Raw genomic sequence first — 576,716 nt, forward strand, 5'->3', positions numbered from 1 at the left:
GGAACACAGGGAGATTTTGGAGACCTCAAAATGTCAAGGCCACCCTTGCACAAAAAATTTTATGGCTATCATTCTGAAATTTGGCAGATGGTATCTTCTGATGGGGCAATGAATCCTGAAATTTTTATCCAATTCTTCCAAGGAATTAAAATGTTATTGGCAGTTCCCTTTAAGAGAAAATCAAAATATAAACCCTGCTCCTATTTTTCTGACACTGGGAAGATATAATGTCCTTCTAAGGGGCTACTATGCCTGAAATTATCATCCAGTTCTGACCAAGAGAAAAAGTTACAGGGTTGTTTTTTTTTAATTGCTAATGGTAGTCAACAGGAAGCATAAAGACTCATTTTTCCAAACCTTGACACAGGTTTGGTGCTGAGCTGAAGTGGTCCGACTAGAAATTGGCCCGAGGAGAAGTGGGATGTTTTCCAAAATGCTGAATTGAGGTCTGAGTTGAAGTGAGGTGGGGGGTCAGTGCATACTTCTTATGTATGTATGTAATCTATACACACACGCGCACGCACTGCATGCACACACATGCGCACACATACACATATATATTAGATGTGTGCTTAGACTCGCGCACGTGTGTGTGTGTGTGTGTGTGTGTGTGTGTGATACACACAAATTTGTGTTATGGGCCTGTGCCCTGCATCTTTTAAGAACTTAGCAATGCCCCTGGTGGCCACTAATGGACTGGACGAAAGCTAAGAAACTAAAGCTCAATCCAGATAAAATGGAGGTACTGAGGTCTATCAAGGTAGCGGTGTTCAACCTTCTCCGGAAATGGTTGCACTCCCCCTGAAGGGTCACGTTTGTAGTTTGGGGGTGCTTGTGGATCCATCTCTGTAACTAGAGGCACAAGTGTCTCCTGTGGCATGGAACACCTTTTACCAGCTTAGGCAGGTGTGCCAGCTACATAGCTACCTGGATGATGATAGCCTGGTCTTGGTGATTCATGCCTTGGTAACCTCCCATGTAGATTACTGCAATGTGTTGTATATGGGGCAGTCCAGAAACTTCAGTTACTACAAAATATGGCAGCAAGAGTATGGACTCGAATTGGGCATTACAATCATATTATACCAGTATTGCAATATCTGCACTGGCGCCCGGTTTGTTCCCAGGCTCAATTCCAAGTTCTGGTTTTAACCTATAAAACCCCTCATGGCTTCAGGGCCACAGTATCTGAAAGACCAATTCTTCCCATATATTCCTACCCATGCTCTGAGTGCCCCTGCATACTGAGATTCAGTGGGTGACTACTCATGAGAGGACCTTTTCAGTGATAGCCCTGCTCCCGTCCTCCCAGAGAAGTCCACCTGGCATGTATTCTGCTGATTTTTTGGTACCAGGCAAATACCCTGTTATTCTCTCAGGCCTTTTACTGCTGACTTCTATCTTAACATTGTGTTTTAGAGGTTTTTTATCTCCGTGGATATTTTTTTTCAATCTTTTTAGTATTTGCTGTTTTAGATATTTTAGGCTTCACTATTTTAAAATATGTTTGTGGCTGCTCTGATTTTGTATTGTATTTAACTGGATTTTAATGATTATTTTGTATTCATAGAATCATAGAATAGTAGGGTTGGAAGGGGCCTACAAGGCCATCAATTCCAACCACCTGCTCAATGCAGGAATCCAAGTCAGAGCATCCCTGACAAATGGCTGTCCAGCCTCATCTTGAAGGCCTCCAGTGTGGGAGAGCCCACCACCTCCCCAGGTAATATTCATGTATGTCACCCTGAGAGCTTCGGCTACAGGGTTACTCACAAGTTGAAAGAATAAAATAATTAATCATCTTCTGTGTATAATTAGACAAATTGTTTTCATTTGCCAATCAGTGGTAGGGAAAAGTTGGGATTGTCATGGGATGGCTATTTTAAAATGTCTTTTTCCTTCCTATTGAAGTCATTAGGAGGGAAATTTCCTGTGCCTGGTCCTCCCCTGTGCTGCCCTCATCCTGCCCATGACTCCACCCTTTTTTAGTCATTTCACTAGCATAACTTTGCCAGTGAAGCAGATGCTGTGGTGGAGTGTTCTGCCGGGAGATCTGAGGGGTTTCTCTGGCATATCTTTTGTGCTAGCAGCATATCTCATGTTCTGCTGGCATAGCTGGACATCAAATCGTATCCTATGGCCCATCAGCCAGCATAACTCAAGTACATGGGATTGCTCTGTTAGAGAGAAAAGAGTAGTTTCCTTGCATAAGTACAACAGCTATAATTAGTATTTGCTGTGTGTGTGAGCTGCATAGTGAATACCACAAGTCTAAATGCTACATTAGCGTAAAATCCTATTAGTCTAGCAGAAAGCATAAGGTAGTCTTGTTTAAATCATTTCCCAATTTTCCAAGTCACTGAAGCAATGGAGTTATGTGTGGTGTGAAGATTAAATTGCCTGCTATGTTTCCATTTGTGATAATACAGAGACAGAGTAACCATTGGTTGTGTGGTATTTGCAAACTTCCTAATGTGATGTTTCATCTTTCTTAAAGAGTAACCAATAGTTTGGAGTCTTTAAAATGTCTAATGATTGTAGTGGTATTTTCTTTTAATTACAATACACTCAAAGCCTGAAATCTCTTGGTCCTAAGCTCATTTACTTGGAAGTGAGGGACAATTCAGTTCACATGACCATTGCTGAGACCTTTGTACCTTGCATGTACATAAGTTTTGTGTAGAGCTGAAAAGAATGTAGAAGAGGAAATGTTCAAGCAAATTCCCCTAATTCAAATTTGCTTGCAAAAGTTTTCATTTGTGTCTCTCTAATATGAATTCCCAAGAAAAATGTGGTAATAAGTCCAGCGCTCTAACCACAACACCACACTAGTTTTCTTTCAACTACTCTGTGCTCCAAGCAGAGAGCAGGTGCACACTAGAGCAAATGACTTGCACTTACTCATGCACATAAGCAGAGCTGAACACCTTCCAGTTACATTTAATCTTCTGTGAGGGAAGCAACTACAGTTTTCCACCTGTGGGAGAAGACATTTTCCCTTTCAAATTGTTCTACGTGTAGTTCAGTTCCTGGGTGTCGTATGATCTCTGAATACTGCATAATATATGATGAGATTAACATTTTATGTTTTTCCAAGAGTTAGGGCTTTGATCAAAGCAAATGAAGATAAAGCAATAACTCCCAGTAAAGTATGTAAAACAAAGCCATGTTGATTTGCTTGGTTCTGCATCACAGAGCTTGAATTGACTCACAGTAATTATGTTGCTTTAAATAAAATTAATCCTTGTTATATGCTTACATTCACAGAGATAAATATTTGCCGTGTTAAGATGGTCAGCTTACTAATGGCTGGTATAGTGTGAAGTTCTCATTTTCTAACAAGCAGATTTATCCAAAAGCATCATTATCTCCTTAGAGCTGTTTATTCTTCAAAATCCTAGCAACATCACTCTGTTATAGATCATATACATTTAGCTGGAAGGTATTATTTTAACCAATCATTGGTAAATACAAGAGGCAGCTGACAGGTGGGCCTGGTTGATACAAGCAACACCAAAATCAAGGCTGACAGCGAACATTATGTAGATGGGAAGGAGGTGATGTAGATAATATATCCCCAAGTGGTTGATACCTTAAGGAGAGGACATGGCATTGGACTAAGCTTTCTATTTTAAACATCTGCTAATAGCAGGATGCCCAATTTACTATTCCATGTGTGACAAGGCTATAGTAAATAAACAACCTAAGGGAGCAATCCTATGGCCCCTAGACAGCACCTCAGGGGTCATAGGATATTTCGGATGTCCTGATCAGAGGGGGAAATTTGAGTTCCAACCGCCCTCCCGCTTTCAGCCGGCATGGAAAGAACCGCTCTGACTGCTCTCTTCCCCACAGCCTATCCTCTGGGCTGCCCACTCTCTGCAGCAGAAATCCCACATCTGGTGGCATGCCTGCCTGCCACTGTCTCTCATTTTCCATGAGAAGAATGAGCGAGGCAGGCAGGCACAGGCATGAGCAAGCTCAGAAGCCCAGCCACAGAGTGTTAGCTAGAGCGGTGTAGCATCCTTCAGAAAGTCACTCTAGTTGCCACACTCTGCGGCTGGGCCTCTAGGCTCCTATATGAGCCTGCCTGACTCTCGCCAGTGGGGAAGGCAGAGGCTCTTTGGGTGAACAGAACAGAAACTGCAGCACACCTGGTGTGTGTGGGTGGGTGTGTGTGAGAGAGGGAGAGGGAGAATGAATGAAGAATGAATGAATGGTTTGTATGTGGATACATTTTGTGAGAAAGAATGGATCAACGAATGATGAAGGGGAGGAATAGGGAGAGAGAGAAAATGGGGTAGCAGAGAGGGGGGAATGCCCCACCCACTTTTAACTTTTGCCCCACAGACCACTGACATGCACCCTCCCCAGCCACTTTCCCCTGAGGAAATGCAGCCCTTGGCTTTAAAGTTTCTTTATTCCTGCTTTAAACAGACCATTTGGTACTGGGCCATGGTGAGTTACACAATACTTCTCTTCCACTGTGAGAAGCAGAGTAAAATCTCCATCTGACAACTGTGCCACAAGACTTTTTGTTGTTTTTATTTGACACAGGTTGATACAGCTCCCCCCCTGAAAATTGTCCATGAAGCTGCCTCTTACTGAGGCAGACCATTGGTCAATTTAGCCCAGTCGTATCTGCCCTGCAGTGGTTGTCCAAGGTCGTTCCCAAGCTTACTGTGCAAGATCTTTTTAACTGGGGACACGAAAGCTTGAATGCGGGATTTTCCACAAGCAAAACATGAGCTGTACCACTGAGCTATCATTCTCCATTTAATTGCCTGCTTGTAAATAGTCATTTGGCTGGCTGTGACATGTGAGAATTGTCTCAGTCTGAGCAACCAGGCAAGGAAGGTTTACAAAAGTTGGCTGTTTTTACTTTTTAGGCCACAACTTACATGTATGATAAGGACGGGACAAGGATAGGCAGGCAGTTGAGCAAGTAAAAATATTTCATGGGCTAGTAACCTTGGTGGACCTATTTGCAAGTGTGGTTACCAGCTCTCCCTAAATTGTATGATCTTTCTTAAATTAAATCCTACTTGCCTGCGGGAACTGTATTTCAGAACTGTAATCAGGACTTAGAAAATATACAGGGCTTTTTTATATTCAGGCACAGAGACATTTACTTTTTAATGGTGTAATAATGTGTTGTTCCCATTCTGATGTTGATGTTTTCTGTCATTGTAGCAGTTAATTAATTGATATCTCTACAGGTTGGAATTCTTTCAGTCCACTATTGAAAGCAATCATAAGAACAAAGGAACAACCATGCTGGATACCTTATGCTTGGTTGGATACCAAGGGTCCATCTAGTCCAGCATTCTATTCACACAGTGGCCAAAAAGCAGGACATGAGTGCAACAGCACCCTCCTGCCCATGTTCCTCAGCAACTGGTGTGCATAGGTATCTACCTCTGGTACTAGAGGTAGCATGTAGCTCTCAAGCCTAGTAACCATTGATAGACTTCTCCAGGAATTTGACTAACCCCCTTTTAAATCTATCCAAGTTGGTGGCCATCACTACATGTTGTGGTAGCGAATTCCATAGTTTAACTATGCACTGTGTGAAGAAGTACTTTGTTTTATCTGTCCTGAATCTCCCACCAATCAGCTTCATGGGATGAACTTGGGCTCTAGTGTTATGTGAGAGGGAGAAAAAAAATAAAAAATGTCCCCGAGACTCTAGGTCGAACGAAAGCCATACTGTTCTGGTGAGTTGGTTGCACCTAGAGGATCTTCATTGCTAAACCTAAAGGGATACTTTAAAACTCCACCGGGTTTCCAGACAGCAAGAGTAGCCTCCAGGCCTTTTGTCAGTAAGCACATGTGGTCTCTCAGGATTTTGGACCATTGCCCAAGTGAAAACTCTTCTCAATGGCTGCCAATTGTATCCATTCTAGTCTCTTCTCTGCTGAATCCCCATTCTGCAATGGTGGCTGGTGGCTCCAATGTCAGTGGGATGGTGAATCCGCTCCAGGTTTCAGTCAGAACTCTAAAGGAGCTATCCAAGCTCCGAGTTCTGACTGAAACCTGGGGTGGATTCACCGCCCCACTGACATTGGAGCCACCAGCCTCTTCTGCCATTCTGATTAGCACATGCAAATAAAATTGGGGGTGGACTATTCTGAACCTGTCAGGTGCCAGTGAGTTCAGGCACGCGCACACACACATCCCAAGACCAAGCAGTCAGGTGTGATATCTGTGAGAGGATTGGTGGTCAGTCTGAAGAACCAGAGGCAAGTACCATAGTCCAGGGAAAGCACAGATTAAGTCCAGAAACAGTAAAGGGGCCAGAGGCAAGTGGCTTAGTCTGAAAGGGAAATAATAAGTCAAGTCTCAAAGACAGCAACCAGAGGCTGGTGCTGATGGGGGCTGATGTCCAAAAACACTTTGGGGGCCAGATGTTGTAACTTCTCAACCAAGCAATTCTATAACTTTAGAGAAAGAAGTTTCCATAGCTGCTGGTCTTTCAGAGCCTTATGTCAGAGTAACATTTTGACGATCATGGCTTGGCCTAGAGTTTAGGATTTTCTGCTAGAAATTATACAGACAAGTCAGTATTGCAGTGGAGTACACTACGTCATGTTGAAATGAACAACTTGGTTATCTTTTACCCACTGTGAGAGACCTTCAGTGATACATACACTGCAGCAATAGATTCCAGCATCACACAGGAAGGAAATGTAGAATAATCCCGGTAGGAGACATATTTTAATGGGGAAATGAGATGAAACATTGCTGAAAAAAACAATACAAAAGAACAGACAGAAATTGTAAAGATAATGTCTATAAAAGGAGGAAGAATAGCTGGAGGGAGGGGGGAAGACATGCCTGAGGTGTTTTTTTTTCTTCATTTCTATTTGTTCTAGCTGCCGCTGACTGCAAAATAGTTTTAAGCAGAGTAGAGTCTCCTTGAAATATGCAAATCACTATGCTGTAGTACATTTTGTGCATGTACATATCATTGATGTACTGCAGCCTAAATGGTCAGTGCAAGCAATGCTTCCATACAGAGTAATTCCTTGTAATATTTTCAGTGTGGGGGAAAGTACTTATGTACACCTATTACCATCAGGGACCATCACCATGGTCTACAGTTCATTCAACAATCCCTTGCTAACTCAAAAGACCCTCTTCCTCATTTTGCAGAATTTGTTTTTAAAGTCACCCTGGACCATCTCCACTTTCAAACAAACAAACTGAGGTTGTTCAGATGATCAGCAAGGGAAACAGTGCAGCGTCGGTTGCTTTCCCCACCCCCTCCAGTGACGCTACTGGGATTACCCTGATTACTGGAGTCGCATCACGGGTTTCCATGTGATCTAAACCCAGTGCACGGCACAGGCATAGTTCATTTTCACCCACCCTACAACCGATACTGCAAGCCATGGGTTATAGGGTGGGTGAAAATGTACTACACTCACTCTGCATGCTGAGTTCGGATGATGTGGCAACCTGTAATGTGGCGTAGGTAACTGGGTAATCCTGGTAGCACAACCAGCAGGGGCAGGGAAAACAACCAATGCTGTCTTGTTTCCCCTGTTGATCATCCAAACTCAGACACTATGTTGGGCTAGTTACAACTCAGCCAAGGGAAAAAGTGAGTGAAAGAGAGCAAGAGAAAAGACAATGCAAAGAAAGCAAAGAAACCAACTCTAGGTTTTGGGGGCCTCGTTGCAGGGGCCCTCCTCCAGAGGAACTGCTTCCCCATCACTGTTGCTGCCAACCATTCACATGGCAGGGAGAGAGCTGGTGGCAATCCTAGTGCCAGGTTTTTGAGGACTCTTGGGTAAGGCACCCTTAATAGACACCCTCCCTCCATGAGTCTACCTTCTCACCACCATGGTAACTATTGCTCATCCTGTTTCTCATCATTGCTACCACTTGCTTGCATGACAGGCAGAGAGCCAGTGAGCAAGTAGGCAATGGCATCTACTTACCACCACCACCACCATTGTCTGGGCCATAGTAACAGGTGAGAGTGAGAGCAGGTTGTAGAGTGAGATCAGGTTTCAATGGTGAGGAGGAGAAGCAACTCTAGGGGGATCTTACCAGTAGGCCCCTACTTGGATGTGGGCCCTTGGCAGGTGCCCAGTCATGCCTACCTTTGACGCTGGCCCTGGCTGTTGGGTAAGTAGATACTGGGTAGCAACGACTATTCCTCACCCTTCCTGCCATCCCCACTCATCGCTGACCCCACCTGGGCTAAAGGGTGGGTAAACAGGCAGCAATAGCAAAGAAAGAAAGCTGCGGAGACATGGGTTCTTAGCAGTGGGCCCCTGGCTGGGCCTTGAGCCTCAGCAAGTGCCTGACTATGCCACACCCCACTGCTTGTAGGAACCCCAAAGAAGGTGATCAAGAAGGACTGGAAACTGAAAACAATGAAATGCAGTTTTATCATATCATTTAGAGTAGGGTTCCCCAAACTTTTTGGCCCCGAGGGCACATTTGGGAATTTGAGAAAATCCTGTGGGAGCCACCACAAAATGGCTCCCATTGAGGATGTGGCTAGTCACATAATGGCTGCTGGCTAGTCAAAAGTGAACTAAGGAGGTAGGTGGGGGAGAAGAACAGTGAGGCTAGAGGCTGGAAGGGCAGAGGAAATAGCAAAGCAAAGGGGAAGAGGGGGGAGAAAGAACAAGGCTAGAGGCTGGGAGGGAGGGCAAACAGTAAGGTAAAGAGATGGGGAGAGAAATAGCAATGCTAGACCTTGGGAGGGAGGGGGAAACAGCAAGGCAAAGGGGTAGAGAAAGAGCAAGGCTAGAGGCTAGGAGGGGGAGAAACAGTGAGATAAAGAGGAGGGGAATAGCGAAGCTAGAGGCTGGGTGGGCGCGGGAAGTAGTAAAGCAAAGGAGTACAGAGCAAGGCTAGAAAGGGAGAGACAGAAGACTGCCCTAACATTTTCCAATGTGTTTATTTAAAAAAAAAAAAAATTGAAGGAGGTAGAGAGTGGAAAGCTTTGTGAGTGTACCATTGGAGCCCCCTTGTTTAGAGTGGTTCAAAATGGGGAGAAATGTACTTGTTAATTTTTATTTCAGGCCATTGCCTACTTGCTTATATCAGGAACTGCATTTTTTTTATCTTTGTCCCTTCACATCTTTGACCTTGGAGAAGGCCCAGTGGTAGAGTACATGCTTAATGTTCAAAAAGTCCCAAGTTCAACCCCTAGAATCTCCAGTTAGGGCTGAGAAAGCCCCCTCTCTGAGCCCTGCAAGTTAGCGTAGATCAGAGGTGTTGAGCTTCAGCCCTGCAGTCCAAATCTGGTCTGTCTGTCCCAATCTGGCCCTCCCAGGTTCCCCAGAAGGGCACGTTCCCTTCCCTGGCCCCTTTTCCTCAGACCACTAACCATTTGGTGGTTTCCTTGTGTATTTTTCCCATTCTAAAAGGTTGAAATGGCTCTCCTAAGACGGACCGTAAGAGCTTTAAGCTAAAATATGATGGTATTTTTGGTATTTGGGCCACTGCCTTCTGCCTTTGGTCCCTCCTCTTTTGCCCCCAGCCCCTCCCATTACTGGAATGGAATTTGGCCCTCAGGCTGAAAGAGGTTCAACACCCCCTGCCCTAAAGCCGAATGCATGAATAAGGCTACTGTTATTTTATTACAGTGATGTGCTGTTGTCAGGGTTCCCCTTATAACCTGGATCCCCTGGGCAACTGCTTTAGGATGTCTTCCTCCTTAAGAGTCCCACCTTCCTTCTTTTAAACTTCCCCTTCACAATTAAATGGGGTTTAGGCTGTAGACATGGGGTGATTGACACTCCAGACACCTGAGGTTTTAACCACAGCAATTTACTGGTAAATTAAAGCAAGTATATTACAACTAAAGTTATTTACAGAATACAGCCAAGTGATACAAAAGCCATTAAGAGAAAATAAAATCTGCAAACCCACAAGTTCCTCTGCACTTAGACCTCTCCAGGCTGTTGCTTCCTGTGCCTTTTTCATGTTCTGGGCTTCCTCTCTCTGGTCTCCCTCTCACTGGCTCTCTTTCCTTTTATATCCCCTCCTTCTCCAACACCAAAAGTACTATTTCAAATCAAGAAATGAACCCTAACTCAGGAAAATGAAACTTAACCAGAGAAATTAAACTACTCTTCTCAGGATTACCTCACCCCAACAAAAGGCCCGACATTTTTACCTTGCCTCTGTAGGTCTCAAACCTTCACAGCTCTACACACACACACACACACACACACACACACCACCACCACCACCACCACCACCGCAACAACAACAACAACAACAAAGAACAGCAGTGTATAGCATAGTACTCGATCTAAAGAGAATAGGGAAGACCCACAGATCAGTTAGATATGAGCTCACTAATATTCCTAATGAATATGAAGTGGAGGTGAAGGATAGATTTAAGGGACTAGATTTAGTAGATAGGGTCCCGGAAGAACTATGGGCAGAAGTTGGCAACATTGTTCAGGAGGCGGCAACAAAAAACATCCCAAAGAAAAAGAAAACCAAGAAGGCAAGATGGCTGTCTGCTGAGACACTGGAAGCAGCCCAAGAAAGAAGGAAAGCAAAAGGCAACAGTGATAGGGGGAGATATGCCCAATTAAATGCAAAATTCCAGAGGTTAGTCAGAAGAGATAAGGAATTATTTTTAAACAAGCAATGCATGGAAGCAGAAGAAGATAATAGAATAGGAAGGACAAGAGACCTCTTCCAGAAAATTAGAAACATTGGAGGTAAATTCCAGGCAAAAATGGGTATGATCAAAAACAAAGATGAGAAGGACCAAACAGAAGCAGAAGAGATCAAGAAAAGGTGGCAAGAATATACGGAAGATCTGTATAGGAAGGATAATAATATCGGGGATAGATTTGACGGTGTGGTCAGTGAGCCAGAGCCAGACATCCTGAAGAGTGAGGTTGAATGGGCCTTAAGAAGCATTGCTTATAACAAGGCAGCAGGAGACGATGGTATCCCAGCTGAACTGTTTAAAATCTTGCAAGATGATGCTGTCAAGGTGATGCATGCCATATGCCAGCAAATTTGGAAAACACAAGAATGGCCAACAGATTGGAAAAGATCAGCTTATATCCCCATACCAAAAAAGGGAAGTGCCAAAGAATGTTCAAACTATCCAACAGTGGCACTTATTTCACATGCCAGTAAGATAACGCTCAAGATCTTGCAAGGTAGACTCCAGCAATTCATGGAACGAGAATTGCCAGCTGTACAAACTGGGTTTAGAAAAGGCAGAGGAACTAGAGACCAAATTGCCACTATCCGCTGGATAATGGAGAAAGCCAGGGAGTTTCAGAAAAACATCTACTTCTGTTTTATTGACTATTCTAAAGCCTTTGACTGTGTGGATTATAACAAATTGTGGCAAGTTCTTGGTGGTATGGGGATACCAAGTCATCTTGTCTGCCTCCTGAGGAATCTGTATAATGACCAAGTAGCAACGGTAAGAACTGACCACGGAACAACGGACTGGTTTAAGATTGGGAAAGGAGTACGGCAGGGTTGTATACTCTCACCCTACCTATTCAACCTGTACGCAGAACACATCATGTGATGTGCTGGGCTTGATGAAGCCAAGGCTGGAGTTAAAATCGCTGGAAGAAACATTAACAATCTCCGATATGCAGATGATACCACTTTGATGGCTGAAACCGAGGAGGAGCTGAGGAACCTCATGACGAAGGTGAAAGAAGAAAGTGCAAAAGCTGGGTTGCAGTTAAACCTCAAAAAAACCAAGATTATGGCAACTAGCTTGATTGATAACTGGCAAACAGAGGGAGAAAACATGGAGGCAGTGACAGATGCAAAGATTACTGCAGATGCTGACTGCAGCCAGGAAACGTTTACTTCTTGGGAGGAGAGCAATGACAAATCTTGATAAAATAGTGAAGAGCAGAGACATCACACTGACAACAAAGGTCCGCATAGTTCAAGCAATGGTATTCCCCGTAGTAACCTATGGCTGCAAGAGCTGGATCCTAAGGAAGGCTGAGCGAAGGAAGATAAATGCTTTTGAACTGTGGTGTTGGAGGGAAATTCTGAGAGTGCCTTGGACTGCAAGAAGATCAAACCAGTCCATACTCCAGGAAATAAAGCCAGACTGCTCACTTGAGGGAATGATATTAAAGGCAAAACTGAAGTACTTTGGCCACATCACGAGAAGACAGGATACCCTGGAGAAGATGCTGATGCTAGGGAAAGTGGAAGGCAAAAGGAAGAGGGGCCGACCAAGGGCAAGATGGATGGATGATATTCTGGAGGTGATGGACTCAACCTTGGGGGAGCTAGGTGTGGCAACAGCCGACAGGAAGCTCTGGCGTGGGCTGGTCCATGAAGTCATGAAGAGTCGGAAGCGAATGACTGAATAAACAACAACAAAAACCTCGATCTACTAGGATCAGCTGACAGTCATAGAATAAAGAGCTGACAAAAGGCAGTGTAGCGGTTAGGATGTTGGTCTTTGGTTGCAGAGACCTGAGATCACATGAGAAAGGGAAAAAGAAGAATACAGCTTATCCCAAATAGTGTAATACAACCAACTCAAGAATTTTCAGGAGTTTATTTTCCCAGCACTAGGGAGAAACATTTTACCTCAGTGTTAACAAATCAGTTCTCGCTGTTTTCCTCTCTTTCAGGAGCAGGATTTTTGTAAAGCTAATGGATTTGAATTGCCCATTCAAGACCAAGCCACCTCAAACTACTTTGCATTGCAGCAGGTATCACTCACAACAATACACTGTTGCTGGGAAAATCCATTCCCATCCTGCTCACACACACAGCTACTGACCCGGTTCGCACATAAGGGCTGGGCAATCTGTGGGTTAAATAAGAAGAGGAACCAAAGGTAAAAGACAGGTTAATTAATCCAGGATTTGCTGCCACATGTGCTGGGCATGTGCCGCAGCTATTTTGAATATTCAACCCCCAATCTACATGATGTCCAAAACTGGACACTGTAAGTTAACCGTGGGTTAAACAACCCACAGTTAACCTATAATTGGTAGTCAGGTTAACTGTGGGCTGTTTAAGCCATGATTAACCTATAGCACTGGGTTTATCATCATGCAGCAGCCCCCGATTGGCACAATCAGGGGATGAGTATTTAAAAAGTCTGTGGAATGTTCCCAACACATGCTGCAGCACATCATGGGTTAATTAACCCATGATTTCCTGCCATTATGTGTGAACAGCCCCATAGTGAGGATTGCAGCCAAGCTGAGAGGAAACAGAGAAGCTTGGGGGTGGGGGCAGATGACATCATCATCCCTGCTAATCAAAAGTCCTGATGCTTTAACCCTGTGAGCCCTGGCTCCACTACACCACTGACCTCATTTATCAGCCACTCTGATACAAATGTCAACTCTGCTGCTCCAAAATGCTATTTTAAAAAGTAAGAAGAAAAGACTTAACAGTAGGGTTGTTCAGTGACCCACCGATATGACTTGGAAGCTGCGTTGTGGCTTCGGAGGCGGGCCCGATTCGGCTCGGGCAGATTCGTGGGGGCCCTGATCTGACTCGGCCCTGAAGCGGGATTCAGATGGTGATGAATCCCCCCTGATGCCCCTGTGCAAACCCCCTTGCCTTTCTGCCACCATCCTCGCCACCGCCACCCTTGCAACCACCTCCATCGCTGCTGCCGCCGCCTATGTCACTGCCACCGCCTCCATTGCCACCACCGTCACCATCGCTGTCCCCACAGCCATCCTCGCCACCACCGCTGCTGCCGCCACCATCACCACCTCTGCTGCCGCCGCCATCCTTTCCAACTTCTCCGCTGCCGCCCTCACCAACACCAACTCCTGAGGCCTGGATGTGTGCGCCGACCCTTATTGCAGGGAGTTGCCATTTTAAAAATGGTGACTCCCTGCAATAAGGGTTGGTGCGTGCGTCCAAGCCTCAGGAGTTGGCGGCAGCAAGGATGGTGGCGAGGGCAGCAGCAATGACGAGGACGGCGGTGATGACGAGGACAGCAGTGATGGCGGAGGTGAGGGCAGTGGTGAGGATGGCGGCGGCAGTGATGGTGGTGGCAGAGATGGTAGCAGTGGCTCAGGTAAGGATATGGTGCGGCTGGGCTGGGAGTGCCGAAGCTCCGAAGCACACAGAGTTCTTCAGAGAGCCCCCGACCTGCTCCAGGTCGCTTCGTGCCCCCTCTGCTTTGCCTCGGAAGGGGCTCAAAGTGACCCGAAGCCACCCACTTTGACTCGGGATTCAGGCCTCGGGCCGAAGCGGTGCACAGCCCTACTTAACAGTAGCTGAACCAATAGATCTGTTGGCATCAGTGGATAGACCTATGGTTGTCATCAAAGAAGAGAGGTCTTGAGCCAGTGTGTATGCATACAGTACATAATAACATCTATTTTATCCAGACCTCCTGTATGTGAATGATTCTGTATACCAGACATCAATACCAGACATCATCAATACTCTATCTGGTTTATGTCCCTTTTTGTATTATGGGCCGTCTTATCCATACAGCTTGTATTACAATAGAAATTAATCAAGGGAGAGAAAACAATGTCCAACTTTTAGGCCCTAATCCAGCTCTAGTCATGTGTAAACAAGGTGTTCGTGCATAACTAGCTCCATGGGAACAGAGACAGAGATGCACACTCAAATAAATGCATATTGCAATGTCCATGCCCGTTCAAAGCAATGTAGTATGGATAGACTCTATATGCGTCAGAACACAAGTCTGATTTATTATAGTTGCCAGTCCATCAGTCAGGGCCAGCACCAAGGGCTGGTATTGCTGAGCACTTGCCGAGTCCCCACATCCCAGCAGGGACCCAGTGACAAGAGCTTCCTGGAGTTTCTCTTTCTCTTCACCCGCTTGTTCACTTGCCTCTTGCTCTGGCCCAGACAATGGTGGTGGTGAGAAGGAGGAGATGCCACCCTCTACTTAAAGAGATGGGAGTACCAGACCACCTTACCTGTCTCCTGAGAAACCTGTACGAGGGTCAAGAAGCAACAGTAAGAACCAGACATGGAACAACCAAGTGGTTCAAAATTGGGAAAGGAGTACGACAAGGCTGCATATTGTCACCCTGCTTATTTAACTTATTTGCAGAGTATATCATGAGAAATGGCAGGTTGGATGAATCACAGGTCGGAATTAAGATTGCCGGGAGAATTGTCAACAACCTCAGATACGCAGACGATACCACTCTAATGGCAGAAAGCGAAGAGGATCTAAAGAGCCTCTTGTTGAGGGTGAAAGAGGAGAGTGCAAAAAGCTGGTTTGAAACTCAACATTAAAAAAACTATGATCATGGCATCTGGCCCCATCACTTCCTGGCATATAGAAGGGAAAGAAATGGAAGCAGTGACAGATTTTATTTTCTTGGGCTCCAAGATCACCGCAGACGGTGACTGTAGCCATGAAATTAAAAGATGCTTGCTTCTTGGGAGGAAAGTTATGGCAAACCTAGACAGCATAGTAGGAAGCAGAGACATCACCTTGCCGACAAAGGTCCGTCTAATCAAAGCTATGGTTTTCCCAGTAGTAATGTATGGCTGTGAGAGCTGGACTATAAGGAAGGCTGAGCGCCGAAGAATTGACGCTTTCGAACTGTGGTGCTGGAGAAGACTCTTACGAGTCCCCTGGACTGCAAGGAGGTCAAATCAGTCCATCCTAAAGGCAATTAACCCTGACTGCTCATTGGAAGGACAGATACTGAAGCTGAAGCTCCAGTATTTTGGCCACCTAATGCGAAGAGAAAACGCCCTGGAAAAGACCCTGATGCTGGGAAAGACTGAAGGCAAAAGGAGAAGGGGACGGGAGAGGATGAGATGGCTAGATAGCATCACCGATGCAATGAATATGAACTTGAGCACGCTCCGGGAGAGAGCGGAGGACAGGAAGGCCTGGCCATGGGGTCACGAAGAGTCGGACACGACTTAACGACTGAACAACAACAACAACAACTTGCTCACTGGCCCTCTGTGTGTCAGGTGTGTCAAGCAAGCAAATGGCAGCATTGATGAGAAAGAGGAGCAATAGCAGCTAGCGACAATGGCAGCAAGAAGGTAAATTCACGGAGGGAAGGGGCCCATTGAAGATGTCTTGCCCAAAGACCCTCCAAAACCTGGGGAGCTGGCACTGCTATCAAGTGCTTTGTGTTGTCTGCTAATACACAGGGATCTCCTAGTCCTTAGCTGATAATCCGCTCTGAGAAAAAGTTACAAAGCAGAACCACTTACTCTGCGCTTGAAATAAAGGCAAGGGAGCCATCAGTGCCCTTTAGAAACGCATTAGAGGTACAAGAGAAATTCCTCCAGCTTATGTAACACCACCACGCAGTCCAGCAGCCTCAGCAACTGAAATTCAGTTTGGATTATGTCAGCCAAAACCGTCTTGTAACAGAAGGGCTCTTGAAAGCTAAAGAACCTTCCCAAATAAATGCAAAATAAAATAAATATGACACAGGAACGCACATTTGTATACAGTGGGGGGGAAGGGTCAAAATAATAAGGCTGACTTTGTCTTGTTCACCTAGCATGCAAGCCGGTGATCAGTAGCTGGCATTTATCAGAACTTGCTGGGAGGGAACTCTAAACTTTACAAATGAGTGTCACTATGGAAACTAATCAAATGAACAAACGTATGAAAGAGCAGACTCAGTGGAAATAACTGAGAGGGAGGAACAGCACAGTAAACAAATTGTGTATGCTAAGAGTACACGACTGAAAAGCTTGAACTAGCAGGCCTGATACCTAGAGGGTTCTGGAGTGAGTTCATACTTATTTCTTACTGAGTCATGAAAATCTGAAAGCACCATATATTTTTCGAAGTGGGGAGGGGACTTATACTGTGCCTCTTTCTTAGGCAAATCAGAGCAGCTGGCAAAGGGTACTGCTAGCTAGAGGGTGGATTTTTGGCAGAATATTGTGTTCCTAGTGCAACATGTAAACAAAGGGCTTCAGACAAGCTATGAGGGTTTAAAAATAATAATAACAAAATTTGGGGTTTTCCAAATTAAATAATAGATGCCTTCTTAACATTTAGGCTGTCTTTAGAAATTATCTTTGAAGCAGTCAATTGGGTATTTGGCTTCCAGTCCCTGCAAGGATGATGGTAAAGAGATGTTTCTAGGACTCATTAGAAAATCAGTTGAATGGTAAAACTTGGGTTGTAGTTAGAAAAATTAACATAATTGGTGAGCAAATGCAAAAAGTTCATAGGAAATAATTTCCAAAGGCATACTTGCTAATAATCATGTATATCCTATACATGAGTCCCTCCAGATGTTTTGACCTATAAATTCCATCAACCCCAGCCAGCACAGCTAATGTTCAGGGATTATGGAGTTGAAGGCTGGAGGGCAAGGCCCAAACATGGGGGAAAGGGGGAAAGGTTACACTTTACCAGGGTCCAGATATGGTTAAACTGGGCTAGATGATTATACCATCAAGTGAATTCAGAGGGGGTTGGAAAACTGTCTGGATTGCATGTAGCAATAACCCTAAACATGGGTTGTCATTGAATCATGGGTTGTCGTTCGGTGCAAACTCTGCACTACCGTTTAACTATGGCTTGTTAACCATGATCAACCCCCAAAAGGAACCCTTGGTTTATTGTTGGGTTGTTTGTGGTTAACAACCCATAGTGAAACCATAGTGCAAGGTGTGCCTGCAACGACAGCCCATGATTCAATAACCCACAATTCAACAACAACCCATACTCAACCCATACTCTGGGTTGTCGTTATGTGCGAACCAAGAGTGCTTGTCCATGTTTCCTCTTCAAACTGGAGGGAGGATTTGACTGCGGTGCCACAGAGCTCTGCTCTGGGCCCAGTACTATTCAGCATTTTTTTCAATGACTTAATTCAAGAGTGGACAGCATGCAGCCCCTATCTCCTTGGGTGTGGCCCCCACCACCCCTGCTGCTATCCCCGCACTGTTGTAATATGGCAATGAAATGGCCAAAAAAAAATCTGTGGTTTACTCCTGAAATTTGGTAGCAGATTGTTATGGAATGCCAAACTGAGCTTGTTTTCAAGCTAAATGTGGGCCCTTTGAGTCTCTGTAGTGGTTTGCCACCAAATTTTGATGGCAAATCACCTTTTTTGCTATTTGGGGAGTACAGAGAATAGAAAATGGCCCCCTGACCACCTAACGTTGCCCACCCCTAACTTAAATCAAGTTGGGTTGGGCTGCCATGGGGCCTCCCAGACTGGCACCCAATTTGGGGAGTTTGCAGCAAGTGAATGGATTAACCCTCCTCTGTCCATGTGTTGCAACCTCCCTGAAAATCCCACTGAAGGCACCTCAGCTTGAAAAGAGCCTCCCATGGCCTCCAAGCCTAATTTTCATGCCTAATTGCTGCATGAGTCAGAAGCATCCATGTGTGTATGAATGTACAAATGTGTATGAATGGGGGGGGCGGGTATGTGGACAGTGAATCTGTGGCTTTAGCCCTGCTCACTTTTGGCTTTGACCCTGCCCGCCATTGGTATATGGCCCCCATATAGTTACCCATGAGGGAATGCAATCATTGGGCTGACTTAGATGAAGGGATGGAGTGATTCTTCATCAAGTTTGCAGATGACACAAAACTGGGAGGGATAACTAATACCTCAGAAAACAAGAATAAAATTCAGAAGGACCTTGACAGAATGGAAAACTAACAAAACCACAAAGTTCTGCATTTAGGCCTCACACACACAAATAAAATGTACAGGTATAGGATGAGGGATACCTGCTAAGACAAGGACCTCAGGATTCTACAAAGACAAGTAGGAAAGGATCTCAGGATTGTAGTCAGTAGTAGTGTGATATGGCTTCAAAAAAGGCCAATGTGATTTTAAACCTAATTGATAGAACCATTATTTCAAAATCATAGGAAGAAATAGATCTTATCTCGAGGTCTGTGTCCACTTCTGGGTACAACACTTTAAGAACTGACTATACTGACAGTGACTATAAAGACAGTATAAATAAAACGGGGGTAATTCGGCAAAGAGCAGCAAGTTATGCTAATTATAGTTAATACTAGTTGTGTAATGAAGAAGGACCATGGAGAAAGGACAGGGACTAACTAAAATAATCAAGCAGAGGCTGAATACTTCTATCCTTTTCTTTAATGGAGTTCCTACTTCACGCTAGTTCACAGGAAGTAAGAGTTCCACTCTATTCTTCGTTAGTCAGGCTGCATTTGGAGTACTGTGTCCGATTCTGGATGCCCCATTTTATGTAGGATATTGACAAGTTGGAGTACATCCAGAGAAGAGCAACCAGGTTGATGAGGAGTCTGGAAACCAAGTCCTATGAGGAACAGTTGAAAAAGCTAGGTATGTTTAGCCTTCTTCTCTGAAGAAGAGAAGGTTAAAGAGAGACATGATAGCAGTCTCCAAATATCTGAAAGGCTGTTATGCAAAAGATGGAGCAGACTTGTTCTCTGTTGCTCCCAAGGGCAGGACTAGGACCAACAGGTGGAAATGGCAGGGAAGCAGATTTCAGCTTAACATTAGGAGAAATTTCCTAGCAGTGAGAGCTGTTCATCAGTGGAACAGATTGTCTTGGGAGGTGGTGGGATCTCCTTTACAGAAGGTATTTAAGCAAAGGCTGGATGGCCATCTGTCTGGGATGCTGTAGTTGCACCCTGCCGTCCAGAGTCTACATTGTGCAGCAGGTTGGACTAGATGATCTCTGAGGTGCCTTCCAACTCTTTGATTCTAATATTCTAGCAGTTTAAACAGTAATACTTTGCAAGATTGCTTACATGTCTAATCAAAAGCTAAAGGTTACATTTCATCAGGCTGAAGAACTTTTGTTCTATGCAGTCAGAAGTAAGTAAACACCACTGAGCACCACACCCAGGTAACTATGCATAGGATTGCAGTCATGTTGATCCTAAAAAGAGGGGGGGCATTATGTGATCTATTGTTGCTCTTTGAGGAGGGGTATACGCTGTCATGATGAGCCCCTGACCCTTTGCACTTTAAAATTTGCCACTAAACCACTGTTAATATGTAAGCTAATAATACTGCTTCAAATGCATGAGAGATAGAATAATTTAGCTACTGCCTAATGGAAATAGTATTTTGGAGGCTGGATCATGTAACAAAGGATCTATTGTGATGGTTCTTGTCCACCATAAACGAAGAGCAACTATTCATTTGCCTAACAGGAGCAAAGAACACATCAGACAAAAGTCTTTATTCTCATGTCATAGTCAGTATATATGTTACAGATCAAAGACAGCATGAAATCTTATAATACTTCTCAGATTCACTGAACTTTACCAATGTACCCTTATGGGAATTGCAGCTTTTGAGCTAGGATCACGCTAAAAATATAAAACAGGACTTCTGCTGTTTAAGTGGCACCATCTGGTGGATATAAGGAATAAGTGCTCATAGCCACCAAGAGGCACAGACTTGTAAAAAGTGATATTTCTTTTTGAGAAAATACATTTGAGAATAACTTCCAGATCTGAAATTTTCCACTAGTCATTCATTTTAAAAAAAACATTGGCCTTTCCATTGAAAAAAGAACAACTTATACCAATAATGATTCATCTGTTTATCCAGGCTGACAGTTTTACAACTTAGTATTCTAATTTTTGCTTCTTCCAAAGAATTGAAAAATATTTGTGCTACATTTTTTGTTGAATACTACCATTTGGCAGAATTTTTCAGTTGCCATTCAAGGTCACTTCATGTTTGCATAACATTCTGATACAAGGCATTCACGCTCACAACGAACATTTCATAACAGTTTCTACTCCCATTCAGGCTCAGATAGTTCCAAATGCATAGTTGTGTTTCTTTAAGCAATATTCCCTAGACTTTGTGGGGTCACTGTCTAACAGTAAAAAGGAAAAACAGCTGTATCCACTTTATGAGGTCTGTTACAAGCTGTCACTGGTGGTCTGGGGGTTTTTATGTCTGAAGTGGACACCACAGTCATATGCTTCCATATGTTTCTTCCCAGGCATAGGAGCAAAAAAAAAAGTTGTTGTTTTTTAAAGTTGAAATGGCCAAGAAATCAGATAAATACAAAATAAATTTGCTCAATTGTTGCAAACGATCCAGACATCTTCCCTCAATGACATATTCAGACTGCCATCAATATTGATTAGAATGGCAAGGTATAAATGCTGAAAATAAAAATATGGTGCTTCATTTGTTGGGCATGTCACTTTTTTCTGAGCATTCAATGCACAATATTTTGCATATGTGAAAATGTCATCTTTCCCCTAGATATTGACTCATTATTTATTTAATTTCTATCCCACCTTTCCACCACCCCCCAGAACCGTGCTCAATGCAGCTAACAATAAAATCCAGATCCAGATTAAAAACAAAACATTAAAAACACAATTAAAAATACAGCAATAAAAGAAATAAACAGCACCAACCAATTAAAACCACTTCAGCAACAGAACCCATAGCTGTCGGAATTGCCATGTGCAACATGATTGCATGAATGTCAATATGAATCTATTTCCATATTTCTTCTAATGTGAATGGCAGAAAGTGACACTCATATCCCAAGTCCTGGATACCCCCACGGATACATGTCCAACGATGTGAAGACATTGCATGCAATCGGGCCAATTCACATGATATGTGGCTTCCAAATGTTATAACCTCAAACAGAGCCACTGACGTTCAGTGGTGTTACAAAGAGCCTCCCATGGAAGACCCTGGCCCTGCATTCTCAGTTCTCTCCAGTCAGACATACTGAAATAGCTCAAATGTTTTAACCCTGATGGAAACTTCCAGAAGAACATGACAGCAGTTTCTCCTCAGTCATGTAATGTCTGAGGCTACAGTCTGATGCCCACTAACCTGGGAGCAATGGGACCTACATTTCAGTAGAGATGTATAGAATTGCACTGCAATGCAAGCACATCCCAGCTCTGTCATCCATTGGATAGGATTGTGGGTACCATTTGTTGTTGGTGTCCAAAAAGGAAACTAAGAATTGTAGACTCAGGCGATCTCAAAGTTTTCCTCTCAATGTCTTTCCTCCTCTCCACATTTAAAAGAGATGGCACACTCCTGGCACCTAGAGTTCTGAGATGACTACTGTTATCTTAGCCCTATTCAGATGTCAGCAATGAATCTGAGTGAGTAGAGATGTCTGGCAGCTCAGATTCAGAATGTGAACAGCCAGAACAGGGAGAGGCAACCTCCTCAGTGAGCCCAATGAGACTTTCTTCCCAGGACCTTGACACACAGATGGCACAGGCTGAATGGCTCCCCCATTCCTCCCCCATGAGAATGCAAGTTGAGGAGGAGGAGGACCAAGGGAATGACTTGAGGGACATGAGAGACCATCGCAGAGAGAAGCAGGAAAAGTTAGGGGCAGGTCTCAGATGCTCCTCCCAGCTGGTCACTCATGGAAGCCAATGTAGGAGGGAGCCACCCTAAGGGAGGGACATCCATGCAAAGCTAGTCTGGCCATGAAGTTCTTGCCCAGACTACAGGCAACTTTCCTAACTTCCACGTTGTATCACCTATTGATAATCGTTGTATCATCTATTGATAACCGTAGATGTGTGGATTAGCTGGTTCATTGTAATCTGAGAGTTTCCTAGAATTTGCATTTGTAAAGAAGCGAGTCATTACCCAATAGAGTAGTGTTAGCCTGGAGCATTGTTTCCTGGAGTGTGTTGATTGCAAAGAGGATGGAGGAACATGACATCAGGTGTTCTTGCTTTAGGGATCAATGAACACATGAGGGAGAGAGCGAGGAGAATAATGCCAGCTCCACCATCCTTACTGCTCTACAGCTGTTGAGGATGAACTTTTGCAGCAGGGAGACTTTTGTATCCATGTAGCCACCCCACACACCCGATTCAGGGTTCTAAATCATGCAGGGAACCTGTACAGATAGAAAAGGCTCCCCGCTGCCTATGTTAGCCCTCAGAGCATGGTGGGTGAGAAGGATAGCACCAAGGAGTGGCGATAGCGTGCTTGTCCTCAGTCTCCCCCTTCACATGTTGAGTGTTCCCTAAAGAAGGAGTGCAGAACCTCAGGCATGGGAGCCAAATCCATCCCTCATGGGGTCCCAATCCAGACCTCCAGGGTTCTCTAGATGGCCATGCCTCTGACCCTGGCCCCACCCCTTCCTCCTACCCCGACCACTGGTTTGGCGGTTTCCCAGCTTTGGTGCAGCCCAAAGAGAGGTTGGAATGCCTCTCCTAAGGCTGAGTTACTGTGCAATAAGATCTTTAAGCAACAAGATGCTCCTCTGTTTTGTATTTTGGCCCCACGGCTTTGGCCCTTGGCCCCGCCCACCGCAGGAATGCAGCCTCGACAGCTTCTCTGAAATGGAATTCAGCCCTTAGGCTGAAAGAGATTCAACACTCCTGCCCTAAAGCAGAATACCTGAATAGGGCCAGTAGAGGTCGGTGGCTCCAGTGTCAGTGGGGTGGTGAATTGGCTCCGGGTTTCAGTCATAACCAGTCAGAGCTCTAAAGGAGCTACCCAAGGTGCACCAGGCTCTGCTGAGTAGGGCTACTGTTATTTTATTACAGTGATGTGCTAATTGTTGCTGCCCTAGTTTTTGGTTAAGAGGAAGGGGCTGGAATAGGAAATGTGAATCCTCCCCTCTCCATCGTTTCTCGGCCATTTCGCAAGGCCATTTTGCCACTATGAGGTAACTCTCACGTGTGGTGAAGATCCATGGTGTTTTGACAAGGTTTACCAAAAATCAGTATTCCCAGGCATTTTGTGTTGAAGTTCATGTTGAATGGTTCACAAGAACAGGTTCCATGTAATTCTGCCCTATGAAGTACGTAACAACTTGTGATGACAAAATAGTTGGGTGAATCCATTTGCAAGTCATGCTCAACACCGCCTAGAATTTTTTACATGGATCTCTATTGCAGCTTCTGTTGCTGTGATTTCTGGGTTTTGAGGCTGTCATGTCTATAAGTCATTTCTGCTCTCATTACATGCTTGTTTTACATGAAAACATATCATCTCAAATTTACCCTTTGATAAGTGTTTTGCATCTTCTTCCCCTCTTGTTTATTCAGTCCTGACACCTGGCTTTTTATTTGAGTTGTTGATGATATGCCTCTGTCTTCCATGTCTGTTCAGAATCCGGAAACATTTTTAAAAGTATCCCAATTTATCCCTTAATGATCACATCAGAGACATCAATAAGGGAACCTTTCATAATATGCCTTCCCTGATCTCACAATTGTCTCACATAACAAATATCTCTTTCATTTCAAAGGAAGTGCTGAACTTGAACAACTGCAGGATTATCAACAGAGGCTGCTTCCTCTGAGGCTGAAGTTGGTATTTTTACTTGTACCTAGTTATTGAAAATACTTCTAAAGATACATGCATTTGCTTTGAGAGAGTGCCTTTAAAGTTAATTGACTGGCATTGGATTCAGACTTAGTCATACTTAGAGGGGGCCCATTGAAATCAATGGGACTTCAGTTAGAGTAGACCTATTGAAATCCTGAATAACTTAAGTCTCATTGATTTCAACTGATCTATTGTAAGTATGCTTAAGACTGGATTCAACACATAGTAAAGAAGAAAGCAGACACACAGTAAAGGTCCAATGCCATGAGCTAGTACACTGGCAAAATAGTGTCTAGGAATGGGTTATACAGACCTTTCACCAACCCACTGGCTGCTGCATCAGCAGAGACATCGGGCTTCTTAACACAGAGGGTTTTTATCCTGTGATTTTTCCAGGGCTTCTGCTTCTGGGTTCTTTGCTGGATTAAGATTGGCCCTTTACATGCACTTCCCTCCCCGCCCACACTTTCCCACACTTCATCTGCAAGTTCTATATGTTTCATTATACATTCACTAGATGGTGCTGTTGTTATAGTGCAACTTCTTCTTTACATGGCAAATTTAAACAGATTCAAACCAGTTCTTTTCACTAGCTTATTATTTCCATTTCAAATTAAGGTGCAGAATTGGTCGGAATCCATGAGAGAGGTGCTGGAGGTTGACAGCATCATGTAAAGGATGATGCAAACTTCATCCTTTGAAAGGAAGTTTGAAACCCGCAAGCTTCCCTGAGTAACCAATCTCAATTGCAGGATAAAATCCCATGTGGAGAAGCCCACCTTTTCCCTCCTATATTTGGTTCATTAATGCAGAAGAATAATTTATATCATGACAGTAGCCGTAGGGTAGAATACGCAGGGCACCAGTAACAGCCCATTTGCATGCTATGCTAAGGGGTCTTTTGTCCCAACAGTTCTAGCATTGCCAATGCAATCATACCACATCTTGGGCGGTGCCATCTAATACTGAGATCAATACAGTTTAAGTCAGGGGTCCCCAACCTTTCTGGACCTGTGGGCACATTTGGGAATTCTGTGATCACCACAACAGAATAGCTTCCATGGAGGATGTGTCTAGTCACATAATGGCTGCTGTGGGGGCCTGGCTATTCAAAAGAGGTGGCAGTGGGGAGAAATAGGGAGGCTAGAAGCTGGGAGAGAGGAAGAAATAGCAAAGCAAAGGGGTAAAGGGAAGAGAAAGAGTGGGGCTAGGAGAGGGGACGAACAGCAAGGTAAAGAGTTGATGCGGAGAGAAATAAGTAGGCTAGAGGCTGGGAGAGGAGAGAAACAGCAAGATAGAGGGGTGAGTGGGAGAGAAAGAGCAAGGCTACAGACTAGGAAAAGAGCAAAAGAAGAAGGCTAGGGATGGGGAAGGGAGAGAAATAGTGAGGAAAGAAGTTGGGTGGAGAGAAATAGCAAGGCTCAGGGCTAGGAGTGGAGAAACAGAGAGAGAACAAAGGGAAAGGTCTGCGGGGATGAAGGAAGATCGGGTGGGGCCAGGAAGCAACTCTCCTTCTCTTCCTGTTTGCTGAACAGCTGATCAGTGGCAGGTTAAGGAACAGGAAGGACAACCTGGTGCCCTACCTTTTTTCAAGTTTTTAATTAAAAATAATTTTTTGAAGGGGGCAGGGAGTGGAGAGCCACATGGACACCATTGGAGGTCCCCATGGGTGCCACATTGAGGACTCCTGATTTAAGTAGTTTTGACCGCCATTCCTGGTGGGACAACCAAAGGTTTCCAATCTCTCTCCTGCATTGCACCTGGAGTGGTGAAGCCTCTGACACTGATCAGCTGAGCTGGTTATGACATTACAGAACATTCACAGACATTCCAAGGACCTGAAGGACAAGGAGTGTTCACTGTAGGTCTGTTAACACTGTAACTTTGTGACCTGGACATCCCATGGGGGCAATGCCAGGAGTGGGGTGGCTAGAACAGGGCCATAGCCCAAGTGATAGAGCCAAATAAATCTCAACACAGGGCACACAGTTTGCCTGTAGACAATCATAGGTCTAATTCCCTGGCATCTCTAGATAGGGCTGGGAAAGGCTCCTGTCTGGAATCCTGGGGTGTCACTGCTAGTCAGTGTAGACTGGGGTGAGAAACCTCTTTCAGTCCAAGGGCTGAGCTCAATTTCAGAGAAGCTCTGCGGGGCGGCATTCCAGTGCTGGGTGGGGCCAAAGACAAAGGGGGTGGAGCAAAATTAACAAAATACCAGCATATTTTAGCTTAAAGCTCCTCCTGCTCACTACACCCTTAGGAGAGGCATCTCAACCTTTTAGAGCGGAGGAAAAAACTGCACAAAAGCTGAGAAATCACCAAATGATTGGTGGCTGGGGGATAGGGGGTGGGACCAAGGGAAGGGTATGTGGTTGTTTGGGGAACCCGGCGGGCTGGATTAGGACCCCGGGAGGGCCTGAGATTCTGCAACCCTAGCATAGATAATAGTGAGCCAGATGAACCAATAGTCTGACTCGGAATAAGGCAGCTTCCTGTGTTCCTATGCAGTTACGTGACTGATGCTATTTTCATGGCAATTGTTCAGGTACTGGCCGTGCTCGGCCATGGAGCTGTACACAAGCCAGGTGGAGCATTGAGGCATATCCAGAGGCAAGAAAGAGGCAGAGATCACTGCATGCCAAAGCCTGGAACTGGGTAATCAATCAAGCTGCAGGGACAGCCTAAGACATTTTGCTGCCTGTGGCAGAGCAGCACATGCCGCCACCACCACCCCTCCCGTCAAGGTGCATAATACCCAAGGCCAACCAAGTTATTTTGGTGCCTGAGGCAGAAAATCCCACAAACAATTGTCCCCCTCCCTGGCAGTTAAAATAGAAGGACCAACGTAAGCTCCATTGATTTCAAAGGGTCTACTTTAAGTATGACTAAGTCAGAATCCAACCCAATAATAATAATAAATGAATAACTAATAATTTGCTATATTTTCACAACTCCAAAAATCTGCTGCCTGAGGCAGCTGCCAGTCTGCCTAATGGTAGGGCCAGGCCTGTCAAGTTGACATGTACTAGAGAGAAGCCAAGGTCAGGAGAAGGTGGCAAACAGATAGAGTGGGGAACCTGTGGCCTTCTGAATGTTGCTGGACTCCAACTCCCATCACCCCAGCCAGTATAGCCAATGGTCAGGGATGGTGAGAGTTGTAGTCCAACAACATCCAGGCAGCCATCCCTGAACCGACAGTCCAAGCACAGCAGCTGGTACTAGGGAGAACTAGAGCCAGAGCCAAAGCCAAATTGAAGAGTCAGCAAATCTGTCCAAGGAGCAAGGAGCCAGAACAGGGGAGCAAGGAAATCAGGTTAGAAAGTACCAAGCAGGAGCTTAAACTGAAGAACAGATAGTGGGGAACCTATAGCCCTCCAGACGTTGTTGGACTACAACTCCCATAGCCCATGGACATTGACCATGCTGGCTAGGGCTGATGGGAGTTAGAGTCCAGCAACAACTGTGCTCTGTGGCAGATGGTTGCTCATGCAAAGACCTGTGCCAGGCCTATAGGTGGGTCAGCGCCCTCTCTGAAATGTCAGCCGGTGTGGTGTAGTGGTTAGAGTGTTGAACTGGGACGCAGGAGATCTGGGTTCTAGTCCTCACTCAGCCATGGAGCCCACTGGGTGACTTTGGGCCAGCCACTGACTGTCAGCCTAACCTACTTCCCAGGGTTGTTGTGAAGATAAAATGGAGAGGAAGAGGATTATGTATGCTGCCTTGGGTTCTTGAGGAAAGAAGGCAGGATATAAATGTAATAATAAATAAATAACTTTAAGAAAGCTGTAGTCATCTGTTCAGGCTGCACTATAAAACAGTTAATGCCTCACTAACCAAAGTCCAGACAATCCTAGATAGGTGGATTACAAAATGAAACATTTGAAATATCTGCCTAAGTTTTGTGGCTAGACAGGGTTGGACATACTATTTTTCCCTTAATTACATATATGTACAACTCTGTTTAAAATAAAGAGAAGTTACGAGTAAAGTACACTGTTCAAAACCTAAGGTGCAGCTGAAGGATTTTCCTCTTTGAGATGATCACAGAGGAGAAAATAATCAGCTTGCCAACTGATGCCAAGGTTTCAGTACTGCTGCTAAGTACAGGCAGAAAGTCTGAAAGGGATTTGGCCCAAGATCTTTTAATGGGCCGGTGCTGCTGATGGTGCCCTGACCATGATGGGTGTGCTGCTCCCGTTTCCTGTAATGTTCCTCGAGCTATTTTTGTGGGTTAGGAAGCCTGGCTGATACTGTCAAGTGCCGGAGAGCTCTTATTACAACCCAACTGAAGTCTTTGGAACGAAGAGTTTATTTTGACTGTGGCAATGTAATTGGGTATGTCCCAGCAGTTTGCATTCAGATGCGGGGGAGCGGGGGAGTGGAGAGGGGATGAAGTGGATTAGCCTCAATCATCTGGGAGATGACATATCTTGCTGTGTTTGAAGTGTTTCATGAACAGGACAGGCCTAGTTTTGAAGTTCATATTAATCTAATCTGTTTGATGCAGCAGCTGCAGGGACACACCCAAACCCTTTGAAAGGCTGGGCAATGGAATATGCCACAACAGAGTTGTATCTAACCTCCACAGAGGAAGGGAAACTCATCTCCCGTCACCACCATTAACCTCCTTCAAATGGCATGCAGGACCCATCATTAACATCCTGCTGTAATACTATCGGCCCGACCACAAACCCAGGGCTGGCCCGAGACATTGTTCTTCCCAGATTAGAATGGCAAATGGCACCCCCACCCACCCACAATTGGAGGTGCATGGTAACTAAGATGGTCCAATTTATTTTGGCATCTGATGAAGAAAATTTCACAAGCATGTCACCTTGGGAATAAAAATACAGTAATAATGCAGTTACCTTATTCTGCCTAATGGTAGGGCCGGCCCTGCAGAAACCAGTTAAGGAAAAAGAGCAGAACTTAATACGATCTGGGGCTCTCAAGCCTGGAAAATAATAACAAATAAAATTATGTCTTTGAATATGTGTGAAGAATAATTTTTCCTTCACAACTGAGCAACAAATATCACACATGCACACTAGCCCTACCACCTCTTCTTTCAGAAACTGAGCACTACAAGAGCAACAGAGCTGTCTTAAAAACAAAACCATTTTAAATCCAAGTATCCAGAAGTTCCCTTTTGGTGGGTTGATACACTAAATATAATGGGGATAGCTGGCATAATTTACAGTGTAATCTTATCCATGTCTGCTCAGGTGTAAGTGCTATTGAATTCAATGGGGCCCACTCCTAGGTAAGTGTGTATAGCAGCCTTCCGCAACCTAGTGCCCTCCAGAAGTGTTGGACAACACTGCCTATCATCCCCAGCCAGCAAGCCCAGTGACCATGCTGTCTGGGGACAATGGGAGCTGGAGGGGACCTGGTTGTATATGATTGCAACCAGACAGAGCAATCCTGTATTCCAGTTATACTGGGGAAAGAGAGACATTGCTGCTCCCCTGGCAGAATGCCTGCTGTATCCTATGCATGCTCTTCCAAGGAAGTGAGAAGGAAACTCACAATCAGAAAACATAGTGTAAAAAAAGTAGACACATGCCCAGCATTCCTGGAAACATGATCAAAGCCCACCAGTCAGGGACTGTGTTGCCAGTGACACCCACATGCTGCCCACAAATACAAGAAGCCAATAAACTTACAATGATGGGGACTCACCTCCAGGACACACCCATGCATCACAACACATGCAAAATAATGCCACAGTGCCCCATCTCTATCAATCCAGTGGCTCAGCCAGCCATGATACCAGTACTGCCATTCTCTATAGTTATCCCTCCAGGCATGGGTTCAAGCCCCTTATTAACCACTTCGGAGCAAAACACACAATGGGAAGGAAGGGGAGCCTATGCAACACAGCACGTGAAAAGACACACTGAATTGTGCTTGGAAATGGACTGGGAGCAAATGCAGCTGTTCAAGGTTTACCTAGGTGTGTTCTATATGTCCAGTCCCAGGCAGTAATCTATCTGCTGTATTTTGAACCAACCAAAGTTTCCAAACAGTCCTCAAGGGCAGTCTCACATACAATATATGCCAGTAATCAAAACAGAATGTCACCAGTTCATGGATAACCATTGATGCTCGAATGCAGTGGTGGGCTGGATGATTGCCAATAAGCTGAGGCTGAATCCTGATAAGATGGAGACACTGTGGGTGAGTGGTTCCCAGGTCCAGGAATTAGGGGAATTACCAACTCTGGATGGGGTTGTAGTCCCCTTAAAGGAACAAGTTCACCATTTGTGGGTGCTCCTGGATCTATCGCTGTCATTGGAAGCTCAGGAGACCTCCATGGCTAGGAGCACCTACTACAACTTTAAGCTGGTATGCCAACTGCACCCCTTCTGGGACAGGGATAGCCTACCACTGTGATCCAAACAGTGGTAACCTCAAGATTGGGTTACTGTTATGCGCTTTGTGTGGGGCTGCCCTTAAGGCTGGTTCAGAAGCTCCAGATAGTGCAGAATGCAGTGGCAAGGGTATTGACTGGGGTGCCTTACTGAGCACTGCGCCTGTAGTGAAGGATTTGTACTGGCTGCCACTCTGCTACTGAGCTAGGTTTAAGGTGTTAGTATTAGTATACAAAGCACTGTACAACTCAGGATCAGGTTACCTCAAGGAACATCTCCCCTTATACCAACCTCCCAGGCCACTATAATCTTCAGGGGAGATGCTGTTGTCCATGCTGTGGCCTACAGATTTCCATTTGGTGACATGGAGACAGGCCTTCTCTGCAGTGGCACCCTCCCTGTGGAATGATCTCCTCTCTGAGGTACATCAGGCCTCAACACTGGCAAGTTCTAGGCATTTATTGAAGGGATATCTATTTGCTTTGGCTTTCCCCCAGCCTTGAGCTAGCTTCATATCAACCTCATGATACATGTGTGTGTGCGCGTTATTTTTGTTTGGTTTTATTCTTTTGTAAACTACTTTGGGATTTGTATCAAATGAGAAGTGGTATATCAATATTGTAAATATTGCAAATAAATGACAGGCAGGTAGGTAGGTAGGTAGATAGATAGATAGATAGATAGATAGATAGATAGATAGATAGATAGATAGATAGATAGTATTTCTTGTCTGGACTGGGCTTCACTTTATAGGCTTTGTCCAATCCATTTCCAGTTTGGGGCATCAGTTCAGTATTTCCACAGCTTCACCTGAATCTGATGAAAAGGATAGAGCTGGGTGTAGTCAGCACATTTATGACACCTTACACAGATGGATTTTATTCAGTAGTTTCATGTAGATGAAAAACAGCATGGTGGACAGAATAGAATGCTGAGGAACACCATGGCATATGTTGGATAGGGCAGAGCAATAATTCGCCACCAACACCTTCCAAAAATGACCATCCAGGTAGAAGTAGAACTTCTGAGATACAGCATGTTCAATCCCCATCCCAGACAGCTGGTTAAGAAGGATACCATGGTTGATAGCACTGAAAGCCACCAAGAGATGTAGGAGAATTAATAGGGTTGCACTCCCTTTGTCCTTCTCCTAGCATAAGTTATCCATCTGGGCAACCAAAGCAGTTTCAGAGCCAAATCCAGGTTGGAAACCAGATTAATAATCTGGTTCCATTACAGTCTGGCCCATGAAGGTTGGAGTTGCACAGCAACTACTCATTTGAGAACTTTGTCCCAAAATGGGATATTTAAATCCAGCTGATAGTTGGACCTTGGGGTCCAAAACAATCTATTTTAGGAGTGTCTACTTCCTTCAAGGCAGCTGACACCTCTCCTCTCACAAGAAGGTGTTCATTTTCTCTTGGGTCAACTCTCTCCTATCAAATATTGTAAATCAGGATGGGCAAGAGTTCTTCTCTCCCCCTACCCCGCTTTCTTCCCTGCCCAATGGGCTGCCAGGGGTCACTCTTGCCAAAGGTATGAAGTGACTGCTTGCAGATAATTTTTGAAATTAGGTGGAGGGGCACATGAAATTAGGCTGAAGGCCACATCTGGCCCTAGGGCAACAAGTTTTCCACCCCTGCTTTACAGCATTCAATCACCATCAAACTCTCAAAGATAGTTGGACAAGAGAAGGTTAATGGGTTGGAGGAACTGCTAAAGTTGATCAAACTAGCTGGCCAGGTATGGTTGGACACATCCTTTGTTAGATAAACCACAGGTGATATGTTGCTATGAGAAGTAAATAATGACCCAATTGCTTCCTGAGACAGGATAATTTGGGGTATGTTCTGAATAGGAAAAAGTGAGTAGAGAAGAGGGCAGACAGAGCTTCCCCTTTCCCAGCGAAGGATGATGTAATCTAGATCTGTGTGTGAAAGGAAAAAGGAGGACTGCGGTTTGAGTGTTGTGTTGGAGACTGGAAGCTGAGTTAGGGCTTTGTGAGAACCATAGGGTACTGGCTGTCTCCCTGAAGAATGTGGAAGCAGTGGGCTTTGCGGATTTGCTTGAGTGTTTAAGTTGTGCCACCACCTATGCTCAACCTGCTTATTTGTAAATAAACACAAATATTACAAAACATCAATAAGCCTCTAGTGACCTCCTTCCAAAGGCAACCAAACCTTATTAAGCTCCCTCCCCCTGGAGCTTCTCGCTGCTCGGAGAAGTGGGGTGCTTGTAACATTATTGTTGTAAGCAATACAGAATCCTTCCCGGCTTTCCTTAGGGCATTCAGTCACCAGCAATCGTTCAAAGATCGTTTTACAAGCAACTCGAGCAACTTAATCATGCTACAATGTTGACCTCCTATTCAGTAATTTGAAGAGTGTGTGGTGTTTTCTATTGCACACATTATCCTGCAACACTATGATGGGAAATGTACATAGGAACAAAACCTCATTCTTTTCTGATATTAATTCAGAGTGTCCACCCTTTAAAAAGAAAAAGAAAGGATATGTCCTGTAGGGCAGCCTTCCCTAGCCTGGTACCCGCCAGATGTTTTGGACTTCAATTCCCATCAGCCGCAGTCATCATAGCCAATGGCCAGGAATACTGGGAGTTGTCATCCAAAACATCTGGAAGGCGCCAGGTTAGGGAAGGCTGTTGCAGGGTACTCATGGGGTTACACACCTGTGATTGATCTAACAAACTGCCAACTTGATTCTTCCCCCCCCCCTTCATTGAACTGCAGCTGAAACAACAGGTTTTTGGCAGTAAAATCAGTGTTATCCCTTGAGGTGCCCCCAGATGAACAAGGGAATTACAACAAAGTGTATTAATAGAGGTGTGCTGAGACATTCCAGATCATGTAAGTCAGCCTTCCCCAAACTGGTTTCTTCTCCTTCTCCTTGCTGCTGCTGCTGCTGCTATTTTCATCTCTATATCACCCAATAGCCGAAGCTCTGTGGGTGGTTCACAAAAATTACCAACCATAAAATTCAAGATTATAAACCACAGTATAAATTTGTTAACAGACAAAATTTAAAACAATTTAAACAGCTAATCAATTTCAATAAGTTACTAGACCTGATAAAGACAGCTGACATAAATGCCCTATCATTTGCCATTAAACGCTTGGGAGTAGAGGACAGTCTTAACCTGGCGCTGAAAAGATGGCAGTGTTGGCGCCAGGTGGGCCTCAGTGGGGAAACTGTTGCATAATCAGGGGACCACCATTCTCTTTTGTTGCCACTTTCCAAGCTTCCCTCAGAGGAAGGCCTCTGATGTCCAGGTAGGTTCATGTCGGGAGAGGCGCTCCATCAGGTATTGCATGTAAGGCTCTGTTCTGAACCATGTAAGGCTAGATGTGATGGACTGCAACTTGCTCCATCCCCAGCCAGGTTGAGCAATAGCCAGGTTGGTTGGGGATGATGGGAGTTGCAGTTCAACACATCTGGAGGGCCCCAGATTAGGGAAGGCTGATTTAAATCAATGGGCCTGTGATGACTGATGCATCAGGGAACTGCCAGGGAAGAGTCTAGCACTCCAGACACCAAAGAAAAGGCTTTGCCATCTTTATCACCTATACATAGGAAAAAGTTTTATGTCATGTCCTGCTGTGATAGATTTGATATTGGGATGGATCCAGATTTACATTGACTCAACTGCGCTGATGGAAGTGGACTCCCCCCCCCTTCCCACAGCAGCCCCTTAACCCCCCCTGAAAATGCTACACAGAGAATCAGGAGATCCTGCTGAAAGGGGTAAGCTGTGATGTGGCAAGGATCCCCCCAAACTGGGCAGAGGGACCATCTGGAAGTGGAGCCCTTCCTCTTGCAGAAGGCAGATTCTGGATCCAGCCCATTTTATTTTATTTTAACTGACTTGTTTTTAAATTGTTTAAATTTAACATGCTTTTTTCTAATTTGTTAGAGATATTGAATTGTACTGGATTTTTTATATATTGTAAGCCACCTTGGAAGACCATGGTCATGAAAAGTGGTGAAGAAATATATTAAATTAGCAAACAAACAAACCTTTAAATAGCAACTTAAAGTTATATTTAACAGTGCAGAAAAATACATTCTGGAGTCAGTGGAGACTGGTGGCTCCGATGTTAGTGGGGTGGAGAATCTGCTCCAGGTTTCAGTCAGAACCAGTCAGAACTCTAAAGGAGCTGTCCAAGGTGCAAATGGATAACTCCTTTAGAGTTCTGACTGGTTTTGATTGAAACCGAGAGCAAATTAAACCGCCCCACTGACATCGAAGCCACCCGCCTTCCCTGTCTGGAGTTCTGATAAAGTCAGGCAGAGCCTGGCTTTCTGTTCCAAGAGAGCACACATTTGGCTCTTTATTGAAGATTTCCATCTAGACTTCCATATGTTCAGAAGCACTAAAATAGAAGACTGTGAGTGATCTCATCCATTTCTCCTGCCACTCAGGAAATAAAGCGGTATCACTCTTTCCATTCTAATTGTAAATCACTAAAATAGGAATGTTTTAATACATTTTGATGACCTGACAAAAAATTAAATCTCCCTGAAGAGTTGGTGGATTCATTTAATGGGATCCCCCGTCCAGTTCCTTGAGAATAAATTATTAAGGCTGCAATCCTATACATGCTTAGCTGGGAGTAAGCCCAATGAACTGGAGAAGACTTACTTCTGAGTAGATATGCATGTGTTGTTAAAGAAGTGGAAGTTAATGCCATGAACATGAATTTGTGATCAGAGTGGTGGAGCCATTTACAGTCAGCCTAAATCATTTGGCTGCCCAAAGAACCTTGTATTACCTTTTGGAATTCAAATATTTATTACAGATTAATTTGTGGTTGTTTTTTAAGGAGTATTTCTAGTTTAATAATGGTTGATTCTTGAGTCATGTGTTATAGAAGGGTCATATTTTACACATTGATCATAATTGTTCTGAACAAAACTTCAGCAGTTACAAAGATCTTCCTGAAAGTACATAATGAATTATGCGGGCTACTGACGGAAGGCAGAAGAGAAGCCTAGTCCAAAATGAGGGTGGTGAATTTGGGGTGTATGTACTGATTATGGCCTACTTACTATAGAGTAAACCTCATTGGAAACAATGGAACCTACTTCTGAATAAATATGCATAGAACTGTGTAACAGAAGAGGATTAGGAAAAAAAACACATGACTGACAGGTCTGTCAATGGTTATTACCATTGGTCATGAATAGGAATGCATGGATTTTGTAAAATCCATTCCATCTGTGTTTCATAGATTGTCAGGTGCCTTTCATTCTGTTGTCCACTCACCGATGGAATCAATTTTTCCCAGTTTCCCAAATTTGCACAAATTCGCATTTGCCAAAATTTGCACTTGCAAAAATGAGTAAATCCTCCCTCAAATGCACAAATCCCCCCAAATGCACATTTTCATGCTTAAGCCTATGTTGAAATGTGCAGTTTCAATCAGTACATTTTTATTTTATGTATTTTTCTATGACTAAATTTGCATAACATTCCAGAAAGCAAAAAAATACCAGTCCACAAGTCCACAGAATCCATGCAATTCAGGAAAAGTCAGTCGGCTGTAGAATCTGTGGGTGGGTCAGTCATAGAAATCCAAACTCATCTGAGTCCATTGTGGATTTCTCTGACATCCCTGTCATGAACGACTGGGGTTCTGCAACAAAATGCTGCCATGTACTTTTTGCCAGGGTTTAATAAGCCTGGAGTAGGAGACTTTTAGTGCTGTTTGGGGTTCACAGGGAGGAGGGTTTTAGGATGGGGGAAAGGAGAAGGTATTTTTTTATTTCCCACCTTCCTTAAACTTTCCTTCACTGTGCCAAATATAGTTTTAAGGTGTTCAAGTCGGGCTGGCCTCCTTCCCTGAACCTGAGCACTTCATTGTTCTTTAGCAGGGAGAGTAGGAAAGTATAGTGGAATTTGAATTCCTAGTATGTATCCTTGCAATTCTAATCTCCACTTCCAGGATAATATAAGCTGTTATGGGCTCAAGCAGACTAATCCCCCCTCTTGTTTTCCTTCACCTAGCCTCCTCACTGTTCCATAGATTTAAAAAAAGTTTCTATCTCTTTTAATTTACAGTCAAATATACTTCTGAAGACCCCCACCCCATTACACAGAAAAACATACTATTTTCATGTGGCCCTCTTTCACCTCCAGATTGGTAGGCAAGGGACCGCCAGAGTTTGGCACTAGAGGGAATAATTGTGACGATGTTAAATGGAACCTCCATGCTCAAGAGTAGTAATGATGCTGCACCCCTTTGGCTGGGAAACAGAGCAGTTGCCTCTAAGCTCTGCTTGTAAGCTTCCCAGAGCCACCTGGATGGCCACTGTGGGGAGCAGGACCTCCTGTCTGATCTAGGAGGGTTTTTCTCGTGTCCTTATTATGATAGACAGGCAGAGTGTGACCAGCCAGTGGGGAGCCCCAGCTGTGCTTACAGCAGGTGGGAGCTGGAATGTCAGGGCTGGAAGGGAGCCAGGAAGGGGTAGGTAGATTACAGCCAAAAATGCTGATAGTAGAAAGTAGCACTAAATAATTAATGCACATCATTATCATCATATAATACATATTGTTTCCAGCAATCCTCCTTCCAGAAATCTCCTTTGTAAGTAATTGTTTCCTGAACTAATATGTTCAACGCTATCCAAAGCAAGCAAAAACTATAGTAAGTGGGTAATTACTGTTGATAAAAGATGGAGGTCTGACAGTAGTTGAGTTCAAAGGACATACACCTCTCCAGTTACAAAGCTGCTTAAAGACAATTGAGACAACTCTGTGGGAATGCTTACAGTGGAATGTAATATAATTTTAAATATCCAGTTTTTAAATTAAATCAGTACAAAAAGTTTGGATCAGTTTAAAAATTCAGCTCACCATAAACCTTACATCTAATTGTCCATCAGCATCCAACTCATTTAATTCAGTGTGAGGACATTTCTTTGCTGTCATTGATTGACATGTTGTTTTAGGTCCATGTTTTAAGTTCATGATGAAAATCTAAACTCATCTAGTATGTGCCACATAAGCCACAGTATTGTACCTGGCAGTTTCAGCACAAATGTCACACTCCATGGGTTGGATCCAGACTAAACTACTTATTCTTTAGCACTGTTGAAATCAATGGGGCAAGTTAGTCATGACTAACTTAAGTCCCATTGATTGCAATGGAACTCAAGCACGACTAACTTAGTCTGGATCCAACCCTCTGGAAACAATAGAGTACTTTTTTAAAAAAAACTTCACCTGTCACATGTCAGCTAAAATATTCCAGATCCAATTCTGATCAGGCCAAAGTTGGTGTTAAAAGTACCTTGAACTTAATGAAATGACTTTATACTTTCTGTTTAGGCTGGGAGAGCAAAACAGTGCTCACTCAGTAACACCCTAAATGGTACATAACTGACACCACAACTCTATTCATATTTACTAAGAATTAAGTCCCACTGCATTCAGTGGGCCTCATTCCCAGGTACATGCGCATAGGATTGCCACCTGAGCCTCTTTAGAGGCAGTTACATTTTATCAGAGGTAACTACTAGCACAATCTTATGCATTTAATGGGGCTTACTCCCAAGTAAGTGTGTACAGATGGCAGCCTAAATATTTCTATCAATGGCAAAATGCACCAATGAATGGCCTTATGATTAATGTGTTACATGTCCCCTCAGGGCCAAACTAGGCATTACATGCAGTCATCTGTAAGAGTACCCAAACTGCCTTTTATTTAAAACAATGACAACAAAGGAAAAGCTACTTTGGGAGGGGTTGTTTGGGACTGGAAAAAGCAGCCTGAAAGTATCCAATTACTTGTACTCTGTAAATGGAACGGAACCCTTTTGGACTTGCTTACTTATGGACTCAGATTTTCTCTGGTGAAGAGCAGGATCCGATCTGTTGGGCATTTTAGGGTGCAATCCTATGTGTGTTTAGACAGAAAAAAAGTCCTACAATGCTGGCTGGGGAATGCTGGGAGTTGTAGGACTTTTTTCTGCCTAAACATGCATAGGATTGAGCCCTTAGTGCCATTTTTGACAATATACCTGCTGTAGTACTCAATTATTGGCTACTGATTTTCAGCATCATATTGTTTGATTGGAGTGCAGCCCTTTTGCTGAGCCGCACTGTGTGTCCAAGATGTCCTAGTGCCTGTCTGGAAAGAAATGTAGTAAGCCGCAGTACAGGGTTGGCAGCTGCCCACACGACAAAATATTTGACCTTTCCTCAACATGAATGCCCAGTTCAGGCCCCACTTGACCAATGCAGCCAAAAAGGGAACTCATTTGCACAGAAGTGGCTGCAAACAGTTGCTCAGATATTGAGATGATGTCATTGCTCTTGCAAGGGTTAAATGGAAAGAACATTCTGAGAAGGGACCATCGTTCAGGGGCAGTGGAGGCTGGTGGCTCTGATGTCAGTGGGGTGGTGAATCCACTCCGGGTTTCAGTCAGAACCAGTCAGAATTCTAAAGGAGCATGTTAGCATGCTCAGGGGTATGGCACATGTTCTGTGTGCAGAAAGTTCAGACCCTGGCATGTCTGGTTAGAAGGGTCAGGTAACAGAAGATAGGGAAGATCTGTGCCTGGACAACCACTTCCAGTCAGAGTAGATAATACCGACAATACTGACCTGGATGGACAAATACTCTGGCCTGGTTATAAGGCACCTTCCTATGTTCCTAACAGTAAGCATCTGGTTTATTTTTCCCATTCTTATAAAACATGTATCACTTTATCACACATGAGGTAGGGAGTCAGCAACTTGTAGCCCATGGGCCAAATCCACCACTCAGAGTCATGCCTTTTGCCCCACCTCCATTTATCGATCTCAGAGGAAATGCAGGTGTGGATGAGCAGGATCTGTAACTAGCATACTTGGCAGCAGGATTTTATTTTATTTTTTTCAAATGCTGGGGGAGGTTGGTCTGCAAACCCCATTCCCTTGTCAAAGTAGGCCCTGAGCAAAATCACTTGCTGATCAGGGCACTGGGTATCTTCTTCTTCTGTTTGAAACACACTGTTTTATATGAACCTCACATATATATTCTAAAAACAACAGGTTGATAATATTAATTTCTAAGGTCGTACAATATGATTTTTGACTATACTTATTCCTGGGCTGCGTTAGAGTTTCACAAAATAACAAAGCCGAAGCGTTTGTTTAAATGAGCACTTTTTTGAACATCAAAATTTTCAAACCACTAACTTGTGTTGTGTCTTGAGAGATGAAGCAAAACCCCCAGTGATGGCTACTCTAGCAGCTAAAAGCCAGAATAACGTTGAATTTTATAGCAGTACTCTGTAGGAGTTAATGTAGTTAGATGTTCATCTTCTAAAACATTATGAATCAAAGAGAGGGGATATTTTCACAGGGCAAAAGTGGCTTCCAGAGAGCAGCATAAAAGCTGCGTGGAATAAGCCATAAGAGCTCATAATTTTGCCATAAGTGCTCAGTCAAAGATAGTTCAACACGCTTCATTCTGTTAAAAATGGACAGTGCATGTCAGCTGCTGAGATCTGTTTTTAAGAGCGGGGCTCACATAATAATAGCATTTTAGAAGGAGAAAAGGTTACCTGGAACATGATGGTCCTCGTAGCTGCCTAACAAGTCATCTTCAAAATACTCTGGCTCCCCAGCCTCAAGGCATTAATACAATTTTACATTCCATTTCAGCTGTAAGGAACAATGCGGTAAGTCTGTGTACATGCACTGAGGTGGATTTATTCCCATATTAATGGACCCAATCTTCATAGAACAGTATCATAGAATAGTAGGGTTGGAAAGGGCCTATAAGACCATCGAGTCCAACTTGTTTCTTGTTTATAGGCAATTTAAAAAAAGAAAAAGGAGTGAAACCCCACAGAAAGTGCATGATTCTTTATTCTATATAGCCAGTTCTGGTGCCCTCCAGATGTGTTGGATTATAGCTCCCATTATGGCTGGGGATGATGGGGGTTGTAGTCCAACAGATCCAAAGAGTGCCAGGCTGAGGAAAGCAGCTGTACAGCAATGTAACGAAGGTATCCCATGTCTTAAGGTGTCCCAGTTCAGGAACGCCTTTAGGTTATAAACCCGATGGCAGGAAATGTCTTGTTTTTATTGTTGTGTTAGCCTTACTAGATGAAGAGTGGGGTATACATGCTTTAAACAAACAAATCTCATCTGGCTTTTCTTGCTGAATTGTTGCTAAGCTACACAATTCTGCAATAGGCATCATCAGTTTATTGGTATGCTGCTTTCCCAAGGTAAAACCATGCTCAAAGCTACTTACAGCAACATCAGAAAATGTTAATAAAATGTATATAATAAAATACATCAACATTTTCTGATAATTCACTAACAATTACAAATATGATAGTCACTATGCAATCAAAGGTATCACCTTATTTATTTTGCATGCCTTGTTCTCAAGGACAGCAGCTGCCTACAATCAAATAACTAGTTTGGGGGAGGTTAACCCCTCTCCCCACCCGGAAAACCTTTTCCCCTCTCCAAGGATGGGAAGGTGCATGCACGCACACATACGTTTATATATATGCATGCTTTAGAAAATAAATTCCCAGCCAGCTTGCCAGCTTGTGTCCTATCTCCGTCCACCATTTTAGTCCCACCTGTTCAGGGTTATCCAGATAACTCAGAGCAGATTTTGCCAATAAGTGATTAGCAATGCCATGATTGCTGGCTTGCTATTGGTTTGTATAAATTAAAAACTCTGATTGAGGACAAAACATGTATGAAAGAATCTCCCTTTGAAGCATTTTTGCTTATAGGGTTTTTTGGCCTTGAACCGCCATTAAATCCCAGAAGCAGAAGCATTCTTGCTTTCTCCAATGATGAATCAAAGTGCAGGAGGCTGTATTCTCCCTAGATTTAGTATAGCCATTGTCTGGTTTGCAGCATTCAGCCAAACAAAGAGCTATATTGGTATATCAACCTATACTCTTCAACTGTCCCTATAGACTCCAGTTGCTAGCATGACCCTATTTGTCCCTAATACTGCCACAGATCTTTCAAAACTATATTTCTCGCTTGTGAAAGGCCAGCTGTCTTTTTTCTTGTGGGCCAACTTGGAAAGAATTCTGAAACATGGGGTTGTAGAATGTGGAAAAATACAAATGTGCTATTACCTAAATGTAGAAACTGGTATTTTCTGGGTGATCGTCTAATGTTGTTTGAAGCTATGTTTTCCAATGATTATGATATTGTTGATCAAGTTGTTTGTTCTCTATCCCCTGTGATAAACACATAACTATCTGACAGATTTTGGACAGGTATGTAACTCAGCCACCGCTCTAATCAATCTTGCTAATGAATCTCTCCTACCCAACATATCCCCCAAGAGGAGAGCATACCCATCTGGGGCATACCCTGGTGTCAGGTCAAGGAAAATCCCAGGAGAAGCTCAAAGGGTTATCAAGTAGCAATGGTGTGTCAATAGTGCCATTGTTCCCTGGCTCGATTCATCCCATCTGTCATTCAGAGGAAACTCTACCTCTCATTCTTACATTATTAAAAGACATTCTCGAAAGATCCCTTTACAGCCTGCAGAATTATCTTTTCAGTGGCCCCAAAGCAATCCCACAGCTTTATCTTGCTAGCATCTGAGCTGCTTAGCCCGTCTTTAGATGCATTGCAAAGAGTTACCTGTGTCTGGTCAATGGCCATGAAGGAAAACGGGGTGTTTAACGTGCTGTTCTGGCAGCCTGTTGGGAAAGAGGCCAGGTGTGTCCTGCTCTTGGCACAAACTTCACTTCCTTCTCCTTCTGGATTACAAGTGCTGCTTCTTTGCCAAGTTCCAGGTGGCCAATACAGGTAGGCCTCCTTTGGTACCTACCAGCTAATATCCAAATTAAACAATAAATCTCTTCACTGACATTCCCCCTTTTTAAAATTACATCTCAAACTGGGGCAGGAGGCCATACAGAGCACTATCCTCTGCATTAACATTACTGGCTTTAATTATAGAACTTTAAATACAGGAGCAGCCTACATTTTTAAACCATACGGCTTACTTCATTTCCAATCTTTGGCTGTAATCCATCAACCACTTACTCTGGTGCCAGTTTAACTTTAATAGGATTACTCTGGGGTAAATGGATCATGTCTTGCACCATTTGTGCAGGAAAATTGACACCAGTTACTTTCTCAGAATCTTCAGCTTTCTCAATTCAGAGGGGCGGGGGGTTGGATCCAGGATCTGCCTTCTGCAATGAGGGCGGCTCTTCCATGAGAGGATGGGCTCCACTCACAGAAGGTCTCTCTGCCTGATTTTTGGGGGTCCCCCCTCCCCACACACACCACAGCTCACCCCATTCACCAGAATCTCCTGACTCTCTGTGTAGTATTTTCAGGGGCCTGTAGGGTCTGCCATGGGAAGGATAAGACAAGGAAGTTCAGTTCCACCACTGCAGTTGATCCAGCATAAATCTGGATCCGATCCATACCCAGTATTATTTTGTAAGCTCTTCATTAGAATATATACAGGCAGGGCCAGAAATACTGGAATAAGGATAACTGTTTTGGCAGTTGGCCTCCGTACACCACCACATTGAAGTTGAAAGGAAACACACCCTGATGGGAGCGAAGTCAGGACTTTCAGCTGTAATTCAAGGGGTATGACAAAAGTGGGGCACTAACCATTCAAGAAGGACAGCCAGTGGCATACACACATACCCATCATTGGTGGCTCATAAGTAATGGAACAAACCAACATCATTTCAAACTTAAGGGTCGCCTTTAATACTTGGATGAAAATCCTTTGCAGTCAATGACTGCCTGAAGTCTGGAACCCATGGACATGACCAAATGCTGAGTTTCCTCCCTCGAGATGCTTTGCCAGGCCTTTCCTGCTGCTGCCTTCAGCTGCTGCTTGTTTGTGGGTCTTCCTGACTTCAGTCTTGTCTTCAGTAAGTGAAAAGCATGCCCTATTGGGTTGCGATCAGGTGACTGCCTTGACCATTGAAGAACATCCCACTTCTTTGCCTGGAGAAACTCTTGGGTAGCTTTTGCTGTATGTTTGGGGTCATTATCCATCTGCAATATGAAGCGGCATCCTGTCAGTTTGGCAGCATTCGGCTGAATCTGAGCAGAAAGTATAGCCCTATACACTTCCGAATTCATCCTGCTGCTTTTATCAGCAGTCAGGTCAACCATAAACACCAGTGACCCAGTTCCATTGGCAGCCATACATGCCCATGCCATAACACTGCCTCCACCATGTTTGACAGATGATGTGGTCTGCTTTGGGTCAAGAGCTGTTCCTTTCCTTCTCCATACTTTTCTCTTCGCATCATTCTGGTACAGGTTAATCTTGGTTTCATCAGTCCAAATAATCTTATTCCAGAACTGGCCAGGCTTTTTTAGGTGTTTGCTGGCAAAGCCTAATCTGGCCTTTCGGTTCTTGAGCATTACCAGCAGTTTGCACCTTGTTGTGAAGCCTCTGTATTTACATTCATAAAGCCGTCTCTTGCCTGTAGATGTTGACAATGACATGCCTACCTCTGCAAGAGCGTTCTTGACCTGGCTAGGTGTTGTGAAAGGATTCCTCTTCACCATGAGCAGAATTCTGCGGTCATCCACTGTAATTGTCTTCCGTGGTCTGCCAGGCCTTTTGCTGCTGCTGAGCTTGCCAGTTAATTCCTTCTTTTTCAGGATGTTCCAGACTGTTCTGTTGGCCACTCCCAATGCTTTTGCTATCTCTCTGATGGGTTTATTTTGTTTCCTCAGCCTAATGATGGCCTCCTTCACTCACATGGGCACCTCTTTGGACCTCATGTTGGGAGTTCCAGTGAACAGCTACCAAATGCAAATATAACACTCAGAACCACCTCCAGGCCTTTTATCTGCTTGATTGGTCATGGAAACAGGCCACACCTGACCATGCAGGCCACACCTGACCATGCAGCTGCTTGTCAACCATTCATTCCATTACTTATGAGCCACCAAGGATAGGTGTGTGTGTATGCCACTGGCTGTCCTTCCTGAATGGTTAGTGTGGCTAGGGATGTACGAAATGTACTTACCTTTCACGAATTATGTTTATGGTTGGGGGGGAGGCGTTCCGTCCCTCCCCCTGGAATCCTTGCCAGGGGGAGAGGCACTCCATGCCTTCCCCCCCCCCGGAATCCTGGCCGGCCGGCTGTGTTCCATAGCGATTCTGCGGAGCAGCCAGCCAGCTCTGCCAGCAGCCGGACATCCAGCCACTTGCTAGCAGGGACGCAAATGGTGGCGGCCGTAGCCGCCGCCGTTTGCGTCCCTGCAGTCAGTTGTGATAGGCTACGTAAATGTTTACGTAGCCTACCACGGCTGACTTAAAACAAAAACCAAAAACACACGTATGCAAATGGCGGCGGCCACAGCCGCCACCACTTGTGTTCCTTATTTTGGCACATCTTAGTCTATGTAAACATTTACGTAGACTAAGACGGCGAAAATAAGGGGAACACAAATAGTGTAGCGTCTACGTTATTTGCGTTCCCCTTATTTTCGCCGTCTTAGTCTACGTAAATGTTTACGTAGACTAAGACGTGCCAAAATAAGGAACACAAATGGCGGCGGCCATGGCCGCCGCCATTTGCGTACACGTGTTGTTGTTGTTGTTTTAAAGTCAGCCGTGATAGGCTACATAAAGACTTACGTAGCCTATCACGTGTTTTTTTTAAACCTAGCCGTGATAGGCTACGTAAATCTTTACGTAGCCTATCACATTTGTTTGTTTTAAACTGGAAATGGCGGCGGCGGCCGGTCAGAAGCCCGGCCGCCGCACCACCGCTGGAGCCGCCGCTGCTGCCAGGAAGATTCGCCCAAGCTAAGTCTCGTCCCAGGGGGCAGCGGGGGGGTGGCGGGCCGTTCCACCACCGATTTCGGGGGGCCGAATGCGCTGGCATTCAGCCTCCCTGAGATCCATGGAGGAATTTTCGTACATCCCTATTAGTGCCCCACTTTTGTCAAACCCCTTGAATTACAGCTGAAAGTCCTGACTTCGGTCCCATCTGGGTGTGTTTCCTTTCAACTTCAATGTGGTGGTGTACGGAGGCCAACTGCCAAAACAGTTATCCTTGTTCCAATATTTCTGGCCCTGACTGTAATACCATTTGCAAAACTGGGTCTTATTGTTGTTCAGTCATTCAGTTGTGTCCAACTCTTCGTGACCCCATGGACCATAGCACGCCAGGCCTTCCTGTCCTGCGCTCTCTCCCGGAGTGTGCTCAAGTTCATATTCGTTGCATCAGTGATGCTATCTAGCCATCTCATCCTCTGCTGTCCCCTTCTCCTTTTGCCTTCAGTCTTTCCCAGCATCAGGGTCTTTTCCAGGGAGTTTTCTCTTCGCATTAGGTGGCCAAAATATTGGAGCTTCAGCTTCAGGATCTGTCCTTCCAATGAGCACTCAGGGTTGATTTCCTTTAGGATGGACTGATTTGACCTCCTTGCAGTCCAGGGGACTCATGAGAGTCTTCTCCAGCACCACAGTTTGAAAGCATCAATTCTTCGGCGCTCAGCCTTCCTTATAGTCCAGCTCTCACAACCATACATTACTACTGGGAAAACCATAGCTTTGATTAGACGGACCTTTGTCGGCAAGGTGATGTCTCTGCTTCTTACTATGCTGTCTAGGTTTGCCATAGCTTTCCTCCCAAGGACCAAGCATCTTTTAATTTCATGGCTACAGTCACCGTCTGCGGTGATCTTGGAGCCCAAGAAAATAAAATCTGTCACTGCTTCCATTTCTTCCCCTTCTATATGCCAGGAAGTGATGGGGCCAGATGCCATGATCATAGTTTTTTTAATGTTGAGTTTCAAACCAGCTTTTGCGCTCTCCTCTTTCACTCTCAACAAGAGGCTCTTGAGATCCTCTTCGCTTTCTGCCATTAGGGTGGTATCGTCTGCGTATCTGAGGTTGTTGATAATTCTCCCGGCACTCTTAATTCCGAGCTGTGATTCATCCAACCCGGCGTTTCTCATGATGTACTCTGCATATAAGTTAAATAAGCAGGGCGACAATATGCAGCCTTGTTGTACTCCTTTCCCAATTTTGAACCAATCGGTTGTTCCATGTCTGGTTCTTACTGTTGCTTCTTGACCTTCGTACGGGTTTCTCAGGAGACAGGTAAGGTGGTCTGGTACTCCCATCTCTTTTAAGAATTTGCCACAGTTTGTTGTGATCCACACAATCAAAGGCTTTAGCGTAGTCAATGAAGCAGAAATAGACGTTTTTCTGGAATTCTCTTGCTTTCTCCATGATGCAGCGAATGTTGGCGATTTGATCTCTACTTCCTCTGCCTCTTCGAAACCCAGCTTGTACTTCCGGTAGTTCTTGGTTCGCATACTGCTGAAGCCTAGTTTGTAGGATTTTGAGCATAACCTTGCTGGCATGTGAAATGAGTGCAATTGTACGGTAGTTTGAACACTCTTTGGCATTGCCCTTCTTTGGAATTCGAATGTAAACTGACCTTTTACAGTCTTGTGGCCACTGCTGAGTGTTCCAAATTTGTTGGCATATTGAGTGCAGCACTTTAACAGCATCATCTTGTAGGATTTTAAATAGCTCAGCTGGAATACTGACATATCCACTAGCTTTGTTGTTAGTAATGCTTCCTAAGGCTCACTTGACTTCACTCTCTAGGATGTCCGGCTCAAGTTCAGTGACCGCACTATCATGGCTATCAGGGACATTAAGATCTTTCCTGTATAGTTCTTCTGTGTATTCTTTCCACCTCTTCTTAATCTCATCTGCATCTGTTAGGTCCCTGCCTTCTTTGTCCTTTATCATGTCCATCTTTGCACAAAACGTTCCCTTGAGATCTCCGATTTTCTTGAAAAGATCTCTAGTCTTTCCCATTCTATTGTTTTCCTCGATTTCTTTGCATTGTTCATTTAAGAAGGCCTTCTTGTCTCTCCTTGCTATTCTCTGGAACTCTGCATTCAGTTGGATATATCTTCCCCTTTCTCCCTTGCTTTTCACTTCCCTTCTTTCCTCAGCTACTTGTAAAGCCTCCTCAGACAGCCACTTTGCTTTCTTGCATTTCTTTTTCTTTGGCATGGATTTCGTTGCTGCCTCCTGAACAATGTTACGGACCTCCATCCTTAGTTCCTCAGGCACTCTGTCTATCAGGTCTAATCCCTGAAATCTATTCCTCACCTCCACTGTATATTCATAAGGGATATGATTGAGGTCATACCTGAATGGTTTAGTGGTTTTCCCTACGTTCTTCAATTTAAGCCGAAATTTTGCAACAAGAAGCTCATGATCTGAGCCACAGTCAGCTCCAGGTCTTGTTTTTACTGACTGTATAGAGCTTCTCCATCTTTGGCTGCAAAGGACATAATCAATCTGATTTTGATATTGACCATCTGGTGATGTCCATGCGTAGAGTCGCCTCTTGTGCTGTTGGAAAAGCGTGTTTGCTATGATCAGCATGTTCTCTTGGCAAAACTCTATTAGCCTTTGTCCTGCTTCATTTTGTACACCAAGGCCATGCTTGCCTGTTCTCCCGGTGATTTCTTGACTTCCTCCTTTAGCATTCCAATCCCCTATGATGAAGAGGACATCTTTTTTTGCTGTTAGTTCTAGAAGGTGTTGTAAGTCTTCATAGAACCAATCAACCTCTGCTTCTTCGGCCTCAGTGGTTGGGGCATAGACTTGAATTACTGTGATGTTGAATGGTTTGCCTTGGATTCGTACTGAGATCATTCTATCGTTTTTGAGATTGTACCCCAGTACTGCTTTTCCCACCCTTTTGTTGACTATGAGTGCTACTCCATTTCTTCTAAGGGATTCTTGCCCACAGTAGTAGATATAATGGTCACCTGAATTAAATTTGCCCATGCTTGTCCATTTTAGTTCGCTGATTCCCAAGATGTCAATGTTCAATCTTGCCATCTCATGTTTGACCACCTCCAGCTTACCTTGATTCATTGATCTGACATTCCAGGTTCCTAAACAATATTGTTCTTTACAGCATCGGATTTTCTTTTCACCGCCAGACACATCCACAGCTGAGTGTCCTTTCGGCTTTGGCCCAGCCGCTTCACTCTTTCTGGCGCTACTTGGAAATACCCTCTGCTCCTCCCCAGTAGTATATTGGACACCTTCCGACCTGAGGGGCTCATCTTCCGGCGTCATCTCTTTTAGCCTTGTGATATGTTCCATGGGGTTTTCTTGGCAAGAATACTGGAGTGGGTTGCCATTTCCTTCTCCAGTGGACCACGTTTTGTCAGAACTCTCCGCCATGACCTGTCCATCTTGGGTGGCCCTACATGGCATAGCTTATGGCTTCACTGAGTTACGCAAGCCCCTTCGCCACAACAAGGCAGTGATCCATGAAGGGGAATGTAAACTGGGTCTATTATCTTTTTATATGGACTCTAATACACAAATAAGACATAAAGAGCTCATGACTTTTTTCTGGACAGCAGCCCGGTTGGTCATAGGTGCTAACCGGAAATCAGCAAATGAACTTCCTCTTATCATATGAAAACAGAAAATTTGGGCCCCTGCACTAATGAAGAAAGTCACTACTAAACATCTTCAGGTACAAAGAGGCCAAATAGAAACTGACACTTGTTATGGAATATGGTATCCATTTATTGAATTTGCTAATCCTGAGAAGAATACACAGCAACCTCCTTAGACACATGGAATTCTATGGCATCATCTATTAGGATGATGAGTGATAACTTTATCAGATCATCTTGCTCGTACCTAATAGAGATTCTGAGTGATCAGAAAGACTGTAAAGAAATTGAATCACATGCAGTGTATTTGGATCTGTTACTGTTCATTGTTATTTTAAAAAATTCAATACAAAAATAAGAAAAGAGTAAGGATGCTTTGGTGAGCAGCATCACCTCCAGTGCAGTTTGGTATCCAGAGGCTTTGGGGAAGGAGCAGCCTCAGCTGGTTTCCTTCAAGCTAGGAAGCTAAGCACATTTGGTGACCAATTCGGTTCTACTGAAAAGGGCCAGATTCTCTTCTGACACAGCTGTTGTATTTAACCTGGAGAGCCACTTTTACCCTGTTCTTCTCACACCCTCTCCTGCAAAGTGTCAAGGAGCGTTGTTTGCCTGCCTGGCAAAGCTGCTGGGCCTGTAAAGCTCCATGACAGGAAGAAATTAAACAAGCGAAGCTTCCCCAACATGAAAATGCAGGTTCACCTGTCAAGGTGGTGGTGGCGGCGACCTGTCTGGAGAACAATCTCAAATGAGCTGAAGTTTCTGAATTGCTGACATGCTGACATTATTTGAAGTACATTTTTTTTAAAGCTAATATTGTAGGGTTTGCAGTTGATCCAGATTTATGCTGAATCAACTGCACTGAAAGACGTGGACTCTCCCGACCCCTCCTTCCCAGGCAAATGATACACGCAGCAGAGTATAACAGAAGACCTTGCTGAATGGGTGGAGCTGTGGTGTGTGTGTGTGAGGGGGAAGAGTAATCCCCCAAAACTGGATGAAAGGACTTTCCATGTGGGGAGTTGTTCCTCTCATGGAAAATAGATCCTGAATCCAGCTCCTGATCTTTAATTTGATTTTTATTTATTTGTAAATTTATGAGTCATCCAGATATAGTCATACTTAAGACCCACTGATTTCAGCAGGCATACTCTTAATTTAGTCATGACTAACTTAAATCCCATTGGTTCCACCCATAAACATCTACTAGTTATTCCTGACAGATCACAGAACATTTGATGACCTACCTATCCAAACATGTCTAGAAAGAAAATGGAAATGTTGCAAGGGGGGGGGGGGGAGAGACATACACAACATATACAAACATTCTGAAAAATCTATTAGAGACAGTAATCAAAACAAAACTGTAATAGGATGCCCAGGAAACCTCATCAGATCTAACTCAGCAAAAGCAAGGCCTGCAGATTCATCTTAAGCAACTGTCTGATCTGCATTATCTCTTACTGGCGTCCATTTGGCTGCAAAAGAGACAGAAAATCCTTTCAAGAAGGTAATGAAACAATCCCTGACCAATCAGTTAGACAGGAAGACCCTTCTGAGAAGCAGAAGGAAGAAGAAAAGTTGTTTGGTTATAGGCTTCCCTATAATCGGAGGAGAAGCTGCTCAGGACTTGAGCACACATTGCATCCTATACGCATTGACCTGGGAGTAGCCCTGTTTAATACAATGCAACTTACTTCTGAGTACACTTGTGCTGGATTGTTGCAGCACAGGCCTTAAGGCAGCACTCCCCAACCTGGACTCCTTCAGATGTGTTGGACCAAAACTGCCATGATGGGAATTGTACTGCAGCACATCTCGAAGACATCAAGTTGGGGAAGACTGCTTTAAAGGTGAATCGCACAAAGGGTACAGGCTGAAAACACCCATGGGGGTCAACTCCTCCTGGGCATACATTGAACCAGATCATGAATTCACTTGAGAATTATTTTCTAAGCACCAGGGCCTTTAAAAAAATCCCAGTGGTGCTCATGACAGCCACCTACTAACTTTCCTTCCTGCCCCTCTCCCCAACAGGAGGTTTTCCATGGGAAAAGTTAAGCATCTCTACACCAGCCTAAAATCCTGCATTTAGGGCATCATCACGTGGAGCTTTTATCCCGCTACTGAGATGACTCTGTCACAGAAATTTGTGGGCTCTTTAGATGATGCCATTACCCTCCAGGGCACCTCTCGCAATTTCCCCCAGCCTATCCCGTGTTTTCCCCAAACGCAATAAATGTGGTATCTTTTCCAGCCCACAGAACAGGAGCGCCATGACCTCCCCATAAAATTCTCCAATCACAGAAGAAACCGCTGTGTCTGCCTGCTGTGGGCATTTGTTTTCAGTTGTTGGGGCATTGAGGATGGGCTGCCGGGCATGCAGGAGCAGATTTGACAGGTGCAAGGGCAAGAATCACCCGCCAACTGCAACTCCTGCCTCCACTCAAGTCTTGCTGAGGAAGGACTTTCCTCTATTCCCGGGTGTCTGCCATGTAAATGCTTGAGCACATTTCTCAGTTGGGAGAGAAAAGAGGGTAAAATGCCTCCCTGCAACGAAGGGAGACACATCTGATCCTCCACCCCACCAAGCTCAGAAGCAATGTCCTCTGTTGATTCAGAGCACCCCATTAAGCTCAGAATTCAGATTAGCAGCCTAACTATTCCCTCTGATATACAGGAAAAAATGGGTTGGTTAATTGCACCACAGTAACTGTAAATCAGATTGATTATGTCCTTTGCAGCCAAAGATGGAGAAGCTCCATACAGTCAGTAAAAACAAGACCTGGAGCTGACTGTGGCTCAGATCATGAGCTGCTTCTTGCAAAATTTCGGCTTAAATTGAAGAACGTCGGGAAAACCACTAAACCGTTCAGGTATGACCTAAATCATATCCCTGATGAATATACAGTGGAGGTGCGGAATAGATTTCAGGGATTAGACCTGATAGACAGAGTGCCTGAGGAACTATGGACGGAGGTCCGTAACATTGTTCAGGAGGCAGCAACGAAATCCATGCCAAAGAAAAAGAAATGCAAGAAAGCCAAGTGGCTGTCTGATGAGGCTTTACAAGTAGCTGACGAAAGAAGGGAAGCGAAAAGCAAGGGAGAAAGGGGAAGATATACCCAACTGAATGCAGAGTTCCAGAGAATAGCAAGGAGAGACAAGAAGGCCTTCTTAAATGAACAATGCAAAGAAATCGAGGAAAACAACAGAATGGGAAAGACTAGAGATCTCTTCAAGAAAATTGGAGATCTCAAGGGAACGTTTTGTGCAAAGACGGGCATGATAAAGGACAAAGAAGGCAGGGACCTAACAGAAGCAGATGAGATTAAGAAGAGGTGGCAAGAATACACAGAAGAACTATACAGGAAAGATCTGAATGTCCCTGATAGCCATGATAGTGCGGTCACTGAACTTGAGCCGGACATCCTCGAGAGTGAAGTCAAGTGGGCCTTAGGAAGCATTAGTAACAACAAAGCTAGCGGAGGTGACAGTATTCCAGCCGAGCTATTTAAAATCCTAAAAGATGATGCTGTTAAAGTGCTGCATTCAATATGCCAACAAATCTGGAACACTCAACAGTGGCCACAAGACTGGAAAAGGTCAGTTTACATTCCAATTCCAAAGAAGGGCAATGCCAAAGAGTGTTCAAACTACCGCACAATTGCGCTCGTTTCACATGCCAGCAAGGTGATGCTCAAAATCCTACAAGCTAGGCTTCAGCAGTACGCGAACTGAGAACTACCGGAAGTACAAGCTGGGTTTCGAAGAGGCAGAGGAACTAGAGATCAAATCGCCAACATTCGCTGCATCATGGAGAAAGCAAGAGAATTCCAGAAAAATGTCTATTTCTGCTTCATTGACTACGCTAAAGCCTTTGATTGTGTGGATCACAACAAACTGTGGCAAATTCTTAAAGTGATGGGAGTACCAGACCACCTAACCTGTCTCCTGAGAAACCTGTACGAGGGTCAAGAAGCAACAGTAAGAACCAGACATGGAACAACCGAGTGGTTCAAAATTGGGAAAGGAGTACGACAAGGCTGCATATTGTCGCCCTGCTTATTTAACTTATATGCAGAGTACGTCATGAGAAATGCCGGGTTGGATGAATCAGAGGTCGGAATTAAGATTGCTGGGAGAATTATCAACAACCTCAGATATGCAGATGATACCACCCTAATGGCAGAAAGCGAAGAGGATCTAAAGAGCCTCTTGTTGAGGGTGAAAGAGGAGAGTGCAAAAGCTGGTTTGAAACTCAACATTAAAAAAACTAAGATCATGGCATCTGGCCCCATCACTTCCTGGCATATAGAAGGGGAAGAAATGGAAGCAGTGACAGATTTTACTTTCTTGGGCTCCAAGATCACCGCAGACGGTGACTGTAGCCATGAAATTAAAAGACGCTTGCTCCTTGGGAGGAAAGCTATGGCCAACCTAGACAGCATAGTAAGAAGCAGAGACATCACCTTGCCGACAAAGGTCCGTCTAATCAAAGCTATGGTTTTCCCAGTAGTAATGTATGGCTGTGAGAGCTGGACTATAAGGAAGGCTGAGCGCCGAAGAATCGATGCTTTCGAACTGTGGTGCTGGAGAAGACTCTTTCGAGTCCCCTGGACTGCAAGGAGGTCAAATCAGTCCATCCTAAAGGAAATCAACCCTGAGTGCTCATTGGAAGGACAGGTACTGAAGCTGAAGCTCCAATATTTTGGCCACCTAATGCGAAGAGAAAACTCCCTGGAAAAGACCCTGATGCTGGGAAAGACTGAAGGCAAAAGGAGAAGGGGACGGCAGAGGATGAGATGGCTAGATAGCATCACGGATGCAATGAATATGAACTTGAGCACACTCCGGGAGAGAGCGCAGGACAGGAAGGCCTGGCGTGCTATGGTCCATGGGGTCACGAAGAGTCGGACACGACTGAACGACTGAACAACAACAACAACTGTAAATTACTAACAGTGCAAGTCTGTGTGTGTTTACTTGGAAGTAAATCCCATTGATTTCAGTCTGACTTGCTCCTAAGTAAATGTAAACAGGATTGGAACCTCAGGGATCCTTGGCAAAGGATGCAAAGCACAGACAGGTACCTTAAGTTTATACAGCCTTCCCTGGTGATCAACCTGGTGATCTCCAGATGCATTGGACTGCAACTCCCAGAATTCCCAGGCAGCATGGGAGTTTTGGCTGGGAATTCTGGGAGTCGCAGTCAAACATATCTGGAAGGAACCAAGTTGGGAAAGGCTGATTTATAGTATCATCACAATGGAAGCAGCCTATGTCCTCTCCTTTTCAAAGGACTGAAGTGCCAAAGCCTTGATTTGAATTATAACAGCACAGTAAGGTAACCATACCATTACAGAGATAGTATTCAGGCAGAGGCAAAAATATACCCAGGCTTCCTCCAGGTGTTTTTGAGTACAACGGACAGCATTTTTGACCACTGGCCATGCTGCCTGGGACTCATGGGAGTCCACAGCAATCAGGAAGGCACCGGTTTGGGGAAAGTAGCCATACATATGACCTTTGAAAGATAAGACCTAACTCAACAATTAGTTAGGATGCAAAGCGCAGACAGGTCCCTTAAGTTTATACAGGGAAGACCTAATGCAACAATAAGTTCTGTGGAGAGATCTGTTACAGGTCTCTCAACAGAACTATCTGGCTGACAATAAGACATACAAAAAATAAGGCAGATGGACCAAAATCATGGCATTGTTGTCATTGCTCTTGTTGTTTATATAGCACCAGCAATATATCTGGCATTTCATAGAGTCAATAAGCAAACCAAAAACAAAAACCAAGACTGGATCCCAAGGGGAAGAGAAATCACAAGTAAATGGGTTTCTGGGCCCTAAGGCTGCAATTGCCAAGTCATTTATTCCGGCTATTATTGGGAGGGGGGAGCTTTGCTTTTGTTTGCTTGTTTTTGGACTGGGGTAATATAAATAACTCCAGATTTCAGGTGAAAATCTCTTTGAATACACCTCAGAAAGATGTTCAGAGCCTCTTTCCCCACTTCGTCTCACAAAGGGGGAGGTTCTCCAGGTTGATCTTGGCCTGTATATACCATCGTCTACCTGCAACTCAGAGCTTTCGCATGGAGAAGAGAACTCAGTCTCAAAAAAGAGATGCCCCCTTGGAAACAAAACTGTCCCCTGGTGCATTTCTGAGGAAGGAGTCTTACCCGAAATCCGCACCCTGATTATGCAATGCAATGCAACCATATCCCCACGGACCCATGCACCACATACACACACACTCACTCACTCACAGACATTTAAACGTGGTCCATAGGTACTATGACGCTGACTTCACCTGTGCACACTTGGCCCTGTGATGGAATAGAGAGGTTCCGGGGCTGATGAGCCATGTGCTCAAATTGCGCCCTGGAAACTGATCGATGTCGTGAACTCAGAGGAAGAGTGGGGAGGGCTTAGAAACACCAGCCACGCTTTCGAGCTACTGTAGCTGCCTGTTCCCGTCGGCGGAGACGCTCGTTAAAAACCTGCCAGGGCTGGCACGAGGCCAGCAGGAGGGGGGTGAGTGGTGCAGCAGCAGCAGCACTCGGTGGGGGCGCCTGGGGAGGGCTCTGTGGTTTGTAGGGATCCCGGAGGGGGGGGTGGCAGGGGAGGGTTAACTCCCACCCGGAGCGCCCTGGGAGGGGAGGGGAGGGGCCGGCTACTCTTCCCTCCCTCCGGCTCGCAATCCAGCCCCTGGCGCGCTGCCAGGCCGAGCGGCGGCCCTTTCCGGCTCTGCTCTCCGGGCTGCGCGCCCGGGGAGCCCGAGAGACGGGCAGCCATCGGCGAGAGCGAGCGGCCGCCGCTGCAGGGCCTCCTCGCGGCCGCTCCGCGCCTGGCTGCGGGGGTCGCCCGGCGGTGGCGCGGACCGCTCCGGCGCGCCGCCTCGCCCCTGGTTGCCGGCAGGGGCGGGAGCCGGGCCGCGCTGGAGCGCCCAGAGGAGGGGCCCGAGGGCCCGGCCGCCGCCGCCGCCCGGTGGCTGCCGGCTTCTCCCCGGCGCCGCGGCTACTCGGCGCCTCCGCCGCCTCCCCGCGACGCAGCCCTTCGGCAAGGCGCCCCAAGCCCGCCCGCTTCGGCTGACCGGGCCCGCGCGGGGAGGCGGGTGGCGCCGATTCCGGTGGGGCCGGCCCACCCTGGGTTTCAGTCCGGACCAGCCGGAGCGCCCGAGGAGCTATCGCAGGCGCTGCACCCCACCGCGCAAGTAGCCTCAGCGCTGCGGGCGCCCCCTGTAGAGCCCTGGCTGGCGCCGGCTGAACCCCGGCATGGGAGCTCAGCCGCGCCGAAATCGGAGCCACCCGCCTCCAGCGGGTCCGCGAGCTTCTCCGCGCGGCCGCGGCAGCAGGAGAAAGTCCGCTCGGCCTGGAGAGGCGGCGGGGTGGGGCGCGGGCGCGGGCGCGCCGGGGGGGGACGGCGCTGACGAGCCGAGCCGCCTCTGCCGGGGCGGGGCGGGCCGCGCAGCGGAGCGGAGCGGAGGGACCAGGAGCTGGAGCGGTGAGCCCGAAGATCCAGTTTACATCTCGCCTCTCCCCCGATCAACTGGCCTTGCCTGACCCGCCTTCTGCCCAGCCTCTCTCTCCCCTCTCCTGTGCGGTACGGAGACGACAGTCGGAGAGGCCTGCCGTTACGGGCTGTGGCGCGAATTTCTGAACTCCTCGAACTCCAGTAGGAAAACTTTGCTAAATTGCTAACGTGCCGCTCATTTTTGGCGTTAGACGACGTGCAAAGCAAGGGGGTAGTTCTGTAGGACAATGTTTCTTTGTATTTTTTAATGAATAAACACTTTTTTAAAAAAATGCGAAGTGTATTAATGCCCTGCTTTAACCGTAAACAAACGAAAACCAAGGAGCGATAGGTCTGTCTGTCTGTTCCTTCCTCTCTCTCTCTCTCTCTCTCCTTCTCTCTTCCCAAAGAAATCCTGCATTATTATATCTGCCCTTATCGATTTACATCAGACTTGGCGGAGGGGGGGGGGGAGAGACGGGGCCCGCTTAATAAAACCCGCAGGAAACGCACGCGCTACGCCTATCGAAGCATTGAGAAGAAACGCGGAACGGTGCGGAGATATTTGGAGATCTGCGCGTGGGAAATTGGGCGGGAAAGGGAACTCTTCCTCTGAAAAGGGTGCGGGCAGATTCCAGGAGGGGATCAATGCTGTGGACGGGGAGCTGTAATGAAAACGATCTGCGTGGGGGGGAAGGAGGATTTTGAAAGACAAGAACTAAAAGTAGCGGAGATGTGCTGCTCGGGCTAGTCCAGCTCAAGAGCGACTTTCCCTTTAAGAAGAAAGCCTTTGCCGCAATGAGCCCGACCGCCTGTAGGAGGCGCTGCAGGTCCGCGTTTCTCGTCTCCGGCGGCGCCTGACCGACTGAGAGTGTTAATTGCTTCTGCGGGAGCCCACACAGCGGCGCGGAGCTTCGAGAGGAGATCCTGCCTGAGCGGGATCTTGTAGGCTGGCGAGGAAATAAATAAGACGCCTGCGCTTCTCCTGCTGTTACAACGACGTGGTGCCAAGAACTGGCGGCCTTGGACATTGGTTCCCTGGGCGGTGGCCCTGAGGTCGCTTCTCCGAGCGCACTAAAGGACGACGAAGAAGGAAAAAAACACGTCTCCAGGGGGGAAGGGCACAGGCACAGAGACTGTCCAGGCAGGATCCTGGATTTTGCTCCGTGCTGTGTGCTTTTTTAAAGACCTGTTGGGGCCCTTTAGGGAACTGCCTGTTTATCCTATATATCTCTCCCTCTCCATCATTCACCAGTTTGCAGGCACCTTACGGATTCTCTCTCTGGGCTCTGCAAAACAGCCCCGCTTTCCTTCGAGAATGAACTTAACCATCGGTTGTTCGATACTTCCTCCTATTGATTACCTGGGTGTTTAATTGATTATACCTCATTCCTAGAGTGTTATGACTGAGGCATGATTTTAAAATACCCCTCCACCCCATAGAATAAAATAAAATACAGGGCAGGCTCCATTCATCCGAATTTAAGCTTAGATCCCGTTGATTTCAAAGGGAGAATTAGGCGTTTGTTATCGGCTATCATCTTGTGGACACGGACCAGAGAATTCAATGGGACTTACACGTTTCGCGTAGAGGGGAACTGCAAACTCCTGCGATTGAAATAAATGAGACTGAAGAGACCTCGAGTTTGGCTGAAGATTCTCGAAGAAGCTGAGGAATTGTTTTTTTCTCCCGCGAGTCTAACCTAACCTAAACCAAGTCTAACCTACTTGGAAGTAAGTTCGGTTGGGACTAATTTGCAAGTAGTGTGATCAAAGTACTACGCGGGGGGGGGGGGCTGGAATATTCCCCGTGGCGGAGCATTCTCACCCAAACAAATCCGTCTGGTACCTGTCTCAACGTACAACACGATCCTAGTCATGTCTGCACAGAAGTAAGTCATACTGAGTTCAGTGGAGTTTACTCCCAGGTAAGCGTGTATAGGATTGCAGCGTAAAGACTCTGATCTTGTGCTCTGATTTCCTCTGAACTCGCGCTTGGATTCAATCCTGCCTGCTACCAAACAACGGTGCATAGGCAAGCAACCTTACGTGGAAGTAAAACTGATCGGCGTGGTAGGAATCTGCTTCCAAGGAATCTTGCTTGTTACACACCTGATTCGACGCATACTTGCTCAGAGGGAACCCCCGTTGGGTTTAATCAGTCTGACTGCCAAGTAATGGTTCAGAGGATTGCAGTCTGAACACAGCCGCCTAACACGAGAGCCCTAACCAGTTTCCTAGTTTAAAGAGTCCGGTCTGGATCCTGGATCTAGACTGACAAATTGCCCCGCAAATGCCCAGAGAGACCCTCTCTTTCCTCCTATCCCAGAACGTGCCTATTCCCAACCGCGAGAAAATCCTTGCCAAACTCTCTAATGCCGGCTCTTGGGCGGGGAGGGCGAGTTGCTTTCTCCTTTGTATACGTAAAGGAAAAGGGACCAGGCGGACAACCCCGCGCCAGGTCTCGGAGGGAACCACCACTTCTGAAGTCGCGGCTCCCCGTTACTGTGGATTTTGTCCCCAGCCGCAGTCCTCAAATCTGCCGTTGGCTGAGCTACCCGGGGCGCGCGAGCGAGCGTCGTGTGAACTGGTTTTGGGAGCCGCGCTGCCGATCTCGGCAGCTTCGAGAAGGCATCGAATGCCCGTAGCACCCGGGCATTCCGGCCATCGGATTAGTCATCCCCACCTTCGGGATCGAGGGCGACTTCTTGAGAAACGGGGGATCTTTCAGGAATGCGCAAAATGCGGGAAAGCAACCGAGAGGCCCCCTCCCCCCACCACTGCCACCACCCCGCCCCCCTTCATTGCATTCTCACAGGCAGTTCTATGGAAGGGACTAGGGGAAGACTCGGGATGGAAACGGATGTCTCCATGTGGCAGGACTGGAATAAGAATGAACCCGATGGGTTGCGGGGGGGGGGGGCAACATGCAGAAGACCAACTATGCAACTTCTGATCTAACTTGAAAAGGAGGCAGCAAAACAATTACAAGGGGTTGAAGTCAGCAACCTCCTCTCTAGATCCGCAGGAAACGCAACTAAACATGGGAGGAGAGGGGGAGGATCCGACTGTTAAAACCTTCAGAAATGCCAACATTCAGCCCAACTCTCTCAAGGTTTTCTGGTCGGAGGAGCAGCTCCTTCACATTGCTTCAAGCTAAATTTCCTGGTTCATCGCAGTTTTAGCCTGCAGTCCTACATACATTTACCCTGGAGTAAGCACCATTGAATACAGTGGCCTTTATTTCTGAGTAAACACACATAGGATTGTACTGCAAATATAGCAAACCTAAGCAAGCGGGTTATCTCGAGGAAAATAATCAAGCGGGATTTTCTCTTCCTCTCTCTGTTTCCAAGGATCTCAGTTAGTTCCATTTTATATTGTGTACAAACTCCTTGGCTTTTCCTAAATCTGATCTCCCCTTCTTCTACCTAACAGCTAACAAAACAGAGGAGTTGGGGATAAAACACTGAGTAGCCCCCGTGGCCTCTTCATCCAACCAGCGGAATCGCCTCTTGAGCGTTCTACCGAGAGAGGGTTTTTCTTCTCGCTTTGTTCCAATGCCGAGTTAAAACAACCTTTCTCCGTTAATTCAGAAAATAATTAGATGGCACGATTGTCTGTCTGTGTGGGTGGGTGGGTGAGGCAAAGAGAAAGAGCTCAGATAGGTTCCAATAATCTTAATTTTCCTGTGACACGACCTCTAATATACACATATTTTGGGTGAATAATGAGAAGAAAGCATTAATTAAAAACAAGATTTTCCAACTGGAGTGATAGCCGGGGAGCCTTGGAAACAACAGCTGGGTTCGTAATTGCCATAAATATGATTAAGCAGGGAAATAAGGCATCTGGTTTGGAACTCGGAGTAGTTTGTATCCCCTCACTTGCCTCTATAGAAATTAACAGGTTCCAAATTGAAACTCTTAGCCGTGCAGTCCTGGACATACCGACTCAGAAGGAAGCCCCACTCAATTTCCAAACAAATGTCTATACAAACAAGACCGCACGTTACAGTCGTTCCAAGATCTGAACTTCTTTTTTTTAATCCCACCCCACCCCTACCCTTGGCTTCCTGAGGTTTGACTTCGAAGTCCTGCCAAGTTGCCAGAGATTTTGGCGATGCTGCATTCCACTTCCCACGGGTGTCAACAATAGGTCAGGATGCCACTGTTTGGATCTCATCCCCAGTATCTTGCATTCCCCGATGTTCTTCAACAACCAAACAAGAAAAATGTTCCAATAAGAATTCAACAACATTTCTCCCTGTTTCCAGCTCATGTAGATACTTGGGACAACTGCCATCCACCCCTCAAAGCAAATCCTAAAGTGGGCTTTGCAGATTTCAAAATGTCACTCAGACTAAATGTACTTGTCTTCCCAAGATGCTTAAAAATACTTTCTAATTTACCATAGAGTCCTATTCTGAAAACGCCCTATTCTTATATTACCGCTAGAATTTGTTCAGTAGACAGAAGGCTTTTGTTCGCGGGACCAATCGAAATTTTATTATTATTGTTAACAGTAGGATATTATTTATATTTATTTATTTACGCGGCAATCCTTATGCTCCCTCTGAGGCAAATCCCATTTTCCTCTCAGTACTTGCATAATCAATTTAGGTTCGTCAGGTGTACATGAAAATTAATTCCGGGGGGTGGGGAGGTTTCCAGTGAGTGAAAGGGAGAAGGGTGACTGGTTTTGGATCCGATATTTTGCTATTATTTTATTGTTAATATTATTAATCTTCCTCTACTTTTGATGCAATCGAGGCCAGAATGCTAGTACAGGAATTTTATCTTCCTCTTCTGCGTTAGTATCCCCCCTCGGGAATCATTTAGAGCGAAATAGGATTTTTGGAGCGATCCAGAGTTCTAATCTGGCTTGATGTTTTGGTGTTTTCCCGGTAATGAGTCTTATTCCCTGGAGTCACGAAGCCCCCAAACGTCAATCACCCAAACCGATTCAGAAATGCCATTGTTCGTTCCCCACGTCATCCTTCTTCCTCTCATTTCCCTTAACAATACCGGAGTTCTCTGATCGCTCATTCGGAATATGGGGGCATTATCTTGGGAAAAACGCGCCCCGCGCCTTCGGCTCTGGCTGGGCGATAATACTCCGAGGAGGGGCTTCTCTTCCGCCTTGCAGAGGCTGCCGAGGGCTGTTTTCTGTCGGCTTGCTTCCTTGCTTGCTTCCTCCCCTTCTGCCTCTGGAGTTTTTTTTTACACCGCCGTCCTGCACATCTCCTGAAAGGCGAGCACGCCATAAATCCGTCCAAAAATTAATTTGTCTGGATAGAGGCAACATGTCTGTTTCCGCGATGAAAGCAGATTCCTGCCAGAGAAGCCCTCTCGGATCCGTCCCCGGGAAAGACGGGCCAAGGAAGGGCTGCCCCCTCATCTCCTGCCTGCCTGCCCCGACGCGCTCCCCACCCTCAGCAGCGGCTCAGCACACGAGGGCTGCTCTAAGCAGCCCATGATGTAAGCCATGCCTTTGGCAAATATGGGCCGCCTGAAGGGGGACGCTGCTGAAAGCGGCGCTGCTCCCCGCACCCCTTCAAATGTGAAAAGGGCGGCATTCTGGTCAGTTTCAGGTAACTTCAGCCCGCCCTCGCTGCTACTGAGAATCCTCCCCTCCCTCCTTCCTTCCATGTCCTTAGGTTACCCCTTCACCTCGTTGCCTCTCCACATTCCCATCTCCCTGCAAGAGGTGGGGAAAAAAAAATCCAAACATGAACAGTAGCACAATCCCTTGAACTAGGGCCAACGGGAAACAAGGATGGGAAAAGCCTGTGGCCCTCCAGATGTGGTTGGACTCAGGCTTCCAGCAGCCCCAGCCGGCGTAGCAGATGGGAGTTGGAATCCAACCACATCTGGAGAGCCAGAGGTTCCCCACTTCTGAACTAAGAAAGAGTAGTGAGTAAACTTTCCCCACGTTGCGACTGTTTAGTGGAGTCTCATAACGTTATGTTACTGTTGCTTTTTGGATTATTGCTTTAATCTTTACCTGAAGGATCAAGAGGGCTGGCTGAATTATGATTAGTAGTATTGTTGTTATTATTTAGGTGGTGGTTCAAAAGGGACTCTCTGAAACATAATTCCTTGTTAAGGAATTTTAAAATCCTTGTATTTTCTGCAGAACTCCCAAATCAGAAATCAGTTGGATTTGTTTCGAGTAAATATTTGCAGGATCGGAACCAAAAGGCTGCAACATTTCCACAAGCCACCTACTCCGAAGCAGACCTAGAGCACCTCCGTTGATTTCAGTGGGATTTCTTGAATAGTAATCGGTGCAAGTTAGTTAGCTTTCAGCCTTAGTAAGCTTGGATATCAGTACCATAGACACAAAGGCAGCAAACACTTCCGGGAGCAGTGGATAGAAAGAGAAGTGGTGGAAATGTATTTCCAGAGGACAGGAGCGGCTCCATTTTTCAATCCCAATTATTCTAGCATTCCTAATTGCATCACAGATTATATAACTGGGCTTTGGGCAGTCCACACAGATTCTAAACACAATTAATTTACTTGGACACAAATCCCATAGATTCCAATGCTCCTTACTTCCTAGCAAATGTGTTTAGGATTGGGGTGATAATGTCATAGGGACATACATGCAAAGTACATATCCAGCAAATGGATTGGGCTTTTGGTCGTAGAAAATCATTAGGTGAATCTACCTCCAAAACTGGGTTCCTTCCAGTGTCACTCTTTTTCTAAATACACATGATCTGGAGGTAAGTCCTATGGATTCGATGCGGTTAAAATCACAGCTCTAGATTATTTCAAATATCCACGTTGATGGTGTTTGTTTGACAGAGAGGTGGGGGGAGGGGGAGAAAGAACAAGTAACTTGAAACGATTTTGCAAGATTGAATTGAATTCCCCTCAAGCTCTGAACGTAGGAGGGAAATAATAAACATTAACCTTTCACGGGATCTCGAAGGGAGGATTGCAAGATAGTAACATCTTGTTAATTTCAGATTATTGGAGTGGGCTCCCCCTCTCTTCCCCATTCCAAAGGTCTTTTGGCTCTTCATTTCACTAATGTCCTGGATTTGTTGCCGGTTGCCAAGTTCTATTCATTGGGAAGGGAGGAAGAGAGATCGGGAACCAGTTTTCCCCTTTTCTTGTCCCAAAGTGAACACCGAGATGCTGAGGCCTGGTTTAGCATTACATCGATCTTGACTTCTTACTTACCCTCCACCGTTCAATCGTTCCTCTAATAGCGGGAATCTGCTTTACAAGAAGAGAATTTACTAGCCTCCCCCACCTCTTTTAAAGTGTTGGGGCACGATCCAGCCAAGGATAAGCATTTTTCAGTCCCTTTGATTTCAATTGGGGAGCTGCTTAAATGTTGCAATGGTCAACACATTTACGAGGAAGTAAATCTTACTGAACGTCAGGGGGGTTTACTTTGGGGTCTTCGGTGGCTTCTCTCTCCCAGCAAAATCAATGTCGCTGAAAAGTGCTTAACTTTATCTGGAACAAGACCTAGCTTTTAAGTTTCCCCTTGTGCAAATGCATTACAATGGAGCTTACACAGAATTGCCAGATGGATCGTGGTCCCAATTACTTAATATTGCACTCCTATCGTCACCACCACCACCACCATCCGTATTGTTGTTACATTTATTAACTTTCAACAACAGACGTAGCCAGTGTCTTTCGACGTTAGAATATGAACTCGCCAAAGGGAGGGGGGGCCCCTCTCATTTCTCTTAAAAGGAAGGAAGGCCTCAATGATTACATTCTCTGCACAACTAATCAATCACCCCACCCCCCCACACAAAGAGACTTTTGGCACCTTAAAGACGAATAGATTTATTGGAGGAGGAGGGAGGAGGAGGCTAAAATAACAATATAGGGTTGGATCCAGATTTACTTATACTTACAGTAGACCCATTAAAAGCAGTGGGGGGTAAATCAGTCGTGATATTATCTCCCATTTATTGTAATGGATCCACTCCAACAGTAATATCAACAACCAGACTCTTTTTCTTTGCATTTCCTGTATAACTGTGGGTTTTTGTTTATTTTTAACCCAGACGTTGCATCTTCTGCTTTCCTTCTTCTCAAATGAATCCGGGGGGGGGGATCCTTCCCCCACCACCACTTTACGTGCAGACTGGGGTGCGGCGCTGTTTTGCACCAGCCCCCCCGCTGCCGAAGGGATTAAGCGGCCCGCCGGTCTCGGGCTCTCCCCCGCCCGCGCTGAACTAGCCAAGAGGGCGAGGGAGGCCAAGAGAGGAAATGGAATTATTATGGAGATTACACTGGAGGTCGGGGCGCTCCTTCGGGGTGCGCCTGGCGGGCCTGGCGGGCCGCGCCGCCGACTTGTCTTTCCCTCGGCAAGAATGGGCCGGTTTTCGCGCTTATTTGCCGCTTCCCCGGGGCCTACACACGACGCAGTGAACCTGAAGCGCCCCTCGCAGGGCCTCGGCTGTGCCTCTTTGTCAGGGCGCCCGGGCTGTGATCGCCCTGACAGGTGAATCCGGGGGCCGAGCGAGGCCTTCCCCTCGCCGGCCGAGGGCTCGCCGAGGCAGGCCGCCGTTCCGCCCGGGCCGCGGGCAGCCAACAGGCCCCCCTGGCAGCAGGGCCGCATCCTCCACGCCGCCCGCGCGCTCGCCAGGGCGCTGCGGAAGGCCACAGAAAGCGAGAGGCAGAAGCGGATCCAGAGCCGCCTCTGGCGTCGCAGCCCCTTCGGCCCGGGCTGATAAGGGGGCATTTTAGGGGGCGTGAACGTGCGACAAAGGGGAGGCCGTCTGAAGGGGGAGCGAGAGACCCGCAGTGGGGGGGGGACGGGCAAGGGGGACACGGCTTCGACGTCTCTGGGTTGATCTTCCCCTTTTGCTGGCTGCTGCCACTGTCTTTTCCTCGTCCTCGTCCTCGCTGATCCGATCCCTTAGCACAGCCTTCCCCACCCTGGTGCCCTCTAGAGGAGTTGGACGCCAACTCCCATCATTCCCAGCCAGCATGCTGCCTGGGAATGATGGGAGGGGCAGTCCAACACCTCTGGGGGGCGCTAGATTGGGGATACCTGCCTAAGCAAAGCTCGCCTTTCACCGCCTTCCTCTTCCTGCTTCGTCTTGCTGAGATGGTTGTCATCGACGACTTTATTCCTTCCATGCCCAGTACAGTGCCTAGCACAGGCGTGTCCTAGGACCTGAGAGGATGCCTCTTGTTTGGAATGCTGCTGCAGAAGGATGAGGGCCTCTGCTGAAGCTTTTCAAGAAAACAACAGCACTATCCTTATAACAATTCTATAAGGTAGATGAGTATCATTTTCCCTATATGGGATAAAGATGGGGAAGTGTACTTTTATTTATTTATTTATTTATTTATTTATTTCTATACCGCCCAATAGCCCAAGCTCTCTGGGCTGTTCACAGAAATCAAAACCAAATGGCACACAATAAAACAATTTAAAATATATAGAACATTAAAACCACAATATAACAATACAACCAAAATAAAACCTAGCAGCAGCGCAGGAATTTAAAATACAGATTTAAAACAGCAAAGCTAAAAGTCTAGAAAGCTAAAATGCTAAAATGACTGGGGAAATTAAAAGCTCTTCACCTGGTGCCAAAAGGAATACAATATAGGTGCCAGGTGAACCTCACTAGGGAGCTCATTCCACAGCCAGGGTGCCACAGCAGAAAAAGCCCTCCCCCTAGTAGCCACCGGCCTCACTTCCTTTGGCAGGGGCTCACGGAGAAGGGCTGCTGAGGATGATAGCTTGGCTCAGCCTACCAACTGAGTTCAGGCAGAAGTAAGATTTGATCATAGGGTTCATTTCCTTAACTAGTACATCACATTAAGAATTAGTTATGTTATCATTGTATTTTGTTTTAGGAGCATATCTTTTCCTTAGATATATGTAAGTAAATGTATGTTTAGTGCATGAAAGAGCTGTTGGTTCAGTATCCGGTCCATCTCCATTTGAGAAGATGTTGGATATACCATATACATCTAAGGTTGAATCCAGATTTAGTCATGCTTAAAGCAGATCCATTGAAATCAGTGGGACTTAAGTTAGCCATGACTTAAGTGTCCCACTGATTTCACTGCATCTGCTCTAAGCATGACTAAGTCTGGATCCAACCCATATTGTCTATATTCCATTAACATTATAGTATGAATATTGACATTACTGGATGTCACTCTCTTCATGCTGTATATATTAACTGGTAAAGTTGTTATGTGTTATCCCCTAATATATGTGTTCACTGGACCCTCTCCTTTTTTGTCCATCACTAAATAAACATGTGAGCCAATGTTGTGTAGTGGCTAGAGTATTGAACTGGGAGACAGGAGATCTGGGTTCTAGTCCCCACTTGGCCATGGAAGCTCACTGGGTGACTTTGGGCCAGTCACAGACCTTCAGCCCAACCTACCTCACAGAGTTGTTGTTGTAAGGATAAAATGGAGAAGAGGAGAACTAGGTATACCATCTTGAGTTCCTTGGAGGAAAAAAGGCAGGGTATAAATGCAATAAATAAACAAATAAACAAACAAACAAACAACTGTTTAGAAAGACAGGATTCAAAGCATGTCTCTCTATTAAACAAGAAGGATTGTCTTGTCTTTAAGTACAGGATTATCCAGTTTTGCTTACTGTTAGTGGTAAACAAAAGTCTAATATTATATTAATATAATAATATATAATAGCACAGCACAGCAAATTTCAGGATCCTAAGGTTGCATGCCTGTGTACAATTACCTGGGAGTAAATCTCATGGTCATCAATAGGTCTTACTTTTGAGGAGATATGTATAGTATTGTACTGTTTGCCTCTTTGCCCTTCACACACAGAACCCTGTGATACAGATCATTTCCACCCTAATTTTCTGGAAAGCTAAATGAAGCTTTGAGATGGTGACTGGCCCAAAGTAACACCACAGCCAAGAAAGAATGTGTACCTGTGAATAACAGGCCTGTATCCAACTCTGTGGCTAGCAGCTGGTTAGGGTGCCTCTGTTGAAGCTGTGACACAGACTCAAATTGCTTAATGCAGATTAGTTAACCTTTAAAACATTTTAATTGCTTTGTAGTAGTCATACAGTCAGGATGGATTAAGGTTTAAGCCCTCCTCCCCTTCCTGATAATGGTAAATGCTGCTGAGAAGAGAGTGGTAATTAGGTAGAGGGATAGTGGTAGTTATTCCAGGGTAGATAACTCAGAGTTACAGCATGTGATTTTGTGTACATTCCACTCCTTCTGTTTCCCCTCAACCATTTATTTTCTTTTCCCTGTCTCTTATAGTAGCTGACAGACACACACACATGCACACACATACATGCAAAGGGTCTCCCCCCGCCCCATGCTTTTATATAAAGCAAGTGCAGTCTGAAGCAGAGGTTAGGACTATGTCTGGTTGTGGGAGAGATGGACAGCTTTGAGGGGCCTTTTTAATTGGCCTCACTTCATCCCAAAGAGAAAGGTCAGAATCCCCGATTCATTCTCTTTACCAGTTGTGGGGTCAAACACCCTCCTAGAGCCTGAATCCTATTCTAGGGGTGCTTTTTTGTGATTGTAAGGCAGGCATGATGGTGGGAGGAGACCAGAGTAGCAGCCAAGTTCCTCCTGGCTCAGTGTGGTTCCCCCACCACCCCTCCCAGCATGATATGGGAAGATTTCCTACCCAGAGCTGGCAGCCCATTGCTTCAAAGAGCCCCCGAAGGCTTGAGACCCAGAGCAATAGATTAGAGTCCAACAGGGTCCAATGAACCAAGGATAGATCCAGGAAGTGATTCTTTGCAAGATCCTTGAAGCGATAATAACTGGGAGCACTTCTGAGCATGTCCAGAAAACATTCAATTGCATGGTTTTAAAAGAAGCCATTTCAGGAGAACAAGACTATCCATGGCTGCTGCTTAGTGGGTGGGGAGGAACTAGGGGAGAGGGCTATTTCTTTTGTGCCCAGTTTGTGGGCTTCCCAGAGGCAGCTGGCAAATAGGATGTAGATGGTCCAGCGGGACTCTAATGTTCTATAGTAGGAACAGCAGCAGCAGTTCTAACAGTTGCTCCAATAGTAGTTATTCTTCCTATTATTAAAAGCAACAAAGATGTTAGTCCTTAAGGTGCCACAGTACTCTTTCTTGTTTTTGCTGGAACAGACTCACAAGGCCACCCTTTTGGAAATAATAATAATAATAATAGAGCTAGTGTGCTGTAGTGGTCACAGTGTTGGAGTGGAACTCAGGAGAACAGGGTTCTAGTCTCTAGTCCCCACTTAGTCATGAAGTTCACCAGATGACTTTGGGCCAGTCACTGACTCTCTGCCTAACCTACCTCACAGGGTTGTTGTGAGGATAAAATGGAGAGGAGGAGGATCATGTACTCCCTGGGATCCTTGGAGGAAAGGTGGGATATAAACATAACAAACAATGAACAAATAAAAATAGCAACAATTGCTTTTACATTGGATCCAGGCTTAGTCATGAAATCATTAGGCCTCCAAGCATGACTAGGCCTGGATTCAGCCCGCTATTTCTACCCTAGTTTTCTTTTTAAACCCCACTTAAAACGGCTTACAAATATGCACTCGATAGGAGAACGGCCAGGACAATCCTCTTTATAGGCGTGAAGCACCGGGCACCAGCCACGGTTCCCCACTCTTTTCAGAGGACCGGTCTGTAAGCAGGGTGGCAGGGTAGGTAGAATGAGGGAAAGGGAGAAGCAACTTCTCTATGTTAACACGTTTGGGGAGAAGTCAGAGGCAACCCAGTAGCAGCCTACAAATTACTGGAGAGGGGGGGTGAGAGGAAGAAAAGTGCCCCCAAAAAGTCAAGCCAGAGGTTGCTGCTGCCCAGCGCACATCCCCAGTTCTCGCCCAAGGCGCCTGGATGATCGGCAGAACTTCCGCGGCTGCGCCAGACACACGCCAGGCCTGAAGAGAGCTCTCCGAGGCAGCCGTTTTGATTGGCCGCCTGACCTGCCAGCTCAGAGGGGCTGTCCTTTTCTCCAGGAAGAGGAAAGGTTACCATCAGGGTCTCCCCGCATTGATCAAGTCTAAAACGATGCCAGGGAGAAAGTCTGCGCGGACGGTACGCCCTGGAGAGGTCCTTCCCCCATCGCCCTGGCGGGGGGGGGGGGGGCTTTGTAGCCCCACCAGCATCTCGAGAATTTTTTCAAATTAAGCACTTGGGGCGCGGGGGGGGGGGGTTGGATGTTGTTAGACTCCAGCTCCCATCAGCCCCAGCCAGTATGGCCAATTGTCGGGGATGTTGAGAACTGTAGTCCAGCAACATCTTTAGGGCTGTTAATTCCCCGTTCCTGACTTAGACAATGACCCCCAGGAGTTCGCTGGTAGTTATACTCACTGAGATATCGATAGGCTTCAGGCTTGGGGGATCTCTCTTGTTTTTGCACTGGGACCCCGAGATCCACCAGCCAGAGCGAGATGCAAAAGACATGCACTTTGAATCAAAGAATTCCGAGCCCAGGAACGTGTTTGAACTAAAAGGAATTCCCAGTCCTGCCACATAAAAATCCCTTCCTAGTTACCCCACGCTTTCCTCATTTTAGCAGTATAATTTAGGACGAGCGGGCTTTGTCATTTAGTTGCTGCTTTTGATAAACTATTGGGAGTCAGGCATCCCCTCCGATCTATTGCAAATTCCCCAGAGATCTACCAGGAAATCCAGATGGACCTTCTGCCCACTCCTGTCCTAGCCTAGAGACTTCCACATCCCTTCTGCTCCCTTTGGCTACTATGAAGACAGCCCCGGTTCTTCTCGAGGAATTGTTGTTGTTCAGTCGTTCAGTCGTGTCCGACTCTTGGTGACCCCATGGACCATAGCACGCCAGGCCTTCCTGTCCTCCGCTCTCTCCCGGAGCGTGCTCAAGTTCATATTCATTGCATCGGTGATGCTATCTAGCCATCTCATCCTCTGCCATCCCCTTCTCCTTTTGCCCTCAGTCTTTCCCAGCATCAGGGTCTTTCCCGGAGACTTTTCTCTTCGCATTAGGTGGCCAAAATATTTGAGCTTCAGCTTCAGTATCTGTCCTTCCAATGAGCACTCAGGGTTGATTTCCTTTAGGATTGACTGATTTGACCTCCTTGCAGTCCAGGGGACTCGTAAGAGTCTTCTCCAGCACCACAGTTCGAAAGCATCAATTCTTCGGCGCTCAGCCTTCCTTATAGTCCAGCTCTCACAGCCATACGTTGCTACTGGGAAAACCATAGCTGTTCCCCCAAATCGTCTAGAAGTTTAGACTGATGAGTTCAGTCCGGTGCAGAGAACAAGGAGTTGAAGGTAGCGGTTGGAACAAATGGAGAGTTTTCTTGTACAGAATCCCAGGATCTAGTACTGGTTACTCTTCAGTGTTTCAGGCAGGAGCCTTTATGAGCACTACCTGGAGATGCCAGGGATTGAATCTGGGACCTTGGTGCCTACAAAATATATACTTTATTTTTGTTTGTCTGTTTACTTAATTGATAGCATATATGATGCCCAATAAAGCAAGCTGTCTGGGTGGCTTACAAGAAACGTGAAAAACAATAAAATAGTTAAATACTTGCAGAATACCACTGAGGTAGAACTCCTCCCCTGAAAAGAGCTTTTTGGAAAGGGCTTTGGCTACGGAAAAATAATATAAAAATAATATCTACTCTCCAGGAAGGAAGATGGTGTCACACAGGTGGGGACAACCCCTGAAAAAGGGAAGGGTCATGGATCTCTAAAAGGCTCCTAGTATTATTCTTCCTGTCTGAGCTATCTTTTGACTGGGCAAATGGCTCCCTAATCCCAGACGTGTGTGTTGGCTGTGGTGGCTTATGGACGAGGATTTCTTTATTAAATGTATATCCCACCTTTCCTCCAAGGAGCTCAAAGTGGAGTACAGAGTTCTCCGCCCCCTTTTTTTAAATCTTCACAACAATCCTGTGAGGTAGGCTACTAGGCATAAAGAAGGAGGAGACTCGCCAATCTGGTCAGTAGTCATCCAGTAAGCTTCCTGGCCGAGTGAGGATTTGAACCCGGGTCTCTCTCCTGCTCCGAGCCCGACTACTGCAGCATACTTGCTCTCCACAAGTGTGCGCTCCGGCTTGCTTTAATTCTTCGTATCATTTCACGGTCACGATCCCAGGGGCTGCAGGTCCTGCCGTGCTAAACAGTTCCGAGGCTGACCTCCGAGTAAGATCGGAAATACAGGCAGCAGCAACAAGCAAGCCAGCAAGCAAACCACCGGCGCTCTTCCCCGCGGGTGAATCATTGATATCCCACCTGCGGAAGGGGCAGATCAGACACCCCCCCCCCGACCCTCTGGCCAGGGTGCTGAGCCACCCGGCCCACCCCCAACGGAGGAGGTTCCCCACCAGCCTGCCTGCGGGCCTGGTGTAAAAGCATCCGTGTGCCCCAGCCAGAACAAAGAACACACTGGGGGTGGGCGGGCGAGGAAAAGCAGAGAGCCCCCGGGCCCTCCCTCTGGGGTTTGGGGGGCGAGGAGAGATCGCCCCCGGCCCCTCCCTCTGCGGTTTGCAGGGGAGGTCCCAGGTCGCCTCGTGGCTCCCCTTTAATCCGCCTTTCTCAGCACAAAGCCCACCGCTTGTTCACCCCCGAGCGGCGGCGGCAGCAGCCAGAAGAGGCCGCGAAGCGAGCGCCTGGCCCCCTGCGAAGCTCTCATCCTCGCCACAGAGACCCGCGCGTGGTTTCCCCGGCCCCGAAGCAGCCCTCATCCCTTCAGGGCGGGCGGGGGCGGCTGATCCTGGCAGAAGGGCGGGGGCGGGGGGAGGCCGGGGTCCCCGCCTCCATTCAGGATACGGACATCGATCGCGGCAATACTGAATTTCTGCCAGGGCGGTTTCCTCTCTCGTGCTGCAGAGCCACTTTGATTCCCCGCGCGCCTTCCTGGGCTGGGCTCTTCTCTCCACCACGGAAATCGGAGTCCCCTTTCCCAAGATCCGCTGAAAAAGGAGGTGTTTGCCCGGAAGGAAGTTCTCCTTGCAACTTTCATGGGGGACCCATGATACTTGCTTGCAAGAGAAGTGATCAGTGTATGGGACTGGGACTTGGGAGGTCCGGGTTCTAGTCCCCACTCGGCCTTGACGCTCACTGGGTGACTTTGGGCCCGTCACTGACTCTTAACCTGACCTACCTTACGGGGTTGGTGTGAGGATGAAATGGAGAGGAGGAGGAGCATGTACACTGCCTTGGGCTCCTTGAGGGAAGTGGGGAGGATATAAATGCAACAAATAATTAAACATACAAATAAATACAAGCGCTTCTCCCAGATCCTGGACAAATTCCCTTGCAATCAAATAATCCCATGGAGCTCCAGAGAGCTCCAGCTCTCTAGGCTCAACCCCGGAGCACATTTTGGGCTGTTCTTAAAAGCAAGACCCGCTGTGAAAGCAATATGGGATCGACATCCGAGAAAATTCTATTCGCGTCTTGTAAAAGGAAGGCAAACCCAGCGAAGCAGGCCCGTTTTCCCCAGCCCTTTTGTCGTGTGCACGCTGTAGTGACCTGTCTCATAACCTTGTAATCCACTGGGATATTTTCGGGCTGACCTCTTTCTTTTTGGATTACCCCAACCCAAATGGTTTTAGCAAAGATACACACATTTCACTTCTTCATTTTCCCTCCTTTTAAAATAAAAAGGTATATTTCACATTATGTTGAACAACGGAAGAGTTATTCCGTTGGGTAGGTTATAGGCAAGTGTAAAAGTTTAAAAGAACGTTTTAATTTGTTTTTACCAAGTTCCAGGAAAGTGGTGGATTCCCTTCTCACACAGGTAAAGCCTTCTGCATTCAGGGCTGGGTTCTCTGACCAAGGGAAGGGAAGCTATTTAACATCGCGCAGGTATTTCGGTGTGATTCACAGCAACGTGGCCTGCTTTTCACTTGGACTGGGACGATTCAGAGTATAACTTCGTCTAAAACCAGTTGTTTAATTTGGGTCTCCCAGACAAACACTCGATGAGGTTTCGTATTTTTCTTCATCTTGGTTTTGTCTGCCCCTTTAAAGTTAAAGGACGCTTCGACAAGGTCCGCCTCAAATCAGGAAAACCAGGGGCGCTGCAGCGTCTGAGACCCACGACCCTTGATTCTTCAACAGCCACTACCTTGTAGAAAATGAGCGAGAAAACAGGGCTGTGAATTAGGAACCTCTGGAATTCTCCCCTATTTCTGCACGATCCTAAGCACATCTCTTGTCATTCAAGCTTCTTGATTTACTTCGGCCAAACTATTAAGAGAGACGTTTTACCCTAGAGGACATTTAAAAATTACCTACAAACGTTCCAGGTTTCAGTGGGTTTGCTTGTGCGCAATGTGACTAGTATCATATACTAGGGCCTTCCCATCATCATATCATCATCATTATTAATTTACTAGTAGTAGCAGCAGCAAGGTAGATAGGCAGGCGCTCTACAAAGACCAGGCCTTGCCCGAAAACTGACGATCTAGAAAATGAAAAACAATCATCCATATTCAAACGTGCGAGCCCATGCCCCTGAATGAGAGAAGCTTGCTAAATGTGGCAAGGGCTGCAGTGAAGAGGTCACAGATGGTGAAGAAGGCGTTTGCAAAGGAGCCTTAAAACAGAACTGAAACGCTCAAACTTCATGCTGTTTCGCGGGGCGGGGGGGAAGAGAGCGAGAGAAGCCCCCTCGTTTCTCCTCTTTCCTCTGCGAAATTAATTCGGCCACATTTCACAAGAGCGGGCAACCACCAAAGGCAGCGGCTGCTCCAGATTCTTCAGCGCGGGGGACGGTCGGGGGGAGTCAGAGTCGAAGCTCCTTCCCCCACCCCCACTTCCATCCACCTCCCTCCCTCCTTCCTTCTTGATCGACCGACGCTGGGGATCCTTCACTGACCTGCTGCCGGTGCAAAGACATTATTGACTACTAATGGGAGAAAATCCAAACTTTCTTTGTGAAGGCAAAACGCACAACGAAAACCCGAGCACATGTTTGGCGCCGTAAGCCCTCCCAGCAAAACTGGAATCACCTCGGCGGTTGATGCCCTCCGAGGCCAGAGAGGATGAACTCCATCCATCCAGGGGCCCAGTTGTTCTAGAAGCCGGCCTCTGATCGATCAAGAAATACCTGTCCGGCCGTGAAGAGCGACGGGCACGTTCCTGTGAAACTCTCGAGACAGTGCAGAATCCGCGTGATATTTTTTTTCCCGGTGTGTAGGGATCTGTATCTTCCGGGCATTATATATACATCTACGAAAAATACAGATCCACAGCGAAAGGGGGGGGGGACACAATCAGATACCACTCCAGATAATACGGATAGTCTGAACATTGTGTAATATTATATGCCAGACTGAAAGTGCAAATCAGAAATGTTACAGAAAATGTCAGTGTTATTAACTCCACAAAGGACTTCGCAATGGAAGTTCCATCTTCAGAACCCTGGCCTCCTTTTCCCCTTTGTAGGAACATTCCTTCCAAGGAGTTCAGGTTCGGAGTCGCCGCTAGTTCAGAACAGCACTGGGGAGAGGGGGGGAAGCAGAGGCGATTATCTCCAGTCCAGTCCATTGTCATCCCAGGAATGAAACAAAAGGACATTTCAGACCAATCTAGAACTTGGTGGAAACTACATATTGGGTTTTTAAGGCTACCTATTCCAGGTCGGGCTACAGTAGTTTTCTTTGGGCCCCTTATGGGAAATTGGCATTAATGTTCATCTGTATTTACAATGTGTCCGTTTACACAGCTAATGACAAGCGTTAATGAGGGGTGGAATGAATTTGAAATGACTGCACTAGTTGGTTATATGCTGACTGTGTGTGTGTGTACACGTGTATACACACACACTCAGTTAGAGATTCCCTTCTGGCATCCAATTTGGCCTTTAGGAGAAAAAAGACAAAGGGTAGCATTTTAGAGGCTACCTAGTTTGTGGTGGTGGCACGGACCTGGTAGCCTTTCTTCTACCTCCTCCATTGCTAAGCTTCTCTCATACACCTTGAAAGCTCATACCACAAGGAGCCATTTCCTTAACAAGGAGCCCCATCATTTTCTATCACTAAAAGAAGTATGGAGGGATTTTTCTTCTGTGTAAACTGCAGAATGCAGATCTCCCTGGGTACAAGCAAACTGGTTCTCAAAGTGAGCTCAATAAACCTATTCATGGCTTAAGGAGAAAAGAACGGTCCTTATTTATATTGTATAAATCTTATCTTACCTGATTCAAACAGAAGATTATCCCCAGTGACCTAGTGAGTCAAATATACTGAGTTGCTTTCCCATTTTGCTCCAAGATTTCGTGGGGCCAACATGTGCTCTGTTTGGGGTACATAAAAAGTTTAGATTCCTTCCCCCCACACACACACACACACACCCCTTAGCCATCAATGATGTTAAACTCTCGCTATCTCAAATGGAGACAACTTAAGACCATTTCTTGTGGGCAAGGGTCAGTTTCAAGCCATCCAAGGCAAACCTGGCCACGTTTGTCAAATACTCTGCAATCTTGAACTGCACGTTCCCACAAGTCATACATACCTATAAGAAACAGGGATAAATTTTTGTCAATTTATTCCAAAAAAAACTAGCAGTGGCCTTGAGAAAACAAGGATGGTTTGAGTACCGTTGACCACTAGATCCTAAGAATATTATGCCAATATGACCAAATATTATCTATGATCTAAACGTTATGATTTAACAGAGCCTCCTAAAGAAGAGTTCTCTACAATCTGAAGGCTTGCTATTCGACTAAAAATATTTTGTAATAAAAGGCACCCTCAGTTATTTTGGATTCAGCTTTTCTTATTCCTGGATTTCGTGATTTTATTGGAAGGTGGGGTTGTATTGAATTAGTTTTAGCCTTTACTGTAAGCCGCCCAGTTATGGGGCACCATAGAAATATGGTAAATACATAAACACACTTACTTGTCAACAAGGCTCACTGTTTTCAGTGGGACTTACCTCCAAGTAAGAGTTCCCAGGGCAAACGGATGCAAGCCAACACTGGGATATTCTCGCTAAATTTCTTCTTCATTTATGCGGGTTTATTTAACCCAACTAAGGAGTAACTTTGCTTACAGGACAAATAAAATACATTTATACCTGTTTGAATGATGCTCATCTCGAGTAATTCAATGACATTTATGTATTTTTAAGCCTGCCAGCAGATTCTAGCAAAACTGAACAATCGTAAGTAGCCATAATAACCCGCAAATCCACAGCGATGTTGCCGCCTTCAAGAGATATTTCTTTGGGATGGGTAGAATTCGAAGCAGAAGTGTGGTCGGTGGTGTTTCCCCTTGTTTGCTTGAACACGGGGGGCGGGGGCGAAAAGGAAAAAGAAGGGGTGGCTGTTTGAAGTGAAAAGGGGAGAGGAAAAAATGTGAACTGACCCTGGCAACAGTTCATATTGGATGGTTTCTCCTTCTCAGATCTGGTTCCCCACTGAAATTTTGGGCGATAATTGGAGGGGTGTATGGATGGAGTGCAGAGTGGAAGACCGAACATGGTTGATGGAGCCGTCCCGTTCGGGTGAAGTGGGTTGCACTGCCCCACAGATCTCCTTGGAACGTGTTAATCCAATGGGTGGGAGAGAAAGCATAAAACCTGGAAGGAGAGAGCGAGCTTCGCCGTTTTCCCGTGATTTCCTAGGGAGCTGATGTACTTGGGAAAATCTGTGCCTGCTTGTAAACTAGCTTCCTTGGAAGAAAACCCTACGAATTTTAGTGCCTCCCCTCCCCTCCCCTCCCCAGTAAGTGGCCTTCGAATCGCAGCTTTAGGAAACGGCCGCCGAGTAAATAATGTTCAGCGGCAGCGCGTGAAGTTCTTTCCTGCCCCCTTTTATCTCAAATCCAGGGGGTGTTAGGCCCAACTCTCGGCCGAGGACTAGCAGCCACGAAGCAAGTGTTGCTAACCCGGCGATCACGGCTCCTTCTCTTGGAGAAGTCGGAAAGAAAGCGGACCAGCGAGTTGTTGGGGTGTGTGGGCGTTTGCTTGTAGCCAGAAGAAAGACCCCCCATATCAGCAGAGGGTGGAATTTACGTTTCATCACAAAGTGTAGTTTATAATATGCAGACACACGTGCGCTGAGAGAGCGGCCGGAATGGCATGGAGGAATTCAGCTGCTGCTCCTGCTCCGAGCCGGCTGGCTTTTCATTTTTCTTTGAAAGTCAGAGAGAGTGAAAAGCTCTCGCTTTAGCGGCCTCGCCGAGTCGCCCCTCGCCGGGATCTCTCCGGGACCACCGCTTTTGCTGGAACTTGCATACAAACAGCACACACACCCGCCCCTCCCCGCAACCTTATCCTATCCATCTGGGATTCTTTCTCTAAAAACAAAGGCTCTTTCGTCTTATTTTTTAAAAAAGCAAACATAAAAATAGTTGGTTAAAAAAAGCTGAAGGAACTGCATGCGGGATCAAGACCGTCAAGTTCTTTCCATCATTTTGCAATTTATTTTCAAAACTTTTTTTTTTTTAATGAGGGGTGTATTTTGCTATCTCCTGAAGACCTTTTGCTAAGTGTTACCGACGTCTTCTTGGCGGGCGTTTGTTGTTAGCTGTGACAAAGGAGAGAAATCAAACACACTCATGCATTTTTGTGTATTTCTTCTGCTGCGCTCTCCGTAAAATATGACGTGTCTTTCCTTCAAAATGCAGGATTCCCTCCATTTCTGGAGACTTGGGAAAAAGATGGTGAGATTATTATTTGCTCAAGTTCCTAAATATGTGTGGACTAGGAAACCAGTGGCACCCCGAGAGAGCCAAAAAGGTGAAGAGCTGTTTTGCTCTTGCAAACGCCAACCTCCCTTTCCCACCGACAAACCCTGTCCACCGGAATTGGCCCCGAATTGCCCTCTCTGCGTATCGTTTACACCTCAGTCCTAACCACGTCGACGCGGAAGCCAGCCTCCTTGATTTCAAGGCGGCATATTCGTGAGTGAGTGAGTGAGTGGGTGGTTCAATCGCACAGGAAATACGCCTGACTTACTTTCGAGTAAATGTGGTTCGGCTTGAGGTGTTCAGTCACTAGATCAAAATGTCTCCTGTATGGACTAAAAAAGCGGCTGCTGCTCTTTCATAGGAAACTGAATCAAGGGACATGATGGGGTTGTGGAATTAGAAATATATCATTAAGTGTGTGTGTGTGTGTGTGTGTGTGGTTTTGAGACGTGTAACCCTCCGCTTCCACTTATTGCTCGCCGGGCTTTGAGGAAGAAATCGCACCTTGGAGGGCGTGAAAAAGAAAATGGGTCCAACTATCTCCTTTCCCACTTTTGGCTGCTCGGCCATGGTCGATCCCAGACATGTCTCTTTAAAATGAGGCGGCCATTTACTGCCCCCTTATTGCACCACTGACCAGGTTAGCTCATAAAGCTATTCACACGCCTCAATGGGGATTTTCTCAACAATTAACAAGAAACAACATAATAAAGCCATTGACAAAGGCCCGGCTATTTACTAGAAATTAGGCACTCTTTAAGAGACCAGTGCGTAATTTCACACACTTTACAACCGCCCAGTGCATTTTCAAACACCAGAGTAAACAACCAGGGTGCACTTTTCAGCTGAAGCTGCCACCACAACTGGCCAGCCGGGCTGGGTTGGGTTCTCTCCATCTCCATCCCCCCCTCTTCTCTCTCTCTCTCTCTCTCTCTCTCTTAAGCACACTTCCATTTACCTGGGAACAGTTTTAAAATTGCAGAGTGGCCAGAGGACGGAATGTTCCCTGCAAACATTAATTTTACAACAGCAACCAAAGAAACCCCAGCTGGAGATCATCTGATGATCTCCAGCGCATTTATTTATTTATTTATTTATTAATTTATTTATTTATTGCATTTATATCCTGCCTTTTTTTTCTATTGCAAAGGAACCCAAGGTGGCTTACATTATCCTCCCCCTCTCCATTTTATCCTCACAACAACAACCCTGTGAGGTACATTGGGCTGAAAGTCTGTGATTGGCCCAAAGTCACCCAGTGAGCTTCCATGGCTGAGTGGGGACTAGAACCCGGATCTCCCGGCTCCCAGTCCAACACTCTAGCCGCTACACCCCACTGGCTTTTGGCACCACATTCTTGGCAATGGCATTTCATTTCTCACATCAGAAATGTGCGGGGGTGGGACTACAGCTGGCCTGGCGGTCATGTCCTTTGACCCTGAAGCAATGCCCCAAACCCTATATCAGGACAGGGTTTTTCACCACAGAGATGAAAATATCCTCTGCAGCGCCTGGATGAGGCCTGGCATTGAAAATAGGTCCCGGGACATCCCTGTCTGGAAGGGTTGCCACTAATGCCTCTGACTAATAACTGCGATCATCCATCATCTTTAAAAAAAACAGGACTTTCCCCTGTCCTATGGATTTTCTATTTATGTGTATGGGAACAGCTCCCGTTATGAGGTGCAAGTCCATCAGGAACCAGTGGGATGTATATTCTATTTGGGATGTCTCTGGCACCAGCCTGATGCATATGGCCCCCATGTTTTCTGAATGCCAAGCTTAAACCTGTAACAAGGAAAGTGGGTATTGGAGGGAGGCTGGGGTGAGAAGGGAAAATTACACTGCAGTGCCCCTTTGGTCTGCGGGTGACCCGGAAAAGAACGAGGCGTGAGTGAGGCCTAGTTGTGAGTTGTTTTGGAGAAGCTGGTTGTTTTGGAGAAGCTGGAGAGAGCTACGTAGGGGTGGTGGAGCGGGTGGGGGGAGACAAAAGGAAAGGCTTGCAGGGAGTGGATGCTGAGAGTCCAGGCCCCAAGTGGGAAGAGGCCCTGGCTCGGAGATGAGGGCCTTCTTTTGCCTCCCCTCCAGCCACAGAAAGGCCACCTTGAAGTGGATCTCTGGGCCGACTCCTCAGAGAGGCCCTTTCGCTTCGCCTAATGAGTTGGTAACACATTCAGGGCAAGAGAGAAAGAAAAGAGGAAGAGAAAGGCCGGAGACACAAGGAGAGGCCGATCAGGGCGAAAAACCACAATGAGTTTGTTTTCAAGCACGCAAGATGGCGACCAGGGGAGGCTTGAGGCTACTGCTGCGGGCAAACCAGGGGTGGTAGGGTCCCTCCCTGCCTCCACTGCTGTCCTCCCGAAGTCCTCTGATGATTTGCAAGACCATTGCACCTTGAAAGGCTTTTAGAATGCAGGGGATCCACTTCCTGTTTATTTCTTTCTAGTAAACAAAACACAATATTCGAGGCTGCTACTGAGTGGGTCTTCTCCCATACACACATGCACTTTTGCAAAGAAAAATAAATAAGTGCAGCTTTGCCGGCTCCCACCAAATTCCCATCCCTGTTTACAAACACAGCTGTTGCCATATATTTGCAATGCACCCTAAAGCCACCAGCAGCGAGAGAAGGTGCAGGAAAAGGAAAGGGGGAGAGGAGGAGGAGGAGGAGGAGGGAGGTGGTCTCGGCATCTGGAAAGGACAGAGCGCCTTGTTTTTGAAACTGTCAATTCTCTCAACCCCTATTGTGAGAGCTTCATGCAAAACATCTCGAGCCTTTTAACGGTGGGGCTTGTGAGGCTGCCTCAGATTGAAAAGGAGAGAGAGAGAGAGAGAGAGAGAGAGAGAGAGAAAAGAGAGGGGAGGGGGAAGCCAGGGCAACGCAAATAATTATATCAGAATAGGCGAGCGCGCACGCACGCACACACACACACAAATTACAACATACAGTGCATACACACACACACACATGCACACACAATCATTTAGCCTCCCTATAGATATTTGGGAAGTGTCCTGCATTTAGCAGAAATGGGGAGGGGGATAAATCCTTTGCCTTAGCGTAGTCTAAGAAAGCCAGTGATTTCCCCCACCCCGCCCGAGATTCCCTCCCACCTGGTATTTGTTGTTGGAATCCCTAGGAGAAGATGTTGCCAATGCCTGATGTTTGCAAGGGCGATTTAGCAAGGTAGATTCCCGCCCTTTGTCCTGCTACTATTGGAAGGGGAAATGGTTCTATAAGCTTCTTCTCTAAAGGAAAGTTTCTGCCACCCCAACGGATTTGCAGTTGAATCATGAACTTTTCGCTTTTCGCTTTTTCAACGCAAGCATCTTAACCGTAAAAAAACCACAGCGAGCAGAGCTTCCTGTATTATATCTGTGTTTCCAAAACGCCACTTTAGAGTACAACTCTCTAACACACTCACACGTGTAAAGTGAAACCAAAACCTGATCGTTTGTCTCTTCTTTCTTCTGCAGAAACTTAAATTTATTGGCAACTAAATCTGATAGAGAAGGTTGATGGTAGAATCACCAAGGGAATGACTGAACAACGGTCTAAATATAATAACCTTCATAACTTCCCTTTATTGGTGCATAGTGGTGTTTAGAATAAACCAGTAGAGAGATATTAATTTTATTTTATTTTTTGCTAGTGTTGTCAAGGAAGGGTTGACTTACGGAGCCAACCGCTTTTCAAAGTAAAGGGATGTAAACTGCGTGTTACATCGTTTAAGGCAATAGACCTGTTTTTGCTGGACAGCATTTACCCATGTTCCCTTTTGAATGCTAGATATATAGTTCAACATTTCCTTTGTCTTCAGGAGTGGAGGGAACATTCTCCACAACCCATTTTTCAATAACCTAGGACTGCAGGGTTATCCTTGGTAAAAGCTTCAAATAAAATCTTCATTGTCCTGAGTGTGTTTTGCTTTACTTTGCTTTACTAGGGAGGACAGTTTTTTGTTTGTCTGAGGCTCAAGAACTGGAAAAGCTGTGGGGGTCTATCAAATGAGAAATACAATTTCTCCACTGAAGTCCAGTTGAAACACTGAGTCTGTTTTTTGCTGGGTACTAAGTAGGTATCATTTGATTGAGAAGACAACCAGGCACCTCTAAATTCAGCCATTTGTGCTCCACTCCACAAACCGTTGTGCTCCAAAGTGTGCTAGCGGGTGTAAATGGGATTGCTCTGGAGCAAGCGGAAGGGTATGTGTTTATGGCGTTACAGTTTCCCCATTGTTCATCGTCCAGTAAGAAGCACTGGACCAGCGGGAATTGTTGAACATCACGTGGGGAATCCCCTAGCAGGTTTCCAGGATCCTTTCTCCTTGTGTCGCTGTTGGTGCTGTTGTTATCTTCTGGCCAAGTTTCTCTGGTAAACCAAGCGCCATAGTTATTTCACTAAAGTTGGATGGACACCCGTAGAAACGATTGGGCTATTTAGGGCTTTGGAAAGTTCTTTGGTGACTGAGTTTTTTCCACCGTGCAATTATTTGGGGCTGGGGGAGGAACAGGTCGAAAAGCTTCGCCCCCGAAAAGCTTCGCCCTGTAAAGCCTGTCGGCCGATGGTTTTCATTCTGCGGCTTCTGGAAAGAACGACCAGCAAGACAGTCTCTGAAAGCTGCAAGAGCCGAGGTTCCAACAAGGCGCCGACTGGATTTTTCTGTTCTTTTCATTTTTATTTGTGTTTTACATTTTAAAACTCCGCCGAGTCAAAAATGTGGTTCTTTGTTTGAACTCCATAGGACTGAAAGGCCTGACCCCTTCTCCCGGCCCTTTTCAATGGAGGGGCCAAAGGAAGAAGACCGCTCGAGTTGGGAGCGGGCGGGCCTAGCCATGAAGCCCTTTTGCAACTGGCAGAGGGGGCTTTCGGAGGCAGCGAGAGGACGCCGGCCCCCAGGAACTCCCGTCTTGTGGCACGGCTGTTTGGCCAAGGGAAGGCCTCTTGGAAACCACCCCCGCGGCTTGCTAAAGAAGCCAGAGCGGCGATGACTGAGGCTGGGGGACCTACACAGACTACATCTCGCCTGTTTGGGTGACATTAAAAGGCTGTAACTTGTGCAGCTTCTCCCTCCTTCCCTCCCCCGCTCTCTCTCACACACGCGCGCGCTCGCGTCTATAGCAACATTTCTTCCAAGATAATTTCATTCGTAAGCACTCCCCACACCCTCTCCTTTCGAGACGATCGCATTTTAGCAGAGCAGTGTTCAATAAGGATAGCACACCACTCCAATTGACAATTGCAACAGTGTGAGATGAGGAACCCTCTCTCTCCCTCTCTCTCAATGTATATATACATATATATATATATATAAATAAATATATTTAGCTCCTCCAGGTATCCTACAAAGAGAGGAAAACACCACCCCATCTCTCCCCCTCCCCCCCACTTTCTTACTCTTTCCTCTCTCTGTGTGTGTATTTGTAAAAGAGAGAGACATGAAATCAGCGAATGTCTGCTTGCAGTATTTAGAGACAAAGAAGAGTGAGGAGGGGGATAAGAAGAGTGAGATGGGGGGTGTCACCAGGGGCAGGAATTAAAAGATTTTAAACAACAACAAAATAGGCACCAATTTCCATGAGAAATGTTGACTCTGAGGCCCAGGATAAACATTTCGGTGTTGTTTTGTTTTCTTTTGTGATTTAGGATCAATTATTCTCCTGGGATTGCTCTATAGGTGAAATCCTTGACCATTTTGATTCAGAAAGAGGATCTGTTATCTCCCTAAATAAAACGTTAGGGAGAAGGAATGAAGCAGGAACCAGCAATCCTAAAGTGCCGATGCAGCAACTCAATTGTAACACTTTCTCATTCCTTAAAACTTTAGGGTGGATCTATTTAACTTTGCTAAGCTTCCTCCCTTCCCTGCTCTCTTTCCCAAAAATAGAACAGCATTGACAACTACCTCAAATGTGCTTGTTTTTATCACAGTTTTATATGAAACAACAATTAACCTCTGGAAGCATAATTCCTTCCAGTCATAGCCTTACACTTTTCTCACCCACCCATCCCAAAAGAGTAGGAAAACAATGGATAACCCTGCAATAAGTATATGAAATTGTGATAGATAGATATATTTTGAAACAGTGTTTTAATTGAAAATAAAGCTAAAGCATGCTTTTTCCAACAGTGCAAATTTCCATCGTTTTGATTTACTGCTTCCATCCTCACAACATGTTACACCAGCATGTCTTGCCAAAGGCTCGACTCTAGAAGTCTGCCTACTTCAACTCTGTCGAGATTTAAGTGCAAATATAGACAATTGCCTCTGATTGTCACATGCAGTAAAAATGATCCTGCTACAAAGATAAGATGCTTGGGAAAAGGTAAGTTTCCAGAGATGTAGAGAAAATAGTAACACGTCCTAGTTTAAAAGCCTGAGTTTTGGTGCCAAAGCAGCTACCAAGAATATGAGATTCTCCACGGGGAATATTCCTTCCACTGGGGCCTCTGTTGTATGTAACGTGTTGGGATTTGACTGCATTTTCTTCGAATTCCCTCGAATGGGAGCGTGAGAATCTAACATTTTCCCGGCTTTGCAAAACTGGGACAACCACGTTTTGGTGACCCCCCTCCCCCCTCCCCATCTTTCCAAAAGAAGCAGAGCTACGATCTACCCACGCACTCCAAAGCAACCCTAATGACTGTAAGGCTGCAGTCCCTGTGCGCCACTTACTTGGGAGAAAAACCAATTAAGGGCGGGTGGGCTTCCAAGTAAGCGTGCACAAAACTAGCCTGCAATACTGGCTGGACTGGGTTTTGTAGTCAAGATATGACATCAATGGCCAACCTGAAAATTTCACGTTGAAGATGGGGGCGGGGGTCTCCTACTTTGCAAAGAATGGCATGTCCCAGGTCGTTCTATTTTTAGACACCTTTCTTTTTTGCCCTTTAAAAAAAATCTGATTCCATATCTATTGATTAGCTGCTGCTGAAGCAACTTTTCCAGCGGTGATCCGGAGAGACACCTACTGCTGGAGTACAGCTGCTTTTGCGGAAAAGGAGGTGGGGTTGGGGGTGATGGTTAGAACTTAAGAAGAAACCCTCTCCAACAAAATAGACGGCCCCCGTTGAATGATTCGTGAAACCTCCCTGTGCAACCTCTCGGTGAAGAAACTTCAACGAAATTGAACAATGAGACTTCTAGGTTCCAGCTCTAGTGCATTACACATTAATGGCTCATTCGAATTATCATTCAGCTTAAAAAATAAAAATAAAAACCCAAAACAGACCCAAACATTTACTTGTAGCAGTTGAATTGAGGTACCGGGTGCATTATTAGCATTTTGAGACAGTAAAGTGTTCCAGCTTTAGCAGATTCCACTGAGGTGTTTGTTTGTTTTGTTTTAATAAACTTGACACTTTCGCCTGAAGTAGTCTGTGGAATGTTAGACCTCCCCCCCCCTTTCCCCACTATCTGTTTTCATGGTAAAGAAAATAGTAATCCACTTTTCTTGCCTTCCCAAAAGAGAGAACAGACCAGAATTCCACAAAAATAATAATAATAATAATAATAATTAAAAAATAAAATCGGATGTGGTGAAGGAGAAACCATCCAGCGGAGATTCTCAAAGGTAAGGGTGGGAGAAAAGGTGGAGGGGGAAAACAACAGCCATGAAGTCGGGTTCCCATTCAATCTCTCTCATGAATGAAATTTCCTGAATTTGTGGCTGGGTGGAAGAGGTATTGCTGAGCCTCCCAGCTGCCATTTCCAGACAGGATGAGCCCTGGGAGGGGGCTGGGCATCCTTGGCGGTGCTTAAGGTGTAGGCTGGCAACAAATCCCCGTCGAGGCCGACCGCTAAGGAGGGCGGGCAGGGAAAGTTGCCCATGAAGCTGAAGGGCCTTTTGACGGCGGAGGCGACGTGGCTGGCCACCCTCTTGCGCCGGCTGAGAGCTGTCAAGTCGTCCCCCAGGGCTCCTTCGTGGGCCTCGAGGAGCTTCCCCGGGGGCGGCCGGAGCCCCCGGACGGATTTCAGATTTGGTTTGAGCGGCGCCGGGCTCGGCAGGACGGCCCGCTTGCCCAGCACCAAGGTCCGGTAGTTCTTCCTCACCCTGGCTCCGAATTTGTACTCCCCATCCTCGGGTTTGGCGGCGGCGGCGGCGCCTAAAGTGCATGCGGCGGGGGCCTGGCTCAGGGGGGCCGGCGGCGGCGGCGGCGGGGGGCTCAAGGGGGGGCTGGGAGGCTCGTCAGGGCAGGCGGGGTCTTCCTTGGCTGGCAGGAGGAGGTCCGGAGGCGGCGGGATGGGGCTGGGCGGCGGCGACAGCGGCCTGCCCGCCTCCCCCTTGGGCTCCGCGCCGCCGCCTTCCGACTTGAGCGGGGGCTGGCACGGGCTCGGGCTCGGGCTCGGGGCGGGCAGGGCGCCGTACTCGGCGTTGGCACTGCTGTCCTCGACTTTGATCTGCGCAATGGGCACAAGGGGCGAGGGCGAGGGCGGGGCGGGGCCTGGGGGCTCGGGGCATGCGGCGGCGGCGGCCCCCGCGGGCCGGCCTTGGGAAGAGGGGCAGGCGGGGCAGGATGGGGCCAGGGGACGATCGGGCCGAGCGGCTCCGGGGGACTCCCTGGGCAGCCCCCCGGGAGCACCAGCCGGGCTCTCCGCACGGGCCGGAGGGGGAGCGGCAGCCGGCTGGCTCTCCCTCGCCCGGCCGGGCCGGTGCGGGGGCGACGCGCGGCCGGCCTTGGGGCTGGGCGGAGGGGCGCCCCTGGCCAGGCTTGGCCCCGCGCCCAGGGCGGGCGCCTCCGCTTCGTCGGGAGCCTGGCCGGCCGCAGGGAGCTCCGCGCCGCCGGGGGCCGGGCCGGGCTGCCCGAAGCACAGGCCGCCGGCGGCGGGGCTGGCGCAGGCCGGGCCGGGCTCGGCCTTGGGGGCCCAGCCGGCTGGGCTGCTCCAGCCCTCCTCCTCGGAGGCTTCGGGCTTGATGGCCCGCGCCGGAGCGGGGAGCTGCTCGCCGCCGGCCGGCCGGGGCGGGGGCTGCGCGGCGCTGGCCGGGGCCAGGAGGCCGGGCGGCGGGCAGAAGCTGGTGCGCCTGAAGCGGATGCTCTGCACCGACGCCTGGCTGGAGCCGGAGCTGCTGGAGTCCGACGCGGAGCTGCTCCCCTCCTCCTCCTCCTCCTCCTCCTCGTCGTCGCCCTCGCCGGAGCTCAGCTCGCTGGAGTCCGACGCGCAGCTGCCCCCCTCGCCCTCGCCCTCGCCCTCGTCCTCGTCCTCCGAAGAGCCCGAATTGCTGGTGCTGGTCAGGCTCGAGCAGAAGTCCGAGTCGTCGCCCGCCTGGTCCGAGCAGGAGCTGGACTCGGAGTCGCTGCTGCAGGTCTCCGCGAAGGGCTGCGGCGGCGGCGGCGGCGGCGCCAGGAAGCCGCTCGAGCCGGGCGGCCTCTCCGCCGCGGGGGCCGGCTTGCAAGCGCGGGGCACGAGCACCAGCCGCCGCCCGCCGCCCGCCGCGAAGCGGGCCTGGGCCTGGGCGGCGGCGGCGGCGGCGGCTCTCCTCCGCTTCGAGCGGCGCCCCGAGCCCAGCGGGCCGCCCCCGGTCGCGGCGGCGGCGGCGGCGGCGGCGGCGAGCTTGGGCTGGCCGGCGATGGCGGCCGAGGAGCGGCAGTAGCAGCGCGGGTGCTTGGGGCAGAGCAGGCTGCGGAAGCACGCCGGCTCCGCGGCCAGCGAGACGTAGAGCGGCCCGAGCGGGGCAGTTTCGTAGTTCGGGGACCCTTTGCCAGGCGACCGGGCCAGCCCCGGCGCGCCGGGCCCGGCGGGCCGGCTCCAAAAGTGAGGTAGATCCGAGGCCGGCAGGAAAGCGCCCGCCGCCGCGCGCCAGGCTCTCCTCCGGCCGGCCAGAGGCGCGGCGGCGGCATCCAAGCCCAGCCAGAGTTTGCCGCCGCCGTCTTTCCAGAAGGCCGCGTAGCCGGGCTCGGGCCCGGGGGAGGCGGCTGGGGCGGGGCCCCCGGGGCCCCTGGCGCCGTTCCTGCGGCCGCCGCCGCCGCCGCCGCCGCGCTTGGCCCTCGGCACGCGCTCGGTCTTGCAAGAGGTGTAGAGCGCCTCCACGTCCTCGCGGGAGATGAGGGTGCACTTGGCGGCGTGGAAGGCGATGGAGTGGATGGCTTTGAGCTCCCGCAGCTCCTCCAGGTCGCAGTGGTGCTTCTTGACCTTCAGGCGGTCCATGCGCTTGTGCACCGTGGTGCGCGGGATGTTCTTCAGGAGGTCCGTGAAGACCTGCGAGAGGGCGAACATCTGCTTGCCCTGGATCACCAGGTAGCCCAGGCGCACGCCGTCCACCTCGTCGAAGCCCGACTGCAGGTCGCCCATGGCGCGCGCCTCAAAGGATCCCGGGCATTTGGGAGCATCAAACGGGAGAGCGGCGACGCCCCCCCCACGCCCCCCCCCCGCCACTCGGAGCAGGGATCAGCAGCACCAGCAGCAGCAGCAGGAAAGGTGTGTGCAGGGCGACGTAGGCAAATCCACACAGAAAAGGCTAGGAAAATCCTCAGCTAGGTGCTGGATTTGGATCTCAAGGCATCCTGCTGAATGGAAAAGAACAAAGCCTGTTATTCCTGATCAAACTTTGGAGGATTAAAAAAAAACCCAGCGCACACACGCACACACAGAGAGAGAGAGAGAAAGGGAGAGAGCCTAGATGGAGAGTATAAAAAAATCATGTCCCGGAAAAACGCCTTGGGGCGGGCGGGGGAATCAGGCTGGGTTGCCCCCGGTGTGTTTCTCGACGGCAGCGGGGCGGGCGGGCGGGCTACCTGTGCCTCTTGGCTGGCGCCCCCCCCCCCCCCGGGCAGGATAAAGGAATGTGAGGAAAGGGAGCTGCTGCTGCTGCTGCTGGAGAGACGAGAAGAGCCACGCAGCCGCCCTTCCCGCCGCTGCTTTCGCTCCAAATCAAATGACAGAGTGAAGTGAGCTCGTCCGGAGACACCTTCATCAATTAATTCCCCTAAAGCCAACGCTGATTGGACACTCCTGACAGGTGATGCAATAAAAATTGATATTCCACCCCCTTCCCAACCCCCCCGCCCCAAATCTCCGGCTAATTAGCATACTCTTAGACTGCCACCTCCCCTCCCAAAGTAAATAATACTGTTAGTATATAAATCTTTCTATTAAACAATCCGGAGCTCGCAGCCAAGCCGCGGAGGGCTGTGCGGCGCTGGCTAAGGAAGGAGCGGATTGGGAAGCCCTCTCCTCTGAGGACATGGTGTTTGCTTTTAAATCGAATAAATAAACCGAATTTAGAAACCGGATTCGGGCTGTTTAGTCGCCTGTATTTGGGGCGGGCGGGGGGTTCCCCACTATAAGAATTCTAGGGATGTAAAGATGAGCTGGGGAAGGGGATAGAGCACAGTGACCATTTTAAGTACCCGTTTTAAAGGGGCGTTTATTCTGCATTGCGCGGCGTCAAAAGGGGCTTCCTCGACTGGTCTTTTCCTTCCGTAGGCTTTAAAGTTTTATTTTGTTTTCAAAGCTGGGGTTGATTTGCTGTCATTTTCTTATTTTTCTGTTAACGACTCGGAGAATGAGAAATACTCACGTTAGCTAGATTGGCCTGTTCTTTCCTTCTCGCTCCAATCTCAATCCCGCTCCCCCCGCCCCAATAGCTAAGTTGTTGCTACTAGGGTTTCTTAGGGGCTGGGTGGTTATCCTGAGCTCCAGCTCCGTAATACTGTAACACTTTTCTCTGAAATTCTGTCTGTAATATTGGGGGAGGGGGAGGGCAGGAGGAAGGGGAGGGGGAGGGGGAGGGGGGAGATCGGGACGTGGGCTCACGTCAGACCCATAACAAAGCATAGATAAGCCAGAAATGTATCCACTTTTCACAGTTCACCGTGATGCCTCACAAGGTGGAGGATCCCCCGCCCACCAAATCCCCGCGTCCACCCCAGGATTGCCTTCGAGTTGATTGCTGCTGCCAGGAAAGGGGAATGGCAACAGAGTCACGAGAGGGACGAGGAGGAGGTAGAAGATTGCGATGGGTCAGAAGGGTGCTTCTGGCTTATAGGCTGCAGCCCACGTAGGCATTGAGGGAGAACTTCCTGTCGCCTCCGCAGGTTCGATTCTCCTTCTCCACCTTCCCTCGTTCCTCCACGAAGAGCCTCCAAGTATGAGTACAAACTTAGATAGATTTCATTATAGGTGGGACGGGGGTTACTAGTGTGGGGAGCAAGTCTGTGGACACTCCTGCAGCCAAATCACACGTGGCCTCTCGAAAGTACGTCCCCCCCACACACACACCCTGCCATGTTCTACATACAAGGCAGCCCTGCTTCCAACTTTCACGGTGAACTCCGAATCCTCGTGGACAAAAGGGTGAAGGTAAATATAACACACTAAAAAACAACAAACAAACAAACTTGCAAGCTTTTGTTTGTTTGTTTGTTTTGAGGAGATAGTATCCCCCCCCACCCAATGATAAGACCTTTAACCTTTCCAAAGACATTTAAGGCCTCTTCTGCCCAAAGTAGCCATCAGATACATTAACAACCTAGAACAAAATGACAACCCACCCTGACAGCTCGGCTCCAGCGCCCCATTAAGCCGCAGCACCCGGGTTAAGCTCATTCGAATAGGCGTCAAATCGGCTTCGATCCAAATTCTACGGGTCAGCTGGATTGCGTTGGATTTTTAGCCAGAGTCTGGCCAGAAGCACAAACGTCCATGGTTTACCAGTAGCTTATGGCCAGAGCCAAAATGACATGCAGTCGTGTGCTCCAGAAAACCTCTGAGATGCGGGGGTGGAGATGAAAGAACAAGACACATCTTCTTATCCCATAGTTCTATTCCCCCCTCCACCCCTATATACCAGGTGATATGGGGAAGGCAGCTCCTATTACTCTGGAACTGGAAAACAAACAAACAAATACACATATCCCCCCCTACTGCCGCTCCCCCTTCCCCCCCTTTTTGTAATGAATTTTCACGGCCGTTTTGCATGACTAGGTAAATTGCAGGCAATCTCTCCCCCCCTCCCTCTCCCCCCCTCCCTCTCCCCCCCCTCTCCCCCCCCGCGCCCCAATTCGTCCAAACACACTGTTTCTCAGGAATTTTACAGAGAACTGGGGAGGGGGGGGTGATGGAGGGAGGCATCCGGAAATTAAGGAAGTCCATTGAATCGCGTCTAAGTAAGACTGGGATTTGAAAAGTCAGCTCCGCTGTTGCTCTCTCAGCTCCTCACATATTATGCAGCTTTAACTTAACAGGGCGACTCTTTTCCTTGGAGCTTCAAGGCCGATTTCCCCATGCAAGTAAGGAAGCAAGCAAGCAGCTGCTTAATGTGAGATATATATATATATATATATATATATATATATACACACACACACACACACACACATACACGCACACACGCACGCACACTCCCTGGAGACAAGAGGCAAAAAGAAAGCATGGTCCAGGGTCTCCTGATATTGCAGCGCTTTCAACGTAACCGAAAGGCGGTGGGGAACAATGAATGAATGCCTCCTCACACAGCCACAGTTTAGGTCCGCATCTGGCTGGCCTCGCCTATATTTCCCTCTTCTCTCTCCCCACCTCAAACCACGCACAGGAGACATCGCCTCCGATTCTGGAGCTGCAAGGAAAGTTTCGAGGAGAAACAGCTGCTTGGTTTTTGTTTTGTTTTTTAAATGATGATGATTATTGTTGTTGTTTTAAGGACAGAGGAGGCGGGGAAGGAGGGAGAGAGGGAGACAGAGACAGAGAGAAAGAAAGAATTGCATTGGATTAAGCACGAAGAATATTTCAGAATCTTCTCTTCTCCCTCTCCTATTTCTAGGCTGGCTGTGCCCCCCCGCCCGCCCCCGCACGCACACACACACACACACACACACACACACCTACTCCTCTTCCCCCGCCCCCTGCTTTGAGGTTGAGGCTGATAAGAATCCCTGACAACGCGATCCACAAAGTAAATTAAGTCCGAGGTCTTGGATTCAAAGTTCTGTCTTCCACGGCTGTTTCATAAAGTGGAGTTCTAAAGTAATGGCTTGACCTGATCGAGCTCCGTTCCCTTCTGATTCCTGCTTCGCACAAGTTGCAACTAACCAACCAACCCTCTCTTTGCAGAGGTGGAATACTCTGAAATCAATGGATTGTGGGGATCTCTCCCTCTCTCGATCGATCACACACACACACACACACACTTGACTACAGTTGTGAGTCTACCTGGCGTCTTTAGAAAACGTCTGCAGTTTTTGTTTTCTTTAAACATTAACGTGAAAACATTGACTTTCCCCCAATCTTTTTAAGCGTTGCTGGAAACTGAGATTTCTACCAAAATACGGTCTTAACTTTCTTTTATTTAATGCAAAGCCACACCAAGGTGGTAGTGTGTGTGTGTATGTGTAGGAGGGGGGAGGGAAATAATATATAAACAAATGAATCCACAAACATAAACCAAGTCCGAGCTTTTAAGGAAACGTGCTCTTCACATGTAAAAAACACGCTCGAATCCACTTGAGACTCTTCCACCACATCTCTCCCGCAGCCTTTTGTTCCTTGAAAAGTTCTTCATATTGATTTGGGGTTGGACGGGGGAGGGGAGGAACCTGCGAATACTCTTGTTGTCATCAAAACTCGCGGCATGTCCAGGATCTTCCTTATGCAGTCGACCCTTATTTAAGCAACAATTCACAGAGATCCCCTGTTCAAGTAAATAGAGGCCAGGGGCTTTCCTGTGGATTTGCAAGTATACCAGAGGTGAATTGCGATCAATAGTTAGCAGTGCTTAAAGTTTCAGATTATTAACGTCGAAGCTGTCCCTCTCCAAAAACCAAATAATAATAATAATAATAATAATAATTTTTAACCGAGGATATTTCTGTGAAATTAAAGTGTCTATTCTCGATGGCGTTCCATGTTATGAGAATTGACTGATTCCCTGAGTGAACAGGCACAGTCAGCGCGTCCATAGAGGAAAAGCACAGGCACTACATTTTCTCGACCGTGCAGAAGTCATTGAGTCCGCCTCTCCATCCCAGCTAAGTCGACTTGCATGAATTCAAGCCGATTTAGACTGCAGTCCTAGGCACGCTTTCTTGGGAATGATCTCGGTTTGAACTGAGTGAGACTTACTTCCAAGTAAACATGCCTTACCTTAGGCTGCTATTTTAAGCCGCTTGCTCAGAAACAAGTCCCTCTGAAACCACGGGGGCTTATTTCCGAACACCAGGGGTGTGCGAGCGTAAATCCTGCCGAATGATTTAGGAATAAATCCCTGAGCACAGAATAACAACCATCACTGAGTTGTGGATCCTGGTGAACAAGTACTTACGGCGCCAAAGACGCCAAAGACGTGATAGGCCTTCTGTTTCTTTCTGGCAGAGCAGATCACTGTACCGGTGGTTGGATCCCTCCACTAGTTACATCAGGAAGAAAAAGCACGTGGACTTCGAATCGTTTTGCAGCCAGGGCCTAGAACACAGTGAAGCGGAAGTAGATTTAAGCCGATCTAGGGATACCGATTCGAACAGCGCCGAATGTACATCACTCCCAATGGTTAGGAACAGGACTCGTGGAAATGAATGGAAACAAAAAATTGAGATCAGTGGGACTGAATCGGGTCCAGTCTTTATAGAGCAGTTTAACTGGGTTGTGGATAAGAAAGGCGTTCATGATGCACACTTTCCTAGGCTCACCTCCCCCATCCTGCCCCCCATTATCAATCAAATTTGCTCCTTTTCCCATAGAGTAGCTTCAGTCTGTAATGTATACTCTACCTTAGATAGGATTTCTTTACCTTAGATGATATTTCAGTCTGAAACACTCCTGGCCAGCGACAAACCTAATTAGAAAATAACGAGGAAAAATAATATTCCTCACCCACTCCTGTAAACCTATTCCTACTGATGTCAGATAGCATAGCTGTTGTTTTTAACCTGTGGTATTTATATACATATATCAATTAAATCACTGCTTTTAGATTGGGGGGGGAGTGGGAAGGGGTGTGTGTGTGTATGAGAGGGGGTGTCTATATTTGAAAACACCCTCTTAGATTGTGCTTTAATATATTTTCATTGTGTTATCATGATGATGTTGAAACAGCTCTGCAATCTAGGGTGACCCCTTCTTTCTGGGGCAAGTCACTCAGAGCACCATTTACAGCCTTTAAAAGGTTTACTTGTGAAATGCAACAGCACTTTATGCCTCTGTTTCATTAAGTCCTTACATTTTCCATATCCTGGTGCATTTTCACACAACGACCATCTTTTTTCTGTATGGTTACCTGTTTCTTTTTCTTTATGGTTACCTGTTTCTGCTTAGATTCTTTGAGGGTTAGCCTAGATATAACAATTATTGTTGTTGTTTTTCCTTCCAGAAGTAGAAATGGAACATTTCCCAGTCTAAAATAGATTGTCACAGTTAGTACATTGGCTATACCTATCTCCCCCTATAATATATACGAAGTGGTTATTGGGGGAGGGGGGCTCATGGGGGATGGGAGAAAATGCCAAAAACCTGGCAAAAAGGGTCACAGAGTCTCCCCCCCCATTCAGTCAAATGTGACTATAGACTTTAAAAAGGTCAACATATATTTTTTTAAATGACAAATATAGGACCTTTACAGCAGTACCGAGGACAGTTAATGGTCGCTGTGTGTTTTTATACTCCAAAACCCATAACTAAGTTCCTGTAACATAATATCAGGCTTTTGAGTTATTTCTTTGTAAACAAAGCAACAATTTATAGTGCTGTTAAGGGCTGCTCCTCCCTCCCTCCTTTCCCAAGCTTTGTTTTCTCACATGGATGTATCTTCTTGCTCAACAGATATTAGGGAAAGAGGGACTCTTTAATCGTCAGTTTTTTCCTAGAAACTTCGCTCATCCTTGTGGTTTTTAAACCTCACTTTTAAAGAAGAGGGTTTTTGGGACACAAACTGCATGCCATGTTGCCTATTGACCCATAATCAAAATGCAGTGACCTTCTACCCTTTTTTTGCCCCTTGACCCATCCCGAATTCAATGCAGCCTTTATAAATTTGCAAATCCTTGGACGTAAAGGGGATTTGGGAAGGCTTTGTTCTGCGAGGGTCCTAAAAGTGTGCATTTTTTATTAGACACAAAGGTGCAGTAAACAAAGACTCGGGAACACACTTGTGTTTCTTACATACAGGTGGGCAAACGCCTAGACTAGATTTCAAAAAGATATATTACTTCCCCCCCCCACTCCCACTCTCCAAATTACCACTAAAAACAACGCACAAAAATTGAAGCAAGCAGCAAAAGGCAATTGCAAACATACGAGATCCGAAGGTTATGGATTGCACCAAATTAGCAATGTGGTACAAATCACTTCCATGACGTAAGGCATGGCCAGACCACAGTCATCCAGCGCTCCTCATCTCCAAGCGCTGTGGGGATCTTGATGACCCAGGGAGGGAGGGGAAGAAAAGAAAGAGAGAGAGAGAGAGAGAGAGATTTGATCTGAAGCTACAGGCGCATTCCCTTATCTCTCTTGCTATCAGCCAGTTTAAAGGACACCATAATTACGATTGTGATAAAAGCAAGACAATGCCTGCCCATTTTGGCTGAATAAATAAGGAATGTTTACAACCCTAGGATGTTTCAAGGTAATTAAAGACCGGTAAAGAAAACCTTTCCTTCTACCTTCATACTTATTTACTCGATTTTGTTTTCATTGCAACCTTTGATTCTTTTCCCATGGAACAGAACAACCTTTCAGAAAGGTTGGTTAAGAGGAAATGGAGAGCGTCGCAAGAGGGACAGGAAAGACACGCAGACATCCAGCGTCATCCCCTCCATTTTTGTTTGTTTTGTTTATTCATCCAGTAGCACATGTACAGAGATTCAGCAGGCAAAGGGAAACCTTTCAGTTTAGCATCACCTATTCGGGCGAAAGAGTCGGGTCCAATTCTTGGAGTATGCAGCCGGGTATTAAAGTATGGGGCTGGGGGCGGGGGAGGTATACTCCTCGTTTCGACCCACTAGAAGCCAGAGATGAGAGACCCCAGAGGGAATAGGTTGGCAATCAGTGCCTTCTTTCCGTGTATCTGTAATAGCCCTGGAAGCCGAAGGAGGCTGAAAATTCATCTCATTTGCTAAGACACAAGGATCAATTCAAATATCCATTGTATCCGCAAACCTCATCATAATCAGATTAAAGGAAGGTTTCGGCTCTAATGCCTGCGAGGCTGGGCTTTAAATATCGAGTGGAATATCTACAAATCAGTGAATGGGCTTCTTTGGGTCATTTGATCATTACATTTTTTAAAAGTTACACCAACCGGATTTCCTCTTTTCTTTTCTTAAAAACAAAACAAAACACGGTGGTCCTGTTCCTCCTCCGACACATTTTTCCGACCTACGACCGTAACATAAACTTTCCACCCTGTTTTTCTATAACCAGCTCATTTGTTTTTATTTAAAGATTCAAAACTTTTGCCACGTGGGGCAAAAGCAGAGAGGTAGTGGATTTCAAATGCACACTGGGTTTGTCTTTTAACATATAACTCTTAACTAGTAAAGTGCAAACTCTTTCTTTTTTGTTAAATTGTTACCAGGGAAAAGTCCCTTCCTTATTTAATGCAATGGGGGAAAACAGAGCGCGCGAGCAAAAAAAACCCCCAACCCGAGTGTATTCGCAAGTCCCTGGATCGTTGCAGGCCCCCTTTCCTTTTGAAAGTTTAGACCTTCAATACCCCTCGATTCTACTGGCAGAATTAGGATGGCCTTGGAGGGTCCTAAACGTGACCATTCACTAAGGGGGGGGGGGGCTACAGCTTGCAACAACGTGCTCGGCAACTTAATCTTGCACCAAAAAGGGAAGGAAGCGCAAAAGAATGGAATACAAACGCTCCTGACATTTCTAGTCACTTTCCAAGGTGGACAGTGTATTTTGCAGCCGATGGGAACGTCTGGATTTCGCAGCAAAAAGGAGAGAAGGTAAGTGTTTAGCCTTGTAGCCGCCAGTTCGTGGGAGAAACAATGAAAGAACAAAGAGAGCCACTTCTCCCTATGAAGCGTTTTACATTTTCTTCCTCCATTTCTCATGCAGAAGGCACTGGGGAGACTGAGGAGGGGAGGAAGAAACTCGCACAACTTTTTTTTGCTTTTAGAAAGGGTGTAGCGAGCGGGGCGTTGAAGAAATAAGCCAAAGGCGCGCCGATTTAAATAAAAAAAATGATCACTCCTAAAAGACCCTAACACCCTCCGCCGCCGCCGCCCGCCGCCGCCGCCGCGGCTCAGCCGGAAAAGGCTGAATTCATTCGTTCTCAAACTCCTTTAACAGCCTCCATCGTCCTGGCCGCCCAAATCTAAAGCCTCCCTAAAAACAAAAACCGCGAGCAGCAGCAGTGTCTGTTCTTCCTCCGGCTTTTGAGCACTCTTTTTTTGGTAAGAGAAGACCTTATGAACTGGCGAAGGATGAGAAAGAAAGGAAAGAACGAAGCTGCTGGATTTAAAACTGGTAACGATCTCGCAGCTGCCTTCTCATAAGCGGCCAGAATGGGGGCCGAGTGAAAGAAAATAAAAACTCCCCCCCCCCGCGGCTCGTTTGCCGGTGGCGGGGAAGGGGGAAAGACAGCGAGGCCGGGGAGGAGGTTTGTGTGGGCGTCTGCTGCGGGGAGGCATCGCGCCTAAACGACCAGCTTCCCCGTCTAGAGCTTCGCCCTCGGTGTCGTGCTTCTTTTTGTGTCGTGCCGGGGAGTGGGGGAAGGAATGGGGCGAGACAAGCCGCCCTTGCAGGCAAGGAAAGCCTCCGGAGGAGGAGCCCCTCGGCTCAGCGGGAGAGGGGGCCGCCGTCGGCGACGTGGACGCGCCCCAGGAGCCGGCTTGCGTTGCCCCCTCGCAGCAGCAGCGAGGGGGACAGAGAGCAGCGCAGCCCCATGTTTATAGCCCTCCTCTTCGGCTGCATTGTCCGGGAGCAGCAGGGGGAGGAGACTGAAGAGAAGCGGCCTCAACTTCTTCTTACGCAAACGTAATGCATCCCTGCCCGCTTTCCCCGCAGGGAGGGAGGGAGGGAGGCGCAGAGAACGAGAGCCGCGCGCGGAAGGCGCTGCACCAAACAACATGCAGCGCCGCCGCTTCTCTTGTCTGGGCTCCTTCCATTCATTCCCCGCGCGCAGGGGGCGGGGCCTCCAGGCCGCCGACCTTTCACCTCCTGCCTCCTTCCCTTCTCCTCCTCCGCCCCCCCCCCCCGGCTCGGCATTTCCTTTTTGCCGCTCGGCCACTTGCTTACCCAGAATCCGCTGCGCCGGGCGCGCTCGTGCCGAGCTCGAGCCTCTCGTAATCGCCCCTCTCGGCCCCGCCCACTTCGCTTCTCCCCTGCGCGAGGCTTGTAGTCTCAGGCCGCCAGGCAGACCCTGGCGAAGGGAGGCCGCTGCAATTCCCCACGTGGACGCTGGGGGCAGCCGCTCACAAGGGAGGTGCTAGAAGCAGCCCTGGGGAGCCTTGCTATGGATGGTGGAGATGGTGATGATTATTATAATAAACAATATTAAATAATAATAACTCTCCTCATACAACAGTCCCAAACACGGGACTCGATGGCCTCACTGATATTGGTGGGACTTACTTTCAAGTCACGTATTCAACATCGGGGCGACTGTCTACATTATCATAGGTAATTATTAATGATAATTTCCGACAGCAAGAATTTATTGCATTTATTGAACACAATTAATGCTTGTCATAAATCAGGATTATTAACAACAGCAACAACAGCAGTGTGGTAGAAGGAAGTTCCTAAAAGTACAGGCAGGGAGATTAAAACGGGGGATTATGTTGAGGTAAATTGGGCTTCTGGAGGAAAGGAAGTTTCCCCTCCACAAGGTGAAATGCTAGAATTAAAAGTCCCCATATCACACCCCACTATCAATATTATCGGGGAAATCTAGTTGAAGGGAATTGCCTTAGGGAAATATTTCTATTATGATGAGTCACTGCACTTCCTACTCAGCATTTCATAGACCCCTGTCGCCCCCTCCCCCTTTCCCCAAACCCGGGCCTTTGAAGCAAAAGGTTTGGGGCTCTTTGTTTCTGCTTTTCTTTTTCCTGACGGTGGTGGTGGTGAGCAGCAAAAACAGGTCAGTGGGTGACTTGCTTCCTCATCCTTCAGCTTTTAGCAACTGTCTCTCCTCGTCCCTAGAAAAATGACACCCCTCGTCTACCCCCCCCCCTCCGTCTCCTTAAAAAGAATATTTTAAGTGGCCAGTGAGAGAGCCGAGATTGAGGACCGTTTTCATTGTGTATTTCCGTCTAAAAGGAGGCGGGAACACCACGAACTGGCACTGCCTTTTGCTCTTAAAAATCTGTTTTCCTTTTTTTTTTTCTCCCCGCCTTCATGGAAGGCTGAAGTAAAAAAAAACACACACACACAACTTCTTTCCTGGGTCTTTCAGTGAACGACGATCTCTATAACTTGAGCTAACGTTGCAGCAGCAGCTGAGGCGGCCCCTTCCTCGCCACTCTTTTCTGGCCTTGCATATCTCCAGACGCCAGTGCATAGCGCAGGATTGTTGGCGTTCAGAGATACACGTTCAATGGCAACAGCATCTAAAATATCTTCAGGTCATTGCGTGATTTATTTATTTATTAAAAGTCTTTCTAACCTGGGAGATCACGACGAGAAACAAAGTCCAGAGTAGAAGCAGCGAGGGGATGAGCTTTCAAAGGTCTCTGAGCCAGGGGGAGGGAAGAGGTGCTTCTGGGGACAGCCTCCAAAATCGCAGCTTTTAAACAAGCAGTAGGAAGTATAAAGAGACACCCCAAACGGTGACCGCCTACGAGCGGGAGGTTGCAGGGAGGGCAGAAATCCTATCAAACGGCGAGGTGGAATTGTACTGCATTTCAAGGAGGAAATTTAACGTGCCAGGTTTTAGTGTAAACGCATTGCCGCATCACACGAAGGAATGCAAAGCCATGACCATACGACTTGCTTGGGAGATTCTTGCTGGCGAAATAATGTATGTACAATTAAATCCTGTAAAAGGGAACAAAAATATTTCCGCCCCGCCCTGAAAACGTAATAAAACGGGGATGCTCCATGGATCTCAAATCCTTCTAAAGGTTTTGTGGAGACCCTTGTCCACAGGGCGGCAAGGAGATTTGGAGCTGCTTGTAGCCTGTTGAATATAACTGACAAGTGTTTTCTGCACCAAGCAAATCTGCCTTTTTGCCAAACACTGTTTGAACTGGGCTTGGCATAGGACTGTTAAAAGGCCCTTCTTAGGTCTTGACCAAAAACAGATAGAAGATCGAATTCTGACACTTTTAGCCTGCTTATCCACATGTAAAAAATAAAACACAATGGTATAATATTTAAGTGGAATTAAACTATTCATTCTCTTTCTTCTCCCTCGCTTTCTCACACACACCTCACATACACAGCACCGCAGAATTTTGACCCAGGATCCCAATGAATGCCAAATATTTTTGTTTAAATTGATTCACCCTCTGATCCCATGTACATAATCTGGAAGTAAGTTCCATAAAATGACTGGTATCTAAAGAGTTTACAATTTGAGATATTAGATTACCATCTATAATGTATTCTGGATCAATAACACTTGATTATTCTGGAATAAATGGGTTGTTGTGTGCTTTTCAGACTTAGGTTGCTATCCTCTGATAGTTGTTTGGTAGTAAAGCACAAAGCACATGTAGTGACTTATTGCCAGTTAAATGAGTTTAGGATGCAATAAGCAAGGTTGTGTGATCAGTTTTAATTCATTTGTTCAGGGCTATAGTTGTATGCACATTTTCTTGAAAGTAAATCCCACAGAATTCAATGGGCCCTACTTCCAAGTAAACATAGAAGAACTTCGTTTTAACTAGCCTGTGAATCAGGTTGCCCGTTAATTGCCTAAAATTTCCCCTAATTCACACATCTCTTTTTCCTCATACCATGGTTTGGCCATCTTTACAATGAACACTGGATTAGTTGCAAATAGATTTTAGCTGTCAGAATTTAATCAAATTTATAAAACAGAATGAAAACATATTTTAATGGTAACATGAGCAGTCCAGTTAACAGCAGATGAAAAGGGAACACCTCCTGACAGCGCAATAATGAATAATACTCAAAATGGGTTGGTAGAGGTAGTTTTACATTTATCTGAGTAAATATCAAACCAGGAGAAAGAAGTATCCTCTACTCCCTTTCCAAAATATAACAAATATACTAAAAAAATCCAAAATTTAACTTATTATTTAGGTTCATAATTAAATTATATGCAATGAAATTGACCAGAACAAGTGTTTAGTTAATTTTAAAGGGCTTTTCTGGATAGATCTTAGTGGGCTTGGCTATCTTAGTTCATTTTTTTTTTTTAATTGATGGGGTTTTACTTTTGGGAGGTGGCAATTTATGGGTCTGCTATCTTGTGCTAAACCTACAGAGTGGAAAGATTACTCTCTTGGGCTGCAATCCTATATTCACATACCTGGAAGTAACCCCTATTGAATTAAATGGGGCTCACTTCTGAGCTCCATTGTACTGCCACTGAGCAATGAGACAAGACCTAGCAAGACAGAATAGTACTGCAGAATATGAACTAGGATCGCTTGAGCTGGGAAGGCTACAGAGTTCATGGCATAAAGAAGTTAAACCGAAGCACTTTGGACTTAAACCCATATGGGAATGAAAAGTAAATCAGCTTTATTCCCATTCTGAGAGACTTCTTCTGAGTAAACAAACAGGGTTGTGGATGCAGTCTTTCAGGGAGTGATTTGGAAGGGTTGGAAGAAATTGCGGAAGCTCTCTATAACAAGGTCTTGTCCTGTTTTGATTGGTGCTGTATCCCGTTTTCCTGAAAGCAACCGCTGGAGAGGGCAGTGTTTTTTTAAAGTGTGTTTGTGTTTTTGGCTGTCGCACGTAAGCCACTCGCAGGAAAGTATATACTGTTGCATTTGAGGAAAGTGCAGAGCCCTTGCTTCCCCTCTAGGCAGTGCTAGAGGAAATAATAAGCAGGACTGGGGCCAGCTGGCAGGGCAGTGGCAGCAAAGGGATTTTGCACGGAGTCCTCGCAGCTCGTCCTAATTGGAACCCTGGACCTCGGACCGGCAGAGAGGAGCCGAGCTGGCGAGCAGCCAACCGCAATAATCCCCTCCCCTCCTCAAAGCCCTTTGCGTTGTGCTTGATGAGAGAGGTTGAGGGCGAGCAGGTGAAAGAATGAATTTGTGGGTGTCGCTTACAAAATGAGAGTCAATTGAGAGGCCTGCTTGTGCAGGACTAAGCTGGCTAGCGGGAGGGCTCAGAAGAAGCTGCTCCTCTGGGGGAAGCTCAGCCAGCCAGCCAGCCAGCCAGCAGCCGGGCCTAGTTACGCCGGCAGGCGGGCCTGCAGTCAGGAGGAGCAGGCGGGCTGGGCCCCAGGAAAAAAGCCATGAGGGACGCCGAGAGCGCAAGGGGAGACGGGAGGGGGCCTGACGAGACCTGAGGAAGGGGCGGCAGGCATGCGGGGCGGGAGAAGGGGGCTGCGAAAGGCGGTAGCCGCCGCCGGGAAGCTGAGGGCTCATTCAGGCAGGAAGTGCAGTTGGGGGGAAGGCACTCAGTTGCAGGCGGCCAGGGCCAGGCAGCAGCGAAAGAGTGGGCCGGGCTGCGTGAGGAGAGAGGAAGTGGAGCCGCGGCTCCTTTTCCTCTTGCTGCCCCCATTGTTCGCAGGGGAGCCGCCGCAGCTGCTGCCCTTCGCGCTTTTAGCTGAGGGCTCCTCGCCTTGTCCTGCCGCAACTGCGAGGGGAGCGAGACGAGCTTCTGTCTGAGCAGCATTTTGAGTTGCGCTTCCACAAGCACAGTTGGGAAACGGCGCGAGTTTGTAGTTCTCATCCCTCAGCAGCTCGCGGGTTTCCAACAAACAATCTGGTAAATAAGTAGAAGGGTCTCTCCCTCTCCCCCCCTCCTTCCCTCCCTCCCTCCCTTAGTGCTATTCACTGAGGAAAGCTCCGTAAAGCTGTAGCTCACGTGGGCCGTCGAAGGCAAAGACCCCACCAGGGAGAGCGCTCGACTGATACAAAGGGAAACATCTGTTTGGTGGTGAATTTTTAGAACAGGACTTTCTAGAGGGGGGGCAGGGGAGAAAGCGGCAGGAAACAACTTGAAAAAGAGTAAATGCTGAAATAATTAAATTTAACAAAGAAGGGGTTAAAGGGAGGGGGCTTGGGAAAGTGGGGTTTAGTTCTAAACTTGAGAAATCTTATCTTGTTCACTTGAAATGTTCACAGATATAAAGTTAGCAATTTCTTTACATAAAATATTAAGTGCTCGGTCTAAAGTGTTTTTTTTTAAAAAAAAAACAAAAGACCAAAAATAAAATATTGTTCGTTATAAAAAAAAAATACTTTCACTAAATTGCCACGAGTTGATTTTGAGTACCTTGAATTACTTGAAGGAAAATAAACTAACTTGGATTTAGAAAAAAAAATCCAACAAGTGTCTGTAATTATTTTCTTTTTAAGTGTGTCGGGGGAGGGGTAGAGTGACTGGACTGGTTAGAAGGGGGGAGAAACCAGGGAATGACACCAGTATATTATATATTTTTAGACCTTTTTTCAGTCATGCTTTAAGCTTTTTTTGTGTGTGTGCAGAAAAACATCTAGAGAAAAGTATTGTTAAATATTTCACAAAGCTGGAGCCAACTTAAAAATACACAATAATTTTAAATCTGTATTTCTGTGCTGGGGGGGGGCTTTTTACTGGCGTTCTGAACTGTAGTAAAGAAGTCAACAGGGCAGTATTAAAGAATGCCATGAAAGAGAAAACATTTGGTAATTGTTCAGGATGCAGTACTGAAGCATCTTTTTGTTTTCCCTCTTTCTTTGTAAATTTGGTCTCTTTGGAGTTTTCGGCTAGTAGATACCAATATAGATGAATATAAGAAACCATGACATCAAAGGGCATGTCAGAGTTTAAAATCCACATTTTGAGATAAACAGTGAAAAGAAATTAACATAAGACTTCTGATTGTTTACCCAGCCTCCTTGATGATCATGGAACTTTATTTACCAATCATTTATTTACCAATCAGAAATTTTTAAATATACCTCTGAGAAAAGTATTTCAAATGCTGAAATAACTTTTATAAGGCAATATATTTTGTGGAGTTTAAACCTCTATTGTGAAAGGATTATTTTTTTAAACAAGGCTAACATCATGGCTGGTTTTTCCTCGATGTGCCTTTCTTTCTTGTGTCCAAAACAGTAATGTTTCCCCAATCTTCTTGCAAAATGGGTCACTTTAAAAAAAGAGAGAAAGAGAGAAATACCATGTAAAAAAAAAAGGGGGGGGGATCACATTCCGACTCTGAAGTGCCACAGTGAGACTGACAAAAAGTGATCGGAGGCTTGTGCCCTTAATTCGCTCGGAATGTTAAGCTTCCCAAGATACTCCCCGCCTATGCCGTCATGTTAGCTTTTCTCTGCGTTAGTAGGCGGTTTTTAATGGTTTAAAATTAGTACGTGGAAGCAAAAACGCCTGTCTGTGCCTTTCACATTTGTAAATTTGAGACTAAAAATGTGCATCCTGTAGTGGAAAACATAACACATTCCTGGAAAGATTGTTTTTAATGGTTGTATTTGATTGTTCCTTTCAGGGACACAATACAATTAATTAACATATTCTTGGGCGTGTTTTTGATACTGGGAGATAGTAACTCCCACTTCCAGCAGAAAACTCTAAATAAAACAAGTAAGATGATTTTGCCCAAACCAGTTTAATATAATTGATATTGACTACAGACCTGCTTCTGGATTGCAAATTGCTTTCACTTCTCAGTAAAGTGATTGTTTTTTCTATGCACTTCTGACTGATGATAAAGGATTTATTAGGACACACAAATACTGAAATAGCTTTAGAGTTTGGATGCTTGATTGGGAACTAAACATGTTTTTCAACAGATTAAAAACACTTGAATTAAAAAGAGGGAAATGGAAAATAGGGCTATTGACAAAAATATACATCAATAAAAACGTTTGACTTTGTACATAAAATATATACAGATATCTCAAGAAGTTTATTTTTGTTTTTTGGTGTATGTGGGAGGAGGGGGAGGGAGGAGGTGAAAGACTCCTTTCATATGTACTTATTGGTGGAGAAAAAAAATCACAAAATTCCAAATCTTTATTGAACTTCTGCAAAAAAAGGCTGTGCATTGCATTAAATCTAATCTCCAGTGTTTATTTCCTCCTAAAGATTAGTACAGCAATAATATATGGAAATTTTTAACATAAATTATTCTATATAAACTGAAAGTAGCACTTAACTAAATTCTAATAGAGAACATTATAAATTAGTTCTTAAATGTAAAGCTTCAGATTCTGTTGCTGAAGGAATGTTTGCTCACACTATTTAAAAAAAAAATCTGTGCTACAATTTTAATTTAAGGTTTTTAATGCAAGAAAAACTCTTGTTTCATGTTTATAGTAAATCTCAGGCCAGAATTAACAATTAGATACTAGCATTACCGTAACAGAAGCATTACTTGGAAAACAACTATTTCATCCACTGGTGCTTCTAGTTAAATGGCATTTGCCAAAAGCCTCCTGAGGTGATAGTGCAATTTAAAACAATATAATGGATGCTTTAAAAACAACTTCCCAGTTAAATTAGTGCTTTTAAATGGCAGAGTTTAAGGGAGACTCGAACAATGCCATCACAGTTTTAAGCAAGGTTATATTTACATTAATAGGTAGCTTGGAGAGCACACAGCTGATATAGCCATGTACATACCAACTGCAAAATGTCCACATATATTCAAAAATGCAGGTGAAAGTTGAACTGGACAATTTAAATTACCCTACAAATGTGGTATAGCTCTAAACTATTCCTCATTTATATGTACAGGGGTGGTTGGGAGAGACTACTTTTCCTGGTGTAACTTTTCTTAGAAATCCTAACCACACATTTACTTGAAAGTAAGTTCCATTAAATCAGTTGGAAAGTAGATGTGTATTCGGTATCTCAGTCCTAAATACAACAGGATCAACATGGGATTTTTTCTATATGGACAAAGTGCTGTCTACCTCATAACTGAGCTTGGATAGAAATAATTTCTTGAATCCAAGCCAATAAAACCTTACTATAGGTTTGAATATAGCAGTATCCGCATGTTTATGTGCTTCAGGCAAAACACAATTGTCACACCTTCCACATTGTGTGGACTGACCATTATACTTTCATTTCCTAGTATTAAACAAACAGCATCATTGACATTTCTTTCTGTTAATACTATGGTCAAGTTTAGCAGACAAAGAGAAAGTGTGATGTATTTTAAATAAACACAAAAATGAGCATTGATCCTGAAGTATTTTTTCCTCCCAAACTTCTTTAATGGCATATTCTTTTTTGTTTTGTATCTTTTTTATTTATATCATAGCTCCTTGTACCCAGGTAAAGGATAGCTAAGCTAAATTGCAGCCTCAATTTAAATACAAACTGAAAAGTTGTTAAGAAAGGCCTTCAGGCAAACATCTATTCCCACCCCTACCCCTACCCCCACCCCTCAAAAACAAACAGTCCTGATACAACCCTTCTATTTTTCCTCTCTTTACTCCTGCTAGGATGAAAAAGACATCTTTGGTTTTAAGAGTGTGTTTCTTGTTTTACCTCAACTGTTAGTATTTTATGAATAGTAAGAGCAATGCACCTGATTTAATTGATACTATATTTGTGACAAAGAGGTGATTAAGTAGTACAGGCTCTCTTACCCAATAAGCACAGGATGTGTTGCTGAATCCATTTTAAGAGTAATCTGTAACACACAAAGCAAATAAATCACATCTTAGGTAATTACATTTTTAAGATGATGCTATCTGGGTGTTCTTTTTTAAGTATTTAAGATGTAGGTGATACAAAAAGTTTTAAGTATCGAAAATATTTCTGTAAGTATACTTCACTGAAGTATTGAAAAGGATATCCTCCCCCCCCCCATCTTAAGTCTATTTAGCCACTACTATTCTCAGTTAAAATAAAAGCAAATAAGGCTGCAATCCCTTACAGACTCACCTGGGAATAAGCCTAACTGAACTAATTGGGACATACTTTTAAGTAGACATGTTTAGCGTAGTGCGGTAATACTGCACTCGTGTATGTCTACTCAGAAGTAAGTCCTTTGGAGTTTAATGGGGCTTAGTCCTAGGCAAGTGTGAAGGAGATTGCAGCTTAAAATACTTAACATCCAAAATTATAAATTGGCAGAAAACATGTACATTGCATGTTAAGTCAAAATATGACGTAATTTTTGCATATTTGATAGCTTAATTTTAAGAATTGATTACCAATTTCAAAATGCAGCTTCACAATAATTACATTATTTCCTTTTCTAATGGTTATATTCCTACATGTGAATCTTTAGAAGAATTTCCCCATATTATATCAGACTTTACAATTACTACATTCATGAAAGCACATCCTAACACCCCAACCCTAAAAATTTAACTTCAAAGTAATTCGCATTGATTTCAGCCTATCTTGCACCCACAAGCAGTGTGCTTAGGAATGGGATGTAAAAGGTTTGCACTTTCATATCATATGGATGTTAATGGCTTACTGTGTGTAGTATATTGTAGTAAAGCTTTTCTTTTTCTTTTGCATTTCAATGGTTCTCCCCAAAAGCAGTTTTACAAAACCACCAAGAGGCTATCAACATTTTGCCATCAAGTCTGCTGCAATGTCATAAAGTAGTGATCATGGTTGTCTTTATGTATTTTCATTCCATCAATAGAACTAAAGTTAATAACAATTATTTAAAATAATGCTAACATTTTATTAATAATTAATGCATGATAGTTTGAATTTTTGCCAGCATTAAGTTTTAGATTGATCATTCTGTTAATATACAGCAGAGAGATTTAAGAAATATCATTATCTGAACTGCATACAAGAATTTGTTCAAAATACATTTCTAACGAACAAATTTGATTTTCATCCGCTCTTGTGGTATGACTTTAAGTTGATATTGCATTACATTTGAAGGACCACATTTTAATTTGATACTAATTGCAAGAATATGAGTGATCTGTGGCATTTTAAAATCTGTACGAGAGCTGTCAGTGCTCAATAGAAAAATCTTCCAAATTGTTTACATATTGGAAAGAAGCATAGGCTGCAATTTTATTGCAATGTACACTTAACCAGAATATCCCTTCGGTTCCTTGACCATTGTATGCTTTACCTACACTAGAGCCTTGGTAATGCTCATTGCTCAGGAAAGAAGACTGTTTCTATCTCCATAATAATTCTGTCCGTTCCCAGTCTTCAGTATCCCTGATGTTCACCCTTCCTTTCCTACCTCAAATCCCAGTTCCGTCTTCTCTCTGAAAACCTATCTGCACTTAATTTCTTTCTTCCACTAGTCTCCAGCAAATAGTCTCTAGCAGAATCAGAATTACTTATTTTCAGAAAGCTACCTCAGTCACACTGAGGCTACTCTATAGTGGAGTGGTTGGTATCTATTTAGGTCTTCTATTTTTGTGTTCGTCTCCATTAAAAGGCATATAGTATCTATGAGGAATCTCTCCTACCCCCGCCAAATCAATAAACAGAAAGTCAATTAGCCTCTAGGATGCCTCAGCACTTTTGACCATAAACCAGAGCTGTATTTAGGTTACAATCTTATTGTTACTGTTGTTAATGAAATTGCTGGGAATACTTTTCAAAAATTAAGATACTATTTTCCTGAAACGAACAAAAAATAACATTGTAACACTCTTCTCCCAGTTCCACAGCTCAATAAAGCCTGCAATCCTATGTATGTTTACTTGTGAGTAGGACGCATTTAATACAGTAGGGCTTACTTTGCAGTAAATATGCATAGAATAGGCTGTATGTTGAAATATTTAGATGTAAATGAACTTAATCCCATTGAAGTCAATGTAAATGACAGTGCAATCCTACGCCTATTTACTCAATAGGGCTTACTCCCAAATAAGTATGTGCAAGATTGCAACCTGTATCAGTTTAAATACATGTACTTCAATTAACAAGAACCCAGCTGTTTTAAATGCAATCTAATCCTTTAAAATAATTGTATTAAAATCTATGTCTCAAATTTCCACTTTTTTATTTTGAAGGGCTGAATGGCATGCATCTGTCATGTATGTATCACTTTCTTTGACAGAATTTTGCTTTCCTCCTGTACACACAGGCACATACATTTTTAAAATGGGTGATTTTGTAAAGCTTTTTTGTATGATATTTTAAAGTCATGCATTTTCTCCAATTACTGCCATGCTATATGTGGAGGAATATTCAGCAGATCACAAACACTCAAATGACACTGTTATGTTAATCAAAGTGTTTAGCTAAGCCTTCTGTAGGAAATGACACTCACCACTCCCCTTTCCCTGTCCCCTGCCCTTCCTCCTCTATCTAGAAAATTTCACTTCAAACTTTCAAGGACAACAAAGGCTGACCCAAGATATCCTGCACACAAACTGCAGGCTCTGATATCTCAAAGGGGCAACAGTCCTGCACATCCCTCTTCCCCTTCATACAACAGTTTTTCATAAACCCCCACTTATGTGCAGGAGGTGTTACATTGTTCATTATTTTGCAACTTCTTAAAAAAAACCCTGCAACCAACCAATATATAAATATATTTAGGATAATGCAGATAATTTAATAAAGTTGATTTAAATAGACTAAAATGTCAGCTAATAAGACAGCCTTGCAAAATCATCATAAAAATTTACCAGCCTATGCAAAAAGTCAGCATGCTTGTCATATAGCATAATAGTGGAAATCAATCAATGGTATTTTACTTGTGATTCTTTTAGTTCACCTTCTCCTTCACAAAAGTAGTAGCCCTGGAGCAAGCAGGGAAGTTGAATTTTGCAAGCTGCATTTAATCTTTCTTTCTTAACAGTAGCCACAATTAGTTCCTTCTGCTACAGCCCTACCTGCTTACAATGGATAATTGAAAAGCTGGGGGGTTTTCTCTATGCTGATAACCTCAACCATCTTGTTTTCACTCTGCTTTTTGGAATATGTAAAAGCAAATCATCAACCATTGATCAAAATCTGGAAAATATGCCCTTTTAAATTAATCTAGATAACATGAACATTTGGGATGTGTGTGCTTGAGTTTGTAAGGGGTGACACAGCCTTTTTGGTTTCCCTGTTGTCTATTCTGCTCAATTCCAGTTTAAGAACTGCCACACAGACAGATCTACTATATGTGTGGTACTCAATGATATGGTGAGGCCAGGATTAAGGTAATGTCTATAAATGTATTTATTTCACTAGGATTTACCCACCATGGTCTCTAGGTTTGGGCAATAAGAATGCATTAGTCAAAATGAAATAAAACCTGACAGTAGAAGTGGAAATGTATCAGTTCTGCAGATGCAGTCAAAGTGAAGCCAGAGGACTGTACAAATGTGGAAATGGTAAAATACATCCCTCTGGAACTGCTTATTTTTTTATTGTGATGCTTGCTTTGTCTGAGCAAGTTGTGTGTGCACAATTTACCCAGAGTAAGGAAGGGTGGTTATAAAAATATGGAATTCCAGAGGGAACTCTGGAAAGCTTATGCCACAATAAAATAGTCTTTAAGATGCCACAAGGCTCTTCGTTAATAAAAATAAGAGATTGGAAATGCACTGCTTTTTAAAAATAGATCTGAGACTATTTTAGTATAACAGAAACCTTGCAATCTGAAGTGTAACCTGAGCCACATAACAGCAGGCTTCCTTGGAAGGAAGTGCCATCGAAACCATCAATTCCCATTAAAGGTATTTGAGATCATGGTAAGAAAGGAATACCACCATACCGGTAAGAACTGAGCAACACTGAGAACAATTAAACGTTTTTTTGTATATCGAAATCTGTCTGCTCCAGCGTAAGGCTGTGTGTTTGTGTAAACCCCACAAAACTGCTGATCGCATTTCTAGGGCAAGAGGGTCTAAGGTGAATGTAACTGACGTGTCCTCTCAAGTTTTAACTCTGCCCAGCTGTCTCAACTGCCGGGACTGGGAAACACACGAAGCCAATGCGACTGAACGAGGGGCGGGAGTGTATCAATTCCGCTGTCCCTCAAGCGTCATAGCGGCCTGCGGGAAATAAAAAGAACACACACGCAGAAATCCCTCGGGAACCCAGTATAGTGTCATCTTTGCAAGGCAGGATACAAGTGTATAAAAAAAAAAAGGGGGGGGGGACGCTGCTTGTCCGGGCCTAGTCGGGCTTTCACGCCACACACGCAGCCTGTGTCCTTAAGAGCCCGCCAGCGAGATTAGATCTCCGTCCCCTCCGCCTCGCGCGCACCCTCTGAACAGGCGCCGGTTGGAACCGGCAGAGAGGCGAGGCGCGAGCAGGCAGACACCGAACTTCGCGGCGCCTCGCGTCCCACTGTCTGCCCATGAGCCACCGCGTGGAAGGGGGAGGGGGGAGGGGGGAGGGGGAGAAGACGACGAAAGAGAAGGCCGCTGCCGCCGCGTCGCGGGGCCTTCTCTGAGGAAGCGTTGCAGTGCGCCTGCGTGCAGCAGGCCCTGCTCTGTTGCTCTGCCGTGTGGCCCGCAGGACTGTTGCCGAGGCGGCGGCGGCGGCGGCGGCGGCCAATACTTGCAAGCGACGCCGTCCCTTTCGCTCGGGCTTAAAGACTGCCGAGTAGCTGCCCGGCCGAGCCGACGCTCAGGAGGGACTTGGAGGCCAGCCCTCCTCGTTGCTCCGCTGTCGTCGCCACCACCAGCGGCCATGGGTCCCACGTCCCTGCTATGGAGACGGTACTGGCGACGGCGGTGGCTGAGCGACTGAAGGCGGAGCGCGGTGCGGGAAAGCCTGAGGAGGAGCAGGCGGCGGCGGCGGCGGCGGCGGGGGTCTCTCTGGTGGTGTCGTGCTGACGGTGTTTTTAACCCTTAGATGGTCTCTAGCGAGCCGTTGTTGCTGCCTGTGTCACTGGAGGGAGAGTTCTCCAATAGCATGAAGGAGATGATCGGCGGCTGCTGCGTGTGCTCCGACGAGAGGGGCTGGGCCGAGAATCCTCTGGTTTACTGCGACGGGCATGGCTGCAATGTCGCAGTGCATCAAGGTGAGTGAGAAGGCCCTGCTTCGGTCAGCCCCCGCTCGGCCGCACCTCCAGGGAGAGAGAGAGAGCTCGGGCCGGTGGGCTGCTCCCTGCGGCCTCTTTCCTTTCTTTCCTTTCGCAACCCCCCACCGCTCCATCCGCGTGTGCCTTCGCATACCCCCCCTTCCCCGTCACAAGCCATCACTTCCCAGCCTCATCTTGGTTTCCCCTTTAGGAATATTCCCGTCCTGTTGCAGGACTTGAGTAGCCTTTTCTTTCCCCTCCCCCGCTACCAGCAGCCTATTGCTGTGGGTATTTGTGGATATTCATGGCCAGCACGGTCGGAAGGTTGCCAGAGTTTGCAAATGGAGGCGCGTGTGCCCCTTTGCCATCTTCTCTAGAGGTGATGAAGACGACCGTGCACTTTGGGGGCGACAGTGGCAACAAGGTCTGCTTTCCCTCTGTTCTTGCCGTGTGTGAACGGGTAAGTGGCGTGTGTCGCTCCTAGTCGTGACTTCCTCATCCTGGATGTGCGCCTGCCCTTCCTCCGTCCTTAGTACCGAAAGTGAGCCGGAAAGGATAGGTGGGGAGTAGTAGCAAAACATTTCGTCGCGGAGCTTAAGAATCCGGGCGACGTGTGCGTGCTACTTTGGGCTCCTGCTTCTCTGCCTGCTTAGTCTGAATCCTTTTACACTTTTGCACGATTAGAGTAGCCTTGCACCTCCCCCTCCCCCCATGCAGACTTCTGTTTCCTAAACCTGGACAAGGAACTCCGCCATGCCCCCTTTTTAATGAGCTTCCGCCGTGCATTAAAAACGTGGTGGTTCAGGCAGGCATTTGGGGTGGGTTAGGGTATTTTAGAAAACGTTTTTATTGTAGAATTTTATTGTTTTAAACTGTTTTATTATATGCTGTACATCGCCCAGAGTGGCTGGGTGACCAGCCAGATGGGCGATTAATAGATTTAATAAATAAATAAGGAGGCTGGAAACGTGTTTGTCTAAGGCAGAGAGTTAGCTGTCATGTGACTTGCCTCTTTCCCTTGCTCCCGACTGCCTCTTTGCCAGAGCGTCATTTAGTTCAATGTGTCTGCTGGACGAGGAGACTTCCTGATTGTGGTGGTGTGGTGCTGGTGGGGGAGGGGGAGGGGCACTGTACAATTGCTTGGCCTTTGATGGTAGATTTGTTTGGATTAGTGGAAGGAGAGCAGTTGGTTGGTGCCCAGCTGAGTGGCTGTATTGCTTTCTATAATGAGCACAGTGTGTATCTGCTCGACTTGGTGTCCTGCGTGAGTTTCCTTCGCTTCTGGAATAAGTTGCTGTTCCTGTTGTAATTTAGAGTATGCGAGTACAAAAAGTCCAGGGGATTCAGTTTAAAAACAAAACAACCCCTTGGTCAGAGTGAGCCCTGGAGGTTGTAATGAACTGTCATTACTCCTCTGTGAATTTGTTGGTCTCTTTCCTCAAAAACATTTCAGTAATGTTTTTTCCAAGGGTGTGTCTATACTCACACCCTTCTTGCACTTCATATTACTTGTGGAACTAGCCTTTCTGGCCCCTGCTATGCTAACTTCGTGCTTTGTATCTACTGCAGTGTGCTGAACAGGGGTGGGAGGGGAAATAGTACACATTCAACAGTAAAAGGCTCTGATAGTAAAAGAAGAGAAATAGCTCATTGCCAAAATGGTGGACAGTGTGAGACTGTAGCCCCACAAAAGCCTAGGCATTTTTAAAAGTACGAAACCAGTAAGTGGAATGCAATTGGTGACCTGTCACAGAATGTTGTGTAGCTGTGCCCCTTCCCTTTCCTGAATGAATATTGGATTGTGCAAAAAAGCCTTTGTTTAGGTACACCTAAAATGTCTTGGTTGATTATTCAGTACTAAGTAAATTGAGAATGGCTAACTGTATTTATTGCAAGTCTCAGTATTTGATGTGAGAGACTGTAGCATCTGTGCTTTTATTCAGTTTTCCACACATGTATCAATGTAACTCATTTTCCTGCTGAGTTGATTGTGATAAAGTTGGAGTGTGGAAGATCTTTGGGATATAGTCTGAGCATGGGAACTAGGAAGTTATTCAAAAATTCCAAGTGAAATGGGGAGAATATGAGTCATACAGGAGGGTTAAGGTACTCTTATGAGACCAAAATTGATTAGTGTATTTTTGACATGCCTTTAACAACAAGTGCATGTTCGATACTGAAAGAAGCAGCACACAGCTTGATCCTATGCATGTTTTCTCACAGTAAGTCCCGTTGAGTTCAGTGAGATCTACTCCCAAGTAAGTCTTCTTAGGAGAATACTTGCAGGTGTATTTATTCTAAATGTATATGCTGCTGTATTGGCCTCCAAATTCCGAATTAGACTCTAGGTCTCCCTGTGTAAATTGAATATATTTTGTGGGCAAAATTAAATATTGTTTCCGTTATATTTCTCTAGAAAGCTTTGTTTATGTGAGCACGCATGTGCCCCTGTCCTTCCAACTCCTATGAGAGATTCCCTGTGTACCAAGTATCCTGTTGAAAGAGCTAGAGATTAATGGAGAAAGATCAGCTTAAGAATCCCCCTCTTCTAGTAGCTGTTGTTTCCTCAAGGTACTCTGATTGAGGGAACAGTGACAGCAATGGGGAGCAACTGTCAGTCTTTCAGTGCTCCAGTCTTCCACGATAGCACTCTGTGTAAAGGAATTTCAAATGATATGAGACTCTTTTAGATCTGCAGTACTGTTGTGGGATGACACCTTAAGAAGACAGGAACCCAGAACAATGTTCACATGAATGTACTTGTATACTCAGTGGATGTGGACAGTGCAAAAATAAGTCTCTTCCTGCTGAATAATTCCCCAAAATGTGTTAATGTGAATGCAGCCCAAGACACTATGGCTAAGCATGGCATCTGATGGTGTCATAGCCCTGATAAGTATACAAGGTATTATTATTATTGTTGTTGTTATTTGTATTTCTATACTGTCCCATAGCCAAAGGTCTCTGGGCAGTTTACAAAAGTTAAAACATGAAAATACAATATACAAAGTTTAAAAACCATTTATATAAAACATACAGACAAACAACATATAACTAAAAACAACTTTGAACTAAAAACAATTTGTTTAAAAAATCCAAGAATAAAACACAGCTTAAAATAACACTGCTTAAAAATAATATACAAAAGGAACAAAAGTTCTAAAAAGGAAGGCCTGCTGGAATAACAGCATCTTTAATGCCTGCTTAAAAACCTTCAACAAGGCCAGCAAGTGCATTTCAACCGGCAGATCATTCCACAACTGAGGGGCGGCAAAGCAGAAGGTTTTCCTGCATGTGGCTGCCAGTCTCGCATTAGGCAGTCGCAGCAGAGAGCCCTCAGAGGATCTGAGGTGGTAGACTGGGACATAGGGGAGAAGGTGCTCCCTAAGGTATCTTGGACCTAGACCATGTAAAGCTTTAAAGGTAAGAACCAGCACTTTATATTTTGCTTGGACACAAATTGGCAACCAGTGTAAAGATTTTAAAACCGTTGTAATATGGTCTCCTTGGGATGTCTCAGAGACCAGCCTGGCTGCCATATTTTGTACCAGTTGAAGTTTCCGAACTAAATATACAGGCAGCCCCAAGTACAGTGCATTACAGAAATCAAGCCTAGCAGTTACCAGCGCATGCACCACCGTTACCAGGTCCACATGTTCCAGGAATGGGCGAAGCTGGCGTCTCAGCCGAAGTTGATAACAGGCACTTCTCACTGTTGCCTCCACCTGGGGTGCCAGGAGCAGGGTTGGATCAAGAAGCACCCCCAAGCTATGAACTTGCTCCTTTGGGGGAGTGCAACCCCATCCAGAACTGGTTGACATACTTCAATACCTGAATCAGGACCCTTCATGATGAGCACCTCTGTCTTGCCTGGATTCAACTTCAGCTTGTTCTCCCTCATCCAGCCCATTACCGACTTCAGGCAGTCATTCAGAGGAGTCATACCTTACTTGGATAAAGATGTTAAGGAGCAATAGATTTGGGTGTCATGAGCATACTGATAACACTCAGCCCCAAACTTCCTGATGATCTCTCCCAGTGGTTTCATGTAGATGTTGAACAGCATCAGGGATAGAATGGATCCATGAGGGACTCCACATAATAGTTACTTTTTTGAGGAACAACTATCCCTGAGCAACACCATCTGGAACCATCCTGAGAGAAAGGAGCGGAACCACTGCAGAGCAGTGCCCCCAACTCCCTCAGGCGATCTAGAAGGATGCTATGGTCAATGGTATCCCATAAGACACGTCATAGGGATCATTTGACCATAGGGATCATAGAATGTCGCTAAGAGATCCAAAAGAATCAACAGGGATGCACTCCTCCTATCAATTCCAAGGTGAAGACCAAACACCAAGGTGACCATGGCAGTCTCAACTCTGTATCCCGCCCTGAAGCCAGTTTGGAATGGGTCCAGATAATCAGTTTCGTCCAAGACTGCTTGAAGTTGAATAGACACTGCCTTTTTGATTACTTTGCCCCCAAATGGTAGATTACTTACTGGCCTATAATTATCGAAGTCTAGGGGGTCAAGGGAAAGCTTCTTTAGGAGTGGTCTAACAATTGCTTTTAGATATGATAGAAAATTACCTTCCATTAGGGAGGCGTTAATAATATTCAGCAAAAATTGCTTTACCCTCTCTGGCTTGTAGTCCGCTCCCTGGACTACAAGCTAGGATGGGCAGGGTTTGAGAGGGCAAGTTGTCTTTTTGACCAAGCCAAGCTTCTTGTCCACATCATCAGGAGTCACAAGCTGAAAATGATCCAGTTTAATCGTGCAAGCAGAGTTGCTGGACACCCCACTGTTGATTTCAGTCCCCACAACAGCGTCCAAGTTGGCTCGTATCCGAGAGATTTTATCCATGAAAAACTCATTAAAGGCATCACAGCGAGCTACTGAAAGCTCTAAAGTTGGATTCAGGGAGGGGGCTACTCAGCTCCCTAACCACACTGAACAGCTCAGCTGGGTGCGAGTTTGTGGACGCGATACGTGCAGAGTAGAAAACTCTTCGCTGCATGTATCACCACCTCATAGGTCTTCAAATGATCCCTATGACGTGTCTTATCGGATTCAAGTTGAGTTTTCTGCCGTCGGTGCTCTAGTCGTCATCCTTGCATATGTTTGTAGGGCATAGATTTTTTCTTGTCAGTAAGAAAGGAGAGGGATGGCCAGAACAGAACATAATTGGCTTGTGTAAATCAAATTAACGTATGTGTTTGCACTGTCTTTTCCTAGACCCGACATTTCTAACTTCCATTCTTATTTCTGTAGTGTTAACCTGGTTAGAGGTATCTTGAGCTGTAGGATTTCAATTGAGCTATTGTAACCTGACAGCACATTTTAGGGCATGCCACTCATAACATTTCTAAAATCAGTTGAGCTAGTTGTTTGGTTGGAGTAATATTAGGATGTGTTTTAAGAAAAGGTTCCTATTGCACCAAAGAGTTTTATTAGTTTAGGTGCATATCCTAGCGGTAACTTAGAAAAATACCTCAGGCTGCCTATACTTGCTTATTCAGGAGTCTTGTAGAAATTGTTGGGACTTACGTTTGAGTAGATATGTATGGAATTGCTATACATAAGGGATCTAATCCCATAAATTAAGGTGGTCCCTCCTGAAATGCATTGTTTTTTGTCCAAGCTGATGAACAGAAATGGTCATGGTTGGTTAGGGTGGCAAATGGAGACTTGGTCTATACTGCAGAGTTTATCAAAGGCTGCAGTCTTATGCATATCTATCTGGGAGTAAGTCCAATTGAATTCAGTGTGACTTAACTTCTAAGTAAATATGTTTAGGATTGAGCTGTGTGCTGTATAATTCATGCTACTCTGAGTTTTAGGTCTGATATGTTGCCTTCATGCTGACTGCTAAATTAGACTTCTGTATGATCCATACTTACAGCTTAAATGGTTTGTTACACACTTGCTATCTGTATTCATGTCCAGCTTGTTTAGGTTTAAGATGGTTGAATTCTGGGCTATAAAGCCCTGGGCCAGTTGCTCTATATACATAATTGTCTCCACTACACTAATTCCTAAACTTAGTCATGCTTGTGACACATATATTTCAGAGAGAGTTTCACACATGCAACATTTCAGTCCAAATCATATAAGATCAAAACCCTTGAGGCATAAGCAAGTCTAAAAGGTATAAGTAGCATTGACAAATGTTGCTCTAAAGCATTGTGAGCATATATATTGTTTTAAGCTCCAGACTAAGTACCTAATGTAGATAATGCTTCCTAAAGTTTCATAGATCATGATGAGACCACATGTATGTAAAGTTACTCACATGCCTGAATGGGCAGGCATGATAAAGACTGTAGAAATGTTCAGTTTACCTGGGCTCTGGGGAAGTATCTGTATGACAACACCTGCTTTTCCCTCCTTTGTCCCCTGTTGCCCCATCATGCTATTTCTTGGAATCAGAAATAGCACTTTGTGACCAGCACAGCTGCATCTCTGTCCTTTTAAGATCATAAGAAGCTGCCCTATGGCACACTTCCCAATGCAGGATGAGGGTGGGAATTACTCTTCTATCCTAAAGACTGTGTGGCAGTGAGGGCAAAGTGCTGTGGTAGGTAATCAAGGTCTGGGCGATTGTTTAGGGATTTATGTTTTGTTGGGCTTACACTGATAATAAAGTTGTTGCATATTCAGCCAGAGCTCTAACTCTGAAATGTTCCCAAACAGGAGCTTTTGAAGAGCCATGGAATGGAAGCCAGCAAGAGTAGACAAGCAGGTTTAGCAGATCACAAAGTCTGGAAAATAGTCCAAGGCACAAAGCATAAATTGAACCAGAGTTCAGGAGGTAGGAGGACAGTCCAGTCAGTTATCAGTGCAAAAGAAGAACCAACGCCAGGACTAGGAATAGTCAAGGTTACAGCTGGTAAACTATTCAGAGGAGCTGGGAACAGAAACTGTGGAATGAGTAAGAGGCATAGCTGGAGGCAGGCCACAAGTGATGGCAGGCTGAGAAGTGTGGGCAGGAAAAGCTTGAGAAAGCAAGGTCAGGTGAATTGCTGTTAAGGCAAAGTTTTGGGTCCGACTTTGGAGGCTTAATCTCCAGGAAAATGTCAAATTAGGGAAGAGTTATGAACAGGGCTGTTGAAGCAAGCTTGTAAGGTAGAACAAGCCCTCTGCTGGTGGAGGCCTTCAAGCCTCAGTGACCCAGTATATTAAACTAGAGTCAAGGATTCAGGTTTAAGACTGTACCCCTAGTATGTTGTATTCTTCTCCTGTGGTAATGCTGAACATATGCTCTGTTGTAGTATTCATAGATAACAAGAGAACTGATTAGAATCAGACAGACTTTTGAGGGCAAAAATTACTCATACTTCTGGCAAGCGTGCTTCATAGTAACACCTACATGTTGTTGTTATAATTGGCAGTCTGTTATAAAAAGCTGTTTTATACCATGTTTTTCCTTTCAACACAAGCAAAATCCAGCTTGTGTAATTGAAATCAAGGGTGCCTCTGCCATTGTTTTCAATAGGATGTGGATTGCACCCAAACTTACTTAGGTTTCAGTTGTGAACGCGCTTGTCAAAAGGCACTTATAGCTATCAGTAAAATGTTCTTTAGGGAGCAATTCTATGGCCTCTAGTCAGCAGCTAGACAGCCATAGGATATGTTGGTTTCTGGGAACCCCCCCCCCCCCGCACTGCCTCGCAGGCAGCTCAGAGCAGCCCCGCGCTAAGAAGAGGAGGGCGAAGCTGTGAAAACAGGGCATTCCAGGGAGGGGAAGGTGGAAATGCCGGTACGACACATCCAATGTGTCATCCAGCAGCCTCTTTCCCTGCTCTGCCTTCCCGCACTAGACAGCTGAAATTGGTTGTCTACTTGCAAATGCAGGGCTGCTGAAGCGCGGAGGGGACGATCCCCTCTGTGCTTCCCTGCCCTGCATTGGATAGGCGGTCGCTTCTGAGTTCAGAGGCGGCCGCTTATCCCAGTAGGATTGCTCCCTCCATGTATTTACTTGACTGACCTCCAATCTCAATACAATGTACATAAATAAATCACACCGTAGGTTATTTAGCCATTAGCCTGTGCTGTACTTTAGGCTGAGTGCTAGGTATCTGGAAATAATGTATGTTTGTAATATGATTGTTTGGCTCTTCTCTCCCAAAATAGCATGCTATGGAATTGTACAAGTACCCACTGGACCTTGGTTTTGTAGAAAATGTGAATCTCAGGAAAGAGCAGCTAGAGTGGTAAGTTCAAATTAGTGTGTAATACTTGCATGCATGCTTGTTTTAATGTTCTAGTGCTCAATAGCATTGCTCAAATTGTATTATCTTTAGCAGGGGGTGAAATTTTCTCATTCACCAGTTAGCAGTGGGTGTAAACCAGCTGGAGGTCTGTAGGAACTCAATTTTCCTGGAAGAGCAGAGAGAACAGGTGGGGTTTCGACCACTGCTTAGAGACTAACAGCCACCCTACTGCATGCTTCATAGCTGTCCCCCACCCCCCACCGCTGTGCTGGACAGGGGGAAAGGATGACTGAGGAGTGTGTTGGGGGGGATGCCAGCCTCCAGTTTGACTCTCTGCCATAGGGGGAAAAAGATACCAGACACCAAAGCACTCTCACCAATTTGGAAACATGAGAAGCAGTTCTCATAGTGCATTTTGTGGTTTCTGGTTTTTGGAACATACATGGGAAACTGAAGAGAGGCAAATCCGGTTGACTCTGCATACTGCTTGAAACTCTCTGGCTTTGTCATGTGGACTGCTCTGGAGTATTGATTCCAACTCCAGAGTTTTCCAACTTAAGACTTTGCAAGTACTAACAATACATTTGGATAGTGCGTTATTGGAAATGCTGTAGAAAAGGAAGTTCATTGAGTACTGGAATTAGGCATGAAATACTGAGAAGTTATGACATCAAATGGGAAATGTTTTAAAAGAACCAAAAGGCAACTTAGGCTATCTACACTGATGGCAGATGAGTGCTTGAGACATTCTTCAAAAATATAGGACTGAACTATCATTGCTTGGAATCAACTAATTAAATATTCACTAGTTGTTTGCATTTGCATGTTATGCTAAACCGTGGCTTAGCACGACTCATTAGCAGAAACAAGACTCAGCAAGCCTTGGGCTCATAGACTTCTTTCTGTGAAACCAGGAGGAAGAATTCAGAAGCTTTTCCTTTAGCATTCCTTTAACTGTAGTTTGTGTCATCTAGAGCAACAAACGGTGATTACCGTTATTTATGTATTATTCATTCATTTATTTATTACAGTTTTATACCACCCAATAGCTGAAGCTCTTAAAACAAGCCAGCATTCAAATGATGGTTTCTGAAGCTGGCTTGTTTAAAATAACCATGGTTAATATTAACCACAGTTCCAAGTTTGGATGATATGGGGAGCTGTGGTTAATTAAAAGCAGAAAGAAAAGCTTCTGAACTCCTCCTCAGTTGTGTGGAGGGGAGAAGTGCCTGAGCTCAAGGCTCACTGCATCTCATTCTTGCTTGCATGCATAGTTTAGTGTGATATGTGAATGTGGTTATGAAGTCATTGCTACAGGATTTACCTTTCATCTTCTAGTTTTAGACCTCCTTTGCTGTTGAACTCAAAGGTAGAGCTTTCCCCCTGCGACCTCCTTTCATGCTACCATATAGCAGTGTTTGGAGGGTGTGTAAATAGTGTTTTCCCTTTTGGCACTGCCATAGTCTTGCATAGCTCTATGAGAACACTTAGCCTTTGACAGACAATGTGTCAAAATACATTGGCCAGGTTTACTTAACAGATTGGTTTAATAAGAGGTGAGAGAACTTAATAGCCATCCCTTGTTGTCAGCTGTCTTCTTCTAGGCTCAGTGGCATTTTTGTGGGTTTTGGAGCAAGTACACTGGGTCATGAGAGTTTAATTCTATTGGAGGTGGTAACTGTATTTGATGTTGAGTTAAGTGTTTTCACAGGTTTTTTCTTGTGGCTCCCTGAACTACTTGGCCTTGTACTGGTTTTAGGATTTCATATGTCTGGGTGGAAATTAAGCCCATTTTGATTTTGGCACATTATTCTCTAGTGAGTCAGAGATTGCTGAAACAGGGGCCATATATTCTTCTCTTAGGATATTTTATCTTGCTCCTGTTTAGTCCTACTCATTGCAATTTTAGTGCTCTCTCTCTCTCTCTCCCCCCTCCCCTTCCCTCCATTCTTCCAGATGAATTGCAGTGGCTCCTTACCCATGAAACGGCTGATACCAGCAATGTGGCTAGATAGTGACATCTATAGTCTCAAAACTTGTCATATGTAAACCGTTTTGTTCCACATCTACAGTGTTCTTCAACACATCTCTTAAGCCAGGCAGGTACTTTTAGGAGAAAAAAATAACTATTCATTCTTTTAGGAAAAAATGTTGCTAAGTGTGAAGAAGAGCCACTAGGAAGGCAGCAAACTTATTTCTGATTCTCCTCTTTGTTTTGATTGGCTGTTTAATTTTTGGGGTCACTCATTCAGGTTCCTTAAAGCTTGCTGTAGCCAGATATGGTCCAGTGTGTGCTCCCCTCTTTTGGTCCCTTTATCTCTGGGCAGTTTACAAGTTGAGTTCTGCTCTTGATCCAGGGAGGTTCGCTGTGACACGGGGTCTATTGGGTGGTAGTGTGGTGTGCTCCCTTGGCTTTGTCTTTGGAGCTGGCCTTCAGAGAATGTGCTCATCCTTCCCTGGTTCCATCATTGTAGGAGGAAGAGAAGAATTGAATGGGAGGTTCCATGGTTATTTGACCGTGGAACACTTCCAAGGCCAGGAAAAATACTATGTTCAAAGAACTACAGGATATCCCAGTTTGGACATTTTCTTCTCCCTGTGGGAAGGGGTGACTGTAGTGTTAGAGCCCTGTTCCCAGTCTTCCCTGGGGACAATTTGGTGGTGGTAGCATGGACATTCAGAGAGACCTGATACTTGAAAACTTATGATCTAGGAGGGGATGGGGCTGAAGACTGCATTCTCACATGTTTCTATTTTGCCCAACAGATTTTTTTAAAGGGAGAGAAGAGCAAGTGTATAGCAACGTAGACAGTTTACTGAGTTAATCAACTTAGAAAGAAAGGGTAGCAATAATGCTTTAAAAATCAACCTGTGTATTCTCTGTTTGAAAAAGAACATTTTGGTGCGGTCGCCTTCTATTTTGTATAGTTGGACATTTTTGGTAGCTGTTACGGAAATGGAGATGTCTAGCTGTATGCCCTGGTCATAGCCCATGTTTAAATAAAGTGATTTTCACTTTAGAGTTGCTTTATTTAGTCCTGACCACTGGGGTTAATTAAGCATTTTTTGAAGGCTTGGAAAGTAAAAAGATCCTTGAACAGAACTTCTAGTTTTCAAGACACCTGTCCTTGAGTGACTTTTTGTCCTTTTACTAGTATTAACCCCTGTTCTACTTCTTTCCTTATGCCTTCAAGCCCCTGTAAATATCAATGCATTCAGAATGCTTTCAAAACCAGAAATGTCGTGGTAGCAGTGCATTACTTAAGTTCCTGTTCCCAGGCTCTGGAACATCTTGCCAAGGTAGACCCAGTTAGCCCCGTCTCTGATGCACTGTCTACTGGCAGGCCAAATACATTTTATTTAGGTAGGACTTTGGCCCATAATCCAACATGTAAATATTCTACAGTTGGTTTTAGTTGTTGATGTTTATTGATGTTTTACTTGCTTTGTTTTTGTGTTTTCCTCTGTATTTAATTATTGTATATGTATTATTATTGTTAGCTGTCTTGAGTACCATTTGGTGGAAAGGCAGGATACAAATTTAACAAATAATAAATAGAATTTGGGAATTTCTGTGAAAAAGGCAGATCCTATGCTAGGGATCATTAGGAAATGGACTGAAAATAAAACTTCCAATATCGTAATGCCTTCATACAAATCAGTGGTGTCACCACATTTGGAATACTCCATATAGTTCTGATTGCTGAATCTCAAAAAGGATATTGTTGAGATGGAAAAGATGCAGAGAAGGGAAATCAAATGATACATAAGGGAAGGCTACAGAATTTGGGGCTTGCTAGGTTAGAAAAAAGTAAGTAAGTGGGGAGTTGGTAGAGGTTTATAAAATTATGCATGATGTGGAGAATGGGGACAGATGTTTTTCTCACTCACAATAGTTGAACCTGGGATCATCCAGTGAAGCTGAATACTAGAGCTACGACAGATGAAAGGAAGTACTTCTTCAGGCAGCACTTCTTCAGGGTGCACATAGTTGTCCTGTGGTAACAAATTCCATAGTATATGATGATGTCCGTCAACTTAGATGATTTTAGACAGAGATTAGACAAATGTATGGAGGTAGGGTTATTAATGGCTACTAATCGTGATAGCTGTATGTTACCTCCAATATCAGTGGCAGCATGCTTCTGAATACCAGTTGCTGGGGAATAACACCAGGAGAAGGCTATTGCCCTCATGTCCTGCTTGTGGGCTTCCCAGTGGTATATGTTTAGCCCTGTAGAAAACAGGATGCTGGACTAGATAGGCCTTTGGTCTGATCAAGCAGGCTGTTCTTATGTTCTCAGAGTAGAATCTGTTTAGCAGGGGTCCACACATTTTGCCTGGCCTTGGTAGTCAAATTAAAATTTGTGTTCACCAAGGTGTTGCTGTCCCACTTCAGCACAGTCCTGTGCATTTTTACAGGAAAGTAAGTCCCATTATGTTCATTGGGGCTTATTCCCAGATAAGTGTGCATAGGATTATAGTATTAGTCCCTGACCTTGTGCTGCTTCCCCTTCCTAGCTCCAGACTTTTGGCTTCTTTTGCTTAGTGGTAGGAGGCTGAGTTCCTCAGCCTCCCACCACCAAAACAGCTATCCCCAGCCTTCTTTTCTGGCCTGGAGCTTGATCTTTGGGGTGGAGGATGATCTTCCCAGTCCTTGTGCTGAGGCCCCTGAAGTGGAGATGGTTCCTGCCCACTTCCAAGGCTTGTGTTCTTCCAGTCATCCTCTCCAAGGGATGATGAAACACTTGCTGTGGCAAGTGGAAATGTGGACCCCTGTGTTTGGGTCCTTTTTCCACTTGAGTTCATCTGCTTCCAACAATGCTTCCATTTAACCAGAAGCAATTAACATATTTCTTGGAAGCATAATAGTTCAACCTTCTTGGGAGATCTATTGAATAGAAGGATTGTGTTTTTATTGCTTTGTTTTTGGAAACTGCGTTGTGAAAATTTTATTTTTAAAGGTGGACTATTAACGACTAAGATGAGATGCATCAATGGCTTCATTAAAGTTTGTTTTATACAAAGCACCTGTGTTTGCCTGCCTTGCACTGGTGTTCTGTAGATACAGAACTAAAAGACTTTGGAGGTTTTGCTTGTCGCTCGGAAAATGAGATTCAGAAGTAGCTGTTATCTAAGGAACTACCAATAGACTATGAGAAAGAAATGCTTGAGTCTTGAGCTGTGATTTAAGGCAGAGGTGGGCAGAAGGTAGATCAGGATCTACTTGTAGGTCTATGTGATTTGCAGTAATTAGCAAGACTTTGTTGTTCCCAGTTGTTTAAGAACAGCAAAATGACTCTTCCTACCTAAATTAGGCTGCTGAAATGAAGGGAGCTTGGAATAACTAGGAGTGGACGTTTGCGTGAAAGGACAGTGTGTTCAGTTCTGGCACTGAAAACAAATTCCTAGGCTCAAAATGTGCTCAGAGGCATCCTGTTCTTTAATTCTAAGTATATATCTTTTGCACCTGGGTTGAGGTTCAAGTAAAAAACAAAGTAGATCTGATAAGCCTGAAGTATGCCCACTCCTGATTTAAGGCTTAGATGCCTCTCACAGGATTTATCTTAATGTAAGGTAACATTCTCCTATTTGCCTTTCTTCTCATAAATTGTAAGCTGTAAACAACATGAAAATATTTGAATGGCAGGTGCATTATGTACGTCCTGAATTTTTTTGTTCATAACTGTGTTTGCCTTCCCGTAGAGATGCGAGTTATGCCCTCACAAGGATGGTGCTTTAAAGAGGACTGATAATGGGGGTAAGTTTTTTAAATCTTTAATCTATGTAATGAAAGATGATTGTTTCCTAAATAACAAATCTTGTCCCCTTTTCTATAGTACTGTTTAGCGGACTGACTTAAATTGGAACATAGCATGGATGGTGGTGAAGACCTAGGGCCCCATCTGTCAATCTTCTGATATGCTAAAGAACTCTGAAACTTCTGTATTCCAGAGTTTGTATATTTAATAATTTTGATGTTCACCACTGTAACACTTATTTATTCTTGCAGCATGTATATAGGTTTGAGAAATCTTATCTTCCTCTTACACATGGAGAAAGAGAGCACTGTATTATGCTAGAGGGCTGCATATAAATTGTAGACTTTAATTTATGCAGAAATTCAATGTACATGAACACTGCAGGTTATTTAATTCCATCTGTAGCTGTGGTTTACTGTTCTCAAGTGGCACACTTAAAATGAGGATCAAGTATTCAGTGGTACTACCTGACTTTAAAATGGTATTTCTATTCTTTTATTTCCCTCCTTCCCTCCCCTTGGTAAAATTCCACCTGCAAATTGTGCATATTTCAGAAATCATTTTAAATAAAATAATAAATAAAATTCCTTGTCATAGAAGTGATAAACTTTCTCTTTCCACAAAAAAGATTTCCACAAAAAATTGATTCTTACAAATAAAGATACATTTAAAGATAAATTTCAATCTGTATTTTAAAAAAAACTTACATGAAGAAAATATTTATTAAAATACTTTATAATTCCGCCTTTCTACTAAACAGTCCACAAGGCAGATAATCACTAAAATCCAATATAAAAGACTAAAAATGGCAATGTTAACTTAAACCCCCACAAACACAATAAAATCTGCAGTAACTCTTCAAGACAATATAGCTATTGAGAGCAGCAAATAAATTCAAATCAGGACAGTCACAAGACTTGAAAGGCCTGCTGGAATAGTAGCGCCTTTGCTTAATGCCTCAAACACAACAGGGAAGGAGTGAGGCTAACCTCCATAGGGAGGGAGTTCACAATTTCGGTGCCACTTCTGAGAAGGCCCTACCCTGTAGCCAGTCATCATACTTCAGATGGAGAGAGCATACGGAGACAGACCTCTGCCCTAAATCTCTGGTTAGGCTCATGTGGGAGAAGGTGGTCTTTCAATTATCCATGTCCCAAACCATTTAGGGACCTCCAGTGGCACCCATAAAGCTCTCCCTTCTTTGCCCCCTTCAAAAAATAGTTTTAAGAAAAACCTTGGAAAACATTAGGGCAGTCTTCTTTCTCTCCCTTTCTAGCCTCTAGTCTTGTTCTTTTTCTCCCCTCTATCCCTTTGCCTTGCTATTTACCCTCCCCCCCAACTTCTAGCCTCACTATTGCTCTCCCTCCCACCTCTTTACCTTGCTGTTTCTCCTCCCAGCCTCTAGCTTTGCTCTTTCTCTCCCCCTTTCCCCTTCGCTTTGCTATTTCCCCCTCCCTCTCAGCCTCTAAACTCACTATTTCTCCCCTCCACCTCTTTAGCTTACTTTTGACCAGCCAGACCCCCACAGCAGCCATTATGTGACTAGCCACATTCTCCATGGGAGCCATTTTGTAGGGATGCCCACAGCAGTTTCTCAAATTCCCAAATGTGCCCACAGGTCCAAAAGGGTTGGGGACCTTTGATTAAATGTCAATATGACTGGGAGTCTGCTCAGGGTGATTATGAAAAATATACAGAGATTTCTCTGTGTTTTAATTTTCATCATCTGTTGTGAATGCAGAATTTGGGTTTCCTCTTGTGGAATTTTCCTCTGCCATGGCACTCTGATAAAATGTATTTAATTGATTTATGCCCCAACTCCACAAGAGACTTTCTGAGGTGGCTTACTAAAACAAGTAAAAGATCAATATATTTTTATTTTTGCCATGTTTATGCTCTTTTTCCACTGATCATCTAGGTTTCCAAATAAAATGCTTTAGTTCAGTATCAGTAACACATGATTTGTAATTTCTTAATTTTGGTTTTTTTTTCTAATGTGCTCTTTTAGAAAAAAAGTCAAAGTTGGCATAATTTCATTTTCATTTGCCTAATGATTTATTAGCATAATGTTTCTTGACGTAGAATACAGGAAGTTGCCCATATGAATTTTGTGTAAAGGATGGTGGCGTGTACCAGGAAATGAACTGATTTTAGCCTAATGCTGCTTTGTATGGAATAGCATCCCATCTCTGTCATCTCCAAAAGTTTTCACTTCAGCCTTGTAGTCTATCTGCAGTTGTATTACTACCATTTAAAACAGAGGTGTTAATTACCATAAGCTTGTGGTTAGTGGCACTAGATATATGAATCTATCAGGGTAGTTCATGAGATCATAGAGGGTGCTCTATGGGTGGGAGGCAGAAATACTCCATTGTCATGGACAGATCACTACCTGGAAGACAGCGTATCAAGCTATTTGGAGTGGTAGGCCAATTAGAATCACACTTCTCCTTTTGGTTGATGGGTCCAGTAGATTTCCAAAATGCTTTGTGATGTTGCAGCCAATTCCATAGGCTATCTTGTCAAAGCTCTAGTTGATCTCTGGAACAAGGAATGGACATGGGTAGCAGATGGTTCTAGAGTACCTTCTCTGGTGGGTGAGATATTCCAGGGAGTTGAGGTCAGTGAAATTGCAGGGATGATGAGATGAGCAAAGGTGGAGGAAAAATCAGCTGAGCATAGGACTGAGCCCATTTGAAAGTGTTTTTTTGTTGATGGCGGTGAAGAAATATATCTTTACTACCATTGTATTTTCACAGTGCCATCCAGTGGAACTTTTCTGTGTTGCAAAAAGTGTATCACAACCTAGCTAGGTATTTACCTTCAGAAGTTTGTTAAAATCCTTTGTTTCAGTAGGCTTTGAGGGGATTGGATGAGGCCTTGTTGATAGGGTATATGTTCTGATATTTCTGAAATCTGCCAGATAGATTTTTTTTAAAAAATCTATTATATATATATGTATGTATGTATGTTCCTGTATTTTAAATAGATACTGATTTTATGTTATATGATATTAGTCAGCCTGTGGGATCCATGGAGTCATGTTTGGCAGCATACCAATTTTAAAATAAATATAAATGTGCTGTCAAACATAAAATGCTATCTTACTCAAATTATCAGCCTCATGCTATCAGCAGTCTGGAAGAGATGCTATAAAAATACTAAAGGCTTTACAAGTATTTCAGAAGTTGCTTCTTGATAATGTCTAAAATGAAAATTACTTTCAACTTAATGGTAGGTTTTTTTCATAATACTTATTAAGGGTGGATTTTGCCAGGAAAAGCATGTTTTTTCTTGCCCTGGGAAAATCTTTTTTTCACAGTTTTTAAAGTGTAATAAAAATTGTTTCATTACTACCATATTAATTTTCAAGCTGTGACATACAGCTTATTTAGTCTTGAATGCGTAACATGCAATAGGCTTAATATATTTGTCTAAGGGAATTTATACTACATTTAAAAACAAAATAGCATGTAAAAGCAAGTAAAATATTTAACTTTATCAAAAGAGTAATTATACAGAGCAATGAAATTAGTAATACTGGAAGAACCACCACCAAAGTTCAAACCTTGAAATAATAAGGGTGCAATCTTACAAATAAAGGTGAGAAGCTCAGTGGGCAGAAAAGACCGGTAAAATCTACACTTAAGGCTGCATCTTGGTGGTGCAGTTGCAACTCCACTTGTCCTTTCCACTTTCAGTAAATTGCCCCACTCACACTGTAGAATTAAACAATTATTTTCCCTCTGCACCAGTTTCTTTACTCGGACCTGTCCAAAGCTGTCTTGCTCGTAAGCAGCAGGACACTTCTTTCATATCACATTTACTAATTTAATTTCAGTTGCTTCCTATAGTTGGCTATATAGCCAGATTTCCACAGAGGATTTAATCACTGTGTGCAATTGACTTGAAGCACTACTCCCCTCAAGTTGCGCATCTCCTGTGTCTTTTTCCCCCCCTGCCATCTTTGAGGATAGCTAGCAGCCTGGAGGCAAGAATGGATGCCAGATACCCCTCCCCCCTTTTAGCCCAGTATTTCTGGAAAACAAGTTGTGGTGTGATAAGGCACACTTTAATTGATAAGGCACACTTACAAAGGTGCGGTTTTGTTGTTTAAAACTCTGCAAATATTGGGTGCTTTATGGTAATCTTGTTTGCAGTTTATTTGGAAGCCTACAGTGTACACAACAAAGCTTTTTAGTTCAGCGTATTTAAAGCCTGTTCTTGGATTGAAATCTGTTCCAACTGGATAATGACCAGGAATGCCGTGCAACAGCATTCTTTGTCAGCTTTATAACAGGATTTCTTGAAGGCAGCTGCTTGGTTGAAAGCCAACTAACAGTACAATAGGTTTGTCATCATTTTTAAAGGGTTAGAGTGGGAATCTCCTAAGTTTGTAAGGAATGTCACATGCCAGCTTTTGAGTCAGCAGCTTTCTCTCTCTCTGAATTTCTTTAAGGCTGTCTTGCATTTATAAAAAATAAAACTCTAATGCAAAAGTAGATTGCAAAAATGCTGCTTCTGTCAACTACTGATATATTGTATAAATGCTTATACCTGGTTATAGCTAGATTTTGATATAAATTACTTAAGAGATGTATATTTTTTAAAAAGCTTTTTGGTTTCAAAGGTGATATTTTAATATTGGTTATTTGTTCTCATCTTCATTAATGCTGGAGTTGAGATATCCAGAACTCGTATTAAACTTGGGTATATTAAGATTGTACTAAATGCCTCAGTCTTTGTGTGAAGTTTTGCAAGTAGTGTAGGGATTAATTGTTTTAGGCGACAACATCATATGACCTATACAGAACAAAAGTAACATGGATTTTGACAGAGCTGGCGGTGTAGCTTTCAATGCTGTTACTCAGGGCAGGTGTGTGTCCAGCTAAGTCCGGTAGAGCTCTGTGCATTTAAATATCACACTTTAAATATAGCACTATTTGGCAAAGCCTCAAAATATATACTAACAGGTCATGGAATAGTGTGATGCCAATAAGTATTCACCAACTGCTAGTCTCTTATTCTTGAACTTGAGCGTGTATTGACTATATGAAGCAACAGTATTGCATGTGGATTGTGGGTGCTTATGTATTGCAAAATTGGGATTGATTTGTGGTCTACATTAAATTAATACTGACATTCATTTATCAAGTAGTAACTTGTTATGTGCACAGCCACCTTGATAAGCTGACAGTGTGTAATGCTCTACCAAGTCATGAGAAGAACTTTTCTAGTCTTTTCTAGATAGCTGAACAGGTGTGCATACATTGTAAAATCTCTTTACTGGTAAGCTGTTAACAGATGACTGTTGGTACCATGGTGTATATGTGAAGTTTTGGTAGGTTACTTGGTATCTGGTAATGTGTATTTACTGGTTTGGCAAGCTGTGCTGTTAAATCCTTTGCATGTTTACTCAGGCGTGAGTCCACTGTTTTTCAATGGGGCATTATTTCAGGTAAGCTTGCATAGGATTGCAAGCCTTAATTGATAGAAAAATTCTAGTTGATTGGTGAGGCTGAGTTCAGGGCATGTTTATTTGAGGTCATGTGAATTCTGGTGTGTTGTAGGGAATGAAGAAGGAAATAATATTGTTAAACTACATTTTTGTTCTTTGCTTTGTAGAGAGGAGGACGTTCAGGACAGTGTCCAGTGCAATACTGCCGCTAATGTAAATCGTGTTGCACTAGTGCAAATAACCTCTAGCGCAATGCCAGTAGAGCTTACTTGTATGACGGGTTTTCTGGGGAAACCCATCGTGCTAATAAGTGCTACTGGCATTGCTCTAGTGATTGTTTATGCTAGTGCAGTGTAATCTACATTAGCGGTAGTGTCACACTGGCTACTTCCCTCTTCCCTCAATATTTGGTTAAGTTTCACTTCCAGGAATTTGAAAGGCACAGCAAAAAGACTCATCCTGTGCAGTTGGACATCCCATGACCTTCCAGTCATCTTAGTTGGACAAGGATACAGTGTATGTTGTGCTCTTCAAGAGCTCCAGAATGGGAGACACAAAGCAATTCAAGACAACAAGAGACAAACCAAAGACAAATATCTATATCCCAGAAACAGACTCTGGCCTTTTCTTTCATCTCCCGCCCCCCAGCCCCTATCATCTTGCTTCACATCTTAGGTGATTGCTCTCTGGTGCTTCCTTCATGTCATGGATAAGAAGCCTCCCAGTTCTAGATGATGTTCATTTTTCTCATCCATCTCTAGGATACCATAAGCGAAGCAACAGCAAGCCCAAAAATTTCTCCCAAGACAAAGAATAACTAATAAGCCCCATTCTCTTGACTCAAAGATCACATCAGTCTCTTTAGTTCCTGTTTGAGGAAAAGACTAACATTTGCAGATACCTGGTGAGAGGCTACTTTCCAGGTGGTTTCTGCAAATTATGAGGGAAGGTTATCCCCCAAATTTTCCAGCATACCTACACACTGCTTCTTCCCTCCTGATGCTCAGGCAACTCGGGAAAAACACAATTATCTCCCTGTGCTATCCAACATGCTCTAGAGATAGACCCAGAGCTAATACCAGAGGGAGAACATGTTTTAAGAATGTGTTTCCTTCGGTATCCTGAAGACATTGGAAGACACCAGAATGACCCTAGATGTCAAGTGAATATGTTTCTGGCACAGAAAAGCTTTGATGTGAAGATGCTTTGAACCATTTTGGCACATCTACATTGAGGATATTTCCTGGCATGAGTTGATGTTATAGAGGCCTAACTTAACTCCTGATTTGATCTTGCTATTGTTGCTCCTACAGTTCAGCTGTGATTAATACCATTACTTGTCTCTGCCACTTGCTCTATGCCTCTGGGATGCCCCTACTCCAGGTCCCGATTACCAGGCTTATATCTGAGGATGGCAGGAGAACATGTTTATCCTTACTTGGAAGATCATCTGGTCAGGTCTCTAGGATGGGCAGATTACAGTAGGAGCCCAAGAAGCACAGGTTTTTGATGAAATGGTCACACTTTCTTCCTTTCTGGGAGTTGGCTGTATTTTTTTTTCCATCTCAGAGGATGAATTTCAGTCCTAATATTTCTAGCAGAGAAGATTAGCTCATCTTGTTTTCTTATCCAGACTATTGGGAATAATGATCCTTTAACATAGGCTGACTCCCTTGGACCTATCTGCACCTCCGGCCTCTTCAGACATTTCTATTGGTCTTCAGAACTCAGGAGGTTCATCAGTCCTTGTCTTGATGGACCCTATTGCAGGAAGGCATACATGTGTGGCTAGCCCATGGTAGAATCAGACTGGTTAGTTGCAACCAATGTCAATCTATATGGGTGGGGAACCCTCTACAAAGAATTCTTCACCAAGGATTTGTGGTCAACTTTCTGGAGCTCTTAAGATGTCTCCATGGTTCTTAAAACCTTTGCTCCCATGCTGGCTGGAATGAATGTGTTGGTATCAACTGACAATGCATGCATGAAGGCCTGTCAGAACCAATGGGGGAATTTGCTCCCTTCTACTTAAGAAAGCCCTCAAGTTGGTTCTTTTGAATGAAGTCCCCTCTAACAGCCAAGCATCTGAGAGACATCTACAACACTTTGATGGATTGGTTGAGCTGGCAGCAACTGGATCAGTTAGAATGGTCTTTGAACCCTTCAGTTCAGTTATTTCAGGATTCCAGTTGTAGACTTATTTGCCAACAGAAGAAACAAATAACGGGTTAAAGCGTGGGAGTAGACACCATAGAAGTATACAGAACTAGTGGATGCCTTTCAGTGACGTAGCCTTAGGGTTGATTGGTTTTAATCCTTCCCTTTGTAATCCCTAAAACAATTGGGCGGATCGGACATAACCCTGAATATCCACAGGTGGCCAAGTCATCCTTGGTGGCTCTTGATGGAGGTTCTGTAAACACTTCCTGCAGAGCCCTATCTGCTTCACAAGGGGTCTCCTCAGCCCTCACTATTCCATCTGCTTATCTGAAGATAGAAAGGCAGATCATACTATCCATCAGATGTCATCCAAGATTACTTTCACATTTCTGGCATCATGTAGCCTTTCATGTAACTATACTCTGAAAGTCTTTGTCAGCTGGTGCATCAAGAGCAGACAATTATGAATAGGTACCTTAGTCAAGGATGTAGTTCTTTCTGCTGGATGACTTCAGCCAAACACACCGAGCTTCAGTGTAATGCAAACTCTCTCCATGTTTAGGAAGTTCCTTAAGTAATGTTTATGCTTTTAGTGAATGCAAGCTGCCCACTATAAATAGGTAGTAGAACTTTTCTCTGTTGTTAGCAAATGCTGTGGCAGGTGAAAAGAGTGTCTCTTCAGAATTCAAAATTTATTTAAACATACAAGATTCACCTCTACACCTGGTACAAGTGTGCTGCTCCTGCTGCTTTGGGGGAATATCCTTATCTATTTTGGTTCAGAGAACCTTTTAAAATGGTTTTAGGCCTTTAAAAAGATGCCAGCTGCTTTTTGCATTCTCTGAAAAGCAAGGGATACGACATGGGGTATGCATCTAAAGGGCTGGCGGAAAATGTTCAGAAAAATGATTAGCTCACTAAAAGTAGTTTGAAAGGAGTAGGGTGCATAAACAATATTAGCCAGGAAAGCAGCAGATCAGTTTCTAGGATTCTTAACAGAAGAACACCTTTATTCATAGTGGCAGAAAGTAGATGGGATGCATTAACGCTAATGTCTGTTATAAAAGGTTATGAGTTCATGAAGAGAGGGGAACTGAGAAAGATCACAAATAGCTTTCTGGGACCAAAAAGAAAACTATAGGCTTAGCTTCCAGATTATCTAGTATAAACCCCTTACATATAAAAGCAGAGGTTTAGTTCGGAACTTGCCTCTTCTACTGTTGTGGTCCCCTAGCCACTCTAAATATTAGTAAAGCTAATTTTGAATTCCCTAACACAGGGGTCCCCAACATGGCACCTATGGGAACCTCCAATGGCACCCCCAAAGCTCTCCCCTTCCTGCCCCTTCAGAAAAATAATTTTAAGAAAAACCTTGGAAAATGCTACAGCAGTCTTCTTTCCCTCCCTTTCTAGCCTCTGACCTTGTTCTTTCTCTTCCCTCTACCCCTTTGCCTTGCTAATTCCCTCTCCTTCCCAGCCTCTAACCTTGCTATTTCCACCCGACCTCTTTAGCTCACTGTTTCTCACCCTCCTAGCCTCCAGCCTTGCTCTTTCTCTCCCCTCTATCCCTTTGCCTTGCTATTTCCCCTCCCAGACTCTTGCCTCACTATTTCTCTCCCTCCCATCTCTTCAGCTCACTTTTGACAAGCCAGGCCTCCACGGCAGCCATTATGTGACTAGCCACGTCCTCCATGGGAGCTATTTTGGGGACCCTTGCCCGAACACCTCTTGGGCTGTTAGAAGCACAAAGCCATTGTTTCCAGCAAATACAAGAAAAACTACTAAAGCCAGAATGGTCTCTCACTAGAACCTCATGTATCTGTTGTTGTCTGAAGAAAATACTGCTATTTTTTCCTTTCCATTAACAGCATACTGCCCGAGATATATTTTTCACATAAGTATATCTAGATAAAAGAAACTTGCATTTCTACTGAAGCATTTGGGAAATTAATACGCAGGTTTATTAATTTGAATGTTTTACATTGCCAGTAGAGTAGGTTTTTTTTTTTTTTAAAGATCTGTGTATTTAATGAAGTAGTAATAGAGAAAACTCTCTGGAAAAGACCTTGATGATGCTGGGAAAGACTGAAGGCAAAAGGAGAAGGGGATGGCAGAGGATGAGATGGCTAGATAGCATCACTGATGCAATGAATACGGACTTGAGCATGCTCCGGGAGAGAGCGCAGGACAGGAAGGCCTGGCGTGCTATGGTCCATGGGGTCGCGAAGAGTCGGACACGACTGAACGACTGAACAACAAAAATAGAAAATGTTATGATAAAATGAAGGGGAGAATTGACAGTATTTCAGATACTTTATTATTTTGTCTTCCACTTTGAGAAAATGTTTTAAACAAATATTTAGTTGCATCATGTCTCAAGAGTAACACTTCCAGGCCTATTTATTTTAGTGGCAGTGCGTGAAGCACCTGCTTAATTCTCTTTGAAATAAATGGAATGGGACAATGCTTAAGTTTGGCTGAGTTGTGCTTTAAAAGCTTTCCCTACATTTTCTATATTTTCTTATTAGGCTGTGGAAGGAAAAAAAACAATGGTACAGAGAAATGATATTTTTATTTAGATAGTTTAAAGAACTCAGTTTGTTATGTTGTATATATTTGGTTGTCTTTTTACCCAAGCACTTCCTAGGGTTGCCACCTCTTTTTCTAACAGGGCTCCTGTCCTTTTAACAGCTGCACAACAAGCAGACATTCAACAGGTGAAGCCCTCCTCCAACACTACATCAACCAGGAGGCCCAGTTTTATGCTCTTATAAAGTATATCCAAATATACTTTATGGAGCATTGATAACAGGAAGTGCTTCCTGTCTGTCAGACTTTGAGGTAAATAGATGGAATGCTTTCTTTGAAGTTTGTATTTTGGGTGTTACAGTACTATTCATGTGTGTTGTAAAAATTGTAATTTCCAACTGTATGGTAGTTGCATATACTGGCCCCAGTCTAACTTAAGTCATGTCTAAGTCCCAGTGGAACAAGATAGTCCTAACTTAAAGTGCTCTTACTTCCAGTGGGACATACACATGCTTAATAATGGATTGGGGCCATTTAAAATAACTTGGAGATCACACAGGCTTGTAATGAAGCACTTGTGGTCACCTATGGTGGGTAACCCACTCTCCTCCAGCTGACCAAGTGTTGCTGTTGCAGCTTTCTGGCTTCTAGAAGGTGACTTTGTGCCACTTTCCCACACAGTAGTCCTAAGGGGGATTGCCTGACTCTGCAGAAAGATGGAAAGAAGGAGCTGATTTGGAGAAGCATGTTTGTGTGTGTAAGCTCAAGTTAGTACCAATATCTCTAATTAGATTTTTAATTTTTTTTTTAAGATACCTTGGATGTTTCTAAACGTTTGGTTGGAGTCTCATCAAGTCCAGGCTTTCTGCCAACAAGAGTATAAATTTCAAAAGGCAACTTTTTATTGTCTGTGTCTTGGTTTTGCCCTGCAGAGGCTGCAAGGTGTCTTTTGGATGCAGAGAGTAGTATTTATATAGTATCAATGTGCATGGAGCTTTTCGAAGTATGAGATGACAGTTCCTGTGGTTGAGGAGCTTACAATCTGAAAACTGACTTGGGGAGATAACAGTGCCAGGAGCGGGAGATGGATGTAGGAGTAGATCATGCTTACATTTTTTTCAGTTCCATGTACTTAGGAACTTAGTTAAATTAGGGTATGGGAACTCTGCAATCCTATCCATAACCCCCTGGGAATAAGCCCCACTCAACACAGTGGAATTTGCTTCTGAATAAACATGCATAGGATTGTTGTATTGGACGGGGTTGCGCCAAAAGCTTCATGGAAAAGTAGTGTTTGAAGGGGGAGAGAGGCAGCATTCTCTAGGTGTTCTCCAAGGGAGTTCTAGTCTTAAGGGGGCAGCAATGAAGAAAAGGCAGTCATTTCAGGGAGCAGGAGAACTCTGGACAGGTGAGGGTAGTGTAGCTGGAGAATCAAGGGTCATAGTCAAGGATATATTGGGCTATCTAAGGGGGCCAAAGCTATGAAGGGCTTTAAATGTAAGGACAAGAAGTTTCTTTTGGATCTGGGAGTGGCTAGGAAGTGAGTGAAGGTTTGGATGTTGGAAATTTTGAAGAGACCAGGTTTTCATGCACATACTCAATGGGGCAGGACAGCTTGGGCTTAAAAGCAAGAGCTTTGGACTAACTTTTGGTTCCCTCGTCTGAGATAGTGTATGTATGGTTAATGTCTTTATTGTGGAAGGAAAAGGTCACGAGAAGATATCTTTAGTAGGGAAGAAAACTAATTGCATGTCTATTCATGTTTCTGTGAAACACCTGCTTCCCCCTCCCCCCTTACCTTATCCTCTGTAAACTGCTTTTTAGTTGAATGCAATGTAGCATGATTATAGGGTCACATTTTGGGGATGGGATGAAAATTACTGTTCTATAGAGGCAGCATTCTTCTAATTCTTACACACTTTGGGGGTGGGCTTTCTGTTCCCTGGGAAGTAAATACAAGGCAAGGAGTAAACACAAATGGTAGCCACTGAGTGAGCCCTGTCTGCATTGGGATGATGGCAGGGGAAAGAGTTAAATCCCTTCTCCCCCAACTCCACAGTCCAGATCGAACCACCTGCAGCTGTTGTTTAGTAGACAAAAAACAAGCCCATAAGATCCAATAACATATATAACATCACATTAGTTTGGTCCTGAGAGTGCATTATCTTTGCCCTTGTATTGTATTAATACTCAGTCTCTTGTGGAGTTTGGTGTGTATAGCATGACACTTGTAGATACTGAAGTCTGCTAATTAAAATTTTGCCATAAGGGTGTTTGTTGCATATATACCAGCATTTGGTATATATCCCATAAAACACCATACATTATTTCCATTTAACAGATGTTTCTAAATAGAACAATGGCATGTTCCAGAGAGCTGCCGGCATCAAAGTTTTCCATCTCATGTCCCCACATGTTTACAAACATGTTTCTACTTCATTCTTGTTCACATCCCTGCCATATAAAATGTGAAATTGAAACATACTTGTCCTGACAGTTGTGCTGTATTCATGCATGGCAATTGATGTGCTTTCTTGTAATGATCTGAAATAGCTCATACTTCAAACACTTCCAGTTGTTGGGCTCTCAGACATTATTTCCTGTTACTGAATGCATTTCTAGGTTGTAAAATGTGCTGGACTCTCTAGGATGCAGAAGTGACACAAGCCTTTCTAAAGGACTTTGAGACTTAACTGAATGGGGAGAATGGGAAAGTCTACAAAGGAAGAAAGGGATGGCCAATTGGTGGTAGACAGCACCAGAAAGTGAGGCTGGTGTTGTCCCAGAAAGGCTTTGCTGAAGAAGAGTATTTGAAGAAGGGGGATTTATAGAAGAAGAAATAGGGGGTGCAGCATGGCAGAAAGTCATGGGCAGGAGGAGAAGGGAGTAAATAGATCTGAGACTTCCATGAATACTGGAGAAGGCTGATAGGTGATAATTCTAATATGCTACTCTGTATCATTGGGATTTTTTAAAATTGGGGGAATGTTAGAACAGATGTTCAGTGAGGCCAGGATTTCAGGCCTAATTTCTTGTGCGAAAACTGCAATTATGTTTTGAACATTCCCACTATTCTGCTACTTTTCATAGTGGGAAATTGGTGTATCAAACTGCCTGGGAATTTTCTATATAAAGCAATCCAGGACAGAATATGGACAGCTCTTGAATAGCAAAGTAATTTTCAAGCTGAGCTATTTATGCAATGAAACAGTAGCAGACATAGTTAAATTGTTTCCTTAAGCAAGCACAAATTGGTGACTTTCTTGGGAACCACAGAGAAGCTGAAATAAGGCAGGCTCTTATTTGGGGCAAAAATCTCTGAAAATTGAAAGGAAAAAAAAACAGTCAAAAGAATATCCTACTTGTCTATAAAGTATTATCAAAAACTATGAAAGAATGCTAAAGAAAATATGCTGCTTTATGACATAAAATACTATCAGGGATAATATACAGAATAATATAAAATTTAGTAATGTTGCTTACATCCAAAAAATAAGTAGTAAAAAAATTCATTCTTCCATATGGAAAGGCTTGCATGAAGAGAAGTCGTTATAACCAAATGACTTATTCGTTTAATCACCATGGCAGATTCTGCTCCCATTGATTCATATGTAGGCCCACTGATTTTAATGGGAATTGAGAACAGGGTACAAGACCACAGTATTTTGGGTTTTTATTGTTTTACAGATTTATTGTTTAATTTGTATCGTTTGTTTACAGGTTAGGATTGTAGCTCTACGAAAATGTGTTGCAATCTTATCCTGTCTCTGCATGCTATGGCGGGCTAAGGAATGTATTAGGTACTTATATTTTTTTAAAAATTGAAAATACTTGTAAATCACATGGAAGGTTATTTGATGTAGTTGAAGTATTCTATTTGCATTGTCAAAAGCATTAAGAATAAAATGCAATTAACTTTTTATAGGTTGGGCTCATGTGGTTTGTGCTCTGTACATTCCCGAGGTGCAGTTTGCAAATGTTTCTACAATGGAACCTATCGTGTTGCAGTCTGTCCCTCATGATCGTTATAATAAGGTATAATTATGTTATGACTTATTTTCTTTATATATCTTTATAATTCAATAATACATATTTCAAATTTCATTTTAAAAAACAAAAGTAGTTTGTTTTGTAAAAGTCTTGTGCTTCGTTTCCTTAAATATTTTACATGAAAGTAAATTAGTAAAATTCTTCTGTTATAATGTGTTACTTGAAATTTGTAGTACGAAGTAATACCTGCTTAGCTAATGCTTTTCAGCACAGACTGAAACATATTGTGGTGGGAAAGGTTTCTAAGGGCACAATCCTATGCATATTTAGACAGCAAAAACTTTTCTGGACTTTTTTCTGTCTAAACATGTATGGGATTTCACTCTAAGGTAACTAAAGTTTTGACAATGTTTTGTATTTTATTAGTTATCACTATGTTTAGCACAGAAAACTGTTGATAAATTCCTTGCTAAGGAAATAAAGGTTCATATTAAATGCTCACTGAGAGTAGAACTGAATCTCAACTTGTTCTTGCTTTTTCATTTTTTGTACATTTCTTTTTATTTAGTAGTATTCATAGCTTATGTTTCTTACTAAAGGCAAAAATCTCTGGTCAACTGTTTTGCCAGTAGAAGCATCAGTGTGATATCAGCAGGAACCCTCCTCTTCCTACCCAGTAGTGTCCATATAATAGTCTTATTTGGACATTTATTGAACATGTTGTGGGGGATTGGGATGACATGAATATCATGTATCATACATATATAGGGTGCAATGCATAAGACCAGAGGGTAGAGATCAAGTTCTTCAGATCTTTGTGTGCATAGGCACAGCTGTTATGGCCAACATGCAGATGTCATAGAGGCCTGGGTGGAGGGGGACAGAGCAAGTCAGCGTGATTCCCCACCATATGTTTAATGGAACATCTAATGCAACATTCAACCAAGGTGTACCACAGGCTTCCCCAACTTGGTGCCTTCCAAATGTTTTAAACCACAGCTTCCAGGATTTCTGGCCATTGGTCATGCTGGGTAGGGCTGATGGGAGTTGAAGTGCACAACATATGGAGGATAGGGATGGACGAACCTACCTGAAGTGCTGCCCCCACTTGAGGCCCCCCCCTGGACCCGTGCTTGAGCCCCCACGAGCTTGCCGAGCCATCCGCACTCACCCTGGATCCCATCTGCAAGTGCCCACCAGTTTGCTGAGCTTATTTTTACAGATAAAAAGGTAATTAAAACGCACATATTTAAATATGTGCAAATATGCCTCTAATATTGCTTAGATCAAGCTTTCCCAGCCCGAAGTTGCGCATATTTAAATATGTGCATTTTAAATTTTCTCATTTTTCCATAAAAATAAGCTTGGCAAAATGGTGGGCGCTCACTGATCGGCCCGGGTGAGTGCGGGGAATGTCTGGGAGGGCATGAGCGGGGATGAGTGAGGCCAGAGGCTCAGGGGGTGGGGAGCCTGACAGACTCACGGACCCAGTTGGGTGTCCATGCCATCCCTAATGGAGGATACCAGGTTGGGGGAGGTTGGTGTACCATATTCATTTGTACTCTGTATTTCTTATTCTATGACACCCCCACCCCCACACACATACACTTTAAAACTGGGACCAGCATATGTGATCAGGGAGATAAAGTATGTAGATAAACACAGTACAGCCCCTAATGAACAATGTAAGATGCACAGCGCAGGGAGGGCTTGCACAAATCTGAGACTAGCACCCTCCTTTACCACTCACCAGCAAAGTAACTTCTGACCAGCCCTGCTCTTTTATCCTAATGTTATTTTTTACTTATAAACATTAACTTTGTCAGATATTAGAATGCTAAAATAAGTCAATAGAAAATGACATGCCACATAGGCCAGGTTTAAAGAACCATGACACTAGTTTCATGAACTGGGGTGAGGGAGGAATTAGACTTGATTTTTGCTCAAAAAGCAGCAGCACTTGCTGCATGACAAACTGCTTTTGAATTCAAAGGGAATTTGATATGGGAGTCAGCTGTTTAAAGAAAAGTAAATTCCACTGAGCTAGTGCAAGTTACACGCACAAGACTGAATAGCTTTTTCAGCCAAAGATTCTTTCTCCACCATAGTTACTAGTGGTTCCTCAAGTAATTCACTGTTTAGTTTTGTTTCAGCTCTTTTGTTATGGTCAGTGTTTGGTGATTTCCAGTTCACATTTTCTCATTGTCTTTCTTTTAAAGGATGTCTTTCTTGTATCTTCCTCCTGCAGATCATTTCCTCTTTCCATGTACATTTTGATATTGGAAAACGCATGTGAAAATTAAGATTCACAAAAAATAAGTCCTCATGTACATAGCCATGTCACATTTTGCTAACGTGTAGCTGAAGTGTTGTTTTTATACATAGTCACCCTAATCCAGTGACAGTGATTATTGCATGAAAGCAGGATTGATTGCTCCATGTGGAATTCTAGGTACTAGATTAGAAACAATGTGCTCCTTGCCTGCATTGTCAGCTTTGATACCACTGATAATGTGTTCAGAGCAGAGACTGAATCAAAATTCCTCATGTGCACCCTCCATCTGCCGTACAGGTGTTTAGCTCTTCAAAACTTGTTAGAACAGATAATTTGATCAGTAAGTAGGCCTAGTTGGATAGGTGTGCACAAGCAGGTAATAGGCAGTCCAGTACTGCATGCATACACCTCTGGATTGGGCTGTCGCAGATGATCCAGAGCTCATAAAGATGCACGACGTCCTTGTGGTTTTACAAAACCTTTTTCTAATGGAAACTGATAATCTGGAAATAACCACAATTTTCACCTGTGCATTGTCCTAAGAATATTTAAGTCTGTGGTGGGAAAAATAAAATATCGTGTATATTTTGGGGCATGTTTAGAACACTGTAAGTGCTGCTTCATATGTTACGCAAATTAGAGGGGATATGCCTATATTCTAGGGATGGGCAGCATGCAGTCCGCATGTAGCACCTGCCACCCCCCTGGTGCAGCCCCCCCTGAAAAAATCTAAATAAAAAGACAAAAATCCATAGCATTTTTGAAGCCCCCACCCCGTGTATCCCATGTGTAGCTATGATGTTCCCTATAATATGAGAGAAACGTGCCCATTCTTTGATGGGGTGTATGCACTGTAGAAATAGCTCCCTGCAGCTGATTTATGCAATATACATAATGTCTACAAATGTGGCATTTGCCATGGAGTTGCCTGTATAGTTGTGGCTCATGAGCATGTGCTGCTAATGTGTGACAAGGCCCCAGAGTCCTGCCTATTTCTTTGATGAATATCCTTATCCAGGCTTTGGTAGTGGCCATTTATAGTTTACTACTTAATCAACACTAAAAACAATTGGTTGCTTAACACATGGTTCGGGCACGAGCCTTGGTTTTATGTGCCCTCTTCCATCACATGTACTACAAATATAAATATGAGATATAGACAAAAAGCTGTGTGAAATTTTCGTAGTAAATTCATTAGGAAGAAATGCTTCACTAACATCAAGTAAAATTTGTTGGCTTTACACCATTGTCTTTTATGAAAGCAAAAGACACTACTTTTGTGGTTAGAGTTGGAACCAGCATAACACTTAATTGAGATTAAGCCTGGAGTGGAAATGGCAGGGGGAAATTCGCTCCTGTTAGGAAATGAAAGCCCTCTCCCCAACAGTAGCTTCCCCAAGAGTAGCTACTGCATCAGTCTGAAAGAGAGGTAAGAGTGATGCATTATTAAACAAATCACAAAGCTGAGGATAAACCTGGGAACTGTCTCAATAATTAAAACTCTTTGGAATTTTTAAGCACCTTGGTTTAAATTAAACTACTAGACTAATTTCACATGTAATGCTAAACAGTAGATGACCACTATGGGAATGAACTTTGGTGAGCCTCAGGCTTGCCTGCTGCCTTTTTCCTCAGGGCTGGCATTGGGGGTCAGCATGATTGGTCAGCTGCCAAGGGTTAGACCCTGACATGTGATGTCCTGCTTTCCAGTGTGCCTGCTGCCCATAGCTCTGGCAAACTGTTTTTTTTTTTTTTTTTAAACACCATTCTAGCTTCCAGGTGCAGGCCTCCTGAGCTGTGCCTGTGCACTGCCTCCAAGCAAAACAGTCCATGTGCAGAGCACAAGGAGGGAGGGAGAGGAGGCTGCCGCTGCTGATGTATTGCAAGTTGTTTTTGCTGGGCACGCTGGCCAAGGCAGTTGCTGTTGAGGGGACTTGGTGCAGTACCTGCTTCTAACGTAAATGGCAGGCTTCAAACCAGGCTTAAATCCTGGCGCTTCTCTTTGTCTGGAGATAGACAGTATCACTAGAGAAAAATAAAAGCATCATCTTGTGATGGAAAGTGATCTTGTGAAACTGTCTATCCACAGTTTTAACTTACCCGCATGTAGATATCCATATCTACTGATGCTAATTGGCTGTTGTTGAAGAACATAGACAGAAAGTGTTTTAGTTGCATCCACCTACAAATGTAAATTTTCCAGAAATGTTGAAGTCATGGGGGTGGGGGACAGAATTAAGTGTTAGACTTTAAGGCTCCACAAGTCACACCACTGTTTTGTTGCAGCAATATATTATAAAACACAAATGCTAACGTTCAAAAGTTTGTATTTTTCTTTGACAATAGGGGGATCACCATGTTTGAGGAGACCTGTTTTAGTTTAAATGGGGAAGGGGGGGTATGGTTAGAGGAGGAGGGGTTGGGCCAGATACATGGCTCCAGAGGGGGCCGCCTGATAATTCCTTGCCCAAGGACCCATCAAAACTTGGAGCTGGCCCTGTGTCTCCTCCTCTAGTGTGGTCACGAGGAGATAAGAAGTAGCTACTTCTAAACTAGAGATACCTGTTGCATCTGAACTTGGGGGTACTCTGGTTGATTTAAACCCGTGGTGGAAAAGCTTTTTTACCTGAGGATTCCAGCCCATCACATTGGAGGTCACATGTCAGCAGTGGACAGGGCCACCCCACTGCTGGCAGGTGGCCTCTGATGTGATGGCCCAGACCCCATTCACACAGAGTTTCAGCCTGCCCCCCCTCCTGAAAATGTCTCCCCCCAGTACAATTAGGTTTTTTAAAAACTTCATTGTGGGAGGGGCAATTTTTTGGGAGGGCTGCCATGTAAGGGAGGGGAGGGTTTGGCCTCTCCTCCCCAGCAGTGCCCCCATACTGCAATTAGGCTTTTAAAAAGCCTTCATGGAACCAATGGAGGCTTTTAAAAAGCCTAAATAAATTGTGGTGGACAGGAAGCAGAGAAAATCTCTAATCTTTGCAGTGATAAGCAAGTTTCAGCTGGGAAAATCTCATTATCTCCAATCAACTGCTGATCGGAGATAAGAGATTTTCTGCTGGGGACAATGCTGGCAGGCTAGATATGGCCCCCTTGCGTTGGGAGGTTCCGTATCCCTGGTTTACACTATAGCTTGTTCAAGCATGCCAGAATCATAAACCACAGTTTGCTTGAACAAGCTATAGTTTAAACCAGCCTTCCCCAACCTTCCTCCTGGTGTTTTGGACTACATTTTCCATCAGCACAGCCACCATACCCAGTGGTAAGGGATTGTGGGAGTTATAGCAAAAAACATCGGGAGGGGACCAGATTGGGTAAGGCTGGTTTAAAATTTTGTTTAAATCCATAGTTCCTCCAAATTTGGATGGAATGGGAAACTCTAGGAGTGGCTGCTTCCTATCCCCTCCTTGTGGCTACACTAGAGGAGGAGAGGCAGGGCCAGCTCCAAGTTTTGGTGGGCTTTTGGACAACAAAGTATCAATAGCCCCCTTTGGAACTATCCATTTGGCTTGATCCCTCTTCCTCTAATCATACCCCTCCCCTCTTTGGCCTCTGACAGCTCAGCTAGAGCAAGAGAGGGCAAGTGGGCGAGCTTAAGGTTGGGCAGTGCTTGTTTCCATGGTAGTGAATTACAGTTTAATATTAACATGTGAAATGAGCTAATGAGTAAATTCCTGAAAATAGGACTAAAGAGAGAGACTTCAAAATGGAGGCAAGTAAGAAACGGGGTTCCCCAAGGATCTATGTTGGGATCTGTGCTATTTAACTTAGTCATAACTTAGTCTGGCTTTAGGTTGAGCAGTTTGCCAAGAACACAAGATCATTCAGTGTAGTAAAAACCAAAGTGGACTGTAAAGAGCATCAAAAAGGGCAACAAAAATGAGATTCAATGTGAATGTAGAGTGATGCACATTGGTGGCAACTACCACCCCAATATTCTGTGGGGGGCTAGAAAGCAGTCTTTGTCTCAGATAGCATCACCTTCTACATGGAAGTTAGGTCTATTCTTGTGACTTTGAGGACATCTACACCAATCTACTAACTTACTTTACTTTTATTAATCCCCAACCACCACCACCTAAGTTTGAGGTCAGGGACATGTAAAAAAAAAAAAGAGAGAGGAATTTTGAGGAAGAAGCCATGAAGGCATATGTAGCTGCCTTATGGTGGTCAGAGTGCTGGCCCATCTATCCAAGCACTGTCTATTCGGACAGCAGCTCACCATGGCCTGAGACAGAAGTCTTTTAAGACAAGGATGGGGGACATGTGGCCCTCAAGATGCTGTTGGATTGCAACTCACATCATCCCTCACCATGGCTAGGGCTGATTTGCAGTCCAACAACAACAGGCGGGCCACACATTCCCCACTATTGCTTTAAGTCATACTACTGGATATCCTGTCAATTGGAGATGCATATGCAAAGCATGTGTTCTGTGCATTTCTCTCTGACCTTCCTCCTGGGTTTGGGCCAGCACAGGGGCTGGCAGCCAAGCTTCTTCTTTGGTATGGTCTCCTTTTTCCTTGTTGCCTTTCCAGAATAGCTGCAGAGCAAAGACTGTTATCCTACAGAATTCACGTGCTTCCTTCCCACCCACCCCCAGCAGAGGGAGAAAAGAGAAGCTGCAGCAAGCGAAAGCTTTCTCTTGGCAAGAGAAGACTTGCTGGTGACCACAAAGGCCTATTCCTGTCAAGCAGGAAGGAAGAGTGCTCTGTGGAAGAGATAGGCTGTGCCTCAAGATAACTCTTCTGTCCACTTCCTGTTGCTCAAATTAGCAGGAGCATGGGACTTTCAATGTTTTGTTGGAACCCAAAGATATGTGAGTCACTGAAAACGGTCATATCCTCAAATGCCATGAGGCTTTGGCCCAAGCAATTTGTGCCTAGTGAGATTATGGGCTCAGTCCCATGAAGCTAAGTTAATGGGACACCCTTGGGAATTGCAATAAAAGAAGGGCTGCAAGTGCTGGTTTCAAATCTGTGCATCAGAGTTCTCATGGCAGCTTGAAACACAGATAGTGGCTATTGCCCTCAGAAGTAGCTCTCTGCAATAGCCTTCCTGTTCCAGGTCCCATTCTAGGCAGAGAGGTGGGTGGCACAATATCCATAAGAGCCTGAGGAAACTATCTGCTTTCTAAGAGGTAACTATAGAATTCCAATGGGAAAGGTTTGGGGGAGAATAAAAGGGAACCCTGTTCAGGTGGTTCGCACAGTTCTTCCCCAAAGTTTTCATACTTTCTGGTTATAAGCAAGATAGATCTCTTGCTGGTTCTGCCAGTATTTTGTTCCCCTAGTTCAACTATTCCCAGAGAATAAGTTTGACACAAGTTATATGCAGTTCTAATTGGTAAGAATATAAGATGTTAGGAAACTGGAAGCCTTGTTGGTAAATGGTGTTTCCTGGATGAAAGTTATCTAGAGTGTCTCCAGTTAAATGATTGACTGACTTGAACCACTGGACAGAAGGGAAGCTTCCATTTCATGGGACTGTAGTTGCCTGAGCGGGACAGTGGCCACAGCAGCCCTTGTGGGGAGGTTTCACCTAGCAAGGCCAGTACTGGGTACACTCTTACTTGGAATTCCATCCTCATGTCCTTGCTTGATGCAGCCTCCTGGCAGAGAATTTTACAGATGACCCTACTTTCTTGAGGCACAGCCCTATCTCATGGGGGTTCAACCTTCAATATTACTGTTTTTCTATCTCCTGGCTATTAAGAAGCGCTTCTGGAAGAGATAAAATATGGTACACACAAGAAACTAAATCAAAATGAGAAAAAGTGATGATGTATAAATATATTTTTAAAAATTAATCTTAGCATCAATTTTCTTGTGAGTATTGTGTTTCAATAGAACAAAAATGTCCTCCCATCTCTCAGCTAAGATTGTTACCTGATTAAAGAAACCTTAGGTGATTAATCATTTGAATTTGTATATTTAATCAAATCTGCAAACATTTGTGTATGAGGAAAAACAGATTTAAAGAAAAGAGTCAGAAGAACCTGCTAAATGGGGTGAAGTGTGTGGTACCTCAAAAGATCAGGTAGAGGGACTTTCCACTAACAGAGCCCTTCCTCTTGTGGAAGGGCTCCTGGAAGAGAAGGCAATCAACGGCTACTAGTCCTGATGGCTATGTGCTACCTCCAGTACCAGAGGCAGTGAGCTTATGTACACCAGTTGCTGGGGAACATGGGTACGAGGGTGGTATTGTGCTCATGCCCTGCTTGTGGGTTCCTGGTCAACAGCTGGTTGGACACTGTGTGAATAGAATGTTGGGCTAGATGGACCCTTGGTCTGATCTGGCTCTTTTTATGTTCTTATGAAGGCAGTGCCTGGATCCAACTCTTTGCTTCTAGATGATATATGCATATATTGTAGTAGTCATCGTAGTAGAAAAGCCTTCCCCAACCTAGTATCCTCCAGATGTTTTGATTACAACTCCCATTAGCCCCAGGGATGATGGAAGTTGTAGCCCAGAACATTTGGAGAGCACCAGATTGGGAAAGGCTGTAGGAGAGAGATTTCCTCCTCTTCTCCAACTGCAGAGGGGGCGCTTCTTCTTAGATGGCATTTGTGCTCTGCAGGTTTTAGTACTTGTATTTAAAAATAATAAATTGTATTACCTGTTTAACTGGGGGCATCCTCTTTCAGTTGGTCAAAATGTTTTTAAACTGTTTTATCAACTAAATATTGCAGCTCTCCTTTCACATGTACACTGATAGCAAATTAACTGTCCCTTGCCAGGAAAGAGATCTTGGAGGGACAGCTCAGTGAAAAATGAACCCTGCCTTCAGCAAAATTCATGTTGGGGACTGGAAATAAAATGGGCAATATGTAATGCTGTTTTGTAAATCTGTGGTGTGGCTGCACTTGGAAAACTCTACAGTTATAGTTGCCTCATTGCAAGAAGGATATTGCAGAGCTAGCAAAGATTAACCAAAATTATCAAGAGGTTGGAAAGCCTTCCTCATGAGGAAAGTTAGATCAGATGTTGAACTTCTTTCAGCCAGAGGGCCCAATTCCATTTTGGAGAAGTTCTCTGGGGCCGCATTCCAGTGATACGTGGGGCCACAATATCAGCATATTTTAGCTTAAACCTTTTGCTGCCAGTAACTAAACATTTGGAGAGGCATTTCAATCTTTTAGAATGGGGAAAAAGTGCACAAAAGTGGGAAACCATCAAATGTTCAGTAGTTGGGGGGAAGGGGGCATTGCCATCTGGGGAACCCCAGAGGGCTAGATTTGGCCCCTGAGTGTGAGGTTCTGCACCCCTGCTTTAGATCATGCAGGGAGTCTACATGAGTAGAGCAAGCTCCCTGCTGCAGACGTTCACCCTGAACACGTGAGAAACCAGAAGTAGCTCTGCAACCTTGGGAGGAGGGGCTAAATATGCAGCCCCTTTGTATCTGTGGTGACCCTTCATGTGAGCAATGTGTGAAGAGGGCTGTAATGTATGGAACTTCTTATCCCAAGATACGACAGCCACAAACTAGATGGCTTCAAAAGGGGATTAAAACGTGTTTCTTTAGCATAGGTCTGTCAAGTGGTTATCAACTAAATGGAATATCCAAGTTTAGAGGCAGGATTCCTCTGACTGCCAGTAGCTGGGGAAAAAATAAGGGGCATAAGGCCACTGCTTGGAAGCCACTGTTGAAAATACAGGCATTAGCAGGACCATTGGCATGGGTGGGATTCTAACTCAGGAAAAAGGTAGCCCCCACCCTGATGTGAGGCCGCCACTATCAGTCTAACAATGCATGCTAGTACAATGTGCCACAAGCACAAAATAAGAAATAGGAATATATGCAGAGCCCATAACTCAAGCATATGAACTCATCCACAGACTATACATCACAAGGCATGTAACATATGTAGCCTTAATTTGTAAAATGGGTAAAAAATTCTATCTTTAGAAGACAGGGCAGAAAATACTGCCCGTTTTACAGATTGAGTACACGAGTGAAATTTAATTTCTAAATATTTTTATTTTCTGTCAAGCTAACAAAACAAAGGGTTAAACACTGAGACCCTATGATATTAACTTGCTGGGTTGAGCCTACCTAACCTTTAAAATAACTAGGTTGGCTGGGCCTGCCTGAGTTACAGCCTGACTGCTGCTGTGAGCCAGGGGGACTCTTCATACATTCTCATTCTTGGAATGTTCGTGAACTAGAAGAAGCAGGCACAATATGTCATGTTCTGAGAAACAGAAATGTGAGGGAAAGTTGTATGACGCTGAAGTAAAAGGAGAACAAGAGATAGGGAGTCTAGGGGGAGGCTAATGACAAGGTGAGGAAGTAGACTGCCATGAGAAGCTGACATACTGTATCCCAGGGAGCAAAGATGCCCCCCCCCCCCATGGTCCTCCTGTTCTTTTAAGAGTTGAATAGAAGGGAAAACTACCATGTATGGCTTTTTCTGGCATTGCAACACTATAGTGGGAAAACCCCACCTACTGAAATTCTCCTTTCATTTTCCTCATATCAGGGGCCCTCTCAGTGAAGTGCTAGAACAGCTTTCCCCTACCTGAAGTTGGTAAAAGGCACCCTGAACTTGGATATCCATCAGCAATGCTGGATTAAAAAGCACTTCCAAGTTGTGAATCTGATCTGCAATTCCCCCCATAGAATTTTGTGTCCATGGTCAGTTGAAGCATTCACCAACAGTACTGCCATCTTGTCTGCATTCAGCTCTAGGTTGTTAGCTCCCATACTACTACTACCACTACTGACTCTGGGCACCTTACCTGCATTAGATTAGAGGGTGAAGTAAGAGTGCCCCCCACTCCCATCTCTGCTGAGTGACCTGGAAGGATACCAATGCTGATGCTATTGAAAGCTATTAAGAGGGCAAGGAGAATCTGTAGGGTTGTAGACCGGCTGCCTATCTCCCAGAGAAAGCTATCAACCAGTGTGACTAAGGTGGTTTCAGTCCCCAAACCAGATTGAAATAGATCTAGGTAACCCACAGTGGCTAGGAAACCCTAGAGTTAGGCTACCACACCACCTAGTCAAGCACCTTGCCTAAGAAGAGATTTTCAACGAGTCAATAGTTATTTATTTAAAATATTTGTTTCCTGCTCCTCAGCTAAAAAGGCTACCAAAGGAGCTTACATTCAATCAGTAAAACAAGGCAGCCCCTGCCCACAGGCTTAACAGTATAAAAAAACACAATACACAACAAAAAGGGATGGGAAGGGAAGAATTAAAAATTAAGTTGTTTTCAGCAGGGTTGGTGGAATGGCCCTTCTTCCCCTCTCATCTGACTGATTTATAGTTGGATAATTGAGTAGAGTCCAAAGAAAGCGGCTTTAAAAGTGCTCCCATAAATATCTATTTGAAGGAATCTGCGATCACCCCTCTCTCAAGAAGTTATTAATAACCTCCTAAATTCAGCTAGTCATTTCTCCCCAGTTTGATATTAAGATCCAGGATGGGTAAGGGTCAAGCCTCCTCAAGTAGCAAAACCAGATACTGATCCAATTGCTTGAGACAAGATGGCACGACTAAAGGAACGCAGGTATTCAACCTGTAGTGATGTATTTATAGAATGCTTAGCAAGGGTCACAGTGAGTTATTAAGGATTCAAATGATCTCCCTGAGACTTTATAAGAAAGAGGCTGTTCATCATACAGAAAAACTCTTCTGGCAGGCATTGAGGAGGTGCCATCAATGCCACAGCATAGGCTTTCAACTGGTCTATAGCCTTCATTTGGTTTGATGCACCCTGAACTTTCCTTCATTTGAGTTCTAGTTGTCATCCCAACTGCTTCATTACTGACACCTGACAGTTCCCAAGACTACCAGTGAACTGATTTAGCTCTATGTCCTCTCAGTGTGAGAGGACATAGAGAGCATTCATGTCTACTGCTTAGGCCATCTCCAAACTCCAGAAATCAACCAGCATGCCAAAGGAATAACCATTTGTATCAGATAGAATATTCCAACAGCATTCAGGAAACCCCATCTATACCTGCTCAGCTCAGAACACCCAATTCCAACATGTAATCTGCCATATATATGGAGTCATTATATTTTGAAATTGCCGTGTTGTTGTCAAGATGGCCATGAAATTCTGAGTTGCCCCAGTCAAGGTAAGCTTTACATAAGTGCTGAAGTCTCCCAGGAGTAGAAGCTTTGGGGTCCACGGTCACTTCCACCAGCTCAGTAAGAGAGATTGTTATATTGGGGTAGAGGCACACAGACAAAATCCTTAACCTATACCAGTCACCTAACACTAGACACACATGCTCAACATTGAGGTTTTGTCAGGTAGTATTCTGAAACAACAATTCTGCCTTCCCAACCATCAAGTCTTTGTTGGCATGAAAGGTGATGGCAGATAGAAGTGCTAAGCAAGCACACAGCCTTGTTGAGAGTATGGATCATTAAAAGGCAGGAAGCAGAGGCAATATACATGAAAAAGCAAGAACTTGTAGGTTGTGGGGGCTTGGGGCTGAAGAAACAGTATTTGGGCAAAACCTCACACAGGGCGCTGGAACAGGAGAGGCTGTGATTTGATGGCAGAAAAGAAGACAGAAGAAGCTGTATTATTGTGGGTGAAGAAGTCACATGGCCACAGATTTTCCCCATCGTATGCTTTAAAAATTATGTAGAAGGAACATTTTTTGCTGAGTGCAGCTTTTGCCATCACTGTGATGGAGCACCTTGTGAAACTCTCCCTTCTATGTAACAATTAAGAGATACAGGAGTTCTGTCTCAGTTGACCTAGAAATCCTAACAGACAGAAAGCTCAAGAGATGGAAATGGGCCTGGGTTTCAGAAATTGATTTGTGCTACCCATCCACTGCAAAACTCAAAAGGAGGGCAATCCTTAGGATGGTTTGTTTCAAAGAGGGCCACTCAGTGAAGAATGTGAAATTGCAACGGTAGGCACTATATAGGCACTGGACTTCATTTCTCCTCCCTCCTACAATGGAAGTGGCATCTTTGCCTTTGGAAAGGTGCAGTAGCTTCTACAGCTGTTGAGCAAAGCAAAGAGCAACTCATGCTTCACTTTCCTCTGTTAATGTTTATAGTCCACAGATGGGCCAGCATTAGGGATCATAAAGAAAGGGTTGAAAATAAAATGTTCAGTATCGTAAGGTCTTATACAAATGTGTGGTGTGACCACACCAGGAATACTGTGAACAGCTCTGATTGTCGCATCTCAAAAATGATATTATAGAGCATAAAGGTGCACAAAGAATAACCAAAATGATCAAGGGGCTGGAGCAACTCCCCTATGAGGAAAGGTTACAAAGGCTGAGACTTTTTTGTGTAGGAAAAAGGAGTGGGGGGTGGAGACACATGATAGAGGTATATAAAATTATATATGCTGTTGAGGAACTGGACAGCACAGTTTTTTCTCCCTCTCATAATACTAGAATGTGAAGGAAATGATGGAAGATTCAGGCCAGACAAAAGAGAAGTACTACTTCCACAGCACATAGTTAAATTCACAAGATGTGGTCACAGGCACCAACTTGGATTAAATAAATTTATGGAGGATAGGACTATCAATGGCTACTAGTCATGGTGGCTATAAGCTACAATCAGAATTGGAGGCAGCATGTCTTAGAATGCCAGTTGCTGAGGGACAACAGTGATAGAGCGCTATTGCCCTCATGTCTTGATTATGGGCTTCCAGAGGCATCTAGCTGGTTACTGTGGGAAACAGGATGCTGGACTAAATTTGTCTTTGGCCTGATGCAGCAGGGCTCTTATGATCTTATGGGCCACAGTTACACCTTAGGCCACTAGTATAGTCGTACTTCTCAACTGTTACTTGCAGATGCATGTTTGCCCAAAGATACGCCTAATAATTACATTATTGCTCCAACCCATCCTACAACAGTGGGAAAACATTGGAGTGCAGACTTCTACATGAGGAAAATAGTCAGGGAAGTGGTTACCTGGATTCATTGAAAAGGTAAAGATGGGTATAGGTGGATCAGATGATATGAAGAAAAGCATGAAGACTATGAGGGGTGTCACTTATTTGAAGGAACAAATAATAACTGGTTATGGGTCAGAATAGGAGCTCAAAATATTTTGGAAACAAAATGAATATGCTGCAATAAGCTAAGATAAAAAAGTTTATTTTGTGGAAAGTAACTGATTACATGAAACATTTCATGCCATGAAATTGTAATGAAATGATGAAATGAGATTGTGTGTTATTTAGGGCTCCAACATTTGAACAGTGCTTTCAAAGGATCTATTAATATATTTGTAAGCAACGCTTAGAGATTTTCACTCTAAAGTTATTCACATGCTCCGAGTAAGGCATACACAGACTGATTCACCTGGTAACCATTCCTCTCCCAAAATATGTAGCCTACTGAGTTTTCCAGCTGGTGAGTTGTAGGTGTTACAAGAGCGCTTAGGAAATCGCTAATTAAAGGGCAGGATCCAATGGGGCTCTTACGCCCCCGTTGACTCTCTTATGCTTTGTCAATTCTGTTGTGCAAGCGGCCCCCACTGCTTGCACAATGGTGATTTAGCACTTTCAGGACAACCTGCGATGAGCGAAAACGCTTGTTTGTAGAAGGGGCAGGTTGGCAGAGTTTGCATAAGGGAACTCCGCTGACCTGCCTCCTTCCAGAAACAAGTGTTTCTGCTCGTTTTGTGGCTTCCCCTAGGAAGCACCAAACCTCCCTTCCGTAAGCGGTGTGTCCCACTAATTCCTGAAAACTTGGTGAGGTGAAAAGGAATTGGCTGGGATGTAAGTACTCCATTGGATTCTGCCCTATATGTCCATGAAAATTAAAATATTTACTCCGATTAGGAGCAATTAGCTTGCAGTTTTTAATAAATGCCAGGAATGCCTAACTATGCATTTTGTAAGATTGCTTTTGCTTCAGGAATGTAATCATTTTCTTTGAACATTTGAGATCTTGACTGAATGAGGATGATTGTGAATCTCCATTTGTGGTTTTATCAATTGGGGGTTGGACTCGATGGCCATGTAGGCCCCTTCCAACCCTACTATTCTATGAATTTTTGGAGAGGATATATAATATTGGTGAAGGCATAACTGAATCTGCCTACATTTCTATGAAATGTTCTGATAACAATGAGATAGTCCCCATGAATGACATGTAATTGCTGATATATTCCTATATTTCTCTAGTCAGATTCTGCAGGTTGGCCATAGATACAATGGCCTTTGAACAATGTCCATGCCAGCAGCCAAAGGATACTTAAGATAATGCTTCTTCACTAGAATGTGGTCTTAGATATATCCTGTCAGACCTGTGAAGAAAACATGCTAACAGATTTTATAGAAAAGTATTAAAATGTTTTAATTGGATGCTTTTGCTTGTGCATCTGGATATGTGTATTATATGCCACTGGCCCCATTGGATCTCTTCCATATTACCACAGTAAATTTAATTACAGTACCTAGCTAATGTTAATAATACAGTGACCTGAAGAAATGTAAACTGCAGGATACTTTGCATTTAGCTAAGTTATTCCAGTTCTCTTCTTAGTATTAATGTACCAAGCCTGATGTCGTAGATGTGACCGAGGCTGGCTATAACCACAAGCTACAAACTGTGATTGTGTGTGTTTGTTTGGGAGCGATATTTGGATGAGTGGAGTGTGTGTGTTGAATGGTTGAAGGAATGTTTGAATGGTGGGTGGGTGCTGAGAGTGTGCGGGTAGTTCTGGTGTGGTAAGGATGTCCTTGGGAAACTTTTGACACAGGGACCCATGGAGGGGGCCCCACTGTTCCAGTGACTTGGGGCAGATGGAGATATGGCAGGAGGAGGGGGTTGGGACATCAAAGTAGAATGGGCCACAGGTGTTTATACACTGTTCCCCTTCTACCCCCCTCCTCTAGCTCTCATGTGCCTGATAGCTCATCCACTGAGCCCCTTCTGTCTTGTGGTGCTGCTATTTAATGCCAGGTCAGTCTGCAATAAGACTGCACTGATTCGTGATTTAATTGTGGATGAGAAGGCCAGCCTGACATGTATTATTGAGACTTGGGTGGGTGAGCTGGGTGGGGTTGACTTGACTCAGCTATCCACACCTGAGTACTTGGTGCAGCACCAACATAGGTTGGAGGGCTGGGAGGTGGGGGGAGGAGTCTCTGTGGCTCATAGAACCTCCACCTCTATCTCCAGGAAACCACTCCACCTTGGAGCAGGCCTCAAGGGGTTGCGCCTGGTGTTGGGCCATAAAGACAGATTGGGGATGCTGCTGGTGTATTGCCCACCCTGCTGCCCAGCATCCTCCCTGACTCTGCTGGTGGAGGCAGTCACAAGTGTGGTGTTGGAGGAACCCAGGATTGTGGTTCTGGGTGACTTCAACTTTCATGCTGAGGCTGTCTCTGGAGTTCCAGTTCGGGACTTCATGGCCTCCATGACAACCATGGGGCTGTCTCAGTTTGTCATCAGCCCAAAACATGAAGCAGGGCATACCCTTCATTTGGTTTTTGCTCCAAGTTGTGAGCTGTGTTGTCTGAAGATGGGGGGGGGGGATCCAAGTAACCCCATTGTCATGGTCAGACCAGTTCCTGGTGAGATTTGAACTCACAGTGCTACTTCCCTCCTGCAGGGGTGGGGGACCCGTTTGGATGGTCTACCCCAGGAGACTGATGGAATCCAATGGATTTCTGAATGCTTTGGGGGATTTTCCAGTCGAGAGAGCTGGTGATCCAGCCAAGGCCCTAGCCTCACTGTGGAACAGTGAGATGCGGAGGGCCAGCGACTTGATTGTACCTGAGCGCCCTCTCCAGTGCTGTAGAGCCTGCTCCGCTCCTTGATATACTGGGGAGCTGTGGTCAATGAAACAGGCTGGACATCAGCTAGAGTGCAAATGGCATAAGACTTGAAGCGAAAATGACCAAGCATGCTCTAGAACACATAATCATGCCTATTGCATGGCGGTGCAGGCAGCAAAGAAGGTTTATTTTGCTGCTTACATTGTGTCCTCGAGTAGCTGTCGAGCAGAACTCTTCTGGGTGGTCCAGAGGCTGTTAACACCCTCCCCAGCAAATGGGGCCCTGGCCCCATCGAGGACCGGCTATGACCTTTTTGCATCACACTTTGAGGACAAAATGGCTTGTCTCCACAGCGAACTTGACACTGTTGTTAGTGCAGTTCCAATTGAGGTGTCTAATGCCACCATCTGCCCAATTTTGTGGTACCTGAGTTGTGGGGGAGTGCAACCTTGTTAATTCTGCTCGACTTCTCATCGGCTTTTGATACCATCGACCATGGTATCCTCCTGGATCGACTCCGTGGGATAGGTATCAGAGGCACTGTGATATAGTGATTCCAACTTACTAGGCCAATTTCAGAGAGTAACATTGGGTGAGTATTCCTTAGCCCCTTGGCAATTGAGCTACGGGGTGCTGCAAGGTACCATCTTATCCCTGATGTTGTTTAACATCTGTATGAAGCTGCTGGGAGCAGTCATTAGAGGATTTGGAGCTAAATGCCATCAGTATGCTGATGACACACGGCTCTATCTCCCTGTGACATCTGAATCAGGAGAGGCTGTGCAAGCCCTGGATCAGTGCCTAGACTCAGTAATGGGCTGGATGAGGGCCAATAAACTGAATCCTGGCAAGATGGAAGCCCTGTGGGTGAGTGGTTCCCAGATCCGGGAGATAGGCTCATTGCCTGTTTTGGATGAGGTTGCACTCCCTCTGAAAGCTCAGGCTCGTAGTCTGGGGGTACTGCTAGATCCATCATTGTTGCTGGAGGCCCAAGTGGCCATGGTGGCTTGGAGTGCCTCTTACCAGCTTCGGTTCATTCACCAGCTATGGCCTCTTCTGGGCAGGGATAGCTTGATCATGGCGGTATAGGCATTGGGAACCTCAAGACTTGATTACTGCAATGCGCTCTATGTGGGGCTGTCCTTAAGGCTGATCTGGAAGCTGGAGCAAGTGCAGAATGCAGAAGGTCAGCTGTTGTCCGGAGCTGCCCTTTTCAGCATGTAATTCCTTTGCTGAGGGAACTGCACGGGCTGCCTATTTGCTACCAGGCCAGGTATAAGGTATTAGCACTAGTGTACAAAGCCATAAACAACTTGGGACCAGGATACCTGAGAGAGCGCCTTCTTCTTTACCAAACTGCCTGGTCACTGAGGACATCAGAGGGCATGTCCCTGGTGGTTCCACATGGACCCATCGCCCTGCTGGAGTCCACCAAGAAAAGAGCCTTCAGTGTGGTGGCCCCCTTCCTGTGGAACTCTCTGTCTTTGGAGGTCAGGCAGGTGCTAACGTTGTGTTGTTTTTGGCGCCTCCTGAAGACACAGTTATTTCGAGAGGCCTTCCTTGAGTGACCACCCACGGTTTATTAAGTTGAGAATGTGTTTCTTTTAAAATGTTTTAATTGTTTTAATATGGTGTTTTATTCTTCTGTCTTTGTTGTTCACCACTCTGTAATTTTTTGATGTGGAGGGGTATATAAATATTATAAATAAATAAATTTTTACTATTTCTGAGGCCTAATGTCAGTTGTGACTTACCATGGAGAAACATCTCCACATAGTTCCTTGCCACAACTGTAATGTGTAACTTCAGTAAATTAATTATGAATTAAATTATGAGAGCCAGTGTGGTGTAGTGGTAAGAGTGTTGGACTAGGAGCTGGGAGATCCGGGTTCTAGTCCCCACTCGGCCATGGAAGCTCACTGGGTGACTTTGGGCCAGTCACAGACTCTCAGCCCAACCCACCTCACAGGGTTGTTGTTGTGAGGATAAAATGGAGAGGACGTGGATAATGTAAGCCGCCTTGGGTTTCTTGCAAGAGGAAAAAAGGCGGGGTATAAATGCAATAAATAAATAAATAAATTCTAATTAATAATTATCCAGGATGTCTCTTCACCAAAACCAACCACCTCCAGGATAGTGTGGTACTGGTGTGTGACCCAACACATATGAGAGCCAGTGTGGTGTGAGAACCAGTATGGTGTGAGAGCCAGTGTGGTATAGTGGCAAGAGTGTTGGACTAGGAGCTGGGAGATCTGGGTTCTAGTCCCCACTTGGCCATGGAAGCTCACTGGGTGACTTTGGGCCAGTCACAGACTCTCAGCCCAACCCACTTCACAGGGTTGTGAGGATAAAATGGAGAGGAGGAGGATAATGTAAGCCGCCTTGGGTTCCTTGCAAGAGGAAAAAAGGCGGGGTATAAGTGCAATAAATAAATAAATAAAATGATGAAGTAGGATGCATTTAACAATGCTAGGCAATGGGGATGGCTAATCATAGGGCATTCCACATAACACACTGTCACAGACTGTTTCAGAATAGGCATAAAGGAGTATTACTTTTGCTTCCAGGTTTCAGTTCATTTAAAGAGAATTTACTATTGTATACTTACTATTGTCTTATTTTTTTCCAATAGACATGCTATATATGTGATGAACAAGGCAGAGAAAGTAAAGCAGCCACTGGTGCTTGCATGACTTGTAATAAGCATGGATGTCGTCAGGCTTTTCACGTGACATGGTAAGTAAACACTGGAGGGGAAATCCGGCTGTTTTTTCTGAGCTATCTAGTTTTATTACCCTGGTAGATGTGGCTTTAATATGTCGTGGTACTTTTACATTTAAAGGACATGTCTTAACATATTGTTTTAGTAGGTACATTGTACTGTGCCATTCTAGCCATAATTCAGTGTGATATACAATTTCTGCTGCTAAGACTATATCAGAAAGGTTTGAATCCCCCCCTCCCCCCAAATACTGGCCACTAAATCATTTCCAGTTACCTTAATGCGTGTTTAGATAGAAAAAAGTGGAAAATATGCTCCCTTAATTACATAGACAGTCATCAAATTTAGATGCTACCTACATAATAACCTGTTTTAGAAATGTTTTTCTTAAGTGTCTTCAGAGTCTGACTCTTTCCTAACTATTTTTCTTTCTCAGTGCACAGTTTGCAGGACTTCTGTGTGAAGAAGAAGGTAATGGTGCAGATAATGTCCAGTATTGTGGTTACTGTAAATACCATTTCAGTAAGCTGGTAAGAATTTGTTGAATTTGGTGTTTCAAATACTGCATTTTAGTAATATTATGTGATTTTAATTGGGCTACTAATGTGGTGTTGCTTATACTAAACACTGACTAAAATTTAATCTTCTGGACATTTTTTAATGTGGAAGTAAATGTTCATATGTTAAATTCAGTGTGTTGCAATATTATGAGTGGCAGTTGACTTTTCAGTTTTATCCCATAGTGAGTTTAGTTTTCATTATGGAAAAGGCCTGAAGAATACCCAAAATGTTAAAATAACAAGATGTCTGGATAAATGTCCAATGCAGACATATGGTTGCCTTGCCATGGACTACATATAGAGAACGTAAGACTTGCCTATCAGGTCAGACTAAACTTCATCTAGTCCAGTATTCCGGCTCCCAACGGAGGCCAGTGCCTCTGAGAAGCTCACAAGCAGGACAATAAAATGATAGCCATCCTTCCTGATCTTTGGCCTCTATATCCAGTAACTGAAGATAAAACGTCTTGTAACATGAAGGTTCCTTTTTAACTATCATGGCTAATAGCAACTGGCTTGCTTCCTGCTTCTGTTGTTCTTATGTAAAAAAATACTGAAAATCTTCATTAGCTGTTTTCTCCTTAAATTCTTTTTAGGCTTGTTTTATTTACATCTGCTTTGCCAGAACATATTTTCTTATTGTCCCCTGCAATTCAGGCAAGAGTTGTAATTTTTCTAAAAAAAAGTGTTCTTGCTTTCTATAACATTCTTGATCCTGCTATTTAACTAAACTGGCATCCTATTGAACTTCTTTGTGCTTTATCTCATTTGTTGTATGCATTTTACTTGAGCTGCTATTATATAAATTTGAAATATTTTCTAGACTTCTCAAAGGGATTTCACCTTCCCAACTGTGTACGTTTCAGTTTACTTTTAACTAATTATCTCATTTTTTAAAAATGCACATGTTTACGATTAAATATGACTTGTGTTGGAGTTTCTAGTCATTCCTTCACATTCATTACGTTGAACATAATTGGGTCGTCATTGTTTCTAAATGGATCGTCACCGCTTACATTTTGAGCCAGTTTCTATGTACCTTTTAGGATTAAATAAGAGATGTCTCTTTTTGTGAGGTACAGTTATTTATTGTGTCTAGAAATTATGTGTCTGTTGTGATTGAAATTTTCATTATCCTGCAAAATTGCAGGCAGTTGAAGTTTCCTGTTATAACATTTTCAACCTTAGTTGTGTCTCTGACTACTTTTTGTATCAGGGTCACCATCAGATGTTGATCTTTGGTTGGGGAAGCAAGTCATATATTATTATTTTTTACTTGGAATTTCTACCCACAGGGATTTTGTGGGTAATTTTGTTTTGTGTTTTAAGTTTTCTAATTAATTCAACTCTGACTTCTTTTGAGAGCAAACCATTTCCCATACAACTGACTATGCCCTGTCTTGTAAATTTATAGAGATATTCATATGTTGTCATAAGCTACAGATAATCTTATGTCATTTACTTATTTTCTTAGGCAAATTATCTATATTCTCTTCTAGTTCCAGGCTTTCTAATTCATATAGTTTGTCCCTCTTTTAAAATTCTTTTTGAGTGTGGGATTTCAAATGCCTTTCAGCCATGACTGTCAGTCTTTCTGATTGGCTCCTGTCAGTTTGTGTGTTCATTGTCAATTTCTATGCTATCCCTGCTTTGAGGGTATAGAACATGACCTGTAAGAGATGAGCCATCCTGAAGCAGATGTTCCTCAGAACTTGTAGGTTCTTCCCCCCAAAGTCAGTGTAAAAATGACTTTACCTTCTATTATTTAAATGCTGGCATTCTGATTCCTTTGTATTTTGAGAGGAGCAAGTCTTGTCAATACAGAATGGAAGTTATAAGCTTTACATAATTGAGAGATGACCTATGGGGATTCTACAGTGTATAAAGGTTCTCCACCCGCCTCCCCCACAAGCAGATTAAAGTGTTAGACTTCAGTTTGATATTTCTTGTATCTGAGTGATGCATTTGCAGTGGGATGCCTGATATTTATCCTTGTTCAGTCCTTACTCTCCCACAATGCACTTCAGTTCATGGTTTCCTTTTCCTTCTGATCTTCACTTGGTGCTACTGTCATTCCTCTTGATAGGTTTCTTGCTCTCTTAAGCTGGATCTCTTTTCCTCCTTTGCCCTGCCTGGCAGATTCTGTCACCTTGCTTCTGCTCCATCCAGTGCCCTGAGGCATCTTTGTGTTCTTACTTGACATGATTTATCGCCCAAGCCTGGACTGGAATGGCAGCTCAGAGTTTTGTGCTGCTTGCCTTCCCTCTAGTATTATATTAGTATTGTCTATCACTGGGAGGACTTAAAATGCCAAAAACAACTATAGCTGGGGACTTCTTGGCCCATTCTAAGCATGAGGTGCCAGGGTGGCCCCTTGCTTGTTTGCCCTCTAGTGCCAGGAATTAGAATTGTATTCTTCTGATTCTCCCACCCCCCTGCCCCCAACAGCATTAACATTTTCTAAGGATCCCTTTTATGTTCTGATTTGTACATTACCTGATACTTAACTGTTCTTCTGTAAGCCATATGACACATCCTTTTGACAGTCCATATATTCATGGCCCTGCCCTGCCCTATCTTTCCAGTGCAATGTCCTAGTTATAACTATGGGGGTTTAATTATATTTTGATTTGCACCATCTAGTAGTCCTCTTACAGTTTCTTTCTCGTATATACTTTATGTCGTATATAGTCTGTTGGCTTACTTTCTTCTTAAGAGCAGCATGAAACAGTTTTGGAACTTATCCAGAATTAAGGGTTGTTGAATAACTTCGGTTTTAAGTGCTCATTTGGACCAAGCATTTAATGTCTGTTCAGTTTAGTTGTACTTTGGGGAAGTGTAATCCTCAATACTTGTTCAGATTCTATTGATGAAAGTTGCAGTTGTGATTCTTGTTAAGATTTTAAATCCAGCGTATTAACAGGCATAACTCCATTGATTTAGTTGTTTATACCTGATGGAATTTGACTCCTGTACTTTAGTAGAACCTTGCACTGACAGAAAAATAAGTACATCTATATAAAGTAAGGACTAATTTTAATAATGCCACAGTTTAATAATGGCATAGTCTGAGTTTTATAAATCTGCATGGCTTTGATCATGCAGTGGAGCTGACAATATGGTTTCTGACGTGCGGTGCTATGTGGTTGTTTAAAAGAAGATCATGCACTTGGGACCTGTGTGTTTGGGACTCTGGCTTTTCCCATGATTTCTCAATCTATGCCTCATTCAACAGCTGTTCCACAATGTTCTATAAATCCTTGCTCTTCTCTAGTCAGTGACATCATACCTTAAAACAATAACATTCATGTCAGGCAGAAAGTCCAAGAAAACATGTGCATCCCAGCTAAGAAGGAGAGGCTTGACTAACTGTACATACATCTTGAAATCTTAATTTGCTGGTTGCAAATGTTACAGTTTTTAATGCATTGAAGGAATGGAATTGTGCACTACTTTTTGCAACACTATAAAAGAACAGGTAAACCCTGTGCCAGTGTTCTACTGAAGCTTATTGATGCCACAGCTGTTAAAAGTATTTATTTATTATTTTTAAGCACTATGCAAATAAATGTTGCACCGAGAAGGGGAAAGGGTCTAATATATATTTAGCCTCCTGGGAAGTTGTTGGTGATTTGATGTAGACTCATACATTACTGCTTATATTATAAGGCAGAGGTAGGTAACCTGTTGCTCTCCAGATGTTGTTGGAGTCCCACTTCCAGCAGCCCCAGCTAGCATCACAAATGGTTAAGAATGATGGAAATTCTAGTCCAACAACATTTGGAGGCCCATCAATTCCCCACCCCTGTTTTAAGGCATGACTTCATAGAAATGATTTGCTTGTTGATTCTGAAATGGGCTTTGGCCTTCTTTTACTTTTTTAGCTGTTTTAATTATCAGCTTCAAAGAGTAATCAAATAGAAGTAATCTTTTAAGGTGCTAATTCTTTAAGCCATAAAGTGGCTGCCTCACACATGTAAGATGAACAAACATTTCTTAATATCAAAGTTGCCTGTACAAATAGTGGCACTGTTGACTTCAGACTTTTCATACTTTCCTGAACAGTTTTATTTAGATTATGTGTGTTTTGGTTAGCTTCTCGGACAATTTATGAATTTTTGTTTTGTGTGATAAGGTGGTTGTCACACTTAGTTTAGACAGCTTTTATGTATATTCATTTCATGAATATATATTTTGTCTTTTTAGAAAAAGAGCAAACGGGGATCTAATAGGTCATATGATCAAAGTTTAAGTGATTCTTCCTCTCACTCTCAGGATAAGCACCATGAGAAGGAGAAAAAAGTAAGTGGATCTGTTACATAACACATCTGCTTTATCGTATTAGCACCTTCTACATGTTTCATTAGTAATCATTAAATGTATGAGGATGTTTGGTTTCTGCAATGTGGGAAACAGATATATGAATAGTATCTGCATGTTGATTCATAGATAACAGGATATAGTGGAGGAACTCTCCTTTTTGTTCTTTACATTTCATTTTACCAGTGTCCTCCTTGTTTCAGTTTGTGGGGCAATGGGATTAGAGTAGGGTTTCTTGCATGCAATTGATTTAATTCTAGTTTTTGTCAAGAAATATTTTAGTCAACTTGTTTTTCATTTGACTATATGAATAGCATACTAGTTCCTAAACATATCAGTTGCTGTCATATCTTACTCTTTATTGCAATCTTTCATGTACCCATTTCACTTCTCTATTGAAGAAAGCCAGCTAGAGGTTGTTTGTTGGCTGATCTTTTGGTGGTACTAGCAGTCTTTCTGTCCTGTAATTACAGGGTGCCATTGTCATTCATATGGAAATTTGTAATCTTTCAGTAAATTGTAAAAAATAAATAAATCACTAAACACTAATTGCATCCCTGTTGACTTATTCTTCTTATACTTTGATTTTAGATAGTTTAGGGAAGAAGGTTGATTCAATGTTGGTAAGTGAATACTTGCAAATTTTTGGCTCACAATACCAAATTTACAATTGCTTAAAGTTATTTGTTTTCCACTGTGTAGAAATAAAACAGCAGATCTGCATAAAATATCCCAAACCTTCATCGGAGGAAAGGAGACTCTGTCTGGATGCTCTAAACCCATGTTCAATGCTATTTTGTTTGTGACATATCTATTTCTTTGTGCAGAGGACTTGGCTTTTCAAACTTAGCTATATTGACTAGGATTCATAGGGATGTATGCATTAAAGCTTCTCTGGCTGAGCTCCTTGTCAGTGATGTGAAGTGGAAATTTTTCCATAACTTTACACTACCAAACTTTCCTCTGGAAAAAATCCATTTCTTAAAGTGTATTGTTTCATAAAATTAATTAGTGAATGAATTTTTAAATAGTTGATACAATACTAGTCACATTTAGCAATTTCAAAGTTGTATCATTGGTCACAAGCACAACTGCTGATGAGGATGAAGCATGATACGTTGCTCACAGACTTGTTGCAGGATGAACCATCCTTCAGTGAAAGAGAATGTGGCTCAAATAATTCTGCATTAGATTTGCCTCAGTTTTATCTGGAACTAATAAGTAATATGTTTCTTCAGACAGGCACAGTGCAACTGAAGGTGCCCTAAGTGAAAGTTAAAACTTTGTTGATTAGCATCACATAATCTTATTAATATTTTAAGTATTCTAATAAATATAATTTCTAAGTGAAGCGCTGAATATAACATTTAAACCACATTAAGTGAGCTTTACTGAATTATTTTTCCTAATCGAATATGTCAGTTCAGCTACTTTTGGCTGCTTGAATTTTTTAAACAATATTTATATAGCACATAATATTAAAATGGAATACTTTTTCAGTTTTGTTTACTAAATGTAAGTGAAATATGCTAAATCAGATCCCTGTCCATTTTAGTGCAGTGGAACATTTTCCAATTCACAGTGTTTTGGGAAAACCCATATCACTATGAATTGTACATCCCAGAAAGCCATATATGAAGATTGGGATACCTCATATTGCCTTTTATTTACTTTATGCCATCATATGAAGAAGTTTTTATCTTAGGCTATATCTTGTACAAATAGTTACATTCCCCCCACCCTTCTTTCTGAGCAGTGGCTATACTGGAATGTACTTGTGCATTTGTCACTGCAAGTTATTGATAAAGTTAACTATTAATGGTTCTAGGAAAAGGGTGACCTTTGGAACCATTGATTTGTGATATTCAATGAGAATTTAATACTGTTCTGTTACTAAGATTAATAGCATTAGAATCCTGTATACTAATAGCAAATTAATTCTCTGAGTGTGCATCCAAAATGGCACCATCCACACACAAGAGGAGGAGAGCAGGCCTGGGGAAACCCCAGCATTTGCAGGAGTACCCCCCCCAAGGAAAAACCTCTAAGTGGGTGGAACTCCAAAAAGGGCCCAGTGAGGACCGAGCATGCTCAGTGGCCACAGAATGCTAAGTGTTCGGCGGGGTGGGAGCAGGTGGGGGAAGGAAAACCGGGCTTGGAATGGGTATCCTGGAAAAGGGCATTGCTGGCTGGTTGGAACCCTGATCAGGAGCAGATCCTACTTGTACGGAGTGTTGCTGGAGTCTGCTTGCCTGTTAGGTAGGTTTTAAACAGATTAAAACCTACCTAACAGCTAATGACATAATGAAAGCTACGTTTTTAAAGCCAATTGACTTGTCCTTACCTAGTGCTAAATCCAACATTATGCAAGTGGATTTCCATATGCACAATGAGAGTTCCTCTTACCCTCCTACCCTGACACAGCCCCTCACTCATACCACAAATCTGCTCCGGGGGCGGGGACGCTTTGGAGCAGATTTAGGGTGAATGGCTGCAGGGTGGAGGGGAATGGCTGCAGTGTCTGTTCTGCTGGAGGAAGGACACCATTGAATACAACCCCAGTAACAATCGTAAATAAATCTATTTACATAATTATTTTTATCAATCAAGGTATTCAGCCAAATTATAAACTGAAGTTCATAATTTGTTTAAATCTCTTGATTGATAAATTTCAGTTTCGAAAATGTGAGAATTCTTCCATAATTCTAAAGATGGAGTATGAGCATTAGAGACAATTATGACAGTTAACAAGCCTGGACAGTATTGCAGAGGAGGGGCAATGGCAGGCATTAAGAAACTGATCATTTTAGCCTATATGCTTCTTCAAGTCATAATGAAAACTTGGGTGGAGAACTTCTTGCTACACTTGTTCAACAACTATGTCCAGCTTTTTTAATGAGCTGCCAAGCTGTTCAGTCCCTAACACTTAATGTATAGGACAATCTGTACTGTGTGAAAACAACATGCAGTGTGTGAACAAAATCAAACTGAACTGAAATGACAATCATTCAAAATAATATTTATTTATTAAAACAATATTATTTTTTGCTTATTTAAAACTTTAGTATTGTGAAATCCTTTAATTTGTATTATACTGGAGAAAATTTAAATGCTGCAGGTACACTGGAGAATGTATTATCCATTAGCAAATATCCTATATTAGTGGTGTTAAAAAGCCATTTAAAGGTAAAGCTTAGGGTCCCCCAACTGAATTCCATAGGGCTAGGAAGCTGGTGCCATTAGTAGAGCAAGGAATCTGGCTCACCATTGGTTATTTGATTTAATGTGTTGTGCACATGTTCAGAAATGGTGTTCCTGCTAATTTCTGCATGTTCAGGACAGAGATTACTTTTGGGATATGTGTCTGTGTGCTGAGATCCCTGTTTTGATGCTGGCTTCTTTCCTTTTTTGGAGGGAGAAGGAATGCTTACTCTTAAAGCCCTCTCGTTTCCCTTTTATCTGGTGGTGTGGATATAGACAGTTGTATCAATTCCCATTCGTGTTGAGCTAATGAATTAGGTGCTTTATGGAGGAGAAATATGGTTGAATTTGGATCATCTTTTATTCTTCTGTCATTATAATTATTGGTGGTATCTTGAGTGGTATATTCCCATTTCTGTTTCAGTGGCAGACTTTTTTTTGGATGGGTTGATTGTACTTGACAGTTTGAGGTAGAATTGATGGTTTATTGTCTAATTCTGGTGAAATTGTTATCTATTTTTTGAAAGGCACAGCCTGGTGGCATCCCCTTGGTGGGGAGTTTGCCTTTCCAAATCACCTTATTTGTTCACTCTAGTATTTATTTATATTTTGCTAGACTAGTCAACAGTAGGCTGAAATAAGAGCCTCCTGCTCTATGGGTTGCAGGAAATAAACAAAAGTATTATAATGTTAATGAAGAGAACATCTTTTGAAAAGTAGTGCATTGCTGGATAGATCTTCGGGATACCTGCAAATTTTGACTTTTCTGCATACTCTTCAGGGATTGAATCTGTTCTCTTTTGGTTCAAGGTGCCAAGAAGATAACTGGCTGCCCTGAATATCCAGCATCACTTAAGTTGGAAGCGGCTCCCCCCCTCCCCCGCTTGTGGGCATGGTGGCTGCTGTATCATGCAAATGGAATTATTGTTTGGGCAGGTCTTCAAGAAGTATTGTATTGCAGTTTTGGCTCAGTAAGAGGAAATTGTCTGGTCAGGGCTGAGCAGCAAATTCCAAAACTGATTTTCTCCAGTATACTATTGGGAGATGTGACTTTTATACCTCTTCCATGATCCCTCTCCTCTTCAAGCAAACTGGGGCTCTTGGGGTGAACTGCTTCTGGAACTGTCCCATACCCATAGCTTTTCTATAGGTTAAACTCAGGAAGTCCTGCTGCATCTCCAAACTCCCGCCCCCTGCGCAAATCAAAGCTTTTATATAGAGGACCACTTGGAAAGGTGACATCACGTGGGGCTTTTGTGCCCAGGCCCAATATACCCAAGGGGTGCAAGCATGGCGCTGCTACAGTTATGAGGTAGGTGGGATATACAACTAAGTGTGACTGAGCAAACAAGCCTAGGACTGATTAATAAGTAGACAGCTCACCTCTCTTTGATTTCTGTTCATAGCCTTTACATCTTGCCCTATCTAGTTGAAGCTTCAGAATAATGTTCCAGTCCTCAAATTCTTGAAGGTCTGCCTAATTGCTTCTAGTTTAAAGCCTTTAACTTCTTTGACTTTAGTTTTAAATTAATCCAGTTGTAATTTATACACCCCTTCCTGGATCCCTTTACCTGTCCCTCCCATTTGCTTTCTTCCATCTAACCTACTATGAGATATTCCTCCTTATCTTCTGGCAAGAATTCTACATCTAGGTAACTGTTCTGTGGTGATCTATTTATTAATTTGCTGCTCTTCCACTAAGAGTGGAACTTCACAACAATAAATTAAATTAAATTTATTTATTTATTATTAAATTTATTAATCGCCCATCTGGCTGGTCACCCAGCCACTCTGGGCGATGTACAACATACAATAAAACAGTTTAAAACAATAAAATTCTACAATAAAAACATTTCCTAAAATACCCTAACCCACCCCAAATGCCATATGTCTGTAAACAGCATCAAATAACCTCCAACTATAAAAATATGAGATAGAGCCATAACACGAAAAGTGTCAGTCAGAGCCAAAGGTTTGGTGAAATAAAACAGTCTTTACAGCTTGGCTAAAAGCTTGTAGCATGGGAGCCATGCAAGACTTTAGGGGGAAGGAGTTCCACATCAGGGGGCCGCCATCAAGAAGGCCCAGCCCCATCTCACTACCAGCTATTCTTCTGATAGTGATGGGACTCTTCTGAAAATAGGATTTCACATAGGAGAAGGTGGCATTTATTAAGGTATAAGCCCAAACAGTATAGTGCCTTGAATTGTGCCTGGAAACAAATTGGGAGACAGTGAAATCAAAACAAGGGAGTAATATGATCTCTAGAGTGTCTCCACTTCAAAGCAGTTCTTCATCAGCTGTCATTTCCAAACACTTAAAGCACATTATACTAGCCCAACCTGGATCTGACCAAGACATGGATGACAGGGGCTTGGTAAGCTGTGACATGTTGAACTGTATACATGGTTCGCTGCATCATGGAGAAAGCAAGAGAATTCCAGAAAAACGTCTATTTCTGCTTCATTGACTACGCTAAAGCCTTTGATTGTGTGGATCACAACAAACTGTGGCAAATTCTTAAAGTGATGGGAGTACCAGACCACCTTACCTGTCTCCTGAGAAACCTGTACGAGGGTCAAGAAGCAACAGTAAGAACCAGACATGGAACAACCGAGTGGTTCAAAATTGGGAAAGGAGTACGACAAGGCTGCATATTGTCACCCTGCTTATTTAACTTATATGCAGAGTACATCATGAGAAATGCCGAGTTGGATGAATCAGAGGTCGGAATTAAGATTGCTGGGAGAATTATCAACAACCTCCGATATGCAGACGATACCACCCTAATGGCAGAAAGCGAAGAGGATCTAAAGAGCCTCTTGTTGAGGGTGAAAGAGGAGAGTGCAAAAGCTGGTTTGAAAGTCAACATTAAAAAAACTATGATCATGTCATCTGGCCCTATCACTTCCTGGCATATAGAAGGGGAAGAAATGGAAGCAGTGACAGATTTTACTTTCTTGGGCTCCAAGATCACCGCAGACAGTGACTGTAGCCATGAAATTAAAAGACGCTTGCTCCTTGGGAGGAAAGCTCTGGCAAACCTAGACAGCATAGTAAGAAGCAGAGACATCACCTTGCCGACAAAGGTCCGTCTAATCAAAGCTATGGTTTTCCCAGTAGTAATGTTTGGCTGTGAGAGCTGGACTATAAGGAAGGCTGAGTGCCAAAGAATTGATGCTTTCGAACTGTGGTGTTGGAGAAGACTCTTTCGAGTCCCCTGGGCTGCAAGGAGGTCAAATCAGTCCATCCTAAAGGAAATCAACCCTGAGTGCTCATTGGAAGGACAGATACTGAAGCTGAAGCTCAAATATTTTGGCCACCTAATGCGAAGAGAAAACTCTCTGGAAAAGACCCTGATGCTGGGAAAGACTGAAGGCAAAAGGAGAAGGGGACGGCAGAGGATGAGATGGCTAGATAGCATCACCGATGCAATGAATATGAACTTGAGCACGCTCCGGGAGAGAGTGCAGGACAGGAAGGCCTGGCGTGCTATGGTCCATGGGGTCACGAAGAGTCGGACACGACTGAACAACAACAAAATACATGGTATACCAACTTACGTGATGGATCATTCCTGTTGTACCTGTAAATGTGGTGATTTGGATAATTGATAGTAGAATAGATGTTGCAAACTTTATCGAAAGAAATGAAAATCTACTAATGTACTACTCTAAAACTTTAAGATACAGATATTAATTTAAATTTAAAATAAAGTGAATTTGTCTTTGTCAACTGACCAGACTGCAGAGGCAGAAGTCTTAACCAAGCTAAATGATGGTCTATTTTTTTGCAAAAGAGAAAACTAAAAATGGCTCTTCTAACATTCAAAACTACCTTGTTTTATAGCAATCTGAAGACCACAAGAATTACTAAATATAATCTTGCCCAAACAACAAAAATGTGTGCTTGGAATTTTTTCCCATGCCTGCAGATACTTAAAATAAAGTATGACTCCAGAACCACAAACCCCTGTACTGAAAAATAAGCTTTCAAAAGAAGCCCAACTCAGCAGATCATCAAGTGGCATCTCATTGACATAGCTCCTTTTCCCATTGAACTTAAACTATTCCACTAGACTTTAAAAGGCCTACAAATGTTGAAATGTTTGTCTAGGCCAACATGATTGTGGGTGCCATTTATCCTGAGATAACTCTCAAAATCTGTGGTTGTATAACCAGGGTTGCATACTTCTGTGGTTTCTCAAAAGAGATCTTATATAACCTTGGAAAGGAAAACTCTAGCAGCACAGGATATATTACATCTTCTTGGTCATTTGACAACTTGTATTCCTCATACTCAAGCCACCACATACAGGTCTACTGTAGTGAAGAAAGAGCGAACTGCATCTGATGGGATGCATACTTTTTTCACCCAAACACAAGTATGCTGTGCACTGTATATGGAAACAATAGAATCTTCTTGCTGCTATTGTGTTTTGAAGCTTGCTAATAAAACTCTTTCCATGTTTCTCCAAATCAAATGGAACAGTGAATGTTACTGAGCCAGTTAATTATCATTAATCTTTACTGAGTTGGAAGTTGGTAGAAAGCAAAAAAGGACTTCATTGTTGTAGTCAGATGGCCTTTTGAGAGTTCATATGAGCTCTCAGGGACTCTTTGAGGGTGGTGAAACAACTAGATGGTCTATCCCATGAGACTTAGGTAGCGTGTAGGATTGCAGGACACTGTGGGAAGATATATAGGCTGAATTTCATGGTAACCTTGGTGACAGGTTGATTGAACTGTAGAACAGCAATCTGTCCTTTGACCATGAGACATGGCTGCCCCCAAGTGTTCCCTCCTACTGGGGACGTAAGGCAGCTGTAGTTGGAGAGCAGACATCTAAAGCACAGCTGGAACTCACATTGTACTGAAGTTAAAGATGAAAGATCTGCAGTGTAGATCTTTTCAAAAGATTTGGTTATGGCAGTGGTACTGGAAAATAAGTCTCTCTTCCTATGCCGCAGTCTACAAACCTTTCCTCAGCTGATCTCAGTTGGAAATGGCTCATTGGGTCAGTTATGTTCTTCATTTGCCCTCAGCTGCTTGTATTTAGCTCAGCTAAGTGACCTTTACTTTGACTATGCACTGTATTCTCTTTGACTAGGGGTATTGCTAGGGGTAATGTACACCTTACCCTTAAGAAATGTATTCAAAGTAAAGTATGTTAATGAAGAATTATTATCTCCCCTCCCCAAAACACACACATTGTTCATGTTATTCTGAGTTACATTAGGGATTATGAACATGGGACCAGAAGCCATTCCAGATTAATCTAATAAAAAATTGAGAGATTGTGTATGTGCACAGTGTGGATTTGGGGATTTTAGGTTTTTTTATTTTGTTTGTTTTGCGTATGTCTCAGTTGATGTCACATCAATTCAGGAGTGATATGTAGAGCAGTTGCTCAGAGAAGGAATTACAGAAGAAGTAGCTGGCAGAGGCCCCCTCCATCCTCCCTCTTGTACTTGCTTCCTGCCACCACTTCTGCCTCCCTCCCCCTTGCCAGGTCAAGGGGAGATTGACCCTTGAGCATCTTGCTCTTGCAGTGGGAAGAAAAGCACAGGGAACAATGACCCTCTGCTTCCCTTGAATACATGAGTATAACGGGGGTGTGGTTGTGATTGCCAGTCTGCTGCCATATCAGGCAGGCTGTACACATTTGTTCTGACTTAAAGGGATAGCTCTCAAGATGGAAATGAAAGAGAAAGGAACTGTGTGGCGACCAAGCCTACCTCTTTCTTGAGCTGGTTGTGGAGTGCTGAATGCTGCACACTGCCCTATAGCTGAGCTGACTCAGCCAGTTGAGCAACTTGGCAGCTTCTTGTTGTCTCTAAGGCCAGAAGAGTGGGAGTTCTGTGCATAGAACTGCCATAATGATGCACAGTTTGCAATTCTGGAGATAACCTGTGGTGCAGTTGCTGATAGCTTCAGGCAAGTAGCAAATTACAAGGATGAAAGTGATCAGCTGCAGATTATGTCATGCCCATCCTGACAAGTAAATAACAGCTAGGTCTACTGCTAGCTGTAGTTCTGATACTTTTCTCTTTGGGTCAGAATAATATTGCTCTTGGATAGGGGGAGCTAGGAAGTCCCATAATTTATAAGCCTCCCTTGATTGCTTGAGATTCTTTTGATTAAATTGCCCATTCCATAGGTTGTGGTAGTGGTAAGCATGCTTTTACTGCAACAGTCTGGTCAGAAGGCTATTTTATTTTTTAGATAGGCTATTACCTTTTACCTTCAGGTGGGGATGTAGTAGTGGCTGTTCTTGAAGTTGCATCACTGTGTAATTATCTGCATATGATGAAGTAAGCTTCAGAGACTAATCCTACAGCCCCTAGACAGCATCTGGGGCACCATAGGAAACTGCAGATCACCTCCTTCGTGCCCCCAGGCAGAGCTACAAGCGCAGAGGAGGATATCCAATAGAGTTGTGTGGATCTTCCCTCCCCCATTTCCTCTGCCCTTCCAGCCACCATAGAAAACTTCTATGAGGTTGTAAGTGGTGACCTCATAAGAGAAGTCAGAGAGAGAGAAAAGGGGATATGCTGGGGGGAGGGGAGGGGAGAGGCTGTGATATGCAATATCCCATGGGCTTTCCAGGCTCTTCACCACTCTCCAAAAGGTAAGTCAACTAGATGGCTCAGAGGCCTGTCTAGCTACTTTTGCATTTTAAATGTAGGAACAGAGGTTAAATTGCCTCCGTCCTCCTTTTGCCCTGCCTGTCTGTTGCTGATAGGGCATAGGATAGACAGAGGGCTCTGAACCTGGAGCCTTCTGTCTATCAGAAGTGCATCCCATAGGATTTCACCCTTAGGTACAAAAAGTTATGCCAGAAAAAATTGCTTGCATAAATTGCCATAGAACTCTTGCTTTTGCTGGAACTGACTAACACAGCTATTCCTCTGGAATGAACTTCTAGAAAGCTTTATCCCTGACCTATAATATTAGTGGCTGTTGACCACAATGTAATTTCATTGAACAATGGATTTTTTGGCTACTCAAACCACATTTTGCAACATGATCTAGACTGTGGCATTCAGACATCTTGTTTTAATTATTATCTAATTATGTTTTGGCAATTGAGAGTGCACCACAGGTCCCCCCCCCCCATTCTCTCCTGGATACATGTGCTTCTTCCCCCTCTTTTTGCCTGATTAACACTAACTGTGATATCTAAATCCAAATGACTATAGGTACTTCTAACCATAGTTTGCTCTCAAACGAGAAAACTATGAGAAATTGAAACTGGAATCTAGTTTTAATCTTTGGTTTGAGAACAAATAGTGGTTACCAGTAGCTATACTTATACTGGTTCAGGTATCAATGGTAAGCCATAGTTATCATAAACCAGCAAAGGAGGAGAAGTGTTCATGGGCAGGAAGAAGAAGAAAGAACCACACAACTCTAGGATACATTCCTAATCAAATCATGGTTTGATAATCATTGAGCATCATGTTTAAACTAAACCTGCAACAGTTCTCACCCCTCAAGAGAAAGGAAATTCATTTTGAAATTTCTCATAATGTGAACTTGTATACAAGCAGGATAATTTAATATAGAAGTTACGTATTATGGAGTAGCTTCTTAAGATTCATAATATGGGAGTGATGATTGTTGTGTCACTTGTATGCATGTTTTGTTTTTGAAATCAAGCATATCTGGGTTTACTTGCTGTCTTCTACAATTACCACGACTGGAGTTAGTATTCTGTGTATTTTTAAGAACAAGGAGAGTGCAATCTCCTTTAAATCAAGAGTATGGAAAGTGATTCTCTGGTTACTTTGCAGCTGGAATTTATCTTATTCCAGTTACGGTTTGTGTACTATGGAGAGTATAAAGAAACAGTTAAGAATGGAATTATGCTTCCTGCCTTATGAAGTTGCTGTTGGAAATGTTGGACCATCTAATTTATGGATTGTATTTACCTATGCAAAGTTCTTAGCCATCTAAACATTGGCATTATTTAAGTCTAAAGTGTTTTTGGAAGTCTGGATCAGTCTTTTCTCTTTAGTTGCAAAGCAGTGTTCAGAGTCCCCCAGGATGCTTTCAGTATTAGTTGCTAGAATTGTCAGGATGTATGGTAGTAATTTATGCTTCTTATGTGCTGCTCTTCAATCATTGTTTGAGTCACACAAAAAGCAAAAGTAGCAGTGTTGGCCATAGGAAAAATCCCAAAATCTATATTAATGTAATATCTTCATTAGGCCAACCAAAAGATCACCAGAATGTGCAAGTTTTCAAGAACTCCAGATCTGGAGATCTTGAAAGCTTGCATATTTTTGTGATCTTTTGGTTGGCCTAATTAAAGATATTACTTTAATATGGATTTTGGAATCATTGTATGGACAGTCATAAAATGTAACTGAACAGGTGAACATCCCCCCCCCCCCCGTTTATGAAATTAACTTTCATGCAGTTTTAATTCTTGAACACTGCAGCTGATATCAAATCTAAATTCTTGGTATTATTTATACATTGATTAAAACAAATCTATTAATATTGGGTTCCTTTTGTCATTCTGTTATCCTGTGCAATGACATATGCACTCTGTTAACATGTAATGCCAAACAGTGGTTTGGAGCTATGGGAATGAGCCCTGTGCTTATGTGCTTCCCCTCATCTGTCCTTATGAACTCCACTTTAATTAGGATTGTAGTCTCGATTTGCCAGTTTGGATGTTAGATGCTTAGGTCAAACCAGGAAATACCTAAAGCAGAGTGCATAGTGCCTTACTACTGGGCTAATTCCTGTAGTGCCAAGCCGTGTTTTGGCATTGCTCGTGAACCAGCTCAGTGTGTCTCCCTCTTGTACCTGTCCTCTAATTTCCTTTCTTTTATTTTTGCTTTGAGCTTTTTAGAATTTTGTTTCCTCTTGCACTTCTGGAAGCCAGTCTGGGTCACATTTTTTTAAAGTTGAGATGAGTATGTAGGTTATGTAAATGTATGTCAGCCAAATATATGCAGCACTGAGAGAATTTAATTCACTTTTAAACAAACTAAATGATGCATATAGACCTCAGCAACATGTTTGCCAGTCTTTACACATTTCTCTTTGCTAAACATGTAAATAGATTTAGATTTGAGAATTCATTCATTCAACTTTAAAGCATATTCTTCTGTATTTTTTTGTGCGTGACTGAGATTGTGTAATCTTGGGTTTTTATTTATATCTTTTAACATGCACTATTCCCTTTATTTTTTTCTTGCTGTTAATGTTCTTACCATGAAAGCAGTTGTGCAATCCATTATGTAATGCGTACCTCAGCATTCAGTGAGGCGTTTTTGTACTGTTTTCTTGTAGCACTTTACATGTACCATTTTCTCAGGAGAAGAAAGGCTATCTAGGAGATATAATTTTATTATAACCTCATTGCCTAGTGTGCAGTCTTCTTTTAGAAGGTGTTATTCTGATTATATTAAAGTGCATCCAATTAATAATTTGGTTCAGATATTGAATTCTATCAGAAAGTATTTCAGCAGAGACAACTCTTCTGTATGCAGTATGGATAGATTGCATCCTACACATATGAACTTGAAGAATGAATATCTTTATTTCCTGCAGCAGCAGTTGGACTAGATGAATGTTGAAGACCCCTTCCAATTATATTATTTAAATTAGTTTCTGTAACTTTTCTCTGTCCTTAATATTTGGATAACTGTTGCCTGCCTAAAGAGTACATAGAAATATATTGCGGGTAGGGGAAGTACAACCTTTCCTCAGTATTAAATTAAATGGTAGAATTCGAATACTTTAATAGCGCAAACCTATGCATGTCTACTCAGAAATAAGTCCTATTGAGTTCAATAGCACTTACTCCAAGGCAAGTGTGTGTCGGATGGCAACATTGCAACATGGTGCTGGGCATCTGCTTAAAAATAATTGGCAATAATTTACAACATAGTGAACCGTACAATACATTGGTATTGGAGTTCATTCCAACTTGAATCAGATCTGATGCTGATGTGAAGATCCTAATTAAGGAACCTGGTGAGTGCTACTATAGGTTCTGATGTAACATTCAACCATGGTTAAAGTGGGTGGGGGAGGGCAATGGAAATCCCCACTGGAGAAGAGAAGGGAGATTGGCTGGAGCAAAATAATGTGTGGTGCAGTCTGGTCTCTTCTAAGGACGGTCCTGTTTGTTCATGGTATCTGCACTGGCAATTGCTTGTCATAGATTTGAGGGGTTTGGGGAATGTAACTCCATTTAAAGACATTTTAATTGATTAAGGCTGCATTCCTGTATGTACTTTCCTGGAAGTATGTCCCACTGATCTCAGTGGACTTACTTCTGAGTAGATAGGCATAGGATTGTACTGTCAGTAGACAGACTTTCAGTCAATTAAATTTGCATGGGAATATAATAAAGATTTCAGTAGAAAAGCAATGTTTTAAAGGCATATTTCCCAAGGAAGAAGAATTCAACAAAAATAAGTCTTACAGCACCAGGACACCCCCCCCCCCATAATTATGGCTGCAGTCCTATGCACACTTACCTGGGAGTAAGTGCCACTGTACACAGAGGGACTTCTTCCAAGTATACATGCTTAGGATTACACTGCACAACTGCAGCTGTAGTGATCATGGTTTTCCTTTTATAATCACATTATCCATCCAATCAAATATGTCAACAACAAAAACTTATTGTCAATCATTTCTCCCCCTCTCTGAGAAAAAAACGATTAGACCTTTGCAAATCTCCCCTTACTGAAATTTTCCAAATTGAAAAGTTGTCCCTCCCCCCTGTCTTTCATCTCATTCCTACTCTAGTGGGTCCCATAGTCCCCTCCTGTTTCCCATCACTTAAAATAGGGGCGTTGAACTCTCTCAACATTCAATCACCTCCAAACAAAATCCCTCAAACGAGACCATTCTTTTTCTCTCTCTGCCTTCTCTCCAAATGAGGTCACCCATCCATATCTCCCCCAACCCATCCACCACCACACCTTTTCCTTGTGATGGCTGCCTGGCAGGAAGAGAAAGCTCGGCAGCCGCAAGTGAAGGCGTCTTCCTTCACCAGTGATGCTGGTATCTCCTTCGGGGCTCACTCAGTTACTCCTGAAGAAGGGAGAGCCACTTTCTATGGGTGGCCTTCACCTTCACCTACTCTGGGTGAAGGGGCAGAGTAGTTTGGTTACTGATAAAGAACCAGAGACAGGGGCCCTCTCCTCATCTCCTGAGCAGTCTGGCACTGCTGCTCCACCTGTCTGTTTATGCCCCCCTCCCCCTTTCCAGGCATGAACAGACCAGGATGGAGATGGAAGAGCAATGAAACTCCTATGATGCCTTCTTTACCTTCCTCCTCTTTCTGTCTTGACTAGGCAGGAAAGCAACTGGTGGCAGCCCCCACCCTTTGCACAAGCTGCTGTGCTGATAAGAGAGGGTGGGAGGGAAGGCAACAGAGGAGGAGCTCAGTGTTTGTGTTACCCAAGGGCAGCCTGCCACATAAAACTTGCAACAGAGATTGGGTTGGGGGCCACAGGCTTTTTAAAGGGGCATGGGTGATTAATCAACTCCTGGCTATAACTCTAAAATGATATGAATTACGTGAGTGTTTACTTACAGAAGGCAATATGTAGCAGCTGTTGGCCAAGGTGAGCAATGGCTGAAGTGTGCATTTCCTAACAAGGTAGTGCATGCACATGCGCGCGCACACACACGGTATAATTCTGACCAGGCTTCTAGCCAGAAACCTTCCAGCAGTACAATCCAGCTATGATTTAAGGATCAGCCTTTTCGTGGGTCATCTTGACTGCTTTGATGGAAAACTCATTTGAGTTTGTTGCTGTACAATTGATTATGCTTACTGAGAGAGAGTTTGAATTTCCCTTTCCCCAGTTTAAATGCAGAATGCTTCCTTTGAATTCACATTGTGCGCTCTCTGTCTGTCTGTCTGTCTGTCTCATTAATTTAAAAAGTAGTGTGTTAAAGTAAATAGGATTTCTTCTAATGTCTGGTGCTGGTCATTTTGACAAAATTATTTGTGGTATCACTGATACAGCCTAACTTGAAATTTATTATTTGTCACTGGCTGCATTTGGACATAACACTAAAACATTGTTTAGTGTTACCAGAACAAACCTGTGCATGCCTCGCGCTTTCATGCTCTCTCTCCCCTTTCCTCTTCCAACATAGCTGCAAGGAGAAGATCAGAAGCTTCCATTTCAATTTTTTTTTACCATAGTTTAGCATTAAGTCGGAACCCTAAGCTGTGGTTAATCTTAACTATGATTTGCTAAAACAAGCCAGCTTCATACACTGTGATTTGAACTGGTCTTGTTAGTGAACCAAGGTTAAATCTAACTACAGTTTGTCTGGGTATAGGCATAACAACAATCTCAGCATTTTGGGGAGGAGCAGGCTCTAATTTCACTTCCTGCAGAACTTTGGAGAAGGCAAGGAATGGCACGAGAGCCTCTCTCCCCTTCCCCTTTCCCATGTGCTATTGCAGGCATTTGGGAAGGGGGAAACAGGTAGTACAGATTCCTAAGACTATAAAAGCCATGCTCAGTCAGACCAAGGTCCATCTAGTCTAGCATTCTGTTCACGCAGTGGTCAACCAGCTGCTTCTTGTTTCTCTGAAGCCCTGGAGGAGGTAGAACAAGACCCTATTCCTCCTCTGAGCATGCCAGAGGGAGGGGGAGGGGCTGGTGGTAACTTCAAATACTAGATGTCTAATATGCCAGAAAAATAGTGTGCATGCCTGTTTTATGATACTATGCAAAATTATGCTTTTGAGAGAAATGGCCAACATTAAAAGTAAACAATTATACCTCCTTTATTAACAGTACCACTTCATGCGAGTGTTACGCTAAATAAAATGCTCATTGCCTCCTATACGTCATAAACAATTAATGTTATAGCAGCGATTCATATTAACTTACATTTAAATGGCAAAAAAATCAGTTTGCTGTTGATAATAAATCTGATGTTGCATTTTATTTTGCTTTCATGCATTTTTTTAGAAATATAAAGAAAAAGATAAACATAAACAAAAACACAAGAAGCAATCAGATTCCTCACCATCTTTGGTTCCTTCTCTCACTGTAACTACAGAGAAAGTAAGTGAGCTTTTCTTACATCTTACGTTGGAATGACGTTTATATTCTTGTTTGTTTTATGGAGTGAGGATTTCTGCTGATGCCAAACTGCTAATTACAGAGAAGCCCTATTTATGATTAACAGTGCTTCTGATAAAGCATTTATAATCTTAGATATGTGTGGTGTAACAAATAAAAGGTACATAATGACTGGGTTTGGATGACACATTAAGCCACAGTGGTTTATTTTTTGAATTAACTGTGATGGCTTAGCGTGTCGTCTGCACACATTTTTCCCAACCACAGTGGTCTGTTTAGCCAAAATAAGCCACCGTGGTAAGCCACGGTCTGCGCTGAAGTTTATTTTAGCCATCATGGCTTAGCATGTTGTTTGGCGCTCCAGAGTGATTTAAGCATATTGCCTACAGAGTTGCCTGGCAAGAGAAGTCAAAACCACTGCCACTGCTCTGCTCCTATCAGGCAATCTCTGTTTCTGAGATCTGCCTAGCAACACATTGTGTTCTCCGCCCTCACCCCTCCCTCGGCAATGCACTCTGCAAACTTCCAAAGTGTCAAACCCCCACGTTTCCCACAGAGAGGCATAGCTGCACAGGGTTTTTAGTTCTGCCTCGGGTGCCTCCCCATGATGGGAATCTGTGTGTAAAATTTTGTCCCAGTCCTGCAAACTTTCAAGGGTTCAGAGCCGCCAACCCCTTTTTTGTGCAGTGTCTTAGTACTTTCAAAGCAGTATTACACAAACCCAGTTTTAAGCAAGCCAAATAAGCCACTTTGTATGCCAATAAACAGCTTCCTTTTATTTCTGTATTGTTTGTTTGCTTCTAGTGAGGGGGGAAAGGCTTGGACATTGGGGCTGCAGGATAGAAATAAGAAGTGGGGAAGGGGGGAAGGGAAGGGAACAGGAGCAAATGGTTTGTTTCAGCTCACTTTTCCGTGAAAAAGCAAAGTCATGCAATTATCCAGTAGTGCATGTGGTGGAGCCCCATGAGGAGACCCCGTATATTAAATTTTGACCCATTCCTGCAAACGTTCCAAGAAGTTTTTGGGTGCAGAGACAGAGGGCACAAGAAGATGCCCCCTAGCATGCAGCTGACCAGAGAGGGTCGGTGGGATATGGCATCCAGCGTAAAGGAGGCTGGGATACCATCCCGGCTGAGTGGGAGGACTATTGAAGGAGAAGGGACGACGGTGTTGCAGGGGCAGAATAAACCACACTGTGTAGCTTAATTGTCCGATTGTATGAGGGATCACAGTAGCTTATTTTCAAAATAAGCTACTGTGAGTATCTTATAAATCATCATGGCTTAAAATTACATATGAACCCGCCCAATGTGTTACAAAAATTGGGATGTATTATTATTGATTTCTACCCTACCTGTCTACAAAAGTTCTCTGCAGCTTACGGCAATAAAAATAGTAAAGTAATATCATAATAGCAATTTAGCAATATAAAAGAAATTATAAACATGTGAAAACAAAAAGCCCCCATTAAAACAAACTAAAAACGGGATCTGATTCTGGTTTGTAGTCAGAGGCTGAACTACAGTTTCCCAGTAAACTTCCCAGTTCAGATGGAATGGAAAACTCTGGTTTAACAAACCCCCAAATATCCTCCTTATGTCATGCAAGAGAAGAGGAGAGGAGGAGGGAATACAAAGGCAGGAGAGGGCTTGTTCTCAGGCCAAAAAGCTATGGTTTATTGAACTGAGATATGCATCTCTATCAGCAAGTGTGTAATTTCATTGTTTCCATAAACTGGCAAGCTTCTTGCAGATGTGAAATTTCACATCTGCAGATGTTTCATAAATTCACAATGCAAATTTCACATCTGCAGACGTTTCCAAATTTTTCTAAATGGAAAACTTTGTGAAAGAATCAGTAGCAATCTCGGCATTTAAGCATAGTGTTGCATGATAAAATGTGTTCATTTCTCCCACCTGTAGACTGTAGTTTTGCATTTTATCTGACTTGTATGCTTATGGAAATAATATCAAGAGATTATGGGTGCTTCCAGATTGAGGTCTGTTAGTGTTTTTAATCAAAAGGAACTGTGCAGCTATTGCATCTTTTTCTCCTTAGCAGATTTTCTTAATACATTTCTTCATAATACTATTCTTAATACATTTTTCATCAACCTTGTCTTTAATGCAGACACCTGACCATCTTAATCACTAGTATTTATTGTCATAGTTTTGTCCTTTAAAAAAAACAAACTATACCAGCATTCATTATATCATGACGGTAAGCTCCAACATTCTTCCTTTCTGAACTGAAAAAAGAGATTCTATACTTTATGTAGATGGGATTCCATTGTTCAAATGCAGATGTACTTACATGGTCATATATATTCTGTATTTCTTCCTACCCTTTGGTTAAAATATGTTCCTAGAGAGGTAATTGCCAGTTCAGAGCCTCTCAAAATTTCCACTGTTACAAGTACCTTGATAATGGCTTCATAAAATGGCACTATTTTCTTTTGGTAAACATACAGCTGATGGTTTCCAATTTTAGTGGTTTCCCTTTAATAAGTAGTGCAATAACAGCATCAGCTAAAAATTAAAACATAGTGTTTGGTATTTGGCACTGTACATAGCAAAATAAATAAATAAAACAAGCTTTATGGATGGTGGATACATAGCTTATGATAGCACTCAGCAGAGTGGAAATTAGTGGCCTAGTAAGAAAAGCAAACTGCTGGATCATTTACTGCTGGATCAAGCATGCAGGAAGAAGAAAAATACCGAACTATAGTCAGCACAAATCTCACAGTATGTTTGGTATAGACTTTTAACAGGGACACAAGGTTTTATTCAGTAATCTCCCTGCCACCCTCCACGTTTGAAATGCTAAACTTGAATTTGTCACTTTGGGCCTATATGGATTTTTGCCATAAATTATTTGGTTTTTTAACCAGTGGTAAAATAGAAGGTGGTTTATAATAAAGCATAACTGTGAGGAACTTCCCTCACAAGGCCACTTACAATAAAACCATAATATTTCATTTATTGTATGAATTTATATACCAAACTTGGACCACTTGATTCCCAGGGCAGCTCACAAAACCAGAATAAAACAGACAATAAAAATAATACCAGCAGGTAAAAACAGCAGATCAAAAAAATTAGAGCTGGGAGCTTAAAAGGTCACAGAGAACAAAAAGTCTTCCTCTGGTTCTAAAAAGTTTCCAAAGGAGGTGCCAAGCAGGCCACCTTCTCGAGAGAGTCCCACAAGTAGGGCGCCATCACTGAAAAAGCCCTCTGGTTCCCACCCTCCTCACATCTGATGGTAGGGCACCTGGAGGAGAGCATCACTTGCTAGCTAGACACAGGCACATTGATGTGGGAACATGTATTCCTCCTGAGAAGTGTACAAGAATTGAATACTAAAGAAACTATAAATAATAAAAAACATAAAAAACAAAACATTAGATCAGTAGCATAAAAAACTCTCAGTAAGAGTTAGTAGCATCAGACCCACCAACATCTGAAAGCCTTTCCCTTTACCAACAAATGTTTTCATAATGGGCATAAAACACCCAGTGAAGTGGTCTGAGAGACATCCCTACTTATTTAATTTTCTAGTGACTCATCTATAGAGTGGACAGAATACTTACAATTCAACAATATTGAATATATGTGTAGAATAATATGCATTTTATGTAAACGACCTTCAGGAAAATTGACCAAAGCTAATCGTTTCCTTTTTAGGTAAGAGTTCATATTGTACAGTGCCCCTGCGTAGTTTCCTTTTCTCCCCAAAGTGATATGTGAATGAGGAGTCCCACTGCACTTTTCATGACTCTTGACCTGCACTAGGTCATTCATATCAGATGTGAATTTGATGGAGATGGCCAGACCAACCCAATAGGAAAATGCTTGAAAAATGGACTGAGGAGATTTCTAAATGACCTGTCCAACATGGATAAGGCCTGTGTTCCTAAAGTATACAATAAACATTAATCAATTTGAATTATACTGCGTTTGTTATATATAAATGAAATAAATAAATAAATAAATCAGGATGTTACATCAGGATTTTTCATTTCCACTTTACTCATGGAATCAGCTGGGTTTTATTGTGTTTCCAGTAAATCTGGGAAATTTATTTTTGAAATTCATGGGGTGTGTTTCAATGCATATCTAATTAAAATGGCACTATTCACACATTAGAGGGGAAACTCGGAGGTCTGCAGAAGTAGAATTAAACAAAAAGAAATAAAAAGAGTAAAAAACAAGCTTCCCCCCGCCCCCCAAAGAGGAAATTGGAATACACATGTGTGTGATAAGCCATTCTCCACCTTGATAATAGGAGAGGGGAGAAGCGGCAGCACATACAGGGATTCTAAATGTCAGCATCCTCCCTCTATGCCTCCAGTGCTCATAAGCACTCCCTCTCCCCTCTGCCCGCTTCATTGCCATGGAGGTGCAGCCTCACTATAACAGCACTGGGGTGGGAGGGATGGAGCTCTGATTTTATATGTGGATCCCTCTGTGGGCCTATGGTGAATTGAACAAAACACATAATTTTGTGCCAGCTGTATAGAATTTTATTTTGGAGGAAGATAGTTCTAATTCCAGACTGAAAAATCAAAGAAATCTTTGTTAAAATACAGTAACTTTGGTGGAGCGTAACAGTATTGTGATTATATGTTTGAGAATATAATTCAACAAATATTCAGCAGTGTCTACACATTCACTACTTTATCGGATTGTGGAAGTGTATTCAGAAGAGAAAGTAAAATGTTTGCTCTTCATGTTTAAGCAGTACTTTAATATAATCAGTAGAATTTATCAAATTAGTTGATACATTGCCTGTTAAGTGAATGAAATGTTGAAGCTCTGTGAAATACAACTCTAGTACACTTGTTGAAATGAATTTCAGTTCGCAGAAGCCTTTCTATTTTATTTATACACTACCTTTTTGTTTCTTCCAAATTAGAGATGCTGTCATTTTTGTTCTTGTTGCTGCTGTATTATATAAAGAATTCCCAAACAGGCCTCAAGGTGTCTTACAAAAATACCATAGTAATTCAGTTGTAGAAATAGCAGTAGTACAATCCAGCCAAAGTTAAGGATTTTAAATATTGTGAGTGTATTGTCTTTGCCCAGCTTTTCTATCAGTCACACGCGCGCGCACACGCACACACACACACACACACACACATTTTGTGAACTCCAAATTTCCGCTGCAGCTCCTGTCCTCAAAAACCATTTTTGATCTTTGCAATAATTCTATATGGCAGCACAAATGTCCTAAAATAGCACTGTTAACTTTAAGCTACACATAGAGGGGTTAATTTACCCTTATTTTTTAAGTGTTATGAAGCATCCAGATTGGCTAATAAAAAGATAAAAGGTAAAGGTGTCCCCAACCAGTCGTGTCCGACTCTAGGGTGCGGTGCTCATCCCCGTTTCTAAGCCGAAGAGCCAGCGCTGTCCGAAGACGCTTCCGTGGTCATGTGGCCGGCATGACTGAACACCGAGGTGCACGGAACGCTGTTATCTTTCCCGCCAAAGCGGTGCCTATTTATCTACTTGCAATTTCTTGCTTTCAAACTAATATATGGTATTAAATCCACAAGAACACAGTCAAAGAATATGAGCAAAATGGGATATATCGGTTTTTGAATTATGTATTATTGTATCAGAAAAAAACCTATTTGGATTTGTTGTTGTCTAATCCTTGTGTTATGGCTACTTTTGAGGTATAGGAAAAATATCAAGGAGTAATTACTCCTCGTTGTCACCCTGTATATCCCTAGTATATAATGAACAAGCTAATGAAAGAGGGATATTGGGGAATATGTTTTAGATGAGAAGAAGTAAGCTTTTCACAGAATTACCCACCACAAAATGAAAGATTTTGTGGTGGGTAATTCTGTGATTACTTTTGATGAAGCAAAGTTAAGGACCAATGGGGAGCTATAGCTGTACCAGTTTTTCCAGATTAGACATTTTTTCTTCATTCTTACGTAGATATGGTCCCTTTAGGGAATCGTCAGCCATTGAGGAGTGTTATTTAACTACCTTTAGTAAGGGTTTGATAAGGAAGATCTATCTTTTCTTAAAGGACCTGCTGAAAGGATTTACGCTTGATTTTATAAAAGGTCAGGAAAAGATCTAAAAGCTGCTTTAGTAGGTGAGGTCTGGCAATGGCTAGGCAGTGATGTAGGGAGGAATTTGATAGGAATGAATCTAAAAACTTCTTTAAGCATTTACGTCAGTGGTGTCTTATACCATATGAGATCAAGAGGATATATAATTTGATTCATGATAAATGTTGGAGGTGTGGTGGGCAAGATGCAGACTACATGCATATTTTTTGGCACTTAAATAAAATCAAAGCATATTGAACTTTGATTCTGCATCATATTGAATTTATAACAGATTATAAAATATCAATGGATCTGTTCAGGGTGCTTCTGAGTTATCTAAAATGGTGTGTAGAAATCTTTGATGGTTGTCAATTTGTTGACTGCAACTAAAATCTCTATTGCGTCATATTGGAGAGTATTGCCCCTCCATTGTCCAATTGGTTTTTGAGGATATAGGGTGTTGATATTACGGTGAAAATGACTTATGATATAAATGAAAGAGATAATCAAATGTTTGAGAATAGGTTTATTGAAAAATGGAGCATGTTCATTGCATTTTGGAATGATAAATCCCAGGGTAGCATCATCCATATTAGTTATTTTCAGTATTCTCAATTTATGTAGTATAATTTCTGTATCTGGGTTACTTTTGAGGACTGGGGACTCCTGGAGCAGTATTAAAAGTGGCTTGCGGGGGTGCAGCTAGAAGGGAAATTTGCAATCCCCTTGTGAATGTCTAGAAGCACTTTAAGGCATAATCCTATGCATGGTTAGACAGAAAACATGCATAGGTCTGCGCCCTTAGGCATCTTATAGAGCTCTTCGGATCCTGGGCCATGACTGCTACTTTTTGTCAGGTTATGTTGTATGGGAGATGTACTTGCCGCCGCATCTTCGGTACTTGGGAACTATGATATTTAAAATTATTATTCATAATTATTTTCTGTTTGTCTTGTATTGGTTCTTTCATTTTAGTTACTTTTACTGTGTTGTATATGCTCATATTTGCAGATGTAAGGTAATAAGGTCTAACCTGGACATGTTTCTTGTGACATGTTTCAAAAGCATACATTTCAGCAGGAATGAGTTTTTGGAGACATCGCTGACAGACAGCATTAGGATTTATTAAATAGAAATGTCTTGATTAAATGTAAGGGTATGTCAGTATGTGCACTTCCTCTAATTGCTGCAATCTGATGCTTGCAAAACTGACAGCTGGTAACTTGTTGATACATTAGTGAATGTGTTTTGTACTTTATACTTTCCTATTAGTTTAAATTAAAAAAGACATTTAAAGTGTTTCATTCACTTAAGTGGCAATTTTAACTTCTTACAAATATAGAATTAGATTTGGCTTTTCTCATGTTTTTAAAATGTTACGGCTTCAGTGTTTCTGAATTGAAATAATAACGTACCCTTTTGGAGTACAGTTAGTTTGTGGTCTAACTGCCTCTCTCTCCTTCCTCTTTCTCAATTCAATATTGTTAGACTTACACAAGCACTACCAACAACTCTATGACAGGCTCATTGAAGAGACTGGAAGATACTGCGGTGGCTCGCTTTACAAATGCAAATTTCCAGGAAGTCTCTGCCCATGCTTCAAGTGGCAAAGATGTTTCAGAGACCAGAGGCTCAGAGAGCAAAGGGAAGAAGTCAGCAGGTCATAATTCAGGTCAGAGGGGAAGAAAGCCTGGTGCTGGAAGGACTCCTGGAGCTACAGTGTCACCAGCTTCTACTTTTCAACAAGGTATTATTCAAGAATACTATATTACTTCCATGTTTGCTAACTGTTAAATAGGTTAAAAGCTTTGTAAATTTAGATACTATATATTTCATATTTTGTATTTGAATAATACAATAGCTCCATCATATGCTAATTTAGTTGAGAGAAAATGGTTGGGAACAGTAGTACAGCAGGGAAACTCATGCAAGTTTTCTTGATAAATAAATAAAATGGAGGAATTATTTGAATGTACAGTTATGGTGAGCAGAATAGTGTTCAGTGGAAAACTGAATTGTTTTTCTGCTTTCCAGGAATCTTTTTATAGCTGTAAAATGTAAACATGTGAGTCTGTGAATGTAGTTCTTGTTTTCATTTGAATTTTCCCGCTGTTATTTATTTACTTACTTACAATATTTATATACCACTCCACATCAAAGATTTAGGAGTAGTGAACAACAAGATAAAAGAATAAAAGACCATATTAAAACAATTAAAACATTTTAATTACATTTAATGAATTGGGTTTTTTAAAATGTGGACCAAACTTCTCATATTACTTCGCTTAATAACAGAATGTCTACAATCAATGGTTGTTTAAATTCTGATATATTAATATTATACACCATATTCTACTCTTGTTGCTTCTCTATTGTTACACAATTCTCTGTTCAGATGTCATTTTCCAATCCAGCAAACCATGATTTGGAGGACTGAGGTTGTGCTGTGGACTTTTGGACTTCCTTCCCCCGCTCTTGTGCATTGAAAACTCTCTATTTCTTGGTTTCCTCTAGCCATAACTTGCTGTAGTATTTAATCAGGCAACTAGGATTAGTGCTAATGCAGCCTTGTAAAAAAAGCCTCCCAAAGCTACTTGCCTGCATACTTTTTTTACTAGCCTGTTGAGAGATGTCAGAGAAGGGACAGAGAGCTGTATTTCTATGCTGGGAGCAGAGGATGGGCCTTCCATCCTCTAGCAATCCACTTGGTTTCTAAGCTGGGAGCATGGGGGCGGGGATGGATCACTCCATCCCTCCTCCACCAGTCCACTCACTCGCCTGCTTGCAGTTCCTGTTTGCCTGTGGCAACCAAGCAAGTGCTTAAATTCAAGGCTGCAACTTCCAAACCATCATTTTCAAACCACAGTTTTAAAGAATTGCTTGGAATGTATCACTAGTTGTCTAGTTCAGATGTCATGGCAAACAGGAGAAGATGAGGTACCCAGGCATCTCTGATACTCCAAGTCATTGTTTGGAGAATCATCTGAACTAAGCCAAAAAAAGTCAGTTCTGTATAGCAGAATATTATATCATCTGTTGTAATTATGATAGTCACTAATTCTACAACAGACTACTTTAACAAAAAGGCTATGTCATATTTGCTGGTTATTAAGTGTTAATGCTTGATGGCAAATTATATATTTAGGGCACAAATATGGCTGGCTGGGGAATGCTGGGAGATATAGGCCATTTTTCTGTCTAAACATGCATAGGATTTTGCCCTTAGCAACCTAAGTACCTCTGGGGAATTGTTTAATTACAGACATTTGTGAATGCTAAGTTACGCTTGGTGTTTAAATTGAATGTCAACGTATCTATGGCATGTATTCCACACATGCACAGGCCTAAATCCAAAGTACCGTTAGCAGAAGAAATGGCTGTGCTTGCAGCGCTCCACTGCCTTTTCCCATTGCACAAGCGATTGTGCAAGCACTAGCAGACCACTTTGTAAATGTAAGATCTGTAAGCGGCTCCACAACTGCTTGCGTAAGTGGTTGTGCAAACGGAACATCATTGCGTAGTTTGGAACTTGGTTTCTGCTAGCATGGCATCATTTCCATTAGCAGAATGACACCATTGGATACAACCCACAGAACAGCTTCTCAGAGAATATAGGGGGCTGCTGGAAGGGCGTGGGGAATTAATGAATCCCAATATGTGGCACTTTGAATCCTGGCCTATGTGTTCAGAGTAAGATAATATACTTTCCATAGATTCTTTTTTGTAAATTTAATTGATTGTGTATCACCATAAATATTAGAATTATTTGAAGCTTTGCATAGTTTAGTTTACTCTAATTGATATTTAAACTGCCCATTCCCTTTGCTTATTTTAACATCTTTACTGTGTGTGTGTATGCTTATTTTAAAATATGTATTTTGTGTGCATGTGTATGTTGGTGCCGCATGGCGCCAACGTTATCTTTTCAGAAAAGACTTTTCTCAGGCATTTGGCAGCATGTGATGAGTTTTAATTGATCCTGGATTTGTTTTATGGTTTGGCTGATTGCTCGAAGTTGTTTTTAGATATATGTTGTCTTTGTGTATACTGTCTGTTTGTGTGTCTCTTATATTTTTAAATTTTGCATATTGTATTTTTAACGTTTTAACCTTTGTAAACCGCCCAGAGAGCTTCAGCTATGGGGCAGTATAGAAATGTAATAAAGAAAGAAAGAAAGAAAGAAAGAAAGAAAGAAAGAAAGAAAGAAAGTATGTATGTATAGGCATTGCATAACATGAAAGGTGGCTTTAGACATAACATTCCTATGCAATATATGCGATTACTTCCTCTTCTACAACCTGTCATTTAGAGATTAACCAAGTAATATCATACACCCTCTTATTTGCTTCAGCACACTCGCTTGCTATTTGAACTGATCTCAGTGACTGCTCCATAACTTTGGAAGGCCTACATTTGGAGCCTGAGTAGAGGAATCTTTCTGAAGCCTTTATAATCCTGTGTGAAGTTGGGTACAAGTGAAGGTGTAGGATGTGACTTCAAACTTGTTTCCATCTTTTTAAATTGGCCATAGTTTTGCCTATTTGAAAAACTATTGTTGCCTGTTCTAAGCTTCTGGAGAGCAGGCCATCTGTCAATGGCGGATAACATGTTTTTCAGACAGTCCTAGATTCAGTCTCTGACATCTCCGGTTGCAAGCATTTCAGGTTGCAGAGCTAGGAAAGACCTAGGCCCAACCTTGGACAACTGCTACTAGTCAGAGTAGATAGAAAATACTGGATTTGATAGACCAGTGGTCTGACTTTGAATGTAAGGCACCTTCATATGTTCAAGAGGACTGGAAATAATGAATAATTATAGTGTGTACTCTGCTCAAAATATACAAAAAACCCTTTTCTGATAGCTGGAAATAATGAAAGATTTTACATATATTATCCATTTTATATACAGAGCAAGATAAGATGGCTTGAAGTGGCAAGCATAAGATGAGAACACGATGCTCATCACAGTGCAATTCTATGCATGTTTACTTAGAAGTAAGTTCCACTGTTCAGTGGACTATAATCCTATAGGGGTAGCCAACCTGGTGTCCTTTAGATTATTTGGACTACAACTCCCATAAGCCCAGGCAGCATGGCCAGTGGTCAAAGATCATGGGAGTTGTACCCAAAACAACTGGAGGGCACCAAATTGCCTGACCCTGCTACATACACTTACCTGGCAATAAGGTAAATAGGACTTACTTTTGAGTTTACATGTATAGGATTGCATGAAGTATATTTGATATAAAATATTGAATGTTTTGTATACGTAAGTATATAGAACAATAATGTATAGGTCTATAAATGAAATGTGAATAGGCACTTCTTTTTAGTATTTTCTGTAACATTTGCCCTTAACATACATAAAAAGTACATCAGAACATAAGAAGAGGCAGGCTGGAGTAGACCAAGGGTCCATCTAGTCCAGCATTCTGTTCACACAGTGGCCAACCAAGCTGTTGACAGAAACCCATAAGCAGGGCATAAATGCAACAGCACCCTCCTGCCCATGTTCCCCAGCAACTGGTATACATAGGCATACTGTCTCTGATACTGGAGGTAGCATATAGCCGTCAGGACTAGTAGCCATTGATAGCCTTTTCCTCCAGGAGTGTAGTATAGGTACAAGTATGTAGTATAGGAACAGATTAGGGCTGGGATGAAGATAGAAGGATTACAGTTTAAATAAGAAAAGGCTAGACATATAATACAGCTATCCCTGGCCCTTTCCCTCTCTATAGTGGCCTATTATTCTTGTTCTGCTGGATGCTAACCTATATTTTGGGAGCGTACTGGGTATACTAGTACTGGGTATACCAGGGTTTCTACTACCCTGGTTAGCAGTTATTTTTACTGGCAGTCTCCTTTGAGTATGGGGTAAAAGGCTATGTCAGCTCTCTTTATGGTCTGCTGACAGGCTTAGCCCCACCTACTTTCCCTACTGTTATTTTCCTCTGTGCTACCTGAAATAGGTAGGAAAAGTTCAGGGAACAGAGGCTTTCTTGTTACCCCAGTGCATCCCAGGATTTATCTCCTTTATGATCACTTTCCTGGGGAGGCAGAAAATACTTCAGTAAGGAAGGGTCCTTTTTCTTACTGATGCATCCTAGTCTTCATATGCCTTTCCACAACCTACCCTAGAGGGAGGGAAGAGACTAGAATGCATCGGTGAGAAAAGTGTCTCTCTCCAGTTACTCATGCATTTATTTCAAGCTGTTTTAAGAAGATTAAAAGGGAGAGAAGGGTTTGGCAGCTGTGAAGTCAGATGGTTCCCCTTAGGATGCTTGATTTAGCAGCTACGTTTTAGCCTCTGGACTACTAGTTGCCAATCCCTACTCTACCAGTCTGGGTTCTTTTCTGTCAGTGTACAAATGTATGTGCAGTTCCTTGAAGTACAAAATAAAGAGATTACCAGTGCAAGGAGTTTGACTCACTGACCTTTAAGTACCTCCCAAACCTCTCCTCTTTTTATAGTTTTATTCATAAGCTTCATTACTGAGACCATTTGAAACATATACAAAGTATTTAAAAGTAGGATTCACTCATGAGTATTGTAGGAAGATTTTTTTTATCCCATTAGAAAGTTTTATGATGAGCTTTTAGTTCTTTTTTAGGGGTTTTTCATTAAAATACTTTTACTGATACTAGTGGAACTACTAATTTAAAGGGAAAAAATGGTTCAGTTGGCATTATATTTTCTGGGAAATGTTTAGTTCATATACATTTGCTAAGAGGAATGCGTGAAGTAGTATTCTACTTTTGTTTGGATCCTGATCTTTGTGCCCAGGGCAGGGAAGGGTAAAGTTAGGTTGTACTGCCTGTTCCCACTTTCCTAGAGTTATCCTGACATCTTTCTTTCACATCTGTTCTGCCCAGGGCAACAGTAGCTGAGAGATTATAATTTTGGAGCATTTTCATTGGCAAGATATCTTAAAGCAATGTATACTTTAGCATCAGTATTACAATACAGAGTGCTAAGAACATCTATTTTACTTTTGTGGCTTTGTTGTTCTTCAGTCGTTCAGTCATGTTCGACTCTTCGTGACCCCATGGACCATAGCACGCCAGGCCTTCCTTTCCTGCGCTCTCTCCCGGAGCGTGCTCAAGTCCATATTCATTGCATCAGTGATGATATCTAGCCATCTCATCCTCTGCCATCCCCTTCTCCATTTGCCTTCAGTCTTTCCCAGCATCAGGGTCTTTTCCAGAGAGTTTTCTCTTCGTATTAGGTGGCCAAAATATTTGAGCTTCAGCTTCAGGGTCTGTCCTTCCAATGAGCAGTCAGGGTTGATTTCCTTTAGGATGGACTGATTTGACCTCCTTGCAGTCCAGGGGACTCGTAAGAGTCTTCTCCAGCACCACAGTTCGAAAGCATCAATTCTTTGGCGCTCAGCCTTCCTTATAGTCCAGCTCTCACAGCCATACGTTACTGCTGGGAAAACCATAGCTTTGACTTTTGTGACTACTTAGGCTTTATTCAGCTTGCCAGTGGAATTCCTCCAAATTGTAATTTCTCATCCATTATTGCTCTGGGCAACAAAGATGTGAAAGAAATGAAGTCTGGGGACTAGGCATTGTGCCCTTAATCTACCCCTCTTATATGCCCCTCTCCTGTTTTTCCTAGATAGCACAAAGATCAGAACCAAATTCATGTTCAAAATGCCAGCAAAACCTTGTTTTTACAGTATTTTATTACACCTTTGCTAACAGATTACAAAATTTTATTTTAAACCCCCCCCCCCCTTCTCCCTTTCTTCAGGCAGTTTTTTGGGAACTCCCAGCAGTACAAAGTCTTCCTCTGGAAGTTCAGTTCAATCTCCCCAGGACTTCTTGAGTTTTACAGACTCGGATCTACGTAATGACAGCTATACTCATTCCCAGCAGACATTGTCAACCAAAGATGTACATAAAGGAGAGATTGGAAGCCAGGAAGGGGGTGTGAATTGTTTTACTTCCTTAATTGGTCTTCCTTCAACCTCAACTGTTGCCTCCCAGCCTAATATTTTTGACAGCTCACCTGGAGAGTTGGGTAATTCAAGCCTTACATCAACAGGATACAAGCGTGTTCAATCCTCTGGGACAGAAGATGAGACCGTAAAGGAAAAGAAACGGAAAGGAAATAAGCAGTGTAAACATGGGCCTGGTAGGCCCAAAGGAAATAAAAGTCAAGAGAATATTTCCCACCTATCAGTCTGTTCTGCCTCCCCAACATCATCTGTGGCATCTGCTGCAGGAAGCGTAGCAAGCTCTAATTTGCAGAAATCTCCAACATTGCTTAGGAATGGAAGTCTACAAAGTCTCAGTGTTGGTTCATCTCCTGTTGGTTCAGGTAGGCACTTGTCTTATTTTAGAAAGCACAGTTTTGAATATAGTTTCACTTTATTGTCTAACAGTGTCACTTTTGTGATTAAGTCTAAGTTAATGCCTCCTAAGCTAGCTATCTTCAAAACAGAAAAACTATAATTTTCAAATAGTTTATGAATTAAAATTGAAGCGTGCTTAGTTGTCTCTAGTATCTTTGCTGTTATTCACCCACTGCATTACCTCACTTTACATTAGGGCCATTTGTTTATTGCCAAAATGCAGCTAGCCAAAGGGGGAGGGGCAGTTGGTACTTTCCACAAGTGACTGCCTAAGGGAGCAATCCTATGCAGATAGATAGTCATCTCCGAATTATCCAGTGCATGGCAGGAGGAGTGCAGAGGGGATCATCTCCTTCATGCTCCAGCCACCCTGCATTTGCAGCTAGACAGCCGATTTTGGCTGTGTAGCCATGAGACGTTGGAGTGTGGGGCTGGGAGGCCAGACGACACATAGGAAGTGTTGTACTGGTACTTATGAACTCCCTGCCCCGCCCCGAGGAATGCCCCATTTCACCCTTACAAGCACGGAGTGTGGGGACGATCCACGCCGCCTATGGAGTGGGGCGGTTCTCCCGGGAACAACTTCGGAGTGCAGGCTCGGAAACCGACCAATCCTATGGCTGTTTAGCCATTTCTAGTGGCCATAGGATTGCACCCTAATTGTATCTTTTGTCAAAGCAAAATTCCTAGTCAGTCAGATTTTGCAAAACCAGTACTGGTGGTATAAATCATACAAATTACACATATTATGCACGTTAGCCATCAGATCAGTTTGAGATGTTATATAATTACATTGTTTTCTCTAAATACTCTTAGTTATTAAGCATCATGGGCTAACCAGTTGTTGAGATTATACATATAATATTGTTTGAATTATTGTCTGTTGATGGGAAGTCCTAATAAATAAAAACTGATCAACATGGTCTACTTTCAGAATTAGTAAAAGAGGGAATAATTTACTTTGACAGTGCTAGCCATGCTAGCTTAAATACTTTGACTCAACTGCAGAATGTTCCAAATACGAAGGGCCTTTAGTGAACCATAAGTAGAGGAGGGCAAGCTTTTTACCTTGAATGCTCGAAACTCTTTCACATCTTATAGTTTTAGATGTGGATCAAATGCAACACCAAAACATGGTTTGGCACTGTGGGAATAACTCCTGTGTTCCCCACCTCCCCTCATACTATCTGGTTCAGTTAGTTTCTTCTTCTTTACTGCAATCTATGGTCTTTGCTTGCCATTCAGTTAGAACTATAAACCAGCATCAAACCATGATTTGCAATCCTAGCTTGGGGAACAAGACAAAATGGAGTCCACTGCTTGGATTTGCAATCCTAGCTTAGGGAGCAAGACAAAATGGAGTCCACTGCTTGTTTTGCCATAAAGTGCCCTGTGTGACCACTGTCTCAGCCTAACCCATGGGAAACATGCTGCCCCCAACTCACCTCGATTTAAGAAAAAACTAACATGGAGCACCAAAAGGGTCAAGCTAAATTTAACCCTTTTAGCACTACTGAGAGCTATGGAACAGTTTGCCATCAAATTTTGGTGGCAAATTGGCGGTCTTTTAATGTTTGTTTATTTTTTCTCCCAGTGCAGTTTGGGGGGTGGAAATGGCCCCCAGTCCTCCCATAGTTGCCCACCCTCGCTTAACCCATCTCACATGGTTGCTGTGAGAATAAAATGGGGTAGAGGAGGAAATGCCATATACACTGCCTTGAGCTCCTTGGAGGAAAGGCCAGATATACATGAAATAAATATATAAAGTGGTGGTAAACTAATTAAAATAGAATATGTGAGGGAAGAGAAAGGAGCATGCAAGGACAAGGTTTGTTCCTATATCATCAAGCCATGGTTTGGCATTATGTCTGAATCGAGCCTTGGACTTTTTAAAATACAAAGCTAATATTTGCTAAACCTTCACAGCCTTGACAGCTTAGAAACATTCATTTTAAAGCTGGAATTGTCATAAATCTGACTAGTATGCTGACTGGTTTTCTGTTTAACTGCATACAGTGATCAACAGAGCAACGGTGATTGACTAAACTAGTGTCCTTGCCTTATGTGCTATGATGTAAACTTGACATGATATTAACCTATTCCCTGTTGGCAGGGGCGTTGCTAGGTTTTAAAAGATCCGGGCCACAGGCCCATAACACAAATTTGCGCATATATATATATATATATATATATATATCTGAGTCTAAGCGCAACTCTTATCTTTATATATATATATGTGTGTGTGTGTGTGTGTGTGGTGTGTGCTTCCATGTGTGTATAGATTACTTGCATACATACATACATAAGTGTGCACTGACACCCCCCCACACACACTTCAACTCAGACCCCGATTCAGCGTTTTGGAAAACATACCACTTCTGCTTGGGCCAGTTTGTAGTTGGACTTCTTCAGCTTAGCACCAAACCTGAGTAAAGGTTTGGAAAAATGAGGCTTTATGCTTCCTGCTGACTACCATGGGAACTTAGAAAAAGAACTGTAACTTTTTACTCTTGGTCAGAACTGGATAATAATTTCAGGCATAGTATAGAATCATAGAATCACAGAATAGTAGGGTTGGAAGGAGCCTATAAGACCATCAAGTCCAACCCCCTGCTCAATGCAGGAATCCAAGTCAAAGCATCCCTGGCAGGTGGCTGTCCAGCTTCATCTTGAATGTGTCCAGTGTGGGAGAGCCCACTACCTCCCTAGGTAATTGGTTCCATTGTCGTATTGCTCTAACAGTCAGGAACTTTCTCCTGATGTTCAGCCGGAATCTGGTGTCCTGTCAGTTGAGCCCATGATTCCGTGTCCTGCACTCTGGGATGATCGAGAAGAGATCCTGGCCTTCCTTTCTCTGACAATGTTTCAAGTACTTGAAGAGCACTATCATATCTCTGCTCAGTCTTCTCTTCTCAAGGCTAATCATGCCCAGTTCTTTCAGTCTCTCTTCATAGGGCTTTGTTTCCAGTCCCCTGATCATCTTCACTGCCCTCCTCTGAACCTTCTCCAGCTTATCTGCATCCTTCTTAAAGTGCGGTACCCAGAACTGGACAGAGTACTGAAGATGAGGCCTAACCAGTGCTGAGTAGAGGGGAACTAGTACTTCACGAGATTTGGAAGCTATATTTCTGTTAATGCAGCTCAAAATAGCGTTTGTCTTTTTTGCAGCCAATCACATTGTTGGCTCATATTCAGCTTGTGATCTACAACAATTCCAAGATCCTTCTCACTTGCAGTATTGTTGAGCCAAGTATCCCCCATCTTGTAACTGCACTTTTAGTTTCTTTTTCCTAGGTGCAGAACTTGGCATTTTTCTCTATTAAATGTCATTCTGTTGTTTTCTGCCCAGCGCTCCAGTCTATCCAGATCATTTTGAATTTTGTTTCTGTCTTCCAGGGTATTAGCTATCCTGCCCAATTTTGTGTCATCTGCAAATTTGATCAGCATTCCCTGCACCTCCTCCTCCAAGTCATTAATTAAAATGTTGAAGAGAACTGGACTGAGCCCTGTGGTAGCCCGCTCGTTACCTCTCCCCAGTTTGAGAAGATCCCATTGATAAGCACTCTTTGAGTCCGATTCTGTAGCCAACTGTGGATCCAACGGATCGTTTTTTCATCTAGCCCACTTTGAGCTAGTTTGCTCATCAGGATATCATGGGGCACTTTGTCGAAAGTTTTGCTGAAGTTGAGGTATATTATGTCCACAGCATTCCCACAGTCCACAAAGGAGGTTACCTGATCAAAAAATGAGATCAGATTCATCTGGCAGGATTTGTTCTTGACAAATCCATGTTGGCTTCGAGTAATCACTGCATTGTTTTCAAGGCGCTTATAGACTGATTGCTTTATCATCTGCTCCAGAATTTTCCCAGGGATTGATGTCAGACTGACTGGTCTGTAGTTCCCAGGTTCCTCCTTTTTACCCTTTTTGAAGATAGGAACAACATTAGCCCTCCTCCAGTCATCTGGCAGTTCACCCATCCTCCATGATTTCTCAAAGATAATAAGACAGTGGTTTTGAGAGTTCAGTTCCTTTATTACTCTAGGATGCAGTTCATCTGGCCCTGGAGATTTGAACTCATTCAAAGCAATTAGGTGTTCCTTGACCAAATTCGTATCAATCTCAAGCTGCAATCCTGCTCCTTCAGCCTGTACTTTGCCTTTGCCAGGGGGGTCATAGGCCCTCTTTTGGGAGAAGACTGAGCCAAAGTAGGAATTGAGCACTTCTGCCTTTTCTTTGTCATCTGTTATCATTTTGCCATCCTCATTTAATAGCAGAACCACCATTCCTTTCCTCTGTCTTTTACTATGCATGTATCTGAAGAAAGCCTTTTTGTTGCTTCTAGCATCCCTCGCTAACCTCAGCTCGTTCTCAGCTTTAGCCTTCCTGACGCCATCCCTGCAATTCTGTGCTACCTGCCTGTACTCTTCCTTTGTTGCTTGTCCTTCCTTCCACTTCCTATATGTGTGCTTTTTTGTTTTCAGGTCATCTTTAAGCTTTTTGTGAAGCCACATTGGCTTTTTCTGTTGTCTTCCACCTTTTCTTCTTGTTGGAATTGTTTATAATTGTGCCTTTAGAATTTCCTTTTTTAAAAACTCCCACCCATCTTGGACTCCTTTTCTGATTAGAGTCGTTTGCCATGGGACTTCACTTATCATTGTTCCGAATTTATTAAAATTGACTTTCCTGAAATCCAGGGTACGCATTTGGCTACACTTGGCTTTTGCTTCCGTTAGAACCAAGAACTCAAGTAAAACTTGTCACTTTCCCCCAGAGTTCCGTAACTGCTACTTTATCCACGAAGTCATCTCTGTTGGTTAGGATCAAGTCAAGGATACCCAATCGTCTAGTTCCTTCCTCAGCTTTCTGTAGGAGGAAGTTATCAGCAACACAAGTCAGGAGTTTTTTGGAGGGGCCATGTTTTGCAGAATTTGTCTCCCAACAAATATCGGGGAAATTTAAGTCCCCCATTACCACTACGTCCCTCTTCTGTGAAACATTGGCAGGTTGCTTTTCAAAAGTTTCATCCTCGTCATCTCCTTGATTGGGTAGCCAGTAGTAGACTCCGACCACCACGTTCCTTTTATTCTTTGCTCCATTTATTTTAACCGAGATGCTCTCGATGGGGCTACCAAGCTCCTCCTCCTGTTTTTCTGTGCAGAGATATGTATTTTTAACATATAGTGCAACTCCACATCCCTTTCTGTTCCTCCTGTTCTTTTTGAACAAGTTATATCCTTCAGTTGCTGTATTTCAGTCATGAAAGTCATCCCACCAAGTTTCAGTTACACCTATCAAGTCATAATTTCCCTCCTGTATTAAAAGTTCAAGTTTGTTCTGTTTGTTTCCCATACGCTGGGCATTAGTATATAGACATTGAAGACCATATGCTTCATAGTCTGGCTTTCTTCCTACATGTGTCTGAAGACTATTATTGGGTGTTATTAGAGCTGTTCTCTCCGTTGCGGTGCATGAGCCTTTGTCCATTGTTACCCCCAACTTTACGTCTTCCTTCCCCGTAGGATTCCGTTTAAAGCCCTTCTGATAAAGTGGTCAAACACATTCATCCCAGCCTTTGTGAGGTGCAACCCATTCCTTGCCAACAGGCCATTTTCCAGGAAGTATAGCCCGTGGTCCCAGAATCCAAATCTCTTGCATTGGCACCACCTTCGTAGCCAGTCATTCACCCGGAGTATTTTTCTTTCCCTTTCTATCCCTCTTCTAACTACTGGAAGGATGGATGAGAAAACTATCTGGGCACCAAAGTTCTTGAGTTTCCTTCCCAAAGCTTCAAAGTCTGGCGTGATTTCTTCGTAGCTCAACTTGGCATTACCATTTGTTCCCACATGGATGAGAAGAAAGGGATACCTGTCAGTGGGCTTTATGAGTGCAGGCAACCCTTCAGTCACGTCTCTAATCCATCCTCCTCGGAGACAGCATACCTGGCGAGTCCACAGGTCTTTAAGACATGCTTGAGTTTTGATCCCACACAGCAAGGAGTCTCCCACTACTAGTACTCTTCTGTTCTTGTTGTCGTAGGCCTTGGTTTCATCGCCTCTGTTTGCCTGACCTTCAGCCTCTTGCTCGCTCTCATGCAGGTTCTCCTTTAATTCTTCCTCTGCAGTCTGGCCTCTACTCTCATCCTCAAGTACCTGAAAACGGTTTCATAGTTCCAGTGCTTCTACTGGTGCAGAGTAGGTCTTCTGCCCCTAACTGTCACCCTTTTCCAAGGAGTATCCTCTGCTTCATTTTTTCCTCACCTCAGCATTTCACTCTTCTTCCTCAACTTGCTGTTGCTCTTCTAGCTTCTGTTCTTCTCTTTGCTGCTGTAGTTCCACTGTTCTGTCCACGAACTCTTCATGTTCTCTTACTCCCTGGAGGGTTGACACTCGCCACTCCAGTCCTCTTACTTTTTCTTCCACCAGCATGATCAACTTGCAGTTGTTGCATGTGTAGGCCATGTTGATCTCAGGTAAGAAAACAAGCATTGCACAGACCTTGCATGTCACCACCACTGAAGAGTATTTTCCATCCATAGTCTCTATTCACTTTATGTTTCTAGCTTTCTGAATGTACTGGAATAGCCTGTGCTTTGTCCTCTATTCGCTGGAGATGAACAACAGAGTCCCACTGGTATGGAAGTGCATGTTACGAGAAAGAGAAATTGAAAGCAAAATTTGTTAGGGACCTCCCCCTTGACTTCCCCTGCTGAACTCCTGTTTGCTCTCCCTGTTCGCTTGTTCTGATTGCTCACTCTGTCAAGCTTGCTTACTTGTATAGCCCCTAGACCAGCTGGAGCAGCTTCCTCTGCTCTGCTCTGCTCTGCTTGGCTCATCTAGGAGGCAGGAAACAGACTAGTAGCCCCCTAGAAGGGGATTCCACCTGCCCAATGTTGGAAAAAATAGGTGCAGGGTTTATATTTTGATTTTCTTTTAAAGGGAACTGCCAATAACATTTTCATTACTTGGAAGGATTGGATTAAAAAATGCAGGATTCATTGCCCCATCAGAGGAGATCATGTCTGCCAAATTTCAGAATGACAGCCACAAAGATTTTTGTGCAAGGGTGGCCTTGACATTTTGAGGTCTCCAAAAGAGGATATACTTATCTCTCTATTTTCCTTGTGGACCATTCTGAAAATTACAGACAGCCTAGAGTTGTCCCTAAGTAAGAAACCAGCAAAGTTTCAGAAGGATAGGTGCAGCAGTTCATGTGGAAGGGGGGTGATTTGGGGGAGGGAGTATTTTACTTTTCCTTCCCTTCACCCCTTCTCCAATAGTTTTGGGGTAATTTGTATGAAAATACACAGGTCATTAGGGGTGTCCCCCAGGCAAGAAACCTACAGAGTTTCTGAAGGATATACGTGCATGCAAATTTAGAATGACTAGAATTTATTTACATTTCACCAATGTTAGCAGCAGGGCAGCATGGGTGGGAAGGTGCTATTGTACTCCTGTCCTGCTTGTGGGTTTTCCATGGGCATCTGGTTGGCTACTGTGTGAACAGAATGTTGGACTAGATGGACCTTGGTCTGATGGAGCATGGCTCTTTTTATGTTCTTAAATACAGAGTGCCTCTGAGCTTATGCAGAATGCTTTTCTTTCACCACTGAGTACTTACATTCTCCCCCTACCAGTTCTATTCCCCTCCATGCAATCACCCCTCCTCATTCTACCATCATCCAGGAACTCTTCGTAAAAACAGATGTCTTGTTTTGTGCAACTCTCCTCTACCTCCTTGTTATTATGCACAACCTATCATTGTATCCTCCTCCCCATAACTTCATTTGTGCCAGGACTTCACCAGGATTCAGCCAATGAGTCTGTTTTCAAAACTAGGGCTATGTTACGGAGCATGTACTAAGTGCCTTTCCCTCACCACTGAAGCTAGGGATGGGCAGAACCCCTACCTTTTGTTCTGGGGGGGGTGCTCCGCGGCGGTGAGGTGATCCATCCCTCCCCCTGGAATCCTCTTCGGCAGGTGCCGTTCCACGGAGCCGGCCACCGGCTCCGTATCGCTAGTGATACGGGCGGCCACCATTGCGATGCCATATTGGGCTGACTCCAGACGCAGGTGGCGTCCACTACGCCATTTGCAGCCGTAAAGCTCTTAGATTGGCATAGCAGACGCCATTTGCGGCCGTAAAGCCCTTGTGTTGTTTATTCGTTCAGTCGCTTCCAACTCTTCGTGACTTCATGGACCAACCCACGCCAGAGCTTCCTGTCGGCCGTCGCCACCCCCAGCTGCCCTAACGTCGAGCCTGTCACCTCCAAAATATCATCTATCCATCTTGCCCTTGGTCAGCCCCTCTTTCTTTTGCCTTCCACTTTCCCTCGCATCAGCATCTTCTCCAGGGTAACCTGTCTTCTCATGATGTGGCCAAAGTACTTCAGTTTTGCCTTTAATATCATTTCCACAAGTGAGCAGTCTGGCTTTATTTCCTGGAGTATGGACTGGTTTGATCTTCTTGTAGTCCAAGGCACTCTCAGAATTTTCCTCCAGCACCACAGTTCAAAAGCATCTATCTTCCTTCGCTCAGCCTTCCTTATGGTCCAGCTCTCGCACCCGTAGGTTACTATGGGGAATACCATTGCTTGAACTATGCGGACCTTTGTTGTCAGTGTGATGTCTCTGCTCTTCACTATTTTATCAAGATTTGTCATTGCTCTCCTCCCAAGAAGTAACCGTCTTCTGATTTCCTGGCTGCAGTCAGCATCTGCAGTAATCTTTGCACCTAGAAAGACAAAGTCTGTCACTGCCTCCACGTTTTCTCCCTCTATTTGTCAGTTATCAATCAAGCTGGTTGCCATAATCTTGGAGGTTTTTTTAGGTTTAACTGCAACCCAGTTTTGCACTTTCTTCTTTCACCTTCGTCATAAGGTTCTTCAGCTCCTCCTCACTTTCAGCCATCAAAGTGGTGTCATCTGCATATCTGAGATTGTTAATGTTTCTTCCAGCGATTTTAACTCCAGCCTTGGATTCATCAAGCCCAGCACATCGCATGATGTGTTCTGCCTACAGGTTGAATAGGTAGAGTGAGAGTATACAACCCTGCTGTACTCCTTTCCCAATCTTAAACCAGTCCGTTGTTCCCTGGTCTGTTCTTACCGTTGCTACTTGGTCGTTATACAGATTCCTCAGGAGGCAGACAAGATGACTTGGTATCCCATACCACCAAGAACTTGCCACAATTTGTTATAATCCACACAGTCAAAGGCTTTAGAATAGTCAATAAAACAGAAATAGATGTTTTTCTGAAACTCCCTGGCTTTCTCCATTATCCAGCGGATAGTGGCAATTTGGTCTCTAGTTCCTCTGCCTTTTCTAAACCCAGCTTGTACAGCTGGCAATTCTCGTTCCATGAATTGCTGGAGTCTACTGTTCAAGATCTTATGCATCACCTTACTGGCATGTGAAATAAGTGCCACTGTTGGATAGTTTGAACATTCTTTGGTGCTTCCCTTTTTTGGTATGGGGATATCAGTTGTTTTTTTCCCAATCTGGTGGCCATTCTTGTGTTTTCCAAATTTGCTGGCATATGGCATGCATCACTTTGACAGCATCATCTTGCAAGATCTTAAACAGTTCAGCTGGGATACTATCGTCTCCTGCTGCCTTGTTATTAGCAATGCTTCTTAAGGCCCATTCAAACTCACTCTTCAGGATGTCTGGCTCTAACTCACTGACCACACCGTTAAATCTATCCCTGATATTATTATCCTTCCTATACAGATCTTCCGTATATTCTTGCCACCTTTTCTTGATCTCTTCTGCTTCTGTTACATCCTTGCCATCTTTGTTTTTGATCACACCCATTTTTGCCTGGAATTTACCTCTGATGTTTCTAATTTTCTGGAAGAGGTCTCTTGTCCTTCCTATTCTATTATCTTCTTCCACTTCCGTGCATTGCTTGTTTAAAAATAATTCCTTATCTCTTCTGGCTAACCTCTGGAATTTTGCATTTAATTGGGCATATCTCCCCCTATCACTGTTGCCTTTTGCTTTCCTTCTTTCTTGGGCAACTCCCAGTGTCTCAGCAGACAGCCATCTTGCCTTCTTGGTTTTCTTTTTCTTTGGGACATTTTTTTTGCCGCCTCCTGAACAATGTTGCGAACTTCTGTCCATAGTTCTTCCAGGACCCTATCTACTAAATCTAGTCCCTTAAATCTATTCTTCACCTCCACTTCATATTCATTAGGAATATTAGTGAGCTCATATCTAACTGATCTGTGGGTCTTCCCTATTCTCTTTAATCTGATTCTAAATTGTGCAATAAGAAGTTCGTGATCTGAACTACAGTCAGCTCCAAGTCTTGTTTTTACTGACTGTATAGATGTCCGCCACCTTTGGCTACAAAGGATGTAGTCAGTCTGATTTCGGTGTCAACCGTCTGGTGAAGTCCATGTATAAAGTCGTCTCTTAGGTTGTTGGAAGAGAGTGTTTGTTATGCACAGTGAGTTGTCTTGGCAAAATTCTATCAGCCTATGTCCCGCTTCATTTTGTTCTCCCAGACCATGCTTGCCTGTAATTCCAGGTGTCATTTGACTACCCATCTTAGCATTCCATTCTCCTGTAATGAAAATAACATCTCTTTTTGGCATATTATCCAGTAGTGCTGCAGATCCTCATAGAACTGATCTACTTCTGCTTCTTCAGCATCTGTGGTTGTGGCATATATTTGGATCACTGTGATGTTAAATGGCTTACCCTGAATTCAAATTGAGATCATTCTATCGTTTTTTGGATTGTATCCAAGCACTGCTTTAGCCACTTTATTATTAATTATGAAGGCTACTCCATTTCCTCTGTGGTCCTCTTGTCCACTGTAGTAGATCTGGTGGTCATCTGATGTGAAATGGCCCATTCCAGTCCATTCCAGTTCACGGACACCCAGAATGTCTATATTTAATCTTGACATCTCCACAATAACCACCTCCAATTTGTCCTGGCTCATAGATCTTACATTCCAGGTTCCTATGGTGTGTTGATCTTTAGAACATTGGATTCATTGTTCACCACCAGCACCGTCGGCCGCTAGCCATCCTTTCGGCTTTGAGCTAGCTGCGTCATCACATCTGGGGCTAGTTGAACTTATCCTTCGTTCCTCCCCCGCATTTAGCTTAACCCAAGAGCTTTACGGTCGCAAATGGTGTAGGGGACGCCATTTGCATCCGGAGTCAGCCTCAGCCAGTGATACGGCATGGCGATGGCAGCTCTATCACTGGTGCTCCGGAGCTGCCGGCGGGGAGGATCCGGCCAGCAAGGATTCCACAGGGAGGCGGAGGTAAGGGTTCCTTTCCGCCATGGACTCCAAATCTGGCCTCATTGGGGTCCATGGCGGAATTCTCCAACATCCCTAACTGAAGCTAGAGTTCATGCAAAATTAAAAACAACAACACACAAATGACAAAGCATGCCTAGGACTGAGCTGAAAGGGTAGTCAATTCATTAGACAGAATTGGGTAGGCACTATATTAAGTCTGCAGTGCCATGCTCACAACTCAGGACTTATTTCTGAGTAAACATGCAGAACATCAAGAATACCTCCCTGCAAAAATAACTTGTACTAGAGTCCTATGCACACTTTCCTGAGGGTAAACCTCAGTAAACATAATGGGCCTCTAAGTAGGTATAGATAGGATTGTATAAATGAGCAGTATTTATCTCCCCTCCACTTATAAAACAAACCAAAAACTATTTTTATTAAAGCTTTATATTGATAGGAACATAGGAAACTGCCTTATACTGAGTCAGAGCCTGGGTCCACCTAGCCCAGTATTGTTGACACGGACTGGCAGCAGCGGGTCTCCAGAGTTTCAGGCAGGATTCCTTCCTAGCCCTACCTGGAGATGCTGGGGGTTGAACCTGGGACCTTCTGCATGCCAAGCAGGTGCTCTGCCACTGAGCCACAGCCCTTACTATTGCTGTAAGCAACTGACAAATAAAACAGCCCCACGCTTGTTTCTCTGCAACCATGTGAACCCATTTTTCTCAAAGAGTTGAGTGAGAAGGAGACAAACCAACCGCTTGTCTGTTTGTATAAAGTCAAATACAGTTCAGAACTTCTCTTGCCCACTGAAGAGAATTCACTTTAAGAATTCCCCAAAATATGCTCTGGGTGGAATAAAGAAGAGAAAGAAAGAACAGGATAGGGGAGGGAAGAAGAAAAGAAGAAAGTTGACTGGAAATGCGTGCGGGGGTGGGGTGGGGGGTAGAGAGAATTCCCTAAGCCAAGTGGCTCCTTTCAGAGAGGTAGTACTTCAGAGGAATTTAGGAAGCTGTGGAGGGTTTGTAAGGACTGGACGTACTTAAATTAACTTTATGAGGTGAGGTGGCTGAGGGCTTTTTCTAGCTTTTTTAAAACTATGGAATCTATTTAAAAGCCTCAGCAATTCCTTGATCATGATGCCACATAGCCCTAACCCTCCTTTTGGAATAATTTGGAGAAATTAAATTATTTAGAAATTAAATTATTTAGGAGAAATTAAAGGGGGGGGGGAGAAGTTTATGGAAGCTGATTGGATCCTTTGCTGTACTGAAGCTGCTACACTTCTGCACAAGGCAAAAGTTCCAGTTTGGGGCAGTAAAATCAGATGCTGTGTGAAATACCAGTATTTCACATGGAGCTCTTTCCTCACTTCCTTCTCCCTCTTCCAAATTTCATTTCAAGCAAGCTCCCAACAGCGGGCATGTAAGAGCAGAAAGGTAGAGGGAGAGAGGTTTTATGCACCTCAAAAAAACCCTATAACAGAGATTAGGGATAGTGACCTCCTAATGGTCACCTTAAACACCTTCTGATTAGGATCTCTAATCCCTTGTGTGGCTTGAGAGTTTTTACTTTTTTAGTCTTTGAGAAAAGCAAATTTTATATATGGCTAGGACAAAAGCCACTAGGCCTAACTTTCTGAAATTTGGCAAATTCAGTCAGCCCTATAGGGGCTGCCAGGTCCCCATACTCTATGCACTTACGTTGAAGCACAAAAAATGACAGTTCTTTGCTTTGACAGATTTTCTTGAAAGTAGTAAATTTTAATGTGACTAGCTCAAATTCCACTGGACCTAACTGCCTGAAATTGTACAGGTTCAACCAGCCCAATGGGGGCTACCAGGTCTCCAAATTTCATGTATTTATCATGCAAACTAAAAATGTTATGGCCGTTTCTGTTTTCCAATGCAAGACAATGGGGAAATGTAAAAAAATGGCAATTAGGATAGCTCAAAAGTTCCGGAGCACAGCTAAAAAAATATCTGGGGCCTGTGCCCAGGTAGGCCTTATATTAACAACCCCCTTGCCTGTAGGCCTTTTAAGTAGGGTGAAATCAAATGTATGCATTCTTAGGGAAGCCATGTAAATTACCTTCTGCTTAAAAGCCCTGCACATCTTGTATAATTAACCACAGTTTAATGTTAAATCTTAACAAGGCATCTTAACAAGATTTTAACCACAGTTTGTCTGGGTTTGGACATTACAATAAGCTGCAGTTAATTAAACTGAAGTGAAAGCTTCCGAATTTTTCCATGTGGCTGTAGCAGAGAAGCAGTGGGAGTGTGCAAGCCCAATGCTAAACCATGGTTTAGTGTTATATGCGAATCAGGCCACTGTAGAAGGATCAAGCCATGAGGAAATGGCTCCCATGCCAGTGTTTGAGCGAGGAGGGGGATCAGAGCAAAATCAAAAACTTTAGACATCAAATACTCTAAAATGTTTTGTAGGCTTTGTTTGTGCTCTGTGTTATGAGATTTCTAGCTGCAATAGCTGATTATCTGAGATGTATTCAAAGTATTTCTTACTGTGCTACTCAACCAAAAACATTCCCGGAGTGACTTACATGCAGTCAGTAAAATAAGACTGTCTCTGTCCTCAGGCCTACAATCTAAAAAGACGTGACACACAAGAAAAAAGGGAGGGAAGAAGAAAAAATGTCTTTTAGCAGGGCTGGTGGAATGGCTCTGTTTCCCTTCTCATCTCCCTCTGTACAGCTTGCTGGAATGGCTGGTGGTGGTGACAATTGAGAGAGGAGGAGCGTTCATGGGGGTGGTGTTGTCGCAGAGCTGGTGGATTGGCTCTGCTTCTCTCATCTCCCTGTGTCACAGTCTGCTGGTTCATTGTATGTATTCAGGTTGGTAAAGTTTAGTTGTATGCTTAGGGTCAAATGAGTCAAACTGTTCTGTTCAGTTCCTAGGGCTTCCAAATAAGCAGATAGTAATGATCATTTAAGTAGATTTTTAGGTTGTACTGTAATTCTTAAGAACTTCCAACTTTCATGAGTTTTCTTTGAAGTTGGATAGATTAATATTGCAAATAATCATTATGTATTCCTAATCTATAAGAAATACACAATTTCCAGTGGGGCATGATAGGATTTATATGGAACATTTAAAGGTTACTCTCTTTTATGGTTGGTATCTTGTATCTTGTATCTTAATATGGTTGGCATATATTGCTCCTTATTGTAGTGATACGCAACAGAATACTTTGTAGACTCCTAGGTGGCACAGACCTGTTTAAAAAAAACACAAACAACTAATGAAACTCTGTAAAGCATTATGTGGTGGTGTATAAATAGAATCATAGAACAGTAGGGTTAGAAGGGGCCTATAAGACCATCGAGTCCAACCCCCAAATCATATAAATCATTGATAGCTCTAATATGGGCCTACCTGTGCTGTTAGTAAAGTTTTAAACCATCCGAGGCTTGAAGAATTCATAGGTGTTCATTTAAATCATTCATTGAAGTAGATCTCAATGACTCTTGGTCTAGATTTGGTCCAAATTTTCAGTTTGGATGAATAACACAACCTGTTGCTACTGATTTGAATACTGTATGCCATAATTCGAAAGGATGAAAGATTTAAGAGACTAAATATTCTGTGTCTGTCCCTCTATTATGGGACTCACCACCATTTTAGATTTGCCAAAGTCCAACAGTTGGAAGTGTTATAATACCTGGCTGTTTGTGCTGGCATTTGGGGCTCAGGATTGAATCAGGAAAGAGTGGTGAAATATCTGAAATTCCTGTTTGGTTTTGTATGTTTCATTTGCTACAGGCCATGAACCCTTGGGATAGAGTGGACTAGAAATCTAAATAAATGCTATATTTAGATTAGAGAGAACTAGAGTAAAGGGACAACATCTTGTCTATTCTAATAGAACATTGAATTATTGATACAACTAATAATAATATTGTGTCATCAGTTTGCATAGTGTTTAGCAGAAGGGGCAACTATTACTTTCTGTGCTGAGACTAGAAGAAGAGGAATAGGTTTAAAATGTAGTCACCTGTTGAACTGTAGGATCTGTGCAACACTGGACAAGCAGTTTAGGGAGGTTTCTTGGAAGCATTCAGTGAAAGACTGGGCAAATATTTGTCAGGTTTATTTTAGGTATACGGTTGCCATGAATCGGGGGGGGGGGGGGAGAGAGAGAGAGAGAAATGTACTATCTGCAAGACAAATAATCTAGCAAGAACTTGATAATTCCATAGTGCCTAATAACATCTCCATACCCATGCTTTCCTCCTGATGGTTTTGAAAGTAACTTGCAAAAGAGATTATAATTGATGTGATATATATGTTCAGTTTGCTAGTCATGCCATTAGGAAAAATGCTTACCCACAGTTTCAAAATGTTGCAAGAGAATCCAATGGCAGAGACAGACTGGCTGTGTTCATATGACCGGGTTTGCACATAACACCAAGGATTTAGTGTATGTGCAAAAACTGGAACAGATCTTCATGAAGCCAGATGCATGTGTCTCCCCCTCTGCCCTTCTTCTCCCACATGACTAGAGGATTCCTGCTGAGTTTAGTTTCATTTCCATGAAAGCTGGCTTTTTGTACATTTGAACCAGAGATGGTGATTTAGAATAAACCCTGGTTAGTTAAACAAACGAGCAAAACAATCCAGGGTTTAAAGTTGACTTGTTTTGAAACTAACCGGGGGTCTGTTTTAAACCACAATCTCTACTCAAAAGGCCGGCTTTCACAAAAAGTGAAACTAAACTCTGCTGGAGTCCAGTTGCCCACACAGGAGGAGGAAAAGGGAGACTGCAAGAACCAGAGGCTTGCTTGGGCTCATTCCAGCTTGTTCACATAGTGCTAAAGTTTGGCATAGCGTTATGTATGAACCAGGACCATGTTTAAATTGGTTTGTGAGTCTCCGCATCTGGTCTTAATCCCACTTTGTTTCAGTTCTCTGCCCCAGAGATGCTTGGCTACAAAAATGTGAAGGAAGAGCGGTTACAGAACAAAACTGCTTGCTGGCGCTATTCTAGATCTTGCCCTCTCTTCTCATTCTGCCTGGCAATAGGCTTCTTTCCCCGCCAACCTCCTCACTGATAAGGCCTCCTTCTCCAGCTGCCCGCTAAGTCTGCAACACCCTTGCAAGGAGAAAAAAAAATTAAGGGGACCACAGAAAATGCTAGTATCTGTCCAGGATACATGCAGCATCTCCACATGCAAGTACTGTACCAGCACCTTTCCCTCCACCCCCCACCCCTCCTGTTGAACAGGACTCTCCCTTGGAAAGAGATCAACCGGAGAATGAGGAAGAACCATATCTTGGGATGGGGAGACAGAAATAGCAGAAGGTGATAATTGAGTCTTATGGGTATGTTAAGTTGCTGCAGTGGTACACTTGTAAACAAAAAAATTCACAACACTTTATTCAGTGTTCATAAGATCACCTTGGTTCTCCTGTATATTCCTGCAACATGCTGTATTATCAGTGATTTTTATTGTTTCTACTGTTACAGTATAAAGTCACATTTTTTCCTGCACCTTATTGTGGTTTACTTGAATATACTTTATTTTTTAATAGTACTGTACTATACCAGATACTTACTAGTCATGTGATAGTTACTTTGTGACTGTTTTGCACTTGTGTGGAAAATAAAGTTAAAAATACTGTTTTGAAAAATGCAGCTGTAAGAAATGATTCAACACTGTCCCTCCACAGAAACAGATAACAGTAACTTGGTACCTCATTTCAAGGTCAACATATTTTGTTAAGAAAATGCCTATTTAAAAACAGAAAATAAAACAAAACCCATCAGTTAGTGTTTTGTCCCTCTGCCACTTTCTGTTAGGGATTGCTAGAAATGCTCAGGCCTGAGAACCCCGAATCCAGATGCTTGGCAGGAGTCAACCATATGAGGAACAAATGAAGCTCAGAAGACAAGAATCAATGAGAGAAGGACTGCTCTAGAAAGAGCATGAAGAAACCCCCCACTGTTGAGAGTATGACCTGCCTGCTCTTGCTCTTACATTTAACTAACTGCTCTGTTGCTATTGCAGTGCCATACATTATTCTTTAAAATAGAGAGTATTTACTGCTAGAAAAGGAGCAGTTCCTAAACTCATCCCACTTCTCCCATACCTTTGGGGTGACACCTGTTCTCTCGGAAAGGGATGGGAGAACCAGTGATTTTTGAGCTTGACACAGTTCTCCAAAAATCACTTTGTAGCTCATTTCGATTCACCTCCGTTTTTAACCTGTTTTTCAGCTTGTTCAAATGGGGAAAGTGTTTATTTTGAATGGGGAAAGTGCACATTTTTGTGTGTATTTTTCAAAAGTGTACAGTTTCTCCCCATTGACTAAAGCATGAAAATCCATGTGTGTGTTTTTAAAAAAACACACATTTCAAAGCGCATTTTTTTAAAAATATGCATTTTTGACTGTGATCACAAATTTGGGAATTTGCGGATGTTTCTTGAAAATAAGGGCTCCTGTTAACGTTCAGGATTGCAAATGGGACGTGCTCATATGATTTGCAAACAGAAATGAAATTCTTGTACATCCCTACTCTGGATATCATTCAGCATCATGGAGATCAGCACTGCCACCCCAGCACCATAAGATTATTTTGAATATATAGCCCTTGTCACACATTCTCCTGAATACAAGAGGGCTTAAACTGGGGACAAGGGTGGGGCTGCACAGACTGGACCCACATGAAACATTCCCATTTGAGCCGACCCCACCCCCTCAGTTCCCTGACATGGCTGTGTTGAATGGTGAGGTCAGCAGGAGATTCACTTGATTCACACACACTCACTTGAACATCAGAAGAACCCTCAAAGCGATTGGGATTCCTGGGAAAATCGGGTTCCTCATTATGTTGAGAGTTCTACTTGCATTTAACAAGTCAAAGTTAGGTAACTGAGGGGGTGGTGCTAGTGGATGCCAGGATGTTGGGGTAGGGCCAGCGTTTAGGGACAAAACGGATGATACATTACATTTGTGATTGCATTTTAATATGTGTGCGCTTATTTTTAAAAAGCGAACAGCTGGGTAGGGGGTGGGCAGGCTGATGAAGACTGTAAGGAGGGGTCTAGTCCTCCCCCTGTGCTGCAGTCCCAATGAAAATTGCTTCACTCACTACCCTTTCCAGGAAGGAGGCTCCAATGGTGGCTTTCCCCCCAGGGCAGATAGCAGCTGTGGTGTGTGTGTGTGTGATAGATTTTCATTGGAACTATGGGACAGGGAAAGGATTAACAATCCCTTCCTACGTGGTACCCATCCTGATCTCGCTCACTCACTCACTCACTCACTCACTCACATGCACATACACCCCAACACCCCCCCCCCCACACACACACACACACCATGGCTGCTGTTTTTAATGAAAAAAACATAGAGACATGTTAAATGCAATTGCATTTAATGCCTCACCTGTTTTGGCCCTTACTAGGTGGTCTTTTTTCAGCCTCCGCCTCCCATGTACTATTTGATGTTGGTGGTAATGTAACGATTAATGTGTTAATATATGCAAAACGCTTTAATGTTCTATGTGATATATGAATGTGAAGTTATATTAAATACCAACAAGTGTACAGTTGCCCTGTTTCTCCTTCCTTTTGATAAATTGTAGTAACACAAACAAAAGCATGGGGGGGGGCAAGGATAGGAGTGTGAAAATAAATCTGTTGCTGGGTGTTAAGGAAGGAATACTTAAGGCGGCAGGGCTGATCGATGTCTGCTTTGCTATTAAAGGCCTGTCTTTTGTTATGCTGATAGCCAGCTTGAAAGCCTATTGTGAGAATTCCTCAGAGTGAATATCTGAATTTGGTGGGGAACGTGGTTTTCCAGGCTGAAGTAGAGGGTGAGAGTTGGGGTTTTAAAGGTGCTGTGAGGTTTTTTAAAGGCTCGAATCTTTAGTCCGCCCATCGTAATAGATCCAATCAACAGGCATTTTGAACATTTTAGAATTTCAGCTGTAAATAAGAGGACTTTCATGGTGGCTTAAGGACCGAAGTAGAATCATACACATAGAGGTATGGGTGGGTTGCATTTTACTGAAAAATAGCCATAGGTGGTTGTGATCCGGAGTGGAAGAATGGCTAGGAAGGGAGAGGTTGCTTAACTTCTGTACAGGCCATTTGCTTACTCATAATTGTGACTCCTGACTGCTTCATGCTGGGGGAGTAGGGGGAGCAGACAGCATACAGATTTTAAGCAGAAAAATGGCCCACGTGGAAGGGGTTAAGCTGCTTTCATCCTGCTCCTCTCCCTCTTCTCATCACAGGCTCCTCAAGGCTGCTTTTCAATATAAAAAGTTGTTCTGAAAATTGTACATGCCTCTGCATGTAATGTCTAGTTTGGCCCCCAATAAACTTTGCCCATATTATACACAGCTACAGATCATTAGCAGTTGGTCTTCTGCTTTGTGTGTGTGCGCATGTGCGTGTGTGTGTATATACACATACATCTATACACATACACAAAAGGGGCAGACTCCTCCACAGAATCATTGTCCCAAAAGTAATTTAGTACTTGGGATATGCTGTTGGCTTCCTGACCAAAATGCTCACGGTGATCTTGAGATGGAGGATGAAATCAGAGAGGCATCCAAAGGAGGAAGTGTTGTAGTAATGGGTGACTTCCATTGCCCTTATATAGACTGGGTAAATGCCTGTTCAGGTCAGATTTCTAGATCCCCATAACAACTGTGCCCTAGAATAGTTGGTTATAGAACCAACCAGAGTGGAGATGACCCTGGACTTGATCCCAAGTGGTACACAAGTTGTTAGTGTAAATGTTGTTGAACTGATTGGAAACAGTGACCACAGATCTATCAAATTTAATGTATATGTAAATGGAAGATCGCCAAGAAAGTTCACAGTCACATTGGACTTGGAAAGAGGAAACTTCTAAAAAATGAGGGGATTGATGAAAAAGCAGCCTTCCCCAACCTGTTGCCCTCCAGCTGTTTTGGACTACCACTTCCAGAATTCCTGACTACTAGCCAGCCTGGCTGGTGCAGATGGGAACTGAAGTCCAAAACATCTGGAAGGTTGGGAAAGTTTGTAAAAAAGGAAGTTGAAAGGAAAAGTAACGAGAACCAAATCTCTTGAGAATGCTTGGTGGTTACTCAAAACCACAAGAATAGGAGCTTAGCTAGAATGTATACCACAGATCTGGAAAGGTACCACCAAGTCCAAGAGGTCATCAGCATGGTAAATGAACAGTGTCAAGGAAGCTGTTAGAGAAAATAAGATTTCCTTCAGAAAATGGAAATCTTGCCCAAATGAGGAGAACAAAAAGGAACACAAACTTGCACAAAAGAAATGCAAGCAGACAATAAGGATAAGGGATGCAAAAAAGGATTTTGAAGAGCATATCGCTAATAGTATTAAAACCAGCAATAATAAAAAAAATTAAATACTTCTGAAGCAGGAAACAGCCTAGGGAGGCAGTTGGACTGTTGGATGACAAGAACATAAGAGCGATGCTGGATCAGATTAAAGGTCCATCTAGTCCAGCATTCCACTCACACAGTGGCCAACCAGCTGCTTGCGGGAAGCACACAAGTAGGACGTGAGAGCAATAGCACTTCCCACTCGTGTTGCCTAGCAACTGGTATACAGAGGCATACTGCCTCCAATACTGGAGGTAATATGTAGCCATCATGGCTAGTAACCATTGATAGCTGAATCCTCCATTAATTTATCCAATTCCCTTTTAAAGCTATCCATGTCGGTGGCCATCACTACATCTTGTGTAAGTGAATTCCATAGGTTAAATATGCACTTTGTGAAGAAGTACTTCCTTTTATCTGTCCTGAATCTCCCACCATTCAGCTTCATTGGATGACCTCCGGTTCTATTGTGGGAGAGGGAAGAAAAATTTTCCACTATCCACTTCCTCATAATTTTGTGCACCTCTGTGAAGTCTCCCCATACTCACCTTTGTTCGAAGCTAAAAAGCCTCAAATGTTGTAACCTTTCCTGATAAGGGAGTTGCTCCAGTCCCTTGATCATTTTGCTAGCCCTTTTCTGCACCTTTTCCAGTTCTACAATATCCATTTTTAGGTGCGGTGACCAGAATTCTGCACAATATTCCAAGTGTGGTCACACCATAGATTTGTATAAGAGGGGTATTATCATTATCATAATATCATTATTAGCTCTTTTTTTTTCAGTTCCTTTTCTAATTATGTCCAACATGGAATTTGCCTTTTTTTACAGCAGCCACACTCTGGGTCGACATTTTCATTGAGCAATATGTCACAACCTAAAGATACTTTCCTGATCAAATCACTGCCAGCTTGGATCCCATCAGCATATATGTGAAGTTGGGAGTTTTTACGCCAATGTGCATCACTTTACTCTTACTTAAGTTGAACTGCATTTGCCATTTTGACACCCATTCTTCCAGATTGGAGAGATCTTTTTGGATCTCTTCACAATCTCATTTTGTTTTAACCACCGTGGCTATCAATACCCATGCCTGAACTGACATTTTCAAGGAGGGAGTCTGCAGAATAGAGACAAATGGTGCTGTCAAGAGGTGAAGTTCTAGAATGTATTGATAAATTGAAAACGAAGTAATCACTGGGTCCAGATGGTATCCATGTGAGAGTTCTTAAAGAACTTGAATGTGAAATTGCTAACCTCCTACGGAAAAAATTGCAACGTAAGCTCAGCCTCTGTACCAGAGGACTAGAAAGTGGCCAATGTAACACCAGTTTTTCAAAGTATCCAGGAGGCAAGGGAGGATCCAGGTAATTGCAGATCAGTTAGCTTACCATCTGTTCCAGGTAAATTGGCAGAAACTATTATTAAAGTTAAATTATCAAGCAGATGGAAGGACAAGTCTTGCTGAACAAGAATCAACATGGCTTCTCCAAAGGTAAGACCTATATCATTAATGGTTTAAAGTTTGTTGAGAGTTTCACCAATCATGTGGATAGGGTGAAATATTTATCCAGTAAATATTGTTTGCTTGGTCTTTCAAAAGGCTTTTGACAAGTCCCTCACCAAAGACTCCTGAGAAAATTTAGCAGTCATGGGATAAAGGGAGATGGATCTGTAACTGGTTAAAGAACAGAAAACAGAGAGACTAGGAATAAATTGACAGCTCTCTTAATAGTGGGATATAAATAGTGAGGTCCCATATATATCTTGTTCATACATGATCTGGACTTGGGAGTGAGCAGTGAGGTGAACAAGTTAGCTAATAACACCAATTTTTATTTTTTGCGTGGGTGTTAAAACAAAATCAATAGTAGACCTCTAAATAGATCTCCTCAAAGTGGGGAAAACAGGCAATTAAATGGCAAGGGTGGTTCAATAGAAACAAATGTAAAGTGATGCACATTGGGCCAAAAAGTTCTAACTTCACATATATGCTGATGGGCTGTGAGGTGACAGGGACTAATCAGGAAAGGGATCTTGGGGTTGTGGTGGATAGCTCAATTAAAACATGGACACAGAGTGCAACTACTGTGAGAAAGTCAAATTCCATGTTGGGAATTGATAGGAAAGGAATTGAAAATAAAAGTGCCCGTATCATAATGTTTTAATAGAAATCTATGGTGTGACCACATGTGGTATACTGTGTACAGTTCTGGTCTGCTCTTCAAAATGAATATTGTAGAATTGGAAAAGGTGCAGGAAATGGCAGCCCAAAAGATCAAGGGGCTGGAAGAACACCCTTATGAGGAAAGGTTATAACATTTGGGGCTTTTTAGCTTAGAAAATAGGTGACTGAGCAGAAACAAAATACAAGTGTATGAAATTATGTGTGATATGGAGAAAGTAGATAGGGAGAGGTTTTCTCCCTTGCTCATAATACTCAGCTCAGTGGTAGGAGATTCAGGACAGATAAAAGGAAGTATGTCTTCACACAGCACATGGTTAAACTAGGAAATTCACTAGTTTTATCACAAGATGTAGCAATGACTATGAACTTGGGTGGCTTTAAAAGGAGATTAGATTCATGGAGGATAGGGCTATCATAGGATACCAGTCATAATGGCTATATTTTATGTACAGTATCAGAGGCAGTATGCCTCTGCATACCAGTTGCTAGGGAACACAAGCAAGAGGGTACTATTGCACTCATGTCCTGCTTGTGGGCTTCCCATGGGCATCTGACTAGCCATTGTGGAAACAGAATCCTGGACTAGAATGGGCCTTTGGTCTAATCCAGCAGGGCTCTTCTTAAGTTCTGATGTACCCTCACAGAGCTACGTTTTAAGGGTTTGTTAGTTATAGATAGATAATGCATGTAGAGAGAGAACAGTTTTAGTCCTAAAAATAAACTATATATGTTCATAATTGGATATTCTGTTGTATTGAAAATATGACTTCCGAGATATGAAATTTAAAGGAAATGCACAGAAACTGGGAAAAGACTAGCTGCAAACTGGAGCATTCAGGGTTACTATGCTCTCAATAACATCAATATTTACTGTTTCTCATATGGTATACCAGCTTACTGTAAACACACATAAAGGATGAATCAAGTTTATTTTTAATAGCATATTTGTTGGGTAGTATTATTAAACTTAACATTGCAGATATTTAGTACAATTATTTCCCATTTTCCTCCAAGGAGTGCAGAACGACATACGTTGTTATCTTCCCTATTTTATCCTGATAATAACTCAGTGAGGTAGAGTAGGCTAAGAGAGAGTGTGACTGACCCAAGGTTACCCAGTGAGCTTCAGGGCTGAGCAAGGATTTTAATGTGGATTGCTCTGGTCTTAGTCCAACACTGGCTTGAACTGGCTCAGATAAAGAGCTTCTGTGTTCAAAATAATATAATGCATTATTTTTAGACCATAACTTGCAGCTTTCCTAGTAGTCACTGTCATTAAAATTCAAGCCCCTTAGGTACTCACAGAAATATTTCCAGTTTTTCTCCATGCTCACATACAAAATTCTCCCAAAGGGCCCATAGCTAGCAAAAAGCAAAATACTTAAAACAAATGTAGGCTAATGACACGGAGGGAGCAATACTATCTGGATTGACGGTTGCCCCTGAGCCCAGGGGTCACTGCCTATCCAGTGCAGGGTAGGAGGAGTGATGAGGAGCTGATCTCTTCCTTGCTACCTCTGCCCTGCTTTCATGGCTAGACAGCCTATTTCAGCTGTCTAGCGTGGGAAGGCGGAGCGGGGAAAGCGGCTGCTGGATGACACATTGGATGTGTCGTACCGGCATTTCTGCCTCCCCCACCCCAGAATGCCCTGTTTTTGACGCTCCACACTCCTCTTCTGAGTGCGGAGTGCGGGGCCGTTCCATGCTGCCTACAAGGCAGCACGGGAGTGGGGGAAGGTCAGTTCCCAGAAACCAACATACCCTATGGCCATCTAGCCGCTGACTAGCGGCCATAGGATTGTGCCCTAAAGTTTAGTTCTTTTTTTGTGTCATCAAGTAAACCTTCCTATTAAATTAGGCAGCTGTATTACTTACTTGATAAATAATATGTTTGGCCTTTTAGATGCCAGTTTGATTTTCATTTTGAACAAATAAATCTTGAACCAGAAAACAGGAGGCAATAGGAATAAAATGTTACTCTCCAGAACTCCCGAGTTCTCCAAGCATTCATCACTGCAAAACAAATAAAAACTGAATATGCTTTTTCCAGTAATAACATCTGCAAATACCAAAACACTTTTTAAAATATTAGATGGATAGAAATGAGTGTTCCTAATTTTAGGCCTATCACTTGTTAATATAAAATGTGTGGTTCCTGTAATACTATTATTGTTATGGGACAGGCTACAGATCCAAGATTAAAGAAAATAACTGGAAGGAGCAATCCTATGGCCTCTAGTCAGTGGCTACATGGCCATAGGATATGTCGGTTTCTGGGAACCAACCTTGGAGCTTGCGCTACGAGGTTGGTTCCCGGAGAACCAACCTTCCCCACCTCCTGCGCTGCCTTGCAGACACCTCAGAATGGCCCTACGATTTGCGCTCAGAAGAGGAGCACAGAGTGATGAAAATGGGGCGTTCCAGGGCGGGGAAGGCGGAAATGCCTTCCGGTAGCCACTTCCCCCACTCCGCCTTCCCATGGCTAGACAGCCGAAATTGACTGTCTAGCCGCAAATGCAGGGCAGCTGAAGCGCGGAGGGGACGATCCCCTTCGTGCTGCTTTTGCCCTGCATTGGATAGGCGGTTGCCTCCAAGTTCGGAGGCGGCTGCCTATCCCCATAGGATTGCGCCCTAAATGTACTAGTGCCTGTAGTTGTGATTATAGTTCTTTGCTAAATTGAGAAGAGACCCCAGATTTAATAGCGGATTTATGCATGAAGACATTTCATATATTTTCTGTCAAAAATTTCCATCAGGGATAGGGAAGCCAAAAAAGAGGAAATGCATCACTAAAAATAGGACAGAAAGATAGCAGTGATTTGCATAACATTTGCATATGTTAATTTATAGGTGTAGATGCAAAGTTAGAAATATTATATTTAAATAGAAGTCTGCTGTCCATGTGCTAACTGTTGATGGGAAACAGTTCTTACGGGTCTTCCATCTTTAAACTGGAATTGGACAGCACAACCCTTTAAATAGAGGATGGTCCTCTTGCAGCCCTTCAAATAGAGCAGGGGTGGGCAGAACGTAGATCCCCAGTTGTTTTGGACTTCACCTCCCAAAAGCCCCTGCCAGCATGGCCAATAGCCAGGAATGCTGGGAGCTGAAGTTCAATACATCTGGAGATCTACTTTCTGCCCACCCCTGAAACAGGACACTTCTCTGTAAAAAAAGGACACCAGACCACTCTAATCAGTAATGTGGAGTGGAAAATTTTGCACTGCTATAGTTTTCCACAATTTTCCCCCAGCCTTAGCAGTGCATTGTTTCATAAAATTAAATTAGCAGTGCAGCAAATGACTACAGTACAAGTCAGATTGTGCAAATAGAATGGATACAATACTAGTGAAATTTAAAATCAATTTGTTTAACTTTCTTCAGGTGACTCTCCTTAGGAAGCACATATTTACAGCTCTTTAAGCTTTCTAAAATTAGTAGCCACTATTGGACAATCAAAGCCAGGATATGCACAAGCTTCATATACCAGCATGCAGCTTCTTTCCTCCTTTTGTGTGGGCAGACAAGCCAGCAAGCTCTAGCTTTCCGATACATACTTCCAAACAAGCCAGCATTGAAGTTTGCTTCCAAATCCTGGTTTGCTTGGAAGCTATTACTTATAGTTTCCTGGTTCAGATCTACCTGGAAGCTATTGTTAATCGTAGCTTCCTGGCTTGTTTTCCTGCAGGAGCAAAGGGGCTGCATGCAGGTGCACAGAGCTTGTGGAAACCGGACTACTGTGGATTTGTTCATCCAGTCCTGACGACTGCGTTAACAGTTTTCATTGCATTCATTTTTTCTTAAAAGCTAAATAAATGAAAGGGAAGTGTATCCTATTAAGTTAATCTTGTTTTAAAATATTTACAAGTATTCAAAAAAAAAATCCAACTAAAGTTTGAATTTGTTTGGACGTAACATTTAAACCACACTTAAATGCACTTTATTACGCCCCCTCCCCTCAAATATTGCAGTTCAAAACTAAGTCAAGCATGCCAAATCAGATCTCCTTTGATTTAGAATGGTGGAATTTTTTTATGGAAAACCCACATCACTGTTTTCAATTGCAAAACATAAGGTTTCAAGACAGCCGGTGTATATTTTAATGGAAAAAGAGTAGTAGACAGTACTAGCAGAAGGTAATAGCTATTTGAATTCCCCATTCAGGTTTGTGAAAAACTGGATACTCTGTAAAGTGGGAAGCAGCTACATAAATATTATTTATTTTAAGTGTTTCCTTTACTCTTGAATGAAGGCAATCAACAACATTGCGGTGTGGCTTTTAACAGTCACAGTCTTATCTGAATATGCTGTTTCTTCCTTAAAATACAACTGCGTCCCTGATAGTTACAACTGTAATTTTTAACGAATGATTTAAATATCTTGTGATTGTGTGTTGGAGCTCTCTCTCTTTCTCAAGCTATTCTTGTTTAAGTTATTTTTTGTCAATACAACTTTAAAAATATTTCTGCACAAGAGGGGTTTCAGGAAATTACTCTTGGCTGTTCTTACTAGCAGTTGTTAAAGGATGCAGAAACATGTTTCAAGGGAAAAAATAGAAATTTAAGTATAAAATTTGGGGTACATAGAGAAAATGGATTCTGGCAACGTGAAGAATATGCAAAAAAATAATTGGTGTCTCTTATACTACCTGCATCCCCCCCAACCCATTTGTTCTATCAGAATTCTTCAAGGCAACACATAACATTAGGTGCTTACAGAGAATACATTCATATATAAAATGTATCCTTCACCCCCAGTATGTAGATTTTCCAAGATAACACCTTCACATACTTAGAAATTCTTTAGACATTCTTTAGTGACAGTCTCATAATTAAAATTGCTTGAAAATAATTGATAAAGGCACCTTTAATGTGTGCAATCTAATGTATTTATCACTTCCAGGCAACCTAACAGGGATCATTTTGTAAAGTAGAAGACTGTTGGTTCCCTTCTTATTCTTTCAGAGTATTGATATGGCATGAGTGACAAACATTGGTATGTGTGACTCATTCAGAGTTAGTGGCCTACTAATTTTAATGGACATCTTTGTGAGGCTGGTTTTATGCTGTCAATTAAGTTATATTTCAACATGAGCCAGGTCTGGTAGTACACTGATTTCAGTATACAGCAGCTACACACAATCCAACAAAGGGGCACTTTCCCCACGTTTATTAACTCAAGAGGGCTGCTCTACTACTTCAGTTATGGGAAAGCATTTGTCACTTTTTTAGCACATTCTTTTAACCCCCTTTTCTACTATTCTTTGTTAATCTTGTCTCTTTTTCTTTTCCCACTCTATATCACTGCATACCATAGCACTCTGTCTTCTAACAAGGTCATCTCTCTTACCTCTATCTATTTTCTCAATATTTCCACACTGCAAGTATGTCTGCATCCCACCTATTAGCCCCCATTTCCCCAATATCATGCGTCCCTTTAGGGCCTTATCTCTTATTATCCCTTCTGCTTGTTTCTCCACCACACTGATCTCTCTACAACCTACCCATCTCTATCACCCCATTTCTTTTCCTTCAGACTTCTACTGTTTCTGTTCTTTATCCCCAGTCCCACATTCTTATCTCTCCCTCCTTACTGCTGCCTCTTCTTGCTACTGTACCTGCAAAGAAGAGATGGTGTTTCTCTACCAGCATGCTCTGTTTTTATGCAGGGCATCCCCTCTCTACTGGCATGTTCCAAGATAAGGTACTGGTGGCGGCAGCAGCAGCAGCAACCAGGGAGTGGTCTGGGGGGAGGATCAGCAACTGCCCAGGGGCCTGCACAGACCCTGTGCGGGCCTTACAAAAGTGTATGACTTTAAACCATGAGGATTAATGCTGGCAAGTATTGATAACACTAACATTCACTACATAAATGGAAGAAATATTATTCTGGGAGTGGTAATTTTCCTGTGCCATCACACCCGTCTCAGTAAATCCAAACATGTTAAATATGTGAAAGGGTGTGGAGAAAAGGACATTTATTAAGAACATGTGAACTAAAAATATTAGGATGCATCCAAAGGTTCCCTTCCTCTGAAAGCTTTTCAGGGATCACAAGGGTTGCGAAGTAGGAAGGTGGCCCCAGAAACACCATTGTGCACATGTAGAAATCCGTTCATGGTCCCTTTGGATCTTAGCCAATAATTGGTAAAACCTTGCATGTTAACAGTATTTACAATCTGTGTCTGTGCAAGATTTATGATTTAGTTCCCCTTCTAATTTTTAACAGCTTTTAAAAACATGATACAGAAATTTGAGTATGCTAAGTAATGTTCTGTACATTAAGAACTTGTTTGGTTCATTTTGCTACTGCAACCTTCCACAATGTAGTTTATGGGCTTGTAAAAACTATTTTAACAACAACAAAAAATGAATGGAGATCAGCATTCCAGAGTGGAGATCGGCAATCCAGTTTTGCTCAGGCTTTCCCAGCTGGGTTTTCTTTGTAGCATCAGTTATGGACTAGAGGACAGGGTAGGTGAGTTGCTGTGATTTTTTAAAATTCCACTTTATTTATTTGATTTATTAATTGTACATCTGGCTGGTCACCCAGCCACTCTGGGCGATATACAATAATAGAAGCAGTTTAAAACAATAAAATTCTACATTAAAAACATCATATTTCTAAACATACCCTAACCTACCCCAAATGCCTGCCTGAACAACCACGTTTTTAATGCATGGCGGAAGCTCATTAAAGAGGGGGCATGACAGATTTCCCTAGGGAGGGAGTTCCACAGAGTGGGGGCCACCACAGAGAAGGCCTTCTCCCTCGTCCTCACCAGCCTAGCTGCCCTGCCTGATGGGACAGAGAGAAGCATCCAAGGCTGATCTTGTTAAGCGGCCTGTCGGGTGTTGCTGGAGGCGCTCCTTAAGATAGGCTGGGCCGGAACCATATAGGGTTTTAAAGGTCAAAACCAACACCTTGAATTTGGCCCGGAAAACAACTGGTAACCAGTGCTACTCCTTCAGCACTGGAGTGATGTGATCTCGCTGGTGGCTGCCTTTAATCAGGCGAGCCGCCACATTCTGTACCAGCTGCAGCTTCCGAACCATCTTCAAGGGTAACCCCACGTAGAGCACATTACAGTAGTCTATACGAGAGGAGACCAGGGCGTGTACTACCGATGGGAGCAGATGGTCAGGAAGGTAGGGGCGCAGCCGCCGTATCAGATGGAGTTGGTACAGCTGACACCTGAGCCTCGATGGACAGCTGGGAGTCTAAGATGACCCCCAAGCTGCATACCTGGTCTTTCAAGGGTAGCTGTACCCCATTCAGCACCAGGTCACCATCCCCCAACCTCCTCTTGTCTCCCACCAAATGTTCCTCGGTCTTGCCAGGGTTCAGCTTCAGCTTATTCCTCCCCATCCAGCCACTCACCGTCTCCAGACATTTGGACAGGGATTCTAAGGCCAACCTTGGTGAAGATTTGAATGAGAGGTAGAGCTGCATGTCATCTGCATATTGATGACACTGCACCCCAAACCTCCTGATGATAGCCCCCAGCGGCTTCACATAGATGTTAAATAGCATCGGAGAGAGGATGGAACCCTGTGGCACCCCACAAGTGAGTGGCCATGGGTCCGAGACCGCCTCTCCCAGTGCTACCCTCTGGTACCTGCCGGAGAGGAAGGACCGGAACCACCACAATACGGTGTCTCCAATGCCCAACCCCTCCAGGCAGTCCAGGAGGATACCGTGGTCAACGGTATCAAAAGCCGCTGAGAGGTTGAGGAGAACAAGGAAGGCGCATTTGCCCCTATCCAGAGCCCTCCTCCCCATCCACCAAGGCGACCAAGGCCATTTCTGTCCCATGCCCAGGCCTGAAGCCTGACTGAAATGGATCTAGATAATCGGTTTCTTCCAAGTGTGCCTTCAACTGCATTGCTACCACCTGCTCAGTCACCTTGCCCAAATATGGCAGATTCGAGACTGGGCGAAAGTTGTTGAGAACTTGGGGACCCAAGGAGGGCTTTTTAAAGAGTGGTCTTATCACTGCCTCCTTGAGAGCTGATGGCATCACTCCCTCCTCCTGATCCCCTCACCCAGCCTCTCTCTGCAGCTCATAATGAGCCAAGATGGGCAAGGATCAAGTAAGCAGGTGGTCGGCCTTACAGATGAAAGCACCTTGTCCACTTCATCAGAAGGAAGAAGCTGGAACTCATCCCACAAAACCTGTTTGCCACAGACTGCCTCTTGCTCACAAACTGTATCCACAGCGCATGGAATAACGCTCCTAATCTGATCAATTCTATCTGCAAAGTGCCTTGCCAAGGCCTCACAGGAGGCCTTAGAATGATCCAGCGGTTCCAGGGCAACTGGACCGACCAGGCTCCAGACCACTTGGAACAGCCTCCTGGGACAGCACTCTGCAGATGCAATAGAGGCAGCATAATATTCCTTTCTTGCTGCCTTCACCGCCACGTGATAGGCTGAAGATACAGCTCTAGCCCGTGTCTGATCGTCTTTGGAGCGAGACTTCCGCCACCGGTGCTCTAGCCACCTCACTTCCTGTTTCAGAGCTCGTAACTGCGGATTGAACCATGGTGCAGTCCGAGCCCCGTTCAGGGGGAGAGGGCGTTTCGGAGCCACCCGATCTAATGCCCCAGTGATTGCGGCACTCCAGCTACCCACCAGGGTCTCGACCGAGTGGCCATTGGCATGCTCCAGAGAATCCCCAAGCGTGTTCAGGAATCCATTCGGATCAATAAGACGCCTGGGGTGGACCACTTTAATGGTTCCTCCACCCCTGCGGAGGGGTTGTGGAACCGAGAAGTCCAACGTCACCAGATAGTGATCGGACCATGACAAGGGGGTGGTGGATATGCCCCCGACTTCCAGATCACTCCCCGCTTCTCCAGAAACAAACACAAGGTCTAGCACATGACCAGTTACATGGGTGGGCCCAATTGGAATAGGGTGCAGCTCCCAGGAAGCCATGGTCTCCATGAAGTCCTGAGGTGCCCCCATGAGGACAGCCTCTGAATGTACATTGATGTCCCCCAACACCAATAAGTTAGGGGACTGTACACGCACATCAGAGACCACCTCAAGCACCTCGGCCAGGGAGTCAGTCATGCAGCGGGGTGGACGGTGCACAAGCAGAATCCCCAGTCTCCCCTTCGGGCCCAACCTCCAGTACATACACTTGGCAACCTTGGTCTCCCAGAGAGGCTGTCTGGCACTTTACTTGCCAGAAGTTCCACCTAGAGAACTGCCTTTATCAATTATGCATTCCAGGTGTTAAGACCAATGGGACAGAATAGCAATTCAGTTGGTGTATTGCCTAATAGACTGACTGAACTTGCTGAGGTATTCTCAGAGATGGTGTGGTGAACCCCAGACTGTTGATACTGGGATATGTCAACATTTGCACCAAAGCCTTTTTTGCAGAAGCAGATCAGGATTTCATGGTTATCATAACAACTAAGGTGCTTTTCCTGTGTATAGCGGAGCAGACACATAGCAGGTTATGCACTGGATTTGGTATTCTGTACCAAATTCTGGTGGTGATCGGTTGATATTGTGATTAATCCCTTGTCATTATCTGATAAATATCTTGTGTGGATTGGAATTTCAGCACCCATACTTCTTAGCAAGGGTGGTGGACAGATTAAAAGGTCTCTAATCAGTTGCCTAAAAGATCTTGAGAAATTTACAGCTGACATAGCAAGCTGCTTTGTTGAATTTTGCTGGCTAGCAAAATTAACCCAGATAATCATTATATTGCCTCTAAGTACTCAGTCCTGCAAGCCGGAGCTCATTCTTCTCCTTGATTTACTTGAAGAGTTGAGGGCAATGAGGCGGCCAAGATTATAGCTAGCAAGCCATGTGAAAAACCTGTTACATGTCTAACCAGATACTGGCTAGAGACCATTTAATGGCTTATACAAGCGATGATGAAAAAAGGTTGTTTTTCTGACTTCATTGCATCTGCACATAGCTGTCCAGGAAACCTTTTCAATAAGTTTAGTGACCTCTCGCAATCAGGTCATAAATGTGATCATGGGGGATCCTCAATAACCCATTGTGACTTATTCGGAAGATGTTTTGCAGATTGAGTTGTTTAGACCCTTTTTGACCAGAGCACCATAATTGCTATAGGTCTGTTATTGGAATCATCCACTGCATTTGTTGTCTGGGTTTGTTTGAATGACTTTTAGTTTGTTACCTGAGGATATAGAGTTCTTGAGGAGATTTGCCCTACCATCTACTTGCTGTAATCAGCTCAATTTGGCTCACTAAAATTAAGCCTAGGGAGACCTCACAGATGATCCTGCCCAATTAATGTTCCTCTGTGGGAACATTGTACTGCCCACAGCTTTGAAAAGAGATTGTGATAACATCTTGTATTAGAGGGAAACCCCCACCCTTGATCTTTCAGATATAGAGAGGGGACAGTCTCCAAGCTGAAATTTTTGAAAAAGCTACCAGAAGTCAGTGTTGGGAGACTATGTGTTGGCTTCCTGTGAATTAACCTGTGGGTACTGCAGGGTTTCATCTTTTCTTCCATATTGTTTAACATGAAGCTGCTGGATGAAATCAGTAGGAGATTTGGGGGGAAATGTGCGTTTTCCTCTGACCCAGCGGGAGCAGAGGATTCTCTGAATTAATTCCTGGAATTTGGAATAGGCTGGATGAAGGCAAATAAGCTCAGTTGTAGCAATCCACACACAATGGAACTATTGATAGTGTGTTGGCCAATTGCCTTAGTAAGTAGTATGCCTGTTCTGGAGGGGGCCACACTCCTCAGTAGGAGCAGCATTTCAGATTGCATGTGCTCCATTATCAAATTATATCTACGTACCCCGATGGCCGCTTTGTCCAGGGCTGCCTTTTCAGCTTCAGCTAATTTGCCACCTGTGCCATTTTGGGGGAGAAATAATCTAGCCCACTTTTATGCATGTGCTGGTAACTTTACTTTGGACTATTCTAATGTGCTGTATATGGGTCTGCCATTGAAAAGTGTTCAGAAGCTGTAACTTGCACAAAATGTGGCAGCCTAGCTGTTGACAAGGACTAGCCACTGCAAACATATCAAATTAGTATTAAAATAACTTCACCTGTTGCCAGTTAGCTTTAAAGCACAATTCAGGATAGAGAATGGTGGAGGATGATGGGAGTTGCAGTCCAATAATATCTGGAGGACCACAAGTTGTGCAGCCCTGGCTTAGATGATCTAATAAGATCCTGCCTCAAGTGCCCCAGCCATTGGAAGAAGGCTGGTGGTTAGAAGGAACAGGTGGTGCCTGTCTTTTGACCTAAGGTGATTAAGCATGCTCTTTCGTTCCTGGCATTTAGGTGCATGGCCCAAAACGTATCTTTTCAGCAAGGCATTTGTAGAATGAACGTTGTTAGCTGCTGGATAGCTATGATGGTATTAATTTTAAAATGTTTTTTAATGTGTTAGAATTGATTTTATTGTTTTATGATTGTTTTATTATAAGTTGCCTTGTGGATCTGGTGGACTAGAAGGTGGGATATAAATCTAAAACTTTGAATTTTTGTAAGAGTCTCCTAAGAAAATAAAAATTAAGATGCCTCCGTGGGATCAATCATCATTGAGCATCTGGAACCAATTTGCAACAGAGCACATTCCTGGTAACTCATTTGCAAGACAGCAATCAGCCTTTAACTTCAAAAAGTCTGTTAAAGTTGTCAAGAAAGAAAAAAAACAAGTATTGTTTAAGGTGTATAAAAAGAAAATTAAGACTAAATAAAGAGGATTTTGGATGCTATATAATATCTGCTGCAATGTTAACATTAGTAATAAATATTTTAAATAATAAATTCTAAAGATAATTTAGACAAGGATGTACAAGAAGATAAAAAATATACCAGATCCCTTAAAAAAGCATCCAAATTGGTATTTTTTGGATAATATATAAACGAGAAGCATAGAAAAATAGATCTGAAGTAATGACATCAGAAGATTCTACTTTGTCTCTTACTTGAACATGTTATGTCTTAGAAGACTCCCCAAATCATAGCATTGTATTCAGGCTAATGTGTGACTCACATTTCAGATGACTGCAAGGCATTTTTAACGTGTACCATTTTTTAAGTGATAGTCATCTCCTAGACCAAGGCAATAACTTTAGTGATTATGACCCAGTTTGCATGTCATGGTGGCGAGTTGTGGGTTATTTAACCCACAATTTATGGGGACGCACACCGCCTGTGAGCCAGTTGTGGTTTCTGTAAACAACCTGCAGTTGGCCCTGTTGGAGGTTGTGAGTGTGATGTGCAAACCTGGACCGATGGGTGGTTGAGCCCCTGAACAACCCATCAGTTTTGGTTTGCACGTCATGCTCACAGCCTCCAATTATTGGAGGTTTTTACAGAAAATGGAAGCAGCTCATGTGCAGCACCCCCCCTGCAAATTAACCCACGATTTGCTGCCGTGACTTGCTAACGGCACCTATGTTTCATACACAGCAGTGTATGAGAATCTGTTAGTCTATATTTCATTTTGGGTTGGATCTAATGTCACATGAGCAGAAGTCTGCTCATGCAACAGGATTTCCCTGTCCTTTCTTCTCCCCTGCAGCCCCCTGCCTCCGCTCCAAATCTGCTCAATAGGATCTTCCAAACTATGGTGCAAATTTTGGGAATGCACGGGGGAGGGGAAATCTATTCTGTCAGTAGTTTCCCTTCCACTGATGGAACAGCACTATTGGATCCAACCCTTTGTCTTGCAACAAAACACCCCTAAATGTGAAACACCTAGAAGAAGGGGCGGTGTTACCTCCTGATAAATACTGAGTGGCAGGAAAAGTATTAGCAAGAACTGGAAAACTTTTTGTCACGAAGAATTCTTTCACATTTTAACTGTTGTATTAATATCTAGATTTTATATCCTAGCTTATCCTGAAAAACTCCAGTCGAAGTCCAACAGAATTTATACGTCAGTTGGCTGAGACTAGATCTTTCCTTTGGGTAGTTCGACATTTATCTTAGGTGATGTTTTTATAGAGATTAGGCAAGCGTCCTGATGGATGGTGGTGTGAAACTGCATGGTTTTCAGAACAGGACAATGAGGAGAGAAAAAGTAAGGATCTTAAAAGCAGGGGTGTAGTGCTCTGGGGTCGCACCGGGGCTTCGTCCCTGCACTTTTATTGGAACCAGCTCCCAGCTGGGCTGCAGTCTGCTGCTGCTGCTGCTGCAGGACAGATGTGGCGAGAGGAGGAGGGAGCAGAGGAAGTTAGTGTGAGTGACTGGCGGCTGCCTCTTGCCTACCACGCAGAGCCGGCCAGAGAAAGGTGGCGAGAGAGGGAGCCTGAGGGAGCTCTGCAGCCTTCTCTCGCACCCTCTATTCTCCTCCTCAGCTCTCGGCTTCTCCGCCTTCCACCCCCTGAGCAGCCGCCACGCCTCGCAACTTGACCATCCCCAGCCAGCCCCTCAGCTTCCTGACCCTTTTCCCACCCTGCTGCCCATCCCCGTTCCATGCCTGCATGCCTGGCGCTGCCCTCGTCGTCCTGCAGCACCAGCCACCCATTCAGGGCTGCTGCCGCTGGCCATGGCAGGAGCGGGGGGGGGGGGGCGCCGCTGCCACCATTGTCTGTTGCTCATGCTTGTTCGTGGGGTTTGCTGTGTGTGGGAGAGGGATTCTAATGAGCTTGATGTGCAGTCATTAGCAGGGGATCATGTTTTAGCACCATGCAATTAAAAGTTTTCACCTGCTGTTTGTTTGCACATCACATTTGTTCTTCAAGGCACAGGAGGGGGCCTGGGGTTGGATCCAACCCCTCTGGTTGACAGTAGGATCCTAGGTTTGTTTACTTGGAAATACGTCCCAATGTGTTCAGTGGAGTTTATGTTGAGGTGACTAGGGCCATGAGTCACTTGTTGTTGTTGTTCAGTCATTCAGTCGTGTCCGACTCTTCGTGACCCCATGTACCATAGCACGCCAGGCCTTCCTGTCCTGCGCTCTCTCCCGGAGCGTGCTCAAGTTCATATTCATTGCATCCGTGATGCTATCTAGCCATCTCATCCTCTGCCGTCCCCTTCTCCTTTTGCCTTCAGTCTTTCCCAGCATCAGGGTCTTTTCCAGGGAGTTTTCTCTTCGCATTAGGTGGCCAAAATATTGGAGCTTCAGCTTCATTATCTGTCCTTCCAATGAGCACTCAGGGTTGATTTCCTTTAGGATGGACTGATTTGACCTCCTTGCAGTCCAGGGGACTCGTAAGAGTCTTCTCCAGCACCACAGTTCGAAAGCATCAATTCTTCGGCGCTCAGCCTTCCTTATAGTCCAGCTCTCACAGCCATACATTACTACTGGGAAAACCATAGCTTTGATTAGACGGACCTTTGTCGGCAAGGTGATGTCTCTGCTTCTTACTATGCTGTCTAGGTTGGCCATAGCTTTCCTCCCAAGGAGCAAGCGTCTTTTAATTTCAGGGCTACAGTCACCGTCTGCGGTGATCTTGGAACCCAAGAAAGTAAAATCTGTCACTGCTTCCATTTCTTCCCCTTCTATATGCCAGGAAGTGATGGGGCCAGATGCCATGATCTTCGTTTTTTTTAATGTTGAGTTTCAAACCAGCTTTTGCACTCTCCTCTTTCACCCTCAACAAGAGGCTCTTGAGATCCTCTTCGCTTTCTGCCATTAGGGTGGTGTCGTCTGCATATCGGAGGTTGTTGATTATTCTCCCAGCAATCTTAATTCCGACCTCTGATTCATCCAACCCGGCATTTCTCATGATGTACTCTGCATATAAGTTAAATAAGCAGGGTGACAATATGCAGCCTTGTCGTACTCCTTTCCCAATTTTGAACCAATCGGTTGTTCCATGTCTGGTTCCTACTGTTGCTTCTTGACCCTCGTACAGGTTTCTCAGGAGACAGGTAAGGTGATCTGGTACTCCCATCACTTTAAGAATTTGCCACAGTTTGTTGTGATCCACACAATCAAAGGCTTTAGCGTAGTCAATGAAGCAGAAATAGACGTTTTTCTGGAATTCTCTTGCTTTCTCCATGATGCAGCGAATGTTGGCAATTTGATCTCTAGTTCCTCTGCCTCTTCGAAACCCAGCTTGTACTTCCGGTAGTTCTCGGTTCACATACTGCTGAAGCCTAGCTTGTAGGGTTTTGAGCATCACCTTGCTGGCATGTGAAATGAGCGCAATGGTGCGGTAGTTTGAACACTCTTTGGCGTTGCCCTTCTTTGGAATTGGAATGTAAACTGACCTTTTCCAGTCTTGTGGCCACTGTTGAGTGTTCCAGATTTGTTGGCATATTGAATGCAGCACTTTAACAGCATCATCTTTTAGGATTTTAAATAGCTCGGCTGGAATACTGTAATCTCCGCTAGCTTTGTTGTTACTAATGCTTCCTAAGGCCCACTTGACTTCACTCTCGAGGATGTCCGGCTCAAGTTCAGTGACCGCACTCTCATGGCTATCAGGGACATTCAGATCTTTCCTGTATAGTTCTTCTGTGTATTCTTGCCACCTCTTCTTAATCTCATCTGCTTCTGTTAGGTCCCTGCCTTCTTTGTCCTTTATCATGCCCGTCTTTGCACAAAACGTTCCCTTGAGATCTCCAATTTTCTTGAAGAGATCTCTAGTCTTTCCCATTCTGTTGTTTTCCTCGATTTCTTTGCATTGTTCTTTAAGAAGGCCTTCTTGTCTCTCCTTGCTATTCTCTGGAACTCTGCATTCAGTTGGGTATATCTTCCCCTTTCTCCCTTGCTTTTTGCTTCCCTTCTTTCGTGAGCTACTTGTAAAGCCTCATCAGACAGCCACTTGGCTTTCTTGCACTTCTTTTTCTTTGGGATGGATTTCGTTGCTGCCTCCTGAACAATGTTACGGACCTCCGTCCATAGTTCCTCAGGCACTCTGTCTATCAGGTCTAATCCCTGAAATCTATTCCTCACCTCCACTGTATATTCATCAGGGATATGATTTAGGTCATACCTGAACGGTTTAGTGGTTTTCCCGACGTTCTTCAATTTAAGCCGAAATTTTGCAACAAGAAGCAGCTCATGATCTGAGCCACAGTCAGCTCCAGGTCTTGTTTTTACTGACTGTATGGAGCTTCTCCATCTTTGGCTGCAAAGGACATAATCAATCTGATTTCGATATTGACCATCTGGTGACGTCCATGTGTAGAGTCGCCTCTTGTGCTGTTGGAAAAGAGTGTTTGCTATGATCAGCATGTTCTCTTGGCAAAACTCTATTAGCTTTTGTCCTGCTTCATTTTGTACACCAAGACCATGCCTGCCTGTTATCCCGGTGATTTCTTGACTTCCTACTTTAGCATTCCAATCCCCTATGATGAAGAGGACATCTTTTTTTGGTGTTAGTTCTAGAAGGTGTTGGAGGTCTTCATAGAACCGATCAACCTCAGCTTCTTCGGCCTCAGTGGTTGGGGCATAGACTTGAATTACTGTGATGTTGAATGGTTTGCCTTGGATTCGTACTGAGATCATTCTATCATTTTTAAGATTGTACCCCAGTACTGCTTTTCCCACCCTTTTGTTGACTATGAGTGCTACTCCATTTCTTCTAAGGGATTCTTGCCCACAATAGTAGATATGATGGTCACCTGAATTAAATTCGCCCATGCCTGTCCATTTTAGTTCGCTGATTCCCAAGATGTCGATGATCAATCTTGCCATCTCATGTTTGACCACCTCCAGCTTACCTTGATTCATTGATCTGACATTCCAGGTTCCTAAACAATATTGTTCTTTACAGCATCGGATTTTCTTTTCACCACCAGACACATCCACAGCTGAGTGTCCTTTCGGGTTTGGCCCAGCCGCTTCACTCTTTCTGGCGCTACTTGGAAATACCCTCTGCTCTTCCCCAGTAGCATATTGGACACCTTCCGACCTGGGGGGCTCATCTTCCGGCGTCATCTCTTTTAGCCTTGTGATATGTTCCATGGGGTTTTCTTGGCAAGAATACTGGAGTGGGTTGCCATTTCCTTCTCCAGTGACCACATTTTGTCAGAACTCTCTGCCATGACCTGTCTGTCTTGGGTGGCCCTGCACGGCATAGCTTATGGCTTCACTGAGTTACGCAATCCCCTTCGCCACAACAAGGCAGTGATCCTGAACCTGAAGGGTTAATATGAGTAAGGTGGGAGGGAATGAGAGCCCTCTTCTTCCTTTTCCTTGTCTCTTCCCTCTACTTTCCTCTCTTCTTTCTTCTTCCTCCTGCAAGTGATGCTGACCTCAGCCAAAAGACCTCTATAACAAAAGAGAGGTAGTGCTGATCCTTGTAGACATCCCTGCAGTGAATGCCCCCTCCCACATCCTTGATTAATTCTGCCACTGAAAGCTAGCCCAAACAAGAAGGGTGCTTATTCTCAGACAAATCTTTAAAGAGATTATTCCATTGTTACTGCCTCTGAGACCACTTTGATATTTGACCATTCACGACAATCACTTCCCTTTTCCCAGATTGCTGCCAAGCATATATTCCCCCTATATTTGTTTCTCCCTGACCTCTTTGCGTATTTATCAGCAGTCATTTTTTCATCAGTAATCTTTTATGCTGCTATGCCCCCCCAATGTCAGTAGTGGTGATCATGTGGTTACATAACTGCTGCAAAACTGGCAAAAGGGATGAGGTATTTGAGTAACTTTGTGTGATGTGAGATTCAGTCTATAGCTAGGCAATGTTTTGATTTAGCAGCAAAGAATGCACAGCAGCTGCATTCAGTGCTGGGAGATGTAATCACGCAAATAATTGTGAAAAGGAGGAATTTGTTATGATGGTGGATGTCACAAAGGCACTGAAGCATGTGTACGCACTCAGCCTGCCATGATTTAAAGTACATGATGACATACGTTTTCCATCTATGTATACAGATGCAAAAAGCTTTTAATAAACCAATTAAGAATGAGTGAAGATTGCAGGAAGCAAAATCTGGTACATCATATTAAAGGTGAAACCTTCATTTTAAGGCTTTAGGTTATCAATAAAATGTGCGTATTAATGAATGGAAAGTCAGCTGTATCTTGTATGAAAAACAAATCATGACATATATACATTGCCCAAAGATATTTTCTAATACTGTTGTTTCATTCGCGGAGGGCAGAATCCAACCCAGTTGCATTGGCAAGAGGCTCCCAGTGCTTGTGCAACAGCAATTTAGTGCTTCCAGGGCAACCTGAAACGAGCAGAAATGCTCATTTCTGGAGGGAGGGAGGCAGGTCGGCAGAGCTCACATAAGGATGCTCTGCCAACCTGCCTGCTTACAGAAATGAGTGTTTCTGCTCATTTGGGGGCTTTCTTTAGGAAGTGCTAAATCTCCATTGCATAAGCGGTGGATCCCGCTTGTGCAACAGAATTGGCAGGACCCACCTCTTGCAGAAGGGAATCGGCTGCATGGAAAAGAATAGGCGGGGGCATAATCACCCCATTGGATTCTGCCCAATGTAAGCAACATGATTGAATGCATTTAGGAAGCCTATAAACTAAAATATGATAAGGATAAAAATAAACTGCTTTCACAAGTTCAGCTAGTATAGGTGATGAGTGCAATAGCAGCAGAGAGATATGTTTTTGTTCATTGAAACCCACATTCTATACATACATTCTTTTGTGTGCATATTAAAACACAATTTTAACATGGAGCTCTTTTTTTCCTAACTCAAAAGCTATCTTGCAGTATATGAATACTGTACATGGTGGTAAGATATATTAGAATATTCTCCACACGTTCATTTATCACAAAAGGTAGTCTTTTGTGCAAAATTCTGATTGAAGGTCTGCGTGTTCTATTGACTGGATGAAATTCAAGGTTGTAGTGAGTCAATTGTTCAGTATCTCAGTGAAAACTTTGTAGATACCTGCAGGAGGTTGATAGGTCAATAGTTCCTCAGGTTCCTTTTATTATAGTTTTTGTGTGTAGCAAAGGGATAATAGTGTTATTCTACTACTAAGGTTCTTTTCTCTTTATTTTTGTGACTGGCATTCCTAGGCTCCATTCATAGCTGTGTCTACCTCAGGCTGCCTTCCACTTTTGACCATGTATTATTTCTAAACTATGTTAAAAGGTATTTAGTGTTATCCATTGTTCCTTGGTTCATGATGCAGTCAAAGGTAACACCCCAGTGGTATTCAGAGAGTATAGAGTCAACTATTTTAATTTATTAGGCACTAGTTGTTGTATCTCTAGAATGTTCTGTATAGTGGAACTGTTCTTTTGTTTATGTATGCATGGCTGGTGGGAAAAAAGTGACAACTGGTTATTATTTTTTATAAGGTCCTGAAACATTGTCCAGCTGGAGGTTGATACAAACACAATACCCTATCAAAAATAAGCCCTTTAAGAGAGCAATCCTAGACAGCATCTGGGGGAGGTAGGATTTTTCGGTTTCCTGGCTCTAATCTCATAGACAGCGCTATGAGCTCAGAGCTGAGAAACCGCACTCCCCTCCCCCTTGTAGCCATGCAGACAGAACCACAGCAGCTGCCCCTCCGTGCCTCTATGTGGTCATAACACAGAGGATGGAGAGGGCAAAAGAGGGGCAGGGAGGGGAGGAGACTGCAGAAGCTGTTTTACATAGCTTCTTATGCGGTCTCCAGCCCCATTCCCACACCCTCCCCAAAGCTATGCTTAGACACCTGAAATCGGCATCTGGGATCATTGTGCAGGGTTTTGATGGTGGATTAGGTGCCTCCCAACTAGGAGAGGCTGTGTGTGACGTTTAGTCCTGATCCTGCAAACCCCCAAGGTTTTATAACCACATAACCCTTTTTGCTGCACTTGGGATTTTCGCTGCTTGATGAGTGATTGCGTCAGGTTTGATGGTGGATTGGGTTCCTCCTGACAGGGGGGTGGGGGGAGGCTGTGTATGAAGATTTATCTGGATTCTGCAAACTTCCAGCACTTTAGAAGTGAAACAGCACCACTGCTTGGGCGGGAGGACTGCAGCAGGGCACCGGGCGGGGGAAGTCAAATTACACACAGTAACTTAATAAGCTACTCACAATAGCTTATTAGCCCAGTCGTGTGGTGGGGCATCGTGGACTATTTAAAAAATAAGCTACTGTGAGTAGCTTATTAAGCCACCATGAGTTGTCGTGACATCTGAACGCAGCCAATGACCTGTTCTGCACAGTCACTGCAGCTCACTGTGATTTATTTAGCCACAGTGAGCTGCAGTGCCCACAGGTACCACATTGCTATTCAAGCCCTGAACCTGGCTTGCTTTGGGGGGAAATAAACCTCCAATAATTCATGGCCTCTTGTACGGTTATTGGAGGGTTGTTTCCCGTTCAACAAGCCAGGTCTCCCAGGTTCAGTTGACACAGTAAATCATGGCAATGCCCCACTGGGGGTTGAATATTCAAAATGGTGACCAGCATGTGCTGCAACCCACCATGGCTTAAATAAGCCATGCTGGGCTGTGGTGATCATGTGGACTGGCCCAGTAAAGAAGAAACAGAGTAGAGCAAGAGTTAGAGGATAGCTTCATGGGAAAGGGAGTGAGGCAAAGAGGTGGAAAAGAACACTAGAGATTACTGTAGATTGGGCTAGTGGAGCAGGGTGGTTAGAGTACAACAAAAGTGGATGGCTTGAAGGGAAGTAGTTGTAGTCCATTTCATAATGGAATATACATCTCCACCTTTCAAGCAATGGAAGTAAAGTGACCTCTAACTGGAGAAAGGTATGAAGGGAATATGACTGAATATCTTTTAAATCGGGGTGGGCAGAAGTTAGATCTCCAGATGTTTTGGACTTCAACTTCCAGATGCCCTGGAAGTTACCAACATGGTCAGGAATGCTGGGTGTTGAAAAGATCTACATTCTGCCCACCCCTGTTTTAAGTGGCGTGTAACTTGAAGAGTTATGGAGGGGACAAATGACTAAGTAGAAAATTGTGATGAGCGGTTCACTGAAGTTCAGACACTTAAGTTCAGCCTTCCGGAAAAGCACTTGCCAAGGATGCCATGGTGACTGTCTTTCCCTGCTCTGGCAAATGCCTTTCGAACTCTCTGATTCAAGTGAATGAACTGCTAACATGAAGCTCAGCCAGGCTTTAAAGCTTGTTTGGGTGATTAGCAAAAATACTGAAGTGTGGAGATAACAGTCACAGATGGGCTGGAGGCCAGGCACTGAATCAGGCAGACAAGGATTATTGGGCCAGAGGCAGGAACAAAGGCAGAAGATCAAGTTCTAAGGCAACAATAGAGTTGAAGGGGCCAGAAGCAGATACAAGGTCAGTCAGTGGCTGGCAAGAGTCACAATCCTAGGCAGCAGTCAGGAAAAGAAAGCAGAAAAGTAGGTAGAGGCCTTCCGCTCAAGACTGATAAGCTGCCTTGGCTACACAGGTTTTATAGTGCCTACTGTGTCCAAACTGGTGTAGAGAGTAAACTAAGACTATTTATGCTCAGAGATCAGGTGACTATCTTCAGGCTGGAACTGCAGCCTAGAGGGCACCCGCCCTAAAGCCTAATATGCCGGACTGGCTGGAGGTCCTTCTTCAAGGCCCTCCCTTGGCACCTTACAGAGATATTAAATGCCAAATATAAATAATGAAAAAATAGGAGTGAAAAAAGAATCACACCATTCAAAGTTGTATATCCCCCCCGCCCTCATTTCTTTTGCGTTCATAGCTCAGACTGGCAGTTTAGAAGAACAGAGCATTTTGAAGTGGTAACAATTTTTTGCAAGATCTTTTAGTTCGCAGTTAGAAATATAAATGTTGCATTTTAGTAGTTTTCTCCAACCTGGTTCCCTCCAGATGTTTTGGACTACAACTCCTAGCATTCCTTACCATTGGTCATGCTGACTTGGGTCGATGGGAGATGAAGTTGAAAACATCTGTAGGGCACCAGATTGCAGAAGTCTGCATTATAGTTTGTAAGAGAGCCTTTGGTAAGCCAGTGTTCTGAGTTTTTACAGTTTGATCCTATGCATGCGATTGAATTTGTAGAACAGTTGAAAGTTAGGAAGTGTTCTACAAAACTTTGCAGTGTGGAATGCTCCAGGCCAGCCATACCTTCTTTCAAGATCCTCCCCATCCCCATTCCATCAGCATCCAAACAGTCAGCATTTCATGCCCACTGAGCATGCTATCCTCATTGGGCTGTTCTGGGTTCCTCTCTTCCTGAGGTTTTTCCCCCTTAATATTTTTTTTTGTACTTCTGCAAACTGTGAGGTTCCTGCAAGCCTGATGATACCTCCCTCGCATACATAGATAGTGCCATTTTGTCTACATGAGGATCCACACTCAGAGAATGAGCTTACTATCAAGCAGAAGACAGGCTGGATATGCCTGATCTCGTCTGATCTTGGAAGCTAAGCAGGGTCAGCCCTGGTTAGTACTTGGATGGGAGACCACCTGGGAATCAGGCTTCCTGCATTGAGCAGGGGATTGGACTCGATGGTCTTGTAGGCCCCTTCCAACCCTATGATTCTATGATCTATAGGATAATTGGAATACAGCAGACCTTTCTTCCCTTTCCTTTTTTAACAAGAGAGCTTTAGGGCGCAGTCCTGTCGCAGTGATCAGAAGCCCCAAAGCTTTAGGGCGCAGTGATCAGAAGCCCCAGAAGTTGGAGGTGTCCAATCATCCAATGCAGGGCAGGAGGAGTGGCAAAGGAGCTCCCGTCCTTCTGCCCTGCAGATTTTGCTAGATGGGTGTTTTAGCCCATCTAGTGAGGGTGTTTTGGAGGGGGAGGGAAGGAGGCTGGAAGAGGCTCAGGATAACTCATATCCTGGCCTCTCCAGTCTCCTCCCCTCCCCACCCACGAGAACGTTCCCTTTTCCCACTCTCTTGAGTTTACCACCTTGGAGAGGCAGCCAGCACAGTTCTCTCAGCACTGGCTGTGGGAGTGGGGAGGGCAGATCTCCAGCTCCTCCTGGGGTCAGAGTGCTGTCTCCGACCTCGGAAGGATTTTACACGCAATCCTGTGGTCTCTGGGATACTCTCCCAGGGACCACAGGATTGCTCTCTTACTCAGGTTCTAAATAAAACTTTTGGGGCCATTCTGTGAGCCCTAAATGAACGACCCTACATGCCAAAAATCTGGTTTCATCATGAATCCTGCATAAGAAAGTAGTATCAGCTTTTCCAAAGCCTGTGACAGAATTTCTGTGATATAGCCTGAAAAACCACTGAGAAGAAGTAGAAGTAGACTCTAGTCTATGAAAACTCATTACACAAAAAAGCTATTATTCTTTAAGCTTACCACACTGTACTTCTTAAAAGACTTGTAATTCTTTCTTCACATTTCAATAAAACATCTTACGTAGTTTATTAAAATAGGCATCTTACTGGCCAAAGTCCATACTTCCCCCCACATTGTGGTTTTTGTAACAGAAAATTTAAGTGTTGTATAATAGCAATGCTTATAATATTATGTGGAGGTGGGAAGAAAGATTAGCCTTAAGGACAGTAAAAAGCAATTAAATGAATCACAGATTAAACAGTTTAGGGGTCAGTCCTTTAGACAGAAAAAAGTCATAGAATCATAGAATAGTAGGGTTGGAAGCAGCCTATAAGACCATCAAGTCGAACCACTTCAGCTCAGCACCAAACCTGAGTCAAGGTTTGGAAAAATGAGTCTTTATGCTTCCTGCTGACTACCATGGGAAATTAGAAAAAAACCTGTAACTTTTTACTCTTGGTCAGAACTGGATAATAATTTCAGGCATAGTACAGAATCATAGAATCACAGAATAGTAAGGTTGGAAGGGGCCTATATGACCATCATCCCCTGCTCAGTGCAGGAATCCAAGTCAAAGCATCCCTGGCTGTCCAGCTTCATCTTGAATACGTTCAGTGTGGGAGAGCCTACTTCCTCCCTAGGTAATTGGTTCCATTGTTCTACTGCTCTAACAGTCAGGAAGTTTCTCCTGATGTTCAGCCAGAATCTGGCTTCCTGTCACTTGAGCCCATGATTCCGTGTCCTGCACTCTGGGATGATCGAGAAGAGATCCTGGCCTTCTTTCTATGACAATGTTTCAAGTACTTGAAGAGCACTATCATATCTCCGCTCAGTCTTCTCTTCTCAAGGCTAATCATGCCCAGTTCTTTCAGTCTCTTCTGATAGGGCTTTCTTTCCAGTCCCCTGATCATCTTTGTTGCCCTCCTCTCAACCCTCTCCCGTTTGTCTGATCCTTCTTAAAGTGTGGTGCCCAGAACTGGACACAGTACTGCAGATGAGGCCTAACCAGTGCTGAGTAGAGGGGAACTAGTACTTCCCAGGATTTGGAAGCTATGCTTCTATTAATGCAGCCCAAAAGAGCATTTGCCCTTTTTTCAGCCACAACACATGGTTGGCTCAAATTCAGCTTGTAATCTTCAACAATTCCAAGATCCTTCTCACTTATAGTGTTGTTGAGCCAAGTATCGCCCATCTTGTAACTGTGCATTTGGTTTGTTTTTCCTAGGTGCAAAACTTGGCATTTATCCCTATTAAATTTCATTCTGTTGTTTTCAGCCCAGCGCTCCAACCTATCAAGATGACTTTGAATTTTGTTTCTGTCTTCCAGGGTATTAGCAATCCCACCCAAATCCAGAACTTTCAGCATTCCCCAGGACTTTTTGCTGTCTAAACATGCATAGATCTGCCTCCTTAAACATCATTTCATGTGTTCATCAACATAAACCCTGAATTGTTAATTAATTTCAACTATGTTCATTTCAACTAAAGTGATATCTGTTTTGAAAATGCATGTAGTACTGATGCAGTAACTGGCTGTTAGGGGAAAATGGTTGGCTCTCATGGCCAGCCAGAATTTGAGGTCCCCTGACTAAGTGGTATGGAAATATATTGCATAACAATGTTTACTTGTTACCATTTCTCCTATTTACAGGATTCAGTTCTTTGGCATTGGTTAGTTACCCAGCTTTTGTATGAACTCTTAAGAAATATCATCCCCCAAAGTGGAAAATTATAATAATTACTTTTATTAAAAGCCTAGATATTTAACACAACACGAGTATTTTGACATCTTTGCTTGAAATTGGAAAAACCACATACCAACATCAGCTTTAGCCTCAGGCATGCTATATTTGGCTCTTATTGCATTATTTAACTGGTTAACTGGCAATTAGTCATGCTGTGATACTATGAGTATCATCTTAATATTTAGCTCTACTCAAGTCACTGCTCCTCCACTACTCCTTGAGTTCTCACTAGTCCTTCAGTGACTTTTCCACTTGTAATTTGTCCATCCTTCAGTCCACCTTATTGCTTGATAAAGTGAAGCCTTCCCCAACCTGATGCCCTCCAGATGTTTATGACTACATCTCCCAACATTCCTGACTGCTGGCCATGCTGCCTGTGACTGATGGGAGTTGTAGTCTAAAACATCTGGAGGACACCAAGTTGGGAAAGGCTGATACAGTGGGTATAGAACCTGCCATCTGCACAGGTAACTGTTCTTGTCCACAGCAAGAATGAAGAACTGGAAGCCCATGTACCTTAATGGGCTTCTACTCTCCTTCTGCATGGTTCACCCCACCCCCACTCATCTAGCTTTCAACCTGGCCTGCACCTTTTCAGGCTAGAACAGTGCTGGCCTTTAAGCTGGCCAATACCTTTTCCCAAGAACAATCCAGAGACCTCTCCAGTGGCTTCTCATTTTGTGTTGGATACTTGATAGCCAGGTAAAAAATGGCAACTTCCATGCTGTCTTACATCTGGCCAGGTTTGCTCCCCAAGCAAGATGCTGCCTAGGACAAAACTAACCTATAAGGAGCCACTTCTGATCTATTTCCCCATAACAGGACAGTTCAGATCTCCCCCCCGCCCCCAATCATATTTAGCACTGGGAGGGCCACCCACCAGCTCGATGCTTACACTGCCTTTGGCCTGGTCGTTGCTATTCCTCAAGCAAAAGATTATGGAGAGAAAGGTGCTGGACAGCAGCATTCTGACCCTGCAGGGACTTGTTCCAATGCAAAATGACAGGATGCCCCAGAGGCTTCTGCGATGCACTGTGTGTTGGGAAAGTGCTTTAACAGGTTTCTTCGCCTAGGAGGCTAGATTTTCCTTTGGTGAGGTGCATAAGGGCACTGGTGTCATGGTCAGGAGGGGGATTGCCCTCCAAACAGCTTAGCTATCCATTTGTTAGACTTTGCTCAACATTTTCAGAATGGGCAGTGGAAGGGCAGAAATACTTCAGATGGTCACCAACCCTTTCTTCAAGGTGACTCTCCCCTCTAAAATGTATTTTAAAAGCTATTAACTTTTTAAAAACATTGCTACGTTTTATTATAGGGGGACTTAAAGCTAATCTGTGTGGGGTATAATTGTTAGTCAGGTTAACGATGTATGACTGATTAAGTATTCTTTAACCTTTGTAAGTCTTCAGGCCAAAACAAACCCCACCAAAACACACACACACAAACATAAAAACTGTTTAAGGCTCTTATGCCTCTTTTATATGCCTTTAATGAGTTGCTTAAAGTGATTATTTTATGTAAAGTGCAATAGAAGATCTTACTTGGATCCAGCTTTTGTAGTAACTAAATTAGTTAATGAATCTAGAAAGACACTTGTGTGTGTGTGTGCTTTTTTTCAGGCATTTATAGCAGTAATGAAGTAGCAGTGTCATTTCCAAACGTTGTGTCTGGCTCAGGATCTAGCACTCCTGTTTCCAGTTCACATTTACCTCAGCAATCTTCTGGTCATGTGCAGCAAGTGGGAACTTTGTCTCCATCTTCTACACCTTCTGTAACCACGGCTGTTGCTACAACTCAGGTAGGTTGTTACAGCTATTGGTGCTGGCAAATATTGGTGTGGTAAATGGACCATGTTGGCTGTTTGTATTTATTATTTCAGTTAACTAGATACAAATGTTAAACTGTGTGAGATGGTAAATCTTTTAGTATTTTATATAGAAAGCTGGGATTAAAAAACCCTTTAAATGTCTAAGGGTGAAATCCTATTCATGTTTTGATGGAAAAAAGTCCCACAACTCCCATAATCCCCACCCAGCCATGCCAGGTAGAGAATGTAGGGAGTTGTAGGACTTTTTTTCTGCCTAAACATGCATAGGTCTATGTCTTATACCTCTCTCATATTTGAGACTTCCCATTTATTTCTAATTATTTTAGTTTCTGCACATAGTTTTCACTGTCCGTGTACCATGAATTTATATATTGGCATAATGACATGTTCTCGATTATTTGCTACCCCATTAATACCTGTGCTGATATTTGCCTTCTGAGCTGCTGCTTTCAGTGAGTGCTTTAGGGAACAATCCTATGGCCACTAGTCAGCGGCTAGATTGCCACAGGATACATCAGTTTCTGGAAACCAACCTTGGAGCCCACACTCCGAGGTCGGTTTCCAGAGAACCGAGCTTCCCCTGCTCCCATACTGCCTCGCAGGCAGCTTGGAACAGCCCCGCGCTCCACGCTCAGAACAGAAGCACAGTGTGGCGAAAACAGGGCGTTCCGGGGGGGGGGTGTTCTGGGGTGGGGAAGGCAGAAGTGCTGGTACGACACATCCAACATGTCATCCGGCAGCCACTTCCCCCACCCTGCCTTCCTACGGCTAGACAGGCGACATCAGCTGTCTAGCTGAAAATGCAGGGCAGCTGAAGGGTGTCCTGAGGGGATCTTCCTCTCCGTGCTTCTCCTGTCCTGCATTGGATAGGTGGTCGCCTCCGAGTTCAAAGGCGGCCGCCTATCCTGGTAGGATTGCTCCCTTACATGATTTCAATTGACTAGTAGTCACTAATTTAGAATCCCACATTGGGTTCTGACTAACCAAGCGTATGCAATATTGATGTATATCAGTTCTTGATTGATATGCATAATCTATTTTTATTTCTTGACTGCACTGTTTTACCTTCTATTTTGTAAGTAAATCTGAAAGCCAGCGTAGCTGCTGTGACTTCTTAGTCTGATCACTTACGTTATGATAGAATCATAGCAAGTAATTGCTGTAATATAGCAGTATTCATTAGTCATACAAGCCAGCCATGGCAATATAAAGGAAAACTATATATAATGAGCAGATGACTTGATACAGACCTACAAAATCAGGTATTGCCTTCTCTCATATGATCCTGCTTAAGATCTTAATTTGGTTTCTGAGACCCTTGTTGTTCCCCCACCAGCCAAGGTGCAGCTGGAGAGGACGAGAGGGCCCTTGAGAGGCTTCTTCGCCTACTTTTAAGCAGTTTCTTAAGATACTGTTCTATTTTGATGGGTGTGTTACAATACAAACACATCACTAGTTGATGTGTTTGTATTGGTTGTTCCTGGCATGTTTCATTGTGAATTCTCGCTGTTTTAAGAATGGTGTTTTAGCTTGTTTTGGTGATATTGTTTTAATCCTGTATACTGGCTTGAGAATGCCTTTGGCATGAAAAGGGGTGATATCATTGTGGGTTAACGCACTTTCTCCCTACCCCAGTTTCTCTTCCTGATTTGAACCAACTATAGTTTGCCTCCAAACCAGAAATGGAAACCCACTTCAAACCATTGTGTTCAATTTCTGGTGTGGAAACAAATTATGGGTTGTACAAACAATAGTTTTCCTATTCATACATCATGGCAGAGTATGGTTTTACCAAACCAGGATGTGATGAATGGAATCTGATCCCACAAAGGAAGGAGAAAGGGAGTAGCAAGCTTGCAAACAGTGGCTTGGTCGTTGTACTTGAACAGAGCGTTAGAAAACTATTTTCTTATGTTGTGCAATAAAGTAGTTATATGTATTAGGGTTTGAAATACATACCTTAAGAGAAATCTATTCTTGATTATAAACTTTTCCTTTCGGAGGTTGGAGTTTATCCTCTGCATAATATATACTATATATAACATAACTGCTCAGAAAGGTAGAAATCATCATTGAAAACTTCTGTATATAACCACAGCTAAAAGTGAAAACCCAGCTAATAGCCAAAAGCTGTTTATTTTATCATTTTGTTGTGCATTTTGCCAGCTGCGTGAGAAAAGGAGCAAAATGTTTGTGAGCTGAATGACAAGAGGAAAAAATACTTACAAAAAATCTTGCACTGTTTTTTTCTATTGATAGCAGCAATTAATTTAGAGCAGCCTTCCCCAACCTGGTGTCCTCCAGACACTTTGGACTTCAGGTGCTATCAGCCCCAGCCAACATGGCTAATGGCCAGGAATCTTGGGAGTTTTAGCCCAAAACATCTGGAGGCACCAGATTGGGGGAAGCTGATTTAGAGCATGTTTGATTAGAATAGATACTTTAGTTGAAGCCTTCTTACCTGTTGTTATTTCACCTGTAGAGTCTGGCTCTCAAAGTTAAGATACTTGTTGATTTTGTTAAAGGGGAAGTATCTTTACCACATTAACCATTGTAGTGCTCACTTGAGTGAAAAGCGTATGTTCTGTCACAATAGCTGTTCTAGCTGCAGTATTTATGTCTAAAGTAGCCCCCAAATGCAGTCTTTTAAAAAAAATTAGACATAAAAAATTCTACTAAAACAGCTGTCATGATAAGAAGGCTTTTACCCACATTCAACACTAAGGGAGCAATCCTATGCATGTTTAGATAGAAAAAGTCCTAGAACTCCCAGCACACCCCCCGTGGGCCAGTATGCTCCCTGAAAGGGTTAATCTAGTAAGGACACTTCTCAATGAAATGCTGATTCTATAAGTGCCTTCCTTCATTAGTTTCAAGCTTTACAGGTGAAATAAATACAGATAAATAAGAACCTTTCCTCTAAGTTTGGTAACTGCTATAGCCACTGACATAAAGCAGTACAAGGTTTTTGGTCTGTATTTTCTTTGTTTAGGTTGTAGTTTCATTTCTACCCTTCTCTACAAAATGTGGTGATAAAATATTGTGCTTTTTTTGTTATTAGCTCAGTTTTCACTTAGAACTGTGGTTATTTGCTAAGTTTTCAATCACATGGTTTCTGCCATTGTAAGCAGTTATATGTACCCTTTACAATTGTGGCATAGATCTGTTTTTTTAATGGCAGTTCAATGTATATAATGTAATATACGTAACTGAAGTGCTAAGAAACAGTTAAGTTTGTCCTTTACAAAGGCAGTTATTGTTTTTTAACCTCATCACTCCAAAAAAAGTAGATGATAATAGATGAGTTAGAATTACTCTTATTTTGTTATTTTAATGTTCTTGAGATAGTGGCTGCCAAACAGTTTATAGACTTCTTTTTGGCAAGTTGTTTATGCAACACTAAAAGTGCAGTCCTATGCATGTCTACTCAGAAGTAAGTGCTATTGAGTTTAATGGAGTTTACTCCCAAGTAAGTGTGGGTTGTAGCCTAAGTCATGTATTTTCTTTAAATCTTATGTTTATTGCTTCAGTTTGGCATTCAGTCTATCTTTCTCTGGTTATTGTTATAACACTTTTTCATAGAGTCCTAGAGGAAGGATGTGTGTGGATAATGCATCTTCTATTTTGGTAGGAAGGGTACCAGTTTGTGGCATACTGGCAACACCCCTTCTTTTTACACTTTAGTGCTACCCTGTGTTTGCTCTGAATTTGTCAGGCCATTAGTTAATGTTGCCTTGGGGTTGTTTTTTTTAGATAAAGGAGACTTCTGTTGACTAAAAATGTCTTGATACTGTTTATTGACTGTGATATGACCTGCATATTTTATTATCTCCATATTTAACCCATGTCCTCCACACTTTTGATCACATTTGTATATGGTTTTTGTAGGAGCTCTTCCCTGATTCTTCGAGAGGTAGGGTGAGGTTTAAAGAAATCTTGTAAGTTAATGGAGGTTACTAGCCCATCTGCCCACACGTACCTATATTAGTAATAGGATCACATTGATAGTCTGATTTGGAGGGAAAAGGCCGACTTTCTTCCAGTTTAGAAAAGTGTTAAAGTCTGCTCACCTACTGCTAATATTTTCTGTGCATGAATGGTACTTTTCTGGCTACATAAGGACTGGCACTTGGAGAATTGAGATTGATATTAGTAGATATGATGTACTGCACAGTGGTACTTACCTGAAGCTTTTCCCTACAATTCCAGCTTGCTTTATAAATATGTGTAACAAGGTGCATGCATGTGTAGAACCCCAAATAAAGTGAACTGCCATAAGTTCAAGGTGTGTTCGTTGACTGTTTTTTTTTTTTCTTCAGTAGTGCTGAAAGGATGCCTTACTGTACCTCTTTCCACTACTGACCGATTTATATCACCATTTCTCTTTTTAATTCCAATCTGTACCTCGAATTGAACTGAGAATAATGTGAACTTCCTGCTTCCTATTTGTTTCATACATTAACCTTAATTCTATTTACATCATGGAAGACGCCGTGAATGCAGATATCTCTTCTGTCAAAAGAACAATCTCTGACTTTCTATGGGGTTCAACCCCATACTGTTCATATGAGCACTGTGGTTTTTTTTAAGGAGGAGGGAATAAATACTCCACATTCATAGTCAGAACTCCAGCCGTTGAAACAATTATAGAGCATGTAGTATGTGGGTGTTCATGTTCTTAAAATGCCCAATACAAGAAGCATGATGGATTGCAACTATTAGTTTCTTGGCTTATCATATTCATACTGCTACAAAAGGCTGGAAAAAGAAGGCATCTATCCCACCAACCAGCTGTTTATGCTGTAAAGGTGAAATCCTATATATATTTAGACAGCAAAAAAAGCCCCGCAACTCCCACCTAGCAGTGCTGGCTGGAGAATGCTGAGAGTCATGGGACTTTTTTTCTGCCTCAGCATGCATAGGATTGTGGTGACGTCCCTACCCAAAGCTTTTGACCAGGCTTCAAAGACTTGAATGGAAATTTGGGGCCTAGTAACTGATGCCCTCAGTCTTCCCAGTCATCCTGTCAATTAAATCCTTCTGTCTATTATTTTCTATGATCATTTATAGATGCTTTGAAGAGTACCAGTCTCATACAGATTCTTGTGGTACCATGCTATTTACCTCTCTCCATTATGACAAATTTCCATTTACTCAGGCTTCTTTGTCATTTAACCAGTTCCTAGTATATAAGAAGTTCTTCCCTTTTATCTCATAGCTGCCAAGCTCCAGATGTCTTTGGCAAGGTACCTTGTCAAAAACCAAATATACACTATACCTCTGTCCAAATATTTGTCAAAACCTTTAAAGGACATATTCTGGCAAAAGCTTTTAACTTTCCTTCAGCATGGCCATTTCCCTACATCCTTAACAATACTGTCCGCTAAAAAAATTGTTTGGGACATGTTTCCTGCACCATTTTATAAAGTCCATCTTCCAATGGCATTGGAATGTGTTTGTTAATAGTTGGACCTTTTTCTCATTTAATTTCCTTAAGAATACTTGAGTGAATTCTGATTACTATTTGAATAGATCTTGATCTTTTGTAGTGAAGATGAAAGAATTAGTTTCGTTTTGCCAAAATTTCAGCCTTTCTACCTTTATATCTAACAGATCTGCTGCCTTTCTAGCCAGCTTCTGATGTATTTAAATGTTTTACTTTTTATATGTAGAATGATGTGCCCTTCAGTGCTTTATAATAAATAGTGGGCTGGTTCGCACATAATGATAAGCCATGCTGAAAACAATCCATGGTGGGTTGGTTAATCACTCACTAAGCCAAGCTGCTGCTGACAATCAGGTGCTCGCCAGCTTGCCATAGTTTTTTCCCCCTTAGTCTTCCCACCTGCTCCCAACAAGTATCCTAGGGGCCTTTGCAGCACAGCTCCTCTACACTCCTGCCATGGCTTGAATATTGAAAATGGTGGCAGCGGCAAGGAAGCTCCACAGGGAAATTCACCCATGGTGGCTTCTTATGTGTGAACTGGGCCTTAGGCTTGTGCATGCTTAAAAAACCATGCCGAGGAAACCACTCTGGGTTCAGATGTCACCACAAGTCACCCTGAAACAAACAAGAGTGACAACCCAGTGTGGGTTGTTGTGTCCTGCAAACTAGGTCATTTTCTTTGTAGAAGAAAAGGACTTGCCCCAACATGCAGGCATGGGCTAACACAAGGCAGTATTTTTTGTTGTTGTTGTGGCTAGAGTATCTCTAGTACAATCAAAGGCTGTAATCCCTTACCTAGTTACCTGTGAGTAAGCCCCATCAAACTCAGGGGGACTTAATTCTCAATAGCCATGTATAAGACTGTTCTATCAAATAGGCTTCTCTTTGGGGTTGATTGCAAGTATTCGCAATACTTGTAATAATGGGCATTTCCAATACATGTATGTCATTTATTTATTTAATTTCTTAATCGCCCATCTGGCTGGTCACCCTGCCACTCTGGGCGATGTACAATAATACAACAGTTTAAAACAATAAAATTCCACATTAAACGTTGTATTTCAAAAAATACCCTAACCCACCCCATTATGTTCTTTAAATCTTAACTTTAATGTGGGGGACAATTAAAACATGCCTGTGGTATTTTTCCTGAAAGGAGTGATAGAGCAACAGTGTCATTTAGTGTTTATTGAACTTGTAATATCTGGCTTGCATGTCACGCTAAGCCATGGCAGGTTGTTATTGTAGGTTGTTGCAGAGTGGCTTAGAATGATGTCCAAACCCGGAGTGGTTTTACAAACAAGCCACCCTGAGAACCCATGGCCTGTAGTAGGGTTGTTTAGGGTGACTTGTTCTCAGTGTGGCTTTTTGTGATGTCTGAACCTGGCAGGGCAGTTTTATTGTGCGTTGTTGGGAACAGCTAAAGAGCTGTCCGACAAGAGCAGCAAAAGCCCCTTCCACTCCTCGCGATCTCACTAGTGCTACCATTCTCCCATATCCCTTCTCGGCGCCCTCTCCCTCTGGATAAGTTTTTAATTATTTTTCTTTTTTTTTCATAGAAATCTTGACGAAAGAACATGTGCGAGTGTCCCAAACACGTTCATAATTTTTTTCTTGTTCCTGGCAAGTGCGCAGGAGGGAATGTCCACTGCTAGGAAATTTGCATAATTTTCACCTTCGTTTTACTGCTCTGTCTTGTCATATTGACAAGCGGGGGATATGGGTATGCTGGGTTCAATAGCACACAGGCAGTCTTGTGATCATGGGGCGGGGGGAGTTCCCCTTGTGAGCCGGCAACCCCAGCGGATCAATTGCAGAAAGGGCTGATGTAGGGAACAAGGAAATGAGGGTTTCTGCTACAAAGGCCCTTGGGATACGTGCAGGTAGTGGCCGCGAGGACAGAGAGGGACTGAGGGAGAAAGAAGCCATGGCAAGCCACCAAGCAAGAGATAATCTGCTGGGATTAACAGACAAGCCACCTGTTGTGGCTTATTCTCAGGCTGGTTTAGCGTGATGTGTGAACTCACCCTAAGTAGTTAATAGTTTCAGCTGTCTGAAGCAGCTCCACACACAAGTATGAGGGAGAATCTTATGTCAGGCCCTGAACTTTGTCCCAAGTTTCCTTGTGTTTCTGAAGTGAAAAGTGATACTTGTATCATTCCACAGTGACCTCCTCTGGCTGACATGAATAAAAGCAGCCATATCTAATCTATGTTCTCTCTTTCTCTCCTTATTAGAAGGATACTGCAAATAACATGTAGTATTTTCTGACACAAGAAATCAAATACTTTGTTTCACTTACGGTTATACTTAAGTGAGCTTGAACAGAATATGATAGAAATTTCTATTATATGGTGTATCCACTTGTATTTAAAATTTTATTTGAATATTACCAAATACTAGAAAAAACTATGCAAACCCCTCTCTTTGTCATTATGGCTGGGGACTTTGGGGGTAGGAGAGAGGAATTTACAGCCAGAGGGAAAATTCCACATAACATGTGACTCCACTAGAAGAACAAAGGAATCATAGTTGCTCATAGTGGTAATATTTAGTCCAATTAAAATCTTTACTTTTTAATAAACTGATTTCACTAATGTAGCCCTCCTGTATAAATATAATTCAGCAAGACTGATACAGTTACATGATTTTGCGCACTCTGCATGCTGAGACAACTGCATCAGTGTTTCAGTCCAGCAGTAAATGCTTTCTGCCTTCAAGCTGAAGCTTATTTAGTTGGGTTTATCTGGTGCTGCTGTAGCAACCATCAGTCTCCAGGCAACTGAGGCACATTGACCTCTTCGATGAACTGAGTGTAGCACTCCTTCAGTTTAGCTTCCTGAGACAATAGTATTGGTGAATGTGAAAAATGTTTATGTGTTTTTAATAAAAAAAAAACTATATGCAGTGAAAAAATGTCAAAATAGGTATAACTTTGGAAAGGTAGTCTGAAAAATCTTTCACAAGAATGGTCAAAGTTTGTTGATAATACAAAGTCCTTCTAAGTTACCGAAATAATTCTAATGTAATTTCAAGCATTTTGTAGATGAGAACAGTGTTCGAATTTGGCTGGTATGCATCACTAAGCACGCGTGTGTGTGTTGAGACACTTTTTAGTGATATGCCACACCAGTTCCTGATGATAACTTTGCTTGCTTTACTAAAAATCGTTTTTGTCCAGTTGTATTTATTGTGGGGAGGGTTGGAGCAAACATAGCCTCTTGTAAGAGTTTATATAACTACACTTACTAAGGCTGCAATCATATACTCGCTTAGCTTGGAGTCAGCCCTATTGAATTCAGTGTGGTTTACTTCTGAGTAGAAATATGTAGGTTTGCACAGCCAAATATTGATATAAAGTAAATGGTGCATTGGAAGATTTCATGTTCATGTTGCTGAACTTATGTGATTTCTGCTGCTAGACAGGTACAAGAATGAACTTCTATAATTTCTAGTTGTGTCCTTAACTGTAAACAGAAAAGGGCTTCCAATATTTGATATCATTCCAGCTTCAAAAAGTGATGTTGAAATGTCATGTGATGTGGAAAATTCAGATGCCAACATCCAGAATATTATGTCAGAGTAGAAATTCCTTGATATTTAATCAGAGGAGAGGCATAAATGATTTCCCTTTTAAAAACAACAACCTAGAGTTGGATTACAAATTGCACACTGATACACTAAGATCACCTATTTTTAAAGAGCTAATCTAATAATTTTTTAACATTTTGAGCTGGAGCATGTAAAATTATGGAATATTCAGGATTGCTCTTTTAATATAGTCCGTCAGCACCTAAATTAAGGTTTATAGTTGTTTCGTGTCAGTCCCTTTCCTTCTGCTTTAATTATTTGTTATACAAAGGGCGGGGGTCATAGAATCATAGAATAGTAGGCTTGGAAGGGGCCTATAAGACCATTGAGTCCAACCCCCTGCTCGGTCAAGGATGCTTTGACTTAGGTTCCTACATCTCCTAAATCATTCTGTGCCTTTTGGAGTGTTGATGTGTCTATACCAAATGCTGAAGCATTTAATTCTGCTGGACTCCTCCCATCTATTTTAATTCCTGTCTGTATTTCTGCCTCTGAGGCAAACACAACAAAACCAAAAGTCTGTGTTGCATCTTTAAAGTATTACCCTCAGTCATAGGGAGAGTGAATCCAGAAAACTAATATTGTATTAGGAGCACCAGGAGGTAATTTCACTTAGGGTGCAATTGTATAGGTTGGTCCTCATTAGGTGGAAGCAATCTCGAAGGCTTCCAAGTATCCAGTGGCCTGCCATTTTCCTCTAGACAGGCCTCTGAGCCCATCTACAGTAGTCGTGCTGCCGGGGGCAGGGCTGGGTCTGGAAAGGCCATAGGGAACACTGTATCCTGCCCTCTCCTCTTCCCTCCTTTCCCACCGGAACACCTCTCCCAGGCCCTCCTAGGCTGCTTTTGCGGCCTTGGAAAGCAGCCAGTGCGATTCTTTCTGCAGCAGCTATGCGGGGGAGGGATCAGATTCCAAAGTCCCCCTTCTCAGGTCATAGCAGAATCCTGTGGTCCCTGGGACACTGGTCCTGGGACCATAGGATTGCTCTCTCCACTGAAGGTCCTTCTGGAGTTGGATACTGAACAATGTTGTTGCAGCAGAATCTTCATGACTAACTGAAGTCCCATTGATTTCAATAGTCTAATCATGACTCAATACTAGAGTATGAATGTGGCTGGAGAAAAAGGAGCTGTGAAGATTTCATTTGTTACTGTTTTAAATTGTACCATTGTACGTCGCCCAGAGTGGCCGGGTGACCGGCCAGATGGGCAATTAAGAAATTTAATAAATAAAAAATAAATAAATTCAACAAAGTTGTGTCTCCACTTGATTCCCCAAAAACATTCTCTGTATCCTTCACATAAACTGTTCTGGTTTATTAGAGGATTTTCGGTATATCCAGTGGTGTCATTCTGCTAGCACAAAGCTTCTGTCCCTTGCAGAAATGCCATTTTCATCTTTGCGCAAGTATCAGATGCAGTACTTTGATTCCTCTTGTGCAAGCCATTGCCCAACTGCTGATGACTTCGTTATGCTAAGTTGGTTGGGCTAGGGTTTTTTTTTTTGTTTTTTTTGGCCAGTGCGCACACAATCACTGGTGGAATGTGCAATGGCTAGCAGAACACCTCTTGTACTTTTTCTGCTAGCATTACATTGGAAACACCCCATCATTACTAGCAGCCACCTTTTTTGTCTTTTCCTCCTAACAAATGTTTTAAGCATCTCAGTATAAAGTAATCATATAATTTAAGAAGAAAATTAGAACCTAGTTATTAGCTAGCAAATTAATGTATTGATAGTGCTGATTAGATTGCTCTATATCTAGCAGTGTCATAGCATATAGTTAAACTGTGTTGTTACACCTGTTCTTTTCCTTGGGAAATACAGAGTGTTCTTCAAATGAAAATATGATTTCACTATTCTTTTATTTGAAATTTTCAATTACGTGATGTGACGATTAAGGTGACTGTAGAGGCATAATTCAGCTGCAGATTTTTCCATACAAGCCTAGTTTAAATTAGCAGCAGTTGTAGAAAAACATAAATATTAACAGGTCATTAGCATTTTTTGTTGACATAGCTTACACTAGAAAAGTGAACAAAAACTGCACTTGGATAGCTTTATCATCCTAAGCATGCATCTTCCCCCTTCTATATATACGAATTAGAATTAGAATTCTAAGTTAAAAATGTACATTTATATGAAGAAAAAATTTCCAGGTAGAAGCAAGTAGTGAAAACTGTTCTTCATTTAGTTTTAAAGTACAGAAATAGTATGGAAATAATTGTGACCCCCAACTATTAACAGACTAATTCCGCAAAAGGGTATTGATTAGATATAAACTGATTAAGAGGGAGCTCTGGAATTGGTGGCTCAGTCCTTTCTTGTTGTCCTATCATGAATGAAGGAGAGTTCAGTAATGGTTTAAGTACAATTAAATCCCTCCCCCTTCTTTATGGAAGCTCAACTGTGGGCATTTCAGCATTAGCCTAAACAATGGTTTTGAATATGTTAAGCCCCTAACAATTAGAGAGAAGTTTGGGGCATTGAATAATGTGGAATGATGCAATTGAACCTGACAGCTTCAACAGTCAGCCTTCTCATGGGACCTGAAAGTTGTTCACACTTGGTTTCATCTCTCATCACACGCTGAGTATTAAAACCTTACTGGTGGGGAGCTTAGACAGGAATGGGATCTGTATCAGAATATATTTAATATCCTAAAAGTTAAAGTGATTGGGAGTTTATGCTTGATTGTTAAGATCATAAAACATTCTGTAATGTTGCTTAGTAAAAGTATAATATAGTATAATCTTTTTCCTTCTATCATTTTTTAAATTCAAAGTGATTTCTTTGAAATGTGATGTACAGATCATCTAAAATATTTGCTAGTTGTAGAAATAACTGCTAAAAACACTTTTTGTTCACCACCTAGTCTGCTGTCAGTTGTTGGTACTGTACTCATGTACAGATGGTTTCCATAGTCACAATAGGGTTCTGTTCTCTGTCTCTGTCTCTGTTTCTCTGTCTCTTTCTCTCTCTCATTCCTTTCTCAACCTGCATGTACGCAGGCAGTATAATGGGCTCTGGTACATGAGTAACCTGCACTGACCAGAGGGGAAGGGCTGGAATGGAAACAACCACATGACTGCCATTCCATATATTGGCTATTCATGCTGCCTGTGAGCCCATGGGCACACGTAGGCAATGGGAGGGGAAAACAAGGGTCTACTGATCCTGTGTGAATCCTTCATGCATGGACGCCAGCAGCTTAGGTGCACTGGGTCATGTCCTGTGTTTTCTGCCAATAACTCTATTCATATATCTTCACAGGAATATGTACATGCAATGTCTCACTTAAAACACTGGGTTATTGAGTTTGTTTTTCATTTTCATATAGTATGGGGAAAAGCATAAGCAGATGAATTCAATTTGATATGAACATTAAAGTGCTAGATTTATAATGTCTTCCATGATCTGCTTCTGTTTTCAATATATTGCATTACCTATAAATGAAAGGTATTTTGGTATATGTGTGAGCATTCAGAATCTGTGAGTTTGAAACAGTGTAATTTTAATTTTAAAAATAAGATCTCATTAGTACAGATGGATAGAAAGCATGTTTCCTTCTTGAGTTGATGCTTCTGGTTAAACCGATGTAGCTGAAATAATATAGTATAGTCTTGCAACTGTTGTGTATTAGGTGTGCTTGAAATCTATGACCTTAAGTGTATTTACAGGATGACTCTGCATTTTTAATAGATGTTTTCTTTAGAAAGCTGAAACATAGACATGCTTCTACTTCACTTTTAAATAATGCAGTAATCTAATACTTTACTTTTCTGCCAAATGAAGTTATCACAACCATGTTATTACTTAATCCCATTTTTCTTCCTCTTCTACCTATTTCACTAACAAAAAGACAGTAGCTTGATTTAGGGTATGGTTCTAGCTTCATGACCAATTTTCTACACATTTTGTCACAGTTTAGAAATCACATTGTCAGTATAATGTGTAGCTGCCAGATATATAACAGAAAACTTTAAAGTATCTTTAAAGTATTTTAAAGTTTAAATGTTAGATGATAAAATAGCGAGTGAACTACAGGTTGAGAAAAGTCCCCTCATCTTAAGTGTGGTTTAAAATCATGCCAAGCCTGATATATATTAGCTACTTTGCTGTTTCGGTTTTTCTTCAATAGATCCTCAGTAGAGACATGTTAGCTTTGCCAGAGTTTGAACATTTAAAACAAGTATTAACAGATCTGTGCCTATTGTCTGCCTTGTTTCAATCAACAAAGCATATATTCTTCCATTATTAAAGCTGCAGTCTTAACCACACTTAAAGGGAGTAAGCTGCATTGAACATAAAAGGACTTATTTTTGAGTAAACATGTTTAGGATTGCACTGCAATACTTATTCACACCTTTAACTGAACTAATTTATTTTGTCTCCAATCCTGAACCCTATTATATATATGTCCATGTTGTGTTGATTTCAGTGGGACATAGGTCATTATACCTGAGTGTACAATGGATCCTTTGAAACTGTATTTATTACAAATGTGTATATTATATTTATAATTCTCTTTAACCAACCTAGTGCCATCCAGATGTGTTGGACTACAACTCACATCACCCATGATAATTGGCCATGCTGGCTGGGGTAATGGGAATTGTAGTTCAACGCATCTGGAGGGTGCCAGGATGGAGAAGACTGATATAAATCTTGTTTTTTATTTAGATAACTTTTCAATGTACAAATTAATTGGGTTTTGTTCTTTTATTTATAAGTAGTTGATTGGACAGATACTATAATTGGAAAGGTACCAGCAATTTTTGAATTGTTTGACAAGGCCAGTTATATAGCCTGATATAAACCTACTACTTGCAACTAAGGCTGCAATCCTATACACACTTACCTGGGTGTAAAGCCTATTAAACTCAATAGGGCTTAATCTACTATACAAGTAGATTATGTATAAGATGGTACATATACAATTGGTGGCTAGAATCCAAATGCATCTAATCATGTTTCTTGACCAGCAGATTCTTATGTTGTATAGCAAACTGCTTTTTGAAGTGAAATGGGATCTCAAAAGCAGTTTGTAATATGTCATGGGGCTTTGCTGTTTAGAGGGGGGAAGTAGCCCCAACTGGACTTGCCAAAATGCAGCTCTGTAGATACTTACCAATGGTTCTATCTTACAGAGGTATGAAAATGCTTGCAGCAAAAATGTTCATTGAGGAGAACATCAATAGGGTATTAATATTCTACTTACACCAGTGACTGTTACTGTATAGGAAAATAGGCTTAGTGTTTTCCTTGTGCTTAGAGGGGTAATGTAAAGATCTGGATTTTTTCTAGATTTATTAGACCAGAAAAATAATTCTGCAAATACTCAGAGCTCCAATGTCGTATCTGCCTTTTAATCCCGTTTTAACTGTTATGCCTTTTGGGAGAGTAATCAAGAAGACAGTAAATAAAGTATTAAGACTTGGGTCAAGCCTTTATTTCATATGACTCTGATTTTCTTCTGAAGAGTGTGGTTTGTTCATAACTTTATACAAATGAATTCAGAACTGCACATGTAATCCATAACTCTACTGGCTCATCCCTGTACATGCATGTTCACCGCTTGATGACTACAGTATCAACTGACAACTTATGGGTGTGACTGAACCGTTGCAGGAGAGATACCGCAGAGAGAACTTTCTTATTGGCTCCTTTTATTTTGCTGCTTTTCAGCAGAGCTGTTTTGCATATTCAGGGCTGTAGTCCTAAGCATACTTGCCAGGACTTGATTGTCATTGAATACTAGCCCTCTTCAGGTGTTCAGAAGAGAGCAGCAGGGCCATATTTTTATTTTATTTATTATTTAATTTATTAATCGCCCATCTGGCTGGTCACCCAGCCACTCTGGGCGATGTACAACATACAATAAAACAATAAAATTCTACAATAAAAACATTTTCTAAAATACCCTAACCCACCCCAAATGCCTGCCTGAACAGCCACGTTTTTAATGCATAACGGAAGCTCATCCAGGTCCCACATGCAACATTCCTGTCCCTGTGGGATGGAGCTTAAAATGTTCACATATTCAGAGTGAAGTTCTGAAGGGACTGTCTTGTCCCCATCCCCAAATCTAACATGGTAAATGATCAAAGGAATCGGCTCTTATGGTTCTCTTACAGCGTGACAGGAAGACCTGTTCTTTGGATTTGGCTATTGGCATGTCACAAATCAGTAATGAAAACATCGATATTTCTGATGTGTATTATGTCATTTCCCCTTCCCTGGTTGCCTTGGTGTTTCATATTTACGTGTTTTGTTTTGTAGGTGTAGTCTATTTATTTATTTTTTTGGCTGGCCTTACTTTCCTGCTGATGTGTCTCTGTAAAAAATATTCTGTTGGAATGGGATTCAAAATAATCTCACCTAGTTTTCTGAGTTCGTATTTATATATATTTTGTCGGTGCCTTGTTGGCACATCATAATAGAAAAACCTGTGGAGTGGCTATTGGGCATAATCTCCAAATGGTTTCTAAGCACGGGTTATCAACCATCACTTGAAATAGTTGATAAATGTATACATTTGTAGAAGCTTAACATGTTGGCTAAAGACCAAAGCCTGATGGCAGAGTAAGATTCTTCTTGAGGTACAGGTTATACTCTGGAATATTTGCCTTGAAACAGTATGTTTCCATTGAGTGCACTTACACATTTTTAGGGGACAACCCAGCCGAATTTTAAGCACTTCTAAATTCTGCTGATTTTAGTGGCAAGTTAAGTATATGATTAACTCCTTTTACTGAACTCAGTAGTGTATATAGTGCAATGTTTGCTCATGAGTAAGTCTCCTGTGTTCAGTAGGGCTTATTCCGTAGTAAGTATGCTTATGATTGCAGCCTATTCAATAAAATAAATAATAATAATAATAATAATAATAATAATAAAATAATTAAGCACTTTAGTTTGGTTGGGTTGTACTTAGAAGGTAACTTATTCTAAAGAGAGCTCTTTGGCAAGTTCAAATTTAAAACTGTTCATAATTTCAGATTTGTATCTAATTTTCTGTGTGCCAAGCTCATGAGGCTGAAATCTGTAATATACTATTCTTAGAGGTAACTGTCTGGAAAAGTAGTAGCAGTACATCTGTTGCATTAAGCTTCCAAATTAAGTGTTTAAAGGCAATATGTTAGTCAAAAGTAACATAGTCAAGGGTAGAAGCTATTTTTATTACACTGGATTAAGCAAAAGTTCTGCCAGCCTCCTCAGTGTTATCTCTTCAAGGGTTCATTTTCGCTTGTTTGGCACAAGGCCCAGCAGAGACCTTCAGAATTGTGGTTAGAAACATGAATGAATGAGTACAAACTTTGGATGAGCTCTTCAGTAAGTCAAGCTGGCTAACTGCCAAAAATGCATTCCGTATAAGGGCAGAGCTGTGATTCGCTGAGCCCTTTATTGTATAGAAAACATACTTGTAATGGCTGCTTTGCTTTCGGTAAAATAAAATACAAACAAAAGTTTGGTTTCCTTATGTATTGAAATAGGAAGTAACCAAATAGTGCGCAGGTTTCACTAATGACAGAATACACCAAAGGAAATATGACTCTGTGTGGTTAAACTATAAAGCTGGAAGTTGGACCTTTTGACCCCCGTTGCCTTCTTGTGATGTAAGAAACGCGAGCATTTGTGAGACATCTGTTGTCTACCTGCCCTTATTTTGTAAATGGTTTAATAAGATTAAATAATTAGTATAACTACATGGTCACCATGTAGCTAAGTCCTGGTATTGCCAATGTGATTTGGAAATGTAAGCCATTCTTTGTGTACCCAACATACTGTGTGTGTACCAGTTTCTTTGAATTGTAATTCATGACATTTTTGGTAAAGCGCAATTGAATGTTGGAATGCATGTATCAGCAAGCTGCAAATGAGGCACAGTTCAGAAAGTTTTGCAAATCCATTTCTTTAGTTCTAAGTTTGATATAAAGAGTGTACTTGATCAACATTCTTGGATTGCCTATACTGAATTACTTTAAAAAATATTTTAATGCTTTAAGATTATGCCTTTAAGTTTTCCTCTGGAAGTTTTTAATTTAAAAGATTCTAATTCTACTTTTGTGCAGGCAAGCACCCTACCTGGAGCTTCCCTTGGCCTGCCTCCATCTCATGTGTATGGCATTAGGCTGAATCCCACCTCAGCAATGGCAGCACATACAGCTCAGTCTGAAAACAGTCAACCAGGCAAGTTAGAGTTCTTCAAAGCATCTCTTTTGGACGGTTAAGTTCTTTACTGCCTGCTTGCTCTTTAATTTAGTTATGTATTCAGCAGCTTGCTGCATTTTGGAAGTGAATGCTGTTTTGTACAACAGCGACTTCTGCAGTATCTTTCTACTGTCTGAAATGTAAATGTTTAAGCAGAGCCATGAACAGGCAGGAATGCAACAATGTCTCCTGTGACTTTTGTGATTGATGCATTCAGTCCCCTTAGTTCTCTGCAATGAGAGTAGTGCAGCACTGGGTTTTGTTGTGAATAGTTTAAATCTTTATTTGCATAATTCATGAAATTGCATGATATACAAGTTTGTATGGCCGAGATTATGTTTCACAAGTCACGCAATATTTAGTAATCGTGTGAATATTTGCCAGTTGATGTTTTTATAGCATTGGCGCATTTTTGAAAAAAAACAGCAACACACATTTTAATGAGCTCCTGGATTTGCTTTGTTTCATTCCATCCTTAAGGATTTGTTGACATGTCGTAATAGTCATGCCTGTCTGGGGGAAGGGAATGAGTTTAGCAGTTTACCAAGAATGGATCAGTCATGTCTTGCCCTCTAAGAGGCCAGAGGTCATTTGCTGCAGAATAGGGGGAGGGCAACCTTGAAGGGGGCAGATAGGGTTATTTTATTGAGAGGCCATAGGGAAAAATAACCCCTTTGAGTCCTACCAAGCAAAGCGTTTCTGTGTATTTGAGTCATTTTAAATACCTCGTAGTGTCTCCTCTTCTTGGATATAATAGGTGTTTTTTAAATGCATGCCTTAACATTTGTTAGTAAAACTTTTCAGGGGGAAAGTTACTGATAGAAGTGAATACACAGTGCTGTATATAGGTTTTCCTGGGATGTAAAGTGTTAAAAAAAATACAAAGCCTGGGGATTTGCTGTGATAAGCATACAGATTAGCTGTCCACAGCTGTGATTCATTACTTTCGCTGCAGAAATTAAAAGTGGCTGAGGGGAGGGTATTGGAAATGCAAACCATGCTTCTCTGCTGTAAAACTGAAAGCAATGAAAGGAATGAGGCTAATCCATGGCCTGCTACACCCAGAGAAATGTGTACGGACAACGCCTTAGCCATTGCATTTGGCAATTTTAAACTAGTAGCCTTCTCCTAGCATTCTCAGTAACTCCCAGATACTGGATTATGTTTTTAAAATTACCTCCATATCTACACCATCTTAAAATCTTATCTTGGAAAGAGTCACTCTTGGCCGTGAAATATTTACTCTGCAGATCAAGATCTTGGAGACAATAGCCGGAGCCTTGTTGGCAGAGGAGGTTCACCCAGAGGAAGTCTTTCACCACGGTAAGCAATATTTACCCTCGAGAGTTAAGGCAAAGAAATATTTTTAAGGTGTGGAAACTTTTTATCGGTCATGCTTACATTTAAGTTGAAAAGATACAGAAAAAATATAAGTCCAGAAGGGTTAAGAAAAAATATTCTGATATTACTGTAATTAAATAGGATTATATAATAAAATAATGAATACCTTTACCTTGAGTATTAAAATGGCTTCAGGGAACTCTGCATTTTAATTTTTTTATATAATCTTGGCCCGACTATATGGTTAGTTTTATATCATTTGTATATAAAATCTCATGCATCAGCAGTTATCAAGCATCCTCCATATTTTTTAAGAATGTTGAATGTAAACATTATGTTTTGAGTGGGGAAAAGCTAGGTAACAGTGTAGAAAAAGTGAATGCTTCTCTTGAGCTGTGAAATGGACATTCTAGAAAATATAAAATGACCAGAATTTATCACCAATAGCTCAGTCTGCTTTCTGCTGGTGTATTTGTTTTAAATAAATAATATTTGTTGATTCGTGTCATGTAAAGATGGTACCGCACTGCTTGGGTACTGGCTTCAGTGAAAGATTTCTTCATAATTATTGGATGGCATTCTAAAGCCATTTCATTTTATGGTACAATAGCAGTACATGCTGTTACTGGTATCTATGCAGTTATTTAATAAGTTCGTAATTAAAAAAAAACACATTGTTAGTGGAGGCATGTCAATGTCTCATATCTAATCAGAAGTGCTGTGTCATGTACAAGAGTAAATTAACTGTTAAGTGAATGTTAGTGATCTGTGGCCTGATTTTCAATAGCCTGCAAATCCCAAAGACTGGCTGAAAAATATATTCACCTCTGTAAACCAGGCCAATGTTGTCTTAAAGACAAATCCTTGAAAGCCTTATGAAGCAGACTGTGACTGACTCCAAGTTGAGCCTTCTAGATATATAGATCTATTTCCTTATGCAGTTTTAACTCTGCTGGAACTGTTTGTAAGGTTCCAGTCTGTATTAGTTTATTTAAAATTAAATAAAACTGAGGATGTAAGGTTTGCTCATTCTTAATGTTGTGGAACTCTCAGCCTTTTGAACAATGTTTAGGTCAGATAAACGTGTGACGTATCAAATCACTTTTTTTTCTTCAAGTATTTTTATTAGGGAGTTGCCCCTTTTTCAGAGCTTTTTGATAGAGGAATGAAGGAATATCAAGGCACAACCCAGACAACATTTATTCAGTTTCCTGAAGTCCCTTTGATTTCACTGGGATTTAGGTATACCTATTTTATTTTATTTTTTGGATTATGGACCAAAGCTCAGTTTGTATTTTATAAAGTATTAGCAATAGGTTGGTGTGGCATAAGATTGCACATAAACGTATTACCATTATTCACAGAAGTTTGTCAATAAAATATTTTCTGTATATATGAAACAGTTTGGAAGATGCACATTCTTGTAGTTATAGAATCCATGTAAATCTCTTGCATTTCAGTTTTGTATCTTAAATATTACATAAACAAAAACAGAAGAATTTTGGTTATTTCATAACGTACTAAAAATGTTATGAAAAATTTATTTAAGTCAAAAACATGTCTGTCTGTGACAGTGTGTATGGAACAATACAATGGGGCCTCTTTGTGTCTTCTAAATCACACTCAACTATTTTTAATATAAAAGCTGGCAGATTAGATCCAGCCACTGACCTTTGGTGAACCTAGCACCCTGTCTCCAGCAATGGTTGAGACTGAATGCATCAGAGGAATTATTCAAGAAATAAGCAGGTATGGGGTGATCTGCTCTCTGTCCCCCCCTCCCCATTCTGACATTCAAAGGGTTTAGATTTAGTGCAATCTACTAAGCATCTATGCTTGTACAATCTCTCTAGAGCCTGTGTGAGGCTCCCACAATGCATCCAAATTAGTGCAGGCTGTACAGTACTTGAGGGACTCTGCACCCTTTGAGAATATGTGGATAAGTGCACTAGTCACATTGGCTAATAACCACTGACGGATGTCTCATCTTAATTTATTTAATACTGTATTAAGTACAGTATCATGTATTGTCTTTTATGACAATAGAAGTTGTAGGTTCACCATGCTTTGTATGGAGGAACAATTAATTTGGTGTCATGAGAATTCATGTATTGAAGTGAAGACTATAAAGTAGTTTCATATTCACTTTCCATTATTTATGATAAACTTCTATCCTATGTTCTCTGGAATGTTCATTTAGACTGAACAATTCTGGATTAAATTTAATGTTCTATGGAAGATTTTCAGTATTCCAATAATTCTGTTAACCATTCTATAAATATTTCCTTATTATAAAATATCATGATTAAATTATGCCTTGAAAGTATATAACATGGGGATTCATAAAGGAGAATTACATAATTCTGTGCATTTTCTCTCTACTAATACTTCCAAGCATCCTGTTTTGCTGTGATTGCTGCAGCTCATTGAACTGAAGTTTATAGTTAATTATCTCGAAGATCTGTTTCCTGAGTGGTAACCACTTAAAGAATCTAAAATTGTGTATTCGTGGCTAGGGTTTTTCCCAACATATTCACTTGTGAAAACTGGATTTCTGTGTATGTCCCAGTAACCTGTTTTTGTTCTTTAAGAATAGCATCTAACTCTTCAGAGTCTTTGGCGTCTATAATATATAACAATTTTTATACAGCTGTGTATTACCAAGTAAAGTCTATTACAGGGCAGTCCTATACATGCCTGTTCAGAGGTAGGGCCCTTTGAGTTCCAGGTAAATAGGTATAGGATTGTAACATTCATTTCTTGGTGCCTTAAACTAGACTGAGGTGGCAATCTTATACCTACTTACATGGAAGTAAGTTCTGTTGAACTCAGTGGGACTTTTGAACAGATATGCATAACTACACTTGAATTGAAAGTTACTTTGTCACAAGGAAAGAGAGAGAGTCATTAGCTACAGTAAGTAATCCGCTCTATATTGAGTCCCTGTTTTTAAAAAAAGATGATAGTACTTGTTTAGTAATTTTCTGTATGGGCTATAGGAAGCTCTGAATCCATAACCCATGAGATCACTAAGAGACCTGATACTGGTTCAGTTGCTTCCACGTTATATTGGGTTTTAACTCTGTGTTAGCAGTATATGGGCTTTTTGTATGTGCCCTCTACTGTGAATAAGGCTTGGGGTAAATGTATTGTGCTCAGCATTTAAGATTCTGTGTTTTAGTTCTTATCTTGACTACTGTGAATATCAGAAGGAAATGACAGTATTCTTGTAACGAAGGAGGCAGGAGGTATTTGAATTCACCAGCATTTTAGGTAGGCCAATATACATACTAAAGAGGGAACTCTTGAAATCCACTTAATTTTTTTAAAGATGAGTTTAAACATGCCTTAGTATAAATGCAATGATGTAATATTGATAGGATGCTGCTGTAATGATGTGTCTCTGCACCAACACAAAAAATGCTTGGCACTCAAAAGGCTCAATAAGGTCACAGTCTTCAGAGTAATTCTAATATGCTCTCTAGTTTTGTATGCGTGTTTTTAAAAAAATAGGAAATAAAAGTTTTCAAATTGTTAAAGTATATGTCACATTAAGTGCTGATCAGGATTTCCTGTGTTGTGACCTAAATTAGCTGTACTGTCTACATGTGTCTTTAATACTTTCTTGCATGTCATATTGATTGCTGTTGTACTTCAAAGGGGGTTTTGTAAAGTGTATAGCTATACAAAGATCCTATATCAAGTCATATAGAACTCTTGCCTTTAAATAGAGGTCACTGTGGTGTGTTTTGTCTGTCCCTTAGTTATTCTTTGGGCCAGATTCTGAGGATATTTGATTGGACTGCACCATATTTTCTTCTTAATATCCTGTAAGAGTATTCATGGAAATCAGTTATGTGGCAAAATTACACAGGAAGAGTAAGGGAGTTAAATAACTTTAGTTGTTTGTCAAAGTCCTTATTTTGTTTGGCAAGAGTGTTAAGTTACTTGTTTATATCAAAACATTTTCTGCAGAGCTCTTACAATTTATCAATAAAACATCTATACATTAGCAATGTTGCTGCTGTCTATGCAATGTTAAATTAGTTTATCTGAATAAATGAAGCTTTGTGTTTTGTACAGAAATCCTTGTAGAAAAATGATCATGCCGGGATTTCTTTATTTAAACTATTAGTGATGAGAGCCAGAGGTTTTAGGCATGTTAAGGAATGTTGGTTGCAAGGAGTTAAGAGTTGCTAAGAAAGCTGATGTGTCTTCTATGTATATTTCTCCCTCTGCCTCCCTGTTCTTTTAAGTGTAATTTATCATCTTTCTACAGGTCTCCCGTAAGTAGTTTACAGATCCGTTATGATCAGTCAGGGAACAGCAGCGTGGAACATTTGCCTCCAGTACCAGCTACTATAGAACAACTTCTGGAGAGGCAATGGAGCGAAGGCCAACAGTTCTTGCTGGAACAGGGCACCCCTAGCGACAGTAAGTACTTCATACTGTCGTGCCTGATCTTTCAAATTCTCAGCATTGTTAACCATGTGTGGTGATGGCCCTATTTATTATGTAATGAAATATCCATCAGGGGGATATTTTATGATGTGTATAAATTTTTATGTTTGAAAGGTAATGCTGATTCCTGAAGCAGTTAATGTGTTAATCTGGTTCTGACTATCTGTTCCTCTCTTGTTATGGAAAAATACTTGCCTGGAATGTAGGGGAGTGACTTAAATTTTGCTCCAGAATCTTCTGGGGGTTGGGGAGGATCTGTGATGGGTTGAAAAAGGAGGCATAAATTTATTTTGAAAAGATATGATTTAAATGATTGTATGAATTTTATTGAAACTATGTTGGATTTAATGTAATTATAGTATAATAATATGCACATAAATATTCAAATTGGCTTAAAATATTATTTTATTATTTATCAAAAATTCCTTGAGCATCCTCTCCTAGTTGTTGTTAGTGAGTGAAGTGCCATCAAGTTGGGTTTTTTTTTTTTTTTTATGAATGGTACCCTGACAAAAATGCTAATTGTGAGGAAATTCATGCAGGGATAATCCTTTAAACATGATAGCTGGAGGACAGGTTTAGCTAAGTCTTATTGCATCTCATTTGGGCACACTGAGAGTTCCTTTGTATGTTCTTGAAGAGGAGGGATAAAAGGCTAAATCCTTGGGAAATGACCAGATGTGCCTATACCGGTATACTTGTGTCTATCTTAGGCCCAGAGGTCATGTTAAACAAATACAATTTAGAATTTTAAAAGTGGCTTTTCTTTTGCTATAATGGGCAAACTATCTTGCATGTTGGCTGATGCAAGTCCCAAAATTCATCCAAAATCCAAATTTGAGAGTAGAAGTGGATGATCTTTGGCTGAGGATGGGCTTTATCCACAGGAAAAGGCCAAGGACTGCAGGGCTCCTAATACTCCCTGCTGCGTGCTCTTTAGAGGGACATTGAAAACAGCTGGAGTCTGTTGATTTAAAAGCAATAAAAACAAAGTAAAAGTTTTCATTGATTACATAAATTTGCAGGGTTTTCTGGTAAGGAGTCAACAGAATAGTTTTCCCCCTCCGACAATTAAAAACAACACAAAACTGTTTTTAGAGCATAATGGCATATTAAACTTTATAGCCCAAGTCAAGTATCCTTTTCTCAAACAATTATTAGATAATAGATATCCTAAAGGAATCTTTCCTTCTCTCTCTCTCTCTCTCTCTCTCTCATATTCCCTGCCAGTTTTTAAATCTCCGTGCTTCAAAAGTGAATATAACTGAAAGCACATGCACTACAATTTGTTCACAGGCTTTGGTAGGACAAATGATTGCATGTGTGACAGGGGCTTTTTGTGCATTAAGCTGGGTCCAGGTTTGAGGCCTTGGGCTCTAAATATGTTTGCGAGAGACTGAGAACTTTATGGCCTTGGGGATCTCCCAAATATTTTGGTACAGGGGGCATGCACACAACCCTTTCTGTAGGGGCACTGGGCTACCTGCAGGGCATACAGTAATTTTAGATAAGAACTTTTAAACTGCAGATATGTGGATAAATAGATATGGTATGTTTATCAATTAGTTCCTCTACTTCTCATCACGTCTAACTTCAAAGGGAATTTAGATCATTTTTCACCTCAGCTCTGTATCTGAGAAGAAGGACGTCACTTAAAAAGTAGAGAAGTACTCTCCAATAACTTACTTGCTCATCTTGGTATGCAAAACCTGAACAATATAAGCAGTTATTTCTTAACACAATAACACTTTCCAATGGATTTTTTAGGTATTTAGATTAATTGGTCAACATTTTTGTCTAGTTTTAGGCATGCTGAAGTCATTACATCATCTTCAAGTCGAAAACCGCCGCTTAGAAGAACAGATTAAAAACCTGACTGCTAAAAAGGAGCGCCTCCAGCTACTAAATGCCCAGCTTTCGGTTCCTTTCCCAACAATAACATCCAATCCAAGTCCTTCTCATCAAATGCATGCATTTTCAGCACAGGCTGGTAAGGAAAGGAGTAGTTGTCTCTTATGTTGAGCTCCATCAAACTTTCAAGCAGGCTTACCTATATTACCATTACTTGTTATCTGTATGCGAAGAAAATTCATGGAATCATTTTCTTACTGCTTTCTTCTACGATGCAACCTGTAAAATCAGTAATTCCTGAGAAACTTTTTAAAGGGAATGCCAAGTGCACATTAGACTGTGAAACCTTTAAGGAAGATAAAAAGGTGAGAATGACTTAAATGGTCAGTTTTTACAAAATTCTTGTGTTTTGCAAAATCACAGATAAAATTAATAGTGTGAGAGGTTCCCTGAAATGTTTTTGAAAGTGCAGTTCAAATGTAGTGCTTACCTTTATGAAATAGCAATGTTCTTCATAAGTACTTATGTCACTTGTGTTTAAATTAATGTTCAAATTAATGTTCAGGAGTAAAAATCATTAACATAAATGGATCAAGATTTCACTATTAGTGCATATCTTTAAGATAAAATGAATTTAATTTTATGTAAATGTTCTACATAGAATTAGGTTTTATACCTTCTAGATGCAGAAGTTAATGTGCTTTTTTCCTTTTCTTTTTTTTTCTTTTTTTTAAATCATCACTTTAGCCACTAACACTGATTCTTTGAACAGCAGCAAAAGCCCTCATCTGGGAAGCAGTTTTCTACCTGACAACTCCCTTTCTGTATTAAATCAGGTACTGTTCCTTGCCTTATTCATGCATTTTAGACTTCTGATAGCCTAATATTGCATCTCAATTATATGTTGCTGTTGTGTGAAGTTTGATACAGCTGAGCCTTTGTGTTTTTATTAGGATATAAACTCCAGTGGACAAAGCAGCAGTAGTTCCTCTGCACTTTCCACTCCCCCACCTGCTGGGCAAAGTCCAGCTCAGCAAGGCACAGGAGTTGCAGGAGTTCAACAGGTCAATGGTGTGACAGTGGGGGCACTTGCCAGTGGAATGCAGACTGTAACATCCACCATTCCTGCAGTGGGTGGAATAATTGGAGCTCTGCCAGGTAACCAGCTGGCAATCAATGGAATTGTTGGGGCTTTAAATGGGGTAATTCAGACTCCTGCCACAATATCGCAGACCCCTTCTCCTCTCACTCACACAACTGTGCCACTGAATGCCGCACACCCTCTGCCAACTACACTGAGTAACAGGTAAGCTTTTGCTCTTGTTTTGTATTTCTAGGTCATACTTGCAGCATTTAGTAAAGCCTATAATTTTCCAGAATAGCTACTTCTAGCTTTAAAATGCTGAGGGAAGAACTATATTATGTGTGCCAACAAAACAGCAAAGTACCTGCTATATTTTAACTTCCTTGTGAATGCTGGTGAAAACTAAGCAGTCATTGCCTGTTGAATCTCTCTGAATTATAAGACATAGGGCCAGTTCACATGATGGTGTGTGGGGAGTGTGCGCGCGTGTGAGATTGAGAGAGAGAGAGAGAGAGATGGCCATATCACTGTGTAGATGCTTTCTCATAAATTTTCTTCTTTCTCCTTTGTCCTGTCCTCACCAGCACAGTTTGGGGGCTTACACTGCATGAGATGGTGGGGAAACTGCATATGTGATGATTGGGTTTAACAAGGATCTCCATAAATGCCCTAAAGTTGCCACATCCCTATCAATGTGTTGAAAAGGCAAGCCACATGAACACAAATATGTTGGTTATAGGAATTGTTTTCTCCCTGATAGTGGTATTAAAATAGAATACTTACGTGATAGTGTGTATTGTATTGGCATTTTAAAATGGTATATAGTTTACAGAATAAAAATGTTAAAAATAAAATGGCCCTACTTAAAATGATAACTTCAATATGTACCTATGTCTCCTTGACTTTAGATGACAATTTGCATATCACAGGCAGGACAGCATTCAGTACAGGGATGAGTCTACCACTTGGATTGGGAAGGCAGAGATTAACAAAACACTGTCAGAGGGGGAGAGACCTCTCTCTGCACCCCTGTCACATTCCTGCCTGTGACAGAGAAGAGGATTGTGTCTGTGAGGGGGGCAAAGAACTACTGCCCTTCTGCGTCATTTCTGCAGATAATCCACTGTTCCACTCACTTAGTTGGGTTCTGCTGCCCAGGGTTCTTTCTCCCTCTTCTAATCCTCCACACTAATTTCCTTCTCCACTTGCATCCCAACCATGCACCTTTTCACAGGCATAGCGGGGAGAAGGCCTAGAAGGCAAACTGGGCCAGGTGGATGGATGAAGCACAGCAAGAGCAGAACCCTAACTGAAGCAGCATGGTAGTTTAGTACCACTCCATCCAGTCTAACAAGTCTCCTGAGCCATACTCACAACTGTCCTTTCCCCTGTAGTATAGTGCTTGGGCAACTGCTGCCCTGAGTATCCACACAATTGTGCCTTCTAGCCTTAACTGAAAGTACAGGGAGACAGGCAGGACTACCCTTGCAGCTTGGAGGCTAGCAGCAGCCCCTGTTGCTTGGAGGCTATAGCTCGTCCTCTCTGTCTCAGGTTGGGGTGAGGGGGAACTCAGCTGCAGAGGGCATGGCAGGGCACTCTGTCAGCCTTTCCCTACCAGAAGGACAGATGGGACACAGCAGCTAGACACCTCAGCACCCTGCCATGCTTGCTAGCTTGGCAATATAGCAGGGTGCCCAGGCAGTTGCCAGTCTCCATGTTCTTCTTTGTGGTCTTTCTGCATCACACATATGGCCTGTGCGGAGCCTCAATCAGGAACCTTCTATAGCTGGGGATTTGGGGGTGGGAACCCCCCTTCAGAGCGCATGTCCCTAGCGGGTTTCCACCTATTCCCTCAGTTCTCTCTTGACCAATATTGTGGAAGCCTCGTAGGGAACTTTCTCTGTTCGTTCACATTCCTGAAGGAAGTCAGAACTGCTGAGGACAAATTATCTTTTTTCCTCATCTTTCTATCATTTTGTTCTGTTCTGACTATCATGTTTTTCTTTTAGTTTGTTTTCTGTTCGGGATCTCTGTGATTGCATGGGGGCGTATGGCCCTTCAGGCCTCTTTTTCAAAAGTGAGCCCATTGCAGCAGTAAGCTCCCTCCAACTGATGGACACCCATTGTGTCTTCTATGCTTGGGAGAGGGGCACAAAGTAGAGAACTGTTCTTTCTGCCAAGTGTTTACAAAGCAGGTGAGGCGAAATTGGTCTGCCTCTGTGCTATACTTTGGGAATGAACCTTGGAGGCAGTGGATCCTACAGGGAGCAGGACAAAACCATAAATGTCTTAAGGTGTCCAAGGACACCCTCCCCCCTTCCCGGGGTGTCTGTATTGACTCTCCTGCACAGGGCTGCGCTTTGAAGCGCACCATGGCAAAGACACTTTCAAAGAAGGCGAGGGCTCACAAGACTTCCTCAGAACCAAAAAAGAAGTCGTCATTGGTGGACAGGCCTTCCACAGCCTGGATGTCTAGCCTGACAGTATCTGTACCAGTTCTACCAGCAATGCTGGCTGTCAGGGGTCCTCGCTTCTTCACCATAGGACAGGATGAGAGAGACATAGGGTCAGTGATTTACCTTTATTCAAAGGTGAATTAGGTGACACAGACCACACTTCAGAAGTATTATTATTATTATTATTATTATTATTATTATTATTATTATTATTATCCTGCCTTTCCCCCAATGTTGGGACTCAAGGCGGCTTTACAACATTAAAAACTTGTACAGTTAAAACATAATAAATAGAAATATACAAAAGTTAAAAATATAATTAAATCATCAATAATATTAAAATTGTATAAAATAACAAAATTTTAAAAGACAGAAACAACATAAACAATAGTACTACTCCATCATATTCTCACAGGTCCAGACTATCTATCCCCAAAGGCCTGCCAGAACAAAAAAGCTTTTGCCTGCCTGCAGAAACATAGCAAGGAGGGTGCCACTCTCACCCTCCTGGAAAGGGAGTTCCAGAACCTTGGGGCAGCCATCGAGAAGGCCCTCTCCTGCGTTCCCACCAGGCAAGCCTGTGATGGTGGCAGGACCACAAGAAGGGCCTCCCCTGAAGATCTCAGGGCACGAGCAGGCTCATAGGGAAGAATACGGTATTTCAGATAACCTGGAGCTGTATAGGGCTTTATAGGTCATGACCAGCACTTTGAATTGTGCCCAGAAACAGACTGGAAGCCAGTGAAGCTGTTTAGCAAGGGAGTTATATGCTTCTGTAACCAGCCCCAGTCAACATTCTGGCAGCAGCTCTTTGAACCAGCTGAAGTTCCTGAACACTCTTCAAAGGCAGCTTATGTCATGTCACTTAAGCTTAGAAGTTATAAATCAGTTAACCTGAGAACTAGTGGTCCAGCACTCAGATTAAGGAACAGTCCAGAAGTAAGTACATAGTCATATTCAGAGACTTAGCTCTGGAACAACATTAGGGGTTCAAAGCTCTTTTAGAGATCCAGGTTCACAATACAAGATTCAAAAACAGGCTGTGGTTCACAATTCAAGAGGAGTCACGGCTAGAGCCCCTGGTAAAAATAAAGACATCCCCAAAAGAGGTGTAGCGTCAAGAATAGATGCAGCTAGGCAGTCCCCTCTGTTGGAGTAGTTCCTTTTATTAGGACTACTACATGGCAGGGGTCCAAGCTGAACTAAATGCAGGATTCACGAAATAATCAGGCCAGCAACCCCCCGACCAAATAGGGACATTCCTAGATGCAGGGTCTGTACACACGGGGGCCATTTAACTGACTCAGGTTCAGGATGCCGAACAGGATTAGGCTGGTTGGGGCTCAGGTGTCGCATAGGGGAAGACCTGGCTAAAGGCTTTCTAAGCAGCAGAGAACTTTCCCCTTAGGCCCCTGGAAGAATCTCATCCTGGAGTCAGGCCTGAAATCAGACAAGGCTAGAAATACACGCACACCAGCACAGATCATGTCCAACAACAATCTGCATTGGAAATGTCTACTGTATGGATGTCAAGGCAAACCAACTGTCTTAAAAGTTATTGATAGTCCAGACCAGAAGGCATTCTGGGCAATCACTGGTGAAGGTACTCAGTTCATGGCAAATAATAATCTGTGGTCTCTGAGAAGACGGGCATTATATTCCACAGCAGGTTTTAATAAAACAAAGTTCAACAAAGGTCCAGAGTAGATGACAAGTCCAGCAGCGAGGGCATTTTGGGAATCTGATCAATGGAAAGACCAGGGAGAAAGTCTAACAGGCAGTCAAGACGGTGACTGTTACCTGGCAAGGAACCAGATAAAAGTCCCAAATTCCTTGTGCAACATCAGTTTTAGAGTTTTCATATTACAAGATTTTCTGGAAGCACGAACAGACCGGGCAGAAAGTACTTGGCAAAGAAAGACAATTTCAGATGAGAAGTTCTAGGCAATAAAAGACATTGACACCAGCAAGGCTTCTTTGCCTGTGTATCAGCATATAAACCAGGGTGTGGTTTCTAAGCTCATTAGTAATTACTCTGTTCCAGCAACTGAATTTGACCCATAAACAATCAATACATCAAAGCAGGGTGTTTCTGCTCCACCTTCTTGGACTGACACTGCGAACAGAAATACACCCCTAAACAACCCTCCTCCCCTTATGCTTGGTTACCATGAAAGATTTCTCAGTAATAAATCAGACCCTGACTCAAGGCCACATCTTGCAGCTGTGTTTGATAAGACATTTCACTCTTTCAAATCCTATGCCTCCTTCCACCTGTAATTAACTGAGAATTTGGACAGTGATGAGTGTGGCTGCCAACTTCCCATGGCTATACTGGATTCTACATTGTGCTTCCCAAATTTGAAACAGACTCAGGTTCAGAAGCAGCAAGGCCTACTGGGCCAAGACAAATCCTGACACTGGCACCTCCACTGTTACTGGATTCTCTGATACCGCGGGTACTGCTGACATCAGTACCAACGCTGAGGCATGAAGTGTTAGAGGATCCCCTTGTCATAGCTTCTACTTGGAGGGTGAGATTGGAGAGGAGTCACCAGTGCCCATACTTCATCAGAGGCCTGATTCACGGAGAAGTAGGTCACCTTCATGGCATGGATGCTGTTCTCCATCCAGGTGGGGATCCCCTACTTCTGTCTCTTCCTCAGAGTGAAGAAGGGATTGGAGATCTGGATGGCATGAACAACAGTGCTGTCACTCACAATCATCCTTTTTAGGTTGAGATAGGCTGACACAGTCCTGCTGGGAGATGCTGCCTCAGCGTAGATACCATTTGGAAGAACCTCAGTGTGGATATGACTGACCTGGGGCACATGATTCCTGTCTATCCCACTGCAAATATCCAGATACTAGCTCACTGGATCATCATCATCCAACATCCACCATCAGCTACTGTTTTGAAGTCTCCACCAGACCAGGCCATAGTCTTAGCCCCTCACCATTGCTCCCCCTTCCAGTATTGCCTCCCAAAATGCCATCAGTGCAACCTGTGGGTATAGTACCTGCAGAGGTTCCCAGAATACCACCAACGACTGCACAACTGCTTGCATGCTACCTTCTGATCCTTGCCTACTCCCAGTCAGGCCACCTCGCTGCAACAGGTGCCTGTATTTCCATCAGGACTCGGTGGGTCACAACCTGCTTGGCTGCAAGAGGGTGTGTGTCTGCAGTCAGTGGTGGAGGATTACCACTCGGACTTGACATTCTATTCTTCAGCAGCACCCTCCATTTTGTTACCAGACTCTGGAGTGAGAAATCCAGACCCAGTGTCTCCTGAGGGCACAGGGCCATTCTCAAATTGGATTCAGAAGCAAATAGGCAGCCAGTGCAACCGATATATTATTAGAGTGACATACCCAGCTGTCACAGGTGTTCTGGCAGCCATATTTTGCACCAGCTGTCCTGGCAATAGTACATTTAAAGGACCTAGGTGTTGTAATAGATAACAAGCTGATATGAGGCAGCAGTGTGATGCAGCTGCTAAAAAAGCTAATGCAATCTTAAGCTGCATTAACAGAATCATGGAGTCCAAGTCACAGGAAGTAACAATTCTCCTCTATTCTACATTAGTCAAGCCATGTTTGGAGTATCAATGCTGGGCACATTTTAAGAAGGATAGCGACAAACAGGAGTGTGTCCAGGGGAAAGTGACCAAGATAGGGAAGAGTCTGGAAACCAAGTTCTATGAGGAATGATTGGAAGAGCTGGGTATGTTTAGACTGGAGAAGAGAAGGTTACGGGTAGACATGATAGCGCTCTTCAAATATCTGAAAGGCTGTCATGCAGAAGATGGACCAAAGCGGTTTTCTTTTGCTCCAAAGGGCAGGACTAGAAACAGTAGATGGAAATTGCGAGAAAGCAGATTTTGGCTAAACATTAGGGGGCACTTTCTAACAGTGAAAGCTGTTTGACAGTGGAACAGATTGCCTCAGGAGGTGGCGAGTTCTCCTTTGCTGGAAGTATTTAAGCCGAGGCTGGACAGCCATCTGTCAGGGATGCTGTAGCTGTGTTCTGTACTGCAGGGCCTGCATTTCACAGGCTAGATTATCTCCAAGGTACCCTCCAACTCTTTGATTCTAAGGTGGTATAGGTCACAGGAATAGCATCCCCAAATCCAAGCCAAATGTAAAACTCATCCTCCTAATGCAGAAATCATCCACCATTCAGCCTGTGCATGTCTACTCAGAAGAAAGTCCCATTGAATTCAATGGAGCTTACTTCCAAATAAGTCTGCATCTCTGCCCCCATATAGAGGTTTATTGAGGTTTACTTGTGATTGAGTGGGAGCCTCAGTAGTGAAAACCTTAGGTGTGACCAAGTGGGAGACTGTGACACTGCAGCAGCTCTGGAACATAACAACGCAGCTCCGGAAAGTAATGAGGAATGCAGAAGAATGGAACACCACACAGGTTTCCAAACTCTGAAGCATTCCAGAAATGCTGGGCGAGGACAGGAGTTGGAACATGAGGGAAGAGCACAGATTGTGTTCTGGCAATGTTGAGTCGAAGCCAAATAAAAAGAGGAAATCAAAGGAGGGGAAAAAGCAAGGGGGTATACCCAGCACCTCCAACTGAGTTTACCCCATCAGAAGGACTGGAGCCACTGTAACACCATACTTCCCAGACCCAATCTCGCCGGATGACCCAGAGGATACCATGGTTAATGGTATCAGAGGCTGTGGCGATGTCCTGAAGAGGGTTGCACTGCCCCCCCGCCCCGCCACTCCATTCCTCAGTGTAAATCATCCACCAGGGTGGCCAAGGTTGTTTGTGTCCTATATCTGGGCTGAAAGCTAGACTGAAATGGATCCAGATTATCAGTATCTGCCAAAACTGCAAGGATTTGTGATGTTACCACCCTCTGCAGAAACTTGCTTAACAGAAGATTTGACACTGGGCAGTAATTGTCCTAAACCATAAGCTCCAAATTTGATTTCGTCAACAAAAATCTTACAACCAGTCTTTTAAGAGCAGTGGGAACAACCTCTTCCCTGAATGAGGCAGTAACTACTTCAAAGGTCCAGAGAGTATGCATGATCAGAGAACAGATGAGTTCTGTCTCTGATCCTATCAGTGTTACGGCATTGAAGTCAATATGAATTAGAGCACTTTTATCGGCAAAATGCAATGTAAGCTAGTCACACAGCAGGCCCTTGGGGGTTCTATCCACTGATCTCTGGAACTTATATGCTGAAGGTTCTGTACCACTCCAAATCTCAGCTGGCTGGCAGCCTTTCAAGTTTAGAAGGGAGACTGCCTCAGAGCAATCTATATTTTGCTGCAAGTGACCAGGCATTTGGCTACTTCCCCAGTGGTCAAGTTTATCCTTTGTAGACAATTCCAGATTTAGTCTCTGACACCAGCATATTCCTATTACAGCAGATGTGGCTTCCAGTCCAGCAGTCTCTGCTGCTGCTACTTGGCTTCAGGCAGTTGCCCTGGTACACCCTGCTCCCTGGCCTACTCTAAATATGGCCTTTGCCAGCTTTTTGGTAGAAATACCAGATTTCTTGTTCCCTCCACATGAAAGGTAGAAATCTAGGTTTCCCAGTGTGTAGTGCTACATACAATCTGTTTGGAAATGCTGGGTAGGTCAAGTAGCATTAACAGGGGGAATTGGGAAAACATTGATGGGAAAGCCATATTTAGGTGGGTGGCAGGGAGGGAAATGTGAGACTACAAAGAGGTATGAATTATGAAGACTAGAATGGGGTAATGGGAACAGTTGCAGGACAGGCCACAAAAAAACTACATTTAAAGGAAGCACATAGAGATGATAAAAACTGAGAATGTGAAACCTAGAAGTCCAGGAAGTAACCGATTGGTGACGTTTCATTGAAAATATTTTGTACTGATACTGTTTTTATAAAAAGTGCAGGAAGAATGCATTTATTTTTCAAACTCAAGAGTAAGCACAAGATATTTTTTGTCTCTCTCTTCCTAGTTCCTTGAATAGCTGGTTGCATCTGCAAAATGCCACATTTGATTGTGCAAGTATGCAGAAAAGAGCAACTGCTAATTTGCCATCAGAATTCAGTGGGATTAAGTACTTACCTTGTTCATTTGCATTTATACTCACAACTGTGAATGTAATCTAAAATGATAAATGCTTTTTGCAATGTTATCATGCATAAAAGTTGTTTAAAAAGAATGAATTTGAATGCTTAGAAATGTGTAATCAATGCAACTTGGCATATGCAAGTCTGTACATAAGTTAGTTTTAAGTTGTTTACTTTTGATGAAAATAAATGGCCTAGAAATTATCCAGGAGCCAATTTCACTCAATAAATATTTCTAGTTAAGGGTTCTCATTACTTTGCAGTGCCTCTGGACTTGGATTTCTTCCTGACCAACAGAGACAACTTCTGCTGCATCAACAGCACCAGCAGTTTCAGCAGTTATTGAATACTCAGCAATTCACAACAGTAAGCCTTGCCTTTCTATTATTACCTCTAATTTCCAGTGTTCAGGGGTGTTCACCAATGCTTACATAGCCAAAGTGGCACCACCCATGCACAAGAGGTTACGAGGTTTGCAGAGGTTAAGGGGGTGGGTTGTTAAAAAAAGACACACCCAGAATAAAAAGGATACAGAACATATGTGTGCTCAAGTGGGGGGGATGGGAAAGGTGCATGTGTTCTCTTCCTGCTCAGCTGTCCCTCCTCAAGACAGGGAGGCTGGTCCCACTCCGGGCAACCTCCTTGCTTGCAAAAGAAGAGCTTTGAAGGTGTGGATAAGGCCATTGACAGCTGACCCCATCTGTACCTTCAGAAAGCCTCACAGTGGCTGGGTTCACACAATGCACTAACCCATGATGGCTTGTTTTCAGGAACAACCCATGATGGCTTAGTGTGTTGTCTGTGGGATGCTTTTCTCACCCACAGTGGGTTATTTCCCCCAAATAAGCCACTCTGAGAACCCACGATCTGCAGTAAGGCTTATTTTAGCTATTGTGGATTAGCATGCTGTCTGTAAAGAGGCCAGCCCTCCAGCAGACTCATCCCCCAAATTTAGCTTATGTCATGAATGCTTTTGATTTGGAACATCTGAAAATTACTAAAATGTGGGGAGAAACTCTGTATTTTGGATCTTTGGCTTGGCCTAATTGGTCAGGAATAAGCCAGGCTCTCTTGGGTCCTCCTTTCAACTTTCCCCTCCCTTAGTTTTATAGTCCACAGATGTGAACACATGGTGATGTGTTCTGCTTTTCTTGGTTCTGGTCTTGTTGTTTTCCCACCCATCCACTCGGAATTGTGTTTTTCTTCCTACAATAGCCTTGTGTGAGATGGTAACTTCTCCAGCGAGCCTCATAGTTGATCAAGAATTCTAATCCAACTTTCCTGTATCCAAGCCTTATTTTAGCCTAAGAAAACCATTCTAGCTCTTCCTCCTTGTATCAATGGAAAGTTATTGCAAGCATGTTTATATTCTAAACTATAAATGCAACCTGAAAAATTTAAACACACCTCCTTATGAGTGAGGAACACTAAAGCTCACTTTTTACCAGTGTTTGACTACCCATTTCTCTGCATTCATGAAAAATACCTTCACCTGTAAAATGACTGACTTGAATGCTCCTCCGCTTTTGTACTCAAGGAACAGCATCAGGCTCTTCTGTACCAACTAGTGCAGCAGCAACACCACCAACCTGAAGTACAGCAATTGCAGATTTCGGGAGCAACGCAGATTCCAATCACTAACTTACTAGCTGGCTCTCAGGCATCTCCACTTCATACAGCTACAACTAACCCCTTCCTTACAATTCATGGGGATAATGCAACCCAAAAAGTAACTGTAAGTATATGCAAGTTTACATTGGAGTGAATTCAAGGAATATTGATCCAAGTGTTAACTTTGCCTATGTTAAAAGGTTTAAACAGAGAGACAGAATCTTATTCTGCTACAGTTGTGCAACTGTACAGAGTGCTACAGTTGTGCAACTGAAACGAGTGTTTCTACTGTCACAGCTACTTTGGCATCCAATCCCTGGAATGCGAAGAAAACCCCCAGTGGCGCTGGTTCTTCTACTTGCCTGGTACAGCCCTCCAGCTGTCCCTCACCAAAATGAAAACGACGCTGCAGTGATCCGAGCTTCCCTTGGCCCGAGCTTCCCTTTTTGACCTCTAGACAGCTCCTCCACCCTTCTTGGCTAGAGCAAGGGCAAGTGCTGCAAGAGTTGCACTGATGGCGCTGCTGTGCTAGTGCTGGTTTTAACCTCATGCCAATAGGTCCTGCTCTGTGCCAACCATGGATACCTGACATCTAACTCTTAGGCACTGCTTTTTTGTCATCCTGACAAGCATTTGGGATCAGGTCATTAGGCTAAAATGCTCATGTTTAATAAAAATGTACTGTTAAACTAAGCCAGCATGGTGACCTCTATCTTTAGCTGTAAATAACCACATCAGCACTTAAAATAGGGCAAATATGACCATTTTTCCTTTTTGTTGACACTGCCTAGTGTTCTAAATCTTCTTGTTAAAACTTGAGTTCTTAAGGGTAAGCATGTGCTGTGTTGTCCCTTTGAACCAAAGCTTACTTTTGGAAACTATTTCAGTTCTCTGTTTAAGCTCTAGAACATGTGACAAAATAATAAAGATGGCTGTGAGCATGTGCAGAGTGCTTTTCCCCTTTCACTACGCCCACTCATGTCGATATGTGGTCAGGAATTTCACATTAGGGGAGAGGCTTCAAGGCATGCTTGAACGTCAGTTATGATCCTTTCTTAGCAACTAATTGCTTTTAACTAGGAGATGTTCACAGACTTAAACAAAATCTTGATCGGTCATCAGCACTTACCAAGCAATCAATATTTTAAATGCTTTGCACATTACGCAAAGCTCATTGAAGGAAGTGTGAAAACTTACCATTTATTGAAGAAATGTACTACTGGTAGTTAGTCAAGGCCATTTTTAGTTTTTGTTTGTTTTAATTCCCAATTACAATTACACTCCAAAGTTTAATTGGCCCTAAATTTGCTGCTTTTCCATTCCAACAGTAGGAAAAATGAATGCAGTGCTTCCTCTGCCATTCATATGAAATGTGCATGTAGCTTCCCAAAATCCTTAGCATATTTCAGTTTTGTGTACTATTGAGAAAGCAGAAGCTGGCTGGATCCAGGAGGAGAATAAGAGGCTCCTATACTGAGGTGGTGATGTCCCATCCCCCAAGTAGTGAGGGATGTTCAAATTCATTTAGAATTCCCTCTCAGTCAACAGCAGGGAACAAACACATGCTGCTTTCAGCACCCATTTGGACTTGCAAAGAGGCTTAGGATGCAATCCTATGGCCACTAGATAGAGAACTGCCTCCCCACCCTGTCCCCCACCGCCTCATAGGCGGCGTAGTTAGTCTCTGCGCTTGGAAGAGCAGTGCAAAGTGGGGCAAAAGGGGGCGTTCCCAAAGGCAGGGAGTTCATAAGTGCCAGCATGACACTTCCTATGTGTCGTCCGGCCTCCCCACCCCGTGCTCCAACATCCTGCAGCTAGACAGCCAAAATCAGCCGTCTAGCCGCAAATGCAGGGCGGCTGGAGCATGGAGGAGATGATCCCCTCCATGTTCCTCCCACCCTGCATTGGATAGGTGATTGCCTCCGAGTTCGGAGGCAGCCATCTATCCCCATAGGATTGCTCCCCTACCAGCTAAGAGGATAGACAGAGCTGGAAGGGAGAGCAGTAAGCAGCATGGAGACCAAATAGTATCCTTTGCTGTTGAAAGTTTGTTTTCCTGTTGCTTCTCAGCCTTAGGAAGTATTGGCAAATGCAAAAACAAAAAAGTAAGCTCTCTGGATGCTTTAGCATCACTTTTTACAGTACAGAAATGCTCTGATTAGATTTTAAATGATGTATTATTGTACCATTCAATTCTTACAATTGTAAATTGGCATGATGTGTTTTCTTCTGTTCTCCAGAGACTCAATGATAAAAGTGGACCAGTTGCACCAGAAAAGAATTGACATTTGTGACAAAAAATGTACAATTGCATATCCTGCTGTGATAGCACTTCATCAGGCTGCAAGTTGCAGTCTCTCTCTCTCTCTCTGCAGGTATGACTACATGCAACAAGGAGCAAACTGCACATTGGAAAAGCAAATCTACCTGAAGATGTTTGTAAGGCTTTGACCTTGTTGCTTTTGTTGCACTGAAACTGAACTGCAGATTTCATGGAACTCGTATTTTGCATACAAGAGTTGTCAGTTTTGACAATTGCTTTGAACTCTGCTGTTGAACTAGTAGCCTTTTAACATACTGCAGTGGTAATAAACAGACAGCCTGTCCATTACTTGTTTGAAAAAAGCAAACCAAAATTTCAGTATCTGCCAATGACAAGTTAACATTCTTGTTACTTGTTAAACATCAGTGTTTTAGAAATACAGTTTTTCCAGAAAAGGACCAGGTTTTAACTTTTTACTTAGGCTTTTCTTAACTTTAATGGATGTTTTGCTTGAACAAGAACTCTTAAGGAATGACAAATGGTGGTTAATCTTGAATTGTATTTTTTAAGATTGCTGGAAAAAACAGATCAGTTCAAAGATTATAAATTTTACCAGATGAGAAAGCAACTCAAGTTCTGGTAGTGTTTGACCTAACCCAAGTGCCTGTTGCTTACCTCTGTTGGGTTGGAATGGCTCTATCCAGCTGGGCATGCACTAAACAAGTTTTCGTGAAAGCGGCAAGCATGTTCAACGTTGCACCAGCAGCCTTCCCCATTGATCTGCCTTTATTAGAAGTGTTTGTCACTGTAGATAGCTCAGGCAAATTGTTACCTGGGTTGCTTTCCACTAATAAATTACCAAAAAAGAGGGGGGAGAGATCTCTCATTTCTAATAAAATATTAACGGGTGAAAAGTATTTGAATATTTTCATTTTGAATAGTTGATTTTCATGGTATGACTATGCAGTATAGTAGAAGATAGTTTGAAGTTGGGGGTTAATAGCCACTAACCTGAATTTGTGTGAATTATTAGTGGAAAATACTCAAGTATACTTAGACCTTCACTGTGTACTTAATTGGAAGAACCTATTGTTTCTGCAATATCGTTTGGTTAAACATTGCACAGTTCTTACCTCATTTCTGTAAATAAGGTTTTGTGACTGTTTTGTATTGTGGAGAATTCATAAAATGTGGATATTTTGATTTGTAATATTTCTAAATGGTAGATTTAATTGAAAGGTAAAGAATAATTTATTTTTATATGTTCATGGGAATTTTTTAAAAGTCACAAATCACTTTTGTAGATAATTTACTAAAGTAAATCAGTGTGGTTTAATTTACTTAAGCCACTCATTTAATATTCTGTAACAATTTGTATAAAATGTTGCTGTTTTGCCTAGATGTAAAATTGCAAGTTTATATAAAGATATGTACAAAGCTTTGGTTAATAAAGTTTAATATTGTTTATGGTTGTAAACCTTACACAAGACTCAGAGGTTTTCCAAGCCCTCTTTTTCCAGTTTAATAATGAGCTAATCATTGTTGGGTTTCAGTACATGCCACTGCTGTATATATTAGTAAACGAGAGGAGGCTTATTTTACAGCTACCAGCAGAAGTTTTCTTACAGTCTGATTTGGCAGGAACTGCTGCCGTAGTAAAGCTGTATCATCCAGAAGGTGGGGCAGTGCTCCAATTAGCATCTTTCTCGCTCTTCCCCCACACCCCAGTAAAAACCCAGACCAGCCATCACTAAGAAATGCCAGCTTACTTCCCATAAGGTAATACAACACTAAGTTAGAATGTGCTAGCCCATATACACAATAGGAGTTACTGCCCCCATTGGTAATAACCTCTGTGCAGACATGCTAAAATTGAAAGTCTAAATGGTTGTATACTTAACATCTTAATGTGTGCTATTACAGGCCACAATCCATGGCGATGTAGGTCCTGCTGAAGTCTATTTGATGTTTACTCATGTGTTAAAAATAGTGTCTGTACAATAGCTTAGCACAGTAAAGCAGACTTCCAGCCACTTCACTATATAAAGGTACCACAGCCTGTCTTAGACAGGGGTGGGGAACCTCAAGCCCAGGGGCCAATCTAGCCCTCTGGGGTTCTTCAGATGGCTCACTTTCCCTACTCCCAGATGATCCGGATAGCTCAAATATACACAGGGACCAATATATTGTAACTTTCAAGCAATCAGTGGTTGGGGCGGGAGGGAAGGGGATGGCCCTTTTCCCCCAACCACCAATTGTTTGGAGGTTTCCCAGCTTTCATGCAGTTCTTCCCTCATTCTAAAAGCTTGAAATTGAGCTCCGAAGGCTTAGTTACTGGCAGGAACTTTAAAAGGTGATTTAGTCTTCAGCCCCACCTACTGAAAAAATGTGCCCCCCCCCCCCCAGCGCTTCTCCAAAATTGAATTCAGCCCTCAGGCTGAAAGAGGTTCCGCACCCCTGGCCTTAATCCATGTTAGACTATGTAGGTCACTGTGTCTATTTGAACTATCTGGATCATTGTTGCTGTTCTTCGTGGTCTCTGTGCATCACACATATGGGCTCTGCACCTGCGCTGAGCCTCATTTGGAAAGCTTCTATAGCTGAGGAACATTTTGGCAGGATCCTTCCCCCACCGTCCCCTGCGCATGTCCTAGCAGGTTCCCACCTGTTCCCTCAGTTCTCTTTTGACCGCCACAGTGGATAGTCTCGTTTGGAGCCTCTCCTCTATTTGGAAAGAGAATTGCAGCTTCTTTTTCTGCTGCTGCTGAGAACTTATTTCTTGTTCTTTTTTGTTTTCCCTGTCTTCATCAGTTTGTTTTCCCTGTCTTCCCCACAATTTCCTTTCGTTGTTCATCTGTCTGTCGACCGCAGCTGCAGTGTCACTTACTGTCGTAACGACACCTTTTCGTATGTGTGTCAAGTGTGGGAGTAAGTTGCCCCCCACAGACCCTCACTCCCTCTCCCTTTTTTGTTAGAGTGAAGGCTATCTACCCACGCCTGCTCCTTGTGCCAATCTAAACAAGCACGAAAGGACAGATCAGACAGGCTTGAAGCAGAGCTGTGGAGAAGAGTGTTATTGGCTATGGATCCAAAGAACGCTGCTGGGTCTTTGGCAAAGGAGACTATGTCTTCGTCGAAGTCGATGTCCCCTCACCCGACAAGTTCTGTCAGACAGGCTGATCCTCCAACTCCGGGGCATTCCTCAGCACCCTCGGTCACAAGAACGATCACGAAAAAGGCAAAGTTTCTAAAGTCAGGATCGAATAGCCTTAAAGAACAGAAGAAAAAGAAGGTTGCCAAAAAATCTTCCAAACCAAAGATTCTGGCATTTCCTCCTTTGCTGGATTCACCAATTCGTGTGTTGTCACCAGTACCAACTGCTCCAGTCATTGAGCCGGTGTCCATGGTGTCTGAGGGTGAAATCTTGGTTTTTCCCCCTCCACTCCCAGTCTCTCGGGATCAAGAGATGTCTCCATCCAGAGATTGGTCAGTCACCAATGAGGCAGGAAGCCCAATGTCACTATCTCCCATCCCCTTCTCAGGATTGAGAGCATGGTTGCATCCTGAGCTGTGTCATTCTCCTTATGAGGATCGTCGCCTTGACTTCCATTATAGGGAGAGGTCAAGGTCTCCTCATGGTGACTGGGACAGGAGTTCAGAATGGTCTTGCCCTCCACAGCGACCTTACCATTTTGAGGACTGGCATGTTTTTGGGACTGAGAGTACTTCTCTGACTGCTCCAGATATTTGGGAGCATCCTCACCTTGGTATCTTCTGTGGGTGTTGGAAACTGTTTCTCATCCTCCCAGGAGAGATGAGTTCCTTGTGCCTCTACCTGTGCCACCTCGTTCCTCTTTGTTGCTGAGGAGCTAATTGGAGCCACCTAAACCGGCTCATGCTATCCTGGCTTTGGTCCCACAACCAATCCTGCCTGCGGCTCCCATGCCACGAACAGCTTCACATCATGACTCAGCTGATGATTATCAGTCAGCTGCTTCTTCTTATTCATCTTTTCCACCTTCCATTCCATCTCCAGATGATGTAGTGGGATCCCAGGAGGGAGCCTCCCCTTCGGAGGATATGTTCAACTTCACTTGATTGGGGCCAAGGTTGGAGGATATATTCTTCGGCTGCCCTCAGACTCTGTGTGGCCAATTACGAGTCCATGATGGCCAGATAGCAGTTATTCCTGTGAGAGAAGATGGACTCCCTTGTGCCTACCTCCCAGAGGACCAAAAGGATCTAGCCAGGGTCTTCCGCACTGAGGCTGTTAAGCTGTCGAGAAAGCAAATTAATAGCTCTTGGCATGAGGTGGATTGTAGCACCAAGTTGATGGTTGGTGCCATTGTTCTCAGGAGGCATGTGTAGTTAAGGTCTGTGGGCTTGACTCCTGAAGCCCGGTCCTGAATAGAGGATTTACCCTTTGACAGCGAAGGGCTCTTCAACTCCAAAACAGACCAAGCAAATGGACTCTGTCCATGTAAGGCCCCAGGCCTGAACCAAGCTATCAGTAGTTGTAGAGGGGCATGGATGATCCATAGTGCTCTCTGACTTTGGTTCAGAAGGCTGCTGTCTTCCCTAACAGGCCTCTTGATTTACCAGGATGGGTCAAAGAGTGATAAGGCAGCCTCAAGCACGTCTTATCAGGGTGCTCCTGGGAAGTGAGGCTACGTTTATGCCAAGTTGCAGGTGGCAAGCTTGGTGCTGAGAACCAGGCTCTGCTAGTCGATGCTGAGAATGAACACTAGTGGGCGCTTGCTACTGTCATGCTGCCTCACTGCTAACATGTATGGTATAAAACCCATTTTACCCCATGGCTCTTGGTTCAGAGAAGCTGTCTGATCCAACCATAGGGTACGCCTGTGTGCTGAATGTACTCAGTAAAGTATCTCCTTGTAAGTAAACCTGGATCTGATTTATCACTATTTTGGCACCTCTAAATTAAGAGTTTGAAGCCTACTGCAGGGGCAATACAGTCCAGAAAGCAAAGACGACCGCCCGTAAGATGAGCTTGGGCCCTCAGCCCACATAGCAAGTACAAGAGCCGCAAGTGGTTCCGGCCTCAACCATATGTGCCCAAGCAACAGTTTGACCGATACCAATGTTCTCAGTCTACCCAACAGCAGAAAAAGCAGACCGCTCCATCTTCAAAGTTCCGTCAGGGTCACGGCAAGCCTGAGTCAACTTCAAAGCATCGCCTTTGACTTCCTGATGTTTATCACCCCCGACCTCCCCAGTCAACCTGTCTTTTGGTTTGTCCTGGCACGTTTCCTGCCCACCTGGAAGGCAATAACATCAGACACCTGGGTTTTAGATATAATTGCTCAGGGTTACATGATAGAAGTCCATATTCTTCCCCCCCAGGGACCGTTCGCGTTACTCTATCTTCACAAGTCCTCCTTCTGGAGACATCCACCCTGCTTCGAATAGGAGCTATTCAGAGAGTCCTCCCATTCCCGCTGGAAGACAGCTTCTTTTCTCGGTATTTCACCATACCGAAACGGGATGAGACCTCCGCCCCATCATGGACTTAGGAGACTTAAACAAGTTCATCAATCTCAGGAGGTTTAGAATGATCACATTGGCTACGATTCTTCCCCTTCTTCGAAATGTTTGGTTTGCCGCCAGAGACCTGAAGGATGCGTATTTTCATATAGCGATCACGGACACCCACCACCAGTACCTATGCTTCATGATCGGTACCGACATGTTCCAGTTTCGGGTCCTACCCTTCGGTCTGGTGACCGCTCAGGAGTTTTTACAAAGTGTATGGCAGTCGTGTGCGCATATCTGAGACTGCAGGGAATCAAGGTTTATCCTTACCTGGATGACTGGCTCCTTGTCTCGGATTCCAAAGGGGATCTCTATTGTACCATCAGGATTGTTCTGTACCTTCTGGGTGTGCTGGGCCTTTATGTCAACAGAAAAAAATTAACTCTGGAACCTACTCAACGTCTCCAGTGTTAGGAGCACTCTAGATTCGACAGTTGCGCATGCTTACCTTCCTCAAACCTGGCAGGATCAGCTGGGTACTCTTGCAGAGACTGTCTTCTTTCATTGCCGGGTCACCGCCTGCACATTCAAGTTTTACTTGGTCACATGGCAGCTACGGTTGCACTTGTTCGATGGGCGAGGCTTCAGAAGTGGCCACCACAGAACGGGTTGCTCCGAAACTTCGATTCCACCTCGGATGCTCAGCGTTGTCAACTCATGATCCCAGACAAAGTGTTGGTGTCCCTTCTTTGGTGGATACAACCGTGCAACTTGGACCGAGGGATGCCTTTTGTCCAACCATCTCCTACACAAGTCCTGACAGCAGATGCACCTCTCTCCAGATGGGGAGCCCACTGTGGTCTGTTGCAAACTCAGGGCATCTGGTCTACAAAAGAAAATAAGTGTCACATAAACTTCCTAGAGTTCCTTGCAACTTGGAAAGTGATGCGAGCTTTCGAACCTTACCTTCAAGGTTGACATGTACAAATCCTGACCAACAATACAACTGTCTTGTGGCACATCCAGAAGCAAGGTGGAATGCATTCTTCCAGACTTGTAAACTTCACCCTGGACATTTTCCAATGGGCAATTCAGCGGGATATCCTCTTGAGTGCCCATCACATTGCCGGACAGGACAGTGTTTTGGCAGATGCCCTAAGTCGGGTGTATCAGTCGCCTCAAGAGTGGCAGGTGTCGGCTTGCGTCCTGGATTGCCTCTTCCTAGACTGGGGCCATCCCACAACAGATTTGTTCACGACCCCAGCAAATGCAATGTGCACTCAATTCTGCACAAGAGCGAGGATCAGTCAATTGCCTTTGGGCGATGCATTCTAGATACAGTGGTGAGGGGAACTTTTTTATCTGTTCCCGCCATTTCCTCTCCTCTCCAGGGTGCTGCAGAAGATAGCACACAGCAAGACAGACTGCATTCTAATTGCTCCTTGGTGGCCAAGGCAGCCATGGTTTCCAGCCCTACTGTGTCTGCCAAAGAGACAGTTCTTAGAATCATAGAATAGTAGGGTTGGAAGGGGCCTATAAGTCCATCGAGTCCAACCCCCTGCTCAATGCAGGAACCTAAGTCAAAGCATCCCTGACAGATGGCTGTCCAGCTTCTTGCACCTTCTGCAAGTTCCAGACGTGATCTCCCGGGACCAAGGCAAGATTCGTCACCCGGGTCTTGAAACTCGGAAGCTAATGGCTTGGAGGATTCAGCTATGAATGTTTTTCCTCGAATTCCACTCAGAGTTCAGGCAATCCTGGATGCGGCTAGGAAGCTGGCTACCCGTTGGTCCTTTGCTGCAAAGTGGTCTTCTTTTCTGACTTTTGGTGATCTTCATGCTTTTGATCCTTTTCAGGCATTGGTGGAGAATTTTTTTTTCTGTATAGTTTCAAAAAGGTTTAAAACTTTCATCCATAAGAGTTTATTTGGCAGCTCTTTCTTGTTACGGAGGGCCAGTTCAAGGTTTTTCCCTCTTTATTCACCCTACTGCTCATCAGTTCCTGCTGGGTCTAACGAACTTGGCTCCTCCAGTTCGAACTCTGGTTCCTCAATGCAGTCTCTCTGTTGTCTTGCATACCCTTCTCTCAAAGCCCTTCGAACCTCTGGGCATGACAGACCTACGCCTTCCTTCGTGGAAAGTTGTTTTCTTGGTCGCCATCATGCCCTCTCGACGTGTTAGTGAACTCTGTGCCTTAAGAGTGGATCATCCCTACATGATTTTCCACAAGGACAAGGATGACCTGAGCAGGACATTGACTTTCTGCCAAAAGTGGTCTCCGATTTCCACGTCAACCAAACCATAGTGTTACCAGTTTTCTTCCCAGACCTTTCTTCTGACCTGGAGAGAAAGTTGCATGCTCACAATGCCAGGAGGGCATTGGCTTTTTACAAGTCCAGGACGGTGCCGTTCCATGTTACACAGTGCCTCTTCGTTTGTTATGGTGGTCCCAAGAAGGGCTCACCTGTTTCCTCCTGAAGACTGGCTTCGTGGATCATACAAACCATTGGTGTGGCCTATGATTTGTCTCAGTTGGAACACTCTTCTCCCATCGGAGCGCATTCCACTCGAGGAGTAGCCACATCTACAGGTTTTACCAAAGGCCTACCACTGTCAGACTTATGCAAGGCAGCGACGTGGTTGAAACCGTCAACATTTGTGAAGCACTACAAACTCGATGTCAAAGCACGTTCAGACTGTGCGTTTGGGCAAGCTGTCCTGTTATCAGTCTTGGCATAAGACACCTACCCACCACCGGTAAGTGAGCTTGTTAATCGCCCATATGTGTGATACACAGAGACCATGAAGAAGAAATGCAGGTTGCTTACCTGTAACTGTAGTTCTTTGAGTGGTCATCTGTGCATTCACATGACCGTCCCCGCTTCGGTGTCAATGTCGGATTTGCTGTTGGTACCAAGGCTGGATTCGTTTCCCTTGGATCTGAGGCCACCTTAGGCAGTCTCAAGGAACTGAGGGAATGGGTGGGAATGCACTAGGACATGCGCAGTGGACAGTGGGGGAGGGCTCCTGCCAAAAAGTTCCTCGGCTATAGCAGCTTTTTGAATGAGTCTCTGTGCAGGCGCAGAGCCCATATGTGTGAATGCACAGATGACCACTCGTAGAACTACAGTTACAGTTAAGCAACCACCAGACCACCTTACCTGTCTCCTGAGAAACCTGTACGAGGGACAAGAAGCAACAGTAAGAACCGGATATGGAACAACCGATTGGTTCAAAATTGGGAAAGGAGTACGACAAGGCTGCATATTGTCGCCCTGCTTATTTAACTTATATGCTGAGTACATCATGAGAAACGCCGGGTTGGATGAATCACAGGTCGAAATTAAGATTGCCGGGAGAATTATCAACAACCTCAGATACACAGACGATACCACCCTAATGGCAGAAAGCGAAGAGGATCTCAAGAGCCTCTTGTTGAGGGTGAAAGTGGAGAGTGCAAAAGCTGGTTTGAAACTCAACATTAAAAAACTAAGATCATGGCATCTGGCCCCATCACTTCCTGGCATATGGAAGGGGAAGAAATGGAAGCAGTGACAGATTTTATTTTCTTGGGCTCTGAGATCACCACAGATGGTGACTGTAGCCATGAAATTAAGACGCTTGCTCCTTGGGAGGAAAGCTATGGCAAACCTAGACCGCATCGTAACAAGCAGAGACATCACTTTGCCGACAAGGATTCGTATAATCAAAGCTATGGTTTTCCCAGTAGCAACGTATGGCTTTGAGAGCTGGACTATAAGGAAGGCTGAGCGCCGAAGAATTGATGCTTTCGAACTGTGGTGCTGGAAAAGACTCTTACGAGTCCCCTGGACTGCAAGGAGGTCAAATCAGTCAATCCTAAAGGAAATCAACCCTGAGTGCTCATTGGAAGGACAGATACTGAAGCTGAAGCTCCAATATTTTGGCCACCTAATGCGAAGAGAAAACTCTCTGGAAAAGACCCTGATGCTGGGAAAGACTGAAGGCAAAAGGAGAAGAGGATGGCAGAGGATGAGATGGCTAGATAGCATCACCGATGCAATGAATATGAATTTGAGCACACTCCGGGAGGGAGCGGAGGACAGGAAGGCCTGGCGTGCTGTGGTCCATGGGGTCACGAAGAGTCGGACACGACTTAACGACTGAACAACAAACCTGCATTTACATTTATGTGCTCCTCCGTCAGAGTGGCTTGGCAGCCTTTTTTTCTAAATCAGATGTGCGGGGGAATATGTATGGTCCTCCAGATGTTTTGGACTCCCAACTCCCTGCCTTTCAGCCCCAGCCAGCATGGCCAATGGTGAGAGCTGATCGAAGTTGTAAACCAGCAACAGCTAGGTGACCACAAGTCCCCATCCCTGTTGTCAGTGTTAATAGTTCTGCCCCTAAGGGGCTCATAAATTAGGGAAATCAAATTATTTGGGAGATAGGAAGCCAATTTTTTTAAGGTTTAGAATATCGTTTTATTTTTTAAAACCTACCACACACTCTAGATATCTACTCCGAAGCTATGTCACCCAAAGAACAGTGCTTTTTTTCAGGTAGGCACTTGCTTAATGCCTATTTTTCAGAGCTGCTGCAGAGAGTCAAGCTGGGCGTAGAGCTCAGGTGGTGATGGTTTCACTGGAACTCTGCCCAGGATGCAGCTGGATCTTCGCTCACCAGGGCCTGGAATGCTCCTCTTTACCAGCAGCACCAACTATCACTGGCAACCCTTGGAAAAGGAGCTATACTACTGCTTGGTGGTAACAGGCAAAATACAGCTTTAGTTCTCTAACTAGAGAAAAATGGTGATCTCCTTCAACATGAGGCAGTTCAAGACAAGTTTGGGTGTAGATGCAGAGTGGCACCATCTGCTCTGTGCTAAGATTGTTAGCTTGTCCACAGCTATACACGTGACTTGAATTTGTATGAAGCACAATAAACTTTCACTTTAATTGCATTTGTACTGATTATATTTTAAAGTCTTTTTTTTATTCTTCCATATGGGTTCTGTAAGCAAAGCCTCTAATATTCTTAAATCTTCTGAAATGGTGCAAGCAGACAGTGAACCAGGCCATACTTATGTACCAGAAATAAGACTTCTGTGAGCCCAAGGCATCCCTCCACAGAAGAGGCTCTCTGATGCATCGCTGAACCCTTTTCAGTCCCAAGCCATGCCTAGTGAGAGGCACCCAGGGAGCAGAGCAGAGCCCTCCAAAATGTTCAGCTTTCCCTGCCCTAGACCCAGGTGCCTTTTGAAAACCAGATCCTTGCTTGCAAAACATGCATACTGTAAGATCCACACTATCAAGAGGGTAGCATAACTGGATTGGTGCACCTGTGTGCATATCTAGATGGAGGAGTGACAGGCTTGTGCATCCAACCACACCCCAGCTATTCACAAACTGGGCCTAGGTGACTGAGAAAGTGGGGGCAGTGGTGGCAAGGTAATTACACTCACTCCTATATGACTGAAAACAGAGTCTAGGCTGGTGCTGCTCTTGTGCGTACTCTGGCTCCTGTCAGATTACCTCTGAGGAAATGTAGCCCTCCACAGGAAAAAATGTTTCCTACTCCTAATGTAGTATATTGATCTGGCCTGGCCTCCTTCCATTCAGCCTCAGCTGGGGGCAGCTAAAGGTATACCCAGGTCTCTGAACTGGTTTGGTTTGGTTTTCTGGCTGTAAACAGCCCACCCTAAGGAGTACACTATTGTGTCAGAGTCACTGCGTTATTCCAACTGTGGGATGGGCTTCTCCTGGCAAGTCGGTTTCATACTCTTTAAAAATAAGCCTTTGAGCATAAGTATCTCTAATTTACCTAGAGTACAGCCTGCACTGTCAACATTTAAAAAATATGGTGGATTCTTAAAACACATTCTAAATGTGGATTCTATACAGTCTTGGTTTAGTTTAGGAAATATATTTAAATACCTAATCCTTTTCTCTCACAGCTGTGAACTGGTGCTTGAAAATAAGTACTGCTACACAAATGGCACAAGTAGGTTTCAAACACAAAATAAGGGTACCATACACTGCTTCTTCAGAAGTCTTCATTTCAGTTATGGCTTTTGCATAAACCCTACCGGAATAGCATAAATGTTGGGCCAAGTTTATACGTCACAATGCATACATACACGTGCGTGTATATCATATTTTTATTCACCTACAGGTGTGCCCCCCCCCCCCCAATATAACTGACTGACCTGGTTCACACAACATGACAGCCCAGCATGGGTTAATTTACCCTCAAGCTGTGGAGCATTCTGCTGCCATTATGAATATGCAACCCCCGGCTGGGGGGCTGGGGAGCAGTGGGGACCGTCATGTCCTGTGAACCAGGTTGTTTAGCCCTCATATAATCCCTACTGGCTGGGTTCGCATATTCATAATGGCAGGTGGCACACACCAGAGCTCCTCTAGGGTAAATTAATGCACAGTGGGCTGCTGCGTCATGTGATCTGGCCCAATGAACAAACAGACTAGACATTCCTTTAATTAAAAGATTTTAAGATCTTTTATACTTTTATGCCATATTATACTAATATGTATACCAAACAACATAACTTCCTAAGATATTCGTTATTGTACCTACACGAATTGTCAAAAAAACCTTTCCTGTACAAAAATATACCAGTTCTATTACCATAAATGGAAGGCATAAATTTTATTGATTTTTTTTTTTTTACTAAGGCACATGACATAATGAAATACTGAGGTACAAAAATACAAGTTACTGCATATGGTATTTAAAATATTCCATTCAGTTAAGTAAAATTCTTCAAAATATTCAGCTTTTTGCCATCTTTTTCTTTTGTACGAGTTCAACCAGCAACTTGTACCTAGTCATACATTCTTCCTGCAGAGAGATTGGGGGGCGGGGGGAGAGAGCATAGAAAGTGAGCTTTTAAAAGATCAATGCATATTTTTACTTTTGTCAAAAATTATACTTGCAAATCAATAGGATGGGCTACCCCACTGACAGCTTACTGAAAATTTACATGAGTATTTTCCTAAAGGCTCAGTTCACACTTCTCCATGTAATAGTGTACATGTGCATACTAGTAGTAGTACATGGGGAAAAATGAACAGGTTGACACACATGATGAACTAGCTGCTATCTCTGATAGTCACTTTTTTCAGCAGCTGCAATTCTGGATATAGCTGCCAACTCACTAGATATACCAACACCTTCATACCAATTGTTCTCCATGCAATTCTGTGGGCAATCAAGGAATATACAATGTTTGAGATATAAAATAATTTCAAAATCTGTAGTCATGCAATACCATTTTTCAGGCCAACTAAAAATGTAACAAAATAGTAAGTTTGCTCATGTAGGAAAGGAGGTCTGCAAAAAGCGCAGCCCACAAATGTCCTGACCCCCCCACCTCACATATAGCCCAGATCACTGCTTTACCACCAATAGTGATTGTGAAGCAGCAATGGGGTTGGAGGGGCTTCAGCCCCCCTCCCCCAGTGCCCCCAAGTGTGAGTGTGCATGTATGTGTGTGTGTGCGTGCACACGCACAGCCTTGACACCAAAAAGGTTGTGCACCTCTGTAATAAAGGTACTGCATGGCCGTGGGGTACTTTTTGTGTATCTAAAAGAAGCAACAGTTTAGTATTTTTCTAATGTAGCAAATTCCTGATTGAAAGCACAATCCCAGGAATTAATTTTTATTCCAGTATGTGGACCTCTCCAGCAGTTTAGAAACAATGCTGTACAGAATCAAGCCAAACCTCAGAAAGCCCTACTTTTGAAAAGAAGGAATTTGCATGCAAGAGAAATCAGTGACATTTGCTGAAAGCCAAATTGCATTTGCTCCTCCTCAGGCTGGACTTCTGGCATAACCAAGGAGGCAGCCCCCTGCTGTTCAAGTACTTCACCTCCTCTTGCAACACGGACCCCTTTTAGAACCTAGCCATGGACAAATTACATGATGAACCAAGAACGCTGCCAGCACTTACTGGATTTCTAGTTTCATGTCCTCAGTTTTCTGTCTTGCAATATATGCAATATTAATCTAGTGTTCTAATCTACATGGAATATTATATTGCTTATTGAGCATTAAGGCCTCTTGGCTGGATTAGCTTCCATTGTTCATTCACAAAAAGAGGTAGTGGAAAATGTGAGAAAGAAAGGGTATTTAGTTGCACATGCAGGCAACAAATCCTGTTTAAAATTCAAACCTACTTTCCTCTAGGCTGGGGGCAGGCAACTTTGGCCCTCCAGATGTTTTCTCTTACAACCCGGGAGACAAATGCAGCTCACTGGCAGAGCCCCTGCTTGGCATGTAGAAGGTCCCAGGTTTGATCCTCAGCATCTCCAGGTAGATTAGCAAAGAATCCAGTCTGAAACGCTGGAGAGCTGCTGCCAGTCAGTGTCGGCAATACTAGGCTAGATGGACCAATGTTCTGACTCAGTATAAGGCAGCTTCCTATGCCCCTAACTCCCATGATCCCTCACCATTGGCTAGGCTGGCTACGGCTAATGGAATTTGTAGGCCAAAACATCTGGAGGGCCACAAGTTGCCCACCCCTGCTCTAAACTTTGCCCTGGCATTTAAAATACACTAGGAAAGATAGCGGTATCATACAAATATACTTCCTAACTAGCTTTAAAAAAAGATTAATTTATGACTTACATCCAACACCAGTGTGCTTTAATCCTACACAAAACCATGTCCTTACCTTACTTTTCCCTGGAACATATTTTGCAATCTTATCCCAGCGTTCCAGCGTTCCTTTTGGATACTGCTGTAAGGCTAGCTCCAGAAGCTTCTGTTGATTCTGAGTCCACAAGTCTTCTGAACTGCGACATCTCTCTCTTTTTCTGGCCTCATCATCACTATACTCCTCTTGTTCTGCAGTGTCAAAGTCCTTCTGGCGCTTCCCTCTACACTTGTCCTCAGTTGTCTCTTTCGTCAATGTGAGTGTTGTTTCAGGAGCCTTTGGTATTGCCTTCCGCTTACGGTGTCTGGCTTCCCTCAGCACTGTGTCTTGATCACATGCTGCCATATCTACTGGTTCTGGGTCACAAGCATACTTTACTTCCTCCTCCTCCTCCTCTTCCCGTTGAGTGATTATATGATCTGATAAGTTAACACTGGCCTTGGTGGTTCTTGAGTTTTGGGCCAACATTTTCAGCTCTGAGAGCCTAACAATACCTGTTGGAAATATCATTATTTTCAGTTTGATTTATGATACGTGAAATGAGAGTTGCCAAATTAAGGTTGGTGGGCATACTGTGCTGATCCTACAGTATTGTTCTTCAAAAACTGATACTCTCAAGTGTGAAGTACTTGAATCAGCCCTAGAAAAATCTGAGACATAGGAGTCAAAAATCAGAGCTTATGAATATAATGGGTACGTAAAGTGGGCTCATGACTAACAAGTTCCATTGATTCCAATGGGTCTCCTCTAAGTATGACAAAGTCTGGATCCAACCCAATTAATTTGGACTTCTTTTTTACTTATATGTTTCCATGGTAGTCGCACTTGGTTTAAAAAATCCAGAAATAGCATCAATTAGGTATGATGTTAAAAGCTCTTCCATTATATTCTGGTGCCTTTGTTAACATTTCCTCTACCAAGCACTGCTGGTGTACAGTCTCCTTTCATTCTAAATGAATGAACTCCAATGCCCCCATTGAAAAGGGAGGAGAATACACTGCCACAGTGCTTAATCAATGGTACCCTGAGATATTTTAAACCAACTTTTAATATTCTGGAACAGATGACAGATACTTGCTTTCTTTACACTGCTGATAATTCAAGGCAAAGTCTCACATAACCACTTAATAAAGGCATGTGTGCATAGAAGCCCCTTTCTGCCGATATTAGCTTCCAGGAGAAGGCGTCAGTACAGTTAGCAGCTGTAGCACCTACTTCTAGTGTCAGGAGCACCCTAGCTGCCTCTTACAGTCCCCTCCAATAGCCAACTCAAGACACAAGACGACGAGGATTCTTTCCAAGGCTTTATTCCTTTATTCCTTAACGATTCTTACAGATACTAGCAACTAAGCAAGGAACTGCACTGGGGTAGATAGCAGAGTAGCCTAAGCTCCAGGTAAGGCAGTTGGTCCCCGTTTGAAGGAGAAGCGCAGGAAGACCCTGAACTTATGGGCTATGGAGAGATCCTCCTCTTACCCTTGGGTCCTCGGGACGCGACTGTCATTTTAGCGCCAAACGAGCAGAGCGCCTCCTTTCGGCGCCCTCCATCTGGCGTCACTCCCTGCGTCTGCGCCAAGCGTCCAGCAAGCCCCCCTCCACCACTCTCCCACTGCCAGGGTCACTATCTCTCCCAGCAATGCTGGCAGGAGGAATCTCTGCCAGCTGCTATGCTTGTGAGAGATGAGCGAGCTCCTTTCCCGCAGATTGCTGTTCTTCCTCAGAATCCGAACTGCTCTGGGGCTCTATGGGCTCAGTTTCCACCCTGACATCTAGCTTTCATTGACCTCTGCTTTGCACTCCTAGGAAAGAGTGATCACTAGGGTTGGGGAACGTGTGGCCCTTCAGATGTTGATGGACTGCAAGTCCCATCAGCCCTAATCCGCAGAGCCAATGGCGAAGCATGATGGGAGCTGCAGTCCAACAGTATCTGGAGAGGCATAAGTTCCCCATCCCTGCATTACAGCTGCATAACTACCATCCACTTTCAACAGCACTCACTAGCTCTGGAGGCAGCACCTTTCCCCTGAGCTTCCCAATGTGTTTTCCAGCTTCACCCTTTTCAAATATTTTCCCCAATGCTTGTCAGTGCAGTCAAGTGACATCAGAGCAAGGGGATGTATGCCTGGTCCTTACAAATTCTGGCCAAGAAAGATCTGCTCCCAGATTTCAGGAGTTGGCCACTCCTAGTCTATAGCACAGGTGGGCAGAACACAGTGAACCCCTGTCCTATTTGTAGTGGTTCACCTACCTGCTGGTTACTGGACTATAAATCAGATCTAGCAAAAAAAATGTTAAGCATGACTGCACACTCGGCATCACTTAACAGATTCGTTTTGCCTTAACTGTTAAGAAACAAATGATATAGGCATACTGAAAACTTACCTGGTGCACACGTAACTGTATCTTTAATCTGCTTTGCTTTCATTGTAACCTGTTTAGGAAGGAAGGGAAAGCATTTAATTTATATAAGGAGTTGTTTAAGAGAGTTCAAAAGATGTCTAGAAAAAAAGACATAAATCCAGTCTTTACTGAAGAATACCAATAGTCCACCTAGACCAGAGCTGTTGACACTGAGAGCAAGTCTCCAACCCAGCTCGCCAGACTATCAAACTTCCCTAATTGTTACCTGCTATCCCTGATGATTGTTACAACAGTTCTTGGATGGAGAGTGTACCTCAAAGAGCATGTTACATTGAGCCATCATCTTCTTTCCTTCCTAAAACAGGATTTGATCCTGCAATATGCACAATAAAGACTTCGGGATAGTTCATTTCGAGGCCTTTTTGCTTGTTCATCTGCAACTTTCTCTTTTGGTATTGTTTATTTATTTATTATGCATTTATTACATTTCTATACCACCCAATCGCCAAAGCTCTCGGAGCAGTTCACCAAAAAAAAATTTTTTTTTATAAGAACCCTTTTCAGTTAGCTGCATATTTGAGCAATTTGCATTTTGCTAGATATCACAGGTCTTTCCCTTTGGCCTGATTCAATGTGCTACCTGCTCAAATGCTTCAGTGAAGATATGGTGGTGGTGCCCACCCTGCCGTCCATGTAACAAGCAGGAGCTAGAATCTGTGAAATACATACTCACTTTGCATTTTCTACATTGGAGCTAGGAGACAAATGATTGCCCTTTATTGGCCACTTATGTAGGTAGATCAGCCAAACTCTACATTAAATATCTAATGCCAGATAAAATTCCATCAGTAACTTTGGTTGTGGCCAAATTCTTGTCAGTAGCAATGAGAACAAGGAAGCAACTATCTGATGCTGGAAGGTTGTTTCTGAGGGGTGGGGGGGCACTTTACTGCTTTTATTTCTACTCTGTTGTCTGCAATAAAAAGAAGAAACTGAGCTTGCCATTACTTCACTGAAAATCTGAGCATATCCCAGAGTAAATCTCACCTCTGGTAACGGGCTGGCTTGTCCTACCGTCCAATAAATAGTGGACAGTCAATACATTGCATTTGGTGGATCCCTGTCCCTGGAGGAGGAGATGCCTCTGTTCCTGGGGACTCTGTCCAGCCTACAGTCACTCAGGGTGCAATCCTACAGCAGCTAGACAGCCATAGGATTTTTTGTTTTCTGGGAACTGAGCTTGAAGCCTGCTCTCCAAGGTCATTTCCCAAAAAAGCCCTCTCGCCCCCTCCACCTCTGCCTCATAGGTGGCGCAGTTCATCCCCGGCTCTGTGCTTGCAAGAGCAACACAGAGTAGGGGAAAAGGGGGCGTTCCTGGGGGGCGGGGAGGAGACAGCGGAAACACCATTACAACGCTTCCTATGTGCTGTCTGGCCTCCCCCCCGCCGCTCCAAGGCACTACAGCTAGACAGCTGAAATTGGCCATCTAGCCACAAATGCGGGGCAGCCAGAGCGCAGAGGTGAAGATCCCCTCCCCGTTCTACCCGCCGCCATTGGATAGTCAGTCACCTCTGAGTTTGGAGGCGGCCAACTTTCCCCATAGGACTGGGCCCTCTGTGAGCTTTGCAGGTGAGCAGGGATTCATACCTGGTGTCAAGGGCTCCTTGGAGGCCTCTCTCAGTCTAATCCAGTAGCCAAGTCCAGACACAGACAAAGGGATTCTTTTCAAAGCTTTATTCTTCTTTTACAACTTAACAACTCTACTGTTAGCAACTAGATATGAGCAGCAGAGTACCTATGCCCTAAGTTGGAACAGTTGGTCCCCGTTTGAAGGAGAATCACTGGCAGACCCTGAACTTATGGGCTAGGGAGAGTCCCACCCCGTTTCCCTTGGATCCTCTGGGTGCAACCGTTGTTTGCGTGCCAACCGGGCACTATGCCTCCTTTCCGCGACCTCCATTTGGCGCCGCTCCCTGCGTCGGCGGCGTGTGTCCAACAAATCTGCTTCCCGCGCTCTCTCACTCCCGGGACTGCTATCTATGCTAGGATAGTGGGAGGAATCCCTGCCAGCTGTTAGCCCTGGGAAGGATGAGCGCGCTCCTCTCCCAGGAGCAGCTGCCCTTCCTCAGAATCAGAACTACTCTGGGATTCTATGGGCTTAGTGTTCACCCTGACACCTGGGCCCCCTGCCCAATCCCAACACTAACTAGAGCCGGCATGTTGTAGTGGTTAGAATTGTTGGATTAGCATCAAGGGGACCTGGTTCAAATGCCTATCCACCCATGAAGCTCACTGGGGTATCCAGTCACTCTCTTCCAGCCTGATCTACTTCACAGGGTTATGAGGATAACTTGAGAAGGGGCTGGATCAACTGCACTTGCGGAAGTGAACTTTCCTTCCCGCTCCTTTCCATGGCAGCCCCTCCCACCCCCTGAAAATGCTACACAGAGAGTCAGGAAATCCTGCTGAATGGGGTGAGGTGTGGTGTTAGGAAAATCCCCCAAAATTGGGCAGAGGGACCTTCTGTGAATGGAGCCATTCCTCTTAAAGAAGGTCCCTTCCTCTTGTAGAAGACAGATCCTGGATCCAACCCAAGGTGAGGAGGAGAAGAACCACGTACCCTGCCCTGAACTCCTTGGAGGGACAACGGAATATGAGTGTAATGAATAACAAACCATATATCACATTGGCCTGGTTCAGACATAATGAGAACCCATCGGTTGTTGGGGGTGAGTGGCAGTGAGTGAGCATGCTGCCTTCTGTGCACTCATCGCTTTGATCAACAACTCATTGTTTCTGGGTTAACCTTGGGTTGTTTAACCCCTAAACAGCCCAGAATTCTGGGTTCAGACTTCACAACAGCAACCAGGAATGGGGCTTTCCCTGGGCTGTTGATTGAAAACGGAAGTAATGAGTGCATGGGAGGCAGCATGCTCACTTGCTGCTGTTTGGCCATGGCAATTCCGGGGTTAAACAACCCAGGAATTGCTGTTATGTGCGAACCAGGTCATTGGCTCCTTTCATATGGCTAGGGGCTGCAGCTCCATCGTAAGGAATGGGCTTGTTGTCTTACCTCTCATATTCCTGTCACAACAGCCAGATGAAGCCCCTAAACTTGCTTTTCAAGAACAGGGCAGAGCACCTTTGGATTCAATCCAGAATCTGCCTACTGCAAGAGGAAGGAACCTTCCATGGGAGGAAAGGTTCCACACACAGAAGGTCCCTCCACTTGATTTCTGGGGATCCCCCACATGCACCACAGCTCACGCCACTCAACAGGGGCTCCTGACTCTTTGTGTAGCATTTTCAGGGGGCTGGAGGGGCTACCATGGGAAGGAGGGGGAAAGCAAGTCCACTTCCACTAGTGCAGCTGATTAGGCATAAATCTGGATCCAGCCCATAATTTGCAAGCTATGGTATGCCACGTGAAAAAAGACACTTTCAGGGCTTTTTAGAAAAAGAGACACTCAGATACAACTTTATAAAAAATACTATCTATCTATATCTATATCACACACACACACCCTCTCTAATAAAACCAATACATCCATTTCACTTTGTGTATCATCCGTCTAGAGAACCCCCACCCCTCCACCCAATAATAGTAATCTAAGTATGTTTAACACAGATCCCAAGTTGCTTGAAAGTTAACACCTCAGGCTAAGAACAGAATTTAAAAGACAGTGTGTTTCTACCCATGAGCCCAATGGTAGTTAATCATTTCCCCATCTTCTCTTCGACATATGGGATGCTTTTATAACTGTACCCCACCCCCGTTACCTCACACTGCCAGGCACCATGCTAATTAGAAAAATGTGCTCATATCTGCCCACCTGTCTATTGTTTTGCTGCCTACCTGAGCCTTTTCCATGCAGGCAGCAAATCCCCCATCAGTCTGCTATTGCAACCTGAATACAAGAGATTAGTGGCCACAGAGGCAAGCAGAATCAGTTTACATCCTTTCAGGCAAGCAAATGATATTATTTCATGAGGATGGAACCAGAGAGCTCTTTGCTGTCAGCTCAGGAAACCTGCTATTAAAAACCACATTAATGTCTGTTTTGCATGCCAGACTATTTTATTTTCACAATTTTAACACCCCTTAAATTATTAAAAAATAATGACCAGATCCAGAGGAACCCCTCCATACTTGTAAAGTGCTTCTGCAAGCCTACCAGGATGGGGTGAGAGACTGACTTTTACATCTGGCTGCTGTCCCCCCATGCCTCACTGAGTGCCGCTCCAGCGGGGCTCCCAAACTCCATGGGCAGTTTTTGGGGAGATGGGGGGCTGCCATCAGGAGAAAAAAGCCAAAAAGCCTCCATACAAGCAAAAATGCAATGCATGGCACTCTGGATCCCCACCTGCACAAATGGATCATGGCATATAGCGTCCAAGTTTTTCATCTTCCTTTCAAAACTTGGGTACGATTACTTGTACTCAAACACCATTTGACTTAGAATTTTGGGAGATCAAGTAGCATCCTGAATACTCAGTAAAATATTACCTGGACGTATAATTTAAATAATTTTTAAATTGGCAAGTTGGGGGGGTGCGCGCATGTGTAGACGCATGTGCATATGTGTTAGTGACAGCAATCCCTCCCAAACTGCACAGGCCATTTCTGGGCATTTGTCACTACAAAAAAAACACACCTGTGCCTGACTGGTGTGGACAGATCTTGCCTATTCTGCTCTGCTGCGTAACTCCACAAACCCCAAGTCTCCACCCTTGCGCTAGATAAACTCACAAAACAGAGGCACCCATGTGCTGCATGTCCCAACAAACAGGCTACTGCAAATTCCACACACATGTGCCAGTTGGCATCAATACATGCTCCAACGTTATAAATCTGGAGGAAACTCTTGGAACAACTAGCACTCACTATCTATGCTCACTGAGAAAGCCTGGAACAAATGAACTATTAATTAATCGAACCAGGGGAAGCTCACCCGTCGAGGGGGGCTGGGGGGGGGAGAATGTTTCTTCAAATAGTAAGAGGGCAAGAATGAGAACTACAAATTCAACAAGGGGGAAATGGGTCAAAGAACAGATGTATGGAGGCAGACATGGAGTGGTGGTACAGGTAATCAGGTCAGCAGGCAAGAGCTCTGATGAAAGAGAACTGAAGGCAGCTTCCCTTTCATAATCGAAACACTTGACAAAAACAAATTTAATACATACCACAAACCCAAACCAAGCAAGTAATTTAATGAATGCTGCCTTATCTTTTCACTTACAAATAACATATATAATCTCATTATACCGATTGGTTTGAGAGGGGGTTTGTTTGGTTTTGAAAGGAAAGCTGAAATGGCTTATGTGTTAAACAGTTGTTTCAAAAGTTTAGATCCAGGGCCAGTTCTCACAATCAAACTGACATGGGAATTTGTGAGCTGAGTAGATGTAAGATAACCTGGAAACTCTGATTAGGTTAGGTGACTGTTTCACCAAGATTTCCATTCCATGGTCCTACTTAAAAAAAGCACTGCAAAAGCTACTATAACCATCTTCTTATTACTTATTATACTATCATCTCAAAAACATACTAAAACTTAGTAAAATTATTAATTTAATCTAAAATATAAATTTTAATACACAATTATAATTGTTCCTAAAATTATACCTTTAATATATTCCTGTAATTTCTGAAAGTTTGAGGATTATCCCTTTATCAGATACATACAGTACAATAAAATAGGCAAATAATATATTCCTTAAGTTTTATATTCCTTCCGCTAAAGAGCTCAAGGTTCTTCTCACCATATTTTATCCTCAAACCATCCTATGAGGTAGGTTTGGCTGAGTGTGTGTGTGACCAGCCCAAAGTCACCTAGTGAGTTTCATAAGGATTGGATCTCTTCGGCCCTAGTCCAGATATACTGGCTCTAAGTGGTGGCAAGCGAAATCATGGTGTGTGTGTGTGTGTGTGTGTGTGTGTGAGAGAGAGAGAGAGAGAGAGAGATCTGGATTCTGGAAGTGAAACAAGCATGCTTAAGCTGTACCAATAATCAATCCATATTTACAGAACTGCTATCTTTCTGTGCCATACATGCAGTTCTAATAACTCCTGTTAAGCAGAATGGCTCTGTTATATCTCCATAGTTGTATTCAGCTTACGTGTTCTTTTTTCTTTTCTTTTCCATTCCCACAAATAGTAGAAATTCCTGGGAAATACATTCAACCACATGGCTGGAGTGGAAAGCACTCAGATCACTGTATGTCGGGTCTCACTTGAGAAGGACCCCAGCTCTACATTCCCCAGTACAAGGCTCTGTGCTCCCTCTCTCTAGTCCTCTTCTTGATCCTATTGGCCCTTGTGCCTTCACACAGCTGTGGCATCACCTCCAGGACAAAATGGCCCATCTATTGTCTGGGCAAGCTAGCCAGCAAGGAGCACCCTAGATCCAGAACCAACACAAGATACAGTGAAAAAACTCAAGACAAAAGGAAGGCAAAACAAAACAAAACAAAACAAAAATAAAGAAGGCACTTTTACACCTCCATTATCATTCTTCTCCAGGAGATGAGACAATCCTGATATTTCAGAAGAAACACACCTTCGAGGGTGGGAAATGCAAGCCCCAAATGCAATAATCAGTGTATCTGTATGTCAGAAGCAACAAGAAGCAGGAGCCCCATCCTTTTTCAAGGAAATAAATGATCCAAAGAGTATGCAGCAAAAAGCTTTCAGAGAATTGTTTTGTTTGACAACATGGGGAAATTAACAAGTGAAACCATACAACGACTCAGGTAAAAAGGCACCTTTCCTGCCCTCAAATTTGGATTTAGCTGGCAGTACTCTTCAAGAAGTGGGATGCAAGTTTAATTAACAGCCACAACTTGACAGCTGACAAAAGCCAGAGACACTCCCTTTAAATCATTTCATTCCATCTAAGAACAGCAGCTCAAACACACACATAAAACTCATACGAGAAAGTAACTTCCAATGTCAAATTGCAATCAATCAGAAGCACAAAAATGGTTCACAGAATTTAAGGTGGCCAAGACTCCATGCTCTATACAAATAAAGCTCAATTTCGCTGCTCATAATTATGCAAAATAAGTGTATATATTTATCCATTTTGCATAATTCTGCTTTAAAGAGTCCAGCTGGGATAAAAAAAAGGCTTATGTGTGCATGCTAAGTATTTCTGCCTGTGCAAGGGATAGTGGCTGATTTTCCCCCTTGGCAGCAGCCCCCCCTTGTTTCATCAGATGCTGCTCAGAAAGGTCTCTCAACCTTCTGGGGTGGCTTGTCAGGTGAAGTGGAAATTTTCTGCAATTTTTTTTCTAAAATAGAAGTTCTGTTTTTAGAAAAGCTTTATTTCGTAAAATTAAATCAGAAACATAATAAATGAGCATAATACCGTTGGAACTGGCATCTGGGCAAATTTAAAAGCAAAGTTGTAACTAACTTTATTCAGCTAATTATCCCTAGGAAGGATATATTTATGTGTATAGCTCTTCAGCCATGCTAAAATCAGTATGTTAACAGTTTTCAATGCTACCAAATTTTTCTTAAAAACTAAATAAATGTAAGGAAAGTGTAAGAGTTGTCATGTCTTAAAATATTTACAAGTATTCCAATAAAAAGAATGTCCAAGTAAAGCTTTCCTTCAATATAACATTTAAACCACACTAAGCACACTTGCTTGATTTTTTAAAAATAATCCAGTATTTCAGTTCAACAGCTTTTGGCTATTGGAAAAACTTTTCAAGTATTTATACAGCAAGTAAATTAGCATGGCATACTTTCTAAGTTTTGTTTGCTACATGTAAGTCAAACAAACATGCTAAATTAGCTCGCCACTGATTTAGTGCAGTGGGAAAATTCTCAATTCAACATTTTCCAGAAAACCCTTATCATAGGCTGCCCCTGGAAGAGAGAGGCAGAGAAGGCCCTCTACATATGCAGTGAATGCGCGGCGCTTGGGATCGCAGTCTTAGGGGGCTTGTTTTTTAAGCACTTGATCTCCTTCTCCCCACTGCCCCCCCTCCCAAGATCCATAGAATATGTAGAGCCCTAATATGAACTTCCAAATACAAATAAACATTTGTTGCTACATACCTAAGAATGCTCTCTTCTTGTCTCCTTGAAACAACTGATATACATTTATTTAGAAACTAGAAATCATTTCTAGGGAAATATACACACGCACACAAACACTGGTGGGATTGCACAGCGGGACTGCAAGTGAGGGTTCTCTTCTGACTTTTTGCTAGCCTGGTTTAAATCAGCATACTGAGTCTGTGTCTGATCCTATGACTAGGTTCTTCATACACTCAGGATTGCTTATCAGTGGCTTTAGACAAAATGTTACACTGGTACAGATGAGTAAAATGGCAATATGGGTGGGCATGGATTTAGCTACTCACTTGGCTGGAGTGCAAACAATGCTGACAAAACAAAAAAAGTCAGATAGAAACAAATAAAAGGAAGAGGCTGCTTGTGAATCAGCCCTGAATTGGAAAGAAAGGGGATGCAAGAGCTATCTTTCCTTGGACCCAATCCGGGGCGCTCCATTGTGCCACTGGCTTAAGTGCACTGTCCCTGAACAGCAGTATCAGAACTAAATCTACTTCAGAGGTATCAAGCATCTGCCCCATACCTGACTACACTGTAAGGCAGGTTTGGGCATTGTCAGCAAACAGCCTGTATTACAACAGAAATGGTTCAAGGCTATTCCAATTACAAGTGGACTGCAGTCCACAAAAGCTTATGCCATAATAAATCTGTTACTCTTTAAGGTGCCACAAGACTATCCCTGGAAACTGTTACGAACTATACTGTTCCTGTCTAAAAAACAGGAGAGTTTCTGGCCAGCTCCACAAAAGCACCATGATGCCTTCCCCTGCAACCTCTGCATTACTTCCTTCAAGATCTTGTTGCCTGGAGATACAGCAATCAGTGTAACATAAAGTGGGTCTGTGATCAATTTCTCTTGGAGGAATGAGGTAATTTTCTTAATGCCCAGATATGGCAACTCCTACCAAGCACCAAATATCCGTTGACAAGGTTCAACTTAAATCTCATGCACTCGCTGTCCTGATGCTTTTGGACTCAGAGGCACCTCAAAGGAATTCTATTTCTTCTCTCAGGAGCCGGACTCAAGAACTACAACTTCTTAAGTCCATCTTAACAAGGAACAACAGTGCATGTTTACTCTCATACTGTGGCAAATTGGTCATTTTACACATCGCCATATTCCACATTATGGTGTAGGCCATCATTTGATGGAAAAAAGAACCTGAGCTTTAATTAATGGATACCACCTGTCTAAACACTATTAGCTGATCTGCATTTAGGGTTTTTTTTTTTAGGCCTAAGCAGAAATATTATCTTTACTTAAGTCTCACAAATGTTCTCTTCCAGCTAAGAGGGTTTACTACAACGACTAAAACTGGCATTGTTTTTCTGTTATCAGGTTACAGTAGCTCAAGTCTCTAAGCACCAGAATCCCCATATAGCTGATCAGTTACAGCTGTTAATTGTGGAGCAGAGGGACCAGCTGACATCTGCTTCTTGCATAGTTAGTTAATGGTTCACTTCCAGGTCCTAAAAGGATTGCAGCCTCTCTCAAAGACAATGTTGGACCCCATCTATGTTTGGTTTCTACACTGCCCGTCTTGTTCTGGTTTGTCCATACAATGCAAATTCAAGTGAACTCACATCTGCCACTGATCGACCCAATTCGTGAGCAATCTTTTCCCATCGACCAGGCGTCCCCCCTGGGAACTTAACCATACTTCTTGTCAGTTGGCTAAGATCCTCTTCCGTCCATTCAGGTGCCTGTAAAACATTTGTAGAACATTTATTACACTAGGAAACTAGAAGGATTTTTGTGTGGCTAAAAACACTGAGCACAAGACCCAAGCAAAGTAATAATTGAAAAGATTTTGCCTACCAACAGTTTTATATCTTGTTTAATAGTGTCTAATTTCCCTTGCTGCGTAAGGTAACATAAAATTCAACTTATTATAAACATATCACTGAAACGCATTACATTACATGTACACACATCTGGAAGGTCAAGTTTATCCATTTACAATACATTGAATAGAGGTAAGCAAGCACGTGTGTGCAAATGTACACGTGCGTGCACGCACACATGCAGGAAAAAGACTTACAACCACATAAAAATATAAATAAAAATCCAAACTCATAGCTTGAAGGTATTATATATTACAAAATAATGCATAAAATCCTTTCTCCGGGGAACAACATTTAGAAAAGGTGAAATAGACCTGGATTTCACAAATAATCTTACTTGCCCCCTCCCCGCCCGCCCAGGTACACAATTCAGTACGCTACCATACTGTTACATTTTAAAATGGTGTAACAAAGCTGCTGAGAATTTCTGGAGCTGGTATTTAATGAGTTAAAAGCACCCAGACTGAACAGCTTCTGAGCATGGTGCACACACAGGAAAGGGGGAGGGATGGAACTAGCTATTTCCAGAGAGGCCATGACATAGCACCCATTGCAAAGAAACTCCAATTCCTCCTTTTATGACAAACCAAAATCAAAAAACCCCGACGCAAAAGAGCAGTGGTTCTGTATAGAGACGCCTTAACATTCACATGTAAGCAGCTGTTTCCACCTTCCCTTTCTCTCAGAAAAGCCATCTGGATCAAGCTTCCTCTGCACTGGCACCGGCAGTAAGCAACAGCTTCCCATTTCTATTTATTTCTAAAAAAAAGTCCTTTATGACAAATACCTCCCCTAATCACCATTTCCGATAATGAACAGGCAGGCATCAAGCAGTTTGCATTACAGAGCCATCAGCACAGAACAACAGTCAGAGGTGAATGACCCCAGAGACCATCTCCACAGCTACGGCAAAGCTTCTCCCTGACACTAATCCTGCCTGTCATTCTCCCACTGTGCTCTAACCACACTGACGTCCGCCTGCTGCACTGCAAGCTTGAACGGGGCCCTTCCTGACTTTTTACTGTCTCCCCCAATCAATGGCTCAAGCGTGCTCTTTTCACCATGTCCAAATGGCAGCTTCGCTCATAATCAGAGTACCTTGCCCCTGTTTAAAGGGCTTCCCAAAGGCTCTGCCATTTGCATTCATTTGCAAAGCAAACTACTTTTATTCACTTTGTCCTGCTATCAAGAATGCTCCCTGAAGCAGAGAAATTGGCATAAATATACAGCCTGCTGCTTAAGAGACAGTAAATAATAGCTAATAGTGGGAAGGATTTTTATCAATCATCCCCGTTTCGTGTCCATGTAGGTCTTTGTTATATGAAACACTGAAAATCATACAACCATTATAATTCAGGAAAGGGTGCATGTGTGGGTAAAAATACATACACATGTATATCTCAGCATAAAATGTATGGGTTTGGGGGGGTGGAGGAAAGAAAACACATGCGCACACAAGTACATAGGATTGGTGCAGTGGTAAAGAGTCAGTGTTTTGGCTTTGGAAAGATGAGGGAGCCGATTTCCACTGGAAGTAATAAACTCTTCCTTGAGAAGTGAGTAAATTCTCCCCCCATCCCACCCCAAGCAACACTTATCACAGGGATTTAATGTAAAACTGACTATCCAAGTATCATAGTATCAGATGTACACTACTGGCCAGTGTTCAAACAGCCCCCTTTAGGTGTGTGCAATGGTTTATTATATGCTTAATGAGGTTCTGAACAACCTACTGCCCCAAGAGCAATTTGCACTATATCAGAGGAGGTTTGTGAAGCTGCTATAAAATTTCCATGGCGAGTGCTGTTGTGTGGAATACGGGCCACTGACAGAAAGAGCGACTCTGCAGTCCTGCAGTCTCTACTGAGCTAAGCATGTGGGTTCTTTGGATCTTGGCCTACACATCATTCACTGAGGAGTTTACAGGAAATCTGTCAAGCACTTGTTAGTATTCAGTGCTACTTCAAACAGAGACCTACATTACTTTACAAGCATTCTGAAAGTTAGTGTAAAATTAAAATGTGGACAACTGTTTCTCTATAAAAAGCATTCAATACGCATCTTGCATGACTTAACACATATCCAAAATTAAGCCTGTAAAGTTTTTGAACAATTTGAAATTGGTGTGTGTGTGTGTGGATGTGTTTGTGTGTGTGTAAGAACAAGAAATGGAACTATCCCACAAATTCTCTTCCACCTATACAAAATGTAAAAACACAGTGACAACTACTTTTCAGTCCAATTTTCTAATACTAACAATTAAATAATGAAATGCTCATCCCTACTTAAAAACTTAACTGTATTCAAAATAGCACAAGGAATGAAGAATTTCCATCTACGGATTCTCAGCATACATGCAAAGCAGACAATGGCTTTTAATTAGGTTTGCCTTTTCAAGTCAAAACTACAGGCATAGTTAGTTAATCCATAGTGTTAATGAGACTGTATTATAGTATGAAGAATGACATGCACATCCACAACTGTTTAAAATAGGGTCTGGTGGGGGTGTCAAAGGCCAGTATCCAAAAACTTCTACATGAATGCCTAAAGTGCTTTTACATACTACCGGGGTCTATGCTGATATTCCTTCCCGCCTCCTGCTTATCATGTTGAATGGCCCTACGAACTATGCCCACAATGTTTAAGACAAAATCCTTTCTCTGCCAGAAAGCTCACTCAATGGCCTTGGATAGTTCACTCTCTCATACCAACCTCTCTCACACAGGATTGAAGAGAAGATAAAATGAGGTAGAAAGAGATTGTAACTGTCCTTGAACCCTTTGGATAGGGTGAAAGAGACTTCTTAAAATACACACACAAACACACAATATTAACTTTCAAAGTTGTTTCTTTATATACATGAATTCCTTTACTATCTACTAGATAATAAAGCCAGGCCTAACATATATATTGTTTCTGCACCCTGGATCCTATAACCAACTTTGATATTGATAGTTAGGCAGAGACTGCCAATACTTCAATTTCAACTATGAATTTCTGTATTTCTCATGGGAAAGTTTCTTCCATACTTTTAAGATTTCCAGAAATTATATATCTTCAGTTAAGTGAAAAGACTTGGAATGAAGCCAACAGTGCTCAATAGACTTACATGAGAAGTGAATAGATCAACCTACAAGATCACCTACAAATCAGAAAAGGCTTTTTAATAAAAGGCATGTTAAAGCACGGACCCCTGTTTGCCAGAATGCCACGAAAAGCATAAATAGAGCCTTTCTATATACAATTTACCTATTATTGAAGCGACATACCAAATGCCTACATCTAATACTAGGAGTATCAGCGAAGCACCTTTAAAATATTCTGTAGCATTCACTCTCAAGCAAGCACCCCAAACTCTGTATATTTTAATCTGTGTATATATTTATATGCACACTTTTTCATATGTTACTTTAAACCCTTTCCTACTCATAGAAACTGAGATTCTTGGAACAAAAGGAGAATATTTATTATTTATTTTATTTATTTTAAAAATCAACCCTCTACAACCTTGGAGGGGTTTGCTTTTTTTATGAAGAGCTATGGCTCCGTTTTGTTTTTTTAAGGCTTTGGTGAATTTACAGCTCCTCAGAAGTAGTTAATTGTGTCTTTAGATGCAACAGAACCCCCTGTGATTCAACTGCTACAAGCAGCTAGGAGGGTGGCCACAGTGTGAATTTATTCTCCCTGTTCTAACTCTGGAGCCAACTGTAACCATGAGAGTCAGATGAATGCGTAAGCATAAGCCTCTGTCACTTAAAACCCATGTTTGTCCAATATTACCGAAACACTGGGCCAAAACTCATCTCTACAGTAAAGTAATAGAAGATGCCACATGGTGAGGGGACAGCTGTTGTGTCTACACAAGCATTCAGATTTTGCATCAGAAAAGCTGTGCTTTGGGATTAACTCTCCACACTGAACACAATACAATCAAAAATGAAAAACTAAACAGAGGCATGAGGCACTACTTTTAACATGAAAATTAAAAAGGATTACTTTCACAGTTATAAATATTCATATCAAATAATGATATCATATCAAATAATATTTTAAGAAATGTATTGCATCACATTTCAGCAGCAGAGATCAACTTTTATTAGTCAACTGTGCTAATTGTTGTTTTAAATATATGTTGTAAGCTGCCTTATTTTTTCCCTGTAGTACAAATGTACAATTTAAAGAATTACTAACACTGGAGTTATTTACAAGAACATTTATAGCCAGCCATTCCACTATATGGCAGCAAAACTGAATGGTCAGTCAGGTCAGCCATTTATGGCCACTTCAGTACCATTTTTGGCAGAAAGGAGGGTTTTAATTAATTCAATAAATAAATAAAGTAGCTTGTAACAGTATAAGGAACAAGTGAAAACATCCAACAATTCAAAGAATCGCACATAATCAAAAGCAAACAATTAAAAAGGCAGACAGCAGATAAAACAATGCAAAAGCAGCTAGCTGATTGTTTTTGATTAAGTTAAATGCCTGCCTAAAGCAGGCATTTAAATCTTACATTGCAACCCTATTCCACTTACCTTGGAATAAACCCCACTGAGGGCAATAGGATTTACTTCTGAGTAGATATGTAAAGGATCACACTGTTAAGAAGGCTACAGAAAAATAGTAAGATGGGAGCCCTCTTCCAGGGCATGGAGTTCCCCAATCTGGATACACTACGGAGGAGGATCCATGGAGCAGTAGCATTATAGAATTCCAATCTTCACCAAAAGTACTTGCACCTATGTAGCCAAATTGGCACCACCCATGCACAAGAGGGAGGTATTAGCAGACTTGGCAAACCCCAAGGTTTGCAGAAGTACAAAGGATCTTTAAGGGCAAGGAGAATCCTAAAACAGCCCAGTGAGGACTGAGTGGTTATGGAAGGCTAATTGACCATGGGGGAAATGGAAAAGGAGGGAATGGAATGTCTGGAACCATGAACAGAAGCACTTTACACTGCAACATTTTGTTACAGTTCCTACTTGTGCATACTGATAGCAATCTCAATTCTCCAAGTGCCAGTCCTATGGCATTACCTATACGGTATCAGCAAGCTTGAAGAATCCCCTAGGTTTATAGAAGTACAAAAAAATCTTGAAGAAGCACTGGGGGTGGGAGTGGGGGAGAGCAACAACTCTAAATCAATCCACTGAGGACTGAGCATGCTCAGTATGCAGACTGGAAGAAGGCATAGCTGATTTGCTGGAACACTGAACAGAAGCATTCTACACTGCAACACTGTATTGAAAGGCCCAGTTCTGTTGTACTAATTGATCTCTGCAGACACCTTTCAAAGGCAGCCCCACACAGCATACGTGACAGTTCAATCCTGAAACATAAGAACATAAGAAGAGCCATGTGGATCAGACCAATGGACCACCTAGTCCAGCATTCCATTCACACAGTGGCTAACCAGCTTTTGACCAAGAACCTACAAGCAGGACACGAGTGCAACTGCACCCTGCCGGCCATGATCCCCAGCAGCTGGTGTACATAGGCATACTGCCTCTGATACTGGATGTAACATATAGAACTAATAGCCACTGATAGCCTTATCCTCCAGGAATTTCTCCAATCCCCTTTTAAAGCCATCCAAAGTGGTGGCCATCACTACATCTTGTGGAAGTGAATTCCATAGTTTAACTACGCGCTGTGTGAAGAAGTACTTCCTTTTATCTGTCCTGAATCTCCCAGCAATCAGCTTCATGGGATGACCCCGAGTTCTAATATTATGAAAGAGGGAGAAAAATGTCACCTTATCCACTTAGAATCACAGAATAGTAGGGTTGGAAGGGGCCTGTAAGACAATCGAGTCCAACCCCTTGCTCAATGCAGGAATCCAAGTCAGAGCACCCCTGACAGATGGCTGTCTAGCCTCATCTTGAATGCCTCCAGTGTAGGAGAGCCCACCACCTCCCTAGGTAATCGGTTCCATTGTCGTATTGCTCTAACAGTCAGGAAGTTTTTCCTGATGTTCAGCTGGAATCTGGCTTCCTGTCACTTGAGCCCATTATTCCATGTCCTGCATTCTGGGATGATTGAGAAGAGATCCTGGCCTTCCTCTCTGTGACAACCTTTCAAGTACTTGAAGAGCGCTATCATCTCTCCCCTCAGTCTTGTCTTCTCAAGGCTAAACATGCCCAGTTCTTTCAGTCTCTCTTCATAGGGCTTTGTTTCCAGTCCCCTGATCATCTTTGTTGCCCTCCTCTCAACCCTCTCCAGTTTGCCTTCTTAAAATGCGGTGCCAGAACTGGACACAGTACTCCAGATGAGGCCTAACCAGTGCTGCGTAGAGGGGAACTAGTATTTTCTGGGATTTGGAAGCTATGCTTCTATTAATGCAGCCCAAAAGAGCAATTCCCTTTTTTGCAGCCACATCACATGACTGGCTCATATTCAGCTTGTGATCTACAACAATTCCAAGATCCTTCTCGCTTGTAGTGTTGTTGAGCCAAGTATCGCCCATCTTGTAACTGTGCATTTGGTTTCTTTTTCATAGGTGCAGAACTTGGCATTTATCCTTATTAAATGTCATTCTGTTGTTTTCTGCCCAGCGCTCCAGTCTATCAAGATCACTTTGAATTTTGTTTCTGTCTTCCAAAGTATTAGCCATCCTGCCCAATTTTGTGTCATCTGCAAATCCGATCAGCATTTCCTGCACCTCCTCCTCCAAGTTATTAATAAAAATGTTGAAGAGCACTGGGCTCAGGACTGAGCCCTCCATAGGGATGGCAAGAATTCCGCCACGGATTTCAGTGAGGTCGAATGCACTGGCCCCCCGAAATCCATGGCGGAACGGCCTGCCACCCCCACAGATTCCCCCCGGGACAAGGCTTACCTGGGGCGTATGTTCCGGATGGCAGGTCCGGCGGTCCGGCGGCGGGGGCGGCTGGTCTTTCGACCGGCTGCCACAGCCACCATTGTCGTCCTGGTCTTTGCCGTGATAGGCTACGTAAGTATTTATGTAGCCTATCAAGGCAAGCCAAACAAAACAAACAAAAAAAATGGCGTACACAAATGGCGGCGGCTATGGCAGCCGCCATTTGCGTTCCCTATTTTTTGCTGTTTTAGCCTACGTAAATATTTACGTAGGCTAAACCGGCAAAAAACAGGGAATGCAAATGGCGGCCGCCGTAGCCGCCGCCATTTGCGTACGCTGTTTTTTTTTTGTTTTTTGTTTTGCCCAGCTGTGATAGGCTACATAAATACTTACATAGCCTATCACGACTGCCTGGCTGGACACAAATGGCGGCCACTACGGCTGAACAAAGCCTTTTTGTTGCTTTTAGCATCCCTTGCCATGGGGCTTTACGGAGCATTGTTCTCAGTTTATTAAAATCAGCTTTCCTAAAATCCAGGGTACGTGTTTGGCTACACCTGGCTTTTGCTTCCCTTAGAACCAAGAACTCAAGTACAACATGGTTGCTCTCCCCCAGAGTTCCTGTAACTGCTACTTTATCCACTAAGTCATCTCTGTTGGTTAGGATCAAGTCAAGGATACCCGATCCTCTAGTTCCTTCCTCTACTTTCTGTAGGAGGAAGTTATCCGACACACAAGTCAGGAATTTCCTGGAGGGGCCACGTTTTGCAGAATTTGTCTCCCAACAAATATCGGGGAAATTGAAGTCCCCCATTACTACTACATCAAGCTTCCTTGAAACATTGGCTATTTGCTTTTCAAACGTTTCATCCTCGTCTTCTCCTTGATTGGGTGGCCTTTAGTAGACTCCGACCACCAGGTTCCTTTTATTCTTTGCTCCATTTATTTTGATCCAGATGCTCTCGATGGGGCTACCAAGCTCCTCCTCCTGTATTTCTGTGCAGAGATGCGTATTTTTCACATACAGTGCAATCCCACCTCCCTTTCTGTTCCTCCTGTTCTTTTTGAACAAGTTATATCCTTCAATTGCTGTATTCCAGTCATGAGAGTCATCCCACCAAGTCTCAGTTATACCTATCAAGTCATAATTTCCCTCCTGTATTAAGAGTTCAAGTTTGTTCTGTTTGTTTCCCATACTTTGGGCATTAGTATATAGACATTGAAGACCATGTGCTTCATAGTCTGGCTTTCTTCCTACATGTGTCTGAAGACTATTATTGGGTGCTATTAGAGCTGTTCTCTCCGTTGCGGTGCATGAGCCATCATCCATTGTTACCCCCAACTTTACATCTCCCTTCCCCGTAGGATTCAGTTTAAAGCCCTCCTGATAAAGTTCTTCATGCTATGGCCAAACACATTCTTCCAGCCCTTGTGAGGTGCAACCCGTCCTTTGCCAACAGTCCATCTTCCAGGAAGTATAGCCCGTGGTCCCAGAATACAAATCTCTCTCATCGGCACCACCTTTGTAGCCAGTCATTCACCCGGAGTATTTTTCTTTCCCTTTCTATTCCTCTTCTAACTACTGGAAGGATGGATGAGAAAACTATCTGGGAACCAAAGTTCTCGAGTTTCCTTCCCAAAGCTTCAAAGTCTGATGTGATTTCTTCGTAGCTCCGCTTGGTGGTATCATTTGTTCCCACATGGATGAGAAGAAAGGGTTACCTGTCAGTGGGCTTTATGAGTGCCTGCAACCTTTCAGTCACGTCTCTAATCCATCCTCCCAGGAGGCAGCATACCTGATGAGTCCACGGGTCTTCGCAACATACTTGGGTTTCGATCCCATGCAGCGAAGAGTATCCCACTACTACTACTACTCTTCTCTTTTTGTTGTTTTAGACCTTGGTTTCATCGCCTCTGCTTGCCTGAAATTCAGCCTCTTGCTCACTCTCATGCAGGTTCCCCTTTAATTCTTCCTCTGCAGGCTGTCCGCCAGTCTCATCCTCAAGTACCTGAAAACGGTCCCATAGTTCCAATGCTTCCACTGGTGTAGAGTGGCTTCTAGTTCTTCTGCTCCTAACTGTCACCCTTTTCCAAGGAGTATCCTCTACTGCATTTTTCCACACCTCAGCATTTCCCTCTTTTTCCCCAGCTTTCTGTTGTTCTTCAAGCTTCTGGTATTCACTTTGCTGCTGTAGTTCCACCGTTCTGTCCAAGAACTCTTCGTGTTCTCTTATTCCCTGGAGGGTTGACACTCGCCGCTCCAGTCCTCTTGCTTTTTCTTCCAGCAATGTGATCAACTTACACTTGTTGCAGGTGTAGGCCATGTTGTTCTCAGGCAAGAAAATAAACATTGCACAGACCTTGCAGGTCACCACCACTGGAGAGTCTTTTCTTTCCATAGTCTCTTTTCCCTTTTTGTGTCTAGCTTTCTGATTGTTCTAGAGTAACCTGTATCTGTCAAGTGGGCTTTAGGAAGCATTACTAACAACAAAGCTAGCGGAGATTACAGTATTCCAGCTGAGCTATTTAAAATCCTAAAATATGATGCTGTGAAAGTGCTGCATTCAATATGCCAACAAATTTGGAACACTCAACAATGGCCGCAAGACTGGAAAAGGTCAGTTTACATTCCAATTCCAAAGAAGGGCAACGCCAAAGAGTGTTCAAACTACCGCACAATTGCGCTCATTTCACATGCCAGCAAGGTGATGCTCAAAATCCTACAAGCTAGGCTTCAGCAGTATGCGAACCGAGAACTACCGGAAGTACAAGCTGGGTTTCGAAGAGGCAGAGGAACTAGAGATCAAATCGCCAACATTCGCTGCATCATGGAGAAAGCAAGAGAATTCCAGAAAAACGTCTATTTCTGCTTCATTGACTACGCTAAAGCCTTTGATTGTGTGGATCACAACAAACTGTGGCAAATTCTGAAAGTGATGGGAGTACCAGACCACCTTACCTGTCTCCTGAGAAACCTGTACGAGGGTCAAGAAGCAACAGTAAGAACCAGACATGGAACAACCAAGTGGTTCAAAATTGGGAAAGGAGTACGACAAGGCTGCATATTGTCACCCTGCTTATTTAACTTATATGCAGAGTACATCATGAGAAATGCCGGGTTGGATGAATCAGAGGTCGGAATTAAGATTGCTGGGAGAATTATCAACAACCTCCGATATGCAGACGATACCAACCTAATGGCAGAAAGCGAAGAGGATCTCAAGAGCCTCTTGTTGAGGGTGAAAGAGGAGAGTGCAAAAGCTGGTCTGAAACTCAACATTAAAAAAACTAAGATCATGGCATCTGGCCCTATCACTTCCTGGCATATAGAAGGGGAAGAAATGGAAGCAGTGACAGATTTTACTTTCTTGGGCTCCAAGATCACCGCAGACGGTGACTGTAGCCATGAAATTAAAAGACGCTTGCTCCTTGGGAGGAAAGCTATGGCAAACCTAGACAGCACAGTAAGAAGCAGAGACATCACCTTGCCAACAAAGGTCCGTCTAATCAAAGCTATGGTTTTCCCAGTAGTAATGTATGGCTGTGAGAGCTGGACTATAAGGAAGGCTGAGCGCCGAAGAATTGATGCTTTCGAACTGTGGTGCTGGAGAAGACTCTTACGAGTCCCCTGGACTGCAAGGAGGTCAAATCAGTCCATCCTAAAGGAAATCAACCCTGACTGCTCATTGGAAGGACAGATACTGAAGCTGAAGCTCAAATATTTTGGCCACCTAATGCGAAGAGAAAACTCTCTGGAAAAGACCCTGATGCTGGGAAAGACTGAAGGCAAAAGAAGAAGGGGACAGCAGAGGATGAGATGGCTAGATAGCATCACCGATGCAATGAATATGAACTTGAGCACACTCCGGGAGAGAGCGCAGGACAGGAAGGCCTGGCGTGCTATGGTCCATGGGGTCACGAAGAGTCGGACACGACTGAACGACTGAACAACAACAACCACCTGTATCTGGTCTACTCACTGGATGTTAAAAACAGAGTCCCACTGGTATAGAAGTGTGTGTTACAAGAAAAAATAAAAACTTTTTTTTTTAATGTTAGGGGCCTCCCCCTTGACCTCCTCTGCTGAACTCCCCTGGCCAACTCCTGTTTGCTCTCCCTGCTCACTCACTCTGATCGCTCGCTCTCTGGGAGCTTGCTTGCTTCTATAGTCCCTATACCAGCTGGAGCAGCTTCTTCTGCTCAGCTGGGAGGTGGGAAACTTTCTCCACTCCATGCATAATTTTGTCCAACTCTATCATGTTCCCCCTTATTCACCCTTTTTCTCTAAGCTAAACAATCCCAGCTGCTCTAACCTTTTCTCATAGGGGAGCTGCTCCAGCCCCTTGATCATTATAGTTGCCCTTTTCTGCACTTTTCCAACTCTACAATATCCTTTTTTAGGTGCAGTGAGCAGAGCTGTACACAGTATTCTAAGTGTGGTCGCACCATTGATTTGCATAAGAAAAGGACTTGAAAAATGTTTATTTTCAAGTCCTTTTCTAACTATACCTAACATGGAATATGCCTTTATTTTTATTTTTTTTAACAGCTGCCGCACACTAGGTTGACATTTTCATCAAGCTGTCCACCACAACCCTAAGATCTCCTGCTTGGTCAGTCACTCCTAGCTCAGATCTCATCAACTTATACTTGAAGTTGGGGTGTGGATTTTTTTGCCCCAATATGCATCACTTTACACTTGCTTACATTGAATTGCATTTGCCATTTGGATGCCCATTCGCTCAGTTTGGAGAATCCTTTTGGATCTCCTCACAATCCCATTTTGTTTTAACCACCCTAAATAATTTGGCGACTTCACTGCTCACTCCTAATTCCAGTTGATTTATGAATAAGTTGAAAAGCTTTGGTCCCAATACAGATCCCCATAAGAACCCAGTGTTTAAATCCCTCCATTAGGAGAATTTACCATTTATTTCTACTGCTTCCTGTTCTTTACCCAGTTACTGATCCATAAGAGGACCTTCTAAGGAAAGCAAAAGCCGAGTGTAGCCAAACGCGTACCCTGGATTTTAGGAAAGCTGATTTTAATAAACTCAGAACAATTATCAGGAAGGTCCCATGGCAAGCGACTCTAAAGAGAAAAGGAGTCCAAGATGGGTGGGAGCTTTTATAAAAGGAAATCCTCAAGGCACAATTACAAACAATTCCAACAAGAAGAAAAGGTGGAAGACAAAAGAAGCCAATGTGGCTTCACAAAAAGCTTAGAGATGACCTGAAAACAAAAAAGGACACATATAGGAAGTGGAAGGAAGGACAAGCAACAAAGGAAGAGTACAGGCAGTTAGCAGAGAATTGCAGGGATGGCGCCAGAAAGGCTAAAGCTGAGATCGAGCTGAGGTTAGCGAGGGATGCGAAAAGCAACAAAAAGGCTTTGTTCAGCTATGTGCATAGTAAAAGACAGAGGAAAGAAATGATGGTTCAGCTATTAAATAAGGATGGCAAAATGATAACAGATGACAAAGAAAAGGCAGAAGTGCTCAATTCCTACTTTGGCTCAGTCTTCTCCCAAAAGAGGGCCTATGACCCCCCTGGCAAAGGCGAAGTACAGGCTGAAGGAGCAGGATTGCAGCTTGAGATAGATAGGCATATGGTCAAGGAACACCTGATTACTTTGAATGAGTTCAAATCTCCAGGGCCAAATGAACTGCATCCTACAGTAATAAAGGAACTGGCAGAAGAACTCTCAGAGCCACTGTCTATTCTCTTTGAGAAATCATGGAGGACGGGCGAAGTGCCAGATGACTGGAGGAGGGCTAATGTTGTCCCTATCTTCAAAAAGGGTAAAAAGGAGGAACCTGGGAACTAGAAACCAGTAAGTCTGACATCAATTCCTGGGAAAATTCTGGAGCAGATGATAAAACAATCCATCTGTAAGCACCTTGAAAACAATGCAGTGCTTACTCGAAGCCAACATGGATTTTTCAAGAACAAATCCTGCCAGACGAATCTGATCTCATTTTTGATCAAGTAACCTCCCTTGTGGACTGTGGGAATGCTGTGGACAAGATATACCTCGACTTCAGCGAAGCTTTCGACAAAGTGCCCCATGTTGTCCTGATGAGCAAACTAGCTCAAAGTGGGCTTGATGAAACAATGATCCGGTGGATCCACAGTTGGCTACAGAATCGGACTCAAAGAGTGCTTCTCAATGGGATCTTCTCGAACTGGGGAGAGGTAACAAGCGGGGTACTCCCAGGTTTGAAAGACACGCGCTGTGGCTCACTATAGCTTAAACAAGCCATGGTGGGCAGTGATGATTGTGTGAACCGGGTCAGTATATCTGTGTGAAACTGATGAGCCCACCTTTGAAAAGTGTTTGGAAACTTTGGCTGGTACCAAATGCTGCAGCTAAAGTTTTGATTTAGGCCCAGTTTTTGCATCATGTAACTCTGATACCATAGCCTTCACTGACTTCTGGTCTGTTTCAAAGTCTAATCTCATGTACTGGTCATTACTTCTAAATGGTTTGGGACTAGGATATCTAAAGTATCTTCTGGAGACCCATTGTGGTGTAGTGGCTAGAGTATTGGACTGGGAGTTGGGAGATCCGAGTTCTAGTCCCCACTCGGCCATGTAAGCCCACTGGGTGACTTTGGGCCAGTCACAGACTCTCAGCCCAACCCACCTCACAGGGTTGTTGTTGTGGGGATAAAATGGAGGAGGAGGACTATGTATGCCGCCTTGGGTTCCTTAAGGAGGAAAAAAGGCGGGATATAAATGTAATAAATAAATAAATTCTACTCCCACATGATCTTGCCTGCCCACTCACGTCTGTGGGGAGGCTCTGCTCCACTGATAAAGCTGTGACTGGTACACAGAGCAGAGCCAACTTGGTTGTGGCACACAGACTTCAAACTCCTTGCCCCAGGAGGCTTTTTCAGCCCCCTTGCTGCTGACATTCAGACATCTGGTAGATGTGAATTCTGCTTAGAAAATAATTGAGTTCTTGTCCTTTTTCTATCAGTTTTGTGCTGATATTTTGTTCCACAGCAATTGTTCTCATTTGCTGCAATTTTACTTATGTTATTAAAACTTTGTTAGTTCCCTTGGGGTCTATGCAGTGAGACAGAAAAACGGGATATAAAAATTTTAACAAAAATAATGATCTACCAGATTATATATTCCCATCACCAGCAGGATCCAACATATGCTAGGAGGGTGGGTAGAGAATCCAAAGTTTATAAAATATTCAAAGAACTGTGAATATATATTAAAATCTCTATTGAAAGCAAGCCGAGAAACTTCAGTTTACTTCCATTTAAAAGCCACAATTCTGACAGACAACATTTTATAAAGGTTATGGATTTTTTTTTTTTAACATTGTAGGCAGTGGGATAAACTCTAGGAAGCACAGTGAGTGGAAGTCAGGGCAACGAAGGAGGCAGAGGCCTATAATTTAGATTTTAGAAAGAGTAATTTACATATTTTTAATACCCTGGAAATTATGTATTAGCAAGAGTACTATTGTACACAGGCATCTAACAAGGGACAATATGAACACAAAGGATGTAGAATGATAGAAGGATTGAGAATGTTAGCAAAACAGGAAAGACATAGAAGGATTGAGAACGTTAGCAAAACAGGAAAGACACCTGGATTCTGTCTTGGTGTTTGCCCTCGGAAAAGACAGAAATTCTTGTCCCTGGGTCTTCCCATTTAAACAGAGATAATAAAGCCCACTTCACAATGGCATTATGAGGAGGCTTGCTTGACAGGTTGACCACCAGCAACAATTCAAGGGAGGCCCACTAGGCAGGGGGTGGAACCAGACTGCAGCATAGCTCATGTCTGTTGTAAGCATGCCCTCAGGAGCAATTAGCCAGAAGCTGTGTGTTCAGATGAAACTGCCATCCTTGGAACAAGTTGCTTTGGGGAAGACTTCCCCCACACTTTGAGAAAAGCTGCGCTTTGGACCCAGTTCTCCAGAGTCAAATGGGGATTCCTCTGAATAAGAGCAAAACTGGATTGCTGGGATGGGACATTCCTGTTCTGCGAAACAAGACAAGTACTTAGTCATATCAGCAAATGTCTCAAAGATATTTGGAGGCAATAGTGTGTCACTGCTATATTTTTAATTTAAAATGTTTCCAACATTTTAAATTAAAAATAAATAAAAATTAAATAAAAATTAAATTAAATTAATTAATAAAAATAAATTAAATTAATTAATAAAAATAAATTAAGTTAAATTAAAAATTCATAAAATGGTATTTTACAAATACATCTGAAGCAGCATTTTGGTGTTTTCATTTTTATTCTGTTTGACAGTACTGCCTACTCAATCCATTTGGAGGGGTCTTATGATTTGGGGGACTTTAAAAGCATATGCAGTAAGTAAGTGCACAATTTAAGTATTATTTATAAATCCTGCACAATGCAGCATTTGGGATATTCAGTGGCTGAAAACAGAACGCAGATTATTGAAGGATACCTTAGCAGTGGAACAGTGAATTACACAAGTCCCAGTGTAACTTCTGGTAGATTATAACAGTGAAATAACTAGTTATACCGACCCTTCAGCAATCACTACAAAACCTAATTTGAAGAAATAAAACAAAATCTGCTCTGAAAGCACAGTATAGAATTGAAACTAACAACTCACTGGGTGTTTCTGTTCTCTAAAGCTCTCAAGAGTTAGTCTGAGAGTATGAACAGAGTTGTGTGTATGGTGTCATTCTATTAACCCAGCACAGACATTGATAACAGGGAGCTGAGCCTGAACTTTCATTTAAAAGGGAAAAAAGAAAGAATGCTAGCCTTTACGCTTTTCTTCCTGATCGCAGCAGGAAGAAACCACAAATGTCTGCGGCAGACTTCAAATGCAGGTTGCTGCCAAATACCTGTAAAGCAAGGTATGGAGTCAAGCAGGAAAAGCATTTAGCAGAAGGGGTAACAGATAGGGATGTACGGACTATGTAAAATCTGCTCCGTGTTTTGCGGATTGTCAGGCACCTTTCGTTCCGTCATCTGCCCACAGACGGATGCAAATATTTCTTTTTCGTCATGCAGAAAAATACAGAAATAATTACGTAACTATTTACGTAAGTATTTACATAATTGACCTCAGTACGTAACATTTAGTGTATTGTCCACCATTCCATCCAATGTTTCCTTAACAGAAATTTAAGTATTGTTCTACTTGATTTATATGCGTAAATTTCGGGAAAGTAAAAAAAAACATCTGAAAGTCCACGGACTCCGCACAGCCTGAGGGGGTCGCTCCGCAGCGGATTCTGCAGGTCGGATTATTAGAAATCCGAACTCATTTTAATCCGTCGCAAATTTCTCCAGCAACCCTAGTAACAGACCCTTCCTCTGCCTATTCTTCCTACCTGCAAGAAAAATAGTTGAAAAAAAGGTGTGTGTGGGAATCAGTGAGAAGATAAAGGACCCAACACCTTCTTCCTGATGCTTTTCCACTAAAAATTCAGCTAATCCATCTGTTTTAGCAGTCTTTGACAGTTACAGAAGTCTCTGCCACTGCATAAGGTTCTGCCCTTAGTCTTGAATGTTGAATCCAGTGAATGTTGAATCATTTCACCTATTACTTCTCATCAAATATTTAACAGAGCTGCAGCTAACTATGGCTCCCTGTCAAGTGTACCGGTATGAATGATGCATGTATTTGATGTTTTCACTGTACGTTTTAGTGTACATCTAAACATCTTAACTTTTTCAGTCTGGGCTTTTCCTGCCTCCCATGGTGCCCAGCGATTCTTTATTAGACAGCACAGATGCGTCCCAGAGCAGAAACTTCAATCCACCAATATGCTAGATCAGCAACTCCAAGGCTACACTCAGAAGCCACTTAGCACGGGATTGTCTTTCATGGGGACTGATGTTATATGAACAAGTATGATTTAGCAAACATTTATAAATTTTCACGTACTAGAACAAAACTGGCTAATGCAATAGGATCTGCATTCAAAACCAATACCTTTAAAAAAAAATCAGTGGGAGGAGAAAGAGAATGAATATGAATCCCAAACAAGTAATAAGTGATGGATTACTGCAGCATAACAGAACTCCTCCAGCTCTAGCCAGACAGAGAATTATTGCTTTCTCTGTCATTCAAACTATTTCCCAGCTACCCCCTCAGCCTATAACCTTATCCCAATCTAACCAGACAGCCTCAACCATCTGAGATAGAAACAGGACACTGCTGGGTAAAAATCCCCCGTTTAGTCATCTTTGATCTAGCTTGGTACAACAAACACGATTGATGTGAACACAGTTTATATGAAGAAAATTCTGCTTCTTTTTCATCTATTAAAGCAGGCATTTCAGTCACACTTTTTACTTTGAGGCTATTATTAACTAGGCCAATTAAGTACATATCAATTCTGACATTCGTATCTCCCGAGTATCATCACCAGGTCTCAAGACAGAGCATAATTAAGATGCTTATTTCTGAGCCATGCTGTTTCTGAATACTTTACAATGTTGGCCAGATTAATTTATAGTAGTTGTTTTCAATTACATAGAATAAACCTATTACAGCATTTTCATCAATGGCAACTGTTTATAATATTGATAATCAAGATCAATGCCATGGTAATATGAGCCAGATTTATACCGTGCTCACAATTATATTTACACTAGCCCAATTTTATATGAATGTTTTATGTAGTTCTGGCACATTCCCAACATGTGTTTGTAGTCTTGAGAGAACACTGATTTTCTTTAAAAACCAAGAGCAAATTCCACTGACAACTCACTTGTCCTGTTATTAAAAACTTATCCAAGTCAGTTTCCATTGACATGTATGAGCCAGTTGACAAAAAAGCTATCAAACAAGAAGAGCCAAAACATAATAGATTTATTATGATCACAAAGAAAACCAGTTATGTGAATTACTAACTGAACAACTCTTCGCCATTTTAAATAAGTCATCCCCCATTCACCAATTTCATACTGCAGAAGACGTTATAAGCTGGATAGCAAGCAACAAAATTATACTTCTGTACTTACTTAATGAATTCTTAATCTATAATAAAGATATTTATTACATTCAAGACTGATCTAGAACTAGTTAGATACAAATATGGTTCTGGAAGAATAAAGATTATGCATATTTCAGGTCAACTTAAAATACTTAATTTATTAATATTTGATCTGATAATTGATATTTTACATTGTTTTGCCATAATTAATTATAAATGGAAAATAAAACTGACTAAAATGTGGCAATACAAAGGCCTGTGCAGATCCATAATATATTCTACAAACATGGGTACCAAAATGTCACACGTTCTACTTAAAAATCTGATGAACTCAACCCTTCAAAATATCACTATAAAAACAATTGCAGTCATTCTCAAAATGACTCAGCTGTTAAACAAATCTGAAATGTTGGTGCTTGGATGGGATGCCTACACATGCCAGCTCACTGGAATTTATTCTGAAATCTCTAGTGCAGTGGCATGTCTACATTATACATTGCACATACATAAGCAGCAAACCGTATCCTCTTTTTCATCAAAAGGCTCTGAAATAGCTTAACTGATCCACACCAACAAATACCATTTGAAAGCCCATGAAGTCCACTCACTGATGATATAGTTTCATTTAATGAGAATTTATCATGGATGTGGGAGAACTTAGAACTGAAAATCTAAAACTCTGTATACTGTATTTTAATGTGTTAATCTTCGTAAACCGCCCAGAGAGTTTCAGCTTTGGAGTGGTATAGAGATGCAATAAATTATAATTATCATAATCATCATCATCATCAAGTTCCCCTTAGTACTCATCTGCTTGATGTTAGATTGTACAAGTCCCATTATGACAGCAGAAAAGCTAAGACAAAGTTATGCAAAGAGGCCATGTTCTCCTGCCAAGCACATTCAGCGACCACATTTGGACAATCAAATCTTGACTTGATAAGCCAAGATATGAATGAGCTTTCTGCTCCTCCTGCTTTGCTCCTCCCTTCTCATAAGTAGGGAAACAAGCTAGAAAGCCACAGCTAACTATAGCTTCCCATTATATCTGGGCTTGGAAACTATGGTTAATGGCTCCCAAGCAAGCAAGAATATGGGAGTTTGAAGTTTAAACCTACCTCATCACCAACAGACCAGGCTAGGTACACCTCTTACCTCTCTCCACTTTAGACCAGGCATATCCAAAGAAACAGCAGCCAAGCTTTAACACTAAACTGTGGCTTAGTGTTACATGTACAAGCCTCAGGTTCACACGCTCCACCTTCCCCTCTCCTAATCCAGTGAGGCCCTGAGAAGCATCCACTTCCACTTTTGAACTAACCAGAGTTTGTTATGTTAACCAGACAACTGGTCAGATACGCACACGCACATGCATGCACACGCATGCACACGCACACACACTATGTAAGCACTGAAAATGATATATTCAAATCTATGTAGCTACATTTTTTTCTTTTGTTGAAATTTTACAATAAAAAATACGTGGAGGAACCAATCGTATGTCCTTCAGACAGTGTCTGGGGAACAAAGGATTTTTGGGGGGTTTCTGAGCTCCGAGGTCACAACCAGGGCTCTGACCTCAGAGCCCAGAAACCCCTTGTAGCCAGCACAGTTCCCTCTACTTTGGCTATGCCTCCGTGCTCAGAAATGGAGTGCGGAGATGGGGAAAAAGGGACAGTCCTGGGGAGGGTGAGAAGACCACAGAAGTTGGGTTACACAGCTTCCTATACGCTGTGCAGCCTTCCCACCTCCCACTCCAAAGCTCCCCTGCCAGACAGGCACTATCACCTCTCTAGCCAGAAATGCAGGGCGGCTGAAACATGGAGGCAAGGATCGCCTCTGTGCTCTGGCTGCCCTGCATTGGATAGTCGTCAGCCTCTGAGTTCGGAGGCTTATGACTATATCCATAGGATTGCACCCTTAAAAACATTAACCAGAGAGCTTTGGCTATTGGGAGGTATAGAAATGCAATAAATGTTCATACTTGGAAACTTTGGTTAGTTTAAATTATGGTTAGTGAAGAAGCTGGGATAATAAGGCACAATTTATCTGGCTTGTTTGAACCAATGCTAGTTTAAACAAACTGGTGGTCTCCAAGTTTGAACATCATAAGGAACTCCAGTTAGTTTAAGAGGAAACATGTTGAAGATACCTATCTGTATACAGACTGTAATGTATGTTCTAGTTTGCAAAAACGCAGAGAAATGTCTGCCATTGTTCTGTAAATCATAAATTCTAAGTTGCATCAAGTGCTCAAGAGGAAAGTCTCTCAATTAGCGATAGTTCATAAATAGTCACATCCATTTTATGGAAAAGAAATTAAAATGTGTTTTTTTAATTGAAAGGCCAATCTAATTGGTGGCACTTAGTAAAAAGCATTAACTTGTTTATTTTCTTATTACCTTCCAGGCAATTGTCTTAATTCAGAAAATATGTGAAATGCACTTTAGTAAATTTTATTATAGGCCACTCAGGCATGTAGATTCAATAAACTATAGGTTGAATTGTGCTTGGCCTGTGATAGCACAGGTGTGGGGAGACTATACCAAGAGAGGCATTTTCAAAACAGAAGTTTTGTTTTGCTTAGTCAAATCACCATTAGTTGGATTATAAAACCCAAGGGTTTTCAGCATCTTATCATTTGTAGTGTGTAGTTCTACCCTTAGATCATCATCATTTGGTTTGAAAAAGGGAAACACACAATAACCAACCCCACATGATGTACCTTGTACTGGATTATATCACTTCAGACTGCAAGTGGTAGGTTGAATAACTGACTGCATCTCCGCCTAATAACTTCCACAACATAAAAAACTAGCATGTCAGGAAAAATGTTAAACCTGAATCTACAGCTTAATGTGCTAGTTGGGTATTTTTCCTTCTTTAAAGGCCCTCAATCAACTCCCATACACGTTCTGGAGTAGCACAGTGCAGCAAGAAAACCACATGGAGTTGCTGACATGTATGAGACAGATTGTGCATTTCACATACAATATTACTTGCTGTTGAATTAAGTTATTATTCCATTCACTGCTTTATATGTTCATAAGTTGATATACACTGAGCTGTCTAATAATTAGCCTCAGAAATCCACAAGAGTATGGAACCAATTACTAGGGAGGTGGTGGACTCTCCCATACTGGAGGCATTCAAGATGGGGCTGGACAGCCATCTGTCAGGGATGCTTTGACTTGGATTCCTGCACTGAGCAGGGGGTTAGACTCACTTGTCTTATAGGCTCCTTCCAACCCTACTATTCTATGAATCTATGGAAAAACATACTTAAGAGCAGAGATGTTGAACCTCTTTCAGCCCAAGGAGTGAATTCCACTTTTGGAGAAGCTCTGAGGGATGACATTCCTGTGGTGGGCAGAGCCAAATATACCAGCATGTTTTAGCTTAAAGTTCTTACTTCCAGTAACTAAGGCTTAGGAGAGGCATTTCAGCCTTTTAGAATGGGGAAAAAGCTGCAAGAAGCCAAGAAACCACCAAACAACATAGCCATCTAGGCAACCCTGGAGGGCCAGATTTTAACCCTAGAGGGCCAGGTAGGCTGGATTTGGCCCCCAGCCTGAAGTTCTGCACTCCTGCTCTAGATGGAACAGGGCAGACATTCTCAAACTGTGGTCAATGGAAAAGTTGTGGAACAACTGGAGATACCAGTCCTTGGCCCTGAACTTTTTTTTCTTTTTTCTTTTTTACTGTGGAGACGGAGGCCATTTTGAGGAGAGCTGGATGATCAAACAAGGCTAAGAAGGCCCTGGTGTAGTGCCTGTGATTTTCATAATATACAGTCTACTAATTTTTATCTTTAGAATTATCAGTTAAAAAGGCTCTTCTTCGTAGCCTGGTTTTCATAATATGGCGATGACTTTTGCTGCTGAACATGTTTAAAAATTAAAGTATCCGTATCTGTTTTAATTTGTAGAAGTGGTCTGCCAGGAGGCCCAAGCACTTTTCAAGTGGTCTGTGGAAAAAAAGGTTTGAGAACCACTAAACCGGGGTGGGCAACCTGCAACCTTCAGCCTAATTTCATGTGGCCCTTGGTCTAAGCCCACCACAAGCAATTCGTTCTGACCTCTGACAAAAGTGGTGTGTCCTTTCCCCAGCAGCTGCTCAGTGGGGAGAAAGAAGAGGAAGGGGAGGGAAAGAGACAGAGAGAGAGAGAGAGAAGGCAGTGGTCCCATCCACATTTGGGTCTGGCCCTGCCTATCACTGGCTTCGGCTCTGCCTATTGCCGCATGAGGGCCTCAACAGATTACCCCTGGGGGAATGCGTTCCTTCACAGGAAAAAAGGATGTCCACCCTTATACTAAACACACACATGGTCAGGATCATTCTAGAACTCAGAAAGCATAGCAAGAGGTGCAGATCTGCCATGCGCCAAGGAACAAGGGTATGTGGAGAGCTTAATGCCTCCCTTAGTCAAGGCAGAGTTCCAGCCTGCCTGAAGGAGGCAGTGGTGAGACCTCTGTTAAAAAAGCCCTTCCTGAACCCCACCATATTGGATAATTATCAGCCAGTATCCAATATTCCATTTCTGGGCAATATTGGAGAGCGTGGTGGCCTCCCAACTCCAGGGATTCCTGGATGAGACAGATTATCTAGATCCATTTCAATCTGGCTTTAGATCCAGTTATGGGTCAGAAACAGCTTTGGTCGCCTTGGTGGATGACCTATGCCAGGAACTAGACAGGGGGAATGTGTCCCTGTTGGTTCTGCTGGACCTCTCAGCGGCTTTCAATACCATCAACCATGGTATCCTTCTGGGTCACCTCACTGGGAAGGGACTTAGAGGCACTGTTTTACAGTGGCTCCATTCCTGCTTGGAGGGGCGGACCCAGAAGGTGGTGCTGGGGGACTTCTGTTCGCCTCCCTAGCCATTGGCCTGTGGAGTTCCTCAGGGTTCTGTTTTGTCCCCCATGCTATTTAACATATACATGAAACCACTGGGAGAGGTTGTCTGGAGTTTGGGGGTTTGGTGTCACCAGTATGCTAATGACACCCAACTCTACTTTTCCCTTCCATCTATTTCCAAGGAAGCTGTTCTGGTGCTAAACCAGTGTCTGTCAGCAGTAATGGACTGGATGAGGGCAAAAAAACTGAAGCTTAATCCAGGCAAGATAGAGGTGGTCAGTCAAAAGGTAGATCAGGGAATAGGGATTCAGCTTGTGCTTGTTGGGGTTACACTCCCCCTGAAGACACAGGTTCACAGCTTGGGTGTACTTCTGGATTCAGCCCTGAGCCTGGATGCCCAGGTTTCAGTGGTGGCCAGGAGTGCATTTGCACAGTTAAAGCTAGTGCACCAGCTGCACCCATTCCTTGAGATGTCTGACTTGGTCACAGTGACACAAGCCTTAGTTACATCCCATTTGGATTACTGTAATGCGTTCTATGTGGGGCTGCCTTTGACAAGTGTTCAGAAACTTCAGCTGGTTCAAAGAGCTCCTGCCAGACTGTTGACTGGGGCTGGCTACAGGGAGCATACAATGACCCTGTTAAAACAGCTTCACTGGCTCCCAGTCTGTTTCTGGGCACAATTCAAAGTGCTGATCATTACCTATAAAGCCCTATACAGATTCGGTCCAGGTTATCTGAAAGACCATATTCTCCCCTATGAGCTTGCTCATGCCCCAAGATCTTCCAGGGAGGTGCTTCTCGTGGTCCCGCCACCATCACAGGCTTGCCTGGTAGGAATGCGGGAGAGGGCCTTCTCAGTGGCTGCCCCAAGGCTCTGGAACTCCCTTCCCAGGGAGGCAATAGTGGCACCGTTCTTAGTAAGTTTCCGCAGGCAGGCAAAAAGTTTTTTGTTTTGGCAGGCCTTTGGGGATACATAGTCTGGACCTGATGGATATGATGGATTGATACTATTGTTTATATTGTTGCTGGCTTTTTTAAATTCTAAAATTTTATACAATTTGAATATTATTGATTTAATTATATTTTTAACTTTTGTATATTTCTATTTATATGTTTTAACTGTTCACGTTTTTAATGTTGTAAAGCTGCCTTGAGTCCCAGTATGGGGAAAAGGCAGGATATAAACAAATAGAATAATAATAAATAGAATAATAGTAATAGTAATAATACCGAATTAGCAACCAGACCCTATTTATTTTATTTATTTGTTTAAAACATTTGTATCCCACCCGATATCATTAAGATCTCAGGGCTGCATACAGATAAAATCAATTTAAACAGTATAAAAACAATAAACAATTTCAACAGATAAAAAATATTAAACCATTAAACAAGCTAATATCAATTAAAACTCTAAAACAATACAAACAGTGTGCAACTTTAGGGAATGCATTTAGCCCTCAAAGGCTTTGGTAAAAAGCCATGTTTTTACTAGGTGCCAAAATGAAAACAATGTACGTCCCAATTGGGCCTCCAAGGGGAGGGCATTCCACAACTAGAGTGCTACAGAAGAGAAGGCCTTCTCCCACATCTCACCATAGTGTATGTCTCGCACTGGTGGGACACAGAGGAGGGCCCCTCCAACAGATCTCAGTCCTCGGGCAGGTATATATACAGAGAGGGGCTCTGTCAAATAATGAGGCCCCAAGCTGCTTAGGGCTTTAAATGTCATCACCAGAATGACAGAACCTTGAATTCTGACAGGAAGCGTATTGGCAGCCTGTGCAATTCCTTTACAACTGGTGTTATATGATCTTTACAAGATGTTCCCGGTCAACAGTCTAGCTGCTGCATTTTGCACTAGCTGCAACTTCCGAGACGTCTTCAAGGGCAGCCCCATGTAAAGCGCATTGCAGTAGTCTAATCCAGAAGTTACCAGCGTACTATTGTGGCTAGGTTATCCCTGTGCAGGAAAGGCCGTAGCTGGCGGAAGCTGGCCTCAAGTACTTCGGGCCACTGAGTCCACCTAGGACTCCAGTGACAGGAATGGATCTAGGAGTACTCCCAAGCTACATACCTGCTCCTTCAGGGGAGTGAAACCCCATCCAGGACAGGTCACTTATCCAATTCCCGGACTCAGAAACCACCAATCCACAGAGTTTCTGTCTTGGCAGGATTTAGCTTCAGTTTACTGGCCCTCATCCAGCCCATTACAGCCTTCAAGCACTGGTCCAGCACCTTCACCACCTCAGCTGACTCTGATAGCAAGGCGAAATAGAGCTGAGTATCATCAGTGCACTGGTGACACCCCACCCCAGGACTCCTAATGACCTCTCCCAACAGCTTCATATAGATGCTGAACAACATGAGGGATAGAATAGAACTCTGTGGCACCCCACAGCTTAATAGCCATGGGGTAGAACAGGAAGCCCCCAATACCACTCTCTGGAATCAACCCTGCAGGTAGGAGTGAAACCACTCTAACACAGTGCCCCCAACTCCCATGTTGCAGAGTTGATCCAGTAAGATACCATGATCAATGGTATCAAAAGCAACTGAGAGATCCAGGAGGATCAACAGGGTAGCACTTCCCTTGTCTTTCACCCGGAGCAGGTTGTCAGTCAGAGCAACCAAGGCCGTTTCAGTGCCGTACCCTGGCCTGAAACCAGACTGAAATGGGTCCAGATGATCAGTTTCCTCCAAGCACATCTGAAGCTGCCCAGCCAACACACGCTCAAGCACCTGGCCCAAAAACAGTATATTAGAAATGGGGCAATAGTTCTCACATACCTCTGGATCCAGGAAGATCCTCTTCAGGAGAGGGTGCATTGCAGCCCCACCCCTGACAGAGTGAGGCATTTACGACCCCCTGGACCCACCCAATCAATCCGCCCCTGCTGGAACGTATTAGACAAGATGGGCACGTGTCAAGCTTACATGTGGTGGGACCTATGACCAGCAAGACTAGCCAGCCCACTAACCTAGCCCAACGGGAATAATGAGGTAAACATTTTCATGCAGCAACTTCATCCATAATAGATTTGCAAATGCAGAGCCAGTGTGGTGTAGTGGTTAGAGTGTTGGGACTGGCCCTGAGGAGACCTGGGTTCTACTGCTCACTCAGCCATGAAGCTCACCGGGTGACTTGAGGCCAGTCACTGACTCTCAGCCTGACCAACCTCACAGGGCTGTTGTGAGGATGGAGAGGAATATCACGACAGCACTGTGGGCTCCTTGGAGGAAAGGCGGGATATAAATGTAACAAATAAATAAATACATTCCAACTAGAAGTATTTCCCTCCCCATTTCATAAGCAGGAATTGTACAAACTGATTTTTCCCTTTGCATACAGAAATACTGAAGATTAGACAAGTTCAGAATTGTATTGATATTATAAACCTCTTAGTGTGGCGAGTTAAAAAAAAAGTTTTGGAAAAAACAAGCAGTTGCTAGTCACTGGAATTATACTGCTTGCTATCGGCAAATCTCAAATAAAAAAATGTGTGAGAATTAGTGTTATGAATATTTAGATTTGTGTTAGTGTTATGTTTTCTCTTAACCAATGAACTAACAAAACTGGAAAGGAAGGTTTGGCAAAGTCATTAATTGCCATTTCTACATATTACAGGGTATTATAAATTGCTCTTTAAACAATTTGGGCTTAGGGCACAATCCTATGCATGTTTAGACAGAAGAAGTCCTACAACTCCCAGCCTTCCCCAGCCAGCCATGTTTTTCTGTCTAAAAAAACAGAAGGTTGGTCCGGGAGACCAAGGTTGTTGAGTGCATATACTGGAGGTTGGGCCCGAAGGGCAGTCTGGGGATTCTGCTCGTGTACCGTCCACCCCGCTGCACGACTGACTCACTGGCCGAGGTGCTTGAGGTGGTCTCTGATGTGCGTGTACAGTCCCCTAACTTACTGGTGTTGGGGGACTTCAACGTACATTCGGAGGCCATCCTCACAGGAGCACCTCGGGACTTCATGGAGACCATGGCCTCCTGGGAGCTGCACCATATTCTAACTGGGCCCACCCATGTAGCCGGTCATGCACTAGACCTTGTGTTTGTTTCTGGAGAAGCGGGGAGTGATCTGGAAGTCGGGGGTATATCCACCACCCCCTTGTCATGGTCAGATCACTATCTGGTGATGTTGGACTTCTCGGTTCCACAACCCCTCCGCAGGGGTGGAGGACCCATTAAAATGGTCCGCCCCAGGCGTCTTATGGATCCGAATGGATTCCTGAACGCGCTTGGGGATTCTCTGGGGCATGCCAACGGCCACTCGGTCGAGACCCTGGTGGGTGGCTGGAATGCCGCAATCACTGGGGCATTAGATCGGGTGGCTCCGAAACGCCCTCTCCCCCTGAACAGGGCTCGGACTGCACCATGGTTCAATCCGCGGTTACGAGCTCTGAAACAGGAGGTGAGACGGCTAGAGCGCCGGTGGCGGAAGTCTCGCTCCAAAGACGATCAGACACGGGCTAGAGCTATATCTTCAGCCTATCACGTGGCGGTGAAGGCAGCAAAAAAGGAATATTATGCTGCCTCCATCGCGTCTGCAGAGTGCTGCCCCAGAAGGCTGTTCCAAGTGGTCCGGAGCCTGGTCGGTCCTGTGGCTCCGGAACCACTGGAGCATTCTAAGGCCTCCTGTGAGGCTTTGGCAAGGCACTTTGCAGACAAAATTGATCAGATTAGGTGTGTTACTCTGCACACTGTGGATACAGTTAGTGAGCAAGAGGCAGCCTGTGGCAAACCGGTTTTGTGGGATCGGTTCCAGCTTCTTCCTCCTGATGAAGTGGACAAGGTGCTTTCATCTGTAAGGCCGACCACCTGCTTACTTGATCCTTGCCCATCTTGGCTCATTATGAGCTGCAGAGAGAGACTGGGTGAGGGGATCAAGGCGGTGGTGAACGCTTCCCTTGAGGAGGGAGTGATGCCATCAGCCCTCAAGGAGGCAGTGATAAGACCGCTCTTAAAGAAGCCCTCCTTGGATCCTCAAGTTCTGAACAACTTTCGCCCAGTCTCAAATCTGCCATTTTTGGGCAAGGTGATTGAGCGGGTGGTGGCGGTGCAGTTGAAGGCACACTTGGAAGAAACTGATTATCTAGACCCATTTCAGTCGGGCTTCAGGCCTGGGCATGGGACAGAAACGGCCTTGGTCGCCTTGGTGGATGATATGAGGAGGGCTCTGGATAGGGGTGAATGCTCCTTCCTTGTTCTCCTCGACCTCTCAGCGGCTTTTGATACCATTGACCACGGTATCCTCCTGGACCGCCTGGAGGGGTTGGGCATTGGAGACACTGTATTGCGGTGGTTCCGGTCCTTCCTCTCCGGCAGGTACCAGAGGGTAGCACTGGGAGAGGAGGTTTCGGACCCGTGGCCACTTACTTGTGGGGTGCCACAGGGTTCCATCCTCTCCCCGATGCTATTTAACATCTATGTGAAGCCGCTGGGGGCTATCATCAGGAGGTTTGGGGTGCAGTGTCATCAATATGCGGATGACACGCAGTTCTACCTCTCATTCAAATCTTCACCAAGGTTGGCCGTAGAATCCCTGTCCAAACGTCTGGAGACGGTGAGTGGCTGGATGGGGAGGAATAAGCTGAAGCTCAACCCTGACAAGACCGAGGTACTTTTGGTGGGAGACAAGAGGAGGCTGGGGGATGTTGACCTGGTGTTGAATGGGGTACAGCTACCCTTGAAAGACCAGGTCTGCAGCCTGGGGGTCATTTTGGACTCCCAGCTGTCCATGGAGGCTCAGGTGTCAGCTGTGAGCCGGACAGCGCTGTATCAACTCCATCTGATACGGCGGCTGCGCCCCTACCTTCCCGACCATCTGCTCCCATCGGTAGTACATGCCCTGGTCTCCTCTCGTTTGGACTACTGTAATGCGCTCTACGTGGGGTTACCCTTGAAGACGGTTCGGAAACTGCAGCTGGTACAGAACGCGGCGGCTCACCTGATTAAAGGCAGCCGCCGGCGAGATCACATCACTCCAGTGCTGAAGGAGTTGCACTGGTTACCAGTTGTTTTCCGGGCCAAATTCAAGGTGTTGGTTTTGACCTTTAAAACCCTATATGGTTCCGGCCCAGCCTATCTTAAGGAGCGCCTCCAGCAACACCAGACAGGCCGCTTAACAAGATCAGCCTCGGATGGCCTTCTCTCTGTCCCATCAGCCAGGACAGCTAGACTGGTGGGGACGAGGGAGAGGGCCTTCTCTGTGGTGGCCCCCACTTTGTGGAACTCCCTCCCTAGGGAACTCCGTCATGCCCCCTCTTTAATGAGCTTCCGTCGTGCATTAAAAACGTGGTTGTTCAGGCAGGCATTTGGGGTGGGCTAGGGTATTTAAAAAAAATTTTTTTTATGGTAAAATTTTATTGTTTTAAATTGTTTTATGGTGGGTTGTACATTGCCCAGAGTGGCTGGGTGACCAGTCAAATGGGCAATTAATAAATTTAATAATAAATAAATAAATAAATAAACAAACATGCATAGGATTGCGCCCTTAGTTACTTTTAAGTCCAATAGTCAAGATGGAATGTCCAAACTCCAGCATATTTCTTTACACAGAAATGTATATCCCACCCTTCTAATGCCCATGCGCCACTCAGAGTGGCTCACAACAATCTGAAACCATAATACAATATTAAATCATATATTCAAGAAAAATACATTAAAAACAAGAGACTAGTAACAGAGGCAGAGAACATAGGTAATCATTAAACAAACACAAAAGCAGATAATATAACGCCTATACTGTGCCAGCTGCACTGTTTACCAGTGCATTTTTGAGCCCAATTTAAAGTGCTGGTCTTGACCTTTAAAGCCTGAAACGGTTTGAGATCAAATTACTTGAAGGGCCGCCTTCACCCACCTCAGCCTGCCTGCTTATTAAGATCAGCAACAGAGGCTTTTCTCATTTGCCCATCTCTGAGAGGAGTTAAGAAGGCAAGTACATGACAGAGGGCCTTTTCTGCAGTGGCCCCACACACCTTTGGAATGGTTGCCATCGGGGTCCATCATTGCAAGCTTTTAGGAAGGCCTGAAGACTTAAGTGTTTACTCTAACCTGATTATATTTTACAGGACTGTTCAGGTTTGTATCTGCAACTGTGTTGTAGATTTTTAGTACTGTCTAGGACAGACCTTTTATTGCTGGTGTTCATTGTTTTTATTAATGTTTGCTGTTTTATTACTGAATTGTTTTTTATTGTACGGGATCTTATAGTTGTAAACTGCCTTGGGAGACCTCCTGCCTTGAAAGGCAGCCTAGAAATATTTTAAATAAAAGAAGTATAATATAAGAGCAGGCAAAACCTGGAGGAATACAAATGTCTTCAGCAACCATCGAAAGACATCCAGAGAGGAGCCTACCATATTTCATAGGACAAGGTGTTCCACAATACCAGTACAACCACTGAGAAGGCCCTATCTCTCATCACCATCAACCATACCTCCACCATAGGTGTGGCACAGAGAAAGATCTCTCCATCTGATCATATGGCCAACGTTATCATGATCAGCAAATATATATAAAGATTCTATACTGAATTCAATTTGGAAGAAAGACTGAGGAAAAAAATCTGGTTACAGCAGGAAAACTAACCAGTTGATGTTTTTCCTGCAGATGTGGCAACTTTAACTAGAAACTCAAGCAGCTATATTTAAGCTCAACTCAAAGGCTTTCTGCAATTGAAACTCCGCTTAATTCTGCTGGGACTTAGTGCTGGCACCTCTGGATCTTGCACAAATTTCCTTCCTCCCAGCCCACAGCACATAGGAAAGCAGAGCATTACTGACTGTCTGCAAACTGATTCACAATGAAATGAGATGTTTGGGGATACTTGGCAAAAGGCACAGTTCCAGAAAAAGTGGTGGAAATGTCAGGCAGAATGTACTGACTGGCTGCTCAAATGAAGCAGGAGCAAACCATGCTGTTATCCAGACCATCTGAAGCCCTACTCCTTTCGATCGTCCCATTAGCAAGGGATGCAGTTCCTGGTAAACCTGCAAGAACTGTGAATTTACATTATGTAAATCAGCAAGTTGCCCAAAGTTACGTACAAGCTGGATATAGAATTAGCAATCAAAATGATACGAATAAAATCAAAATGTAACAGAAAAAGCAACATGGGAAAGCAGCGTGTTGCCACAGATGTGGCAGATATTCCAGGTGAGCAACTGCAAATATTTAAAAGTCACAAGAAAGGCCTTGAACCGTGGGACTGGCCTGAAAAGTCATAGTACACAATACAGCTGGTGCAGTTTGGAAAGAGCAGGACTGGGTATTCTGAGCCCTACAATAACTTTTCATATTTTTCTGCGATTACAATTAATGAGGCAGCAGATTAAATATATATACATAAAACAAGAACTTACAAAAACTCTACTGGCAGAGTAAGCAGAGCAATTAAAAAAACCTGTAAGTGGCAGACATCGACTAGGTTCACATGTCATGATAAGCCATGGTGATTTATAAGCTACTCACAGTAGCTTATAAACCACCATGGCTTATCATGTCATTTGCAAGTTTTTCCCCTGCCAGGATGGCTTATAAAGCCAAAATAAGCCACTCTGATAAGCCATGGTCTGCAGTGATGTTTATTTAAACCATCATGGCTTATGGTGTTGCCTGCCGCTCCACAGTGGCTTAAAGAGTCGTTTAAAGATCGCCTACAGAGTCGCTTGGCAAGAGCGGTCAAAACCGCTGCTGCTGCTCTGCTCCGGCTGGAAGATCTCTGTTTCTGAGATCTGCCTAGCAACCAGGTACAGATAGCCAATGAGAACCGCCCCAGAAACACCGAAATAGCACAATTGCAACATAGTGCACAGTAAAAAATAAAGAGTAGCATCACATAGCGCCAACTGCCCTATAACCAAAGTGTGCAACTGAGAAGTTGTGAATTGGTGAAACAGTGCTACCATGAAATACTGCTACTGCAACATAGTGCACAGTGGGAAAAGAAGCCTGTGTCAAAAGCGTGCTACTGCCAGTAGGGGAAACAAAAGGAATGGTGTGAGGGAAAGGGAGGCAGAGCTTTGATGGAACATCAGATACTTCCCTACTAGGGGAAGTTGTGTATGAAGTTTGGCCATGATCCTGCAAACTTCCAAGGATTTATAGATGCCCCCCCCTTTTTTTGGTGCAAACGGCGTTTTCACTACTTTCAGCAGCTCTCTGACTGCTTAAAATAAAAACAGCCTGCCCTGCCCTCATCCACCTGAGCAGCATGGCATGAACTCCAAAATCAGAGTCACTGCACGCTGAAAGCAAGTTCTGCTGCGCTGCAGCTTCAGTGGGGTGATGGTGGTGGGAGTGCTGGGAAGTGGGTAAAGATCGATGCCAGAATGAGATCGGTGGCCACACGCAGCCAGACAATCAGAGCGAGGAATGTGATTTACCTGCAGCGCAAGGGTCAGTGGGGAGTGGTATCCAGCGCAAAGGAAGCTGGGATACCATCCCAGCCAAGCAGGAGGACTGTAGGAGGAGGGGAGAGAGCAGGGAAAATAAGCTATGACAGTGAGTAGGTTATAAACCACCATGACTTAAAGTGATGTGTGAACCCACCCATCATCTCACAAGAGAAATTTTCTCTTGCACCTGTGAGGAAATGCTTCTTTTAAGGTACTTGCATATACCACAGCAGGCAATATCTAAGTGCAAGGGAAGTATGTTTCCTCCACCCTCAGAAGTATTGTTTGATTCATATTCTAAATTTATGTAATTCAATTTAGCCAACTAAAACTCATATGATCAATTCAGATCTCTTTAATCGGGTGATAGTCCTACTTTTAATAGGTCTATCCTATTAAAATAGATGTGGGAATACTTTTGGGAGACTTGAGTCCCTTGAAAGCTTTATTAATTCTTTGACAACGTTCAGAAAATATTTCCAGCACAAAGTTAATCACAGTTATACTTTTAGAGCGAAATCCTAAATGTGTCCACTCTGAAAAACTTGGGACCGGGTTATCTTAGGGATCAAGTTGCCCCTTCTGTCCCTGCCTGATCAAAAGAAGGAGCACTTTTGGTGATGCCCCATGATCCTGAGGTTCGCCTTAGGGATACTAATAACAGAACATGTAGTGTTGCAGCACGTGCCCTCTGACATGCACTTCCAATTGACATCAGGGAGGCATATACAGTTTTGACTTTTAGATGTCTTCTTAAGACCTCTCTCTTTAAACAGGCTCTCCTACGGCTGACTCAGACGGTTCCAGTTTTATTGCTGCTCACTAATTATATTGTTGTATTTTATTGTTATAGTTTAGAATTAATGTCATTATGTTCACCGTTTATACAAATATAAACCTATGAAATAAAATAAATTAACAATATTCTATCTAATACTCTCAGGTAAGTAAGTATGGTATTGCAGGCTTAAGGTATATTTTACAGACCAGACACTTCTAGAGGTCTCTCCACTTGATTAACTTCACATAGATTTACTGTAACGTGACATTACACACACATACACACACGGACACGGACACACACGGACAAAACCAAGAGGAACAACATTTTCAAAAAACAAACACACCTATTTTAAAATTTCATTTTAAATCCAGAACTGACCATCGAAAAGAATTAAAGATTCCTTCGATTCCTTGTTAGGGTGCTGCAGAGACTATAGCACTGAACTACAAAGTTCCACTCATCCACAGATCACTCTCAGCCTAACCTACTTCACAGGGTTGTTGCAAAGAAGAAAAATAGGAGTAGGGGACAACCTTGTATGCCACCCTGAGTACTTTCTAGGAAGGGAAGAATTCTTTAAATGTAATACAATAATTTTAAAAGGCTCAGAATTCATACATAATTGTAGCTAGTTATGTTTAGAAGGTTTCAATATAATCTTTTAGACATAGGAGCCATGCCAGATCAGGCCAAGGGTCCATCTAGTCCAGCATTCCGTTCACACAGTGCCCAACCAGCTGCCTATGGGAAACCCACAAGCAGGACATGAGTGCAACAGCACCCTCCTGCCCACATTCACCAGCAACTGGTGTACATAGGCAGACTGCCTCTGATACTGGAGGTAGCGTAGAGCCATCAGGACTAGTAGCCACTGATAGCCTCCTCCTCCAGGAATTTGTCTAACCCCTTTAAAGCCATCCAAATTGGTAACCACCCCTACAACTTGTGGAAGTGAATTCCATAGTTTGACTATGCACTGTGTGAAGAAGTTCTTCCTTTCATCTGTCCTGAATCTCCCAGCAATCAGCTTCATGGGATGACCCCAGGCTTTAGTATTATAAGAGAGGGAGAAAAATGTCACCTTATCCACTTACTCCACACCATACATAATTTTGTACACCTCTAGTCACATCTCCCCTTACTCGCCTTTTTTCCGAGCTAAACAATCCCAGCTGTTGTAACCTTCTCTCATACGGCAGTTGCTCCAGCCCTTGATCATTTTAGTAGGCCTTTTCTGCACTTTTTCCAGCTCTACAATATCTTTTTTTAGACATTACGCTTCCTTCATCTTTCCTTCTGATTCCCTTACAACACATGTAACTACAGCAGAGCAGAGCAATTATGCTATGTGCTACAGAATTGCCCAACCTGGTGCCCCCCAGATGTGTTGGACTGCAAGTTCCATGGTTCCTAGCCAGCATGGCCAATCTGGAGGGCCAGGATGGGGAAGCGTGGAGGCACTCTGAAGTCCATCCTTGAAAACCAAAGATCTGCATATAAATATATGCAAAAATGGGCATTAGCAATAATATAGTAACATATGCAATGGCTTCTTTCATATTCTTACATTTCAAAACTAGTTAATTGTCTGTAATTGCAAAATTACCAACTTTAAATCATTTTAAAGACAGCCCAATCATGCTAGCAGTATATAAAACTGCCTGTCAACTTGGTCAATGTGAAGAACCAGCAGCTGATCACCAAGGTAGTAGCATTTATCTAAAAAGTCTGATGTTATCAAAACTAATTACATTGAAGCATGCAAGGAAGGAAAATCTCAAACAGATAGTTTCTTGGGGCTTTATATTGCTGTTCTTACATATTCAGGGATACCAGGGTGTTTGTGGTTTTGTTTTTGATCAAACAATGTTTTTGTTTGTTGATCAAACAATCCCTATGTAGCATGGCAGACGACTCCATGGGATTTTTACCATGCTCCTCTGCTTGTATACTGAATTTGGTGCTAAATTTTGGAAAGTGGGTGTCTCAGAATACAAGTTTTGCCCCAATCTTCAGGCACAGCTCAGAAAGGGGTTTCCCACCACAATTCCTCCCTCTCTGCTACTTTCCCTATCCTTTCCCCCATGTAGGCTTAACTGATGGCTGAAGTGGCAGTAAGACATACCCCAGTGAGCACTTTCCCATTGTTGGAGGTTTGGTTCCCATCAGGTAAGTTTTGGGGAAAGGGAAGGGGCTACTAGGGCTCATAAAATGACGGGAGGCAGGGAGGCCCTCTGACTCCTTTTGCTCCTGTTGATCTTAATTAATCAGAACAAGACTACAATTCAAAGTTTGGAAAATAAAATATTTCTCCCAAGGGCATTTTGAATCAAACTGAGCTAGGGACTTGTCCATCCCTACCTATATAATCTTAGGTAATTGTTTGCTTGGAGGAATTCTGATTGTCATTCATCCTGTGTATAGCCCAAGATGATGATACTATTAGCCAATACAGTCACTAAGTTACCTAGCAACTTTTCTAAGTTTGAAATTTGGTCCAGCCTTTGACCTTATATAAACACTGTAGGACAGGAATCCCAAACCTTTTGGGTTGATGAGCACATTTGGGATTTTGAGAGAATGTTGTGGGTGCTCTCACAAATGGCTGCCATAGGGCAGGCTTGCCAAGTCATAGAAAGGCTGCCATGGTGGGCACAGCCAGGCACAAAACACTCATTTCTCAGAAAGCAAACCAGTGACACTAAAAAAAGGTAATTTGTCCAAGCACCCAAGTACAATGCAGAGGTGAGGTCTAAGCTTTGAAACACAAAGCCACTCTGTCGAAACACAGTTTTCTGCTCCAACACCCATTTCACAGAAGACAAACTGATGAGGCTTGGATAAAAGTAACTTGGCCAAGAAACTGCATACAAGGCAGAGGTGGGGGCTGAGCCCCAAATGCCAAATTGCATATTTGTCATGCACAAAGTGCAATAAAAGATCCATTTCACAGAAGACAAACACACCACAGAAGACAAACACACCACACCAGAACAAAGAAGCAGACCAACTATGACAGACCACACATGAGGCACGCAGGATGCTTCCTGCCAATTCCACTAACTCCCCAGGACAGTATCATCCCCAGCTTACCTTTTTCTTTTCTTCTGGGCAACTGGGTACACTTCAACATAAAGTGGTAGGCTGCAGCCACCCACCATTTTCATTTTCTAAATATGTGGGGCCAGAGGCATTCTTGGAAAAATGACATTTCTAGAGGGTGGTTGCTTTGCAGCATGCTAGCCCCCCAGTTAAAAAAAAAAATTAAAAATCTTTAGAAACAAAATATCAGAAGGGGCAAGGAGCCTGGCAGGAGCCGAGAGAGGCATCTGTGGGAACCACATTTGAAACCCTATTTTGAGGCTAAAAATCCCCCCCAAATTGTCATTTAATGTGCAGTGTAGTTCATCCTACTCTACAAAGGCTCAGGATTAGATATTAACTAACCATTCTTTGAGTTATCAAGTTCTGACCAGAACGTAGTCCTATAATGTCATACATGCTGTTTGATAGGTTATATTGACCACTTTTAGTTAACACAAGCATTTCGGAGAGGAAGGCAATATGTTGAATGTATTTGGGGGATAGATAGCATCCCTTTTCTTTAGCAGTTTTACTTTTCTATAATCAGTGTTCTGATTACAGAAAAGCAAAACTGAGCTTAGGTTTTGTTTTGAACTGAGCTTAGGTTTGGTTTTAGATTTTTCAGAATAACCCATCCCTTTTCCAAACCCACCACTTCTCCCACAAGTTAAGGAGGAGCAACAATGGGAAGGGGCCATTACCTTCATTCCCTGTTTGTGAGCTTCTTAGAGGCATCTGCTTGGCCACTCTGGGAAACAGAACGCTGGACAAGAGGGACCTTTTGGGCTACTCTTATGTTTTGATATAAGAATCTACCAGCAGGGTTTGCTGCTCCTGCTGATTTTTGCATCATATTTTCTTTCTGGTTTAAACAGAAACAAGCTGCTGGTATCATCACAGAAATTGCAATCTAACAGTGAAAATGTGTTCAGCTTGAATCCAAGATCCTGTTTGCAAGAACACGTTCCCTCTCTTCTCTTGACTCCAGTTAATAATATGGTGACTTCTTAGATGGATGGCAGGAAGGTATACAGTTAAATAGCAACAGAGTAATATGATAGGTGTCTTAATAATATATACAGAACAACAAATTCATCTGATGAAGCAGGAGAGACAATGACATTTATATCTCTAAGTATCCCTTAAATCCTAGCAACAGCCTTTCCACAATACTGTTCAAAGAGAAATCTGGTCACAGATAAATACTAACTAGAAGCTCAGTGTGCACAAGGAGTGCTGCCTATCCTTGCCTTCTCCTGAACTGAATCTGAAGAAAATCCCAAACTAATTGTCCAGAGAACACATAGCAGAGGAAACAATGTTGTACATGATCAGACACCACCATTTAGAGCACTTCCCAAACACATTAGCCTAGAAGGTACAGTGTAGAAAACAAAATCATTTCTACTTCACCATCACCAAGTCCACATTTGTTACAATTCTTGTCTCCATCATCACAAAAAAATGATAAAGTTGCTTCCCTATATTAAAAATGAGGGAAGACTGAAGAAGGGACTTGGAGCAGGTCCATCTAGCAAGACTTGGAATTTAAACATGCAACATGCATCCAACAAAGAGTCCAAATCATTCTCTAAACTGGATCAGAATCACTGTTGATATGTGTTTATTGGTTGCTGTAGGGAGCATGCATTAACCGCTAAATGTATATACCACTTTATATCCCAAAGTGATTGCAAAGCCATTTTACAATGCAATAAAATCAAACGCAACAATAATAACCAAGTAATTTCAGTATAACAGTTTCTTCCAAGATTACCCTCTGTTAATTGGGGTAGATGCATTTCTAACATTTTCTCAATATTACATTCCATATTGCTCCTCTTATTACCTGTACTACTGTTCCATGTGACTTCATGTTACTACAACACACGACAATGGTCACAAATTGAACAATCCTTGTTAGGGATGTACACACATACAGTTGCCTGACACTGCTCCTGAAACTCAGGCAAATTTAAAAGCAACCTCTTAAGCAGCACACGGAAATAGCTTAATAAAAGGAACAGGGAAGTCTGTGTGTGCGCATGTGTGCACACATAGTATTTGAAACTCAGCTCCAAAATTAAAGGTTTTAATGCCTCTTTAAACCTTAAACAATATTTCCATATCGATTTTTAAATAACTTGATCTGATATATTATTTTCACAGTACCGAATACTAGTGAGTCACAATTCCAATTGCCTGCATGTCACTCAATACTACTTTACTCTAGCTTGCCTCAGAAGAAAAAGCAGCTTACAATGTTTTACTTCCAAGTATTGATAGTGGATAAATTACAACTGCTTTCAAAAGTGGTTGCTTGGCTAGTTTCATAAGCAAACTGGCTTGCTGGAGATCTATGATATTATGCTATGGCCATGGGTTTCACAATATTCTGAAATAGATGCTTCATGTAGATAGTTGTATTATATGAGCTCAAGGGAAAGAGATGGAAAACAGGCACAGAGAGGTCCTTTATTTGGCTAAGGCAATTATGAAAGTATCAACAACCTCCGATATACAGACGATACCAACCTAATGGCAGAAAGCGAAGAGGATCTCAAGAGCCTCTTGTTGAGGGTGAAAGAGGAGAGTGCAAAAGCTGGTTTGAAACTCAACATGAAAAAAACTAAGATCATGGCATCTGGCCCCATCACTTCCTGGCATATAGAAGGGGAAGAAATGGAAGCAGTGACAGATTTTACTTTCTTGGGCTCCAAGATCACCGCAGACGGTGACTGTAGCCATGAAATTAAAAGACACTTGCTCCTTGGGAGGAAAGCTATGGCAAACCTAGACAGCATAGTAAGAAGCAGAGACATCACCTTGCCGACAAAGGTCCGTCTAATCAAAGCTATGGTTTTCCCAGTAGTAATGTATGGCTGTGAGAGCTGGACTATAAGGAAGGCTGAGCGCCGAAGAATTGATGCTTTCGAACTGTGGTGCTGGAGAAGACTCTTACGAGTCCCCTGGACTGCAAGGAGGTCAAATCAGTCCATCCTAAAGGAAATCAACCCTGACTGCTCATTGGAAGGACAGATACTGAAACTGAAGCTCAAATATTTTGGCCACCTAATGCGAAGAGAAAACTCTCTGGAAAAGACCCTGATGCTGGGAAAGATTGAAGGCAAAAGGAGAGGGGGACGGCAGAGGATGAGATGACTAGATAGCATCACCAATGCAATGAATATGAACTTGAGCACGCTCCGGGAGAGAGTGCAGGACAGGAAGGCCTGGCGTGCTATGGTCCATGGGGTCACGAAGAGTCGGACACGACTGAACAACAACAACACTAAAAGTATATTGGTCCACTCAGATATTTCCTTGCCAATTGTGCCTTTGAAACAGGTTTATTACAAAAAGGGCCCTAGAACCGAAGAAGGCATTTTGATGGAAGCCTTGCAGTTTTGCCAGCTGCCAAGTAAAACACCTAGCTTTAAATCATATAAATTCACACAATTTCCACAGGATTGTGGAAGTTTCTGCTGATGACCCCATCTTAATGAAGCTGAATCTCAATGTGTACCTCTTCTGCAGATCAGCAACACTGGTCGCTGGAAAACACCAGATGCCACAGCATTATAAAGCCCTCAGCAAAAATCACATGGTTCGTTATGAGTTTTTTAAATGTGATAGATTTTGGGCTTCCTTCATGCATTGGTAACTGGCAATACGCTCTGCAAATCCAAGATAATGGTCACTTTTGCTTCCCTGCAGTGCCCAAGACTCACTTCCTCAATGTGTGGTAAATGAATTGCTGCCAGTCACAATTGCCTTATTAGGCTCATGTAGAGCCACACACCTAAGAATCCATCTGTCTTTCATGTCTTAGTAATGCCCACTTTGAAGAGTTTTTGTTCTAATGCCAAACAAACCACTCACTCTTGTACTTTTTCCCCTCTAAGTCCCCCCACCCACAAATTCTACAGGGGCAGATCTAACATTAGGACTGTCAAATATACCAAACTATGCATAATGTAGCAAACTAGGAGAAACTTACAGTTTTTAGCATTTAGCACACAGTTGCCATAAGTATGGACAAGGTGTATCCTTCTTAGAGTGATTCAGTCTTTTTCATGATGTGTGTATCAGGCTAACTTAAAAGTGTGGAGGCAGGGGAGGGGGACACTTGCCCAGCCAATTTCACAAGAATATAAACAAATAATCATATATGGAAGATTTGCATATGTTAAAGTGCAACCCAAAAAGCTACCCTTAAGAGCACGAGAATTAATTTGTGTGGAAGGATGACGTATATGACAACAAAAACCAATCACAAACACCAACGATGCTTCAAGTCCAAACAAAAGGTTGCAATCCTGAACATACATACTATGGCATAAGCTCTATTGAACACTTCTGAGTAAACATAGGATTGTGCTGTAAGAGCCTTTCCAGATTGTTAAAACAAAAACCAATTTTAACTCAATTCAACAGAGTTCTTCATTTAGGCTATATCACCTATTCCCCTGAACCACCCACCCGGAAAAGAGGAGCAAATTCTCTCAACTTTGTCCCTCCTTGTCTCAGTAAGCAAGTTCTTAGTAATAAGGAAAATGACTAAGAAAAGGGGCAAAACTTCAGCAGCTGCTGAAGAGTTTACTTTAAAAAAAAACGTTTACTAGAAAAAAATTGCTGGCGCAGACACATTTTTACACTTGATTGCACAGCCATATAAAATAGAAGATTCAGCCCTGCTAGACAAGGACAATATCCTTGCTAGGCAGAAATGCTCTACTTAGTGCTTGCCACGTTTTAAATTTAGCACTGGAGGGGAGAAGGGCTGCACAGCAAAAAGCTGAAAGGTGGCTCACAAAATGGGAGGAATGGGTGTAAGGGCATGGCTCAGGCAGTTTCAGGCTGCAAATATAACTGGAAGGAGGCCTCTCAAATACTATGCACATTAGCACAGATCAATGAAATTAATCTCCTGAATGCCTGAAGTAATTGTTAAAGGTAAGATCCATACTCTAAGAAAACGAAAAAAGTTGAAGTTTCTTTATGAAAATGGAATGCCATCTTCCAGCATGAAAGAAAAAGGGGGGAATAGCACACACATAAAATACAAATCTGACACACATTTCTATTTACCAGGAATGGTGTATGACTTCGCTCACACTAATGCAGATTTCTAGCATAAGGACTGGCGGGAGCTAATGGCATTTACAGAACTATAAGGTGATAACACACTATATACACACACATACATTCCCTGCTCATCTACAGTTATTAGTCAGTTATTAAGCGGTGGTTAACACTTGTAGTGCTTCCAGAGTAGCTTAAAACCTGGGTACCTGAAGGCCTTCTTTCTCCTGCACCAACCTGCTAAAATGTTAAAATTGCCCCCAAAAGCCCTTCTCCCACTTCTCCTCCTTCTCAAGCAAAGCAAATGATGAACAAGAAAAGCTGAACCCTGAAACTGAACCCTGACAAGACCGAGGTACTTTTGGTGGGAGACAAGAGGAGGCTGGGGGATGTTGACCTGGTGTTGAATGGGGTACAGCTACCCTTGAAAGACCAGGTCCGCAGCCTGGGGGTCATTTTAGACTCCCAGCTGTCCATGGAGGCTCAGGTGTCAGCTGTGAGCCGGACAGCGCTGTACCAACTCCATCTGATACAGTGGCTGCACCCCTACCTTCCCGACCGTCTGCTCCCATTGGTAGTACATGCCCTGGTCTCCTCTTGTCTAGACTACTGTAATGTGCTCTATGTGGGGTTACCCTTGAAGATGGTTCGGAAGCTGTAGCTGGTGCAGAACGCAGCAGCTCGCCTGATTAAAGGCAGCCGCTGGCGTGATCACATCACTCTGGTGCTGAAGGAGATGCACTGGTTACCAGTTGCTTTCTGGGCCAAATTCAAGGTGTTGGTTTTGACCTTTAAAACCCTATATGGTTCCGGCCCAGCCTATCTTAAGGAGCACCTCCAGCAACACCAGACAGCCACTCAACAAGATCAGCCTTGGATGGCCTTCTCTCTATCCCATCAGCCAGGACAGCTAGGCTGGTGAGGACGAGGGAGAGGGCTTTCTCTGGTGGCCCCCAGTCTGTGGAACTCCCTCCCTAGGGAACTCTGCCATGCCCCCTCTTTAATGAGCTTCTGTCACGCATTAAAGACGTGGTTGTTCAGGCAGGCATTTGGGTTGGGTTAGGGTATTTTTAGAAATATATTTTAATGTGGAATTTTATTGTTTTAAGCTGTTGTATTATTGTACATCACCCAGAGGGGCCGGGTGACCGGCCAGATGGGTGATTAAGAAATTTAATTAATTAATTAATTAATTAATAATAAAATAAAATAAAATAAAATGGCCTTCTGTGGTGACACTGTGATTGTGGAATGCTTTGCCCAGGGAAGCTTACCCAGTGTTGACCCTCTTGCCTTTTCAGGACCAGGTAAAGACCTTTTTCTTTGTCAAGAACTTTATTGTCCCAGTTGTCATCTTTTTAGGACCTTTATGCCACAGTCCTATGCATGCTTAAGTGGGAGTACATCCCATTGAATACAGTGGGACTTCCTTCTGAACAAGCATGCATTGGATTGCTCTGTATATCCTGGAGCTGTTGTATTTTTACTGATGTTGTAGCATTTTATGCTTTATTTTAGAATTATTTTTAACACGGAGAATCACTCTGAAAGACTTAGGACTAGCGGGCTAGGGGACAGGATATAATCTTGTGATAAATAAATAAAACACTCTAGAACAAGATAATCTCAGGATGAGTACAAGAGTTAGGGTCCTTCTGGTGACAGTGTCACCAAAAGTTTGGAAAAGCCTCCCAAAGAAGCTCATCTGGGCCAACAGTTGCTCACCTTTGGGCAGATAGAAAAATCAATCTTATTCCAGTGAGCTTTTCCTGCAGGCTGCTTTTAGATAAAAATTTGTCTCCGGCTGCTCCTGTTTTTAAGTTGTTGTTTTTAGACTATTTTATTGATGTTTTTATTTTACTGGTGTATTTATTGATCTAGTTTTGTTAGTTACCTTGATTATTTGTGCAGAAAGGCAGGAAATAAATACTCAAAAATAAATAATATGGTAACATACATTGTCTGGACTTGACCTTTTTTCTTTCTTTTCTTCTTCTTTTTTAGAATGGTGGATATACTTGCCTTCTTTTTTTGTGTTTTGTTCCTATCTTCCAGCCAATCATCCATCTGTTCTTCAATCTCTTCAATAGAAGTGCCATGATCATATGACGGTAGAAATGCATTTGCTTCTGCCACTGTGTATACAGGAAATTCAGATTTTGGTTTCTTGACTTTAGGTTTCTTTTCCTCTGAAAAACAAAATTTTAATTAGAACACTAACTCAGCCAGAAATATGATTCAGACACGTATTGAACCCAAATATTTTAAAAAGCTTTTTTCATGTTGATAGATGACAGCTAGAAAAGAGGTTAATTCAGACAGCAGCCACAGCTATTGTGACCAGGTTCGCACGATCACTGCAGTCCACCATGGCTTATTTAAAACTACAAAAGGATGAAAACAGGTATATTTTAGATATATCTATGGACAGATATATATATTGACAAAAGTGGGCAAACTGGAAAAATTAAAGTACCATGAAGAGATAATACTGCCTGCAGGATTATAGTTTTAACAGGGTTTGCATTTGTGTATATATATATATATATATATATATATATGTATGAATGAACATTTGTAAAATGCTTCGTTGTTACAAAACAAGCAAATCACAGTAGAAGAAAAAAAGAGAACTATTCACTGCTTTTCCAAATACTAAGGCAAGTTACATATTTCAGTTAAATCATGTTTAAGCAGCTGAGAGAGTCTCAGCAAGGTCTAATTCAAGATATCAAAGGGATCATAACTGCTTCATAAGCTTTATATGCAGGTGCTTATAATTTTCAGTGCATTTTCTAATACTTAGAAGTCAAACCAATTTGGAACTGCTATAAAATTCACCACCAATTATTTCCAGGCAGTCACAAAACTAAGGAAGGCTCACGAGGATGACTATTTCTCTGAGACTTTACCCAAGTCCTACCTTTCAGAACTATTAGTATTTCTCTCACATTTCTTCCCAACAGTATTTCTTACTCAGCTAATTCATTTGGATGCAAGATTAAAAATTTCTACAATGGAATAGGAATTCAGAGGTCATTTGGCAACATCATACTGCAGTTAACCAGGTCCCAAGCAAAACCATTTTATGTAGTTCCATAGGATGAAGTTATCATTCACAATACATTTGGGAAAGGTGTGACCTCCCCTCCCCCCACACATATTTTAAAAAGTGTACATCGAATCAAGACTGTGCTTTAAAAGAAAAATAAACTCACTCGGAAGTGTTTCCAGTTCAGCTCTAGCCAAGGCCTCTTCTTTCTCCTTCATTTTTGTCTCTTTATATTCTACATACAGATGTCTGGCCTCCTTTAAGAAAACATAATGATATTAGCATCTCAAAGCAGCTGGCTGCAATGGCACCATTTTAAACTTTGCCATGATTAATTTAAAGCCCCAGCAATTAATCATTTGCCGGGGGGGCGAGAGATAATCAGGTCCTGAATTAATCAAATATTTCAATTCTGAAATTTATTATATATAAGAGAAAGAAATATATTAACAGTAATTACACACCACAGCAGAGTCGTAATACTATAAAGAAGTTGCCTTAGAGCAACATGTTGCTGTAACTGTCTGTAATTAAGAAAATGAAATGTTTAATCCTTGTAGATTTTAAATGCAATATTCCTCGCTAGTGTGCAAATGCCTCCTAGCAGTGGCCACTACAGTATATCATCCCAATTTAGTTCCGTACTATGTTGGGAGCTGAATGTACGTATCAATTAAGGGGTTTACAGATGTGTATTATCTGAGCAGTGACACTACTGTGGCAGTGAACTCGGTGCATTTTGGCCGGACTTTCTTCCCCAGATCATGCTCAGGGGAAACCTGTTCTTTCTGTTTAGAGTGAAGAGGCTATGCCCATGGGCTTGTTTTGGCACTGGCAGGCCAAAGCACTCCAAGCACCTCAGCCACCCAAACAACCAATTTCAACTCGCAGGACAGGCTGAGAAATGTCCAGGTGGCAAAGGCAATGTAAACGCCTCTTTTGTCTTCCACCAGACCAGCCAGCCTGCCTTTCCTCTCTAGCTTGGAGTTGGCTGGGCTGTTTGCGTAGTGGGCAGCTAAGGTGCTCCCCACACTTTCCCCGTCCAAATGAGCCACAAATTTGCCCTCTAGCTGGTGCTGGGGGGACTGGCACTGACTTCTGGCTACGAAGGTGGTGCCGATGAGAGAGATTTGGATTCTGGGACCACGGGCTATACTTCCTGGAAGATGGGCTGTTGGCAAGGGACGGGTTGCACCTCACAAAGGATGGAAAGAATGTGTTTGGCCACAGCATGAAGAACTTCATCAGGAGGGCTTTAAACTGAATCCTACAGGGAAGGGAGATGTAATGTTGGGGGTAACAATGGACGTAGGCGCATGCACTGCAACGGAGAGAACAGCTCAGATAGCGCTCAATAATAGTCTTCAGACACATGTAGAAAGAAAGACAGACTATGAAGCACATGGTCTTCGATGTCTATATACTAATGCCCAAAGTATGGGAAACAAACAGAACAAACTTGAACTCTTAATACAGGAGGGAAATTATGACTTGATAGGTGTAACTGAGACTTGGTGGGATGACTCTCATGACTGGAATACAGCAATTGAAGGATATAACTTGTTCAAAAAGAACAGGAGGAACAGAAAGGGAGGTGGGATTGCACTGTATGTGAAAAATACGTATCTCTGCACAGAAATACAGGAGGAGGAGCTTGGTAGCCCCATCGAGAGCATCTGGATCAAAATTAATGGAGCAAAGAATAAAAGGAACCCGGTGGTCAGAGTCTACTACCGGCCACCCAATCAAGGAGAAGACGAGGATGAAACTTTTGAAAAGCAAATAGCCAATGTTTCAAGGAAGCATGATATAGTAGTAATGGGGGACTTCAATTTCCCCGATATTTGTTGGGAGACAAATTCTGCAAAACATCGCCCCTCCAGGAAATTCCTGACTTGTGTGTCAGATAACTTCCTCCTACAGAAAGTAGAGGAAGGAACTAGAGGATCGGCTATCCTTGACTTGATCCTAACCAACAGAGATGACTTAGTGGGTAAAGCAGCAGTTACAGGAACTCTGGGGGAAAGCGACCATGTTGTACTTGAGTTCTTGGTTCTAAGGGAAGCAAAAGCCAAGTGTAGTCAAACGCGTACCCTGGATTTTAGGAAAGCTGATTTTAATAAACTCAGAACAATGATCAGTAAGGTCCCATGGCAAGCGACGCTAACGAGAAAAGGAGTCCAAGATGGGTGGAAGCTTTTAAAAAAGGAAATTCTCAAGGCACAATTACAAACAATTCCAACAAGAAGAAAAGGTGGAAGACAACAGAAGAAGCCAGTGTAGATTCACAAAAAGCTTAGGGATGACCTGAAAACAAAAAAGGACACATATAGGAAGTGGAAAGAAGGCCAACTAACAACGGAAGAGTACAGGCAGGTAGCACAGAATTGCAGGGATGGTATCAGGAAGGCTAAAGCTGAGAACGAGCTGAGGTTAGCGAGGGATGCTAAAAACAACAAAAAGGCTTTCTTCAGCTACGTCCATACTAAAAGGCAGAAGAAAGAAATGGTTGTTCAGCTATTAAATAAGGATGGCAAAATGATAACAGATGACAAAGAAAAGGCAGAGGTGCTCAGTTCCTACTTTGGCTCAGTCTTCTCCCAAAAGAGGGTCTATGACCCCCCTGGCAAAGGCGAAGTACGGACTGAAGGAGCAGGATTGCAGCTTGAGATCGATAGGCATATGGTCAAGGAACACCTAATTACTTTGAATGAGTTCAAATCTCCAGGGCCAGATGAACTGCATCCTACAGTAATAAAGGAACTGGCAGAAGAACTCTCAGAACCACTGTCTATTCTCTTTGAGAAATCATGGAGGACAGGGGAAGTGCCAGATGACTGAAGGAGGGCTAATGTTATCCCTGTCTTCAAAAAGGGTAAAAAGGAGGAACCTGGGAACTACAAACCAGTCAGTCTGACATCAATCCCTGGGAAAATTCTGGAGCAGATTATAAAGCAATCCATCTGTAAGCACCTTGAAAACAATGAAGTGATTACTCGAAGCCAACATGGATTTGTCAAAAACAAATCCTGCCAGACGAATCTGATCTCATGTTTTGAACAAGTAACCTGCCTTGTGGACCATGGGAATGCTGTAGACATCATATACCTTGACTTCAGCAAAGCTTTAGACAATGTGCCCCATGATGTCCTGATGAGCAAACTAGCTCAAAGTGGGCTAGATGAAACAACGATCCGGTGGATCCACGGTTGGCTACAGAAATGGACTCAAAGAGTGCTTATCAATGGGACCTTCTCAAACTGGGGAGAGGTAACGAGCGGGGTACCACAGGGCTCAGTCCTGGGCCCAGTGCTCTTCATCATTTTTATTAATGACTTGGAGGAGGAGGTGCAGGGAATGTTGATCAAATTTGAAGATGACACAAAATTCGGCAGGATAGCTAATGCTTTGGAAGACAGAAACAAAATTCAAAGTGATCTGGACAGACTGGAGCGCAGGGCAGAAAACAACAGAATGACATTTAATAGGGATAAATGCCAAGTTCTGCACCTAGGAAAAAGAACCCAAATGCACAGTTACAAGATGGGGGATACGTGGCTCAACAACACTACAAGCGAGAAAGATCTTGGAATTGTTGTCGATCACAAGCTGAATATGAGCCAACAATGTGATGTGGCTGCAAAAAAGGCAAATTTTCTTTTGGGCTGCATTAATAGAAGCATAGCTTCCAAATCCTGGGAAGTACTAGATCCCCCCTACTCAGCACTGGTTAGGCCTCATCTGGAGTACTGTGTCCAGTTCTGGGCACCACACTTTAAGAAGGATGCAGACAAACTGGACAGGGTTCAGAGGAGGGCAACAAAGATGATCAGGGGACTGGAAACAAAGCCCTATGAAGAGAGACTGAAAGAACTGGGCATGTTTAGCCTTGAGAACAGAAGACTGAGGGGAGATAGGATAGCGCTCTTCAAGTATTTGAAAGGTTGTCACAGAGAGGAAGGCCAGCATCTCTTCTTGATAATCCCAGAGTGCAGGACACAGAATAATGGGCTCAAGTTACAGGAAGCCAGATTCCGGCTGAACATCAGGAAAAACTTCCTGACTGTTAGAGCAATACGACAATGGAACCAATTCCCTAGGGAGGTGGTGGGCGCTCCCACACTGGAGGCATTCAAGACGAGGCTGGACAGCCATCTGTCAGGGATGCTCTGACTTGGATTCTTGGATTCCTGCATTGAGCAGGGGGTTAGACTCGATGGCCTTGTAGGCCCCTTCCAACCGTACTATTCTATGATTCATTCAGGTGGCTGAGGCACTCAGAGTGCTTTAGCTGGCCAGGGCCAAAAAAAAAAAGTTCCTGCTCCCTTTCCCCATGTCAGGGACTAAAGCTGCAATCCTATGGATGTTATCTTGAAGTAAGCTCCATAGAATGTAATGGGAATTGCTTCTGAGGAAAAATGCATAGGACTGCACTGAAGGGAAAGAGCAGGGCCCTCGTGATCACCATTTCTGGCTTGGCTGTCAAGGCCACATTTTGTAGATCCCTGCCATGGCTGCAAAATGCTCTAATGGGATTGCCCCTAATTTATATTTAGCGACCCTCATGTTTGACAAACTAACTTGCTCATTTTGAGGCAGTAAACAGAAAGAAATATGGAGTTAGACAGACGGGAAGTAATTCTGCCATTGTAGGTAGAGATTTTTCTGCTACAGGTTATAAACTGGAACTTTCTATCTAGCTCTTACCTACAACAGAGTGTTTTAACCACATGAAGTGAAGAGAACACAATAAATCCCTCCATAAAGACAACGCATATGCTCCAGGCCAGGGGCGTTGCTAGGCATGGACCTGGATCTATTTACTAGAGCTCTGGGTCTTTTTCCCAGAGCTTTGAGTATTCCTTGGTGCCAAGGAAGTTTTGTTCAACAGCTTAATTGCAATGCAGGAGCAATTTTCAAGGGGTATCACAGCTGGGAAGGGAAGGGTTAACCCTTTCTTTCCCACATGTTGCAACACCCACCAAAAAATCTCCCATGCATAGCTATTAAACTCAGAAAAATTCCTTTGGTGCTAATGACAGCTTTTTTTCTAAGCCTAATTGCATGGGTGTGTGCATGAAAGGGCTCATGATAAAACTTATCAACCACTCTTTTTTGTGCATGCTCCAGACCTGCTCACAGCCATTGCAAATTCATTGTAATCTAAGAGGAACTACAGATTTAGGTTGATCTGGGAGTGTGGTTCAAATTAATTAAATAATTAATTTTATTTGGTGTGATCTGGATGAGAAATTAATTGGCTGGCTTCTGTGCATCTAAAGAAATCCTGGTAATTATTTCTAAATGTGCAGATATAAATAAGCATATGTAAATTTTATGCAGATTTGTGTCCTATGGGTCAGGGCCTCGGCTCTTTTAAGTGCCTAGTAACCCCTTGCCCTATGCTTCAGAAGGTCAGAACTGCAGTGTGTACACATACAGCACAATTCAAGGTAAATGTTTAAAATGACAGGCAGTAACTTTAGTACTTTAAAAACAAACAGAATGCCTGCATTTTGACCTTTCCAAAATCAAGTAAATATATCAGTTTTATGTTTTTTTATATTTGTGTTTTTCCCATCTGAAATTATTTAATACTTATGCACAAAGAGACCTGAATGTGTTACTGGGCTTTATTTCACTATTAGTAAATTACCAAAACATGATCATTAATCATTTTCCATACTGAGTTTTGGAGATTATTTCAAATGCACAGAACCAATATACCATGGATGCTTTTGCCATGGATTCATCTTAGACACAGTCAATCAGCATTTAACTTTAACCCCTTTGACACTGAAAGCCAATATTTGATGCTAAATTCTGGAACAGAATCTATTATTGCTTATGCGACCTCCAGACATCAGACTCCAAGGGGTATCTGTCAATCTCTCTGGTGTGTCAATCATGGAACAATTGGAACTGAGGCTCAGATGAAAATGACAGAAAAGAACAGAAAAACAAATACAATTTTCAGTAGTCAAAGCTGGCAAAGACTAATAATTAATTGTGAAACACCTATAGTATGAATTATCATAGCACATAAGAGATCAGGCTGATGCTATCCAATGTTTAAAAATGGAACATGTACTTCCAGTGATATCATTACACCATAGACTAGTTATAAAAAAATATTTCTATAACACATGGGCAAGACATTTGTGTGTTGGAGGGGGCTATATACTCAACTGCTGTATGGTAACAAAAAAACACACACACACGTAAATATGTTCAGAGCTTTATGCTGCTGAATATATTCATCTCCTTCTGAATAAATGAAAGACTGTTAAAATATAGAGCATCTTCTCTTTTCAAATTCTGAATATGCAAAACCAATATTGAATCATATTTATTCTTTAAGTATTATGAGCCCCAAAAGCACTTTCCTAAGCTTTAATCCAATATTTACAATAAAAGAGAAAAGTTTCAAATGTAACAGTCATATGTATTCATTTTCAGCTCTCTACTTTAGATTAATATCAGAGTTAATATTTTATATTATATAAATAGGAAGTAGGAAGTTGGGAAACTGCCTTATACCAAATAAGACCATTGGTCCATCTAGCTCGGTATTGCCTACACTGACTGGCAGCAGCTCTCCAGGGTTTCAGACAGGAGTCTTTCCCAGCCGTACCTGGAGATGTTGGAGGTTGAACTTGGGACTTTTCACAGTGCTCTACCACAGAGCTACAGCATATTTAAATTTACATATAAGTTCAAAATGATCCCTGTGATTCTCCCCGCCAATTTCCTGGGAACTTTGGTATTTCATTTTACAATCTATTTCCCTAGATCAAGGATACTCAACTTCTGTATTGCTGCAGGCCACTATTCTCCAAAGAATGTGAAGGCCCAGAAGTATATTTTGTTGCGCTGGTTGACCCGTTCATGGCTGCTCAATCTCCATAATAAAGCTGGTGCCAGCTAATAGGAAAGGCTTCTCTGTTATGCAGCACATGCAACCAGGCATGGAAAAGATATTAAAATATGAAACTCAATTAGAAATGTAAACCTGAGTGGTGTGGCATCCTTTGCAACATTTTGACTGCACTTTGATTGAAATTGGGTAATGCTACCAAAGACCGGAAAGGCTGAATCTGGTTTGCAGGGCGCCAGCTGACTACTCCCGCGCTAAAAAGCCAACTACAAGCTCCAAAAAAACCCTTCCCCCCACAAAGCACACAACTTGAACTTTAATCCCTTCTGTCTTGCTCAGTGCAGAATTCAGGTACTGGTCTGCAAGAAAAATAAAGAACACTGGTAGGCTTGTTTACCAAGCGTATACAATAATAGTTGACGGTCCTTCTTTAGTGTGTTACTTAAACATAAACCTTCCATCTGTCTCACAGCACAATATGAAGGGAGATGTAAAGACACTCACAAAAAGATAGGCCAGGATACAAAATGAAGCTCTCTCAAAGAGGAAAACTTCAGCCTTTTTAAATTCAAAAGATACACACAATCTGTTTGCTGTCTCCCTGGACCATTTTTTAAAAACAAAACAACAGTATCTCCTGAAGCAATCACAATGTTGTCATAAAATTAGAACACCTATAGGTCACTGACTTGAACAGGATCTAGCCAACAAATCTGTAAGAATAATTAACATCTTCTGGTTTACATGCAATGAAATAAGGGTGTTCAACTCAGTCCTTTTTATCAGTGAAAAGAAGTTTTTTTTTTTAAAAAAAGAAAAAGCCTACTGTCCCAATTATTTAATTTATATTAGAACTTACATCCCACCTTTATGCTTATAAAAGTGCACAAGCCAACTAAGCATCAATTAAAATAGCAAATGAAAACAATTAGAAACCACATTAGGAGTCAGACTATATTATAAACCAAAGTATTTATATATATTTATATAGTTTTTTTTAAAGGAATTAGCTGGCTTCTGCCACCAGCACAGTCAGGAAATTAATCCACATAATTAATCCCAGTGAAATGAATGGAAACTATGCAAGAACACAGCCATGCTCTTCCACTGCTCCCATTCATTTCAGTGGCACTTGTGCAGACATTCCTGGGAAATATTCCTGACAAGTCTTCATGCGACCTCACAACTGAAGTAATGCAGGTAATGCAAGAGCTTCACTGAATGCCTATCATTTCTGTGGAAACCAGAGAGCAGTTTTCCTGCTCCACTACTGTGGAAACCTAATAAAAGATGCAAAATAGAGTTCTGGCATCCAGAACTATGATGCAAAGAGAATGGAAGCCTACATTTTGCAAATGAAGGGTGTGGGTGGACACAAAAGGGTTTCCTGGAAAACAAAAAAAAGTTTTCTTCCCTACAACAAGGAAAATACTGTACCAGAGTAATTCAAGTTCCCCAAATCATCCACCTTTAAACACTGAGCTATGCTTTGAACCCACACTTTTAACATGTTATTTTACTGGAACAAATAGCATTTCTTGACCCCTTAGATATTAATTAATTGTGGGTTTTATTTTAACTAAATAGTGTTCTGTTTCAGATCCTTGGTTTGCATTGCAATTCTTTAAACTGTTTTCCTTCACTTAACAATTCCACTTTTGGTTCACTGAGCTCTCTGATGACTTTCAACCCAATTTTAACCAGGCTTTCTATGAAAACACTGATGTCAATGCACCTTACTTTGAAGTAGGAGTGCTAAGGACTGCAGTCTTTGTGAGCAATGCTCTTAATTATGCAATGTATCTCATTTAGCTGCATTATGACATTCAAGTTAATGTTTAATGGTCTCATATAAAATTTTCAGGAAGTATAAATCAACCTTATCACCCCATATATAGTTTTCAAAACAAACTGTTCCGATTCCTTAGAATTCACTTTCTTCCCTAAAACAAACAAAGTGAAGGATCTATTACAGTTTTGTTTCTTTACACTGAGATTTATTATTCTGTAAAACAAAACAAAAAACACTCGATTCAACACAGCATGAACACTGTGCCCCTTCCCCCACACACACAAATCATTCACAAACAATTCTCATTTCTCAATCTGCGTCAGGATTATTTTCTTTTCACACAGTGAAGACATGATATGAAGTAGATTATCCATTTCCATAACTTGTTCTGCCAGTGCAAGATTTTTAGTAGCACTTAATATTTCACTGCAGCCTTAAATGTGGGCCACTAAACATCAGGAAAAATCCCATCTCTTCAGTCAAAACCTTGTGGATCCCCCCGCCCCCCGCCACCTTCCCCTGGCTGCCCTTCTCCCTTGGAAACTGCTGTAACTGGAGATGGTAGGAAATGAGGTGGTGGTGGAGGTGCCAAGAAATTTGTCTCTTGGGAAACTCGGTGGAAGAATGTTATGCAAGTGCTCTCATATATTAAAACTCTAAGCACCAAATCTGGGGATGAGGGAGGAATTTTCCCTCTTTAGAATCCTAGCAGTTTTTTGTGTCCACCTCCCCCACTTAGATTTGGTTCACTTGATTAAGCCATCTGGGTGGTTTTATTAAATAATCAAGTTGACAGCACACCCCTCTGGAAGAGTGAGTGCTTCCTGTATGACTCTAACTTACAGTAGGGCACCCAAATTATGTAATGGGGTTCACACATAAGTTGATGCTGAACATCTGTATGATCTATCACAGCAGCGGTAGGCAACCTGTTGCCCTCCAGATGTTTGGGACTACAACTTCCCCAGTCAGTATGGCCAATGGTCAGGGATTATGGAAGCTGCAGTCCAAAACAGAGAGCTTCGGCTATTGGGCGGTATAAAAACGTAACAGACAAATAAATAAAACATCTGGAGGATACTGGGTTGCTTACCACTGCATTATAGAGTGGGGAATGCAGAAATACCCATTCCCTTGCACTGAATTTCCCATTAAAATTTTATTCTGAAATAAGGTTAACAAAATAAAGGCAACAAAAAGAAGAACATACGTAATAATAAATCAAAATCACTAATGAAACAAAGGAATCCACTAATTATAAATCTTAGTCTATAACAGATATGCTTATGGAACATCTACAATAAAATGACGTAAGTAGGAGCTCAGTACCTAATGAAAGTAAAAATACAAGTTCTACAACTTATAAAAGGAGCATGTTATTTTGTGTGTTTGTGCAAATTAATCAGAAAAGATACAGGCAACTGCACTTTGTTGGAACTTTATAAGAAGTTTGAATTGCCTCAGCATAGGAAATGAATGGAAACCATGGTACCATAATACCATTCTTCAAGTTAGGATTCCTTGCTTGCTGCACTTGCTGTATAAGTTTATAGATACTCATAGTCATCCAAATTTTATTAATCTACTGCTCTTTAGTTGGTTGCTTTGGGGGCTTCCAGTTACATGCTACACATAACTCTGCAACTGCATACAATTAAGAAGATCTTTATGCAGGAATCCAGGATCATTAAGTTCCAAAAGAGGAAGCAGCATTGCTTTAGGCGTTACCAGTGGCCTAACATGAAGAAATTCCTGACAATAATCAGCAATTATTTGTAATCAGTAATCATGCACCAAATTCCATAGCCCAAGTAGAAGAGCTTTGCTTGGAGAAGATCTTAGGTTCAATCCTCAACATCCAAAGTAAACAAAACTGAACACAGTCAGGTAGCAGGGCTGGAAAAGACCCCTGGCACTGCCAACAATTTACAAATTTCACCCACAATGAGAGATGTGTGTGCTTGAGATGACCTCCAAAGCACATGGGTCTCACTGCAGGCAAGACCTGCAAACTGCCCCACTTCAGAATTATCATTGGAGGAAGGATTTAGAAGGATGCACAGATTGCACTTCTACCACTTGGTAACAGCTCTCCTTATATCAGAAATCCATCTTAATCTGCCTTCTCCCATCCTCCACAAAATAATTAAAAATAAAGCTCTCAAAAAATTATGCTTTGAAACCTGCACACCATTTTTCTTCTAACTCTACAGAACAGAGAACAGCTGGCATAGCAGAGAACAAAAATGACAGCGGCTAACCTGTGGACATGCATACAAAGCAGTTTTCTGAAGTAAAGAACTACCTTAATTATTTTAAGTGCCTTCATGTATTAGAGGTAGGGGAAAGGAAAAGAAGGGGCAGGAGCGATGGAAAACATTCAGTTGGATAAATGACAATCAGATGTGGGTAGCAGCTTTGCAACGTGATTCATGTAAACGGATATTTAGCCACCCTGCCGCTTACATCTCTTTTAGGATGTATTAAAAAGAAACAGGCTTGGATCCAAAGATTCCTCCCTGCCCCCCTGCATATATGGAAGGCACTTCTGCTCACATACCGAGTGGGCAAGTTACCAACTCCCCTTTCTGGTACAGCCCTACATGCCCCCTGCCAAGCCATTCCAGAGGCTTGGGGGAAGCCCTTCAGAATGGCATGGGGTATGGTACAATGGTGCTCAGCCAGGGGACAGTGGTGGAAACAGACAAGCTCCCCTGTGCAGAAGTGAGAGCTTGCACTCTCACAGGGGACCTCTGGAATCAAACCATAATTGCAGAACTCTTTTAATTGGGGGGGGGGAGAGAGAGAAGGGGAGGAAATGCCCCATAATTTCAAGAACGAAGCATCATCTTTACCCTTTAAGGTTAGAAAAAAAACAATTCAGCTGTTTAAAACTTTCAAGGAATAAACTAACCTTGCTCTCCTCTCCCCACACAAAGCAGCTTTAATCAGGAATGAGCTTAGACATGGTAAATAACACTCGTTATTTTGTGCCTAGTCCAAGTGTATGACTGAATTCTCAGAAGCACACAGCATTGCTGCTAGAAGCATCTTTTATCTATTACATCTGATACACAGGCTGTGCCTCTTCTTGAAGACGGGGATCTTGCCACTATCATCATTGCCTTTGTAACCTTGAGGATAAACTACAATACACTCTGTGCGGGGTTGTGCCTTTGGAAGCTTCAGCTGGTGCAAAACACAGCTTGCCTCCTCCTCATTCTGCTTCTTTTAGGCTTGGGGACCAACAACCATACCCACCAATAACTGGAAAATCAGCTCCAACCTCTCTCACCTCTGCATTTTACCATTTATTTAAAATATGTAGGAGCCACCTTTGTTGTGCTCAAAGTGACTTACGTAGATAATTTTACTTATTACAAAACAATGTTTATTATATCAGGCAATAGTAATTGACTTATTAAATGAAATACAGTCCCCACCTAGACCAAACACAAATCAAGCAGATTCACCCAAGGCTTTCCAAAAACAAAAAATCATCTTTTCAAATGGTGGAGAGCAGGGAACACCCTCTAATCTCAACAGGAAGGCCATTCCATAACCTTAGGGCTTCTACTACAGAGATCCTGCTCCTAGCAGTAGATGCTCCAATCTCATACTGTAAGGATACAAGCACCCAAACAGCATGCAATAGCTTTCACAACCCTCAGCATTGTCAACATCCTCAACGAAGAACAATTCAAACAGATCCAATCCACTACAAGAAGAGGCTGCTTCTGTCACCTCTGATATAGTTTCTCACTGAACTGCAACATCTAAAATCAGATTGTACCTGAGTAACTATAACCAGACGAGAATTGTACAAAACTGTCACAGCAACCTCAAGAAGCATCACCATCTGGTGTCTCATCTTTGTGTGACAAACACCAACCAGAAAAGCTCAGCAGAATACATTTGAGTACTGCAGTGGGCAGCAAAGATTTTATTCGGCACCATCATGGTCACATCATAGGCCTGAAGATGGGATCTATGGCATCCTCCATCTGATTAAGCACATGTATTCCACTACCAGCACTCCAATCATCTCCCAACCCATTTCATATCTCCCAGCTTCTCAGTAAACCATGGAGCTAAAGATCTATGAAAAGGGGGGGGGGAGGCAGGGTGCCTGAATGATACCAGGGGGACAGTTATGTTGATCATTCAGTCAACCCATATTCCACGAACTGATTGGGGTGTGGACTGCCCCCTCTCCAGAATCTCTCATTACTACCCTCAGAGCATTCTGGAAGCATAAAGAATCCATAAAATTTCAAAGATGGGCCATCCTTACTTTAATAGTGAACCTAGCATATGATCTATCAAATGCACAGGGCCCAACATGAATTGGTCCAGCACCAAGGTTGCCATGAAGTTCAGAGCTCTCATCTTGGCATGAGCATTGAAGTCACCCAGTACATCATGGCATCTCAAACACCAGTCTCAAGTTCACCCCCACAGCTCAGTTCGAGCCTCTGCTAGGCAGCCAGTACACCAGCAGTATCCCAAATCAGTCCGTGGCATCCAAGACCAGTCTATCCGCACTTGGTAACTGTGTGCAAGGATAAACAGTCCAAAGGAATCATGGCCACCCACACATCACTCACCTCTGTCCCAAGGTTGATGGTAGACTAAGTAGCTGGATAGCACAAGTCAGGCCAGTACAGACAGACTCATTTCATCCAACCATGTCTCCGTAATAAATACCAGGTTGTCTACACTCCCGACAACAAATCATCGAGGAGTTTTATTATTTTTTCAACTTTGCATTTACCATAACTAAGAATGAGGAGGATTTTGCAGATACAGAACCCACGTTCCTGAGCAAAACCAAAGATCAGGTAGCCAATGCAGAAAAAAGTCTTAGCCCCCTGACTTTTACCACTTTCTCCTCTCATACTCCTAAATACCCACGTGAGCCTGAATTTGCTTTTCCTATCCCTCTGTGCAACACATATCTTGCCAAACTTCCTTACTGGCTAAGCAGTCTCTACACACAACCACCTGATGATCTATGCTGGAAGGCTTACATCAGAGAGCCAACGTTGCCCACCACACTGCTTAGGCTGCCATAGCCAAGCCCAAATACAAGTCCCAGTCCCATGGACCAATCCGCTGTATTATTCGTACTTGCTCCTAAAGTTGGGGATGGGGAAGAGAAGATGCTCTCTGGCCCGCGAAAGCTGCTTCAGGTCCAGTCAGGCACCAACAGTTTACTTATGAACATACTGGCAAGTAGAAGCAAAGACTTAATGTGCCAAATCCTCCATCTCTCTGGAAGCCTTGGCAATCACATACAAGCCCAAATGCTATTCATTGTCCACACACTTTAAAGTTTACGCCTGGAGTCTTAATGGGAAAAAACCCTTCTTCTTTCCTGCTCTGCTCCATCATCTCAGCTTTTAATTTAACTCTGCCAGCACTACCACAGTCAGTAAGAGCTTAGATATCCACGTAGATACTGATGTAATATCAAGGTCTGGGTTAATAGGTTGTTAATGACCAGCAATTCTGAAGCTTAACTTGCCTTGCTGTCCCTGGTCTGCTCCAACATTAAAAGAAACATGTGTAAAATTTAAATGACTCAAGGAAATCTTGTGTTATGATGCTTTAGGCAACAAAAATGCATTCCCTTCCCACCTCAACCAAATTCAATAAATGTGTTAATAACAGGAGCACAGTATTCACCAACATTTTAAAGTCTTACTGTACTGTTTTATAACCTCTTCATGGATCACTGCCTTGTTGTGGCGAAGGGGCTTGCGTAACTCAGTGAAGCCATAAGCTATGCCGTGCAGGGCCACCCAAGACGGACAGGTCATGGCAGAGAGTTCTGACAAAATGTGGTCCATTGGAGAAGGAAATGGCAACCCACTCCAGTATTCTTGCCAAGAAAACACCATGGAACGTATCACAAGGCTAAAAGATATGACGCCGGAAGATGAGCCCCTCAGGTCGGAAGGTGTCCAATATACTAGTGGGGAAGAGCAGAGGGAATTTCCAAGTAGTGCCAGAAAGAGTGAAGCAGATGGGCCAAAGCCGAAAGGACACTCAGCTGTGGATGTGTCTGGTGGTGAAAAGGAAGTCCGATGCTGTAAAGAACAATATTGTTTAGGAACCTGGAATGTCAGATCAATGAATCAAGGTAAGCTGGAGGTGGTCAAACATGAGATGGCAAGACTGAACATCGACATCTTGGGATTCAGCGAACTCAAATGGACAAGCATGGGTGAATTTAATTCAGGTGACCATTATATCTACTACTGTGGGCAAGAATCCCTTAGAAGAAATGGAGTAGCACTCATAGTCAACAAAAGGGTGGGAAAAGCAGTACTGGGGTACAATCTCAAAAATGATAGAATGATCTCAGTACGAATCCAAGGCAAACCATTCAACATCACAGTAATTCAAGTCTATGCCCCAGCCACTGAGGCCAAAGAAGCTGAGGTTGATCAGTTCTATGAAGACCTACAACACCTTCTAGAATTAACACCAAAAAAAAGATGTCCTCTTCATCATAGGGGATTGGAATGCTAAAGGAGGAAGTCAAGAAATCACCGGGAGAACAGGCAAGCATGGCCTTGGGGTACAAAATGAAGCAGGACAAAGGCTAATAGAGTTTTGCCAAGAGAACACGCTGATCATAGCAAATACTCTTTTCCAACAGCACAAGAGACGACTCGACACATGGACATCACCAGATGGTCAATATCGAAATCAGAATGATTATGTCCTTTGCAGCCAAAGATGGAGAAGCTCTATACAGTCAGTCAAAACAAGACCTGGAGCTGACTGTGGCTCAGATCATGAGCTTCTTGTTGCAAAATTTCAGCTTAAATTGAAGAACGTGGGGAAAACCACTAAACCATTATGGTATGACCTAAATCATATCCCTTATGAATACACAGTGGAGGTGAGGAATAGATTTAAGGGATTAGACCTGATAGACAGTGCCTGAGGAACTATGGATGGAGGTCCGTAACATTGTTCAGGAGGCAGCAACTCAATCCATCCCAAAGAAAAAGAAATGCAAGGAAGCCAAGTGGCTGTCTGAGGAGGCTTTACAAGTAGCTCAGGAAAGAAGGGAGGCGAAAAGCAAGGGAGAAAGGGGAAGATATATCCAACTGAATGAGGAGTTCCATAGAATAGCAAGGAGAGACAAGAAGGCCGTCTTAAATGAACAGTGCAAAGAAATTGAGAAAAACAATAGAATGGGAAAGACTAGAGATCTCTCCAAGAAAATCGGAGATCTCAAGGGAACGTTTTGTGCAAAGACAGGCATGATAAAGGACAAAGAAGGCAGGGACCTAACAGAAGCAGATGAGATTAAGAAGAGGTGGCAAGAATACACAGAAGAACTATACAGGAAAGATCTGAATGTCCCTGATAGCCATGATAGTGCGCTCACTGAACTTGAGCTGGACATCCTAGAGAGTGAAGTCAAGTGGGCCTTAGGAAGCATTACTAACAACAAAGCTAGCGGAGATGACAGTATTCCAGCTGAGCTATTTAAAATCCTAAAAGATGATGCTGTTAAAGTGCTGCACTCAATATGCCAACACATTTGGAACACTCAACAGTGGCCACAAGACTGGAAAAGGTTAGTTTACATTCCAATTCCAAAGAAGGGCAATGCCAAAGAGTGTTCAAACTACCATACAATTGTGCTCATTTCACATGCCAGCAAGGTTATGCTCAAAATCCTACAAACTAGGCTTCAGCAGTATGTGAACCGAGAACTACCGGAAGTACAAGCAGGTTTTCGAAGAGGCAGAGGAACTAGAGATCAAATCGCCAACATTCGCTGGATCGTGGAGAAAACAAGAGAATTCCAGAAAAACGTCTATTTCTGCTTCATTGACTACGCTAAAGCCTTTGATTGTGTAGATCACAACAAACTCTGGCAAATTCTTAAAGAGATGGGAGTACCAGACCACCTTACCTGTCTCCTGAGAAACCTGTACGAGGGTCAAGAAGCAACAGTAAGAACCAGACATGGAACAACCAAGTGGTTCAAAACTGGGAAATGAGTACGACAAGGCTGCATATTGTTGCCCTGCTTATTTAATTTATATGCAGAGTACATCATGAGAAATGCCGGGTTGGATGAATCACAGCTCGGAATTAAGATTGCTGGGAGAATTATCAACAACCTGAGATATGCAGACGATACCACCCTAATGGCAGAAAGCGAAGAGGATCTCAAGAGCCTCTTGTTGAGGGTGAAAGTGGAAAGTGCAAAAGCTGGTTTGAAACTCAACATTAAAAAAATGAAGGTCATGGCATCTGGCCCCATCACTTTCTGGCATATAGAAGGAGAAGAAATGGAAGCAGTGACAGATTTTATTTTCTTGGGCTCCAAGATCACCGCAGACGGTGACTGTAGCCATGAAATTAAAAGACGCTTGCTTCTTGGGAGGAAAGCTATGGCACACCTAGACAGCATAGTAAGAAGCAGAGACATCACCTTGCTGACAAAGGTTCATATAATCAAACCTATGGTTTTCCCCGTAGTAATGTATGGCTGTGAGAGCTGGACTGTAAGGAAGGCTGAGCGCTGAAGAATTGATGCTTTCGAACTGTGGTGCTGGAGAAGACTCTTACAAGTCCCCTGGACTGCAAGGAGGTCACATCAGTCCATCCTAAAGGAAATCAACCCTGACTGCTCTTTGGAAGGACAGATACTGAAACTGGAGCTCAAATATTTTGGCCACCTAACGCGAAGAGCAAACTCACTGGAAAAGACCCTGATGTTGGGAAAGATTGAAGGCAAAAGGAGAAGGGGACGGCAAAGGATGAGATGGCTAGATAGCATCACCGATGCAATGAATATGAACTTGAGCACGCTCCAAGAGAGAGCGGAGGACAGGAAGGCCTGGCGTGCTATGGTCCATGGGGTCACAAAGAGTCGGACACGACTTAACGACTGAACAACAACAACTGTTTTATAATAGTGGCCAAGAACCAGTTACAATTCTTACAAACACACACACACACACCACTTCAACATATTAAATTGGTTCTGTACCTCTCCAAAATTCTGCCAAGATATTTAACCTTGCACTGCAGCTTTAAGCATTTTAAAGCCTTTGAAGTTATTCAAATAATTTGTAATCTGATGGGGGGGAGGGGTCAGCCAACTTACTGAGGCTTAATATACTCTATTTACAGAATAAGATTTAATTTACTTTCCTGTCTTACTGAAACTTGAATTCCTATTCCTGTTTATATATTTTATTAGCCATATAGAAAATATTTTAATGCTTTAGGCCCCAATAAAAATAGCAAGTCTTTCAACACACTGCTGTTGGTCCTGAAATTCTATTTTAAAAGTGAGATTTCTGCCCTCCCTTTCCATTTACTTAGCAAGCTCTCAATGTCTTCTTCAGTGTTTATAAATCAATGCACATATGGGAATCACAGGGGCTCCATGTTTTACAACTATAAAACATTATCTTGGGTCAAAGTAGTTACTTTACTAAAAACAGAAAGTTCCCATAAATAAATTGTAGGACATGCAATGAGAACAAAAACATAGGAGATTTACAAAATGGGGGAGAGTTACAAAACTTCCCCCAAAAAGCGGGCGGGGGGGAGGAAACACAGAACTGCATTTTTACCTGAAATAGTTGAGGCAACGCTTTAACTGTTAGACAGAACCATATTCCCAGCTTACACGGAAGTAAGTCCCGCCACTGTGGTTTCTCTAGTAATCTATAGAAATAAAAATGTTTTCAGGCGTTGCTATATATATTTCTTGTTACATGCCCTGCCATGAAAGCTTCGAACTAGGAACATGAAATGCTAAAATAAGCAGCAACCTGTCATGGGGACATGTAAATATTTTCATATAAAATATAATCATTAAGATGTTAAGACAAATATCTTCCAAGTGCCTTCCTGAACACAGGGCTTGTCTGCACTTCACAAAATAAACCCCTCAGCCTTTTTGATGGCTTCAGCTAAAAAAGAGACTAACCACCACCAAACCAGTCACAAGCGCTGACAACCAGATATGAAGACTGTAGCATAAACAAACCAATACATAAAAATTAATGTCATTTGCAGTTCACTGAAGCATTACTCACTGATGTCATCAGAACAGAAGACAGACAGAATGGTCTCTGCTCTCTATCCTGCATTGATCCAATTCATGCCCCTGCTGTGTGAACTATTTAAACCCTTTATTTCTTTCTATGAATCAATAGAAGGAATGGTGGTATTTTTTGGAGTATTCTGAATGTCACTGTTTCCCCCCATGTTGTTTCTTAGCTTTAAAGTGGGGTGAGGGGAACCACAGGAGCAAGAACATTTTACTAATGCCTCCTTGCTTCTAAGCCTAAACCATGCTAGCTAAAACCAATGCCAAAGTAATTGCAGATAAAATTCTGTAAATAAAAGCCTCAGTGACTATTCTGCATTCAATAAACCCCTTTTGGTTAATTCTACCCCTAAAACAAAAGAACAGACTAAAGCTGCCATTTAAATTTATTCTGCACAGGTTTTCATACCTGCAGTTAGTTCTCCAAAGTGCATACTCATTTGTATTATGTATTATTAGTTATTGTATTTATATACCACCTTTTTTCTCTTGGAAGGAACCCAAAGCAATTTACATGGTCCTCCTCCTCTCCATTTTATCCTCACAACAACCCTGTGAGGTAGGTTTAGTGGAGAGTCAGCGACTGGCCCCAAATTACCCAGTAAGCTTCATGGCCAAGTGGGGACTAGAACCCTGATCTCCCAAGTACCAGTCCTACACTCTATGCACTACACCACACTGGCTCTCCAGTGTGGTTTTATACTATCAGTTCATACCTATGTCTACAAAATTATAATTAACATCTTCTCAGAGTTTTAATTAAAATTACACACACTAAAGATTCTTTCCAAGGAGTATCAAAATATTCACAAGATGCTACTTTATGTGCCTGGATGTCAAAAACTGTTTCGGCCCTTCTATCATAGAAGAAACAATAATTCCATGGAAAGCTTTTCCCAAGTGCCTCACCTTTCATTCTTGTCTACACCAAGTTTCACTTCATCCATATTCTTCCCGCCTGCCCTTTTCTTCTTCTCCCTCTTTTTTCTGCTAAGCAGTTCATCCTAATATAGAAAGAAAAACTGTTAGAGGTTATCACGAACATGTGTTCTGCAACTGTTAGGAAGATTCTTCAATTAAGAAAAAAACAGAACAGCATTTATGCAAATTGGGGGGGGCTACATGGTTAAGTAAAATCATCTAACAAAAACTGTTGCCATGGCATCCATTCCTTAAAAACACATGAAGTCCAACTCTGTCACTCATGTGTGTATCTACAGCAATCAAAGTTTTCTTTTTCTTTTTTTAAAGCTTTCAACTTGTTTTCTCATTCAACAACTTTAATATGGTAGTTCTGAAAATATAAAAAGAACAAACAGATGATAATGCATGAGTACTGTTCAAATTATAAAAAATTTAGCATATAAATAATGCTCTTTTCCTTTCTAGTAGACAAGAAGGAACCAACATTTAAAACATTTCTTTGCTTCTGTCATTTTACCATTCGAACCTTGGAACATTCATCACGTTTGAAAGACACTTCAATTTGGGGGTAGGGAGGAAACCTCCATTAAGACATTAAAAGCCAGAGTGAGTATGAATTTCAGACATCAAGACTCAAGGCGGGGGGGGGGGGGGCAGCAGAGGAAAAACCCCAAAAAAATCCACATTTGTGCATTTCACAAGGAAGGCTTGGTTTAGCCTCTAATAGTTAGTTTCTAAAAGGTACTTCACTGGGTTATCTGATAGAATCAGGTCCCTAAAAATCATCAATACATAAAGCAAATTAGCTTGCATTTTATTTTTAAACCATGCAAAAATTTTAAAAGCAACCATTTATGTACCACTGCATAGAAGTATACTAAAAAACAAATTTAGAGCAGGGGGGGAGAGAGAGAGAGATTAACAGGGAAAAAATCTAAAAAGACTGAACACTTTTTCAGTGGTTTTAGATAAAAGCTTATTACGAATGCTTACCAGTTGTTTTTCCAGGTAGATTGACCAAACCACAGCATAATGACCCACTGTGAGGATAATGAACAACAGCAATGCCAACTCTGCATTGCTCATTTTCCTCACTCGCCTGTAGTAAAATACAGGCTGTCGCCAATCTGGTAGCCCATTGATCAGAATATCATCATATCTACAGTGACAAAAACAAAAAACAAATAAGCTTTCATGAAGCATTTAAAATGGACAATTTATTTACCTTTTTTAAAAAAATGAGAGAGGACAAAAAAAGACACTTTTGTTTTACTCATCAGCTTTTTAAAAATATTAAACCCCTGCAATTGTATGTTTTGTCAACATTTAATCTGGGTTTCTGGGACAGACAGAATTCTAACCAGGCTGCTGTGGAAATGTTCGCCAGTGACCGCATAAAAATGGTGACTCTACTGTTCTTACAGCTCCCCCAATTGATTCACTTGAGAAGTGTTTTTTTCTCTACAATGAACCATATGTTCAAACTACCTGTCAATCACTGCTCATGTTCCCAGAATAAAAGAATTACAAGGGGATGATTTTCAGTAAAAAGGCAATAACCACCAAATCTGTTTACCTGCTTTGACTTCTTAATTTATATAAAATATGAAGAAACAACCTTTACCATTCAAAGGAGGTGCAGTTTTATTGAACTTTGACTTTTGACATGAAAACCCATTTTGAATATACTTGCAATTTATTCATGATTAGAATTTTCTTTAAAAGAATGCTATTTTAAATAGTAGCCTGCTAAGAGTTCTCATTTTAACTGGTGAATATTCTGCCTTGTTGGTTTTTTCTATGCTTCATATAAAAAGTCATGTATACAAAAAAAAAACCACATAATCTTTCTACATTTACTTCTCTCGCAAGTGTTGTATTACTGGGTTTTTTTAAAACTCACACACAATATATTTCTTACCTGCATGAACAACCTAATAACTTTTATTAGGAAAATTGACAAGTCTATTATTTAAAACACTCAGAATGGAGACATTTAAAATACTGTATGTACGAATTAACCCTAAATGGAGCACAGCTCATTGAATATTCTAATCACACTATTTCCAGAATTAAATCTGCACTGAAAGGCCTAATTTGGTGCAACACATTGACCAAAATATTTTAATTAAAAATATTCTGAGTTAGTCGCAGGCCTAATTACAGGAATAGAAATAGGGCCTATATTGTCATGCAGGTCACTAGGACTCAGTAGTAGGTTTTTCTCAAGTAAATTGACCGATCCAGGAATAATAGCGCAGCTGCTAAACTGCCAGTCTTGACATGTAAATCAATTTAAATGCAACAACTGCAGTAGCTACTTTGATAGTTATTAAATTGATACCTTGGAGATAGATTAATGGGAAAAATGATTTTTTTTGCCATCTTTTTAAAAAATAAAACTTTGTATAAAAAAGATTACATTCAACAAATCTAAGAATCTGATTAAACATCCATTTGGTCTAGACAAATGTTAAATTATTGTTGGTCAGAGCAAAGTATTCAACTAATTTCTATTGCTAAATATTAACAGGATAAGTATTATATAATTTTACCTCCTATGTTGGTTGCTATATTCAAGTTTAAAAATAGAAATACTATACAGTTTCATAGATTTATTTCAAGCCCTTAGTCTGAGCCATTGCTATAAAGCTAAGAATGATCCCCACCCCCAAGAAGAAAGAAAGTCTGGAAAAGTTGTTGTGATCAAACTACAAAAGGATAAGAAAATTAGCTCTTTCAAGTAACTTTAAAAATGCTCTTCAGACTGTATCAGTAATTTAAATGTGAAAACATTTCAGAACAAACATAGACAAAAGGGAAAAAACAAAACAGCATACTTGAATGAACTAAACATTTAGAAGTTTAACACACACACACCCATACACTTATATCAAATAGATGGGTGGGGGGACTAACTCAAATCACGTTGTCCACTAATAAGAAAACATCTACTGAAATATTGTCTTCCAAAAAGTATCATAGGCCTTGCTATCCAAACTGTAACTCACAACATATTAAATCTTGTTTTATATGTATGTATCTAATTCTGATGGAGGAAAAATTCATGTACTAAACACACTGAACAGCACTCTGTACTTATCAACCTATGTCTGTTATTCTGAACAAAAGTCTCTAAGGATTTAGTTCCAGAATCAATGCTCTATTGATTTTTCTATCAATGAACATTATGGCTCACACGACTGGCCATTTTAAGAGAAGATAGCTTCTATTATAACACACTTTTTAGAATATATACTGCCAAAAGATAAATCACTCCTTTCTAAGGTAATTAACCATTTATAAATTAAGATGTCGATTTAATTTTTAGGATTACATGTGAACAATGATCCTTAAGTTATGCAGAAGCCTTTGATAATTTTTACTCTTGTTTTTCACATTTAGGAAATTAGTTAATTAGGAAGCATGCAGACGATTCATTAAAGTACTTATTTGCGGAAATCAATCTATCACCTACAACAGATCTTCAGAGGCATGCAGTAGAATTAAGCACATAAGTAAATCACAAAGCAGTCTGGCCTTCATGTTCGCCTCACCTTACCCATCCTCATATTTTGCTGCATTTCAGAATAAAGGCAACCCAACTGAATGCATGCACTTCACACACATACTACAAACATGCCAAGCAGATAACTATATTAGGAAACAACAACATGAGGACAGAGGTTGCCGTGTTTCATTTTTGTATCTTTAACAAGCAAACATCATATTCAAAACAAAAATTCCATATAAAACTACAGAAACTAGTGAACTATCCCACAGAACAACTGTAGCTTCAGGTAAATGTTAAAGATGCCGTTGTTGAAGCACAAAGACATTTAGTCTATTTTCCTCCCCTGGCTGCCCATATTCATCTTTAGGTAGCTTGTTTCAATGCTACAATAGTCTGGCTGGCTATCGTATACAAATATTTAACACAAAGCTTCACAATGCCAAAATTTTGTCTGCTTATTTGGAAAATATGCCTCTAAAATGTATATGATTCTGATAATCTTAAAACTGTGGACCAAGGCACATTTAAACTCAAGTTTCACTGAAAAAAATGGAATTTGCTCCCATGTAATGTGTGCAGAGAATTAGGTTTTACAATCTAACAAGGGGTGGTGGTGGGGAACCATCTCTTTCTTCCTGCTTTTTTGCAAAAAAAAAAACGTAATGCAAATGTTCTCCAGAGCACTTCATATACTTTCCATATGGTGCATGTAAAACCCTCTTCATTACAAAAAAGGTGCTATAGTATACAAGCTTGGTGTTAGAACAATTATTTTGATGCCCCACTACTGGTTCCTGTAATCCATCCGCAAGCATTGGAAAAAGATACAGATGAGTTTAGAAGAACAATTAGGAAAGCAATATGATTTTAAAATTGAAAAGATATTGTTCTAGTTCAGATTACATTTTGTTTTATTTCATCTAATGACAAAAGAAGCCATTAGAAATCAACCCAATTCCATCTACACATTAAAGATAGGCATTTACTTTGTAATACTGCACCTAATGTAAATGGATTTAAAGTAACTTCCAGTATCCATCTACATGTACTAGAGGCCAGGATAAATGTAAAGTTTAGCTGCTGCTGTTCACTTGCCTATTATGCATACAGGATATTAAAGCTTGAGAAACAGACCAATGGGGCATTCTGTAGAAGAGCCCACAAACCACTGTTTAGCCTCCCCTGACTTCAAAAAGCAGGTTGAGGGTTTGACACAGGAGCAACTCAAAAATAAATTTGAATGAAAATTTAGCCCCCACACGAGCTTCCCCACTCTCACACCAAATGCTCAAATCATTTTTGAGCTGGAAGGTTGTACAACACAGTTCCGATTCTGTGCAGTCAGATTTAGAATAGAACATTCTGCTTTTGATTGCAGCCTTGATGTTTAGTGTGCAAGATTGCTAAAAAAAAAAAAAGGGGGGGGGAGGGAGAGCAGTATTTTTATTTTTGAGTCTATAAAGACAGTTGAACTACTACATCCTGAGAAATTTGCTCTGTCAATCTGCTAAGGCTGAGATGTTGGAGATGATGATGGTTCAGTGAACATGCGCACAGTTAAATACAATCGAGGACCACCAAACCTGAAGCATATGGATTTGGAAAAACAACTAAAGGGGACTACATTATTATACAATTGGTAAGCACGTGCTTTAAGAAGAAGAGAAAACCCTTTAAACCCCTATAGTTGCCCCTTGGTTACCAGTAACTTAAGATAAATAACAATATCCCTAATTGTTAGTCTAGTTTTTCAACTGAGTCTGTGATCCTAACAGTCAAGAGTTCCTGAAGGCAAAGACCTGGGAAAAGATGCCTCATAGCTGAGTTTGGGTGGGCATTTTATTCCTTTATTTATTTTGGTTTTTAAAGGGCTTACTTGCTGCTAGTGAATATCCTTGCCCCTGTGGAAGAGATAATCATGAGCCGTTTGGAGGCATTTAGTTGAATAACCATAAAGCTGATATTTGTTTAACCCTTCCAACACTCAGGGACATGGGCTGCATTACTTCAGTGAAACACATTTCTAAGATTATTTAGTTACAGGTAATACAATCTGCTCATTGTGTGAAATCCTTAAATAATTTCTTCTGATGAGACTGGTCAGCAGTTGTGAAAGAGACATGTCCTTGGCACGGCAGTTGTATTGGGGGTGGGGGGGAATCCAAAGGATATTTAAAAACAAAAACAAAAGTAAACTATAACATTTAATATTAACGTGTAGTAAACAGTAAGACTTTAAAATAAACACTACCAGAAGAATTACACACGTACATACGTACGTGTGTGTGTGTGTGTGTATGTAGGGCGGTGCATTTAAACTAGTTCATACCTTTTGCAACCATTTGACACCAGACATTGACCCCCTATTGTTAAACTTCCTAAACTTCCTTGATCTATGACTCCAAGCTGAAAGACTGCAGTGGGAGGCAGGGTAAAAACCATACACAGAATCTCCAAAACTCCTCTGAACACTGTTCCATGGCTCTTTCAACACAGAGGATTATGTGAAAGTAGATAATCTCTACTATGAGACCTGGACTCATGCCAAGGTTTCTACAAAGCCAAGAACCTCCTGGAGAACTTTCAGCATCCCTGCTCAGAGAATTGAAAACCTAGAGATATTTCAAACAAGAACTCCTTTGCTGTCAGTAAGCCTTTCTTTTCTTCAGCCAAAATATCTGGGTCACCAACAGCTAAAGTGAGCATCCTAATAAATCACAAGTCCAAAGTACAACACAACAGTCCTCTGAAAAGCGACCCATGCACACATAATTACCCAGTGAAATTATTTTCTCTCAGGTACTATGAACATATCTTATGCTTTGTACATTAGTGACATAACTGAATAAAATGCAACTAAAGCCTTGTCAAAGATCATCATTTATTTATATAGTAAATGATATGGGGTTTTAATAATAATGTTAATTTATTTATTGTAAGTCAGCAACATGACTCTCTAGAAAACACCAACCACGGAGAGAAAAACCCCAAGTCTACAAGTTTTGGTAAAATCCTGAAAAAGGAAGATGGCATTTTGGACAGAAAGAATTTAAGCATAACACCAAAACCTACCATCAGCATGCACGAGCCATCATGAACATCTACGGGTCCTACTCTACTGTGGGATAATTTGGGGGGTCAGATGAACAATTGGGAAGAAGCAACAGCTGACTTAAGCAGGTGTTAGTAGTCTGAAAAGACAAATTTATTGTATAATTGATAAAATTACTTCCCTTTCTCTTATCAATGTAGGATAAATCCTACAAAGCCCATTCATACACGTACAAGGATATTTGGTAAAGTATACAACAATCATATGACAAAGTCTTTAAGGAAATTCTGGACATCCTGGCTCATGTTAGTAGCTACACAAGTTGAAAAGCCTGCTTTGAAATATATACATGATAAACTCACCTATGCCTTCTCTCTTCATCCTTTAAAACCTCATATATGGCCACCAGCTAGAATAGAAGAGTACTTTTATTATTGAAAAACAAAACACATGAAGAACTCTGCTCTGAACAACTAGAAAGTTTTGCCACAAAGCTTGAAATATACTGGATTTAAGTGAGAACAAAGAACCATTCAAATAATTCCATGTAACATTAAAACCTCCTAATTATTTTAAATAACTTTTACAGTCCCTCATGTACAGTCCAAAACACTTCGCTCTAGGTTTTCTGTAATTGTCTAGCCAAGGTAATAAAAATGTAATTATCCTCTGATGTAAACAAAAAAAACCCTTCCACTTTTTAAAGCATGTTTTACTATTGCACAAGTATTCGTGAAAAAATCCAAGTAGATTCTCAGTGAACAAGTTCTGATGAAAAACCATTCTTGAGAAAAATGCAGGCATAAAGCTTAATTTTATACATGTTAAATAAGTATTTGTTTATTAAATATTTGTTTTCTATTTCCTATTACAAGGTATGCAGCTTGTGGCACTGTACTAAAAAAAGAACGGAACTAAGTAACCCATAATATCGAGTTCCAAAGCCTAAGCATGCCTATCTAAGAATTTTCAGCTTTTGATATCACATGTTGCACTTTTATCCCTTTTAAAATTTTTGTATGAATTGAATCCTATTTAAAAAATTTAGACAAAAATGAAGCTACAACAAAAGCTTCCAAACTCCCATGGTCAATCATTTCTAAATATTACCCCATAATCAAAAGTAAATTTATTCAATATTCTAATGATACAATATTATAGTACTATATCACTTACTTGTCTAAACTGGGTTTCTGCATTTTCATCTTTATTCTTGTCTGGGTGGAGTATTAGCGAAAGCTTGCGATATGCTTTCCTAATGTCTGCTGATGAAGCATCCTGCGAAACACAAAGCAAACTTTGTCAGAAATGAATTCCCAGAACCTTGTTAAGATCTGAGAAGACAGCCAACCAAGTGCAGGGACCTGAGGCGATGTAATTTGAGCAATCATTCTTAACGGCCGGGATATGCAGCCAGCCTGGCCCACATGACTGAACAATCAGTCAATCTAATTTTGTTCTCCTCTTAACTTCTTTCAATGCCATGTGCTCATTACAAGAAGATAGTATTTGCCAGAAACTTTCAAACACTTGCTTCCTTAAAATTCATCAATAAATCTTCAGCAGCAATTAAGAGATCAAACAGATAAATTTAAATTAATACGTCTGCATATCTTCAAGAATATTCCTTTTTACTCTGGTTATTATGCTCATTTTTATCAGTTTTAGGCAGTGTCTAATGCTGTGTCCTTAATATTAAAATTACATCTATATTAATTTCTTGCAGAACTTCAAACAACCTTTCTTTCTACATGCCTATGTAAGGTGGCTTTTAAAGCAATATCAGCTTGCATTTGATAAGAAGCAAAATTACACAGAAGTATAAACAAACAACTGCACTGCCTGACCTCGGTTCAGTTTCATTTTTGTTCTTCAAGTCTGAGCCAGTCTATTAATCACATTTTTAAAAGTGTACAAATTCTGTTTCTAAGAACACACAATATGAAGGATTTTAGTTAATCCTTACCTTTTCTCTCCAAAAAAATATTGTGTCGATTAGTCACTGGAGATTAAGTGTATTGCTTGTATCATTACAGGTATCGTTCGTGAAAACAGTACTTTTAACAACAAACATATCAAAGGCAATGTCTCCTGAATGTGATGAATATCACCATAACAGCCTGGCTTCAAGATGTACCCTATGAAGTCTATGACCCCCTAAATACCATTTGGGATAAAGTAAAAGTCTTGTCAATAAAATTAAGCATGAGGATTCAGTTTCAGAGATGTATTTTATTTCAGATTAAAATAAATATATCCCACTAAGTGGGATATATGTAGGAATAACAAGATCTCCATAGATATTCTCTAGAACTATGTCTACGCAAACCTACTGTAGTAGGTCAAATTTGGAAGAGGTCCTAAAACTGTAAAAAGCCAAAAATAAGACAATTAAAGCAGCACTGTAATTAGCTTGTCAAACCTTCCGGTACAAAGCACTGTTTTCATTACAGATTTATAGCACAAGTCTAACTCGGCATAAAACATTTCAGGCCAGAAAGTAATAATAGGGTGGAGTGTGTTGCGTGTGATGGAATGTCTGTATGCATATGGAGTACATGCACTGGGAAACCACAGCCAATGATAATATATATACTGTGAAACAGAGACATGAAACTGATGTACGACTCTCTACATGTGGGTTTCATGCCTTTTCCTATATTGAAGTACTTTTTTGTGTAACGAAATGTGTGATGTTTGAAGTGGCCTTTTGCCCGCTTTGACCAATTAGGAAAAAAAAGGCTACACGATATTCTGAATGTCATCATCAACACAAAATCTTTGAGCTTCCACAGGCAAGAGACAAGTATCTAATGAAATTCCACATCTAATCTAAGACACACTTCCTAGAGAATAAGCTCTGTGGAACACAGTGAAACTTTATTCTGACTAAACATACAATCGCATGCAAGTCAATTGAATACTCTCCAAGGGTTACATGGGAGGGTGGGAGTGTCTTTTTTTTTTATATATAACCTTCAAGTGTTGTTGGAGAATGATATGATTTTGTGGAATTTAAGGTTTACAGATTATACTTAGGATAATTACTTTCAGTATTCTTTCCAGCTATTGTATTGGTTATTGGGCATGTTAAAAATGTAATAAATTGGTTATTGAGTGGATTAGAAACGTAATAAATACAAATAAAATAAAGAATAAGGCCTTTCTTATTCTGATACTGCAGTAGTATCATTTAAAGGAATCTAAAGTGAGACATTGTCTATCTTTTGATTCAGATTCCTTTCCTCAGATCCAGCAAAGGAGAAGAAGGGTACAAAATCAGTTTGTTCTGGAGATCCAATTATGAATGCAAGTATGAAGTGAAAAGTGGCTTTATTTATATACAGAAAACCAATATGCTATATATGTAAATTAAGTAATTTAGGGGCTAGGAATCTGCACCTCCACCTACTACTTCAGCAAGATGTCTCACTAACACAAATTCATTATGTTTGGACATGGCTGTGAGGAGTTGAGTTAGCCAATGCAATATTGACCATGACTTTGCAGTCAATTAGACTAGGACAAATTGTGTTCAGCATCTGTTACTTAATTGTGATTAAACCCTAAAGGAAGCAGGGGGGGAGAGGAGGCAAGGGGGGGAGGAGGGAACAAGGGAGAATCAGAGAAAATTCATGTTTAGCACTATGCCATGTTTAGTCAACAGCACTATTTTGTCTACTACACTAATCTCAAAGTTAGGGTCAACACTGTAATAGTGAATTGGTTTCCATACAACCCTGTTCAGATCAAGATTTATTTTTATTATTCTTGCTGCTATCTATACATATATAAACTGACTCCTTCTACAATCTTAGGCTCTGAGAAGTTTCTACCATTCTATCCTTTTCAGAATTTCTGCAAATCCAAAAGGAAACTAAAGGTGCAATCCTATGCATGGCTGGTTGGGGAATGCTGGGAGCTGTAGGACTTTCTTTGGTCTAACCATGCATAGGATTGCGCCCTAAAGAAGTCAGTGCCATTCAAATCCCCACAAAATAGCTTCAGAACTATTTTTTGTTTACAGCCTTTGACAAGTAAAAAAACAAAACAAAAAACAAAACATCTCTTCCAAAGGAATTTTCTTCCAAAAATACAAGGTTAGGACTGCAGGCTAAATGTTCCAAGAGAACTATTCTTGTCCTTGATACTGGTACCCTGGTGCTTCAAGAAGTGAAAATAAGGGAAGTCTTTCCCCAAGAAGCTGCTTCTTCTTGTGGACTGTTACCGTTAGAAGTTCAGCAATCCCTGTATCTACAGGGCGAACTTGATAGTGGCTGCTTACTCTAAAGCAAACAGAAGGCAGCATTCTAACCAAGTCTGATATGGTTTCATGTTTAGTCTAATGTCTGGGCTGTACCACCAAGACTGCAGGTGAAGGGCTCATGTGATTGAATTCTTCTCCACACAAAAAGGAAAATATCTGCAGAACAGAAAGAAAAACAGATGTCAAGGAGAAAGCTAGGCTAGAACCCTGTTCCCCTCACATCTAGTTTTTTATTGGAGGATTTGCACTCGGCTTTTGTTTTTTTTGGGGGGGTGAGTATGAAGGAGCATTCAGTCACTTGATTCCCCCATCTGCAATCTCACTTAGTATAGCCCTAGCACAGATTTACCACATCAGTAAGAAGTAGGCTGACATCACCACCACCTTCACTTCCATGAAAGAGCCTATTCCAGAACTACTGAGGTGACTGCTACACATGTCAACCTAGGCAACAAAAGGATTTTCACAAGTACCGTTATTTACTTTGTAATCAACATACTTGCACTGATTCTACATCCTCCCTCTGCATTCCTTCCAAGTAGGCAAGCATTCATCACGCTGCTGATTAAAGCCCAAGCTGCAACATGAAGCAAGATTTTGTTGTAAAATAGGGTTCTATTAACTGTGGACACTGCTTAAGCTAGCATTTAATGTTATCGACCCATTTTAATCACAGAAGACTAGTTTCATTCACTGGTTTAACTCGTGACATAACTAGTAAATATTTTGTGTATGTAATATATATCCTGTTTGCAACACAGGCATTTTCCTGCACCACCACCCCGGCATTTTCACTAAAAGGCATAATATAAATCATTGCTACATGTTATAATGTACGCCAGAGTTTTCTAATAAATTAGACTTACTGTACTAATTTATTACAAAATTTAAAAAACATATTTACTAGAAACCCTTCCCCAGTTGTCAATTTTCTCCTGCAAATGCTTCCCTGAGACATTGTTAGTCTGCAGGGGAGGATTAGAAGGTTGAGCATCCTTGTATACTTGTAGTTTACTATTTATTTATTCATTCATTTCATTTCATTTCTACACTGCCCAATAGCTGAAGCTCTCTACTATCTAGCCTCTTACTGGAAAAGCATTTGCTACTTGCTCCATGTGAGTGGCAAAACTGTGTTCCTGTTCTGGGCTATCTGCCCTTCCACTTCTCTGCTCCTAGGCCTCCTCCCACTCAAGTTCCTAAGGGGGAAAACTGAGCTTAGCTCACAGCAGCTGCACTGTATGTCATCATTGTATGACTAAGTGTTCCTCCTCAGCAACTCAAAATGTTCATGGGCATTGTCACCTCAGAGGAACTTGTATCCAACGGGAGGGGAACTCACAGCAGAAAACTATTTTATATACACATAATAATTGGGCATCACTTGCATTTTGGCAGCACAAGTATTAAAAGCAAATTTTGCAACACAAACATTGTAGGCGTGTTGAATAAACGATCTTTGAAAACGGCTTTACTTTATGTGCAATCACACAAACACAACCAATGCCAATATAATGTTATGCATTAGATTCCCCCCTCCCAACACAAGACTATGAATGCACACCCAGGCTTCTTGCAAGCAGACAATGATCACACATTAACATTTGCCAGATATGAAGCCTGGGCCCCTCCATACACAAGAGGATTTGCTCCAGGGCTCATTACTTCATAAAGGCTCCACATCTGATGAAATACCACACATAAGCCAAGCCGCCTTCTTTCGGAAAGGGATGTGGGAGGATTCTTCACCCAAGTAGCACTTGCCAAGTAACTCTAAAGCAGGGTGGCAAGTTTTAGAGTTATTCCCAGAATTACATGCAAATTGTATATATGCTTGTGCCTGGTTCAGAAGATGCAGCTAGTGAAGATGCAGCAGCTAGGGTACTTAGTCAGACACCCAGTCATGTTCAAATTACATATGTGTTAAAAGAACCACACTGGCTGCCTATTAGCTATCAAGCCATGTTCAAGGTTATGTTTTTGACATACAAAGCCCTAAAAAAACTCAGGACCAGGACACCTAGCAGACCACCTTCCCCTATACATACCCAGCAAACCTTAAAGATCTTCAGAGGAGGCCTTGTTAGTCATGCCACGATGCAATAGAATGTCACTTTGTAATATCGGTGGCAGTAGCTACCCCCACCCATGCAGGCCGGGGGGGGGGGGAATGTGATATGTTTTAAACGCCTCCTTAAAACGCACTTGTTCACCCAGGCTTTCTCTGGCTTGTAATTAACTGAAATGAATCAAATGCTGCTCCATCTTACTCTCCTTGACTTGTTTTGTATTGTTATTGAAGTTGAAATTGTCTTTAGTAGTGTATTTAAAATGTAATTTTTAATAATTATATGCAAATCGCAGAGTGATTTTATTTTATTAAGTGGTACATAAGTAGTAATAATAAAATAATAAAATAAAGTAAAAATAAGGAAGGCTGAGCGCCGAAGAATTGATGCTTTCGAACTGTGGTGCTGGAGAAGACTCTTACGAGTCCCCTGGAGGGCAAGGAGGTCAAATCAGTCCATCCTAAAGGAAATCAACCCTGACTGCTCATTGGAAGGACAGATATTTTGCTGAAGCTGAAGCTTAAATATTTTGGCCACTTAATGCGAAGAGAAAACTCACTGGAAAAGACCCTGATGCTGGGAAAGATTGAAGGCAAAAGGAGAAGGGGACAGCAGAGGATGAGATGGCTAGATAGCATCACCGATGCAATGAATATGAACTTTAGCACGCTCCAGGAGAGAGTGCAGGACAGGAAGGCCTGGTGTGCTATGGTCCATGGGGTCACAAAGAGTCGGACACGACTTAACAACCAAACAACAAAGTAGTAATAATGAATAAATAAAATAAATACACCTCCCTCCCCGCTCCCAACCAGCCAATTTAACTCTGACCTGTTTCTCTTGCAATGTCCAAGGAAAGGCAAAGAGAATGAGGACACAACAACCACACAAAATACATGTTAGAGTCACTACTTCAAGTACATAACCTTATACATTTGTTGAAATATCATGGAAAAAGTGGATCATAACATAACTTCCAATATAAACATCATCAGTACAACACTTTCAAGTGTTCAAAATGCTTTAGTCAGTTGTAATCCTTACAACAATCAGTATGGTAAGTCAATATGTCTTATTGCTGCTGATGGGGAGGACTGAGGCACAAAAGAACATGGCTTGCCTAATGTCACCTAATGAGCTCATGGTGAAATTGAAACCAAGACTTCTTGACTTGTAGCTTAAGATGCAATCCTATGCATGTTTAGACAGAAAAAGTCCTACAACTCTTATCATTCACCCTTAGTCTCTTAACCAATATGCTACACCAGCCTCCACATTGGAGCTGTTCACACAACATGCTAACCCACACTCAGTGGTTGAGTGTGGGTTGTTATTGAACTGTGGGTTAGCATGTTGTCTGAATCCAGGACATTTTCTGCAGCATGGCTTGTTAACCATGCAGTGTGGCTTGTTAACTACCCTAAACAACCCAACAGCAAACCATACATTCTTAAGGTGGTTTGTTCAAGAAAAATAATCCACACTGCATGGTTAACAAGCCACCCTGAGGAAAATGTCCTTGGTTCAAACAACATGCTAACCCACGGTTCAACAAACAACCCATGGTACAACAACAACCCACACTCAACTACTGAGTGTGGGTTAGTGTGTTGTGCAATGCCAGTTGCAGATGCCCAGTCACTCAGAGGCTCCTTTCACAAGATTTATTCCGCCTTTAAAAGAAAATGGTGAGGGCAGAGAAACCGCATGAGATCAGTTAACCCACATGGTGGTAGAAAAGATCTCATGCAGGTCCTCCACTCTGCTATTTCATGCAGTTGGCTCCTAGGGATTAAGTGAACCAAGGCACAGTCTCAATAAGAAGGGGCTGTCGTCAGCTCCAAGCTTAAAGAGAATGCACTAGAATTACAGTGTTATGCCCCTTAATAAAAAAGATTCCCAAATGGGCCCTTCGTAAAAAGTTTATGAAAAGTTGATTATATTCCTAAACATTCTTCACTGATGTACATGGTACTTTAGCAAAGTAATCAGCTCCCACACCACACAGGTTACATGTAAACCTCCACCCACATGGCTTTGGCCATATTCTGTGGTTATATTCATGCCAGGATATGCATGAATGGGGTGGCCAACAGTAGCATGCAGTACAGCAATATATATTTTTTTATACGGCCAACTTCTTTGGGTATGGGCACTTATGCCCTGTGAGGCCTAAGTGCTGTTTCCTAAAGACAGTGACAGATAGGAAAATCTATTTTTTTCCAGGAAAGCTTTTCCAGCAAATTATTGGCAAGGCTGTTAAAGACAGGCTCTGATAATTGCTGCTTGATCTTTTGCTGCTTCACTTGTTTTCACACCGCTGAAATGTTTGTACTCTTTTTCATCTATGTTTCCAATTTGTGCACCACTTTGGATATGTTCTTTACAGAAAAGCAGTCTATATGTTTTAAATTGTGTACGCTTGTGCAGCCATTTTTTAAAATACGTTATATATATACTTCCCTGAAGTTAATGTTCACGCTTTCCTTTGCCACCACTCAATTTAGCACTGAGCATTTCATGGCCATAAATCTCTAAAGAGTTTTGATTTAAAGTGACAATTTATGCAGCATCCACTGAACAAGTAATATTGTGATCTTTCTCTACAATGTTGTTACACATTTGCTGAAATAGCCTGCAGGGCATCCCAAGGAACAGCCAAAGCCCACTATAAATTAAAAATTAGCTGCATGCTCATCTTCTCAAAGAATGCAACATTTCCAGAAGCAGCACTGAAATAAAAATGACAAGTACAAGAGAGATGTGGAAAGCAGAGAGGAAATACTTAACTTCATGACTGGATAGTCCAAAGTAAGTGCACGGAATTATTATTTTAATAGGACCTTTTACTTACAAAATTAAGACTTTAAATTGCATTGAACAATTTAATGTTTTGCACTGGCACAGAACACACATCACTCTGTGGAAACCATGCTCTTGTCACAGCCAGTGGATTCTCATCCTCCAAAGTCCCTATTGGCATGGACCAGGCCCTGGAGACTCATTAAGCCAATGGGACTCCAGAATGCTCTGGGGAATATTTTGCGTTGCCAACAATGTCACAACTGTAATTTCTTGTTGACCTTCAAAGTTGACTAGAGCTATTGATGCAATAGACTCTCAAGTGTCACACAGAAGTACAGCGTCTATAGGCACCAGAATGCTGACAATGCACAGCAATGCCTTTTTCATTCAGCCTAGTTCCTGTCGTCTCAGCTTCTGGCCATAGTGATGACATAAGGGTGAGCAATCTAAAGCCAAACCCTGACAAGATCACAGTAGTAATGGTTGGCGGGCCATGAGATCTGGCAGGAGAGTTCAGTGTGTTTCATCATGGAAAGCAGTTCTCCTCTCCATCCCGCCCATCACTTTGGTTTGCAGCCTTGAGCTGATTCTGCTTGTGCACCTGCAATTGGAAACCCAGGTTGTAATAATGGCCAGGGGAGCCTCCCACCAATTTGCCCAGTACAAAGCTGTGCCCCTGTGTAACCAATGGGAGCCTGACAGCTATCATTCATGCCTTCATCACCTCAAGACCATACTACTGAAATATATCCTCTATGGAGATGCCCTTGAAAACTGGACTCTTCTGGTCCCCACAAGCACATTACACCAACACCCCTTAGGTGCATGCCAACTCCCTCAAGCACAATCCAAGATTTCTCATTGCGATCTTGGAAAGCAGTCAAGGATGTTGTCTTAATGGAACATCTTTGCATCAGGCTGGCACAGCAAGAGCAAATGAATCATTCTCAGTGTGTGCTCTCCAGATTTACAGAGAGCTCTTCCCCTCGTAATTTGAAGTCCAAATTACCTGTGCATCTCTAAAATCTGTCTGGGCTAGGTTTTGGTATCCGGGTCATGACTGCAAAGAGATAGAGACTTTTAATGGTTTGAGCATACTGAAGAGCAGTGAAGTAGAGTGGAAAATTTTCCAGTGCTTTATTTCTCCACAGAAAATGTTTCATTTCATAAGCTCATTAGTAAAAATGAATAGATGCCAACTGCAAATGCAATATTAGGCAAGCTTGGCAGTTTCAAAGTTATAGTTAATACCTTTCAGGTAATTATGCACCTAGCAAGTATGTGAAAGAATACATATATGTCATTGAAATACATATATGCCTAAGTGCAAATAGAATAGGTAGTGACAGTGAAACTGAAGGTGCCCTAATGACTTCAGTGAAGAGAGCTGAACTCTGATGAAAAAGATGAGTGGTTGTCAGCATACCATGCACAGTTCTTTGGGTTACTAAAATTTATTAGTGTATCAACAGTTTTCAGTACCTGCTTTTTTCTTAAATTTAAACAATGTAAAGGAAGTCTTCACATTTTTACGAGCATTCCAATTTCTCTACATAATATAACACTTAAATCACATTAAGCGTGCTTTAATTTTTCCCCCTCAAATAATTCGGGTCAAATATTTTTTATGTATTGGGACAAAAAATTAACATGGGGTACTTTTTTTTAGTTTTGTTTACTAAATAAAAGATAAACATGCTAAATTTAATCACTCCGTAGGCCATCAGAACAATTTCTGATGCAAACTTAAAATTTACGAATGCAAATTCGCCTGCAAAAATTAGCACTGGAAAATTTTCCCATTCAAAAAATTCCAGAAAACCTACATCATTACTGGAGAGGCACCAGCTATGGAAAGAAAGAGGAAGTACTGAAGGAAACAAGGGGTGTTCCAATTTTGCCACACAACCTGCCAAGAAATTTGAAGGTTTCTGCTTATGTAGGTAGATAGTACATTGAAGTTTATGGCACAATGACACCTAGGGCACCTTATGACACATACTATCTTTTGCAAATGCAGAAAGCTTCCACTGAGACCTAATTGTGAAGACCTGGAATTGTGCATGCATGAACAGAAAACCCTTGAGAGATAACTCTTAGCTCTCTGAAGTTATCCTTCCACATTATCTAGATCTTAAGAAATGCATCTAGATAGTTTACTGTTTGAGCCCTTTGCCCTGATAGGCAAAGTCTGCCCAGAGGCCACATTAACTATTTTCTCCATTAATGTCTTGAATCACATCAAACTATATTAATCCATGCTAGAGATGGTTAAAGTTTTACTTTTTATAAAGATAATTGGCTTAAAATTTCCCTGTTAAACAAAGTATTTCTTGCAGCTACCAATTTCAATGCAACAAATAAATCCAGAAAAAACTTTTTCAAATAATCTAATAATTCAATTTGCTTTTAGCCATAAGAATGGCTGAGAGTTTTTACATGTGTGAGACTATATATAGGTTTTATTTTAGAATATGCATAGCTTTTATTTTAGAATATATACTGAGAGGGCATATTCTTCCATGATCTTGTACATATCATCTTCTGATAGGATATGGAAATTATATAGGCAGTCTGGTGTCCTCCACAAATCCCTCTCCATTGGCCATGATGGTTGGGGCTGATCAGAGTTGTATGAGGGCACAAGGTTGCTTAAGCCTCAGGCTGGAGAAGGGCTACTTCAGTGATACCCCTCAAATTATGGAAAAGACAAGGGCCAGCACCATGAGATCACCAGCATCAAAGTCATACTGGAATATATCTATAGGGGGTTGGATCCGATGGTCTTATAGGCCCCTTCTGACCCCATTATTCTGTGATTCTATGATCTATATATATCTTTAAATGGTAAAATGTCCAACACGTTTCGGTGGAAACCATCCTCAAGGGCACCATTATTCAATTTATTGATTATTTCCACTAAGGCAATACCTTTTTAATTTCACCAGTCTATTAAATGCCTACATTTTTTTCCAGTACCATTTTGAGGCTTGCCCCTTTTTTCCCTTTTTTGCACCCCATCAAACTGTGAAGTTAACTGCCTGTTGAGGTTTCCCAGATTTTGGACTTTGACCCTTTTTAAAAACAGGCTTTAAAGACTAGTTTATTTGGACAAACCTTTGTGGTCAATGTACTTGGGATTGTATTAGATTACATGTACTTTTTCTGCTTACCGTATCCTTCAGATAGTTTTATTTTTGCTCTCCACTTTTAGAACTGCTTCTACTGCAAGGCAGGATACACAGTTCCTAAATAAATAGTTGTATTAGTTATAGTAGGCATCTTCTATATAGAAGGAGGAGGAGGAGAAGGAGGAGAAATAGAGTTTGACATGAGTTTTAAAAACCAGGCTAGGTAACATCCCTCTTAGGAAGGTAAAGACAATCTTTCCCCCTTAGAAAGACCTGAAGCTCCATCTAGAGGATTTTACTCCACTACTATCACTTGCAATATCATCTAAAAATGGGAATAATATTGAAGTGTCAGAAACTTCCTTTATACCTCACATTTTGTTATTCATAATAGCATCTTGCCCTGAACCTTTCCTGGCAACATTAGCTCCTTCACTGCCATCAAGTGGTAAGAAGCCAAAACTGAAGTTGTTGTTTTTTTAAGTGACTTCTTCCTTTAAAGTGTCACAGTAGATTGATCAGATTAATTAAAATATATAAGAATACTTTTAGGGATGATGTAGGACTACTTATTGGTAGATCTAAGATTAGCACTTAGCTGTCTTTAAGCTGTATTCCGTAAAAACCACATATGGCAAAAAATATGAACATTATTCATGAAATGTTGTTTCTTTCAACCGTAACAGCTCCATATGAGAGGCAGTACATGAGTGGAAGGGTGCTATTGTGCCCATGCCCTGCTTGCAGACTTTCCACAGGCACCTGGTTGACCACTATGAGAACAGAATACTGGACTAGATAGTCCTTTGGTCTGATCCATCATGGCCCTTATGTTCTTATGTACATAGAATAGGAAAAATAATGGCACCACTTCTATTTCTCAGCTTGCTCCATGTTAATCCACTGTTAAGCAAAATATGTATTCCAATAATAAAAAGTTGAGGTAGCTAAAATACGTGCTTTTCAGAAATACACAATCTCTCTCTCTCTCTCTCTCTCGCTCGCTCTCTCTCTCACACACACACACACACACACACCCTTCTTTGAAGGAAGGTTCAGTGTCTCCATTTTGACTCCCCACCCCCCAGTCTATTTTTCACACGCATTTGAAGATACATTTCTGCTTCCTTTCCTACTCCCACCACCCTTCAGAACCAGAACCCTTTATGGTCATCAGAGCATGAATGTCTTTTCCCCTGCCAACAGGGAAGAAGCAACATTTCTTCCCTATTGTTTACCAAGGTTGTTTACTCTAAAATGCTACCCACTCCAGGTGCATGGCCAGCTACTATCGTGGGTTGCGAAGTAAAAGCAGAAGTGGTGGGTGCTGTCTTCCACTCACCCGTGACAGCCCATGGGTTGTTTAATCCATGGACTGTCAAGTCGTGTGAACCAGCTCATTATTAAAAAGGAAAGGTGTGCCAAAGGACAATAAGGTGATTGCAGAAAAGCGGAATGAATTTTTTGTGTCCATCTTCACTATGGAAGATGTAGGTCAGGTAGGTACCCATACCTGAACTGATTTTCTCAGGAAGGAAGTCCGAAGAGACAAATAATGGTGAGGTTCTAGTCTTTATTGACAAATGTAAAATTAATGAAGCACCAGAGCCAGATAAGCTCTTAAAGAACTCAAACATAAAACTGCTGATCTTCTAACAGAAAACTTTAACTTGTCCCTAAGATCATTCTCTATTCCACAGGAATGGAAACTGGGCAATGTAATACCAATTTTTAATAAGAGATCCAGTTGTGGTATCCAGGAAGTTATAAGCCAGTTAACTTGATGCCTGGGCCAGTATACCTGCTGGCACCCTTAGGCATGGCCCCTGCCATGGTATACCCCAACAGTCCCCTGAGAGAGGGATCTGTTCACTCCATTTCCCTGAGAGGGGACTGCCCCAAAGCAGGGAGAAGGGGGCAGCAGTATAACTCTGTCCCTTAGACTACTTCCCCCAGCTTCAAACTGTGTTCACAAACAGTGCTCACAAAGTCTACCACCTAGTAACTGAAGATGTCACTGCAGTAACAAATGCAACATTAAGGATGCATTTAAAAATCAAATAATCCTGAGTTGCACACCCCTGTGGTCCCCTTAGTATGCACAATGTGATAACCTCTTTTATTATTTTAGATTACATTATCAAGAATATAAATGAACAAGCCTTGCTAAAGAATCAGAATTGCTTCAGAAAAGATGGTGTCCAATCCCACTAACTTTTTTAGAGTTCTTTGAAAAAAATCAATTAGCATGAAGATAGGGGTGATCTGCTAGGCACTGTATATTTGTACTTTCATAAAGCTTTTGACAAAGTCTCTCATCAAAGATTCCTGAATAAACCTGGCAATCATGGGATTGATTGCAAGTTCTCTTATGGATCAGAAACTGGTTAAAGGAGGACAGAGCAGGTACAAATGAATAGTCTTCCCAATGGGCGAATGTAAAAACTGGAGTTCCCGAAGGATCTGAATTGGGATAAGTGCTTTTTAACTTGTTCAAAAATGACCTTAAGTTAGGGGTGAGCCATGTGGTGGTCAAGTTAGCCTTTACACAAATTAATTTGGAACAGTGTGTCCTGTCCTGGTTGCTTCATTTCAAAAAGGATGTTGTAGAGCTGGAAAACGCGCAAAAATGGACAATGATCAGGGGACTGGAGCAACTCTCCTACGAGAAAGATTATGAGGGGACGTGATAGAGGTTTTTAAAATTATGCATGGTGTGGAGAAAGTAGATAGCAAGAAGTAGATTTTTTCTCCCTCTCTCATAAAACTAGAACCTGCAGCTTATCCAATGAAGCTGAATGATGGGAGTTTCAGGACAGGCAAAAGAAACTGCACTTCTTCACCCATTGCATGTTTAAAATATGGAATCTGTGCCACAAGATATGGTGGCGACCAACTTACGATAGTTTTAAAGGGGAATCAGACAAATTCATGAAGGATGCAGATATCAATGCCTACACTCCAAGAGGAGATGCAAAATGCTTCCGAATATCAGTTGCTGAGGAACAGCAGTGAGACGATACTGTGACACTCACGTGCAGCTTACAGGCTTCCCACAGGCATCTAGTTGGCCACTACAGAAAAAAGGATGCTGGATTAGGCCTTTGGTCTGATCCATTGGGTCTCTTATGTTCTTGATTAGAATTCATGTTACAGCAGTATCTGTAGGCCGTATAGCTCCATACAACCATGTTGCCCCTGCCAAAAGGTGGAAATGGACCTTGACTAGTTTGGCAATTTCACTCCCACATGTAATAGATTAAGCTCGTCATTTTCCAAAACCATGAAATTCACTATTATATACTTAGAACTGGAATGGAAGAGGAGAGTTATCAATATTTTTGGCAATGTCAGGCTAGAGGCTGAAAGGCTTCAAGTTCTATTCCACTCACTGGTGACTTTGAACAAAATTACTCAGCTTCATTTCCCTATCTGTAAAATGGGAATAATGACCTCTTTCACATTGGGCTGTCACAGTGATTAATGAGATAAGAATCAGAAGACACTTTGCTCTATGACAAGAAATAATTAATGTTATTTGTGCAATAAAGGGATTAACTCTTTCCCCCATGCACTATTTTCCCTGCAGAAAATCACCCTTCTGAAGATACGATTTGCAGCAAATAGCATCAACCACTGACTGTTTGTGGGAAAGATGAAAGTGTGTGTGTGGGGGGGGGGGGGGTTAAACCCTCTTCTACTGTAATAAGACCCCAATCTGGATTGGGGGCCTCAGCAGCTGCTTTCTGTCAGCGTGCGCTTAGCACTATTTAAACATGCTGCTAACATGTGTAGTTTTGCTCTGAAATTCATGATGGATGTTACAAATAAATCAGATTGATTCTCTTCTTCAGACTTTACTGCATAAGATCAGCAGAGCCCAGATCTTGCATTTTCTCCTTTTTTAGGTGACAAATGTCTTAATAAGATCAGTTCAACAGCTGCTACAGCAAACTAATGATGAGTCAAAACTTGGAATTAGCTAATAGTTCTGGAAACACTCAATGCTATATCCAACCTAGCATTTTAGATTGGTTTTAAAGACACTATTTGCTTTATGTATAAAATATTTTATAAAACTTTTCATAGAATTTCACAGTGGCTTCATAGGCCTGGAAAGCAATAGTAGAATCCACCAAGGGTACACACAATGGCCTGACATAACTGTGCGTTCCCAGAGCCCTCTTGTAAAAGCAGTAATTGCACAAATAAGCAGTTCAGAAGGGAGGGGAAAGCAGGAAGAGGGGCTACATCCAGCCTACTCAGCCCCCGCTCCCAAAGAGCTGACCGGGGCAGATACAAGCCCTGTTCTCATCTCCGGTTCCACGCATTCACTTGGTATATCTAAGGACAGCGGGATCACAGGGGCTGACCCAACCTTGAGGTGCTGGGATGAGTTAAGAAAGGGTTCTAAATGCATACAACTGTGTTGATATGTACAGCTTCTACTTACAGTCAGGAACCCTAGCCTAACCAGGGTACAGGCCATTCACCAGCCTTTTATTTAAGCACGAGCCAAGTCACCCTAGGCAGCCAAGAATTGCAGGCAGGCATGGACATGCAATTTCATGCAGGCAAGTGAGCGGGCTGGCAAATGGAGTGCTCTGTCCGTCCTTTGTTCCCAGCACAGGACGCAAGCAGCCGGCTCAGGGAGGGAAGGCCACTCCTCCTTGCCCAACATCAAAATGTAGCATTCCTTCGTCTGCCAACCCCCAGCTGGCTAGTATATTTTTTGCAAGCTACTCATGTTTGTGGGCTTATTTACAAGACTGCCCAGTCCACACAGAGCTGTGTACATGTAGAGCCACCTTTCACTCCACATACGGAGATCGGGAGCAGAGCCAGAAGATGCATGAGGATAGCAGTGGAACCAGATGGCATAACACTGCTCCTCACCCCATTCATCGAGTGACTGTCCAAGTTCATATGATCGGGGAAGGAAAATAAGACACTGTAGCTTATTTTCCCATCCCATGCATGCCAGTTGTGTGCTGCATAATTACCATAATTACCCTTGCAGGGCATGGTTTCTCATGTTTTCCAAACCTGGCAAACCACTCCACAATCCTGGAACATGCCATGGTTTCCGGGGTGGTTTGTAAGCCCACCCTCTCCCCACACTTGCCAGGTTCAGACAATACAACAAACCATGCCCGGCAAGGGTAATTATGGTAATTACAGGATGCACAACCAGCACACACAGGGCGCGAAAATATGCTACAGTGGTTTATTTTCCTTCCCCAATCTGCAAACCTGGTCAGTGTATAGAGCCAAAGGTGAGAAGAGGGCTAGAGGTTTTTCTAAGAGGATTCTGCAGGGCTGAAGCTTAATCAAGAAGATGAACCACAAACATAATACTTATGCATACCCAGGGCTCCTCATCCTACTTGAGATTCCATATATGGGCATGGAAGCTTGCTTACACACGCGCGCACATATGTACATACATTGCGCTTAGCTGGCTAAGGGTGAATGCATCTGACTTATTTAGAAAAATGGTAGGTGATTATGCAGATGTAACCAAGTTATTGAAGATTTACAGACAAATCATATAGATGTGTGTGTACGCACACGTGCACAAGTCCCACAGAGTTCAGTGTGGTTTACTTCCCAGTATGTATGTATGTATGTATGTATGTATTTACTCACTTACTTACAATATTTATATACCACTCTACATCAGAAGATTTTGTAGCTGTGAACAACATGATAAAAGAATAAAACAGGTTAAAAGAGTTAAAACTTTTTTTAAAAAAAAGACAAACCCCAACAAAATGGAATTTAAAAAACCACGTCTGGTCATGCAAGGAAGGCCTCTTGGAATAACAATGTCTTCAGGAGGCGCCGGAATGAACACAATGTTCGTGCCTGCCTGACCTCTAAAGGCAGCGAATTCCACAGGAAGAGGGCCACCACACTGAAGGGTCTTTTCCTGGTGGACTCCAACCGGGCCATGGGTCCATGTGGAACCACCAGAAACATGCCCTGTGATGACCTCAGTGACCGGGCAGGTTGGTAAGGAAGGAGGCGCTTGCTCAGCTATTCTGGTCCCAAGTTTAGGGCTTTATACACTAGTACTAATACCTTAAACCTGGCCCGGTAGCGAATAGGCAGCCAGTACAGTTCCCTCAGCAAAGGAGTTACACGCTGAAAAGGGGCAGCTCCTGACAACAGCTGAACTGCTGCATTCTGCACTAGCTCCAGCTTCCGGACCAGCCTTAAGGGCAGCCCCACATAGAGTGCATTGCAGTAATCCAGTCTTGAGGTTACTAATGCCTGTACCACTGTGGTCAAGCTATCCCTGTCAAGGAGAGGCCATAGCTGGCGAACCAGCCAAAGCTGGTAAAAGGCACTCCGAGCCGCTGTGACCAAGTGTCTCCAGTGACAATGATGGATCTAGGAGTACCCCCAAGACTACGGACCTGACCTTTCAGAGGGAGTGCAACCCCATCCAGAACAGGCAGTGAGACTATCTCCTGGATCCAGGAACCACTCACCCACAGGGTTTCCGTCCTGCCAGGATTCAGCTTCAGTTTACTGGCCTTCATCCAGCCCATTACTTTTAATTCACTGATTCAGGCACTGATTCAGGACTTGCACAGCCTCTTCTGATTCAGATGTTACAAGCAGACAGAGCTGCATGTCATCAGCATACTGATGGCATTTAGCTCCAAATCCCCTAATGACCGCTCCCAGAGGCTTCATATAGATGTTAAACAATATTGGGGACAAGATGGTACCCTGCAGCACCCCATAGCTCAATTGCCAAGGGGTCGAGGAGTAACCCAATGTTACTCTCTGAAATCGGCCCTGTAGGTAGGACCAGAACCACTGTAGCACAGTGCCTCCAATACCCATCCCATGGAGTTGATCCAGGAGGATACCATGGTCAATGGTATCAATAGCCGATGAGGGATTGAGCAGAATTAAAAGGGTTGCACTACCCCTGTCCCTCTCTCAATAAAGGTCATCCATCAGGGCAACCAAGGCTGATTCAGTCCCATAACCAGGACGAAACCCAGATTGAAATGGGTCTAGATAATCAGTATCCTCCAAGAGTGCCTGAAGTTGGTTCGCCACAACCCTCTCAAGTTCCTTCCCTAAAAAGGGAGTATTTGAGACTGGGCGGTAGTTGTCTAATACCGTTGGGTCCAGAGTGAGCTTTTTCAGGAGTGGCTGCACTACTGCCTCCTTAAGGACAGCAGGGACCACCCCTTCCCATAGGGAAGGATTTATTACTCCCTGGACCCACCCAGGCATACCCCCTCGGCTAGCTTTTATTAGCCAGGAGGGACAGGAATCAGGAGGGCACGTGGTCAGTCGCATTATTACAAGCATCTTGTCCACATCATCAGGCTGTAACAACTGGAACTGATCCCACAAAATCGGGCAGATGGTGGCATCAGATACCTTGACTGGTACTGCACTAACCACAGCATCAAGGTCGCTGCGGAGACAAGCGATTTTGTCCTCAAGGTGTGATGCAAAAAGGTCACAGTGGGTCTTCAGTGGGGCCAGGACCCCATTTACTGGGGAAGATGTTAACAACCGCAGGACCACCTGGAAGAGCTCTGCTGGATGGCTACTTGAGGACACAATGGAGGCAGCAAAATAAACCTTCTTTGCTGCCCGCACTGCCACGCAGTAAGCACGATTATGCACTCTAGAGTGTGCTCGGTCGTCTTCACTTCGAGCTTTGCGCCATTTGCGCTCTAGCTGACGTCCAGCCTGTTTCATTGACTGCAGCTCCCCAGTATACCAGGGAGCAGAACGCACTCCACAGTGCCAGAGAGGGCACTCAGGTGCAATCAAGTTGGTGGCCCTCCACATCTCACTGTTCCACAGTGAGGCTAGGGCCTTGGCTGGATCACCATTTCACTGGAAAATCCCCAAAAGCATTCAGAAATCCATCCGATTCCATCAGTCTCCTGGTGATAGAGATGGGAGTTCTATGAACCACAGCAACTCCCCCCACCCCCGGCCCTCCAACCTATGTTGGTGCTGCACTGTGTACCCAGGTGGGCAGAGCTGAGTCAGATTGACTCCACCCAGCTCACCCACCCAAGTCTCAGTAATACACGCTAGGTCAGTCCTCTCATCCATGATCAAATCGTGAATGAGTGTGGTCTTATTGCAGACCGATCTGGGATTAAATAGCAGCACCGCAAGACAGGAGGGCACGGTGGAAGAGCTACCAGCTACATGAGAGCTAGAGGAGGGGGGTAGAAGGGGAACACTGTATAAACACCTGTGGCCCATTCTACTTTGATGTCCCAACCCCCTCCTCCTGCCGTATCTCCTTCTGCCCCAAGTCACTGGAACAGTGGTGCCCGCACTATTTGCAATGATTGCAACCAGGGATCCACAAATTAACTCACCAGGTCACCAGTGGTGATCATATCTTTTAATTTGGCAAACCCAAGTCAGTTCTAACACAGATGCTCATATTTGACCTCATACTGCACTTTGGAGCACTTCAAAGCAGTGAGAGTTCTTACTGCTTCTAAGCACCTCTGTAAAGTTAGAAATAAAATTCCACCCTCCACAACTCAGGGAGGCAGGGTTAGTGGTGACCACAAATTCCCAAGCCCAGGCAAAATTTGTGAATCCTAGATTGCAGCCCGAAGCCTAATTTGCATTTCTGTAGAACGAAGAAACTATGAAGTGACCTTTCCCTGAAACTTTTTAATGATTAAGTGGCCTTATGAATGATGGATAAAGGCCCCAGAAGTACAAATAACATCTTCCAGGACAGGAATAGCTCTTCCACCACAACTATCACCATTCAAATCAGTACAGAGTTAAAGATATCTGAACAAGGTGACTAGAAGATGTTGAAGAACATAAATACATAAAATCCTCACAGGTTTTTATTAGTATTTACTGCTCAGGAAAGGGCAGTCTCAATACAACTAAAAACCACCCGCCTCACAGTAGTGTGTTGAAGTGCGTTTTCTGTAAAATTTGGAAATCAGATATATTCCCAATGTCCCAAATCAGTGGTGGGCAGAGTTCAGGTTTCCAGGATCTACTTTGTTTTATACACTTAAAGAATTCTGAACTCAATAATTTGTTTTGGGCACCAAAACTGAACACAGCTCAGAGTCCTTACAAACAAAAATCCACCCCTGGTTACCACAAACTTTCTTAATTTCAGCAGCATAATATAAGGCAGAAGGAAGTCATTTTGTTACTGGTATTTTTAAATAATTAGGAGTCAGAAATCCTTTCTGATCTATTGGAAGTCACCCAGAGATCTACCAGTAGATCCAGATCTACCTTCTGCTCATCCCTGACCTAAATAAATCAGGATCTGATTTAGTATGTTTGGATTGTGTGTTTTACTTTATCTTGGTCTACGCCTCCCTCTCACCATTTATAAATAAACCATTTGTGTATATATGCTTCCTAGGGATAGCCTGAAAATAAAAATAAAAACCTTGACGCTGCTCAATTTGACTGCTATTCATTCATTATGGAAAATAATTTTATCAAAATGCATTTTAGAGACAGAAAGTTTTCCATGGAAAAATAAACTGAGGTGGGTAATTTTCTACCCAATATTACTGCTCTCCAGTTTATAGCGTAATGGCCAGTAAGTCAAATATAATCTGAGATCCACCACAAAGGGGTAGAAAATACAGGAAATACCAATTTTTCCTATGTTTTGCTAAGTGACAGCTCCCAGACCAAAGTTAGCCCAAGACAGCCTATCAACTCAAGCAAGCATCCCTCCAGGGTCACCACTGCTGTGACTTTAGAGCCTGTTTCATGCCCAGAGATCATGGGAGGCAAGGTGGAATTAGAGGAACCATGCAGGTAGTTGCTAGGCAACCAATCATGTGTATACTACTGCTTTCTGTCATAACCCCAAAGCAGTGGTTCTTTCACACATTTAATTGGAGGAATTCACAGACATTGGATGCTATGAATCCTACCAATGGGTATTAAGCATTGGTTACATGCACAGGACTATCTTGTTTTTATTGATCATATGTAAGATACCCTTCTGGGAGCCTTTTCAGCTGAAGAGTGGGATAAAAATGCTCCAAATAAGTATGTAATATTATACAACCAGCAACACAGTGGTGAGCAAAAGGAGATGTGTTCTTTGTTTCTGTATCCAACAGATATACAATACAAGAATAATGGTTTATGTAAGCTAGTGTTCATACTTATCAAGTAGGGATGTACATCAGATTTGGCCAAAGCCTGAAGCCTGAGTCAAATCAGGCCCCTTCAGACCATTTCTGGTGCTTCCCAAGGTGAAACAGGGTTTCTTCTGGCATGACCAGAACCAAAGTTGGAGCCTGCATGATTCATCTTTGGAAAGGCAAACAGTAACTGCGTTCATATGAAATGCTAACCCACGATGGGTTGTTTGCCTGGACAACCCATGGTGGGTTAGAGTGTTATGCAAACCCAGACCGGGTTTCTTAGGGTGGGTTGTTTTTCCCAGACAACCCACCCTCATATCCCATAGGCTGTTCTAGGGGTTGTTTTACCCACGATGAATTAGTCATCCAAACCTGGACATCCCAACCCATCCTGGGTAAAGGGCATTGGACAGCAAACCGCTTGGCAAGAGCAGCAGAAACCCCTGCCATTCTTCGTGAACGCTGCCAAGCTGCTGCCAGTGCCCTTTTCACCTTGCCAGTGGCAGCCCCTCCAAAGTGCCCAATTGGCCTTCAGAGGGGTTGCTGCTGGCCCTGAGCTCCCGACAAGCCCATGGGTTGAAACATGAATTATCATTTTGTCTGAACCCAGCCACACAATAAACCATGGTTTGTTAACCACAAACAACCCATGAAGAGAACCCATGGCTTATTGTTGGGTTGTGAACTGTTAACAAACCATGGCTGGTTAGTACGGCTGGGTCCAGACAATACGATAACCCAAATTTCAACAACAACCCACGGTTATCATATTGTCTGAACCCAGCCTTTGAATTACTAAGCACAAAGCAAATCATACATCAGTTGAAGTAGTAGCAGAACACAGCAGTGGCATGGGACGTGGGTAAAAGGGTGCACTGGGTATAAAGGTTATCGCTACAGTATGCTACAGGAGCACTTTACAATTTTTTTAATTCTCAAAAAGCAGCAATTGATTGCACCATAAAAAATTAAGGAGCATTACATTTGACCACAGATACTGAAGCTGAAGCTCAAATATTTTGGCCACCTAATGCGAAGAGAAAACTCACTGGGAAAGATCCTGATGCTGGGAAAGATTGAAGGCAAAAGGAGAAGGGGACGACAGAGGATGAGATGGCTAGATAGCATCACTGATGCAATGAGTATGAACTTGAGCACTCTCCGGGAGAGAGCAGAGGACAGGAAGGCCTGGCGTGCTATGGTCCATGGGGTCACGAAGAGTCGGACACGACTTAACGACTGAACAACAACAACATTTGACCACAGGTAGGAAGGATGGGATACTCCCAATGGATTCCCTTTTTACACTACCTTACCTCTACCACTCCTACAAATCAATTTCAAAGGACTGGCGGCAGCATAACTAGATTAGGAACTGTTACGTATGCAATCTGTTTACCAGCTAACTACAAATTATAGCTTAGTACAAGATATGCTACAACAGTAGGTTTTTTTAAAAGAAAAACAATCTTCCTTCAACAGGAAGCACCCTTCCCACCCTACTGTTTTAAACAGAACAAACTCCCTGAACAGCATTTTCAGTCCTGAACTCAAATACTGGATTGCTATTAATTATGGTTATTTCAACTGATCATACAGTATTGTATTATTTTGTGTTGACTGTGGCCTAGTTCACAACAGTCAAAATAGTAAAACGTTGCCTGGACTGTTCACTTCTCACTGTGGGTAGGTGAACCACATCACTGGGATGCACCTCCATATTAAACACACACAACACACACACACCTGCACATAAGAAACGTACCTATAAGCATGTGTATGCATTTAATATGGAAAACCAATACAGCTATGGTGATCCATGCACCTACAGTGTTAAGTGGCCAGTGGTTAGGGAAGAGAGTTCCAGCCTAGGTTCTGTTATGCTGATGAATGGCCATAGCTCAGTGATAGAACACATTCTTTTCATACAAAAGGTTGCAAGTTCAATGCCTGGCATCGCCTGGTAGGCTTGGTAAAGACTCCCGTCCCATACCTAGACAGCCACTGATATAGGCAATATCAAGCTAGAAAGACCAAAGGTCAGACTTAGTATAAGGCAGTTTCCTATGTTCCTAAGCTAGTTTTGTAAAGGCAAATATTTCTTTTCATGGGGGTGGGGGAGAATTCAACCATACAATGCCACCCAGTCCTAATTTTGCAGTATACCGCTCAACCAGAAGTAGACAGGAGTAAAGGTACCGCAAAATGGGGGAATGAATTACCATGGGAGGGGATGATACAATCTACTTTTTGGACTGGACCGTCTTGCTAGACTCTGACTGGACTAGCAGCATTGACAAGTGAAGCAGCACAAAGCCCATCTGGCTTATGGATAAGAACCTAAGAGCCATGCTGGATTAGACCCAAGGCCTATCCTATCCAGTCCACCATTATGCTTGCACAGTTGCCAACGAGATGCCCACAAGCAGGACATGAACACAACTATAGCACCCTCCTGCTTGTGTTCCCCAGCAAATGGTATTGAAAGGCATACTGCCACTGATACTGGAATTAATATATAGCCATCATGACTATTAGCCACTGAAAGCCTTACCCTCCATGAATGTGTCTAATCCCCTTTTAACACTGTCCAAGTTGGCAGCCATCACTATGTCTTCCAGTAGCAAAATCCATAGCTTGACCATGTGCTGAGCAAAGAAAGACTTCCTTTTGTCTTTTCTGAACCTCTTTCCATTCAGCTTAATTGGATGACCCTGCATTCTAGTATTATCCACTTTCTCCACATCAAACATAAACATCTATCAAGTCTTCCCTTACTCATCTTTTCCCCTTAAGCTAAAAAGACCCAAATGTTGTAACCTTTCCTCATAGTGGAGTTGCCCCACCACCTTGATCATTCTGGCTGCCCTCTCTGCACCTTCTCCAGCTCTACAATATTCTTTTTGAGTTGTAGTTACCAGAACGGTGCACAGATTTGTATACAGGCATTATGATATTGGCGGTTTTATTTTCAATTCCTTTCCTAATGATCACCAACATAGAATTTGCCTTTTTACAGTAGTCTCACACAGGATCATTGAACCAGGAAGATCATCTAGAAGTGTGTACCCGATGTCTCCAACACTGTCCACAAAAAAGAAAAAAAATCTTTTCTGAATATGCTTAAGGTGCAAGGCCACACATATAATATAGCAAAATGTGGGTGATTTACAGCTCAGTCATTAAATTCCCCTCTTGTTTTGACGTTACACTACTAAGCACAGGAATCAATATGGGTGGACATTTTCACATGAGATTTAGAGAAGTTCTTGCATTAATCACTTTGCAGTTTAAATGAAAAATGTACGCAGGAAAGACCATTAATTTATATTACAACCACCTCTCTTTCACATTAAGAATTTTCAGACATTGATTAAAAAGGCATCAGAGAAGATTGGAGGCAGGGGTAGGCAACCTGGTGCCCTCCAGATGTTTTGGACTACAACTCACAATAATCCCTGGCCACTGTTGTAACCTTTCCTCATAGGAACCTTTCCTCATAGTAACCCATGCTGGCTGGGGCTTATCGGAGTTGTAGTCCAAAACCTCTGGAGGGCATACAGTTGCCTACCCCTCCTCTAGCACAATTTAAAATTCCCATATGAAAGAGGACAACTTGACTAAGAGCCAGGACCGGCAGAGACCTTAGAGTTTGCATTTTGACAAACTCAGAATGCAGAAACAAAGCCTGAGTTTTTCCTCCACATTTTAAGGAGGAGAGTTAACATTTCATACCGTCAGCAGGAGACTAAGGAAGTTATAACTACTTGGTACTTGTATCTAGGTTTGCTTAAAGGTTACTCAGTATCTTCAATAACTGTTTGGCTCCTGCTGTTTCAGCCCCTATAAAGAAATAAAAGGCAAGATATTCGGTGTTTTTACACTGATAAAAATAAATTCATCATTTAAGAAATTCTAACGTTTTCTTACATTCATCATACAAGAAATTATTATCTTACAAGTAAAAAATTAAATTTACAAGTCAAACTATCTTCTCCAAGCCTCCAGATATGAAGAGGGTTGGGTTTCCTTTTCTTTCTTTTTTTATCATAGATCCAGTGTAGGAATTCTTTCAGCTGTCAGAGATCCGTTTAGGGCATGTGTAGGGAACCTGTGGCCCTCCAGATGTCACTGAACTCCAATTCCTATAACCCATGACCACTGGCAATGATGGCTGGGGCTGATGGGAGTTGGAGTCCAACACCTGGAGGACCACGAGTTTCCCACTCCCCGTTTAGGGGCTTGTCATAAGGTTATTAAGTTATCGGAATAAACTGTTAAAATGTCGGTTATAAGTGAAAATTAGAAAGGAAGCCATTGAAGAATTGCTGTAACTACAGTCCATGCAAAAGCCACGAATGTGTTCTGAAAAGGTATTCAAGTTTAAATGATAATTTGTTTGCATTGTTCTTGAAAATCGACGTTTTATCCTTTCATTTTTTTAAATAAAGAAAAATATAGTTCATCAAGTTTTAGAAGTTCTATCCTAGCTCATCTGTAGTTTATATAATGCCAGGTAAGAGAACTATATTTTCATAGGTTGGAATGTTTTAAAGGTGCAGAAGAAATACTCTCTTTATATGCTAGCAGGGTGGGTAAGAAACCATTAGTTTAAATTTTAAAAAAAATTAACATACCAACTGCATTTAGATCAACCTACATGCACCTAGTAAAATGCTTGTCATTATGGTGGGCATGCTTTGTGTGGAAAGAAGGCTTTATTTTGCAGAATTCACAGGAAGAGATATAATACATGTCTGTGCACTATGCAAAAAGGCACATATTGCACCATAGGATCCCTGAGTTGACAGTGGAGGCTAAACTACTGGGCCTTGGTTTCTGCTCAAGTACAATGCTTTATTTTTCTCCCACATGAGTGAATATACATAGGAGTACAACCAATGTGTAGGAGAAAGTAAATGGGTGTACTCGGGAACACTACTGAGCTGGTGGCCTCTATGTCTGGACTGAGGAAAGCTTCTGTCCCACTCTGAACTGTGTCCCAGGGTGCAGTCCATTTACTTTGCCTCAATGGCTCCCACTGAGAATTGAGCTAGCCCTTATTTGCACAGCTTAAAAGAGGGAGTCATTCCTATTAATCGAACTGCCAGGTCAAGTAGCTACTTCCTGCAGAACAGACCAGACAGAGCAAGGAAAGGAAAGGAAAGGAAAGGAAAGGAAAGGAAAGGAAAGGAAAGGAAAGGAAAGGAAAGGAAAGGATCCTCCTGTGCAAGCACCGGGTCATTACTGAGCCCTGGAGGGATGTCACTTGCGCTGGCGTTTTCATGGCAGACTATAGTGGGGTGGTTCGCCATTGCAGAGCAAACAGACCACCAAAGATCATATATAGCATCAAAGTCTCCAGACTCTTACTGAAGGAGGGACCCCGCCCCTTAATGCTAACATGGACCATCCTAGAGGCTATAGTTGCTGAACAGTACACTTTAGGGATCAGCATCAGAGAACCCCAATAGCACACAATGAATTGATCTGTATTTACTCTAAGCACAGAAATGCAGTGTTTCTCCACTACCACTACCCTGTACCTTTTCAGGATCCTTATAGTACTGGTCAACTCACATACACACACCTACAGCGAAGGAGGATATGTTGTATTAGATCTCCAGAGTGACCAAAGATGTGTTGCTAAGTTAGCGTTCATATGAAGACCGATATTTAAGAGTAAATCTGTCCTCCTTATAAAGCCAGATCTCATTTTTGGCATAGCACTCATTATCTTCATTGCCTAGTTAACAAGGGCCATAAATACAAAGGAAGATAATGCACTGAAGGCACTGAAGAGGTTCAAAAACAATTTATTTATTTACAACATTTGTATACTGTTCCACATCTAAACAGATTCCAGAGTGGTGAACAACAAGATATAAAATGAATAAAATACAAAAAGAATGAAACATATTAAAATGATTCCTTAGCGTGCCAAAAAAACCCAATGTGACTAGACGTAACACTTAGTAGGCATTAGTTCTTATGCCCTTTGTCTTCTCATTTTCTTTAAAAACCCCGAAGGGGCTATATTTGGGAAGAGGGGGCTTCCAGTATTGAATTTGTTGAAAAACAGCCCTTCCCCCCAAATGTCTGGCATGTAGGTGCATTCTGACTTTGGTAAAAGGTGGCCAATTTTTTTTTTCATTTAAAATTATTTAGGCCAATTTTAAGGGTAAAATCTTCTCAATAATATCTACTTATTTCAATAACAAATTTAACAGAGGCCTCTGCAGCCAGCCCCATAAATGTTATATTATGGTTAACCTTTGCAAAGAATTAATACTGCTTTAACAAATTAAGCATAGCTTAAACATACAATTTCCAGCATAAAACATCACATGATTTTACTACCAGCAAAGACAGTAGTAAAGATCTAAGTAAGATCTATGGTGGCCACTAAGGGTGGGTACTACTTGATTTTACATTTCTTTAATCTGAGAATGTATTATTTATTTTATATCCTGCCTTTCTGCCAAAAAGTGCCACTCAAGGCAAATATTTATGTTGTTCTAATGTAACCTTTTCCAACCCAGTGTCCTCCTGATGTGTTGAACTGTAATTCCCATCATCCCCCGCCACCCATGATCTGCTCTATTAAATATGCTGGACTAGAATATGTTAACAAGGAGAAATTATTTTCCCATTGCTCTTTCCACAGCTCTATTTTATCTTCCCCATTTTCTCAGTTTCCTCCCATTTTCAACCAGAAAACAACCTTTATAGCAGGGATCCTCAGCACAGCCCCCACAGGGAGCTCCAACAGCATCCATGAAGCTCTTCCCCACCTGCCCCCTTCAAAAACAAAAGTTTTAAGTAAAACCTCGGAAATTGTTAGGGCAGTCTTCTTTCTCTCCTTTTCTAGCTTTGCTTTTTCTCTCCCCTCTACCTTGCTATTTCCCCCTTCCTCCCAGCCTCTAGCCTCACTATTTCTCTCCCACCAGCACCTCTTTAGCTCACTTTTGACTAGCCAGGCCCGCACTGGAGCCATTATATGATTTGCCACATCCTCCATAGGAGCCATTTTGTGGTGATGCCCACAGCAGTTTCTCAAATTCCCAAATGTGCCCCATTCCCAAATGGGGACCCCTGCTTTATAGGATAAGAATGAAACTCCCTTGAGGATGTGTTCCCCATTACCCCAGCACTCAGTGTATAATGACATCCCATGCTGTACTCAAAAGGCCACCCCCTTCTGGCTAGCTCATAAAACTCACCAAGTTGGCCGTTCTCTACAGGCTGTAGGGCATCAGGACTGAATGCATCCACACCACTGCATGTACAACATTGCAAGTGACCCAAGTAGTATGTCTACCAGTGAAAACATGATCCCTTTCATCCACCCCCTTCAAAGAAGTGGGAAAGCACAACAGGATTTGGACATATGCAGATACTCAGTAGTACAAACATGAGGCAAAGTTGTTTTGTTTTTAGTGACCCAGACCAAAACTGAAAATTTAAAGGGAAAAAAGAGACACTTGATCAAAAGATGGTCCACAAACATATTGGGCCATTCCTAGCTTTTCTTTTCTTAATTATAACAAGGGACATTCATGAAGACAGAATATTCCTCACAACTGGGAGGGAAGAGTGAAGAGATAAACTATATCAGAGGTTGGATCCAGGATCTGCTCTCCGTTGATGGAAGGTCTCCTCTCATGGTGGGTGCCTCTGCCCAATTTGGGGTGATCCCCTCCCCCTGCACAACAGCTCACTCCATTCAGCAGGGTCCCCTGACCTCTTTGTAGCATGTTCAGGGGGCTGGAGGAGGTGGGGAAGTCAGTTAAACTGTATACAGTTAAGATGGTATTTGTTACTCCTGCTATGCAAGCCTGCATAAGAAGAGCATGTTGGTTCCTGAAATTCATTATATTCCCTGAGTGAGAAAATAGAACTGATGGAATTCTACAGAATGTATTATAAGTATTTATTTAAAATACTTTTAACCAGACTTTCAGGATGCACTGACCTCAGAAGGCGGCTTACAAGGCTCTAAAGTACAATTATAATTTCTGCATTTAAACTACTAAAATGTATCATTAAAAAAAAAAAAAATAGCAGCAGCAAAAGTGTTTTTTCAAGTACAGCACAATTCAGCCTAGTCCTGGATCAGTACCTGAACTCAGTAACAGGCTGGATCAGGGCTAATAAACTGAAACTCAGTCCTGGCAAGACAGAAACCCTGTGGGTGAGTGGTTCCCAAGTCCAGGAGATAGGCTCATTGCCTGTTCTGGATAGGGTTGCACTCCCTCTGAAAGATCAGGTCTGTAGTTTGGGGGTACTCCTAGATCCATCACTGTCACTGGAGGCCCAAGGGCCCATGGCGCCTCAGAGTGCTTTTTACCAGCTTCAGCTGGTTTGCCAGCTATGGCCAATCCTGGACTGGGATAGTTTGGCCACAGTGGTACAGGCGCTAGTAACCTCAAGACTGGATTAGTGCAATGCGCTCTATGTGGGGCTGCCCTTAAGGCTGCTCCGGAAGCTGAAGCTAGTACAGAACGCAGAATCTCAGCTATTGTCAGGAGCTGCCCCTTTTTAGCACGCAACTCCTTTATTGAGGGAACTGTACCGGCTGCCTATTTGCTACCAGGTCAGGTTTAAGGTTCTAGTACTAGTGTACAAAGCCCTAAACAACTTGGGACCAGGATAGCTGAGCGAGCGCCTTCTCCCTTACCAACCTACCCAGTCACTGGGGTCATCAGAAGGAATGCTCCTGATGGTTCCACATGGACCTATGGCCCGATGCGAGTCCACCAGGAGAAGAGCCGTGGTGGCCCCCTTTCTTTGGAACTCCTGCCCTTGGAGATCAGGCAGGCACCAAAACTGTGTTGCTTCTGGCGCCTCCTGAAAACAGCACTGTTCCAGGAGGCATTCCTTAATTGACCAACCATGGTTTTATTGGCATTCTGTTTTTAAAAAGCATAATTTTAATATGGCATTTTAATCTTTTTATCCTTATGCTATTTTACCTTTTAGGTTCACTGCTCTGAAATCTGTTTTAGATATGGAGCGGTATACAAATATTGTAAATAAATAAAACAAAACAAACACAGACTGGAATAAATGTGTTTTCAGAGTTAGGCTGTATGTTTAAAAAACACCAGTGATGACGCCATACGTTTCTCCCTGGGGAGGGCGTTCTAAAAGTGTAGGGCCAATACTAAAAAAGCCCTATCCCTAGAATTAGTTAGAATACATACAATGTTAGTCTGTACATGGAAACACTCAAAATCCAATCATCTCCATGCATGTACCCTCTGCAGTTCTGTGAGCTTCTACGATTTTCCCATCCAACTATAGGTTCTCATGCTTCAGCAGATGTTTCTCAGGAGAGAATTCTAGAAGTAGTTTGAGAGACATGGAGGCTGACACACAAGAAGGTTGTGGTGAGGAGAGCTTCAGAAATCCCAGCAGAAATTTCCTGCATGGTCTTTTGAATCCCAGCCACCATGTTTTAAAAAAATAATACTTACCCTCCTGTTATTTATTATTGTATAGCCAAGGGACTATATTTGCAAAAATAAGAGCATTTATTTATCTACTTTATTTAAAAATATTTTTAGGCCGCCATTAAGGATAGAAACCTCTCAAGGCAGCAGATATTTATATGCATGTATAATATGTATCTTAACAGATTCAAAGTTGCTGAACCATTTATTGAACCTTTAAAAAAGTGTCTGACCCAGAACTGAACAGAGAGATATTTGAGTTCAATTCAGGATTAAATTTCATAGTCAACTCCCAGATGTTTCAAACTGAAAGTGGCACTCTAAACTTTAAGGAAATTTCAACAAAAGTAGCTACTGAGGAACTGGAATTCTCAAAAATCAGGACAAACCTGAGCTATCCGGTGGCTGGCACAACTAAATATTATCCTATATCTCTCTTTAAAAAGAAGTGAATGTTAAATACATTCAAATTTCATTTTCGAAGAGTTATTGAAACCCTGGGACTGCTACAGTGCTATTTAGTTAGGCTCTATTTTTTAGTACTAACTTTAACTTCCAGTTTCACCAGCAGCTGCTCACACTCCCAAGAAAGAACAGATACCCAAAGTCTGTCTGTCTGTCTGTCTTTCTTTCTTTCTGGTATGTCTACCCAGCTTTTCAATCTAGCAGAATTCACAAGCTAGTTTACAATCAAAGTAAACAACAACACAGTAGTAAGACAACAAATAAAAAACACAAACATCAATACGATCACCACTATAGATTCATGGCAGCATAGCATCTCATTGTTCATTAAAAGCCAGGGTGAGTAAAACCATTTTAGCCAAGAATCAAGCTTTCAAAGGAGTCGGCATCACACAGACTGGGCAACACAACACAAAAGGCCCTATTCCCAGTTGTCAATGTCACTTGCCAACCCTCTGAAGGCAGCAGGGACATCTAGTGATGAGCCTCTAAAGGTGAGCTCAAGGAATGGGGAGATCCATATGGGAGCAGCAGGCAGTCCTTCAAAAAGTTAGGATGAAATGGCATAGAAACCAGTAGGCTGATTCACACTGAATTCTCCACAAAAGAGAACAAAGGAGGCAACTAAGGTGCAGAAAGGAGGAACCAACCATGAAGAGTGGGTGGGAGAGAGACAGAAGGTATTTGCAACGTTGAGACCTGGATCTGCAACTTTGAGGCCTGGATTTGCAAGAAAAAGGGAAGTATCCTCCACGAGTAGAGAGAGAACATAAAATGAGGAAAGATGGGGACGGTTACGTTTTACTGTACCGGCAGAAGGAGAACAGAATGACAGCCTACGTGGGAAAGTTGGCGACTGAAGAGGCACAGGATCCAAAAGCAAAAGGGGCGCTACAACTGAAGGAACGGGGCTGGAAGATGGACGAGAAGAATACAGTGAATAGTGAGGGGAGGCAAAGCGAGGATGTGTGGCACCACAGCAGACGCTGGGGCGTGGGCCAATCCAATGAGACACAGGGGGAGGTGGAAGAAGTAGCACTGCTGACTTTAAAGAACAAACCCAAAGACAACTTTAAAATCCTATCCTCAGCCACGGGGATGGGAGGTCTGCTCCCTAATCCCAGATGTGAAGGCCAGGCAGCAGTCCTCCATGGCGAAGAAGTCCATCTGCATATGCCCAGAAACCCTGTCTCCTTGGAGTACGGCCACTCCACATGCTCGGAGCGGAGCCCGGGGATTCCTACCGGGATCCAGGGCCCAGCCTGAAAAGGAGGAGCAGAGAAACGAAGGCCAGCCTGCCGCGGAGGGCCAGGCGCGCCTCTTTCCTCACCTGCTCAACTCCCAGGAAGACGTAGAAGTTTCGCTGGACGTCCTCCACCAGGTCGAAGAGCTCCAAGTCGCCGCTGTCCCAGGCGAGGCCAGACGGCAAGAGCAGCAAAAGCGAGAGCAGCGGCGACCAGCGCAGCCCCGCCGCGGGGCGCGAGCACCGGCCCATGGCTCCCAGCTGACACCAGCCAGCCCCAATCCCGGCGCGGCGCGGAGCTGCGGCAGGACCCGGCAGACGTGGCCGACTAGGACGCTCGCCTCGAAGCGCGCATGCTCCGGCGGCAGCGCCGGTTCCGCTCCGCCCTCTGCGAATCCCACGGGGAAGGCCGGGGCCTGCGCCTGGACCAATCGCCGTTTGCTGGCCGCCTTCGTCACGGCGCCTAGCAACCACGAGATGCGATGTGACTTCTGTGGGAGGCCTGCAAGGAATCTCCCAGCGTGGCCGCGGCAGGCTAGGGCGCGGGGCAAGGGCGCGGGGCAAGGGCGGGGTTCCCATCGCCGGAGCCGCCGGCCTCCCCCGCAGACAGAGCGAGCTGGGAAGCGAGGCCTCCTGGCTGTGAGCAAAGCAGCATCCCGCGGCTGCTGGGACAGCCTGTCGCAGTTCCCCCGCGGAGTTCTCCACCGTTGCGCACATACACGCGCTCCCACACGTCGCTCCTTCGAGTTTGTCAGAAATGAATACAACAAGCGAGGCGGCGTAATTCTTGCGCCCGCTGATGCTCGGATGGCATAAAACTCTTAAATTGCGCAGAGGGGCCTTCCTTCTTCCCACACCATAGTTTAAATTAGAGTGACTATTGTTGTTTTAACCGTTTTCAGAGGGGTAACCTTGTAAGTCTGCTGCAGCAAAAATAACAAAGTCGTGGTACTCTTAAAACCTAACAAATTGATTATGGCATTAGCTTTCATGGGCAATTTATACGTTTGTTGGTCTTTAAGGTGCCACAAGACTCTTTCAACAAGTCCTTTTCCTAATAATTGCTAACACTGATTTTACCTTTTTTTTTTTCACTGCTCTAGCACCCATAGTTGCTTTCAGTGTGCTGCTTGCGGTGACTCCCAGCAATCTTACCTGGAGGTCACAGCCAATTTATCAGTGTACACATGAAACTAAAGAGTGGGACACAAAACTACATTTGCTTATTCTAGTTCCGTAACAATCTGGCACCATAATTTTTTCTCCCCTAACAGTTACTAACAGAGATAACCATTGTTGTTCCATACATAATGATGCGCTGAAAGAATGAGGAAATAGTCTCATTTTTAATTTTCTATAAGACAAAAGTGTGGCTAAATATATATTTTAAAATATTGCCAGATATTCAAACATAACCAAGAATGGACTATGTAGGCCAGTGTTCAGAGCCATAAACCTCCTCCTCCTCCTCAAAATTACTAAGGTACTATACAAAGAATAAAAAAGGTTCTTCCCACACGCTTACAATTTAAAAATTAATAGACCACATTGTGGCTTATGGACTTTTCCTCCTCATCAGGAGTGTTGTTATTGATCCATAGGGGTAGGTTGTGGAAAGGAATGTCCCATACTTCTTGAATGCAGTGTAAGCAGGATATCTAAGGATATAGCTGTACAAAGGGATTTTTGTTCTCTTTGTTGTATTAATTATTTCATTGAGCTTGTACAATCTACACCCAATACCTTAATTACAACCCACTATGAAGTTCTTCAGTGCATGTGTCACCCCCACAAACTGGTGGTGGGTTTAGCCCAAGCCCTATTAAAATGAATGTAACTCTCTCACGGCTATCTCTTTCATTTGTTTAAAGAAAAACAGCCATAGAAGGCTGTGAATTTTGACTGAGGAGTGGTTGAGTATATGTTCCTGGAATGTTTTGCAGCGAATACCATAATGTTTGAATGGGAAACAGGCATCTGTAAACATAGAGTGGACATGTGTCAGGGCACCACAACCAACACAACTTAATTCAGATATGTGTCTTTCCTTCACGCATAATAGTGGTGTTATGATGTTCATTGCAAAACAGGGGACACATGGAAATATGTCTGCCACAAACCTGTGTGAAATAGTTTGCCTTCACTATGGACTTCAAAGTCTCCTTCCAGCCCAAATCAGTTTCTGCCTGTGTCTGAGGTGTTAATAAAGCTTGAGATGCTTATTCCAATACAGGCCTGTAATAAAAAAATATTAAAAGTACACCAGAGTCTTTACTCGCTAAAGTAGGGATCCAAAAATAATCTGATATTCAACCCAGAAGTTTTTTCATATTAGATGTTCCTTCTACAACATCCATGGGGGGCCACGATTTGGATTAAGATTGCAACATGGGGGAAGCAGAATCTAATATGTTCTTGTCGCAGCCCTGATCCAAATCTCCATGTGCCTGTATGTTTTCCCCTCCAGGGGGTGCAATTTGCATTAGGGCCATGGCATGGGTGTGAAAGGGTTAGACTCCACCTCCCCCCACACTACAGCCCTAATCTAAATTGGGGCCTCCCACAGCTGCTTTTAGAAGAATGACTCCCTATGCCCCACCCCAAAATATCATCATCATGGAATATGCAGATGATAAATGCCCTACTAAGCAGCATGTTGAAACATCATGATACATGCAGCAGAAGGCAAAGACTCAGTATAGTTTAACATGGATTAGTTGTGCCAGACCTGTACAATGTGTGATTTTTAACAGCCTTTCCCCAACTTGGTGCTCTCCAGATGTTTCTGACTACAACTCCCAGCATTCCTGACAATTGGCCATGGTGGCTGGGACTTCTGGGAGCTAAAGTCCAAACATCTGGAGGGCACCAAGTTGGGGAAGACTGTTCTACAAGCTGAATGCAACCTACCAGCCATGCATTGTGGCCTGCCAGGCACTTGACAACCCCCCTCCCCCTGTTTTTTGAATGGAAATCAGAGATTTATCATTCCCCTGGTGGGTCATCATAGACAGCAGCTGAGCTGTATTTGGCTTGGTAGATCACAAGATGTACAGGCCTGAACTATCCCATAACACCCTCTGATGTCACAAAAAACCTCGTAAACGTCGAGCCATGTTGCTGGCTACTTAACGAGTAATGAGAAAACATTTTATTATAAATTCCATTGTCCACTATCAGCCTATATAACATGAATCACAAACATAAATAAAAGCAGCTTTTTAAAAAAATGAGAACTTTTTGGTACAAATTATTTTAGCAATGTTGGAGCCTGTTGATAATAGGCACTTCCTGCTTAAGATAAGAGATTGTGGGATCAGATCCCTGAGGGATACATGGTCAATTACTTTATCAAGGAACTTCTGAACATTCTCAATCATGTTGTAGGGCACACACAGTTCATACAGATCACCACCCAGGGCATTTGGGGTTACTCATTGCTCCAAGAGAGTACAGTCTAGAAGAGAACACAACCATTGCACTAGAAGTGTCAGGAGCTGCCAGGGCCACATGGGCATTGTTATACAGACACAGGGCATGTGCCCCAAATCTTCTGAGCTGTGCCCCAGACCTTTTGAGCTGCCCTAATGACATCTACCTTTCTGCCTTAATACAAGCCTGTCTTTTCCCTTGAGTGACTAGGGGCACAATCCTATGGCAGACAGCGAGCAGCTAGACAGCCATAGGATAGGCCGGTTCCTGGGAACTGACCTCGGCGCCCTCTCTCTCAGGTCGGTTCCCTGAGAACCAACCTCCCACGCTGCCTCGTAGGCAGCATGAATTGGCCCTGCGCTCCGAGCTCGTAAGAGCAGCATGGAGCAGTGAAAATGGGGCATTCCTGGGGGTGGGCCAGGGCAGGGAAGGCGGAAATGCCTTTCCGACGCTTCCTATGCATTGTCCGGCCTCCGCCCCTCACCCTGACTTCCCACTGCTAGACAGCCGAAATTGGCTGCCTAGCCACGAATGCAGGGTGGCTGAAATGCAGAGGGGAAGATCCCCTCCATGCTACTCCTGCCTTGCATCAGATAGGTGGACACCTTCAAGTTCAGGCGCGGCAGCCTATCCCAATAGGATTGTGCCCTAGAAGACCTTAGGACTCACTCCCTTGGAAGACCAATAGGGAGTGTAGTATGAAGGCAGAAGCCTTTAAAACTATAGGAAAGACTGCCAGATCTCCTTCCACAGTCTGCTAATTGTTTTGCTCTCGCTTTCCTTTTCTACTCTTACATGCCCACTGCTGGGACCTTGCTAGCAATGAAAGTTTGAAGAGGGAGGGCGAAGTGCAGAAAAAGCTCCCTGTGACGTACTGGTATTTCATACAGCATCTAATTTTGCTACCCAAACTGGAACTTTTGGCTTCTATAGAAGATCAGTAGCTTCAGCACAGCAAAAGATTTAAGTAACCTCAACAAATCTATTTTTTCCCCTCCACTTTTCGCTTCTCCCACGCAGCTGCAGGCAGCAGATTATACCAAAAAGAGGGTTAGGACTGTGTGACATTATGTTCCATGAAGTGCTGGGGAGGCTGTGTGCACAGGACCTCGCAGTCCTGCCACAGGAACGTAAGAAACCGCCTTATACCGAGTCAGATTGTTGGTCCTTCTAATTCAGTACTGTCAGCATCTAGTTCCACCACGTTGCCAGTATTGTCAAGATAATGTGTGTAAAATGATTTGAGCATGACACATGCCGCTTAGAAATATAGGAAGCTGTCTTACACCGAGTCAGATGATTGGTTCCTCTAGCCCAGTACTGGTGACTCTGACTGGCTGCAGTTCTGCAGGGTTTTAGGCAGGAGTTTTACCTGCACTAACTGGATACGTTGGGGATTGAATCTGGGACCTCCTTCATGCAAACCATTGAGCTATGGTCCTTCACCAATGGGGCTTTTAAATAAGTTTGACAGTTTAAAAAAAAAAGAAAGCAAGAAATCCCTCTTAGCCACCTCACCTCATGAAGTTAATTAAGGTGTGTAGAACCCTGGCACACCCTCCAACACTCCCCACCCAATTCCTCTGAAGTGCTACCCCTTTGAAAGGAACTACTTGGCTTGGGGAGTTCTTTCTCTCGCCTCTCCATTTCCAATCACAATTCTTCTTTTCCTCTTCTTCCCTCCCCTAAGCTGGACTTTATTTCTCTTCTTTATTTCATCCAGAGCAAGTCTTGGAATTCTCAACAGGGGAGAGTTGTGGTTAAGAGAACTTCTGAACTGTAGTTGACTTTATACAAACAGACAACAGAATCCAACTCTCTGAGGAAAGTGGGTTCACACAGTTGCAGGTGAAGGGATCTGGGACGACTTTGTTGGTCAGTTGCCATTATCCAGCAATGAAATGACAAGCCTTAATGAAAATATGAGGGATGGGGGGGGGGATAAATACTGCTCACTTATACAATGCTATGTATGTCTACTCAGAAGTAAGTCCCATTATGTTCATTATGGGCTTACTCCTAGGAAAGTGTACATAGGCCTGCAGCCCAAGTTACATTTTTCAGGGATGCTTATAGCCTGATCCTCTGCATGTTTACTGAGTAATAAGTCCTGTGTGATGAGTGTGTACTGCAGGCTTAATAAACTGCCCATCCCATTCCAGTCCATCCCATTCCAGGTTTTGTCATTTATGTTTTTCCTTTTTCCAAGGACTCTAACTTCAGTGGTGAGTGAAAGGGACTTCATACATGCTCAGAGTTACTTTCTCCCTAGTATTGAAAACAGACTCCTTGGCTGAATCCTGGTGAAGTCTTGGCAGAAATAAGTTATGGGAGGATGAGATAAGGAGAGCTTGCACATAACAAGGAGGTGATATAGTTGCAAAAAATACAAACAAAGCATCTCTTTTTATGAAGAATTGCTAGAGGATAGAAAAATGAGGAGGAATTGTTGGGTAGAGGGGAACACAATGTATACAAACTCATATTTTTCTTGCAACAGGTGTGGTCAGTGCTTAATCTCTAAAAGGGGATTGATGAGGCTTTAATCTCTGTGCGATACATGTCATCACTATTAAATGTGTGCGGAGCGGCAAGCTGTAACTGTTGAAAGAACAACATACAGTATATGGTCAGAGACACTCTTTGTTTTATTGTTATTTTTGCTAACCTTCATGTGTAATGTAAATAAATTCTAGTAATTCTGAAGTACACACACACACATATATCACATGTGCAAATTTATGTCATAATCCTGTGCCCCAGATCTTTTTAATTACCTAGCAATGCCCCTGCACAGCTGCCCACCTAATCTAGCCATTGGTCCCTCTTGGGCAGGAAGGACTATAAAAGACTTCCGGTTTAGTCTGCGACCTTGCTTGAGAAACAGACTCTTCCTGGCTCTGGTGTGTTTCCATGTGTGCCTTGGCTCTGACTCCCTGGGTCAACTCGACAGCTGCTGACAGCTCAGACTTGACAGGAAAATACATGGAAGTGGATGACCTATGTATCATGGAAGCTAATCCACAGCCCCACTACTGAACTTCTAATAAAGGAACTGCAGGTAAGTTCCCAAGGAAGTTCAGAGTTCCCCAGAACATAGTTTGCAAACTACTGTTCTAGACCACAGTCTACATATACCTTGAAGTACTGTTTGAAATCTATGTGGCCTTAGCAAAATAACACACTTGAGATGACATTTGATCCCATTGTTCTGAAAGTGGCAGGACTTCAGTTTTGACTGCTGTGTTTTATTTCTTTTCCCAAAAAGGTAGGTAAGACTTATGTATCTATTCACTGAAAATAATTAATATTTTCATTCACACTGGACAGCCAGTATGGTGTAGTGGTTAGAGTGTTGGACAGGGACTTGGGAGACCTGGGTTTTAGTCCCCACTCAGCCATGAAGCTCAATGGGTGACTTTGGGCCAGTCACTGACACTGATTCTCAGTCTAACCTACCTCACAGGGTTGTTGTGGGGATAAAATGGAGGGAGGAGGATTAAGTAGGCTTGGGCTCTTTGGAGGAATGGTAGGATACAAATGTAACAAATAAATAAATGAATAAATAAAATATTTGTCTGAGAAGAACCCAGATTTGTATACTACCAAACATAGCCAACATGATTTATTCAAGCTGTACCAAAGGTTTTTAGTTCTACCCGTTTCATTTAACTAGAGTATTCATTGATCATTTTCATCTATTTTCTGCTTTTAAAGTAATATTTATGCCTGTTATTAAGCCTTACATTTCACAAATGTGTTCATGTGGGCTTCACAGATATTTGCAGTATTTTTCAATACCATCTGACCACAAGGGGGCAAGGAGAAATTTCTCCCAACCAATCTCAGCCTCACAGAGTTATTATCTTAAATTTTGTATCTTGCCATTATGGCCCATTAAGATGAAGTACGCAGTGAATCAAAATGCTCAAAAGAGGAACTTCTTTAAACCAACAAAATTTCTGCTACCATTAAGGCTGCAATACTATTGTGTGTTTAATATTTTATTTTGTTGTGAGCTGCTCTGGGAATTTTGACAAACTGAAGGGTGGTCTACAAGTGTTTTGAATAAATGATCATACTTACAAGGAGTAAACCTCATTGAACACATTAGGAATTTCTTCAGAGTAAATATACATAGGATTGTCTTGTAAGTTATGTTAAGGATCAGGGAATGAAGCTGTGGTTCTCTAGTCATTTATACTAGCATTATTCCAGTGAAGCTCAGTGTGCTATTTCAGAACAGTTTGAGCCATAAAAGGCAATTAAACAACCATAAAAATAAAGGCCGTCAGTAACAAGAAAATTCTGCATCCGGAAACCACATTTCTCTGAATTTTGGTTGATCATAAGAACCATTATCAAAGTGATAATGGCTGAAAGACAAAAATCTAATTGTAGGGCATTTGATACAAGTTAAAGTCCTCTGAAATATTACAGGTGGGAAGATTGCTACCTTCCATGACCCTTCTCCTACCCCTATTCACTTGAATTGCCTTAGCTCCCACCTTTTTCATTGTTTTGCCAATGCATTACCTGTTTTGGATGTAACACTGGCTAAACCATAATTTAGTGTTACATGCACAACCTTGCTCCTCCTTCCCTCTCTTCCTCTGATGTGACTATGAGGAGATCGGAAGCATCAACATTCATTTTAAATTAATTACAGTTTGTTTCATCTGAACTGGGAACTGTGGTTAGTTTTATCTATGGTTTATCTGAATAAGCCAGATCAGAAACCAGAATAAGCCAGATCAGAAACCAGAATAAGCCAGATCAGAAACCATGATTTGATCTTGGCTTGTTTGGACAGTAATGACAATTTGTTCCAGTTTGGATGAAACAACCTGTGGTTAGTTCAGTTGGAAGCAGATGCTCTCACGGTGGAAACTGAGCCAATAGAACCCCAGAGCAGTTCTGATTCTGAGGAAGATCAGCAATCCGTGGGAGAGGAGCCAGCTCATCCCTCACAGGCACAGCAGCTGGAAGAGATTCCTCCTGCCAGCATTCCTGAGATAGATAGTGATCCTGGCAATGAGAAAGTGCGGGAGGGGGGCTTGCTAGATGCTCAACGCAGATGCAGGGAGCGACGAGCGATGGAGGGTGCGGAAAGGAGGCGTAGTGCCCGTTTAGCACGCTAGCAGCGGCCGCCTCCCATGGACCCAAGAGAAAGAGGGAGGATCTCTCCCTAGCCCATAAGTTCAGGGTCTTCAAGTGATTCTCCTTCAAACGGGGATCAACTGCCTACCCAGAGCATAGGCTACTCTGCTGTTCATTGTTTAGTCGCTGGTGATTAGCATCTGAAAGAGCCATTAAGTTGTAAAAGGATTAAAGCCTTGAAAAGAATCCTTTCGTCTGTGTCTTGACTTGGCTATTGGAGTATACTGAAAGGGGCCGCTAGGGCGCTCCTGACAGATGCTTCCAATCTCCTCCTTGCAACCTCATCAGATGTTGGGGGACCATACAGACATAAGGCTTGTGCACATAGCATTACATTTGGTGTTCTGTCTGAACACAGCAATTTCCTTTCATTCCCCCCCCCAAAAAAATGGTTCCCTGCCTTCTGTTTCTTTGATATGCACAATATTTCAGTATGACAAAAAAAGATTATTGGAACTTTGCTATTATGGTAGGAAAGATCCTAATCTATGATTATTATTATTATTATTATTATTATTATTATTATTATTACTATTACTACTACTACTACTACTAAAATATGCTGTGATTTTATTCATGGTTGTTGCTACTTGTAAGCTACATTGGAAGGATTTATATCCTGAAAGGTGGGATATAAATCATTTAAACAAACAAATAGTGGTTTGTATCCAATGATGTTGTTCCAGTAGAAGTGAACAGGTGGCAGATCAGATTTCCCCTTCCTCCTCTGCAGCCCTCTCTGTGCCCCCCAAATCTGCTCTGGTTGGGGGACCCTCAGGAGCAGATTTGGGGTGTGTCGGGGGGAGGAGAGGATGGGTAGGCTGTTATGGAAAAGTATTGCATTGGCAACATCCCTTTCTCTCCCCACTCACCAAAGCAAGGCAAAAGCCATGCCATACATAATATCACTACATATTGTTGACATCACACTTGTCACAAAGCACATGTTTTGTTGCCAAAGCAAGTTGTACTATGACTGGCATATGGCGTGACAGAAGGATCAATAGCCCAGTGTCAGGGATTGGGTAAAAGAATTTAGCTTGGCTATCACCATGATGAACCTTTTAGATTCAAATTAGGTTACCCATTTATGAGGTAGTGTCAACAATATCCAAATCTGTGTCAGCTGGTAAAAATCATTTGTTTTTCAGGTTTCCAGTTCAAACTTTTATTATAAAACCTTGGTTTTTAGGTCACATTATGAAAGCCTCATAATAAAATAATTAGAACCTAACGTTTCAGAAGAATTTCCTGGACAGGAAAGCGGTGGATTGCTATGGAGATAGGGACCCTGTAAATATGTTGTTACACTGTTTTGTACAAATGTTCTTACAGCCTATTGTTTTCCCAGTGAAGATTCTGATCTGATAAAAAAAATTAATGGCTATGTTTACTTAGTTGTCTTACTGTTACTTTCTTCAGAAAGCAAAATAGAGGCTTAAAAGGTGGTGGTGGGTTTACTACTGTGTTTCCTATTCATGAGAATCCAATTAACCACCCCATTGAGAGTACACTAGCATTAGGTGGCAAATTCAGGTTTGCCTTGCATCATCAGTGAAATAGCCCTCAGATCTGGGTTTATTCTCAGCTTTGCTCAGAGGGCGCAATCCTATGCATGTTTAGACAAAAAAAAAATCCTACATCTCCCAGCATTCTCCAGTATAGGATTGTACCCAAAGTGACTTTCTATCACCTTACCTAGACAGTGACGTTGATTGCACTGCAACCCTCATCACAGCAGTTCAGAAAATGTGAAAGCCCAAACAATTCTGAATGAATGACAGCACTACATGGTTTAGGGTTGTTCCTCTTCTGACAATGGAATATGCCTGAAATAAATTGTATAGCTCCAAATTAATAAATCAGATTGGTCAGGTGTACATTCTCCAGGTCTGTCCAACCTCCCCTAAGCCATTCTTCTTCTTCCCTCTCTCTCTCTCTCTCTCTCTCTCTCTCTCTTTAGCCCTGAGCTAAAAATGTGCCATAACATGTTGTAGATTGCTTATTTTTGTACATTTTGCAGCGTTTTCTTTGGAATTATTACATTATGCACTCGAGGTATTATAAAATAATGCTTTCTGAGTGAAAGAGCTTCTCACATAACTATTTTAGTATTTCCTGTTCTATGTTTCTTTAGGTGGTTACTGAAACTTTTGTTATGCAGAGGCAAACACTAACCAACTCTATTTTGGAACTTGTCATTTGTCGCTTTTACAAATGAAACATAATGATGAGCGGTCCCAGTTACAATTAGTTGTGTGTATGTTTTTTAAAAGAGGGAATTGTACTTCAAAGTAATGAAATAGTCCCTTATTTCCTGTACTTTCTTTTAATTTTAACAAGATTGTTACTTTAGTTAAGGTGCAATCCTATGCATGTTTAGCCAGAAAAAAGTCCTACAATTCCCAGCATTCCTCAGCTAGCAGTGTTTGCTGGGGACTGCTGGGGGTTGTAGGAATTTTTTTCTGTCTAAAGATGTATAGGATTGTGCCTTTAGACAACTATTCTCCATTTTGAAATTTGAAAGTAGAGTATTCTGGTGTATTTTGAAAGAAAAGTGCTGGAGGGGAAGGCCTGACAATGGGATTTTCTGCATTTGTGGATCATTTTAGACTCAGCTGAGTAGTGGTGAAAAGAGAGCTTCTCCTCTCCTGTTGGGAAAGGTGGTGGGTGAAGGAAGTCCTTGGGAACTGCAGCTTCAAGGCACTCCCAGTACCTTGAGGCAGAAACTCCCTACTGAACTGGCTTCCCATGCCCCCATCCTTCTCTGCAGAGTGAGCCTTTGGGGAAGGGGAGGGGCCTTAACTGGAACATCAGAAGCCCAGATGGGGAGTTCTAGCAAGCTAGATGTGGTCCATAGGCCAGAGGGTCCCCAACACTGCTTTAGAGTATTTTTTTTATATCAATACTATAGCAGCTAGTAGCTATCAATGGATACTAGTCATGGCAGCTATATATTACCTCCAGTAGCAGGGGCAGTAGGCCTCTGTATACCAGTTGCTGGGATGGTGAGAGGAAAAGTGCTGTTGCACTCATGTCCTGCTTGTGGGCTTCCCATTGAGGCATCTGGTTGGCCACTGTGCGAACAGAATACTGGACTAAATAGGCCTTTGATATGATCCAGCAGGGCTCTTCTTATGTTCTCATGATCATAGTGATTCCTCTCAAAATGGATCTTTGTATTTCCTCAGTTCTTGAAGCACAGTATAAGGACACAGGCTGGAACCAGAGGTACATAGATCCTGTTTCTCCTCCCTCCCCACATAGTCCTTCACAGCAGGCATCTCCGAGATTCCCAAACTGCTCCTTAAACCCACTGCATCCTGCCTTATACTGCAACTCAGATCACTGGTCCATCTTGTTAGTATTGTCTCCTTGCTCTCCAGGGTATCACACAGGAGCATTTGCCAGACATACCTGGAGATGCTGAGGACTGCACACAGATCGTACTACATGTGCCCTACCACTGACTGCTACAGCCCTTCCTCAGAGTTCCTCCACAGAGTTCAACAAGTACACAAGTCGTTCAAAGGGGAACTATCCATGTACCTGTGGCAGTTCTCAGTCAGTTTCCTGTCTTTCATTAGGTTTTCCCTAGCAAATAGAGTTGCTAGCTATAGAAACTGGAAATGCTGGTACCTGGTCAGGTCCTGGGGCCAGAAGCCAGAGTTTATTTGTGGGGAGGAGCCAGGAACAAAGTCCAGCAGTTTGCAGCAGATCCAGGGGTGAGAAGCAGTACAAATCTGTCCACCGACTGTACAGTTTGGGGTGGGGTGGGGGGACGGCAGGACAACTGATCCCAAAGCAATATTACCGGTGCTGGTTTGAAGGGACCTTGGGCAAGACATGCTTAATGGGCCTGCTCCCATAGTCTACCTTTTCACTGCCATTGTCACCAGCTGCTCCTCCTCCTTTTTCTTCTCACTGCTACCATCTGCTTGCTTGCCAGGCAGAGAGCCAGTGAGAAAGCAGACGCATCTCCTGTTCCTCCTTCTCACCACCACAGCTGCAATGGTGAAGAGGAGTGGGTCCAGGGAGCTCTTCACAGTGAGACCCCTGCTGGGATGTGGACCCTTGACAATTGCCCAGTCATGCCGACCCTTGATGCTCGCTCTGAATACAACTCCAAATCAGCCAACTTGCAAGGTTTGTGGATCTAAAAGGAGACATACTTTGACAATTAGGCTTGAAAATGTGAAAATTCTGGCTTTCTAGTGGAAAGTCAAGTGTACACATGCATGCTGGCATGCGCACGCGCACACACACACACACACACATACACACACATTTTGCTGTGAGCTTGACAGGTTCTGAAATTAATGGCAATGTTCTCTCAAGCACTCAGAACATGATTCTTTCTATTTTAACCCTTCCCTAATGGAGCTTATAGAGACAGCAAGGAAATGGTGTAATATGTATCTGCACGTACACCTTGATCCCTCTTCTCCATAACTATATTACCTTTGAAATCCTAAATGTAAATGTGGGACAGAAAGAGCAAGGATGAAAGATGACTTCCTGATTTCGTAATCCCATCTCATTTCCTCATTCTGGAGTACAGAAAACTTCCTTTAAGAAATAAAATGAAACAAAATAAAACAATTGCAGTACTGTGAAGGGGGGGGGGAACCCTGAGGAAATTGTAGGCCCTCCCTCCAAAATTGGTGTTTATAGAATTGCCTGATGTTCCTGCTAAATTTCTGGCGCTCGGGAAATAAATATATTTGTAAATAAATCCCTTTGTGAATACTAACCTTTTGTGACTTGAAGAATACCAAATTTAGCCATTCAACAGCAGGATCCTACACTGGAAGAAGAGTTTTATACCGCCTGAAGCAAATATTTTTTGGGAGGGGGGCAGGATCGTGCAGACGCCCTGCATACATTTTCAGCAGAATGCCTAAAAGAGCTTAAGCACATATAAACTATATATTTTTGTCCATGGAATCGCAGCCCCTGCCCATTCAAGAGTCCTGAAATGCACACACAAGAGGCTACATGAAGTCTCTATGCATCCAGTCTCTTTCAGACTTTCCGCCAAATGTGCATATGGAACAGGGCCAGTGCCTGTGAACATTCATGATTCCACTCCCTCCTGTATTTTGCATTTAGATAAATGTCTGAACAGGGCTATCATCATCTATTTTCTCAGGAGTTCCACTCCACAAATTCTTGCAGGAAATAATGGGCAACTGGGAAATGTACCCCCTCCCACCCCAAACTGCTTACATCAGGCTTCCCAAACCTGGTGCTTGGACGTCAACTCCCATCAGCCCCAGTCTGTATGACCAATGGTCAGAAATGCTGGAAGTTGTAGTCCACAACATCTGGAGGGCACCAGATTGGGGAAGGCTGTGATACATAGCATGGAAGGAAGGAGGGATGACCAGACTAAACAAAAGGCCAGTACAGGGGATTGGATAGAGGGAGGTTTGGCCTGCCACACCCATCATGTCCAAGTAGTCCACCACTAAAATTTATTGCCGACCAGCTGCTTTGAATAATCAGAAGGATGAAACAAATGTAGTTTGACCAGAGTCCAAATGTAATAAGGTTGTAAACCAAGATCCATGGAAATGACTGCATTGGGAGGAACCTAGTCTCTGAGGAACATTTTGTCACTCAGAATGGTAATGGTATCTATAATGTGCTCCACACTTTCCACTTAATCTTTTGTGTGTGTTGCTATTCTACTTTTCATGGGGCTCAAGCTGCATGTTGCTTCCAGATAATGCTCATCAAATGCATTAGTGGAGAGATGCTCTCGTTCCCTTCCTCCCGTAAGGGGCTTATTGTGTCTGTGTCACACTTGACTTTGTCTCGTGCTTTATTTTATACAAAAGCTGGGAGTTAACTTCCACAAAACAAGACCATCTAGATCAGCCTTCCCCAACCTGGTGCTCTCCGGACTACAACTCCCAGCATCCCCAGTTGCAGCTCAACACATCTGGATGGAACCAGGTTGGGGAAGGCTGATGTAGCTGTATTAATTTTTGTTCTTGTATGAACTCGTTGTCGTGTCGTGTCCAGACCAAACTCCGTTCTGCCAAAATGTAGCCGCCACCACACCGCCGAGCTGTGGTTCGATCAGGTGGTAGAAGGATTAGCCGGCGCAATGCACCGTTACCACGGTACACCCGATTGTACAACAATCTTCGAGGAGGCTCCTTCCGTGTACCCCCTTGTATGAACTGAAGTCACTACTCTCATGGGGCTAATTAGGCCTGTTTTGAACCTGAATGTTGGCTGAATGACAGCCACATTTTGGGCACAGCAGTGTTCAGCAATTGGCTTTCCTTTCTTTACAAAAAAAAAGAACGATGGCACTAAAAATATCTGTCTTCATTTCACTATGGGCTAGATCTTCCAACTGTGCAAAGGTTATTCTCATAGCTGGTTATATAACCCTTTTGCAGAGACATGGCCCAAGTGTCAAAATTGTCTGTGGCTTTATTTCAAGGCTTTATTTAATGCACACTGGTTAAGTATGGTTATGGCTGCGGTCCCATAAGAACCACGGTGCCTTATGAGAAACAGGCAACTGTTTCAGCCTTAGCATGACTTTGACACAGAGTAGAGACGTCATAGTTACCTTACAGATAGGGTGATCATGTGTCCTACGTAATAGAGGACACTGTCCTCTGTTTGAAGGCATCTTCAGTTGTCCCAGTCCAGTTTATAGATAAAGAACCAGAAGAAGGGAGAACAGGAAGGGGCCTTGAAGTTCCCCATCAACAGTGAGCACCTGGGCAGCAGACTGAGAAGGCACACAGGTCACCTGGTCACAACCTTCCCCACTATAGTAAGATATATTGTATTTTGATTTGAATTATAGGGCTTTTCTACATGAGGCATTTATCATGCACTTGTCATTCCTTACTCATGGTGGTTTACAGGTTCTTTAGATGATGTTGTGACCTTCCAGTTTTGCTTCTGGGTCTAACCAGCACTTTTGGTGAGTTTTTTTAGAGCAGAGAAAATGCCACATTTAATTATGAAAGTGGAAGGAAGTGTGCTTTCCTCTTGTGTATTTGTGCTATTCTACTGTACCACAGTGCCACCTAGAGGTTATATAGCAGAAAAGCAGAAAAGGAAACATTCTTTGTGTAGTGCCCAGATCTCAATTCTGCAATGAAACCGAAAGTAGATGCAGCGGATTAACAGTTGATTAACAGCCTCATGTAGAAAAGCTCTTAGTGATGATGTCGGAATATCCATTTATACATCTAAATCAGTATGTAAAATGTTTATGCAAATCTCTGTCCGCATTTGGCCTCTTTGTTGGTGATGTGTTTCCTCTTCCTTGGTGATGGGTCAGTGGCCACCTTACTTACATTTGGTATAGTCAGCATCAGGCAGCTAACTAGCTGAACTTTTTTCAGGATGATTGAACAGTATTTGTTTGTTATTTTGACAGCCAGTGGGGTCTAGTCCTTATGGCATTGGACTAAGGTTGGGGAGACCCACATTCAAATCTATTGGCCATACAGCTCGATAGGCGACCTTTGAACAATCACTCCCTCTTAGTCTAACCTACCTCACAGGGTTGTTGGGGGAATAAAATAGTGGGGAGGGAGGAAGGGGGAACTAGAAGCTTCCTGGAAGAAAGGCGGGATATAAATGTAATAACTCAATAAAATTACATGTGTAAAATACTTATTTCATGACTTTCAAATCATAAGGTTCCACAAGGCAGCTAACAAGGAACTAAAATCATACCATATAATCAAACCAACAATAAAGCAAGGTGAAACATTAAATTAAAAAACCCCAGCAAAAACAAATAGCAGTATCGTACAGCAGCTTAACTACCTGCCAGAAAACCCAAATCTGAAAAAAAAACCCAATGTTTTCTTGTTGTTGTTGTTGCCTAAAGCCATGCATGGATGGGGCCAAAAAACCCTGCTTCCTCAGGAGGGAATTCCATAAACTTGGTGCCACTCTTGAGAAGGCCCTGCCACCTGCAGGCACTCCTTGCATCTCAGACTGTGGGGGAATGTAATGCAAGTCTTCTGATGATGACCTGAGTACACAGGCTGATTCAAATGGGAGAAGGCAGCCTCTAGAGAGACAGCATGGTATAGTAGCTAGAGTAGCCTTTCCCAACTTGGTGCCCTCCAGATGTTTTGGACTTCAAATCTCTTCAGCCACAGCCAGCATGGCCAGTGGTCAGGAATCATGGGAGCTGTAGTCCAAAAGATCTAGAAGGTACCAGGTTGGGGAAGGTTGAGCTAGAGTGTCATACTAGGACTGGGGAGAACTGGGTTCAAATCCAAAATCGGCCATGAAGCTCACTGGGTGACCTTGAAATGGTCACCAACTTTCAGCCTAACCTAACTTGCAGGATTGTTGTAAGGCTAAAAGGGGGGCGTACACTGCCTCAAGTTCCTGTGTGGAGAAACACACTAAATTCTAGGACATGGTGTTAGGTAACATCATGTAGCCATTTTGCTAAAGCTAAGCAGGAATGGATGTGGTCAATTCCTGTATAGGGAACCCCTTAGAAACCCCCTATATGTTGCCTTGAGTTCCATGAGTGTATCAAACGAATTAATGTTCATGCAGTGTGCCCACATATGGTGAAGTCAGTGATTATTGATCTGCTATTGTTATTGTTATTAGATTTATGGCCACCCATCAACACATGTTCCCTGTAAAAGTAAAGAAAAAAGTAAAGGTATGGAATAAAGAGAGGAAACATCCCAGACCGCAAGATTGTCCAAGCTAGCCCCTTGCTCAGAAGAGAGGTCACCCTTTGAACTGGCTTCTTTAGTAGCAGAGGGTTTCATTTTATAAATGAAGTCTTCAAAACGAGAGCTGTGACTCAATGTTTCTAAAACACTGTCCAAGTAACAGAATTCTGTTTCCTTCCCTCCTTCAGGCCAAACTCAAATTGAGGCCTGTTTGGCTGTGACATAAACAGTGGCTGCAAGCCAAGGAGAAGCAGCGTGCGCTCCGGCTGCAATATGAGCCGTGTTCCTGGGAGACTGGAAAAGACTTGAGGAACAGCTGTCTCGTTTTAATTGCTTACTATTTCCAGAGTTTTTATAACAACCTCAGTTACTTTCAGTTTCTATCAAAGACGCCAATAAATAATATAAATCTTGGGGGGGGGGGTTGAGAGAGAGAAGGGAAGCCAAAATACTGTACTTTTAAAAATTGCTCCCTTTTTTAAAAAAGGGGGAACATCTGTAAAGTGGAAGCATCTCTTCCTTACTTTGTTTTTGTTTTTGGTTTGGTTTTGGTTTCCATCCTCCCCCAATCTGGCTTCTTTGCCAAAACCAAACGGCTGTACACAGTGAGAGGCTAGCCTCACTGCACTCCAAATAAAGTTAACAGGTACTAATGGGCCCCTTTGTCCATGTCAGCCAAATGGGTACCCTCCAAAATTTAATCTGTCAAATTAGAAGTGCCAAGAATAAATAGGGTCAATACTTTACAGAGGACAGTCCTCTCTTTGAAGGTGTCCTGTGTTTGAATGGCTGTCTGGTCCAAGTCTCTCTCAAAGAAGGAAGAACAGGGGCCTTGAAGCTGCCCATCAACGGCAGCGGGACAACACACTGAGCATCAACAGGGCCTGGACAGCAGATTGAGCATCAACCATCAACAGGTCACCTGGTGGCAGGCTTTCCCACTGTGGTGAGCTGCCTTGTATTTCTGTTTACATTATAATAATTACTTCTGAAGTTTCCTCTAAACATATAAAATAGCATACGCAAATCTTATGCAAATCCATATCCTCTTTTATCCTCTTCTTTGGTGAAAGATATCCTCCTTTTTTGATGATCCTTAAGCGGCCACCCAAAGAGTAAAGCATGGGTGGGTGCTACACCCTTTATCTTGGGTGGGCCCTGATCCCATATAACTGTATCGATAGAGGATTCTGCTCAGATTTCCACCACCCCTTCAGCCATATGCAGGGAAAATAGATCCAGTTAATGTGTAACACAGGAAAGTCCAATGCTACCTTCTGAAATATATTTCAGGGCACTGCAGCAGTGAGACCTGATTAAAATTAAATGCTAAAACTGTATATATATTTCTTCTTAACACTACTTATTTATTTGCTGAGAGTGCTAGAGACAGGTTCAAAAATCTCTGGGAGTTTATCTTTTCAAAAAGAGAGTGGCCATTGTTTCTTTGTCCCAGCATGCCTTGTTGCAATCAGAATTTTTTTTGCACCAGGCATCATCTGACCTAATTAACAGGGTAATCTTATATATGTTTACTCGGACATTAAGTAACACTGTTTTCAGTGATGATGGCCTTGTAGGCCCCTTCCAACTCTACTATTCTATGATTCTATGATTCTATTCCAATGAAAGGTGGATATCACTACACCATCCCCAGTGTAGTGTAGTGTTGACACTTTACACAGGCATGCCGGATAGGAAGAATCAAGTGTAAGTTGCCACCGTAGTTCAAATACGACAAGGGAGGGCAACCACTTTTAGTCCGGGGGTTGGATTTCCTGCCCCCCGCAAGCTGGCAGGCCAGATGATGTCAGGAGGTGGGGCCTCCTACTCAAAGCCCTGTCCCTCCCATAAGATCATCCCCTGCCTCACCCACTTAAAAAAAAAAAATTCTCCATGCAGAGAGAGGCATGGAGCTCCTGCATGGAGAAAGGGACAGGGACACACACACACACACACACACACACACTTCATATACATGCATTGAAATATTGACTGAGTGGGGATAGCTGTGGAACCTAAAGCTACAGACTGTAGGACCACAGGGCAGTGGGTAGAGGACTGCAAACCAAATCATCAGGTAAGGATAGACTGAGAGTGTGCCAGTTGTCACACCTGGAGACATAGTTGCCTACTGAGTTATCAGAATGGCTGGAAAGGAGTGCAAGAAAAAGTGGAAGCTCCAATTAACACTCTAGATGGATTCCTGAAGCATTTGCAACTGGTAAAAGTTTGCATTAAGTGGAAAGGTCAAGGCTCAAAGGGCTTCCCAGGGTGCTGGTATCACTGGGAAAGACACCAGTTTTCAGAATTGTGGGGATGGGGTGGAACTCAACTCATGTTTGCTTTGGTACTGAAATATCCTCAATTAACTATTCTCAAATGTAAACTCCTTCTGTTTCTACAGTCTTTCTGCATATGTTTATGTGTTGAGGAAACATTTTACCTTTATTGCCGTTCTCTTGGAATCCCATCCCCCTTCCATTGTCTTTATTTGATTATATTTCTGTCCTGCCTTTCCACTAAAAATATTGCTCAAGGCAGCTAACAATTCAATACAGAAAAACTATATATGTATATATAAACCTTAACTCATCAATTAGAAACACAACCAAAAAACGTAATTTGTGTATCATCCTTCAAAAAGGGTGGTTTACAGAGTGCAAATGTATATGCTGTGAACATGCTAGGGTGACATTATGTCCTACTTTACAGAAGACAGTCCTCTATTTGAAGATGTCTTCTACAGGAAGCACTTTCCAGTCCAATTCTAGTTTAAAGATAAACAACCGTAAGAAGTTGGGGGTGCAGGACAGGAGCCATGAAGTTGCCCATGAACACTTAGTACTTGGACAGCAGACAGCAGACAGCACAGCCACACGTCACCCCACTATGGTGAAATATATGTATTGCATTTCTATTTAAATTATAGTAATTATTTTCTAAATTTGCAACAATACCTATAAAGGATCATGTGCAACTTTTATGCAAATTCCTGTCCTCTTTTTTGGTGATGTGTTTGCTCTTTCTTGGTGATGTGTCATTGGCTACTCCACTTACAGCGGGTGTAGTCAATAGCAGACAGCTAACCAGTTGAGCTTTTTTCAGGATGACTAAGCAGTATTTGTTTGTTATTTTGACAGCAACTGCAGCACAGTGGTTGGGGTATTGGAATAAAACCAGTGAGATGCAAGTTCAAATCCCCACTCAGCAATACAGCTGAATGGGCGACCTTTGGCCAATCGCTCCCTCTCACAAGGGTTGCTGGGGAAATAAAATGGGGGAGAATCATATGTAAGTTGCTATCCTGGTTCAAATAGGACAGGGAAGGGCAACCACCCTTAGTCCAGGGGCAGGATTACCTCCTCCCACCCCAGACCAAGCCAGTGGGCCAGATGATGTCCAGGGTGGGGCCTCACACTCAAAGCCCCGTCTCTCCCATGACATCATCGCCTGTCTTACACACTTAAAAAAAAATAAATCTCTGTGCATTGAGCTCCTGCATGGAGAAAGGAACCAAGGCTGAAGCTTTCAAGAGCCAACTCCTGCAAGCCCCATCTGAGTCAGGCTACCGTTTCCCTTGCCACTTATACCCCGATTGGGACGCAAGTGGTGCAAGAAGAGACTTGGCCAGGACTTGCAACACTCCAGTTGATGTCTACCTAGTTCTGAACAGAGTGTTACCTGACCTCTTTTGTCTTGCATAGACTGATTCTCACAGCCTTCCCCAACTTGGTGCTCTCCAGTGTGTTGGACTACAATGGCCATTATGCCCAGCCAGCACTGCCAATTGCCAGTCTGGTTGGGGATTATGGGAGTTGTAAATCAACATATCAAGAGGGTGTCAGGTTGGAGAAGGCTAAATGCAGTCCAAAATGTCACTTTCCTCCCTTTTCTCAATACCATTACATTTATTCCTTGGACCTATTCAACAGTGTTACCCCACTCACCCACCCAGCAGCTCTCTGTCTTTGTTTTCCTTTCCACTGCATAATAGTTTACATTTGTCTTTGTCAAATTTAATTTTACTGTTTTCAACCAAGGCCTCCAATTTATTGGATGATTTCCATTTCATGTAGTTTATGAATCATAGAGGAACTAAGTAACTCCAATAGTAATGGAAGAAAACTGTTACTTAGAAAGAGGAATGTTAGAACACCAACATTTTCAGCTTAATAGTTCTATGAGCAATTCAAATATGCTTTTAAGACAAAGTTAGATGGAACAGTTCTTCAAATTTAATGTTTGAATATTCTGCCACATTAAAAAAAATTATCTGCATGTGGAAAGTGCTGGCATAGGGAACACCACTCTAACATTGCAGTCCTATTCATGTCTACTCAGAAGTCCCATTGAGTTCAATGGGTCTTAGTACAATTGAAATGCAATTCTTCCCCAAATTCAATAGATACAGCTATTCTCTGCACAGAGAGGGCTGTGTTGTACCTGTCTGCCATGCAGTTGTTAAAGATGAGGAGCTTGTGAGAAAAAAGAGGTAGCAACCTTCATTACGCACTAATGGAATGGAATGCACAGATATTAAAACTCAGACTTTTAAGAGCAAAGCACTCAAAGCCCTGGGCTTGGATGCACGAATGTCAGTTTTGGTTTCTCCCATAGTTGTTTTTTTAATCTCAAGTTCTTTTTGTCCTGAATATGGAGAACTCTGCGAACTTTGGTAAGTTCTTATCAGGACCGAACTGAACTGAAACTCTCATCCGTCCCTCTCCCTGGATGAAATAAATGAAATAAAATGAAAACCTTTGCCTTAAGGAGAGAGTGCAGCACCAGCGGTAGTATAATCTCTGGAGATCAGCATTCTTCACTGCAAAGCCCGTGGGTGTCTCCTCGGGTGTCTCCCACGCCCCTCAAGTGCGTCTCACCACCTTTCTCTCTCTCATTCTCTCCATCTCTCTTTTTGCAGGAGTTGCTCACTCTTGTCAGTGGTTCTCTAGCTTTGCCTTGCTGTTTGCTTTAGCAGTGGATGGGTTCCTATGATCTGGGCTACTGGAGGAAGCTTCAGGGCTCGTAAGCTGTAAAGTGGGGGAGAAGAGAAGAATGCAGGAGCAACTAGCCATTAGCTGAGGTGGGGGGGAGGTACGCAAGAGGCAAAGAGCAAGGTGATTGACTAGCTGCAGTGGTGCCCTGTGCAGGCATTGGAGGAGGAGGAGGAACTGAATGGGCAGGTGAGTGAGAGAGAAATGTGGACCTGCACTGGAAGATTTTTGCAGAGCAGAGCACTCAGTCGGTGAGGAGAAAACGATCCATCCCAATCCAAGGACCAAGTGAACCTGCCAGAATTTGCCTGCCTGGTAACAGTGAATGACCGATAGAGATGTTGGAGAAATCCACAACAGAATCAAATGAGTTCAGATTTCTACGACTCCAACCTGCAGCTTTTTTTTTTTTAATTAAATTTCTTAATCACCCATTCCACAGCAGACTGGCTTTTCCCAAGTTGCATGGATTCCGTGCACTTGCGGACCAGTTTTTTTAATTTCTGGAATTTCACACAAATTGAGTCATAGAAAAATACGTAAAATAAAAAACACCGGCTGAAAATGCTCATTTCCCCCATAGGCTAAAGCATGAAAATTGGCATTTTAGGTGAGATTTAAATATTTTCGCAGGTGTGAATTTGTGCAAGTGCAGGAAATTGGAAACAATCTGATTCTGTCAATGAGCACACAATAGAATGAAAGGCACCTGACAACCCATGAAATGCAGATGGAATGGATTTTACAAAATCCATACATCCTTACTGATTTGGATGACATGGAGGGGGATGGCCAGGAGAGGCCAGAAAAGGCCTCCAGCTGAGTCTGGTGCACAGGGTTGCCACTTGACCAGGGTCGGGGAGAGGACAGCCTCCCTTCATGGAAAGGCCCCAAAATGGCCTTGGTGGCAGTGCCTGGACCCAAAGTGTCTCCTGCTTGAAACATAGATCACTACTCTAGTTAGTTCTTTTGTGCAAGCACTGTCCATGCTTACTATTAGTGAGGGGAAGATCACACTACAAGGGCTCAGATATTATTACTACTACTACTACTGACATTATGAAAATATGGTCCAGGGCTGTGATCCCATAACTAGATTTACTAGATTTCTTTTTGTAATGGAACAGGCAGGAAAAGGCTAAAACAATATTTGTGTAACCATAATATGATATATTGCTGTGCAATTGCAAAAAGAAGAGAAAGCTCTCATTACTGCTGTCAAGATGGAATTCACTTCCTTTCTCCTGGGATGTCATAATACAAGGTAGCCCCAGCCTGGCTCAAAGAGTGAGGGAAAACTGGAAAAAGAAAACGAGAACAAGAGTGTAGAAGGAAAGGAAATAATGGATAGAGAGTGGACAAGAAACAGTGAGGAGAACAGAAGGATTTTATATTCTCAGCAGAGTTTAGGGGAAATAATTGGTTGGGTTGGCAACTGGCAGATAAGAAAAAACAGAAAGGGAACCCCAAAACAGAGAAGCAAAAATGGAAAGAAAAACCAAAAACTTTCTCAGAGCAGGAGTCTGAAAAACTGAGACAAAAAGTGGTGACAAATTCTAGGCCTTTTTGACAGACTGAAAATCAACAAATTACCAGGTCTGGATGGTATCCACCTGCAAGTTCTGAAAGAACTCAGATATGAAATTGTTGACCTTCTAACCAACATATGTAACATCTCCCTAAGATTGGCCTCTGTGACAGAGGACTGGAAAGTGGGTGTTGTAACACCAATTTTTGAACAGGGATTTGGCAGGGATCCATGAAATTACAAGCTGAATAATGTAATGTCTGTCCTGGGTAAATTTGTGTTAGTATCAATGGCTACTAGTCAAAATGGCTGCAGGCCACCTCCGAGATCACAGGCAGCATGCCTTTTGCTGGGGAACAACAGTGGGAGGATGCTATTGCTCTCATGTCCTGCTTGTGAGCTTCTCACAGGCATCCGGTTGGCCACCGTGTGAACAGAATGCTGAACTAAATGGACCTTTGGTCTGATCCAGCATGGCTCTTCTTATGTTCCTATGGTGGCTCAAGCAAATATAGGTTTCTGATCTTTGGGGCTTACAGACCAGCTGGTGGTCAGGCTTGGGCCTATTTTCTTCTAAGAAGTAGGAATACACACACACACACACACACACACACACACACACACACACCGCTCTCTTGGTCCAACTTTTATTGTTGGCTGCACCCTCTTCAGGCCCATTTAACTTGAATAAAAAAAGATGGGACATCTGGTAAATCACTCTAAAAATTTACAGCAATGTGTGCAAACCATTTCTGCTAGATTTCCCTTGAACAGTTTTAAAAGGAGAAACGTAAAAGATATATTGTTCTACGTGACACTAACGCACCTTCGGTCTGAACCAGTGTCTGCACTTCTGCAACCAAGCCTTAGCAATGGTTAAATATTATATCCTGACTTTTTAATCCCTTTCCTCCCCCTGCCACCCGCCCAACACCTTTTACTTGGCTTGCTTGCTTTCTCGCCCCTTGCCTCTATGCTAAATCCTAGCAGACTACTCCTGAAAGTCTCAAGTCTTTGCTTTCAATTTATCAACATGATTTTGTGAGAGGTGCTGGGCAAGCCTATGCTGTATATGTGCATGCTTTTACACCATGCTGGCTCCATGGCCTCCATCATTTGATTCCAATCCTAAACACAGCTTTTGATTTGTGCTCCTGGATTATAATGAGGCAGGGAAAGTGTAACATTTGCTTTCTGTCACTCCAGAATTTGGGCTTTTCTGCCAGGGATGGTTGCTGATATGGTGGTCACTTATGAATAGCCCCAAAAGAGGACAATAGAGGACACATATTTACATAAAATTTGCATCTGCTACTTTATAAGTGCAGCTGCAACTTCAGAAAAAAATTACTATAACTTAAATAGAAATGCAGTACCTCTCACCATAGGGTGGAAGACAGCCCTCAACTGACCTGTGTGCCTGCCTGTTCAGTCTGCTGCCCAGGTGCTAACTGCTGATGGGCAACTGTTCATATGGTTCTTTATCTTTAAACTGGGACTGGACAGGACAGTCCCTCAAAGAGAGGACAGTCCTCTGGCAGTCTTTGCAACAGAGGACTGTCCTTCATCCCCACCCAGCACAGGGACAAGGGAGTATCTTGTATCATAGTATCCCCACCCAGCACAGGGACAAGGGAGTATCTTGTATCACAGGGAGTATCTTGTATCATAGTCCAATGACTATGTATGCATCAGGTTGGGGAAAACTGCTGTTGCATTTTTGGAAGAATCCATCACACTGTTTTGTTCTGTGAATAAAGGACATCTTTTTCTTATCTATCCTCTTCAAAATAGAAAAATTGGTCTTTTCATCATGCTTCACATGATGTTCCTCTTTGCCTTCAGGGCTTCTTTTTGGTCTCTTTTCCAAGGTCTTCAATTATTGCTCTTTGGGGACTGTGGCCTTCTCTTTTAATTCCCTGGGCATCAGACATCCCTGGACCCCTTCTCTATTCCCTGGACAGTGTGTGTGTGTGTGTGTGTGTTTGCTCCGAGGTTCTCTCTCAGTTTAGTAACTGCCTCCTTCACACGTTTTATTTAGTTGAATTTCCAGAGAAAGCCATTTCTCCTAGGTCTGTAATTTCACAAATTTAATTTGACATCTTGGAAATACATATATTTTTCAAAACAAATCACAGGTCTTCTAAGCTGAGTACTCTGAAAAAGAAACTAATGAGCAATTAATCAGTCGATCAGTCTGCAAGACCCATTTGTAGTGGAGTGGATCTTTTAAAAAGTACTTTTCTTCTTTAAAATGTCATAAGATAAAGGGCTGAAAACCTGAACAAACGGACTAAAAGGGAATTTACAGCACAATGCTAGGTATATTTATCGGGAAGTTAGTACCACTGTATCCAACAGGGCTTACTCCAAGGTAAGTGAATGTAGGAATGCAGTCTTACAACTTACTTCTGGGGAGACATGCATAGGATATCTCTGTATAGCATTGGTGCTTTCCCTTCTTTTCTTTATAACATATAAAACAGTGTTGTATGTATAGAATGTACATGATCTAGGACCCTGCCTATCCATCCAGGACTCTGCATGTACTAGAGTAGCCATTTATGCATTGCCAAAAAAGAGAAAACATCACCCAAAACACCCAAGCCATTTTTCCACCTGAGGCAAAGGACAAGATGGCACCTCCCTCCATGCCATGTACAAAAGCCAAGCAGTCTGGCTCTTGAACAGTCACACTTCAGCACTGGCAGTGGGACAGTTTCCTCCACCACACCTGAGAGCAGCAGGCTAGCTTAGGGCACACAGGACAAGCCAAGTGGTTCATTCAGCTTTGTTTGCTCCCTGTCCTTCAGCATCTACTCGCCTGAGGTGGCTATCACACTCTGCCTAATGGTAGGACTGGCCCCAGCCAAGAACAGGGCAAAAGAAGACACAGATTTGCATAAAATTTGCATGTGGTTATTTATATGTATAGATGCAGAACTAGACATGATTACTATAATTAAAATAGAAATAGAAATGTAGATAAATAGAAATGTAATAAATTAATGAATGAAATATAATGCAGCTCACCATAGAGGGTAAGGCTGTGACCAGGTGACCTGCGTGCCTTCTAAGTCTGCTGTCCAGATGCTAACTGTTGATGGGCAACCTCAAGTCCCTTGTTCTGCAAACTCAAATAGTGCAAGTGGAGCTCTGCTGAATCTTTCCATTATGCAAGCGGTTGCCCATTATGCTTGCATAAATAGCTGGATTCTTCTCTTGTGCATAGTTCAGAACCTAGTTTCTGCTTGTGCAACAGCATTTGGGCTAATGGAATGACACAGCTGGATACTGCCCTTTATCTTTAAACTGGACTTAGATTGAACAGCCCTTCAAATAGAGGACTTGTGTCCAACCGCTTTCAAATAGAAGACTGTCCCTGTAAAGCAGATCACATGGAAGCATTGTACACGCTTATACTCCGTATGTTTGTAGGCTCTTTCACAGGTTATGCCAAATGCATATAGGGGGCAGAGAGTGGGGGAAAGCCAGTGGCTGTGAGCCCCTGCCCCCTCCACACATGTTCAATGTAACATACAAAGTTCAACCATACTAGTGGAAAGCTTGCTGTAAATGGAGGCTCCCCTTGAAATGAGAAAAGCACTTTCAGAGAAGTGATTTCTGTCTGAACCATGGCAGGGAGAGAAAGAGGTAAACTTCCCTCCCATCTCCCCACCCTCCCAAGGCTGCTATTTACATAACAAAAATGTGCATATTATTGCATTCATGCAATTACTCATGCCTAGTTTGGCCCTTAGGGAGATGAGCCTCTCTCTAGGAATGGGTTCATTTTTGCCTGCTGTTTCTTCCTGCCACCGTCATTCTTCTACTGCAGGGATATGGAACCTCCAGCCTTCAGGCCTAGTGTAGCTTGTGGAGGTTCCACAACTGGCCCACGGAGCCTCCTTAGGTTCCTCCAGAGGGCAGGGCAGGGTGAGGCGAGGAATCCAGTGGAGGCTGGTGGCTCCAATGTCCATGGGGCTGTGCACCTGCTCTGGGTTTCAGTCAGAACTTTGTACCTTGGATAGCTCCTTTAGAGTTCTGGCTGAAACATGAAGCAGATTTACTGCCCCACTGACATCAGAGCCAGCAGCTTCCACTGCCCCTGTTTCAACACTAGAAGCATTATTAACTCTTGTCAGATGTGCAGTAATTCATGAGTGATGATAACAATTGCCATGGTACACTGAAAGATGTTTCCTGGCCCATCATTTCATATTACATTTCTATACTGCCCAATAGCCAAAGCTCTCTGAGTGGTCCACAACAGTTAAAACCATAAAAGACAACATGATAAAATACAATATAAAAGTTTAAAACTACAGTATAAAATAAATATTAAAACGTATGATGCAAATATACACAGTGGAATGATACTGTTGGTGACACTCCACCAATGACATTTACTGCTCTAAGAAGTTCTTAACATCAGTGACAACAGCAAAAAAAACTGTTCTGGGAATGTTAACAAACTGTATCTCTACTCACAAACATTCTCCCCTTTCCCATTGCTGATGGCATTGCAGGCTGTATATGGAGCCTTAATGGTCCATATTTATGAGTTAGCTTCAATTGTCAAGGCACACTTTGCTTGGGCAGCTAAGATAGCATCCTATATGTGGGAAGTGGAGCAAAAGTATTCCAATAAACCCCATTCACTATATTCTTACTGAAAGGAAAGAGCAGTGTAAGACTTCACAGATACAACTGGCTCCAGGGTTGAATCTGCCCTTAGGATGGAGTGTATGTCTATTGCTGGCCCAAGTCCCCTTCCTGCCCTGTATTAATATTCTTGTGCACACAGTGACCTGGTTTGCTCATCACCCTGTAATTCCTGGGTTGTTTAACCTAGGAATTGCTGGGGACAAGGAAAGTGACGAGCGCACTGCCTCCCACATACTCATCATTTCCACTTTCAATTAAGAACCTAGGAATGCCCCATTCCTGGGTTGTTTTGTAATGTGCAAACCCAGAAACTCAGGGTTAAACAACCTGAAAGTAACCCAAGAACTGCTCATCACTTCGCTCATCCCCAGCAATTCCTGGGTGAAACAACCCAGGAATTGCAATATGACGTGCAAACCAGGTCAGTATCTCTAAATAGACCTTTTTGGTTAATATTTTACTCAGGGTAAAAAATTACAACAACAACAACAACAACACCCCCAGGCATATTTTCAGTATGAGATCTAACAACTAGGGTAGGGACTTACATATCGCCCCAAATGAGGACCAAAGCACCAAAGAAGAGCACAAAAGAAGACACGAATTTGCATAACATTTGCTAATTTATATGTATGGATGCAAATGTAGAAATAATAGCTATAATTGAGATAGAAATAAAATACATCTCTCCATCATGTGGTAGGTTGGCTGGGTGAGCTGTGACCCTGCTCAGTCTGCCCTCCAGGTGGTAACTGAAGCTGGTTACCCTTGAAGACGGTTTGGAAGCTGCAGCTGGTGCAGAACGCGGCGGCTCGCCTGATTAAAGGCAGCCGCCGGCATGATCATATCACTCCAGTGCTGAAGGAGTTGCACTGGCTACCCATTGTTTTCTGGGCCAAATTCAAGGTGTTGGTTTTGACCTTGAAAACCCTATGCGGTTCTGGCCCAGCCTATCTCAAGGAGCACCTCCAGCAACACCAGACAGCCGCTCAACAAGATCAGCCTCGGATGGCCTTCATTCTGCCCCATCAGCCAGGACAGCCAGATTGGTGAGGACAAGGGAGAGGGCCTTCTCTGTGGTGACCACCATTCTGTGGAACTCCCTCCCTAGGAAACTCTGCCATGCCCCCTCTTTAATGAGCTTCCGCCACGCATTGAAAACTTGGTTGTTCAGGCAGGCATTTGGGGTGGGTTAGGGAAATTTTAGAAAATGATGTTTTAATGTGTAATTTTATTGTTTTTAAACTGTTTGTATTATTGTACACCGCCCAGAGTGGCTGGGTGACCGGCCAGATGGGCGATTAAGAAATTTAATAAATAAACAAATAAATAAAAAAAAACTCTTGATGCCCTTCTTATGGTTCTTTGACTGTAAACCAGACATGGGCTGGACTTCCCATCAAACAGACAACACCTTCAAATAGAGGAATGTCCTCTCACAGATCTCCAAAACAGAGGACTGTGCTCTGTAAAGTAGGATGCTTGGCGACCTTACTAACCACTATACTAAGACATATGAAATTATGAAAAAAAATTGTAATGACATCTTGATAATACAATTAAAAAGTTACAGATTTATGGTCTCTAACTATAGCAACACGGGTGTTACAAATGGTAGAGAAATACATAGTTTGACATTCAATCCTCCAAAACCCTGTAGTGGGTTGTGCAAGTAACTAAACTCTACAGAAGATGCGTGCTTCATAACTCTACTAGGATGAGCTACTGTATTAGGATGAGCATATATACAGGGGTAAGCAGATGCCACCCACCCACAGCAAATGTTGGAAATTACCACTGAAACTCTAATGCAGACAAGACCTAAGTAAAAGATATTGCACTCCACCTTTCCAGTCCTTTAATCCCGGTCTTTATTTACTCTTTAAGATAATTAGCCAAGGCCTTCCAATCAGTTTCGCTCAGCAAACTAAATGCACCTAACTCCTAGGGAGGAGGCAAGTTCAGAGTGATGAATGAAGCTCAGTGTAGCAGCAAATTCCATTCCAAAATCATTTTCAATTCAAAGGCTCCATTTAAGGGATAATGATGGGAGCTTGGGATTAATCACTAGCTGGGGGAGATGATAGCCCAAGGCAAACCCACAGGCCATTAACCCTTGCAGGTCATATTATACCCATAGGAAAAGCACTGGGTCAAGTTCATTGTTCCTGTTATAAATTCTCCTAGGAGAAGAAAAAGGTTAAACCAAAATGTTTATATATGTTTTCAACCTTCAAGCTCATAGGGATGTTGGATGGCTTTTGGCAAGCTCTCTGTATTTCACCTCAGAGAGAGATAAAAAGACATTCTCCTGTTAGACCTGATGCCAAAGACACCATAAGTGGGGGGTTTTTTTTAAGTGTTTACTGGGAAGCAACCTGAAGTTTATAACAATGGGATGAACAATGCAACAGAAAACAAAGGCTATGTGAGAGAGGGCAGTTCCACATGTTGGTAAACTAGCACACCTCTGGTAAGGCTGGCATAGTTTTATTCATCCTCCACACCCCCGCCCAGCATGGATCAAGGTGGTTTGTTGTTGTTGAAAAATCATTTAAGGCTGCAATTATTTATGGATTTATTTGGGAATAAGTCCCATTGAACTCAATGAGGCTTACTTCTGAGTAGACATCTATAGGATTGGACTATACGTGGAAGTCAGATTGGCATGATTAAGCAAGATCTGACCTGGCATCCTATTATTATGCCCTTGAAACAATAGTCACAAATGCTGCCCTTCCACGGGCACATTAGTTTTAAAACAAAAGATTAAAAAAAGAAAATTTACATGAAGTGCCCTATTTTATTCCATGGGCTTGTCCTCCTTGCTCACTTGCAGCACAATCCTATGTGTATTTAATCAAAAGTAAGTCCCATTGATTACAATAGGGCTTAGTCCCAGATCAGTATGTTTAAGACTGCAGCATAAGGCTATATTTCTTTGCATGCTTTCTTGGGAGTAAGCCCAATTGATCACAATTGGGATTTGCATCTGAGTAAAAATGCATAGGATCAGGCTGCATATGATTTTTGTCATTCAGTTACCACCTCTTTGCATGTAGGGAGACTACAGGCATGTCCAAGGGCTTTAAGGAATGTCCGCTGTCTGAACACCATGGAGGGCTAGGTGCGTCTCTGCGTTTACAATTAAGTTTTCCCTCAGCTGCAACAGCCCTCAACTGCAAAGCTGACATCTATATCCAGACTCCCTTCCCCCCACCCCAAAAATATATGTTAGGATCAAGAGTTGAGGGTCATCCTTTTATGGTATAGAGGAGACAGCTGTGAAGTTCTGATGAGAAGCTTCTGCCCCTTGCAACCTGTAACCCCCCTCCCCCCCTTAGGAATATAAAGCAGATTCTTGACTTTCAAGTTATCAAAAAGTATGTGTTTAACTTTCTTTTGAGGAAAGCCTTGGAGATGTAAAACAGTTGCTGGGGATAAAAAGAACAAACAGCTGGGCCTATCTTTCCAGATATAGAGATTAGTGGGGGGGGGGGGAACCTTCTAGAGAAAGCCATCATCTCCCGTGCCTTTGACGCCCGCCTAGGATTCTCAGCCCCCTCCCAGTTCAGTTTCCAGCTCTGCCACCAAAATCCTATGTGGGCCCAGGAAAATCATTCTGCTTGTCATTGCCTCAGTTCTATTTCCAATGAAATGGGACACTGAAAAATCTACTAATGGATGTCCCAAAGAGCCTATAAATTCGAAAGGTGCACCTACATTGCACTAAAGTGTATAAAGCCTATTTCTGGGACGTCCTCAGTTCAGACCTCCTCTGTTGTGTATAAATTGTTTTGATAAAATAGCCAGTACAAAAGAAGCAGAACAGCAAGGGTCTCTTCACAGCTGCAGACTGCAGTAATAACTGTGAGGCTGGACTGATCCCTTGCTAAATACACATGCAGGCAACACTTACATGGGGCAGCGAGGGCTGGACCTTGGGGTTACATTGTACTCCTTCCTGCGCCAAGTGAAGACCTTCTTATTCTCCCAGTGTTTCAGCATTTTAGCTTCCTAATCTTTTAGCTCTGGGGTTTTAAATCTGTATTTTAAATCTCTGAATTTCTGCTAGGTTTTATTCTGGTTGTACTGCTATATTGTGGTTTTAAGCTTTAATAGTTTATATTGTTTTATGCTGTACTCTGTAGTTTTAATTTCTGTGAACCTCCCAGAGAGCTTCGGCTATTGGGTGGTATAGAAATGAAATGAAATAAATTAATAAAATGAACCAGTGTGGCTTAACCACCCTGGTGTTATGTGAACCAGCTGAGTGGCAGCTGATGGGGTAGTGGCAAAGTGGCCTGGCATTAGCACCTAGGCCGGCAGGGGCACAGGCATCCCACACACCAGGGACCACTGGGGCTGACTCAGCTTGCCACCACAGCATCCTTTTTTTCCATCTTATTTTTTAAAAAACACATTATGGTCAAAGGGTGTCTGATTGGGCACATGCGTGGTTACAGGATGCTCATTATTTTTACTTTTAAAATATATTATTCTTTTCTACAACAAAATGGTGCTTTTTCCCAAGTAAATGTGATCAGCATCAGGGCAGGAGAGGCAAAGTCTACTTTATTCCAGTAGCTATGATGATTTAAGTGAGTTTAAAATGCGAAACTGCACATGTTCAGAGTATTTCTTTTTTAATCTCAGTCGGCAAATGACTTTGGGTTTTTTTGTTCTAACATATCAGGAATGTAGAAGCAGCTGCAAAGCATGGAATGTGGTGGGGAGACAAACTTTAATTGAATGCTTCACAACCAAAGTAACACTGCAGATTGACTAAAGGAAGATCATTAAATCCAGAATCTAAAATTACCTAGCTGCACCACTGAACACTTGCAAAGCAGCAAGCCCCTTTCAACCATTTATTACGACACCTTTGGCATTCTACAACAATTTTTAACAGCTATCAGGAAATTCTAGAAGCATTTACAAAGTAACCCTTTAGTAGTAATCATCAAAGGTCTAATGCGACCTTTCTTGGCTCAGCCTGGGGGGCTCAATCTGAATCCAGACTGCAGCAGGGGGGCAAAGGATGTATTCACCCTACGCTAGGGTCATGATCTGAATCATTGGAGGGCCCGCACTGGCCAGTTGTAAAAAATAAACCTTAAGGCCAGCCAGTGTAATTGAGCCTAACATGTGGTTTGGCCCAGATATAGCACATGGCATTGTGCTCCTATGATCAAAGGCACCAGTGGTTCGGAGACACAATTTAATATTGTGCTTGTTCAATAGCAGACTACATTCAGTGCGTAAAATATCTTATGTGGAAGTGTTATGCTCAAAGGAGCAAGGAGTAGTGCCTTTATAGTGGTGGTTCCAGTTGTCCACGACTCCCTTCTTAGAGAAGCTTCCCATTGCTCAGCTGGCAGGACTGTAAATGTTGCTGCTCTAGTCATTTCTATAGGGGAAGTTTACCAAAGGAGTAAAATTACCCCTTGTTCATCTCTTACTTGTGGGGTTAATTAGTACCTTGATTCAGGCCAGGCATTAACCTTGGGTGACCTCAGAGGAGCCCATAAAAGCATCCGGGGGAAACTAATTTTTGCTGCCAAGGCATGAGGGCTGTTCAAGTCTCTAAGAAAGACATATATGCCATATAAACAAAGGCACACAGAATACATTTCCATTATGAAGAGGAATTAAATACCACTGGTACAAATTAGCTGCTCTGTCTCAGAGTTTTTCTATACAAGGCATTTATTGTGCACTTATGTTTACGGGTTCTTTAGACAATGTTGTGATCCTCCAGTTTCACTTCTGTTCTTTAAGAGCACGTTCACAGGGGTTTTTTAAGTGGGGAAAATGGGGTATTATTTCTAAAAGTGAAAGGCATTTTCCTACTTGTGTAATTGCAATATTCTGCTATAGCACAGCACCACCTAGAGGTTATCTAGCGGGAAAGCGGGAAATTTAGCAACGAAACCAAAAGTGTTTAATAGCCTCGTGTAGAAAAATTCTCAAACTCAGTTACTCCCATCAATGGAAAAGGAAAATAATCTTGTCCATTTCTATAAACATGTGTAGAAAGTTTTCCAGCATTCCAAAGGGGTAGCCTGTTACAGCAAACATACACAAAAAAACCACTATTGTTGCATCTTAATGACTTAACACATTGATTGTGGCATTAGCTTTCATAGTGGTGGATCCAGACTACACATGGCAGACCCTCTGCTGGAGAGAGGTGATTTTTACCAATTCTTCCTGTGCCTCCTGAAAAGCTGTTCTGGAGGATCAGAGGGCCCTCCACTAGATCTCACATCTCAGTCCTTCACAAACTGAAGGAGCCCTTCCATTTTACGGAAGGATGAGTCTGGATCCAACCCACTCAGTAGTCCGCTACACTGAATGCATGAAGTTTTGTACACACACGCACACACACAGGTACAAGGTGGGCGGGTGGGGGGAGTTGTAAATAAATGGGCCAAAAATTATCCCCTGAACAATCTGTATTAGATCTAATCAGATTGTAGTTATTTTGCTTTTGGCTTCTAATCCTTTCGATATTTTTTTCTTATCGTGCTGGGATTAGGGCTGATAAAATGTATGGGATGTACAAAACCTTTTAAAGCATGTACAAAATACAAATATGTACAAAACACAATTAAACAAATATAAGCGAAAACTAATTTGTAATAATTGGACCATGCTCACAGTAACTGTATACATACATGTGTATATTCACTCTCTCACACACAAAAACATACATAGATATTTTAAACACACTGTCCTAATGTACAAAATAAACATAATTACAGTAGCTCTCGCACGTAATGGAATGCTTTTTGTTCCACTGTTAATTGACTAAAAGGATTTGCAAATGCTGAATGGAAAAACCTTTGGCATCAATATTTAATAAAGGACTGTAATAAGATGCTAATCATCTTATAAGATTAAGTAGCTAGATGGTGATAAGATGATTTACTGTACCACTGCTGATGCCTGGTGTGCTCTAATTAAATCCTGAACCAACATAAAGCCAAAGTTAAGGGCCTGGTTCAAACCAAAGGGAAAAACAGCATATAATACTGGCTTGACCCTTTTCCTTTATTCATGGTACTGCAAGGAGAGACAAAAAAAGTTGAAGGACACTTCTGGATTAACCAATTATGCTAAACAGTCTGCATGGCATTAGGTCCCAGTACAGTAGAGAATATGTCTTCCATCTAGGGAGTCACTCTAGCCCAAACCTCCTCAACCTGGGGCCCTCCAGATGTGTCGGACTTCAACTCCCATCAGCCCCAGCCAGCATGGTAAATGGTCAAGAATGCTTGGGGTTGTTGGAGGGCACTAGTCTGCGGAAGGCTGCACTAGCTGGTTCATCATATTTTTATCCTACCCTTCCTCCGAGGAGCTCAGGGTGGCATCTTGTCTCCTTCTGTCCACACAACAACCCTGTGAGGTAGAAAGCACCTGCTCAGCTTCATGGCTGAGCAGGGATTTGAACCTGAGTTTCCCAGTCCTAGTCCAACATTTAACCCACCGAAGATTTGCATAGCTCTTTCTGTCCACCGCCACCCCCCTGCTCTCTCTCACCCCCCACACACACAAACACACAGAGCAGAAGAGAAAGGAATTCTCAGAGGAGTGGTTCAGAGAGCAAGAGTGCACCTCTGAGCATGCACAGAGTAGCTTTCCCTTTCCATTACAGGGTTGTCATTGTGAGCTTTTTCAGATGATGAATTTATACTACTACAAAATGTACCGTTCTTGCTTTTTGTTGCCTAGGATCCAGATGGCCTTACCTCACAGAAACCCTTCGGTTTAGGGGAATATCTTGTTTTCCCAATGCTGGATATGTAAAATATTTGTTCCCAAGGAAATGCATTTTTCCCTGCAGCTAACAGGGCCATTGCAATTGGGAGTGCTGTCTGTCATGCAGCTATGCAAGTATATTGAGACCGGATAGCAGATATGACCTCACCAATCATGTGACACCACTCTCCACCCAATGCCAATGCTGCAAGCAAAGTGGGGGCTCACACAGATGAGCTAATGAGGATGAAAGAAAAGTGTAAGCCAGCCTTTCCCAACCTGGTGCCCTTCAGATATACTGGAGTACAATCCCCATTATCCCCAGCCAGAGGAGCCATTGCTTTCTGCCCTCTCACATTTGGACTACTGTGTACAGCTCTGCTTATTCCGTCTCACAAAGGGGGAAAGTGCAGAAAAGGGTAACCAAAATGAATATGGGGTTGGAACCACATCCCTGCGAGGAAAAGGAAAAGCATTGGGGGCTTTTTAATTTTGAAAAAAAAAAAAATCTTTAATGGGACACAAGATAGGGATTTATTTATCTATTTATTTAAAGCATTTTTACCCTGCTCTTCAGCTGAAAAATGCTCTCAGGGCTGCGTACAAAGATCAGTAATAATAAGATAGTCTTTGCCTGCAGGCTTGGGGTATAAAAGACCCAACAAAAAAGGAAAAGAAATTGGGAGGAAGGAGGAAAACGTGTGCAATCCTACACGTTACTCAGATGTAAGTTCCTCTGAGTTCAATGGGACCTACTCCCAGGCAAGTGGGTATAGCAGTCCAAGGGCCAAATTCTATTTTGGAGAAGCTCTCAGGGGGCCACATTCTGGTGTGGGCAGGCTCAAAGGCAAATGGGACAGCACCAACATACCAAAACTACCAGCATATATTAACTTAAAGCTCTCACTGCTTAGGAGAGGCATTTCAACCTTTGGAGAAATGCGGTGGTGGAGGACTGCACGAATGCCAGGAAACCACCAAATGCTCAGTGGTCAGGGAAGGGGGTGGGTCCATCTGGGAACCTGGGAGACCAGATCGGGACCCCAGGAAGGTCATATTTGGGTTCCACGCTCCTGGGGCATAGGATCATAGCCTTTTCATTACAAAATTCAACAGGTATGTAGTTCAACAGGTCATGGAGCTGGAACTAAACACAATGGAATTGCTGCTGCTTTTTCCTCCAGCTCTGATGGCCACAGGAATGGCAGCTGGTATCTGGAGGGAAGGGGACACACAGCGGGAGCTGCCTCTATGCCTGGTGGAATTGCTGCTTCCTCTCCTCCTTCTGGAGAAGGAGATCATCAGACAATGCGTAGCATGAGGACAGTGGACAGAGATACATGTTTCCCCCTCTCCCCTAATAGCAAAACTCACGTCCTTCCAATGAAATTGACTGGCAGTAAATTCAGGGGAGACAAAAGAAAGTACTTCACACAATTTCATTTCATTTCATTTTTTTACATTTTTAGACCACCCAATAGCTGAAGCTCCCTGAGCAGTTTACAACGATTATAAACTATTAAAATCTATTATACAACATATATATATATATATAAATCTCCATACAAACATATAAACAGACAGCACACACACAGAGACACACACACACAGACACACACACACACCTAAATAATTTTAAACAATCAACAATAAGAAAAATCCAGGACCTGATTAAAACCTCATCATATGCTGACAAATGCCTGAGAGAAGAGGAAGATCTTAACCTGGTGCTGAAAAGATAACAATGTTGGTGCCAGGCAGACTTCACTGGGGAGATTGTTCTATAATTGGGACCCTTCTCGGGAGACACCACTGAGAAGGCCCTCTCCCTTGTTGCTGCATTCTGAGCCTCCCTTGGAGAAGGCACCCAGAGGAGGGCCTTAGATGATGAATGTAGAAGATAATCCAATAGTGGAATTTGTTGCTGCAAGATGGGCCACTGGCCAGTAACTCTGAGGCTTTCCATGGAGTGTAGGCAAATTCACAGAGGCCAGGTCTATCCATGGCTTTTGATCATGATGGCTCAATGGAGCCTCAGGTAGCATGCCACTGAATACCAGCCACTGGTGAGCAAGGAGGAGGAGAGAGCTCTTGCCTGCCTGCAAGTTCCCCAGAAGGCATCTGGCTGGCTGGCTGGCTGGCCAGTATGGGGGACAGGGTGCCGGACTCACTGGGCCTTTGATCCGATTTAGCCAGGCTGTCTTTACATTGTCCATTAAGAAGTCCTAATTTGGTAGGTGGACAGATAAGCAGCCTAAACAGACATTACTTTAAATGTATGTCAAGCAGCTACAGGAGTTCCCCACCACACACCCCATTTTTTAATCTAGAGTAGGCACAGGGCCCCCAAACTGGAACAGGTCTCTAGCATGGGGCACAGGGAGGCTTTTAAGATCCAGAGTGAGGCCCCTGCACCTACTCTAGGGTAAAAATGAAAGGGGGGGGGAAGCTGCTAGACCCACATTTAAAGTTATGTCTGTTTTGGTCCTCAGATTCCTCAGAAAGGTATGAACTGCTACTTCCAGGTAATTCCATCTCTTTTTTCTTTTTCTTTTTTTTAGCTCTCTGGGAAGTTCCCTGTCAGGTCCAGCAGATTCTGATGTTGTGAGGATCCTGGGCAGGTTATCTTGGTACAGTAATGATTGAAGGGGTCTAAGGGAATGGGACCGCACAGATACCCCTTGTTCTATTTGGGAAGCCAGACATGTGCACACTGTAGTATCCATAAACCCTAGTCTACCACATGTCAACTGTCAGAATGGCTGACCAGTCTAAAGCAGAGTGCTCAGGTTACAATCTCCCTTGGAGGCATGGGTTCGAATCCCACTGCTCACAACAATAATTTTTAGTAGCAGGGCTCTAGTGCACACGCCCAGAGCACTTGCCTGAAGGTCCTGGGTTCAGTCTCCAGGCAGGCTTAAAAAACTCCTGCCTGAAAGCCCAGAGAGCTGCTGCCAGTCCGTGTCAACAGTACTTGGCTAGGTGGACCAAGGGTCTGACTCAGCGTAAGGCAGCTTCCTACGTGGACCCCCAGGACCAGCATGGACCAAAGTGTCCGGCATGGACTGGAATCTCCAAAACAACTTCCACAGTTGACATCATCTGGAAATACCTGTAGTTGCCAGCAGAAATATTCTGGGATAGATCCAGATTTAGTCATGTGCAACTAGGCTGGTGGAAGTGGACTTTTCTGTCCCGTCCTCCCCACAGCAGCTCCTCCAGCCCCTGGAAATGCTCCACAGAGGGACAGGAGGCCCCACTGAAAAGGGTGAGCTGTGGGGGATCTCCAAAAATTGAGCAGAGGCACCTTCCGTGAGTGCAGCCCTTTCATCAACGGAAGGCCAATCCACACCTCCCCGACCAATGTGCAAACTGGAACTCAGTTAACCTTTGGATTTCACACTTCTCCAAATTTTGCAATGCAGTTCTCAGATTTAAAAAAAAAAAACCAAAATAAGTAGAAAAATTCATATTTTAGGATAAAGTGTGTTTAATGCATCCTTTGAGAGAAAATACATTTAGAAAAGCTTATTTTGTTTTTTATATATACGTATATAAAATATGAATTTTCGTGTGGATTTTTTTTAAATTGCAGGTTAATGCAGAAACAGGACAAGATGGACTTATGAATGAACACATGTGAAACTGACAGGAACCAGACATGGAGCAATGGAGGATCTAAACAGTCCAGGCATTCAGTGACTCAGTAGGCTTAAATCAAAGTATTCTGACTTAAATGTGATTTATAGATTGCTGACAAGGAACCTTAGCCCTCACCGCATTGCCTGTCAGTAAGTCCCATTGATTTCAATGGGACTTTCAATTAGTGTGTTTAAGACCTAAGTATCCATGTCTTAAAAGGGTTGCTTAATGTCCAGTGTGACCTATGTATACATTTTACCTACAAGTATGGCACAAAATCATTATGGATAATTTAGCAATATGTGATAGTGCCGGGACATTAATTTTAAATAGCTATTTGTAATACTGTGGTTCGAGAACACTTTGCTTGAGGCAATATGCTCCCATGCATTGTGAAATTATTAATTCTCATTAAACTGTAATGTTCCTCCTTGAAAGGAAAGAGCTAATTAACTGTTCCTCACCTAAATTAAGTTTTAGCAGCTCATGAGAAGCCCATTTAATGTTCCTCTACTGTTAGACAAATACAATTATATGTATATGTGTGTGTGTGTGTGTGTGTGTGTATGTATATAATCTCCATGTAAAATTTATTCTACATATACCGCCCTTTCCCCAACATGGTGCCCTCCAGATGTTTGGACCTCAATGCTATCAACCCCAGCCAGCATGGGTAATGGTCAGGAATGCTGGGAGTTGTAGTCCAAAACATCTGGAGGGCACCAGGTTGGTATAAATGCTACAGTAAGGGCATACCAACATGTGATGCTCAATGTGTCACTACCAATCAAGTCAGGGTTGTTTGTTACTTAATAATAAGCATGCCCCCTCTGATTTTTATCAGGGCCATGGTGCACTGGGAGGTGAGATATTCCTCTTCCCTCCCCAGCTACAATCTCCATGAAAACTGACCCCCTGCACTGTAATTACTGAACAGATGGACAAATCTCTCTGTTTTGCTTTCTGTAACATTTGCATTTTACCAAGCATAAGTTCATTCCATCCTGTTTCCACATGAGTTTGCAAATGAGGTCAGTTTGCATTAAAATGTGAACCAAATCAAATTTTCCACCATCAATAGGAAAAGATCCCACTACTATTAAATAAACAAAAAACCGTGATGTGATTGGCAGCAACACATTTAGCGTCACATGTAGTTAGCCCTTAGAATGTTTGAAAGGAACTAAAGATTAAAGATCCAAGCTTGTCTTACTTAGACTGTGATCCAAAACATGTTCTGTGGAAACAAGACCCTGTGCATGTGATCCATTTTGCATGTGGTAGATATGGTTTTTAGATGTGTTGAGTTTGTGCTGCCACATGTGGAACCAATCGTGTGACTGCTGATGCCACATGCAGAAGCACAGCACAACCAGAACTGTAAGAAGAAGGCAGACAGAACATGTACCGAGAGCAGTGTAGCCAAGTTGGTAGCAGTCTTACCACATTCAGCTTAAATATACTTATTCCTCTCTAAGGTTGAGGGCTGATAAAAAGAATAATGTTTGCAGCAGAAGCTAAATCTGCATGGTGTTGATTGGCCAACACCTGTGCTGTCACCTCCTCCAAATCCCTGGAACAGTTTTTCACTTAAACATACACACACCTTTCCATTTTGTTTTTTATTAATAAGGCAACAAATGAATGAATAAATGGATAAATATGTGGTGCCTTTAAAAAAAAGAGAGAGAGCCAACTTATATCATGAAACAGGGGCAACTCTGATTGCTGACCCATTTCCTGTACATGATCAGTCATTTAAATTGTGAAATCAAGCTCTCCCTGTGGTTGAAGAACTCACTGAAAGTTTTAAAATATTTTGTCTATCTTTTGCTTTGTGCGCATGTGCGTAACGCCTAAGGGCACATGGCAAAAAGACACCAACATGCATGCTAATGTTAAATTTAAAGTTGCTTAATTTAATATCAATGAATCATAATATAAGGTAACACTTTGTTGTTACAGCATTTCAAAAAATAAGTTCCAAATGCCTATCAGCCATTCTGGTGCCTTAGCCCTCCTTGGTCAGAAAACTGAAAATTGTGAGCAGGAGGTCTAGTTGTTACTGAGCAATGACAACTATGTTTTCCCTTATATCTTCATAAGTAAAACAGCTATAGAACGGCCATATGTCAGTGGTACAGCCCATGCTTTGAATGTGGAAGGTCCCAGGTTCAATATGCAGCCTCTCCATTCAAAAGGTTCTGATAGAAGGTGATGTGAGCTGAGACTCTGGGGAGCGACCAAGCCTCTAGCTGAGACCCTGGGGAGTGGCTGCTACTCAGAGCATTTCTACACCAGTCGAAAAATCCTGCACTGAAAATGGGGCTTTCTGGTTCTGTTTTAAATGCAGGATCATGACAGACTCCCTTTCCATGCACTTCCTTCCCCTTCTTTTCCCCCTCGTTTCCCCCCTTATCTGACTCTTCGATATGTTTCATTATATAGTCACTAGATGGCACTGTGGTCTAGCTCCTCTTATTGCAAGTTTTCCTCTTTTCAGGAGGGAACTCAAGCGGAACTCAAGTGCTGTAATTTGATAGCTCATTATCTCCGGTCTTTTAAAAAACGGATAAAGGTCATTTAGTTCAGGAGCCACCCTGGAGGTTAACGATGCCATCTAAAGAACCCACACACTTCCGTGACTAACCAATCTCAATAGCAGGATAAAAGCTCCATGTGAAGAAGCCATCAGAGTTGACAGTACTGAGCTATGTGGACGAACAGTCTGACCTACCATAAGGGGAGCTTCCTACGTTCTTTCCTACTTGAAAAAAACAAACAAACAATGCTGAAAATGCGTTGAATGGCCTTGGAGTATCCCCTCTGGCTACAGCCCTGTGCAAAGGTCATAAAAGGTAGAAGGTGGAAGAGACTTCGGAGGTCAAAAAGTCCAACCCCCTACTCAGTATAGGAATCTTGCCACTACAGCATCCCTGAGAGATGTCTGTTCAACCTCTGTTTAAATACCTGCAGCAGAGAGCCCACCACCTCCTGAGGCAGTGTGTTTTATTGTTGGAAAACTCTCACTTAAAGTAAAGGAGATTCTCTTAATGGTGAGCCCAAATCTGCTTCCTTGCCATTTCCACCCATTAGTTAGTCCTGTTCTCTGGATCTGCTTTCCGTATGCCATTGCATTTGTCACTTTTTGAACAGTTATGTCTTTATGCAACAAGCCCATTTGTACTGACTCATGTACATAACACTGCCATTCAAACTACTGGTTCCATGTGTGACAGCACAGCTAAAAGTCAGCATGGGCTGACTAAAAAAAATGTGGATACCCCCATGCAGAAGGTGTGCAAACCAACACTAAGGCTGCAGTCTTAACTATGCTTCCCAATGCATACATCACATTGAATTCAGGGGCACTTACTTCTGAGTAAGCATTCTTAGGATTGACAACAAAGAGTCTTCTGGCACATTAACGACTAAGGGCACAATCCTAGGCATGTTTATATGGAACAAAAGTCCTACAACTCCCAGCATTCCCCAGCCAACCATGGCTGGCTGGGGAGTACTGGGCGCTGTAGGCCTTCTTTCTGTATAAATATCCATAGGATCATGCCTTAACACATTTGTTGTGGCACAAGTTTTCATGGACTATAGACCACCTTATCAGATACATGAAGTGCTATTGAGAGTTTTAGCTTTATATACAGTGGATGTGTGGTGGTAGTAGGAAGAATAAAAAGCGAGGACTGAAGGAAATTAAATGCGGAAAGTACTGAGTGACAATCACATTATTAACTGTTGTTATTCATAGTACGGTTGTTGCTGATAACTCAAGGCACTAGATAAGCCAATTAACACTTGTAGTGTGATAAAAAAAAAAATCCTTTATCCTGGTTCAACCCTCTGGTGATAGAATTAAACCTGTTGATGAATTCTCTATTCTTCAATTTGCACTGCAAGTTCAGAGGAAATGGCCCACAATCATATCATTAGTTACTGAGATAAACAACCATCTAACAGACTGCTACTACTACAGACTACTACCAACTAGCCGCAAAGCAAGGGTGCACAGGAAGCTTCATGCCAAGCTGTTTAGCCAGGGACAGGATGGAAAAAGAGGGCGGGCAGAGGGAGAATAGTCACTACCAGTTATACTGTGACTGAGAAGGCAGAAAATGCACCTTTCACAGCAGAGAAAACAAAAGGAGAGTTAGGCCTGAGACAAACATCTAAAAGGAGGCCAACTTGGGGTTAGCAAAGTAGGATACTACTATCACACAACTCGATAACCCACACTCAGGGGTTGGGTATGGGTTGGGTATGGGTTATCATTGAACTGTGGATTGTGTTTGAAACATGGGTTATTGTGTTGTCTGAACCCAGCTGTGACAACAAATCATGGTTTGTTAGCGTGTCTGGGTTCAGATGTCAGGAGTGCCCTAGCTGCCTCTTACACTCCCCTCCAATAGCCAACTCAAGACACAGACGACGAGGATTCTTTCCAAGGCTTTATTCCTTTATTACTTAATGACTCTTACAGATACTAATCACTAGCGACTAAGTAAGGAACTGCACTGGGGTAGATAGCAGAGTAGCCTAAGCTCCAGGTAAGGCAGTTGGTCCCCGTTTGAAGGAGAAGTGCGGAAAGACTCTGAACTTATGGGCTATGTAGAGATCCTCCCTCTTACCCTTGGGTCCTTGGGTGGCGACCGTTGTTTAGCGCCAAACGAGCAGAGCGCCTCCTTTCAGCGCCCTCCATCTGGTGCCGCTCCCTGCATCTGCACCGAGCATCCAGCAAGCCCCCCTCCAGTGCTCTCTCACTGCCAGGGTCACTATCTCTCCCAGGAATGCTGGCAGGAGGAATCTCTGCCAGCTGCTGTGCTTGTGAGAGATGAGCGAGCTCCTCTCCCACGGATTGCTGTTCTTCCTCAGAATCAGAACTGCTCTGGGGCTCTATGGGCTCAGTTTCCACCCTGACATCAGACAACATGATAACCCATGTTTCAACAACAACCCACAGTTCAACAACAACCGACACTCACCCCATAATCAACCCTTGAGTGTGGGCTGTCATGTTGTGTGAACCCAGTCATCGAGTATGGGTTTACACTGAACTAGTTCCCACGTAACGCTAGCCCATGATTTATTTCACCCGGGGTTTATTGAATTCTGAGTTGATGTGTCATGTTAACCAGGCCATGCTAACAAAATATGGTTTGTTAACCACAAACAACCCAGAAAAAGAACCCATGGTTTGTTGTTGGGTTCTGAACTCTGGATTTTTTGAACCATGGCTTCTCATTACATGTGAATGCAGAACTTGGGTTGTCCATGGGTTTTACGCCAGGCTACAGAGGCAGCAGTAAAAAAAAACCCAGCCATTCTACATGGCAGTACTGCAGCGCCACAAAGGCATTTGGGATACAGGGAGGGAACAGGTGCAGGAGAAGAGAAACAAACAACCCAGGGACTGAGAAAACAAACCATGGTTTTTGTAATTGTCTTCTTGACAGACCTTGGGTAGGGCAACAAACCATGGATTAAATAAAACATGGTTTTGCGTTATGTGTGAACCAGACCACTGCGTTCTGCATTAATTGGTCATTGTGCTGTCATACTGCCCCCTAGCCCTGCCAGTCCCTGCAGGACCAAGCTCCCAGGTATTGAGCCAGCTGTGCTGCTTCCACCTGCCCCTTCCTGGAGGGGCTACATAAGCTGGCTGGCTGAGGTGGCCTGGGAGAGCCAGGGCCTGCAGGAGAAGCTGCCACCACTGGGGAAGAGGTGTGCCTGCTGCTGCTGCTGCTGCTGCTGCTGCTGCTGCTGCTGCGCCGCCACCACCACCACCACCACCACCACCGTGGACTCCTGCCTGGCATTATTTTTAAGGGGATTTTTTAATTGTTTTTTTAATTTCTGGGGGATTCTGTTGTGTTTTTAGGGATGGGTAGCCTGCCTGATAGGCGGGAGCAAGGGGGCATGTGTCCACCTGATGGAGGCAGTGGGGGGAATGTTGGGGACCAGAACATACTGAGGCTGGGTGGCAGGCACTGGTGGAGCGCTAGGGGCAGACCATGCCAGGTAAGGAGAACAAGGGGGAGATGTCTAATATCTGTCCCTTGTTCTGGGCCTGTCCAGAGCCAAACGATGGCTGGGGGAGACGTGACTCCATCTTCGGGCCCTCATTTGCTGCTCTGCAATGCCAGGTCTGTTACCCAGAAAACATCCCTCATCCATGACATGATCCTGGATGAGGGTGCAGACCTGGCATGTATTACAGACACCTGGCTGGCTGAGGCCACTGCTCCAACTCTTGCAGCCATGTGTCCAGCTGGATTTTTGTATGCACAGCAGCTGAGGGCTGGGGATCAGGGAGGGGGAGTGGCTGTTATCTACCAAGAGTCCTTGGTCTTCACCAGACCCCATCTCCGGGAGACCAAGGTTGCTGAGTGCATGTACTGGAGGTTGGGCCCGAAGGGCAGACTGGGGATTCTGCTCGTGTACCGCCCACCCCGCTGCATGACTGGCTCCCTGGCCAAGGTGCTTGAGGTGGTCTCTGATGTGCGTGTACAGTCCCCTAACTTACTGGTGTTGGGAGACTTCAACGTACATTCAGGGGCCATCCTCACAGGGGCACCTCGGGACTTCATGGAGACCATGGCTTCCTGGGAGCTGCACCATATTCTAACTGGGCCCACCCATGTAGCCGGTCATGCACTAGACCTTGTGTTTGTTTCTGGAGAAGCGGGGAGTGATCTGGAAGTCAGGGGTATATCCACCACCCCCTTGTCATGGTCAGATCACTATCTGGTGATGTTAGACTTCTCAGTTCCACAACCCCTCCGCAGGGGTGGAGGACCCATTAAAATGGTCCGCCCCAGGCGTCTTATGGATCCGAATGGATTCCTGAACGCGCTTGGGGATTCTCTGGAGCATGCCAACGGCCACTCGGTCGAGACCCTGGTGGGTGGCTGGAATGCCGCAATCACTGGGGCATTAGATTGGGTGGCTCCGAAATGCCCTCTCCCCCTGAACAGGGCTCGGACTGCACCATGGTTCAATCCGCAGTTACAAGCTCTGAAACAGGAGGTGAAACAGCTAGAGCGCCGGTGGTGGAAGTCTCGCTCCAAAGACCATCAGACGCAGGCTAGAGCTGTATCTTCAGCCTATCACGTGGCGGTGAAGGCAGCAAGAAAGGAATATTATGCTGCCTCTATTGCGTCTGCAGAGTGCTATCCCAGGAGGCTGTTCCAAGTGGTCCGGAGCCTGGTCGGTCGAGTGGCTCCAGAACCACTGGAGCATTCCAAGGCCGCCTGTGAGGCCTTGGCAAGGCACTTTGCAGATAAAATTGATCAGATTAGGAGTGTTACTCCGTGCGCTGTGGATACAGTTAGTGAGCAAGAGGCGGCCTGTGGCAAACCGGTTTTGTGGGATCGGTTCCAGCTTCTTACTTCTGATGAAGTGGACAAGGTGCTTTCATCTGTAAGGCCAACCACCTGCTTTCTTGATCCTTGCCCATCTTGGCTCATTATGGGCTGCAGAGAGAGCCTGGGTGAGGGGATCAGGGCGGTGGTGAATGCCTCCCTTGAGGAGGAAGTGATGCCATCAGCCCTCAAGGAGGCAGTGATAAGACCACTCTTTAAAAAGCCGTCCTTGGATCCCCAAGTTCTGAACAACTTTTGCCCAGTCTCGAATCTACAAGGTGATTGAGCGGGTGGTGGTGATGCAGTTGAAGGCACACTTGGAAGAAACCGATTATCTAGACCCATTTCAGTCGGGCTTCAGGCTTGGGCATGGGACAGAAACGGCCTTGGTCGCCTTGGTGGAGGAGGGCTCTGGATAGGGGTGAATGTTCCTTCCTTGTTCTCCTCAACCTCTCAGCGGCTTTTGATACCATTGAGTAGGGATGTACGAATCCCTTACCTTGCTCCGCTAAGGGGCATCCGCGGTGGGGGGGAGGCGCTCTGTCCCTCCTCCTGGAATCCTCAATGGGGGGGAGGCGCTCCGTCTCTCCCCCCGGAATCCTGCCCAGCTAGCTCCGCTCCGCGGCCAAGCCGCGGAGCCACCAGCCGGCTCCAGCTGCCCGCAGCCGGACATCCGGCCACTGGGCAGCCCTGCAGGAATGCAAATGGTGGCTGTCGTAGCCACCGCCATTTGCATCCCTGTATTGAGCCGTGATAGGCTACATAAATACTTACGTAGCCGATCACGGCGGGGGGGGGGAAACCCCAGCGTACGCAAATGGCGGTAGCCATCGCCATTTGCGTACGCTGGGGTTCCCCCCCCCGCCATAATCGGCTACGTAAATACTTACGTAGCCTATCACAGCCTCCACAGGGACGCAAATGGCATCCCTGCATTAGCCGTGATAGGCTACGTAAGTATTTACGTAGCCTATCATGGCTTGACCAGGAGGAAGCGAATGGCGGCCGCAAGACGGCCGCCATTCGCAAAGCAGCGCAGACGGGAGCTGGTAAGTGCTCCATTTCACGCGTCTTTTGTGGGGTGGGGGCGGAGGGGACTTCGTCCCACGCGCCTTTTGTGGGGTGGGGGGGCAGGGGCTTCGTTCCGTGACAGATTTCAGGGGGCCAAATGCACTGGCATTTGGCCTCACCGAGATCCGTCGCGGAATTCTCTGGCATCCCTACCATTGAGCACAGTATCCTCCTGGACCACCTGGAGGGGTTGGGCATTGGAGACACCGTATTGCGTACCAGAGGGTAGCACTGGGAGAGGAGGTTTTGGTCCCATGGCCACTCACTTGTGGGGAGCCACAGGGTTCCATCCTCTCCCTGATGCTATTTAACATCTATCTGAAGCCGCTGGGGGCTATCATCAGGAGGTTTGGGGTGCGGTGTCATCAGTATGCGGATGACACGCAGTTCTACCTCTCATTCAAATCTTCACCAAGGTTGGCCGTAGAATCCCTGTCCAAATGTCTGGAGACGGTGAGTGGCTGGATGGGGAGGAATAAGCTGAACCCTGACAAGACCAAGGTACTTTTGGTGGGAGACAAGAGGAGGTTGGGGGATGTTGACCTGGTATTGAATGGGGTACAGCTACCCTTGAAAGACCAGGTCCGCAGCCTGGGGGTCATTTTGGACTCCCAGCTGTCCATGGAGGCTTAGGTGTCAGTTGTGAGCTGGACAGTGCTGTATCAACTCCATCTGATATGGTGGCTGTGCCCCTTCCTTCCCGACCATCTGCTCCCATCGGTAGTACATGCCCTGGTCTCCTCTCGTTTAGACTACTGTAATGTGCTCTACGTGGGGTTACCCTTGAAGATGTTTCAGAAGCTGCAGCTGGTACAGAACGCAGCGGCTCGCCTGATTAAAGGCAGCCGCTAGCAAGTTCACATCACTCCAGTGCTGAAGGAGTTGCACTGGTTACCAGTTGTTTTCCGGGCCAAATTCAAGGTGTTGGTTTTGACCTTTAAAACCCTATATGTTTTCAGCCCAGCCTTTCTTAAGGAGCACCTCCAGCAACATCAGACAGGCCGCTTAACAAGATCAGCCTCAGATGGCCTTCTCTCTGTCCCATCAGCCAGGACAGCTAGACTGGTGGGGACGAGGGAGAGGGCCTTTTCTGTGGTGGCCCCCACTCTGTGGAACTCCCTCCCTAGGGAACTCAGCCATGTCCCCTCTTTAATGAGCTTCTGCCATGCATTAAAAACGTGGTTGTTCAGGCAGGCATTTGGGGTGGGTTAGGGTTTTTAGAAAATGTTTTTATTGTAGAATTTTATTGTTTTAAACTATTTTATTATATGCTTGTACATCGCCCAGAGTGGCTGGGTGACCAGCCAGATGGGCAATTAATAAAATAAATAAATAAATAGTTTTTACATTTAGAACTATTTTAATTTTCCCCTGTATAGATCTGTTAGCAACTCTTCAGACTTTACGATCTGCTATCGTGCATTGATTGGTTGTACCTAGGAAGAACTTCTAATCCAGTTTGTACCAGTACTTCCAGTGTTGGTATAAGCCACCCTCTGGCCTAGTTCGCTGCTGCTGTTCTGAGTTGCAGCCTGGAAGGCCTGGCCTTGCATTGCCTTTTCACCTCATCTGTCTACCTCATCCATTTGTTGTTGTTCAGTCGTTCAGTCGTGTCCGACTCTTCGTGACCCCATGGACCATAACACTCCAGGCCTTCCTGTCCTGCGCTCTCCCAGAGTGTGCTCAAGTTCATCTTCATTGCATCGGTGATGCTATCTAGCCATCTCATCCTCTGTTGTCCCCTTCTCCTTTTGCCTTCAGTCTTTCCCAGCATCAGAGTCTTTTCCAGAGAGTTTTCTCTTCGCATTAGGTGGCCAAAATATTTGAGCTTCAGCTTCAGTATCTGTCCTTCCAAGGAGCACTCAGGGTTGATTTCCTTTAGGATGGACTGATTTGACCTCCTTGCAGTCCAGGGGACTCGAAAGAGTCTTCTCCAGCACCACAGTTCGAAAGCATCAATTCTTCGGCGCTCAGCCTTCCTTATAGTCCAGCTCTCACAGCCATACATTACTACTGGGAAAACCATAGCTTTGATTAGACGGACCTTTGACGGCAAGGTGATGTCTCTGCTTCTTACTATGCTGTCTAGGTGTGCCATAGCTTTCCTCCCAAGGAGCAAGCGTCTTTTAATTTCATGGCTACAGTCACTGTCTGCGGTGATCTTGGAGCCCAAGAAAGTAAAATCTGTCACTGCTTCCATTTCTTCCCCTTCTATGTGCCAGGAAGTGATGGGGCCAGATGCCATGATCTTAGTTTTTTAATGTTGAGTTTCAAACCAGCTTTTGCACTCTCCTCTTTCACCCTCAACAAGAGGCTCTTGAGATCCTCTTCGCTTTCTGCCATTAGGGTGGTATCGTCTGCATATCGGAGGTTGTTGATAATTCTCCCGGCAATCTTAATTCCGACCTGTGATTCATCCACCCCGGCGTTTCTCATGATGAACTCTGCATATAAGTTAAATAAGCAGGGTGACAGTATGCAGCCTTGTCGTACTCCTTTCCCAGTTTTGAACCAATCGGTTGTTCCATGTCTGGTTCTTACTGTTGCTTCTTGACCCTCGTACAGGTTTCTCAGTAGACAGGTAAGGTGGTCTGGTACTCCCATCACTTTAAGAATTTGCCACAGTTTGTTGCGATCCACACAATCAAAGGCTTTAACGTAGTCAATGAAGCAGAAATAGACGTTTTTCTGGAATTCTCTTGTTTTCTCCATGATCCAGCGAATGTTGGCAACTTGATCTCTAGTTCCTCTGCCTCTTCGAAACCCAGCTTGTACTTCTAGTAGTTCTCGGTTTCATACTGCTGAAGCCTAGCTTGTAGGATTTTGAGCATCACCTTGCTGGCATGTGAAATGAGCGCAATTGTGCGGTAGTTTGAACACTCTTTGGCGTTGCCCTTCTTTGGAACTGGAATGTAAACTGACCTTTTCCAGTCTTGTGGCCACTGTTGAGTGTTCCAGATTTGTTGGCATATTGAATGCAGCACTTTAACAGCATCATCTTTTAGGATTTTAAATAGCTCAGCTGGAATACTGTCATCTCCGCTAGCTTTGTTGTTACTAATGCTTCCTAAGGCCCACTTGACTTCACTCTCTAGGATGTCCGGCTCAAGTTCAGTGAGCGCACTATCATGGCTATCAGGGACATTAAGATCTTTCCTGTATAGTTCTTCTGTGTATTCTTTCCACCTCTTCTTAATCTCATCTGCTTCTGTTAGGTCCCTGCCTTCTTTGTACTTTATCATGCCTGTCTTTGCACAAAACGTTCCCTTGAGATCTCCAGTTTTCTTGAAGAGATCTCTAGTCTTTCCCATTCTGTTGTTTTCCTCGATTTCTTTGCATTGTTCATTTAAGAAGGCCTTCTTGTCTCTCCTTGCTATTCTCTGGAACTCTGCATTCATTTGGGTATATCTTCCCCTTTCTCCCTTTCTTTTCACTTCCCTTCTTTCCTCAGCTACTTGTAAAGCCTCCTCAGACAGCCACTTTGCTTTCTTGCATTTCTTTTTCTTTGGGATGGATTTCCTTGCTGCCTCCTGAACAATGTTACGGACCTCCGTCCATAGTTCCTCAGGCACTCTGTCTATCAGGTCTAATCCCTGAAATCTATTCCTTACCTCCACTGTATATTCATAAGGGATATGATTGAGGTCATACCTGAATGGTTTAGTGGTTTTCCCTACGTTCTTCAATATAAGCCGAAATTTTGCAAGAAGCAGCTCATGATCTTAGCCACAGTCAGCTCCAGGTCTTGTTTTTACTGACTGTATAGAGCTTCTCCATCTTTGGCTGCAAAGGACATAATCAATCTGATTTCGATATTGACCATCTGGTGATGTCCATGTGTAGAGTCGCCTCTTGTGCTGTTGGAAAAGACTGTTTGCTATGATCAGCGTGTTCTCCTGGCAAAACTCTATTAGCCTTTGTCCTGCTTCATTTTGTACACCAAGGCCATGCTTGCCTGTTATCCCGATGATTTCTTGACTTCCTACTTTAGCATTCCAGTCTCCTATGATGAAGAGGACATCTTTTTTTGGTGTTAGTTCTAGAAGGTGTTGTAGGTCTTCATAGAACAGATCAACCTCAGCTTCTTCGGCCTCAGTGGTTGGGGCATAGACTTGAATTACTGTGATGTTGAATGGGTTGCCTTGGATTTGTGCTGAGATCATTCTATCATTTTTGAGATTGTACCGCAGTACTGCTTTTCCCACCCTTCTGTTGACTTTGAGTGCTACTCCATCTCTTCTAAGGGATTCTTGCCCACAGTAGTAGATATAATGGTCACCTGAATTAAATTCGCCCATGCTTGTCCATTTGAGTTCACTGATTCCCAAGATGTCGATGTTGAATCTTCTTGCCATCTCATGTTTGACCACCTCCAGCTTACCTTGATTCATTGATCTGACATTCCAGGTTCCTAAACAATATTGTTCTTTACAGCATCGGATTTTCTTTTCACCACCAGTCACATCCACAGCTGAGTGTCTTTTTGGCTTTGGCCCAGCTGCTTCACTCTTCCTGGCGCTACTTGGAAATTCCCTCTTCTCTTCCCCAGTAGTATATTGGACACCTTCCGACCTGAGGGGCTCATCTTCCGGCGTCATCTCTTTTAGCCTTGTGATACGTTCCATGGGGTTTTCTTGGCAAGAATACTGGAGTGGGTTGCCATTTCCTTCTGCAGTGGACCACATTTTGTCAGAACTCTCCACCATGACCTGTCTGTCTTGGGTGGCCCTGCACGGCATAGCTTATGGCTTCACTGAGTTACGCAAGCAAGCCCCTTCGCCACAACAAGGCAGTGATCCATGAAGGGACTTAAACTGCCTAGGTACGGCCCAACAAATCATAATAGTTTGTCGATGTAATGCGAAACCATGATTTGCCCAAACCTTGGATTGCAAACCAGCTTTGAACCATGGTTTTAGATAACCTGGTTTCATTGGTTCAGAATTCACGATAAACCATGGGTAGGCATTATATTACATCTGAGGCATCCCATATTCTAGCTAGGATGGCCAATTATGCATCAGCAAAAGAGGACAAAAGAGGATTTGCATAAAAAGTGCATATGCTAATTTATATGTATAGAGGAAACTTAGAATTAATTATTTTAATGTAAACAGAAATACAAGGCAGCTCAGCACAGTGGAGAAGACTGCAACCAGGTGACCTGTGTGCCTGCTCAGTCTGTTGTCCAGGTGCTGTTGATGGGCAGCTTCAAAGCCCCTGCTGCTCTCCCTTCTTACAGTTCTTAAATTGGACTTGAACTGGAGAACTCTTCAAGTAGAGGGTACTTTCAAATAGAAGACTTTCCTCTGTAAAGTTGGACACACGGCCATCCTAATTCTAGCCTTGCTCTAGGCGACTCTGCAGTGAGGTTCTCCAGTTTCCTCTGATGTTGACATGGCTCCAGTAGCCTTTAGACCTCATTAATTTAATCCCAGGGAGGTGACATGACACAGGCATAAGTTATGAGAAATGTTTCCCTCTCAGACTGTGACTAACTTGCAACTTATTCAGAATAAGGTAGGCTTACAGGTTCCATGTAAACTGGTAATTTTGTAAAGTGTCATGATCACTTCAGCAGTCAAACCCGGTGGCTGCTTGAAAATTAAAAAGACTACAAGTACAGAATTCCCTGACATGTTCTAACAATAGGTAAAATTGCTTCGGCAGCTCTTGGTACCAAGGGGTTTTCGAACAAGCAAGACCAGCTGTGACATCAATTTGTCGCCAGTGGAAATAAACAAGAAAAACCGTTCATCAAGTCTGTGGAGATAAACTCACTGATTTAAATACCAAGTGAAACTCGACAGCTATTCTCACTCTCAGATGGCTGGATGGTGGGGAAGAGAGGGAAAGCCCCCACACAAAAACATTTATTTGGAGATACAGTGTTTTAAATTCTCTCCTATCCCCGCTGCCAGCCCCAGTGTAGCTGAACTGCTTAAATATCCATGCAATCAAGAAACTGGGAGAGTGCCAATTGACAAACCTGTCCAATAAAAATGGGCAGTCCAATTCACAACCCAATTAAGCCAAAGAACTTGGATTCCTGCCAATGTAGCCCCATTGACTTGGATCAGACTGTAAATCAGACAACATACATTTGAAATATTTATGGTCTAAAAGTCCAATAAATTTAAAGACAACAGAAAAAAATGAATAAATCTATGGAAACAGTGGTGTAATGACAAATATTGCACAGGCACAGAAACAGGCAATTGACATAAATGATTTCCAGATTATTCACTCTGCTCCATTATCAATAAGTTCAAGGAGACAGGGCTCTGGCAGCCTGAACGGCTGCCCTACCTCCATTCAAAATCATTTATATATAAACAGTACCCAATAAACATTCATTAGAAGTTCCAAGTGCTTCAAAAGCACTTCTGTGTATAGAGGGGAAAGCGTGCAAACCACATGTGAATTGCCTTGTCTGATGGTCTCATGCACACACTATATTTACACACTCTGTGAGAGACTGACTGCAGGTGTCCAGAAGATGTGCATGCAGTAGGAAAAACCTATGTGCCATTATCACACATGATCTCTAGTATTATTTTTAGTACATTTACATCCCACCTTTCTTTCCATTATGAAATCCAAAGCAGCATACCATGGGTATGGTGGAGACGGACTTAGTAGAATGTGCCCGTTTTTGCTAAAATTCCTCTCTGGCCCAAAGATTAATTTCTCCATTACAAGGGAAATGCCTGAGCATAAAAACATCAAAGAATCTTGTGGTACCTTAAAGGTTTAGCATATTTATTCTGGCATAGGTTTTCATGGACACATGAGTTCTGCCTAACAGGACAGAGTGAGAAACACACCCTCAGTTATCACCATTTTAACTCTACTTCCCTGGTTGAAAATGTGTTCATACTTCATAGTGGCCCTCCATTGTCTCTGTCATCTACCCTTAGATATTCCTGAGTGTCAGTCTCCCCACTCCTGCATCACTAACTCCATGAAGAGAAACGAAGCTCCATTTGCCTATGGTTTACTACCCACATTTTCTTCAGTTGATCCTGGGATGATGCATGCACTCCCACATAGGTTACTGAATCTCTTTTTTAGAACTGAATTATCAAGAGGTTATCAGATACCTACTGTGTTATCTAGTTGTTTGTCAGACTAAGATGTTTACTTTTATACACGACTTGATTTTTCTCCTTCTCTGAGCTTTTTAAACATTATTATCTCAATAAACACTTTTAAATTGGAAGCTGGGGTTGGTTGTGTATTCTGACCTCTCAAAGATTGTTCTCTCATGTGCCACTTAAATGGCCAGATGAGGACAGGGTGCCTGCACCTTTAATAGTTGTGCAGAAGAGGGAATCTCAACAGGTGCAACTTGTCATACAAGTCTAGGAGGTGGATTCCAGCTTGGTCCACATTGCAGGACTGGTACAACTGATTTCCCTCACAATGTCCCAGGTGGTCTCCCATCCAGGCACTGACCAGACCCAGACCTATTTAGCTCCAGCAAACTGACTTCTTTATCTTGTGCTCTCAGGCTATGCTTTATATGTAAGTTGCACACTTTTTCCAACAAGGAAATGATTCTGTCTTAGCACTTTAATGTTTAAAGAAGGTCAGAGTATTTTGAAGTGCAAGAACTACTAGGTTTGGGGGTGGAAGAGAACCAGGCTCAAATTTTGGTTTAGTTGTTCTTTTCGCTGGGTGGCTCATTTAGGCAAATCACAACATTTTAGCCTAATCTACCTCAAAAGGTTGCTGTGAGGATAAATAAGACCTTCCCCGAGCTCTCAGAACAAGAGCGGGGAAGATAAATAAAATTCATCAGTATGCCTAAGAACTACAAAGGTGCATATAATTCTCACAAGTGACATAAACCCAACCAGAGTTAGGATTTTCTTCTTCATGTTTAAGTGCTTCCTAAAGCTGACAGGAAGGCCTGGCGTGCTATTGTCCATGGGGTCACGAAGAGTAGGACACGACTTAACGACTGAACAACAAAAAAGCTGAGATCATAAGAGGACAGGGCTCCCACACCTTTAATAGTTGCCCTGCTCAAATTCCCTCTTCTCCAAAACTGCTTCAGGTGAAGGATGGGCCAAGACATTTTGCTGCCTGAGGCGGACCAGCAAATGTCCCTGCCCTCAAATTAAGGTGCATAGAAGACCCAAGGCTGGTCAGATTATTTTGGGATCTGAGGCAGAAAATCCCAGTGGCACCTCTCACCCTTCGGCAGTAAAAATACAACAATAAATTAAATAATGTAACAATTTGCTGCCCTTTCACAGCACATCAAATTAGCTGCATGCAGCAGCCACCTCACTCTGCCTCAGGCTGACATCAAGGGTCGGCCCTGTATGGCAGTTGCTGAGGGTGCACACCTCAGCAGGGGCCCACTGACATGAGCCACCTGGAGTTCTCCTCCTCTTCACCAGTGTATGTTGCTTGTTCGCCTGCCTCTCACTCTGGCCCAGACAATAGCGGTGATGAGAAGGAGGAGCGGTAGATGACATTGCCTACTTGCTCACTGGCTTTCTTCCTGCCAAGCAAGAAAATGGTAGCAATGATGAGAAAGAGGATGCGGAACAATAGCAGCCGGTGATAATGCTGGTGAAAAGGCAGATTCGCTGAGAGAGGGAACCCACTGAGGGTGTCTTGCCCAAGGCCTCTCAAAAACCTGGAAATGGCACTACTCTGCCTACACGCAGGCCAATCATGTGCATGCCTACACGGAGTTCCAATGGCGCTTAGTTCTGAGTAGACAAGTATAGGATTGCCCTGTAAAAGCTCTGTTTTCAAAACCTCCTATCTCTTGACTTTTGTACTGACTGATTTGTGAGCCCCTAGCAACTCTGAAGGAAGCAAAAAAATATTTAACATTTCCAAGGCAGGACACACAGGTCTGTTACTAGAGAATAATTTCTGGACCAGTATTACCCAGTGGATAAGAAATTATTCTCCAGGGAATGACTCCACTGGTGTGTAAAATGCAGCATAGAAGAGTTAAAACACATTGCTGCATAGAAATCACACTAGACTTTTGTGTGAAACCAGACAGGCAGCAGACACAGCTCTCACTCACGGCCACTTCCTGGAGACAGCCATCTTGCCGGTAATGTAACTGACATTGTCCACAAAAGCAACAGTATGACTCCTGTCATTCATACTGTTCCCCAGAGGATGATGCCATGTTCTACCATGTTGCAAAAAAGCCAACATTGTGGAGAATAAATTTTAAAAGTTTTTTTAAAAAACTTCTGAAGCAGTTTTATTTATTAAAGATAGATTTCTGCTATACCAATTACGCTATGGGGTTCCACAGGGCTCTATTTTATCCCCCATGCTGTTCAACATCTACATGAAACTGCTGGGGGAGGTTATCCAAAGGTGTGGGCTGAGGTGCCATCAAATGTGGATGACACCCAGCTCTACCTCTCTTTCTCATCAAACCCAGGTGAGGCAGTGGCTGTTCTGAATCAGTGCCTGGGCACGGTAATGGACTGGATGAGGGCCAATACACTGAAACTCAATCCAGACAAGACGGAGGTATTGTTAGTGGGTGGTTCGTCTGCCCGGCTAGGTGATGTTCAACCTGTTCTGGAGGGGGTTGCACTCCCCCTAAAGGATCAGGTTTGTAGTTTGGGGGTGCTCCTGGATCCAGAACTGTTACTTGAGGCAGAGGTGAAATGAGTGGCACGGAGCACCTTTTTTCAGCTTAGTTCCAGGCTTTAGCTGCAGAAGGCAGGGAGGTAAGAGGGAATGCTGTGTCTCACAGACCAGGGGCAAGAGGACAGAGGGAGAGCAGTACTGTGTCAGTTTCAGAGAATCACCTGTGTTTCCACCTTATGCTTACTTTGCAACTTTGTTGCAATATTTCCCCAACCCATCTTCTCCTTTTCCTGTTTCCACAGTCGTTAAAGACCCAACTTACCATCACTGTAGCCTGGGGCTGTGCTGTTTCCACTGAGCTCTAAACTAATTGTTTTCTTGATGGTTGGGTGGAGTCTGGGTTGGGTCTGATTACCTCATCTGTGTTCCTGCCTCCTCCTCTTGCTGATTCCCTCCTCCCTTGCCCCCTTCTGCTCCGCTTGAGTTTCCCGCTCTGGCCAGTCTCCTCCATGCCTTCCAAGCCCTTCTGTTTTTTTCCTTTAAGCAAAGTCATGTGTGCAGCATCCCCTCTCTTTAAACCCTTCCCCCCCTTAAACCTTTCCTCTTCCTAAAAATGGGACTTAAAGTGTAATTTCACTTTAATGAAGGAGCAAAAAAGTGAAGTTGTCTGTGCAGCATCCCCATCCCTAGCACACACCCCCCCCCCCAGGTGACCAGATCATAGAGACACCTTCTTCATTAGACCTGGCTTGCTCCCCCACCCCCGGGCACTGTTGTTGCTCTTCTCCCTTATTCTGGCTTCCCAATGACCCTGTAAGGTGGGCTAAAAGAAGAGGTAGTGGCTGGCTGGCTTCCCAATAGAAGGCACTTTTAATACCTATTGAAATCCTAACTGTCAAGCCTTTCTCCTGCGTGGCTGAGAAGGAAGACTTCCCCATCACCTGGGAGGGAAAAAGCCCATCAAACTGGTGAAGAGGGAGAAGAAGCAGTCAGTGAAGTCAATGGGAGGGGGAAGTTCCAAGTAAATGCGTTGAAGGGGATGGGAGTCCTTAAGACTGCTACTCTAAGTAGACTTACAATGCACTGCTATGAATACCTACCTGGAAGAAAGCCATGCAGATTTCAATGGCATTTACTCCCAGGAAAGGAAAGCCTTATAGCCAATGACTTTACTCTGAAGTAACACCCCTAGCACACAGCCACACAAAGTGGGACAAAGCGCTAAAGGGGAAATAAATGCACAGCGAGGAAATGGCAAAGAGAGCCAGTGGGAGATATACTAGTTGTGCATCTCTTCATCTCTACCTCCCTCTCCACTCCCCCTTCTGCTCTGCTCCAGCCCTTTTGTTTTTTCCTTTAAAGTGAGTTTTAAAGTGCACTTTCACTTTAACGAAGGAGTGAAAAAGCAAAGTTGTGTGTGCAGCATCCCCTCCACCTTTTAAATCCTTTCTTTCCCTAAACCGGGGATGCATCTTAACAACTCCCCGTGAAGATGTCTTTGTGAAGCCGTCCTGATTTCCCTGCCACCACCTTGACTGGGAAGTTCATAGGGATACCCAGGGCAGATGGCCACTGCACTTGTATGTCAGGGGTGCTTATGTGTGCATCTCTGCTTGACTGCTCCCTCCAGTATCATCTCCCCTCTCCTTCACATGCTGTTTCCGGTGAGCGACACACCCACAAAGGCTGCCCCATGGGCAGGACTATGATACCGGACCCAGTGCGGCTGTAGAAACAGGTCACTAATGGAGCCAAAATAAACAGGAAAAGTTGGAATATAACCAGTCTCAGAAGAAGCGGTTTTTCTCCGTTAAAATGTGGGGCTGGTGCTGAATGGCCACAAGGTCATAAAAACACAGAGACCTCACCACGCAGCCAGGCTGGAGTAAATCGCTGGTGGAAACACAGCCCTAGAAAGTGGGGGAGGCAGACATGGAGGCAAATCTCCGAGGATGTAATGATCTCACACACTGCTTACAATATCACTCTCCTTGGGAAACACACCTGTATAGGTGACCTTGTAGCAACCTTGGGGTGTTTCCAAATGAGGGGCTGGATTCAGGATCTGTCTTCTGTGGTTGGAAGGATTCTGCTCACTGAAGGTGCCTCTGCCCAATTGGGGGGATCTCCCCTTCCACCTGCACCACAGTGCACCCCATTCAGCAGGGTCCTCAACCCTCTGTTTAGCATTTTCAGAGAGCTGGGGGGGGGGATGCCATGGGGAGGAGAAGGAGGAAGTCCTCTTCCACCAGCCCACTTGCACATGCCTAAATCTGGATCCAACCCAAGGCTTTTATCGTGTGATTGCCCTGCTTCATTCACGGGATTGGGGGGGGCAGATGCCATCATCATCTTCCACTCTAATCTTCTCATGTATTCCCACTTTTTTTTCCATCTTTCATGAAGATGGAGTTGGAGCATAGTGCCTTATGATTGGTAGCACCAGCAGCCCTCAGTCTGGAAGCACCCCTGGAGCTAATTTGGAATGACAGGATTTGCATGGGCCTCTGCATTTGTCTCACCTTTGCTGCAGACTCATTGTGTGGTCTTGGGAAAATTACTCTGTCTCTCAGTCTCAGTTCCCATCTGTAAGGCTGGAATAACAGGATACGTGGTGAGGAACTTCCCAGAGTACTGGAAAAACATGCAGCTCTCACATTCATTACTAAGGGTGGAGATCTAGTTTAACAGTACAGACATTCTGGCAGACCATGAAATCTACTCGTTGCTGCATAATGATTAATCACTTCACGTGGTTGTTGCTAGAGACCCAATACGATGGCCAGGTTCAGGCATCAGTAACAATTCCAGGATTGTTGGACTGGGAACCAGCCTTTTGCCTGTAGGATCCTGGTTTGTAAGGAGTGCTTAAACCACAGTTTCCCAGTGTGGATATCATGGGAAACTATGATTTAACAAGCCAGAATACCGGTGCTGAAGTTGGGTGTGTGAAAGAAGGGGGGAGGGGGAGGAAGGAGGAGGAAAGCATGTTCCTGGTCAGATAAACCATGGTATTGTGATGTCTGGCCCCAGGCAAAAGGGCAATAATTTGCTATATAAATCCAATAAATGCCTAGAAATAATAAAGGTACAGTGACTGTGGGACCCCTAGCCTAATCCTACAGCCAGTTGCTGAGGTACAACCACTATCTTGGGAGGTACCAAGGTGGCAACAAGAAGGATTCCAAATGCCTTCATGTCAGTTAGACAGCAGACTAGGGGCTTCTTCATACAGAGCTTTTATTCTGCTATTGAGATTAGTTACTCAAAGAAGTTTGCAGGTCCTTTAGATGACATCGTCAACCTCCAGGGCATCTCCCACACTAAATGACCTTTATTCCATTATTTTAAAGATTGGAGATAATGAGCTATCGAATTGCAGCACTTGAATACTGCTTGAGTTCCCTAGTGAAAAGAGGAAAACTCACAATAAGAGGAGCTAGACTACAGCGCCATCTAGTGGCTGTATAATGAAGCATATTGAAGACTGAAAGGTTGCCTGCACTCATAAAGCCCACTGACAGGTATCCCTTTCTTTTCATCCATGTGGGAACAAACGATACTGCCAAGCAGAGCTATGAAGAAATCACATCAGACTTTGAAGCTTTGGGAAGGAAACCCAAGAACTTTGGGGCCCAGATACGGGGTATAGGTTAATGTTTTACAGTTGAATAAAGGGGCTTCTGACCTCTTCATTTAGATGAGATGAGGGTGCGGCCGTAGTTAATGCAATCAGTAGATCATAATGTGGGATTTCTTAAGCCTGCTGCAGCATCTGCAGTGCATTTCAGACATGCCAAGACTATGCAAGATTCCTTCTGTAGCACAAATGGATTCTTCCAGCGCTGATGTGTTGCAGAGAAAAATGTCTGCAATTTGTCATTGTGTTATGGAACATAGGCAGCTGTCATTGTGTTACGGAACAAAGTCAGATCACTGTCCAACTAGTTCAGTTCTGCTATTCCGTCTAGTTCAGTTCTGTCTATACTAGGGAGAGGCAATCTGGTACTCTCCAGATGTTTTGGACTACAACTCCCAGTCCCAGCAAACATGGCCAATGGTCAGGTGTCATGGGACTTGTAGTCCAAAACATCTGGAAAGTACCAGATTGCTTACCCCTGGTTTACACTGACTGGCGGCAACGCTCCAGGGTTTCAGGGAGGAGTTTTTTTCAGCCCTACCTGGAGATGTCATGGATTGAAGCTGCGACCTTTCACTCATCAACTGAGCTACGTCCTGTCCATTATGAAGTCCAATAACTGAATGTATGAGAACTAAATTCCAGCCACTGTTTTATTGATCTATTTGCTCTTACTGTAACTTTTTGTACTGTGAGTTTTAACTTATTTCACACTGCTTCAATATCTCTCGATGTGGAGCAGTTTATAAACTTTATAATAATAAAAAACTTTAAAGCCCTTGAAAGAAACAAGTGGGGCTTATACCTCAGCAAGAGAAGACAGAGGATGAAAGGAGATATTATTTGTGAGGTGGGAAATGACCAAAGAAATGCTAAAATGCACATTTGAGACTGCCATGGTTGCCTTGGTGGATTATCTTCACCTGGGAAACGATAGGGAGAGTGCATCCCTGTTGATTCTTTTGGATCTCTCAGCAGCATTCAATACCATCGACCATGGTATCCTTCTGGATCTCCTGAGGGAGTTGGGGGCATTGTTCTGCAGCGGTTCCACTCCTTTCTCTCAGGACAGTTCCAGGTGGTGTCACTCGGGGATAGTTATTCCTTGAAAATGGAACTATTATGTGGAGTCCCTCAGGGATCCATTCTATCCCCGATGCTGTTCAATATCTACATGAAACCGCTGGGAGAGATCACCAGGAGGTTTGGGGCTGAGTGTTATCAGTATGCTCATGACACCCAAATCTATTGCTCCTTAACATCATTATCCAAGTAAGGTATGACTCCTCTGAATGACTGCCTGAAGTCAGTAATGGGCTGGATGAGGGAGAACAAGCTGAAGTTGAATCCAGGCAAGACAGAGGTGCTCATCATGAAGGGTCCTGATTCAGGTATTGAAGTATGTCAACCAGTTCTGGATGGGGTTGCACTCCCCCTGAAGGAGCAAGGTCGTAGCTTGGGGGTACTTCTTGACCCAACCCTGCTCCTGGCACCCCAGGAGGCAATGGTGAGAAGTGCCTGTTATCAACTTCGACTGATACAACACCTACGCCCATTCCTGGAACATGTGGACCTGGTAACGGTACTGCACGCATTGGTAGCCTCTAGGCTTGATTTCTGTAATGTGCTGTACTTGGGGCTTCCTTTAAATTTAGTTCGGAAACTTCAACTGGTACAAAATATGGCAGCCAGGTTGGTCTCTGAAACATCCCAAGGAGACCATATTACACCAGTTTTAAAATCTTTACACTGGCTGCCAATTTGTTTCCGAGCAAAATATAAAGTGCTGGTTCTTACCTTTAAGGCCTTATGTGGTTTAGGTCCAAGGTACTTTATGGAGCGCCTTTTCCCCTACGTCCCAGTCCGCCACCTCAGGTCCTCTGAGGGCTCTCTGCTGTGGCTGTCTAATGTGAGACTGGCAGCCACATGCAAGAGGACCCTCTCCTTTGCTGCCCCTCAGTTGTGGAATGACCTGCCCGTTGAAATGCATCTGCTGACCTCGTTGAAGGTTTTTAAGCAGGCATTATTTCGGCAGGCCTTCCTTTTTTAGAACTCCTGTTTGTTCTGCTGACTTTTGTATACTGTTTTTAAGCTGTGTTGTTTATTGTTGGATTTTTTAAAAATTGTTTTTAGTTCAAAGTTGTTTTTAGTTATATGTTGTTAGTATATACTGTCCATATGCTTTTATGTAAATGGTTTTTAAACTGTGTATATTGTATTTTAATGTTTTATCTTTTGAAAACTGCCCAGAGAGCTTCAGTGATAGGCAGTACAGAAATGTAATAAATAATAAACAACAATAATAAAATGTTACCACCCTTGGGACAAATAAACCCTAATGTGCTTGGTTTGGTTACTGCAGTTTTGACATCACTAGTGGGAAATTATCTGTGTGTAAAGATGTCTAAGTCAAGCCTGGGTCTTTGCTAGGGCAATAGACAGACTCTGGCTCCCTATTAGGTACCTCTGCCTCTAGTCTCCCTGCCTGCCTGTGGTCCACTCAGTCTGCTGGCTTTTTTATCTGCCTACCTGCTCCTTCTCTCCATCCTTGTTTCAGCTCTCTCTCCCCACCCCACTCCAAAATCATCAGACTCCTTGGCTTTTGCCTGAATTTTATGTGGCTTTTGCATTGACCTCTTGTGCTAGTTTGATTTGGATCTACTTCCTAGGCTCTGACTAGACTGTCCTGTGAACCACTTAGGGCACAGCCCTATGGCTGGCTGGGGAATGCTGGGAGCTGTAGGACTTTTATCTGTCTAAACATGCATAGGATTGCACGCTTAATCTCAATTGTTGTCCTAGGGTGCTTCGAGGTGAGGCTTTTATTGTGCCGCCACCCTGCCTCATTCAAGAGTTTTACAGGGGGTCCTTATTATGACATTTTTTTGCCTACTAATTGGCAGCAATAGGAGCCCTAGTTTGCCATTTACCTTCTGATCTTCACCTAGAGCATCTCTACACCAGCTGAAAATTCTGCATTTAAAACGGGGCTTTCTGCTTTCATTTTAAATGCAGGATTGCAACAGACTCCCTTTACTCTCTCTTCCTCCCCCTTTCCCCCTTCCTTTCCCCCCCTTATCTGAGTCACAGAATCATAGAATAGTAGGGTTGGAAGGGGCCTACACGGCCATCGAGTCCAACCCCCTGCTCAGTGCAGGAATCCAAGTCAGAGCATCCCTGACAAATGGCTGTCCAGCCTCGTCTTGAATGGCTTCAGTGTGGGAGAGCCAACCACCTCCCTAGGTAATTGGTTCCATTGTCGTATGGCTCTAACACTCAGGAAGTTGTTCCAGATGTTCAGCCGGAATCTGGCTTCCTGTAACTTGAGCCCATTATTCCGTGTCCTGCACTCTGGGAGGATCAAGAAGAGATCCTGGCCTTCTTCTCTGTGACAACCTTTCAAATACTTGAAGAGTGCTATCAGTCTTCTCTTCTCAAGGCTAAACATGCCCAGTTCTTTCAGTCTCTCTTCATAGGGCTTTGTTTCCACTCCCCTGATCATCTTTGTTGCCCTCCTCTGAACCCTCTCCAGTTTGTCTGCATCCTTCTTAAAGTGTGGTGCCCAGAACTGGACACAGTACTCCAGATGAGGCCTAACCAGTGCTGCGTAGAGGGGAACTAGTACTTCTCAGGATTTGGAAGCTATGCTTCTATTAATGCAGCCCAAAAGAGCATTTGCCTTTTTTTCAGCCACATCGCATTGTTGGCTCATATTCAGCTTGTGATCTACAACAATTCCAAGATCCTTCTCGCTTGTAGTGTTGTTGAGCCAAGTAATGCCCATCTTGTAACTGTGCATTTGGTTTCTTTTTCCTAGGTGCAGAACTTGGGATTTATCCCTATTAGATTTCATTCTGTTGTTTTCTGCCCTGCGCTCCAGTCTATCAAGATCACTTTGAATTTTGTTTCTGTCTTCCAAAGTATTAGCTATCCCACACAATTTTGTGTCATCTTCAGATTTGATCAGCATTCCCTGCACCACCTCCTCTAAGTCATTAATAAAAATGTTGAAGAGCACTGGGTCCAGAACTGAGCCCTGTGGTACCCCGCTCGTTACGTCTCCCCAGTTTGAGAAGATCCCATTGATAAGCACTCTTTGAGTCTGATTCTGTAGCCAACTGTGGATCCACCGGATCATTGTTTCAAGTAGCCCACTTTGAGCTAGTTTGCTCATCAGGAGATTATGGGGCACATTGTCTAAAGCTTTGCTGAAGTCGAGGTATATTATGTCCACAGCATTCCCACAGTCTACAAGGGAGGTTACTTGATCAAAAAAATGAGATCAGGCCGTCTGGCAGGATTTGTTCTTGACAAATCTATGTTGGCTTCAAGTGTTCACTGCATTGTTTTCAAGGTGCTTACGGATGGATTGCTTTATCATCTGCTCCAGAATTTTCCCAGGGATTGATGTCAGACTGACTGGTCTGTAGTTCCCAGGTTCCTCTTTTTTACCCTTTTCGAAGATAGGGACAACATTAGCCCTCCTTCAGTCATCTGGCACTTCACCCATCCTCCATGATTACTCAAAGAGAATAGACAGTGGTTCTGAGAGTTCTTCTGCCAGTTCCTTTATTACTGTAGGATGCAGTTCTGGCCCTCGAGATTTGAACTTATTCAAAGTAATTAGGTGTTCCTTGACCATATACCTATCGATCTCAAGCTGCAGTCCTGCTCCTTCAGCCTGTACTTCGCCTTTGCCAGGGGGATCATAGACCCTCTTTTGGGAGAAGACTGAGCCAAAGTAGGAATTGAGCACCTCTGTCTTTTCCTTGTCATCTGTTATCATTTTGCCATCCTTATTTATTAGCTGAACCACCATTTCTTTCCTCTGTCTTTTACTATGCATGTAGCTGAAGAAAGCGTTTCTGTTGCTTTTAGCATCCCTCGCTAACCTCAGCTCATTCTCAGCTTTAGCCTTCCTGACACCATCCCTGCAATTCTGTGCTACCTGCCTGTACTCTTCCTTTGTTGCTTGGCCTTCCTTCCATTTCCTATATGTGTCCTTTTTTGTTTTCAGGTCATCCCTAAGCTTTTTGTGAAGCCACATTGGCTTCTTTTGTCTTCCACCTTTTCTTCTTGTTGGAATTGTTTGTAATTGTGCCTTGAGAATTTCCTTTTTTAAAAGCTCCCACCCATCTTGGACTCCTTTTCTCATTAGAGTCGCTTGCCATGGGACCTTCCTGATAATTGTTCTGAGTTTATTAAAATCAGCTTTCCTAAAATCCAGGGTACGCATTTGACTACACTCGGCTTTTGCTTCCCTTAGAACCAAGAACTCAAGTACATCATGCTCGCTTTCCCCCAGAGATCCTGTAACTGCTACTTTATCCACTAAGTCATCCCTGTTGGTTAGGATCAAGTCAAGGATAGCCGATCCTCTAGTTCCTTCCTCTACTTTCTGTAGGAGGAAGTTATCCAACACACAAGTCAGGAATTTCCTGGAGGGGCCATGTTTTGCAGAATTTGTCTCCCAACAAATATCGGGGGAATTGAAGTCCCCCATTACTACTACGTCATGCTTCCTTGAAACATTGGCTATTTGCTTTTCAAAAGTTTCATCCTCATCTTCTCCTTGATTGGGTGGCCGGTAGTAGACTCCGACCACCAGGTTCCTTTTATTCTTTGCTCCATTTATTTTGATCCAGATGCTTTCGATGAGCCTACCAAGCCCATCCTCCTGTATTTCTCTGCAGATATATGTATTTTTCACATACAGTGCAACCCCACCTCCCTTTCTGTTCCTCCTGGTTTTTTTGAACAAGTTATATCCTTCAATTGCTATATTCCAGTCATGAGAGTCATCCCACCAAGTCTCAGTTATACCTATCAAGTCATAATTTCCCTCCTGTATTTAGAGTTCAAGTTCGTTCTGTTTGTTTCCCATACTCTAGGCATTAGTATATAGACATCGAAGACCATGTGCTTCATAGTCTGGCTTTCTTCCTACATGTGTCTGAAGACTATTATTGGGTGCTATTAGAGCTGTTCTCTCCGTTGCGGTGCATGAGCCATCATCCATTGTTACCCCCAACTTTACATCTCCCTTCCCCGAAGGATTCCGTTTAAAGCCCTCCTGAGGAAGTTCTTCATGCTGTGGCCAAACACATTCTTCCCAGCCTTTGTGAGGTGCAACCCATCCCTTGCCAACAGCCCATCTTCCAGGAAGTATAGCCCATGGTCCCAGAATCCAAATCTCTTGCGCCGGCACCACCTTCGTAGCCAGTAATTCACCCAGAGTATTTTTCGTTCCCTTTCTACCCCTCTCCTAACTACTGGAAGGATAGATGAGAAAACTATCTGGGCCCCAAAGTTCTTGGGTTTCCTTCCCAAAGCTTCAAAGTCTGATGTGATTTCTTCATAGCTCTGCTTGGCAGTATCGTTTGTTCCCACATGGATGAAAAGAAAGGGATACCTGTCAGTGGGCTTTGTGAGTGCAGGCAACCTTTCAGTCTTCAATATGCTTCATTATACAGCCACTAGATGGCGCTGTAGTCTAGCTCCTCTTATTGTGAGTTTTCCTCTTTTCACTAGGGAACTCAAGCAGTATTCAAGTGCTGCAATTCGATAGCTCATTATCTCCAATCTTTAAAATAATGGAATAAAGGTCATTTAGTGTGGGAGATGCCCTGGAGGTTGACGATGTCATCTAAAGGACCTGCAAACTTCTTTGAGTAACTAATCTCAATAGCAGAATAAAAGCTCTGTATGAAGAAGCCCCTAGTCTGCTGTCTAACTGACATGAAGGCATTTGGAATCCTTCTTGTTGCCACCTTGGTACCTCCCAAGATAGTGGTTGTACCTCAGCAACTGGCTGTAGGATTAGGCTAGGGGTCCCACAGTCACAGTACCTTTATTATTTCTAGGCATTTATTGGATTTATATAGCAAATTATTGCCCTTTTGCCTGGGGCCAGACATCACAATACCATGGTTTATCTGACCAGGAACATGCTTTCCTCCTCCTTCCTCCCCCTCCCCCCTTCTTTCACACACCCAACTTCAGCACCGGTATTCTGGCTTGTTAAATCATAGTTTCCCATGATATCCACACTGGGAAACTGTGGTTTAAGCACTCCTTACAAACCAGGATCCTACAGGCAAAAGGCTGGTTCCCAGTCCAACAATCCTGGAATTGTTACTGATGCCTGAACCTGGCCATCGTATTGGGTCTCTAGCAACAACCACGTGAAGTGATTAATCATTATGCAGCAACGAGTAGATTTCATGGTCTGCCAGAATGTCTGTACTGTTAAACTAGATCTCCACCCTTAGTAATGAATGTGAGAGCTGCATGTTTTTCCAGTACTCTGGGAAGTTCCTCACCACGTATCCTGTTATTCCAGCCTTACAGATGGGAACCAACGATGGGTGTGTGTGTATGCCACTGGCTGTCCTTCCTGAATGGTTAGTGCCCCACTTTTGTTAAACCCCTTGAATTACAGCTGAAAGTCCTGACTTCGCTCCCATGTGGGTGTGTTTCCTTTCAACTTCAATGTGGTGGTGTGCAGAGGCCAACTGCCAAAACAGTTATCCTTGTTCCAATATTTCTGGCCCAGACTGTATATCTCAACAGGTGTACAGAGGTCACAGTTAATTCTTATCAGTGCTTTTTGTTGTTGTTCAGTCGTTAAGTCATGTCCGACTCTTTGTGACCCCATGGACCATAGCACGCCAGGCCTTCCTGTCCTCCACTCTCTCCCGGAGTGTGCTCAAGTTCATATTCATTGCATCGGTGTTGCTATCTAGCCATCTCATCCTCTGCCGTCCCCTTCTCCTTTTGCCTACAATCTTTCCCAGCATCAGGGTCTTTTCCAGTGATTTTTCTCTTTGCATTAGGTGGCCAAAATATTTGAGCTTCAGCTTCAGTATCTGTCCCTCCAATGAGCACTCAGGGTTGATTTCCTTTAGGATGGACTGATTTGACCTCCTTGCAGTCCAGGGGACTCGAAAGAGTCTTCTCCAGCACCACAGTTCAAAAGCATCAATTCTTTGGTGCTCAGCCTTCCTTATAGTCCAGCTCTCACAGCCATACGTTGCTACTGGGAAAACCATAGCTTTGATTATACAAACCTTTGTCGGCAAGGTGATGTCTCTGCTTCTTACGATGCTGTCTAGGTGTGCCATAGCTTTCCTCCCAAGGAGCAAGCGTCTTTTAATTTCATGGCTACAGTCACCGTCTGCGGTGAACTTGGAGCCCAAGAAAATAAAATCTGTCACTGCTTCCATTTCTTCCCCTTCTATATACCAGGAAGTGAAGGAGCCAGATGCCATGATCTTAGTTTTTTTAATGTTGAGTTTCAGACCAGCTTTTGCACTCTCCACTTTCACCCTCAACAAGAGGCTTTTTAGAACCTCTTCACTTTCTGCCATTAGGGTGGTATCGTCTGCGTATCTGAGGTTGTTGATAATTCTCCCAGCAATCTTAATTCCGACCTGTGATTCATCCAACCCAGTGTTTCTCATGATGTACTCTGCATATAAATTAAATGAGCAGGGCGACAATATACAGCCTTGTCGTACTCCATTCCCGATTTTGAACCAATTGGTTGTTCCATGTCTGGTTCTTACTGTTGCTTCTTGACCCTCGTACAGGTTTCTCAGGAGACAGGTAAGGTGGTCTGGTACTCCCATCACTTTAAGAATTTGCCACAGTTTGTTGTGATCCACACAATCAAAGGCTTTAGCATAGTCAATGAAGCAGAAATAGACATTTTTCTGGAATTCTCTTGCTTTCTCCATGATCCAGCGAATGTTGGCGATTTGATCTCTAGTTCCTCTGCCTCTTCGAAAACCTGCTTGTACTTCCGGTAGTTCTCGGTTCACATACTGCTGAAGCTTAGCTTGTAGGATTTTGAGCATCACCTTGCTGGCATGTGAAATGAGCGCAATTATGCAGTAGTTTGAACACTCTTTGGCATTGCCCTTCTTTGGAATTGGAATGTAAACTGACCTTTTCCAGTCTTGTGGCCACTGTTGAGTGTTCCAAATGTGTTGGCATATTGAGTGCAGCACTTTAACAGCATCATCTTTTAGGATCTTAAATAGCTCAGCTGGAATACTGTCATCTCCGCTAGCTTTGTTGTTACTAATGCTTCCTAAGGCCCACTTGACTTCACTCTCTAGGATGTCCGGCTCAAGTTCAGTGAGCGCACTATCATGGCTATCAGGGACATTCAGATCTTTCCTGTATAGTTCTTCTGTGTATTCTTGCCACCTCTTCTTAATCTCATCTGCTTCTGTTAGGTCCCTGCCTTCTTTGTCCTTTATCATGCCCGTCTTTGCATAAAACGTTCCCTTGAGATCTCCAATTTTCTTGAAGAGATCTCTAGTCTTTCCCATTCTATTGTTTTCCTCGATTTCTTTGCATTGTTCATTTAAGAAGGCCTTCTTGTCTCTCCTTGCTGTTCTCTGGAACTCTGCATTTAGCTGGTTATATCTTGCCCTTTCTCCCGTGCTTTTTGCTTCCCTTCTTTCCTCAGCCACTTGTAAAGCCTCCTCAGACAGCCACTTTGCTTTCTTGCATTTCTTTTTCTTAGGGATGGATTGAGTTGCTGCCTCCTGAACAATGTTACGGACCTCCGTCCATAGTACCTCGGGCACTCTGTCTATCAGGTCTAATCCCTTAAATCTATTCCTCACCTCCACTGTATATTCATAAGGGATATGATTGAGGTCATACCTGAATGGTTTAGTGGTTTTCCGTACGTTCTTCAATTTAAGCCGGAATTTTGCAATAAGAAGCTCATGATCTGAGCCACAGTCAGCTTCAGGTCTCGTTTTTACTGACGGTATAGAGCTTCTCCATCTTTGGCTGCAAAGGACATAATCAATCTGATTTCGATATTGACCATCTGGTGATGTCCATGTATCGAGTCGCCTCTTGTGCTGTTGGAAAAGAGTGTTTGCTATGATCAGCGTGTTCTCTTGGCAAAACTCTATTAGCCTTTGTCCTGCTTCATTTTGTACACCAAGGCCATGCTTGCCTGTTATCCTGGTGATTTCTTGACTTCCTACTTTAGCATTCCAATCCCCTATGATGAAGAGGACATCTTTTTTTGGTGTTAGTTCTAGAAGGTGTTGTAGGTCTTCATAGAAGCTATCAACCTCAGCTTCTTCAGCCTCAGTGGTTGGGGCATAGACTTGAATTACTGTGATGTTGAATGGGTTGCCTTGGATTCATACTGAGATCATTCTATCGTTTTTGAGATTGTACCCCAGTACTGCTTTTCCCACCCTTTTGTTGACTATGAGTGCTACTCCATCTCTTCTAAGGGATTCTTGCCCACAGTAGTAGATACGATGTAAATTCGCCCATGCTTGTCCATTTGAGTTCGCTGATTCCCAAGATGTCGATGTTCAATCTTGCCATCTCATGTATGACCACCTCCAGCTTACCTTGATTCATTGATCTGACATTCCAGGTTCCTAAACAATATTGTTCTTTACAGCATCGGATTTTCTTTTCACCACCAGACACATCCACAGCTGAGTGTCCTTTCGGCTTTGGCCCAGCCGCTTCACTCTTTCTGGCACTACTTGGAAATTCCCTCTGCTCTTCCCCAGTAGTATATTGGACACCTTCCGACCTGAGGGGCTCATCTTCCAGAGTCATATCTTTTAGCCTTCTGATATGTTCCATGGGGTTTTCTTGGCAAGAATACTGGAGTGGGTTGCCATTTCCTTCTCCAGTGGACCACATTTTGTCAGAACTCTCCACCATGACCTGTCTGTCTTGGGTGGCCCTGCACGGCATAGCTTATGGCTTCACTGAGTTACGCAAGGCCCTTCACCACAACAAGACAGTGATCCATAAAGGGGCTTATCAGTGCTACTATATATTTTATCAGATGGACTCGGGATTATTCTTCATCTTGTTGTTGTTGTTGTTCAGTCGTTCAGTCGTGTCCGACTCTTCGTGACCCCATGGACCATAGCACACCAGGCCTTCCTGTCCTGCACTCTCTCCCGGAGTGTGCTCAAGTTCATATTCATTGCATCGGTGATACTATCTAGCCATCTCATCCTCTGCCGTCCCCTTCTCCTTTTGCCTTCAGTCTTTCCCAGCATCAGGGTCTTTTCCAGAGAGTTTTCTCTTCGCATTAGGTGGCCAAAATATTTGAGCTTCAGCTTCAGTATCTGTCCCTCCCATGAGCAGTCAGGGTTGATTTCCTTTAGGATGGACTGATTTGACCTCCTTGCAGTCCAGGGGACTCATAAGAGTCTTCTCCAGCACCACAGTTCGAAAGCATCAATTCTTCAGCACTCAGCCTTCCTTATAGTCCAGCTCTCACAGCCATACATTACTACTGGGAAAATTCTTCATCTACCTTCTTCCTTATAAAAGCCATAGAGTTTTATAGAGTGAGGAAATCAAATATTGATGTTCTGTTCTGTTTGTACATGCGATAAAGTCAAACCATATTGCATGGAATGAATTGTGTTTGCTTTGACCCCTGGCTACCTTCAACTTGCACGATATTTTTTCCATTATGGCAATTTGCCAGACCATGGCATACCAATAATCTAATCCCTGGAAGGTGAATCCCTTCCAAAACCTAGCTATCATGGATCTGGCAGCTACCAGTCAATGAGTAATCAGCTCCTTACTGTTTTAATCACTGGCCTCCCCTATAAACAAATTTAATACTGCTAGATTTGGTATATGTGGGATATTTCGTTTTGTAATACTGTTTTCGTATGTTCTGCTTGTGTTCTCCTCCTGGGCTGAACATGCACTGGATACAGCGGCCGCTCCACTGGCGTAATGTGCGTATAGGGTTGCTCGGCGCATGTAATTTTAATCTTATATGTGTGATTACTATTGTTACCCTTGGGGTGGGGTATGTATGTTCACCGCTTTGCATATTTTTATAAAAATTCTGAAATAAATAAACAAAATAAATTATGTGACTTTTAAAATCCTTATTAGTTTTATTTGCCTTTATTTTATACTTTGTGTATTTTTATTACTGCAAGTCACCTTGAATATCTCGTAGGAAGGTGAGCAACAAATTCAGCACATTTATTATTGTTGTGGTTATTCAAAACCCATACCAGTAAACTCATATCAATCTAACTGGGGATTGTACCTCTGTCTAAATATCTAAGAAGAATACGTTGGCTAGGAAAATAACACTTCTAGAGTGGCTATAGCTTCTAATTACAGCATTTTACATATAGGCTATTATCAGTTTCTTCCATTTTTTATACAGGAAACAGTAATAAGAAATACACACCTACTCATGAGTATGCATTTTTAGGAACACAGCCAGAAAGCCATTGATTATCCTATTTTTCTAACCAAAAAATCAATACAGAACAAAATTAAGTGTAATCCACAGGAGCATTTACATGTAAGTACTGGTTAAAAAAAAGCCTTTCCTACTTAATGACACTCATCCAGATTTAAGTGTAGCAGATCAAACCTTGCAATGTATTTCAAAGTCCTCAACAACAATTAATCAAGCCGTTTTAGAGAATGTGTGGTATTCTGACCTGTCCACTTCCCTGTCTTTGAAAGCCCAGTCCAGGGCGACCAAATTCAAGGACAGAGCTCCTGCACTATTTATAGGTGGGTACAAGGGGGAATTTCAGCAGGTGCAGATGCTGAATACCTAGTAAGTGAAGTTTTTAACAAAACAAAATGTAAAAGTGCTTCTCAATGGGATCTTCTCAAACTGGAGAGAGGTAACAAGCAGGGTACCACAGGGCTCAGTCCTGGGCCCAGTGCTCTTCAACATTTTTATTAATGACTTGGAGGAGGAGGTGCAGGGAATGCTGATCAAATTTGCAGATGACACAAAATTGGGTGGGATAGCTAATACCTTGGAAGACAGAAACAAAATTCAAAGTGATCTGGATAGACTGGAGCGCAGGGCAGAAAACAACAGAATGAAATCTAATAGGGATAAATGCCAAGTTCTGCACCTAGGAAAAAGAAACCAAATGCACAGTTACAAGATGGGCAATACATGGCTCAACAACACTACAAGCGAGAAAGATCTTGGAATTGTTGAAGGTCACAAGCTGAATTTGAGCCAACAATGTGATGTGGCTGGAAAAAAAGGCAAATGCTCTTTTGGGCTGCATTAATAGAAGCATAGCTTCCAAATCCTGGGAAGTACTAGTTCCCCTCTACTCAGCACTGGTTAGGCCTCATCTGGAGTACTGTGTCCAGTTCTGGGCACCACACTTTAAGAAGGATGCAGACACTGGAGAGGGTTCAGAGGAGGGCAACAAAGATGATCAGGGGACTGGAAACAAAGCCCTATGAAGAGAGACTGAAAGAACTTGGCATATTTAGCCTTGAGAAGACTGAGGGGAGATATGGTAGCGTTGTTCAAGTACTTGAAAGGTTGTCACAGAGAGGAAGGCCAGGATCTCTTCTTGATCTTCCCAGAGTGCAGGACACGGAATAATGGGCTCAAGTTATAGGAAGCCAGATTCTGGCTGAACATCAGGAAAAACTTCCTGAGTGTTAGAGCAATACGACAATGGAAACAATTACCTACGGAGGTGGTGGGCTCTCCCACACTGGAGGCATTCAAGATGAGGCTGGACAGCCCTCTCTCAGGGATGCTCTGACTTGGATTCCTGCATTGAGCAGGTGGTTGGACTTGATGGTCTTATAGGCCCCTTCGATCTCTACTATGATTCTATACTAAATGGTGACAATTTTGAAAACAGGGGAAAACCTAGGCTTGGATCAAAAGAACTGCACAATTTGCTCTCTGCTCCCAAAAGAAGTTTGGTCTTGTGTTTCTCGAACAGCAGCCCCCGCATCGAAAAGTGCTTTTAAACCTACTTTCATTTTCACAAGATGTTTCTGATATGGTATGTGGGAGAGGAAGCAGGCCTTGCTGTTTGGAGAGTTAAAAATTCCACTCAGTGCGCTTGGTGCACTCTGAAAGCAGCTCTTTGGATCTTGGCCTGGATGTTTATATTCAGCCACATGTGGGTTCCCCCAACCCCTGCCAACAAAAGATAATAGAAAATATTTTATTTAAAAGATGTCTAGTTTGTCTTTTACAGTAAACCCTCCAAAGTCCAATACTAGGCTGACCATATTTCCTTGAGACAAAAACAGGATATTGGGATGACAAAAACGGGATGGGGTTATGTAATATTCCATATTCATGAAAAAGGAAGATGATAACAAAAGTTCTATTAGAGAAAGAATCTCTATGGGCTGAATGATGGTAGAAATAACAGTAAGACTCACTCTCCTGGCTCTCACACGCTGAATGGGGCTTAGTGACCACCTCTTGAATTCCCCTTCACTGCAGACAAGCAAGGGGGCATGGCCCTGACTGGATAAAGGAAATGGAACTTCCTCTTTCGTCACACTAGTAGTTTTACTGCACACATTGATTAGCATAGAGCCTTATGATAAACGCGTTCATTTTTTTACAAAAAATTAAAAATGGGACAAAATTGACATTTATATTAAAATGACTGGATGGTCGGGAAATATGAAAAAAACGGTACTGTCCCGTTGAAAATGGTACGTATTGTCAGCCTATCCAATACAAAATTTAAAATCATGAAACAATGGTAGAAACAATGCTAAGAATAAAAGATAAAAATGAACTAAACCACATAGCCCCATACACATAATAAAGCCCCAACTCAGTTATTGGCAAAGGTAAGCAGGTAAGACTTTAGGGCCTGTTCAAAGGCCTGTGATAGTGAGGCCTGGTGGAATCAATTGGAACAGAGTTCCACAGTCAGGGGCCACTATAGACAAGGCCCTATCCTCATATGGTTGACAGCTGGTTGGCCACTGTGTGAACAGAATACAGGACTAGATGGATCCTTGGTCTGATGCAGCATAGCTCTTCTTACGTTCTCATGCCTGCCATCGTAATTGCTCTTACCGGGGGGGGGGGGGGGCACAAATAAGGTCTCCAGTGCTGATCTCAGAATGTGGGCAGGTTGGTACTGATGAAGGTGATTCTTCAAATACATTTTAAGAGCATCATTGTAAATATTCATGTTATGAATGCATGTACTTTTTGTATTTCAGTTCCCCCTGACCACACATTCCCTCCCTTCTTCCCCACCCCCTCCAGCACGTGTATATAAATCTGCCAATTTGAGAATAATACTTCATGGATCTGATGACAGTGTCCACGAAAGCTTTTCCAGAATAAATTTGTTAGGCTTTAACGTACCACGAGACTCTTGTTTTTACTGACTGCTACCTCTCTGGAAATTACTATTTAGAACTGACACACTTGGCATTTTTAGCTATTTTTGTTCATATATATTTAAGTATGTAATTAGAACATTTCAGATTTTTAGAAGACCCTATTTTTCTAACCCTGGAGTAGGCCCTGGATTTTGCTGAGCAAAAAGGGCATCCTACTTATCCAACTAGAAAGGCAAGAACCTTCTTTGAACACCAAATAATTGGAAATTATGTAAGAAATTTGATAATATGCATTCCTTTATTTATGTAAAAATATTTACATTCTATCTTTTGTTTTATAGACCTTTAAGGTGGCTAACCAGATATAGAGAAAATCCAGCGATAATTCAATTGTTGGTGGCCACTTATGTATTGTAAAAAGAGGATATGCATCACCAAAAAAGAAGTCAAAAGAGGGCACAGATTTGCATTAAATCTGCATATGTTAACTTATATGTATAGAGGAATATTTAGAAATAGTTATAATTTAAATAGAAATACAATACATCTCACCATAATGGAAAAGACTGTGACCAGCTGATCTGTGCGCCTGCTAGGTTTGTTGTCCAGGTGATAACTGTTGAAGGGCTACTTCAAGGCTTCTACGCCAGTTGGATGGACCATAGCACAGTGAAAGAGCACATGCTTTGTACACAGGAAGTCCCAGGATCAATCCCTGCTATCTCCATTTTAAAAAAAGGATCATAAAGCAGTTTATGGGAAAGACGTCTAATAGAGAAAATGGAGAGCTGCTGCCAGTCAGCGTACAATACTGGGCTAGATGTACAAATAATTTGACCTGGAATAATGCCGCTTCCTATGCAATTATAAGAACATGTACTGCTGAAAAGTGATGGTTTTACATTTGGTTTTAATTTTAAGATGAAATGTCCATTTCTTTTTTGTTTTTGTTTTTTTAACTATCCCCCCACTCCAACACACACACAATGCACCTTTGTGTCTAGTAGAGTCTGTAAACAGGGAGAGTGAAACAATAGCTGTCCAAAGTGAGAACTCCCCTATTCATGTTAATAGACTGTTAATTACGACCACCACTTAAATACCCACAGTGTTAACCATTTCACCACTGACTGTTGTGCCAGAAATAGTCTGCACATAAGGATAATGCAGCTCATTAACATTCCCATTATCTATAGATTATTTTAGCAGTACTGCTGTTTATTAATGTACTTAATTAAAGATCAGCATAAACCTATCAAAAGCTGAGCACCATGTGGTTTGTGGTATGTGACAGGCCAGTGAAAGATTTTGTAGATTTACTAATAGATTTTTTTTTCCAGCAGTGGTGGAGGCAATAAAATTTAATTGCCTAATAAATATTATGTTTCTTATAGTGATATCTGGTATTAAAGTGTAAGATCCAACTTGGGAGGAATAAAACCAACACAGAAAAGGAAGAAAATATAGAATTTATCCATAGTTAAAACATAAAATACTTTGCCAACATTTCTAACATGGGACACAGAATGGGGATGATCCATCCACTTATAGAGTCCTAAAGCACTGAACTATTTTCCACATCTGTTTTTGAGAAATAAAAAGATATTTGACGCAAAGTTCAAGTCTATCAATTTTCTGACATTCACAATGGGTTGGATCCAGACTTAGTCACACTTAGCAGCAGACCCATTGAAATCAATGAGATTTTAGTCACGACTAACTTGTCCTATTGATTTTAATGGGTCTTCTCCAAGTATGACTAAATCTGGATCCAACCCATTGTGTTTCGGTTAATTGTCATGGAAACAAATGCTCAAATAAAATCTAATTGACATGCACACAAGGCCTAATTATGATCCTGTGTTTCCATTCTCAGAATTGCTAATGCAGATTACAAATCCTCTCTGCAACCTTTCATATGTCCTGCAAAGACAGGGGAGAAACCTACCATTTTAAGAACCTGGTTGACACACTGGTCAAGCAATGTTCATAGGTTAACTAATCCATGCAAAACAATCTTGAGAAGGAGTAAGTTTCAGGAGGGGGGTGGAAATTGTTATTCATTTCAGTGGTATCATTGTGGAGCCATATTATTCAGTATATTCACCCATATGTTCAATTGTGTTTTTAATTTATTTGTTTTTATGCTATGTTTTAATTACAATTTTGTTTTTTATCTGTTAGCTGTCTTGAGCACTGTTTTTGGCAGAAAGACAGGATATAAATAAACAAAGTTGTCTGTGTTATATGCTCCTTTTAGATATTGTTTCTTATGGCACTAGGAAGGAACAGGCAAATGTTTAACAGTGTACACATTTGTGTAAGAAATCTGACCATCTAAAAGCCAAAAGTCAGAAAGTATAAAGCAGCATACTCTGAGCACAGATTCAAGGAGTCCTGGGGTGGCCTAAGACATTTGGCTGCCTGCGGCCAAAAGCCAAAGTGGTGCCCCCTCCCCTTCCATCTACAGAAGCTGACCAGACTGGCAGCTGAATCTTACTGCAACACTTACTTACTAATCTTACTCAGGTGTTCCACCACACCTGAGGGCAGCAGGCTAGGTTAAGAAGTACAGGGAAGGTCACATGGCACACACACCTCTGTCATAGAATCATAGAATAGTAGGGTTGGAAGGGGCCTACAAGGCTGTTGCCTTTCAACATATTGCTGCCACTCTCCACCTCCCAGCATCTGCTGCATGAAGAAACTGCCTCACTCTGCCCAACAGTAGGGCTGGCCCAAATGGGTCCCACAGAAGAATTCACAGGTATAAGTTTAAAAACAACAACGACTTTAAGCATATTTCTGTTAATAAGGCACTTCACTGAGGTAGGTTCAGACTGATGTTCTAACCTCTAAGCCTCAATCCCTATTAGAGATTTAGAATTGCAGTTGTTGCTTGTTGTAGAAATATAAGAACATATGCCGTTTTTCTAGCTCAGCCAGCCTCTCAAGGGTGATAATGGACATCCATAGAAGGGACAGCACCTGTTCAGTAACATGATTTTTATAAGTGCTACCCAGAAAAACACATAGTTCTGAAGACAACATATCTTCTAACACATCTCTGAGAAAACATCTCCATCCCTCCCCAAACACTTGCCTATCAAAGTCTTGCGGGTTTTGCAGTTGGTGTTTCAAGCTATTTACACCCATCCTGAAAACAAAACAGCTGGTGGGTTTTTGTTTTAAAAGATCCGTCAGGTGATCCATATGGATGCTCTGCAATTTTAGCAAGAACAACAATAGCTGGGCCTCAGTGTTAGGTCTACTGCCACTCTTGAGACACTCCCACCCTCCCTGAACAGTTACCATAGAGATTGTAGGAGCCACAAAGAGCTTCGGTCACATTACTGGCTGGGAGGGGGTCAATTTGTATGCATGAGCCCTGCTGGGAATGAAAGAATACAAAGGAGGACAGGAGAGAGAATAGAAATTGGGAGGGGGGAGAGAGAAATGAAGAGAGAGATTATAAGGAGAAAAGAGGGAGAGAGAACCAAAGCAATTAAAAACAAAGGAGAGGTAGAGAGACGGGGGGGGGGGCAGAGAAAGAACGAAAAGAAAGGAGAGAGGGATTGAGAACAGAGAGAATGAATTCATCTTGTCAGATACAGCACCTCTTGTCACTCACTGCCAGGAAATGCTGCCTCCACAAGAGCTAATTCACAGGCAGTGGAAACCGGCAGGAACAGCAGGGGATACCTCAATCACCTGACCTCACGAGAAAAGCTGTATTGGGGAGGGGAAGTGCAATGAAATTGAAGGCAGGGAAACTAGTAAGTCCATCGGAAATGAAAGGTGTCAATTGGTTTGCTATTAAGATGGTTTGGAAAGAATCAGAATGGTATATGGAAAGTAAATAATCGAATCCAGGACCTGTCAGGCTGGTGAGTGCATGAGCTCAACCTTGGTTATGGGGGTGCTCTCGCTCAGAAGAAATATTAACAGTCCTGACATCTTTGGCCCTTGGCTGCTAAAGAGTGGGCTTAGTGTCCTACGGCGCTCAACGATTGACCCGAAGCCCAGAGGGATTTGAAACTGATCTCTTCTTCATTACCATATTCATCAACCCAGTTACGCCTTCATGGAATATAAATGGAAGAAATCATCTTGTTTCCAAGATATCATTATGATTTAATGGTAATAAATGCTATTAGCCCTTAGCATTTATATAGCACCTTTTAAATGTTCAAAGCGCTTCGCATACATTATCTCAGCAGTTGAATAAATGCCTGCAATTTGATGTTATTTCATATGCCTATTAAGCCAGTTAATGGCATAGTTCAGCGGGAGAGTTTTTATTCTAGATCGTTTGGGTACAAACATGTTCAGTTAATTTGACAATTAGTATCATTACATGATAAAAACAATAAAAAACAGTAAAATAGAGACAGGTACAGCAGAGAAAAACAGCATAAAAACAAGGGGAAAGCCACTAATATTTAAAAACCAATATTCTGCTTAATATTGTTATGAACTGGCTGGTTCCATTTACTTGTAATTTTTTGTCTTGATGTTTAATTCTAAGCATTTCTGTCACCATTGCAAATTAGGAGTTTGGAATGATCAGATTAACACACGAGTTTATGAAGAAATCAAAAATTGTGACAAATCTACCTGTAGTAACCAGTATATTAGGCAAAGTGGGAGCTATGAGCTAGTAAGGCTTCAATCATATACCCACTTACCTGGGAGTAAGCCCCATTGAACTCAGTGAGTCTTACTTCATGATAGACACATATAGGACTGCACTGGTAGTGTCTCTCTGGTTCAAATGAGAGCTCTACAATAAATTCACTACATGTCCTTAAGGATACTATACCTCTCAAGCTCAGCTCCCTTCCATTCTTCATTAATGAGGAGGAATAGAAATGGCCTGCCTTACAGGTTTGTGAAAACCCTACTGGAACCCTATTCAGGTATTCTGTATGTAGCTTTAATTAACACATGAGGGGAGAAAGTAAGGATGCTCAGACTAGTTCCACTCCCTCCATTTCTGTCCCCATTACCCTCCATGATTCCAGGTGAATGTGTCACCAGCAGTGAGTCCTTTGTAGCAATTGAGGAGGATGTAGTGTGGGTGGAGTGACCCCAGCTTCATCCAGGGACAAGATGTTGTCATCCGGCTTGTGGAAAGCTGGTGTGTGCGTGTGTGCGTGCATGTGTGTGTGACCTGCTCAGAAGTTCCCCACCCCTGACTTAGAATTAATTAATTCTGAGCCAGGAATTTGTTTTGAGTACCAGAACTGTACTAAGGTTAATGTCCTTCCACACAAAAATCCACTCTTAGTTACCCAAAGTTTTTTTTTTTTTTAATTTCAGTAGTAGAATTTAGGGTGGGTGGGGGAGTCAATTTGTGACTGCTATTTTTATACAATTAGGAATTAGAAATCCCACCAATCTACTACAAATCACCCAGATATTGACCAATAGATCCATATCTACCTTCTGTCCATCTCTGTACTACACCACTAGGTAGAAGACAACAAAGAAAGGAAAGGAAAAGGAAAAAATAAATACCATTTTATTACAATGGTAATAAAGATTAATACAGTCTTCAGGGAGGGTTTTTGCCCCCCCCTGAAAATCCCCCCACCCCAAACTGGGTCAAATACATTGGCCCAGCACTAACTTATATACAGGTTTATTTCAGCTGTAGATCTGTACCAACAGATATAACCAAGGACTTCTCCACACGGGGCTTTTATCCTGTGATTGAGAATGGTTTACTCACGAAAGCTTGTGGGTCCTTTACAGGACATCGTCAACCTCCAGGGCATCTCCTGCGCTATATGACCTTTATCCCATTTTTTTTTTTTTAAGATTGGAGATAATGAACTATCAAGTTACAGTGCTTTGAGTTTCCTCTTGAAAAGAGGAAGTTACGCAATAAGAAAGCTAGACCACAGCACCATCTAGTGGCTGTATCATGACATATATAGAACACACAGATAATGGGGGGAGGGAAGTGTGTGTAAAGGGAGTCTGGCATGATCCTGCATTTAAAATGAAAGCAGAAAGCCGCTGTGAAGTTGTGGAATTTTAGCCTAGTGTACAAATGCTCCAAAGGCTTCACAAAAGATCTAGATTTTCAGCCGCTGATGGAAGGAAGGAATGCAGGTGACACCACATAGGTGTTTTGGAAAGGAATCTTCATTTTATTATTAATTTGTGCATTTTATGTTAGAAATTTATACACCACCCATCTTCATTTGATCAAGGCAGTTCACAACATATTAAAACAACCAAATACAATCATTAATACTGAAACACACACACTAAAACAATATAAAAACAGTGGACTGCAGGATACAACACATTTAAAATACTTAAGGGTACAATCCTATATTTATGATCCACTGGCTGAGGGGAATATATTTATGGCAATAGGAATATGGCAATGGAATGCCAGATTACATTTGCTCCAGATCTGGAGCAAGAAACATCCCTCCCACTGACTTCAGTGGGTGGGTGGGGAATAAAAAAATCTCCATCCCTGTGTAACTGACTGCCCCATTCACATCACCATGACACAGAACAGCACACCACCGCCAGTATAGAAACTCCACACAGGAAGACCATAACTCGGATGACAGGATGCACAGTATGGGTCTATAACTCTCATGTCATGTACACTTAGAGCTCTCAAGGAGGAACTCTGGTGAGGGGAGCACAAAACAGGCTGTCGCCAGAAGACCTCCAGGAACTGGGCTAACAGTCCTCTGGCTAGAACCCCAGCTTCAGGACTCCAAACACCAACACACAACATCAAACTCTACTCTGATCGCTGGGCGTGCCAGAACAGAGCACCCCACCCAGGTAAGCAAGGGAAGGAAGAATGAATGTTACAAAGTATAACTGCTGTCTCCCCACACACCCTCCCTTCATTATATGGGAATACTATGTGTTCTGTGACCTGGACTGGACTAACATTCTTCCCGCCCCCATCAGCAGGGAATAGGGGGACTCATCACCAAATGAAGCTGCGTTCTCTGTTGGCAAATGGCAGGCATTCCACTCCAGCTGTTGCCAGTGCCAGCCAAACACTCATGACCACTTTTGCCTTGCAGGATCACAGCCCAGTTGCATGGGGCAGAACAAGCTGTCACCATACAAGTTCCACTGCAACCCAAATTAGAAAGGGGTACACGTACTCACAGTCACTGCAGTCCCACCCTCTCCCCATGAGGGGTGGAGGAGGCTTAAGCATGAGTACTGCTGAGCACTCAGGTCAAACCATTCCCCTTTGGGGTTGAGTATGTATAGGATATGTGCCAGTGTAGCAGTGGGGTATCTTCCCCCACCGCCCCATCCCTATGGGTGTAATTGGTGTACATGATTTAAGGGGGCCACTTACACATTGCCAAAAAAAGGACAGCAATTTGCCACTTTATATGTATAGTGCAATTATTGCTATAATTTAAATAGAAATAAAATACATCTCACTAGAGTTGAGAAGACTGACCAGCTAACCTGTGTGCCTGCTCTGTCTGCTGTCCAGTTGCTAAGTCTTGATGAGCATCTCCAAGGCACCTGCTGCTCTCCCTTCTTCAGGTCCTTGTATCTTTAAGCCAGACTTGGACTGGACAGCCCTCTGCCAGCTCTCCAAAATAGAGTCAGTCCTCCATAAAGTAGAGCGCATGGCCAACCTACCTCGGAAAATAAAAAGGGTTTTGGCCTAAGGGAGTTCCAGGCCAAAAGGCCAGCAGGATAGAAAGGAAGGTCATCAGGGGCATTGCTAGGCCTGGGCCCACTGAATCTATTTTCCAGGGCCCTGGATACTCTTCTCAGGGCCCTGGACTTCTCAGAGCCCTTAAGCTTAATTGCATGAGGTGGGGGCAATTTTCCTCCAGGAGGGAACGAGAGAGAAGTGGGAGGTGGAAGAGTGAAATTGTAAGTGGGACAAGAAGAGATGGCAAATTAATTATCATTCAAGGGAAACCACTGATTTGGAGTGATCTGGGGTGGGGTGCAAATCAAAGAATTTATTTGAGGTGATTTGGATGAGAAGATAATTGGCTGGCTTTGCCTTCTGTGAAATTTAAATAAAACCTAGAAATTATATACAAATTTTATGCAGATTTTTGTCCTAAAGGCCTGTGCCTCAAATCTTTTACATACATAGCATCACCCATGATGATCATTTAAGGGAAGGCAAAGAAGAATGATTAAAATCACAGGAGACTTCTCAGTAGTGGAGGAAGGTAAAATTGAATAAAACTTTTTCACTGCTTTGAAAAAGCAGGGGGAGTACTGTAGTCTGTAGACCATTTAAAGTTATGTAAACAATGAGGAAGTAAGGCATACCCCACCGAATTATCCTTTGAGGCGTACATATACTGCTGTTTGCTTATATCAAGCTAAGCACTGCCTCAAATTCAGGACTAAGTCTTCCTTCCACTGTTGAAATGGACGAACCAAAACACCCACTGCTTTTTAAGAGAACTGGATTATTCCTTCAGCGATACAGAGGAAGAAACCTAAATAAAAGCATTTGTTCATTTATTGCTTAGACAAAGAAACAGGCCTCAATGGCTCAGGCAGAACTCTCCTCTGCAGTCAACATCGTAAAATGGCTGCCATCTTCATCAGAACCCCTGGCTGCTTATGAACAACTAATATAATTAATTGTGTTTGTTTGTATGTACATACTTGTTTGTATGTGTGGACTTGCAAAACTGTGCAGGGTTTTTGAGCTCATCATGAGTAGGCTGTTGAGAGAATACAAGGGTTGGATCCAGGCTAAGTTTGATGCACTTTGTTCTCATTGAAATCAATGGAACTTAAGTTGTAACTGATGTTCCATTGAATTAAATAGAATCTAGGTTCAACTGACCTGGTTGGCATCCAACCTCATATTTAGAACTAAAAGAAGAAGAGGCCAATCATAGTGTGATGTTTTACTGTATGTATGTATGTACATTATCCCCTTCATGGATCACTGCCTTGTTGTGGCGAAGGGGCTTGCATAACTCAGTGAAACCATAAGCTATGCTGTGCATGGCCACCCAAGACGGACAGGTCATGGCAGAGAATTCTGACAAAATGTGGTCCACTGGAGAAGGGAATGGCAACCCACTCCAGTATTCTTGCCAAGAAAACCCCATGGAACGTATCACAAGGCTAAAAGAGATGACGCCTGAAGATGAGCCCCTCAGGTCAGAAGGTGTCCAACGTATCACTGGGGAAGAGCAGAGAGTATTTCCAAGTAGCCCAGAAAGAGTGAAGTGGCTGGGCCAAATGTGACTCATTTCACATGCCAGCAAGGTTATGCTCAAAATCCTACAAGCTAGGCTTCAACAGTATGAAACCGAGAACTACCGGAAGTACAAGCAGGTTTTCAAAGAGGCAGAGGAACTAGAGATCAAATCGCCAACATTCGCTGCATCATGGAGAAAGCAAGAGAATTCTAGAAAAACGTCTATTTCTGCTTCATTGACTATGCTAAAGCCTTTGATTGTGTGGATCACAACAAACTCTGGCAAATTCTTAAAGAGATGGGAGTACCAGACCACCTTACCTGTCTCCTGAGAAACCTGTACGAGGGTCAAGAAGCAACAGTAAGAACCGGACATGGAACAACCAATTGGTTCAAAATTGGGAATGGAGTACGACAAGGCTGCATATTGTCGCCCTGCTTATTTAACTTATATGCAGAGTACATCATGAGAAACGCCGGGCTGGATGAATCACAGGTCGGAATTAAGATTGCCGGGAGAATTATCAGCAACCTCAGATACGCAGACGATACCACCCTAATGGCAGAAAGTGAAGAGGATCTAAAGAGCCTCTTGTTGAGGGTGAAAGTGGAGAGTGCAAAAGCTGGTTTGAAACTCAACATTAAAAAAACTAAGATCATGGCATCTGGCCCCATCACTTCCTGGCATATAGAAGGGGAAGAAATGGAAGCAGGGACAGATTTTACTTTCTTGGGCTCCAAGATCACCGCAGACGGTGACTGTAGCCATGAAATTAAAAGATGCTTGCTCCTTGGGAGGAAAGCTATGGCACACCTAGACAGCTTCGTAACAAGCAGAGACATCACCTTGCCAACAAAGGTTTGTATAATCAAAGCTATGGTTTTCCCAGTAGCAACGTATGGCTGTGAGAGCTGGACTATAAGGAAGGCTGAGCGCCGAAGAATTGATGCTTTCGAATTGTGGTGCTGGAGAAGACTCTTACAAGTCCCCTGCACTGCAAGGAGGTCAAATCAGTCAATCCTAAAGGAAATCAACCATGACTGCTCATTGGAGGGACAGATACTGAAGCTGAAGCTCAAATATTTTGGCCACCTAATGCGAAGAGAAAAGTCACTAGAAAAGACCCTGATGCTGGGAAAGATTGAAGGCAAAAGGAGAAGGGGACGGCAGAGGATGAGATGGCTAGATAGCATCACCGATGCAATTAATATGAACTTGAGCACACTTCAGGAAAGAGCGGAGGACAGGAAGGCCTGGCGTGCTATGGTTCATGGAGTCATGAAGAGTCAGACACGACTTAACGACTGAACAACATGTACATTACAAATTCAGGAAATTTTCCTGTCCTGAAAAGGATAAGAAATTTATTAATTTTGAAAATACAAGTTATTTTTTTTAACCGTTTTTTTTTAAAGTCAAGATTTGGGCAATCCTAGCCAGTGTCTAAGGAGGCCTCTGTGGATTTCCTGAAAGTTGTTTCATAACCAGCTATGTTAAAATAATAATTTTAGCCAGTTTCTAAAAAGCCTGTATATTTTTGAGCAACCCTTTTTGTTTGGACTTGGGGCCGGGGGGGATGCCTGAGATGGCATCCTTTAGAGAATAAATTCTGTAACATACATACAATAGCATGTGTTTCTTCTCACAAAAATTGTATTTCAACTTCTCCTGCTACCTGAAGGATCCAAGACATTTCATGTAGAAGTTGCAAGGGTTGTCATCTGGCTGTGGTGGTCCACTCCCATCTAAGACAAAGACTGCTGAAATCATTAAGGGGGTTATTAACATGTACTAGCCAGCTGCAGTTCCACATTTCTTACAAATTCTTCCACTAAAAAGCAGCTCAGCTGGCCCAAATGGTTTTCTGAGGGCTGCTTTTAACTGTCCAGCTGGTATGTAACTTTGACAGCTCCCTCAGCTCTTGAAAACTGACCTACTCATTGTCTATTAATAAAACTTTACTGCAGCAAATTTTATCTTCTTTCCACATTAAATTCTTAATTATTACTTTTTCAGCAGAACTTAGTCCAGTGAAAGATAATATTGCCTTAACTACTTTGCCTTTTTTTCATTGTAGGCGCCAGAAATGAGAAAAACATTCTGTCCCAAATTCCTAGTCTATGATGGTTATAAAAATGAAAGTATGATTAGAGACTGAAATAATAAAACATTTGGTTAGATGTGAGAGGGTAGAGTCATTCATGATTTGGCTAGGCAAAACACAGATACATCGTTCTTTAAAATCAGCCTCAATGGAGAGATCCCAGGTATAACTTTTTGCATGGAAGACTGAAAAGAAGTGCAAGAAAAGGAATAGCTAAAATAACAAGCTTTCTTTAATCTTACAGCTTTAACCAAATCGGAACCCACAAGTGCATATGAAGACGCTTAGTTGGTAGTCCTTGCTTAGCACAGAAGAGAAGTCTACCAACAGTCACAATATCTGAAATGCAAAGGCAAGATACCTCTGATTTGCATGCTCAAGGAATACCTTCCTCATCCATGCCCTGTTTTGTGAGCTTCCCAGGCCCATCTGGCTGGCCACTGTTGGAGGCAGAGTACTGGGTTAAACATCCTGATCCTGCAACACAGTTCTTATATTCCCACCACACAAAAAATAATATAGCAAGCAAGGAAAATAATCTAAATAACGAGAATGTATGTTTCATATATTTTTCCAAAATTAGAGCATTGGAAGTTACCTTGCTGTTATGTATTGGTCAGTTTGGCCTGATCAATTCATCCAAGCATATATAAAACAGATGGGGAAAAGCTGTGTACACAAACCGGACAAAGGTACAATGTTATGCTTTTGAAAAAATAATAATCCACCTTTATGAAGAAAAGAATAGGCCTCAGAACCTATCTGCATCTGTCTTTTTGACACTGGGCATTTTGACGCAAAATGCAAATTAATAATTAATACAAATAAGATACCACCTTGGGCTCAACACTCTGCCTTTGCTTCTACCTCAACTTGTTTCTTCAAATGAAAAGTCAACCAGAAGCATTGCTTTAGCTTGGCATCAGCACATTTTACCTCCATTTTACTACAACATTTAGACTGCAATCTTATGCACAACTACCTGGGAATAAGGCCCACTAAACACAGTGAAACTTACTTTTGAGTAAATATGCATGGCATTCCACTGTAAGGCTGTAGTCATGTACCCACTTACCTGGGAGTAAGCCCCACTGAATTCAGTGAGAGTAACTTCTGAGTAGATATGTATTTATTAATTAAATTCATTAAACACCTCATAAAATAAATTTATCTAGGCATTTTACAATAAATACAAATAAAATAATAATAAAATCAGCAATCTAAAACTAATAAACATGCCAGCACAGCATAAAATACAATAGCACATTGCAGGGACTAGGATAACAAACAACATGCAGGGACTATAATAAAGCACAAAAGTGCTAAAATATTTTTTAAATACTTTAAAAGACTTTACATTTTTAAAAAATTAAACAGCCTGGGAGAACAGGGAAGTCTTACCTTGACACCAGAAAGATAGCAGTGTGGGCGTCAGGCAAGCTTCCATTGGGAGAGCATTCCAGAGGTGGGGGGCCACTACTGAAAAAGCCCTTTCTCTTGTTGCCATCCTTTGAACCTCAGAATGAGGGGGCCCTTGAAAAAGGGCTTCTGTGGATGACCTTAAAGTATGGCTGCAATTCTTAAACCATTTACTCAACATTAGTTTCAGTAGAACTACTTTTTGAATGAAGGAGAAGAATACCATTTTTTCCTGAAGGTTGTAAATTTGCAGATATTCTACCCTTAAATATAGAGAGGAAACAAGATATTTTAAAATTTGTTTTCATAATTATATATAAAAGTGGGGTTAGCTGGGATAATAGTTTATGTGTTTTTACATTTATTCTGAGCCAGCTTAACTTGGCCTAAACTAAAATAATTTTTTAAAGGCATGTTTTCCTTAGGTGTTTGATTATTGTGCCTCTCAGTCCTTCTTCTCCAACAAATATATTATGAAAAGAATCCTTCACTGGTCTCCTCCCCCCACCCCCAACACACTCGGGTAATGTTTGCTTCCTAAATACCTTGGACTCTCAGCAACAAATGGCATCTCAGAAAACTCTTTAACTTGGCAACATTTAAAAATCCAGGAGCTTTGAGTTTCTACAGATTTCAAGGAGGCCTTCCCCACTGAACCTTAAAGCATTCCTACAGTTCAGCCAAGTCCTCTCCAGTTAAGCTCATGTTCTCTAAATGACATCATAAGTTTGTTCTCCATGTACAAAGCACTGTTTGTATCTTTAGCATGAAATATCAGCTATCCCTATAAGAGCAAGGAGTCAGTGTTTTCTTTTTCAGATAATGTGTTCTAGCCTCTTGAGTTTATAGCTTTGAACATTTTGTAGGTTTTTTTCCCCATTTTCTGGGCCACTTACAAGCTAGAATGAAGTCTCATGATGGACTTACAAAAAAGCAACTTGGTGACAGAACATGCAGACTTTCAGGTAGCACACAGTTTTTCATCAGGCAGAACTTAATGGAAAAGTAACTAGCTTGTGTAACTGAAAAGCTTGTGTACACTTTCACCAACAGAAACTGGTTCAGTTTGTATTCTATTTTCAAGATCACAACAGCAGTGTCAATAAAGCTGCAATCCTATACACACCCACCTGCGAGTAAGTCTTGTTGAACTCAATGGGACTTACTTCTAGGTAGACACACATAGGACTGCACTGTAAGGAAATTAATTACAATGGTACTGGCACACCATGCTGTTATCTAACATATATAATGCAGCCTCTAGGTATCCACCACTGTGTCTTGAAGCTCTCTTTTGGATTTCTCTCTGCCACGTTTATTCAGAGAGGGCACAGATCCAAGGAAAGTAAAACAGTAACTAGCAAAAAAAAAAAAAAAGAAGAACAAAGAATTTGCGCCAAGCAAGGTTTTCTGAGCAATGTAACTTGCAGGCTTGTTGTCTCTGCCCCCACTGAGTACCCCTGCATGGTTCTTCGCTATTTAAACAACTTTTCTTTTTTTCTTTTTTCTTTTTTGCAATACCTAAAAGACCTGTCCTTACATTCTAGATTAAGAGCAACCCACTAAGCAGCACTTATTTCTCATGTAATGGATTCAGCTAAATAGGTCTGTTTCAGTATTGGCAACAAGGAAATAAAAAACCACACAGATTATGGTTAATTTCAGCCAGGAGCTATTTTTGACAGCCAGAGTGAGGTGAGATCCTGCTTCATATCTGAATTGTAAGCAGCCTTGATCACAGGGACCTGATCCAACTTCTGATGAAACCGGTGCCTGCAATTACACTGACATCAACAGATCAGGCTTTACACAAAACATTGTGTTCATTAGATGAAAATGGTGAAAAAACATATCTGTATGCATTCCTAAACAGCACACAGCTATGAGAAATCTATTGTTGTTTGTATGGTTCTGGTGTGAATGAAATGAACAAGCATGAGACCTAGGTTAAAAAACACACCCTACCCTAATTTACAGACCTACATAATTTTCAGACCATTATGCTGATGCTATTAACATCATGTATTGCCATTGTATCTGAGATAAAAACAGTAGAATCCTTCACCTTATGCCAGCTGGATTCTACAAAAAGAGTAGTGTTGTTAGAAATACAAGGATGGAATAATGTTAAGCATGCCATTTCTTTCCACCATCCCTGTTGTTCCAAAGAAGTATTTCCTAAAAAGATTCAAAACCTGCAGATTTGCTCTTATGAGTCTAGTGATATATTATTATGGTGAATTTGTATGTAACTCCATTAAGAGGAGGAAAACAGCAGGTGAAGGTAACTGACTTCATGATCTGCTTGTGGACTTCATGGAGACATCTAGGTTGGCCACTGTTGGAAACAGAGCAGTAGATCCAGATTTAGTCATGCTAGAGTAAGTAGATCCATTGAAGCCAATGGGACAAGTTAATCATGACTAACTTATCTCCCATTCATCTCAATAGGTCTACCCTAAACATGACTAAATAAGTCTGGATCCAACCCAGGACGCTGGACTACTCAGACGTTCAGTCTGATGCAGGCAGAACTTTTCCTACCTTATGTTCTCATGGCAGAAACTTGGTTTTTTATCTCTTTGTAGAGCCCAATGCATGAATAATGCTGAAAAATATTCACAATACTGAATCATGCACTTTCTCTGCCACTCAGCTTCTTGGCATGGAACAACGCCCATTAAAAAAAAAAAGTCTTCGGAAAGTTCTCATTTCTCCTGCCTTCCCTATCACATGATATTAGAAATCCTCCACAGGCCCGTTTAGTGAGCCCATACAAGATCCAGGCCTGGCCATACATGGCCAAGATGCGATGTGCTGGTAGTGAAAACCTGGTTTTACTATATTCAGGTTAAAAATATGTGTCCCTTCCGTGCAGGAGGCAATTCTTTCGCATGACCCGAGCAAAGTGTGTGTGTCCATTTCTGTTTTATGTTATTACTGTTTCGGCTATATAGAAATGAAATGAAATAAATAAATAAAACACTGTCGGTTTCTCACTGTCCCTTTTAATTAGGCCTGGATTGACAGAGGAGGGTGATCTTTGCGGAGGGCGACCTCCCCACTTCCAGGTGGGGGAATATCTACGACCTGCTCCCCCCATCGATCTTCCTCCCCGAGGCCCTGCAAATCAGATCCCTTCCGGGGTGGGAGTCACGAATCCCGCCGCGCCCTAAGGCTCGCTGCACGTAGAACTGGGAACTGCCGGCGCGGCGCGGCGCGGCGCGGCTCTCACTTTTGCCCTTCGCGCGCCCCTGCCCTGCTCTGCCCGGCAGCACCTGGTCTCTCGCCCGCCCATGCAAAGCCCCACTGGTGTCCTCCGAGCCGGGCTGCCCTGGCCTGAGCAGCCGCGGGAGCTAATGGCAGCGCAGTTCCAGCGGGAAGGGAGGCCGCCAGCGAGAAGCTGCCTTCTTCCCACGCGTTTTTGGCTTCTTCCCCTTAAAAAAAATGTTTTGGTCATGGGCCTATAGGGAAAGCGAGGCAAGGGATGGAGGAAAGGGGCGCCGCGGCGCGCGTAAGTGTCGAAGCCACCTTCAGCCTCTTTTATCCCCAGCAAGCTCCTCCTAGCATTGCTTGGCCCTGCGCGCATTTCTCTCCCCGCTCAGCCCGCTTTGAAAGAACTAGATCTTCCGCTGTTTCGACTCACCTATGATCATGGCCTTCTTTTTATTATTTTTTTATTACTACTTTTATGTCCCGCCTTTTTTCCTCTTGCGTGGAACCCAAGGCGGCTTACGTACACCCTTACATCATCTTCCTTTTATCTATTTCATCCCCACTACAACCCCGTGAGGTGCGTTAGGCTGAAGGTCAGTGACCGGGCCAAAGTCACCCCGTGAGCTTCGTGGACGAATGAGGACTAGAACCCGGGGGATTGTAGGCAGGCGAAAGAAGGCGGGAGGCGAGGGCAGAGTTGGAGATGGATGAGGAGCAGAATAAGACGCCTGCCAATGCATGCTGATTTGTTTTTATTCTCCGGTCTAGAGCCCGATCCAGCCATCACTTTGTGTTTCTGAAGCTCTCCCCATCCCTATACGTAGATTATATTACAGGTGCTCATTTTGTTGCTAGCCATATGCGCTTTGCTGGAAATATAACTCGATTTGGGGTGGGACTTCATGCATGCTTCAATACGTGTTTCTATAGTCCCCCCTCCCCACGCCCCACTTTAGCTAAATTATTAGGGTAGGTAGATAGTAACAAAATGTTGAAACATAGCACTGCATACCTCATGACCTGCACATATGTAAACGCTGCTCAGAAGCCGTATATGAAGATAAGCTTTCTGTTGTGTTTTACCTGAAACTTTGTTCTTTTTTTTTAAAAATCAGAGTAAATGCAAATATATCCGGCTTTAAGAACTCCTAGACTTGCACAAATACCCTTAGTTGGGGTGAGGGGGTAGTTTTCAGATTTTATATGCCAAACCAGAATCATATTATGAGGGAGTTTCCTCTCCCTTTATCAAGCAGCTGGGATGCAAAGAACTTGAGGAACTGGATGTCAATACAATTCTAAGGCACATGCCCTATAAACGAGTTTTAGTATGAATTGAAATTATTTTAATATGAAATATCTCAGTCCTGCCAAAGTGAAGCATTTTTAAGTCCCGTTGAAACCAGTTGGATGTAATACTGCTTAACTCTAGATGGTGTCCTATGTATTTCAAGCTTTTTTCTTAATCTAGCCAACTGGTGGAGAACTTTGCAATTCATAAGGTAAATATAGCACAGATATAAAGTGTGTTCTGTTATCTGCAGGAGTAAAAAAAAAAAAAAAAAGATGGCTTGAAGTTTTCAAGCTACATTCTTCCTTGTCTAGAAACACGTGGGTAAAATCCATTCCATCAAAATCAGTATATATATTTTCAATGACCTCAATGGAAAAGGAATTACACCCTCTATGCAGCTCTCCACCACTTTTCTATTAGTACCTTATACCTACTGAGATACTTATTTAGAACTTCGTTCTACTTCATTAGGCTTTTGTATGGAATAATGCAATATGGTATGCCTTTGCTAAAGATAACTTTAGAGCGAAAGCCTGTGTATGTTTACTCAGAAGTAAGGCCCACTGCATTCAGTGGGGCTTACTCCCAGGTAAGTGTGCATAGGATTGCAGCCTTCGTATCTATAAAAAGTTATATAGTACTCAACAGATACAAGGACACGATCCAGCCAAAATTGAGAACTTAAGTGAGTCCTTTGATTTCAGTGGGAGAGACAAGAAGTCTCATTGAAACCGATGTAAGTGCTTCGTTTCCTGCGGATCGTGCCCTAAACCTTTTGGGGAGCAATCCTATGCTGTTTAGACAAAGTCTTACCACTCCCAACATTCCCCAACCAGGCTGGCTGGGGAATGCTGGAAGTTGTGGGACTTTTTTTCTGCCTAACATGGATAGGATTGCTCCCTTGAAGTTCTAGTTACGGGTTAGGTCTCATACGAGGTTTTCTGTCATACTCAAGCACTTGTCCCATTCATGCAATAGAACTACAAGAGCGACAGGGGTACATATAACACACAGCTATTCAAATTCCAAAGGGATAGCCATATTAGTCTGTCGTAGGAAAAATAACCAAGAGTCTTGTGGTATCTGAAAGATTAACGCATTCATTACGGCATAAACTTTCATGGGCTGTAGTTGAATCTGATGAAGTAGACAATAGTACAGGAAAGCTTATGATAGACCTATTAAAATGGCTCTTTCAGAATACAAAATGCCTCTCACTAGATTTACGAGGACATCTGTATGTGTCAATTTTCGGGAAACAGATCTGAACTCATGTAACTGCATGGTGAAACGTTAAAAAAGAAAATCCAGAGAGGATGAGAGAAGGAAATAGCTATCGAGGAAACACATTTTACTTTTACTTTTTAAAACTGTTTTTCCTGCAAAGAAGTGAGGGGTTCTGTGGAGTATTTTTGGCACAATTTGTACATAAAAATAGAAAGTTATAACTATGAAAAATAGGACCATTTAAAAATATTTTAATGACCATTGTGCCTTTGGGTTTTTTCTTGGCTTTTTAATTTTTAATGAAAACAAGAAGATAAGAGAAACCTTGTAAAGGTAGAAGGGGAATTTGTGTTGTGAATTCTGAAAGATTGCCTGAAACGTTGCAGATTTTTATTCGGAATAACAGCCGTACTTTGGACAGGTTGAAAAGTTTAAATCAGATCCTCGGAAATAAACTCTGTCATCGTCGTCCCGTCCCCCCCGCAATTGGGGTGCAGTTTTAATTTGGCCGAAGGAATGGATTGGACCAGAAAGATAGACTCCTGGTGGAGCGCGGATGATAATTTCATTCTTTGCAAAATGATGAAACGGCCTGGAAAGAGGAAGGGGGTGCAAAATTAGGACGCAGAGGTCCTTCGCTCTATGCAGGAACACTTACCAACTTTTTGCAAAAGGAAGAAAGGCGGGGGGGGGGGAGGCGGACGGGCCCGGAAAATAACTGCAGCCTCGTTGTGCAAAGTGCAGCCGGGATCCAAACCTATCCTGGCAGTCACCAGCAGCAGCAGCAAACGGCAAAAAGCGGTGGGTGGAATGAAGCTGAATGCGAATTTGGCTCCGCTTTCCTATTGATCTCCTTATATAACTGTTCCTCCTCTTGGCATCTTTTTTTGTGCCTCCCCCCCTCCCCCCCCCCACGCCCCTCGGGAATAAAATCTAAAAAAAATCCTATCCTATGACAGACGACGGCCGCCGTAGGAATCTGCAGATGATTATTCGTATGAGTATCGCTGTAATACGAATCAATTGCCCGCGTGATGGGACTCCAGGAAACTCGGGCGCAGCAAAACGACCCTTGCGTGAGGCTCTCGGTTTCGATCGCTACGCCAGTCATTACTAATGTTGCCATGCGTTTAGAAAGGATCGGGAATCTTCCCTCCCCCCCCCCCTTCGCTTTAAACACGTAGGAAGGGGGTAAATAAATACATTGGACGGCCGCAACCTCCCCGACCCTCCGTCAATCCGGAGGGACCGTTTGTTGCAAGGGGTGAAAGAAGGGCAGAAGCCATCCTAGCAGACGGAATAGATCCCCTCTTTCTGTCTGCAAATGCGGGGGCATAGCAGACCACTGACTAGGGTCAGATCGCGGATGCTGCGGAGCAGAAAGGAAGGTGGGGGGGGGCGGTGGCAAGGCGTTCTTGAAAAAGCAAGATCAGGGAACAGGAGCCCCCCGTGTGGGCCCCCTCCTGGAAGAGAGCTGCTTTGAAAAAAAGGCAGAAAAGTCTCAGCTTCCAGCGCCAAAGGTTGCTCTGGAGGGAGCCAGCAGTGCAATCGTAGCTTGCTTCGCTTCCTGGGCAGTGGGGGCTCCTTATATAAACCATTTCGCCTCAGGCACATGGGTGTTGGAGGGAGGGGGCGTGCGTGTGTGTGTGTGTGTGTGTGTGTGTTTGTAAGCGTGTAAACATCAGGCCTTTAAGCTCTGGAAATGGGCCTGCTGCGGGTACACTGCATTTATCTCCTCCGTTTTTCGTTCGCCTTCCCGTCCAGCCAACTAGCTACATACACGGATACGCGCGCGGCAGTACCTTCATCCACCCACGCACCCCCTGCGTTTTCCCTGTAACCAGATAAAATGAAGGATTATTTTAATGAGTTAGGAAAGATAAAAAGAGGAACCGTCCCTGGGTGGGCTCGAACCACCAACCTTTCGGTTAACAGCCGAACGCGCTAACCGATTGCGCCACAGAGACACCTATAGGAAACTATTATGGAAAGTTGGTTGATCTAACTGTGTCGTAATGAAAGAGAGGTCTTATATATACTCAGACTGAAGTGTTAGTCTGCAACCAATAGACACTATCGTTTTATCTTTTTAGAAATACTTTAATTTTAGAAAATATATAGTTATGCTGCAGAAACTCTATTAAAAAGCAAGGTCATTTAGGCTGCTATCCTATGCACATTTACCTGGGAGTAGGTTTCATGGAATTCAATGGGACTTACTTCGGAGTAGAGAAACGCAGGACCGGCCAGTTACACCAGCAAGCTTTCAGACAGTAATGTATCTTTCCTGGGAAAGTTTAAAATTGGTGACCACACCCCATTTACTCCAAAGCAGCAATCATATTAACAAGTCAGCAGGACATCATAAGAAGTGTGTAGACTGCAGTGGAAGAGGCTATTAAAACTGTCTGCCACACAGGATTACTAGTTATTTTTAGTATTGCTTAAAACACTATTTCCATTCCATTTTCTTTTCTCCAAGTGCCTGCATTCATTGGGTTATGTTAGGGTAACTGGGTTGTTGTTTGAGATGCATGGAGGGGCTCAGGTATCATTTTGGGAGGTCCAGTGCAAATGACCTTGTTCCCTCACACATGCAATCTCATGAATCATGAAATAAAAGTGTCTGTTTTAATTCTGAAAGTGTATTTTCTACATTTTTGAAATTGCACCATGGCCCATCCTCGGACATTTGTACTCTGCCCTAACTCTATTCCCCACCGCACCCCTTTGCTATTTTTATTTAACACGACACCCAGCCTGAAGAAGTGTACAAAGCTTGCTGACTATTTTGTAACTTTTTGGTTAGTCCTAATAACGGTATTATCCTGTCAATGTTTTTATTTTTTTTATTTTTTTCCTAATGGACCAACCTGGATGCAAACATTTATAAATAGACCCTAAAATAAATACTTTATAAATAAAATTAAAGCCTTTTTAATTGCAAAATTGTAAATTATCTCTCCAAAGCCAATATCTCTTGCAAGTTCTCACACAATACACAAAATAGCTAGGAGGCCTTTGCTTCTTTTACTTGTTTAATCTCCTTACATTGCTTGCTACTTAATTTTGTGTGAGAGAGACATTTACATACATTTTGGGCCTGTAAATAAGCAGACTGGCTCCACTGTCCCTGGGAACAATGTCCCTGATTATGAGGGCACTTTCTCCTTCCTACCAGTTGTCCCTCCCTCCTACTGATGCACAAGGAATTCTGAAACTGGTTGTTCTTGAAAGAGTATGATGTCATATTGGGAAGTACCAATCTCTTTGGGCAGTATCCAGTGTGACACTACCACTAACGCAAATTATATTGTGCTAGCGTAAACTACCTTTAGCGCAACACCAATAGCACTTGCTAGCACAATGGATTTTCCTGGAAAACCTCTTGTGCCAGCAAATGCTATTGGTGCTGGTCGTTTACACCAGCGCAACATAATTTGTGTTAGTGGTAGTCGCATTGGATACTGCCCTCTGTCTCTCAAACTACAAATCTTGATTAACAGTACAAGCACAATCCATCTGTTCTAGAGAAGTGTTTGCGCCAGCAACTCTCTGTACAAAATGCTGCTATTCTGCTTTAACACTGCTTCTGATTGTCTCCAGCAAATTGCACAAGATCTATACAGTACATACATAGATACAGGGAAATTAGTTTTGATAAATATACACAAGCACCATCTACAATTTAACCTCATTCTTCCCCATAAGGTAATAAGACTGCATCCTTGGCTCCCCCATCCCCATCCCAATGATCTCCTAATGACTGATTACACCCTGGATGAATAATTGGGGTTTACTTGTTACTCACTGTCCTACCCCCTTCATGGATCACTGCCTTGTTGTGGCGAAGGGGCTTGCGTAACTCAGTGCAGCCATAAGTGCAGGGCCCTCAGTGCAGGGCCACCCAAGAAAGACAGGTCATGGCGGAGAGTTTTGACAAAATGTGGTCCACTGGAGAAGGAAATGGCAACCCACTCCAGTATTCTTGCCAAGAAAACCCCATGGAACGTATCACAAGGCTAAAAGATATGACGCCGGAAGATGAGCCCCTCAGGTCGGAAGGTGTCCAGTATACTACTGGGGAAGAGCAGAGGGAATTTCCAAGTAGCGCCAGAAAGAGTGAAGTGGCTGGGCCAAAGCCGAAAGGACACTCAGCTGTGGATGTGTCTGGTGGTGAAAAGAATGTCCAATGCAGTAAAGAACAATATTGTTTAGGAACCTGAAATGTAAGATCAATGAATCAAGGTAAGCTGGAGGTGGTCAAACATGAGATGGCAAGATTGAACATCGACATCTTGGGAATCAGCAAACTCAAATGGACAAGCATGGGCGAATTTAATTCAGGTGACCATTATATCTACTACTGTGGGCAAGAATCCCTTAGAAGAGATGGAGTAGCACTCATAGTCAACAGAAGGGTGGGAAAAGCAGTACTGGGGTACAATCTCAAAAACGATAGAATGATCTCAGTACGAATCCAAGGCAACCCATTCAACATCACAGTAATTCAAGTCTATGCCCCAACCACTGAGGACGAAGAAGCTGAGGTTGATCGCTTCTATGAAGACCTACAACACCTTCTAGAACTAACACCAAAAAAAGATGTCCTCTTCATCATAGGGGATTGGAATGCTAAAGGAGGAAGTCAAGAAATCACCAGGATAACAGGCAAGCATGGCCTTGGTGTACAAAATGAAGCAGGACAAAGGCTAATAGAGTTTTGCCAAGAGAACACACTGATCATAGCAAACAGTCTTTTCCAACAGCACAAGAGGCGACTCGACACATGGACATCACCAGAATGTCAATATCGAAATCAGGTTGATTATGTACTTTGCAGCCAAAGATGGAGAAGCTCTACACAGTCAGTAAAAACAAGATCTGGAGCTGACTGTGGCTCATTTCGGCTTAAATTGAAGAACATAGGGAAAACCACTAAACCATTCAGGTATGACCTAAATCATATCCCTTATGAATATACAGTGGAGGTGAGGAATAGATTTAAGGGATTAGACCTGATAGACAGAGTGCCTGAGGAACTATGGACGGAGATATCTGGGTGAATGACTGGCTACTAAGGTGGTGCCGACGAGAGAGATTTGGATTCTGGGACCACGGGCTATACTTCCTGGAAGATGGGCTGTTGGCAAGGGATGGGTTGCACCTCACAAAGGATGGGAAGAATGTGTTTGGCCACAGCATGAAGAACTTCATTAGAAGGGCTTTAAACGGAATCCTACGGAGAAGGGAGATGTAATGTTGCGGGTAACAATGGACATAGGTGCATGCACTGCAACGGAGAGAACAGCTCTGATAGCGCCCAATAATAGTCTTCAGACACATGCAGGAAGAAAGCCAGACTATGAAGCACATGGTCTTCGATGTCTATATACTAATGCCGAAAGTATGGGAAACAAACAGAACAAACTTGAACTCTTAATACAGGAGGGAAATTATGACTTGATAGGTATAACTGAGACTTGGTGGGATGACTCTCATGACTGGCATACAGCAATTGAAGGATATAACTTGTTCAAAAAGAACAGGAGGAACAGAAAGGGAGGTGGGGTTGCACTGTATGTGAAAAATACATATCTCTGCAGAGAAATACAGGAGGATGAGCTTGGTAGCCCCATCGAGAGCATCTGGATCAAAATAAATGGAGCAAAGAATAAAAGGAACCTGGTGGTCGGAGTCTACTGCTGGCCACCCAACCAAGGAGAAGACGAGGATGAAACTTTTGAAAAGCAAATAGCCAATGTTTTAAGGAAGCATGATGTAGTAGTAATGGGGGACTTCAATTTCCCCAATATTTGTTGGGAGACAAATTCTGCAAAACATGGCCCCTCCAGGAAATTCCTGACTTGTGTGGCAGATAACTTCCTCCTACAGAAAGTAGAGGAAGGAACTAGAGGATCGGCTATCCTTGACTTGATCCTAACCAAGAGAGATGAATTAGGGGATAAAGTAGCAGTTACAGAAACTCTGGGAGAAAGCGACCACGTTGCACTTGAGTTCTTAGTTCTAAGGGAAGCAGAACTAAAAGCCGAGTGTAGTCAAATGCGTACCCTGGATTTTAGGAAAGCTGAGTTTAATAAACTCAGAACAATGATCAGTAAGGTCCAATGGCAAGCGACGCTAACGAGAAAAGGAGTCCAAGATGGGTGGGAGCTTTTAAAAAAGGAAATTCTCAAGGCACAATCACAAACAATTCCAACAAGAAGAAAAGGTGGAAGACAACAGAAGAAGCCAATGTGGCTTCACAAAAAGCTTAGGGATGACCTGAAAACAAAAAAGGACACATATAGGAAGTGGAAGGAAGGCCAAGTAACAAAGGAAGAGTACAGGCAGGTAGCACAGAAATGCAGGGATGGCGTCAGGAAGGCTAACGCTGAGAACGAGCTGAGGTTAGCGAGGGATGCTAAAAACGACCAAAAGGCTTTCTTCAGCTACGTGCATAGTAAAAAGCAGATGAAAGAAATGGTTGTTCAGCTATTAAATAAGGATGGCAAAATGATAACAGATGACAAAGAAAAGGCAGAGGTGCTCAATTCCTACTTTGGCTCAGTCTTCTCCCAAAAGAGGGTCTATGACCACCCTGGCAAAGGCGAAGTGCAGGCTGAAGGGGCAGAATTGCAGATTGAGATCGATAGGCATATGGTCAAGGAACACCTAATTCCTTTGAATGAGTTCAAATCTCCAAGGCCAGATTAACTGCATCCTAGTAGGGATGTACGAAAGTTCCGCCACGGATCGGCCCCCGTCGGTGGCGGAACGGCCCGCCACCCCCCCGGGACGGGACTTACTTTGGGCGGATCTTCCTGGCGGCGGCGGCGGCTCCAGCGGCGGCTCCAGTGGTGGTTTGGCGGCGGTGGCGTCCTGTCTTCCGACCGGCTGCCACCGCCGCCATTTCCAGGTTAAAAAAAAAAAAAAAGTGATAGGCTACGTAAAGATTTACGTAGCCTATCACGGCTAGGTTTTAAAAAAACACCATGATAGGCTGCGTAAAAGTTTACGTAGCCTATCACAGCTGACTTAAAAAAAAAAAGACGTGCGTATGCAAATGGCGGCGGCCATGGCCGCCGCCATTTGCGTACGTGCTTTTTTTTGGTTTTTTAAAGTCAGCCGTTATAGGCTACGTAAACATTTAAGTAGCCTATCATGGCTGACTGCAGGGACACAAACAGCGGCAGCTATGGCCGCCGCTATTTGCGTCCCTGCTACCCAGGGGCCAGATGTCTGGCTGCTGGCGGAGCCAGCCGGCGGCTCCACAGAATCGCTGCGAAGCACAGCTGGCCGGCCAGGATTCCGGGGGGGAGGAACGGAGCGCCTCCCCCCCTGTCCAGGATTCTGGGGGGAGGGACGGAGCACCTCCCCCCCACACCATCAGCATAATCCGCGAAAGGTAAGTGATTTTCGTACATCCCTACATCCTAGAGTAATAAAGGAACTGGCAGAGGAACTCTCAGAACCGCTGTCTATTCTCTTTGAGAAATCATGGAGGACGGGGGAAGTGCCAGATGACTGGAGGAGGGCTAATGTTGTCCCTATCTTCAAAAAGTGTAAGAAGGAGGAACATGGGAACTACAGACCAGTCAGTCTGACATCAATCCCTGGGAAAATTCTGGAGCAGATCATAAAGCAATCCATCTGGAAGCACCTTGAAAACAATGCCGTGATTACTCGAAGCCAACATGGATTTGTCAAAAACAAGTCCTGCCAGACAAATCAGATCTCATTTGTTGATCAAGTAACCTCCCTTGTAGACCGTGGGAATGCTGTAGACATCATATACCTCGACTTCAGCAAAGCTTTCAACAATGTGCCCCATGATCTCCTGATGAGCAAACTAGCTCAAAGTGGGCTAGATGAAACAACAATCCGGTGGATCCACAGTTGGCTACAGAAACGGACTTAAAGAGTGCTTAGCAATGGGACCTTCTCAAACTGGGGAGAGGTAACGAGTGGGGTACCGCAGGGCTCAGTCCTGGGCCCAGTGCTCTTCAACATTTTTATTAATGATTTGGAGGAGGAGGTGCAGGGAATGCTGATCAGATTTGCAGATGACACAAAATTGGGTGGGATAGCTAATAGTTTGGAAGACAGAAACAAAATTCAAAGTGATCTGGATAGACTGGAGCGCTGGGCAGAAAACAACAGAATGACATTTAATAGGGATAAATGCCAAGTTCTGCACCTAGGAGAAAGAAACCAAATGCACAGTTACAAGATGGGCGTTACTTGGCTCAACAACACTACTAGCGAGAAGGATCTTGGAATTGTTGTAGATCACAAGCTGAATATGAGCCAACAATGTGATGTGGCTGAAAAAAAGGCAAATGCTCTTTTGGGCTGCATTAATAGAAGCATAGCTTCCAAATCCTGGGAAGTACTAGTTCCCCTCTACGCAGCACTGGTTAGGCCTCATCTGGAATACTGTTTCCAGTTCTGGGCACCACACTTTTAAGAAGGATGCAGACAAACTGGAGAGGGTTCAGAGGAGGGCAGCAAAGATGATCAGAGGACTGGAAACAAAGCCCTATGAAGAGAGACTGAAAGAACTGGGCATGTTTAGCCTTGAGAAGAGAAGACTAAGGGGAGATATGACTTGGATTCCTACATTGAGCAGGGGGTTGGACTCAATGGCCTTGTAGGCCCCTTCCAACCCTAGTATTCTATGATTCTATGAGATCCGTAACACTGTTCAGGAGGCAGCAACTCAATCCATCCCTAAGAAAAAGAAATGCAAGAAAGCAAAGTGGCTGTCTGATGAGGCTTTACAAGTAGCTCAGGAAAGAAGGGAAGCGAAAAGCAAGGGAGAAAGGGCAAGATATAACCAGCTAAATGCAGTTCCAGAGAATAGCATATAGAGACAAGAAGGCCTTCTTAAATGAACAATGCAAAGAAATCAAGGAAAACAATAGAATGGGAAAGACTAGAGATCTCTTCAAGAAAATCGGAGATATCAAGGGATCGTTTTGTGCAAAGACGGGCATGATAAAGGACAAAAAAGGCAGGGACCTAACAGAAGCAGATGAGATTAAGAAGAGGTGAAAAGAATACACAGAAGAACTATACAGGAAAGATCTTAATGTCCCTGATAGACATGATAGTGTGGTCACTGAACTTGAGCCGGACATCCTAGAAAGTGAAGTCAAGTGGGCCTTAGGAAGCATTACTAACAACAAAGCTAGCAGAGATGACAGTATTCCAGCTGAGCTATTTAAGATCCTAAAAGATGATGCTGTTAAAGTGCTGCACTCAATATGCCAACACATTTGGAACACTCAACAGTGGCCACAAGACTGGAAAAGGTCAGTTTACATTCCAATCCCAAAGAAGGGAAATGCCAAAGAGTGTTCAAACTACCGTACAATTGCGCTCATTTCACATGCCAGCAAGGTTATGCTCAAAATCCTACAAGCTAGGCTTCAGCAGTATGTGAACCGAGAACTATCGGAAGTACAAGCTGGGTTTCGAAGAGGCAGAGGAACTAGAGATCAACATTCGCTGGATCATGGAGAAAGCAAGAGAATTCCAGAAAAACGTCTATTTCTGCTTCATTGACTACGCTAAAGCCTTTGATTGTGTGGATCACAACAAACTCTGGAAAATTCTTAAAGAGATAGGAGTACCAGACCACCTTACCTATCTCCTGAGAAACCTGTACGAGGGTCAAGAAGCAACAGTAAGAACCAGACATGGAACAACCGATTGGTTCAAAATTGGGAAAGGAGTACGATAAGGCTGTATATTGTCGCCCTGCTTATTTAATTTATATGCAGAGTACATCATGAGAAACACCGGGTTGGATGAATCACAGGTCGGAATTAAGATTGCCGGGAGAATTATCAACAACCTCAGATATGCAGACGATACCATCCTAATGGCAGAAAGCGAAGAGGATCTAAAGAGCCTGTTGTTGAGGGTGAAAGTGGAGAGTGCAAAAGCTGGTTTGAAATTCAACATTAAAAAAACTCAGATCATGGCATCTGGCCCCATCACTTCCTGGCACATAGAAGGGGAAGAAATGGAAGCAGTGACAGATTTTATTTTCTTGGGCTCCAAGATCACTGCAAATGGTGACTGTAGCCATGAAATTAAAAGACGCTTGCTCCTTGGGAGGAAAGCTATGGCATACCTAGACAGCTTCGTAAGAAGCAGAGACATCACCTTGCTGACAAAGATTTGTATAATCATCAAAGCTATGGTTTTCCCAGTAGCAACATATGGTTGTGACAGCTGGACTATAAGGAAGGCTGAGCGCCGAAGAATTGATGCTTTTGAACTGTGGTGCTGGAGAAGACTCTTACGAGTCCCCTGGACTGCAAGGAGGTCAAATCAGTCCATCCTAAAGGAAATCAACCCTGACTGCTCATTGGAAGGACAGATACTGAAGCTGAAGCTCAAATATTTTGGCCACCTAATGCGAAGAGAAAACTCCCCGGAAAAGACCCTGATGCTGGTAAAGATTGAAGGCAAAAGGAGAAGGGGACGGCAGAGGATGAGATGGCTAGATAGCATCACCGATGCAACGAATATGAACTTGAGCACACTCCAGGAGAGAGTGGAGGACAGGAAGGCCTGGCGTGCTATGGTCCATGGGGTCACGAAGAGTCGGACACGACTGAACGACTGAACAACAACACTCTCCTACAGGCAGCTTCGGGGCTGGTTCAGTGCATTCACACACAGCTGGCAATGCCTTTCTTCCAGGTGTGTGCATGCGCTGTTTCACACATGACAAGAAGCTATTAGATCTCCATACGTTTTCCAAAAGCACTGGCCACCAGCGCTGTATACATGATAACATGAAATGTCCAAGGAGTAAGGGCAGAGCAGGGCCCTGCTTCTCATAGCATAGCTCCTTCCCTTTCCGATATAATCCTGGTCTTCTGAGTAACCACGACCTCACTGGATTGCTGTTACTTCACTGCCTCACCTTCCTATACATGTAGCCCACATGGGGGCTCCACAAAGCTGAATGCATGAGAGCTCTGGCTATTATTGGTTAGAGGGTATGGGGCTCTGTCCTAGACTGTGTTCTGGAAGCCCCACAACCCTCACAGTAACCAGGGAAAGATAGACACTAGATGTGCTTCCAAATTCTGGAAGTAAACAGACTCTGGTGGCCATGCTGACTCCAGATTTTGCGGGGGGGAGGGTTCCTTACACAAGATGTCCTCAGGGTGGACCCCAGTCCTTCATCCTGATTGCTTACCAGGAGAGAGATGGTGAGTAAGCAGAAAGCAGTTGCTGCTGCTCTTTATCCTCCTTGCCATTGCTGTCCACTTGAACACACCCTCTTGGCTATGGGGGGGGGGGTGCCTGTATGTGTGTGTGTGAGAGAGAGGGAACGAGCAAACAGGCAGAAATGGCAAGGAGGAGGAGCAATAGAACCAAGGGCCTCTCACTGGTGGGCCTCCTTTTACAGTGTGGGCCCAACCATAACAACCTCTTTATGCCGGCCCTGTCCAGTGGTGACTTTGGGCTATGCCTGTGGCTTGGGTGGCCGGGGAGGGGGGGACACTCCTGAAGGGACTTACTGGAAACTGCCTCAGGTCCTGGTGAATTCAGTGACCCCACTCAGATCACAATGGCATGTGTTCAGGTCTGGTGTGCAAATGTGGGTTCATAGAATAGAATCATAGAATAGTAGGGTTGGAAGGGGCCTACAAGGCCATCGAGTCCAACCCCCTGCTCAATGCAGGAATCCAAGTCAGAGCATCCCTCACAAATGGCTGTCAAGCCTCATCTTGAATGCCTCCAGTGTGGGAGAGCCCACCACCTCCCCAGGTAATTGGTTCCATTGTCGTATTGCTCTTACAGTCAGGAAGTTTTTCCTAATGTTCATCCGGAATCTGGCTTCCTGTAACTTGAACCCATTATTCCGTGTCCTGCACTCTGGGATGATCACTCTGGCTTGATTATGTCATTGAGCCATGTCAGCATGCTCAGTCTGGGTTCAAGTCAAATGCACTAAACCAGCTGCTGCCCTCACAAAGGTCTCCAGTGGATGCTCCCCCTCCCCAAAACAACAGATCAAAATTGCACTCAAATTGGATCTGGGGTGTATGTGCCTTACAAATCCTGTTAATCCACACACCACACTGTAGTGAACAGTGTTTCAAATTCTACCACAATAGGGAATATGGGCCACTGCCCTCATCATGTGATATTAGGAAATATGTGTCAGGTTTTTCTAAGCCTATCACACCACACCAATAGCAGGATACGCATAGAGGCATTATTGGATCACAAGCAAGATACTTACCAAGTGGTGGAAATACACACAAAAATATTCTCTCTCATTTGCTTACCGCTCACATTTTGGAGCATCTGCTATAAGACTTCTTGTTGCTCACGTTCATTAGCACAAGGGTCAGTTTTGTACTTTGTCAGCTTTTTGCCTAATAATTTCCTGTATGTATCACAGACATACTCCTCCCTCCAAATGCAAAGGTTGTGTGGTGCTCTCCTGGACAATGTGAATAGTGTAGTAGACTGTGGCACAGGTCAGTTCCTTATTAGTCAACCTTTAGATTAACTGAATGGAATGTACAATACTCACTTGCTGGTTAGCATGACATGATTTTAATCATACAGACAGATGTAGGAAGACGGAGGGAATTGGCCAACTGGCTGCTCATGTCACTGAAAGCTGTATCTATGCTCATACAGCCTTGCTGTAGTTTTGTCCACTGGGAGAAGGAAAATTTGAGGGGGGGCTTTCTTCCAGGTAAAAGGTCATGATTTTCCTCACCCTCGTTTCATCACTGTCTTGCCTCAGCGAGAAAAGTAGTTCAGCAGGAGAAGGTAGACAGATAACGCAAATAGACCTATTACCTCACATCAGCCTTCCCCGATGTGGTCTATAGGATGTGCCTGAGAAAGATGACAGTCACATGATCAAATATTTGATCCTCCAGCAGCTCTAAGCACTTTTTATCACTAAACTCTACAGGACTTTATTTCAGCAGCATCTTAAGCAAATTATAAGCATTATGCTAGTGTTCAGATGTATCCCAATTCAGTAAAAACCTTTTATGCCAGAAGACTTCAGTTATAAATGCAGATTACTGTTTTGTCCATCAAAAGAACCCTATGAAGACACTATGAAGGAAATATTCACAACTTCCTCATTAAGCTCTGTGGTTGGCGCATGAGCTAAGGCTAGTGTGCCAACTGCGTCCGTTCCTAGAGACGTCTGATCTGGCCATGGCCACACATGCCTTACATCCTGTTTGGACTACTGTAATGCACTGTACGTGGGCTGCCTTTGAAAACTGTTCAGGAACTTAAGCTGGTTCAGAATGCTGCACCAGCACGTGACTCTCTTGGTACTGCGGGTTCACTGGCACCTGGTCTGTTTCTGGGCAGAATTCAAAGTACTGGTTATTAACTATAAAGCTCTATACAGCTTGGGACTATGCTGCTTGAAAGACCACCTTCTCCCATATGAGCCTGCCCAGTCCTTAAGATGTTCTGGAGAGGCTGTTCTTTTGAGACCGCCACCATCAGAGGTGCATTTAGTGGCGATGCGAGAGAGGGCTTTTTCGGTGGCTACTCCTAGGCTGTGGAACTCCCTCCCAAAAGAGGTCAGGTTCGCTCCCTCTCTGCTGTCCTTCCACCAGCAGGCAAAGACCACTTTATTCAAGAAAGCCTTTGGCCTATAAGTGGGTCTGTAGGTTGGGTGCTGTTTTTATTATGTAACGGTTATGTTTTTATTGTATTTTAATGTGTTTTATTGTTTTAATCTATTTTAAATTGTTTTTTGTAAGCTGCCTTGAGTGCCATTTTTTTGGTAGAAAGGTGGGATAGAAATCAAACAAACAAACAAACAAACAAATATTTTCATAAGTTACAGCAACCAGAACTACAAACAAAAAGTAACAAAAAGGTAAAGCCCCCCCCCCCCCCGAGTCTAGGCCACTGACAGGGAATTGTTTTCCTGTTCGGGTGGAACCAGAGCAGGGGGTGGAGCCAGAGCCAAAGGTGGGTGGGGCCAGAGCCAAAGTGGATGGAGATGGGGCCAAAGTGGCTATGCACTAGAACAGGGGTAGGGAACATGGTGCCCTCCAGATGTTGGACTACAGCTCCCATTCCTCACCGTCAGTTATGCTGGATGGAGTTAGAGGTCAACATCTGGAGGGCCACCTGTGCTAGGTGTCAACCTTTTCCCCATGTGCCTTTAACTGCTCCATGACAAGCAGAAATATGGGAGGTGAAGCTTTTATCATTGCATCTCCATTCGGGAAAAAGCTTAACCTGCAGAATTTCTGTTTATCATGGAGATGTTAAAGGCAGAGATGCTGCCAGAAAAAAAAAACTAGCAACCCTACTAAATGGACAAGTTGCAGAATCTAAATCAATCATACTTAACCAAACTAAATTAAAGGCAAAAGTAACTTCAGCTTTTACATGAGGCCTTGGCAGTTAACTGGAGCCTGTTTGGATCATCTTTTGTCAGGTTTTACAAGAGTCATTCAATCCATATTTAGTCAGAAACATATGCAGATATATAGGGTTAGAGTATGCCCATTGAAATGAATGGGATTTCAGTTAAACTAAGATTGGATACAACCCATGAACTGCTATCTTGGAACAATCTATAAGGAAAAAATTAATGCCTTAAAATAAGCTGCTGTCTTGGAAAAACTTATTCTAACACATTAAAATATAAGCTTTAAAAGATGGTTGTCAGGTACAGATCCTGAGAAAGCTCTTCTACATTTAAGAGCAACTTAGAAGGTTTACTAAGTATTTCTCTCTGGAGGACAATTCACAAGTTTTATACTACTCACACCTCTGTTTTTTCTTCTTGGGAATTTTCATCTCCCAGCATTCCAAACTGCCACTCTTGGTATCTATTTAACATCACAACTTTTGGTGAGGGTGAAAGCTGAAACACTTAGCACTAAATATATTTTGAAATTACTCTGGTGTTAGAGCTTTTTCTACATGAGGCATTAATTGTGCACTCATCATTCCCTACTCACGGTTGTTTACAGGTTCTTTAGACAACAGTGTGACCCTAGAGTTTCGCTTCGGTTTTTAAACAGAACTTTCAGCAAGGTTTTTTAGAGCAGGGAAAATGTGGTATTATTTAAAGAAAGTGAAAGAAAATGCTATTTCCACTTGTGTAACTGTGCTATTCTGCTATACCACAGTGCCACCTAGAAGTTATGTAGCAGAAAAGCAGGAAAGGAAATGCTGTTCATGTAGTGCTCAGATCTCAATTCTGCAATGAAACTGAAAGTAGATACAGCGGATTTACAGCCTCGTGTAGATAGATCTTAGTCTATCTGTCTTTCATATATATGTGGCACCTTAAAGATTAACAGGTCTTGTGGCATTAGCTTTCTTAGACTAGAAGCATGAAGAGTTATCTTCAGTTGGCATCTGATGAAGTGATCTGTTGTCCACAAAAGCTTATGCCACAATAAACCTGTTAGCGTTTAAATGCCAGAAGCCGCTTTTTTATTTTTTGCTGTGACAGATTAACAACACAACTACCCTTCTGGAATGCATCTTTGTTGAATTACCGAAGCTGGGAAGAGAGGAATTAGGAAAGCAGCAAATAGCAAAGGAAAAAGCAAAGCAAGAAGCAGAGGGGCAAAGACAGAAGAGTGAGAGAAAGAAATCAGGAAGAGAAAAGAAAGCTAGTAGAAGAATTTCAACTAGTTGACTCAGTTTTCAACCCCCCAACAATCTCGTCTCTTTCATCCTTTTTTCTTTCAGTGGAAAGGAGCCAAGATTTTTTTTCTGCAGCAGTCTCTGGTGGAGTTGATGGTAAAACAGAGAGAAAGATGAGAGAGAGAGAGAGAGAGAGAGAGAGAGGGAGAGGGAGAGAGAGAGAGAAAGCCAGTGCGTGTCATAGTACCTCAACTGCTTCCTCCTGGATGGTCCACTGAGGCAAAGGGCCTGACAAGGCACTCAGTGATTTACTCTGCTGTTTGATTCCCTGCCCCTTCTCTTCCTCCTCCTCCGCTCAGCCTCTGGCTTCACAAGGCTTTCTATTAAACTTTTAATACTGGGGACCCCCTTGTTCAGGGCAGGACTACAGCCATTCATTAGTGTCCACCTAGGGAACAAATAACTCTTTAGCTTCACCCTAGGTGTCCAGCTCACTTTGTGCCCGCAGGGGGATTTGTAATCGAAACAGGGCAGTGTGGGAGAAAAATAACTCAGTAACTGGCTTTTTCATTCAGGTAATACCCAGGACACATGTTAATGATTTCAGCTTAAGTATCAGGCAGAGACTCGACTGTAAATTAAGCGTGCAGAAAAGCCACCTGTCTATGCCAAATGGAGCAGGCTCAAGGACGGCCTGGGAAAGGAGCATAAGAACATATGAACATAAGAAGAACTCTGTTGGATCAGACCAAGGGTCCATCTAGTCCAGCATTCTGTCCACACAGTGGCCAACCAGCTGCCTGTGGGAAAAGCACAAGTAGGACAAGAGTGCAACAGCACCCTCCGGGCCATGTTCCCCAGCAACTGGTGTACATAAGCACATTATACTGGAGGCAGCATACACCCATTAGGACTAGTAGCTATTGATGGCCTTATTGCCCATGCATTTGTCTAATCCCCCTTTAAAACCATCCAAAGTGGTAGCCATAACGACATCTTGTGGAAGTGAATTCCATAGGTTAAATACGCAATTTGTGAAGAAGTACTTCCTTTTATCTGTCCTGAATCTCCCACCAATCAACTTCATGAGTTGACCCCGCATTCCAGTATTATGAAAGAGGGAAACATTTCTCCTTATCCACTTTCTCCCCACCATAATTTTGGACACCTCTATTATGCCTCCCCTCATTCACAGAAAGAGGTGGTTGTGATAGGGTTTTCTTTTAGGCTTTGTGTCAGTGCCTTGCACTGCTTTTTACTCTTTTAGAAGGAATGCTTACATATTGTTTTATGTACTTCCTTCCCCTCAATTTTATCCTCACAACAACCCTGTGAGGTAGATTAGGTGAGAAAGAGTGAGAGGGAAAGGGGGAGAGAGAGAGAGGGAGAGAGACTGGTTCAAAGTAACGCATTGAACTTCGTGGCTTAAATGGGGGATTTGAACCTGCATCTCCCTAGTCTTAGTCTGACACTCTAACCCAGGGCTGGGCAATGTGTGACCTTCCAGATGTTTGGGATTGCAACTCACCATTGGCTATGCTGGCTAAGGCTTGCCCATCCCTGCTCTAACCATTACACCAGACTGGCACATAAGTTGAAATCCTATGCATATGTACTTGGCAGTAAGCCACATTGAATTCAGTGAGTCTTACTTCTGAGTAAACATTCCCGGATCAGGCTGCATATTGCTATACTATACAGCACAGACTGCTGCACTAGGTAAACATTCTGACATCATATTCAAAAGGCCAGCCTGGGAGGGAAGCTAGAGGAAAAGGGATCTTTCCTGGAGACAAAGCTTGTTTGTCTGAAAGGGGGTCTCCAGAGCAGGAGATTCTCAAAATTCTAGGCTCCAGCTTGCTTACAACTGCCCCTACTTGCCACCTCCATGGGGCCCTTTGTGCAACAGGTTCAGGAATGCACTGTGACAACGTCCTTGCATGAACCTAAGTTTGGCACCCAACTTCAACCAATCCTTCCCAGCTCAGGGGCTGTTTATGACCAAAATGGGAGGAATCTGCACCTGGAAATTCATATGAACTCCCCACCACCACTTTCCCCCTTCATTAAATATCTGGGCACCTATGCATTCTATTTTAGAACTATTTGATTGCCATGTAATTCAGTACAAAGGAAGGCAAACCTGGAACAGCAGCTGCTTTGTTTTTGTTACTGTATGGATCCCCTTCACATCACATCTTGGCCCCGATCCAGAGAACCACAGACGCTGCAGAAAGCTCCTAAGCACATATTCTAATAGCAGTGATCAAGGCTGGGAAGCCAAGCTTTCTCTCCGTGCCATTCTGCTGTCTTGTGCTGCAGGACTGAGGGGAAGGGGCACAAACTCAGTGCTTTGCTCCTCCACCCCCCCAATAGCAGATCAAGTCACAGCTTTGCATAGTTTTAATCTCTTATTGAGCAAGGATGAGAGAGACCTTGCTCAACAAATGATGAATTAGCCAGATCATGTCTTAAAATCCTAAGTACGCTTAGTGCAATTCAAAATTCCAAGTAAAGGTTTTTAGGATTTCAATACTAATTTGTACTTGAGGGTACTTGAAGGTATTGGTTACTAATGTGTACATTGTACATGAAGGTACTGTATGTGAAGGCACTGGATAATCATGTGTACACTGTTAATTTGCGCAGGATTAGAAAGTAAATATTCACAAAATGTGTTCTGCCACTCAAAATGGATGTGAGAAAGGTGACTACTATTCCTCTTGGTAGGTGGGAAAACAGAGGCTACGGTCAGTTCACACATTACTGAGCAACAAACCTGGGTTTCTTACTCAGTGTACACTTGGCAGGGAGCTGCAGCGAATCCCAGCATTTGAGGCTTATATCTGTAAAACACACCTGTTTTTAAAGCCCTGTGTGTCCACATCATACTTTAGATTTTCCGATGTACACAAAACAAATCTGAGGTGTACATTTAAAAAATGTCATGAAAGATAGTGGTTTTCCTTAGTCCTTCTAGAAAATTATTGCTGTTCTTGGTGGGATTTGGATCAAGGCTCCCAAATCCACTCCACCCACCAAATTCCAATGGCTTTCAAGGCCAGTACAGAGTAAGTACAGAGTGCCTACAAATTGGTGATTCATCATTCACCATGATCCTGAAAGTATGACACTGATTAAGTTGACTATGTCTCCTACTGCATTCCACTTATGTTCATGAGGTCTTGCCACCAACAGTGCAAGTATCCATCTCAAAGGAGGGAAGAGAAAGAAAGATGGTGAGACAGAAGTTTGTCACTGAAGAAGGAAGAGAGAAGACAGCAATGGAAGATGACAGCAGAGAGAGAGAGAGAGAGAGATAGGGTGGGGTTGGGGATTAGGATTAAGAACATAAGAATTGCCCTGCTGGATCAGACCAAAAGCTTGTCTAGTCCAGCATCCTATTTCCCATAGTGGTCAAAGAGATGCCTCTGGGAAGCCCACATGAAGGACATAAAGAAAATAGCCCTCTCCTGCTGACATTCCCAAGCAACTGGGGATCATGCAGGAGATACAGAAAAATGGATGACAAAGACAGCATCAAGGAAGGACATTTCCCATGGTCTGTTGATAGGCAGGGGGACACTGTTTGCACAGGTATTTATGAACTAAACCTTTAACTGCAGACCTCTGTTACAACAACGGTATATGCTCATGCTTAATTTCTGATGAAGCCTTACATGTTGAACAAATTGCTCCACCCTGACTTGCACTTAATGCCCCAGCACTGAACTTCCTTTAAAAGGGAACATCCTAAAAAAGTTCATTTTTTAAAATCTGAAGTTAATGACTTGATTAATTACACAGCTTGATCAATTCATACTTTCAGCCTTTGCTGTAATAGTCCTGTCCCTGTCCCTGTCAATACTCATATTCTCATTTCCTCCCACCCATTTTGTCACATTCCCTACTACAAAGCATTACAATTAATCGGCTTCTTCTTCTTCCAATGCAAATTGTTAACAAGTAGACTTTATTCCCTAACACCACTGGAAACTTTCGCTTACTGGAACTTCAAAACATTAAAAAAACACCATATGACCACATATGGCTTATTTTTTTTTAAAGTTATAGGTCTGCTCTTTTTGCCATTCCACCCTTAACTGGCCTTTAAAATGCTGTAACAGCATTACAAAACTTTAAACAATTGCTTTCTTTATGTATTTAATACTTCCATGGTTTCAGAGATTCCATTTGCTCTTTTTAAAATATTTAAAATCATTCAGAAACTGGCCAATGCAGAAGATCATTGTATGTGTTTTTTTTAATATTTCAAAACTATTTAATTGACTTTTTAAATTTTAATCATCCATTCAAATATAGAGTTGTCAACAACCAAATCTAGAGAGAGAAAAACAGCCTCAGCTGAGGTTTTTTTTTTTTTTTGGAAACTAGGTTCCTAAAAACATTTATTTGAAGCAGTCCTATTCATTTCACTGGGTCCTACTTCCATGTAAATGTGTATATTATCTAATCCTATGGCCATAATACTTCAAACACTGAAATTAACTGATTCCCAAGTGATGGGAGGGAGCAGGAGGAAACTAACATTTGTTGTGTATATATGTGTATTTGGATAGGTAGGTAGGTAGATAGATAGATAGAAAGACAGAAAAATAGCTTTAGCAATGCTGCAACATCAGATGCTCCCAGACCATTTCCTGGATCCACTTTTGATGTCCTTTATAAACTACGTGGTTTTGTTAACTCAGATATAGACAGATATAAATAATAAATATATGCTTCAAACACCTCTTATTATAGAAGCAATGCACAGTATAGCATGTCTGATCTGAACATAATAATAATTGATGCATTTATTTATTTATTATATTTCTATACTGCCCAATAGCCTAATAATAATAATACATAGCACACAGAGCCAAATTCAACAAAAAGCACATTGTTTTCTTGTACGTAAGTGACAATATACGGTTGCAGAAGCCTTGCACAATTAATGTTTTGGGCTCACACCACCTTTAATGTGATTTTCCTGCCTCGTTGAGAGATGTATTTCTCATACATCTAGCAGTCGTCAAAAGGGACCCTATATTTCTTTCCATTGTACGAACTGGAAAATTCTCATGCTTCCTTTTTCCATAGTTTGCCTGGGTGTGGTATGAACAGTATTCTAACTTTAACAGCAAATGGAAAAAATGCGCTATTCTTATGTATATATCCGATCCAGTACAGCAAAGGCCTAACTACCAGCTGCTCTTAACTACAAAGCAAATACGTCCCCATTTTGAGGAATCTTGACATGGATGATACCTGGTATTTGCTTTGAGTAGAAGATTACATTCTATAACAAATTTTATTCAGGCAGGTAAATTCACTGACATCACTGGCATTGCATTGCATTATGGGTATGCATGCTACTTCTGTCTATGGGTTAAGGTCCAAACCCAGACATTACAAAAACAGGAAAGATTTTGCCCTAAAGTATGCTAGATTGTAGACTGATGCTCATTAAATCAATTCTTTGTATCTTAACTAAATGAGACCATGTACCAATGTTTATCTTTAAAATCAACCTTAAATAAAGTTTCATTTCTGAAAATCAGGCCATATTCTCTTTAAAGTGAAAAATACATTTTACAACTGTAGAATCAAATACTTTGGTTACAAATGTACATGTTTATTGTCTAGCTAAGAGCCCTTGGAAAATTAACAGGCCAATCTACAACTCAAGTAAATGAGATGAATTATTTGGATGTTGACTGACCCTGTTCCACATGCAGAACAATCCTATGTTCTGCATTGTTTACTCTGAAGTAAGACCCACCTTGTTTAAAAGAGGTTACTCATAAGAAGGGGCCGCGGTGGCTTAGTGGTTAAGACGCTGAACTGCAGACTGGAAGGTCTAAGACGCTGAACTGCAGACTGGAAGGTTGGCAGGTCAGCAGTTCGAGACCCGAGTGCTGCGTGACGGAGTGAGCTCCCGTCTTCAGTCCCAGCTCCTGCCAACCTAGCAGTTCGAAAGCAAGAAATTGCAAGTAGATAAATAGGTACCGCTTCGGCGGGAAAGGTAACAGCGTTCCGTGCACCTCGGTGTTCAGTCATGCCGGCCACATGACCACGGAAGCGTCTTCGGACAGCGCTGGCTCTTCGGCTTAGAAACGGGGATGAGCACCGCACCCTAGAGTCGGACACGACTGGTTGGGGACACCTTTACCTTTTACCTTTTTACTCATAAGAACATAAGATGAGTCAAGCTGAATCAAACAAAGGGTCCATTAAATCCAGCATTCTGTTCAGATAGTGGCCAACCAGTTGCTCACAGGAAACCCACAAGCAGGACATGAGTGCAACAGTGCCCTCCTGCCCGTGTCCACCAGCAACTGGTGTATATAGGCAGACTGCCTCTGATAGCGGAGGTAGCATATATAGCCATCAGGACTAGTAGCCACTGATAACTTTATCCTCCATGAATGTGTCTAATCCCCTTTTAAAGCTGTCCAAAGTGGTGGCCATCACTACATCTTGTGGAAGTGAATTCCATAGTTTAACTATCTATTGTATGAAGAAGTACTTCCTTTTATCTGTCCTGAAGGTCCCACCAATTGGCTTCATTGGATGATCCTGGGTTCTAGTATTATGAGACAGAGAAAAAATGTCTCCCTATCCACTTTCTCCACACCATGCATAATTTTGTACACCTCTATCATGTCTCCCCTTACTCGCCTTTTTTCTAAGCTAAACAGTCCCAGCTGTTGTAACCTTTTCTCATAGGAGACTTGCTCCAGCCCCTTGATCATTTTAGTTGCCCCTCTCTGCACTTTTTCCAACTCTACATTATTCTGCGGTGACCAGAACTATATACAGTATTTGAAATGTGGTCGCACCATAGATTTGTATATGGGGAGTATGATCTTGGCAGTTTTATTTTCAATTCCTTTCCTAATTATGCTAACATGGAATTTGTCTTCTTCTCAGCAGCCACACACTGGGTTGACATTTTCATTGAGCAGTCCACCACAACCCCAAGATCTCTTCTTGGTCAGTCACTGCTAGCTTAGATCCCATCAGTTTATACTTGAAGTTGGGATGGACAGATCTGTTTCCATCATTCCATCATGTCTCCGTCATTCCATTTGCCATTCTGCACAAGTGTAGCTTCCCCAACCAGGCGCCCTCCAGACTTCAGCTCCCATCAGCCCCAGCCCACATGGCCAATGGTCAGGAATGCTGGGAGTTGAAGTCTAAAACATCTGGAGATTTGCTTTCTGCCAACCCCTGGTTTAGACTATTTATCCAGCCAGCCAGCCCAGCATTGTCTCTGACTGGCAGTGACTCTCCAAGGTCTTGGGCATGGTTGTTTTTTTCCCCATCATCTGATACCTCAAAACTTCAATATGATTTAAATTTCAATTTAACTACACTTACTTTTAAATTATTGCATTTAATATTTACCCCAATTTAATTAACTGCATTTGTCTCTGCACTCACATTACCTTACATTCCCCTCTGGCACCAATAACTAGCACAGAGCTGCAGGAATTCCAAGAGAGCAAGAGTTTTAAAAGCTTCCTACTTCCATGATCTTTGACAATATGGCACTGTGCACTTAGAAAAGCTAAGTTTATATGACTTGCCTCAGGTAACGTCTTGAGCAATTGTTCTTAAAATAATTACCTCCCCAAACTGCATAAACTCAAAGGCCCATTAAAAGGTCTGAATTTCACAGACTTTTTACTTTCCTAATAAAAAGCACAAACGAACCAAATGTACAGATTTCTCTGCTACAGAGTCCCTTTTAAAATGAAGAAGAGCCAATCGCATTGCCAATGAAGCCAGTAACAAGAGTGCTACTAATTTCCCAAAAGCCACACTCACATGCCCCAATCCCACCAGATTGTATTCAGGTTCTGCATTCACACATTATCCCACCAGTAGGAACAAAACCACACATATGGGTTTCTTCCCCCCACGTACCTGGATCATTGTTTTGTTTGTTTGTTTTGCCTTTGGTCAGGGGACATTCTTCCTAGAAGCAATACCCATCCTTTCAATAATAACTTCAAAAAGGTGGGTTGACATCTGATCCATAGGTCACAGGAGCCGAGACTTAGAAAGAACGTCAAAATGGTAAGAGTGGAGGAGCAACTGAAAGGATGTGTGTGTGTGGCTTCAACCAGGTTAGTGGAGGGAATCATGAAAATGTAGTTGAATGAGAACGAATTCCATTGGCAAATCCCCTTGTCAGAGACTTGGGAACCACTGACTAAGGATGCAGACCTCAAAATAACTGCATTTCCCCCCCTTGCAAACTCTTTTGCACCATTCTCCCCTTGCTCTGCTTTCGCCTTCATCTTCAGCAAAGACTGCTAAGGCTAAATGGGTCTAGCCCAGAGGTGGGCAGAAGGCAGATCAGGATCTGCTGTAGCACTCTAGATGATTTGCGGTAGATTGGCAAGGATTTCTTAGCAAAGCAGCTCTTTTCTCCATCTGTAGTAACTCCACTTGTAGATTTCAGGTCATCCCAGTGTATGGCTCCTGGGGTGGAGTAGCTGACTGGTGTTCCTCCCCCACATCCCACCAAGCCAACATATTGCATCTGGCTCCACCCACCCCCACCTGCAAGTTAGCATTTTGCACCTAGGTTCCACTGGTGGACCCCAGGGTTCTATTAAAAAAACAAAGTAGATCCCACAAGCCTGAAGTCTGCTCATGCCTGCTTTAGACCTCCAGTGAGACACCATTTAGCAAAGAGGATGATATTGCACTGGAACATGGTGATGCTTCCAAATAAGGCATTTATCATGCCATCGCCTTGCCTCATTCATGGAAGTTTACAGAGGGTCCATACAACGTCATTTCTCACTCATTTTCCCACTGCTTCTTTTGTCCTTTTCCTTACTGCAGAAATCTGTTAAGGAGGGAAAAGTGGAATAGCTGCAAAGGTGTTTGTGTTTTTTGTTTTGCTTTTGTGTTTCTGCAGACTTTGGGGGTTCCCCCAAGCCTCCCTCTTGCACATGGTACACAGTTATGCATGGTGTGGAGAAAGTGGATAGGGAGACATTTTTCTCCCTCTCTCATAATACTAGAACCAGGGGGCATGCCATGAAGCTGAATGGTGAGAGATTCAGGACAGATAAAAGGAAGTATTTCTTCATACAGCACATAGTTAAACTATGGAATTCACTACCACAAGATGTAGTGATGGCCACCACTCTGGATGGCTTTAAAAGGGGATTGGACAAATTCCTGGAGGAGAAGGCTATCAGTGGCTACTAGTCCTGATGGCTATATGCTACCTCCAGTATCAGAGGCAGTGAGCCTATGTACACCAGTTACTTGAGAACATGGGCAAGAGAGTGCTGTTGCACTCATATCCTACTTGTGGGCTTCCCATAGGCAGCTGGTTGGCCATTGTGTGAACAAAATGCTGGACTAGATGGACCTTTGGTCTGATCCAGCATGGCTCTTCTTATGTCCTTATATTCTTATATATAGTCACACGGAGTTTATGATGTCAGCCTTCCCAAACTGAATGGTAGAACTTTATATAAAAGGTAAGATTATGTTCCCCTTCATGGATCACTGCCTTGTTGTGGCGAAGGGGCTTGCGTAACTCAGTGAAGCCATAAGCTATGCCGTGCAGGGCCACCCAAGACGGACAGGTCATGGCGGAGAGTTCTGACAAAATGTGGTCCACTGGAGAAGGAAATGGCAACCCGCTCCAGGATTCTTGCCAAGAAAACCCCATGGAACGTATCACAAGGCTAAAAGATATGACGCCGGAAGATGAGCCCCTCAGGTCGGAAGGTGTCCAATATGCTACTGGGGAAGAGCAGAGGGTATTTCCAAGTAGCGCCAGAAAGAGTGAAGCGGCTGGGCCAAAGCCGAAAGGACACTCAGCTGTGGATGTGTCTGGTGGTGAAAAGAAAATCCGATGCTGTAAAGAACAATATTGTTTAGGAACCTGGAATGTCAGATCAATGAATCAAGGTAAGCTGGAGGTGGTCAAACATGAGATGGCAAGATTGAACATCGACATCTTGGGAATCAGTGAACTAAAATGGACAGGCATGGGCGAATTTAATTCAGGTGACCATCATATCTACTACTGTGGGCAAGAATCCCTTAGAAGAAATGGAGTAGCACTCATAGTCAACAAAAGGGTGGGAAAAGCAGTACTGGGGTACAATCTTAAAAACGATAGAATGATCTCAGCACGAATCCAAGGCAAACCATTCAACATCACAGTAATTCAAGTCTATGCCCCAACCACTGAGGCCGAAGAAGCTGAGGTTGATCGGTTCTATGAAGACCTACAACACCTTCTAGAACTAACACCAAAAAAAGATGTCCTCTTCATCATAGGGGATTGGAATGCTAAAGGAGGAAGTCAAGAAATCACCAGGATAACAGGCAGGCATGGCCTTGGTGTACAAAATGAAGCAGGTCAAAAGCTAATAGAGTTTTGCCAAGAGAACATGCTGATCATAGCAAACACTCTTTTCCAACAGCACAAGAGGCGACTCTACACATGGACGTCACCAGATGGTCAATATCGAAATCAGATTGATTATGTCCTTTGCAGCCAAAGATGGAGAAGCTCCATACAGTCAGTAAAAACAAGACCTGGAGCTGACTGTGGCTCAGATCATGAGCTGCTTCTTGCAAAATTTCGGCTTAAATTGAAGAACGTCGGGAAAACCACTAAACCGTTCAGGTATGACCTAAATCATATCCCTGATGAATATACAGTGGAGGTGAGGAATAGATTTCAGGGATTAGACCTGATAGACAGAGTGCCTGAGGAACTATGGATGGAGGTCCGTAACATTGTTCAGGAGGCAGCAACGAAATCCATCCCTAAGAAAAAGAAATGCAAGAAAGCAAAGTGGCTGTCTGATGAGGCTTTACAAGTAGCTCACGAAAGAAGGGAAGCGAAAAGCAAGGGAGAAAGGGGGAGATATATCCAACTGAATGCAGAGTTCCAGAGAATAGCAAGGAGAGACAAGAAGGCCTTCTTAAATGAACAATGCAAAGAAATCGAGGAAAACAACAGAATGGGAAAGACTAGAGATCTCTTCAAGAAAATTGGAGATCTCAAGGGAACGTTTTGTGCAAAGACGGGCATGATAAAGGACAAAGAAGGCAGGGACCTAACAGAAGCAGATGAGATTAAGAAGAGGTGGCAAGAATACACAGAAGAACTATACAGGAAAGATCTGAATGTCCCTGATAGCCATGATAGTGCGGTCACTGAACTTGAGCCGGACATCCTAGAGAGTGAAGTCAAGTGGGCCTTAGGAAGCATTAGTAACAACAAAGCTAGCGGAGATGACAGTATTCCAGCCGAGCTATTTAAAATCCTAAAAGATGATGCTGTTAAAGTGCTGCACTCAATATGCCAACAAATCTGGAACACTCAACAGTGGCCACAAGACTGGAAAAGGTCAGTTTATATTCCAATTCCAAAGAAGGGCAACGCCAAAGAGTGTTCAAACTACCGCACCATTGCGCTCATTTCACATGCCAGCAAGGTGATGCTCAAAATCCTACAAGCTAGGCTTCAGCAGTATGCGAACCGATAATTACCGGAAGTACAAGCTGGGTTTAGAAGAGGCAGAGGAACTAGAGATCAAATCGCCAACATTCGCTGCATCATGGAGAAAGCAAGAGAATTCCAGAAAAACGTCTATTTCTGCTTCATTGACTACGCTAAAGCCTTTGATTGTGTGGATCACAAGAAACTGTGGCAAATTCTGAAAGTGATGGGAGTACCAGACCACCTTACCTGTCTCCTGAGAAACCTGTACGAGGGTCAAGAAGCAACAGTAAGAACCAGACATGGAACAACCGATTGGTTCAAAATTGGGAAAGGAGTACGACAAGGCTGCATATTGTCACCCTGCTTATTTAACTTATATGCAGAGTACATCATGAGAAATGCCGGGTTGGATGAATCACAGGTCGAAATTAAGATTGCTGGGAGAATTATCAACAACCTCCGATATGCAGACGATACCACCCTAATGGCAGAAAGCGAAGAGGATCTAAAGAGCCTCTTGTTGAGGGTGAAAGAGGAGAGTGCAAAAGCTGGTTTGAAACTCAACATTAAAAAAACTAAGATCATGGCATCTGGCCCCATCACTTCCTGGCATATAGAAGGGGAAGAAATGGAAGCAGTGACAGATTTTATTTTCTTGGGCTCCGAGATCACCGCAGACAGTGACTGTAGCCATGAAATTAAAAGACGCTTGCTCCTTGGGAGGAAAGCTATGGCCAACCTAGACAGCATAGTAAGAAGCACAGACATCACCTTGCCGACAAAGGTCCGTATAATCAAAGCTATGTTTTTCCCAGTAGTAATGTATGGCTGTGAGAGCTGGACTATAAGTAAGGCTGAGCGCCGAAGAATTGATGCTTTCGAACTGTGGTGCTGGAGAAGACTCTTACGAGTGCCCTGGACTGCAAGGAGGTCAAATCAGTCCATCCTAAAGGAAATCAACCCTGAGTGCTCATTGGAAGGACAGATACTGAAGCTGAAGCTCCAATATTTTGGCCACCTAATGCGAAGAGAAAACTCCCTGGAAAAGACCCTGATGCTGGGAAAGACTGAAGGCAAAAGGAGAAGGGGACGGCAGAGGATGAGATGGCTAGATAGCATCACGGATGCAATGAATATGAACTTGAGCACGCTCCGGGAGAGTGCGCAGGACAGGAAGGCCTGGCGTGCTATGGTCCATGGGGTCACGAAGAGTCGGACACGACTGAACGACTGAACAACAACAACAAGATTATGTTAGTGCTCCCAAGTGGGTCATTTCAGAGACTTGGTGTTTTTCTTTCCAATGATACTTCCTGCATCCTTGCTTGCTGATAATCATAGGCAAGTGTGGGCTTTCTAACTGGAATTTTAAAAAGCCTATTTGGAGAATGGGCTGGTAATCCTCTACACCATGGCAATTAAGGTTTATATCTTGCCCCTACACTAACATCTAAATCAGCGGTCTCCAACCTTTTGAGGCCAGTGGGCACATTTGATATTTGAGAGAATGTAATGGGTGCTCTTCTAAAATGGCTGCCATGGGGGGACTTGCCTGTTCATAAAATGGCTACCATGGTGGGCATGGGAAAAAAAGCACTAATGTTCTTTTAGTGAGACTGAAAGAAAAGTAACCTGCCCAAGAATCTGAGTACAAAGCAGAGTCCGGCTCTGAATCCCAAAACACAAAACCACTTTTCTGAACCCAAATAAAGATGGTGCTGAAATGCGGCACTTCACTTTGCAGCACGTCAGCCTCCCAGTTTCAATTTTAAAAAATATTGATAAAATAAAAATCAGGTGGGGCACGGACCCCAGAAGGTGCCAAGAGGGGTGTCCCCAAGCATATTGGCGCCCATAGGCACCACAGTGGAGACCCCAGATCTAAATTAAGGCAATGTTTAAATAGAAGGATGGAGGTTGGCCCTCTCACTGATTCCTCTTGAATATATGTCTCATTTTGTTTTGTTTTTTTAAATTAAAGTTCTGCCTGGCTAGTGATTACTGCCTAAAAATCCCACATAAGGTCTACTGCTTAAGATAAAACTAGCAAGGAAAGCAGACAGCAAATCTGTTAAATGCCTTGATATGAAAGTAGAAAAGGATGCTTGAACTCCGTGTCTCAGGGCAGTGATGAGTCAAAATGGTGGGATGCATTTCACAGGCATTTCCACCCCTATGAAACACACCCATTTTTTTAGTTGATTTTTGCAGCCTAGCCCAAAAGAGTATAAAACCATTTGTAATGGGGTGGGTGTGAGGGTAAGTTAGGACTCATTCTCATTGCTAAGGTACACAGGCTGGTGCTTTCTGACTTCAATCCACTTGGGGATGCAGGCTGCAATTGTGTAACCCTTATCTGGGAGTAAGTCCTATTGAACTTAATGGGACTTACTTCTGAGCATAGGATTGTGCTGGCAATCACTTCTTTCAGAATAAGGGCAATGGAAGTCTCAATAACACCCTCACTTAGCCAAATCTGATTGACTATATGGCATCATAATGTCATCATGATCATTCTGTAATCCCTGACTGGCTGGAATCATGCAGTGAAGAAGCCCATTTAAATAAATCAGAGGTGGGCAACCTGTAGCCCTCCCGATGTTTTCCCCTCCAACTCCCATCAGCCCTAGCCAGCATAGCCAATGGTGAGGAATCATGGGAGTTGTAGGCCAAAACATCTGGAGGGCCACAAGTTGCCCACCTGTGAAATAAATAAATAAATGGGGATATGTGCCTGTCTGTCAGTGCCATAGTGCCAAGACTGTGAAACCTAGACACCTGAAACTTAGCATTCATACTAAGGGGACCCTAGGGGTGTGAATCTCAGGGTTATTTGGTTTTTTTAATGCATGAATTAATTGTAATTAATTAAATGCAGTACCATCTTCAGTCACTAGGTGACAGACTTCCCTAACCAGTATATATCTTTGCAGTCGACATAGCTTGAAGTTGGGGGACAGCCTCCCTCAGGGAAATAGAGTAGAGAGGCTATGGGGGTGCATCATGGCAGGAGCCATGCCTAGGAGTGCTAGTCAGTATGGCTTCATTCAGATGGGGCCAGCACAATGTGTCCAACTCTGACAGCTACATAACTTTGCTTGAAGGCTTTGCTGTAGCAAATAAAGGGCTATTCCAACCCATGCAAAGCTGGTTCGGTTCGCTAGCAAATAAATAACACCAAAGCAGCAATAGACAGGGTGAACTGTGGTGGTAAACAGGCAAAATGTGTGAAAGAGTGGAAAGTATGGATTTTTGTGCACACTCCCCCACTCCCCAACCCCCCCCCCCCCGGCCACTTTTGTTGTGAAAACAACCTCATGAAAATATTGTGCAGCACTATACCATATTATTATTGTTTGGCTGCCTTTAGTTATTCCCTAACCATCTCAGGTTAAATATATGTGAGAGTGGTGGTAGCACTTCTGAACTGATGTCAGCATTAAAACTGGTAAGCCTAATCTAGTTTGGCTCATAGAAGGTCACTCCAGGACCATGCCTGAGCGAGGAGAGATGGATATCCTACCATGACAGCTCCAATTGTTCTATGACAGCAGCGGTATCAATAGAACCCAAGGGTGCTGACTGGTGTTTCAGAAGGAAAGGGATGGGCTGCAGAGAAGTAATGGTTCCTATAATTCAGGGCTATTGAACCTGTTTCAGCCCAAGGGCCAAATGCCATTATAGAGAAAGTCTTGGGGGCCGAATTCAATGATGGGGCCAAAAATGCCAGCATATTTTAGCTTAAAGCTCTTCCTGCCAGCAATGAAACCTCAGAAGAGACATTGCAGCCTAGGGGGAAAACTGCACAAAAGCTGGGAAACCACCAAACGATTGGTGGTTGGGGGGCCAGGGGAAGGAGGCATGGCCATCTGGGGAAGCCTAGAGAGCGACACTGAGACCCCAGGAGGGTTGGATTTGGCTCCTGAGTCTGAAGTTCTGCACCGCTGCTATAATTACATCCACAGTGTGTAGTGCCAGTGCGAGAACTATCACCTGAATCTACACTGCAATTGGGAAAGTACTATAAACAGGCTCTTATGCAGCTGTACTGGCTTTTTGTAAGTGCATGCTGTAATCCTATGAGAACCTAAGGGGTTTGTCAGAAAAGCACGAGAGAGAACTTATTATGAACTTCACATTATATCCAGCCTCCAGAAAACAGTAAGGGTTTTGAAAAAAAAACCCAACAACTTTAATATCAGAATATACACAAAAAATAAAGGACTTTTTTCTGCTATCACAGATCACAGTAGCAATAGAAATATCTTCAGTATAAGAAGAATAAAACTGCTCCTTTTGAAAGAAAACCAGGTTTTATTTAGAGTTAAAGTAATCACAACATTAAAATCATCTCAAGTGCTCTGGAATTTTAAAACCATAGCACAGCACAACACAAATTATTTTGCAGGTTTTCTACAAAGGCATTGTGCTTCAGGAATAAAAATAATTCTAAATGGTGATTTGCCAATATCACTCCACAGTTCATGCTGCCTTACAGAAACAATGGAATCTAGGTTGCGCATTGAAAATATTTCGGTTTTCTTTCCCCCCACATTGTTGTCTAATCCTGCTTCAGTTGCAAAAATGGGAAAGTTGTCACACAACCTCAATGGAAATAACTAGGCCAATGTTCAAGCCTTAATTATTGCTCTGCTGAAAACCAGCTCCATTCGTCTCCTCCCCCAACTGTCACCAGGCATCAGCCATTCCATCAAGCTGCAGCACAGGCAGTAGGGATGTTAGAGAATTCTGCCACGGACTCCACCGAGGCCAGATTCTTAGAATCCGGCTCCCTGGAGTCCATGGCGGAATGGAGCAATCCCCCCCGCCACCCTGAGAAATTTATCTTTGTCGGCCATCCGCTGCCCCGCGAATGGCTGCCCCGGTCTGCGGCCACCATTTCCTCTCTACTTTAGCCATGACAGGCTATGTAAGTATTTACGTAGCCTATCATGGCTAAAGCAGGGATGCCATTTGCGTCCCTGCCTTTTGCCATGATAAGCTAAGTAAATATATACGTAGCCTATCACGGCTAACGCAGGGACGCAAATGGCGGAGCAGCCGCCATTTGCGTCCCTGCAGTAGCCATGATAGGCTACATATATATTTATGTAGCCTATCACGGCAAAAGGCAGGGACGCAAATGGCGGAGCAGCCGCCATTTGCGTTCCTGCCTTTTGCCGTGATAGGCTACATAAATATATACATAGCCTATCACAGCTACCGCAGGGACGCAAATGGCGACTGCTACGGCGGCCGCCATTTGTAGCTGCAGCCCAGCAATGGACAGAAGTCTGACTGCGGGCGGCCCCGGCCAGCAGCTCCACGGGCTCCCCATGTAGCAGAGCTGGCCGGGGAGGATTCCGGGGGGGGGGAGGACGGATCGCCTCCACCCCCAGCGGATGGCACCAGTGGAACGGGGTAAGTAATCTGTACACCCCTAACAGGGAGATGAAAAGCAGGGCCATTCCATCAACTCTGTTGAAAGAAAGACCAGTTCCATCAAGCTCCTCCTCTCCCTGAACTGGTTTCAGCTGGTCAGTCGTTACAATTTCACTTTAAGAATTGGTGCCCAAATTTGCTTTTTCTTCTTCTTTCCTTCCCATCCCTTTCTCCTTTTGTGTCGTGTCTTTTTAGATTGTAAGCCTGCAGGCAGGGATTGTCTTGTTTTCATTGACTGTATATCTACTGTATATCTATGAATAAAGAGAGACTATAAGGATGTATTTGTGTAAACTAATTTACACAAATAACTAATTTGTAACTAATTAATTTGAAGTGAACAAACAAAACAAAACAAATGTAGTCCTTAGAATCATTAGTTTCAAATGTGATTTATTTTGACTGCGAAATAGTCGGCGGACAGAGTAAACCGCAGAAAAAATATTAGAAAGCAAAGCACACTAGTTAATTCTATTCAGTAATAAAATTGTTATTTGTAATAACAGGCAATTTAACAATTAACTTCGTAAGTACCAGTATGTGTGGGAGATGTTGTTGTGCCAAAACAATCCAGGGGAAAACAAAAAGACAGGGGGAAATCCCTTTTACATCAGTGAAGAGGGAGGGAATTGGGTCTGCGGGCCCACATAATATTTTCACAGGGTGGGAATTCACCTTGACACAAGGTGGGAATCCAATCATTATCTGGGACATATGAAGAGAAACTGCCAGCTCCAGAGTTTTGAGGGCCTTTGGGCAAGATACCCGCAACAGCTCTTCCTTCCTCAGCATCATGGTCACCAGCTGCTATTGTTCTAATCCTCTTTCTTATGACTGCTATGCTACCATTTTCTTGCCTGACATGCAAGGAGCCAGTGAGCAAGTAGGCAGTGGCATTTCCTGCTCCTCCTCCTCACCACCACCATTGTCTGGGCCAGAGCAAGAGGCAGATGAACAAGCCAGTTGCAATGGTGAAAAGAAGCAACTCCAGGGAGCTCTTGCCAGTGGGCCCTTGGCAAATGCCTGATCATCCCTATCATTAACATCAGCCCTGTGAAGAGAAACCTTTGCACTGGCATTAAATGTCAATTCCTGATTGGCATAAGGAGCAGCAGAATGAAAGACTGTGCTTCAGTAATCTCTGCCCTAGCATCTCTTACACTGTTAAAACTGATGATTTATTATATTTTAGACATTTTTATACCAGTGTAGAGAGGCTTTGAGGCTTGCACTTCCCAGGCCACATTTACATGGGGCATTTACTTTGGTCCTACTGCACCCCAAGACGATTGTGGCACATGACACACACACCACTCTCCATAGCAAGCGAGATCTTTCATGCTGTAAAACCCGTGTGTGTGTGTGTGTGTGTGTGTGTGTGTGTGCGCGCGCGCGCGCAAACTCCTTTTGTGATGGATTTTCCAGTCGTGGTGGCTTCAGTATGGTTTGGCAGTCTGTGTGATCTAAGCTGCCTTTGTTGTGGGCTGGGGGGAGTAGCACTGATTGGCAGAAGGGAAAGTGGTGTCAGAAAAGCATGGATCTGAGGAGAGGAGTGGGCAAAACATGTCTACTTGGAAGTAACTCCTTCTGCTCCATTGCACTTCATTGAGCACATGAGCGAAGGACAGGGGCGGGGGGGCTGGGGGCTGGGGGGAGCCTGTTGCTTTACACATCTGCTCCTACGACCTGTTTTAACAGCTGATTGCCCCCAAAGGAGCCTTTCTCTTGCTGAGAAAGGGTGGACACAAGGTGCTTTGTTTTCCTCCAAATGAGCCTGGGCTTTGGGATGACTGTTGTTCCTTTAAAAATTCCACTTCTGCCCTGAAAACAGCTAACATTGCTTGGCTGCTCCTCCTGAGCATGCTGCGTGGGCTCTGGAGTGAGAAGAAGGTGCGCGCAGGAGCGCACACACTCCTGCCTGACCAAAGAGGGCAGTTGTTGTTGTTCAGTCGTTAAGTCGTGTCCGACTCTTTGTGACCCCAACAACCATAGCACACCAGGCTTTCCTGTCCTCCGCTCTCTCCCGGAGTGTGCTCAAGTTCATATAAATTGCATCGGTGATGCTATCTAGCCATCTCATCCTCTGCCGTCCCCTTCTCCTTTTGCCTTCCATCTTTCCCAGCATCAGGGTCTTTTCCAGTGACTTTTCTCTTCGCATTAGGTGGCCAAAATATTTGAACTTCAGCTTCAATATCTGTCCTTCTAATGAGCACTCAGGGTTGATTTCTTTTAGGATGGACTGATTTGACCTCCTTGCAGTCCAGGGGACTCGTAAGAGTCTTATCCAGCACCACAATTCGAAAGCATCAATTCTTTGGAGCTCAGCCTTCCTTATAGTCCAGCTGTCATAGCCATACGTTACTACTGGGAAAACCATACCTTTGATTATACGAACCTTTGTCGGCAAGGTGATGTCTCTGCTTCTTACGATGCTGTCTAGGTGTGCCATAGCTTTCCTCCCAAGGAGCAAGCGTCTTTTAATTTCATGGCTACAGTCACCGTCTGCGGTGATCTTGGAGCCCAAGAAAGTAAAATCTGTCACTGCTTCCATTTCTTCCCCTTCTATATGCCAGGAAGTGAAGGAGCCAGATGCCATGATCTTAGTTTTTTTAATGTTGAGTTTCAGACCAGCTTTTGCACTCTCCACTTTCACCCTCAACAAGAGGCTTTTTAGAACCTCTTCACTTTCTGCCATTAGGGTGGTATCGTCTGCGTATCGGAGGTTGTTGATAATTCTCCCGGCAATCTTAATTCCGACCTGTGATTCATCCAACCTGGCATTTCTCATCATGTACTCTGCATATAAGTTAAATAAGCAGGGCAACAATATACAGCCTTGTCGTACTCCTTTCCCAATTTTGAACCAATCGGTTGTTCCATGTCCGATTCTTACTGTTGCTTCTTGACCCTCGTCTGGTACTCCCATCTCTTTAAGAATTTGCCACAGTTTGTTGTGTTTAATTTTATTTATTTATTTCATTTATATCCCACTTTTTTCCTTTTTAAGGAGCCCAAGGCAGCATACATAATCCCCCTCCTCTCCCTTTTAGCCTCACAACAACCACCCTGTGAGACAGGTTGGGCTGACAGTCTGTGACTGGCCCAAAGTCAGCCAGTGAGCTTCCATGGCCGAGTGGGGACTAGAACCCGGATGTCCCGGCTCCCAGCCCAACACTCTAGCCACTACACCACACTGGCTCTCATAATTCTGTATGGAGACAGGGGTGGGGAAGCCTGTTGTTTCAAATCTGGGAAGATGCATAGCAGCAGACCTGAAAAGGTGATCAGGCTTTCTTGTCCCCAAATGAGCATTAAAGTCACCACATTGCTTTGGGATGCGTTTTTGTCTTTTTGAAATCTCCACTTCTGCACTGAAAACAGTAATTCCCATTGACTTCTATTGCACTTAAAAGCAAGGAGCTGAGAGAAGGGGTGAGAATACAATAGTATTGAACCTTGCTTTTCCAAGGGTGGGCACGAGTGAACATGTCTACTCAGATGTAATTCCCATTTCCTTGCATTGCACTTACTGAGCACAGGAGGGAGAGGTGGGGAAGCCTTTGCATAACTTTCATGACTCAGTGGCAAAGAAAATGGAGAGGAAGTGAGCAAAAGGGGTGGTGAAGGGATGCCAGAAGGAGCCCCAGTTCTGCCACCACCACTACCTGCCCTCCCTCCTGCCTCCCCACCAGCCTGGCCATGGTGGTGGGGCTCCAGCGCTCTTTGACGCTGGCACCGCTGGCTCCTTGGTGGTGGTGGTCCTTGGCAAAGCCCGGTCCTGGAGGCAGGCGGAGGCAGAGAAGGGGCGCAAATCAGGCTGCTACACTGCACAGAGGTGTGAATTGGCGGGAAGACATTTCCTGCTAAACATGCCTACTTAGAAGTAATTCCCATTGACTTCCACTGCATTTCCTCAGCGGGGAGACACGGGCGAAGCCTATTGTTTACACACACCTCGCGAGACTCCACCCACGTATGCCCGAACATAATGTCGTTTGCAGTCTGCCATGCAAGAGCGGTTCTTTTTTTGTATATGCTGCTTTAATTGCCTGCGTGTTGTCACAGAAGGAGGAAATTTGAATCCATTAAAACGTGGTTTTAAAAGGAATCACATCAGAAAGCGTCTCTGTATGGATGTGGCCTCAGACTCTGTGGCAGCTGGACCGGACTTGCTGTGAGTGCCAGCACTCACCTCTGATGTCAAATATGGGCACCAGGAGCTCACTCGGCCTCCCAATGGCCAGCTAGAATCTGCAGAGAAGCTGGCCAAGGGGATCTGGAAATGAGATCAGGCTGTTTAAATGGCTTGCAGGCCTGGCATGCTATGGTCCATGGGGTCACGAAGAGTCGGACACAACTGAACAACAAAGGGATGCAACAGGAAAGGGAAAGAGAGATGAGGAAGACAGATGAGTGGAGGAAGGATGAGGAAGTAGGGAGGGAGGGAAGGAAAGAGAAGACTACAGCCAGCTTTTGACAAAGCTGGAGCAGGTGTCAGGGCAGGGCCATAGGCAGCAGCCTGAGGTGAGCTAGGTGGGATTTGGGAACCAGGGGCTATGGGAAAAGCCAGGAGTCAGAACTGAAGAGCAAGTCAAGACTGAAGGGCAAACCAGGAGGCAAGCTCATGGAGATAGAGCCAACACCATGCAAGAGCTCAGGAGAACTATGTTGCTTGAGCAAGGCTCAACTGGAAGACTTCTTATAGTCCTTCCTGGCTAGATGAACTAAATGGCAGCAAGATTTTAAAAGCTAATGTGATAAGCTATTAAATATCATATGTCTCAGTGCTAATTTAGTCTCAATACATTCTTTGAGAAAGCTGAATACTTTCCAGCATTGCCTTAAACAAGGGACGGCTGGCTCATCATTGAGGCAGAAGTTTTTCTCATATACATTCCCCAGGTTTATTTAGTCCATCTCTTGTTCTTGTCACCTCTGACAGTCTTTCAAATATAATGCTTGCCTGTCTGTTGTACGTCTTCACGCACACGACCCCTCGCCTTTTCTCCATCCAACAGCACCTTTCATCTATCTTTGCTCTGATTATATTTCTCCCTCTGAGGCTTGGGCTCATGAGTCGCATGTAATAGCTGGCTCCCACCTCACTTGGGAACACCGCAATTTCTTTCAGGTGGAGTAACAAAGGCTAGCCAAATTTCCACCCATGCATGACCTCTCACAATCAGATAAAAAACAATCAACAGAACCAAATGTAGGTCAAAAAGGCCTGGGAAAACAGAAAGGTCTTTGTCTGATGCCAAAAGAATGACCAAGTAGGAGCCAGGCAGACCTCTGGGAAAAGCATTCCAAAATTGGGGCACCACCACTGATAAGACCCTCTCCCTAGTAGCCACCTGCCTCCTCTCAACCAGCAGGGAAACCTGCAGAAGATCCTCTACTGAAAATCTTAATGTACAGGTAGGCACATATGGAGACAGGCAGTCCTGCAGGTATCTTGCTCCTAAGCTATAAAGGGCTTTAAAGGTCCACACCAGCATTTCGAATTGGGTCCAGAATTGAACTGGGAGCCAGTTGCTACCATCCTTCCAGAATATGTATGATTGGGAGTAATTTAGCTCCAGTGTGCTAGGGGAACTGTTTCCCACTGCGACTCTGGTTCTATTTTGCTGGAGGATCAGCAGCTGTCTGTCTGGTACAGTAGTCCCAGAAATGAGTTTGCTTTGCAAATATAAAGGAGCACAGCATGAATAACTTATTGATTTGGAGTTGTATTCAGTGGTGTCCATCCACCAACACAATTGCATCCATTCAGATTTACTCCCCACCCCTACAGCCCCTGCCTCCCATCTGCTCTAGAGGGTTTCATGGCCCCTCAAGAGCAGGGGTGCAAAAAAATGCAGCGCAACCTAGGGTGCTCTGGGGATGCTCTAGGAATGAGGCTTCTGTAGCAGGAACCAGGGCAAGGGTAGACATGTCAACAGTGTGGAATGTGGCCTACACTATATCTCCTAAATTAGCCTGCTCTCCTCTGGTGGGCTGGAAGACCCTGTCCCATCACCAGTGCTGAAGTAATATTCAACTGCTGGTCTGCTTGGCTTCTGTACATGGAAGTGAGAGGGTGGGGGGAGAGTCATATTGCCCTTTGCCTCATCAGGCAGCAAAATGTCTTGGGTTGGCCCTAAACTGACCCCCTAATTTGCCCCTAAAGTTCCCTTAGTTGTTTATCATTGGTTAATGAACTAGAGAATGACACACAGAGGTTTCATATATCAGTCCTATATACACCACTAATGGTCTTGTGCATTAGATGACAGTTTTAACTTAGGACTGTTTTTTTCATAGATACAGTATTTAAAAACAAAACAAAGCAAATTAGCTGTCACTCAAAATGCTGATGATACCTACAGCAATATGTTTTCACTGGTGCACAGAAGGCCGACACATACGGAATTGTTTATTTAGTTACCCTGTGCATCATCAGCCCCATATTTTTATATAAGCATGATAATGTCAGGAGCAACCTGAGTTTCATAAACAGATCCTGCTTCTGATCAAGAATACAAACATATTTTATTTGAAATATGCAAAAATAACAGCAAAGTTTTAGTGAAACTGAACTGTGCAATAACTCATGAAAATTAATACCATGAATCAATTACCTTTTGTTTCTCTTCCCACATCCCCCACTCCCTTTAGTGTTCTGGTAAAAAAGAAAAGAAAAGAAAAAAAAAGCCCAACAGCAAACAGAAATTAATGCCAAAAGAGTAGTTAATTACCATTTTTAAGCTATTCGTTTTGTATCTGGTGTCAAATGCAATGACAGTAGGCACTAAATATAAACAAAACGTCTTTGGCATTGCCTTTTTTATTCTTTTTAAAGATGAAAAAGCCATCAGTTTTGGAATGTTTATTCAAACCAGCTGTAAGGTATTACTATACAGCATCAGGAAGTTAATATAGCCTTTGGAAGTACAGTGTCACAGTAAGTTATTTTAGCATGTCTGAAGAACAGGCACAGATAAATTTGGCTGGCCAAATGCAGACAGTGTATGAAGGATCATATTGACAATAAAGGCATTGCTGGCCTGGGCCCATGGTTCCCAAATCTATTCCCTGGGCTCTGAATCTGTTCCACAGATCCCTGAGTGTCCTTTGGTGCCAAAGGAAGGTTTTTTTTCTCAGCACAATTGCCATGCAGGGGCAATTTTCAAAGGTGATTGCAGCTAAGGAAGGGAGGGTTAGCTCTCCCCTACCCCCACATACTGCAAATCCGCCCCTCCCCCTGCAAATCTTCCCCTGCATGGTAATTAAGCTAAAATAAAACATTTTTCCCATTGGTCTGGGATGATCTGGGTCACAGTGCAAATTAATTGAAGAATTTATTTTATTTGAGATTATTATGGATGAGAAATAAATCATCTGGCTTTGCCTTCTGAGAAATGTAAATAAATTTGAGTAATTATTTCTAAATTTTAGTATATGCAGATTTTAGTCTTATGATCTTGGGCCCAGAATCTTTTAAGTGCAATGGAGTGCACTGGGGTAAATTGGAACTGTGTCCTCAAAAGCCCTGTTCACACATATTCCCTAATTCCCATGATGGTTAGGGAATTTCCGCTAGCCATGGGGGATTTGCGTGTCGTGTAGGGGGAAAAACCCATGTTCCCCGTGGTTAGTAAGCCACCCCCTCTAGCCACCCCCATGCAAAAGGGTTAAGGGGTCCCGGGGTGGCTTACCGTGTCGTCTGGTGGGCTCCCTGGTGGTTTAAACAGGCTCTGGAGGACTTCCAGGCCATGACCATAGAGTCTACTAGCAAGACCGTCCACCACAGCAGGTGACACTCTAGTTGCTGTGGACTTTATCTATGGTTGCCAGAGCAGCCGCCAAGATCCCATTCATGCTGCAGAAGACGTTGGAATGTGCGCGCTCTGGTAGGATTGCCAGGTAACTACCGGGGGGTGGGTAGCAAAACCATGCAGCGCTAAATGGTTCCTGGCCGTGTGACAGGCCCGCATGTTGCTGTTTTGCTAACCCCCTACCTCCGTAGTTACCCTAACCACCCTCCTCCCCCTGTGTGCACGTGAACAAGCCCATAGGCATCATCTACATTGCAATACAAGCTGACTTAGCATTTAGGCAGCTGACCCCTGGCCTAGCCCTCAGTCAGCTGACCCCAAGGACCAATCTGGCTCCACCAAACTTTATAAAACCCCAACTTCAGAGCACCATCCACAGTCTTAGCAATTTGTTTCACTGGTGACAATCTTGCCGGTGCAAGTGTCTCCTCCCTTTCCCCCACACAGCTGCCTTTGCATTGTGACTTTCTGTCTGTCTTGGGCTATATTACCAGCTTTTGTCTGCTGTTGGTTGTTGCTTATGGAACTTGATCCTTGCCTGCCTTGGACAGAGCTACTCAGCTCTAACACAATTGGACTGAAAGCTGGCTTCTCCGAAACGTTGAGATCCGGCCCCATGTTTGGGGCTGGATTTCTACCAGACATCGACCCTACTACTCAAGGTGGTGTCTAAAACATCCAGGATTTAAAGGTTTCCTGGTTATAGTGATGGCTTCCACAGCTAGTGGCAGGCACCAGTGGAGGCTGGTGGCTCCGATGTCAGTGGAGCAGTGAATCCGCTCTAGGTTTCAGTCAGAACCGGTCAGAACTCTTCTGACTGAAACCTGGAGTGAATTCACTACCCCACAGGCATTGGATCCACCAGCCTCCACTGGCAGGCAGAGATATTTTCTAATAAGAACGCCATGGCTATAAAACCTGTTTATATTTTGGTCACAGGCCTTAACATTATTAATGATGAAGTAGTTCATAGTACTATAATCCATCTCTCAGGAGCTGTTTAATAGCTGTGCAGAAGCAAAGCATGCTCATGATAAAATACTTCACAAAAGGAATACATTGTACTATCTATCAAAAAATGGAGCCAATGCAAAGATGCAATACTAATATACCCACAAATAACCTGATGTTATTGTAATATCATGTCTATAGATGAAGATTTAAAGCTGTGTGCAGGTATGTAAACAATGTCATTACAACAGCTCAGCATGACATGAACGAAGCACAAAATAAAAAACGGGAAGTAAATTGTACTCTATGATGGGGCTTATTTCTTTCACTCTCAGCTTCTGGCTTTGCAAAGGCAAGAAGTGCAGGCAAATGTTAAATGTTGTCACCTCCCTGGCTTGGAAGCACAAAATAACATGAAAAAGAGAAGTGTTGGAGATATGGGGAGAAGAAGGAAATCAGAAAGCATCTGACTGTGACATATTTATCATAGCTCTTCTGGAATCTGTGCATCCCTGTGGTCAAAGTCCACTTTCCCCTCAAATTACATGAATTGAGAGCAGGTAAAAGGAGTAAGCCAAGTAAGTGGATGAGTTATTTATTTGGAGCAGTGTTAAATTATTTTTATTATTCCTGTTTCCTCCAGCACCATCTCCAAAGTTTCAAAGCCATTTACAATTATTATTTTTTAAAACATTAAGTTAACACACACACAATACTCCTCTTACACCGGGATTGTTAGTGCAAAAGCATTTTTTTGCCCAATGTAAGAGGGGATGCCATCGATTGGATATTGTTAGCAGTTGTTGTTGTTTTTTGTGGTGCTGGTGGTGGTAGGAGGTCTGGTATGCGTAACTGTCCACAATATGCCCTGCTAGGCTGGAGGTGGGGTTGAATCAAGACTCCTAGTAGCCAGTGCTTTACCTCTTGCACCCCATGGCTGCATTTCTGCCACAAGCCTTGCAGACTGAACTATATTACCCAAAATATATCTGAGGTTGCAAGACAACCTGATTCAGCTGACCCCAAGGACCAACCTTGTTTCACCAAGCTTTATATACCCCTCAGAGTCAGAGCATCATCTTCAGTCTGAGCAATTTGTCTCACTGGTGAGGATTCTGCCTTGTGAATGCCTCTTCCATTCTCCTCCCCTGCCCCATCCCTACCCGCCTTCACAACCATTGGCTTTGGAACTTGGCTTTCTACTTTTCCTGAGGTACGTTAGTTGTGTTTGGCCCTTCTAACTTTGGGTTGCTGCATATGGAACTTGATCCTTCCCTGCCCTGCATAGTGCTCCTTACCTTCACCCCCGCCCCACCCCCCAATGACTGAAAGCCAGCTCCCCTCCGACTCTGGCATCTGATCGCCTGGGCCCTGATCCCTGTGAGACCCTGACAGGTGTAAGATTATAAAGTGCTGCGTGCATTTTTCTGTATTTTAAGATAGCTTCTAGTACTGGCGTTTCTTAGAACGGGTCTTGATGTAATGGAACATGGTATTCTATTGGCACATCTGAGGGATCTGGCAGGAATTATGGGGGTCGCTTTAAAATAGTTCATAGGATCATAGAATAGTAGGGTTGGAAGGGGCCTACAAGGCCATCGAGTCCAACCCCCTGCTCAATGCAGGAATCCAAGTCAGAGCATCCCTCACAAATGGCTGTCAAGCCTCGTCTTGAATGCCTCCAGTATGGGAGAGCCCACCACCTCCCCAGGTAATTGGTTCCATTGTCGTATTGCTCTTACAGTCAGGAAGTTTTTCCTAATGTTCATCCGGAATCTGGCTTCATAGAATCATAGAATCATAGAATAGTAGGGTTGGAAGGGGCCTACAAGGCCATCGAGTCCAACCCCCTGCTCAATGCAGGAATCCAAGTCAGAGCATCCCTGACAAATGGCTGTCCAGCCTCGTCTTGAAGGCCTCCAGTGTGGGAGAGCCCACCACCTCCCCAGGTAATTGGTTCCATTGCCGTATTGCTCTGACACTCAGGAAGTTTTTCCTGATGTTCAGTCGGAATCTGGCTTCCTGTAACTTGAGCCCATTATTCCGTGTCCTGCACTCTGGGATGATCAAGAAGAGATCCTGGCCTTCTTCTCTGTGACAACCTTTCAAGTACTTGAAGAGCGCTATCATATCTCCCCTCAGTCTTCTCTTCTCAAGGCTAAACATGCCCAGTTCTTTCAGTCTCTCTTCATAGGGCTTTGTTTCCAGTCCCCTGATCATCTTTGTTGCCCTCCTTTGAACCCTCTCCAGCTTGTCTGCATCCTTCTTAAAGTGTGGTGCCCAGAACTGGACACAGTACTCCAGATGAGGCCTAACCAGTGCTGAGTAGAGGGGAACTAGTACTTCCCGGGATTTGGAAGCGATGCTTCTATGAATGCAGCCCAAAATAGCATTTGCCTTTTTTGCAGCCACATCACATTGTTGGCTCATATTCAGCTTGTGATCGACGACAATTCCAAGATCCTTCTCGCTCGTAGTGTGGTTGAGCCACGTATCCCCCATCTTGTAACTGTGCATTTGGTTTCTTTTTCCTAGGTGCAGAACTTGGCATTTGTCCCTATTAAATGCCATTCTGTTGTTTTCTGCCCAGCACTCCAGTCTATCCAGATCACTTTGAATTTTGTTTCTGTCTTCCAAAGTATTAGCTATCCCTCCCAATTTTGTGTCATCTGCAAATTTGATCAGCATTCCCTGCACCTCCTCCTCCAAGTCATTAATAAAAATATTGAAGAGCACTGGGCCCAGGACTGAGCCCTGCGGTACCCCACTCGTTACCTCTCCCCAGCTTGAGAAGGTCCCATTGATAAGCACTCTTTGAGTCCGATTCTGTAGCCAACTGTGGATCCACTGGATCGTTGTTTCATCTAGCCCACTTCGAGCTAGTTTGCTCATCAGGATATCATGGGGCACTTTGTCGAAAGCTTTGCTGAAGTCGAGGTATATGATGTCTACAGCATTCCCACGGTCTACAAGGGAGGTGACTTGATCAAAAAATGAGATCAGATTTGTCTGGCAGGACTTGTTTTTGACAAATCCATGTTGGCTTCGAGTAATCACTGCATTGTTGTCAAGGTGCTTCCAGATGGATTGCTTTATGATCTGCTCCAGAATTTTCCCAGGGATTGATGTCAGACTGACTGGTCTGTAGTTCCCAGGTTCCTCCTTTTTACCCTTTTTGAAGATAGGGACAACGTTAGCCCTCCTCCAGTCATCTGGCACTTCCCCGGTCCTCCATGATTTCTCAAAGAGAATAGACAGCGGTTCTGAGAGCTCTTCTGCCAGTTCCTTTATGACTCTAGGATGCAGTTCATCTGGCCCTGGAGATTTGAACTCATTCAAAGTAATGAGGTGTTCCTTGACCATATGCCTGTCGATCTCAAGCTGCAATCCTGCCCCTTCAGCCTGTACTTCGCCTTTGCCAGGGGGGTCATAGACCCTCTTTTGGGAGAAGACTGAGCCAAAGTAGGAATTGAGCACCTCTGCCTTTTCTATGTCCTCTGTTATCATTTTGCCATCCTTATTTAATAGCTGAACAACCATTTCTTTCCTCTGCCTTTTACTATGCACGTAGCTGAAGAAAGCCTTTTTGTTGTTTTTAGCATCCCTCGCTAACCTCACCTCGTTCTCCGCTTTAGCCTTCCTGACGCCATCCCTGCAATTCTGTGCTACCTGCCTGTACTCTTCCTTTGTTACTTGGCCTTCTTTCCACTTCCTATATGTGTCCTTTTTTGTTTTCAGGTCATCCCTAAGCTTTTTGTGAAGCCACATTGGCTTCTTCTGTTGTCTTCCACCTTTTCTTCTTGTTGGAATTGTTTGTGATTGTGCCTTGAGAATTTCCTTTTTTAAAAGTTCCCACCCATCTTGGACTCCTTTTCTCGCTAGCATTGCTTGCCATGGGACCTTACTGATCATTGTTCTGAGTTTATTAAAATCAGCTTTCCTAAAATCCAGGGTACGCGTTTGAGTACACTCGGCTTTTGCTTCCCTTAGAACCAAGAACTCAAGTACAACATGGTCGCTTTCCCCCAGAGTTCCTGTAACTGCTACTTTATCCACTAAGTCATCTCTGTTGGTTAGGATCAAGTCAAGGATAGCCGATCCTCTAGTTCCTTCCTCTACTTTCTGTAGGAGGAAGTTATCCGCCACACAAGTCAGGAATTTCCTGGAGGGGCCATGTTTTGCAGAATTTGTCTCCCAACAAATATCGGGGAAATTGAAGTCCCCCATTACTACTACATCATGCTTCCTTAAAACATTGGCTATTTGCTTTTCAAAAGTTTCATCCTTGGCTTCTCCTTGATTGGGTGGCCGGTAGTAGACTCCGACCACCAGGTTCCTTTTATTCTTTGCTCCATTTATTTCAACCCAGATGCTCTCGATGGGGCTACCAAGCTCCTCCTCCTGTATTTCTGTGCAGAGATATGTATTTTTCACATACAGTGCAACCCCGCCTCCCTTTCTGTTCCTCCTGTTCTTTTTGAACAAGTTATATCCTTCAACTGCTGTATTCCAGTCATGAGAGTCATCCCACCAAGTCTCAGTTATACCTATCAAGTCATAATTTCCCTCCTGTATTAAGAGTTCAAGTTCGTTCTGTTTGTTTCCCATACTCTGGGCATTAGTATATAGACATCGAAGACTATGTGCTTCATAGTCTGGCTTTCTTCCTACATGTGTCTGAAGACTATTATTGGGCGCTATCAGCGCTGTTCTCTCCATTGCAGTGCATGCGCCTACGTCCATTGTTACCCCCAACATTACATCTCCCTTCCCCGTAGGATTCAGCTTCCTGTAACTTGAACCCATTATTCCGTGTCCTGCACTCTGGGATGATCACTCTGGCTTGATTATGTCATTGAGCCATGTCAGCATGCTCAGTCTGGGTTCAAGTCAAATGCACTAAACCAGCTGCTGCCCTCACAAAGGTCTCCAGTGGATGCTCCCCCTCCCCAAAACAACAGATCAAAATTGCACTCAAATTGGATCTGGGGTGTATGTGCCTTACAAATCCTGTTAATCCACACACCACACTGTATGAACAGTGTTTCAAATTCTACCACAATAGGGAATATGGGCCACTGCCCTCATCATGTGATGTTAGGAAATATGTGTCAGGTTTTTCTAAGCCTATCACGCCACACCAATAGCAGGATACGCATAGAGGCATTATTGGATCACAAGCAAGATACTTACCAAGTGGTGGAAATACACACAAAAATATTCTCTCTCATTTGCTTACCGCTCACATTTTGGAGCATCTGCTATAAGACTCTCCTTTTCTTGTTGCTCACGTTCATTAGCACAAGGGTCAGTTTTGTACTTTGTCAGCTTTTTGCCTAATAATTTCCTGTATGTATCACAGACATACTCCTCCCTCCAAATGCAAAGGTTGTGTGGTGCTCTCCTGGACAATGTGAATAGTGTAGTAGACTGTGGCACAGGTCAGTTCCTTATTAGTCAACCTTTAGATTAACTGAATGGAATGTACAATACTCACTTGCTGGTTAGCATGACATGATTTTAATCATACAGATAGATGTAGGAAGACGGAGGGAATTGGCCAACTGGCTGCTCATGTCACTGAAAGCTGTATCTATGCTCATACAGCCTTGCTGTAGTTTTGTCCACTGGGAGAAGGAAAATTTGAGGGGGGGCTTTCTTCCAGGTAAAAGGTCATGATTTTCCTCACCCTCGTTTCATCACTGTCTTGCCTCAGCGAGAAAAGTAGTTCAGCAGGAGAAGGTAGACAGATAACGCAAATAGACCTATTACCTCACATCAGCCTTCCCCGATGTGGTCTATAGGATGTGCCTGAGAAAGATGACAGTCACATGATCAAATATTTGATCCTCCAGCAGCTCTAAGCACTTTTTATCACTAAACTCTACAGGACTTTATTTCAGCAGCATCTTAAGCAAATTATAAGCATTATGCTAGTGTTCAGATGTATCCCAATTCAGTAAAAACCTTTTATGCCAGAAGACTTCAGTTATAAATGCAGATTACTGTTTTGTCCATCAAAAGAACCCTATGAAGACACTATGAAGGAAATATTCACAACTTCCTCATTAAGCTCTGTGGTTGGCGCATGAGCTAAGGCTAGTGTGCCAACTGCGTCCGTTCCTAGAGACATCTGATCTGGCCATGGCCACACATGCCTTACATCCTGTTTGGACTACTGTAATGCACTGTACGTGGGCTGCCTTTGAAAACTGTTCAGGAACTTAAGCTGGTTCAGAATGCTGCACCAGCACGTGACTCTCTTGGTACTGCGGGTTCACTGGCACCTGGTCTGTTTCTGGGCAGAATTCAAAGTACTGGTTATTAACTATAAAGCTCTATACAGCTTGGGACTATGCTGCTTGAAAGACCACCTTCTCCCATATGAGCCTGCCCAGTCCTTAAGATGTTCTGGAGAGGCTGTTCTTTTGAGACCGCCACCATCAGAGGTGCATTTAGTGGCGATGCGAGAGAGGGCTTTTTCGGTGGCTACTCCTAGGCTGTGGAACTCCCTCCCAAAAGAGGTCAGGTTCGCTCCCTCTCTGCTGTCCTTCCACCAGCAGGCAAAGACCACTTTATTCAAGAAAGCCTTTGGCCTATAAGTGGGTCTGTAGGTTGGGTGCTGTTTTTATTATGTAACGGTTATGTTTTTATTGTATTTTAATGTGTTTTATTGTTTTAATCTATTTTAAATTGTTTTTTGTAAGCTGCCTTGAGTGCCATTTTTTTGGTAGAAAGGTGGGATAGAAATCAAATCAAACAAACAAACAAACATTTTCATAAGTTACAGTGACCAGAACTACAAACAAAAAGTAACAAAAAGGTAAAGCCCCCTGCCCCCCCCTAGAGTCTAGGCCACTGACAGGGAATTGTTTTCCTGTTGGGGTGGAACCAGAGCTTGGAACCCCCTGCTCAATGCAGGAATCCAAGTCAGAGCATCCCTGACAGATGGCTGTCCAGCCTCGTCTTGAATGCCTCCAGTGTGGGAGAGCCCACCACCTCCCTAGGTAATTGCTTCCATTGTCGTATTGCTCTAACACTCAGGAAGTTTTTCCTGATGTTCAGCCGGAATCTGGCTTCCTGGGACTTGAGCCCATTATTCCGTGTCCTGCACTCTGGGATGATCAAGAAGAGATCCTGGCCTTCCTCTCTGTGACATCCTTTCAAGTCCTTGAAGAGAGCTATCATATCTCCCCTCAGTCTTCTCTTCTCAAGGCTAAACATGCCCAGTTCTTTCAGTCTCTCTTCATAGGGCTTTGTTTCCAGTCCCCTGATCATCTTTGTTGCCCTCCTCTGAACCCTCTCCAGTTTGTCTGCATCCTTCTTAAAGTGTGGTGCCGAGAACTGGACACAGTACTCCAGATGAGGCCTAACCAGTGCTGAGTAGAAGGGAACTAGTACTTCCCAGGATTTGGAAGCTATGCTTCTATTAATGCAGCCCAAAAGGGCATTTGCCTTTTTTTCAGCCACATCACATTGTTGGCTCATATTCAGCTTGTGATCTACAACAATTCTAAGATCCTTCTCGCTTGTAGTGTTGTTGAGCCACGTATCCCCCATCTGGTAACTGTGCATTTGGTTTCTTTCTCCTAGGTGCAGAACTTGGCATTTATCCCTATTAGATTTCATTCTGTTGTTTTCTGCCCTGTGCTCCAGTCTATCAAGATCACTTTGAATTTTGTTTCTGTCTTCCAAAATATTAGCTATCCCACACAATTTGTGTCATCTGCAGATTTGATCAGCATTCCCTGTACCACCTCCTCTAAGTCATTAATAAAAATGTTGAAGAGCACTGGGCCCAGGACTGAGCCCTGCGGTACCCCACTCGTTACCTCTCCCCAGTTTGAGAAGATCCCATTGATAAGCATTCTTTGAGTCTGATTCTGTAGCCAACTGTGGATCTACCGGATCATTGTTTCACCGAGCCCACTTTGAGCTAGTTTGCTCATCAGGAGATCATGGGGCACTTTGTCGAAAGCTTTGCTGAAGTCGAGGTATATCATGTCCACAGCATTCCCACAGTCCACAATGGAGGTTACTTGATCAAAAAATGAGATCAGATTCATCTGGCAGGATTTGTTCTTAACAAATCCATGTTGGCTTCGAGTAATCACTGCATTGCTTTCAAGGTGCTTCCAGATGGATTGCTTTATAATCTGCTCCAGAATTTTCCCAGGGATTGATGTCAGACTGACTGGTCTGTAGTTCTCAGGTTCCCCCTTTTTACCCTTTTTGAAGATAGGGACAACATTAGCCCTCCTCCAGTCATCTGGCACTTCCCCTGTCCTCCATGATTTCTCAAAGAGAATAGACAGTGGTTCTGAGAGTTCTTCTGCCAGTTCCTTTATTACTGTAGGATGCAGTTCATCTGGCCCTGGAGATTTGAACTCACTCAGAATAATTAGGTGTTCCTTGACCATATGCCTGTCGATCTCAAGCTGCAGTCCTGCTCCCTCAGCCTGTACTTTGCCATTGCCAGCAGGGTCATAGGCCCACTTTTGGGAGAAGACTGAGCCAAAGGAGGAATTGAGCAATTCTGCCTTTTCTTTGTCATCTGTTATCATGTTGCCATCCTTATTTAATAGCTGAACCACCATTTCTTTCCTCTGCCTTTTACTATGCATGTAGCTGAAGAAAGCTTTTTTGTTGCTTTTAGTATCCCTTGCTAACCTCAGCTCGTTCTCAGCTTTAGCCTTCGTGATGCCATCCCTGCAATTCTGTGCTACCTGCCTGTACTCTTCTTTTGTTGTTTGGCCTTCCTTCCACTTCCTATATGTGTCCTTTTTTGTTTTCAGGTCATCTCTAAGCTTTTTGTGAAGCCACATTGGCTTCTTCTGTTGTCTTCCAGCTTTTTTCTTGTTGGAATTGTTTGTAATTGTGCCTTGAGAATTTCCTTTTTTAAAAACTCCCACCCATCTTGGACTCCTTTCCTCATTAGAGTTGCTTTCCATGGGCCCTTACTGATCATTGTTCTGAGTTTATTAAAATCAGTTTTCCTAAAATCCAGGGTACAGATTTGGCTACACTCGGCTTTTGCTTCCTTTAGACTCAAGTATAACATGGTCACTTTCCCCCAGAGTTCCTGTAACTGCTACTTTATCCACTAAGTCATCTCTGTTGGTTAGGATCAAGTCAAGGATAGCCGATCCTCTAGTTCCTTCCTCTACTTTCTGTAGGAGGACGTTATCACCAACACAAGTCAGGTATTTCCTGGAGGGGCCATGCTTTGCAGAATTTGTCTCCCAACAAATATCGGGGAAATTGAAGTCCCCCGTTACTACTACATCATGCTTCATTGAAACATTAGCTACTTGATTTTCAAAAGTTTCATCCTCGTCTTCTCCTTGATTGGGTGGCTGGTAGTAGACTTCGAACACCATGTTCCTTTTATTCTTTGCTCCATTTATTTTAACCCAGATGCTCTCGATGGGGCTACCAAGCTCCTCCTCCTGTATTTCTGTGCAGAGATACGTATTTTTCACATACAGTGCAACCCCACCTCCCTTTCTGTTCCTCCTGTTCTTTTTGAACAAGTTATATCCTTCAATTGCTGTTTTCCGGTCATGAGAGTCATCCCACCAAGTCTCAGTTATACCTATCAAGTCATAATTTCCCTCCTGTATTTAGAGTTCAAGTTCGTTCTGTTTGTTTCCCATACTCTGGGCATTAGGATATAGACATCGAAGACCATGTGCTTCATGGTCTGGCTTTCTTCCTACATGTGTCTGAAGACTATTATTGGGTGCTATTAGAGCTGTTCTCTCCGTTGCAGTCATGAGCCTTTGTCCATTGTTACCCCCAACTTTACATCTCCCTTCCCCGTAGGATTCAGTTTAAAGCCCTCCTGATAAAGTTCTTCATGCTGTGGCCAAACACATTCTTCCCAGCCTTTGTGAGGTGCAACCCGTCCCTTGCCAACAGTCCATCTTCCAGGAAGTATAGCCCGTGGTCCCAGAATCCAAATCTCTCTCGGCGGCACCACCTTCATAGCCAGTCATTCACCCGGAGTATTTTTCTTTCCCTTTCTATCCCTCTTCTAACTACTGGAAGAATGGATGAGAAAACTATCTGGGCCCCAAAGTTCTTGAGTTTCCTTCCCAATGCTTCAAGGTCTGATGTGATTTCTTCGTAGCTCCGCTTGGTAGTGGTATCTTTTGTTCCCACATGGATGAGAAGAAAGGGATACCTGTCAGTGGGCTTTATGAGTGCAGGCAACCCTTCAGTCACGTCTCTAATCCATCCTCCCGGGAGACAGCATACCTGGCGAGTCCACGGGTCTTTGAGACATACTTGGGTTTCGATCCCATGCAGCAAGGAGTCTCCCACTACTACTACTCTTCTCTTCCTGTTGTTGTAGGCCTTGGTTTCATTGCCTCTGCTTGGCTGACCTTCAGCCTCTTGCTCGCTCTCATGCAGGTTCCCCTGTAATTCTTCCTCTGCAGGCTGTCCTCTGGTCTTATCCTCAAGTATCTGGAAACGGTTCTCTAGTTCCACTGCCTCTACTGGTGTCAAGTGTCTTCTAGTTCTTCTGTTCCTGTCACCCTTTTCCAAGGAGTATCCTCTGCTTCGTTTTTCCTCACCTCAGCAGTTTCCTCTTCTGCCTCCGCTTGCTGTTGCTCTTCTAACTCCTGTACTTCCACTTCTTTCTGATAAGAAAGTTCCATAAAGTTGCTTTGGGGAATTGAGTTTGTTTTTGTATTTATTGGAGGGGGATTCCAGTTTTCTTCAAAAGAATCCAAAGTGGCTTAACCACGATTTAAAAAAAAAATAAAAATTAAGCCACCAAACCATAAATAACAAAACTCAGATGAAATAACAGCAAAGAACACAATATTGATTAGCATAAAGGGGGAGGGAGGCTCACCCTCATCTCTGCAGCAGTAGCAACAGTACAGTCAACAACCAGCAGTCCAATTTCCCAAAAGCAATGTCCACACTTGAAAGTCTTATTGAACTCACTTAATCCCATTGTTATAGTGCAGTCCTAAGCAAGTTTACTCAGAAATAAGTACTGCTGTGTTCAATATGCCCTACTCCCAGGTAAATGTGCAGTCTTAAAGATAGGGAGTTGAAACCAGATTCAGGTATGTGCAACTTGTAACAATATAAAAGAAAGACAGGTTGCTTACCTGTTACTTTGGTTCTTCAAGTGGTCATCTGTGAACTCACACATATGTGATATGCGCCTGCACAGAGAATTTTAGGTGGGAGCCCACCCGCCCCCTCACCACATGTTCTGGGTGTCAAGGGCTCCTTGGAGGCCTCTCTCAGTCTAATCCAGTAGCCAAGTCCAGACACAGACAAAGGGATTCCTTTCAAAGCTTTATTCTTCTTTTATAACTTAACAACTCTACAGGTAGCAACTAGATCTGAGCAGCAGAGTACCTATGCCCTAAGTTGGAACAGTTGGTCCCTGTTTGAAAGGGAATTACTGGCAGACCCCTGAACTTAAGGACTAGGGAGAGTCCCTCCCCTTTTCCCTTGGATCCTCTGGGCGCAGCCATTGTTTGCGCGCGAACCGGGCACTATGCCTCCTTTCTGCGCCCTCCATTTGGCGCTGCTCTCTGCGTCGGCGCTGCGCGTCCACCAAGTCTACTTCCCGCACTCGGTCACTCCCTGGACTGCTATCTAATCTAGGAATGCTGGTGGGAGGAATCTCTGTCAGCTGTGGGCCCTGGGAAAGAGAAGCGTGCTCCTCTCCCAGGAGCGACTGCTCTTCCTCAGAATCAGAACTACTCTGGGATTCTATGGGCTCAGTGTCCACCCTGACACTGGGCATGGCCTGCCTGCCTCTCAGTTCCAGGTCCACTGCAGTGGAGGAATAAGAAGACAAGGCATCAAAGCTGGGAGGAAGATGGGTTGTTTGAGTTCACAGGTGACCACTCAAAGAACCACAGTTACAGGTAAGCAACCTGGCCTTCTTCTTCGTGGTCTCTGTGACTCACACATATGGGTGACTGAGAAGCAAGACACTTACTGGAGGAGGGAGATATCATGCCAGAATTGAAGAAAGGACTGCTCTGCCAAAAGCCACATTGGCATGAGCACTAATATCCAGGTGGTAATGTTTGATCAAGGTAGAGTGCTGCACAGTTGCAGGAGTGAATTATCTCTGAGCAAAGCAGTAGAGGAGGATATGGTTCTAGTCAAGTGACCCTGTACTTGTAAGGGGGTGGTAAGTGTGCCAGTTGATAAACGAGAAGTAAGGTTGAAACCACCCACTTGGGGAAATGTTGAGATAACACTGGGTGATCCTTCTTTGATCCCAAGTGGCAGATGAATGACTGAGTAGATTTTCTAAAAGATTATGTCCTATGGATGTAGAATGAAAGTGCCCTTCTGACATCTAGGGCATGAAGCTTGACCTCCACTGGAGAGGGGGGCTGAGGAAGGAAAGTTGGTAGTATAATACCCTGAGTTAGATGTAATTGTGAGACAACGTTTGGAAACAGTCCTGGTGTAGCACCACTTTGGCCTTCTTGAAAGTTAGGAACGCTTGGTCATGCCTTAAGGCACATAGTTTGCTCGCTCTGCATGCTGAAGTAATAGCAATGAAGAAAGCCACTTTCATTGTCAGGATCCTAAGGTCGACTGTGGCCATAGACTCAACAGGTTTGACCATTATTTGAGCCACTGACAGACTCCAAGCAGGGACCAGAGGGCAGGGGGCAGGGAGAGGTGGATAGAGGTTAGCAAGTCCTTTTAGGAACCATTTAACGTGAGGATGTAAGAAGAGAGAAAAACCTCCAATATTGTTATGATTGGCTGATAAATAAATGTTGATAGAAGAAAGAGCTAAACCTCTGGATTTCAAAGAAAGAAGGACATCTAATAAGCTCAGTAGACCATAGAACTTTGGGTCCTGCTCTGTTGGAGTGAGAAATTTCAGAAAGGCCTTCTACTTGGCAGCATACGAAGCCTGGGTGGAAGGTTTGCATGCAGCAGTCATTACTTCCAGGACCTTGTTGTAGAATCACAGTGGTTGCATATTTTCCATGCAGTGAGATGCAGCATCTCCAGGTCCGGGTGCCTGATCTTCACGTTGCTCATTGTGAGGAGGTCAGGGAGGCAAAGGGAGATAGAGAAAAGTGTGGTTGGACAGGAGGAGAAGTGTCACAAACCATGTTTACCTTGGCCACCATGGGATTATCAAGATGCAATGAGCCCCATTGTCTTGTATCTTGTTCACCATTCATGTGACTACAGGGAATATAGGAAGCTGCCTTACACTGAATCAGACTATTGGTCCATCTAGCCCAGTATTGTTGACACTGACTGGCCGCAGCTCTCGAGGGTTTCAGGCAGGATTCTTTCCTCACCCTACCTGGAGAACCCGGGAATCGAACCTGGGACCATGCAAAGTATGGCCTCTATCACATTGACCTATGGTCCCTCCCATTGGTTAGAGTGCCTCCCCAGTGAAGAAGGAAAGCATTTGGTCATGTCCAGCTCTGCTTAAGAAAGAGTGGCATTTTGTATTCAGTACTGTAACAAAACGATCAATAGCTGGGGTGCCCCACATGTTGAAGAGTTCTAGTGTGACCGTTGGAGAGAGTTTCCAGTTGTGAGGGGAGGTTCCTGACCTGCTGAGCAAGTCAGCAAGGGTGTTGGACCTTCCCACAAGGTGTATGGTGACAGGGGCAATATGTTGACAAATGCACCAGTGCCAGAAATTTAGGGCAAGTCAAAGGAGGGAAAGGGGTCTCATCTCACCCTGTTTGTTTATATAGAAGACAACCATGCTTGTTGTCCATTGCGATTTGGATGGCTCATCCTCTGACACAGCATTCGAGTGCTCACAGGGCTTTGGCAACAGCAAGAAGCTCGAGTTGGTCGATGTGTAGGTTTCTCTCTTGATGGGACCACAGTCCTCTGATCATGAGTGAACTCCAGTGGGCTCCCCAGCCATGAAGGGACACATCCATGGTGACTATTAGGGACAGGCAGGGAGTCCAGATGTTGCGCCCCTCTAAGAGATGTGTTGGAACTGTCCACCAGTGTAGGGAACACCAGACTGAATAGGGAAGACATAAGAGATGAGTCCGGAGGTCCATTTCTGTGTTGAAGAATCATAGAGACAATGACTGGAGTAGCCTCATACGGAGGCATGTAAATGAAGTTACTGAGGTGGTGGAGGCCATGAGCCCGAGAAGGTGTTGGATGCTGGTTGCTCAGCACTGGGGGGCAGTTTCCAGATCCCATGTGAGGTGTCATAGGGTGTCCACTGTGGCCTCTGGTAGGTAGGCACAGGCTCAAGTGGTGTTGAGAAATGCCCCTATGAATTATCAAGTTCAAGATGGGATGAGACAGGATTTCTCTTTGTTGGTCTGCGGGCTGAGAGATTCTAGAAGCAATAGGGCAATGTTGGCATTCGTGTTGAGGCAGTGGTGAGAGGGGCCTATGAAAAGCCAGTCGGCTGTGTATGAAAAGGCAATTATCCCTTAGAGTTTCAGATGTGCTGCCACTACTGCCATACATTTCATAAAGACCCCTAGCTGATGTTAAACTGAAAGGGAGAACCAGAACCTTGAACTGGAAGAGTTTGTTGCCCCAGGCTAATCTGAGAAAATGGTGAGAGGCAGGGTGTATAGCAACGTGGAAGTAAGCATCATGAAGGTCTGTTGTGGCAAACCAGTCTCTTCAAGGAGGGGAAGAATGGAGGTGAACGAAGTCACCCTTAATTTTTTTGGGTGGATGCAACAGTTTACATCCCAAAGGTCTAGTATATGCTAAAGACTGCCATCTTTTTGGTGCACTGTAAAGTACCTGGAGAAGAAATCGGTGGTCCTTTGAGCCAGGGAGAATCATTCTATTGTATCCTTGCTCAAGAGGGTAGCGATTTCTTCTGTTATGACCTGAATAAGACAGGTAGAGCAGAAGATCCCGTAGTGGGAGGATCTTCAAATTTGATGGAATAGCCTCAGGTGAAAATAGAAAGTACCAATTTGTTGGTGGTAATGGACTGCCAGGTGTGGAGAGAACCTGATCCAGTGAGAAAAAGCCCAATGTTCAGCTCCTCTATAGGAGTCAAAAACTCCATTTGGTTTGGGCAGGGTGTTTGCCTCAGGAAGGTTGGCAGTAGAAAAGACTAAAAGACTTTTAGAAAAGACTAAAAGAGTCTTTTCAAGTGAAAAGAGGAGTACAAGCCTTGTTTGAGAGCCTGGCTCGGGCATGAGTCAGAATGGCGCTGTGGTGACCATTGGTATTGCCAGTAAGGACATGATCAGTTGGTGGAGGTTGCTGAGGATTGGAAGCCTATTCCTTTCCAGACGGATGTTTTCATTTTGTCAGTGCAGTTGAGGGTGTCATCCGTGGATGCACTGAACAGGCCTTCCCCACTGAATGGGAGATTCTCTACTCTCAATCTGGCTTCGTGATAGAGTCCCACAGTATGGAGCCAACCATGACATCTCCAAGAAATAGCAGCTACCATGGCCATTGAGATGCAGCCAGCTATGTGGGGGGCTGTGTGGAACTGCTGGCCTGTTTGCCTGTAGGCCTCAGCTTGGAATATCATTGCCAGATTCTTAACGTCTTCTGGGAGATGGTTGAAAAAGGCTTCCAGTTTTCCCCATAAGAAGTGTTGATAGGCTGCCATGCATGCCTCATAGTTTGCCTCGCGGAGTGATAGGGCTGCAATTGAGTTGATTCTGCGTCCCATTGAGTCTAATTTCCTTCCCTCTGAGTCCGCAGGAGCAGAGCGAGGCTTGTGTTATGTCTGCAGTTGGGATGTTTCCACTATTATAGAGTTCGGCATGCGCTGTTTGAAGAGGAAGGAGCAATCCTCTTCTTGAACCTGATTCTCTATTTTTCTAGACGTGGGTGGATGAGTAGAGGGTTTCGCCCAAGATTGTTCGATTCTGTGAAGTAATGTAGGATGCCTTGGGATGTTAATTGGTGGAGCTAAGTCTGGTTGTACCCTTTTAAAGACCAGGTCTGTTACTGGGACTGGGAGGACTTTAATCTGTAGTCCAAAAGATTTTGTCATTCTGAGGATTTGCTCTGCATATGGTCTGATGTCATCTGATGGGAAGAGAGGATACAGATCCCCTGCTAGAGCATCCGGTGAGGAGGTTGAAGCTCAGAGGTAGAAGATGAGTCAGCAATTTTTGAAGAAGGCCTTGGAGGTCAAGTGCCCCGACGAGGCAGAAAGAAAAAAAAGAAAGACTCAGAGAAGATAGGAGAGTAAGAGAGAGAGAGAAAGGACTCTGTTCAGCATCCCAGGAGGGGACAAGGATTTTTCTTTTCTTTTTTTGGAGCTTTTAGCTGTGAGGTGAGAGAACATTTCAAATATTACTTTGAACATATGCCTTCACCCATATCAGGCTGCCCATACTTTAAGTTCAGAAAGAGAGGCCCTTCTCATTTTCCCATCCTTTAGAGCAGTCACGTGGGTGATCACACGGGAGAGGGCCTTCTCTATAGTGGCCCCACACCTCTAGAACAAGCTGCCATTGGAGATCTGCCATGCTCTGTCATTGCAGGCTTTTAAGAAGGCCTTGAAAAATAACTGCAATTGTTGCTGTTACTGCTATTAACATTGTTGCTGGTTTTATTGTTGGCTTTTATTGTTTTTATTCTTTTCATGTTTTTATCACTTAATATTTTAACTGCTTTTTTGTATTTTATTGCTGTAAGCCACCTTGGGAGGGCTAATGCCCTGAAAAGCAGCCAATAAATGTTTTAAAATAATACATGCATGCATGCATGCATACATAAAATGCTGCTAGTCACTGTGGCAGACAAAAAGGAACTGAGAGGCAGACAGGAGCCACTCCCGGAGCATACACAGACAGAGTAGGTGGGCAGGGCTCCTGCCTAAAACTCTGTTTAACCCTAGAATGTTCTGAATGACTGTTCTATGCTGGTGCATAACCCATATGTTTGCATAACAGAGACCAACAAAAAGAAGTACTGGATTTGGCCTGAATGGGTTGTGGTTCCTGGGAGGAACCAGGAAGTGGTTGAGGGCAACACCTGCTGCTTCTGGCTTGAAGAGAGAGAGGCCACTGCCTGACAGAGCTCAGTGGAAAGGCCTTATTTAAATAAAACTTAGATTTGTTTAGAAGACAGTCTGTGGGTGCGTTACACCAACTTTTAAATACAACTGGGCTGGTGGAAGTGGACTTCCCTGTTCCCTCCTCCTCACAGCAGCCCCTCCAGCTTCCTGAAAATGTTACAGAGGGGCTTGGGGGCCCCTGCTGAATGAGGTGAGCTGTGTTGCATGGAGGATGAGGTGACCCCCCCCCAAAAAATCAGGCATCCATTAGCAGCAACAATATGGCAATAGGCCTTCTCTGTGGTGGCCCCCTTGTTCTAGAATGACCTTCTCTCTGCGATATGTCACGCACCGACAGTCATGTGCTTTCGACAATTATTAAAAACGTACTTGTTTGCCTTGATTTTCCCCAACCATTAACTTGCATAAATGTTGTTATGCTTTTATACTTATGTATTGTTTTATCATTGTTGTAAACTGCTTCAGGGTTTGGTATATAAATATTCTAAAGCAAAATAAATAAATAATTTAAAATATAAATGTCAGAACTAAAAAAAATGGAATTAACCCACAGTTCATGTAAGCAGATTCTTGGTGAATTGTACAGCTTTGTTTTTAATTTTAATGTTCTTGACCTTGACAAAGCACACCGGATATTTTTAGTTGTTTTGATGTTCTGCCACTAGAGTTACAGGCTGCCTCCATTTGTTCTGTCCAAGGCTGCTTAAAATAAAGGATTCAACCACATTGCTCAGTAGCAGGGCACAAAAGTTGCACTTTCTTCCTTGTCCTCATTATATGCTCCTTAAGCTCTGCGTTCAGACTTTCTCAGCTGAGCCTTGTCTGAAAGGGAGGGGGGAAAGATAGAATAATAACCTCTTTACTAAAAATTATAGGTTGGTGATGGATCAATGTAGAAAGTCAAGGGTTATTTCTCATCCAGTGTGGCTGAAACAGAAATATTTTAAGGGGGGGGGGTGCTGTATGTGGGAGGGGCCCAGCAAGATAAACAGAAAGAGCCCAAAGCTTGCTGCAGAAACAAAGAGATGGGAGATAAAGGACAACAGCATCTATCCAAAACAGACGCTTCCCAAGCTCTGTGATTAAAAATAACCGCTGCCTTACTAACCTCTAGGCATATCTAATAATGCAGTTTATTAGATAATGCAATTTTTCTAATGCAAATTGTTTGTACATATCCAGCTTTCTTCTGCCTGTCTCTCTTTCATGTTCTGTGTCTCCTTGCTTGTCTGTCACCTTTTCTCCCCCCCCTTTCCCCTCAGCTTCCATCTCCTGCATATCCCGCTCACATATTTCCTGTTTCTTTGTCTCTTTCCTCGACATTCCTCATGTCTTTGTTCTTTGCTCTTGCTCACTCTTTTCTGCCTGCCTACCTATTCCGTTTCTATTCTGACTGTTCTTTCTCTTTTAGTTCTGCTTCTGTCCTTGTGCACTGCTTCACTGTGTTCCGCATTCCTTGATTACATTTGGACGTAGCTTGAGCATTATTTTAATTTTTTTGGTTGCATGTTCTTTTTCCCACCCCTAGGGACCTTTTAGCCCTTACACATTTGTGCAGCCTTAAGCCTTCCACTTGTTCTCCCATAATAGTACAGTACAATAAAAATATAAGAAGCAGGTGAGACATCCATTCCGAGAATAGCTTCTGGGGTATTGTCTCGACTCTATTGCTACCTACCTGGAGATTCGTATATTTTGTATCTGGTGTTCTGAAGGCAGAACTTCAGGGTGTCCCTTATTAGCACATTTCCATTGTACAGGATTGCATCAAGTGTTTGTAGACCATTTGCTCATTTGGAAGCTTCGCAGCTGCAAATCCAAGGTATCTGCTCCAATAATGGCTTGGGCCATAAGCGGGGTGGGAGGGGGAGAAATCACTTCCTACTTACAGCGCTCGGGACCTCGATATCTGACAGAGTGCCTCTCCTGACATGAACCTACCAGTACACGTCTACGTCAACATCTAAGGCTCTGAGGGAGGCTCAGAAGGTGGCAACAAGGGAGGGGGCCTTCTCAGTGGTCGCTGCCCAATTATGGAATGATCTCCCCAACAAGGCCTGCCTGGTGCCAACATTGTTACCTTTTTGGTGCCAGGTTAAGACCTTTCTCTTCTCTCACGCATTTGGCAGCATGCGATGAGATTTTAATCAGGTCCTGGATTTCTCTGAGAGTTGGTGGTTTAAAATTGTTTTTGATATATATGTGTCTATGTGCTCTGTGTTCATATGTTTGTATGTAAATGGTTTTTACACTTTGTATATTGTATTTTTAATGGTTTTTAATTTTTGCAAACCGCCCAGAGAGCTTTGGCTATGGGGTGGTATAGAAATGTAATAAATAATAATAATGGTGGCGATGGTGACAATGATGATGATAGTAATAATAATACTTATTTCAGTGGCCTGCAGAGCCTATTATTTTCAGATTTAGAGGATACGTGCAGATGCAAAAGTTCAATCACAACTTAATTATGCAGTCAAGTGCCCGACTGGATCAGATCAAGGATCCATCAAGTCTGGCATCCTGTTTTTCCCACGTTGATCAACCAGATGCCTCTCAGAAGCCCAGAAGCCCATTAAGGCACTTAGCTCTGGCACAAAAACAAATACAGATGGGATGGGGGGGAGCAAAAGTGTGGGATTTGGCATTGGCCACACAGTCCAACATTCAAGTGACCTAGGATGGCCATGTGTCCTACTTTACAGAGGACAGTGCTCTTTTTAATGTGTCTCCTTGAACGACTGTCCAGTCAAGTCCAGTTTTAGAACCATAAGAAGGGAGAGCAGCAGGGCACTGAAGCTGCCCATCAGCAGCACCTGGGCAACAGACTGAGCAGGCACACAGGTCACCTGGTCACAGTCTTCCCCACTCTGGTGAGCTGTGTTGCATTTCTGTTTAAATTATAATAATAATTTCCAAATGTTGCTCGATACATATAAATTAGTATATGCAAACCCATGTCCTCTTTTTTGGTAATACATTTCTTCTTTTTTGACTTTGCACAAGTGGCCACCCCTTATGACTGTGAACATAGACTCAAAAATGTGTGCAAGACTGGCCCTACTGTTAGGCAAGTGACAGATTTCGGAGAATTAATAAAAGGCAACAAGTTTGTTGGCTGTTAATTTTTATTGTTAAGTATTTACTGCCACATAGGAATCATTTGTATTTTCTTCCTCAAGCCCCAAAACTGCTTAGGAACATAGGAAGCTGCCTTAGGCTGAGTCAGTTATTGGTCCATCTAGCCCAGTATAGTCAACGCTGACTGGAAGTGGCTCTCCAGGGTTGCAGGCAAAATTCTTTCCTAAACCTACCTGGAGATGCAGTGGATCAAAGCTGGGACCTTCTGCATGCAAAGCAGGTGATCTTCCACTGAGCTGAAGCCCCTACTTCAGTTCAGAGGGCCTTGGATGATCTCTGAGTAGGGTGGCCAACATATTGCGAAATCTTACAAGTCAGAGGTCAGATTGGACAAGATGCCCATTGGTTAGAAGATGTGTGTAATTTATACAGGTTGCAGAATTCGATGTTTCAGGGTGCATAATATATTTGTCCTTATTAGTCTTAAAGTGGCAGGTAACAGCAGTAAATATAAAAGAACAATAAAAATTCTACAAAATCATTCCAAGATTCAGATTAAAAAATCACCAAAACATTCAGAAAAAAGCAGATTTTATGTGTGTATGCACACATGTGCACCCACACACACACCCAACACCGCTAATGCACACAACCCTGTGTTCCTTATTTAGGCTTCTTGGGCAGATATTTGTGCAATAAAACAGTGGCTCCACACACAGAAGAGTTTATTTCAATCAAAGTGATAGTCTACTTGCTGCAAGGTTCCCCATCCACCCCCACCCCCACATCAGTCCATGATGTGTAGTCTATTTTTGAAGTGTTCCTAAACACTTGGGACCCACATGCTAACTGAAGCTCAAATATTTTAGCCACCTAATGCGAAGAGAAAACTCCCTGGAAAAGACCCTAATGCTGGGAAAGATTGAAGGCAAAAGGAGAAGGGGACGGCAGAGGATGAGATGGCTAGATAGCATCACCGATGCAATGAATATGAACTTGAGCACACTCCAGGAGAGAGCGGAGGACAGGAAGGCCTGGCGTGCTATGGTCCATGGGGTCACAAAGAGTCAGACATGACTTAACAACTGAACAACAACACCCATATGCTCTGAAACTCAGCTGCACTTGTGTAGCTCATACACTGGAAGAATTGTATGCATATTCCCATCCCCCATTCAGCCTTCTCACTGTAGTATTATTTACCTACTAGGTTGCTTTGAACTGATGATCTGTCTTTAACAAAACAGTGACACTTGCTAACATTCTCTGTTACTGCATCTGTTAAGGATACCAAAGAAGAAGAAATTCAGCATATCTTCAGCGGAGCAGTATCCATTATAAAATCTGTGACCTGTAGGAATTTGGGAATGTAAAAAGTGCCCTGCTGGATCTATGTAGTCCATCATTCTGTTTCCAACAGCAACCAGCCAGTCACCTCCAGGAAGCTCACAAGCGGGGCATGAACAGTGGCAGTGGAGGATGGTGGCTCCCATGTCAGTGGGGCGGTGAATCCACTCTGGGTTTCAGTCAGAACCATTGCCTTGGATGGCTCCTTTAGAGTTCTGACGGCTTCTGACTGAAACCCAGAGCGGATTCACTGCCACACTGACATCGGAGCCACCAGCCTCTACTGAACAATTGTGCTATCAGGGTTGGCTGTAGGGCACATGTCCAGGGCTGCACTCAATAGAATGAACTAGAGGACACCCAGATGCATCAGAGCTGGCTCACCCAATTTTGAAGGAAGTGAAGTAATATGCATTGCCATCTAACAACAACAACAAAATAATCTGACTGCACCACTGCTATGAATGCAACAGCTCTCCCGTGTTGCCTGTCCCCAGCACTGGGTACTTTAGAAAGACACTTCGCAACAATGACATGTTGCTACTTGAGGCACCCAAGATACCCTCCCTCCAGCTCCACATGCAGAAGCCAAGCAGACTGGTAATTCACCTCATTGCAGCTCTGGCAACGGGACAATGTCCTCCACTACACCTGAGGGCAGCAGGTTAGCTTAATGCAGGGGTGGGCAACTTGTGGCCCTCCAGATGTTTTGGCCTGCAACTACCATCATCCATTGGCTATACTGGCAAGGGAGTTGTAGGCCAAAATATCTGGAGGGCCACAAGTAGCCCACCCCTGATTTATGGGATACAGGGTAGGCCATATGGCATATTCAGCTCTGTCCTCCAGCACTATGCTTCTCCTCCCTGCCCCCCATCTCCAGCATCCACTACCTGAGATGGCCACCTCACTTTGCTTAATGGTACGGCCAGCCCTGCCTCCAAACATAAAAGTTTCAGCTATCATGATTGATAGCAGTTGATAGGCCATTCTTCTTCAGTCTCATCCTTCTTCAAGCCATCCAAACATATAGCCATTCCCACATGGTATCCTCTTGTTTTCCCACATGCTTTGTTTATGTTTTTTAATTGTTATTTTCCAAACGGCATTAGTCTAATCAAGTAGAAGAAGACAGAGCAACCATATCTACTAAAATTATATCTAGACTTTCTATAGAAGAAATTCAATAGAAAGTACCATTACACATAGACAATGTATAATGTAAGAGCATAAGAGGAGCCCTGCTGGATCAGATCAAAGGCCTGTCTAGCCCTTTATCCTACAGTGGTCAACCAGATGCCCTAATGGGAAGTCCACAAACAGGACATGAAGCCAATGGCAACGGAATGGGGACAATGTAAACCAAAGAAGCTGTAGAGCAATGTAGAGGAATTACTGACTCTTGAAGCAGTATAAAAAGATACTGTGCAGCCTTCTTCATTTTAAAAGGTGATGCATAAAATTCTGTACAATGAAATCCACTGAACAAAAAAACCCATAATAATAAAAAATTAATCAAACAAAAATACAATTAATCACCTATATATTTCACACAGAAAACTCCTTTTTCCATCTGAACAGCCATTTCAGTGTAATTATACTCGGCAAACAGCATAAATTCCTGTCTTTAAAAATGCCATATGGTTCAGTCTCTGCTTTGGCACACTTCAGAGCGATCTGGAAGCCCAACTGCACCACTGCCGCCCAGCCCCCAGCTCCTTACCTGGGCCCTCGGAACACTTACCGACAGCCATCTTCCAGGGAGTCGCCATTTTTAAAAATGGCAACTTCCTTTATTTCTGGAAACAAATGGCGGCCGTCAAGCTGTCAAGTATGCAACACTGATGTAGCATACTTGACAGCTGCCATTTGCACAGGATTTATTTCCGGAAATACAAGAAGTCGGCTGATGGCACACGTCCCAAGGGCCCAGGTAAGGAGCTGGCGGCAGTGGCGGCAGCAACTCCCCCCTGGAAGAAGATGGCTGCCAGCGCACATCCTAACAGCCCAGGTAAGGAGCTGGGGGCATCCGAGGGGTGGGGTGGCCAAAGTGGTATTTGGACAGCTGAAGTGGGTTGTGGGGCCCTGAATTGGCCCAAAGCGGGTCCAGCCTGTTGTGGAAGCCCTGAAGCAGCCTCCAAGGTGGAATGGGGGTCCCTGCACAGCCCTACTATTTAATGGCCATGCAACAAAATCTAGATGGGGAAAACTAACAGGAAATTGAGAGTAATGTCTCCATTAAAACATAAGACAATGCACCTCCGGTGAAGCAGTTGTTAGAGAGGAACAACAACAAAAAGTCCTACATTTCTATTTGGGACAATAGACCAGCCTTCCTCAACCAGGTGACATCCAGATATGTTGGACTGCAACTCTCATCATTCTCAGTCAGAATGGGTGAGAATGAAAGGAATGAAAGGCTGCAATATAGTATATGTATATGAGAATTTGAAGAGATCGTTACAAAACACACACACACACACACACACACCAAGAGTCACTATGGATTTAAAAACAGCATGCATTAACATCTGAAAGCCTTTCATGAGGTGATGGAATGGGCCCTGTTGTAAATTACATTCTTTTAGGACCAGGTGTTTCTTCATAGGAAAGGAAGATGAAGGAACTATATGCCATGTTTGGAAGATATTCTCTCATTTCGCTCTAATGAAGGACTGTGGCTCAGTGGTAAACAGCATGGTTTATATGCAGAAAGTCCCAAGTTCAATCCCCAGCATCTCCTAGTAGGGCTAGGAATGCTAGTACACCAGCTACAGCCTCACCTGGACAGGGATAGCTTGGCCACAGTGGTCCAAGGGGCTAGTAACCTCAAGATGGATTACTGCAATGTGCTCTATGTGGCGCTGCCCTTAAAGCTGGTCTGGAAGCTGGAGCTAGTGGAGAATGCAGCACCTGGACTGTTGTCAGGAGCTTCCCCTTTCAGTTTTAAAGAATATACCATGTATATTGTCTGTTTGGGGATTGCTCCCTTTACCATTAATATTTTACAGCCTTTCGGACCAATCCAGCTAAATTTAGTCATGACTGAGGCTTCAAACATCTGCATGCTGACACTTCACTTGGGAGTAAGTCCCATGTAACACTAAACATCTCTAGGATTGAGTTCCACATCCCGTTGAAACCAGTGTAGTAAATTGGTCACAACTAACTTTGGTCCTATTGCTTTCAGTGGGGCTTAGTTATGACTAACTTCAGCTGGATTTTTAAATTTTTGCCTTGGACTGACTTTAAGCAATTTATTATTATTTAAAAATGGCTTTGATCTATTTCTTAACTTATATCCCACTTTTCCTTATCCGAATCCAACCCAAAGTGACTCACAAGTTAAATTCAATGGTTGGATCCTAACTTAGTGTTCCACAAATCAAAAGGCTTCTTCCATCCAGCAGAAAATTCTGCTGATAGAAGGGTGAAGGCAATTTTTTGCCAATTCCCCCCTTCCCCTTCATCCACCTCCCCCCTGTTCCAAAAGGGCCTCCTCAACCCCCTGAAGCAGATTTTTGGAAAGTGCAAGGGGTTGCTTCCACCAGCAGGAGCAAACTCTGGATCCAAGGCAATAAAAACATTATTCAAGTAACGCACTCTACCAAAGACAACTCTATGCTTTGACAACATGTTCTGTATAGTATCTATAATAATGAAAGTGTGTGTGTGTGTCTTTCATCTGTCTGTCAGCACCATGGTGACAAAACCATGTAACCTGGACACCTGAAATCTGGCCTGCATACTAATGGAACCTAAGGGTGTGCACCTTGGGGTTATTTTGATTTTTAAATGCATTAATTAATTTCATTAATTTTAATGTGTCCATGTGGCTAAAGATGCTATTGCAGATCCTACATCTTCCTTCAGCCACTAGGGAGAGACTTCCTTAACCAGCACATAGCTTTGCAGTTCATACAGTCTGAAACCAAGGGTGATTAGTTGGCCGAGGGACAGACTTATACACCTGCCCCTTCCCCACTGCTGTGGGGCAGCCCTCTCAGAGAAATGGAGTGGACAGAACCCTCTCTCAGGGGGCTATAAGGATGCACCATGGCAGGGGCCGTGCCCAGAGGCCATGCCAAGGGGTGCCAGTGGCTGTGGCTTCACTCAGACAGGGCGGGCACAATGTGTTGAACTCTGACAGCTGTGTAAATTTGTTTGAAGGCCTTAGAAACCAACTTAGTTCCCATGCAAAGCCAGGTCCGTTCACCAGTTGTAATAATTATTGGAGGCACATCTGTGCCTCTAATAGATAAGGCGATGAGTCAAACAAGGATTCTGCCATGTTAAATTAAAAGGGGGATGGGCTATTGTAACCTTAATAAAACTGAAAGGGCTTCACCAGTCTTCCTGAAAATCACATGTGCCAGATTGAAATGTCTATTTTACATAACCTGAAGGAAGATTGGTTAAGATGGAGGGAGAAAGGGAAGTTAAGAGAGAGAGAAAAAAATACTCCGTCATGCAGTTTTTGCACTTAAAACATGTGTTGGCAACCGTTTGTGTCCATCATTGCCAAAAAGCTAGAAGCTATATATGAAAACCATGTTTTCCTATTCCCTTTCTATTGTAGTTGGTGGAATGGAATTTCTTTTTTTTTTTTAATTCAATTTACTTATGTTTAAAATAATTTGTATTGGTATAATAAATCCCTATGAGATTTCATATGCTGGCACTTGGAATGTTGAGGGGTGGTGGGAGGAGAATAACTGCTGCGTAGAGAAAAAGCAGCAACAGTAGCTAACTGAATTTCTGGGCCGTGTGTGTGTGTGTGTGTGTACGCAGACAAGCAATCCC

At 43.2% G+C, this 576,716-nt stretch overlaps 3 protein-coding genes and 1 non-coding gene across 20 annotated transcripts; 1 reads left to right on the forward strand and 3 right to left on the reverse strand.

Moving 5' to 3' along the window:
- Positions 1–83,799: 83,799 nt before the first annotated feature.
- Positions 83,800–89,478, reverse strand: SKIDA1 (SKI/DACH domain containing 1). Its single transcript, XM_084860477.1, has one exon. The coding sequence runs from the start codon at positions 88,542–88,544 to the stop codon at positions 85,896–85,898; it is 2,649 nt and encodes an 882-aa protein (XP_084716603.1). The 5' UTR covers positions 88,545–89,478; the 3' UTR covers positions 83,800–85,895.
- A 22,159-nt stretch (positions 89,479–111,637) lies between these two features.
- MLLT10 (MLLT10 histone lysine methyltransferase DOT1L cofactor) lies at positions 111,638–285,075 on the forward strand. Of its 12 annotated transcripts, XM_084859032.1 has the most exons (23): positions 111,638–111,950; positions 112,044–112,212; positions 120,350–120,429; positions 122,386–122,528; positions 126,136–126,190; positions 136,501–136,650; positions 140,264–140,373; positions 159,970–160,073; positions 160,496–160,589; positions 164,826–164,921; positions 181,114–181,209; positions 188,789–189,047; positions 195,059–195,628; positions 244,986–245,164; positions 262,307–262,424; positions 263,696–263,768; positions 268,066–268,220; positions 270,049–270,237; positions 270,846–270,934; positions 271,052–271,404; positions 279,978–280,080; positions 281,252–281,449; positions 283,566–285,075. In XM_084859032.1, exons 7-23 carry the CDS (start codon positions 140,326–140,328, stop codon positions 283,608–283,610), a joined length of 2,769 nt encoding a protein of 922 aa, XP_084715158.1. In that variant the 5' UTR covers positions 111,638–111,950; positions 112,044–112,212; positions 120,350–120,429; positions 122,386–122,528; positions 126,136–126,190; positions 136,501–136,650; positions 140,264–140,325; the 3' UTR covers positions 283,611–285,075. The 12 variants fall into 12 exon arrangements, 11 of the variants coding, with proteins under 11 accessions (XP_084715158.1, XP_084715154.1, XP_084715155.1 ...); XM_084859028.1 differs by lacking the exon at positions 136,501–136,650; XM_084859029.1 differs by lacking the exon at positions 122,386–122,528.
- An 8,581-nt stretch (positions 285,076–293,656) lies between these two features.
- DNAJC1 (DnaJ heat shock protein family (Hsp40) member C1) lies at positions 293,657–414,300 on the reverse strand. 6 transcript variants are annotated; one of them, XM_084859038.1, is made up of 13 exons: positions 414,035–414,300; positions 385,122–385,199; positions 381,532–381,633; positions 380,718–380,764; positions 374,783–374,948; positions 373,775–373,869; positions 372,384–372,477; positions 354,261–354,351; positions 353,065–353,231; positions 309,772–309,891; positions 300,120–300,168; positions 297,756–298,231; positions 293,657–295,920 (listed from the first exon to the last, which is right to left on the reverse strand). In XM_084859038.1, exons 2-13 carry the CDS (start codon positions 385,170–385,172, stop codon positions 295,852–295,854), a joined length of 1,527 nt encoding a protein of 508 aa, XP_084715164.1. In that variant the 5' UTR covers positions 385,173–385,199; positions 414,035–414,300; the 3' UTR covers positions 293,657–295,851. The 6 variants fall into 6 exon arrangements, with proteins under 6 accessions (XP_084715164.1, XP_084715167.1, XP_084715165.1 ...); XM_084859041.1 differs by lacking the exon at positions 414,035–414,300 and adding an exon at positions 386,671–388,461; XM_084859039.1 differs by lacking the exon at positions 414,035–414,300 and adding an exon at positions 385,714–388,461.
- Positions 414,301–511,006: 96,706 nt separating this feature from the next.
- On the reverse strand, positions 511,007–511,080 carry TRNAN-GUU (transfer RNA asparagine (anticodon GUU)). The gene has a single exon. It is a non-coding gene; the product is annotated as a tRNA-Asn (tRNA).
- Between the last annotated feature and the right edge of the window lie 65,636 nt (positions 511,081–576,716).

This window comes from Heloderma suspectum, chromosome 5 (genome assembly GCF_057233095.1).
Source record: "Heloderma suspectum isolate Gila_16-S chromosome 5, 16-S_ref, whole genome shotgun sequence".
NCBI classification, from domain to species: domain Eukaryota; kingdom Metazoa; phylum Chordata; class Lepidosauria; order Squamata; family Helodermatidae; genus Heloderma; species Heloderma suspectum.

What these genes read in the sequence shown, in the direction of transcription:
- SKIDA1 (XM_084860477.1), bottom strand. Translation starts at nt 88,544, where the DNA reads ATGGGCGACCTGCAGTCGGGCTTCGACGAGGTGGACGGCGTGCGCCTG.
- MLLT10 (XM_084859024.1), top strand. An exon ending in GTCTGAAAACAGTCAACCAG is followed by an intron (nt 262,425 to 263,695) that starts GCAAGTTAGAGT and finishes TTTACTCTGCAG; the next exon opens with ATCAAGATCTTGGAGACAAT. An exon ending in ATACTCAGCAATTCACAACA is followed by an intron (nt 280,081 to 281,251) that starts GTAAGCCTTGCC and finishes TTTGTACTCAAG; the next exon opens with GAACAGCATCAGGCTCTTCT.
- DNAJC1 (XM_084859036.1), bottom strand. Translation starts at nt 414,199, where the DNA reads ATGGGCCGGTGCTCGCGCCCCGCGGCGGGGCTGCGCTGGTCGCCGCTG. An exon ending in TGGGTCGATCAGTGGCAGAT is followed by an intron (nt 300,169 to 309,771) that starts GTGAGTTCACTT and finishes CTTCCTAAACAG; the next exon opens with GTTACAATGAAAGCAAAGCA. An exon ending in TACAGTTACGTGTGCACCAG is followed by an intron (nt 298,232 to 300,119) that starts GTAAGTTTTCAG and finishes TATTTCCAACAG; the next exon opens with GTATTGTTAGGCTCTCAGAG.